Source organism: Simochromis diagramma, unplaced genomic scaffold, assembly GCF_900408965.1.
Source record: "Simochromis diagramma unplaced genomic scaffold, fSimDia1.1 OVJJ01000321.1, whole genome shotgun sequence".
NCBI classification, from domain to species: domain Eukaryota; kingdom Metazoa; phylum Chordata; class Actinopteri; order Cichliformes; family Cichlidae; genus Simochromis; species Simochromis diagramma.
The window spans coordinates 8,904,194-9,351,740 of record NW_024386772.1 but is presented as its reverse complement, the minus strand read 5'-3'; the positions used below and the strand labels follow the sequence as shown (position 1 = coordinate 9,351,740).

The window sequence follows — 447,547 nt, the reverse complement described above, 5'->3', positions numbered from 1 at the left end:
TGTGGGGAAATTACTTTCTCTAAAGAAAAAGAAGAACAACTTGTGACAAAAAACATCAACTTTGCAACACTTCTTTTAACGTTGACTAAATCTTCCAATCTGCAATCCCCAAGTGATGGGGTCAATGCGTAAACGGTCTAGTGGTGTATCTCAAATGCTTTTGTTCTCACGGTCCTTCTTCAGCTAGGTGTTTAATGGCTGTGTAGCAGACAGGCTTTATGGACTGGCTGCTCACTGTCAGAGGGTTTATGATTGGACACTGCTCCACTAAAGCTGCCCCGCTGTAGTCTCTCTCTCTGAGCCTTTAGGGGAGGGGTCAAGAGCCCTGACCTCACTTCCTGTTGGGGCTCCTCACAAGCATTCCATTGTCTGTGAGAATGTACATGGGCTCTGGGGACTCTGCACATCTGGCAGCTGTTATTAGCAACCTCCTGTACCCACCCCTAAACCCCCGAAGAAGAGTTCCACATGTGCTCATGGATGTGTGCCCCAAAACACACTTCAAAACCAGCTCTCTCCGATGTTGTTTGTCCTTGTGGTACATTTAAGCGTTTATTCTTGACAATAGGAAGGCGAAATGTTGGGAAACATGTTTGTGTTCTTTCTTGCAGTGTTTTTTTAATAATTGATTTATGGCTTTCTACAGTCTTACTGTTAAAAGCCAGAGATTAGCTCAATAGAAAGGAGCTTGGTTGAATCTGTCTAACTGTAACCTGAACCTCTAAAGTTTTCTGATTAACACATCCCACCTTGTTTGTTATTCCAAAACAAGTAGCAGCTTTGCCAGAGGTTTGTGGGCAAACGCTTTATTGTTTGGGATCTGCTTCTAACTGCTCACCTGCTTCTAGGCAGAATTAGAAGCTGCCCTATAGATGCTGTTGTTGTACAGAAAAACAAAAAAGATAAGATGTGAAGACATCTGGTGAAATTTGAGGATTGTAATAGGTGGATTTTTGTTACTTGTGACCTTGTTTATTGTCCGTGCAGAGCAAAGTGAGCTAACAGCCAGTGCTGAAGAGTAACAGAAAGTACTTAATCTGGTAGTTCAACCATTCATACTTCTATTATACATTTTACTACATGTCCTAACTGAAACCTATTTGACATTTAACAAGTCCTGGTACTTTGTAATTTCGATTACTATGACGTAATGCTTGACGCATTTCTCGTTTAACACTATCTGTGACCACACACTTGAACAGTTTATCTGCTAAAAGGTCAGGCATTTCAGAGGCATTGTCACCATGAAAATTCCCTAAAATGCCAATATTAACTAATGCCCAGTTCAGTTACTTGGGTAATTGTACCTGGTGCAATGCCCTCACCTAGACATCACTGTCTAGAACAAAGGTGATGTACATTATGTACACAAAAGAAAAGTTGATATTCATACTGTCATTAAACAAAGAGTGTTTTTGCAAGCTTGAAACTTTCTTGTTAGTTATTATTATCGTAATTATTTCTTCATTTCTGCATCCACCCACTTTTCTAAGTCGTTTCGAAATAGATTTTTTCTCCATAGAGATAGAACAGTATATATATATATATATATGTATATATGTGTGTGTGTGTGTGTGTGTGTGTGTGTGTGTGTGTGTGTGTGTGTATAGAGAGATAGAGATAGATTTATAGATACAGATATAGATACATTCAGTTTGTCTAAATATATTTACAGAGACAAACTGAAAATCTATCTCATACACAGGAAGCCTTTATAGAGGTGAGTTGCCCTGTGTTTGACTTACCAGAACTGAGGTACTTAGCAGAAGTGGCACGACTATACAAAGAGAACACAGCGGATTAGCTTTATTACTCAACACTGTAGGTCTTTGTTGTATGGAACCAGAGAACCAAAACTCTAAATGAGTCTATGCAGAGGGGCTAAATAAGCTATGTTTCTAATTCTTTGAGCACAATTAAACCAAGGAAGTCCTTAGTATTGAGCCTGACTGCTCTCTGGCAGCACCGTGTGAGACACAGGGGCTTTCCATCCCATTTGTATCAACATCTGATAGCATGTAAATTCCAGGTACAGATGAACTGTCATAATGTCACAACAACAACAAAAAAAGATAAATTTTGTATTGTTTTCCAGTAATGAGCCATCTGTTGCTCAAGAAAAAAATTTTGTTAATTAGATTTTGTTGTATTTGCTGTACTGCGTGTTTTTCTTTAAATGGCATTTGATGGGAGTCCTACTATATTTTGTATCTTACATTTATTTTTTATTTTTTATTTTAGGCATTTTGGTGTACTCATTTTTATTCTGGTATTTAAAGATGTTTGTAGAGTTTGTTTTTTTTGTTTCAGACTCTTTGTTTTACTCATTATTAGTCTGACAGATGTATATAGAGTTTGTTGGTTGCCTTTTGGTGTATTTTTTGTCTTGGCAAAGCCTTTGAAGCATTTTGAGCTTGTTGTTTGTCTGAAAGGTGCTATTGAAGAATTTTGATTGCAAAGAGAAAACAAATATGGAAAGTTGACCACAAGGGAAAGATCTTGCATCACTTCCTCTTCCAAGAAAGAAAAAAAATCTTCCAGACATTAGAAAAAATCACTGCTAATACCTTCCTCTTTCCGATAAAGATGTTTTACCAATGTGATATGAGTATTTTTAGCTTCTTGAATGTTCCTCAGATGATCGGGACCCATGATCCAGATGAAAAGGTAGTAGCTCATGTGAAACCAACAAAGGATATCTGGCACTTCAGTTCCATAACATGAAGACAATACACAATGACTATCTATCTTTAGCTTATAGTGAAGAACACAAAGCTCTAATAATCACAATCATTGTGAATACAGCATGCAGGCAGACTGCTAGTGGCATATACCTTAGAGCAGGAGTCCTGTCTGGGGTCTAGCAGCTTATCTCTGCCTGCACTCTAAACATCAGACTTAAGTGCTGGCTGTGCCACATGCCTGTGCTGTTCACAGGTTTAGAAGAAATCCGTACGCCCTCCATTCACTCCCTGAAAACCTGCAGTGTTATCTTACTGCTTATCTCTGGACCATCTAGAAACTTTTTTTCCCTTCGGCACAAAAGAACTTGATCCGCTCTGTGTGCAGGAGTAAAATTTTGAATAACTGTTCAGGTCACCTTGTCTGCTCATGCACAAAGGAAATATAGACCTTGTGTTATCTGTCAATGTTTATATTTTCTTGGGCATCATTTAATCCTCTGTGTTTGTGACAAAAACGTTACCAGCATTTTCTTTATTCGTGCAAAACTACAATATGCCATTGTTCCACCCATGTGCAGACGTGTCTCTCACATGGGTATAAAGTTACCATAGTTTTATAGCAAGGTTTAAAAAGCTTTTTCCCATGGTCCAGTTTTGCACTGGTCTGTGTACTGGTTACTATGCTTGGGTATTAGTATTGGATGTCCATTGTATTCATGATTCACTGGTTTGCTGAGGGAAAAGGTGTTTGTGGATAGTAACATGTGGTGCCCACACAGTCGGGAGGGGGGTTAGTCATGACTCTTGTGGCTTCCTGCAGATTAGGACGGTGTTTATAGAGCCCTGCTAAAGTACCCTTAGTAAAACACATTCAAATCCACACACTCATTATTAGTCTTTTCCATTAACATTATAACTCAAGCCTGTTTTTAATAGCAGGGGCAACCAAAGGAGAACTGATACAACTTCTGTCTGCTTTGTGGCCAAACAGTCAATTGTTGGTTGAAACTGAGGGGGATTGTCTGAGATGTGGAAACAGCAAAGTTCAGCATCTGGCAGAGCCAGAGATAGGATCCCTGACATTTAATCTTCAGAGGCTTTGCTAAGGGCACGGTTAAAAATCTGATGTTTTGACCTGAAACCATATGGCAGCCATCAGTGGCAAAGAAGCACAACCCTGACATCTCTTGCTAATTTACTGACTAGAAGTTCAAAAGGTTAGTCAGAGGTTTGAATGAACACGTGGGTGTGTTAGTTTTAGAAAATGGTGATATCAGGACAAAAAAATCAACTCAGTTTTGTCTCTGTTTACATTGTTATGTGTTTGGAACATGTGATGATAAAAAGATACATTTTTGCTTTGAACTGAGATTATTTTAGAAGATGACATTATGTTTACTATTCTGGGATTCTGCAAATGTGATAAAAACAGATGCTCTCACTCTTCGACCTTGACTGTTGACGTGGGATTCAAAAAAATGCTACGTGCCTGTCATGGTAAGTAACTTCAATGTGTGTGAAGATGTGGTCACAAGAGACAAAGGAAGTCTCTCATTTTTTTTCTTTCATGCAGAAAGAGAGAAAACCAAAAAAACAAAATGCAGACAAAACCAATGGAGCGGTACACTAAACGTGTCTATAGAGAAATCAGAAAAGAGAAGGAAGTTAGGTTGTTTGACAGAGGGTAAACTAAGTTTTCCTAAACCAGGTCAAGCACACACTGAAATTTGGCTATTGTACTGCTGAGACAGGGAAACCAGACTCGGTGATTTAATCCCATGTATTTTTGCTTGAGGCCATACGCTGTGTTTTTGTTGTTTTTGTTTGCTCAAGTGCGTCTACAAAGGGTGTTTCTCCTGACGTATGAGTCCAAAGGTGCACATTCTCAAGGAGAAACGGCTCTTTTCCCAAAGGGAAGCTGACTGCCTGGGTCAATGTTAGAGGTCATCAGATAAGATGGATCAGGGACAGGCCATTACTTTAATCCAGCTGTTCTCTCGCATGACCTTCACCCCTTTAGCTAAAGGTGAGCATTCACAGATCCAAATTTTGTTGTCAAAGTTATAACTTGGGCAATGAAAAAACGATGGAAGGGGAGCAGCAGGAGTCTAAATGTCACACCTCCCTGATACAGCCTGAAGCACCTCTGTCTTTAAAACTGGGACAGACACACATAAACATAAACAGAGCAGGAGACAGCCAGACAGTCACAGAGACATGAGAAGAAACCAAAGTTTGAGAAGGGATCAGGACAAATCTGTAAATTCATTTCTTGTAACACTGCAAAACAAATGAGGTAGTTAACAGTTAGATAAAGCAGGGCATTGTTGAATTCATAAAGTAGAATGATGTCTTTTTATTGTCCTTTTTTTAAAATAGTAGCACTCTTTAAATCACCTTTGAACCAGGGAGAAAACCTCAGAGATTTATTGACTCCACACCGTTGCCTCCCCTGTGTCTAAGCTCTACACACCACCCGGGAAGTGATGCTTTGATCAGCACACTGCACGCATTCTTCCCATCATCATCTCACTTCCCTCCCCGGTGTTTGTTATTGGCTGCAGCTGGAACACCTCAAGTCGCCCAGACCTCACTCCATCAGGGTTGCACTGACAAAATACAACTCAACAAAGCTGGAATAGCTCACCTCTGTTTGATTTTAACTTTCGTTAGAATATAAAGTCCAAGTCAAACCACTAAAGGGTCTGCGGAGTTTCACAGCAAATGCTTTGTTTACGTCTCCCTGTAAAGCATCATCTCTCTGTTACGATAAGCCATCAGAATATGATAGGGGAAAAAATGATGTATGACGTATGAAACAGAAAACAGGTTGGACAATCCATCCATTTGTCCATAAATGAGTGTGTGTGAGAGGAAAAGTACTGTACATAAATCGGGATTTCCTTGACAAATGTGTGTGCGCACTTTAAATGTTTTGATCAGATTGGAAATAAGCAGCAGCAAAGCAGACTAAAATACAGTCTGTCTATGTTAACACACAGTTAACACAACTCTGTGGTTAAAACTAGATGTTAAAAAAACAACAACTTTTGGCCCGCCTCCAGTTGTCTGAGGCATCTATTAGAAACGATGAGGCCATTTTCCAGTGAAATTATTTCTCAGTTAACTGTGGTTTCACACCTGTTGATCTCTACTCAGTTACCATGGTAACTCCAGGTAACTCCTGGATAAGACAATAAGCAGTCTGTATTCACCTTCAATATGGCTATAAACTGATATGGATCGGTTTATGGCTTTTATTCCTTGTAATGTTTAACTTTTGGGTGACGGCTCAAAGACAGAGAGGATAAAGAGGGAGAGAAAGCAAGAGACACGAGATGAATGTACATGTAAAAGATCTTTGATTCCCATAACATGGCCATATGGCCAAATATGGATATGATTGATCTTCGCTTGTTTTAAATTGTTCTTTGCTTTTGAATGAAAATTCACCTGAAATTTTACAGGTGAGCAACAAGAAAACATGGCTCGCCTGGAGTCTGTGACACAAAATGAGAATATCATCAAATATACGTGACTGCCTAAAAAGGAAGTCTTTCTGTCTGAGTCATTTCACAACTCTGAATATTTTTTTAACAGCAAATTTTTATTTATTTTTTAACAGAACTCGTCTCACTTAACATTCTGTTCACTGTAACACCGATCAGTCAGAATGAGTTGACATGTATGGCAATAGTCTTTCCTGTTATGTTAAATGAGTTGACTTGCTGTAGGGCTTTGAGTGCAAAATGTTTGGGATAACAAACAAAAGTACTTTTCGGGAAGTTAAAAAAGGAAATGGCACTGAAGCCAACAGACATGATGCCCTCACTTCTCACATCCCAGTTCAAAATTTTTTGTCACACTATAAAAAATGTAATAAAGGTAGTGATATGGGGTACATATAGAAATGTACACGTACATATGTTTTAAACATTACAGAAAGATTAAAAGCACTGCTGTGAAGGCACAATATAAACAATACTTAAAAGGATCATTAACTGTGGCTAAAGAATCAACATACTTGCTTAAGAATTGGCAGATCTTCCCACATACAGTACGGTAACTCCTAACTCAATTATCCCTAAGCTAGCTAATGACATCGAGCCATCACTACTCCCTGGTAAAGTCCAAGATGAGACATGATGACTAAAAGTACGACACCTTCTCTTCAACTTCCCCCTGAAGGAGCTTTCACATGATGATGACTGTTAGCTCATGCTGCTGCTTGCCAGCTGGTCTGGTTTTGCTTGCACATGTGTGAGTCATTGCATTAGAGCTTCAACTGTGCACAGTAAAATAAAAAGACTGCTGCATCATTATCTAATCACCCTGCAGGTTTGATAGGGGCAGTATACACTGTTAAGAACAAAATAAAAACCACTCCATCCGGTTGTTGAGGTGGATCATGGGAAATGCAGAGTCAGAGACATTTAAGTATTAAAATGCGTAATTTGGCAACATTGCAGCTGCCACAGAGAATGCTCCATAAAACTGACGAATATCGCTGCTGGATAACAAAAAGAAAATGTGGCTTCAATTAACAGCTCGCACAAACTCTTCTGTGACTGGCAGTAATCTCGCTAACCTAAAACAGATTGATTTAGGCATTCCTCCTGATCTGAAAGCACCACCAGGACTGGTGTTTTTGTTAAACTTGAATAACACTATACAGCCAGACTCTCAGATTTTTGTTTATTCTACTGTCACTTACCAACCGTGGGACTTTAACCTCTATGTCGAAGAACTGTTTCATTTCCAGATCTCTCCTTTAAATCTGCAGGTTCACTCCACTGACTTTCAGTAGCATGGGCAGGCTTTAACATGCAAGAGAAAATGTTCATTAGCTCTGAATACTCACTTTTTCTGAGAAACATGGATTTGATGGCCCTGTAAAATAGTGCTCTTATCCTGGCTTCATACCAGTCTTGCCCCCTTACCCCTTCCGCAGTCAACCCCTACGCCCCATCTGAGCAGCCCCGAATTCCAGGAAAACTTGCAACAAAGTTCTGGCTCGCATTAATCACAGTTCCACTCCCTGTAGAGCACAGAGGGAGAGACATCACCCCCTTCCCTTTCTGTGACCCCCTTCAGCTTCACACACCCACCTTTGACTGTTTTGATGCAGCCAAAAGTAGGAGATGAGAACTTCCTCCCGTTTTACCACAACCTCAACAGGTCTCTGTTTCACTTTGAATATCTCACAATCTGCTGAGATCTTAACAGCCCCATTTGTCACACCACTGTGGTGACAAAGTCATGCTGCGTCAGTCAGTCTCTCCGCTTTATTTACCTGTTAGTTTTTCTGCATGTGGTCGTATTGTCGTTAACTCTTTATTGCACGCAATCCACTACAATGGTGTTAGCCAGGTCCCACGGGTTGCTACCTCCTGCCAGTTGTTTTATGGTGAACAAACAAGGCAAAGCGTGACTAAAAACTGGTCCAGATGATCCGCTGGAGGGGAGCTCATGTTACACAAATTTTACACTTAACTGAAAAGGTAATGTGTGCTGAGAAAATGTTCCATGACACAACACAGTTATGTGAGGAAAGAAAAAAAAAACGTGTTATGCAACCACTGTTTCACACTGCTAATATAAAAGATTTTTATTGATTGGCCCGTGTTTAAGCCTAAAAGGAGTGTGTGAGTGCAACGCTGCAGCCCAAACCCGTTCCAGTGATAGACCTGTCTCTGCATGCCCATTAGATGCAGGCGAACTGAATAATACACAGGATAGTGTTCTCATCTAAAGAACTCATACATCCCACTGGCTGTGTTTCTGGGACAATATGGCCGAGATCTCTGACGGGAATTCGGAGCGCAGCTCTCATGAATAGCACATAAACAGAGAACATCCGTAAACAGTTTGAAGGACTCGTTTGGATTTTGTTCCAAGACGGTGGGTGGGAAGGAGGGATTCAGAAAGGGGACTGAGACAGAAGGCCAAGAGAGTGAAGCACTGCAGCTGATATTCCCTCTATGGCGGCCTGGTTGGGAGGAGCAACATCAAGCTGCCTCTGTTCTCCTTTGGGACGTTCTGCCTGTACAAACAAACCGACCCCGGGCCTCTGGTCTAATGGGAACCAGACCTGCTCGAGGACCAAATCTCCTATTTTTTTTCTTTCCTTTTCTTCGCTCTCCATCCCACCCCCACCCCTATCCCCCCCTCTCTCAACAACCAACGCTCCGTTGACACGCACTCCAGCTGAAGGACGCACTTCAATTATTCTAAACAGACCTGAAAAAATTCCCCTTCCCTTTATCAAGCTTTCCCACACAGCAATTTTACATGACATTCCAAGTTTGTACATCAACGCTGACCTTCTTGATCCTCAAGGAATCAGATTCCAGTGACATGTACTTATCACCACAGACACACTTTCTCTCACTTTTGCATACTTTCTTTATCACTCTTCCCCATTCCCTCTCTCTGTGTCACATGTGCACACACAGAGCTTCCCATGCATCTGTTTGCAAAAACGTCAGTCTTTTTGACAGAGTGTGAGTACATTTCTGCACCCAAGTACATGCATAACTAGAGATTTCCACCAAATGACGAAAGCATAGGCTTAGAGGCACCAAGGTGATGTGTTGGCTGCTGTATGAAAGAATGTCATCCCTGGCTACAAAGTCTGAATGTTCTCACTGTTAGGGTTCAGAGTTTATCAGTGAATGTCCTCCCAGTCTCACTGGTGTCTCTATCTGAATGTTCTGTTTTACCAAAGTATGAATACTGGCACAGAGTCAGACGGGGGGAAAAAAGGCTCTTAAAACACATAGAGCCTCCACATTGACAGCACATCTGATTCAAAGAGGCCTGATTGTGATACGGCCTGGTGACACTGCTCCTAACAGACATGTGGAGCTGTTTAAATTGCTTCATTTCATCACTATAGTCTCCTTCCTGCAAGATAAGGCTGGGATAAAAATCCAATACTTCCTTCTGTTTTTAATTTTTCTTTTCTATTTAAATCTGCATACGATCTGTAGTCAGGTCACTGACGCCAAGTGCATGGAAAGGCAGATTTATTGACAAGAATGAACCATGTCTGAAGATGTGGAAAAAACTCACAAACACTGGATATGACTGTTCAGCTCTGTCTTCCTCCCACACATCTGGGCACAAACCCGTCAATGTCCCTCAGGCAAAGATCGCTGATGAACTGAGCTGTCTTGCTGCCCAGTTCACAGTCATTCAACCCCACCATCCCCTGAAAAAAGCGTGTGCAAACACTCACGCTCAATCCACACCCTTACATTTGATTTTTGCCCGATCTTGTGAGCTGCTCTGGGCTTCTCTCTTTCTCCAAGGGATTGCTCTGGGATTTCTGGCAGTGTTTACTTCTTTGTGCTCTACAAGCCTGGAGCGGCCAAGCCCAGGCACACACTCACTTCTATGGAAGGGTAGGTTTTTCTGCACTGTCAGCACAAAGTGTTAACAAACGTGTTGCAACTTATGGCTCTGTGGAAGCGTGTAGGAGTCAGAGTTATATACAGGATGTGAAACAAAAACCACTCAGATATTGGGGTCACTTGGAAATGTCCTCATTTACAAAAGAAAACTGAATTGCTTTTCAGCACATATCGGCTCATGAACCATAAACAGCTAATTTTCAGCAACCATTGTAACATCCTGTGTCATATTCTATCATCACAAGTTTCAGCTGTTGATTACAGAAGCAATCATTTTAGCTACTTTGTGTCTGCAGCATCTACCTTTGCAGGTTTGAATACAGGCTGAATCAGTGAAAGGAAAAAAAGAACTTTCACCTGAATTGTTGCTTTAACAAATACGGCCAAAGAATTAACAATTAATTTCATACAACAGTGTGTACTGTTCCTTTCACACACAAAAACCACAAACAGCTTTAAAACAGAGCAGAGAGAAAAATAGGAGGATCCCAAGAGAACAAAACATCTGTGTTTCTACTTACTAAACATAGCAAGTCTTCTGTTAGCTTTGTTTGATGGTAGTCGCATAATGCCAAGGCTAATGTCAGCAACAAATTAATAGATGCTGGCTTTGTGAGCAAAGCTGGAAAAGGAAATATGTATCAGAAAGCAGTTCATAACTGAAAACAATATTAAATGAGCAAAAGAACAAGCACCAACAATATATTAAGCCCACCTGCACGATACTGTGTATGGTGTATCTTCCCCCTGTGCTTCCAAAGCATCTCTCACATGTCAGGACATGGACACAGGACCCCTGAAGGTGTCGTGTAGTGTCTGGCACCATGACTTTGGCAGCAGGTCTGTAGGATACAAGCTGGGGCCTCAGAGGATCAGGCTTGTTCAAACATATCCCTCAGATACTCAGTCATATTGAGATCAGGGGGAATTTGGAGGCTAGATCAATGCCTAGAGCAATCTGTCATGATGCATGATCTGTTCTTGAGTAGTTTTATTTGGCAATGTTTAGGTGGGTTGGACATGCCTGCAATGATTTTACTGTTGTTGCTGTGCCCAGGCTATGATTATCACTTTTCATTTGCATTTGGTAGTGTGCGTTTGTGAGCCTTTGTGATTGGATGATACAGCTCCAGGGCATATTTAATTGGTGTGTCATTGATCTGCTGTTTTCATGTACTCACATGTCACGTAGTCCTGTTACATGAAATAGAGATGGGTCAATGCATTAACGCTATCGGGGTCTGAACATTTCAAAAGTTTGTTTGGGGACTATATAGTTGGTTGTTACAGTGTAATAACACACTGTAATGTGACTTTGTCTGCTTTTACAATATCAATACAACACACTGAATGAAAGATATGTTGAAATCTTGCAAGATAACCGCAAAGTAATAATGTCTTATGGTATTAGTGATGACACCAGGCGGGTGTGTCCAGGCAGGAGTTAATGCCGTACTTGTTTATATTCTCACTGATGTAATTTGTTGAGGCAACAGAACTTTGGCAGGAAGGGACTGACAAACAGTCAAGGTCATTGACCCAGTTCAGGGAAAAAGCCACCAATCAGCTGTGTGTCCCTGATGTTTCAAATTAACGATTAGTTCTTGATATAGGACAGTAGATGGGGCAACAGGGCTGTCTTTGTTTGTTAATGATCACACAGCACTATGACCAATAATGGTTAACCACACATAACATCTTTCACCATTTTTTTTTAAAACCTCCTTTCGCTCCTTGTCTTTCTTTTCTAATGTGAGCTCTTCCTCTATATTGTTCCACTGCCACGTTGCAACTATTCCGAGTTTGGGAAGTAGAGACACCTGGATTTAGCCTTTTTTTTCGCCCCCCAGAAAATGTCTTCCTTCCAGGGTAGGTACGCCAAAGGCTATGGCCATGTGATGACAATGATGATGTGGCATGGTCTGATAGTGAGAAAGTATTGAGCGTGGGGACTCCACACCCCCATGGCCTCGCAACGCTCCCCTATCCTGAATCAAATACACAGAGATGTGTGGGATTACTCTCACAGGAGGCACTTGAACCCTTTGACTTCCTGCCCGCTCATGAGTTCACTGGTCTCAGTGGGAGTGTCTGTGAAATGCATGCGCAATAACAGCCGACTGAAGGCAAGAGAGACCAGAAGGAGGAACGGGACGTGCTGTGAAGGGAGAGGAGTGAATGACAGGTTAGTGGGGGAGGTAGAGAAGGAGGATGAGAGGTAGGGGGAAAGACCATCCAGGGTCTGTCTATAACGAGCCTGAGGCTGTTGGCAGCAATAGCATGTGTTATGGAGAGGACTCAGTTCTCTCTTAAAAAACTGGACGAAGGGGGTGGGGGTGCGAATGCTGCGCAGCCAGGAAAAATTCACAAAATAACAAAAAAAACAAGTTCCTCAGCTGTCTGACAAAATGGTCTGTTTTTCATTAATACGGGCAAGTTGCTATTTTGAGGCAGAGCTTCCATGTAAAATATGACCTTAAGCTTTAATCTGTTGGGTGCAGATAAAGATCTGGACTCTATTTGCTAAACACGCTGCATCAGCCTGAGGCTGGCCTCATTTGTGACCAGCCTTTAGCAAGCCTCGTGACAGCCTGTTATGCTTTCTACATCCATCATGTGCCACAGTAAAGCATTTTGCGCTTATAATATTGTACAAGGGCCGATAACGTGTGGTACTGTATCATGTGCTGGTCCCTGACAGCTTGCTTGTCTCTCACTGTCTCCCAGCTAATATTAGAGCAGCGCTGATTAAAGAGAGGGCTGATTTTGGTCCCAGTGAAGGTCAAAGTACTTAAAGTGGCAGCATCGAAGTGCTGTGAGGCTAACAAGAGTGAGCACCTGGTGTCCAATGCCTGCAGCTCAAAAGGTAAGGTTTTTAGAAGGAAGGGAGGGGGCAGGATGATGATCTTATATACAAAGCCAGCTTGTTTGAGACCAGGCTCAGATGGAGCTGCTCTGCCAAGGGTCCAGGGCTCTACATCCTGCCGCGCACTGAAAGACCCAGTCTTCAAATAAGTCACACGAACAAAGAGCCATACAGGCTGTAATCACCCATAAGCAACCCCATACACACATAGAAAGAGTACACTATACTTCTCTATCTCCTTTGTTTCGTTTTTACTGTTTCCAGTGCCACCCATTAAGCTCCGAGTATTTCTCAAGAAGTCCCGGTTTTAAAATCGAACTCACAAATCAGTGCAATTAAGTCATTCTCTGCAAAACACACACGCATACACACAAACACACTAACTCCCCCGTCATCGTCTCCCCGTGTTTCACCCTCGGGCAGCAACTGCGTAATGCCTTCCAGATGTTGGGATGCTGTATTCTCTGGCCTACCAAACCTTGGAAGTCAGTGCCCCTCTCTCATGGTGTTAATGGTGCCCAGGAGGCCTTTGAGGGGGGAAGGGAGGGGAGTCACAAGACCTTTCAACCTCCTATAGAGAATACAAAAAAGACCTCAGGATCCTTTCCCTTTCACAGGGTAATCGGTCAGCTGTCTTCTCTTTGCATTGATCAGCGGGGTTTCAAATGGAATTCCTGATGAGAAACCTGGGTGTGGTTTAAAAAGACATCCTAGTAACAGTGGAGGGAGGAAGGTGTGCTTACAAACAGGATAACAAAGTCCTCTGCAGCTGTTCTTTCTCCAAATGGGTAGTGGTGGTGAACACTATTAGATTTCATATATCAGCTTCCTTGGGCTGAGTATCTTGTGTCAGCTGCTCCTTGTCAACTTATTGCAAACCTGCCATATTATTCCTTTTTCTGAGTCTTAATAAATGAGTCTTGGTATAAAAAAATCAATGGCTACTCTCTTGAGTTAGCTTGTGTTTCCATCTTTCCATTTCTCTCTCCCTATGAGCTCCACTAAATGATCCTCTGTCACAGTCTCAGTTTTATGTTCCATACTTTACTCCAAGCTGAATGGCCAATCATTGGGGTCCTATCTATTTCGCAGTACAGACCATAAAACAGTATAAGACATGGTAGACAGCCACAGTCCCTCAGGGAATATTTTTTAAAAACAATATTAAAACCAGTGTTGGAACTTTTCCAGTCATGGTTATTCATTTATGTTCTTTTACTATAGAGGTTTGCGGTGATTGGATGACGAATGCAACCATCAGGGATGCAGGACAACTTCCAAAGATGGCTTTGGGGTGTTTCTGTTATTCTGGCAACTTGCACCATATAAAGGATAGATCACTCAAATGCACCAGCATGGCTCGGGCAAAGGGTGCAGACCAAGTGATCCCTAGACTAAAACCAAAAGAGGAGCGAGTGAGCTAAAGCGAGAAGAAAAAAGCTCCAGGCCGAGGATCTCTGTGAGAAAGTGTCCATCTGCAGCACACGCTGGAAACGACCCAAAACAAACAGGTTAAAATTAAACCACAGAGTGAAAGCCAATCTGTGTGTTTAACGTTCTTACAAACAGAGGATTACCGTGTTACCATTTCAAAGGTCTGAGAAATTGTCAGTTTTGTGGTTTATCCCACCACAATACAACCAATAATCTATGTAGCAGCCCCACCACTGGCTGACGCACAGAGAGATAGGGCATTTTGGAGAAAGATAGAACTAAAAAGAAAGTAAAAAGTCACATGTAGGAAGGTCTTCAAACTTTGGCATTCTGTTTAATTATTAAAAAAAACACTTTTTAAAAACTAGAATGATAAATTCTCCTGCTATAATTTATAGCATAACATATTTAACTTTTACAGTACAGTTATTGTAATAATTGCAGGTATAAGTTCCAAAGAAAAGCATATTTGTTACGCAGAGATAAAGTATGAATACAAATCAAGCCAAAGCTTGCAGATTCTTTCTTTAGACTTTGACATAGGTCATGAAGCTACTTGAGATGTGAGCTTTTCCTACTAACTCCACTGCATGTACCAGCAGGTTGAGTAATATTTTTGCCATTTTTGGATGATAATGTAACATTTCTCTAGAAATTTCTCTAGTAGAAACACAGTCGCTCTGTCTTTGCATCTTTTTAATCTGACTAACGGGCATCCCATCTTTCTAACCAGTTGATTCTGACTTTCCTAATTGGGTTTGGGCTTTGTTATGAAAGTATATGGTTGCTGCGGTTGCCACCGCAGATGTTTCCCAATTCCATAAGTACTGCATTCCCCTCCTCCACCTTTTTCAAAAGCCATGTCAGCCCCACAAGTTACTGCACAGCCATAGGGGATCAAATTTGTTCAGCTGCTAAGGACAAAGTGTGTTTCTGAGCGGTGGTGATTTGACACTTTGCTGCCATCTAGTGTTGACTAATGGGTCTGGATTTAGAGTTGTGTCTTCCGATAGTATTGTAAAACAGTGGGAAACCATTTATAAATGAGATATCTGTATAACTGTAGCCATTCGTTAAAAAAAATCTAATATTTAAGGTGTGATTCACAGTGAAGACATGTAAAGTGCTGGATAATAATATTAATAATGGCATTCATTATTATTTTGTTGGCTGTGGCTCCAGAGGGAGCCAGAGATAAAGGGACTAAAGTGAGCTGGTTAACAGATATTCAGTAGAGATTCAGCAATAATAAATGAAACAGTTAAAAATTCACATGCAATATTGTGCAAAGGTATTGAGGAACTCATCTTTTCATTATTTTTTGCTTCCAAGCAGCCAGATTTTCTTGTAATTTTTAAAGTGCTCTTGAGCAATCGTTATAGAATTTCTTAAGGTCTCTCAAAGTTTTTCTTCTTTGCTTTTTCTGACCATTTTCCATTGAATGTTTTTTTTAACCCTAACACTGACCCAGGAATCATTCGAACATAAAAAATGGCAGTTAGTTCAAGGAATGAGCCAGGTTTGGGTCTACACATAACAGAAAACTTAGCCAAGAATCAGTTTTAAATTGCATCTTTTGTTGCTTGCAGCTTGTTGTGACACAAGCTGTTTGTTACAATTGTTTTTGTTTAACCTACAAAAAAAAAAAATACAGTTTGACAGTTTGAAAGTGTCAAACTGCTGATGTTGACGTGATCTAGCTAGCTAGCTAGCAAAGACCTCACACAGGACCTGGGAAATGCATGTGGTCCTTCAGTTGATCCACGTACTGGTTGCTGAAGCCTCATCAGAAATGGTCTCAGTGAAAGGGTGCCAGCCAAGAAGCCATTCTTGAGGAAGGGAAACTGGGAAAAAAAAGACTGAGCTGTGCCAAATTACACAACAACTGAGATGAAAATCAGTGGCAACAGGTCTTATGGAGTGATGAATCCATATTTGAAATTTGTGGTTCAAATCATTGTCAGTATCCACAGAGGAGGTCGAGACAAATGTACAACATTCCTAGCAAGCAAGCTACTTTCAGCTGCTGCCGTGCCACGAGAGGTTGCCACAGCAGTTAGCTCTGCATATCTGGTATGACAGATGTCTGATGTACACAAAGAAAATTTTTGTCTCCAGCTGGAAGTCATCTGTAAAACACAGTGGAGAATCTGTCGTTCCAGCCAGTGGCGTTGGACTTCTGAACACAAAAAAGTACGGTATGATTTAGATCCACCATGCAATACCATCTGGAAAACATTTGATTTATACCAACTTAATTTTTCAGCATGACAGTGTTCCCAAACACAATGCCAGTGGAGTAAAAGCATACCCGGAGAGCAAAACACACAATGGAACACTATCAGTCATGGATTGGTCTCCCCAGAACCCAGACCTCAACATTAAGGAAGCAGTGTGTGATCACTTTGACAGAGAACAGAACAAAAGGCAGTCAACATCCAAGAAGAGTGAATGTCCTTGCCTGGAGAACTATTCCTGAGAACTACTTCAGTTCAAGCTGTGTTGCAAAATAAAGACAATCATACCAAATATTGACTTTAATGCTTGCTAGAATTATGCAAACTTTGGTTTTATTTACCTTATATATTGTATTTCCATGTATGTTTGCACATATTTGAGTAAATTGCTGCACCTTTTTCCCATTTTTCTTGCAAAATATAAAGAAATAAAAGGAGACTCAAGACTTTTTTGCAGCAGTGTTCCCCATTCTCCTTGTTGATGCATCTGAACCCATAAAACATATCTGTTGCTGGAGAATATCATGCCAAGGGTTTGATGGTCTTTCCACCCAGATGATGTAGCAGAGCATTTGCCGTTCAGCTGGAAAAGTATTTACAGTTTATAAATCCCAGACTGCATGACATCATTTTTTGCATCCTCTGCACACACCTCTCCTAAACCCAGAGTCTAAAGTTACCAAAGTCCAGATAAATAAATAAATGCATAAACAGACAACCTGGGGCTGCAGTGAGTCGACCAAAGTTTTCTGCGCTTTAAAATTCTTCAAGGCTTGTAGATAAAAAAAAATGACTGCATAGAGGAAACTGAATGCACTTCTGTCACAGCTCTTTATCTGTCTATCTATCCCCACTATAATGATGATAAACATTTCCATGTGTCTATGATGTCAAGCTTAGTTCCAGAGTAACAATCCTCTACTGGGTCCACCGGGCCCAGATAGATTGTCCCTCAACAGAGGGAGTGAAACCTGCTGTCAAAACACATTTTTCTTGCTACACGTGCTTTGTATTTTCTCAGAAAATGCATTTCACATGAAGAGAAATTTCAAAAAAAAAAAAAGGGGGAAAGAAATGGTTTTGCTCTGGAATCTGTGTGACATTGTAAGAAATCTAAATATGGGTCTTTTTTAAAACATTTCATTCCTTCTGTGGTAATCAGCAGAAGTGATTTGACAGATCACCAAATTCATCTCTCCTGAGCCACCTAGGAGTGTTTTGGTTGACTCTGATAGTTGTGGGTAAACAGTTGAGCAAAAACAGGGGCCTGGAAGAGGAAGATTGTTCTTGGACAAGCTTTCTGCCCTGACTCAGCTGGACAGCAGGCATCCCATCATTGCAAAACAATAAAGAAACAATGTCATCACTCTGAAAAGAGGCCTTTGGTCTGAGCCAAGGCTTTGAGTAACACTGCTTAATTTCCAAGTGAAGAGAGCTGTTGCATTTTAAAGCACACGGGAGAAAGGAGCAGACAGAGGATATATGGTGTGAAAGCAAGGGTGGAGTAAGTTAAAACAAAAGAAGTCAAGACAAGAGAAGGATTTAGGTTAGCAGACAGGCCATAATCCAAATGTGCTCAGCAAAAGCTCAAAGCACAGGATGTACTGCCTTCATTAGCAAGCACAGGTAGTGGAGAGGGTGGAAAAGTGGACTGAGTGTGATTACTAAAGGAAACAAAAAAAGATAATTAGTAGATAACAGACAGGAGTTTTAACCGTGAATAAGATCCAAACATGGGATCCAGGAAGCAGAAAAAGTCCACCTTCACTGCTTCTCGCGCTGCTTTTAACAATCAGATTTATGCCTTTTCTCTACGGACTCATTAAGCCTGTTTACTACTAATGACTTCCTGTTTGTTATCTGGCTCCTGCACACTTACACGTTTACACTTTCCTATCTAACATCCTAAAAGACTTTCATTAACATGTGACAGACTTACATCTTCACGTTGATTGTTGGACCGAGCTTGTTTTGGTATGTTTTACCAAAACATCCCAATAAGAGAATCTGCCAGAATCAATTACTTACTTTTCTTGATTATAATCAACCTCATATGGCTGCTAATGGCTTTGACGGTCCAAGGGTCCAAACTACTGACACTCCAGCTTCAGCTTATACAGTTTAATTGATAATTGGGAAATGTTAGCCTGCTAAAACAATAAACTCCCACTGTATATCCACTTGTATGCAGACTTACCAGCGCAATGTATGGATTTTGACAGGACAGAGATGCCTCAAGTCAAATATGGGAAATTATGCGCTTACTGGAAATGAAGATAAAACTGTGGCAAATAAAAGACAAGCAACAAATCACATGCATATGCTAAAACAGTAGATAACAGCCTCTGTGCTTTATTATTGTGTTCTACTATTTCAGAAGTAATTCAGCAGGAGCTTATCTACACAGTTTATAGCCGACTAATGTAAAGTGATGACAGTTTTCCCCAGTTTTGTTATTGTTGTCTCACTCCATAAGAGACTCATTTCCCACAAAATATCTGCTAGGTTCGACTTGAGTCACTCATTGAAGTGCATTTAGGCTTTTGTCACATTGTTGAGTGAAGCACTGGACGCGGGTGAACCACTGAGGACTTTAGTCTTTAGTCTTATCGTCGACTGCTTTGTCTTCTTTCTCTCTCAGCTTCTCTGTTCCTCTCAGCTTTCAGACTTTAAGTTAAAGCTAGACGCTGCACTCAATTGCACTACATTGCATCACTTGCCCCACACTTTCCTTTGCAAGTGTAATTTGTGACTGGCCTGTTTGAGTCTTAGTGGTTTTGTGCTCTAGTTTAGTTGTACAATCAGAGGACTGTTTGTAAAACGTACAACCTTTACCCAGGGTGTCACAGGAAATAGTGTAAAAGTGAGGTCTTACCAACCTACAAAATTTAATTCAAAAATACTAAACACTTTTCAGAATATACATCACAGAGTCACCATTTATTCACAAAGTAACAGTGAAAACAACAACAACAATAACAACAACAAAAGGATAAAGAAATGAAAACATGAATAAAAAAGAAGAAAAAAGAAGAAAAACAGCCTTCTGGGGCCTCAAAGGTGAAAATAGCAAACATAAGTACCTTTCTTTCTACACACAAATAACAAAAAGCAATAAAGCTACAGCATGAAAAAATACTACAAAATAGGCCCCGTGTCTAACCACAGAAATGGACAAAAAGAAAGAAATTCCCAGAGGAACCCACCTGAGGGATTAATAAAGTTTTATCTTATCTTTTATCTTATCTTAAATAAAATTACTGACTTCCCACCAAGCTTCCACTGCCTTAAGGTTAGGTTTAAACAAACAGAAAAGAACAGGAACTAAGATTTTACAGGTTTTCAAATTCAAGAAGTACATTTTAGGTCACACAAAATAACCCTAAAGCCTCGGTGCAGAGGCTAGAAATACACCTTCACTACCAAAATCTTCTGCTGTAGCCTGCCTGCAACACACAGACACATGGAAACACACAGTCTCTCTCTCTCTCTCTCTCTCTCTCACACACACACACACACACACACACACACACACACACACACACACACACACACACACCAAACAGCAATCAAACAACCATGCTACTTCATATGAAGTATGATGGCTGTTCTTCACATATGATCACCAATGCTGAGAAGTGAGCAGCATTCCCCCCAAAAAATCAGTTTATAAAAGACAGAGTTTGGACAATAGCTACCTGGTCAGATAAGTGAAGCCAAAGCTTCATGTTAAACCTGCTTTAATTCTGCAGCTCAAAATGTGAAAAAGAAGTCCAGTTGGACAGAAGTCGAACAGTAAGTGAACCTTCATTTCCTCTAACTGTGACCTCAGGAGACACTGTCCTTGGTGAGTTTGTGGTCACAGTCACAGTTTCAAATCATATTCAAACTAACAATCATTAAAGTTAAAAAGGAGGTTAAAGCAGGTTATCTGACCTACCTTGCTTTAATTTATTTTAATCATACTCACACCTCGAGGAATCATTAAATTGAAAGGTAATGACTTTACATTATTAGACAGAAAACCCTAACAAGGAAATCCCCTATAAGGAAGCGCTTGAGGTCAGAGGGAAGAATGAACTCTCTTTAAACAGGAAGAGACGTAAACCAGACTCCAGGAGCAGCAGCTATCTGTCAAAAATAGACAGTTATAGTTAAAGGGCACGCTCAAATATCGACACCATTTGAGCGTGCCCTCTGTACCCCTCTCAGAGACTACGTCCACACTAGCCTGAATAGATTTGAAAACGGCTTTTTCGTCTAAAAACGCTCCGCATCCACACTAGCGTTTTCAGTCATTTTCACAGAGTTGTGCACCGAAAACACTTACGTTCTAGTACTGCGCATGCGTGAAACGCAAGAAGATTCGACCTGCCTCATTTCTGTCTGCTGCTTATTTACTTAAAATGTTGAGGAAACGCACCAAGTTTTTAAAATGGACTAACAATGAGGTGGAGTTGTTGCTGCGAGTAACGCAAAAGTACAAAGTTGCAAAAGCGATTGAGAGTTAAAGAATTTGAAGAAAAGCTATTTGAAGCATGTACAAACTGATATTAATCTTTAATAGGGCTGTCAAAATTGAGAGCAAACAAAACAACTGTGTAATGCCCTCCACTAGTTTAATTGGTCACATGACTGCATCATATGACTAACATGTATCATCGTTTTAGAAAGCCTCCGTTTTCGCTGTCCACACTGCATACGTTTTCAAACGTATGCGTTTTCGAGAGCGTTTCCAGAACGCTGCGTTTTCCTAGAACGCGGTCTCAGTGTGGACGGGAGGCCAAAACAAAGAGAGAGCGATGCGTTTCCAAACGAAAACACATTAGTGTGGACATAGCCAGATTCATTCCTCATTCGTCACATCCAGTTTCAAGACACAAAGACAATACTCTAGACTCAGGGTTTCACACATCCACCGTTTATATACAGTCTATGTCCCAAACGTACATTTTTGACTACTCTGACGGCACCACACTTGTACTCATAGTGCACGTCATGCAGCTGTATTTTACAGTATGAATGCAATGAAAATGGTAAGTGTGGAAGTATGCAATTTGAGACACCGCATAAGTTAACATTGCAGTTGTTAATCAGAATGTTAGCATCCTGAAGTTAATGGTACTCTAAACATAAAGTGGATTTGCTCAAATTAAGGCTGGGTGTTTGCAGACTAACTTCAGTATTCACCTACAAAAGGTTTGGATAACCTCTAATTCTGGGAGTCTTTCCAAGAATGTCTGTTTACAATCACATGTAGCCTAATATATACAATATCTTTTGCAAAAGTACACACACAGGAGGTAAAGAATGCAATCTTTGGCAGGGGAATTGATGTTTCTCAGTACTGTGGCATGTAGCATATTAACTTTCGTAGGGCAGTTTGTGAAGAGTGAAGTTTGCGCAGAAATCAAGCGTATTAAAACCAAAGTGGAAACAGTGACAAACTGCTTCCTCCAGTGACAAATTAATTCTCAAATACAAGTTGTAAGAATTAGTCAGAAATTGCTTTGAGATTCTGATAAAGTTAGGAAGAATTTTCCACACTGGATACAAGATGAGTAAGCTGCTGTTTGACCTAATCATGAATTTCCCAGCAGGAAAGATAAAATTACTCTATACTGCAGTCAGGATAGGGCATATCTGATGTTATGTGTGTAACAAAGAATTTTAGGGAATTTTGTCTCCCCAGTCTCCCTGATACTGATGCAATGTGTCTTGCACAAAGTAAAGAAAATGCCAAAGAAGAAAATGCCAGCAGAGAAACAAGGAATCTGTGGACACAGAGGGTCCTCTGTTAGACTCATGAATCTTCCAAGATCACGTTACAATAAGCCGAGCTTCAGTAAGTAAATGGAGATATTGTTGCACTGTGAATGTCTCTGTTGTTTTTCTGTGTTTTCACAAATGAAGTCGATGGACACTGGTTGCTTGCTCGGTTTTATAACGGGGTGAGGAAAGTGCATCTGGTCTCCAAAAGAACTGATGGAATTTCTCTCTAACAGAACAATGCCATCTTGTCAGCGGTAAGATATATGATCAGTTCCTGGGTGTTAGTACAGGACTGGCATTAAAACTGCAGGATACAGTCAAGTGCCTTTTTCCTTAGGACTTTGTCAAATTTGAACGGACACTTCCCTTTTGTCACTGGAAAATTCATTCTTTTTATAACAAGCTGTAGTAAAAAGGCCAACATTGTCACATCATCCTCACGAACATTTGTCACGCCATTAATTGCTCTGTGATTTATTCTAGTAAACGCCCGAGTCCAGTTAATCTCAGTGTCCTTGAAATCCTTCAAGGCCAGCTGATGAATGTGGTTCCTGCACGTTCTTAGACTTGAACAGGAAGTACGCTTATTAAATGAAACTGATAGCGATCACAGCGTGGCTTCATGAAATGTAAGTGAACCGCACAAACGTTTGAACATTTCTGTTAGGTTTGGCAGCACTTAGCTTGGATTTCAAATGGACTTTGTTGCTGGGAAACACACACCATTTGTCAAGAGAATCAAGCTGGAATGAGACCAGTATTAGTCCAGTGAAATTTTAATAGCAGCCTTTTAAGTCTGATATGTGTATAAACCTCCAGGAGAGAGAAAAAAGAAGACAGAGGGGGGTGTAATCCTTGCTTGCTTTTTCTGCAGCATGACTGGAATTTCAATGCTTGTTTTCTTCACTGGAGTGTGTTGTTTGTCTTTCAGAGCATTCCTTCTTGGATATCCTCCTCTATCTTTTCTGCTTCAACCTAATGGACCTTTCAAATAACCTTTGACCTACACTGGATTAAAAGACAACTTGCTGCACGTAGCTGCTTTTTCTCACTTGCCCTTAACCAAAAACATATTGTTCTGGTTCCTATTAAACATTTCTGTGGGTCCCAAGAGCACAAGGAGGATGTGATTACTTGCTTTTAAAGCCTCCCACAGATTCACTGTTCTTGCTGTGATTTGTTATTTAATGCAGGGGATGCATCCCAAAAGAGTTCATCACCTTAAACTGACTCAGAAATGATTCCTACATCCATTCCTTTAGTGTGACAGGACAAATTTCTTTCAGTTTCTAGAAAATCACATGCTTATCTGGGAGTATCCCACATTTCCAGACTGTGCCACACAGACACCACACACATACACAAAGATCTAACTGAAAGTGAAATCTGGGAAATTCCAGTTTTTAATATTGGCTTCTTTTGTGCCATAACATGTTCTTAATCAACAATCCAAAATGGGCACATTCCTTTTCTCTGATGTTAAGATGATAATGAATCAAAAGCAAACAAACAAAAAAACCCAATCCCAATACATAAACCATATGATACATATTTCATTTCTGAATCAATTTGGTGTAAAAATTCAACCAGAAGGGACAAAAAATGGTCCAGTTTTGGTCTTTAAACATTTGGTCTAAATTATGAAAACACAGAGCAACAGAGCCGATGGTGCGTGGGTGTGAATCTTTGTGCTGGTGACCTTAAGATGTGTCTGTGCATGTGTATGTGTGGGCATAACGACGGCTAACAGCCAACAACCAATAAAAATCTTCACTCTTCAGCTGATTTAGAGGGTTTGGGTAATTTTTTTGTTGTTTTTGTAGCAAAATGTAACTGCATATGCAACAGTGAAGTCACATATACAGTATTTTAATTCCTCCTTTATTTTTGCGCAGTTTCCATTCTTTTAAAGTGTAAAACTTTCCAAAAATAATCACATTTATGCTTTTTCAGGGGGTTTTCCCACAGTTCTAAAGAAAAGACAGGATGTCTAAATTTACAGACTTATGGAAAGAGGAAGTGTAAATGACCTATACAGATTTTTTTGTATTATTTGTCTAAAAGTCAACGGTCTAAATCCATTTTTATGTGTTTTTATGAATATAATATCATGAATTAAAGTTTTCACAGCAAATATCAAATTGTGTTAAATGGACAAAAAGATTATTTAAAGCTATTAATGTCTGTAAATACCTCACTCAAGACCTACAATAGTTAACAGTGCAAACATCAGACTGTGTAACATAGCCTGACTCATGAAAAACAGAAATATCGCCCCCCGCATGCAAATTACTAACTGTGCAGTGAAAGTGGGAAGAGAGAGAGAGCAAGAGAGGGAGAGAGAGATAGGAGTCTGCTTGTACTTATTCACGACAGCTCGGAGCTGCACAGTCCAACAGGGGAAGCTGAGCAGAGGAGTAACAAATGACTGAGGGGTCATTGTTGAGTAAGGCAACTCAAATGAGTCAAAGTAGATTATTTGTTCAGCTGTCAGTGGGGCTCCTTCTCATTGCGGCAGGTAAGATGCTCTCACTTTCATTGCTAAAATGAATATTATGGTGAGAATATTCACTCACATATTTTTTATAATGCATATTTGGTGGAATTTTGTCATATGATGTCTTTTTCTCAGTGGCCAAGACTTGTTTTTATTTATTTTTGTTATTTATTTATTTATTATTTTATTTTCATTACCCGCAAGGTCTATACGGATCAAGCATAAATGTGAAGCCATATTCGTGTTAGAGAAAGAGTCATTGGCGTGATTAGTAAAACAACAGCAGCTAAAGCTGTGACATGCCCCAGGTGCAGGACTTAATTTAACCAGAAGGGTGCGATAGATTGCCGTGTGTAAAAGAGAGAGAGAAAATAAAAGAAATGAAAAACAAATGGTGGATAGTTTCCCAGATTTTGTGAAAGAATGTGTAAAAGTACCCAGGGAGAAAACAAAGAGGTGAAATCTGAACCAAATCTTTTCCCCTCAAATGAACACTTATTATGTGCAATCCAGTCTTCTTAGATGTGAGTTAAGGCTATTTATGCAACAGCAATTTCAACTCGCTGGCACTGGCTGTGACTCTGAATGTTCATTAGTGGTTTATTGGATTGATGTAGTTAAATGTATAGGCAGCTGTGTGTTTTTCTTTCCTTTCACTTTCCATTAAGTATATATATTTTTAAAATATGTATTTTTTGGGGGAATTGGGAGAACATGGAGGAATACTGCAATAAGGCTTCAAATTAATCAATAATTTCTTTCTATTAAAAGGTTTGATTTGTACAACAACTTCTTTTCCCCTTTAAAGGTGTTGTCTTCTTAAGGGTTCATTGTTCACCGTGAGGTCATGGACTGTATGGCACCATCAACCTCTTGCTTTCATTGTTATCATTTAGGGAAGTGTGGCTGTGTAAAAAACACTCTTTGGCATTATGATCAGTGTTGGGAAGGTTACTTTTAAAATGTATTCCATTACAGAATACAGAATACATGCCCCAAAATGTATTCTGTAAAGTATTCCGTTACGTTACTCAATGACAGTAACGTATTCTGAATACTTTGGATTACTTAATATATTATCATGCTTTTTACAACAACGTGAATGTACTATTGCTTTGTGATTTATTACTATTACTGAAGGTCCGCGACTCCGAACTGTAGTAAAGGGACCTCTGGCTAATACGGCGGGGTCCCTGTCGGCTCGTAGCCGAAAAATAGCTTTACTTTGTTGTGTGGGTCAACTTTTCTTGCGAGAGACAGAGAGAGGCGTTGAAAGGCTGCTCCAACGGAACTTATTGTTTTCGGAGGAAAACACGAACACGGTGTACAGTCGAGTCTTAATAGCTTACTTACAACTGGGCTTGTCAGGCACTCTTCTTGGCTGAAGTGGTTATTATTATATTTACATTCTTCCAGCTCCCGTTTTTCCTCGATGACAACTCGTACCTTTCCACTCCCCTTTTTCTCCCTCCTCGCGCTCACAGACCCATAACATGTATGGCAGTCCATTCTCCCTGCAACACGGACTACACTGCCCATGATGCTACATTCTTTAGAGCTATGCTTGTAGCATTCTGCCTGTTAGCTTAGCACAACAACAACAACAACGAAAAGGCGCTCTCTCACCCAGGAAACACACAGTCGCAGAGAGAGAGAGCGTCGCCCTGTAACCATGGCAACCGTAACGCTGCCGCCTGGAACAACAGAACGTAGCTGTCAAACAAAACCCAAACAGTCCTGACCCGCGACAAAATGAAACAGGAAAGTACCGCAGTGTAATCCATTTATTTCAACAAAGTAACTGTATTCTGAATACCACCTTTTTAAACGGTAACTGTAACGGAATACAGTTACTCATATTTTGTATTTTAAATACGTAACGGCGGTACATGTATTCCGTTACTCCCCAACACTGATTATGATAATCTTGTTTCTACACGAGTCCTCCTGAATAACAATGTGGGGGGTACGGTGAAAGACAAATCCTTTAAAAAAGCTCTTTTCTGCTTAACAGGAAAATATATCAAAACAAGGGCTTGATAAAAGAAAAGTCTTATCTGGTGAGAATATTCACTGACATATTTTTTGTTCAGTTAGTGCACTGACTAAAAAAAGGGGGGAGATTATCAAACTCATTGTCAAAAGAATGACTCACCATGGGAAAGGAATGTACACAGGCAAATGAAGTCAGCTTCCAGGAAAAATATGTGTTGTTTAATGATTTATTTTATCCATGGTGAGCAAGCAAGCAAACGGTGGAGGGAAGAAACTCAAATACAGGTATTAGTGAGCAAAGCAAAGAAACACGCAGGAGGAGGTGGTAGATCCCCCCAAATTGCTAATTTGCTTGTTTGACTTCATCTGCCTTTTTTATTGTATTTTGTTGTTTGGTGAGACATTTAATATGCTTTTTTACTTGTGTTTTTTTAAGGTCTTAATGTCTTACAGAAAGTTATTTTACTACAGCAAAAATCTGTAAAACACTACAGGTCCATAGGGTGACTAGTTTTCCACTTCCCTCCAACAAAGAGGGAGAGTCCATACACTTCCTTTTCTGATTTCTTAATTTGTGCATCCTTGATGAGTCTCCTTGCATTGTTCACTTAGTCTTTCGCACAAGAGATAGGACAGGAGAAGGAACAAGGAGAGAGGAGAGGAGGAAACAGGAGTTTAACAAACAAAAAACCCATTCAACCTTCATTTTAAAGCAATGTCAATTAAACAGATGAATTATAAGTCGACTTGTTAGCTTTGTTTATTTGCATTAACAAGGCGATTCCCAAAGAGCTAATAGCTGAAAACTTGGTATATATCTGCACAGTGTCCAGTGTGGCCTGAGCGATGCATTTGGCTTCAGTGTTTCCTAAAGTCTCATCAGAAATTGTCTCAGTGGAAGGCTGGCTGTCAACAAACCATTCTTCAGGAAGGGAAAGGGATAGAAAAGACTGAGGTGTGCCAAATTACGCAAGAAATGGACTGAAACAGTGCCAACAGGTGTTATGAAGTGCAAATAGTCATACGTATTGAAGAGGGCATCTGAAAGGTACAACAGTATGGTGGAGGTTTTGTCGTGGTATAGGACTACGTTTCAGTCTTTGGTGTTGGTAACTTTGTCAAAAGTGATTGAATTACAAATGCAGAAAAGTACCATCTTGCAGTACCACCTGGAAAGCATCTGATTGGCCTAAAACTCTTCCTAAAAACACTACTGAAGTCCTCTTCACTGTTCGGCATCCGCAACATTTCTATCAGTGAAACTACGCTGTGAGTAACTGTGATGGGCTGCGGCTAGGCTGTTGGCATGTTGGTTTGCTGGAGCCTTACGTGTCCATGAGAGCATCATCTCTAACTGGTTGTTCTTGTCAAAAATCTGACTGCACAGAGGTGCTGAGATGACCAGTACATGTGCTGTTCTTGCAGTAGCTAAAATAGCTCTGCAGCTGTTTCAGCAGGGCATTGCCTGACCCAACACAACCAGAGGAGTGCAGGACTTTCTAGATCAGAAGCATATCCAGACACATCCTATTACACATATTAGCCTGCTTGTATATACATATGTCGTAGTGTTGGTCTATAAAATATGCTTAAAACACAAACTTGCATTTCCTTTTTGACTAGTATATTTGGTTTGATTTGTCGATCCTACATTTTATTTTTACTACAAAACAAAAACAATGTGAAGCATCTAAATATATATAATATTTCTATGCTGCAGGTGTAGGTGCCTCATGTCCCATTGAGTTGAGCCCCTCCAGTGTTGTGGTGCGGTATGGAGACCCAGTTTCAGTCAACTGCACCGCAACAGTGAGCCATGATGGAATGGGTTGGGAGGCTCCAGTTGGAGGGATGGGGAATACACAGGTCAACCATTTGCCCTGGAATGTGGAGAGTTTAACAGAATGGGGCATCTCTGCTTTTTGCTATATTAACGCTAATGAGCAGTGCCAGAAAAATCTGAACATCGTTGTTTACAGTAAGTCCTGGTTGTTGTGCGTATATTATCACAATTATATTATGATAACTCTAATAACTCTGGTATCTAATAACTCCTTTATTTTTCTCAGCATTTCCAGAAAAAATCCAAATCAACTCCACCGCTGACTCCAATGGTATAATGGTAGAAGGGAAGAAATATAACATTACTTGTGAGATCCCCAAAATAGCACCAGTCCAAAATCTTACTGTAAAGTGGTACAATGGAGACAGAACCATTGAATCGGATGTCTTAGAAATCATTGAACCAAATAACTTAAAAAATACTAAACAACCAGTGAAACTTTTATCTACCTTCCCGTTTACACCAACTCGAAACGACAGCGGTGCCAGGTTCAGATGTGAGGCACAGATGGACCTGAGCCCAGTAGGACCACATTTGAATGTATCGTCACAGGAGCTTACTATTACAGTTGTCTGTAAGTTTGAGCTTATTTGTTTGTATATTCACATAAAATACAATTCTGTCTCAGATAGTATTTGTGACTATTATGTTTACCTGGCAAGATGGTATATGTCTGAAAGAAGAATAAAACATTACATTGTAACAAATGGTTGGTGCTTTTGCTTCTTTTCAGTTGGACCAGATGTACAGTGTTCCAATATTATTGAGCTAATGGAAAATGAATCTTTGGAGGAGAATTGCAACATAGAAGGAAATCCCACCCCCTCGGTTAAATGGCTGAAAGATGGACAACTCTTCAACTCAACCACTCCGATGAGAAGGGAAAATGCAGGGATGTACACACTTGAAGCTAATGGCTCGCTCTCTGTCCAAAAGAACATCCAGGTTCATGTGTTATGTGAGTGTCACATCCACTTTTATGACAAACTAACAAAAGTAATACTACATTTGAACATTATACATTTAAAAATAGCAGAAATTGCTGGATGCACAAAGTGGAAGAAGTGCTCAAGTCCTAACTGAGAGTAGCTGTCACTGTTTTAATCAAATGACTCAAACTTAGAACACAGTACGCAGGTTTAAAGGTTTTAATTAACAGAGTCTTGGGAAACAAGAGCATTGAATTTCAAAGGAAGCCTGGCCACTTAATCAGGTGAAAGTCTCCGGACTGTCACTTTATCTGTTCACATGCTGGGATGAAACACAGGTGAATATTCAAGAATGATCTCTTAAAATGTTTCTCTTAGTTCTGGTTAGTGTCAGTCAGGCCAAACTGCGACTGGAGCAGTATCTCTGTCTTCCAGCAGATAAATTCCTTTGAAGGACAAAAACTCAGTGTCATACTCAGCTGTGTGGGAGGATATTGTGGACATAAATGCAGGAGGCAGGACCTTGACTCGAAGCAAAACTTTTAATGCTGACTAGACCAAAGAAAACACAGAAAGACCAAAGTTCAGGAAAAACAAGGAAACCATGCCAGACAATCCAAAAGCCATAAATAATTGGGAAATAAATATTCTCAGGGCATTACAGAGCTGGAAGACAAACAACTATGAGGGTCAAAGCAACAAAGAACAAGGAGAGACTCAGACAATATACAATGTAATACAAGAAGGTGAAGAGGGTTAACATGACAAAAGGGAAAGGGAGTAGGACAAGACAGTGTAGGAAGGCAAAAAAAGACAAAGCAGAAAGATAACATGAATGGAAACAACAAGGGAACTAACTAAAGGACAAGCTGAGAGTAACAAAGTTAAGAACAGAAGACTCAAACAGCAAGACTGAAATATAAACCATGAAGAGCCTATATAAAGCAGAAGATAAACAAGAATTGTAAATACAAGGGAAGAATAACAAAAAACTCAAAACCAAGGGTCCCAAACCCAGGGAGGACCACACTGAGTGTTTGTCCTTTTCCTTTGTCCTTTCCTTTTCAGACGGACCAGAGTTGAACTGCCCAAGCATTTACATGGCAGAGGAACATACTCCTCACAATCTCACCTGTACTGTTGAGGGCTTTCCTGAACCTGTCACGGTCTGGTACAGAGATGATGAGGTGGTGGAACTTCCAAAGACGTTGACGAGACTTGATGCAGGACATTACTTGATCACAGCTTCAAACAATCAGTCAAACGTTAGCGCCACTGTGGAAATTATTGTTCACTGTAAGTCTTTCAGACACACGTCAAGCGAGAGTGATTACATACGTATATTTTACTCCTTTTTGTCTTAAATGAAATTATTGTCTTTAGATCAACCATCAGAGATATTTGAGCTTCAAGACCTTGAAGTCCACATTGGTTCCACTGTGGAGCTGAAGTGCTCCTCCAGTGGAAACCCACGACCAACGTATACCTGGAATTATTACCAGACTGACAATGTGATGGAGGAAAATGAAGATGGAGTATCCCGTTTGGAGATTCACAGCGCTACTGCATACAACATGGGTACCTACACGTGCCATGCATGGAACAACAAGGGAAGAATTTCCAGAACAATCAAAGTGACAGTTATAGGTAGGTGAACTGCAGTACGCAGTATGCAACATAATCGATCTACCAATTATAGCCTGCTTAGTAGATAATGTCCTGGAAAGAGTGATAAAGTATCATGGATTGTGTGTAATATGAGAGCATTAATAAATTCCAGCTGATCCGCACACTTTTTGGCTTTTGAGTCTAAATCGAGAAGTATCGATTTACAGCTTCTCACCATTACCACTACTGATGTGTTGTTCAAACCAAATGGGGAAGAAGGGTGATGTAAGTGACTTTAAATGAAGCATGGTTATTGGTTCAGTTTTTGAGAATTTTTAAAAACTGCTGATTGACTTGCTGATAAAAAAATATATATACCTCAGTTCAGATCACATTTTACCTTATATTAAGAGTAATTTGGCTAAGTAAATGTGACACATTTAACTGATATGTGTTGCAGGTGCAGTCCACCCCAAATAATTCTTTGAGCTAGGGAGGGGTGTATCCTTCCTGGGATCTTTTCCTGTTGCCTCCAAAGAAACAGCTTAAAGACCTTTCCTTTCATTTCACTACAGTGCTGGATGTGGAAATCTTGCATTATTGTAATGAAGGAATGTAGATTTGGACTGAAATAGCATTTCTCACTCCCACCCTTCCTTCTGCAGGTGCTGAGCAAGAATGCCCACTTGAAATAACTCCAAATCCAATGGTGCTTGAGTACAGAAGCAGAGCGCAGGGTGCAACGTGCAGCTCAACATCCGCCATCTCCACAAATGTCAAGAGAATGTACTGGGAGGGTGTAGAATCTGATAATATGACTTGGTTTACTAACACCAATGAAGACTGGGGGATGACGCCAGTTTGCACTGCAACATTTCAAGGAATAGGAAAATGCCATAAATCATTGAACTTTACTCTTTACAGTAAGTATTCTCAACCCGAGCTGGCAAAAATACAGACATCCTGTACTTGAGTAGAACTACACAACCTTGTGTTAAAAAATACTCTGGTAAAAGCACTGTTTTAAACTTCTTTACTAAAGTAAATGGGAAAAGGTACAGACTCAGAATGTACTCAAAGTAAGAACGTATTGAGTAGTACCTTGTGCTATATTAATGTAATAAAATTGTAGTATATGGGAATAGAATATTTTCAGTCTTCAGTTATTTCAGTCTAAATTTTATTCTAATGATTGTTCTCAGCATGACTCAGTAATGAGCATAGGAAAAAATGATTTTTTGAAAGAGCTCTATCTTCTGTTTCCTACATTGTAGAGGATAACTTTGCCTCCACACATAAACAGGAAACACAGTCAGAGGTTAAAGAGAGATTCAGCAAAACACCTGCCCACTTTATCCACTATTAGTATGCCTTTTGTGTATTACAGTTTAGGATCAAATTGATTTAATGTTTAAAAGCACAAAGTAATGTGAAATAATATCTCAACTTGAATGTGTTAAACCAAATGTAACAAGGTTGTTTTGAAAACATAAGGAATGGAAAGTATAGACAGTTGTCAGAAAAATACTCAGTATTGAACACTCAAGCAAAGTACAGATACCTGAGAATTATTTGTGCTTTGTTACTTTCCACCTCTATTCACAACAATTTTCATACTTTTGCTGCCTTCAAATTTGAATCTTAAATTGTGTTACTCTGCTCTTTCCTCTCCCAACAACTCTCCACTGTAGAAAAACCAGACAGTGTTTCCATTTACCACGTGCATCGCTTGAGCTCTGTGGAAGAGGGCAAAGAGTTCCAGCTGCGGTGTGACATTGTCAGCATCGCCCCAGCACAAAACGTCACTGTGTTGTGGTACAAAAATCAAGGTGAGGAGCTTTTCTGTAAATATTATAGACGTACTGTGTGAGACTTGCAATACAACACAATACAGTGCTTTGAGAGTCTTTCTAGTGTCCAGCAGTGGACAACGCCACTGGATGCAAAAGAAAGATTGATCATAGAAAGAGAAAATTATGCTACCTTCACCTCCACCATAAATAATAATGATGATTTAAATCAAAAGGATCCAATTTGAGTTCATCAATCTATAAAACATCTTGCCTCTGATTTTCAGTCCAGTTCTCATGTAATTTGACATGCGTGAGCCTTTCCTCCTTGTTTCACTTCATTAAGAATGTCATGTTGCTGGGTCTATGACCCAGTGCTTCTAGTTTCCTTATGTTCCCATTTTAGTATTGTTTAGTTTCCTCATTCTTCCTGGTTTAATCATTTGTTCAAAGTCCTCCCTGCATAGTCTATCATGTTCGTTTAGTTCTGTCTCAGTTTGTTATTCTTGTCTCTGTGCTCCAGGTTCATGCATCTTCATGCATCCCCTGTTTTTCCTCAGTCAGTCATGTCATCATGTCTCAGTGTCAAGTCTGTGTTTTTGTGAAAGTTTCTTGTTTCCTGTTTTACTTTGAAAATCTCACGTCCTTTGTTAATGTTTTCAGTTTGTCTTCCTGCCCGTCTCATTATGTGTGATTACTCCCAGCTGTGCTCTCCTCCTGTGTCTAATTCCCTCGTTATCCATTTGTGTATTTAAGCCCTGTGTTTTCCTCTGCCTGTTGTCATGTCATTATCCTATGTGCTGCATGTGTCTTCTGTGCACGCCGTCGTCGTCGTCGTCTCCTCCTCCTCCTCCTCCTCCTCCTCCTCCTCCTCCTCCTCCTCCTCCTCCTCTTCCTCTTCCAGTTTCCAGTTTCCAGTTACCTTCCAGTTACAGTTTTCTAGCTTCCCAGTGTTTAGTTCTTAGTTTCCATGTTCAGGTTTTGATTTGGTTTTTTCAAGTTTACTTTATGGAATGCTTTCCTTTGATCATCCCGTTGTTCAAGTCCTGCGTTTGGGTCTTCATCTTGCCTGGCACACAGCACTAAATGTGACAAAGAATTGTTTCTCAACGGCCAACTTTCCATTGAGACGACTTCTGATGAGGCTTCAGCGAACATTAAATGGATGATAAACCTGTAAATGTTAGTTAAACCAACCAGTGCACTTATATAGAAAAAACAAAGTGCCTTAAGATCTAATTAAAAAGTGATTCTTGTATAGGTTTTCTGCTATGTGTACACACAACACTAGTTCATCCCTTCAGTTAGGTGTCTTTAATATGGTTGAGTGGTTCATCAGCTAGTGTTAAGATGTTTAACAAAGTGGTCATATTACAATGAGTTGACTGAAAATGAGTGAAAAAAGTAGCCAATAGCAAAAGAAAAAGGGCTTTAAAAGACCTTCACAAAGCCTGTAGTAGAACTATTGTTCAAGACCGCTTTAAAACTCATTGCTTCTTATAAACTAAATATAAAGAAATAAGGAGTGGCTCAAGATGTTCTCACAGTACTGTAAGTTATGCTTAACTTCTGTTGTGTCTCCCACTCATACATAAACAAGTGGAAATGTCAGCTTTTGTCTTTTTATTTTCTTATTTTCTGTCAGACATACTGAAAGAAACTGGCTGTCAGCTTGAAAACAACAAAACCTGCAAACTCAGTGATGTCAGATCCCCGGTAAATGTTTCTGCCACGATTAATGTCAACCTGCAAAGGAAAGACGACAAAGTGGAGTTCAGATGTGAGGCTCGGCTAAACCTGAGATTAAATCCTCTTCCGACTACAACATCCAGCACCCTTAAGATCACTGTCCTCTGTAAGATCCCACTTCATATTCACTTTTCCCTATTAGGGGAAGCTACCATTCCTTTTGTTATGTTGAACATATACTGTTACTCTCTTAAGTGTTTATGTTAAAGGTAGTGAAATGTTCAGACAAAGAGGTAAAGATATTTAAAAGTACACCATTTGACTCTTTGCTCTGAACATCAGATTTCTAAAATTTGTCTTTCTATTGTGTCACTGTCATATCAGTTTATGAAAGATTTCCTTATATAGTCAACTGCTCCAGGCATAGCACATCTTTAAAGTCAAACAATAATCTTGCTAGTGCATATAGATTACAGCATGTAATTAAAAGACTAAATCTATCGTTATCTATAACAATATGAAGGTAAAGATAATGTAATTACAAAACAGAGACACCCTGCTTTAACCTTGTTGCAGATATTTGTGCTATTCACTCTTTCCATTTCCATTTACTATTCTTAACATTGGTGTACAGATGAGTTTTAAACAGCATATTTGTTTATTTTGGGTGGTATTGCTTGAATACTCAGTGTTTGACATTATTCTGTTTACCTTTGTGTCACAACAGATAAGCCCAAAATTAATACCACAAAGCTTCCAAAAGAAATCCCCGTGTTCAGAGGCTACTCTGAGGAGCTTGTTTGTGAAGCAGAAGGTTACCCAATCCCAAAGATCCAGTGGCACTACAACCCAGAGTCCCATGTGAATGTGTCTAAAGGAAAACTCACTGTGTCTGAGCCGGGCATCTACAACTGCACTGCCAGCAATGACGTTGGTTCTGCATCACATGTGGTTGAAGTGATTTTAAAAGGTAACACACTTTTAACACACAGATTTTTCACCTTATGAACCTTTTCTGTACATTTTTACATGTATGTGTTTCTGGATGAACTTAACGCTAAACAATCAGAGGGTTCCACTGCTGTTAGCCAAGACAATAAAAATATAAGACTGCCCTAGATGTTTTATTAAAAAGTCACGGCTCTTTACATGAGGACTACAGCGGATTCACGAGGGCAGTGGAAACAACTAGGTAACAAGAAAAATGGTGAACTAGGTAGGGAAAGTAAAAATTGAGTGAGTTCCATTTCTAGGTTCTTATCTGTGACTAAAGAACCTAACATTCTTAAATATAACACAGAAGGGGAGAAGGCTATGAAAATACCACAACAAAATTTACAAAATAAACCCTAGGCAGAATACTAATAGAAATGAAAAGGAGCTGAAATAAATACTAAGGAATATAAAAATCAAATATAAGCAATAAACTTGGAAAAAAAAACTTCAGTTTCAATTCAATTCAGTTCAAATTTATTTACACAGCGCTAAATCACAACAACAGTCGCCTTAAGGCACTTTGTATTGTAAGGTAGACCCTACAATAATACATACAGAGAAAAAAAACAACAATCATATAACCCCATATGAGCAAGCACTTTGGTGACAGAGGGAAGGAAAAACTCCCTTTTAACAGGAAGAGGCCTCCAGGTGACTCCTCAAAACCCTCAAAGCTCTAGGTCCATTATTGTCATGACAACAATGCTTTTTATTAAATCCTTCAACATGCAGACTGGAGGGACTTGGCACTGTTTTTGATTAGTAGTACTTCCTGATTCACAGCCATCCATCCTCTTAAAGGGCCTGTTTTTTTGAAGTCACATCTTGAAGTCATTCACTGAACATCTGCCTCTATTTTGGCTGTTTCCAAAATAGAGGCATATCTGACTCTAAAACAGAGGAAACTGCACACTCATATGGCAGTGACTTATCAGTCACAAGAGCTATGTCCTACAACATTTCCTATTTTATGTAAGCATAATTCACAAAATATCCCCCCTGTAAATAAAACTGTATTAAATAAAACTTGAAACTACTAACTGAGATTATAAAATCTACAATGTCGAAGGTATATATGCACCAGCTTCACTTTTAAACCAATGGGGTTATGTCTGTCTTACAGTCATGGTAAAAAGAAATGCTCTCTTTAAATACAGTATAAATACAGTCTATGGATTTTGCAGTATGCACTGGTTCACTGCTGCTGGTGACATTAGGGATTGGGTAATGATTTGTGCATGTGATGTTTCTAACACCATCATAGTAACATAATAACCATAACAATAACCATAATACATTTGTTACAGTTTTCCTTCTGTTTCTGTTGCTGAAAACATTACTTTGAATGGACATTTAAGGAATTCTAAAGCATTAAATCTTATTGATATTTTATTATTTTATTTCCAGTCCCACAATTTCTGGGTGAATATGATCTATAACTTCTCACCTAAAATGCTTTCAAACTTCACCGGTATTACTACTACTACTGCACATCTTTACTTATACTTTAGCTTTTATTTTGTATGTGTATTTGCTGACCTCTTTAAATAGTAGAGTTACATATAGAGTAAGACTTTTACATTTCTATTGTTGCACACTGAAGTGTTTCCTGTTTGACTGTCTTCATTGCAGAGGACTACCTACCTCTCATCGCTGGATTTGTGGCTCTTGCAGTTGTAGCCATCACCATTGTCTTCCTCTTAATCTACTCAGTCTACTACAAGAACACCAAAATGCGCCACTACAACTTTAAAAACCCCAAATTTAGCGAGCACAATGGGAATGTAGCTCACAGCAACGGCGACCTGCAGTTCCCTATGACCAGACTATCAACGCAGTACATCTCTGCGTAGTAAAGAACAGATTGCTGAGCAATCTGAATTGGCTGCAGTTAACAGTGTTTTTAAAGTATGATTACCACTTCGACAAAGATCTATTCATTCAAATATCACGCAACCTTCTATTGCATATCGATTTTCCAATACATCATAATCAAAGGTGTAGTCCTATTTGTCTAAGTAACATTGTGCATCGGTCACGACAAAAGCTTTTTCACTGCAGAAGCAAATTTACATTATTCAACTACAACTGAGCAATAGTGACCAATGCCAGCCTGACCTTAGTAACATAAAACTCATCTGTCTAATCCCCTTCATCAGTTCTTATATGCTGCTTACAGCTCTTTCCTTTCTGGATATGTCTTCTTAATTTTCCATACTGTCTGTTTGGTAGTTGCCCGCTCTCTCTCAAACTTGCCTCTCTCCCTCATGTAATCTGTGGTGAATTTTGCACCACTTTTCACACATTTAAACTCAGGGTTATGAACATATCTGACTGCTAGTTTCTGAAGCCCTAATTTGCCCTTGGCGTGTAATTATTGAAATGAATGTAATTATTGTAATGTATGTAATTTGGGGCACGGTTAGATCACCCAAAGCTTTCTTTCCCATGAGCACATTTTAGTGAACGCATCATCACGGTAATTTGCTCTGGTGCTTTCAGTCACAAAACTGACACTGTGTCTCTTCGGTAAACTCTAGCAGAGCCTTTCTGACCTCAAAAGAAGGTTTTGTGATGGCACAGGTCGTTACTAAATCTGGCCCTAGATGTCAAGATGACATTGTTGACCAATTACTTTGTTGTCTTTTAACTAATACTCTTAAAGTGACAGCTATATTTTGAATGATTAAGCTAAGTGGATGTTTTATTTCCTGTCTTGGAGAAACAAAATGTTGGGCATGACTCTGGACTACACCTCTGATTATAATAGTGTTTCATCCTTAAGAGAGTAATGCTAGGTGCAACCACAGTTCCATGAGTCTAATCATTTAAAGAAAAAAATAGCATCAACCATACTTGATTTAAATTTGACAGGGTCTCTCCATGTTCCCCTCTTCCTTCCATGAAAGTTTTGTTCTCACCACTCCACTCACAAAACTGTAATTTCACTGTGAATCCTAAACTTGAGCACTCATCAGCTTCACTCACAAACTAACGTGACATCATATCCACGATTATCACTGGTCATTAGAGCTATGTGAGCACACTGAATACTGTTTTTGTGTATCACTAATTCAATCTTTATTTACCAAACAACCCACAACATTTCAACAGTTTATTCTTTCAACTCGTAAATAAGGCTCAGTCAAATTTTAATCAAGGGGTTTTTTTGTAACTTGATTGCACCTACCATATTTACACAAGTGTGTATCTACTACTGGATTCTTGCCAGTTTTCACTGGATAGAAATATGTGAAGGAGTGATAAGTTTGCTTCTGACTTGAAAGTGGAACCTTTCCTAATTTAATGAGCACAAAGATATTTGATGTTTTTATTTTTTGTTTTTTTCATGTTTTTTTTTTCCTTCTTAAGGTTTCAAATCAGTATGCTTCAAGCTGAAATTCAAAATATATATATATCAATTACACCGTCTTGTCACCAGGTGCATTTCACAGGGAGATTTGGTACATAATTATTATTATTTTTTTAAAAACATCTCTGCAGAGCTCAGCAGTGCACACACACACAGACACACATGCAGCAATTTCAATTTTTAACTTCCCTTTATCACAGTCATACATATCATATAAAAATGTCAGTCAAAATGTAGCTGTTAATGTGACTGTGTTATGTAATCAAAATGTGCAGAGATGCTCTAACAATGTACCAATCTCCATGTGAAATTTAACAGGTGAGGACCTACAAGCATTACAGTACTTCAGTGTATACCATGTATTGAGCCAACTGTTGTTTCAGTCATAACTTCCTATAAGTCACTCTGCATTCCTTTCTACATATGTAGCCTTTTCTGTGCCTGGTTCTTTTTATGCCAAAATCTAAAAGGTCTCTCATTATGGGACAAATTGTCCTGTTCCACAGATGAGTGACCACAGGCACTGCTACCCCAGTGTCTATATGAGCTGTATGTAAATGCATATATATATATATATATATATATATATATTTTTTTTTTATTTTATTTTATTTTTTTTTAAGAAAAAGTAAAGACTATTTAATGTATTATGAAAATGGACTGCATGGCGATATGATGGCATTGCAAATTATTGAAGGGTTAATGGAGTTCAAAGCCTTTTTGTGAAGGGTGAGGAGACCTTTATAACACATATGTATATACTGTTGTAAATATTTGTGACTGAGGAAAAAATAAGTATTTTCTTATTAAAATTATCACTTTTTAAACATGTTGTTGCCATTTATATGCATGTACAGCGAGTATGGCATATTGAAGAAAACTGATGGTTTCAGTTCAATTCAGTTTTATTTATATTGCACAAAATCATTACAACAGTCGCTGCAAGGCGCTTTATACCGTAAAGACCCTACAATAATACAATAATACCCCTTTCAAGCAAGCACTTGGCGACAGTGTGGAGCAAAAACGCCTTTTTAAGCAGAAGTAACCTCCAGCAGAACCAGACTCAGGGAGGTGCAGCCATCTGCTGCAACCAGTTGAGGGTGATGGGAGAAGGCTAGGAAAGGAAGGTGGAAAGTTCCAACAAAGGAAAACAGTAAATAGGGTTTTAAAACTCTTTACAAATAATTAAGAATGGCTTGAGAAACTAAAGAAAAAAAAAGAAAACTAAAATCAAAAGAAAATTGATGGCTAAATACCAACATTAGCATGTCTTATTTAAATGATAATAATGTGATGAAATACTAACGTCTTGATGCATTCTCAATCATCCAGGAAAATAAATCTCCAAAAGTTGATTCTGTTCATCTGGACGTAGCGTTTTGTGGGAGAAACGTTTCGTCACTCATCCAAGTGACTTCTTCAGTCTCAGCTGACTGCAGGTTTCCCCAAATCCAACTTTACTCGTAACCCGGAAGCTCTCCCCACACACAGCCTTATGGGAACAGTAGTCTACCGCTACACTTATAAACAGTATATTTGCATAATTACTGAAGTCATTATGCAAATGTACTGTTCATAAGATTTGGGGAAACCTGCAGTCAGCTGAGACTGAAGAAGTCACTTGGATGAGTGACGAAACGTTTCTCCCACAAAACGCTACGTCCAGATGAACAGAATCAACTTTTGGTGATGAAATACTAAGTTCTGAATCGAAAAGGGAGTCCTACCCAGTACTAAACAAGGTGTACCTAATATACTGACCAGTGAGTCTAGTATGACTGTGACTAAAAAGATTACATTACTCTAAACAAGCTACCCAACACGAATCCATCTACTTTTATCTAATCCACTTCAAAGATATACTTTTTTCCTCTGCATTTATGTTTACTGACTCTCTGCATCAAAGAGCCACTTGTGTCACTTAATGCATCACTTTAAATGAACCTTTTCTCGTCTTTACACTAAATGTTGCTACTTTACATTTTAACTAACTTCATTGTCTTTGTCACTTTAAACTGTGATTTATTAGCACTGCTGCAGTGTTTTCTTAGTCAGGGGTAGTGAGTGCACTCAGTGTCTCTCTGTGCCCACTGTTGGGGGAGGGACAGTTTCCTCCCCGGTAACTGCTGGGAGCTGGGAGCGGCGTGCTGCTGTCAGCTGTAGCTTAGCTTAGCTTTCTCCCAAAAAAGTCAACAAGTCGCCGCTGGTTTACTTAGCAGCTGAGCTGAAGCGATATACACTCCAGCTCACTGTAAGAGAAAGGAAAGCCAAGGAAAAGGAGCGACAGCTGTTGGAATAGGAGACTCAGAAAGTTTACTCTAATGGATTATTTGAGCTTTCTTCGTCTTCTTTCAGCCCTTTTGACAGTAGAGCTGTTATCGCTTTCTAACGGGGCAGAAACCAGTAAGTAAGAAACACTTGAGAGCTCATGTTTTCTTTGCTGTTGACATGGAAATAACAGAGGCTAAGGGTTCCATCCCTGCGTGCTTTGGAGTTTGCTTATAGCAAAAAGGGAGTGTTTAAAAAGTTGGGAATGCCCGGAAAGTGTGAATGAAGTTTTTAGTTAAATCCTTTATTTATCCAGGAAAAAGTTTCACTGAGTCTAGTTTTCAAGAGAGGCATGTACAGGAAGCCTATTCCTAAACGATTAAATGGGAGGGGGAAAAAATGACAAAAGTGGGAAAATTAGTGACTTTTATTGTTGGGGTTATAAGGATCTTCTGTATATTTACATTTTCCCCCAACAATCTGTTTATTGTAGATGCATGGTTAAAAGATATATGTCTCAGGTGTCATAACATTGTACTTTGTAATACGTGGAAATGAACTAAGTTGAATGTGACGCATTTAACTGATATGTGTTGTTGGCATAGTCCACCTCAAAGAATGGTGGGCAGCAAGTGCAGACTTCCCTGTGGGAGGGGTGTATCCTTCCTGAGTCTTTTCCTGTTGCCTACACAGGAACAGCTTAAAGAGCTTTCCTTTCATTGCTATTTCACTACAGCGGTGGATGTGGAAATCTTGCATTATTATATATCATGGAGGAATGTTGACTTGGACTGAAATAACTTTTTTTTTTTACTACCACTCATCTTTCTGCATGTGCTAAGCAAGAATGCCCACTTGAAATAACTCCAAACCCAATGGTGACTGAATACAGAAGCAGGGTGCAACATGCAGCTCAACAGCCACCATCTCCACAAATGTCTAGAGAATATACTGGGAGGGCGTAGAATCTGATAATATGACTTGGTTTGCTAACACCAATGATGACTGGGTGGTAACGCTAGTTTGCACTGCAATATTTCCAAAACTACGAAAATGCAGTAAATCATCGAAATGCACTCTTTACACTTTTACCACCTTCAAACTTGAATGTCAACTTGTGTTACTGTGCTTTCTTTCTGTTACTGTGATTCCCTCTCCCAACAACTCTGTACTGTAGAAAAACCAGTCAGTGTTTCCATCGATTACGTGGATAACGTTACCTCCGTGGAAGAGGGCAAAGAGTTCCAGCTGCAGTGTGACATTGTCAACATTGCACCGGGAAAAAAACCCACTGTTTTGTGGTACAAAAATCAAGGTGAAGAACTTTTTTTGTAAATGTTATAGCTTACGCCAGGTTTCTTTGTCTGTATTATGCTGGGGAAGTGAGAAATGGGTACAGACGAACGTGAAAATGCAAGACATAAGGCAAAAACTGAGTTTATACAATTCCAAGTTTAATTATTATATCCATATTTGTTAGGACCTCTTTAATTCTTCAATACAACCCAAACTTTCTTGGGGAAGCTTGTAGTTGCTTTAAATAGTCTTGAGAAATAGATCTCCAGGCTTCTTGAAAGACCCAAAATTTCTCATTTTGATTCATCAATCCATAAGACCTGTTGCCACTGATTTTCAGTTCAATTGCTATAATTTGGCAGCTTTTTTTGCATGTTGTCCTCCACTGGTCCAGTGTTGCCTTACATTTCTTTAAAGACACACAGCACACCAAAGTCTCAAGATAGTGGTTCCCTGGGAATTACTTGATTGATGCAACAATTCAATTTTATGCCTGTAAAACTGTGTTATCTTTGGCATTTTTATGAAATAAAAATACAACAAAATTTGTGTTTGCAACAGGATGCTTGATTCTTGCAACGTTTTCTGTTATGTATAGACACAACACTGATTCATTACTTGAGTTAAGTATTAAGACATTTAGCAAGCAAAGAAAAAATTCCTCTGAAAATGGTTAGGTAGGAGTGGACTGAATAAGTGAAGGAAATAGCCAATATCCAAAGAAAAACCTTGGAAAGACCTCCAGAAAGTGTGGGGAACTATTGTTCGAGATCATTTTAAAATATTACAAGAAAGTCGGGCAAAATATAAAGAAATAAGGTGTTGCTTGAGACTTTTTCACGGTACTGCAAGTCATGCTTCATTTCTGTTATGTCTTCGACTCATATGCAATCAGGTGGAAATGTCAGCTTTTGTCTTTTTGTTGTCTTATTTTCTGTCAGACATACTGAAAGAAACTGATTGTCAGCTTGAAAACAACAAAACCTGCAAATTCAGTGATGTCAGATCCACGGTAAATGTTTCTACCACGATTAATGTCAATCTGCAAAGGAACGACAGCGGAGTGGAGTTCAGATGTGAGGCTCTGTTAGAAACGGGATCAAACACCCCTCAAAATACAACATCCAGCACTCTTAAGATCACTGCCCTGTGTAAGATCCTATTTTCATATTCACTTTTCCCAATTAAGAGGAATCTACCATTCCTTTTGTTATGTTGAACATATACTGTTTTTAAGTGTTTATATTAAATGTCGTGAAATATTCAAATAAAGAGGTAAAGATATTTAAAAGTACACAATTTGAACAAAAAGTTCCACTTTGGGATTCTTTGCTCTGAATACCCAATTTATAAAAAATTTTCATGCTATTCATTCTTATATTCTCAATTGGATTCATCTCAGAGGTGTACAGATGGGTTTGAAAATATGCTATTCAAATTGTAACACTGTTTGTTTTTTATGGTATTGTTTGAATATTCATTGTCTTGACATTACTGTATTTACCTCTTTGTCACAACAGATAAGCCCAAAATTAATACCACAAAGCTTCCAAAAGAAATCCCCGTGTTCAGAGGCTACCCTGAGGAGCTTGTTTGTGAAGCAGATGGTAACCCAACCCCAAAGATCAAGTGGGGCTACAACCCAGAGTCTCATGTGAATGTGTCTAAAGGAAACCTCACTGTGTATGGGCCTGGCATCTACAACTGCACTGCCAGCAATGATGTTGGCTCTGCATCATATGAGGTTAAAGTGATTCTAAAAGGTAATACATTTCTGTACTACATGTTTCTGCAGAAACATAAAGCTTAAAGTTCTGCAAAAGCATGGATATAAGGCTGTCCTAGACTGTATATAAAAGATGGACATGGCCAATGTGGCATTTCCCATGTAAATGGTAAATGGTACTTATGTATTGCTCTATTTGAGAACTTTTACTACAAGTCACCCAGTCACACACACATTCATATGTCTGTCATATTTTGGAGTGTAACAGATCCAAATGGAATATGGATGAAACGACAGATAAACAATGAGCACAATCACACAGAACACAGTGCAATTCAACAAAGGACAAATAAAAAGACACAACTCTTTAGATGAGAACCACGGAGGGTTCGTGAGGGCAATTGAAACAACTAGGTAACAAGAAATAGGTGAAGACAATCAAGGCCAACCACACAGAGGAAGTAAAAATAAAAACAAGATACTGAAGGCAAACAGTTAATAAAATAAAAAAGGAAGTCACTGACTAACATACAGACAAGACCCTAACATACTATGAACTAATGAACTATGAAATACCACAAAATAATATACAAAAAAAACTAACACCAAACAATAAGTGCAAATAACTCACAATTTTGGGTTCAAGACCAAGGATCATAACAACAATGAAAGCATCTGGGTTGACACAGGTTCAGTATCTTGTCCATGAATCCTTCAACACGCAGACTAGAGAAGCTAGGGACAATTCTTAAAGCCATGCACTGTTTCCTTTTTAAACCCATGGAATATGACTGTCTTATTCATGGTAAAAAGAAAATCCACTCTCTTTAAGTTCTCAGATTTCTTCATCAGAAAGAAGAGTGGGCGAGAATTCCCCCCCAAATCACTTGCAAACAATTATTTAACTTATTGCTGCTAAAAGTGGTTGTCCAAGCTACTGAATCATCATAAGTACTTGGTTTTTGTTGAATAAATAATGATGCTGGTGTTCATCTCGGGTTTAATTCGTTTTAAGACCTTATAAAGTCAAGGTGATATGATATGTAAAACCTTACAGCTTTCTTTTTACCATGACTGTATATTTAAGTATAATTGATGACTATGAGGGTCCCTTCATGCTCCAAAAACAACAGCTTCGGGAGGTGGTAGAGTGGTAAATGTGTAGCTAAAATATCTGCAGGAATTTAAAAAATTTCAATTTGCTGCTATAACTTTGCACTGTCCACGTTTTGCTGTGACACAACAAATTTCCCACATGTGGGACTAATAATCTTATCTTATCTCTCTTATCTTTTAAATATGTTGGGGAGATCTGCCATGAAAATTTGAGGCTATGATCAAATACAGGATATATCCACAATAAGTTTGGAGTTCCTAATAAAGTGCTCAGTGACTCTATGACGCCCTATGTTAGTTTTCGTTCAGTTTCAGAAAACATTACATTGAATAGTAATTTCAATAGTAGTGCAGGAGGCTTCGAAGAACCTGGACAGATCACCAGTTTCTCACAGGGAGACAGACAACCATTCATACCCACACACCTGTGGACAGTTGCCAATTTTAAGGAAATATAAATCATAAAATGGACAATTTAGAATTACCAATTAACCTAACCACACTAACTGCATGTTTCTGGGCTGTGGGGGGAAGCTGGAGTACCTCGAGAGAACCCAAGCAAACACAGAGAAAACATCCCAACTCCACAAAGAAAGGAGTGTGTGGAGATGGTAGAGTCAAACTCAGGACTTATTTTGCTGTGAGGCAACAATCTCTGCACCACCATGTTGCCCAATTTTAAAGGAATTCTTAATCATAAAATTATATTCCACAGATCTCTCTGTAAATATAACCTATAGCCTGTCACGTAGAACACACTAGAAACTTAAGGGGTACTACTACTTTGCAATTGATCTTCCTGCCCCAATACTTGGTCATTTTTAAAAATAAATTAGAAGCTATCAATCTTTATTTTTATTTGCACTTTTTAATTTTGCATGTTTGTTTGTTGACCCCCTTAAATTATAGAGTAAAAAGTTGACATTTGTATTGTTGCACATAGGAAATGAACACCCTTGCATTGTTTCCCGTTTCACTGTCTATATTGCAGAGGACTACCTCCCTCTCATCGCTGGATTTGTGGCTGTCACTGTGGTAGCTATCTCCACCATCTTCATCTTCATCTACTCAATCTACTACAAGAACACCAAGATGCGCCGCTACAGCCTTAAAAACCCCAAATTCAGCATGCACAATGGGAATGTAGCTCACAGCAATGGTGACCTGCAGTTCCCAATGACCCGACTATCAAAGCAGTACATCTGTATATAGCACAGAATAGACTGCTGAGCAATCTGAACGGTCTGCATCTCTCTGCCACCAGGGTTAACAGGTTTTTCTTGTTTTGTTTTTTATTGTTGTTGTTGTTGTTTTTTTAAGTCTGAATACCGAGCCAAATACAAAGAAAGACTATTCTGTCCTCCAAACGTCAATCACCCTGTTATTCTCACATAGATTTCCCCTTACATTATAATCAGAGGTGTAGTCCTATTTGTATAAGTAGCGCATCGATCACAGGCACACAGCCTTTAGAGTTATTTGTTTTTAAGGCTATATCACCAAAGTGGCAAGTTTAAATTATTCAACTATAACCATAACATGCTGCTTACAGCTCTCTCCTCCCTGGATGTGTCTTCTTTGTTTTCCATGCTTTCCTGTTTGATAGGAACAGTCTCTCTTTAACATTGGTGCCATCTCTCTTCCTCACTTATTCTCCAGTGAACTTTAAATTCTACCGTTTTTCACATAGTTGTTACATTGTAGGCACACAGCTGTGTGCAGTGCTTTGGGTTTGTGCTGAAACTCTTCACTGAGTCTGCTCTAAATATGCAGAGTGAAGAGTCCCTTTCTACTCTGGTGTTTTTCTACACATCATACGTGTCATCTTTTCCACACAGATTTTAGGTTTATACTGTAGAGTAGTTTGGCCCTAGATAGCCCAGCTTTGATTACTTTTTTTAACTTTCTTCCATGAAATATTGTTGACGTGACAACTGAATTTCAACCGATTAAGCTAACTGTGAATATGTTGTTTCCTCTCTGGTGGGAAAAAAAAGAGGTGGGGACTATACCTGCAATTATAAGTGTTTTATCCATAAGGCAGTAATACTAGGTGCAATCACAAATTTCCTTGATTTGAATAATTTAAAGAAAAAATAATGAAAACCATACTTGATTTAAATTTGGCAGGGTCTCTTTAAGGTCCTCTGCTTGTTAACGTGTTCACCACTTCCATCATGGCTCCTGTTTTTAGATCCTTCAATGAAAGATCAGTTCTCACTACTCGACTCACAAAACTGTAATTTCACTGTGAATCCTAAACTCGAGCAAATATCAGCTACACTGACGAACTGACGTGACTTCATATCCATGATTAACACTGATAATTAGATCTGTGTCTCACGAGTCCAAGCCCAAAGGCTGAGCTACGGTAAGGACTATGTGGAGTCACCACACAGCACATTGAATGCTTTTTTTGTGCCACCAAACAAAACACAAGACTTATCTCTCGGGGCCTTGCTTCATCCTTTTCCTATAAAGAAAGTAGTCAGAATGTGATTTACATTCAGTGATCTGAAAATAGCAGCCACACTGGAAGCAGTTTGGTTTTAAGGAAACAACAAAATAGAGTGAGGGTCAGAAACATTTAAATCAGGTTTTTGATTTATTTTTTTTTATTGTAGCTTTTACTCTTTGTGACTGTTATTGCACCTGGTGTAGTTACACAAATGAGCAACCTCGGCTTGAGATGTACAAGTCTGTCTATACTACTGGATTCTTACCAGTTTTCACTGGATAGAAAGAAGTGAAGGAGCAATCCAACTCGAAGGTGAAAAATTTTCCCATTTTATTTTTTATATCTGATGCATGGTTGGTTTCACTAATGTTGATGTTTCTGTTAACCTTAAGACTTCAGATCAGAACCATATGGGATTTTTCACGTCTTTAGGACATTGTGAATCTCAGACTGCTGTCCTTTAAACTGTTAAACTCACGGGAAATGCAAAGCTTTTATAAACTGCTTTTACTTATCGCCTGCCCTGCCAGCAGTGCACACACAGCAGTTTTCTTATTTAACCTCACTCTTCAATGCATATCATATTGAATGTCTATATGAATTGTATATTCAGGGTAATATTTGATGTAAATCCAAAAGTTTATATTTATTTATGAGAAACAGTAAAGGCTGAAGAATTTAGTGTTGAAAATGGACTGCGCACTGGTTAGTAATGCAAATTATTGAAGGGTTAATGGAGTTCAAATCCTTCGTGTGAAGGCTGAGGAGAACTTTATGACACATTTGTATATACTGCTGTAAATATTTCTGACTGGGGCAAAAGTGTATTTTGTTATTAAAAATGTCGCTTTTTAAAACATGCTGTTCCTATTTATATGCATGGAAACATCCAAGTATTATAGTGTAATAAAGAAAACTGAGGAGTTCAAGAAAGGAAAATTTGGATATGTATTTTTAAACCTTTTTACAAGTAATTAAGAATGGCTGCTTTATTTGGTTATTGGCATGAATAAAATTTAAAAAGAAAATTGTATGCCTAAATACAGACTCAGTAACCCTAAGCATACCATTGTATTTAAATCATAACAGTAATATTTTTGGGGGGGTAAAGGAGGAATAACAGTACAGTATTTATGCTTTACCTGAACCTGCAGCACAGCACAATACATATGGAAAAGCTCTGCTTTGTCCACCACACATATCTCTAAGAACATCAACTACAAGAACAAAAAGTTAATATCATTCTTTTGCCTTTTTTCCCCCATTTTTCAGAATGGTTCATTAGTGTGTTGAAGCATAGCATGTCCATCCTGTTACCCTTATTTATAAAATAAGCTGATATTTTATGTGTTTTGATGGTGGATGCACTATCAAATCCTTTTTGAAGTCTTCCTCTGCTAACCTGTTGTGGATCACATGGTTAATTGTGGCTGCTTTAAACATAAAACTGAGAATATTCTTTAGTGTATTTATATAATCCATATATCACATTTTTTATATATATTTTGATATGTGGATCCCAAACATGTTGGGTAGCGAGACTTTTCATGTAAAAGAAGACTATAAAATGTGTTTAAATGATCATTTCAAAATAGAATACAATGATTTGTTTTAATTATCCCTTACATGTAATATATGAGTTATATTTTAAAGCAGTCCAAATGTATACATACAGATAATTATAAGGATGGTGAGATCATTAAAATAAACAAGCATTTTACAAGAAACGGTAACAGTGAAAATTCCATGTTGTCTAAACGAATCAATGGGGTCTCTTGAATATAAATATATATAACTAAGTTCAAATGGTGGGCTGGTATATGTCCCATTTACATTGGTGCATACAATGTAAAACTAAGGAAAAATGTTAACTTATTCCAAAAAATCTTGATTTTATTTTGAAAATATGCTCATGCTCTACATACTGGGTTCAGTACCGGTTTAGCATAGAGTATGTGAAGCATTCACAGGTGTGATGTCATCTCAGTTATCTTCTCTCCACCTTTTCTCCCTTTTTTGTTTTGTTCTTTCCTAAATAACTTACCAACTAAATAAAATAAAAAGATTTTAGTCATATCATTTTTAATTGAAGGTAATACATCATAAAAAATAAACATTAAAAAAATATATACTGTGTTACTACCTTCAATTTTGGTTTCAGTTTTGGTCACAGCTTGTGGGCAGAGCAGCAGGGGCGACACAGGTGTGTGACTAGCTGTATTCAGCCGGGTCTAATTTATTTGTCATTTCTTTGAGAGCGTGTTGTCCTCTATGCTGAAACCATGATGTGGTCCTTCTTCTTCTTTGGCGTCTTAATCGCGTGTACAGGTGAGTTTGTTTTCTGTCGTGTTTGTTTCTTTGTGATATAAAGTTACAATATTATGTCTCCGTTAATTTATAATTCATATCAGCTCTGTTAATGTACCATATAAAAATACTGCCATACTGTCTATGACCTTATATTTTTATATTTGATATTTGCTTTATTTAGCTTGATGGGTTTAGTTTTAGTTTTCGTGTGATTCTGTAGGTTAAGCGAAACTTGTAAATGATACAGCATACTTGTGAAACCTGTTAAACTTGTAATTCCTTGAAAGGTATGACAGAGTTACCAAGTGACAAACAAGAATCTTCTGTTCATAAAATATTTTCTTTTCTACTAAACCGCTTTTTTTCTCCTTCCTATAAACACATTATCATCTAGAGGAGAAACAAAGCATGGTCCCACAAAGCATCTTAAAACTTGATTTATGGGGCTATACTAGTTAGACCAGCTTTCATTATTGTTCATCTAATGTTGTTCATTAGATTGGGCATATTTTTGATGTCATGAGTAGATAGTTTTAAGCTTCTAAAATTGATGTATTCTGGTATAAAAGAAAGAAAATAGCCTCTGTTTGTGGCACCTGTTATGCTGTAGATACTGTCTGATCTGATTTTAAAACCAACATATTCTGTTTTCATGAAAATGAAAAAAGACTCCTTTAAAGCTTTCTGTCTGGGGGGTTAAAGAGGATGCCTGTAGTTTTAGTTGTCTAATGTTTTTTTTTTTACTAGAATGACAACAGGTTCAAGTGTTAATGCACAAAGTGAAGTGAGAGGAAAGAAAGTAGTGTTGAGTATGTTGTGATTTGGGAAAAGGTGTTGAAATATAGTTTTTTGTTTTAAAATATTGAGTGGCTCATCCTTTAAGTGGAGATTCTTCAGTCCCCTGAACTGAGTACCAGCCATGTATACATCGCTGTTTGTGCCATATGCCAAACTTAAATCTACTTCTTCTCTAGGAAACCCTGCAAGTGCCTCCTGTCCATTACAAATGAGTCCCCCTAGAGTTGTGGTGAGACTTGAAGGCTCCTTTTCAGCCAACTGCACCTCACTATCTGACCAGATTGATGGAATGGGCTGGGAGTCTCCATATGGAGGATTGGACCTTACCCAGGGTGTCACTTCTCTTCTCTTTTCAATTGACTCTGTGCCAGTGTGGGAGTTAGAGCCAATGTGTTATGTAAATCTCCATGATGGTGATCAGTGTGTAAAACTGTTACCAGTCACTGTTTATAGTAAGTAGCCTTAACTGTCTCATATATTTTCTAGAAAGGTGTTTTAATATTAGAACACTGAATGACATTAATTCATTTTATTTCTTCTACTTGCAGAAATGCCAGACAGCGTGTCATTGAGACAGAATTCAATTGCAGTGAAAGAAGGTGAACAGTTTGCCATACAGTGTGACATTGTTAATGTTGCACCAGCAAGAAATCTCTCTGTGCTTTGGCACAAAGGAAATAAGATCTTAAATTCTGAGACATTTGATGACTCCAGTCCATCTCCCGTGAGTAAGTCATCTGTCCTCACTCTGACTGCTCATAGAGATGATGATGGAGCTGAGATCTGGTGTGAAGCAAAACTAAACTTGTGGCCAGGAGAACAAAGTCCTGCCATGATGCGCTCACAGTCACATAGTGTGACTGTACTCAGTGAGTTTTCATCACTTGTAAAAATATTTTCATTTCTTGAAGTTTTTCTCTGTTCATCTCTGTATTCTGATACATTCATAACATTTCTTATTTTGTTATACTTTTTTTATTGTCATAATATTTTGTGCTGTGATTCTCCATTGAGTAGTCGTCATGGGACCAGTGCTGGGATTTTAATTGTTTTGGTGTTTGTTTTAGGGATGTGTACTTTGTTGTGTTTGTATATAACACTGGAGACAATGGCTCGTTTTAGGCACACTTTAATGTCCATCAAACTGTTTACATCACACTCACTTCACTTCTTCTCTCTCCTCCTCATTGTACCCGTTACACAGTAGCACCTTTGGCCCAAAGGAGTGATAGCAACCACAGAGCACACAACACCCAGATTCAGTCCACACAAGATAGTTTATTACAGACAGAGCAGAAAGACTGAGAAGATGAGCTGAGAGCGACAATGTTAATACATTTCCCATCTCCCACAGGGGCTCGAACAACCTTTGGAGTCATGCTGGCAATAGGTGTGGCCGTTGGAGTTTTGCTCCTCATTGCTGTTGCATATTATGTGACACCCAATGGCACAATCTCTTTCCACAATTGTGGCTATCAACCAGGAACTCCCTCAGGATGAGTATAAGGTAAACTTTTATCTTCTTATAAAAATGCACATCTTTGCTATTATTATTATTTCTAATTATTTTATTTGGTGTTTGGAGAAAACATCTGTAACATGTCTGTTGATGGCCGACGGACATGTCTGCTCTGCGTGCTCTGTGGGTGTTCTTCTGTTCAAAGCTGTAGCTTTAAAAAATGCATTATCTTGTCAGCTATCTCTAAAGCTCCACTAATCAAGACTGCTGCCCTAACACATATTTGTGGTACAGAAAATGTGTCAGGCTTATTATGGAGGCATGACTCACTGCTTACTGGACTTTTTTTGGACACCTTTTCCACGCAGTTATTTTCTGTTTCAGTTTTAGGCAAAGTTTTCCATTGTATTTGCATGTCTGTAGCTGATGTCAGGATGGTTATTTGAGTGAACTGGTCTTGTTGCTACTGAAGGTGGTTCTACTACCCATTGAATCACATGGCTTTTTTTCCGTTGTTTTCACTAATTTGCTTATCCATTTTGATTTAGTTTTTGTTAAATACAGTGTAGTGAAAAGGTATTTACCCTTTTCTTGAATTCTTAGCTTTTTGTATTTTTGTCACACTAGAATGTTTCAGATCATAAAATAAATGTTAACATTAGACAAAGATAACCTGAGTAAATGAAAAATGCTATTTTTAAATTATGGTATATATGATGGTATGGGATCCAGTCAACCACAGAGAGAGCCACAAATGGAGAAAACTTGGAATAGTGGCGAACCTTCCCAGAAATTGTTGAACCTACCAAAATTACTCCAAGAGTGCATCAACATCAAAATCTCATCCAGAGGTCATAAAATAACCCAGAGAAGCATCTAAAGAACTGCAGGTCTCACTTGTCTCAGTTGAGGTCAGAGTTCATGATTCAATAATAAGAAAAAGAGTGGGCAAAAAATGGCTTCATTGGAAAGTTCCAAGTTTAAAAATCACTGCTGACCAAAAAGAACACAAAGGCTCAGATGGCCCGTCTTCTGTGGACTAGCTAGACAAAAGTTGAACTTGCGTCCCGTTACACCCATCGCAGCAGTCCATTTAAAGGACATCATAGCACCAGTCAAACATGGTGGTGGTAGTGTAATAATCTGGGGCTGCTTTGCTGCTTAAAGACGTGCACAACTTACAATTTACTGAACAATGAATTCTGCTCTCTAACAGAAAATCCTGAAAGAGAATATGCAGCCCTGAACCTCAAGCATGATTGGATTGTGCAGCAAATCCAGAACAGACCAGCATGTGCACCTCTGAATCGCTACAGAAAAAAATACAATAATAAATTACGGCACTGTTAAACTCGCGGGAAATGCAAAGCATTTATAAACTGCCTTTCCTTATCACCTGTCCTGCCAGCAGTGCACACCGCAGTTTTATTATTTAACTTCAGTCTTCCATATATGTCGTATTGAATGTCTCTGTATATTCAGTTTAATATTTGATGTAAATCCAAAAGTTTATATTTATTTATGAGAAACAGTAAAGCCTGAATAACTTATTGTTGAAAATAAACCGCACACTGATGTGTTAATAATCCGAATTATTGAAGGGTTAATGGAGTTCAAGTTCTTCGTGTGAAGGCTGAGGAGAACTTTATAACATATTTGTATTTGTTTGTATGTGCTGTAAATATTTGTCACTTAGGCAAAAGTGTATTTTCTTATTAAACATCTTGTTGCTATTCATATGCATGTAAACAGCAGTTATCAGTGTAATAAAGAAACATAAAATATACAAGGTTGTAAACCTCTTTGCCAATAATTCATAATAGCTGTTTTCTTTGGTTGTTGTTATGAGCAAAATTAAAATCGAAAGGAAAATTGTAGGCCTAGATACAAACTCAGTAACCTAACCATATAAGCATACCATTGTATTTAAATCAAGGAGCACAATATAGTTTTGTCTCAGCCTGCTGCACAGACACAAGGCATATGGAAAAACTCTGCTCTGTCCTGCACACAGATTTGATATCTCTATAAAAGGCATAAAAACTGTTTGCTTATTTTGGGAACATTTGGCGCACATGAAACAAAGGCACCTGAATTCTCAGTGTTTTGTTGGAGTCTGTCCTCGGGAGGGTGCTGTGGGAGAATCCAACAGGTTTACAGGTATGGACGCCTTCAAGTGCAGTCGGGAATATTGCTATTAGACATTTCTACCCAGTATGAAAAGACGAAGCTCTAAGCCTTGCGACTTGGTTGTATAAAAACTGCATACACATTTATCATTTACATGCTTTAAAATTGACGATTAAATGCTGAAGTCTTGGAGGAGGGGGGTTTAATTGAGTAATTAGCTGAAACTAAAGGTTGAGCTAAGGTTAAATGAAACTAGTTGCTATACTGCAAACTTTTGAAGGTTTTCTTCAAAAGTAAATCAAATGTTTAATTTATTAAGTAAGAGGTTGAAAAATAACTTCGAACTGTTCCTTTAACTCACAATGTCGCTTCAGAGCGAGCAGAAGACGGGACGCTTGGTGAGGTAATCGTGTGACTGTCGGGATAGTTGCTGCCTGACTACTTTTGGTTTCGGATTTTTTTTTTTCCCTTACAGGTTTAGGGTTTGGTCACAGCTTGTGGGTACAGGAGCAGCAGGAGGAGGGACACGGGTGCGTGACTAAGTTTATTCAGCCGGATCTAATTTATTTTTCTTTTCTTTGTGAGCGTGTTTCCCTGTTTGCTGAAACCATGGTGTGGTCCTTCTTCTTCTTCGGTTTATTAATCGCGTGTACAGGTGAGCTTGTTTTCTTTCTTTGTTACATAAAGCTACCATATTGTGTCTTTATGAATTGATCGCTGCAGCTTCGAGCTCATCTTCGGGAGAAAGCCTACGCCCATTGTTTGATACATATCAGCTCTGTTCGTGGACTGTATAAACATGCTGGCCTACTGTCCGTGACCGGGTTTGTATTTGTTTCTTATAATCGTGAATTTCAGTTTTAATCTCTGTGTTGTTAGATCTTCTCGACTAAACACAGCTTGTAAATCATTGACCCAAGTTTGTGTATTTTATCAGGTCAGTGTCTGAGCTGTTATTCCTGGAGATGTATGAAAGAGAAACTAAATGACCAAGAAGAAATATAGTAACATTTGTATCAACCACTGTAAACTAAACAACAACAAAAAAGTTAGAACCCCTCAAATCCAATCAAGTCCGACCCCCGTCACCACCAACAAAATGAAAAGAAAGTGCTACCAGAAACAAAAGTAGGGAGGGGGGTTACATTCAGTGAAGCAAAAATAGATATGAATAGAAATTGTACTCTATGTGTCTACATAAACTTGCATCTCCATATTTCATTATCTTGTGTGAACCCAGAAAAAAACAACAACTTTGAAACATGATTTATGGCGCTACTAAACAGACCAGCTTTCTCAGAGATCTGTTTCTTTACAGAAGGGGCAGATTTCTTGCTAATTTTATGAGGAGATTTCTTTAAGCTTCATAGGAATAAGGAGGAAAATTTGTAGTTTCCATAACAAAGCAATGAATTATTATCAGTCATCAACTTCTTTGCAAGAGAAATATGAGTCATGTCACTGAGTAAGGCTGGTTAAATCTTAGTCTCTGATGCTGATCCCAGACAATACTTTAAATTACTTGAATAAAGTTTCCAGTGGATATTTTGCTTCTGAAATGGATTCATTTATCGGCTGGAGGTATAATGATGTAAATGGTAAATGGCCTGCATTTGTATAGCGCTTTACTCAGTCCCTAAGGACCCCAAAGCGCTTCACACTACATTCAGTCATTCACCCATTCACACACACATTCACACATGTAAGATGAAGTAACTCTGCAACAAACTTGTGGTACCAGTTATGCTTTAGATACTGCCTGATCTCCTTTCTTGGGGGGATATGCCTTTTAGATTAGAAGTCTTTTTTTTTTGCCTGTCCCATTTGGTTCTTTAGCCGTCAGAATTGTTGTCTGAAGACCAACAAGGATACCCAATGGATTTACTTTGCGAAATGGATCATCACGGCCTTGCCGTATTGGTCCGTTTGATCAACCTTTGTTGTTATTATTTATTTTATTTTATTTTCAGTTGTTACAGACGGGACAGACATGACTGAGGGATAGGAAAGGGAGAAAGAAAGATGAAGGAAAAGAAAAACAGAAGGGAAGAGGGACAGTGAGAAAGGCCACTTAAAAAGAGAAAGAAGAGAAAAAAAAATCTCCTGGATCACCTGTTGAGAGAAAAAGAAGAGAAAACAAGCCAAAAAAAAAACAGAGCAACATACTAAACACAACACCATCACGTTAATCTAGCTAAGTGTAAACAGCAGTAAATACTAAATATTGAATGTTGTGAATGTTGTTGTGCAGCACGTAGGACCGACAGAGCACAATGTGCTTGGAAATAGCAGCCAATAAAGGTGTAGTTTATGTCTATGAACAGTGGACACCCGTGTGCACACCTGTGTGGATCAGCGCGCTTGTATTCAAAAGATTTCCCCATGTAATGGTCTGCTAGAGGATGTAGAGAGCCATAGCCCCGTCCCCCAGGGCATGAAGCAGGCATGGAGGAGAGATTAGAAGTCTTTTAATCAAAATATCAAATCTTTATGAAATTTAAAAAAAGGTCCTCAATAAATTTTCATCTGGAGAGCTGAAGAGTATGAAATTGATAATTTTTTAATACAATAATCTTTCTGGCTATCCTGGAGTAGCTTGACTTTCAAATACTAATTGGGCGAGAGTTGTTTAGTGTTTGTGTTCAGATATTGAATGGCTCATCTTTTCAGCACGGAGTCTTAAGTCCTCTGAACCAGGCCAGAGTACTAACAGGACCGTAATGCTTAGTAGAACATCAGAGTAAATGTTGCCATAAACGTAAGTCTTCTTCTTCTTCTCTAGGAAACCCTGCAAGTGCCTCCTGTCCATTACAAATGAGTCCCCCTAGAGTTGTGGTGAGATTTGGAGACACCTTTTCAGCCAACTGCACTTCACTATCTAACCAGACTGAAGGAATGGGCTGGGAGTCTCCATATGGAGGAGTGGACCTTACCCTCAATGTCATTTTTCTTAACTTTAAAATTGACTCTGTGCCAGCGTGGGAGTTAGCGCCAATGTGTTATGTGAATTCCCGTGATGGTGATCAGTGTACAGAGGTTTTACCAGTCACTGTTTATAGTAAGTAGCCTTAACTTTCTCATATATTTCCAGAAAAGGTGTTTTAGTATTTGAACAGTGAATGACATTAATCCTTTTTATTTCTTCTACTTGCAGAAATGCCAGACAGTGTGTCATTGAGACAGAATTCAACTGCAGAGAAAGAAGGTGAAAAGTTTGCCATACAGTGTGACATTGTTAATGTTGCACCAGCAAGAAATCTCTCTGTGCTTTGGCACAAAGGAAATAAGATCTTAAATTCTGAGACATTTATTGAGTCCAGTTCATCTCCCGTGAGTAAGTCATCTGTCCTCACTCTGACTGCTCATAGAGATGATGATGGAGCTGAGATCTGGTGTGAAGCAAAACTAAACTTGTGGCCAGGAGAACAAGGTCCTGCCATGATGCGCTCAATGTCGCATAGAGTGACTGTATTCTGTGAGTTTTTAACTTGATCTTAATCAAACATCAGAAGATTTTCCTTGTATTTTATTTTCTAATTTATTTCACATTTGTCTGTATTTTATTTGCATGTATGTCCTCAGACCCACCAACCTACACCAAGGCTGGAAATGAGACTCTGGAAATGACAGTTGGTGAAAATATGACTTTAAATTGTAACGCTAAAGGAAACCCTCCACCATCATACCGCTGGGAATTCCCAAAATTCACAAAAGAATGGCATGACAAAGAAGAAGTGATTGAGCCAATTCTGACCCTACCGTTTGAGCTTCCAGGGGTCTATACATGCACAGCCTATAGTAAACAGGGCAATGTGACCAAATATTTCAATATCAGCGAAGCTCCAAGTAAGTTCTCATTAGTTACTTCATGGCATTTTGTATCTCGTTATACATTCTTATTGTCTATAATATTTTGTGGTGTGATTCTCCATTAGGTAGTCGTCCTGGGACCACTGCTGGGATTTTAATCGCTTTGTTCTTTGTTTTCATTTTTATTTTGGGATGTGGGGTTTATTACAGACAGAGCAGAAAGTCTGAGCAGATAAGTTGAGAGCAACAATGTAACAACATTTCCCATCTCCCACAGGGTCTCGAACAACCTTTGGAGTCATGGTGGGAGTGGGTGTGGCCGTCGGAGTTTTGCTCCTCATTGCTGGTGCATATTTTGTGACACCTAATGGAACGTTCTCTTTCAACAAAGGCGGCTATCAACCAGGAACTCCCTCAGGACCAGTATAAGGCAGACTTTTTTTTAAATTCAGATTTGCATGGCTATTATTTTTATTTTTGTTAATGATTTTATTTGGTGCTTGGACCCAAAAATTCTGTAACATGTCTCTTAATGGACAAAGGACATGTCTGCTCTGCATGCTCTGTGGGTGTTCTTCTGCTCAAAGCTGTAGCTTTAAAAATGCATTATCTTGTCAGCTATCTCTAAAGCTCCACTAATCAAGATTGCTGCCCTAACAAAGATATATAATACAGGAAATGTGTTTAAATGCACTGCAGTAACCTTTATAAGTCTGTGTATAAAAATGCAACAGATAAATAATTAGATTTCATCCCCACTACAGTCTTATTTTGGAAGCATGATGTGCTTGCTGGCCTTATTTGGAAATCTTTACTACACAAATGCTTCCTGTTTCAGTTTTAATCAGGATAATTCAAACCTTTTTGCATATGGATGTGATGTTTTCCTCTCTCCTGCACATTTGCACAAGTCTGTAGCTGATGTCGAGTTGGTTACTTGAGTGCACATAAACTCATTTAATGAATCAAGCTGATGTTGGACTCAGGGGAATTAACACCTAACAGGCGCTCTTTTTCTAGCTCATCATTTTGGTTTTATGGCTTTCACACACTGTATGGTTTGTTCTGTGCTGATTATCAGCTTCGTGCTGCAGCAAAGCTCAGATGAAGCCACTATATCCTGTCCATGCAAAACTACAAATGAAGACAAAGGTCGTGAAGAAGAGCCTCACATGTGTCAGAGGAATTAAACAGAGCATATATTTTGGACACAATTGCTGTAATACGTTGATACAGCTATATATGGTCAGAGTGGATTTCTCAGCTTTTTGTGCGGTTGTGCTTTTGGGTTATGTTTCTCATCTAGTAATTGTGTTAAAAAATACTGTTTTTATTGTTCATATGACTTGATAATTGGGTACTATTTAACAGCAATTGTTGCCTCATCTGAATTGTGGACCTCTTGTGTGTCTTTAAAAAAATAACAATTCATCAAGAAGTACATTAAATATTTGCATAAAACTCGTTTTTTTACAGCAAAATTAGCAATTCTATGTCAGCATTTTATATATTCATTTTGTTTCTACTCATCTAAACATGTAAATGCTTTGGAGGTACTTTTTATGGAATTACTTGAGAGCACAATGTAGTAATTGCTTTTTTTAAGTATTCGTTTTGGGATATGCATAAATAAATTATTCATATTTCTTTCTCTTTTTTGTAAAATTTGATTTCTGTATGCACTGGTACGTCTTTCGGATCGCTTCATAATTTTTGCACTGAATAGACTGAGTTTATAGAGTTTATCAAGTATTGCGCCAACTTTTCACATGACACAACAGTTGTTTTACTGAGTCTGCATTTTACCAGAGTTTGTCTAATTGTACCGGTGTACATGATTTTAAGAAACTACATGTGTGTGATTGTAAATCCTGAATTAAACAATTCAGGAGACGAGGCAAAGTCAAACCAGTTTTCTTTCTCACTCTCTGTCTTTGAGTCTGGCTACATTTTACAATGTTCACTCTGCCATACTAATTAGTTCTTAAAAAAGTGAATGTAAAGAAGATCATTTGTGATCCAGACTACTGTTGCCAATATAAACATATTTCTTATGAAACCATGTTTTTTTTCCTTCTCTGTCACTGTTCAAATACTGTTTCTGTATGCTCTGTGTTGCCTTAACAACCTGGCACAGCCACCAGTGCTCAATTAGTCATGGACTTAAAGAAAAAAAACAAGATTTTTCAAATGAGCAAACGTACAACATTAACGTGTTTCGATAGAGAACTTTTAGAGGGAAGAGCATATTCAAAGCTGCAAGTGAACTGAGCTCATACTGCAATGTGTAAGTTGAGATTCCCAGCTGTGCTGTCCATAAATACACCATAAAGCGTTCGATTACTCGCTCCCTTGCACTGCAGTTGTGGTCAGAGCTGATAGGCTGCGTAGTATTCTGGTCACAGTTGGGAGTCTTACAAGCTACATCCTGCACAAGACCAGCACTGCTGCCTGCTGGGATTTCACAAAGCATGGAGGTCAGGAGCAATAGGAGGCAAGCATGCAAGACGAAGGGAAAACAAGCGTTTCTTCACAGAGAGTGACACTGAAAGGAAAGAGAAAATGTGGGTCAGGTTGATATGCTTTCACCTCTGTGTTCTAGGAGACTCACATGACTCAAAAATTAAGGAATGAAAGTTTGGTGTTTACATTTTATTCTACTCAGATTTCAAGCTGGATGTTGGAAAATAGGGGTAGGGGGTGGAGGAACTAGACAGATATATTCATCCTATATTAGTGGCATTTTAGTTCTGCATATACTTCGATGTCTCTGCAGGCTTTTAATATCCTGCATACTTGCTTCTAAGATTACTGCAGTGCAGTAAGTGTTATGCCGTGTTTTTCAGAGGCCTGCAACCTGTTACATTTCCCTCTTTCCCTTTCACCCCCTCCATCGTCCCCCAAAGTCAGCTGGGAGGGAACTTTTGTTCCAACATAATTCCCTGCAGGGTTGCCAAGGTCTTTCAAGTTGGAGTTCTCTTTCTCTAGCCTGTTAATCCACGGCTCGGTGCAGAAAATAACATGGGAAACAACTTTCTCACATGGATTCTTTTGCTTTGCACATTTTGTTCAGGTAAGATTTTGTCGCAGAGGTGTTTCTTTTCACTTCTTTGGGTTGTAGATGATGTTTGGTCTTATGGAAATGCTAGTAAGTAAATCCAGGTTGGAATGATCAGTAACTTCTGTGAAATAAATCTAAAGGCGAGCTCGAAGAATTAGAGCAGCCAATTTTGTGCTGACAAAAATATTTGTCTTCATGCCAAGACTATTATTTACTCAAGTGATGAAAGGCCCTAAAGAATAAGATGTGTGGTTGCATGCTGGATGCTTATTAGGTTGCAGCCAAGATATAATGTGGGTGACGCCCTGTAAGTAGGTCAGTTTAATTCTGCTGTCATAGCACATGTGAATTATTAGTAGTATAGCTATAAATCCCCTATTAGCAATGCACACTTGTAAACTTTGAAAGTATTAGACAATTCCTGCTTGATTACTTGTGAGTGTGTTGTAACAGGGTTACATAATGTGCAAGTAGTTACAGCTTTTTCATGTAAATATGAATATGCATTGTGATGATGATGACAGAAAAACAGTGAGAGATATCACTGCTGTGTATCTTAGTGTCAGGTGAAGGCTGCTCCCTAATCCTCAAGCCGTCCAGGGTCGTGGTGGGCTTTGGGGAGTCAGTGTCTGTCAGCTGCGAGGCTGCACGCCCTGTCCGTGTCCTGGGCTGGGAGTCAGCCATCAGTGCTTCACACACACAAGAGGACCGGTCTGTCCAGTGGAAGGTGGACAGTCTCATTGACTGGATAGAGGAGCCCATCTGTTATGGGGTGTTTTTCACAGCTCCGAAACAATGCGAGGAGAAGCTCAACCTCGTGCTCTACAGTGAGTTGTTTAAAAGCTGTTGTTAAGATTGATTTCTCAACCGAGCCCTTTTTTGATTGACCTGAACCCTGTGTGTTATTCATTTAGAAACTCCAGACAGTGTCTCCATCAGACAGGTGAACCACACCGGCCCCATGGTGGCAGGGAAAGAGTACCAGCTGCTCTGCGAAGTTCAGAATATTGCTCCCGTTCAGTATCTCAGCCTGAGGTGGTACAGAGGGCAGACTGAGGTTTATAACCACTCCTTCTCTGATCTCACCTCTTCCTCACCTGTCCAAGTATCCTCTATCCTTGTTATCACACCAACTAAAGCTGAGAATGGAGTGCAGTATAAGTGTGTTGCAGAGCTGGAGCTTGGGCCAGAGGGACCACAGCCACCTCCCACTGTTTCCTCAGAACCTCTCAATGCTTCTGTTTATTGTGAGTCACTAAGCTCTTCTCATTCTTAAAGCAAGTTCCTGCATGCTCGATACAGTGAGAAACGATATGTATAACTTTCTCTTTAGTTCCCCCGACATTCCTGAGTCCTGAACCAGAGATTTTGGATTCTATACTGGGGGGTGAGATCATATTAAACTGCACTGCAACAGGAAACCCCACCCCAATATACAGCTGGCAATCCTCCGTTCCCATGCAGGAGAGGGTGGAGAATGAAGCAACTGTTACCTCCTCCTCGCTGCTCCCAGGGACCTACACCTGCACTGCATCCAATACACTGGAAAAGAAAAGCAAGCAGTTCATTGTCAAGGCAAAGACCAAAGGTAGAAGAGAGAAATGAGGCACATGTGCAACCTGTCTGTGCACGCTGCAGCCTAACTTGTATCTTCTTTTGCTTTCACCTAGGCGTTTGAAACAACCACTGTGGAGAGGGGGTTGGACGACCACATCAGAAACACAGCGAGAAGTTTATCTTTTTTACAGTTTTTATTTCTGGTGTTTTTGTTTTTTTACTTTCACATTTGCTACTCTGGCGATGGAGGTGCATATTTATGAGACGATCTTCTTATCATCCAGAATTAGTTCACACAGAGAAACAGACCTGAATATGCTGTGCTTGGTAATTACCTTTTAATTTGTCAGTGTTGTTTTAGGATGTAGTTCACATTTTATGAGACATTCTGTGTCTAATTTATATTTGGATAGGCCCTTTTTTCCTATTAATGAAACTATCTTGTAACACTACAGAAGTGTAGCTACTCATCATAGCAGTATGACTAGCACCAGGACATGGCTGTAAATATGACGTCTTTGTTTTCTCATCTTTATCAATACAAGTTTAATAAATGAATTGTAATAAACTTCTTTCATGGACCAACAAGCCACCTTTGATCAAACATCTTTCCAAAGGAAAAAAATACTAAGAATACTAACACATAATTTACAGTAGTCTGTCCAATCCAGATGAAGCTTAAATGAATCATGCAGAACTTAGAACATATAGATAGAATTCATATTAAAGGTAACCTTTATAATTTCCTATATTCATTTTAAGTAAAATTCCATATTCTATTTTGTTCTAATTTTAAAGATTATGACTTGGAGCTCATGGAAATCAGAAGCCAATTTCTCAAATTCTTATTTGAGATATTGTCTTATATTAATGAAACAAAGATTTACAATACAGAAATATCCAACTTACCAAAAGTATGTTCATCATCTGTACACTCAATACTTAGTCTGGGCTCCTTTACCATGAACTGCTGCATGATTGCAGAGCAGCGTGATGCAGCCGATCAGCCTGCAGCACTCCTGAGGAGTTATTTAAGCCATTGCTTTAATAGCCACCTTCAGCTCGTGTTTATTTTCGTGTTGGGTGTTTCTCAGCTTGACAATACCCTGCACAGCCTCTCTGTGGCAGGGCTGGGCAATTACCCACCCCCACTCTACCGGATTCAGTTCTGGCAAGTTGACTGGCCAATTAAACACATTAATAACCCAGGCAGCAAATCTGGTAGTAGTTTTGGGACTCTGGGCAGGTTCTAAGTCCTGCTGAAAAAAGGAAATAAGGTTTATCAGCAGGTGGAAGTTTGAAGTGTTCTATAAGCTCTTGGTAGACAGCTGCACTGACATTGCACTTGATAAAACATGGTGAACCAACCACATCACAGACCTTGGATTCTGTGCCTCGCCACTCTTCCTCCACGCTCTAGGACTTTGATTTCCAAAACTAAAAAGTAAATCTGGTTCATCTCTGATTTAGGAAAAGTCAGTGTTTGCTCTTGATGCACTGGCACCACGCTCAGCCCATTCCTTTTCACCAATGACTTTCTCTGCCTTTCTCCCTTTGTGAACAGTGTCATTGATCGCTGTCTGGACAAGTGCCAAGTCAGCAGCCTTCCCCCATAATTGCGATTGCACGTGGCATGCCCAGGAGATTAACAGTATTCATGCTGTAATAACATGAATTTAATCAAACTTGTGAAAATAATCTAATATCTGAGACACTGATTTTCACAAGCTATAAAACACACTAAATTAACCTAAAAATAAAAAAAAGTTTATTTCACTGTGTTTGAAATTAATGCAGAATACATACGCGTTTACCTTTTTAAAGCTATACCAAAAAAACACAACTTTTCACAATATTCAAACAGCTGCCATTGCATAATTTTCCCTCTGTCACTGGGTCACTACGACTTCTCACCGCGAGATGGCGTGGTTATACTTCTACAGTCATTGATCTTAGGAGGTGATTAGTTGTTGAAGACTCACATGATCAAAACACTGCCTCGTAAGAGGATTTTTAAATATATAGAGAACTAGTATATGAGTGTTGATTTTAAAAATTTAGTGCCATCTGTGTGTGGATTTTATCATTTGGACCTCTGTCACGCGGTCACTGCGGCTTCTGACCACGAGATGACGCTGCTGTACTTCCTAAGAGGTGATTGGCTGTTGAAGAGTCACATGTTCAAAACACTGCTTAGCAAGGGCGGACTAGCATGAGCAGCTAACATTAGTTAGCTCTATGAGACTAGTTATTAGCTCCATGAAAACTACTTAAAAGTGATAAAGGTGGGAGTCATTTCTTGGGTCCTTTCTTATGTTAAGTCCTCTTTGCATTTGCTCACAACAAAGAATGTCGTGTTCTCTTTCAGAAATGCCACAGAAGGATCCGTGCCAAAAGCAAGCATGTGCAATTCAGAAGTGTTTACAAGGTGCTTTAAGCGCTCACTTTCACGCAATTATATGTTGGTGAAGTGAACCTGAACTGTTGCCTAACTCTGTCTCCCCCCTGCAGCTAATAAGTACGTGGAAAGCCTGTGCGAGAAGGAGATCGCGGAGATGCGGCGGTGCTGTCAAGTGCATGCGGGAAACTCCATTTGCTGCTCCGGGTTCAAAGACTCAAAACCCGCAGAGAGCAAAAGTAGCGAATAGCTCCATGTTGCATGTATTCATGCAAGTCATAATTCTGCATTGTATCAGTATAACATGACAGTGGAGTTTGCTGAGTTGTTGCATATTTATTTGTCTGTCTGCTACCATCCGTTTGTTAAATTTAAATAGTGTTTTCTCACAGCAGACATTTTGAGATTGCAGAGAGCCTCATAATCACTCATCATTCCCCTGGGGCTAAATGGCACACATCTGGCAGCCTCGCAAAGCTGAACAATGCAAGCTGTCTAATGTATTTAAATATTATCGTGTGGTTCTGTCCACACCCAATGTATTTCTCATGCCTAGTATGAAATTTCAAGTATGTGTGTGGCAAGGAGTTTTATTCTAATTATAGTAATAAGAAAGATTTTTTAAATTAAGAATTTCCCTGGAAATCGAGACTAACTTGTTATTCATATCTCAGCCTACAGCTAACACCGTACAGTGGATAACTTTTAGGGGTGTAGAGGAGAACATGGCAGAAAGACAAAGTTTAATGCTAGCTGGGTAGACAAGGATGAGGCTCTAACAATTGTTTTTTCCTTCTGGTAAAGAAATAAAATGTTTGCACTTTGAATGAAACAATTGGGTTATACTTTTTAAAATTAGGAGCATCATTCACCACTCATGCAATGATTAGGACAAGAAAGTTATTACAATTTAAGATTTGTTGATTGATTCATGATGTCAAACATTTTCTTTATGGAAGCAGGTAAAAGTGGAGGTGTGAAATTAATAATGCTCTGGTAGATTTGTGGCTTTCAGTTAATTCAACAACCTTATTGACTACATAATTGTAATTAGAACTACATAATGCCCTGGGTAGATTTTATTCCTAGGTGTGTTGTTTTCACCTTCCATTTTGCTGGGTCGATTCTGGCCCTCGGGCCAGAACTGGGTCAGCCACACCTCCTCAGTGACTTAAAACTTTTAGTCCCTGGTGTTATGGGCCCCAGGGGTCCAGGCCCATCCAAAAAGGTCAGTGCACCCCCTCAGCTGAATTCTACTGGCATAGTTTTGGAGGAAGATCATCCACTGTGGCAACTCATAAAGAGAGAAGCAAAAAGAATAATTTTAGTAAAATTAAATCCTTCAGTTTGGTAATGAAGGAGACCTAAATCATTGATAAGCTATTACAGTAAAAACCAAGCTCATGTTACTTATTTGACTAATAGTAGCTTAGTGACTAGGAAGTAATCTCAGTAGTGTGACTCAGGAGGACACTGATTTTTGGAGCGAATGGGCCTGTGCAAGTCGAACAATGGGAAGAGCCCCCATATGACTCTTTGGAACAAAAAAAATGTCATTTTTTCGATTTGTGTAGTTTGTTATAGGTGGTGTGGATATTCTTGTGGTTTAAAGTTGGTTGTTTGTTCTTGAATTTGTTGTGTACTTTTAAAGGTGGCCCAGCTACCCCCATATTTGCAAGGGGTCATTATAGCGAGTAGCACCAGATTTCTGATTTGTCAGGCCCTTCTTGGCACAACATCAGATGGGTTGAAACAGGGACCTTTTGCTTGTTGGGTGAATGCGTAAAACTCTACACTATGGAGTGTATAGGTTATTATTATACAGGACTCCCTCTTACTGTAACATTTTAAATATACCTTTAACCTTATATTTTTAGCTATGCATTTTATTTTACCCTCTGTTTTTAAAGTGTAAGTGCAAATGTGCACACAATGTATAGGATAAATGTACCTAAATGTCTCTGAAGATGTAACTTATGCCTCATATTTTTTAGGCGTGGGCTGAATATTTGTGAATCCAGGCCTTGGATTATTTTAACACTGACACCCTGGTTGTACCTGTTAGACCCAGACAAGCTACATTGTTAAGGATTTCCTTAGTACATGAGCTCCACATTCTCTGCATGGGAGTCATTGCCATCTTGAGCAGCTGTAAACGGTTGCTCAGGCTCATTTTACGCTTTGAAACCTTGCCTCCTTTTGTCAAAACTCTAAACAAGTAAATTCACACAACTTCTGGCAAATCTTACTAACTCATCAACACAGTTTTGCATGTTCTCAAAACCACAGAGTGTTGTCAGATCACACAGGGAACCATTCAGAATAATCACACCACACATGGTACATTGCACAATACGCCTAGGACGAAAAATGTAAACAGCTTTCAAAACATGTAACTCAAGTCTTTCCGGCTTCGTGTGGCCATCTTGCATGTAAAAAAAATTTTGAATAAAAAATAGATCATCGCTCCTAACACACACACACACACATACTGCCATCCACTCCTCAGCTTCCCTTTTATTTACCAAGACATCATTGTGGCAACAGAGGATCTGCTGAGAAACCAGTTTTGTTTTATTCTCATCTAACATAATTATAAAAAATTAGAAACCATATAAAACTGGAGTCTGGGAAAATGTGAAACACTTTAATGAGTACATAATTGTGAGAAAAGAAAATCACCTACTTCACACTTCTGCTGTTTCTTTTTATATGGGTTATCAATTCGTGCACAAAAACATGATAATATAAATGCTTGAATATTTTTTGGGAATGACTGTTCTTCATCTTATTCTTCCTCCTGTGCCTCACATAATTTCCACCACCCTTTGAGCCATCTTAGCAGGCCAAAGTGGCTTTATATCTTATATCTAGATTTTAAGAAATGACATCTGTGCTGTAATTGTGATTAATGTCTGCTTGCGGTTCTTGACGTACGAATGCAAGTGAATCACTGTGCAGAAATTAGTTTCTTAAGGCTTTAAGCTTTAGTCTCTTAACTTATAGCTTTAATAGAATTATACATGTAAAAGTAAAGAGTGTTGATAAAGGTTTATACATTCAGACCAATCAAATGTATAGCCAAAGACATATAAAATAAGAAAAAAATCAAGAAATGCAGGCTTTGGATCTTTTGATGTAGCGATGTTGAATGTTTTCAGTTCATATGTTCAACAAGTTGGATGCCAGTTAGAAAAGAACGAGGAATCCTGGATTAAGTTGGATGAAGTGGTGGAGAGTGGTGACTGAAGCAGCGTTCAATGGATATGTAGGTTAAAAGTTGGTCAGAGGTTTTGGGTTAAGGAAAGAAATGTGAAAGCACTGATGGTAGTGGGTCGAGAAGAGGGTGGCATAAGAATGGAGCAAGCAAACATGTTGAAGGTGTAATCTGAAAGAGACAGGAACCTGCTCAGTGGTTTCAGGGGAGAATGGAACTGGGCAGTGTTAGATGGTAGTCTGTAAGATGAGTTTGGACATCAAAAGAGGAAGCAATTGAAGGCAGAGATAATCACTGAATGGTGGAGGTTGAGGAAGGAAGAATGCTGTGCAGAGTTCAGGGAAGAGTTGAGGCCAGCTCATGGTAATAGTGAGGAGTCATCAGATGACTGGGAAAGTACAGCTGTAGTGGTAAGGGAAACTGACAAGAACATATTTCATACTTAATGTCGAAATGAAAAAATACGGGAAAGCATTCAAAGGAAGTTAGTAAAGACAAGGTAATATAGTAAGGGAAATAAAGAATGTAGATATGAGTACTGTTGAGCAAGGTCTACAGCAAAGGAAAAGGCTTATAGTGAGATGCATCTGAGAATGGACATTGAGAAAGGAGAAAAAGACTTCTTCTATCAGCTAGGCAGAGCCCTCAACCTTGAAAGGATGTGCAGCAGTTCAGGGTGATTAATGATAAAGACAGAAATGTACTAACAAGTAAAGGGGGCTTGGAAGGTGGAAGGAGTACTTTGAGGAGCTGATTAATGTGAAAAATGAGTGGGTGAGGGAGGATGCATGAAGGACAGGAGGACAGTTGGTGAATCAGGAAGTGCAAGGGATTAGGAAGGAGAAAGTGAGGGCAGGTGTGGAGAGGATAAAGAGTGAAAAGTGGCTAGTATAGATGGTTTCTCTATACCTGTTGGAGATGAGCAGTGGACTTTTTACCCAGATTGTTTACCTGCACCAATATTCAAGAGTGAAGGTGGTGTGCAGAATTGCAGTACCTACAATAGATGAAGGTGAAAATAGATGGGCATGATTAGAGGAGGAATAATGATATAGAGAACACGGATGAGATGGAGACAGATGATTCCCTGTGGCAATCAGAAGATGTGGGGTTCCTATTTTTCATTAATTGAAGTCATTTTAAATTAAATTCTTTAAGTCTCTATACTTTAAGGTATTATAACATATTAAGACTAAACAAATACATAATTATTCTTTACCTTTACACTTCATTTTTGTTCCGACAAATTTAAAAAGATGATGTTTTGAAGAGAAGTTACAGCGAGTCATTTATTTTATTTTATTTTATTTTATTTTATTTTATTTTATTTATCTAGTCGAAGTACAAGGAAAGGAACAGCACTCTTGTGTTTCCGGCGTCGTCCTGTTGACGCAATGACGTGATGACGTCAAACGGAAATCTGTAGCTCCAATTCTTTCTAGAATTCTGTAGCACTCTCTAGCCCGCTGTCTTCAGGGAGGTTCATCTGAGTTTGTCTACATCTAATACAGCAAGAAGCTCTTCTAAAGAAACAAATACGTATTTCTGCGCTGTGCGGCGATCTTGCGGTCTGTCCTTGTTTCAATCAAACTTGTTAGCTTCTCATAGCTCACGAACTTAGCTGAAGCCTATTGTAAGCTAACGGTGTTAGCTTTGGGGTCTTGGTGTCAGGATGTCCAGGATAGATTACAGCGTGTGGGACCACATTGAGGTGTCGGACGATGAGGATGACATCCATCCAAACATCGACACACCCAGTCTCTTCAGATGGAGACACCAGGTATACCAACAAGCCACGCATGGTTACAATTAAGATGCTACACATGAAGTAAAAGTGATGCATATTTGACCTGAACTGTTAGCTGACCTCGTGTGTTTACTTTGGTTCTGTGTTCACTTTTAACATGAATATAGGAATGTTTAACTTTTTGCAACTAAATCCACATTTGGAAAAAAGAAAAAAAACAAGTAGTAAAGATTTTATATTTTGACCTCAGGCTCGTGTGGAGCGGATGGAGGAATTTCAGAAGAAAGGTGAAGAACTAAACAAGGGACTGTCCGAGTGCAGACGCAAGCTGGCAGACACACAGAAGAAAATCAAGGAGCTAACCATTTCAACATCAGAGGATGCCAAAGCAGAGTTGAGCAAAGTCCAGGCTGAGGAGAAGAAAATGAAAAAAGAGGAACGGGATTGGGAGAGAAAGGTGGGAGACTACCAACGGGAGGAGAAGAAGATGCCGTGGAATGTAGACACGCTCAGCAAGGATGGGTTCAGCAAGGTGAGGTAGAGTAAGTGGAGCTTAAAAAGCACTACAGGTTTTACATCGCACATCATTTATTACACTCTTTTTTTTTTCTAAAGTATTTTCAGGAAAACAAACGCTAACAAAACTGTTGTCTTTTCTCCATATTTCATCTTTTAACTTCTGCAATTGTTTGTTTGAGCCTGACATCCAAGGGAAAAATTGGCCGAAAACATGATCACCACATGTCCCCCACAACAGAGCCATTAGATCCCCTCAAAAGTTCAACACCTTGTTCACCTTGCTTTATCATCCATTCAACTCTTATGCCACTGTGCCCATCTGAAAGGGCACACATACAGAGTCGACTTTTCTGTTTCAACATTTACAGTTGATTTAGAGTTCTGTGTTGAATATTTGCAGATCCTACAAAGTAACCTCCACAAGGATCCAATACTCTCGCCAGCATTCATGCTTGTGCGTAGTGTTATTACCTGGTCCTGTCTCAGTGTTTTATGTGCAGAGTTAGCCATGATGGAAACAAATAAAACCGTGAAACAGTTGCTGATAGATTGAGCAAGTATTAAAAGAAAGTAGCCAGAAATGCAGAGGAGGAATTGACAGTACTAAACAGGCCAATACAACTGTTGTTGTTACGACATACCTACAGTATAGATTCAATGCAGAAGTCTACATCGACTCTCATTCTTTGACTTTGTAACACATTGAAGTCTTTTCTTGCAATTTTCAGATATGGGTTTATTAATATTGACATCTCTAACTTGTATGCAATGACATTCTTTCTGTAGAACTCAGAGACATTGTCGTTAACGAGTCCATTCTTCCACTGTCTTTTTCATAGAGTATTGTTAATGTCAAACCTGAAACCGAAGAGACCGAAGAAGAGAAGGAGCAAAAGCACAAAACATTCGTGGAGAAATATGAGAAAGAGATCAAACATTTCGGTAAGCACTCGCATGCATAAGTATTTATTCTCGTTACAAGGTACTGGTGAGAGTAGAGATGCTTCTTCATTACTCTCGTTACTGCAGGCATGTTGCGACGTTGGGATGACAGCCAGAAGTACCTCTCTGACCATCCTCATCTGGTATGCGAAGAGACCGCCAACTACCTGGTGATCATGTGCATCGACCTTGAAGTTGAAGAGGTAAGTAATACAAACAGAACTTGTTTGTCATGAATTCCTTCTGCACGCGACCATACTCCATCTAAATATTAAGCTGTAAAAACGCTTCTTCCTTCTGCAGAAACACGCATTGATGGAGCAAGTGGCTCATCAGACCATCGTCATGCAGTTCATTCTGGAGCTTGCCAAAAGCCTCAAAGTTGACCCCCGTGGATGCTTTCGTCAGTTTTTTGCAAAGATTAAGGTAACTAGTTTTAGTTTAGCTTCTATTAGTTTTAGTCTTTTTAATTATTATTGTATGGAAAGTAAATGTCAGAGCAAAGGTTTAGGAGCATCAGTACAGGCATTGCAATTTGGATTTGGATCTTATAACTTATTCAGTGACCTAAATATGGGGTGGAGTTCAGAGACCTGGTATTAAATTGAGCTCAAGGCTAAATTATTAAAGATGATGGCATTGGCATGGTTTGGTTCCAAGGTATTTAAGAAAACTGTTTCCTATTTGCATAAATGTTTCCGTGACCGTTTTACCTCACCACGTCTGTTTTATTTGTCTTTCTGAGTTTGTTGGCAAGTCAGGCAGAGAGCTCTTTCTTCCACACTTTGCAGTGGCATGCAAGCCAAGCTCCTGTTCTTATGGCAGGAGCTTAGAGAAGTTAAGGTTAAAAAGTTTGGTTACACCTTACTGGAGAGTTACCTGGCAATGGTCACAACCACATATCCAAAAAGACTTGGCAGAAAAGTGCAAGTTCTCAGATGACTAGCTTTAGTTTATCTTTGCCTAGGTTAGGTATTCACTGTTCACTAAAGTTTTACAGAGGGATGGATTTAGGTTGATTCTGTTCATCTTGATTCAAAGTTTTCTGTGGGACAAACGCTTCATCGGTCATCTGAGTGGTTAATTTGTCTATTAGTGATGAAACATTTCTTCCGCTGGCAAAGTTGCATCCAGATGAACAGATTCAGCTTTCTGGGATTTGCTTATTGTCGAAGATGTATTAAAAAACGCAGTCAAAAAAATTCTTTCTGTCTAAATTTTTGTATTAAAAGAAGTGGAGAACGGTAACATTGATCATCACCTGAACTCTGCAAATGTAGAGAACCGGTTCCTAACCTTTGACAGATTCCTTTGAGTTCACAATGTTGAATCCCGATCTGTCGTTATCTCCCTTGTTTTCAGAAACACAGTCTAACCTATAATCCTTCTGTTTTGAAAGCTTGACAGATGTATGCAAATGCAGGTTTACTTAACTAAACCGTTTTTTTCGTTGCTGTTTTTTTTTAGTTCATAATAATAATTTCGGTCTGGTGCACCAGGGGATTGTGGAGTGGTTTTATTTTGGGGTTTTTTGTTTTTGTTTTTGTTTTTTTGCATATAGACCTGTTGTGCAGGAACTAAATTTAGTCCTCAGTGTACAGTGCACAGTTTCCGTAAACGGTCTCTGACATGGGGAAACCCTCGTACTAATTGTGTGCATACGTGTGCATACATGTGCCTTATCAGACAGCAGATCAGCAGTACCAGGAAGCTTTCAATGATGAACTGGAGTCATTCAAGGAGCGCGTTCGGGGAAGGGCGAAGATCCGGATAGAAAAGGCTATGAAGGAATATGAGGAAGAGGAACGACAGAAGCGCATTGGACCTGGAGGGCTCGATCCCGTTGAAGTGTATGAGTCACTTCCAACTGTAAGTTTTCAGCATAATTGAGCACATTCCTTTGTTTTCGTTCTCTTGAATGGCGTGTTTCACAGATTGCATTGGTAATTGCAGGAGATGCAGAAATGCTTTGATGAGAAGGACATCCAAATGCTGCAAGAGGTTATTAGCAAAATGGATCCAACGGTAGGTTGTTTGGTGTTGTCGTGCAGGTTTATTACTGTGAAGCACTTTGTGGTTTTTATCCTGTGAAAAGTGCTATATAAATAAATTGATTTGATTATAGTTTTTCTTATCGGAGTCTGTTTAAATGTAAAAATGTATGTATATCTTTTTTTAAACATCCTAGCTTTACTCGGTTCATAAATGTGATTCGTTCTACATGATTTAGGTGGCAAAGGCTCACATGAAGAGGTGCATAGACTCTGGGCTCTGGGTACCCAACGCCAAGGGAGACGACGGGGAAGAAAAAGGGGACGAAAAAGGGGACGAAAAAGACGACGAGCCCACCTACGAAGAGATCCAACACGAGAAGGAAGAAGCCAAAAAGGAATGACCACATTTGAATTGTGATTTGTTTTTATTTTTTTGGCAAATGTTACCCCACTGTATTTCAACTTCACTATGTGTATGTTTAGTTTGCCAACCAATGACACAACTTCTCAAAAATATTTAGCTGACATTTAAGGGATTAGTGTTCACCTAACTCCACAGCAACATTACGTGAACAACTGCTGCCTGGAAAAGAAACTGCCGCTTGTGTGTGTGTGTGTGTGTGTGTGTGTGTGTCTTATTTGTGTGGATCTCACTGAAGTTTTGCTCTTTGAGTTATTCGTATGTGCGCAGACATGCCTGGCTGCTTTGTTTGTGTTGGTCATGATGATTTTGTACTTTTCAAATTCCAATTTTTCTTTGAGATTTTTGGCTTGAGCAGCCAGTGTATTATTTTCCCAAATTGCATTTTCTACAAACTTACTAATCTAAACGTTCACTCCTTGAGACAAAGCGTTTGTGGTTGTTTTGAATGTATGGGTGAGATCAGAGAGGTCAAACATGTGACTCAAAAGCAGATGAGACCTGTAGTGGTGTTAACCCTGATGACTTTGTTGTCATTTTCAGTACGTCACAAACATGAAGACGATGACTACAACAATCACAACTTTAAAAAACAAAGCTTTTCATTTCAGGACACACTGGCTGCACATACTGTAACTAATTTACAGCCTGACGAAAAGGAGTTAAAAGTTCCTCAGGTTTAGCATTTCGTTATGGGGGCAATTGACAGATCATATGTTCTAATAGTGAAATTTGCACAGTAGTGCGTGCCAGTTAGGCGTGTTTGGAATCTACATTCACTTTCTGTGCTGTCCTTTTGAAGGTGATTAGTACTTGGGCTTTTGCATGATGTCAGAACTTGTTTTACAAATAAACTAATTGCAATGGCTTAAAGGCATTTTTGACTGTCTTGGACATTAATAAATGAAACTGCTCAGTGGATCTCTATGAGCAAACTATTTACCCCAACAAATATTTATTTTTCATTGAAAGCTAATTTTAAGCTTGGGCAAAAATAACTTGAATGAATACAGAATGCATTTCTTAAACAATGATTTCATTTTTTAAGGGAAAAACCTACCAGGCCCTGTGAAAGCGAAATTGCCCGCTCTTGTTAAATGATGAGTTGATTGTGATTAACTGCATTTTTTTTGGGGGGGGGGGGGGCTGAGTTTCATTACTCCCTGACCTGTTGAATTGAGAGCTCCCTTATATAGAACCTGTCTGACAAACAGCAACACGTCATACCAGGATGTAAAGAAACTTCAGAACAGATAAGAAGAAGTCATTGACACATATCAATCTGGAAAAAGTTACAAAACCATAAGGCTTTGGGACTCCAGCAAACAACAGTGATAGCCATTCCCACAAACCCACAAAGAAGTTCCCACAAAGAAATGCAGGCCTCTCTTGTCTCAGCGAAGATCAAAGTTTATGATAAAAATGTTTTGTAGGTTTTTTTCCATATTTTTTGGACTGATTAAACAGAAGTCAAACATCATGGAAGGCTTGTATTGATTTACATCTGGTGTAACTACATCAGGTGTATATAATGATGTAATTACATCAGTCAAAAAGTAGAATCTGCAATTCGTTTTTGGTAAAGTGACCTTTACATATCCTTTATTTATCCAAATAAAAAGCCTCAGTTGCATTAATAATATCTTTTTCTAAAGGATCGGCCCAAGAAGGCAGCAGAAATTGCCACAGATATAACAGTTCTATAAAGATAGTTAAAGTGGGCAAAAAGGGCTGAATTGATTATAATATAGGTCCAATAAGAGAGCCATAAAGATACCTGCAAAATGAGTCAGTTCTTTATTTTATATACAACCCCATCATAAATCCTGTTGACTATAGCCTATTTATTAAAATCACATATAAAAAACAAACAAAATATTTAAAAAAAATCAGCATTCTTGAAAGAAAAAAACATCAAACAAACTTGCTTTTTCCTTCCTGCACAATCTGCTGATTTCAGTTTGTGTGTGAGTTCAGTTTGTGCCGACCTCAGCCCAGCAGCCCGACGCAGGAAACCAAGGCAGTGATGACTAGTGCTGTGCAATACAGCAAATTTTGGTATCCAATACCAAGTAAATACAGGGTTTCCTATAACAATACCAATACTGAAACCTTTAACTTATAAATGCAACTTATATGGTGGGGGGAAGTTTGTCATATCTTATGACTTATTAGATGACTCATCATCAGTTCACAAATTCTCGACATATTTTAATGACCACTAAATCACTGTGATTTAAGACATCAGCTTCTTGTTATAAATGTGTTCTTTAAATAAAACATTTCATACTGCATGTTTGAGGGATATTTTTTATTTCCAAAAAAAACAAAAAATACTGAAGTTAGTGGATAAATTCAGTATGTTTTGATCTGATGCTAATACCAGCATTGGCATGAATACTATGGTACTTGGGTCGATCCCCTCTGGTGAGCAGATGAGCAGCAGATATAATGGCCACAGGAGGACTGGGGGGGCCATCTCAAAGAAGTTAATTATTTTGGCAGATGTTTACTTTGCGCATGACACGTGGGTAGATAGTTGCACAGTGTTTTTCAACTTAAAACACTTAATAAATCAGTTAATAGACTTTTATTTCAGTTGTGTTTTGAGGTCTTGTGTAGAGCTGTATTTCAAGCTTTCAAAGAAAGCTTTAATGCCACATCAAGAAGTTTAGGCATGCCATTATGATGTTCCTAAATCGTGGGTGTCAAACTTCAGTCCTCGAGGGCCAGCATCCTGCTTGTTTTTGAGATATCCCTGCCCTACCTGCTGCTATTACCTGGAACAGATGTGCTTTGCCAATAAGAAGCTACAAGGACAGGTTAGCTGGAAAACAAGCAGGACAGCGATCCTTAAGGCCTGGAGTTTGACACCTGCATCCTAAATGATCTGATGGGCGATTTTCACCTTCAAAACATGAGAGCTGACTAATTAGGTCTAAACCAATACTTTTAGCAAGCACAAGTTGATTTGTGTATTTGGATGTTTTTGATTCAGTCTTAGAGAGATGCCAGTGAAGAAAATATTCATCCCAGGTTTCCAGGGAAAGTTTTTCCAAAACATTAAACTTTAAAATATACATTGTTCCCATGTTGAAATGCAAAACAAGTGACTTAAACATATTAACAAAGTGTGTCTAATGAGGACATAAATTGACAATTAGGATATTGCACTTGGAAAAAAGAGACAAGGTTAGGCATAGGTTATGCCACCAAAAGGTATGCAGAGTTGTTATTGGATGTTTTAATGGTATAAAAGTGCCACAAGTGTTTGTTTAATATTGTTATAGGAATCATTTTTAGGTTAACATCTGTAAAACTGAAGCCCGGTATAGAGTGATAATATTTTTGCAGGTCCAGAACACCTGGCCCCTTGCGGTGTGGAGGAGCAACAGCTTTACTCAGAGTCCCTCCTGAATGACTGGGCCTACCTCTGACATAGAGCCCAGACACCCTGCAGAGTAAGCTCATTTTGGCCCCGTGATGTCATCCTTTAAGTCACTACCCAAAGCTCCTGGTCATTGGTGTGGGTGTAATAACAATAGCTAATAATAACTATTTTATTGCAGTACCACTTTCAACACACACAGTTTTCTATATCTTATTTAAGGTGTAATGAACTGAGAAAGATGGAAATTCCCTGCATTGTGGGCCACCCTAATGAAAAAAACAAATCCTGTAAACGCCCCTGCTTAAAAAAAACAAAACAAAAAAAAACCCCAAATGAAATCAGGTAGAAAATACAATATTGACTTAATCTATGGACTATGAGTCTGGGAGAAAGATTTATTACTTTACATTTTTGGCTGTGCGGAAGGAGAAGTAAGATAATAGATATATGCTTGTAATAATATCATAGGACAGATATTATTACAAGCATATATCTATTAAGAGTATTTCCTCTACTTTGTTAGTCTGTTCCTTTCTTTGTCTTTGATTTACATTAACGGCAAATAAAAGCGGAACAGTTTAACGTTTTATTTTGAAAGGTACGTGCTAATGCGTACCCGCACGCTAGCGACGGAAGGAGTGGCCCTGCGTCTTGGTTTCGGGAAGCAGCGCGCTGCCGTCGTTGCTCACAGTTCGCGAGAACCCGAGAGTGTAGGCGGCGGTGGGGAAATACGCTCGCAGAACTATGAAGCTTTAACTGTCAATCATATTGACGTGCTGAGGTGTCTTTTTTATGTTTTTTATTTTTAATGCGAAACTTTTAGAAGACGCTCGTCAAACGGTAAGATATTTTACTGTCGCACAGGTTGCTAAGTTTACAGCTCCGACTTGCTGTTGATATATTTCCTTGTTGTGGTGTCGCGTACGCTGTTAAGTGCATACGAGGCTTGATTTAGGCCTCGCGATAACGCGGTCAGTTTGCTTTTATATAACGTCAGATAGAAGGGAAAAAAGCAAACTTTTGTTGTACTGTGCGTCTCCGTATAGTTTAATCGGTGCCCTCAAATAGTTAGTAGCTTGACGTGATGTAAACAATACGTTATAAGGCGTAATCCCCGATAGGCCTATCGACATATTGATCGGGTTTTCTGACGTCATATTTGTTAAAGCATATTTTTTTCTTCTTTTCTTTTTGTTATTTGGTAAGCTATGAGGTTTGTTTGGGTTGGTTTTTTTTAAAGAGAGAAATGTATAATAAAAGCAATACATTTTATTTTAAAGAATCTTTAAACTTACTCTTGTTTAGTATTTATGTATACCACAGTATGTTTATGTAGCTGATTTTCTTAACGCTGTGGTCAAACTCCCGTTTGTCTGTGTGTGTCAGTAATGGGAGGGAGGTCCAGATCTTCAGGATCGTTTTCAGGCCTGAGCGAGCCTCCGAAGGATCACGGCATCCATGTCTACCTTTTCTGGACAAAAGATGGGAAGAAATATTTGTCTCACACCACAGGAGAGGTCACAGCGGAGCAGCTGTGTATCTCTGCAGCAGAGACCGTCGGTAAGAGGAAAAGGCTCCACCAAATGCACAGTCCAGAAATGAAAGTGTTTTTTCTCTTTTCGTGTGGTATTTGAGCCTGCTAGTGGCAACAGTGTGTAACATCAGTGTTTCCTCCTCAGGGATAACGGCTCTGTGCCATTCACTGTTTGCGCTGTACAACCCAGAAAGACACTTTTGGTACAGCCCAAACCACATATTTAAGCCAGAGGAAAACCCGAGCCTTGTACTTCGCTATTGTATGAGGTGAGTCTGTGTTTTCTTTAACACTGTACTTGTGACACAGATAACATACAGCGAGGATGTTGATATAGTCTTTTTGTATTTAGGTATTACTTTCGGAACTGGCATGGACTGAATGAAAACGAGCCCATGATGTGCCGCTATCCTCCCAAATCTGGTTCAAAACGGGGTTTCCCTTTACTTGACACCATTTCACTGGAGTATTTATTTTCCCAGGTTGTTTTGGGTTTTTTTTTAATGGCATGCTTTTACACTCATATTGTTCCTGTCTTGACAATAATATAGTATCTTTTCCAAATCAGGCTAAGTATGAATTTGTGAATGAAGTGGTACAAATGGAAGACGTCAAGACAGAGGAGGAGCAGACTCGCTTCAAAAATGAGAGTTTGGGAATGGCTGTGCTTCACCTCTCATACCAGGCAATTAAAACAGAATCAACTTTGCAAGATGTAGCTTCAAAAGTCAGGTATATACTTTGGCTTGATCACACCGCAATCCCTCCTTCCAAATAGTGTTTTAAGCTTTCATTCTTAAATGGCTTATAATATGTTTATATCTTGTACTGTTAATGTTATTTTCTGCTACTGTAACAAATGTCTTTTTAATCCAATCTAATCAGTAAGTTCAGATAATATCACTATACCTCTTTTTTTTTTTTTTCAGCTTTCTAGACTGCGTTCCAAGATCTTTCGCCAAACACATTTCCAGAGACAACTTCCTGACTAAACTCAGGATCCAGCGAGTGTTTAAAGACTTTGTGCGGTCCTTCCAGCAGCACACAGTGGATCGGGGCAACCTGTGCATTGAGGAAATCATGTACAAGTACATCGCTACACTCGAGCACTTGGCACCGCGTTTTGGCACTGAGACTTTCCCCGTCACCCGCCTGGATCTGAGGGACGAAGATGACCGAAGTGGCTCGTGTTCCAGCACCACCCACGCCCAGTGTGGTTCAAAAGACAACTTCTGCGGCCCAATATCACATGAAATATCGGTGTCCGGTACTGAGGGGATTCAGTGGAGGAAGGTGTCTGCTCAAAGGGTCTGTATAGACACTGATGCTGGCATATTGTATATGTTGGTTGAGTGGCCTTTTTGGGATTTTTTTTAATTTGTTCAATCTCTTTACCCAGGCACAGGCAAATAATTACATGGGGAATGGCTACATAAACTACATGAGAAAACCAAAACAGCACTCCAGCCAACCAGATGCAGACACACCCAATGACTGGACCTTCTTCAGCGAGTTCCCTGAAATAACTCACATAGCCATTACTGATTCTAATGTGTGCATCAGCACTCGAGACAATCTCTGTATGGTGAGACCACTTGTTTGTTTGTTTTTAATGTAAAAGCTGCAATGCATTCACTTAATTGGTAAATGTCTTTGTAATGCATTAGTCCAATGGATAAAGTGTTTTTAGTCATTCAACTAATTGCTCAGTCTTTTGAGGATGTTTTTATAGACAACACACTATACATTTCTGCCTAGATTCTATATGTGTTTGACTATAAAGCCTCTCGGTTTTGACTTTGCTTTGGGCAATTTATCCTGTTTTGAATTTGTATGTGTCAGTAGGTGGGAGCTCTGATTGTAAGCTAGTGGTGTTTCTGTATATGTATGTAGGAGGTTCAGATGATCTCCAGCCAGGAGGCCCATTCCTTCGTCTCCCTCCTAGATGGATACTACCGACTGACTGCAGACGCCCACCACTATCTTTGTCATGAAGTGGCTCCCCCAAGGGTAGTGTGGAGTGAAGCAAATCTACTGCATGGACCTATGCAGTGAGTTTTCTACCCTTATATACGTGCACATTCAGACACAGAAAAGGCTATGAAGAAACATGGTGTGTTACGTCATAACTCCTGTGTGTTTTTCCAGTGATGAGTTTGTGCTGTCTAAGCTGAAAAAGGAGGCAGAGGATGAGGGAACATTCCTCGCTCGTTGGAGTGTTGTTGGCTATAACTGCATCATCCTAGCTGTTCTAATCAAGAATCAGGTGAGTCAACACCCACCCTCTTATATGGAAGTAGTTGCAGTGTAATGATGGTCGAAAAATAAACCCGATACTTTCCCTGCACCTGTGTTTTGTGCATACAGGATGGTGCAACGCGAAACCACAAGCAGTTTCGTGTTCACGTAAAGGATTCAATGCTCTGTCTGGAGGGCTTGGAACGACAGTTCCCCAGCATGAAGGAGCTCACCGATAGCCTCAAGTCGTTTGTCCTCAAGTCTGGTTTGGACAGCTTTACTGTCAAAAAATGCTGTTCGCCAAAATCAGGAGGTTTGTGTTCCTTGTTTTGCTCATGTATCCAATATTATGCCTCTAGAGTCCTGTTGAAGCCCCCTTTGAATTCAGCCTTGTTCACCTCTACTCAGTTTTTAAAATTAACTGTAATAGTTGCGCTAATGTTCCTACTTACTAATTGGGGTACTCGTATCCCTGTTTAGGAATTTAGGTGATATTTAGGTTTTTAATCAGAATTGACTGTGTTTGTTCTGCTGTGTGTGGTGCAGAGCTATCCAACCTTCTGGTGAGGAGACACAATGAATGCGATGTTCACGCCGAGCCCTTATCCCAAACCTACAAGACCCGTCTAATGTTCCCCCAAATCAAGGACAAAGATATCAAACAGGTGACAATGTCCACTCGCCACCTTCATAGTCATAGAGGATTAGTTGTCCTCTGTCCTGTAGCTGACTGTACGGGTGTTTTATTTTGGAGCAGGAGCAGCATTTGGGTCGCGGCACCAGAACTAACATCTACTCAGGACGGCTGTTAACGCAGGAAAGAGAGGAAAGTGATAATGACGAGTACAACAACAACTCTCACCGAGGCCACCGAGTCGTTCTTAAGATTCTGGACCAAACCCATGAAGATATTGCTCTGGTAAGCTGTTTGAAACTCACTCAAAAAATGACACTTTACTATGCTGAATGTAAACGGTTGTTATGATCTTGTCTGTTCTGACGTTTACGTTTTCACTCCTCTTAGGTGTTTTTCGAAACCGCAAGTCTCATGTGCCAGGTATCCCACCGTCACCTGGTGTTTGTATATGGCGTGTCTGTCAAAGGATCTGAAAGTAAGAGACGTAGCACTGTTCATCCTCACTTCCTCATTGTTATTTCCCCATCACACACATCAGTGTATACAGTCAAATTTCTGATTTTAGTACTAAGAAAACCATGTTGCATATGCAAAATCACCCTAACCATGTTCTATTTTTACATTTTGCTCATGCGTATATCATGAACCAAACCTCTCAGACTTGTTCCTGTCTTTGCAGACATCATGGTGGAGGAATTTGTGGATTTCGGGCCTTTGGATGTCTTCCTTCGCAGAGAAAAGAATGTGTCTGCTGGGTGGAAATTCATTGTTGCAAAACAGCTTGCCAGTGCCCTCGACTATCTTGTGCGTTCTAATCCTTATTTTTGACACTGATTATATTTCAGTAAATCTAATTGATTTCAGTGAAGTTTTTTTATCCAGTGTTACTCTAAGAAATAAGCTGCTGCAGACCCATGTGTAAAATGATTGAACAACAGAATCAAGTAGTAGTTCTTTCTTACTGCATGCCATGTTTTGATTTTGAGATGCTGCTATCAGGCAGGAAGTGAAGTAAATGTCATATCACAGCAAAGTGTAAGATAAGTGCTCCAAGTAATTTTTTTGCCTATTGACTAATAGCAGTAACAGTTTGTGTTATTTTTAAGAACACTCTGCTTGACCAACGGTGCTATTTTCCTTATTTTAGGAAACCAACGGGTTGGTTCATGGAAATGTCTGTGCCAAGAACATCCTTTTGGTGAAAAATGGTCTAGAACCTAACACTACTCCTTTCATCAAGCTGAGTGACCCAGGAATTGCTCTGAGTGTTCTTTCACGGGAAGGTCCGTACCACCACCTCGCTTCAGTTTATGTGTTATGTGTCTCTATACACGGTCAGCTTCAAGAGTGTTCTAATTTATGTACTTTGCAATCAGATTTAGAAACAGGAAATCTCTAATCTCTTCTCGTGAACCATTTCCTGCTGTCTTGCAGGTTTGGTTTAAAATATGTTGTTCAAGTGTGTCAAAAATAAAAAGTCGAGATGAGAGTTGCACGAAAGTAAAACAAAACTCTTCGTTATTTGTTTTGCACTTGCTGATGTTGAATACCAACTTTATAGATGCTTCTGTGTTTGTCACCATCTATTTAGTTCAGTTAGGAGGAGTTCTCCTTCAGATAAGCCAGAATAAATATCCTACACTAACTTGTGTTATTATTTTGTGCCATGCAGAGCGCCTGGAACGTATCCCATGGATTGCCCCTGAGTGCATTGACAGTGGTTCAAACATAGGCAGTCATGCTGACCAGTGGAGCTTTGGCGTAACGATGCTTGAGATCTACAACAACGGTGATCTTCCCTTCAACTTCAACACATTGTCCGAGGTAGGCATGTGCTACAGCTCGGGCTTTTACTCCTCTTTCAACAACCCAAAGTATCACATCACATATTATTCTTCTGAATTGTAATCTTAACACTTGAGTCTCCCCACCCCAACCAGAAAGAGCGCTTTTATCAGCAAAAGGGCCACTTAGCTGAACCATCTTCCCCAGAGTTGGCCAGGTTCATCAACATGTGTTTGACCTATGAGCCTGAGGAGAGGCCGTCATTCCGCAAGGTGCTCAGAGAACTCATAGAACTCATGAGGAAAGGTCAGTGTTTGCTCGATTACTTTATCTCCTTTTTTAAAACTCTGTTGCAGTTCATTCAATAAACAAGTGTGTGTTTCTTCATCCAGGTTTTGTCATTCAGTCAGTTATGCCTTCCAGTGAAGCTTCAGCTAACACAGACCCCACTGTGTTCCATAAACGCTACCTGAAGCAAGTGCGGATCTTAGGAGAGGTTAGTACCACACAGCAGTAGTTTGCTTTTCGTTGTATTAGCTGGAGTAATCATCTCCTCATTCTTCTGTTTATAGGGTCACTTTGGAAAGGTGACTCTGTACTTGTATGACCCAGCCAATGACGGGAAGGGAGAGCAGGTGGCTGTGAAGTCTTTGAAGCAAGAAAACGACAAAATTTCTGACGGCTGGATGAAGGAGATTGAAATCCTGAAATCTCTTTATCACAGCAACATTGTGAAATACAAGGGCTGTTGCACAGAACTGGGTGAGTCCTCGCTTGCCCTTCTGTCTGCTTAAATATCTGTTTGAGCCATATGTCAACAGAGTCTGCATGTGTAAATGAGTGTGCAGTACAGCTCTTGTAACCTGCGGTGCTCAGTGGATCATTCAGCAAATTGATTTTTGGTCCCTGCTGTTCTTCTGTAAATATTGGAAATCCATTTGAAGTGCACCACTGTTTGTGTTGTATGTCAATATTTTGAGCTTTTAACACACAGCATGCTGAGCAGCACAGCAAAGCACCAGAATAAGAACAGGTTTTCTTGTCAGGAAGATAAATTCACTTTTGCATTGTCCATTGACAGGAGGGCAAGTCGTCCAACTAATAATGGAGTACCTTCCTCTGGGGAGTCTGAAAGACTACCTCCCCAAACGTAACCTTCCGCTGTCTCATTGTCTCATGTTTGCTCAGCAGATCTGTCAGGTGAGTTGTGGTGGTTTAATATTTTGTGCTAGCGCTGTATTACTTGTAAACACCATATGTGTCTATCCGTAGAGCCCAACATTTGAATGAGTTACTGTACATACTTCTTTTTTCATAAATTAACATGACTTTTTTTATTATTATTACACTTGGTACTGTTTTTTTTTTTTTTTTTTTAATGTCTAGACCCTTTTGGCCTTGAATCTGAGCTGGTCTGCTTTTACTTGAGTGGTCGTGACTTCCGCTCCTAGCTTCAGCTAAACTTTCATATTTTCTGGTGTGAAAACTGCTGAGATGTCAGCTTATATTCTCCTCTGTTCTGAAGAGAGTCTCTGTTTTTCTGTTTGCTTTTGTGCAGCATACAGTGTAACAGCCTGAAGGAGATAATCCATCACATTAAGCTTTAATTCCATTTTACAGCACTCTGTTTTTGCGTGTGTGTTTTGTCATTAATTCATTCTGTCTGAAATAAGTAGTTTGATTGCATTGGCATTATGTTATGCTGTGTTTTCTCTCAGTAACCTGGGAAATGTCCTCCAGGAAATAATCATTCAACACCCAGAACCATAATTTCATAGCAGCCTTGGAAAAATTAGCCAATTTCTGATTGAATTTATTGTTGATAATAAAGTAATATTAGTTTTGATTAAGGGCTCTTGATGGGAAGCTTGATTTTTAAAAAGTGTAAAATATTGCAGAAGATTAAGAACAGGGCTCTGCGAGGCTCTTGTGAAATTATTTTGATGTAACATGTTTCAGCGATGGTTCTAGGGTGTAGATGGGTGTAGATGGGTGTGGAGGCATAGTTATCACATTAATGGTTTCTGTTATGGCATGCAACGTTGTCAGCAAACAAAGATACAGTTGAGTCTGCGGGGAATGAAATTTGCTTTGCAGGTTTCTGGTTGTAGATGAAAGTATTGGATAAACTGACATTTAGACCTGGTGATGGTGTTTAATGGAAAATATTCATCTAATGATTCTTTACCACAGGAGTAATGCACATGCTCAATTTTAATGGCAGCATATTTAATAGATAATTAGATTGCTTGCTCAGAGCCATAAATTTAATCCTTAATATTGCTAGAAGATTTCAGTGATCACCACACAGAGATCTGTAAAAATAGCTTTTCTGACCTGTTTTTATCTGAATTGCTGTTGCAGACTGATTGACAGGCATGAAGGAGTTACTCTCCGTAGGGACACGTTTTTTTGTTTTTTACCGTGGTTAAAATAGCAGCTGTTTTTGAAATAAAAATGCCATCCATCTTTTTATTTCTGTTATTTTCTTTTAAGGGGATGAATTACTTGCACTCAAAGCGATACGTCCATCGCGATCTGGCTGCCCGTAATGTCTTGGTGGAAAATGACAGTCTGGTAAAGATTGGAGACTTTGGCCTGACGAAGTACATCCCTGAGGGTGAGATCTACTACCGTGTCCGTGAGGATGGAGACAGTCCAGTGTTCTGGTCAGTTTACGCACTTAGACTTGTCACTCATTGTGTTGTTGTGTGACTTTGTCCTCTAAATTACATTTTTAAAAATTTTGTAGGTATGCCATCGAGTGCTTGAAAGAGAGTAAATTTTCCTTCTCCTCTGATGTTTGGTCCTTTGGAGTTACACTGTATGAGATCCTGACCCGCTGTGACCGTCGCCAAAGCCCTCCAGATGTATGTCATCACCGGCCTCTTTTTCAAGTATTTCTTTACTGAACCGGCCTTATCGATCAATCTCTGTGTGAATTACACAATCTGTTCTTATGTATCTTTTGCAGAAGTTCTTTGAAATGATGAAGGAAGCTCAAGGACAGATGACTGTGGTGATACTGATAAAACTGTTGGAACAAGGGTTGCGATTGCCTTGCCCTAAGGACAGCCCACATGAGGTAAGCTCAGAAGCCCATAAATCAAGTTCAGTACTTTTTGGCATTATGAATGGTATAGGTTTTTTTTTCATGATTACTTATTTTTTGAACAGGTGAAGATATTAATGGAGCGGTGTTGGAGTGCAGATCCTTCAGAACGGCCAGATTTTGAGTCCCTAATTAAAAAGTTTCAGAGTCTACCCCAAGCATACTGGCAGTCCTTTTCATAGTCTCAGATATGCTGATTTGCTGACGGGGACTATGTGGAAATCCACTTGACTACAAGTCATCGCTTTGCTACAATGGCAACCATATATTAAGGGGAGCCAGTAATGTGTTTCTTGCCTCTATTAAGAGATATATTTGCAACCTTTTCATAATAAAAGCACACTGCTATCCTCTTATATGTGATGTTAACACAGTAATGAATTTCATAGGCAAAAACTTCATGTTTGTCAAGAGTTAATGGTTTGCATATATCACAGTGAGTATTAACAGTTTGTGTACGGTTGAGGGATACTGTATTTCATTTTGTTTAGTTATTGTACATTTTTGACTGTTTAATTTTATAAACTTTAAATGAATAATTCAGAATCTAATAAACAATTTTCCACAAGCTCTTTTATTAAAGCCTGAAATAGACTGATGACTCCATCAGTGGGTCTACGTGTTACATGGTTTTCACTCATTTTTTTACTATTCTACAACACTATCAGTGATATGTACTTGTAATGCTTTTATTTTAAGGGGTTGCTTTTGAAATTCATATGGAGAATTTCACTGATACCAGTCTCAGGGCTCACACTCATGGTCACAGGGGCTTTCCTTCCAAAACACTCATGCCTCTTTGTTTCCACACATCTGCTTTCTCTTTGGTGCATGACTGCCTGTTATTTGCCGTTACTCTTAAAACTGTCAAAACACAAGTGCATAAATGATCATACCAGAGCTTTACTCATTAAAGCTTTTTCAAAATCATTAAACACAAAGTCCAATCTTATTTTGAATTTATAAAAACTCTTAGGGCTTTCAAAATGGCACCTCTTAAGTATAGAGCTGTTAACTGCAAACACAATGGGTAAATGCTACAAGAGATCAGAAGAGACAATGTGTAAAGTCACAAGGAAGTAAACTTCAGATTGGCTATGACATCTACAAAGAGAAACAGTCTCTACAACTTGGCACTTGACTCTGTCCAGTATCTTTAATGGAAACATGCTAGTTGATACTTTAAAAAAAAACAAAAAGAAACAAATCCCACTTGGCGGTAGATTTTGTTGCATATAGTAAATATGGCTCCTTATTTTTCTTCCTGAAAACTACAACTGTCAGGCTCCAAATGAAAACAGAAACAAGGATGAGTCAATTCCAAGTAGCCTTTCTAAAAAAACAAAACAAAAAGCAAACTCTTTTTGACGTTACTGAGAAAATACTTTCAAAGCTAACCATTCATTTTCTGCGAATGGCATCTCTGGCAGCTTTCAATCAGCTTTCAGCTCACACTATAGCACTGACTCAGCTCTCATAAAATTTTTAATGACATACCACCTGATTTTTGATTGAGTCTTAATAGCCTGATGTTATTGCTTCTTAGTGCCGCACAGGAGACTTCTACATACGCTGGAAAATTGTTTCTGTCTAGCTGAAACAGAGCCCACATGGCTTGGATCACACTAAAGTGGGGATGTGTAGATAGTCTATCCAATTATGAATCTGAAAGGACCTCCTCTGAATCACTGATGATGTAATTTTAACTGGACAGATGAAAACCATAGCTAAATCATAATTCTGGCATTTAAATCATAGCTGAAATTGGACACTGTTATGTCGAAGCAACATTTAGAAAAGCCCATTCATGCTTTTTGTCTTGCAGTAAAGCAGTAATAATTACTGACCTCCACGATAAGACCATGAGACGTTAAACATATGCAGTTGACAAAGCTGTTGCTACTGACAAACCCCAAGATGAGAGTATTACTTAAATTCTTAGATCCTAGTACTTGCTTTCAGCTGAATATGCACTTTAACTCAGGGTCATATCATAGTGTTAGATCTGCAGGAACTGGTCAACTTGTGGTTTACAGAGTTCAGACTAAACATGGTGAAATGTCTTTTAGCCTTTATGCTTCTCACTGCTAAAATTCTGCAAGTTTCACTCTGAGCTTTGCTCCAACTGAGGCCGCAGCTTTAAAGTAATGATGACACTTTTACTCATGCTATAAGTTCTGATTTACACTCGCTTTTATTGAACTGGTGTGGAGTTATTTTATTTCACTTTCTTGTGTTTTGCATTTAAATAGGGTTATATTCTTTTAATTTGCATTTTATTATTATTATGCTGTTTTTATATGGTCTGTTGTTTCATTGCATTGTGCAAATCACTTTTAACTGCCTTTATGTACGACATATACAATACAAATAAAAATTTGCCTCGCATTGCCTAAAGCATAGAACTGAAAAAGAACAATCTGCCAAATTCAGCATTTATTTATATTCAGCAGGTGTTCGTGTTTCTGTTCTGCATACGCTTTGAGTAAGACACATACAGCAAGTGGAAGCTGAAGCACGAGCTCCAAGACATCTGTCCTGCCACAGTTATGTGTATTACAAACTGTCAGCATCAGACATAAATGGGAGCTTTCCCTGCTGAGAGCTCTCAACATGTATTTGAAGGAAAGTACTGCAAGGACTGCAGGCTAATGGAGAATGAGGAATCTACCATGAGGCATGTCTAGTGCTAAGCATTAGTCCAGAGTGATACCACCACCAGCTGAGTCACCAAATGCTTAAATACTACTGCTGTTCCCTTTGGGAACATAGAAAAATGCTGAATAGTGAAGCATATTGTTCTGACTCATAATCTTGGAGAGAAACTCCACTGCTGACTTCTGGACATGACATGATTGGTCCTTCTGGTGCTTGTCTGGACTGTGAAGCCCCCTGGAGGCACAGGCATTTTTCGTGGCCAAATGAAACTGATTCCCTTTATCCATCATTACAGTGTTGGATATATTCTCAGCTGACGCAGCCTATACTAGAGACCAAATTCAAATTACCAAAACAAAACCTGTATCTTCTTCTCTATATCTACTGCGAAAAAATGCTGTTTTCCTATACACTCTCTGCATAGCTAAAAAGGGCTTTATGAATGCTTTGTTCGTGGTAGAAAAGTCTGAATAAATTACCATGTGTCAAAAATTAACTGCTGAGTTTTTAAAGAGTGGTATTCATAAAATAATACATAATCAATCAACACACTAACAATAGCCTATTACGAAGATAATGGAATTTAAGTAAACAAACCAACCACAATGATTTCCAAGAATAAAACGTTACGGATTTTTATGTTTTGTTTGAATTTTTAATGCTTTTGTTTTCAGTTTTGTTATATTTCAGTTTCCAGTGTGGATTTGTTTGTCTCAGTTCAGCTTTTGTTGTTTCAAGTGTCAAGTTTGACTTTTTATTTATTTCAGTATTAGTTTTTGTTTCCCTTTTGTTATTTGTTATTTGAGACACTTTGTAAAGCCAAGTAGCTCACAATCATGTGGACATATTCTCAAGCCTCCTTGCTTTATGAACTGGTAGTTCTAACTAAGATGAGCATATTTAAATTATAAACCATATTTCACTAGTTTATCTTTCAGACATATTTTGTTGGGACATTTTTGAGAAAATGTACATGCATAAATTAGACTCTTAAATAAATTAGACATGCATTTTTATTGTGCTGTTTATAATTGTCTGTTGTCTTTTAAAAATCTAGATATTTAATACTACATTTTAATTAGATTAATTACCAAAAAACATCCATTATGCACCTCATGCTGAGGAGCAGGGACACTCTTTGCTCCGCCCCCACCCTTCCGATTTACGTTGTAGTCATGGAGAATGCGTTCCCTTGTCGTCCAATCAGAAGCAGCGCTGGGGCCATGTGTGTATTGTTTAAACTGCTCAAATCAGCCAGAGTTTTCAGACCGAAAAAACTTCCAGCACCGAGTCATGGCGGCCGCAGTGTCAGTTAATACAGCTGCCAAAGATGAAAACACAGACTCGGGAAACAGTTTGGCTTCTCGTCCGCTTAATGAAAAATACGACCCCGCCGTGGACCAAGAAAACTGGATTCCCGGGGATCGCCGGTACCCCGAACTTGTGCAGAACGAAGAGGACGCGACGCCCGGACGCGAGTGTCAGCGAAAGGTCGACGAGGACTTGACATCACTGAGCCCCGAAGAGATCGAGAGCCGCTTGGAGAGAACTCGACGGGAGTTTTACAACAGGAGGAAAATTATTATAAAAAACTTGCCCTCTGACGTTAGCAATCAGGTATGAGTAGAAAGTTTTAGGGGGTGAGTGTTTAATTGTTGGTTGGTTGGTTGATTGATGCTACCCTGTGGCTAACGCTAGCCTAGCTCCGTTATACCTGCCATGCTATCAATGTTAGCTTCACAGGCATTTAACTTATTAGCTTCACCTTTATTTAGTTTTCTGTGTACTACATCTGCTAGTGGTTTAAAAGCCAAAACGCACAGATTATTGGTAATTAAAAACGATGCAAACAGTTCTATAACTGGTTTGAGTTTGTTTGTTAACGAACATGGCTCGCGTTTACTGACAAGTGGTCAAATAATCAATCATGGTCATTTGTGGCCTGTGTGACCCACCAGGCCGCTTTGCATTCGTGGTTGAATTTTACCAATTGGCCCGCCGAGCCAAACTGTGGTTCATAACCGGTATATGCGGATTACATATGCAGTGAAGGTGGGTCATAAGTCCATTTGTTAGTAACTCTGTCTGTAATTAACTCTTGATGCTACTTTTTTTTTTTTTTTTTTTTTTTTTTTTTTTGGAACGTGCCTGACTCGTGGGGAGCGGTGGGCCTGCGGGCGGTACCATTGTTCACAGAGGGGGGGGGCTGGGGCAGTAGTGGGAGTTCGAGATGTGAGTTTCTCTATAACAAAAGGTGGAAGGCGTGGGGACAAAACGTTTCAGAAAATGCTAGGCAGCATCGCCATTTGTGTGAATAGGCAAAAGCTGGGCAGAACAATTTTTCCTACAACAATGAGGGAGTCATTCACCTCTCATCTCTCCCCCCCCAGCAGGTGCACTGATTCCCCCCCACCCCCCAGTGTATATCAACGAGCTAATTGGCTGAGAGGGGGTTGATTGAAATCTTCAATTAACCAACGACCTCATAAAGTCAAATATTATTTAGGTATTTAAACATCTGCAGTTAATCATTGTCTTTCTTTTTACAGGAGGTCCATGAGCTCTTGGGCAGCTATGATCTGAAGTACTGCTTTGTTGACAAGTACAAAGGCACAGGTAGGTCTAACTGCTCAACCATGTTGGACTGAGCAAGGCAATTTGGCAAGTTTGGCGTCTGCAAGTTGGAGGAGGTGGGGATCAGGATGGATCTGCTCTATTACGCCCCTTTAAAATTTAATCTGACAGTGAACTCTGTAGCAAACAAAAGTAAATCGGGCTCTCCAGATTTGGAGCATGCTTAGTTAATGACTTTCAATGGACATACTGAACATGAAAAGGGGTTCTGGAGAAAGCAGCCAGACCTCAATTAAAGACTTTGTTTTCATGGTGTGCTTTCTCTTGCACTTATCATTAACACACAGTTGCAGATCTCTCTTGTTGGCGACTGTTGATGCTCGCTTGTCGTGGTGTCACGTTACATTATTGTCAGTTCAAGTGCGATAAGATCGACGGGCTCTGTGTATCTGTGTATGCGTTACCTCACATGCCCCTCGGTGTGATCTGCCATCTTGTCCAGCTAGAGTTGCTAGTTTTTAAATGTATAAAATGTAAAATATCAGATTAGAATATAAATTAATTAAATATCTATGCATTCTTGCAGTAATATTTCACTAGAAAATGGGTGATGATCATGATAATAAGCCAGAAAATTGTGAGCCAGATGGTATTTTCAGGGTATGCCTGGTATCCAGCAAGCTGATATGGAAGAAAACCAGTGATATTTAGATGGCGCTGCTTTTTTTTTTTTTTTTTTTAAACAATATCGAGTTGGCTGCCAAACTAATTTATTACTTTTTTTTTTTTTTTTCTTCTCATGGCTTTCAGACAAAACTGGAAAACTTTGTCACGCCTTCTGTGTCTTTTTCATAACATGGGTAACAAGATGTTGATTTCATTCTTGCTGGGCTGACAGGCATTGTAGTTTAAACAAGGGCTAAAGTTACACCAACACGAAGGATCCTATGTGCTGATATTGTGCCACCAGAACTGTGTTTTAACAGCCTTGCTAGAGGCAAAAACGTCACAGGCAGGGTTTGCTCCCTGACACCTGCTGAGTACAAATAAATCTGACTTTATGCCACCTGAACAATGTCATTCCCTTGCCTTACACCAATTTGTTTCTCTCTTCTGTTTCCTGTCCTGTGTTACTCAAAGCATTTGTGACTCTACTTAATGGTGAACAAGCACAAAGTGCCATCAAAGAGTTCCACCAGCATGTGTTGCGGGACCGGGAGATCTCTGTGCAGCTGCAGCCGACAGATGCTCTGCTGTGCATCGCCAACCTGCCCCGCGCGTTCACGCAGCAGCAGTTTGAGGAACTGGTGCGCCCCTTCGGCAACCTGGAGCGTTGCTTCCTGGTGTACAGTGCCACCTCGGGGCATTCAAAGGGCTACGGTTTTGTGGAGTACATGAAGAAGGACTCTGCGGCCAGGGCCAAGTCGGAGCTCCTGGGGAAGCAGCTGGGCTCCCGTATGCTTTACGTCCACTGGACTGAGGTGGGCTCCCTCACATATCCACTGCTGCACTCCAAATGCCTGTGCGTGGACCGCCTGCCTCAGAGCCTGCTGACAGCCCAAGACCTCCGCAGTGCCCTGGCTGACACCCACACGCCAGTTTTCTGCCAGGTCAGATTTTAACTGCACACAAGCCCAATACTCCAAGTGAATGATTTCAGAAGTCTACAGCATACTGATTGCACACAGCAGCAATCATTAACTTTTTTGTCATTTCTTTGTGTGGCTATTGTTTTATACAGCAAATGCCCACAATAATAAAAGTTTTGAGTGCTTTAAAAGCTGCTAAAATCCATCACAAAGTTGTAAAATTGTCCCTGAAGGTGTGCAAAATGACTGCACTACTGAGTCACTGTGAAACTGCAATCCATATTTGATCTTTCACCTTTACCCCAGTTTTCCTGTGGCCACTCAAAGTTACTATAGCAATAGCAACTGTTGGTTTCTATGGTGATGACCACCTGACACCCCCAGGTGGTGTCATTCAGCAGGTTTTTTCTGGAATGGGAGAGAGCGGTGTCCTTTTGAGCAGGACACACAGTCGTAGTTTTCTGTTGTTTCTAGACTGAACAGTCATAATAATTAGGAGCCATATGATGGTTTTAATAGGAAACTGTGATATCACTGCAGCTTTATCAAATTCATAAAACCAGATGGTTGCATCATGGTAAGAGAGGAGTACCACTAAAAACAACACAAAGCCATTTATAGTGATTGATGTGGTGATTAAAGGGCCTTAAAAGGTAATTAAACACTTTAAGAAACAGATTTTGATCTGGGACTTTAGAGATGCAAATTTCAGTGGGTTATTTGAAATTTGCCAAACCATAAATGAAAGCAAAGGGTGCTGACAAATAGTAGCATTCCTAATCAAAACTCACTGAGTGAAGTGACTCATAAGTATCCAGGTGGCAGCCATAGTAAGTGCTTTTTGAAGAGTCTTAGTACTCCAAAAATTTCCAGAGTGCTTCCTTCTCATGTCTTTTCTTGCCACCTTTTAGAATAGGATACACTGAAACTTCCTTTATGAAAAGAAAGGAGGCAACACCATCCCCCAATGAGAACTTTGATGAAAACAATCAACAGGAGTGTCACCTGGTGCAGATACTATAAAATGTTAATTAGAAAAGGGTTTTCCATTTCGTGTCATATCGTGCTAATTTGTTCCTAACTAAGAGACTCTTAAACCAGCAGGTGAACTACAAACATCACACTGCTATGATAAAACTCGCGTATATAGATTTTAAAAAGGCTATATAAATCAGGATTGAGGGTCATGTTAAAATAATTATCGTGAGCTGTGTAAAAGCTTCACCCCAATTCAGTTTTTGTGTTGCTTCTATTTTTCTTTATCAATTCACCTTGATCTTTCCTTGACCTAATGATATTTTCCATCCAGGCCTGGGGAAATTATGTAGATTGTTTCAGCTCAGCAGCAGCCTGAGACACAATTTTGGTGCTGTAGCCATCTTGACAGTTATTTGAAGCTCCTATCTTAATGAATGGGGAAAGATCCATAACTTTTGGTTGAGTGCTCACCAGGTATATATAAAATTGCTGCTTTTTTTTTTTATTATTATTATTATTATTATTTATATGAACATGTTCAACATTTGCCATTCTAATTCACTGCATGGAAACAGTTGGACACGCAATCTTTACGTTTTTGCTACAATAACAAACAAAACCGAGTAGCGATATCTGCCACTACACGGTTGCATGTTTAGCATGTAGCACTTCTCACGTAAATCTGAGCTCAGAATTCACCAAATGCTGCGATGGGTGTTTTGTGAAGCAAGTCTTGCCCCTCAGTAGCAGCCTCCAACACCACCAGGCAGTTAATTTTTAAACAAGTGAGTTTCAGCGGTCACCAGGATGTAAAAGTTGCATATGTAGAGTCACCACTGCAACCTCGAACATTTAAATTCTGTCAACTTTTCCTGAAAATTAGGTTTTAAAGAGCTTATACTACTGCTGTTGCAGAATTCTGAGTGCTGTTTCTCTCTGTGGTAATCCCGAGTTTTTATTAACAACTATAAATTCCATGATATTTTTTTTCCCATCTTTCTCTCCAAATTTGTGCTAAAATATGTGAACACTGAGGGTGTAAGTGAAAACCACTTGGCTTCCACTCTCTGTGTGTGTGCATCTTATTCATTGGCTGCAGGGTTTTTTGGGTTTTTTGTTTTTCTCTATATGCTTGAAAAATTGCTTTTTTTTTTTTTGGTCCTCTCAATTTTTCTCTCCGCAGTTGGCTCAGGGACAAGATGGAAGTTTCCGGCGTTTTGCAGTGCTGGAGTTTGCCACTGCAGAGATGGCCGAGGAAGCACAGCGACTCACAGATGGCAGACTGCTGGGTGGGACACATATCAGGGTGTCCTTCTGTGCCCCGGGTCCTCCTGGAAGAAGCATGTTGGCTGCTCTGATTGCTGCACAAACCATGGTACTGTATTCCAATCTACAGTCTTTGCTTGAGCCCTTAAGACTTAACATTGCTGCCTTTGAGTTCGTGCTGTAGTAAAAATTACGTTACTGGACACGACTTGGAAGCATTGCAGTTATAACTCTCACAGAGGAGCTAGCTCATCACATGATTTCAGATTAATGGAAAATTTTTTTGGTTATTTGTTGGTCTTGTTCTGAGTCTTTGCTTTGTTTCCTTCCTCTCAAGGCTGTAAACAGGGGTAAAGGACTCCTCCCTGATCCGACAGCCATGCAGATACTCACAGGCCTCTGCAACCCCGCCGCCCTCAAGATGCTGCTCAACCCACTGACACAGGGACATAAACAAGGTGAGGAGCCGTGAGCTGCTTTTAATCTTTGTTTTATTGCTATTATTCGTTCTCCTGCGGTGGATCTTAATCTTTGTCTATGCGCAGGCCTCCTCGGTGCGGCCCCCGCCATACCGCCACTGCTTGCCAACCCCGCTCTCACGGCCGCCCTGCTCCAGCTGCTCCTTCAGAACCAGGCCAAGGCTCAGCAGGTACCGCTGCCTTTTCCATCTTTTCTCCGTCATGTTCTTCCCTGCTTTTGCTTCCTGCCCGTTTTTGATTCATCCTCTCCTACTCACAGACTTTGTTCCCCACTCTGTTCTGTCCCTCTTTACCATTAGCAAGCACTTCTGGGAAATCCTCTTCTGTGGGCTCAGGTGCTACACAATAAAGAAAACCCTCTAGTGCCTTGTGTGAGTGATAACGGTTTTTATGGTTGGCCATCAGTGTTTGCGTGTGTGTGAGTTGGAGCTGAAGTTAGATGGATTCTGGCCCTTTCTTCTTTTTATGTGAATGCTGATAGAAAACGTATTGCCTGGGTGGGTAAGCTCTTGCTAGGAAAGTGAGGGGTTTTTTGTGCGTGTATGTGTGGAGTGTTCCTTCGAGTGGTGCTGAGCAATGCGGTAGATGTATTATTATGCTGTATGCCAGAATTGTAAAGGTACATCCTGTAAGGACATAATTGCATATACAATAAGTAAACTTGTTGAATACATGTGTTTTTAAGTTTAGTTGAGCAGTTCTTCGTCACCTTGATGTTGCAGTGCGGCTGAGTGACCCTGTTGTGACTGAACTTTTTTCTTCTTTTCTTTTTTTTTTTTTTCTTTTTTTTTTTTTCCTCTTGGTCAGCAGCCGGGACTTATTGGGGAGAATCCTCTGGCCTCTCTGCCTGTCCAGCAGGGAGTCCATCTGCTCGGAGACCTGCCCCAAGGTTTGGCATCAGTCCGCTCCAGCCGTGGCTCCTTCAGCCACAGACTGCATGTCTGCTTTTGATGATAAACATCTGCATTGCCATTAGCCTGTCCATCAGGCGTCCTACTCCTTACATTACTTATGTTACCCAAATTAAAACAGAATGCATATCTAATTTCCTCTGAAAAGCTTGAAGGAGAAGATTAAAAATGAAATGTGTGATTGTTGTTGGATTGTCATTTACACTGAAGTCTCTAATCACCATAGGTGGTATTGTCCCTGGACTGGCTCTTCAGACAGATCCTCTACCCCCCTTGAAGCCAGTGCCACGTGGCAGAACTCTTTCAAGGGATCAGGACTCCCCCACGTCGGCTTGTCCCTTCCCCCAGACCTCCTCTCCGACCCTGCCGGGGATCTCTATGCCCCTGCTGGGTGGCATGATCGGGGCAGATGGCCTCACAGCACAAGGGGTCAGTTCCCAAGTAATTCCCTTTTTAAAATGCCTTCAGTCCTCCAACTGCTTTTTTCCCTCTTCATTCTCATTCCTCATTCTGTGCAGGAAATGTAAAAATAAGCTTTTTTTTTTTTTTTTTTCCTTTTTAAACTTCATGTCAGGTTTCCATACTAGGAGATCCTGCAAAAGATGCAAACGTTCCCCAGAGTCCCTTCCTCAATGTCAGCAACGCGTTTTCCTCAGGTGAGGTGCTGCTTTTTTGCTGTGCTCGCATGAGCGGTAAAGATTTTATCTACTTTTACGGTCTGTTCTTGTTTGCTGCTTCAACTGAGAGATGATGTTGGATGCATCAAGGATATATTTGTATACCGTGCATCTCCTCCAGGAGGAAGCTGCAGACCTCACCCTTACAGAAGGCGGCCTACACTGAGTAACGTGTCCAACCAGAGCATGCAACCGAATTACAGCCTGCGTTACCAGGATTCCTACAGCCCTGAGTACCCCCCACTCCATCGGGTAACTATGAATCATTGCTGCTCAGACTCCTGATTTTTAAATGTGTATTCTTTCTGCATCGATGGGTTGTGTGTTTTTTTTGTTTTTCCTTGTCTTCCTTACTCCTCTAGTCATTGTGACCTGTTGAATTTACTGTATAGCGCTTGGCTGCTCATTTAGTGGTTTTATGACACGATCTGGTCCGATGCCATCTGGTGTCTCTCCTCAGGATCCCCTTGCCCACTTGTATGAACAGCAGGAGAATCTTGATGCCGGGGCCTTGGCAGGATTCGGTCAGCAGGTAGTGCTTTGTCAACTGTTTCAAAGCTGACTTGAGGACATTTGTAGTGTCAGTAAATTAAATGCACGCCTCCCTGTAGTGACATAGCTGTGAACTTGTCTGTCTCTGCAGGCCTCTCATTGCGCTGAATACAGTGAGCGGTTCCCCCCCTACAGTTACCCTCCAAGCCCACCTCTGTCCTCATATTTCAGCTCAGGGTCTGAGAGCTCCTGTAATGGGAGCCTTCCCACCCCCAAGCTCAACAGGGTAAGCAAAAGCTTTGCATTGATTTTTGTTTTTTGATATATATGTGTGAGAAGGATTGATTATTTGTCAGTGCAAGAATACTGAGGATAGCACTAGAAGGGATTAAAAATAAATAAATAAATAAAATAAAAATAAAATAGTGGAGGGTTAGGTGCCAAGAATAAGTCTGTGTTCAATAATTAATGTTGCACTGTGAGCGCTTGAGTTGAAGTCAAATGATGAGTGGTTGTTTGTCTTTAGGCTGTGGGAATGCCTCCTGTGAGCCACACCACCAACTACCCTGCAGGTGTGGAGAATGTTATGAAGGTAATTTATAGGCTTCAATGTTATTGTTTCACATTTTTCTTTTTAAAGTTTCTGTTTTGATTTTAACCCCCCCCCCCCTCCTCTTTTTCTTGTAATTATAGACTCCCATCGGTAGCCAAAAGCGCACGTTCTCCCGGCTGATCCCGTCTCCCGAGCCGAGCCCTGAAGGCGGTTATGTGGGCCAGCACTCCCAAGGCCTCGGCGGTCACTACGCAGACTCCTATCTTAAGCGTAAGCGTATATTCTGAGTACAGCTGTAACGAGTAGCCATTCAGCAGCCAGGATGGAGTAGCATCTCCTCTCCCATATTCTCCAATGGACTCAGTAACTTGGTGGTCCTCGGATTTATTGTCCCATATGCACGTGTGAGTGACCTCTGGAGGCTGCAGAGTAGTGCAGTCTGTTTGTCACTCTGTGGAAAAACCTGCATGTTCAATATTTTTTTTTTTTTTTTTTTTTTTTTTGTATATATGATTTTACTGTTTTGTACATTTCAGTTTTAAATTTTTATTTGCCTGAACATCCTGTTGAAAACCTTGTAAATTAAGAAGAAAAAGTGGTTCATTAGTAAATGCAATCTTTTTTTTTTTTTTTTTTTTTTTTTTTTTCTTTTGAATTCCTGTGAGTGAGGTATATCAGCAGATCTGCAGTTTGGCCAGTTTCAATGGTAGCTAGCGGACTAGCGGCTTTTAAAAAAATAAAGTGATTTAACATCTCACCAAAGTGACGCTGTCCACAGTTTCAGGCAAAGGGACTTGCATAGTGTAAGAACAAGCTTTAAAGGCTAGTACTTTGTGGGAGAAAAGAGAAAAAAAAAAAAAAGCCTACCGTATTCCATGTAAAAAGTTCATGAGTTTGTATAATGAGATGGTGTTATGGTGTCTTGTTTTCCCCCTTCCTACCACACGGTTGTAAATTTTGCTTTATAACATTTCTGGTTTCAAACATTTCCTAATTGTTAACCTGCAGCTTTCCATCCACCAGTGATGGTTGTGTGGTGTTATGAGGCGAAGCTTTTTACCAACCTGGGATGTTTCCTGAGCCTGAACTTTTCCACGTTGTTTTGTCTTTCTAACCACACCCTCCAGCCTGTTCATGGAGTCTGTTCTCTACACTGGTTGTTGAGTGATGCACTTGGAGGGCACCGGTCATGTGTTCTCACCTGTATAAAAATGCCATCTCAAGTCCCCCTCTCACTCATGTATGTCCAGGAGTCGACGTATTTTCTGTGTTTATGTGAGTTCTGTGTTGCCATGTTTACATTTTTGAATGTTTTATAAAACCGTGAACGCTGCCCCACCCCTTGAAGGGTGGGGGCAGGTGCAGATAGCGCTGCATGCCATCTCTCCAGCTGCCAGCAGATCGTGCATGAATACAGGAGCGGTTCGGTGTTCTCAGTGAGGGGCTCAACTGAGTTGAACCGGCTTCTTCCGATGAGCACACGGCAGCTGGAACGATGGACAGCCTCTGTTTAGTTTTCAGATGATATTGGGGGTTCAGTATGTCTTTGGAGATACTGCTGGAAGCTTGTGGCAGGTGATTGGTCAGTGACATGATTGTCCTTGTATTATTTTTATTTAATTTTTTTTTTTTTAAAAGAATAATTATCTGGTTGACGGTTTGATTGTGAAAACCCATTACCTCTGACTTCTGCTAGGAAATGCAGCTACACTTGCGTCTTAACTGTGTTTTCTGTGATCTCATCCTGCCCTGTGTTGGCTTCCATCTACATTTACAATTTGTGTTTATTTGCTGTGTAAATAGTTAAAGATTCCCCTCCTCCCTTTTCTTGAGTCTAAAAACACTTGTTTTCCTTAATGACACCTGCCTCTGGTTCTGGTGTTTTTTTTGAATATTTGCTGCTCGTTTTTTTTTTTTTTTTTTTTTTTTTTTTTTTTTTTTTTTTTCTTTTTTTGGAAGTGAAGAGTGGCAACACAGCAGACTGCTCATGTTGTGTATGGACCAAGAGATGCAGCTGTACTGTATGATCATCACTTATTTTGATTGGATTTTTTTTTTTTTTAATTTTAACTGCTGTCCTCTCATCTGTACCACCATGATTGTCTCTGTATGCGTGTGTGTGTGTGTGTGTGTGATGTGCGCTAGTAAATGTTATTTAAACTCACCACTTTCTCTGAACTCTTTTTGAATTGTATCTAAATGTGAAGCCTTACTTGGATCGAATGGCTGTCTATGTTTTGCTCTTACATTTAACCTCATAGGCTAGGCCTCCATTAGTCCAACTTCAGCGTCTTAATGTAGCTGTCATTCACAGCTTAATTTTAGAGCTTTTTCATTTAAAAAAACAAAACAAAACAAAAAAAACTTCTACCCTATAATCCAGAAATCTTGATTATAGAATGCACCTGATAATTGTTGTGTAGAGGCTGTTAATATAAATTTACTATTAGAATACGATTTTTATTTAGGCTTTCGTAAACAGACGTGTCACCTAAGAAATCTTGGGGCTTTTGCTGAATATTGAAAATTTTGAAAAGGGGTACAGCATTTGGTGACAAGAGGGACAGCCAAGATGGGTTTTTAAAATTTCTTCCCCCATGAGGTATTTGGGCTTTCTTACTGTTTGCGTTAGTTGTACTAAAAGGTCAAAGGTGCCCCACGGACATCTAATACATCTGTCACCCAAACGCATACGCTCAGCTCCCGTATGGTAAGAGACTTCTGACAGGACTATCTTCAAACACCTGTGGGCAGTTATTTTCTCATCTTAAAGCCATAAAAAGTGCATGTGTAGAAACGACCAGTCAAATTTCATAAAAATGATGACCTAAAAGGAGTCTCTAAGAAAAGCTTCTCTCTTGGAAGTTTTTCTTCTACCGTTGTTGGACTGTTCCTTAGATTTCAGTTCTGGAGCTGCGGTTGAATAGTCCAAAAATGACGACGTGCCTCTTTCGCCTCATGCTGCTTTTTTTTTTTTTTTTTTTTTTTTTTTTTTTTTTTTTTTCCCCCCTCCTTTCTCTCTCTCTCTCTCCCCCCTCAAGCTCAGTGAAAAATATCACAAGGTCAAGGAAAGGTGTGAAGACAATTTAAGGACTCAAGAAAAGGGAAGCATTGTGTGCAGAGAGGTCATCTAAACCTCTGATTAAAAATGTTGTTGGAATTTAACAAAAAACAAAACTCTCATCAATCAAATCAATCTCTTCTTCTGATAGGTTTTTGTATTTCCTTTTGACCTTTTTTAAAAACAAAAACAAAAAAAAACAAACTTTTGAATTCAGTTTAGTTTCATTATTTCCAGACAAGATTTTCTTATTTCAGTTTAGTTTTTGTTACTTTTTGAAAGCGGTTGACTGAGCTTTGTAGATATCCAGAGTCTAAATAAACACGTCTATCAATGACTCATCAGGCAAGTTGTCACCAAACTAACAGATATTAAAACTAACAATCTTTCCTCTACATTTCTATTTTATTTTGGTTTTTTAAATACATAAAATAGTTTCTTCAGAAGTCTACTTTAAAAAAGAAAAAATGCAACAACAAATATAAGTAATGCAAAGTGAATCATGGCAAACCTTAAACACATTGACGTGTTAAATAATCTGCATTCAGAGTTTCTATAAATCTACATTCTTCATCAAAACAAGGAGCAGATTTCATTACAGCGGCGTGATGTTCAGAGTCATTGACACTTCAGAACACATCAGCAGGTCATTCACACGAAATGGAAAATAGAAATACACATTTGCACCCTTGTGATGGCTGCACCTGCAGACACGCAGCTAACAAGTCCGTAACCCCATGAGCCAACACTTACACAGCAATTTTAGAGTGATTGTAATTCCATAAATATCACACACAGACACATAAATCAACAAAATTCTCTAGTTTGCATGTCATGGCAAGATTTATTTGGCACTGTTGAAGTACACTGTGCGCAATACAAATACGTAGATTTAGTTCAGTTTCATATGTTCAGCTCTGTTAAATTCTCTTATTTTATTCATTATTAATTTCTTTCTCTGGTTTTGCCAGTGCTGGAGCGTCCGTTTGGCTGCTGAGGCCTGCTGGCATCACGGGGAGCAAAAGATGTGCTCTTGAAGGCAGCTTTACATACAGGAAGTGCTAACTGGGCCATGCCAAACACTGCTCATAGTCAGAGGCATGATTAAGTCATTCATCTTAAATATGTTGTCTGTTTTAACTCCCGAGTTAGTATTTGGTTATGTTTGGATTTGGTTATTATTCATTTAAAGTAATTATTAAACTGACTATTGGTTTTTGTTTCTTCAATATTAAATCATTTGTTAGTATTTGCTCCCTCTTGTGTGTAAAACTGGTTTGATAAGCCAGTAGTTTAGTCCCTTTTGTCAGCTTAATTTTTGGATCTGTTGCGTGGTTAGGTTTCTTTTCCTGTTGACTTTATTATTTTAGTTCTGTTCAAAAGGGCCCGGTATTATTAGATGACTTTTGTATAACTTATTCTTTGCATTTTTGGATCATTAAAACCCGTTTTTTCTCAAAATTGTCCTCATGCGTAACTGTCTCAGGCCCTCACAGTCACGTTGCCAGGTTTGTTGATCGTTTGTTTCATGGATGGTGCATTGCTGTGAATTGGATGGTCTAGTTATTTTCTTTCATAAAGAACGGTCCACTATATCCTGTTAAGTGGAGTGAATAAGCTTTCTTTTGTATTTAGAGAATTCAACTAGCTCTTATTATGACTGTTATGCAAATACTTCCGTGTCACTTCACTCTGGAACGCTCCTAAGCTAAACTATTTGACTGCACTCCAGCATTGTTTGAGTGCCCTTTCTCTCTTGAGCTGCGGACACACTGAAAGTGATTCACGGCGACCATAGAAAGTCCATCATATTTGGCAACTTCAAGCAACTACGTGCAAAAAATAACTGCTGGTGACGTCAACTGAGCAGGACCCACTGTAAACTTTCAGGCAAGTGACTAAAGAGACGATGAGTGAAGAACACTGCTAAGTTTATTTGTTAGAGGGTCACCTAGGCGACCGGAGTTTGGAATGTCCACAAGTTTCCAGCTATCAGCTTAAAAGCGATGAGCGAATCGCTGCCAGTGTCCACGCAGTTTTATGGTTTATTCATGCCAAACACAGCATTAAGAGACATGCCAAAGCAAAATTGTATTTCGCGCCACTTGATTGCATACATGCATGTCAATATGCAAAAATGCATATTGACACTAGGAACTATATTTGCATGAATAACCTGAGGTCATCACGAGTGAACACAATCATCCGGTAAAATTGCAGAACAAGACATAAGTAACCGAGTGGTGTCAGTTGCCAGTCTTATTGAAGTATTATTGAATTTAACACGATATTCATTTTGTAAATTTTGGTCACTGGGCATTCGAATGAAAAAGGAGGATATGTTTTTAAAAAGGGTTTAGTTTAGGGCAGGTCTACACAGTGATTATCCTCCTTTATATCCGTTTCTCAGTCAGATCCACCTCTCGATCATCATATCCAATTCCAAAATGGCAAGATAGCGACAGCTTGAGCCCTCATAAACATACCTCACTAACCAATGGGTGACATCACATTGGCTATGTCCACCTTCTATTTACAGTCTGTGTTTGCCAGTGAATTAGATTAGTTCAGAGTTAGAAATTTAACATTTTGACTTTGACATATGAGCATTTACATTACTAAAAATCTCATAAGCCAACTTACATGCCCGAGATAAAAGGTTAAGAACTCCTTCACAGTTCTAAGCAGCATGAATTGACATACTGATTATATTTCATCCCAGTTATATTTAAGTAATGAACCAGAACTTAGAAGTGCGTCGTTTCAATCAGCAGTGATTACACACACAGCCAGCTGATGTTTTGCTTCATTGGCTCAGTAATCAACCGTAAAGACTACGCGTCTGCACACAGATTTTGAGGAATGGGTGTGGTAGACAGAAAACCCGGAGCAAACAAAAGGAAACATGCTTCAAAGCATCTGGAAACCTTCAACAAAACCCCTCTTTCTTTGTTGTCTTCTCTCACATGGGAAAAAAACAAGGCTTTTAACCTTAACTCGTATCTTATGATGTATACAATCCTTAATAACTGATAACCAAACCCGCCTCAGCTGTTATCACTGAGGTGCCTTTGCCCTTTGCCGTGAATCTCATTTACATCTTGTTAACGGGGAGATACAGGGCCGCTTCTAATGTGCTCTATCAGTGCTGTATTGCTGTGAATGTGACCTGTATGAATGTTAAGCAGGTTGCTGCCAGGAGGATAATTTGTGCTCCCTGGATGGATAATTACTGAACAACAGACAGGTTGTCAAAAACTAAAAACAACTGAAGAAATGTGTCAAACTGAGATCTGATTAGACAGCTTCATACTAAAAGGGGACCTATTATGCTCATTTCCAACACCATAGTCTTATAGTTAAACTCTATTAGATTAGGCTGGCATGAATCACAGTCCAATATAATCCTTATTCATCTCATACTGGGCCTTGGTGCAGCTCCTCTAATTTCATCTGCTGTCTGAAACAAGCTGGTTTAGCACCCTTCAAGCTAAATTTTGTGTGATTGGTTGCTCCTCGCACAGGGGGTTTGAACAGCAGGAAGATGACACATAAAGAAACATCACAGAGAACCAAAAGTAGCAAACCAAAGACAGCCAAATTCAGTGCTTTTTAGCACTCAGGAGTTACCTGTACATACACTGACCTCATTATTTGAAACTCTGGCTATTTTCTAATATGAACATCCAATGCTGTAACAATATAGCTCATTGGACACCTTCCTAGTAGCAGTTTGTTTTCCACAGCTGCCTTAATTCCATGCTTTCATGTTTTTTATACCAAATTATGACACTACAATCCGAGAGTCTATTGTCTTTATAATGAGTCTATGTAAACTGAAGCCTTGGTTGTAGTTTAACATGTCGTGCATTCAGAGACGCTCTTCTACCTTGGTTATAATGTGTGATTGTTTGAATAACTCTTGCCTTCTTATCAGCTCGAAGCTGCCGGTTATTCTTCCCTAACCTCTGATACCAAACAGGCATTTTCACCAAGCGAGCTGCTGCTGTATATTTTCTCTTTTTCAAACCATTCTCTGTAAACCCTGGAGATGGATGTGCAGGAAAATCCCAGGAGATCAGCAGTTTCTGAAACACTCAGACCTGCTTGTCTGGCTCCAAAAGCCATGCTGCATTCAAGGTCACTGAAATCATAGGGCTTTTTTTGCACAATTTGAACTTCTGCAGGTTGTTTTGACCATGTCTATATGCTCGAATGCACTGAGTTGCTGTCATATGATTGGTTGATTAGATATTTTGCATTAACAAGGTGGACAGTGAGTGTGCATGTAACAGACGTCAGGAAAAGCAGGTGATGCATAAAGGAACAACTTGAAATGTCAGATGTGTTTTGTAGGCCCGGTTTCCTCAGAATACTCAGGAAGTGATGGCAGGTCAATATAAATCTTATCAGGCAGAAATGAAAAGCTCGAAGTCGTCCACCTAGTTGATTGGTTGTGTGGTGCTGCAAAAGCCCTTTGCATTGAAGTCCCTCACCCTTCAGACTGAGGTGCTAAGAGGCAAGAGGTGGTTCTTTTTCTCTCAGCAGCCATCAGCATGAAAGGTTTTGATTAGCTGTTTTTCTGGTGGTCCCACTGAGCCTGGAGGAGTGGAGCTGTTGATGGAGCGCTCCTCTGACGGGTAAAAACACAGTTAGCCATAAAACTCTTTTTTTCCCTTTTACCAATGATATTGTTCATGACACTTCCCAGAGAGAGGGTTTTTTTTGTAGACATTGGATCTGTCATGGCATGTCACTTAAATAAGACTGAGGAAGAAATACTGCTGTTTTTATCATCAATCTGTAAGGGACAATGGAAATGAGAATATTGTGAAAGAAAGATGGGTAGTTTTCCACCACTATTGTGCTCCCCTCCTCCAGCCTCTGGGTTTATTTCTGCGATATTTATCTGTAATGCTTCTGGCGCCGCTGAATTGCGTTTCTCATACCTGCAGCCAGTCTACCCGGAGTTCTCAGAGGGATCCGCTGAGGCTCGGTGGACGCTGTGTCAGACACATTTAGATTTCTGCCTTTCATATTTCCACCCACACAGCTACCCTGCACAGTTGCTGGTGAATGCTGGTGAATGCTGCTGAAACCTGCGATTTTCCCAAATACATACAAGAAGGAGAGAGAGCTCTGAAGACAGACCAAAAGCAGCATCATTCCTAACAAAGATGCAAAGATGAAAATAATGAAAAAGTTATATACGACTGCTGTAGAACCAAAAATGTAACTGCTGTCTCATTATATTGCCAGTGTCCATTAAATAAGGGTTTTTCAGTGATTGCATTTAAATGTACATTGTAATCTACTTGTGCATTAAAAAATGCATTAAATTCACATTTACAGTGTCTTTTTTTTCCCTGCTTTATTCAAGATACCAGCAGCAAAGTGTAATAAAATAGGGTCTGTCACAGGAGCTGTTTATAGCAGGATTAGTCATAGAAAGCAGCCCACTCCCCCACCCCCCCACAACATTCAGTCTATAAAGCACAAGAACACATCAGTAGACCAGCAGAAAGCGACTAGAACAGGGGGAAACCCATTCAGTTTGAATGCTGCTCGTGCTTATACAGCCAAACAAGATTACCATATAGAAGATTTTTTAAAGTGCAAACACGCATCCTTATCCCCTCTGACATAAACCCAGGTATTGTTATGCTCTTCATTTTCATCTTCCCCATTCTGTCCTCTATGTAACTCTATATTATCGCAGCACTACACAATTAGATAACCACTTCAGGTTATGGGAAATAAAAGCCGTGTTCCAGTGCTGTGTTATTGTCTAGAAACAACACACTTGATTTTTTTTAAAAAAAGAACAGTTACTCCAAAACAGAAACGCTTCATTTCTATTTTTCTTGGACTTATAAGTAGTCAGGCTCATTTTTTGGTCCAGAGATACTTCAGATTGCTTTTATTAAACTTCTCCAGTGCATAAAAGTGATTCAGACATTGGTTAAAAACTCATTTATTCAAGAAGTATTGCCTGTCCTCTCTCCTCTCGTTGAATCATATATCATGTCCCGTAACGTGCTCCTCAACATTAATGGCTTACGCTTTTATCTCAAGCACAGCTTTCCTTTATCTTATTTTTTTCAAGCCGCCATTAGTCTCTTACATTTTCACACCTGAACTGTGAGATATTGTTAGAACACTGTATCTCTGACCGCTGCCGTCTCCATTTCTCTACAGCCGAAGTGTATTTTTCCATTCAACCCATTAACACCATTGAAATTATTCATCATTTCCTAATTCAAAAGCAGCATGTCTTTAACGGCTTAATCTAAAATTTAAAACACAGGACTGTTTGACATTTTTTTAACATCTTATAATGACTGACACCAGATAATGACTAGATGCATGCTGCTAGTATTTACTGGTGCTTTTAAATGCTTATTTTTGTCTACCGGTACTTGAAAACCATTTTTCTTTCCTGCCCTTATCTTTGTGTGCATGAATAATTTATGTGCTTATAAAAACATAATTTGCACCTTTTCCTTGGTAACCATGAATAATATATTGGACAGCAGTGACCGGGAAAGTGCATTCAAGGAACATGTATGTGTGAAGAATTTTTTTTTCTATGGTAGCGCCACAAGGGGTCACTTTGAGAGAGGGGTCTCTCGGAGGTCACTGACTGGTGATGACTTACTATTAGGGCATATGTGTAAGGACGTAATGATTCGGTGCCTGTCTGGAGACATCACAGGTAGACAGAGCTCCAGTTTATTTAATCACAGGAGAAAGACTTTGGATAGTTAGCGTGCCTTCTTTACCCGGTAAGCTCTCCTACCAACAGCTAGATCAGTAATTTGCTGGAAAATGACAGAAATTTCTTTTTAGTTTTACGTCTGCACATCACCACAGTGGATTTTAAATTACAGACTCCCCCATTTTAAGAGACTCCAAATTGAATGGGCAAACCAACATCTTCTGCAAAGATTGCCTGACGTCTAGAACTCAGAAAAGTCACTAAACGCTGTGTTTTTTGCCTTCCTGCTTGTTTGTGTATCTTTCTGCATTCATTTTTGTATTTAATGACTGGAAAGCATATTCTGTTGAACTGAGATTGACTTGTAACAGACTTGTCCACTGAAGAACATCCCATTTCTTTCCTTGAGAAATTCTTGGGTTGCTTTTGCAATATGCTTTGGAGTCATTATCCATTTGCACTGTGAAGCTCTATCCAATCAATTGTGCACCCTTTGTCTGCATCTGAGCAGAGTGTGTAACCAGTTAACAATATGAACCTGAAGCTACAGTTTAAATCAGCGGTCCCCAACCCCTGGGCCACGGACCGTTTGGTACTAGGTGTGAAATTTAAGGTTTTCAGGGGTTATATCAATTTTTATTGTTATTTTTTAATCGTTTTTATCGTTAACTCAGTTTCCCTGGATATTTTTCCATGTGTTATGAATAGATCTTCTTTTTTTTGGTACCTGTCCTGGTTTTATTTTGTTGTATTTATCCGCGACACCTTAAAATCTCTACAGTGATTCTATTTTAGAAACATCAACAGGTAGAAACGAGGGCTACAAGCGTGATGGTGTTTGTTACCTGTTCAAATTGAGGGTCTAAGTGCTGGGGTGATGTCATCATACACTCAGATTTACCATCACTCTGGGTCCTGGGTTAGATTTGTGCTAGTATGTTAGCATGCTGTCTGTCCGGATGCTTGTAAAGAGCTGAAGTTGTGTTAGCATAATGCAGTTGTTTCTGTCCTACATGCAGTTTTCACTTCATCATTGCACTCCTGTCCTTTTGAGCAATGCAAAATAACTCCTCAACAGCTCCAACATTTTCCTTCTGCCACACATGAACTGAAATCAGCTCATTGTAGCGCAAGTGCAAACATGTTTGTGTGATTTGTAGCTAACCGAAGAACCTTTTAAGCCCAATAAATGGTATAATTGTAACTGTAATGCAATTACTGAATTTATTACATTACTGGGTTACTGAAAAATGTAATGTCATTACAGTGCATTACACCCAGCACTGCTGACAATGATGTCCCTGCCTCTTCGAGAGTGTTCTTGACTTTGTTAGATGTTGTTAAATTGTTTTTATTGACCATGGAAATATTTCTGTCGTTATTCATTTTAGTTGTCTTCTGTTCTGTTTCAGGACTTTTAGCGTTGCTGTTCAGCTGGCCAGTGCCTTCCTGGGGTGGGGGTGGGTGGGGTTCAGTGTATGATGCACTGCTTCACTTACACTGCATCTCATTGGGCTTCATATTTAAAATCAAAATGAAAGCTATAAAATTTAAATTCAACACTTGAACATGGCTCCAGATCTTTTACCGTCTTCATTTACAAAGAAATAACAAGGAAACAAGTTTCACTCAGTCACGAAACTGCTTGCCAGTCAGCTGTCTAATTAATTTAAAGCCTCTAAAAATGGCGGTCTGTGTATAAAAATGAAGCTAAACTATGGATGATTTGTAATCATTCATCTACCTGCTTCCTGGGGGTTTGTCTGCCAGTATAAAGCTTTAATTTTGTTTTCCCATGCTATCAAACTCAATTCTGACATCATTACTCTAGTCCAATCATTTTCTTGTTGGACTCACAGGAGCCAACCTGCCTCCAATCTGTGTATTTTAAATCTCAGTGCTCTTCTGGCACCACTAATGTCTAAACTCTGGGCGGATCTGCCCTAACACCGATCGCTGCAGAGATCACATAATGCTGTGATGGATCATCAAAAGTCTAATCACCAAATAGCTTAATTGAAATCCGCTTTTCAATAAATCACTTTCATTTTTTTCCCCAATTGATCCTTTGCTGTAATTCCTGAACAATTAATTCAAAAGTTTAGTATAATAACTTAAATTAAAGCTGAAAGTCTGTAGATCAATAACATATTGATTTACAAAAGCCACCTGGAAATACCTCCCAAAATTCAACTTTTTACTCAGCCCCACAAATAAAATTATTCAATAAGACTTTACATTTCTTTTAAACCCAAAAAGAAATGATGCAACATGTAGAAGTGCAACCTTAATGTGACAATAAATACAACATAGCAGAAACAACTCCCACAGTAATAGAACCAGCAGCTGTTAGATTTTAGTATGAAGTGACTTTGTGATAGTTTAGTGTAACTAGTGCAATGTAAATATGACAGAATTCAACATGGATCATTATGGGATGAAACTGTAAAATAACTAGCACCGGTTTAAAGTCGTGGTGCATAAACACATCAGAATGTACACCTACTGAAATAAATTAGCAAGTAGATTTATGACACACTGCTCCGTGACACTCAACACAAAAAGGTTCAGACATTATTCATAGTGCGTGTTAACACAGTCATTGGACTACATACTAAACTTAAAAGACAGAAACAATGTATTGATCCAATACCAGTGCTGGCATCAATACTGTCGATGTTTGGATCAATTGGCCACCTCTAGCGTCCTCTTCTCTGTCCAAGGTCTTCACGTGGTGAGTTGTGCTACTTTACTTTAACTAGTTTGTTTAGATTATTATATATTAGGCACAAAACTTAACACAGTTTAAGAAGTTTTTTTTTTTAATGTTTTCTCTGTTGTACAGTAAACATTGTCATTATTTTTCTTTTGGTAAATCTTTGCTGAAATGAGGCCTACATGGTAAAAAAAAAAAAAATGTCATTATACAGATGCTAATACAGAGAAGGGCTCAATGTCTTTCATTTATTGGGAAAGCAAACTACATATGATTCCAATTGCTACAAACAGAATATCGATTTAGTCAAAGCTGATAAAAACTTTGTTGATGTTGCCCCAAAAGTTAGTTTTCAGAAGGCCCCTCCCCTAGAAGTTACGCTCCTGCCATTATTTTTTGCTCCTGCAGAATTCCCCCACAGACTTTTGAGTGTATGAGTGCCATATCTCTATCCATCTGTATAATATCTCCGGCGGTTTTGCCAGAATATTAGCTTCACCATTCACACAAGCAACGGGATAAAATCCAGACCAACTGTGTCAGACATTTAAGTTGACATGCACCTCGGTTGGGTAACTTGCAACTTGCATGTGTGGCAATGTTAAAGTAAACAGCAAATGCTACCCTTCACAGTCCAATTAAAATCTTTTAATCACCCCAAATTTAAAGATGCTGTAATTGCATCCCATCATCCCCTCCATTCACTTTAGAAAAAGAGGAACATTTTCATTGTTGTCCATCCTATTTTAATTATTTTTATTATATTGTCCCTCTGTTCAGCACTTTGGCCGACACTTGATGTCTTTTAAATGTGCTATATAAATAAAGATGACTTGACTTGCCTATTAGTTCAAATACTCATACGAAGATGGCATCCTTGTAACATGTACGCAGACTAATGTGGGATACACATGAAGGACTTTCAGCATGGGATGTGGCTTTATTGCTGCAGGCTATACTCTCCACAGGTTAGTTAGCTGCAATAAGCTTTTCTGTGTAGGACATCTGTTCACGAGTAAACCTGCTCTCACAAGATTTCCACACCAGTATGAAGCATGGTCTTTCTGACGCTCCAGTCACCACTAAAGAGCCTGAATGTCATTAGCAGGAGCTCTTAGTAGCTCTAAAATCTAGTTATCACGTCATTCGAGGTCTCAGTAGTCCCCAGCTTGTCCCTAAAGTGAGACACTGCCTCTCCTCCCTCACACAGCATTAAATCTTTCCCTTCTTTGCATTCAGCTGGATGGACATTTCAGTCAGATCTCATTGATTTGGAGTGAAAAAAAACCCCCCACTTGCTAAGTGAAAATGAAGTGAGAAGTTTTGTCTTATGCTTCTGCTGCTGCTTTTGTGCACATCTCTCACTTATGAATGACTGTGCTTTTTTTATGTTGTTTAAAGTGCGGAGGATTGTTGCAGCTCTACTCCAACGTTAGCTTTGAATCAGCATGAGCGTGCGAGCCTTTACACAAATGAATGCAGCACGGACAAGAGGACAATCTGCCTCCGCCGCTGCACCTCCACAGAAAAAGACAACCTCAAGTTATTTCAGGAATCATTTCAACACTTGGTGTAAATGGCCCGACAGTGTTCTGAAACACTTACATATCACTGCAGGTAGACCAGGTCTGAGCTACCTTTCATCCCATCTGCTGATCTCTTTCTTACACACAGCTGCATTCCAGCACGTTCCGCTTGCTTTCCATCAGCCTACATATGTGTAAACACAAACCCAGACACACACATGCAGGCACACGCATATTTGCAGTCAGAGTATTGCTCACTGTCAGAAAAGAGGTGTGAATTAATATTTCATGGCCCTCCACTGGCAGAAAGTCAATCAATTTCCCAGCATTCCCATATGCTCGATGTGTAGACTCCATGTGGACCAGAGGTCATACAGACCGAAGATGGTCTTTCTCCTGGACGCACAGGATTCATTGCCTCCTCTAATTGTCCCAAAACCGTTAAACTGCCCTCAAGTTCATTTTAAGCACATGCCTACATCCTGTGCACATGCACCAACATTAAAATCAAAACAGAAGAAATGCATTACGCGCTCTACATTCCCACAGACTGCACAACCAGCCGACGCACTGACTAAATAAGAGTGCATGGCATTTCAATTATTCCTCACAATCTGAATATATATATAACATGGACAGCCATTTGGCGAGGTTGGTCATAATAAATCAGATGGGCGCTAAATGAAGTGTGCAGCTGACGCAAGCAAGAGGAGAATTCTTTTCTCCACGCCACAATGGAGAGCTCCAGGCTGCACTGTGGTCTGTGGTCATCGTGTGATCCAATTTATCCCCCTCTCATGACTTTTTTAAATTTTGAGAACTTAATGATCTGACACAGTAGTTCCATTTTTAGGCTCTTTAGTTTCTTTTTACTTTATTTTGTATTCAAATATTACTGGCGTCTGAAATGTCATTCTCAAGGGATGCAATGAAAATATGCCAGCAACCCAATGAAAAATATTAACTTGGCCATATTTCCATGGAGTGCCTGCCTTTTTCAGAATGTATGTATTTATTTTCTTCTCAGAGCGCTGGATGGATGACAGTCATGCAGCTAAAGTCCTACGAATGTATTAAAAGTAAAAAGAACTGTGTTTTTCCTTCGTATTTGGCCAAGGCCTTCAAGATTAAATTAAAGAGAGTTTCTTTTGTCAGCATGCAGGAATTTAAATCAGGACTCCTGGAGTCCTCTGCGTGCTCATTTGCATTCTGATGAAGCGAATGAATCACACGTTAAATTGTGCTGAAACTTGTTTTTTAGGGAGGAATTCCGAAATGGGTATTTCAACTCGACTGTAAAAATTCTAATTTTATTTTGAAAGGTGTTTCCCAGATAAACAATACTCTAATCTGTGATTCTGATAAACAGTCTGATGTTGCTCTTTTCTGAACCCTTCCTGACAAACAACATTTTAATTACCATTTTCCGGCACATGTTTTTTCACATAATATCTCTGGATCCAGTTACAACCAGATCATCCTTCTTTTTTCTTCCTTTTCTACCCCCTATCTATTCATCTTTAAGGACATAGACTACAGCCGATTGTTTTCTTTCAAGGAAACAGCACCGAGTGTACTTTAGTGCAGCTGCCCTTAGAGAAAGCAATCAGTCTTTTATCAGTAATCAGTTTTGAAATACATGTCTTGTAGTTTTAGCAGGGAAGACAGAAAGAATAAGATCAGACCTCTAATAAAGGGGTGTGTAAAATACAAAGATGCTATATGTACATTAGATATAAGGTCAAAGGATTTTCAATTTGAAGCTCTGCAGGTTGTGAATAATGTAGAAATGTGAGTGCTAGTTTGTGGACTCTGGAGCAAAATTGGCTGAATGATTCATTTTTACACTGCTGACATTTCTTTTGTCCATAAACCCACAAGAAAGGCTTATTATCGTATTCAACAGGCGTGCTGCCGAATCTCACAGGTCGCATGTGTTTGACCTGCACATACAGACATACAGTACATATCAATATCAACATTTGCATAAGGCAGACCATCAACAACGTGACATTTTCAGATTTTGCCTGTTTTAAAAGTGCAGGCGGATTCAGTGTAATAGTACTCTTTCATTTTTTTTTTTTTTTTACTCAACTGAGAAAACACTTCTAAATTTAGGCCTGCCCTGGCTTTTAAAGTCAGAGACAATGTGATTAATGCTTTTCCATTTTTTTCCCTTTCAGCCTGAACTACTGCCGTGCTTCTGAACGTTCCTTCACGAGGATCTGCAGCTCCAGATTTAACAACTACATTTTTTCCAAATTTGGAAAAATTACTTTGGAAAGGATTTTTATCATCATGCACCAGAGTCAGTGTGTGAAAGCTTTACACATTTGTTCTTCCCACGATGAAGTTAAAGCAAACAGCTTCAGTGGTACTTAATTTGTGATCCAGAGTCAGTCAGGAAATATCCAGGGATTATGATATTCGAGGATTAGTTCTTGAACAAAGGCTACATACTTACCATGGGTGTTAACTATTTAATGCACCATTACATGCTGTATAAAGATAAATCTAATCATATTACTCTGTAGTAGGCTCTACATTTTACTTTTCCTACGTTTTTTTGTTTTATTTTACTCTTGGTGCTTATTTTGTTGTGTGTTGCCCAGTTTTGGAGATATCAGCAGTAGAGGTGTCACCCTCCTCTTGAATATAACTGATCTATTGTAAATGGTTCTCAGAGGGCCAAACATTATGCAGCACTGTGCATAACCCACCCCTCATTTCTATATATTTTGCTTCCAAGGACCCAGGCTTTCTTGTAGTTTTCTTGTAAGAGAGAGCTGAGTGTAGAAGCGAAGCTCTCAATTTACCGGTCGATCTACCCCCCTACCCTCACCTATGGTCAAGAGCTGTGGGTAGTGACTGAAAGAACGAGATTGCGGATACAAGCGGCGGAAATGAGCTTCCTCCGAAGGGTGGCTGGCCTCTCCCTTAGAGATTGGGTGAGAAGTTCGGCCATTTGGGAGGGACTCAGAGTAAAGCCGCTGCTCCTCCACATTGAAAGGAGCCAGTTGAGGTGGTTTGGGCATCTGACAAGGATGCCCCCTGGGCGCCTCCTGGGTGAGGTTTTCTGGGCATGTCCCACCGGGAGGAGGCCCCAGGGCAGACCCAGGACACGCTGGAGAGATTACATCTCTCGGCTGGCCTGGAAACGCCTTGATGTTCCCCCGGACAAGCTGGAGGAGGTGGCTGGGGAGAGGGAGGTCTGGGCTTCTCTGCTTGGGCTGCTGCCCCCGTGACCCGGCCCTGGATAAGTGGAAGAAAATGGATGGAGGGGTGTATATATATGTATGGCATACCTCTGCATGCTATCCTTTGTGTGGTTTTGAAAAATGAGGTAACTGGACAAATAGAAGACAAAAAAAAAGGATCAAACCTAAAAAAAACAACAGATGAAAAACAAATGAAAGCCATGTCCTTAAGAAGTAGAAAAATCCAGCAAATGACTCAGGACCTGAGTCCTTTAGTTTATCCAACTACAACTGTCACCGGGAGGTCATGAGAAAAACATGGTGAAGACTCTGTCACGGCTTAGTGCTACATTTCAGCCAGTGGTTCTGGGGGTTTTGTTTAATCAAAATTGATGGCAATATTTAAATTATTGTTATCTACCATCAGATTTTGATGCACCACACAATATCATCTTAAAAGCATCAGTGGCTTCATTTTTCAGCAGGACAATGATCCCAAACACACTGCCAATGCAGTAAAAGCATACCTGGAGAGAAAAACACACAATGGAACATGTTTAGTCATTGATTGGCCTTCGCTAAATCTTAACATCACTGAAGCAGTGTGGGATCCTTTTGACAGAGAACAGAACTAAAGGCAGTCAACATTAAAACAAGAGCTTTAAATAGATTATTTTAGATGTACAGCACTTTGTTCAACAGCCACTCATTTAACTGTGCTATATAAATAAAGTTGACATTGACTTTGAATGTCCTTCAGAAGCCTGGAGAACTATTCCTGAAGACTACTTAAAGAAATTGCAAGATAGCTCTACAACAGCTGTACCTCTTTCCCATTTCCTAGCAAAATATAAAGAAATCAGGGGTGGCACAACATTTTTGCACTGTACCGTGTATTCGAAAAACTCAGCAGCAGTGTCTCATCTCAGAAATCATGACCCAGTTACTCCAAAAGAAATCCACAAACCTTATTGTGAGTGTGTCATGCAGGAACCCTTTTCTCTTTATTGGACTACACTCGCCAAAGATTTAACCCCACATTAGAAATCGTCCGTCTACCCAAGACAAGAGGCTGCTTGTGACTGCATGTCAGTATTAATTGTCCACCCTTCAACTTCTTTCGAGAGGAGAAAAAAATAGTTCCAAAACCAAGTGCTTACGACAAGGTTTGCAGAATTTTGAGTAACTGGGTCATGATTTCTGGAAAGACATTATTGCTGCGCTCACTTTGAGCGTCGCGAGGTAAGTGTCATTTGGTTGCTTTACTTTGAAGAAAAACTGAGTAAGACACACCAAAAATAAATAATTAAATAACATTACAGGCCAGAACTGAAGTACATACATTTGATTTGGGGGAGAAATGTCTCTTTTAATAAAGAATATAAAAAGTTGGTGGTGAGATTCAGGTTTAACGGCTGGTGAGACTGCATAAATATCTAACTAACCATTTGAGCATGTGACAAATTCTTAGATATCAATATTTCTCGATATTTCTCACATCAGCACCCTTTCAGTCACTTCAGTCAGAGCTTCTGAAACAGCTTTGATCAGTGTTTAATCAGTGCCATCGAATGTTATCTGTGATTCATTTCTCATACTATGGACTGTATCCCTGTTCTGTCTGTTTACCTGCAATATATTGAAGTTTAATATCATAGCTCAAAGTGATATTATGCCACAAGAAAATGCTACATGTTTTTTTCCTACATGCGCTGAAACATAAGTAAAAAAATAATGATTATATTTAGGTCGAGGCAGAAAGGGAGAGTGAAGAGGCACGTGTATAAGAGGAAAACAACTCCTTAGAGTGTCAGTCTATTTCTAAAGCCGGTAATTACAGTATAGACAGAAACTAGACTAGAAGTCTATTCCTCTGCTGGCTGCCCTGTGAGGCTGAGATGCTCGTTACCGAAAGCAAAATTGCTGGTTTGGTGGTTCTTTTTATGGCCGTGCACTTGTTCTACAAAAACCACAAGATTTATGTGTGGTGACTTTACAACAGTTTAGATTAACTGTGAGAAGGTGAGAGAGCAGGAGATAGAAAATGATGAAAAAGCTGTGTTTATTGGAAATCTGCTCCTGATGCCTTTTTCAGCATATTAAAGAGGTTGGATCGCTTTTTGGGGAGAATGGGAGAACGTTTCAGAGGGGAAACTGGATGTTTAGGTGATTCTTAGCGACTATCACATCCCCAGTATTGATCGTCTCCTCTCATGCTCACAGGGAGGACAACAGGTGTGGGCAGAATAGCAGAAGACCTCCACCAAGACTCTCCATAACCCTTCAGAGACTCCTGGGAGCATTCAGACTTCATTGGCAGACAAAAAGGAGCAGCTGCACCTTTTTAGAAGCTTGCAAATGCTTCCAAACATTCATCTATTTTTTTAATAGCTTCTTATCTGTGTCAGGGTCGTGGCAACAAGCAGAGCAGCCCAGATCCCAGCAGCATCCCACAGCTCTATTTGGGGAATCTGGAGGCCCTTCAGGGTCAGCTGAAGCGCAAAATCCAGCCTGCACGAATGCTTCCTGGTGGTCTGCATCACTAATAGGAAATATCTAAGGGGAACAGAACTGTCTGATTTTTATAACAAGTGGTTCCTGTGAAAGAGCAGCATCACAAGCTGGAAGCTTAGCTTGAATTTTATATCTAAAAAAGGGAAAAGTGATTTAAAAAGAAACACGCATCTCCAATACAGAGAGGACAAGCGTCTGACACATGTGCAGACGCCAAAGATGCACTTTACTGCCACCGAGCTAAACACTGCGCAGGCCACTGCAGGGACTTGATTACAGTTCAGCTCAGATGCCTGATACCTGTAATCAAGGGGTATTTGATTACAGTTCAATAGCGTATGTCAAAGTAACATTGAATAATACCAGGCAATAATACTAGAGACGACATCGCCCCGTGTAAATGTAAGATTTATTCACAATCACTTCAACAAGCGTAAAAGTCAACTAACCAGTCGGCCTAATCAACTACATGACGAATCACATGATTTGCAGTAAACATCACGTCTGTCCTTATTTGGTAGTTACATTCTTGTTTGTATTCCCCTCGACTTTAAATATGCATGAAAGAGTTACCTGAAAGTGCTCTTTCCTGATTTCTGTAAGATATATAGTGCTGTTGCACTGGTGAAAGCCCATATCAATCATGGCCAAAGTTTCAAATAATGAGATCGGCGCGTGTTCAAATAACCGCCTGTGAGCCAAAAGCTCAGACGTCAAACTGTTCTAAGTGCTCAGTTTCAGGTAATTTTGCAGTTTCTGCTCTTGGCTCTGTATATCAAAGAGCGGGCATCCCTAACAGGCCCACCTCAGGCACATAGATCTGGTTGTGAGCAAAAAGAAGCCCCACCCACCTGCAGCTCAAACCTTCTGTCTGCAGAGACAGCCAATGAGAAAAAAGATGGATTAAAGGGACGGGTAAGGGAGCTAAAACAGTTTGTTTTAAACTGTGGAAGAAATGACAGGCTTCTCCAAGGCCCATTAAAAGACAAAATAGGACTATTTTGAACTATGAGTCACACAGAGATACTCTGGCAGAATGCAAGAAGAAAAATATGGAGCTGAAAATGAGCAGAACACGTCACCTTTAAGTCAAACAGTGATTAGATGTGTTAGAAAAGCAAGTCCGAGAAGATTTGGACACATACAGAGGAGAAACCTGCTTAGCTGATTGTGTTGGCAAATCTCTCTGTTTTTAAAACTATCTGCAAACAACACTTACATATCAGACTTAAATATGGCAATTTTCCTGTTGCAGCCTCTCCAATAGACAGAAAAAAGACATAAATATGAAATGGCATAAATTGCTAATTTCACCAATGTGAATCCAGGTTAGCATTGTCCTTACAATGAAAATAAACATTAAACAATGGTATAAAATATATAAGAGAGCAGCTATCTAAAATTACTTGATACACAAACAAAATAATAGTTAGCAAAGCAAAGACAATATACAATTAATAAAGCATTGAGGTTGGAAAAAGGAACATCTGATCAATAATTCATTTTAAATCAGGAAAGCCTGTCCGATAACTGTATATCATTAAAAGAGATTTAAAAGAGGTCACTGACTCTGCTGACCTGATTTCCTCAGGCAGCTCGATCCATAGCTTCGGGGCTATGATTGCAAACGTCACCTCTAGTTAGCAGCTGCACCTCAGGAACAGATAAAAAGCTCCTGTCAGAAGATGTCAGCTAAGTACAGGCTCATATACTTTAGAAGTCAGATACAGTATATAGAAAGGTGAAAGGTCACGAGGAGCCTCGCTAAATATGCGACAGCAGGTTCTCTTCCTGTCTATTTTCTGCAAACTACAAAAAGAGTTTTTAGTGCAACAAATTATTTATTTTAAACTGAACAAAAAGAGACATTTCCAATGACTGAATACTGTTTTACAGTGTACAGGGCAATTTTTTATAGTATGTTACATAAACACTAAACAGTGGCTGCCCTGAAATTGAATTTGCATGAATTACTGTAAGGAAGAAGATGAGCCGTGTAATCCTTTAAAGCATGTTCATTTTATTTCTACTCAAATCAATAGCACCTGCAGCTCTATAATAACCAACTTATCAAATGTGGAATCAGATTTTGCATTTAAATGCACTGCTTACATACACTGGTATAAATATTGATCTTCGATTGATGGAGGTCAGCAGATTGTCCCGAATAGCGCTTGTCTCTTGCTTTTATGGATAGTGTTATACATTACCATTATCAGTGGCAGCTCTGATGGGAATAAAACCTTTTACCCTTTAACGTGAGCGCCTTCTCCATTTTCCAGAGCAACAAGATAGTCTTTACTTTTGTTTCTTCTCTAAAAATAACCCAACAGACTGTACGCAAGAGCTCTATGGGGATGGCTCCAAGCTCTCAGTGATGTCTGGACATGAACACGTACTCCTCAAGCTTGAGATGGTAACTCAAAGCAACAACTATCAGCCTCAGATAGGTAAAAATGATAAAGAGTGGTGTTTTAGATGGCATATCAGATGCTATAAGACTCTTTCTCAGCTGACATGATTTGGCCAATTTGTTGCTTTTGTTTTCTCTCACGGAAATGCCAAGTGAGCAGACAGGGGGCAAAGCATAATGGATGTGCAAATAAATGGTTTAAATCCCCCCCAGTGCTGACAGTGCTCACTGAGGAGAGCAACCACCCATCCACCATATAGAGACTGGATGGACCAGAACAGAGGGAGGGGGGGAGAGAAAGAGAAAGAGAAGAGAGAGAGTGCTGTGGTGAAGCCAGTGTTTGCCGTCGAACTCCAGCAAATATGAGGATGGGGAGATAATGGCCCACACTGCACAGGATGACTGAACCTCCGCAACTATGAATTCTCTCCTTTTACGATGCATTCTGACTGAAAAAAGAAACAAAAAAGAAAGAAAGAAAAACTGAAGCAGAGAAAATCTGGACAGCAAAGGATCGCTTATGCCTTTTGGATATGTCCAACCTTTCTTCAGCATCCTGATCTATTAAAGATAAGCTTCTGAGTCCTGTTAAGCCTTTTAGTTAAAAAGAAGAAGAAGAAGAAGAAGAAGAAGAAGAAGAAGAAAAATATCTCCACCGAGGAATTGCTGAAGACTTCTGCGCTTGGTGTGCGCACAGAGATGCTGTAGCTCTACACGAACCACGATAGACTGAGTACTTTAATGGAAATTGCTTGGAAATTTGAGCTCTGCTGAAAAAACATACGGACAGCAATAATACCACACACAGAAAGAGAGAGAGAGAGAGTGCGAGAGACAGAGAAAGAAAGCGGGGAGAGCCAGCGCCGGCGATCTGTGTGTCTCTGCAATAAGTGGCTAATAAAAAGCAATAAATTCTCTAAAATAAATACAGTCATCTGGTTGTGCGCCATGGGCGATGAGGCGTCAAACTTCAGGAGAAGCAGGAGGACCGGTGTCTCATCACCAAAACCCCGAACTGGTGAGGATCACGGCAGACTGGAGATTTGGGGATAAACTAAAACTGATCTCCACCGAGAACAATGAGATTATTGATTTTTGGATGACTTGTCAGGTTACCACTGTGGCAGTTTTTTGATGTTATTCAGAAAGCAGCATAGAGACCGGTGCTGCGCTGGACTTGGTCACTTTGGTTTGTTCTCTCAGAGATCAAATGGCAGAGAGGGACATGACATGTTTTGTTTTGTGCTTGAAATAAGCGAATACAGCCATATTATTTAATCAAGAAGTTAAAAAGATTTTTTTTTCTTTTTTTTTTTCTTTTTTTTTGTTGCACTATGATGGAACCACCACCATGTTCGAAGAAGAGCCTGTCCCTGTCGCTCCCGGTTCCCCGGGAAGGACAGGCGACTCTGAAACCTCCGCAGCATCTTTGGAGGCAACCCCGGACCCCGATCAAAATCAAACACCGGGGGTACTCCGACACAGACCGGCATCACCACCGGCACATGGAGCGCTCCGACGCCGTGGATACGAGCGACAGACCGGGACTGAAAAAGTCTCGGATGTCCTGGCCATCCTCCTTCCACGGGACCACAAACACATCCATCGGAAATTGTGTCGGGAACAAACGGTAGGCGAGAAAGAGATGCATTCCAAACATCCCAATAATAGCCCATGACAGCCCACAAGGCATATGCGTAAACGGGGGAGGGGTGGGGGCATTTTAATGAGTGCGTAATAACGCAGTGCGCCTGAAGGGTTAACTGATATGAAGCGCTTTCTATCGAGAGGCGGGACGCGTGGGTTTTCGGTACAGATGCGTTATGCGTCTTTGGATAGGCTCTGTCAGATGGGTATGAAGCGCAAACCAGGCCGCCCACTCGAAACGCAGGAGCACCTTAACAATGTTAAGAGCGTCAGCATACTAGTTGATAAGTAACATGAAGCTCGGTGGTTTTAATGGCATCAAAGGTCTGGTGTGTGCGTTCGTGCGTGCAAGACAGAGATATCGCCGGCGTGCGCACTCCGGGACTGCATCAGTTTGTTCTCAGAGGGCGGTTTGGGGCTAGGTGGGCGTTGGAGCAAAAAAAAAAAAAAAGTGCCCTGCTGATGAACTCCTTATCAAGACAGTCTCTAAATTCAAATGTAGGTCTCCCTGACCTTTGACCCTCTTTTTGTGGTGAATTGGTGGGCTAAAAAATAAGATGCAGTGTTACCTGGACTTGTGTCACAGAAATGTCACACAGATGGCTTCAGGCAGCATCTAGCTGGCACACACTGCTGCTCTGTGATCAGACATGACAGTAAAAAATTCACTGCCTCATAACGAGAGGACACAGCACACCTAAACTGCACTAGCACTTAAATCAAATTAAGCAACGGATGTTAATCAAACATATTTGATTAAAGGCATTTCATTAAGTGAGTCGTGGAACTGCATGATTATGATACGATTACTTTGTCCTCACTCAACAAACGCTCCATTTATCCTCTTAAGGAGACACTGAGAGTGCAGCATAAGGATGTTTTGTCCAGTGTTGTCGCCTTTTTTTTACTTATAACAGCAAATAATTTACTGCCTGGTAACATAGAGTTTGTCTTGGTTGTGACTCTTTTTCTTTTTTATTCTTGTCTGTGAAAGAGTGACTGTCATGGAGAGAAAGACGAGGGCTTTTGTGCTTATGCTGGTGTTTAGTTTGCTCCCCCTTCCCTTCTTTTCTCAGTATGACCTGAAGTCCCCTGATGTTCCTCCAAGTCAAGGCGTTAGTTTACATGTTGGACTGCTTAGAACTGCCTTATTATCCTCCTAAACTTTTCCCATGCACTCATGAAGCACAAACATGCCTCTACCACATTAAACAAGAGGATTGTCACACTGATGACACATTTATGGCTGTGTGGTGGGTCCCGATGGAAATGTGGGGGTCTAGCATTTTTTTTCTTTTACTCGTTGTCTTTCCAGTTTTTTTCTTTTCAATGCCACAGACGGCCTTCCCGGCAGGCCCCTGGGAGAAAGGCCAACTCCAGCTGACTGGAGGAAGGACTGATTTGTATTTTAGTCCCCAGGACACGCTCTGAGGCAGTCCAATCTTTAGTGCATTGGGACTGACTCTGCCTGCCCTTCTCCTTCTGTGGGCGGCAAACCATGAGAGGGCAGAGAAAGAGAGATAATTCGATTCCAACAAGCTCAGTTTTGAGGGCACACGGAGCTGGCTCCAACTGTGTGTGCGTGTTCATGTGTGCGTGTATGTTCCTTAGCACATTTGTAAAGTGATGTGTGCGATCAGTGGGTGTTTGTGCTACACACTGGTCAGGAAGGAGGGTGCACGGAGGAATGGAGGCTGCTAGTTGAATGTTGTGTGTCACGGATGGTGGTGAAATGTGTGTGGAGGTATTTATGTGTGGGCTGTGCACAGGTTAGTGTCTGACCTGTAGCCCATATGGTTTCCAACAGGCATTGTTTTACCTCTTTTCACATCAATGGGAGGTCAGAGGTATTTCCACTGTGCTGGAGCTATTTTTATTATTTTCACATACTGCAGCGACTGTAAATTCTGCCTCTTTGCTTATGTCCACATAATGGATGCTTCAAGCAGATGCCTCATCGCTTCACTGTATTTATAAACATCTATGTTGATCCAGCAGCGCTGTGCTCTTTCGCTCAAGGCTAACTTGCATTGAGTGTGGCCTATGGAAGGCAGCTTCATGCACATCTGCTTTCACTGCTCTGAATGCTCTTATTTACATGCAGATGTCTGGAAATTTTCCTCAAAGCACATTTTAAACAAGCTCTCATTTAAGGAGCCATCCATTCACAGTCTGAGATAACTAAGTATATTTTCACAATATGTCTCAGTAGAAGGCCAGGAGAAATAGGAAGGCTGTAAATCTGACCTCTTGCTAAGATTAAATGACATTATGGACAATCACTCTCATGATCTGATCCTTTCTTTGGGACTTGCAACACAATGTGCCTTGCAGCAAAATACAGCAACAAATTAGACCCCCTCCCCCCTGTAATTTTCACACTTAATATAGCCATCCAGTGAGGCGGATTGGACCGGCTCTTGCTCGCTGTATATTTGAGGCCCCTGCTCCAAGCCCCATCATATGGCAAGGAAGTGACCAACAGTTAGAGCCTAAAATCTGCTTAGATTTAAATGTTCTGAAGGCATCGCAAATTTAGCAAACATGAATCGGTGACAGGTTAGATGGTTCTAAGTTTTAATGTATGCGAATTCAATGTTTTTAGCTTTGTACAAACACAATAAGACCAAATGTACCAGATAAGGATTCTTTTTCCAGAAGAGTGGAAGAATAATTGGTCTTTGATTTGTTGCGTGTTGACTGACCCGGTGGAAGACATTAAGGAGTCGGTCAGCGCCTCATCTGGAGGAGGTTTCAAGAGATCAATGAGCCTGAGAGCTTCTGGTGAAATTGTTTTGGACAGGGTTCAGGGAACTGTAATAGAAACCCTCACTATTGATAAAAAAAAAGCACTCCCAACAGTCGCCAGTCTAGCGGATGGGGGGATACACAAAAGGGATTTTGCATAACTGTTTGAAGAATCCCAGTCTGCAGCTTTTCTACTTCTATCCTACAAAATGGCAGTCTTAGTGGCAATCAGCTTCCCCCCCAAAGAGTGTCAGTCTGCCTCCTCTGCATTTCCCCGATGTCTTTTGTTCAACCGTCTTGTCATGCCTTTTGTCAGAGGACGTTAATATGAACGTATCAGCCATCAGGTCCCATGCCCAATGCGCTCTGGGAAGTTCCGACATGAAATGAATGACTGACACTGAACGAGTAACAGCTCTTCCCGCAATTCAGTTGCTATGGTTACTTGTTTTGTGCATTTGTAGAATAGATTTCATTTACCCAAAAAAGGCAAAGCCTAAGGCACTTGATGGGCTCGACTGTATAATTTGTCAGTACGTAGCAGATCCCGCTGGATATGCATCATGACTTGTATGTTCATAAGGTGAAAAAGGGAATATTAATGCATCTCAGCTGAAGAACTGAGGGCTTCAGATTGAAGTTTGATCACAGCAACCTCTGCGACAATTTCAAACCAAAGCCTTGCTCACTTCCTCACCTACCACATATGCATTCTTTACACCCCCCCTTCCCCCCTCCTCCCTCCAACCGAGGGATCTAGTGCTGATTTGTAAGCTGTAGCTGCTCTTTTCCCTGCGTGACTGGCCGGCTGCCATAATAATTTAGCTCATAATGAGGTACAGCTCCAGTTAATTACCACAACAGCAGTATTTTGCTGTTGATCATACATTTGCATTTCTAACACAGGAGATCCAAGTCTCATACAGAGAGCATTCAGGAACTTCCCCACCAAAAGCTTTTTAATAGCGTTAAGTAATAGACCTCTTATCTCGTCTGGGTAGTGGAAGCATCTGTTTAGGCTACAGATTGCGCTCTTCTGTGAATACATCGTGCTTTCTCGCTGCTCTCAGCACTAATTAGTATCTGGAGGCAGTACACGGACTGGAACCGTGCTCACTGCGCTGTAGTTGGCTCAGGCGGATACCCCAGGTAAAACCTTCCTCAGCAATGACACCGAACAGATGTCTGCTCAAAGGGAATGTATAGGTCCCCTCATTCAAGGTCCCTCTTTGTGTTTGTTCTCTGCTCGTCGCTTTGTTTGCCTGCAGACTCTCCCACAGACACTCGGGCCTCCTGTAACCACGTTTAGTGGCGTCAGCTAAGCTTCAAGAATCGACTGGAAACCTTGGCGTCTTTGCATTTTAATTGATTTCACACTGAATCTTCTCAGAGTTGTGATACACCAGTCATTTGTTGTTTTTGTGTGTGTGTGTGTGTGTGTGTGTGTGCTTTTTAACAAGTGCGGATGGGCAGAGATCCCAGTAAGAGGAAACAAAGTGAGCATCGGCATCAAAAATCCAAGTTGCACAACAAGTCCACCTGTTATCCACGATTATCTCCGTGTTTGGTGCAGCTGCTTACATTTAGTCTGTAACAGCCCCTTAGTCCCTATTCCTTTTCACGCTCATGCTCATTAAATCGCCTTTTTGGAACTTTCTGACACAGTTGATTATGCAATACTTTCTTTTGCCTCTTTCAACATGCCCACTATGATGATGATAAGCCTCATAATGGCTATTTTTTTCCTTTTCTTATCTAATTATACTGCTTGAATCAGTCTTTTGTCCATTAAAATAACAGTCTTTGATTGCTGCATGTCTCTCTTTTTGATCCCCTATCCTCTCAGTGCTTCCTTTCACCTCAGAGTAAATGGAGAGTATTGATTCCATCTCTATTTCTGCTCTCTGTTTTGTCTTTCCATTGTGTGGCCCGTCTCGCTGGTTCCCAGTAGTGTCAAGATGCTTTCTGATAGCCTTCTTCTTGCTTACAGCGGCATTAAGCACAGTATCATAAATCTATTATTTCACCCCCCACCTCCTCAAAGCCATATCTGAATCTCAAACCTTCACATCCTGGCAGTGAAATGAACTGCCCACCGCCAACAGTGTGCAGCGCCTCATCTCTTCCTATATTCTTCCCCATAAAACGAGGTTTTTATACTGATGTGATTTTTAGTTCTTCGTGCTCCAGTCGCTTCTTGAAAAATCACAGACTTCAAGGGCATGGCGGACACAAACACCTTCATCACATGGCTTGAAATCAGCTGCCACTAAAAAAAGGAGTTCAAACAGCCTTTGCATTAAAGAGAAGTTGGGAAAAACAGCATCCTAATCATGCTGTGAGATTAAAATACACACAGTACTCTGTAAAGCTTCCTGTATGGATTTACAATCACCCATTTCCTTGGATTTAGTTTTCGTCTGATACAAAATAAATAAATAAATAAAGCGTTTCTTTTTTAGTAGTAATAGTAATTTATTCTTCGAGCCCAAAGGCACTAAGGGGAACTAAAAGGAAAAACCTTTTAGTGTAATCAAATCGCCCACTTCATACCAAGAAAAAGGTCTTTATTGCTGAGACTTGGGAGTATTTAAATGTCAAAATGTGCAGCGTATTCCATTTCACAATAAGTGCTAGTCTTTCACCTCTCAGCAAACAGTTCAGCTTGATAGAAAACGGCAACATGATGCCCGTGTGTGAGATTCCCTATAAGATAGAGCGACGAATAAGAATATTGTGTCCATGTGGTGCTCAAGCAGGTGATACACCATCAATCAGAATCAGCTGGCGGTCTCTGATGATGTCGCAAAGGGGGCAACCCCCTTGAAAAGCGCTTTAGGCTGCTGTCTCAGTGCAGAGCTGTCTGAATGAGTGAGTCTGACAACCCCTCTGTCAGCAGCGTGTCAGCGCAGCACGCGTTCAGTGAAGCAGAGAGCACAAAACCATAGCCACCTGTTGAGCAGAGCACCGTGTCGGACTAATGTGAGGCATGTCAGGAATGCTCAAAGAGTGCCGAGTTTAAATTAAGAACTCACAGCAAATTACGGCTGGAGCAGATGAAGGTGTGCACCTAGAGGCCGCACTCGTCGGGGGGGGGGGGGATGCTCACGCTTGTGTTCAGCTGCCCGCTGATGCCAACATCTCATCTGAAGTATCGCTTCCAGGCCTCGTGCCCCAGGACAGAGCTCCCGCCCAAAGCTACTGGCTCAGTTTCAGCTATATGGATGACTACGGAAGACTGTCATACGTGTTTAGAGTAACAGATGGCTTTAATGCTGGCTTAACGTGTCACAGACTTGTACACTAAGGCAACAAACACAACCAACGCTTTGTTCAGACTCTCATTTTTTATTCTGTTTACGGCATAAATCATACTCGTAGGTGTTGACTGTATATCATTATTATTATTGACAGATATAGAGCGCCTGGGACAGAAATACAGCAGGAAATAGATTGTTTTTTGCCCATTCCCAGTCTGACTCAGCAGCACTATTACTGTGTGAGCTTGATTGGAAAAATGCTGAAAACAACAGTAAATAATATCCAGTTGCTATGAAAAATATAACAGCGTGAGAGCTTGCTAAATATGCCAGTAAAAATCTTTCATAGTGTGCTAAATTAGAAAGCCGAGGTGGGTGGTGATGGTGGTAATATTATAGCTACAAATTATCAAGTAAAAAAGTAGCAAATGTACTTAAAAAAAACTTGAATAGTCTTTGAGATTTTACAAAAAGAGAAAAAGAGATAAAAAGAAAATGAATCACATCTCTTTATATTGTAAGGCTGATTCAACCTCATCACTCCACACACGCCACATGCATAGGGAGGAGGTGCAACAGTAACTGATACACAAAAGCTATCACCTCATTCAAATCAGATTCAGAAGAATAATCCAGATCCATGACCCAAGTGTTACTAAGGCTTTAATCTCTTTAACATCGATGTTCTTCTATGTGCACCTTGGAAATAGGCGATTACAAAGATTGCTCTGATTAGGTCGTCCCCTGCAGGAATGACACTTGACAAAAAAAAAAACACCCACCACTAATTATTTCTTTATAATTTCTAACAGTAGTCTCAAAGAATGATCAAGTTTTTAAAACATATTTGAGTGTTTTTGGGTAGTAGTTAAATATAAAACGTACAATTTTTTCAAGGTGAAATAATAATTTGTTATTTTAACAGTCAAAGAACATATAGAGCAGAAGAAAGTAGTTCCATGTGAAAAAGCAAAACCACCGTTAAATTTAAACTGAAAGTATTGTGCAAAAGTTTTGAGCCACCTGTCATTTCTTCATATTTTGCTTCCCAAGGGCCAGACTTTCTTGTGAAGTGGTATTTAAAGTGCTTTTTAGAGGTCTTTCAAAGCTTTTCTTTGCACATTGGGTGCTTTTTTACTCATTTTCAGTCCAGTTCTCATCCATCTAACCACTTTCAGAGAAATTTTTATTTTTTTCATGTTTATTTGTTGAACTATTTAACTTTGACCCATGAGTTGTTCAAGCATAAAAAGCCTTATCAGAATCAGAATCAGAATATATAATATATCAGAATATTATAACTCAAGAGATGAACCAGTGTTGATTCTCAGCATAACAGACAACTTAGCAAGGAGGTAATTTTAAATTGTATCTTTAGGCACTTTGTTCCAAGCAGCCTGTCACAAAATACATCCTTTGCTCCAATTTCTGTAGCTAAAGCTATAAAAGATGCCGACGATAACATAATTTGACAGGCATAAAACAGTATTTTTGGTATACTGGTAGGTATCAGCTGAAAATGTGGCTTATCTCAGCATTGTGTGCAATGCATCCTTAATAAAATCTGAGGTAACTGGACAAGTGGAGGACACCAAAGAAGAAGTGGCAAAAGAAATAGAAAAAAATCCAGCTAAGATGTGAAACAAACCTGATAGATGGATCTGGACCTTCAGTTGGTGCATCTGTTTTTTGCTGAACCCTCGTCAGAATTTTAGCCAGTGGTGTTGAGGATCATGAGAACATTTATGGAACTATGAATGGAGAAAAGTACCGTTAAGTTTTGATCCACCATGCAATACCATGTAGAAAGCATCTGATTGGCAGCGGCTTTATTTTTCAGCATGAAATGATCCCGAACAAACTGCCAACACAGTAAAAGCATACCTGGAAAGAAAAAACACACAATGGAACACAATCAGTCACAGATTGGCCTCCCCAGAGCCCGAACCTCAACATTATTAAACCAGAGAACAGAACAAAAGGCAGCCAACATCCAAAGAAGAGCTTTGAATGTATTTCACGAAGCCTGGAGAGCTATTCCTGAAGACTACTTAAAGAAATGACAGGAAAGCTCCCCTAAGAGGGTCCAGACTGTGTGGAAAAATAAATATGGCCCCAAAAATCAACATTCAAGATTATTAGAATTGTACTCAGCATTTGCCTTATACACTGTCTTTTCATGTATGTTTCAATAAATGTGCACATGTTTTTAACTTCCTCAGGAGAATATAAAGAAATGAGGGGCAGCTCAAGCATTTTCCACAGTGCTGTACACGCAGCGAACACTGAACCAGGGCTTACAAATGAAGAGGAACTAACAAAAATAACCTTGTGCTGTAGCCTTATTACAGAGTAAGAAACAAGCAGCGAGACGGTTTTTGAAAGAGAATGCTCCAAGCCTGCAAATGAACAAATCATTCCTCAAATAAAGCAGGATATTTTCAGATTCATTTAATAATTTACATTTCTCTTAATTTAATATCTTTAGCTTGTCAGAATGCTCAATGCCAAATGACTGTCACTGCCCATTATATGTTATAATGACTCACAGTGCCTGGCCAGAGTATCAACAATAGCCTGCACTTTTCACTTTACAATACTGCAGATATGGCAACGCCAGCTGGGGCTTAAGAACACATTGTTATGCTGCTTCTTCTCAAGGTCAAGGTAAAATAGTTTTTTTTTTCTGTCTTTTATTGCTGCTAACAGGGAAAGATTCAGCAACATATAGAATTAAAACACATACAATAGGTTTGTGTGAGGAATATATGTGTACACAGGGGGGGGGGGAAAAACCATCTGTGGAGCTGCAACAAGGTTTGTGGGAACACTTGTGCATTTTACATAATGCATGAAGCAGCTTATGATTTATAGCTGACTGAAGGTGTGGTAGGCAGATGCACAACTCGGTTTTCTCAGTTAGAAAAAGAGCTGCAGTTCCAGCTCCTGACCCCTGCTAGATCAAGTGTGAGCAAATGTGTTCGCACATTAAAAAGCAACAACATTCAGGTTGTTGGAGGGCAGAAAGGGAGAGAAAACATACACACATGGCTTGAGGGCTCGGGGTATTTTCATCTGATGCTACTTTTCAGTTCAAGGTGACGTGATGGAGAGCATATATATATATATATATATATATATATATATATATATATATATATATATATATATATATATATAATTTTTATTTTTTTTCTTGTGCAGGGTCCAGAGCAGTTTTTCACTTATATCATCCATCATACAGTACACTGTGCCTGAATAGTGTTTCCTAATGATGCTGACGCAGGCTGGGACGTGTATTTTACCCCTAACAAAGCCAGAGTAATTAGCAGCAGTGTAGTCCGAGTTCTCTCTCTCTTCCTCAGCGATCCTGTCTCAGCCTCTCTCTCTCTGTTTGTTTGTGCGTCAAGGGATTATTGTGTGATTACTTATGCGATTTGGGGGTTTTCTTATGAAGGGTTTCCATAAAGAAGAACAGAACTGAGTTTTCTCTCATTCAATGCAAGTTTTCCCTCCCCTAAGCTTCTCATTTGTGTTGTTGGGGTTTTTTTCCCCCCCAGAAAAAAGCTTGAAAGATTTCTGGTGCAATCCACAGAACTGACAGTGCACGGCTAAAAGTTTCCCAGTGTCCCTTAGCGAGAGTACCTAATCCTCACATATTTTGCATCAGCAGAGTCTGAAGTCACAGACAGACAGCTAAAATCAGCTGAATCCAATCAGGGAAATGTGTTGGTTTTGCGTGGGAGGGGAGGGTGCCCTGGTGTTCACAGACCACAGTCCGTTCCTTTGCGTCACACAGGTGGGACGTTAGAAGCCCATGCTACGGGGAAGGTGTGAAGATAAGAAGACTGGAAAGGAACAGAAGGTAAATGTGGCAAACAAGGAGGCGCACATGTGTCTAGGGGATACAGGCAGAGAGCTGCTGTCTTCACAGATCAATGGCAATTGTGTATTTTGTCACATCAGATTTGATGCAAGACCTGTCTGCGATTGGTCGTGTCCCTTGCTACTCACGGGCGGAGATTCACAAGCCACTGATGCTGTGCTCATGAACGCCGGTCTTTCTTTCTCAGGGTGATATAAATGGGGAAGGGGGGGAATTGAAGCCTCCAGCTGTCAGTGTAATGAGATTAAACCAGACCAGCCTGAGCTCCCAGTGTTTTATTGAACTTTATTTCAGTTTCCATTCTGTTTTTCAATATGTATAAGGAAGATATTGAATGTGGCTGCTTCTGCGCACTAGTCCAAGAGCATCTGGTTGTGCATCAGTGTGGAGTGTGCAATTGTGTGTGTGTATTGGAAGACAGAAACAGAGAGATAATGTGAAAGACTTGTATGAGTATTTGTGTAATGTCCTCACTTCACACCCTGCACTGCATGGTGCATCTCCTAAAGATGTGTTCAAGACGTCGCACCATCACAAAACTTTGATTTGGTTTCCAAGCTTTCCAGCCTTTTCCAGCAGTTTCCACACGGCGCATGGCAAGGCCTGTCTGGTGCTGCCAGTGGAAAAGTAATGCTTAACCGTGGTGCACGAGGCCTGTGCATTGCTTTCGTTGAATCCTGGTCTGTGAAAGGCAGACAGAAAGCCACACTGGCACAACGATTGTGGCTGCAAGTCTGTGTGCGAGCATGTGCTCGTGTGAATGCTTTTGTGAGACGGAAAGTGTCTGGGGACTCGCAGAGTGGGAGACATCCATTCTGTTTGGACATACTGCGGAGTCTCACAGCCCATATTCCCCAACTCTGACGTTTTGGAACGGTCTGCCAGTCTGTGACTGCTTTTTCTATCACGCCACTCAGGCCTCATTACCCAGTCGCAGCTTCTTCCTCCATCATTTTGCCATCAGTCAGGGGGCACTTGGCTCCCCAGGTTCACTCATTTCCCTGCTGATAAATATATGTTACTCATCTCCTGCTTTTTTCCCATTAGAAGAGAACATAACACTATTAACATCTTCAGCACCTTTAAGACTCATCATAAGGGCCCATTCATCAGTGGTCGGTGAAAGAAAAGACAAATGGAGAAGGTGATAAGGGAAAAAATACAGCAGGAGCAATGCTTCTTTGCATTCATATTAGAGGTAAATATGGAGATGTTCACAACTGAAATACATCTACAAATGTGTATGTACGTGTGAAAATGCAGAGTGTGAAGGTATTTCACAAGATTATTTGGTTGGTTCATGGTTTCCATCTCCGAGTCCGAGTGGTTAAAGGCTTAATTGGTTAAAATAGTGGAGAGCAAAAGAGGAACGCACCGATATAGTCGTGAAACTGCTGAGTCTCATCTGACAACAATTTTGTAAAATTAATCTGTATTCATATGGAGACTGCAAACAGTAGCCTGGCTCAGATATCAGTTATTCTGATATCAACTGGCTACACCGTAAACCCCAGAACGTTGGCAGCTGCCCCCAGAGGCTAAATAACAAGACTAATGGCCCATTTTCAGTGACTGCACCATTTGTCATGTAAAATCATGGGAAAATGAGAAGTTGCTGCAGCCAGTGGTTCTGGCATCAGAGTAAAAACAAACAAACAAATAACTAGCTCCAGTCCCCTGTTGGAAGTGAGGCGGATTTCCAAGAGTTCCAGCAGTAAAATGGTGTCTAGTTAAAGATAATCAACAAAATCAGTGAGTCTGTTGTATGTAAAATGTAAATGTATGTAAAATTGTATGAGATTAATATCAGCTGGTCCACCTACCAGCTGCCAGTGCTACTTGGAATTTTTATTAGAAGAAAAGAAGCAAAACTACCAGTAAATGTAAACTTATTGGCCACTGGCCACATTAGATAAACCCATTTAACTGCTCATCAAGTGGGATACGGCTATCGCTAGGGTTTACAGAAAATTGTACGGAAAAGAGCTATATCCTGTTCTCTTGGAGGACATGCCTTGTTGATGCCAGAGGCCAGAGGAGCTTTGAGCTGATAGGAAGGCAGCAATAACTTTCTAATGAATAATATACCCACTCGTTACAACCAAAGTATGGAGAAGAGGATCTCTGAATGCACAATACATAGAACCTTAGAGCTGATGGATTACAGCAGTAGAAGACCACATAGGGTCCTGCTCCTGTCAGCAACAACTCTCACTCGCTTGCCAAGACTGGACAATAGAAGACTGGAAAAAAATCCTGCCTGATCTGATGAGCCTCAACTTCTGCAGCAGCACTTAGTTGTTAGAGTCAGAATTTGGTGTAAACAACATGAAAGCATGGATCCATCCTGCTTTGCATCAAAGGTTCAGACTGATGGTGGTGGTGCTATGATGTGGGGGATATTTTCTTGGCACACTTTGGGCCCCTTACTACCAAGTAGGTTTAAATACCACAGCCTACCTAAGTATTGTTGCTGACCATGTCCATCCCTTTATGAGCACAGTGTACACATCCTCTAAGCTTCCAGCAGGATAATGTGCCAAAGATTTCTTGAACATATCAAAGAGTTTGCTGTATGCAGCAACTATGTGATTCTCTCATGTTAATAAGGATGCCAATCTCTGAGGAATGTTTCCAGCACCTTGTTTAATCTATGCCATGAAGAATTAAGGCAGTTTTAAAGGCAAACAGAGGGTCAAAGCCAGCAAAGTGGCTGGGGAGTGTTCAGAATTACCGTAGATGGATTCGATTGCCCAGCAAAAGTGACAGCGACTCTGACGCTTCAGGATTACGACAAGACATGTCAGATTATTTGCATCATCCTTCATCCATTGGAAACAGGCCTGAGAGATGAGATGTTCCCACACTGTTTTATTGTTGTTTGTCAGATTTTATTTCTCATTATCAATGCAGTATTCCTGTCAGGCACCTATGACCATATTTAGGTAACAGATGGGTTATGGGTGAGTGGACAGGACTTTTGGTCAGGTCTTGATGGGACGAAGTTTGACGGAGGCTGAAACCTTTGAGCGTGACTTGATGTAGGGAAAAGAAGGAAAAGTGGAAAGGGCACATTTGAATTGGGGAAGACAAGTTTAATACTGCAGTGCTTGTGCTCAAAAAAAGGGAGAAGAAGAAGGACAAGAGGGCAGTGAATGACATCAGAACAAAACTGACAGACAGATTGACTCATCAGACAAGCATGTCGCATTCACTGCCAGGCTGCATGGCAGTGGCCCTGATGCAGTTTCAGAACAAATTAATCCACGCAGATAAGGCTGCCTTCTTCTCACTAATGATATCTTACTGCTATTTAGGATAATCACGTTGATTTCCTTATTGTTCTCTTACTAAGATGATTCTCACAGGTACTGCCTATTTCTTATTATTGTAATTATTAAAGTACTATAATTGTTTCACAGCTTTTCTTTTACTGCCCCCATGAAATATAGAGCGTCTTCTATCTATGGGGATGTAGTTTAGCTGAGATATTACTTATATTTTGAGGCTATAATCTTAAAATATAAATAGACTTCATGTAGTATCATCAGAATAACTTAAAGCACCATTGGTTAATATTGGATATTTCTACCATGGTAGGTGCATTATTCTAGAAATGCATCAGTTGGTTGCAACATCTAGTTGATGGATGGTTGTTGAATTTGGTCTAGAAGTTTACAGAATTCATTAGAGTGCAATACTTTGACAATAAATTAAATTTTGATACCTAGAAGTTGAATTGTAATGGCTATGCTATCCAAACTTTTCATCGTCTTAGCTCTAGCAAGATCAGAATTTCAGCTTTTACAAAATAACTTACATTTTAAAAAGACTAATGGCGTTCCCATTTACTCTCAGCTGTGCTCATTTCCAAATGTTAGCATGCCCTGTACTCTAAGAGAAGGCAGTGGACATTAGAAAGGGGAAAAAAACACATTTTCTACCCGTGTTGTCATGAAGATGTTAGCATGGTGACATTCATTTTGAGTTCAAAGCAATTCTGCGCTTCTCAGAGCTGCTAGCATGACTTTATGCTGTTATATTTAAAATGGGTCAAATGACTATGAAAGATGTCACATGACAAACAGTTATGCTAAGGTCTGCACGGTGTCAGCTCAATGTTTGGGATTTTTCTGCCACTCAACTTTCGTTTTTTAAGATCTGAGATGATGTGCTTTGATTATTTTCTTAAAAATCAGCTGCCTTTAGCACTGCAGTTGGATTTAACGTGAAAGGCAACACATCGAAAGAGGGAAGCAGTTCTTCGGTGCGCACGCTTTTGTTCAGCCACGCCACAAATGCACTAAAGAACAATTCAGAGCATCAAGCTAAATGGGCCATTTCACCGGGTGTTCAAATCAACCTTGTACGCTTTCACACTCAGCTGAACCCCTGCTCGGCATTTGTTTTTGCACCAAATTATATTGGTAATTATTCATCATTCCAGGGTAATATACAGCCAACCATCTTTGCGCTTTGGAATATGTATGACGAATTGGATGCCAAGACTGGTTATGAGTGTGCAGCTCATTTCGAGACTGAATTCGTGGTGACAGCATTTGAATTTACAGAAATGACATGGAAATTTTTAGATCATGAAATTCAGATAGATAGATAGATAGATTAGCGATCAGTGGAAGTGAGCAAAAACACAGATGGAGGATAGTGAGATGGTGGGGAAGAACATAGACAGAGTGACACAAAGGTAGCACTGGATGACTCACACTCTTCTCTCATTCTCTTCATCTCTCTCCAGTCTGGATTAAAATAAAAGAGGCCCAGCAGCCCCAGCCTGCAGAGAGGGAGTTGTGCGCTCCATCTCAGAGATAGGGTGATGTGCTAAAAATACCACTCCTTGTGTGGGCTTGTTGGGGAGGAAGGAGGGGGGCAAAAGAATGGGGAGGGAGGTTTATGGATTTGGTGGTATAGTACGCTAGTGATATCACTACTTTCCACAGTCCAGCCCTATCGCATTTCAAGCTCGTCTTTTCTTTTGATCTGTGCTCTATAACGTTCACTAATTGCGCCTTGTAAAAGCACTCTTCCACTTTCGAGGAACGCTGGTCAGTACAATTAAAATCTAGTTCATTACGCCAGAGTCTGCTAGAAACTGCTTTTATCTTGCTGACCCCCATTCCTTCTGCGAATCACACCCCCCACTGCTCACGTCTCTCCTTTGAGAAACTCCATTAAACATCAAAAGTGAATCAATATCAATTTATTGCTCTCGCTGTTGCGTACACACCAGTTTCTCTTCCTGTCGAGGAGTTGCTCTCACAGCTCCCAATTCATCTGGATTTTCAGTAGCGGGAAACTAAACAGGACACCAAATGAACACGTCTCACCATCTGTCATCTCTCAGGATGGTTCTCCTCGTCAGCTGATCCATCTGTTTAGCTCGGCTTCAGTCTCTACAACAGCAGAGAGGAGCAGAAGTAAAGCGGAGCTTCGTTACACGAACATACACGGAGCTTGCTAAACGGAACAATCCTCATTAAGTGAACCGCTATGGTTCCCCGCCCCGATATTCGGAAATTAAAATGTTAGAAACAGAGCTGCAGAGTGGGATTCAAAAAATACTTACCTTCCACACCTAACAGCCTCTGGGATCTCAGAAGGGATTTGCATATGAAAGGGTAGGGATCTCCGTGGAGGACGGAGGATGAGGAGTGAAGAAAGGAGGACAAGTCAGGAGACAGGAGGGGTTTCTGGTTGAGCTGGGTGTACAAAACTCTGTTGTAATTATTCATTGTGCACACATCCAGAGTGAGAAAGGATATCGATAGGATAGGACGAGGCACTTATAAGTAACAAAGAGCTGTTTGGTCAATCGGTGATAACCCCCTTGCCCTTAGTTACGCAGTAATGTATGCTGAAGACATCAGAAAAACAGCAGTCATCTATATTGTGCAGTAAGAACACTGTTTTTTGCTTTCTTTGATTTTACTCTGCATAAGAGACTGCTATTTTTACTGTCAGCACGAAGCGTTATGCTTTAATGGTCTTTTGGCTGACTTCGTCTAGCTCGTTGCATACAAAGACCCCCAGGACATCAGAGCAGAAATTCAATCTAAACCTACAGAGAAGTGAAGGAGCGATATTAATGTACAAATAGTCAAATACCACTGACTAGCTAAGTCATTAATCTGACCCCGGTCCAAGCAAGCATGTGTTTCAGTTTCTGATGACAGACTGAAGGCAGGAAGGCCACAAAACAAGCATGAAGTGAAGATGGCCACAGTACAGGCCTGGCAGCACATGGCGTCAAAACTCACAACCAAATAGCAAATATAATAATAACCTATTATAACTCTTTAAATGACTTCCTGTACCCCGAAATATGGAGTTTCATTTTGATATACAGTTAGGATACAGTTCCAATATTTTTAATCTGATGTTTATGTTAATGTCCTGATATTAAAGCAGAGAGGCAGAATAACTTCATAGTTTCAAATCAAATTAATGTGTACACTGAGCAAAGGAGCATGTTTTCTGATTTTGTGTGTTGTGCTGTTGGCTGCGTCACAAATTCTCAAGCGGAAGGCGACAAAATGGGCTAGTCTCCACCTGGAGACGAGAGACTCCTGTGAGTTTTCAGGAGTTCAGAGATCTGCTGATGTAAAGTGACAGATGCCTCTGGTGGGTTTCGAAGAATACAAAGTGTAAGGCAACCCACAGAGCAGCAGAACCCAGATTCCTCAGGTGAAAGAAAATACTCAAAGCTTTGTACGTGAACCCCTCAATCCCAGTGGAATTTATTTTGCACAGTGCATTAATAGATTAAGAGGGCAGGCAGTGGCTGTCCTTTCACAAAGTGAAGGGCCTGTTGCTTTGCGGAATAAATGCTGATTATCCTGTCTAGTGTAGCTCATAAAATAAATCCCTTTCCTGTGGCATTTGCCAGGTGTGTGATTGCGGCCAGTCCCTCTGGGTTCTTCTTGAAAGGCCTGTGTTGTGCGCACTTTCAGAGGCTGAAGCCAGCTCTGTGTTCGGCTGCCTGGAGTTGGGTTGCGATCCTGTGGGCAGGATAATCTGCTGTAATCTTTGGCTCTCTGATCTGACCACAGCAGAATAGAGCTGGACGGGTGGGATAGACTACCGAGGGAGTGGACAGCAGACATGGCAGGGTTGAAGGAGATGAGAGCCACTGTACTGTAAAAAAACAAAAAAACAAAACAGAGATACCAACCAAGCACAAAAATAAACATGCTGTTTATAGCTTAGAAGTTCAGTATATAGTATTTTCATGCATTAAACACCTTTTGAGTGACAATGTGTTAATGGATTGCAATATCAATATTGATATTAATGAGTGTGACAATCCAAGTACCTCAACGCCTCTCTCCTGCACCAACAAGGAGCAACAAGCTCCCCAGCTTAGCACAATCCACTAACCACTTGCTTCTATTGACTCCTGCACATCAATAATAATAAGCCTAAAGCACCAACTTCACATAAGAGGACTGAATCTGCCATTAATTACTGCTAGTGACATGTTACTAAGGAAGCAAACCCAGACCTGTAAGACCTGGGCATCCAGTTTTAACAAGGGGTCTGGATTTTGAACAGGGTTAGAAACCTGGTGCCTGCTTTTTAGGATAAAAAAAAAATGTCATTAACACTAAAAAAAGATTGCTGATAGTATAATTAAGATGCTTAACCCCTTGTGTTTTGATCCAAAAACACTAAAAATTCTTACCACAGACTCCTCAGTTTGAGCTAGAATGATCACAGAACAGTTTCTTAAACTCACCATTTAAAAATTCTGGATGCAATGTGTCTCAGAGTGGGATCACTCGAGGATCTCGTCCTTCTAGCTTCTCGTCTCTGTGTCAAGTTTGTGTCTCATAGTCTGGGTCTCTGTGTTCATTACTTCCTGTCTTATTTTGATAGTCTCTCATTCACTCTGTGTTGCAGTCTATTTAATCTCCTTTGTCTAGTTACCCCTGATTTGTTCCAGCTGTGTCCCACCTGTTGTCGATCCTCTCATTGTCCTGTGTGTGTATTCATGTCCTCAGTCTCCCTCTGTTCTGTCACGTTGTCTCCCCTCTAGCTGTGTGTGTTCCTGCTCGTGTTTTCTCCTGGTGATACTTCTCCAGAGATGGTTTGTTCCTGGCTTAAGTTTTCTTACATTTTTTGTGAGTCTTCAGCAATAAAGCAGTTTTTTAATTTTTACGTTGTTCTCAGTGAGTCCTGTATTTGGGTCCCACCTTTCCTGGCACACAGCAAGCCTTGAGAAGGGATTTGCATTTGAGGTTTTTCTCAAACATGTTCTGCCCTGTGCTGAAATTACAGTTCAGCAGTGGTAGTGTGTTGCAACTCCTCTGGCAGTCTATGAAAGACCTGTCTACCTGCAGAGAGTGTCTGCTGTTGATGGAGGCGGTGTACAAAGTATGTGGTAAAACCGGTCTGTGGGCTACTCTTCCTTCTGTTGTTGTTCGCCTGTCAGCCAGTCGAAGAAGAAGAGCGAAGTTACAACGTACAAGAGCTGATGCGAAATTGTTTAAAAACAATAAAAAGACTCAACTGCAGCTGCTGTCTGTGGCTTTCATGTCATATTTTTTGATCTTTGATTTATCTGCACTTCTGCCAATCCTGATGAACTCTGCTGTCACTCCCCTCTAGCAACACTAATCAACCAGACAGCAATCCAGTGACACACAGTGGCATTCACATCCAGCAACGTGCGGCTGGGATTTTAGACAACAGGGTGAAAACACCTCTCCGTATGCTGTTTGTAGGGAAATACATACGCAAATGGACACAACTGCATTACCATAAATTACGCATTATGTGCATGGTGTGCCTGATGGTTGTCAGTGAAAACATTCCTCACTGCTGAGAATGAATTTTCACACATCGCAGTGGACGCTCCAAGCATTAATCCTAGTCTCAAAGAAGTCAGTATACACGGCAAGGCTTCCAGTGTTCCAGCTTCCATACAGTGCTACTAGCTAATGTTGCTTCCCAAAATTTTGTTGCCCTTAACCTTGAACTTAATTCTGTCTAAATAAAGCTGCTAAATTATGCACTGTTAAATTATGTCCAAAAGCTATTTGATCTATAATTTTGAATGTGAACAGAAATACATAATACAATTAGAAAATATGAGATGTGCAAAGGCATCACATGTCTCTGGAAGATATAGAGCTGATGTGACCAGTATGGTAGGGTTAATATTAGAAGAACATTTAATTCATGGAGGAACCTTTTCTTGGTTTAGGGCATCAAAAACTGAACTTTAGTTGTCTTTCTTTAGGGTAATTTTAGGTAATGCTATTGTTGCTTAAAAGGACAAAGCCTTTTAGCAACATACCTCTGTGTGAAAAACTGAATGCAAATTTACTCACTAAGCTAAACTCTCAGACTGTTGCTAATATATGCATAAACTACTGCAGACGAAACTTCAGATTACATCTCTTTTGGGCTCTTGGGGGCTCTCGCTGTTACAGCAAGTGGTTTACTAACCCATCCTTCTCTGTAAAATTCCACTCATGATCTCATCCTTTGCATGTGTTCAGCTTAGAGAAATAGAAACGTTCCAGCCCTCTGTTTACCACCATTAGTGGGTCACTCTGACCTGTAAGCTTAAACTATCTCCCTCCCCTTACAAAACATCTCCCATCAGAAGGCCACAGGTGGTTTTTTTCTGTCTTTCATTATGTCCAAAGCCAAGAATGTCGGCATAAAAAACCCCAAAAACGGTCAGACGCTAAAACCCAAACAGAGAACACACAAAAGACACACAAAATTTCAGACTTGATGTAAAAACTCATGCACAGAACACTCTGCGTGTGGTAAGATGAAATGCAACAGTCATCAAATATGAGTATTATACAAGAAGTAGAAGTTTGATAATATTAAATTATTGTGAATTTAAACTCAAGAGAGCTTTAAATACTCCAGTGTCTAATCTAATCTATTATTATCTTGCAAACACGCTGATTAATTAATGATTCTTGAGTTGGTAATTATTATGTGTTCCACTAATAATATGTCAAATATTTGTGTGATATATTTAAAAAATTCTAAACATTATGTTATCAATATATAGAACTCCTTCAATTTACTGCTTTATTGCTACTTTAATGCTAGCAAAATTATATTTGTTTAGATATGCAAAATGGCAGTTAACATGGTGCATGCTAAAGTGTGTATTTTTGGTCAATTTTAGCTTACAATGAATGAACTAGTGGTAAAAAGAAAGAACAATTACTAATTACTCGGGTTTTATAGGATTGATAGGCTGCCTGGTATAACTTATCTGCCTCTAACAGCTTCATCTAATCAGTCACTGTCAAACCCGACTGTTTGACAGCGTTTCCAGGTGTATGCTAGCTGTAACTCTGAAATGCACGCAAGCTGGAAATGGAGATTATTTGCCTTCAAATGGGGCTATAGCATTGCCAACTTCCAGCAACCACTCGCAACCAGTCGGGAAATATTAATCATTTTTCTTTTTCCCTCATGACCAGTGGTTGCCAGGCTGACCAGCATAGGCCTGTATGACTTGACCCTTATTTGCTTGCTCATACATTTTCACCATGACTGGCAAGCATGCAAGGTGACAGACAAGTTAATGTAATAAAAACCTTCAATGAAAAAAAAAAACCTAAGCAAAAGGATCGTGACAGCAGCCGACGTAAAACCTTTAACAAGAGCTTCAAGTAGAAACCAAAGCTGTTGAAAAGTAGCAGCAAACAACCATTCAGTCATGCTGAAATTTACTTATCTGGTTTACTTTTGGTCATAGGGCGCCATGTAATGAGTGTGGTTTTTCTCACAATGTGGAATCCAGCATTACTGGTGAAATGTGGAACTCTTGAAAAGTGAAAGCGTGGGGGTAGGGGCTGAAGTGGATCTGAATTTTCGTCAGGGGTTAGCACTGTTTTGATTTTTATTGTAGAAAATTTCTGTGACTCATCTCTGATGCATGGATGAAAAGACTCAATAATGCCTTCTGAATGCAGATGGGTTGTTTTTTGTTTTTTTTTTAGCTGGATAAAAAAATGAGATTTCTGGAAAGATTTAAATCAGCATGAATGGATGCTGGCTGGTATGCTAATAAGGTGGCAATGTTTCTTAACGAACATAATTTGATGAGTTTAATGAGCGTTCAGCTGCCAGGTCACAACGAATCAAGACGCTTAAATATCTGATTATAAGTTCTGAAATCGTTACGATTGTAACAACGGGAGACTTGATTTAATTATTGAATTAGTGATGACACATTAGCAGATTTCAGCAAATTCGGGGGATTTTAGAGGGTGCCTCCTGACCAGACAGTTACTGCACCATAAGCAGTCTTCTCGCATCTCTGTCGAACTGATTATTACTGTGTCCTGCCCTTTTTTCCCCTTTTCCATCTATGCCATTGCATTACTCTCACCCCAGCTCTGTGAAGCTCCGGTGACCAAATGCCCTTTTGTTGTCCATGTGGCTTGGCTCCAGCACTTTCCCTTCAGAGCGCTTGCCTCTTGCGCATTGTACTGTAAATGTCGGCATTAAAATGTAAGGAGTCATGAGCGTGCCTCTATCTCTCTTCTTATCTGGTGTTTGCCTGAGAACACAAAGGGCAAGCTGAGGCAAGCGGAGATGGCAAGCCTGCTCTGGACATGTCATTTGAGATGTGTCAGTTACGGGCACGCTGCCCTAAAAGCTTTGCCCCAGCCTGAGAGTGCTTCGTAATAAAAAGGCCTAATGTGCTCGATAGATCCGCTGATGATTCAACAGCAGCAATAAGAGTACAGCTGTGATTACATGGTCAGCCTATAAAAGTGGCAGCCTTTCCCAATTTGCAAGTCCTCACTCCTCTTCCCTTCAACTGGCCTGACTGCCGCCCCCACAGTGGTAGCAATCAGCCAGGTGCTAAATGCCTGGGTGAGGCACAGCTCATGGGTGGGTGGGTGCGTGCGTGGAGGGGGGAATGTTGTGGAGGGGAGGCTGAAATTGCACGTGGAAATAAGCATCTGTGCTTGCTTGGGAGAGGAGGAAGCGGGGGCAGGAAATAACTGTCATTCTCCACTAAGGCTGAGAGTACAGACTGAAGAGAGAAAGGCTGACGGACTCACACAGGTTAATCATTAACTCGCTGAGCTGAAGAAAATTAAGAAAAAGGATTGTTGGGGCGGGGTTTGGAGTATATCGTTTCTTTTTTACAGTCGTTTAAATGGATGAGCGTTGCTTCATCCCTTCAGAGAGGTCTGATTAACCGCAGTGCACAGTGTGATGGGGAGAAAGCAGAGCTGACACCAACCAGACTGTTGGGAAAACGCTGATATGGCAGCAGGCTGCCCCTGCCAAGGGCTTCCTCGTGATGACTGTTAATGAATAATCGATAGCAAGCGACGTTCAATGGAGGGAGTGTATGTAAATCTCCTCTACGCTCTCATATGGATTTATAGGTTTAATTAAACTAATCGCTGTATTGACTTAGGGCTCCGTAGCCCTTTGAAGCCTGCTGTAGTAATGACATGAAACCAGGCTTCCCCTTTTGTTGCAGAAATGTATGCAGTGAAGAGACTAAATGAAGTGCTGCTGCAGCACAGTCCAATTTTTGTGGTTCTCTCTGCACACAAGGACTCTTTGTAAGAAAAGGCACAGCTGTAATTTAATAAGCAAATAGAGATGCATTAATACCTGTGCATAAGACTTCTCAGTGTAAATACAATGCAGCTTGATGTTATAGGGTTAGTGAGCATGCAGGAAATTAGCTTTATTTTCCAAGTCACTGACTGACTACATCTCTCAGTCATGCAAATCAAACCGCATTGTTAACACATATCTATAACCATAGGCGTGCGTCACAGAGCCCCAGTCATTCACAGAGGGAAGCATTCAGGTAGCTATATGAGAGACAGCAGCTTTAATAATCACGACAGAGATGGTTTGCTATCGCCATTAGGAGTGACTCTGTTGGCACAAATCCCCCCTTCCCCCTGAAACCTCTGATCATCATGTCATTGTCTGCAGCAATACACTCCAGGGACTCAGCTTTCACATAATGAAACCAAGAGCTGCCCACAGCCCGGCTTATAATCACCCTGCGTATATGTGTGCGTGTCCGTGTGTGTATGTGCGTGCATCTAGTTCGCCTTTTTATAGTGTCGATTGAAAACAAAAGAGTTTCAGTATTAACGCTCATCTGTGTGTGCGCTTAAGCGTATCATCGGGGTGTGTTTTTGCCAGTATGTGTTCACGCGCGTGTGTGTAACAACCACGGGTGTGCATGAGTCACTTTGAGAGGTTTCACCAGCTATTATCGAGCTGGGACTTGGTATTTAAAAGGAGATAGAATAATTGTCTCTTCATCAGCTCTCCAGAGATTACAACAGTAACTGTCAAGTGAATTTGAATTCTTGACATTTTCCCAAAGTCTGGCTGTGAAAGGCACTGTTCAAACAGGATGTATGCAAGGCCTTTTCATAAGTGACTTTCCAAGATGTGCTCCACCATCCATCCCGAGTGCATCACAAACAAACGGTAGTTGCTCTCTCCACCAGGAAGAGAAGTGAGGGAAAAGACAGATTCAGAGGAAAAAGTAAACCAATGAACGCAGAAGGCAAGAGGCGAGAAGGAAACGGCTCGACGAGGCATCTTATCTTCGGCGTGTTTTTCGCCGTGCTCAGGCTTTAAGCCGCCTGCTGAAAGGTGGAACACTGAATTCATGCAGCAGGTTTTGCTTGGGTTCTTTTTGTTTTTTTCCCGAAGCTGCTGTTGCAGAAAAAGGCTGAAGGAAAAACAGATACCATTCACAAGTCATCTCATTTATGCTCTCATTCGGTATGTGCGCAGTGTATATTCAAATTGTGACACAGAGTTTGAATAGCTTTCTTCTTTTTGTCTTCTCACTGCTGACACACACAAAATCAAACACACACACCCACAAACATACACAAATGTAGGTTTGTATCAGCATGCACACAGACTTCTACAATTTGAAATATTTGTATCCCAAACAAGGACAAAAGGTTAGTCCTACAATCAAAAACAGGAAGTGTTTGGATTACATTTTCCACTTAGACAAGCAGAAATTAAGAATCGTATTTAGTAAACAATCAGCAGCATGAGAGCCTCTAAAACATCAGCTGTATTAATGATTCTTTATACTGCAGAAGCAGAACAACCTGCAGCACAGACATAAAAATTAACAGGCGTTTCTGTCACACGAATATGTGAACTGTTCCCAAATATATATATATATATATATATATATATATATATATATATACCCCCACAAAATGCAATGTTTTATCACAGTTGCCTTAAATTACCATATCAGTAATCGTTCCTACAATGGTTAATTCACCGGGATGTTCAAGCTTTTTCCAGTTAAAATTGTCATTTTTAATGCTTAAATATAATTATTGTTGTCATCCATGACATTTCAAATTTGCAAAAAAGCAGAAAAAATCTATTTTTTTTTTAATTAAGATGCTAAATTACAGTTAATTAATTGCATTCCTGAACAGAAATTAATTGTCATTTTTAACTTAATTTTAGTGGTTAAATGTTATGCTTCATTAATTTCTCAGTGACTACAGTGTGCCGCCTCAAATTTGGGTATAAAAAAGTTAATTTGGTAACTTCCTGAAAGTTACCTTAAGTTTTTGACAGACTTTTAAAATATTTTTCTTGCTTTATGATAGTTGATATAATAAACTAATTCCAAAAAAATATAAAGTCACTGGTGGGAAACGTTCATGGCAGTTGTTAATCTTCCAGGAGTGGAGTTCACACAAAATTCCCTCCAAGGTTAGACGACACAGAGAAGATGCAAAAACACCCGAGACCTACAACTACGACTCTACAGTCAAATTTCAACAGCATCCTAAACGTTAAAGTTAATGACAGTTCACTTTGAAAAAGACAGAAACAAGTATGACTCATTGGGAAGGATCCAGGAGAAATCCTGTTTTCTGTAAAAAAGAACAGAAGAACGCAACTTAAATTTGCAAAGCTGCATCTCGACAAACCCAAATCCTTCTGGAGCAACGTCATTTGGACAGAGGAGACCAAAGTGATGCACAGCACCATGTTTGGAGAAAGCCAAACACAGTACGTCAGCATAACCACCACGTACCAACTGTCAGCACGGTGGTGGAGGGGTGATGATCTGAGTTTGTTTTGCAGCCACACGACCTCGGCACCTTGCATCAAATCAACCATAAACTCCTCTGTGTACCAAAGCATTCTGGAATTCCATGTGAGGTCATCTGTCCAGCTAATGTTTAATGGAAACTAGATCGTGCAGCGGGACAGTGAGCTCGTGCACGGCAGCAAATCGGCAACAAAAATGAAAAAAATAAAAAAGTTAAGGTGATGAAATAGTCAAGTCAACGTCCAGACATTAACCGTGCTAAGAAAGCTGTGGAGAGACCTTAAGAGAGCTCTGCACCAACTAATGCGCACAAACCTCAATGATATGGCCCAACATTGCGAAAGATGAGTTGCAAAAAAATTCTTCCACAACGACGTGAGTGACTCATAAAGTCATACAGAAAATGATTACTTCATGTTATTCCTGGGGTGCACTTTTTTCACACGGCTACAAGTTATTTACACAGTTTGATTTTTGTAACTTCAGTAACTATGCCATCATGGAGTATTACACAGCGCTGGTCAGTGTAAAACAATAAACACTGTGGTTATTACCAAGACATTTTGGTACAGTATCTAAATAAATTGCACACACTCTTTCTCTATTCAAAGGAAATTGCTAAATTTCCAGCAGCGTTGTTTCCAAATGCCATTTTGGTAATTTCAGGGTTAATCAGTTAGTCACAAAGCTATTAATCAATGCCTCCTGGTATGAAAGTAACAAATAACACCTCAGGAACAGTGCTGACAGCTAACCTGACACCTGCAGTGCTTCAGTGGCTCCAACTTAGTTTTAATAAACACTACAGAGACTTGTTTCATCATTTTTAGTGGCGTGTTAAAAAAAAACAACCCCAACAACCACAAAAAAAGAGCAGCACTGTTCACAACGTAAGTGTTACAAAAAATTCAGCTTGGGGCTGTCTACTATTACTATCTACAATGCCATCACTGAATTAGATGTGGTTGACCTATGCACCTTGTCTGAAAGCTATTTCATGGTCTAATTGTTGCTCATAGAGAATATTATGCTAGAACCGTGTCTGTTCCCATCTAAAGGCCACAGAAAGTGCTGCTGGTGAAGGTTGTTGATGTCAAAATACAAAATGTTTTGGGCGCAAACCTTGCACGCTCTTTTAGTAGATCGTGTAAACATTTACACAGGGGTATGAGTCAACCCATTTTCCCCTGACTTTTTCTCCCCCTCTCTCTCTCTCTTTTCTCCTCCTCTCTTTTTTGGGCTGTTTGTATCTCCTCTTCAAATCCTCATTACACAGGCTCTGCGTGTTTCTCTATTCTCTCGCCTGTGGTCTGTTACTCGTACTGATCAGCCTTCCTGTTGCTGCAGAGGAAGTGTGAGCAGAGAGATAAGGATAGTGAGAGCACATGCTTTCATCAGGGAGGTGGGAGGGGAGAGAAAAACTTAGACGAGAGGGCAAAAGGCTGGCTAATTAGGAAATTAGCAGCAGGGATGTCTTAAGAGTTGTGAACGTGAGAGCAACAGCAACGTGGAGACCAGGAGGGGACGGAGGTCCGGTTTGGGTCAGCCTTTATGGGAATCAGAGTTGATGTGGTGAAACATCAGAAGAGCTCTCTGTGAGGCTGTCAGGGGTGAGGAACACACAAACCCGCTCAAGCAAGGATTAAAAAGACCCAAATTAATCCAGGGAACAAACTGAGGATGCAAGAAGGGGGAACTGGATTTAAGGTATCCAGGGCATGAGGATCACATCACAGGATACGCATGTTGATGAAATTTGACTCCTCCAGTGTGAGACGTGTGCAAGAGCAGGACTAAAGGGAGGACCAGGCCTTGTTATTAGACCTCGCTCTGGATTGAGGACAGTTTGCAGCACATACGTCAGGTGGTTTGTTTTTTTCTGCCTGAGTACTCACTGAAAAGTGGATGAGGGGGACTGCGTGGGAGGGAGACGGCCACAGAGAGCAAGACAGCCAGTTGTAAGTGGAGGCTGGGGGAGTTTTCCTTCGCCTGTCAGCTCCAGCAGGGCCAGCAATGAGTCAGAAGAAGCTGACACGACAGCTGACATTGTGGGAGAGTAGTGAGGGTCCACCTCCGGTGCCCCCGCTCACCTCACCCGTGTCGCCAGGGGATCAGTCTCGGGGACACGGAGGAGGCTCTGCTCTGTTTCGGCGCTTGAAACTAAACCGCAGTATTCAGGAGCGCAGACGCTCATCTCACTGTGTTTACAGGTACAGTTGTGCACCAAGACACTGATCTTTTAATGTCCTGGTCGTGACTAAGCAATCTTTGTTCATTAAAAAAAAAAGAAAGAAAGAAAAAGAGAAAAATATGCAGAAGTTATGTGTAACAGTTATGCCTTAGTTCAGGTGCGGTGTGACCATTTCAGCGTTTGTCCAATATGACTGTAATGCAGCTCACTAAAGTGGATTTCAGAGCAAATTATTCCATGCACACACTGTTAAACCATTAGTCAGATGGATTAGATTTGGAGAAGTGCTGAATTCAGAATGCTGAAGTCTCATAATTACTCTGAAAGTCTGCAGGAAAAAAAAAACAGGGATTAAAACATGCAGCTTGCAGAGAGTCCCCATGGCAGGCATTTCTTATGTCTTCTTCATTACTGAGGAAACATGTTTAATGATAATTTGATCTGCTGCCATATCCTCAAAGCCTTCTGGGGCAAGGAGTTCCTCCTAATTGGCCAATTTATAAGTAAATTCCAAAAATATCACACTTCATGCTTAATTTTAGAAATTGAACTGAAGGGCGTTCACAACTGTGTTGACAACAAAAGTTTGGGAAGTTTAGGAGACGTGGAGAGGTGCTGAGGAGATAAAAGTGATCCTATATCAAAAATAGATGCTGCCTCTGCTGCTGCTGTTGCTGCAGTGCAATGCGCCTACATATCTGTCCTTGTCATCCCAACATTTAAACGCAGGTAAATATATATGAGGAATCCTGTTGCTGTTTAGGTGTGTAACAAACATAATAAATCCAGCAGTATACCTTTCACACATGCCGTCAGATAAATTGGTGTCTGTCTGCACTGCTGCCTGAACACTGTCCATCTTTTTCTTGTTACATAATGCCAAACTCTGAAACCCTGTTGAATCAATACTGACTTCGGTTCTGTGTTGCAAGATCTAATCTTGCTTTCATCTCAAAAAGAAAGAAAAAATGCCAGAGGAATTTTGCTGACGTTTGCTGGAGACTAAAGGTTTGTGACTGAAGGTGGTTTGGGGGAAAAAGAGGGGAGTGTAATCTGAGCAGTATGTTGTTGTGCCCCCTTGGGTTAAGCTCATCTGGGTTGCGCTCTGAAATTTGAGGAGAAGGGAATTAATTGTTGATTTGCAGAGCTGTAAAAGGCAATAACAAAGTTATCATCGCCACAATTTATTTGGTACTTTGGCAAAAGATGGCGAAAGCTGTAGTTTATCCAATGGGCACCTCGAAGCTGCCTCCTAGAGCGAGAAAATCCCCACAGAGTCCCGTATTGAAATGTCAAACATCTTTACTGCCTGGCATGAAATGGGTTTGCTCTCTGTAGCAAGTACCAACCTATAAATAAAACTTATAATGTCAATACACAAACAGGCTTTAAAGATCTCAACCATAGAGGCCTAGTGCAATAGCATCATTGTAAAATTCAGGAAAGGAATATATGCTGAGCTTGAGAGAGAATTTTATTAATAATATTTTCCTTTTAAAGGTTGACTTTTGAAAGTGTGATTGGTCTCGCCCCCGATTTAGTTAATGTATGATTTAAAATTCAGCAGCATAGAAATGTAAAACAACATTTGGTCAGTTGTCTTTCACAGTTAAAGGTCCTCAAATTTGGAATATTCTGGAAATAAAGACATTGAGTGCTTTGAAAATTTTAATGCACAAGATTAAACAAAATAACTTTTTTTTTTTTTTTGATGAAATGGGTCTTCTGTAATTCTCAGTTCTTGCTCTTACAAGTTTGCAGTTGCCATTGTTTTTGCTATTTGGTGTACTGTTTGAGTCTATATTTGTATTGATATGCTGTGTCTTAAAAGCTTGAGGACAATTATTATTAGTGCTATGTACATCACACCTGATGCATTTTATTTGAATGCTGGGGAGGATTTTTTTCATATATATTAATCACTAAACTTGACAAGCTGATGGAAACACAGCAGGGGGTATCTGGCAGCCGAGCACACTTTTCCTCTGCTAATTCGAACCAGCCCTCTTCAACAGGTTTGTGTTTTGGTACCTTTTGGAGCGTTTTTAATGGAATTATCTGTCATACATTATGGCTTGCTCTGCGGTTGACTGAGCAACAGACCATCCAAGATATCTGTGCTCGTGCTTTTAGTCAGCAAAATCCAATATTTTATGTGTTAGCTCTAATTAGCAGCAGTGTCTGAGCTGTGCACCGGTGCAGTGTCAGAGTGGAGCTTGTTAGCATTAGCTAAAAAGTTAGCAATCCACCCCTTTGTCCACATAGAGTATGGGCACTTCAGGTTGTAAAAATTCCAACATAGTGGCAAAACGCTAACACAGAGGCATCAAAATTGGGCTTCACAAAACCATAGGTGAAGTTGCAGCACATGTGTCTATTTTTTTTTTTCCAAACCCATTTAAAAAGTATTTAGGATTTTTTTCCTGGCTTTCACTCTTCTTCTTCTTCCTCTTCCCTGCCTTTGTTGGCACATTTCTACTTATTGCAACATATTATCAGATCAGTGGATATAGGTCATTCCATTGTTAGGATAGAGTATTGCCTCACCCGCATTTTATCATGTGCATCCTTATGTGTGTTGCACAACAATCAAGAAAAGGGGGGCAGAAAAAGTCACAGAAAAACTTCTTCCCAGCATTGCTACATGTCTAAAGTCCACAGAGGGACTTCAGTTTGAGTGTCCTTAATCGACCAGTAGTTTGTTTTAACGTCAGATCTGTAGCAAAATCAACATTCTCAATCAGTCATGCCTCCAGATAGAGAGAAAACTTTGGCCCAGAGAGAATGTGCGGTTGATGTGGCTCGTTTTCCTCACTTAAACACAATGCTCTCTGAGAAGTGACATGTCAGTAAAGTGTAATTCTTGGAGAAACCCTGTGGCAGCCTGCCAATCCAGCTGAACCACAGAGTTACAGCTGCATGCATTCATGCCGCAAAGTGTCACATCGCTTTCTTCAACTTTCACTCCAAAAAAAAAAAGAGAGAAACACTGCAAGAGGCTGAGCTGCATCATCACTCGTGTCTGGGCATTCAGGGTTATCTCGATAATGTTTATCCACACTGTGAAATAAGAAAGGCGGCAACAGAAACCTGCAAAAATGGAACTCATCTAAAACCCTTGTACTCTCTCTTTTCTCTCTCACTCTGCAGCTTTGATTCAGAAAATGGTCCCTCGCCAGGCCGCAGTCCCATGGATTCGCAGGCGAGTCCTGGGTTGGTGCTCCACCCCTCTTTTCCCCAGAGCCAGCGCAGGGAATCCTTCCTGTACCGCTCAGACTCAGACTACGACACGTCCCCCAAAACCATGTCACGCAACTCCTCCATCAACAGTGAGGGGTAAGCACGGAGCCATCGTTTGGATCCATCATGTTGAGGACAGGATGGAAACATGTTTTTTTTAAACCCACAGTGTCCACTCACGCACATCACAGTAACTACACATTATCCCAATCAACACAGCATTGGGAATGGGATTGTAATTATGCATCCATTATGCTAATGAAATCATGATGAATCCTCATAATATTGACTGTTGTGCTCTGTTTCCTGGTCTGTTTTTCAGTAAGCTTAAAAAACCTCAAACCTTTCATGTGTTCCAGGGATTTTTTTTCCTGTTTAGATCCACACAGGTCTTTGTAAACATCCAGCTCACAGATACAGCCTCTCATATAAACACAAACACAGAGCACCGCAGCAGCCACAACCACTCATATTCTTCTCATTCTCTGCTTTTTGTTTTCACCTTTGGTCCTGCAGGCATACAGAAGACATGATCGTCACCCCTTTCGCTCAGGTACGTATTCCCTGTGCACCTCATCTGACATGTTTAATTGCTGTAAATGGCTCAAAAAGGCAGCTAATTAGTGCAGTGAACTTGTCCTCCTCCCCCCCACACCTCCTTGCTTCCTCCCTTCCTCTTTCCTCCTCCCTCCTCCTTCTTTCCCTCCCACGCTGTCCATCCATCCCCCAGGTGTTGGCCAGCCTACGAACTGTAAGAAGCAACTTCACCATCCTCGCCAATGTCACAACACCCACTAACAAGTCAGTATCATGCTGTCAAACACCCCTTCCCCCCCCCACTTAACTTGTCACGACTGCCTGCTTCGTTTGCAGTGTGTGTACGCAAATGTCTCGGTTTCCTTGATCCCATGGGGAAACACTTTAGTCATCATGATTAACCAGTTTATGATGACCAGACAATGCTCAAGGAATATGTGATGTGCATTATTTGGCATATTTCCAACAAGCTTTAGCTGAAGACTGAGTGCAGAGAGCTCAGTGCCTCAGGTGTATGTCCCTGACTCTGTGCCCAGACGATGGAGACGGTCAATAACACTAAAATTATTCTCCCTTGTAATGCAGTAGACAGAAGGAGCTCGAGCTGGCAGGCTTTGAGTTCCACGTCAATATGATATATAAAGCAATGCGCCACTGAATTATCAGCATCTATAATTACACGGTGGTGTACCCTCGCTGTACGATTACAAAAACCACAAAAGCCTTTTGAGAAGAAAGCCGAACTCAGGCTTTGTCTTTAGTCATTTTTAGACGCTTTCATTTTTGAAGTGAAACAAGAGACTTTGTGTGCACTATTAAAACAAGCACCTTGCCGTGTTATTCAGTACCAGATGAAATGTTAATATTCACTCCTCCGCTTGTCTAGTGTTTGTGGGCATATAGACGAAAAAACATCAATACAAATTCTTATATCTCCTGTCTGAGCCCTTTTTTAAAAACCACATATTGCCATGTTGCATGAGTGTTGAACCCCAGCAGGGGGCAGCAGAGGGCAGTTCTCAGACTGATGTAATGCTGTCTTTGTCCACAGGAGGTCACCAGTAACAAGCCAACCCACTGTTCCCCAAGCTACACTCTCTGGTATGTTGTTAGCTAATTAAAACTCTGTCCAGCGAGTTTCCTTTAAGGACACGCCAAGGCTCCCACTCTCCCCTAATGACCGCAGAACATCACATAATATTATGTGGCTATTACTGAGGAAATGTTTAATCAACTGCACTGCGCAGACTTTAGGAAATTGGGTGGATCTTAATTATAAGGCTTAAGCTATTATGGCTATATGGGTTAATAAAATGTTGAATTTAATCACTTCTTGCATGCAGATGTACAAAGTGCATGTAAGAATAGCTTCATTTAAACTGAAACTTTTAGTTTTTATAGGATTCTTTGAGAAAATGTGGAGCCAGGAGCTTGCAAGACCGCCATTGTCTTTCTTTCAAATTTATTATACAGACGTGGGTTGTGAAATAGATATGAAAAATAAGTGTTCAACAGATACTATTTATGCAGTTTTTATTTTATTAATAAAACTGGTATTTTCTCTTTTTGTATTAAAAAGCTTAATCCTGATTTAAAATGTCAGAATGATACATGACATTATCAGCACAGTGATGTTGCTTCACTAGACTATTTTTCACTAATCTCAGCTTTTTAGGTTAATTATGATTCAGTACTGTGCAGTGCATGTCATCTTTGAGCCAAGGTGGAAGACAGAAAGTGCGATCACTAGAATGTGACCCAGATCTCCAAAAATGGAACATAATCTTAGCTCATCAGTGCCTTTATGTGACTTTTTTTGCTCTTTTTTTTTTTGTTGCTCTTTTCACACTTCCTGCCCATTTATACTTTGACTATGTGTGGTGTGTGCCCCTGCCAGAAGAGACATACCAGCAGATGGCTCGGGAAACTCTGGAGGAGCTGGACTGGTGTCTGGACCAGCTGGAAACCATTCAGACCCACCGCTCAGTCAGCGAGATGGCCTCCAATAAGGTGGGCACCTGTTCGCACACAAATATGTTCAGCTTCACCTTCACTGTTCGCCTACCTCGGCGCAAGCGCCCTGCTGAGATAATGAGCAACATATAAACTGATCCACAAGGCTTTTCCAGCCTCCTCCAGTGCCTGTCACATGTGACCTTCACACATATTCACACAATATTGCTCAGCACATGACTCATCAGCTGGAGTATTCATGTGCTACTTAAAAAAAGTGATCATTTGCAGTAATTCTGGGTTTATTTGCAGTCCTGTGTTCAGCTAGTGCTTTCCTTTTTGGTTGGTATACTGAAAAGCTGGGGGGAAAAACAACTCTAGCGGTTGGTGTGGTTGTAGGCAGTATTGAATTTTGGTGCATTTTTGCATTAGTATGTTTATATGTCATATGTGTGCACATGGGCAGGATTCTTACAGATGCATGCACTTTTGTTTGTGCGGGCACAGGAAGAGAGAGAGAGAGCGGTAGAGAAGGGTGGGATGTGATGGTTTGTGGGTGGGAAGGACAAGGGAAGGGGGGGGGGGGGTGGATAGGTCCTGATGCTGATGTCTCTGCTGTAACCTTGGTTGCTACCGAACAGCAGCAGGGTCTGCCCTTCCCTTTTTTGTCATTGGCTTCCCACTCTGACCACAAGCCATGTGGCTTAGGCAACAACCAATGAAGCACAGGCAATGCTCCTTTAATAGTGCTCTGTCTTAAAGAGACAGCATCCTGTGCCTTGTTGATTTTATTCCAGAAATTCTTCCCATGCTTCACCTCTGTGTTAATAATTAGCAGCGTTCTTTGTGCTTGTAATCAGGCTTGTAATGAAAAGAGCGAGGGAAAAAAGAACACAGTGATGAATGAAGGGACATAGTTTATGTGTCAGTGCACATACAATGTACAGAGAGAGAGGAAGACTCTTGGTGAAAACGTAGTCTCTGTGAATATGTCGTCTTAGAAGGTGCAAATAAGACATCCTCCACGCTGCCAACATGGAGGTGCACACATGAATATTCCCACAGTCTCTCACTCACACTCACACCCTCACTCACACACATATTTCCGACAGACGTACATGCTGTCTTGTTGCACATGCGCTGTCGGCATCTGAATAGAGGCGAGCGCAGACACTCACACACATGCACGCGCCTGCAGCCACACTGCCTGATTAGCTTGCGAGAGCTGTCTACAGCATCCAGGGAAATGGCGCAAGAGGCAGAGCATTTGAGGAGAAGCGGCAGCCTAAAGCAGCGGGATTAGACCTCTGGCATTTTGGCCAGCTGATGCACGGATTGACTGGGAGCAGAGGACTGTGCTGCGGAGGTATCAGGAGGCAGCCGGACTGCCTCTGCTCTGACTGTGTGTTACTGGGATCGGTGTGAGACGGCACAGACGGGCTGATGCACCGGTAGGATTGGGCCGGGCCTCTGGATCCGTACTGTGGGGGAGGGGCAGCCGACGCAGAGAGGGAGACTGTTTTTCCAGACCACAGCTCTGGTTTGATTCTTCAACCTGACTGTCTGCTACAGGCCTGCCTGCATCCCATTCTGTCTCCCTCTCTTTCTCTCCATTCTTGCTGTTCTCTTGCTGTCATCAGTTGTTTGCCCGTTCTCCCTTCCCTGGTCCTCCTGTTATCCAGGCTCCCTTTGCATCCACTATTTGAAACCTCAGTCATCTTTCTCTCCTCCCGTCATCATCTCTCCATTGCCCTCACCTTTTTTTTTTCATTAGTGTTTGTGAAGCAGCCCAGCTCTCGTGACATTGTTTTTTTTTTTCTTTACATTTCTCTTACATTGCCACTCATTTCCACCATTCGCTGCTGTCTTTGCCCTTCAGACGGTCCATCGCTCCCTGTCTCCCGCCTCCCCTGCCTCCATCTTTACTCTTTCGGCTCCCATCCACCTTTACCCAGCACTGACTATATATTTGGGTCAGCCTGCTCAGCAAATGGGATGAGATGTAGTCTCCACAGCAGCCGGATCCAGGGGGCTCCTGGTTTGCCCTCATCTTCGGACCACACTGAGGCTGGAGCCTGACTCAGGAGTGACTGGGTGGCCTGCTTTGGGGTATTGCATGTAGGCAAGGACAATCTGCACCAGCAGCCCCTGCCCTCACCCCCTTCCCCTGTTCCTTTGACCCCTTCTTGGGGCAGCCGTCACTCTGGAGTGTCCCGGCTTGACTGGCTGTGGCCTCTCCCCACACACCCTGACGACGCCCTCATGCCACTGGGGGACTCGCAGCACCTCTACCCCACTCCACTACCGAACCTCCTGCCGGTGCCATCGACCAAAACCCCCAGTCACCCTCAACATGGGTGTGGTGGAGGCCATTGACCCAGCGCCGTCCCCCTGCCCCTCGCCTGTACCAGGGGGCTACAGGCTGCCCCGCTCCTCCAGCTACAGTCCCTTGCAGGGGAGGGCAGGGGCAGAGCTGGACCTCGGTGCAGCTGCTGGAGGAGTTCTGGAGGGGGGTGGGACAGCAGCAGAGCGCAGGACACCCTTAGTGGACCTCTTCTGTGAGACCTGCTCCAAGCCCTGGCTCATCGGTTGGTGGGACCAGGTAGGGCTCGGGGAACTTGCAGAAAACAAACAAGGCCTGGCGGTGGCCATCTTGGATGGATGCTGTGAACTCTACAAGTGTTATGCATGCATTAACAACTCATCTGTTAGCTAGCCCTCATTATGTGTCTTTTTTAAAAAATTCACCAGTTGTTGCGTCATCTTGTGAATATATTGAGCTTATAAGGGAAAATCTTAAAAGGTGCTACATTAGATTTGTTTTATGTGGATTCCATGTGGTGCGGGAAGACTTTCTGGGTCTGGCAGGGACTTTATTTCAAACAGTAAGTCAGAATGCTGGCCAGTATATTCCTGTAGATAATTTACATGAAACTACTCAGCAGGAACAGTGATAAGGGAACAGAATTTATTAACTCTGCCCAGTGTTTCTACACTGCAGCAGAACTGTAAACAAAAAGACAATAATATCAGTCTCATTCTTCATCCCCCTATAACCTGTCTACATCCGTGTCCTGTGAGAGTACACCGAGCTGCTTATAATCTGAGAAATAGCCTTGGGACTTTATGAAGTAGTCCAGCAGTTTTTACTGCAGGTACGATGCAGTGTCACATAATGGCCATTTCTATCCTTCACACCTGCGTCCCACATCCCTCTCTCTGGCTCTCTCCTGCTACCCCGAAGCTGGCCTCAATACAGACTAAAAGAAGGCAAGCATGCTGTCAGTGAAGGAGAAGCTTATTGTCTTGGTTCTGTGTAGATGCGTAATCCCCCTTTTGGTTATTTAACCGTCTGACTCTATGTAAATTTATACATTTTCACAGGTTTTTATTAATAAATGAAATTTGTAGACTTGTATGTGATGGGATATCTCGACACTTAATAAAAAGAAAAAGAATTAGGATTATAGGATTTACTTGATTTCTCTGTATCACTGAGTACAGATCATACAGGTTATACTTTAGAGCACTTCCACGTGTTTTATTCATGACGGTTAGACAAGATATATGCCTGATATATACCTTACATATGCAGGTGTGTGAGCCCACAGTCATATCTGAACAGTGTTTGCATGTTTGCTTCATTAGTCTGTATCAGAGGAAGAGTGTTGTTTGTCCTGGCACTCGGACTGGCACTGTAGAAGTGTTGGTTGGCAGCTATGACTCAGCGTTACAGCATTAGGGAAGGAAAGAACCAGAGAGAGCGGGAGAGAGGAGGAGGAGGTTTGGGATGAGCCTGCTTGCCTAAGTGTGCCACTGGGCTTCACTGGCCTTCCTGGCTGCTGATGGCTGATTCTGCCTGATTGCTCCTACAATTTATTGTTACAATTAGCTATTTGCCTGGCTTATTATGTAAGGGGTGACAGGCCAGGAAATGATGGGAAAATGGGAGATAACTATGGGGATAAGAGTGAGAGATGGGGGTGTTGCACAAAATGAAACGGAAGGAAAACAAAGAGGAGCTTGTGACAGAGAAGGATTTGGGAGCTCAAGGGAGGTAATGGAGAATGCTGTTTACCTCTAGGGGGAGGGAGGAGCAGTTTTAAGTAACAGAGAGCTGTAGCGAGGAGCAGAGGCAGAGGAGGAGAGGGTTGACCTTGGTAAAGGTCAGAGACACCTGCCTACTCCCTCAGATTGTCACCCAAGAAGCCACCGCTCTCACATCAAGCTGAAGGACTGACTGTGAGGAGGCAGTTGCCATGGCAACTGCTCGGGTTGCCATGGAGATTGTTATGTGTGAAAGATCAGTCAGTGGGACACAGACTGAGGGGTCTGTCCGATTTGCATTGTGCTTTCACATAACTTGTCTGACAGGGAACTGTTAAGTCTCCCAAATCATCGTGTGGAGCTATGACAATAAAACGTTACATAAACGTAGCGAGAAGATTCAGGAACAGTGTTCAGTCTGTCTGCATGGATAATGTACTCATTTAATCATATTTGTGTCTGTAGTTCACAGCTGACACTGTAGTTATATGGGAAAGAATACATAAAAGAAACATGCCACATTATTGCAGCACATCTCTGGAAATCAGAGTACAAGCACACTGAGTCGGGGTATTGAACAGTCTGTTCTCATCTGAGAAAAGGAGGAGGCATGATTCATAATTGATTCCCTCGCAAAATGAGGGTGATAATTTATTTTTTCATATTTGAATCACAGGAATGTTTTGTTGTTATATATCATTGCAAATGGAATCTAAATTACAGTGTTAATATATAGTTGGATATGTCAGTAACACATGTCTTATGCTTCTATGTCCTAACTACTGTTCAAGTCACTCACTTCTGTCAATGTCTGTCCTCCCCTCAGTTTAAAAGGATGTTGAACAGGGAGCTGTCCCATTTGTCAGAGATGAGTCGCTCAGGGAACCAAGTGTCAGAATACATCTCCACTACCTTTCTAGGTAAAGAAAACCTGCCGCCCACTTGTTGCCAACTTTTATAGCAGCTTCACCCGCAGCTGATCTCTGACTTCTGCTCATTGCAGATAAGCAGAACGAGGTGGAGATCCCGTCCCCCACCATAAGGGAGAGGGAGAAGCCCATGTGTCACATCAGTGGTGTGAAGAAGCTCACGCACAGCTCCAGCCTTTCCAACTCCGCCCTGCCTCGCTTCGGAGTGAAGACTGAACACGAGGATGCATTAGCCAGGGTAAACGGAAGTGAAACCTACTTTCTCAGCACATTGTATTTATTTATCTAATTCTAATACTAAATTCCTGTTTGCATCCTGTAGTCTTCTGTGAGAACATGTAAAGAGAATTTCACTCCAAAACACTGACAGCAATCATCACATTATGTCTACACTGGACCGTAGTAGAGTTGTGTTAAAATAAACTTTTCTACTGTGAACTTCTAAAGAACTGGCAGCACTGACAGTTTGGTGACATGTGTGTTTCTCTTTGCTCTCAGGAGCTGAACGACTTGAACAAGTGGGGCCTTAATATCTTTCGTGTGGCAGAGTTCTCTAATAATCGACCCCTCAGCTGCATAATGTATGCCATCTTCCAGGTGAGAGGCCGGTCTTAATGGAATGTGCAGCAACTAATAGAATGTAGAATGACTGTGATCATGACTCTTGTGGACTCCGCCTGTTGCAGGAAAGAGATCTACTGAAGACCTTTCGGATCCCTGTGGATACGTTTGTCACCTATGTGATGACCCTGGAGGACCACTACCATGCCAATGTGGCCTACCATAACAGCCTCCACGCTGCTGATGTCACTCAGTCTACTCATGTACTGCTGTCCACACCAGCTTTAGATGTAAGTATCTCTATTTAACTGCCAATGACAAGAAGTCCACACAGCTTCTAAAACGAAACAATAGTTAAGAGCCAAACTGCAAACTATGTGTTCCCCTCTTTGTTTCTCTCTTACAGGCTGTATTCACTGATCTAGAGATACTAGCTGCATTATTTGCTGCCGCCATCCATGATGTGGACCATCCAGGAGTGTCAAACCAATTCCTCATAAACACCAGTGAGTCAAAATGAGAATAAACTTGTACACACATACACTACCAGTCAAAACTTTGGACACGTGACTATTTACATCGTAGATTCTCACTGAAGGAAACAAAAAAAACTCCCAACAGTGTCACCAGAAAAGCACACCTCCTCCTCAGTGCTTCACGATGGGAACCATGCATGTAGAGACCATCCGTTCACCTTTTCTGCGTCACACAAAGACACGGCGGGTGGAACCAAAGATCTCAAATTTGGACCCATCAGACCAAAGCACAGATTTCCACTGTTCTAATGTCCATTCCTTGTGTTTCTTGGCCCAAACAAATATCTTCTGCTTGTTGCTTTTCCTTAGTAGTGTTTTCTTAGCAGCTTTTTGACCATAAAGGCCTGAATTCGCCTAGTCTCCTCTGAACAGTTGATGTAGAGATGTGTCTGCTACTAGAACTCTGTGTGGCATTTATCTGGACTCTAATCTGGTCCTCATGTGTGCCAGTTTCTTTGTAGTGCTTGATGGTTTTTGGGGACACATTCAAAGTTTTAGCAATTTTCCAGAGTGACTGACCTTCAGTTCTTAAAGTAATGGACTGTCGTTTCTCTTTCCTTAGTTGATTGGTTGTTGCCATAATATGAATTCTAAGTTGTCAAATAGGGCTGTCAGCTGTGTACCAACCAGACTTCTGCCCAACACAACTGATGGTCCCAACCGCATAAAGATGGCAAGAAATTCCACAAATGAATTAAATGAATGAGGGTTTGCAGCACTGAAGGTGTGTCCAAACTTTTGACTGGTAGTGTATCACACAGCAGGAGATAGTCTGGGTACAACATGTTCTCACTCACTCACATGCTCTCAAATACTCTAAAACCTGGGGTTCTGCAGCATGGTGGTGGACTGGTTAGGACTGTCCCCTGTCAGAAAGAAGTGGATAGGTTGGGAAATTCCTCTTTGGAACAGGAAGTGGTGAATTTGAAGTTGCCTGTCTGTTTTTATTAGCTCCACAATAGACAGGCCAGACCTCACTTTTCTCTCATTATCAGCTGTCATAAGCTCCAGCATCCCTTAATAAGTTCTGGAAACAGGTGCATAAATGGGAATACTCCAGAATTACATTGGGTTTAGGAAGGAGTACCAACTGGGTAGCTTAGGACACATGGAACCCCCACAGTGTTACTGTCACTACTTTGCACTAGAGAAACATCAAACACGCTCAGGTAATTTAATAAAAACGAAACAACATAAACAATGGTGATAAAAAAAAAAAGGTGAATTGGTTGAATATGCCTGATGTGTGATGTGCAATCATCACTATCAAATTACTAGCAAAGAGAGGGTAGCTATAAAGAAACCAGTACAATAATGTCTATAACAATGTGTTTGTAAAAGTCTCTGATTTAAGAATGGGGATAATTCAGATAGCAAAAACTAAGCAGGGATTTTTATGCTTTACTGTTTTGTGTATATAAATTGTATTTATGATGTATATAATGTAGTATACAACACGCACTTATATACATACATATATAGAGTGTGACTTCTCATTTTGTTTTGTAAATGCAACAGTTTACCCTTAAAAAATAGTAATTCTCAAAGGAGTTTTTGTTGTTCTTTTACTGATATCGATTGTTGCTTGATGCCTTCCTCAGACTCAGAGTTAGCCCTGATGTATAATGATGAGTCTGTGCTGGAGAACCATCACTTGGCTGTGGGTTTTAAGCTGCTTCATGAGGACAACTGTGACATCTTCCAGAACCTTACCAAGAGGCAAAGACAGAGCCTTAGGAAAGCTTGTTATTGACATGGTGAGTGTCAACATATTCATTATGAATTATAGCTACCTTTCTCACTTGTCGTCATGTGACCCTTTCTACTTTTTATTTGTCTCTTTTTCCTCTAATCTACTCATACCTACTTTGTTCTCAGGTTTTGGCAACAGACATGTCTAAACACATGAGTTTGCTGGCAGACCTCAAAACTATGGTGGAAACTAAGAAAGTGACAAGTTCTGGAGTGCTGATGCTTGACCACTATACTGATCGAATACAGGTAAGCTACAGTTATTCAGTTAATTTAAAAGTACTTCCAATCAACAAATAATGAGAGGAATATTTATAAAAGATAGGAGTGTTATAAAAGATAATGAGACCGTGAACGTGGCTCAAATAAACACTGGCTTGGATAAGGTAGATGTAAGGAAAGTTAGTGTATGATCAACATGAAACACCAGTCATAGCAGGGAGCTGGGAAGAACAAGTTCTTGGGGACTTCTGTTTTACACAGCTTGTAAATTATGTATAACCTGCATGTTTGCTGTTATTGTGGTATGTTGCTAGCTTAGGCACCACAATGTTTTTTAAAGGTGGAGACAAGTTGGAAACACAATAAATATGAAGCTGGCATTTTGTTTTAAATAAACTAAACCCTTAGAGTGCATGTATAAGACAGGTGTAGCCACCACAAAGACAGCCATTAGTTTCTGGGCTTTGGTTTTCAAGGCTGGACTCCACGGCTGTTGCAGTCTTGTTATTTTGGCGCAGAGGGGAAGTATCTGAATGCAATGGTGGAGTGCTAGGGCATCATGTAATGCTAGCATGCTTGGTTACCAAAGTGCATTGCACAGACGCAGATGTCAGCTAATCGGTACAAACAGCACTGAATGGACTCTTAAGTACAATAAACAACAAGCCATTTCAAGAAGCACCTAAAAGTGTTGACGCAGTTGAGACTTTTAGTTTGGTGACTTTCAAATGGCAGAAGCAAAGCCGCTTGCATTGGCCTTAACCTGTCAGTTTTGAAGCCAGCCTTTCAAGTGGCAGTTTTTGGCATTTGAAAGATTACTTCATCTTTCAGAGCTGTAAGCTGCTGCTTGGTTGAACAATATACTTCACACACCAAACTCCTGCAAGATCTAAAATCCAGACTGACAGTTATGAAGACTTATTTAATGAAATGATGAGTTACAGTCATGTCCAGATCTACCTTTACTAATTTGTACATGAATCTGACCCACCTGGAAACGTAAACTGTGTATCTTGACCTGACTGTCCTACTGTTTTACCCATAAAAGTAAGAACCTGAGCTTTAATAAGTGTGGTGAATGGGACAGAAATGAAACATCCCCAGTTATCTCAGCCAAGGTGATGGTGGTTGCTGACAGTTTCTAAAGCAGCTGATCAGCTGTCTTTGAACAAAGACGAAACAACGGTGTTGATTCGAAAAGTATTTGAATCCACGAAAGACTAGATTCTAACAACTTATTGTATTATTATATGTGTCAAGAGTTTTGGAAAGGACAGCTAATCTGGAATTTCTCACCACTGGAGAAACTAAGTGATTTGCACTGCTCCAGTCAGACGTCACAAAAGGTGACATTAACAGCGGGAGTTAAAGGAAGAGCTCAGGTGACATCTGGATTAAGCGATAACATCTTTACAACCCTTTCATTGGGAGGTTAGATACAGAGGTTAATTAAATTCAGCTGCAAGCAGTGGAGGATGTTTTCTGAGGATTTAAACATGAAGAACATTTTTGCTTAGTAGCTGTCAAGATCAATAAGGAGGAAAGAGCAGTTACTGAGACTTTGGAGAATTGTACCAACTTGTGGAGAAAAGGAAAGGAAAAGAGAATGAATGTGAAAAAGGTCATTAAAAACATTGGGTTTGCACCACATTTTTCAGTCGCTTTGTCAATTTAAAATGCTTTAAAATGTTAGACAACTTAAAGGGAAAAAGTAGACGATGGGCAAACAATCTTCATGTTTATCAGATTTCAGGATAGTGTTAATCAATGCTACGGCCATTACTCAAAAAAGGTGATGTATTGCACATTACTCTTTACTTTTCTATTACTTATAAACCTGAAGCTACAGTCCCACACACCAATAGAAATCCCCACCCTAACAAGAACACGCATATAAAGAGCTCAAAAAGACTTTAAAGGAATCGTCACCGTAATTCAACTGCATAGGTTTAAATAGAGGCCAGCAAGCTTAAACTTTTGTTACCTGTTGAAGTTAAGGCTCTGGCTGCAGGGCTGGGGTCAGCATACACTCAGCTATTATGTCATTCTGGGTTCTTGCCTAGCTTTGTGTTTGCATGATGTCTGCGCAGATGCTTGCAAAGGGAAGAAGCTGCGTTAACAGTATAATGCAACTGTTTCTGTCATGGACGCAGTCTTCATTTCACTATCGCATTCTTGTCCATTTATGCAATAACAATAAAGGTAATGTCTGTATCGCTACACTTCAAAAGCCATAGACCATGACACCAGTTTGTTCCTCCCTGCACATAAACTGAAAGTGGCTGATTGTGGTGCACAGAAAGAAAAAAGCTTGTTTCTTTGTTTGTTTGTTTTTTTATTTCTAACACAAGTAACAACATAATTTTAACTGTCATTTAATTATTGAATTTAATAGTACTGCATTACTTAAAAAATGTCATGTGATTACAGTAACAAGTTTCCTCCAACACTAGTATTTCTAGTTTTGTACGTTCACAATATAATGTGAGGTAAATGATTTTGTATATGTGTAGGTATTGAGGAACATGGTGCACTGTGCTGACCTGAGCAATCCCACAAAGCCTCTGGCTGTGTATCGACAATGGACAGAGAGAATCATGCAGGAATTCTTCAGGCAGGGAGACAAGGAGAGAGAGCGGGGGATGGAGATCAGTCCCATGTGCGATAAACACACTGCATCTGTGGAAAAAAGTCAGGTAAATGAGCAGCAGTGAAATACACACATGTATGAATATAACAGCACGCAACTGGATAACTGTTAATGCTGTAGGTGGAGTGATAACTACAGTGCAGAGAGTGATTTATCAGCTCTGATCGCAGCAGTCATCCTCCTACATTTTTAATGCTGATTTGCAGGCAGTGAAGAAACACCACTGTGCTAGCTTATGTCATGTCAGTCATTGCCTTTTTCTTTTTTTTCCTTTACGTAGGTGGGCTTTATTGACTACATTGTCCACCCGCTGTGGGAGACATGGGGGGATCTTGTACACCCTGATGCCCAGGAAATCTTGGACACTCTGGAGGACAACAGAGACTGGTACCAGAGCACTATTCCCCAAAGCCCCTCACCACCTCCTGTGGACGACGACAAGGATCTAAACGTGTGCATAGACAAGTTTCAGTTTCAGCTCACTCTGGAAGAGAGTTTACAGCGGGAACAGGAAGACGAGGATGGCAAGCCCACGCCAAACCATGTGGCACAGGACTGCAGTCACGGGGAGGATGAGTGCAAAAAGGATGAAGAAGAAGACATAATGGCAGAGGAGGAAAATGAGGATATAATAGAAGAAGAAGATGAGGTGGCAATGGAAGAAGAGAACTTGGAGGAGGAGCTGAAATCTCAGTTGGGTGGGGGGCCTGACAAGGACAGACTTTCTGACACAAGTCCTGTAGAAGAAGAGGAGGATTCTTCTTCACAAGCTGACGATACATGAGTTTTGCTCCTGTATCTCCCTCCTCACTTGCACACATTATCTTGTTCATCCTTTCAATGGCCAAACCAAGAACAAATAAGACTGCAATGACAATACACACCTTTAAATATATTTTTCAAAAAGGGAATAAATACAAATTGCTTAAAGAGAAGTTAATTACACAGCAACTGTAGATTTGGAGTGGCAACAAGTCTTTCGACTGATTCCACAGTGAACTTTAGACTAAGAGGAATCTAGGAGAGCATTAATGTTGGGCGACTGAAGACAGCGTAGCACTCTGGGACTAGAATGCACACACATAAACACACATGAAGTAACTCACAACTTATAGAAAGAAAAAAAAACAGGAGCAGGAAATCCACCAATGCAATGTGTGTACGAGCATGCAGCAGTCATGCAGTAAAAGTGTGCTCCGCATATTCCCTGTCCTTTCTTTTTTCGGGAGGCAGAAACACACGCTGGACTGTATGTTTGTATGTGTGCATTTATTAGAGGGACACTGATAAGTATTGAATCTCTTTGGAAAAAGCCATCCCTTAATGGAGTATTAACTAGTGTTCAGTCAGTATTAGTAATTCATGTTCGTTAGAATCTCAATAGAAACTGTTCTCCTCAGAAAAGCTACACGTCCGAGTAACTTCTTTTTTTTTCCATTTCTGTCGGAAAGAAAAATAAGATAATCCCGTCGGAGTTGGAGGAGGTGAAGGAAAAAACTACGGAAGGAAAGGAAGATGCTGCGACGAAGGGGCCATCGGGTCCCATATCCCCCTTTTTCCCTTTACGCGGAGAGTGCTACTGGTGCAAGATGGCTCTGTGCCTTTCTGAAACACCAGCTTCTTGAACGGAGCTGTCGTGAAGCAATGCATTGTGGGACAGGAGTGTCTGAATTTGTCATCATTTTTGATTGTCTCTTGTTGAAGATCTCTCTCTCTTTACTGTTCATGGTATCGTGGTGTGTATCTCACACGTACAGTTTCTGTGGTGATATGTTTTCAGCTGTAAGTCTTCCTTTGTTGCTCTTCTGGTAATATAATAACTCAGAACTCTAAATGCAGAGCAATCACTACCACCACCACAACCACCAGTGGACTCTTTCCAGCTTATGTTCTTTTCTTTTTTAATTTTTAGAATATTTTTTTTTTAAACTTTATGAGAATAAGCCATGTGATGCTTTGAAGCATACGTTTTGCCTATTTTATATTTGACAGTTGCCGAATACGTTGAAGGGACACGGGATTATTTCATCAGCAGAACAAATTTTTTTAAACGCCATCTCACGCCCACTTGCACTGCGTGGTCATGTCTCCTCATACACAACCAATCTCACCAAAGTAAAGGATGAGAAACTTCAGTGGGTGAAGTGATTCAAGGGAAGACAGATGAATAAGAAAATCAGGGAGGCAGAATGTCAGGGGAAAGAAGCGTGACGTGGCCAAATAGGAGGTCTAGCGGTCCCTAATCATCCTTGTTATGTTTGATGCTTTTTTGCCTTAATGTCAGATGCAGGATATATGCCTGCTAGTATGTAGATTTATAAGATATACAATAGATATCCTAGTATATTTATATCACGTCTGTATGCTTATTTCTGTGAGTATCAGTGGGTCTATACACAATGTATCCAGCATTGCATTTGGAGGGAAAAGGTAGACACTGCTGCTGACTAGCTGTTATGTTGTTGCTGTGCTTGGACCAACGTAAAGAATGTGTTGTTTTCTAATCACAACGACTATCTTATTATAGCTATCTGAAGGCATTGAGGGGGAAATAAGAATTGAAAGGGGGAGTTGAGGTGTGTGTGTTTTTGGTAGGTTTAAGAGGAAGATGTTGTCACACTCATCGTCGCTCACTCACTGGCATTGCCGTATCTCGTCGAGCGGATGTTCAGGATTCGATCGACAACAGCTCAAACCGGCCGCAGTTTGTCCAGGTGTTCGTTTCTCACAGGGTATAAATGAATTAAATACATAAACAAACAAAAGAACACGAGTGGGGTTCTTTTGAAGGTAAGACCAAGTTCCTGCAGGTCAGTAACTCAGCTTATCTGAAGACACCACCACAGACTGGTGTAAGAAAAGCCCCGTGGGCACAGCTGCGAGGCCCCCCACACAAAGGCTGTTTCATCCAGTGGAATGGGAAGTTACTCAAATAAAAGATTCCCATATGCACTGGCCTTTTTTTTTTCAACACGTTGCTTTGTTTTGTGGCTTCTCGTTCTGTTATAAGCTATAAAAACATCAATATTTAATTGCCATACAAACACAATACTGTAGCAATTGTTTCTTATTAAGGAAATTATTAAAGTGATTGATTGCTGCCATTCTTTTTAAATGATGAGAAGAAAACCAGGGGAAGTGTTTTCTTTGAACAGTTTGTGTACAGTTTATTTTTATATCATTCTGGTGGATGGTCTGGAAAATGAATCACGTGTTGATGACTATAGCTATAAGCATTACCACTCTTGTATATAATGTAATATTGGATTGTAAATTATAAATTTATTCGCATCATCATGATTAACAAATAACCACTTAAAGTTGTTAAGTGAACCACTGCAGGCCACATCCTCATATTTCCATTTTTCAAACATATTTTCTCCTCACTCGTGCTGTCCTATTTTATTTTATTTTATTTTTTCACTTTTTAGTTGTTCACATTTATTGTTCAAATCAAATATATTCGTACCAGCACTTTATTTCATCAGGTTTCGAGGCAGACGGTGGGTTTCAGGTAGTGTGTGCTGCTGGTTTGGTCATTCGCAGTCACTTATTGATTATATTCCACTGGGCCAAACCACAAACCCTCATTGTGAAGCAGTTAGCGTTCACCTCTCTCTGCAGGCATAACCAAACAACCCAATCATTCTCGATTAAATGTCCAGATGAGACTGAAGCCATTTGACCAATGCGATCAAATGGAAGTTGAGGTAGTCACATAGGATACAGTTAAAGGAGATAAATGTGTCCTTATGTGACTTGGCCCTTTCTAGCACCGTCACCACCTCGGTTTCTTAGTAACTTTAATCACTATCTAGCCTGATAGCCTAAATGTCCATCCCGTGGTGGCCTACTTAGCTGGTTCCCATCGGGTTTGCTGTCAGGTTATTGTTGTCACAGACTGACTCCCTCTGAGAATACTTCTCTGGGCTTTAATTCATGTGTTTGTTCATGAGTAAGAAAGGTTATTCAAGGGAAAAAAAAACATGAAATGATTGTAATATTTGTAAATGATGTTGCTGTAATGTGTAAAATGTGTCCAAGTTATTTTTTATTATATTATTTTTATGAGAGTTTTTCCTCTTGACAGAGCTGAGGTGTCATTTTGTGAATAAATGCATTTAATAAGCAAACATCTATATATAAAACAATATTATAGTATATCAGTATATTTTTCTTTTATTTCACTGTTCAGTACTGTAAAGTGTGTTAAAATACAAATAAAGAAAGATTTTTCTATTAAATGCAAACTCCACTCTCCTGTTTGCTAGGTTTTTCTTCTTCGCATTAATGGTTTCTAATAACTCTATGCAGCTTAACACGGACAAAAAAGTGTCTAACTTGTGCTTTTGTGAGCATTACCGCCCAACTCAGACAGAGCTTGGGGTGTTTCTCACCCATTGTAAAAGCTATCATTTTTTCATCATTTTTTTATCACATTTTTGACTTTTGATGCTCACATCAAGTCTGATTCAGTCTTGTTTTGCTTTTTTTTTTTCATTTAAGAAATATAGCTAAAGAAAAAGAATTAAGAACTCCAGATTTCTTATTTATTGCATCTATTACAATAAATAAGGAGAACCATTCATTATTTTTCTTGTGAACTGGACCTGCTTGTCCATGTCTTTATCTCCTCTCACTTGGATTATTGCATTTGACTATTTTCATGGCTGTTATCTATTAATCACCTCCAATCTGTTTAAAATGATTTTAACTCACTGTCACCCCTATTCTAAAGCTTTCTTGTCGGGCTTGTTTATATTTCAGTTTAATAATCTTGGTTCATTAAAGCCTTAAGGAGCAAGGCTAGTACCAACATTGTTGAACCACTCCACCCCTGTTCTTCAGACTGTGGCATCCTTTTTGAGACAAGTATTTTAGTAGTGTTTGCTACTTGCTTTGATCGTGTCCATTTTGACTTGGCAGTTTTTGTTAATCCACAGAAAATGTTGTTTGCTGTGGATTAACTGAAAAAAATAGACATTTCTATATTAATAGTGGAACAGGAACCTTTCTGCAATTTCAACTGTTTAACTTTTACTTAACTCAATTGGTTTACAATTAATGGCAATCAAGGTGGGGTCAGCTAAAAGTTAAAAATCCCTGGACTTCTTCACATTTTCCATAGTCATCCAGTAGGCCTGCTTATCTTAATTTAGCCTGCAGCTTGGTTTATTTTCAGTTAAACTTCAGAGTGGCTTAGCTTGTTTACATTTTGGTTTTTAAAAGATTTACAGTAGTTCCTTTTCCCCTCACGTACTCTTAGGTAAGTATTGTAACCTTGGAATGCACCTCTATTTGGACCTGTTTGGTCTAGTACAGGTAGGTTGGTACATGTATACACCTAGATTTAAATAAGATTTCCTATTTGTATTAAATCTGGTACTGTGGTTTTAAAGAGAGGCTATTGCGTAGGGACATTTTTGATATAGATTTATAAATGTGTTATGAAAGTTTAAAATCAGTGCATATATGCTTAAATGTTATTTACCCCATAGTTAAATATTGGTAAAAGTGCAAACAGTGATGACTACCTCTCTTACACGAGATGGCTGCGTCCCCAGAGTCCTCTACACTTCAGACAAGCGCAAAGGGTCTTCCCGTTCTCCGCCAATCACAGGAGCCACACAAGAGCGTCGTCCAATCAGAGTGAAACATGACAGAGGGAGGGGAGGGGAGATGTTCATGCGCAAGAGCTTTGTCGATACGGAACTAGGCGGTGTATTGAGTGGCAGAGTTTAGCTATTAGCTCTTTTGAAAACAAGATAAAATATAAAGTCCTGTTTGGGCTTCAGCGCATTAGTTGAATTGCAAAGGTAATATGACGTTATGATATTGAAATACACTCGAAGGGTGTTTTTATATTAGCATTTTAATTTTGTAATATGTTAATGGGGTAGCTAAAGCTGCTAGTTAGCATTGATTTGTTAGCTCGGGATATAAAATTGATACAGTTAGCTCAGGCACGTTGTAGTTTATAAAGTTATGGCTCCTGGTGTGCTTCCTATTGAAGCTGCGTTTAACCTGTATATTTTTTATGACCGATAGGTCGTGGTGCCGTTGCACGGTGGACTGTCATTATGTCCTGTCAGTTCCTGCTCCTGCTGTTGCTGAGTGTAGGAGTCTCCGCGGTGGAGGTCCAACGTCCTCGCGGTGTCCCTTTGTCAAGTAAGCATTTATATCTTTAAACAAGACTAAAACGCATCAATTAGTTCACCGAACCTCTGGTAGTCAGCTACTTGTAATGCGGAGCTTTCATGGCACTAATAAAATAAACTTGAAACCTCGACAGAACGGCAGTTTTATGAAGAGGGCAAACCCTTTACGTGCCTAGATGGCTCCCGGACCATTCCGTTTGACAGAGTAAATGATGACTACTGTGACTGCCAGGATGGATCTGATGAGCCAGGTGTGTATATCCTGGAGTCTGATCACTCTTTTCATAGAACGTTTGAATTAGGTAGTTGCTGCTAAATGCACCTGTGCTGTTTATTTTCAGGCACTGCTGCTTGTCCCAACGGCAGCTTTCATTGCACCAATGCAGGTTTCCGTCCAACCTTCATCCCCTCTTCTCGCATTAATGATGGGATCTGCGGTAATTTATTTATTTATTTATTTTTTAAATCATGCTGACCATTTTTATTTCTGTTCTTTTGTGTGGCTATGATTTTGTTTACACCTTGAATTCTTTTTTTTGCAGACTGTTGTGACACAACTGATGAGTACAACAGTGGTGCTACGTGTCAGAACACATGCAGGTGGGATTTATACAACTTTCTTACCGTAACTATTTTTGCTTTCACTTATACTCAGTGTTGGGAAGGTTACTTTTAAAATGTATTCCACTACAGATTACAGAATACATGCCCCAAAATGTATTTTGTAACGTATTCCGTTACGTTACTCAATGAGAGTAATGTATTCTGCATACTTTGGATTACTTAATATATTATCATGCTTTTTACAACTTTTTACATGAATGTACTATTGTATTGCTGTGTGATTTATTACTATTACTGAAGGTCCGCGGCTCCGAACCGTAGTAAAGGGACCTCTGGCTAATACGTCAGGTTCCGTGTTGGGCTCGTACCCGAAAAATAGCTTTACTTTGTTGTCTGGGTCAAGTTTGAGGCAGAGAGAGGCGTTGAAAGGCTGCTCCAACGGAACTTATTGTTTCGGAGGAAAACACGAACACAGTGTACAGTCGAGTCTTAATAGCTTACTTACAACTGGGCTCGTCAGGCACTCTTCTTGGCTGAAGTGGTTATTATATTTACATGCTTCCAGCTCCCGTTTGTGCTCGATGACAGCTCGTACTTTTCCACTCTCCTTTTTCTCCCTCCTTGCGCTCACAGACACATAACGGGTATGGCAGTCCATTCTCCCTGCAGCACGGACTACACTGCCCATGATGCTACATTCTTTAGGGCTATGCCTGTAGCATTCTGCCTATTAGCTTAGCACAACAACAACAACACCCAGGAAACACAGTCGCAGAGAGAGAGCATCACCCTGTAACCAGGCGGCAACCGTAACGCTGCCGCCTGGAACAACAAAACATAGCTGTCAAACCAAACCCAAACAGTCCTGACCCGCGACAATATGAAACAGGAAATGTAATCCATTTATTTCAACAAAGTAACTGTATTCTGAATACCACCTTTTTATATGGTAACTGTAACGGAATACAGTTACTCATATTTTGTATTTTAAATACGTAACGGCAATACATGTATTCCGTTACTCCCCAACACTGCTTATACTTGCATATTCATATTCAGTGTTTTTGGTAGATGTTTATTATTCAGAATGTTTTATATGATGTTTAACTTGCAGAGAGCTTGGGCGAAAAGAGAGAGAGAGCTTGCAGAAGATGGCTGAAATTGCAAAAGAAGGCTTTCTGCTAAAACAACAACTCATCCACGAAGCCAAAAGGGGTCTAGAGGATAAGAAGGTGTGAATGACAAAACAACCTGTGGTCTTTTTGCAGTATGCCTCTGAAACATGAATCCTTAGAGTCATAATCATTTTGATGTAGAGATGCCGGTGCCTAACAAAATACACTTGCAAATGTTTACATCAGTTACCTCTTACAAACTCACATTTACATTCAGAAACCAAATATTAGACAAATTGCACAAAAAAACCAAAACCAAAATAATTTAAAGTATCAAAATGTGGTTTTTTTTGTTTTGTTTTGTTTGTTTTTTAAGTTTTAACTAAGTTACTAGTGCCACACGTGCAATAGACTAGCGTTCTATGTGACCTGTTTTGGGGCTGCATTCAGTACTTATATTTTTCTGGATTTCAATGTTAGGGTATCGTTTGCTTTCTATAGTGATTTATTTATATTTTCCACAGCTATTGTGTATAGGTTAAATTGTTATATTTTATAATTTTCTCTCAATAGGCCAAACTTGGAGATGTTCAGGGGAGTAAGAAGGACATGGAAGCAAAGGTGGAGGCTCTAAGAACAGTAAAGGAGTCTGCAGAGCAGCCTGAGAGAGAAGCTAAAGAGCGCCATCTGAAGGCCTGGGAAGGTAAACTAAGATTTAAAAGTATATCGCCATCTACTGTTTGTAATGAGCATGACATTACAGGTTCTCTAGTGTCATTTAAGCTAAATATTAAATATTGTTTGAGCCTGATTGTTTTGCAAGTATGGCTCATTCGCAACGCATAGCAAGGTTGTTAATTAAATTTTCATATATAATTTTTTTTCTTTTTCCCCAGATCAAAAAGCTCTCATTCAAAAAGAAAAAGATAGTGCTAGAATGGCTGAGGTGTTTCTTGAGCTCGATGATGATGCAGATGGTTTGTGAGTACTGGCACCCTCCAGAATTGTTGGGACACGTAACAAACTGAAAAATATATCTAGTTAAACAGCTGGTGACATGCCATAGAGACCACTTTGGTAACAATAGCAACACCGTGAACTGATTGTAACTCTTTGAAACAAAGGGTTGACATGCCATTTAATATATACACTTTGGCTGATCATTATTCTGAAGTAATTTAGCATTTGTTGTAGCATTTGTCTTTATCCAAGTAATTTATATGTTTTTGTACGCCACAGTGTGTCAGTGCCTGAGCTTTTGTCTCATTCTGAGCTCGACCCAGATGCAGACGGTTTCTTCACAGAAGCAGAGGCGCAGGTAAAACAGATTCTGTTTGTCTTCTGGTAAAGTTTACTGGGTTTTAGAAACTGTGACACATCAAAATGTGAACCTTTCCTTTGTTTTGCATAGGGACTGTTGGGAGGAGTGGATAAAGTAGACACAGTAGCATTTGAATCTATCTGGAGTAATGTCAAAGAAAAATACATGTCAGAGGTAAGATGCTATACTTCTTCTTTTTTTTTTTTTAATAAACAGTAAATTTCATGAGAAATTTATGTAAATATTGTTGGCATCAGTCCAACGCAGACACCCCAGCACCAGAGGAAACTTCACCGGAGGAAATAAACGAGCCCGTCTCTGACAACGAATCTGATCAGTACCCTGACGATGATATACCAGAGGATGAAGATGATGATGATGAAGAGGATGAAGATGATGACCACGATGAGCATGACTATAAGGTCAGCTCACTGAATTTTTCATCAAACTTCTGCTGGATGAGTCAGAGTTATTTTTGGAGTTAACTTATGTTTGATTTGCAGATCCCTCCTACAGCGAGGACTGAAGAAAAGAAGGATGATGATGAAGGAGCTATGCCTCCCTATGACCAAGAAACGCAGAACCTCATTGATGGTAAGAATGCGTTTAAAACTGAGTGACTCATCCTGTCCTGAGCAATAAGTATTTGACTCATCACAGATGTAGAAGCATGTCAGTTTGCATTATAATGTTCTAATTTGAAATGAATTATTCATTATGCTTTGCAATAAATTGTACAGAAAAAGAATTAAATTCCCCAGCTGTGTATCTTTTATATGACACGAAGTTCATTACATATGAAAGCATCAAGAGGAAGTCATGATTTGCTCAGACCTTTTGTATGTTTGTGTGTGTTTATTGTGAGTTTGTTGTACGTGTATATTTCAAGTCTGTGCATCTGATTCCCAGCTGCTCAGAAAGCCAGGGATGAGTTTGATGAGGCTGAGAGAGCTCTCCGGGAAGTAGATGATCAGATCAGGTAAGTGCTCAGCCTGAATGTGAAGAAGCCTCTTTGCCAGTAATGCAATCAGCTTTTGTTAACATAATGAGAGTTTAAATTTCAACAGCTGCATTGATTTGTTTTTTTTTTTTTTACACAATCAGCAAGTTATTGTAATTGAAACCTGTAAACAAATACTGTTTAATTTTGGATTGGGTATTTGTTTCAGGAACCTTGAGAAGGAAATCTCTTTTGACTTTGGACCCAGTTCTGAATTTGCCTACCTCTATAGCCAGTGTTATGAGTTGACTACAAGCGAGTATGTATTGTAAAAAAACAAAACAAAACATATATTTTTTTTAATGCTTTATATAATATTTATTATATATATTATATATTTCTGAAGGTCTAAGTTTGTCTGTTTCTTTCAGGTACATCTATAGACTGTGTCCATTTAACAGGGTAACCCAGAAATCCAAGTTTGGTGGATCGGAAACTAACTTAGGGTAAGACAATATCTGTTCTTTCTATTTCGCATGGCTTTGCTTGAGTCTTTGCTCATCTGTGTTTGCCACCATTTTCTTTGTGTAGATCCTGGGGGAAATGGGCTGGTCCTGAGGATGGCATCTATTCTGTAATGAAGTATGAACATGGAACAGGTTGCTGGCAAGGCCCCAGCAGATCCACCACAGTGAGTGACACCCAGCCAGGCATCATTTAATCTTTTCTGTCTTAATTTGACTTTATATAATTGCTGTTATTTTACAGAGAAACAATATAATTTGTTGTTTTCCCTTTTAGGTTAAGTTAACATGTGGGAAGGAAACTGTTGTGACGTCTACCTCAGAGCCTAGTCGCTGTGAGTACCTGATGGAGTTTACAAGCCCTGCAGTCTGTCAGGAGCCCCCAAGCCTGGAAATATCGAGTCATGAGCACCAAGAACTCTAGATCTTTTTGATTAGTAAGTAACCAACTTCTGAGTATTTGTAGCAAACCAGTATCATCCTCCTTTCACATCTTCCTGTCCATCCCTTTTATATATCAAATGTTTCTTATGGCCAGCATTGTTTAAAGCTGGCATATTTTCTTTGCTTAACCAAATGAAAATGTTGTACAGTGTGAAGGTTTAGCATTTCAGAATTTTTGGAAGAATTAGGTAAAGCTTCATTTTAGAAGAAGAGCAGGCCAGCAGCAAGATCCAGGTAAAGGCAAGTTCATAATAATTCATCGTAGTGATTAAGAGGGTTAGAATTAATGAAGGCAGGAACTTAATGATGTCCTGTAAGGGTAAGATGAATGCAAACGGTACTACAGTATTCCACATCAGCACTCGTACAATAGTGCATACATCCTTTACTGCACACAGTTGGAACTTTAGAGCTTCCAGCTGTTTGAATGATGTCACCGGTATAAACATTGCTACCAGCTCAGATTCTAATCTGATTGTAAAATGAGTTCTTATTTTTAGAAAGTAAATTAGGGTTTGTTGTTGGATCACAGTTACTGTCACACATTTCATATCACAGCGATATAGTGATATCAAATTATAAGTTTGCCCGCAAGCCACCCACAGATGTCGTAAATGGTAAACAGATATCCGATACAGTTTTTCTTGAAATAGAAAGTGATGTAATGCTGCAAATTATGAAGCGTGGTTAATCTTAAATTAAATTGATTTCTTATAGCCATTTGTCTTAGATTTTTTTGGGTGACGCACAGTTGATAGTTACATACCTACATAAAATAGTGTGGTAATAGGGATTCTTATTAGAGATGCACCAATACTCATGTTTTTAAAATAAAAATTTGGACAGTAGCTGATACTGAAGTTTTTTTTTTCCTTTTTTTTTTTTTTTTTTTTTTAAATAGTTTTGGTTTGTATTTATAGATAAATGTTACTGACTGGCTAGTGGCTATAAATTAGGCGACTATCTGCCAACGCTGGTGTTTGCCAGTTACATCGGTGCATCTCTAATTGATCTGGTACAGCAAAATAAAACTTGAATGTGTCATCCTCTAACATTAACATGGCATCCATCTCAAATGTAAGCAATAATTAGGAGGCTTCCGTGCTGCAGATGCTTAGTCCTCAGGAATGAAACCATTAGGGATCAGTGACTAAATTGTTCTTCCTTTTTTAAATAACAACAAAGACATGACTTAGGCAAGCAAGCCATTGAAATAAACATGTATGTGCTCCATCTTGCAGGTTGTTCTCAAGGGACCACAGTCACTACAGCAGTATGAAGTTGCCATGCTGTGAGCAGCATCACCTTGGTGTTGGTTAACAATTAACGATAAATTCCAATGATTAGTTTCTCTTTCACTTCTGTAGCATCATCTAAATTTCCAACTTCCAGTGCTACCTGTTTATTTGAGCCTGTTTCTATCCACTGTAGTGTCATTCCATTATTTTGAAATAAACTTCTTATCGTGCTGTTAAATTTTGTGTACCAGTGCTTTTTTGTCAGAAATAAACTTTAAATCTAAATAACTTTTCTTATGATCACAAAACATGGATATATTACATATATCCAATCCTATTGATTATTAAATATTTAACTGAAGAGCTGGTGGAAATGTGTCATTTTAAAAAAATAATTCAGTGTGCGTTATTGTTGCAATTATCGAAACACTCAAGCCAACAAACCAGCCTTACTGAATGTGCATGCGATTGTAAAATGACATTTTAATAGTGTTTTGACAATCAGTAAAAATCGAGCCGCTTGTATTTGTAGCTTTTATTTTATTTTTTTTTCTGGCATGTAAAGTACAAATAATTAAACAATTCCATGAAAAAGTCTTCAAGCGTCTTCAGCTGAAATCCCAGTAATAAATATCCTAGTCTAAACTGAAAGGTTTTTTTTTTTTTCTTTGTTAAATTTTGACATTGTTCATTTGGTCATGTTTGGAAGTATGAGATTTTGTATATTTTTTTTCCGCAGACCATTGGTGTCAACGGAAATGTTTTGATCATTTTCACTTTTGATTTGTTCTACCATTCCAGGAAAAATGTAAGAAAAACATCACTAAGTTACTGCGTCCCCTCTTCTAAATAAATAGACACAAAATACAGTTGGTTGAGAAACAGAAGGACCACTCACCCCTTCAGTACCTAAAGACTCCCAAGGAAACCTTCCTGTAGCTTTTCTGAGCTCTGCACTATTTTGTTGGAGCTCCTGGTTAGGTTTCCAATTGTGTAATGAGGCTCAAGAAGCACAAATTGATATTGAAATCGATACAGGTGATCTCAGTATACAATGCAGCTATGTAAACTGAACCCCTGATATCCCATTTTGTAAATCAAACCATCAACATGAACAAGAAAGCTTCTTGTGAGCATATCTAATCAAATCCCTCCCTTCCTGGCTAGTTGAAGGACCCTCAGATGGGCCAAAGCCTGGCTACAGGGGCTGCGCCGTGTCTCAGGGGTTCACCGAGTGGTTGAAAAAACAAGACTGTGATAAGATTAAATAATTAAAAGATTTTCATTTAACAAGACAAACAGAACACAGGCAGTAAAGGCATAACATCTAGCACAAAGCATGTATGTTTATACACTTCAATTAGTTAAATATAGCAGTGCATTCTTTGACTATGGAGAACGTTTCCAAATCGTACTTCTAAAGCTGTTTTTCTATTTGTCCCCCTTTTAAGAAACGAAATGGTGTAACCACAATTTTGGCAAACTTAAAATCTTTTAAACTTGCAAATATAATGAAATAAACCATAAATATACACAAAACATACTTTATACGAGGCAATAATAATAATCATAATAAATAGTTTTTAAGTTAACAATAAGTTAAAACTACAAGCTTAAAGTCGCCCAAATAATACAAGTTTGTTGGCGCTATTTTGAATTTTTTCTGTTTAAATTATTTTATGTTGCAACAAAAGCTACCACAGACTTTACAAACACAATTGAACACAGATTGATTGAAAGAAAAAAATCTAACTAAGTCTAAAATCTGCATACACTGTAAACTGCAACTAATTAAATAATGGAAGAAAAATAACAAACTTTACCCAATCAATGCAACCAAACATAATCTTTGACCCATGTGTGTTCTCTATGGAAACATCAACAACACAAATACACTAATTTAACATGTGAGTCTTGATATGTAAATGAAATCAATAAATTACAGGAAAAATGATATTTGAAATTGACATGGGCTAAAACTGATGATATATTAGACAGTATTCCTTTCAAGGTCATTGAGAATTGCTCTATTAAGACAGCCAAATGATGCAGTTTGAGCTAGCATGGTCAGAGCACAAATTAGGGGCTGAGGAAGTGATTATGGCAATTTTGAGATCAGAGCTCTCATTGCTTGTTTGATTTCTTAACGAGTCTGTTCGTTTTTGCTCCTTTCACGATTCCGCAAACCATTTCAGTGTGACATTTAATTTCTTTTTTAAAAAATATATATCATTTGTTCTCAGTCAATATAAAAACAAAGCACATTGCACTTACTGTTCCATAGGAAAGTTTTTTTGTCTTTTTAAATGATTATTGTTGTTGCTCAAGCAGTGTAGTACTGTTTCCTGCCATTGTCCTTGGCTCTTTGCTGTACATCAGATGTAGGTGTTCGTATAGACTGTGTATGAAAGGTCGTTTTGGACTGTGGGTTTGGTTTCTTGGGTTGACTGTTCTACATCGGACATGGCTGGGTAAACAACTCCAGCTGCAGCTCAACGTGGCCTGTTATCTCGGTTGTTCCTAACGTCTATCACTGGTCTCACCAAGTGCTCAGTCCTACTGTGCTATCTCTTTCAAATTGCATGACCAAAAATAGCTAGATTAGTCCCTTTATGTGGTCAGCTCTGGACACGCCACGAACAATCATTCAGAGTATTTCAGGGGATGAAATAGCATGAGTCAGATTGAAAGATGCCTGTGTAAGTATTTGAAGTGGTGCAACGGTTTTGAAGGATAAATTAGTCACAAGACAAAGCGGATGATTTAAATGTCGGGGGAAATATTATAGGAGGATGCGTTTTTCTTTCGTCGAGAGACTGATTCATCGCATTTATTTTTGATATGCCTCTTATCATTCGGTGTCTGCATGAAAGATGTGCAAATGGGATTGCTTGCATCTGTCACTTTTGGTTTAGTGATTTAAAGATTTATAAATGTAAACTGATATGCGCAACTTAAACGTTCAAAAAGTAATGATAACTGAAATTGTAGAGGGTCCTTATTCAATAAATAACATCGATTTGTACAGCAATTACTTAGGGAATATTATAGTTGGTCTTAATTGAACCTTCTTGTACTGACTTGCAAAGCAGTTCTTTGGCAAAACTCAAATCTATCTAATCGTAAAGACTCATGCTCAATCTCAGTTGTGAATCTGCGTCACTGTTTCAATCTGCATTTTACTTTTTTATTTAATTTTGCAAGCAGCTTATAGAATTTGCCAGCTGGGCGATGAGCTGGGCTCATTGGAGCTTTATCTGGGATTCTCAAGTCAAAGAACTTCATTTCACTGCACCATCATTGAAGCAACACTGTACACAACTTCAGGACAAGAGATGTGTGTGTATGTGTGTCTAAGCAGTCAAAAGTATAGATATGTCTGTCTGGCTATACCCCCAACTGTTTACCTGTAACTTTATTTTTTTCTCCATTAAATTTGTTCTTGTTAGGTTCGGTTTCAATCGTCTTGATATGGTTAGACAGTTAAGTTTGTATGAGATACATTGTTCCTTCGCCCCCTCCCCAAATCCCCACCCATACACCGCATGCTTGTTCCCCCTTGCTCTGCAAAGATCAGAGGGTTTAAAATAAAGCCATGCGATGTCCCAATTTTTCCAAGCTTAAGAATCTGTAAAAATTCAGCACAAGGTCTTGTTCCTTTGTATGTATAAAAATAGATTTATCTCTAATGTAATCCTTTCAAAGAGATCGTCCTCTTTGGCTAACACAGCGTCATTTAGAAAAGCAAAAAGCAAAAATGTCTTGAATATAGTTGACCTTATTTAATCTATTAACGTGTGCAGTTGTCTTGATATTGAAAGACATTAGCTCTCCCCCATGGTAAATCATCAGTCTGGGCTCTAACAGACATTTCAACTAGACAGGTTGGCCTTAATGTTTCATCAAGGGTGCCATAAATAATCTTCATGCAGTTGGGTTGGGGATATTTTAGAAATGCTATTTTAGTGGTTGTGCCAAACAGATCTGAAGCAAATAAATAAATACTTTTCTGTTGTAAACAGAAGTATAATTATGACACTTTCTTTTCTGCAAGGTTGATTTTGTGCAGTCATCTCTTGATAGGGCAGGAGTTCAAAGTTTCTGCGAAGCTTTTGTGAGAATCAAAGGGTTTTAAAGTAAAACTGAGGAGCGTTTAGCAAAGTTGGAGGAGCTGTTAATATTTCTCCTCACTGGATCAGTGATAATCTTTACATTGCTGGATATCATCACTCACAGACATGACTCTAAGTCAACTTTAAGTGCTCAGTCTTTAGGAACTGCAGTTTACTTAATCTGCTTTATTCATATTTTTACCCATATATTCTACTGAAATGTAAAACTTTGACCTCATTTGTTCAGGGAGCTTCTATCTATGCACTCAAGAATAATACCGGTGCTCTTGAGTTTTTGCTCATCTGTGTTGTTTCACAGCAGACCTACTTTGGCTGTTGTTGAGTTCACAATTTTTCAGTAGTAACCCTTTTTTTTTTTCAAAAGCATTTAAAATCGAAACAAATTGTCTTTGTCTTCTCTTGACCTTTTGACAAAGGATCTCATGCCGGATGATGGCTGACAGAGCAAAATACAATCATCTGAAAATGATGCAAAAAGCAAAACAACACCGGTATTTCCCTTCGACGTGGCTGTGTTATGGTGAAACACTTTTCATCTCGCACTCTTCTCTCTCATGGCCACCGGAGACTTACTAATGAACACTGTCACCATGGGAGCCCTGCCACTCTGCTCTAAGTTCACAGACAGTCTGCTTGTATTAGATCCATCTTAAGGACCGATTAGAAAAAATACAGCTTTACTGGACTAAATATGTGTAATCTTCTAGTTACTGAACTGTGTTTCTGTGATACATAAGTGTACTATTGTGTTGTTTGTTGTGAGACTGTGAGGGAAAGTGATTCTGATGGCCTTCGAACTACTCTTTTCTGTGACCAGTATTCATTAGTTAACCTAAATCGTATTGGGTCTGAGCTGAACAAGCCCAGATAGGGTAGAGAAACTGCCTTTACGCTAGGCACCACCTAATGCAGGTCAGGAAACAGTAGTCAAAGTTTCTAGAAAATGCTTACATACTCGGCTATTATAACCACCTTAAATATTGAATATATAGTTATATTTTAATAGACGTATATAAGAGAACACTGTTTTTTAATTTCATTTTCTTTGATCTAAAAAAACTTGCTGATTCAAAATGCCCAAGTGTAAAAAAAGTGACTACATTCTCTCCAGCGAGATAATGGGAGAGATGGTGGGGTAAGAGTTTGGGTAAATTGCACATATTTCGTTCGCTTAAATTGTTTGATCGTTTTGTTCATCAGTTGTCGCTATTTGCCTGAATTCAATCAAAGCACTCAGTACACATTCTCCGTCACATTCGTTAGACTGTCTCCTAAATAGATAGCTCTTGCCCCTACCCAACAAACCAGCTACGTACCCCTTCTAATTCAATCCAGGCAAATACAGGGAAGGACTAGCATGTTGTGTAAAGAGAAAAGAAAAACTCCACTAGTGTGTGTTTACTTGAAACTCTGACTTGTGTATGCTTGCATATGGATATGTTTGTGTCGTGTGTGTGCATGTGTGCATGTATCTGCGTGTCTGTGATTCCGTTTTTATGAATTTATGTGAGAGAGACTCAGTCCAGGCCCATGTAGAGTGATGGCACAGGGAGCTGCTCTCCCTGCAGGTCGAAGGAGCTGGCGGCAACAGCCTCTCTCTCTCAGGCCTTGTGCTGCTTACTGGTCTTGAAGGAAACCTGCAGCACGCGGTCACCCAGGCGATAGCCGTTAAGGCTAGCAATAGCCATGGCAGCTTCATCGTAGTTGGTCATGGTGACAAAGCCAAAGCCCTTACATTTGTTGGTGGTGAAGTCACGGATGACCTTGACATTGGTGACTGCACCGAAAGGCCCGAAGAGCTGCCACAGGACACTTTCGTCCGCCTCAGGGGACAGGTTGTACACAAAGATGCACCAGCCGGCTCCAGTTGGACCGGTAAGGTTGACGCCAGCCAAACTGGTCATGCTGTCAATGGTGATGGGTGAGAATCTGGGGAAGAGAGTGGGAGAACTACCATGGGTGTCATTCTGAAGTTCCACACAGCATTCAGTGCTCTATACTGTCTCTTATGAGCGTGTATCTTTGAGAAATGTTAACGCTTGTAGTCAGGCATGGAGTCAGGGGACCCCATCTCCTTCCCCTCTCCTGCACAGTTTTGTAGGTAAATATGTGTGGGCACCACAGTGGCTCCAAACTACCTGCTTTCATACAAAATGACACTGTGAGCCCTGAGACAAGACACCCACACAATCTGCATATTTTCTCATTTTCTCTGCTGACCAAAGCCTCTGGAAGAATTAAACACATGAATCACGATGTTCAACGGAAATCACAGTATTGAACAAAACACAGAAACCTAGAGAGGGATGAAAAGCAAATTGGAATCAAATCATACAAAAACTGGAGCAAACAGAGGAGACGCAAACGGAATCTGGTATGTCCATGCTGGTGAAAAAAAGGGGACATTAAAGCAACTGAAACTGACAATGTTAGTTCATAAATAAATACATAGAAATTATTTCTATTAATCAAAACAAAAGAACAAAAGGTTAAACAAAGCCATGCCAGAATACCCTGCTGTCGGAATGCTGCATCATTGCCTAATGCAATTACAGATAGTCTTTTGTTGGCTCAGCTGCTTCTGTAGCATGGTTAAATGGGTTGTGGGCATTAAGAATTATGGCTAGTATCTGATTTTGAGATGAAGTCAGCAGGTGGTATTCCGGGCACTTTGTTTGAGGTTTTATTTTGGCATGGATGCTTTTGAAAGTACACCTTTGGCATTTACCTCTTGACTCCGTAGCTGGCGTTTAGTAAATTGTCGAGTCTGCAACGCAAGAGGGAGAATGAAGGGGATGCAGAAGTTAGTTATGAGATCTACAAGGAAGGGGGGGCTTTCATGTTAACATGTTGCTCCTTCACCAGCTGGCCTCCAGAGGGCATCCTTCACTGCAGCGTAGTCCCAAACCATCCAACCACAAACTGATGATGTGTCAAATTGGCCTGCTGGTTTTTATTTAAGCTCCAGAGTAATATGTTATTTTACATCTACTTATTCAAATTAAGTATTCATACTGAGTAAGTGAGCATTCCAAATCTGGGGGTGTCTACAGTTTGTGAAGTCCCTTAAAAATATTTCATGCTGGAAGCCTTGGAAAACTTTTTATTCATAATTATCCACATAGATGTGGATAACATCTATCATTATGATGCCTAAATGCCTATTAAGTATAGGCGACATTCATTTAACTTTGCTTTTTTTGTTGTATTTGGGAAAAATCTGGTTTCTTACATTGGTTTTGAGCTGTTATTTGGATCGGGTCCCTTTCCCAGTGAAGGGATCACACTGCAGTGTAAAAGAAAGTCAGAGAAAGAAATTGAGAAGGAGGGACACCATATTGCCATTTCCTTCTTTACTAGAACGTAAAAAAAATAGCTTAATATGTATTATAGTGACAGACAATCTGTTATTTATTCTTTAATCATTCTCTGTATTGTTAAGCTAGATCACATTTACTAATTTGTGAATGTGCCACTTCAAAAATATTCAGATGCATTTACTCTTAGCCATTCTCTGATGTAGTTTAGAAAAACTTGCTGACTTGGCTACTGACACAGTAATGATATTCCATGTCTTACTAAAACAATACAACGCTGACACACTTGCAATATTACGAGTTGGATTTGCTATTATTGAGTTTGCTTAAGCTCAACGACAGAGCAGGATAACCTGTGACTTGACCTTGAAATTATATTTATTTACAGACTATCTGTTGGTTAGTAAGGGACTCATACATCGGGTGGTATGAGGTTGGTAAAGGTTCAGTACCTGAAACGCTGAGTCTGGTGGTGGAGGGGTCCCGTGTAGCGACGAGCAGCAGTCTGGTACAGCTGAGTGAGTAAGGCCTGGCCTGTCTTCTGGCTGGGGTTGTTGGCGAACTTGACAGTGATGGGCTCGGCAGCACCCAAAGGCTTCTGTCCGTTCAGTCCTTTGATGGCCTCCTCTGCTTCATTTCTCTTGTCAAACCGGATGAAGCCCACTCCTCGTGATATGCCTGCTCCGAATAGCAAAGCAGGACAGTGTTACTACCTTGGCATCAGTGTTGCTTCCTGCAAGCGTGACTGGTCTGACACAGGCTGTATTGATATATAGTTTATCCCAAAAAACTGACTGACAGTACCTGTAACTTGGTCCACTAAGATCCGTGAGGTGATGATCCGACCATATTGGGAGAACAGCTGTTCCATGTCCTTCTGGCTCATTGTTTTAGGGAGTCCACTAACATAAAGGTTGGCATCGCGAATGGAAGCCGAACTAGGCCGGGCATACGATACCTATAACACACAATATAACATAATCACTGTGTTTTGTCTGTTTGTTTGTTTTTTGTTTGGAACAATTTATAGCAGAAAAAAAGAAGAACCGTCACTTTGACTGGAGGCACATGTCAGCGAAAACTAGACTGAGTTTCCAAAAAAATTGTTGCGATTTTGCCTTGTTTAACATTTACAGACCCAGTTGTCTGTTTGGTGTCTGTGGACTTAATCAGAGTCATAATGAGAGCATTGCAGACATGCTATAATGGCTGTAACCGTTACCCACACCGAGTGTCAGCTTTGTTTTGTACTTAAAAAAAAATCAGCCTTAGTTGATATATTTTCCTGAATTCACCAGTGACTTAATTAGTGCATGGTCATTTTCTAATACATCTGTGTTTATATCCCTTATGGTTTTCTGTTGGTCTACTTTCAGAACATTTTGAGTTAGTGGTGCAGAGCGGGATCTAATTGGCTGTAAAAGCAATAGACACGTTCTCATTTTTGTGTTTATAGGAACACGTGAGCACTTCTGTGACAGATAGTCCAGTCCAGTGCATTGTTAAAAGTGGTGTGTTTGTGTGTGATGGAGAGACAGAGTGAGTGTTGTCTGAGATAGGCTGAGCTGCCCTCCCTGTCCTGCCTCCTTCCTTTGTCTCTATTCTCCAGGGAAGAACAGCTCTACAGGCAAACAGCAAACAATGTGATTGCATCACAAGAATTGCAAGATTCCCAATAACATATAAACATGGTTTTCACACACACCCGCGTGCTATTTGTCTGCATGTATATGGTGTAATGAATGCAAATGTATTTAGAAGTAGTTGCACTATTCTTTAGTTTGTTCTGACACAAAGAAAACAGTGATAACAAGTACTACACATATATTGTAGATATCTTTAGTGTGAATACAGGTGTTCTGATTTTATCCATCACTGCTAAGCACTAGTGTCTATTGTGCACACAGATGGACTGTATGAGCAGGAGGGTTGTGTGTTGGAGTGATTAGGGTGTTCTGGACGAGTCAGGGGGGAGTCACTGTGTTCGGGGAACAGAGGCTGCCCTATAATTAACCCTCTCGCTGTCGCTCCCACAGTACAGATGGTGCCTGAAGCCCATATGGCCTCTAATCCTGTCATTGGCATTCTGCTCTTTGAGCTACCCCCTACCCTTCTACTGCTGCCCCCACCCTAACACCTTCACCCCTTTCTATTGAAGCTTCCTTCATAATCAGGAAGATGAAACCGGTCTATGGCCGCATGAATTATTTTTGAGATTTAAGAATAAATTACAAAGCAGTTAATTACAGACAGTCATCTATGTACAGATACATTAAATATGAATGATCTTATATGATTAACATTGCAGTGTAATAATTATCATGACAGTCTCATTACTCCTGCTCTAGAGTGAAAATAAATTCACAAGGTTATGTGCACTTTTAATATAATATAAAATACGATTTGTCTGTCTGTTTATCCAAAAAGTAAGCATATACAGTCTGTGACTTCAAGCGAATTGTTTGATCAGCCATAAGCCATTTTGAAGGACAGCTGTTTTAGGATCACCTGCTCTGCTCTTTCAAAAATTCGATTTTTCAATCCTGCAGTTCATCTCAATCTTTGATCTTCTTTTATTGTGTTCGGGGGATGGAGAGAATCAGTTTTTATGCCCCATCATCTGATTTTGGGACAAAGGAGCCCCTCTAATTAGCCTAGATTGGAGGCAGATGGGCTAACCTGGACTGACCCTCATGCACCACAGTCAGGCTTCCTAATTACATTTCCATCACAATAACCTTTGCATGCTGTCCGCCCCTTGCTTTCTGACCTCCACTTTCTCCTCCTCTTTCAGCCTTTCTCTCACTTCCTTTGTTCTAGCCTTCTGCCCCCTCATCCCCATTTTCTTCCCCTCCCTCTGTCACGTCTGTCACTGCCTCTTTCAGCAACCCCCTTGACAAAATCTACACTTCCTCTCTCTGTCTAGCATGCTGTGAAGAATAAAAAAAAAACAGAGAGCAAAATTGGTTCAGTTCTGCTTACCTTGATTGTTTTAGTCTGCAATTTGAGACCATTGAGTGTGTTAATAGCCTTGTCTGCATCATTTGGGTCGACATAGTTTACAAAGCCATATCCCAAACTCTGTCCTGGAGACAAATAGAGAGATATAGATGACGTTTGGGATTCTCCAAAACAACAAACAAAAATCATATTTTTTGGCATGTACAATGTGTTGCACCTGTTATCTTGTCTCTGACTAGCTTGCAGGACTCAATTTCTCCAATGCTACCAAACAAACTTTTGAATTCTTCCTGGGTCATGTTCTGAGGCAGATAGTTGACGATCAGGTTGGTTTTGCTGTCATCTGTGGAGCCGTTTGTGCTGATGACTGGGCCGTTAGGCAGACTGGTTCCGCTTGGACCGTTGGACACCTGGGTTTCCATGGTGCTGATTATCTGCTGAGGAAGAGGGTGGAGTTAGATTCATAATTCACAAAGACACATGGTGGTGATCGGCGCTGACATAAATATAATATTTATCACACCATTTTGCAAATGCAAATATAACCGCGCACACAGACTGTCCACTTTGTCACTGTCAGCAGGAAAGGTCAGGAATCAGCAATGCTAAAATGGAGACGGATACCAGCTCTGATTTATTATACCCCACCCACCCCCACTGCACCCCATATTTCCTCCTCTCTCGCTCTCTGCCTCTGGTCCTGCAGATGTCACAGTCCCTTTTCCCTTTCTCCTCCCCTCCCCCCACTCTTTTCCAGGGTCAAACACCATTACATCATTACACAGGGATGGATAATAGTGATGGTAGAAGTGTGTGTGTGTGTGTGTGTGTGTGTGTGTGTGTGTGTGTGTGTGTGTGTGTGTGTGTGTGTGTGTGTGTGTGTGTGTAAGGTTGGCAAGAGACTGGGGGAGTTAGGAGTGGCAGAGGTTGAGATTATGGACAAAGGGAAGAAAGCGGCAGTGTTAAATGGATTTGGTGCTACAATAAAAGGAGAATACCACGGTTTGGTTAAAAGATAAATCGGGATTACATGTTTGCTCTTCTGCCTTTGTGTTTCCTAGTGGTCAGCTGACAGTGGAGTAAGGGTATGGGTTAGTGTACAGTACTATGCTCATGTCTGCTCTGTTGCTCTGGTGTGCACCATCTTGCTTAACGTCAGCCACGTGGGATTTCAAGGAACATCTGTTTGGTCGCAAACAAAACTTCCTGAATTATTTTCCACCCACTCACTCACAAGCAACACCTACTGCTTGGTGTTTAGAGAAACATATCTAGCATAAGCCTTCATAGGAAATGACCGTGAACTCTGTTCACATTAAACTACACTGAACTGATGAAGATCGCTCAACTGTATGAGATTACTGTGGTAGTCTCACATACCATGCTTTAAAAATAACCACCTAAATGTGTAAGTCTATGATTCTCACATTTACTTTTTTTTTAAGGTCTAAAGTCATTTATTCGGATTTGATTCCCTTCACTTGTCAAAATAAATGAGCGTTCATGTTTTTGAATCGTGACGCTAAACGATCACCTTTATAGCACGGCCCTGCTGTGCCTTTGCACTATATTTTTGAGTATAAAATTTCAGCTTTTATGCAGCTCAGTAACTCCATAAATTGTCTGAATAAATAACGCTTGCGTGGTGGTGGAGGCCAAAATGTAAATTTTGATGTCAGATTGCTGGATTGAGCTGCTGCAGAACTGGGTGGGTGTTATGCAAGTCAAATGGGCTAAATGAATCTTCTCTTGGATGCTTACAGTGTACTCAGAAGCAACAAAGGGACTTAATTAATAAATCCTCAAAGTTATTTTGAAATTTGCATGCTTGATGGAGAGTTTATTGTAGGTGTCCTTGAATCACTAAACAGTATAACAGGAACACATATTTCTCTTTAGCTTTTTGAAGCACGTACTTTTAATGGACAATTGATGTTATTTAAATTTTATTTTTTTTATTGGAAAAACCTGGATGGTTAGCAGACAGAATTGACTTGTAACCTCATGTCATCTCTTCTAAAACAAAAATCATATCATTGTTTCTGTGTTAAGACTCATTTTACTGAAAAGGACTCATCTCTTCCTTTGTGTGTTTAATGTATTTGTCATTTCATGTGCTCTCCTTCTTTTTCTAGTCCCCCTGAATAGGTCTGTCTAATGAAACCTGCTTTTTCCCTTGCTTCTATGACCGTCTGTCTTGCTTTGAGCCTCACCTTGACTCACGTTGCCCAGGTAACAGCCCCTCAAAGACTGCATTGTTTCAAATGGCTGAAAAAGCTTTCTTACCGTAGGCTGAGTGTGTGTCTGTTCTCATTAAGAGCGCACAGGTTAGACATTTGTCCGCCTTTTATTCTGTGTATTGTATGGCTTTGTAGGAAATATAAGTCAGATTGACAATGACAAGGGGCGAAGCAGCACAGTGACAGAGTTAAAGCAGCCTAAAAATAAAATACTTCAAACACACATCTACGCACAAACAGCAGATGACATAAAATAGCAATCTGTCAAGCAAAGGTTTTGATGTCCAGCTGTAATGCCAAGTGAATATCACTTGCGTGCCCCTCTAAATGATAATGATGAGTTACACGTCTTGACAAAATAAGGTGGAGTCAAGCGGTTATGTTATTCATTGTAATAATAACCTAGTACATTGTTGTGTGATGTGATGCATCTGACTAACAGAAACACAAACAGCTGAACGTGTCCCAAATATGACAGAAGCATTTCGAGGGAGGGGGAAAAAAACAAAAAACATATTAGAGCAAATTTGACTCGCCAACGAAAATAACCCTCAGCATGGCAGAGCACACATTCCCAGTGAACAGTGTGAAGTTATATAATTCACAGAGCCACCGAGGAAAGGGCTGGGCTCAGAGATTGGCTGACACAAGCAGCAACTGAGATTAAGATTTTCATATAGAAACTGAGAGCAACAGCATGCTTGGAGGTCATTTGAAACAAATATAATTTTTTTTAAGCTGTCATATTTCATTTTATACACCACCAACAATAAGCAAATACTCTGGATTGCAGTAACCCAATTACTGTGTAATATAGAGAAATTACTGGGATGGGTGCACAACAGCATGAATAATCGCGATATGCTGTAAGTATACACATACTCCAGCTAGTGGCTCCAGAGATTTTTAAGTATTGGTGACAAATACAAAGATCTCTCCAGGGCTAGTTAGATTTCCTAATTGTGTAAATCCTTTGCTGCCTTTCATTACCCATTTTTCTGAATCACTGTCTAAAAAGAATGAAAACAAGCCAAATAAAGACAATTTTTAAAAATATTTTGCTGTGGTAGCTCTGTGTGTTCCCCCACCTCGACTGCTTTCGTCTATTCTGGGGTTCTGCGAGATCTCCCTTAATATTTAATGTACTGCATCAGCATCGCCTACACATGGTCCCAGACTTGCACGCAAACAAGAGTCCTGCCTCCACTGCCAAACACATGAACCCAGACTTGCACGCAAACGAGAGCCCTGCCTCCACTGCCAAGCACACATTCCACCTACACGGTACACTATTAAATTACAAAACACAGAAGCATTACAAGACTAAATGTAAACGCAGTCTGTGTTCTCTGTCTTCTGATGCATATAAACAGCTTCCCCAATTCATTTCTGCTCCAAATGCACTAAAGGACTCCGGGCTATAATGTACAGAAGAATAACACTTTCCCAGTTTAGCTCATAACATGGGATTTACCACATTAGAGGTTACAGTTTGGATGTAACATCTAGCGTTTTGACACAAAGGTCACGCAAGGGAATTATAAGCTCAGTGTAGAGGTAGATTCACTTGCCCTGCCTGTGTTATGTGTATCTTTAAATCACTCAGAATGCACAGTAAATGTATTTAGATAGACACGGAATTAGAATCACAACAAAGATTTCTTCTTTTAAGACATAACCTGTACCTATTTCACATTTTAATGCGTTATGTAAAGATTTTTTGTTTTTGAAATTTTCTTTTTTCTGGAAGGCATGAATCAAAAGTAAATGCAAGGCTAAAGTGTAAATGAGCCTTCTAAATAACACAGATTACAGGATTATCCCAAACAAAGGGCATTAGCCACACTCTCTGCAGCTTAAGGGATCATGGTGGCAGCTGTAACACAACAGGACGACAGGAGTCACAGCTCCTGTCAGCCATGCGCTCAGACTCCATCCTATTCTTTACTCCACAGACTACAAATGAAAGATTTCTAACAGATTTCAGCTCTCGGAGGAGCGCCTGTGCACCGCTTTGATAAAATCACAGCAGACAAAGGCGAAGGAGAGAAATCTTGCAAGTCCTCGTAGCATGCGGGTCGCTATCCAGCGTGCTGAAAAAGGGAGTGGCTTTCGGACGGTCTCATTTTGAGGCCGGCGATGGCCGTGAATCAACCGAAGACCACCGAATCGTCATTATTATTAACACTAATGGTTTTAATTCGAAGTACGAGCAAAAACAATAAAAAATAAAAATAGGACAACAATCTCGATTTGTCTTTTTCTCTTATTTCTCCCTGTTTTAAAAAGCCAAGACTTGTGAGCTCTGCAGGCATTCATGAACCGGAGCGCCTATTTGCTGAATAAACGTATTGAAACGACCAAACAAAAGAGCCACCCGTTCCTCCTCTTCTCTCTCGCAGAGGCTATGGCAGCGCTATGAATATTAATGTAAACAGTGGCGCTTTGTGTGGTGGCCAGGGGGCTGCAGGACTCTCCGGGAACAAAGATTGTTACAGTCACCAGCTCCGAGTTAAAAAAAAACAAAACGCAACGATAGGTCAAATATAAAATCCAAAGTATTTATTAGCGCTTTAAAATGGGTTACTTTTTCTCTTTTAGAACGGGGCTCTTTTAATTATTTGTTTAATAACTGCCTTTGACATAAAGCATTCTTGAATTCACTATATATTTATATATAAATAATTTACAATGATATATATTTTTTTTAAAAATGAACTGTCACATAAAATATAGAATTATTTAACTCTTTATGAAATTATCACTGTCGTTGTGTTAGGATTTTGCAAACAGGTAAATTCTATAGTCTCAGAGGAAGATATGTTTTCTAACTCGGCCTGCTGGGTTTATTTGTTGTTAACTATATAAAGTGGTGGGCAACAGGAGGCATTTAACCGCTTATTTGAATGGGATTTTACGTCTCGACCTAGGACCCAGCATAGTTGTAAATAAATGACATTAAGCCTATGCTTATAAACGTTTAAACGTTTTATTTCTGACGTCAGGCTTAAAGATTCACGTTTAAATCTGTGCGACTTAAGATCAAACAGCTGGTTTTAATGTGATGTCCTCGACTGTCCTTGTCCTTGAATTGTGTAAGTGCCTTGGAAAGGTTATCTGACTCAACGCTTTTATTTGCTTGGCACTGCGGTACAGGCATGGGAGACTGCGGACCATGTGGAGGGGAGCCACTGTCGGTGTGACACTGTCTAGGCCTGCAAAAGGACAATAGGTAACGTACAGAGCGAAGAGAAACCACAAGTGCAATTGGAAACGAGACAAAAAGTGGACAACAAATGAGACCGATCCTGTGCACCTCCGTGTTGCACACTTTTTCCGAGCAATATCTCAAATTCCTTGAAATGATCTTACAGGTTATATTTTTTTTCGAAGACTATCTGCCTCTCGTCCTGTTTCCTCTGAGTGTTAAATAATTTATTTTGGTTACTATTATTAGCCATAGACTGAGCAGCCTGAACAGTTTATTATGTTTAAATATGTCAAGCTCTAATTAATAATTACGCAATTCCCAAAAAACGAAATTAACGGTCATTTTTTATTTTTCACTCTAATAAATACTTACTGCTCTCCTGCGCGCAATATTAAGCTTTTTATCTTCAGCCTTTACGCTTATTCTCTGTTTCTTGGTTATTCATTTGCTTCAATAATTTTATGCAAACGTGTCTGGTCTTAATTCGCCTGTTTGGATAAACTGCATTCAAGCAGAGCATTTGAAGAGGAAAAGCTGAATAGGTCGTTTGAGGCTTCAAGGCCCTTGTTGGGTGCTCAGGTCCAGCAGAGACACGCCCAATCCGACCGTCGGCACACAGCAAAGCTAATTTATCAGCGCTCGTCGGATGAAAGGAGACGAGCGCACTGCGAGCAAGCATGGCCATCTTGTAGCCTACGTGAGCTCTGTGAAACTCGGAGAAATGCGCTTAAAATGGAGATGTCCGTGTGCGGCCTTTACTGTCGCGGCCTCTGAGATTTCCAGCCCATTTACTCGGTTACATCGCAACGAGAACCCGGAGGAATTTGGACTTTGTCTGATTCAATGCTAACCAATGGGTGCGTAATCTCTCTCCTCCCCCTCCCTCTCACGGAGTGACTCGACCCTTTTTCCCTCCCTTTGCCTCGCTGGATGGGCCCTCAGCCTCCGAGGCATCATGTTTTGTCTCAGAAAGCCGTCTCCAGCATCCTTGTTCTGCACCAGGCAGAGAAAGCCCGTCCTCCCCCCGCGCTGAACCGCCTCATGGCATTTCTCCCTCTCCATCACTCCGACCCTGCAGGATTCCTACATCTTGACTGCTTATTACGAAAGAACTATAACCAGAGCTGCGACATTTAGGCACTTGTAGTAGCTATGATGCTAAAACGTAAAACGTGTGCTACAGAAAATGGCAGGGGAAAAAAAGAAAAAGAGAATTCTTTCAACGCGGAGGATGACTGCAGGCTGGAGCGCAGCCGGCATGGCGCATCACTCAGTATGAGATTACTAACTGCCTGTATCGATTAATCTTATCGTAATAATAAGGCGTCGCATATTGGACTTAAACTTTTGACTCTAATCCCAACACTCCTGCATGTCTTGGCACAACCACAGATCTGGGTTTTAATCTCCACAAAAAAAAGCATGAGTAAAAAAACGATGTTACATGGATCTGTCTACGACTAGCTGCATCACATGTGTACACAAAGGGACTGAGATAGAATGTAAGCTACAGCATCTCCCTCACAAATATAAGAGAAATAGAGGCATACGTACAGTAACCATTTTTGACGTACAATGAAAGAAATCTAGGTCCTCCTTTGCACTGGTCTTGAATCTGAAGGCTGAGTCTCTTATATGCTCTTCGGCCTTTATGTTATTTGGCCCTTATGTTCTGTCAGGAGTGAAACTTAAAAGAAAAAAAAAGAAAAAAAGGAAAAAAATACAATCTTCGCCAAGGGATCTCAGCCCTCTGAGATTGTATGTGTCCTCTATAGGATGAAATGAGGAGAAAGGGCTTTTCTACTGGATGATGATGAGGGAGAGCGTTCTCTCCGAGTGGCGTGGGTGATGGTTCAGAAAAAAAGAGAAGCAGTGATCCTCAGCAGGGTGTGTCCAGGGGAGGGTGTTCTGGTTCTGCTGTTTTTTTGTGTGTAATTCCTTGCTCCTCTCGCAGTCTCCTTCTGTGCCTCTGCTGCAATGTTCTTCTTTTATGCGTCCTCCTGGCTGGCAGAGCGCGCTGCTGATTGGCTATTTGTGCAGGGAGGGTACTACATGGCAGCCATTGCAATGCGCTCGTCTCCCATTATCCCCTTCAGGAGAGATCACCGAGAGTCCTCCCCCTCTTCCATCCCTGCCCTTCCATCTCTCCACTCCCTCCTTCTCGCTGCCCTTCCTTTCTTCCTGCCCCCCTCTTCACACACACACACGCAGAGCAGTGTGAATAGGGCTCCACCTGCACTTTCAGAACAGATGGGTGCAGAAGAAGACAGTGGACTTGTCTCTCTCATTCCCCACACTTTGCACTCACTTCGGCCTCAGCACAGCCCCTTCCTTTCTCTCTTAGTCTTCATTTAGGCCTGCCTGACACCATAGCAAACAACTACGCTCCATGGGCCTTTGTCTTTCCAAATAAAAGCAATGTAGAGTGAAGATCAACAGACTTTCTCAGTCCACATTCATAGTTGTGAAGCAAAAAGGAAGACTAGAGAGCTATGCCACAATTTGGCGTGAATTGCAGATACACACAAAGCCTAAGATCCATACGATGGCTGATGATTTCTGGACATCTCATATGCAAGGCAGATGGTTAGCTATAGAGTCAGGTGCAGACGTGGGAATAACAAATTAGATAGCCCTCAAATTAATTCAGGTCTTTTCATTTAAAAATTGAGAAAGGTACAGTTGTAGTTCACATCAAGCTGTGCCAAATAGTCTTTTTTTTTTCTTTGCTTTATGATCAGAAATGTGGCCGGTAGTGATTTTTGTCTTGCTTTACGATTGCAATATCCCCATCCTTAGTAGTTATCAGCCCTCTCTGCCCACCTCCTGCTGCTCACTCCTATGTCCCTTGCTGTGTGGTGAGTGCTCACTGAGACATGCTGTTTGGGCTCATCTATAATGCATCCCCTGCCCCGGGACATCATGTGTGACAAATGACCTATTTCTGTGCAGACCCCCATAGGGCCTTGACCTGAGGGGGTGGGTGGGGTATGCGTGCGAGTATGCATAAATCAGTGTATGTTTGTTTATTTGTGCATGAGGCTATGGTTTTTGTTGATGTGAGGAATTGAGATGATGAATGAAGGTTGGTGCTGTGCGTGGAATTAATGCCTCCTGAGTCTTTTTTAACTGCGGATGAGTAGTAAAAGTGTGCCGATTGGTTCATCTCCTCTCCTTTGCTCTCCCTAAGTGACACTGAGGAACCTTCAGGTATCCGTGGTGTTACCATCTGTGGATGGATGTTGGCTTACTTTCATAATAAAATACAGGGCAGGAATCAGAAAGAACTCATTTAATTTTACTTTTTGTCTCTTACTGTTGTTCACACCTTACAGTCCCGATCACTCTTGTAGACCCCCCTCTTCCTTTCTGTCATTGTCCCACAGCTCTCTTCCAGTTAGATTCTGAACATGGGCTCTGTCTGATATTTTACATAATTGCCTTACATAAGTAGCAAGCTTGGCTCAGAGCTTGGATGATATTAGCGGAGATGAATATTGCATGAGGAAAGCACTCGTTAAGCGTTAATAAGAGGATAGAGATGGAGCCCCACTGTCAGTCTGTCTTAACCCCGCCCCCACCGTTCTGACAAGCAGTGACTCAACTCAGCCTGGATGCGTTGGAGCCTTTGAGTCAGTTTGTTAAAGAGGGAGTGTGCATGTGTGTGCAATAGCACACATGTCCGTACGCTTCTACTGGCGTGCATGGACGTCTGAGGTGAGACGACGAGATTCGGTCATTAGGTGCTTGTGTTTTTTCCACCTTTGTTTGCTGAATAAAAGCGGCTCTTGTAACACAAAGGCGCCCAGGACTGTCAACTGACTGCAGGCCCACTTACAGTTCACACTTAATGTGAATAAATGGGCTTAATTGTGGCCCCTCATTAGAGCCCTGGTTAGTAGCACGGCAGCTGAATCCTCCTCTGTGAATAAGAGGGCATTTAAAGCTCCTATTGTGTATTACTGAATCAAAGGATCAAGCATTGGTTTTGCTTAAAAACCTTTTTGTTATTCCACTGATTATTTTCTTATTGTTGAGGGTTCTCCACTAGTGATGATTAGGAGTCTTGTTGGGGTGGTCCTTTTCTCTTTGTATATTGTGGAATGCACCTTGATGCCAAAGAGCTGAATAAAATTAATACACTGATTCTGAAGACCGTCAGCATTCATAGGAAGCTGCTAACTCTTCAAATAGCCTAGAAAGTACAACAGGAGCAAAAATTGATGCATCTTTTATGATACATTTTTATATATACAGTAGATCTGCCAATACAGTGATAAATATGTTATATATTAGACATCTGGGTGGTGAATATAGGTTTGTTGAAGAATTGAGGTCTAAATTCGTTAGGTTGGATTTTCTGTTCTTCATCTTTTTTATTCTCACAGTATTACGTCAAAAACCAGTGCCTGTTGCCATTGCCCTGTGGTAAGGTAGTGGCCTTGTGTGTGTGTGTGTGTGTGTGTGTGTGTGTGTGTGTGTGTGTGTGTGTGTGTGTGTGTGTGTGTGTGTGAGAGAGAGAGAGAGAGAGAGACAGACAGAGAGAGAGAGAGAGAGAGAGGAGACAGGCGGAGTGAGAGAGTCACACTATGACAGCGTATCTGGGGGATGGGTAGGCTGATTCAGCCTCAGGTCTGGTTAATTCGGTGGTCTCTCCACCAGGCCTGACTCTTGGCAGTCCAGGGTTCTGTGGCAGCAGCAATGAAGCAGTTCTTGCTTTCAGGAAAGGTTCCAAAAATAAATTAGCCTCTTTTTGAAAGGACATTTGTTGATAATGGCAACTGGCCTAATTCAACCCTTTATGTATTATTTGGCAATTTTCTTGCAGTCTCCCTCATGGGTTCACTCTTGCACTTTTTCTCTGTCTCTCTCCTCTCTTTCTCTCTATATCCCTCTCTCCCTCTGTCTGTCTGGATGTGTTGTCTCTGGGCTATTATTAGAGTAGACAGGCTGGTGGGAGGAAGTCTCTGAAGTAGACGCTCTTGTCATTTTTTTTATTTATGTATTATATTCTGCTTTCCATGTGCCTTTTTAATTCTCGGTGTACAGTATCTGTCTTTTGTTTGTATTAAGTGTAGGTGATGCGTTTAACCTCTTTAGACAATGTAACTGTTCCACATTTTTATCATTTGATTCAAGGAAACATCGCACATATGCTTGTCCCTGTGATTATCTGCTAATCATAACGTTATTGCTGCTACTGATGTGAATTCATGTGGGTTTGAGGAAGGACTAACCTCCTTTAGTGAGACCATGTATTACTCAAAACCTTTTTAAATATAAAGCCATGCTTATGAATCTTTCATTTTGTCCTGTCTGAGGTGGTATCTGGGGAGAGACCTTAAATACACAAAGCTCTTAGACATTCTCTTTGTTTCTTTTCTCGCCTCAGTTCCTGCTGCTCCATTTCTATCTGACATGGAGGAAAAATCATACATGTGGCACAACAGCAACAGAGGAGGTGTGAGCGTGCCCGTTCTGTCGAGCTGAGGTGTTTTTAGCTTTATTTACTCTGCAAATGCCTCGACTTACAATGAACGGTAAATACTGTAAACAGCTATCCTCCCTCATCCTGGAATCTACTTATTGTGCTTTCATGTACACTTTGTTGTGGTGTTTACTCGATAGAGGGAAAGTCGATTATTAGATAGATAACATAGGCTTTCCAAATTGGATATTATAATGTTTCCTAGAAAAGCTTGTGTAGCCAGTGCACTCTATTTCTTCCCCCTATACTGTCTTCTTTTCCTCCTCTCCTCTTTCAATCTCTGGCTTTTACTCCCTGTAGTCCAGCTTTCTCCCCCTCACAGTCCGTCCCCTTTTCAGTAATAGGAGACTTGAAATCAATAGCACATTAGTCTGGCCGGAAACTCTTATGAAATTAAATATAAATGACTGAGATTGCAGCTCTACCTGCTGCTGAGAGAGATGCATGATGGCTCTTGGGGATTTTTTTTTTCTTTTCGTTCCTCTCTCCAGTAAACAGTCAGGCCATTTTGTGCTGTTCCTACAGCTTACCGGATCACTGGGATACCTAGTGTTTTTCTTGGCGATTAGTGTGCAGCACTGTAGACTTTGATTGGCTTTGTTTAGGGTTTGACACTTTGTCCTCTGTGTTGAACAATGACCAATCTGATAGCATAATCTGATAGAGCAAATGGCATCGTGGACGTCACAAAGCCGCGACAGCTCAGGAGGCAAGAAGAATCAGCCGGCCACACCCATCCTCCAAATACAGCAGCAGCGCCATTTGAATATGAATGAGCACTCTGGTTATTAGCAGATTGCATCTTACTTTTTGCTCTCCAGTATTTTCTCCAAATACAATGTGTGCTTTTGCTTTCATTAAGCTTTCAGGTTTGCTGCTCTGTACTTTTATTCCGGAACTTTTTACATGTAAATTTTGTTGCTTGGTCGTCTTCCATTTTCATTAACTGCTTCAGCGTGTAAAGTGCAACAATTTCTTTTAACATTCTGTTTGGCTTAAAAGCATAATTTGCAAGGTGGCTGGAGAGTGCTGGCTGGTGGGAGGAAAGTAATATGAGACAAAAAGCCACTGCATGCGCTTCTGGGAATTGGTGGAGGCTTGGACAACAGTAAGCTAATACACATAGATGATATAGAAGTAGATGTATTTGCGAGCTATATTTCACCCCATCAGAGATGAAACGGTTTGTGACAGATGGACTGATATTGTTCTCCTGTATGGCCCATAAGTGTAGCCCCTCCTGCTTTCCCTCCCTGACAGATGTAGGGGGAGGACCACAGTACACTCTTCTTTCTTTCAATTGATTTTGGTGCTTGAACCCTTAGGGAGTAGAGGATGGTGGTGGGATGGGTATATGGAGATGTTTTAGCCATTTCCTGCAGCACAGAAACTATAAAAAAGACCAAAGCAAAGGCTTTAAACCACTCAAACATACAGGCATATATCTGCATGTATTCAAATATGGCTGCACTCTCATAGCAGTGTGCACTCTGTGCACCGCTCTGACTAGAGCTTGGATGGATATTTCCATAAATCTTGGTTAGTGAGTGACAGGCTCACATGCATTCATGCATGTAATGTAGGCAGAGGAGAAAATGTGGCTGCTCATATTTACAGGGTGGTGTTCAAGAAATATACAACTGATTCACTAGATTATATTAGCGCATAACTATGGAATAATGTTTGTGTTGTTAGCAAAATTGCTATTATTTCTTTTTATTATGCCCTCTGGATAAGTTGACTGCCAGGAAATTCTGGATTGTATGTTTTTTGGGGTAGTAATTAAGCTGATATCATGTGATTCAGCAATGATTACCCCCTGCACCAACGCCGACTGTAGGATCAACATTAGGAGACTTAACAGCTGTCTGAGAGCAGATGTGTCCTGTTGCTGCACCCATTCTGTGTCCCTGGAGGGGAGAGGTCAAGACAGGGGTGGAGGTTGAAGCAGAGATCGTCTCCCGAGGATGCTCCATGTTGATGCTTTAAAAGAAACTTAAAAAAAAAAAAGAGAGAGCAGCTGCCTGACCATTGTACAGCACACCAGTATAAGATGGAGATTAGCATTATTGATGACAATTTTCATCTGGTGTAATTCCTCCACCCTGCGTTAAGAGCAGCTGCTGAGCAAGCAAGGTCTCTAATGACATATATAAAATTCACATAAATATATATATTTATATATATATATATATATATGTGTGTGTGTGTGTATGTATATAAACATTATATATAACCATTGAAAGTGTCATGAAGGGTTATTTGGTGGGTTTTTGTTAGCTTTTCTCTGGAATGTTTTAGTTATTTTGCCAGTTTCTATTGGTTCTAGTGATGCTCTGGAAGCAGACGCCAGTTAAAAAAGAAGTGCATAATGATTTTAATAGGACTCCCTGGTGGGGCTGGATATAGAGGGGACGTGCCCTGGCCATGGGCGCGTGGCAGCAGAGCAGGTGGATGACGGGCAGCTGAGTTCTGGCTCTAAGGGGAGGGGAGGAGGGGCTCCATTTTGGAGGACTCTTGGGGTTGAGAGAGACCCTGAAAAAAAGGCAACCCCATCTGGAACTGAGGTGGGGGCTCTGGTGTGAAAGAGATCTAGTGGGTGGTGTCTGACACTCTCTCTTTTGTTCTTTGGTAACACAACAGTGATGGTGGTGGTGGTGGTGGTGGTGGTGGGGGCTCTCACTGCCGTGGGGGCTGGGCGCACAAACAATAGTGCCGATCTAAGGATTGAAAGCCTTCGATGAACAGAAAGGCAAGGAAGCAGGCAGGGAAGGTGTGGACTGAAGGATAAAGCAGGAATGGGTTCAGCCTACTTATAGGAGGTGGGTTTTCAACCAGGCAAGGACGTTGCAATGTCACATAAAGACACGGTACAAATACTAAGTGAGCTCATATTGAAATGCTTGTTGCAGACATTTAGAAATATACTTACTGTAGCTCTCCAGGTTATGCCCGAGACGTGCTGAATACACACATGAATGCAGGGCAGATAATAGAATTTTTATTAATAAAGGAATCAATTATAGAGAGCCCCATCGTCCAATAAATTAGAATTTGTTGGATCTTGGGGCAGAGGAGAATGAAAGATGAGTGTTGGCATTGTGGTGGAAGCGTGCCTGCATAGAGGGAGAGATGGCGAGTATGAGCTTCATTTATTTTCATTAGCAGTGTCTATGGGTCAGAGTCATGCCTGCTGCGAGCTCTAATGCAGCTCTTGAGTGCTACATGCATACATAAACATATATCCTAGAGACATCTGTCTTTGCTCAGCTACAGCCACGCTTCTGTCATGCGAGGTTAATTTTCCCTTGGTTCATTCCTTCTCTTCCCATTTTTCACATCTCTGCTCTACAGTTCTTGCCATTCATCAGTCATCTCGCAGAGGACAGCCGAGTACCTGCAGCAGCTCTCCAGGGTGCTGAATTGGAGAACTGTGGGGTAGAAGGAGTGAGAGTTCGGTGGCGGGGTTGGGCTGCAGCACTAAGCATGGCTATATAATTTCCTCATAGTAGGCGTGGGGTATGGAATGGTGATTGCAGGCAGGCAGACAGGAGGGAGATGTAGACCTGCCATTATCATAAACTGAAAAGTCCTCCATTAGAGGGGAGAGTCAGGGCCAATGTCATTCCTTATGTGTTCAAATACGACAGAGAAAAGAGCTGGTCAAACGGTAAGCTTAAAACATCGTTAGTATCTCCCTTATAGGTGTTTGCCTTTGAAATATGTAAGTATTTTTGTGCTCACCAGTATGACTTTCCAACACGGCCAGTAAACAAAGCTGTAGTCCTTTTCTGTCTCCTTGCAGAGGTCAAATTTACAGATTGAATCAAAACACCAACCAGGCAAGGCTTCCCCTTTCTGCAGTCACGGTGAACAGCCCCATCTGCTGGTTTACTGCAGGTGTAACACGCTGTGTTGTCTTGAGTGGTCAGAGCAAGCTGAGTTGGCATGCTGCTTTGTGCTTTATGACGCATGAACTGTGTGGCCGCCCCTGACAACAGCAATGAACAAAACCAGTGAAAACAGTGAGTCCTTTTCCACCTAGTTATTAATGACGGTCAAAGTCATGTTATCAGAAAACCTTCTTTGTGAAAGTAACAAGACTTGAAATGTTTTTGGTCCACTTCCTAAATTTTAAACAGAAATGAAACCAATGAAACCTAAACCGATGTGGATAGGCGGCATGAACAGGTCGCTCTAAACCGGTCAGGTGAGATTTCTGCGTTAGCAGATGGTAGACATGATAGCCTCTGTGCAAAGTGGTCAAACTGACGCGGAAGGATAGTGAGGCCGGACGTAAAGTGATTTTTTCACAGCATTGTACAATTTTAAAGGCGCAGATTTTGTAATGTTAAAAGTTTTTACGTGTTTAAAAAAAGGTTATTGGTTATGTATACTGAAAACGTAGTGTTGTAACTCTGTTTATTTTGATCGAAAAACCAATAAGGAAAGACGATGGAGTTTTATTTTGAAATAATACCGGATGTAGTATAGGTATGCTTTACAGCACTGGCCGCGGTTCAGCTCCCGACCGCTAGGAGGAACAAGTAGGGATCCCTACCCGGTCCCAGCGTGGAGAAGGAAGCGGTCTGAGAGTCCGCATCCCTGCACAAGCGGGACAGAGCGAAACCTCGAGAGGAGCAGACCACTTTCAGTTTTTATTCGAAGACTTTTCCTTACATGGGGACGAGAAATGTCATCGACTCCGAGCGAAAGGAGGGCTTTTGCTCATAAAATCAACCGGTGAGACAGTGACAGAAGTTATTGTTTAACGGCTACTACACTGCCGCTTGCTTTGCTTGAGAATGACCTGCAGGAGAGACGGTGCATATAGCCACTAAGCTAGGATTTGTAAGGTATCACAAAGCATAAACCGCTTGGTATAAACACACCTGTAGCCCAATACCACAAGAAAGGGGTTTAGTCACGTAGTTTGCGCTTTCTTAATGGGTGTCTTGCACTTTTTCGAGTTTAATAACCTGTTTTCTACACGTTGTCGTAGCATCGTAAGAGCTTTGTTGTCAACAATGATTGGGCTACTTAAGTAAAACAGCGCCGAGCCAAAGGCTGCTCTGCTATTAAGGTGTGTACTTTAAGTGGGAGTATTTGTTTCGGATTAATAATAAGAGAAAGACTTCGCCTTGTGGGAATATATTAGTAACCTGTTTCTACATGTTGTAAACTGGTTCTGCCTCTCCGTTAAAAGTGGTGCTGCATGCGTTAGAAATGCACTGTTTCATCACACTGAACATATGGTGATCACATTCCAGGTAAAATTGTCAAAACTCGTCACACCTGTCACCTGAGTGTTTGAATAACAACTGCACCAAAGCTTGTGTGGGTGTGTGGAGGTGTTGGTAGGGAAGTAGCTCCCTGTTTGTTACAAGTGTTTCCCCCCCCCTAGCTATTCACCTCAGCTTCAATCAGTTCATTTTATAGTCCGTTTCATCAAGAAATAAACATGATGCTACATTCTGATGTAAGTGTATAATTTCTCTATAACGCATCCTAAAGAGGAATTCTCAATCGCCCACCCCATTCCTAAAATCCCGACTTTTTAGTGGGACCAAGAGCATTGTTTAGCGCCGGATGCAGGAAAGGGTGGGAAGGGGTGTTCTGGCTGTTGACTTTGCAGTTGATAATGTTCCTTTTTCCTGTTTTAAATGGAGGTGTGCAGAGAAGCTGCAGAAACTCTTTCCAGATTGCCAGTAATGTAGTACTAGTTCTTAAAAGTTCAACCTGAAAGAAATGCATCCTGATTTGTCATCACAAGGAGATCTTAGCTCTGTATTGGAGATGGAAGTGGAGGTCACTAGTCTTAAGGAGTCCTTGTGGTTTTGATTGATGTATGACATGAACCTTAGCAATGTAATCACAGCAGAAATGTTGAAGCCTTTGCAGCTGTGTATATGAAAGAAACAGACATGTGATTCTAGAGGAGCAGCTGCTTGCTGTCTCTGGGAAAGGATTGTTTTTTTCTCCTTCTCTCGCTTTGTCTGTCTTTAAGCCTCCCTTTGCCGTTAGTTCATAAAGGCCAGGGACGGAGCTCTGGCTCTGTGCCTGCTCTGTGAGATCGGATCGGGTCCCTTTTCAGAACAGCTGCTGCCCTTCAGCATTGCTACTAGTACCAGGAGATGAAAACGGTGATAAGGGGTTCACAGATTCTGTGGGGTAGGATTTGAGAAAGTGCAGACGTCACTTCCTGAATAGTTGTAGACACTTAAGCTGTTAAATGTAAATACTTTTTTTTTTTTTTTTTAAAAAGTAAAAATAAATAAATAAATGTGAATGACCTCTTACATTTAATTGGATTTTGATTTTGTTATTTGCACCCATGTTTTATTTCTAACCTACAATCCTTTCTATTGTTCAGGACGGTTGCTGCAGAGGTCAGAAAACAAGTGTCCAGAGACTATGGCTCACCTCAGTTGTCAAAGAAACGAGGAGGCGCGCACCACCCTGTGAGTCACCCTGTGTTTAACCTCTCAGAGTTACTGCCCGGCAGCTCTGAAGCTCAAATTAGTCAGGCCAGAAATGGATGGGTGTAACTTTGTAAATGAGTACTGAGTTTAGATACAAGGAGGAAGATGTTACTTAGGTGATTGCAGTTTTAATTAGTGTTCACAGCAAGTGGCTTTGAAGTAAGCATACCTGCTCTCACTCAGCTGTATTGTTCTACAGCTAGGCAAGGTCTCACCATGAACGCTTAAGAATAGAAGAAGGGATGGTTATATCAGGTGATTTGTCTTGGAAATTGTCTTGTCTTGTTATAAACATGCCAGTATGGTTTCTAATTAACCCAGAAGAAATGTAGAATTCTCTGTGATCTTCTAACAGACAGTCTGGTAGACATAGGTTGTGGAGTAGAGCCTTGTTTTTACTTGCAGTGAATTGGGCCATATGAAAAAAAAGATGACAACAACTTAGGGTTTTTTCCATTTAGACAGGGGCTGTAGCAGTAGTTCCTGTGGGGGATTCTGCTTTTGATTAAACAGATAAAAAAGAAAGTACATGCCTTGTTCAAAATTGAGAAGTGAAAACCAAAACTGTAAAAGAAATGGATAACCTTGTTTAGACACAGTATTTTTCTTTCTTTTTAGCTTGCATAGAGATATATAGAGATATATATGTGGTACAGGAAGTTTTTGTTTACCAACCGTGTGTGGATCTTTTATATTTTTCTGCCATTCCTGTCGTAGTGGGTTCCCATATTAAACATGGCTAGTTTTAAATAATCAGATCAGCATTTGTGAAAGTAATCTCTTGCACTGCGTTTTATTGTTTGGTATCAGAACCTTGGTTTTTGCTGTTGTATGTCTATGTCATTAATAATTTGGGATACTCCTAATGGGGTCTTCTCAAACAAGCTTTGGCTGCGAGCACAGAAGCCCTACCCATGTGCTGGTTAAACCTTTTGTTTTGGGTGCGACAGTCAGTCAGGAAAACAGTTGAATTAAAAGGGAGAAAAGAGCTATAAGGTTGTTTCCGACAGAGGATGAACTCAATAAGTTCAATAAGTTCCAATAGTAAATAAACCTGGATTATTTTGAACGGTTAATCATCCAAAGCTACTCTGATCCAAGAGTAAATATAAGAAGCAAGAACGCATTGAAGTCTCTGACATGATGAATTTAGTGAAAAATGCCAATAAAAATGTAATAACTCCCCAGAAGCTGATTTTTTCCTGTGAATGCCACTTAATTAAAAGATAACCATTGCTTTCACATGTTTACCCTTTCTGTGATTTTGTATTAAAGTGGTAATGCTAGAAATTGTGGGCATATCATAGTAATATGTACATAATAGTTTAATGCTGACTGACAGCTTCCACTGACGGAGGTGGTTGAGCCGGTGGACTTTGAGGAGTATATGAGCAGTCATGCTCCCGGGGTGGAGCCCGGCCCTCTCAAGCAGCTAATGGAGTTCCCGTCAGATGACCTGGAGCTCCTCCACCTGGACAAAGACTGCAATACACTGGAGCCCCCACTGCCTGAGGAAGAGGAGTAAGTCCGCTAGTCTGCTAATGGCCAGCACAATCCTCATACTAAACTCTCAAGTCCCATTTATGGTCTTGACATTACTACACAAGCAGAGCTTTAATATCACTGTAATGGATAAACATCACTACAGATAGGAACAAAGCCTTCTCTCTGTAAACATAAATATTAAAAGCATGCTTTGCTCAATTATTCATGTGTTTTTCAATGTAGCTCGCTGGATTCCAGAGTGAGAGATGCCTTGGCTGTCTACACAGATGACTGGCTTGTCATTCAAAGAAAGTAAGTGGTCACAGTAGGGGTGTCAGCTAAATAAACCTACAGTATGTGTTTCATCTATTTTGTAATAATGTGCGCCACATTTCTGTGTTCACTCCACATGTGATTGACAGTTACATTATTAGTTGGACAACTCTTCTTCTTCTTCTTCTTCAGATATCAGCTCTATAGCACCACATACACCCCTCACAACTCTGAGCGGCAGAGGGAGAGGCAACGAGGGCTGGTCAAACAGACCTTTGAACTGGATGAGGCTGCTGCAGCTGAGCGCCAGGAAGACCAGGTAGACGACTGCGATGTTCAAAGACCCTGTAATCTTAAATGCTGATGGGCGTTCAGTGAGGTTAGGTTCATGAAACATGTTTTAGTATTGCCGGGAGTAAAAGTTTTCCAGCTGTCACACACTAAAAGTGCTGTCATTTAATACACAGGCTAAGAGATCGAGTTGCCAGATTGCTGGGTGTCTCATTATCACAGAGAAAGGCAGTATGAGTTGTATTCTGGTCAACAAGCTAATTATATGAAAAATGACTAATGGATAAATGGATAAATGTCTTATCCATTATCTATTACATTTTCCCCACATGAGTCATATCAGATGGGTAATGGGATATGTAGCATTGTAATTCTTATAACACATCTTTGCCTGGAAGGGGGAAAAAAATCAAACAGAAAAACACATGACCTCACCTCTCAATCTTGTGTGGTTCAGGATGACGCAAAGCGGCGGTCAGTCAGCATCGATGAGACTCCCCGCGGCAGCTGGGCCTCCAGCATCTTTGACCTGAAGAATTCGTCTCCAGACGCTCTCCTGCCAACTGTGCTGGAACAAACAGCTGCAGAGGACATGGACCACCGCAATACCGAGGCACGACAGCAGGGGCGCCACAATGACCTGCTTGGCCTGTTCCCTCCCCCTGATGAGGTTTGTATTTGATTCTCTTATATCTGACTCTGTTGTGGTTTAAGTTAGAAAAAACAGAGCAAATTAAAAATGATCATGATTTATAGCTATGATCACAAATTTAGTTTAAATAAGAGTTATTCAGGATTCTATACTGTCAACATAGGGTTTGGCTTACATGCTCCATAGTGTAGTGGTTAACACATGTATAATATGCTTAAGATCCTGGGTTAAAACCAGGAGGAGACTCGTATCCCTGGGGTTATTTGAGGGAATCCGTCATAAAAAAGTCTGTGCCAAGTCAAATATGCAGATGCATCTACTCTGGTAACCCCTTGTGAATAAGAGAACAGCTGAGAGAAGCTTTAGGTTTACTCTGTTTAGAGGAAACACATCACACTGATAATGAATGCTTATCACTCCGGGTCACAATTTCCTGGTGAGAAACATTCTATTATAAATTTTGTGGCAATAAATACCCATGATTGTATGAGTATTACGCATTAGTGTAATATTTTGGCACACAGAGCAATTTCCACAGTGCTGATTTCTCTGCATGGAGCCATGATGAGTTGTAACTGTAGATGAAAGTCAGACACAAATATGAGGCCGTCATGGAGACGAAAATTCAAATTGGGGGTTGCCACAGAGCAAATACAGCAACATGTTAGAGTAATACTGGGAGCATTGTCAGAGGAAGCTATAACAGTGGAGGGAAAAAAAGAGTATGCTCATAAGAAGGATGAAATCAAAAAAGCTATATGAGCAAGCTAATGTTTTAGTTTTCTTTGTGTGAGATATAAGACGTCAGCAGGAAGCAAACATAAGCGTCTGTATCGTTTGATTCTGAAAGCTCACTTTGCTCATTTTGGCTGAAACACAATGCTGGAGTTTTTGAACTAAATCTGGGTCAGCAGCATTTCTAAAAGTCTTTTTAGTGGTTCTAAAATGTCTTATCAGTGCCGGCGTTAGGCATAAATGTTGTAAAAGTTTAAAACTAAAACTTGTTAGTGTGGATGTACCCTGAGAGTTGTTTCTCTCTTATGGTTCACCCTGTGAGAACCTTGAAACAGCCCACGATCTAATTATTCTGTTATCAAAAAATAGATTTTGGAATTATCGATCTTAAGTGTAGCGTTTCTGTAGGCTAGTTGTGTAATGAATTAAGTGCAACAGCTTAGACTAGCAGCACACTGGAAGTACTGAAGGAACTTGGAGCTGTGTAAATGGTGATATTGCTGGTTTTTCACCAACATGGAGTCTAGAACTAGTATCGTGGCTGTGGGAGAGACTTGAGCAAGACATTCAGCACTGATTCAACCATGATTTCTGGTGGACAGAAATTAACCCCATAGCTAGTAACGTTGCTTTGGTCATAATGTGGGCTGGTTAGATAGACCAACAACACTTCATTGGTGTTTAAAAAAAAAGGCATTACTGACATGCACACTAAAATGAAGAAGTAAGCACCTTTTTTAGTCAGTGACAACAAAACTGTATTTATCATTTCCACTCCTAACTAAACAGTGCTACGAATTGAAGGCAAACCAGACATCTAAAAGAAAAGCACTGACCACACAGAGCTAAAGCTGCAGGGAGCAGAAGACTCTGGCAGCAGAGTTTATAAATGCCGTTGCCATTTGTTCAGCTCAGAGCTATTGAATGTTCCCATAAAGTGAATGTCCATAATGTCTGCAAATCCAGCCACTTCAGGAGAACTGTTTGCTTTCCTTCCCTCAGTGTTCTCCTTTTCTCACTCATCCTTTATGTATGTGTACACTTCACTGTTTCTCTGCCACTATGTTGCCATGACATCTGTGTAAATTATATGCCGGGGTCTTGTTTTCCTTTCTGTGTGGCAGGATGAAGCAGTAGAGAGATGCTCTCTTCCTGAAGTGCCCAAGGAACATTGTGGCCAGAGGATCATGGTCAAGTGTTTGTCTCTGAAGTAAGGAACATTTGGAGTCTTGCTCCTGGCATTTGTATCTTCATGCTCTGGTTATTATATTTATTACAAATACCCCAATGCACTCCTTATTTGACATTGTTTATTTTGTATGTTTTTCAGGTTTGAAATAGAAATCGAGCCAATATTTGGAACACTCGCCCTTTATGACATCAAGGAAAAGAAAAAGGTTTTATTTCTTTTTGTTCCATTTGATTAGTTCTTATTTGGCATAATGAGTCTTCTTTCAATGAGTTTCACTCTGTAAAACCACTTACATAATGCTGAGCTCATACTTCACTAATTTAATTTCCCTCTTCTCAAAGAGGCCTAAGTGGTCTTGCGGTTTAGATCACTGAGTCAAAACTGAATTAGCATCCCTTGACGTGCATTTCCATTATCATCTTTCCTTCCCCTGCCTCCTCTGATTCCCGCTTATCTTTCCTCCCAACAGATCTCTGAGAATTTCTACTTTGACCTTAACTCGGATCAGATGAAAGGACTCCTAAAACCCCATACACCTCACGTCGCCATATCTACATTGGCTCGTTCCGCCATTTTCTCCATCACATACCCTTCTCCTGACATTTTCCTGGTCATTAAGGTACTGAAAAACTCAACTACACATGTACAGTGCTGGGAAAATGCATTTGATTTGTTTCTTAGTTTTTGGCATATTTGTCACAATTGGATGTTTCAGATCTTCAAACAAATTTTAATATTAGACAAAGATAAATCAAGTAAATAAAAATGCAGATTTTAAATGATAGTTTCATTTATTAAGGGTAAACAGCCATCCAAACCTGCTTGGCCTTGTGTGAGAAAATAATTGCCCCTTAAACCTAATAGCTGGTTCTGCCACCCAAGATAGCAAGAACTGCATTCAAGGATTTGCCATAACTGGCAGTGAGTCTTTCACGTCGCCGTGAAGGAATTTTGGCTTGCTATTTTTTGCACAATTGTTTTAATTCAGCCACATTGTAGGGTTTTTGACCACGAACAGCTTACCATTTGGATTATGCACATTTATGAAATGCTGTTTTGGTTTTATGCCACATGTAACAGGGTTCAAGCCTTCCAGTAAGTTCAGCTTTTGTCTCATCAGTCTGCAGAATTTTCCTAAAGGTTTTGGGGATCATTGCGAAGCTTTTTGGCAAGTATGAGATGAGCCTTTGTGTTCTCTTTGGTCAGTGGTGGTATTGACTCTAGAACTCTACAATGGGTGCCATTTTTGCCTAGTCTCTTTCTTACTGTTGAATCATGAACTCTGACCTTAATTGAGACAAGTGAAGCTTAGAGTTCTTCAGATGTTTTTCTGAGTTCTTTTGTGACCTCCCGGACCTCCTCCTCCATTGATGCATTTTAAGATCTTTTAGCCTGCTTCACCTGGTCATACAGGTTTTATTTAAGTGATTTCTTGATTTTCTTGAACAGTAATCAGGTCTGTAGAATGGGCTGGCCACTTGGGTGTGGCTAAAAAACTAAATACAAAACTGCATTTTGTATTTACTCAGGTTATTTTTGTGTAATTTTAAAATTCATTTGATGATTTGAAACATGTTTGGCAATTATGCAAAAAGACTAAAAAATCAGAAGAAGAGTGCAAATACTTTTTCACAGCGCTGAACATCAACAACAAATATTACTTTAAATCACATAATTGCTCTCAGTGAGTTAAAAGTGCATTTGCATGTGTTTTTCAGCTTGAAAAGGTCCTTCAACAAGGAGATATTAGTGAATGCTGTGATCCCTACATGGTTATGAAAGAATCAGATTCATCTAAGGTAATGGAGCCAAAATGTTCTTTAAACTGTTGCAATGCTCAGAGCTTGCAGCCGCCATGCACGTGGGACCCTCTTACTGTCTAGTCACAAGAATTACTCAATTTTGTCAGGGTGGCTGCAATATTTACTGTCGTCTTTGGCAAGCCAATACTGGCTCTTGCAGATGTTTTAGGCTGTTCAGTATCTTTTCAGATCATATTTTGTTCCACTGCAGCACAAGGAGAAGCTAGAGAAGTTGCGCCTTCAGGCAGAGCAGTCGTGCACGCGTCTCGGCCGTTTTCGCATGCCTTTTGCCTGGACGGCCATTCACCTTCTCAACATCGTCAGCAGTGTGGGAGGTCTGGATCGGTCTGACCCGGACTCTGATTCTGGTACTGCTGATTATATACATATATTTCATACATAATTTCACATGTGCACGTACACTGATGAGCCACAACATTAAAACTACTGACAGGAGCATCACCGTGGTAGAATGGAACATGATGCTGGGAAACCTAACATTCATGTAGATGTTAGTGTGATGTGTACTGTCCACTTAAACACTGTTGCAATGTCAGCAGCGTCTCGCAGCTTGCCAGTGTGCCTTACAAAAGAAAAAATGCTCGGGAATTGCTTGAGGAACTCAAAAATCCCAAAATATTGCCCTAGTTTCTGCACTGTGCATATGTGGAATGCATCGTCACTCGTCCAAAGGCCCCACACTCCAAATCTCACAGGGTCCACTGCTAACTTCCTGGATTCAGAAACCACAAAACACAATCAGAGGTCGTGTTTCCGGGTCAGAGCTGTTTTAGCACCTGGAATGGACCTACACAATATCAGGCAGCTGGTGTTAATGTTGTGGCCGATCACTGTATGCAGACCATTTGCCTAATTACAGTAACAAATGTCTCCTGTCCCTATAATACACACCTTTGGGTCACTGCTAGAGCGAAAAGGTCATGGAACGTGGAACGAGAGAAAGAAGAAGGGGTTTGAGCGGATGAGCATCGGTGATGACATGTGTAACTTTGCCACTTTCCGTCCTGCAACACTCACCGTTACCAACTTCTTCAAGCAGGTATTTAGTAGTGCACATGTGTAGATCTGTCTTTACAGTGAGGTAAACTACCCACTATTTTAATGGGGTAGTTGAATATCACTATAGAAACAAAAGGTGAGACATAATAAATAACTGCATAAAAAGTAGAGTTTCATTTTTCTTTCTACTGTCAACAAGCACTTATTTAAAGGTAATCAGTGGAATTCTCTATATATTATTGTCACATTGTTACTTTAAATAATGTCAAGTGTCCAGAGAAAGTTATTGTCTTGTGAATTGCTGCTATATAAATAGAATTAATAGTATGAAATTAACAGTATCTAATAAAAGACATGGGAATAAATAAATAATAAATAAATAGCCCCAGTGCTTTAAAACTACTTTTTCTGCTAACCTTGGGGCAATACTGTCCATTTAATTATTAATCTTTTAAAAAAAAGATTATGCTCTCTGAGCTGTTGCACCATAGTTATCAGTGAATTGTTGTGAAAGCACAGTCTATGCAGACATCCCTTTTTATGTAACTATGAATCAAGAGTGCATTTCTTTCAAACGATGGGACACTTGTCACCATAACCTGAAGGCAACCCTGGTTTTCAGACCACTTATATGCTATATGTTATCCTAGTAAAATCCATGAATGTGGTGTGATTTATTAAAGTCAGTTGTCAAAAAGCCTTTCCCTCCAAAATGTTAGTTTTTATAAAAGTGAAAAATTGCAGCCTGTTTTTACTCTTTTTAATTTAGTAGAGACAAATGAAACAAAGCCTGTGAGTGTGTCTGCTATGTGACATACTCCTCTCACTGCAACATGTTTCTAACACACCCTCTTAATCATGGCAGTGCACTTAAATTGTCAGTGCTCTGGTCATTCTTCTAAACCTGACTGCATTTAACTCCCTCCCCAGTGTCCACTTTTAGGGTAAGACTGAACCGAACAAAGATGCTGACCTATTCTAAATATATATATTAAAAAAAATCCATATAAGAGGGATGATCAAAAAATGCTTTTCAAATAAAATTTAAACAGTTTTATAGAGAACTGCTCTTTTGTTTACCAAGGAGGGGGATAGGCTGAGCGATGAAGACCTTTACAAGTATCTTGCAGATATGCGCAGACCGTCCTCTGTTCTGCGCCGCCTGAGGCCTGTCACAGGTAAACCCAACACGTTTCTGTTGTCTAGGAAAGGTTCACCCAAAGCTTCATGGGTGATTTTAGATGCACTGTTTATCTGTCTCTGTTTTAATCCCCGACCTGCTTTGCCTCTCAGCCCAGTTGAAGATCGATATCTCTCCAGCTCCAGACTTGCCTCATTACTGCCTCTCACCAGAGCTGCTTCATGTGAAGCCATATCCAGACCTGCGTGTTCGACCAACCAAAGAGGTGCTGGAGTTCCCCGCCCGCCAAGTATACACACCGCACACTACCTATAGGTGAGCGTTCATCTTACAAAGGCACACACATAAGAACACACTGTGTATGTTTGTTTTATAGTAAGTTTACCTATTAAGCAAATATACATTGACCTAGTCTGGGCCTCTTGTGTCTATTTGATTATTGATTTTTGACAGAGTCTGATATTCTTCAACCTTTAAGTCAATAGTTAAAGGAGAAAAAGAGACATTTTTCCAGCATTTTTTTTTATCTGAAATGTTTTTTTACTAATGTTATTTTCATGTAGAATATAAGCATAAAAATACAAAAAACAAACAAATTGTTTTCATTCTATGTACAGCGTATACATATAATACTGGTTCACCAAACACAATCTTTAATAATTTAATAGCTTATTTTAAAAAGCAAATTTACAAAGCAAACTGATGTAAAGACACAAAAATAATGCACAAAATATAGATTACAGGCACGATAACAAGGATGTAATTATGAAGGACCCAAAATATATATTTTCTGCCAGTGCAGTTGATCTATAGCGTCCATAGCAAGGTTGGAAGGGAGTGCAGTGAGTTTATGGAGTTAAGATCTGGATCATGTCAGCACTTCACTCTGGAAGAGGGAAGCAAAGTAGCAAATTTAATGAAATAAAAACATGGAAAGTTTATCAAGAATATCAGATAGTTTGAACAAGTTATTTACCATCTTCTGCAGTTTGGCAAGCTGCTCATTCTGACTCTCAATATCCTCTTTTTGGAGCTCAGTCAAAAGCTGTAAGCCTCGCAAGACTTTGTCGTGCTCCTCTGCTCTCTCCTACAAACAGAAGTAAAGTTAAAATAACCTGTCAGTGATTATATGAATAGTGTTCAAATATGAAGCAATAACCAGCAAAAGCAACTATGGAGTGATGGAGTGTTAGAATTCATGCTGAACTGTAACTATTTTGAGTACAGCTTTCTGTTACCTGCAGCTCTTTGATGCTTGGAGGTACAGAGTTGCTGAGGTACATCTCCAACCGGTTCACTTTTGTCCTCAGCTGCTGCTCTTCCTTCTCCAGGCTGGTCAGCCATTCTTTAGTCTTTGTGGTCTGAGCGTGTTGCTGGGCCATCTGGGCCTATCAAAAGAGGATGTGCCTATATTATTCTCTTCCCCCAACAAAAGCCCCAGTGCAGCTGGCAGCTGCTTTCCCCAGAGTCTTACATGTTGGATATTAGAGTATGGTTTAACCTTATACAGCAGGCAAATGAAGTGAATAATAGTAATATGATTGTCTTGGCTGTGAGTGCCCACATAATAACAGCAATACAGGATTTTTTGTAGGCATTTTAAAGAAAATGTTTTGCTTTCACAAGTCACCAAAAAGCTGCATTTTCTCTCTCCTTCTCTGTGTCTCCACCTCAATCTGATGGCGACTTATATACTCTGCCTCAAGTTTGCTCCCGTATGCTGTACTGAGATTGAACCTTGATTGTAATTCTGAGACATTATCTCTCCCCAAATACCACAGCCTTTCACCTTCACCTGGGGGATCTGTTGTTTACATATTTCCATGTCTTCTTACCTGTAGCAGCTGTATCACTTCTTTGATCTGTTTCTCCACCTCTGCAGCCTGCTCAGTCTGTTTCCCCAGCTTTTGGAGAGTTCTCTCAGTGTTCTTCAAAGACCGGCTGATTCTCGCTATCTTTGCCTCAGTGGTTTCATAAGCATAGTTTAGGGATTCGCCAAACTGTAAGACGCCAAACATGAGCACATTGACTTCTTCTTGCGGTGCCACCTTGTATTCCGTCTTGCTGGTCTTCCTGATCGGGCTTGTGTGCACTGCTCCAGCCACAAAAAGCAAGCACAGGCTCCAGATCATTGTGATAATAAATGTTGTTTCCTCAGTTCTTTCAGTTGTTCAAAAGATATTTCTGATTTATCTTTCAGCAATAGCGCCTGTGCAGAATAAAGCTTTTTTTTATGTATGAGTCAAAAATGAAAGCCATAAACAGGCACTTGTCTGTCATAGCAGTGTCATCAGCCCCTCAGCGATGAATGGAGGGTGGCTGCTCCACCTTATATTGCATGTGTGCATGGCTACGTGCGATACCAGGGTAAAACATTAGCTCGGTTTTGGCCTGATCACAGGTCTTGTCCATGGCCTTTGCCTCAGTGATCCTCCCTTGAAGTTTGACTGTAGCGATACTAATTTTGTCATTTAGGTCACAAACATGTGCATCATGCATAGCAATATATGTAGCTTTTTTTTTTTTAACGAAGAAAATTTTCACATGTATTATATTCTGTGCACAAAGTTTGATTGTTATGTCAATCAATCACATGTGATTGCGTGATGTGTCAGTGCCTTTATACAAGTGGCTAAAGTCAGCTTTCAAATATGTACAGGAGTTAACTCTAATGTTTAACTTGGATGGGGGTTAAGGTGACTTTCATCAAGTGAGGCCAGGTTCGGGTCACACTCCCGTTATGTGCGCTCGTATGATCTTGTCTTTTCTGAGAATAAGATTGTTATATATTGTAGGTTGTGGGAAATATTTAATATAAATGGGGTGTGATCTTATTGCCACATGCTGACATCATAACAGGAATTAAGTGTTCCCTTCATGGCTATGCAGCCTTTTAAAATTCTTGTATTTTTCTCTCTTTCTCTCTCTGCCTATTTTGGCTCTAAGGAACCTGCTCTATGTTTACCCACAAAGTCTGAACTTCAGCAGCCGTCAGGGCTCAGTGAGGAACATTGCTGTGAAAGTACAGTTCATGGCAGGAGAGGACCCCAGTCAAGCCTTAGCGGTGAGTTACACTCGGGGATAATGAAGCAACATGACCGTGATGTTCTCTGGCAAATGAAATCCCAGCCACAAAGAAAAGCTTAAGGCAGCGAAATACTATATGATGTCTTTTTCAGTAGCGGGAACTTCAAAGGAACATATTTGTGAGCAGCAAAGGAAGGAGAATTTAGTTATGCATGACCTGCAGCATATCTTTCATGTTATCACTCTGATTTTCTTTTCTTTTGGTTTATTTAGTATAACATGGACGATGCACACTATATAGTGTTTACTATAAGTGGCACTCCACCCAGGATATTTCTTTTGCATATCCCATAACAGCAATCCCATGTAGAGCTGCAGGGTAGAAAAGGATTGCTTGTTATGTAACATGGCTGCTGCTGACACAGTTACAGTAACATAGAAACTACTCAAAATACTCAACCAGTGTAACTAGTTGGAATTCACTCTTTCTTTCATTTATGAGTGAAAAGTTATCAAACCTTTGAAAAAAACATTTTCCAGAGTGAACTGTTCTCAGTTTGGGGTTTGAAACAGTTGTGATGTTCATTGTGAATCTCTTATTGGTTATGGAAAACTGCATTTATGCACTGCTTTTTTTAAAAACAGGTCATCTTTGGAAAATCGAGCTGTGCAGAATTCATGAAAGAGGCATACTCTCCTGTCATTTACCATAACAAGTAAGGTTCCCTCACCTGTTAAGCCTCTGCTCAAGTCTGTCCAACTTTTCTTTCTTTCCTAAATGTCTTGTTTAACTCTTTCTCATAAGGTCTCCTGAGTTCTATGAGGAGATGAAGATGAAGATTCCTGCCAATCTGACAGACAACCACCACCTGTTGTTCACCTTTTACCACATCAGCTGCCAGCCCAAACAGAACACTCCTCTGGAGACTCCTGTGGGCTACACGGTGAGTGCACTCCTTCAGCTGGCTCTCCTTGAATACTTTCACCCACACACTCACTTGTTCAATAGTTCTATCTGTTGTCTTGCCATCTGTTAGAGATCGCGTGTCTTTCTTTCTGCTTGCAGTGGATCCCTCTGATGCAACATGGCAGACTACGCACCGGCTCTTTCAGTCTGCCTGTCTCTGTGGAAAAGCCCCCGGCTAGCTACTCGGTGCTCACCCCTGACGTGAGTGTGTTTGAAGAGATTGTGTGAACATTGGTTCTTCTTCCAGCACCTATTCCTTTGTGGTGTGCCTGAGTGTTAAATGAGTTGGGTGTCACTCTCTGGCAGGTTCAGCTCCCGGGCATGAAGTGGGTGGATAATCACAAAGGTGTGTTCAATGTCGAAGTGAAAGCGGCCTCCTCAGTCCACACTCAGGTACACAAATACGCTTCTTACACTTACTGCTCTTTCTTATTCCTCCCACGTGTAAAGACCCAATTTGCTATTATAGCTTGGCTGTGGGTCCTTAAAATTTTTTATGATTCTTATAGATCTGCTATCAAAAATACCTTAAAAAGCGTTGAATTATCTTAAATGTTCTTTAGTGTTACTACTACAAAACAAAAAAATAATACTCCCTGGTCTTTAAGGAGCTCACTTTCGGGCTGCTCAATTTGCGATACATCGGTGGAAGCTATAGAAATGTTAGTCTACAGAAATGGGAACATAGAAGTTAAAGTTAAAAGACATGCACCTGTCCTTGTCCTGGACTGGTGACAGTCAGTCTCACGTACCTAATTACAAGCTGGTCCTTTCCGTGCACGCACAAAAACGTACTCAGTAGCACAGGCAAATAGTCATGCACTCAAAACTACGCAGTAACATTTTGTTAGCGTAGAGGCACCTGTCTGCAAGTGAAGACACAAAGTTCACTAAAGTAAACCACAGAGGGCCTACCATGAAAACATTCTTAATAACAAATCTAATGAGACATTTAAATCACCCTCACCCAGCTGAATATGGAGTTTTGAAAGAAGCTAATAAAGGCAGTTGCAAAATATAACACTATCCAGAATTTAGAACCAGCCACAGGCCAGCAGCTTCACGAGCAGTGAACGGATCAAAGCAGATACGAGGAAAATTATGGAGACAAGTGAAAACACATGAGGGTCGATGTCCTGTTATCTGGTGAAGCTATAATTAGACTAGAAAGTGATGTAAGTAGATACATTTGTGTTGTTGCACCTGATTTTGTTTGGTAAGGTGAAATACGTCGGGTAAAGGTGGATGTACAACAACTTATTTTCAGTTAATTATTTGTGCCTTGTTCCAGTAGCAGAACACTTTATTTTCACTTGTTTAAATTAGAGAGGATCCTGTAAGTTACTAAAGTTTGGTGGAACTTCTAAAGTTCAATCATTTCTTTTATTATGAAAATAATATTTTGCATTGAAGAAAGGCTGGTTTTTATTTCTATAAGCTGTCAATAATAGCTCCTAGAAAATCAGAATAGGTAAAAATCGTTATCAGTAGGTAGCATTAAGAAAAAAATCGAAATAAACCAAGAAAATTGCACTGGGTGCATCTTTAGTTAAAGTCTGTGCCTGGAAGTACATACGAAGCAAACTGAGCTTCACATTTGAGACTATGGGCTGTCTTTTAGATCAAAAACTAGATTTGTGTTAGTCTTTCACATCTATAAACGTATAAACATATTTCATCATGTAAAACATCAGTGTTTTCCTCAAACAGTATAATTTCACTTTTAATGTATTTCCATCCTGTTTGGCATTCACATTTATTTAAATTAATATACAAACGTCATAGATGTAACTGGCATATGTCTATAGAAACTAGTTTAGTTTAATGTCTAAAACAATCATTTTGTTGGCTTTAGATAGTATCAAAGTAAATCGGCGTAAACTGGAAAACAAAAGAAGTGTGGTGCACATTAATGTTGCTCAGAGTGGAGAAACTTGAAATTTATTTTATTGTTTGATGTACGTCACAGTCTGCTTGGCTCCTGTTGGCTCACATATATGCAGGTCATCGGGAAATGCAGTTTCATGTCACTTTAGAAAAGGAAGGTCACACACACCCTGGATCACCCTGCTCTTCTAGAATTTCAGGTGTTCTGCCAAATCAAAGTTCACCAACATCAGCTGTTACTTATCATTCATTGTGCATGTGTGCTTCTAGGACCCTCACCTGGATAAGTTTTTCACGTTAGTGTATGTCCTGGAGGAGTACTCCTTTCCTTTCCGCCTGAAGGACGTCATCATAACTGAGGCAAACATGGAAGGGGAGCTGAAGGCCAGCATGGCTGCACTGAGAGGGGCTGTGCTGGATACCTGTGTCAGGTTCTTGCATCAGCTGCTTAACAAACTCATTCAGCTCATTGTCTACCCTCCAGTCATTGCAGGCCAGATTGGTGAGAAGGCTGTCAACACTTCTTTCTTTTTTCTTTTTTTCTTTTTTAACTTTCTTTTTATTGTTTTTTCTTTAAACATTATACAGGGAGGGTAGGGGGTACAAAACAACAAAGCAACAACAACAACAAAAAGATAAATACAACAAGTAGGATAACAAAAAAAAAACCCAAAAACAAAACATGTTGGATCTCCTTGTTTCTACAGTTTGATCATTTCTCATTATCAATGTGTTGGTCTTTATCCTGTTGGGTTTATATACTCAGTCCATTTCTCCCACTTTTTATGGTATTGATCTTCCTGAGTCCTTATTCTATAGGTCAATTGTTCCATGGTTTGTATAAAATCTATAATTTTGATCCATTCGTCCTGTGATGGTGGGTCTATCTTGTTCCATTTTCTTGTAATTGCCTTTTTACAGGCAGCAAGCATAATTTTTAATATGTATCTATCTTCTTTCATCACATCACAACACTACTTTCTATGCAAACTAGGCAAAAATGCAAATTCTCATTTTTTTGAGTGATTGTAATAACTCTCATAGAGATATATTAATATGATGATTATTGATAATTATTTTTTTTGAAGATATGAAAAACAAAACTGTTTAATTTGCTTTACATTGAGGAATTTACTTCATTAACACACACAACAGAGGAACAGATATTCTAGATTCAGTTTAGCACCTGATAATAAATGCGTTAATTTGTGGTTACCTTTAGGGCAAGCATTACCTTTGTTGTTGTTGTTGTGGTTATTGTTGTTTTAAAGCACTCACTTTGAATTTACCTGCAGTGAACCTGGGTCGGGCTGCTTTCGAAGCCATGGCTCTGTTGGTCAATCAGATCCACAAAAACCTGGAAGGGAACCAAGATCAACATGGCCGCAACAATCTGCTGGCATCTTACATCCATTACTGCTTCCGCCTGCCCACTGCCGAGCCTACTCTGCCACCGAATGGTGAGTCACCAGGCTTAACTGTGAAACCTTTATTTACATTTGAAAGAACAAAAATGGTTTTTGTTAGACCATAAAGTGCCAGGGTTTTTTTTTTTTTATTGTTTTATTTGCTAACTTCTATGTCCTTTCCTTCTCCCCGAGTAGCAGGCACTCAGTCCTATGAGATGCCAATGCAGTACGCTACCTTATCAAGGGCAACAGCGCGGCCAAGCAGTCTGCACCTGTCCCGTTCCAAAAGCATTAGCAACTCCAACCCAGACCTGGCTAGCACACCAGTTTCTCCTGATGAGGAGGTGCAAAGGATCATGGGGAGCAAGGTATGCTGCACCTCTCAAGTCCTTTTAAAGGAGATTAAAGTTAGGTTATTAAATATTTTGCACTTTGTTGGTCTTATGTTTTGCAGGAAATGTGTACCAGTCAAACTTATCATAGGCAGCTGTTGCTTTACTTTCACATTTATTATATTTGCTTAGTGTCTCATTTTTTCCCCTAGTATTTCAATTACATTAAGTAAAATATATGAATGTTGTTACAGTCTGGCTACACAGAAAACATGGTCTGTGTTTTCTGTCTTTATGAAACCACTTGTTTATTTTCTAGTTTCTGTTTAGATAATATCACTCTGTTATTTTGTTGTAATCGTAGTTTCTGGACTCTTCACAGCTGATTCAATAAACTCAGGTTAACTGAGAACTCTGTGCAAACAGTCCGTCTCACTGCTTAGACAACAATGTAGTAATTCTCTGTGCCTCTATCCCTTTACTTAATGCAGTACCTCAGTCCTTTATTCTCCTCTCCCCAGCTTTCTTTTCTTTGTTGCTTTTGTCTCCTTTTATTTCGTTCCTGATTTTCTTCTCTAAATAATCTTTTATGTAGTAATTACCCTCTCTTAATTCACTGTGCTCTTGCCTCTTGCCACACTCTGTGTGTGTTTTTGTGTGTGTCTCTGGTGGCTTATGGCAGGGCATTGACCGCTCCCACTCCTGGGTAAACTCTGCTTATGCCCCTGGGGGCTCCAGATCTGTGCTACGCCGGAACCCCAACTCCAGCTGTGAGCTCAAGCAGGTGCCAAATCCCTTCACCTCATCCTCACCTTTACCTCCTCCACCTCCATCCTGCACTGCCTCTCATCAATTCTCGCGGGTCATTTCTTACCTCCATTGCATCTGTGTCTGTCTGGCTCTCTCTCCGCTCGCCTCAGCCCACCTGTCACCCCTTTTTATCTACTCCCTGTACATCCTCTCTGCTGCCTAACAGGCACAAGTTCTGCCTGGGGCTTGTTAGGAGTTCATAGAAAGTTCTCTGGCCACCCACCCATTTCCATTCACCCATTTTCACGTCATCTGTGTGTGTTCACCTCACCATCACTCCATGTCAGGCAAACGACCGCAGCTGCAATCGCATGTCTGCATTTCTGGACAGCGTGGCTTTGTTTTCAGTTCCCCCAAGGCAGATTGCAAAGAAGGTAAAACTGGCATCTAACTAACTGTAAAAGTTACAAACTAACACATTTGTGATATCATATCATTCACCAACTTCCAATGTCATTACCATTCATCAACAATCATGCGATTTGAACACAGATCTACATGGAAATAATGTGAAAATTGAAAATTTAGATCTTTTTGGAATGAAGAACTATCAGTTCGTACTCCTAAACCTTTATAACCTGCAGTTACTGTTTATGAAGTATTCTTAATAGCATTGAAACAGTTTATTTTAATCTTGATAGCTCAAATACAATTAACTAGACCAAACTGAACTAGCTTGTTGTTGGTTCATGTCTAGCTGCTCCACGAGGAGCTGGCTTTACAGTGGGTGGTCAGCACCAGCACAGTGAGGGAAGCGGCACTGCAACAAGCTTGGTTTTTCTTCCAACTGATGGTAAGCATTCCTTTTTGAAATTGCAATAATTGTACACCACTTTCTAAGTAGCAAAAATCTAAAGAGAATACAGTAAAACAAAACTTAAGGTCTGCAAACCATTTTCTTATGTATCCCCTCCTACAGACAAAGAGCATGGCCCATCACTTATTCCTGACCTCAAAACTGGATGTTCCCAGGCGTCAGCGGTTCCCAGACCGCTTTGTGGATGACATCGCTGCACTTGTGTGTGCCATCAGTGCAGACATTGCCAGCCGATACCACAAGGTACCAAATCCTGAGAGCTACCCCATATTCTAGAAATTGAATTAATTTCTTTATAACAATTTAGGTCACTGGCCAACAAAAACTATAGTGGCTTTATTTTTCTCCCTTATCTTTTATACAAAGCTTGAGCATTGCTGGTTGATTCAAACCTAATATACAACCTAATATAATGTAAACCAAGACTCTTCCTCTTTCTCTCACATGAATTTTCCCCTTCCAGGATGTGGAGCTTGTGGAGAGGTTAAATAGCAGTCTGGCTTTCTTCCTGAGTGACCTGTTGTCTCTCATGGACCGGGGCTTTGTCTTCAACCTCATCCGCTCTTACTACAAACAGGTCCCCATTGCACTTTTTCCTATTTTCCTGTAATCTGATACGCTCAGAGACTCCCACACACATTATTGTATCTTCTATGTAACTGCATGTTAAACAGATTGCCAACAAGTTGCACACGGCCCAGAATCCCAGCTCTCTGAATGCTCTGAGGATGGACTTCACTCGTATTGTCTGCAGCCATGAGCACTATGTGATCCTCAACTTGCCGTGCTCAATCCTGAGCCCCCCAGCCTCCCCCTCTCCTTCCACTTCTTCCACTACATCACAGGTACTACAGCACATTATCCATCATAGATGAATTATAAAAAAAAAAAAAATTCACATAAAGAGAATGGATAAATTGAAATGTTGCTAATTTCCCTCTGTAATAAGTGCATACTCATAGCATCAGTGTCCTCAAAGTTCCAGTCATGGCCCTTGGGGATGTTTTTTGCAGCCCTTGAGTCAGCCAAGGAAAGAATGCAATACACTGTATTGTGTCATTTTGGGAGGATTTTTCTTGAATTCCAACTCTTCTGTTCTGGGCATCATAGCTAGAGTTTCTTAACAGAAATACCGCTGGGGTCAAAATGTGCCTTCCTCTTGGTTTAAAAATACAAACATAAATTATGAAATTAGCAAATACACTACAAACACTAACTAAAGCTGTTTATTTTCCTTAATAAACAAATGATGTCTTAAATTTGCAGTCATCAAAAATTCGAGAATAACTCTTCTACTGTGTTCCTACACAAACCATTGCATAACATTAATGTCAGCCACACTTAAAGTCATTTCTCTATAATTCTGTGTCATCTTAACTATGTCTCCTTGTATCCACAGAGCTCAGCATTTTCCAGTATGGTGCAAGACCAGGGCGTGGCCACCATGTTTGAGCTCTCCGTCCCTTTTCGCCAGCAGCACTTCCTGTCCGGCCTGCTGCTGTCTGAGCTCTCACTCATCCTCGACCCTGATGGTGAAGGGTGAGTTTTTAGTATCTGCTCACAAGCTGATCGAGACTTCACATCGATTCAGACTTTAACGTGAAATAAAATGAGAGATGACAAAGATTATGATGATTTTGTTTATCACCCACAGGGTTTTTTTCCTTCATAAAAAGGCCATTAGTGCCGTTCACTCCCTGCTGTGTAGCCACGATGCAGACCCTCGCTACAGGGACCCTCAAGTCAGAGCCCACATGGCTCAGCTCTACCTGCCTCTCATCCCAATCGTCATGGAGACGCTACATCAACTCTATGACTTCTCTGGTCAGCAGAACAATATGAGCAGCCCATAAATATGGTTTTCCACCTGCTCGAGAAGATGTTGTTATATTTGCAGTATTCTTGTACCTGAGAGCGCTTTTCTTATTGCCTTGCAGACTCCTCGCCTTCTCGGGTCCGCCATGCATCCACCCACGCTGACGATGCTGACCCAGACAGTGGCAGCACTATCAGTCAGTCTGTTGCCATGGCAATCGCTGGCTCCCCTCTGCAGCATGCCAAAGCCAACCCATTCGCACTGCCCACAGTGGTAAGTGATAGCAGCAAGGGTCATAGTGTTCCCCAGAGCCCTACAGACTGACAGGTCACAGAGTGGCCTCTGTGTGGGCGACTGCTGCTTCAGTTTGACAGACGGTCACACCACACAACACTCGCCCATTTAAATATCATTTGCATTCTTTCCGTGTTGTTCTTTAGCTAAAGAACAACTGCTCCTCTTCACCTGTAGGTGGCTCTGTGTCCTTTGCTATAACTTTCTCTAAACAGCCATTTTGTTCTATACTCAAGTGGATTACAAGATTGGCACCGATTTTCTGTGTGTGTGCGTGTCGTTACCAGGCGGGGCGCCAGTCCAGCTCTCTGTCCGCCGAGTGCAGTAGGACTCTGCTGGTGTGTTTCCTGTGGGTGCTGAAGAATGCAGATGCAGCTCTCCTGGAGCGCTGGGTGTCAGATTTGTCTGTACTGCAAATCAACCGCTTGCTAGATCTGCTGCATCTCTGTGTGTCCTGCTTTGAATACAAGGTATAATAAATGGGCACCATCAAGATTCACAGTTCATTCAGGGAGATGCTAAATTCCTCTAAATTGATTTTTTTTTTTCAAAGAAATCTAGTTCAGAGCAAATATTGATTAAATTTCATTTTCCTTCTTTTTCTCCTGTTTGATGGGGTTTTTATGAAGGCAATGAGTTAATGTTCATGGTTTAATTAGCTGTTATTTAAAAATTAGATTTAATTTAACCATTACTGCAAAAATGATGTCTGTGGCAGCATGTAACAGATCTGTGCTGGTCAGTTACTGCTGGCTGAGAATGCCCTCACTTCTGTCTCTGAAAAGTATATTTGATATGATACATTATACATAATGCATTGTACACTGAGGCACTTGGACTTCAGACATCATATCCAGGGTTACTACTGTATTTTCCATTACTGTTTGCATAGCACTCCAAAATCACCCAGTAGTCTATTTAGCTGTGTTTACTCTATAAATTATCAATAGGACAGAAGGCTATTTTTATGTGTTTGTTTTTAAATTGTTTGCCTTTCTAAAGTCCATTTCCTAGCAGCTTTCTACAGTTTTTTTCCCTTTTATCCACTTTTAATAGTCTTTTTTTCTCTCTCAGAGAAATTTCTGGGTAAACTTGCCTAATTTGTATGCTACCTTTTTATGATTTATTTGTCCTCTGATGTTTGGTGGGCGTTGTAGGGGAAGAAGACTTTGGAGCGGATCAATAGCCTGACATTTAAAAAGTCTCAGGATATGAAGGCACGACTTGAAGAAGCCATACTGGGCACAATCGGAGCCCGTCAGGAGATGGTTCGGCGTCACAGAGGTGGGAAGCACAACAGAAACATAGGTTTGCGTCGTGCATGCCTGAAGCAATTTATATTTGTGGTGCTTAAGGAAATTTACTCTTACAGAAAGGAGCCCTTATGGCAGCCAGGAGAACGTTAGGTGGAAAAAGAACGTAACTCACTGGAGAACAAATGCAGACAGAGTCGACAAGTATGTGCTTTACAGACATATAGATTTGGTTCTTCTGCTCACCTTGTGAAAATTACAAATATTCTTGGATTATAATTTATGTCAAATGTGTGTTTCTGTGTAACATGATTGTAAAATGACACCTTTCAGGACTAAGGCTGAGGTGGAACAGGAGTCTGTGGTGGATGGAAACCTAGCTACTGAGGCCTCTCTCATAGTACTGGACACACTGGAAATTATAGTCAAGGTAAAACAATGAGAATTAAATAAATCTGTTTAGATGCCACCTTTCCAGTGGTTGACATACAGTGCTGTCCTCCTATGTAAACATCCTTTGCTTGTTGTGTGCCTGTCTTCTTTCAGACTGTGGTTGCATCAGAGTTGAAAGAAAGTGTTTTAGGTGGAGTGCTGAGAGTACTTCTTCACAGCATGGCAGGAAACCAGAGCGCCCTCTTTCTGCAGCATTGCTTCAATACACAGAGAGCTCTGGTTTTCAAAGTAAGTGCAGTTTGTTTTTAGCAATTACACAAGTTTTCAGTTTTTTTTTTTTATTGTCCTTTCCAGCAAAAAAATAAAAAAATCACAAATTAATGAATTAACACAAATAATTAATGTTTTGGTATTAATAGTTTTACTCCTATTTGGCATTATTCTGCTTATTCATTTTTATTGATGACATCTGTGTTACATTTTTGTATTGAAAAGTAAAGCAAGTGGGCCATATTTGATTTCTGGTGGCAGCGGGGTGAACTGTACGAAGTGACGCTGTGTGTTTTTGTGTATAGTTCCCAGAGATGCTGTTTGAGGAGGACACGGAGCTTTGTGCAGACCTGTGCCTGCGTCTCCTGCGTCACTGCAGCAGCAGTGTCGGCTCTGTCAGAAGTCACGCCTCTGCATCCCTTTACCTGCTCATGAGACAGAACTTCGAGATTGGAAATGTATGTTAAGATGTTGCATTATCTGTGAAATACTTTGATGTTCTTTCATAGCTGTCGACATGTCAGCAAAATGCATCTATACCGTAATTCAAGATTGTAATGGGGGACTGTGGTTCAGGTTTGGGAAGCTCAGCTTGTAACCGGAAGGTTGCCAGTTCGATCCCAGCTCTGTCTGTCTTGGTTGTTGTGTCCTTGGGCAAGACACTTCACCTACCACCTACTGGTGATAAGGCAGCCTCGCTTCTGTCAGTCTGTCCCAGGGCAACTGTGGCTACAACTGTAGCTTGCCTCCATCAGTGTGTGAATGTGAGAGTGAATGAATAGTGGAATTGTAAAGCACTTTGAGGGTCTCGAAAAGCGATATATAAATGAATCCATTGTTATTATTGATGTTGTAAGTCACACTGGGCTACGTTTTTGTTTGTAGAACTTTGCACGAGTAAAGATGCAGGTCACCATGTCTCTGTCCTCACTGGTGGGAACATCGCAGAACTTTAATGAAGAGCATCTTCGTCGGTCTCTCAAGACAATCTTGACATATGCCGAAGAGGACTTAGAGCTGCGGGACACACCTTTCCCAGAGCAGGTGGACAGCAACCATCATCTTGTTTACAGTTTTTGAGCTGAAGCTAGTGGAACGGGTAAGCTGGTGGAACAGGTAAGAAATTTTTTTTCATTTGGTATATGTATGTTTGAAACTGCAGGTCCAGGATCTGGTGTTCAACCTGCACATGATTCTTACTGACACTGTGAAGATGAAGGAGCATCAGCACGATCCAGAGATGCTTATCGACCTAATGTACAGGTACTGGAATGACCATCAGAGTGGCTGTGAATCAAAAATAAAATAAAACCTAAAGTGTTTTCTCTTTTCAGGATTGCTAAAGGTTACCAGAACTCCCCTGACTTGCGCTTAACGTGGCTTCAAAACATGGCAGGGAAGCACTCAGAGAGAGGGAATCATGCTGAAGCAGCCCACTGTCTGGTCCACAGCGCAGCTCTGGTAGCGGAGTATCTCAACATGCTGGAGGATTGTCGCTACCTGCCCATTGGTTGTGTCACATTTCAGGTCAATGTGTATGCTGTTTAAATCTTTCTACTTACAAATAGTTGGCTAGGTCACAATGATTTTAGTCTAATGCCTCGGTCACAGTCGGTGACCTCCTGATACCTGCCTGAACACTGCAGCCAACATGTTTCAAAAGGCACAAAAATTTGTCTCCTTGTCTGGTGCGTGTTACAGTTTTCACTGTTTCACTACAGCTTGGAAAGTAGTTGGCAGTTATCTGACAAGGAGATGTTTTCCATGCAAACTACGGGCAACCGCGACAATCTGCTCACAGTCAAAGCAACTGTAATCTTTCACTGAGGCACTGTATACCTCTTTGTGACCAGTTTGAAACTGAAACTGCCAGAATCCTCCAGCAACCAGTCACTAACTGGGTAGAGAATTCAAATTTTTCCCAAATGACCTGTCGTTGCCAGGTGATGGCTGACTGGTCTCTGGACTTGTGTGAGTTGAGTTTTAGCAATTGAATTTGCAGTGACTGCCAGAAACCTCCAGCAACTATTCACCACCCGGTTTGAGACTCTTGTGACCTGTGGTTACTAGATCTTCACTAATGGGTGTCTAGACCTGTGTGACTCAGGCCTAAATGAAACTTTTACTTAAAAGACATATAAAACATGTGGGTGTATGACCAGATGTTAACTTTTTTCCTATTCTGTTTTGTCTGTTTTTACTACAGAATATTTCATCCAACATATTAGAGGAGTCGGCAGTATCCGATGATGTTCTGTCTCCAGAGGAGGAGGGCATTTGTGCTGGGAAGTATTTCAGTGAGTCTGGCCTGGTGGGGCTTCTCGAGCAAGCAGCTGCTTCTTTTAATATGGTATGACTCACATTCACTGACAAACAGCACAAGGTTCCAGCATTAACATGATTTGTGTTAAAATCTCTATTTAATTGTGCTGTAACTGCAGGCCGGCATGTATGAGGCCATTAATGAAGTGTACAAGATTCTGCTCCCGATCCATGAAGCCAACAGAGACTTTAAAAAGCTGGCTACTGTCCACGGGAAGCTACAAGATGCCTTTAATAAAGTCTACAACCAAGTGAGTTGACAGCTTAATCCTGAAATCACCAGCAATCCACAAAGGAATTCGTTTCTAGCTAATTATCTTTATCCTAATTCCCTTCTTATGTGCTTTATTTCTTTTCTCATCTTTTCCAGAGTTCAGGATGGGAGGTAACAAACTAATCTGACATTAAGAGCATCTAATTTAAAGTAAAACATTCAGCAGTTGTTGTTGACAATGTTATTCTTCTTCCCCTTGGCTTGTTTTCTTCTCCACTCCTGTGTCAATAACATGGCCACTGGTGAGTGATGCAAAGCTTACTTTATCACTTGGTTGAGTAGAATTAAGACAAGTATTAATTAATTTGTGCTGCAGTCCTGCTGTAATAAAACTACTTCTGAGCATGAATTTGTATTTTCCCACAACATGAAAAGCATCTGTTTTCCCAAATCCAAAGCAGCCACTGAAACAAAGCGTTAACAAAGAGTAAATGCTGTTTTGTTTTGTTTTTCATCACTGGTGTTGCAAACACAGGAATATAAATTAGTGTCAGGGTAAAAAAAATCTGTGTGCATTTTACAAACCAGCTGTTTTAACTAAAAGAAAAAAACCAAACAGCTTTCAGCCCCAAAACAACTAAACAAGAGAAAACGTTTACAAAGAAAAGGCGGCTCATTGGTGTGGCCGGTTGAGAGAGAAGAAAGTAAATGATCCTTTGTGGTAGGCGGTGGCCATGTTGGCTCTTTTTACAAGGGTGGCCCTCAGGAAAGGACACAGTCATTGGCCCCACCAATATCCACATCCAATAACTATATAATTTCCAAACATCAACCAAACCTTTTCACTAACAGAAAATCAGGCACAGAAGTTAAATAGGATAACGCATAAATACAACAGCAGTATAACAACCATGGATCATGATTGGGGAAAAAAATAAACTCTGGTTATTCAGATAGATTTCTAGTTACATTTCACATTTTAGGCTGTGTTAACACCTCCATATGGCTGCCTACTATGATGACCCCTAATTAGCATATAATTGCATAGTTACTTAGTTACTGACACTTTGTTATCACACTGTTACCAAGTACTTTTTACTGCATTTTTTCTAATGGTTAAACGGCTATTTCGCTAACATTTCTGTACAACACATCACTCGTGGTGAGTTTATTCTGCAGTGTCGCATAATGCTGTTCCTCCTGTTTTTGTGTTTCTATTCATTCATTCAGCATTTATGTACTAGTAGAAAAACAGCATGCTAACGTTTGTATGACAGATTTGGTCTTGGTTTCAGGGTTGTTGAGTCCTCAATAAAAACAGGCCAGTCAGTTAAACATTTTAGTTTGTGAAGAAAAAAAATCTTCATTTCAAGTCTTTGGAGTGTCAGATAATGAGTCCATGAATTAAAACGGGGTATTTTTTTTTCTACTATTAACACGTAAGCTCTCTATCAGCTGCTTTTAATTCACTCATGCTCTGCACTCTTTAATCGTTTAACTTTTCTGTCTTGTTTTTAGTGTTCAGCGAATGTTTGGGACCTACTTCAGAGTGGGTTTCTATGGCTGTCGCTTCGGAGATCTGGATGAGCAAGAATTTGTCTACAAGGAGCCATCGATCACCAAGTTAGCTGAGATATCGCACAGACTTGAGGCATGTTAACTCCTCCTGATGTTAATAAAGATGTCTTTAATGATTTATGAGGAACATATGTCTAAAGGTGAATGCCTCTGGCCCACAGGAGTTCTACTCAGAGAAATTTGGGGATGAGGTGGTCGAAATTATCAAAGACTCCAACCCAGTGGACAAAAACAAACTCGATCCCAACAAGGTAAAGAGATGTGTATGTTTGTTGCTTAAAGAATATGTATATTTTAAAAATGTCTAACTGTACTGCTGACTTTTTCAGGCTTACCTGCAGATCACCTATGTCGAGCCCTACTTTGACACATATGAGCTGAAGGAAAGAATCACCTACTTTGACAAGAACTACAACTTGCGTACCTTCATGTACTGCACTCCCTTCACTCTGGACGGCCGCGCTCACGGCGACCTGCACGAGCAGTACAAACGCAAAACCATCCTGACAACGTCTCACGCCTTCCCTTACATCAAGACACGGATCAATGTTATCCACAAGGAGGAGGTGGGTGTCTCTACTGGAGGGATCAGATTTTAAATAAATGTAGACATTATGATGTATGTTCATTGTTACATCTTTGGCTTTCCAGATTATTCTTGTCCCCATCGAGGTGGCGATTGAAGATATGCAGAAGAAGACTCAGGAGCTCGCTTTCGCCACAAACCAAGACCCCGCAGACTCTAAAATGCTTCAGATGGTGCTCCAGGGCTGTGTGGGCACCACTGTCAACCAGGTGATAAAATAATTGAAATGCTGGTCCCCCTGGAATAATAATAACATCAAAGCAGAGCTTTAAGTCTGGGTTAGTGTTTTAAGCAGTGGCAGAAATTCCTCAGCTAATATGTAACTGTTTGTCTCCCCTAACAGGGCCCCCTTGAGGTGGCGCAGGTCTTTCTCGCCGACATTCCTGATGACCCCAAGCTGTTTCGTCATCACAACAAACTGCGCCTCTGCTTTAAAGACTTCGCTAAGAGGTACTGACATGATCTCCGTCTCAGACAAAGACTGTTGTGTAGCCAATAAAAACAAATCCCAACTCCCTGTGTCTTTCTTTTTTGTGCAGGTGTGAAGATGCCCTGAGGAAGAATAAAGCCCTGATTGGGCCAGATCAGAAAGAGTACCACAGAGAGCTAGAAAGGAATTATCATAAACTGAAAGAAGCTCTGGGTCCTCTCATCAACCGCAAGATCCCCCAGCTTTACAGAACCCTACCAGCTCCGACTCTGCAAACACAACGGTAACTTGAGACATTAATAACACACACACACGCCTACGCACAGAGACGCACAAAATGATCTCATGCTGCTTCTTCAAGCACATCAAGCTAACATAAGAGGAACGTAAAACTGTGTCATGCTTCAGGCTATATGCTCTGCATGTCACCAGTGAGCAGACATGCAGACACATTTCAGTGATTTCAAATGTGTCACATTTTATTCCACAGTCATTAATAAAAGATGATGCACTTCTTGAACTGCTGTAGCCTGTTTGACTATGGAAACTATCACCACATGTTACTTTTGGTTTTCATCATCTTCTGGCTGCACATCTGTGTTTGCATGTGGACTGATTTCTAATCAGAAACAGTTACAGTCAACAGCACCTGCCAGACCGATGCTGCAGCACAGAGAGAAATGTAAAATCCCAGAAATTTCAATATTAACACAAACTTTGAGCTCCATTGGTCCGCTATATTACATTAGGGGTTTATCATTATTATTCTTGGAACCACAATGCTGACTCAAAGCCATGTAAGCTTTTAGTGGGACAACTTTCACACTCCTTGGATGGCATTTTTTTTGGCTCAAATGAAATAAAAATGAACCACATCTTTGCTAAAATATGTTTTTGATTTTGACAAAAATCTTTTTACCAGTATTCCTACTAATTATCCCCCCTCTCTTGCAGGAACTCCTACAGTAGGTCGAGTTTCCGCAAAGTCGACTGTTGAGCCACAGAAAGCTGCAAAGCGACACAAAGCAACAAGCTTTTAAAATTAGCACCATCTCATACCGTCTGTCCCCCCTTCCCCCCACTGCATTGCACACCAACTGTAGCAGGAACACACAAACACACCGTCCTCTTCTTCATCTAGCTCGTTATTTTACACTCATCACTCTTGGCCACCTAGTCATGTCTTAACACCCCCCTCCCCCTTCCAGTCCCTCCATGCACACACAGTAAGTTGTCACCTCTTTCGCTGCCCTACCATCCCCACCACTCTCACACCTCTTTTGGGGGAAAAAAAACCCTCTGGTGTTTATGCAGGAAGGTTATCTGCTCTGTAAACATTGTCATTTGGAGCAAGGCTCTAAGATGGCAGCGTTTAAAGAAAGCTTTTTACAGTTATCCACCCAAAGTAATCTCTCAGAGCCTGATCTGACTTTACCTTTAGTTTTTAGTGCACTGTTTTACGTTTGTTTTTCTTTAGCTTCGAGTGTCTGCTTTTGAACAGGCTTAGGTTGTCTGTTTTGTGTCATGGACTTATTTAATTTGTGAGATTTTTTTTAATCCCTGGTAGTGATCACTGCCAGACTTTGTTATTAAATAGTCCCAGGGAGTTTTCTTTTGTTATCAACAGACCAAATAACTGACATTCCTTCTCCCTCAAGTCGTAACATTTATCTGCCCATCTCTCGTTATAAGGGTTCAATAAAGAGAGTTGGTGGGCTGCTTTTTGTGGAGGTCCAGGTTTGATATGATTGAGCTCATAATGTGTGGGAGAGACTGACTCGATGGGATGTTTAAATGTGTTCTTAAAACTGTGAACTCTTAGAAAAGCACTGCAGTCACATCAGATGTTTATCACAGAAGCACTGTCTAAAGACAGGCCATCTCGTTTACTCACACAGGCATGTTCAAACTGCGACATTCACTATCATACTACAGTATAGATAGATAACTGAATATATTATGACTGCGTAAACAAGTCCTCGTTTGACTGTTATGCGCTTCTGTGGAAGACCAAATGTTTTGTATGTATACACCTCTGTGGTTTGCATTTATTGTAGAAATCTCCATCTACTGTATCTATGAAATTGCACTATTGTAAACAACCTGCAGCACATTAACACTGTAACTACTAAAATATATGTGCTTTTGTTATTTTACAGAGCTGGAAACTGTTTTTTACCGATTAGATAGGCAATTTTTTTATTTATTTACACTGTCTTCTATTAAATATTTCTCCCTACACTCCTGGTCATCCTTTATTTGTGGGTCTTACAATGTAAATTCATGTAGTAATGTGTTTACTATTTTTAACACTGTTTCACATTAACAGTTTTGTTACTGGAAATCTATGTTTTTCACACATGGTTTCTTCGCTTTTCAGCAGTCAGTATCATATTATGGTATGGGAAGCATCTTTAATACCCATAGACCACAGTGATACTACAAAAACTACTCTAACAACGGGGCTACGACAGTAACATAGTGGCATTTCTACATTTCTGTTTCTACATGAAACATACACAAGGTTTGCAAGTAATTATTACTAAATTTGCATGTATTAATTTTAGTTATGAATCTCAACACTTTTGAATGTTGTAGACTATTCTTTTTCAGATGTTATAACTTAAAATTAAGTTATAATTAAGAATAATTATTTCATCACATATTTACTGCACATTCACAAGGGTTACAGTACCATTATGATTATATATAGTTTTTTTTTTGTATTTGTTTATTTGGTGACATCCTCTTGCAGGGACTTTTATGGTTGTTTCTGCAAGTCTTTTGTGGGGTATGAAATTTCTCAAAGATACTCAGTGTCCTTCCGCCAACAATTTTTGATGTCCATGGATCTCTAAAGAGGTTGTTTGAGGTCTTAGGCGTTTATTGGGATTCCTCAGCGGTCCTTGATTTGATAATTTAATGGCTTTGATTGAATATATTTTAGACTTTTCAGTTGTACCTCCAGTTTGCTACACTTCAGTATTAAACTTGAAACTTAATATGCTGTTGTACTAGTTTGACAGCTGTAGTTGCATTTAAAGCATCTGTTGTTGTGATTGGGCGCTAAATAAATGCACAGCTCAGTGTTCATATCCAAAAAGTGTGATCAAGTTGTTTAAAAATATTTTATTATCGAGTACAGTATGTAAACTTTAATGTTACCAGTGACAGCTGGGGACCAGTGAGGATTTTTAAGATCATAGTTGCTGACTTTACTGTACTTCGTTGCTTATTATTTTATAACAAGGCGTCTTATTTTGAAAGTTCAGCAATTCAAAGATTTTAACTGTTTCCTTTACAAAAGATTTATTTATTACACATATCAGCCAGATGCTTGATTAGATTAATGTTTTAAAAATGAGTATAGAAGTAACAAGGCGTTGAAAAGAGAATCACCACGTTGACTTCATTGTGTTTATTTACATGAGTTCCAGTCATCGATATTTTGGCGTTTAACCGATTCTAATAAACTGCTCTTGAAGGAATGACATTTATATTGTTAGAAGTAACAAACACATTTTTATAAATAAAGTTTTTTTTCCCCACAATTTGTTTTTTTATTTGCTTTTTTATTTTATTTTTTTTTACATAAAATTAAATACATTTTTATATGTCTATCATAGATAAACGGTACAGTACATAATAAATAAACAACCAGACCCATTTAAAAGAAACCCTTTAATTTTACATTACAGTAAAAAAAATAAAAATAAATAAATGTAGGCCAGTGGGATCATAAATGATCTCATCACTAAAATAGCTTGGCCCCCTTTTTTAATCTATGACTTTCAGACTGAAGGAGGGTCAAACGATTGCACAGCTTCATATATGTCTCTGTATATATATGAAGACTCCAGCGAGACGTGCAGTGCACGAGCCCACCGCCTGGCCTCGTGGCCGCGTGCCCTTTAAGAGAAGCGGGAGGGGGCTCGGAGCATCTTGGCTGCGGTGTTTTTGTCTCTCTGTCAGTGAGCGCTCCTCCTGGGCCGAGGCGGCAGAAAGGATTTGCGCAGGGCAGGTAAGAGCAGACAATAAGTTGACTTTCCTCTGTGCGAAAACCAGCTCGGTCTGTCTTTGTCAGCGTGTTTTGTAAATGGCTTCAGACGAGGAGCTTTCAGTGGGACTTCTTTTGTGAAGCGTCGGTCCTGCCCATTCTCCCCTCCGGTGCTCCTTCTCTGAAGTAACGGGTCCTTTATCCTCAAAAACCAACACCTAGCGTAGCTTATGGCTGGTTGTGTATTTCTGTTAAATGTTTCTGACTAATTAGCTTTTATAATTTCATATTAGTATTTATCTACGGTTGCAGGAATGTTTGACTCTCGCGATTGGTTCTCCGGTGCGTCCTCTTTTTTGTTCACAGCATCACTGGAGGCTCACCGCGCGGGATTAACCAGATTTATCAATATTTATCAATAATTTACATCATATGGGGACTGAGAGTGCGTCTGTCACACTAACTCTGGCCTCACAACCCTAGCTTTCTTAACATTTCTGTTTATAAGCTTTGCATTTTCCATACAGCGGCTTTAATTCATTACATAGGGCTCTATTATTGTCTTGGTGGGCTTGTGGGGGGGGGGGGGGGGGCTGCCTGGAAAGCTCAACTTTTAGGCTCTTAAATCTCGCAGTATGCAACTAAACACGACATCATTTCCAAAATAACAAAAAAAAAAAGAAAGACATTTTGGGTGTGTTTGCACTTGGCTTTGAAACTTTTTTTATTCTCATGCTTAATTCAGAAAATGTTGCAACAATCCAGTCAGTTTATAATTTAATTAAAAACGAAAATCTCATTTAAAAACTGTAAGGGCTCATGGGAGAGGGTGGGTCCCACGCACGCTGCAAGTTTTCATGACTTCCAGATGTTCTTCAGCGCTGCTTTTTGCCCTCAATATTTGCTGGTCTCGCCAGCTGTAGCTGGCCAGTGGTCAGCGATAAGAAGGGGGGTTATATATTAACAGGGCAAGTGGACCAAATATATACCTTTTGCTCTTTCTTTTTCTTTCTTGAAAGACATCTCTAACCGGAGTCCTTTCTCAAATAAACTAGAATCTCCCTGTTAATTTTTGCATTACTATATTATTTGTTTATGAATGCAGTCATTTTACTGAGAAACTTTTAGCTCAGTCAGATGTTGTTTTCATGGTGGGCAAGCAGAACTTGGCAGGATGTGGGAGTGCAGTCATCAGCCTGTTACACTACATCATACAATACACCACTGTCCTGCTGTTGTGTAATGGGTTGCTGGCTGTATTAAATCACCTACCAGCAGCTGCATGGTGCTCACGTGGTCTCTGTCCCATCTGTCATGTTATTACATGGAAAAGGTGTTGGTGCGTCATATAGAACCCATATATTATAATATAGTTAAAGAGCATTAAGGACAGACCTTAGGGATAAATTAGCTTTTGTTACAGTGGTTTAAGGCAAAAACATATTAGAGCCCTCATGATTGTAGGATTTATTAAGACAATAATGTGGTTTAGTTTCAGCTAAGAGGACTGCTAACTAAATATTTGCTTGTTAATTTGAGATATGTTGAGTGTAAGTGCAGTAAAAGAGAAAACCCACTCTAAGGGAGTCCCCCAGACTGCATTTTATGGATCTGTATCCAGGTTTGTCAGCAGCTGGAGTCTCCTTAAGCAGATTCTTTTTTTTCTGAGCTGGAATGTGATTGTTTCATTACAGGGGTGCAGTGGAGGAATGCAGGGCCCATAAACCCATTTGCACACTGGGCCACACGCCGGGCGTTTAAATTGTTTAGCAAAGCTAATGAAATTACACCCTGAACCTGTGTGAGACTGTTTATCACTTTCTTGGATTTTTTTTTTTTAACCACAGATGAGCCTTTCAGAGAAGTTTTACTGCATTTTTAATCACCTGTTATATTAAGACAGTATACCATGTTCATAAAGTCATGTGAAATAATGATGGTTTATGGCACAGGGCTCTATAATAATATTAATGGACCTTATTCATTTATGCATGCAGTTTGTTTTTAGCGTGTTATTCTGCCTTTCTAAAAAGCACTCTGTGAATATGCACCATAACAACATGAATATTAAACAGGAAGTTTTGCACTAGAGTTGGATAAATATACAGCCCAGCATGAGACTGCTGTGGTCAAGTCAGTGAGTTAATACTCCTACTTAACTCTGTCGATTAGGGAGAGCAGTGTAGTGAACATATGGTGAAAAGCTGGCTTTTTCTCTAATAGGGACAATAATTCGTTATCCTGCTGAATAAGCTGACTGATCTCCTTTATTTTATTAATCACCCAGAGAAGCCAGATGGACTGTGCTGTCCAGTAAGCAACATGTGTAAAGTGCATTGGATTATTATTTTTTCCCCTGTCTGTTTTGTTTTATTTGTGTCTGTACAACCGTTGCATCAACAACTTCACCAAATCAGGAAGTAATTGATAAGATTCTCGAGAAGGAACTGCTTAACTTAGCATGGAAACTGGACTGATATGACTTCCTGCGTTCTGTTGTACCATCTGTTCACACACGCTGACCTGATCTTTTAACCCTCAAACTGCTGTGACTGGCTCTCCACCATCTCTCAATCACTGCTGTCTGGGTTTCCTCCTCTCCAGACCACCTCAGTTTCTCTAAAACAGAGCAACTCTCTGCGTCTCCGCTCAGCATCCGTCTTAATCCCCACCTCCACAACTGCTCAGGAATTTTCTCCCAAATGGCTTTTTTTCCCCCCCCCCGTGCCGCTCCTTGTCGCTCAGCCCCACCCTTGCTCAGTTTCCTGTTGGAGGTCAGCACAATGACCAATAGCGGAGAGGCGGGTGTTTACTCTGCTCCTGTTCCAGGAGTAATGTGAGCTGGCCGGCCTCTCCTTTTGGCCATAGTCTCTCTAGCACCAGACTGCTCCAGCTCCACGCCGTCTGCTCCTTCTCATCACCACTCCTTAATGTGAAAAACAGGGCTTTTTCCTAAAGGGCAAGAAGTCCTGGAGGTGACATCCCATTGGGTTATGATTTCACTGTCCCGAATTTAATGGCTACATTAGTCAAAAACCACATGTCCCACCAGCAGCATGAGTACACACTGTATGAGCATGCTGATATGAGATCATCTGGCCTCGCATTTGGTGAAGGCCCTTTCTGTCATGCGGTGACATATGCTCTTCAGCCACATTACGCTGGGTGAAAAATGGCTATTGCTGCTTCTGCATTTATTATTCTTCAGCTCTTTGGGAAAGATTTGTTTTAATTTTTCTGATTTATTATTCATCCAGGGCTAGTTGGCTGAATGAAGCCATCTGTGCTGCAGAATGAGGAGGAAGACAAAGAAGTCTCAGTAGATACAGCAGCATCTTTATGTGACATTTAAAGGCCTTCAGCACATCTTTTTTGAGGTCTGTGGCCTGTTACCCTGAAAAAAAACAACTCTGAACAACAATAAGCTTTATTTAGTGCAACAAAGTGCTACTTGTCTTAGGGATTCTCTCTTTTTTCTCTCTATTTTAGGAGAGGAATGTACAAATGATGGTAATCTTCTAGGTGGAGCCATGTGGGATTATGAGGAGAGGTCCTCTTGAATCGTTATTTACTCATTGTGAGGAGCGCTCTGCGGCCCCTCTGTCTGATCTGTAGATGTTTGTCCTGCGTTAGTAGCAGCACTCATTCTGGTGTCAGCATGATTCATTCTGGTGGAGTCCAAATCTGAGAACAGGCATGTTCTTCTCATTTCAGAAGTTTCCATCTAAAACTTTCTTCCCCCTCCTTTTACAGTTTGCCTGTCTTTCCTCACATTTCCCCTCTTTTCTGTCCCACCCTCCCTCTCTCACTGTACTCCTTTCTCCCTCTCCTACCGCTGCTCCCCCCCTTTTTTCGTTTATGCTCTCTTTCTCCTTGTTACTCTTTCTCCTGGGCTGGGAGGAAGTGACTGAGTTGTTTTTGCGTCCTTGGGGAATAGAAAGATGAAGCTCCCTTTCCTGTAACCCTTTCTTCGTCAGACCTCAAATATGGTCTCCGTTTTGAAACAGACAATTTGCTTGGTATGATGACAGTGGCACGTAAACTGCCGTTCTGAGAGCTTTTCTTTGGGAGCTAAAACTTTTCAGATGAATTAAAAGCAGCTAAATCACTGGGCTTTCATATCATCTTTGCCCTTACTTGAATAAATCAAAGTAATATCTTCAACTGTATTTGTTGATTTATGGGAGTCATCAGGCTTCAGACAGTGTTGGTGTGTTTAGGGGGTATGTGTGTTTTCATCTGTGTTCTGTGGGAGTCCATGGGAGTTCAGCTTGTCTCCTCTGTAATGTTTGGTATTTGCCATCTCCGCCAAACGCACAGTTATAACAGCCCGACATGCGCCGCTGTCTTTGATCTCATTGTTTGCGAGTAGCTTTTGGATTTGATAAATGAGGTCCCATAACTAAGGTGGAAATGTATTCATAATATGTTTTTACTTTGGTATTATTCACAGTCATCAACACATACATCTAGTTTTGTTAACTTTGGAGCCTGTTTAGATTTAGATATCAGTCACTCAGTGCAAGTCCTGCATCTTGTGTTTCCACTTTCTGTCAGTGTGTGGGTCCATAACAGGTCTTCACCAACTGTTTGTTTGTTTTGAGGCAAATTTCCTTACCACACACTCGTCCATACTCTGTCTACCGCTCCCTCTCTTTTTCTCAGAGATGCCCCTCCTTGATTTCTATTAGAACCAGCTGTGGAACTAGGGCCTGAATGAATGGCTCTTTGTGATTTGGCTGTAGTTCTAGTCTAAAAGATGTTTCTCTCCCACCAATACCCTCAGTGGTATTGGCATGGCAACACAATGAAACAATGGACAGAACAACGGCAAGCCTTGTTATGATATGACGCAAAGGTCACTCGTCAGTGTTTTTTAGGCTCTGAGAACTCCAGACAAAATGTCGACCGCACTTTCACAGCAGCCTTACTCTGTGCTGCTGGAGCCAAAGTAGGAGAATCGGCAGCAGACGCTGTCATGCAGCATGTCTGGTTGACACTCACACAGCAGTTAAGACTGTGTTGAAGGAAATACATCATAAGGCTCATGAAATCAGTCTAGCCTTAGGTGATACAGACAGGTTCCCACTAATCCAGAGGGTGGGGGTGTTTGTGAGTGCCACTGGATTTGGGAGAGTTAGAAAACTGACACATTGCCCAATCACATGGCAGGGAGGCTCCCGCTCCCAGCCTTGAATTGATTAGAGAGCCTTGAACTGGAATGGGGTGGGGGAAATTATTTCTAGAAAGCTGTGAGAGGAGAACTTGCACATGGCTCAGGCTTCACTTATATTGTGCAACAATCAGTGTGTGATTTGCATCTTATGGGTGTATGTTGTTCACATCCGGTGTGTGAGTCAAAAACACTGACACACTGGATGTGTGTTCTGTTTTGAAATGTTTGTTTCCTGCTTTGCAACCTGTGTTTACCCTCACGTCATGCCCACCTGTTATGAATCTGTTTATCTCTGTGTCAGCAGAGCTGCACACCCTTTCCATGATTTTACTGATGTCCCCTGAAAACTATTCCTGCATATATCCCAGTTATTGTCATTTTTCTGGACTACTAACTGATACAGTCAAAGGCAGTGGCAGCCAAAGTTCAAGTTTCCTCTATTCTTATTTCCCGCAGGTGCTGACTGTAAGAGAGCAAGAAAAGGAAGGGAGAGGCAAGGGGCCTGGGGAGGAGAGATCCCGTCCTCGCAGCGCAAGCAGCTGGTATGAAGTAGAAAATAAATCCCTCTTTTCCTAATTCACAAACCATTCCCAAGCTTGAGCAAAATCGCAATCACCAAAGGCTGAGAGTCAGCAGTGCAATGGAAAACTCCATAAAGATCGTCTCTGGGTGGTGGAAAGAGCGGCGGTATTTTTGACTTAGCAGTACTGAGGTTTAATCCTTTGTAATGGCAATAATAATAAGGTGACTCAATGAATGGAAGCAATGAGTTTGATAAACTAGGGAGAACAGACCTTGAAATGAAGCTTGGCATTTTAAAATTACTCATCACGGTGGTCTCAGTCTTCTGAGGGAATGTTTATCCACACTGTAACTCAAACCGAGTTTTAACCCTTTTAATACCATGCTGGAGTTTGGTCTGCATAGAAAGGAGTAAACCCGAAACTTTCATGCACATAGAGGAAAAAATCTTTTTCAGTGGTGAGTATGAGAAGTCAATTAAGCTTCAGCATTATGCAGTTACTCTCGTGACATCCTACAGGACATACCACAGACGCGTAATTTGTGCTGGATGACCTGCATCTTACCCCCCCAGGGGTTGTCTTAATCTTAATAGCAGGGAATAGAGGGGAGAGACCAGACCATGCTAGCTTCCTCTAGCATGGTATGCAGCTCTATGAAGGAGGTAGGGGGGAGTAATGGGGGCAAACCATGTGTCCTAGATGGAGGCTGGCTGGGGAGAGTTGTGCTGGGGAAGGGCAAACGCTGGTTTCTGTTCAGATGTCATCTCAAAGGAACTCTGTTTAAACCCGAGAGACGGAGAGGAAGGTCAGCCACTCCACCCCAGCCATACTCACACACTCAGGGGAATACGTGCACACACATTAGCACATATGAAACACTCTGCTGTTGTTGTGGGAGCCTGATAGTGGAAAATAATCAGTTTAAATAAGAAGATTTCAGAATTTTGGAATTTGTTCAGGGTAATTAGTTTGAAACGAGTATGCCGTCAAGGGTGTCCCTTAAGCCCCCACTTTACATTTTGCACTTTGCATTATTTATAGAGCTTCTTGCTCAAGTAATTAGAAAACACATTGGAATAACAGCAAATTTACTTACAGGGATAAAACAAGTTTTTATTCATGATGCAAATTAAACATACACTAGACCCAAAATATGTGTTTATAAAGCTATATTTTATCAACGCTAATCTTATAAACTCAGCAGAAAAAAATAGTATTATATACCTAGGTATCACTATACAAGAGAATCTAAACATCATCAAATTTAAATTATTGTTTTATGCTAAAAGAAATAAAAGTAGACCGTGAACGATGTGCTCCCTTAATTTGTATAATAAAGTAGAAATTGTGAAAATTTGATTTTATTTCTTCTGCTATTCCTTTTTCAGTCTAGTACCAGCAGAGATATTAATAAAACAGATTAATAAATGGAAATGAATACCTGTAGGATAGGGCAGGGTAATAAGTCTAGAGTAAAATTTAAAATACTACAGCTAGGAAAAGAAAAAGGTGGAATGTTCCTGCCGTGGTTGAAGGACTATTGTAGAGCAACACAGTTACAGTATTCATTCTGCTGGTGCAACAGTGGGTATGGTGCAAAAATGGAAAGGTTAAGAATTAAGCCAGTTGAGTGTCGTCCTACAATCTGTGGTAGGTGAGATAAACAAGTACCTAAATAAATTAAGTGATCTGACAGAAGTATTGTTAAATATATTGTTTAATTAATGTAAGAGGAATAACTGTTCTTAAGATTTTTGGAATATAGTGAAGATTTTAAACGAGTATAATTCGGACTTGAAGTTTAGAGACTGGACCTGGAAAGGCATTACATCATATTTGTTATTTCAGCCAATACAGATCTCTAAAGTTTTCAACTTCTTAGTGAAACCTGCAATTTACATGGGGTCATCATAAATTTTTTTTATTGATGTTACCCAGAATTTGTTCATATATGCAGTGTCTTGGGAAAAAATTCCACCTTATACATCAAGGTCAAATCAAGGAACAAATACAACACTAACAGGTGAAGATAGGTTATATAAATAAAATAAAATGACAGCACCTTTATTTAGTAAGTAAAAATAAAATTTTATTTATATAGCACATTTCTAGATAGAAATCACAAAGTGCTTTACAAGATATAACAGATTATAAAAATAAAAAAACAAACAAGATACAAACAAAGTTAGCAAAAAGAAATTTGAAAAATATGTGTTTTTAGCTGTTTTTTAAAAGTAATCAATGAATCAGCGGATCGTAAGTCCTGAGGAAGGGAATTCCACAGTCTGGCGGCCACAGTAGCAAAAGCTCTATCACCCCTAGTTTTCAGTCTCGTATACTGAATGACAAGTAGGCCCTGACTACTCGACCTCAGAGACCTACTAGGGGCATAGGGCTGTAAAAGTTCAATAATATATGGTGGTGCTTGTTGTTGAAGAGCCTTAAAAGTTAAAACCAAAATCTTAAAATGGACTCTAAATTCGACAGGAAGCCAATGTAACTGCATATGTGAATTTAATAATTCATTTTTTTATAACCCCAAAAAGAAAACATCAACAAAGGGGCAGATCTGGAATCTGGACACTGCTGGATACAATGTGATATTACAATGGCTGATCATTATCACATGTTTTCTAATTGTCCAGCAAAACAATCTTACTGAGCAAAGACAGTAACATAAATTAAACTCATAATAGGTTTTGAGCTTGACTATACTCTCGATATCATATATTTAGGTAATCGACCAAGTGACTTGTACATTTGAGGCAAATATAGCCATGAAGTATTGCTTAGTGCCAGTAAAAAGGCAATAACAAAGAAGTGTCTGGACAAGAACCACTTACAGTGGAATGCTTCCTTGCTATCATAAAAGAAATATCCGAAAGGAAAAACTTATCATCTCTGCTCATTAAATTGGCTGTTATTTATGAATGGTAGTTTTACACAGGGAAAACTACTCTCCTGTGTCTGGGAGTTTTTTTTCCATGGTACCTATAGTTTTGGAAATTAGGCATTGCTCATACAGGATTTTTATATTTGCACGTCAGATGTATGCTGAATGGATCGGGCCATCTGGCCTCATCCGTGAACTGGATAAAGTTGATGGACTATTGGATATTCATCTACGTTTTTTATTAGGTGTTCATCAGCAGGTGTCTGGGTTGACCCTTCTTTTTTTTCTTTTTTTTTTTTTCCTCTGGGACTAATCGTACAAATAACCATCACCATGTAGTCAGCTATTGATTGTGTGCATTTTAATGATTTACCCGTAGTAACCTGATTTTTTTTCTGTTCTGTCTCTCTATGCTTGTCTGCTTCTTCAGAGCAAAATTGTAAAAATAAAGTGGAATTTGAAGGGAAGTCGAGTAGACGACATCAACCAGTCTGCTTGGCAGGCATGTTAGGTTGCAAAACTACATACTCTAATTATATCTCATCGGCTGTCCCCTGTCAGTGCTGCCCTCCACCCTGTACGCATATTCTCTCACACAGTCTGTCTTTTTGCAACCACGCCTCTATGTCCTACTCTCACTTTCTCACATATGTAGTCATTCCCAGACCGCACTGTACACCAGACACTGTACACCATCAGTCTGACACTTTCAATGGAGATAAACAGACACTTAAACTGTAGGCTGAAGGCAGGCAGCCAAATTCTTCATCTTTTTTAAAGGCTCTGCAATATTAGTCAAGATTTGTCTTTTTTTCTCCACTTTCTCATATGTAAGTTAAAATTTTATATCTGGGGCATAAAGTCCTCATGTGTAAGCTGAAGGATAGTTGGCTTCATTTTAAATTAGATTAACCAGTGTGATTCTTCCTTACCACCATGGTGCCAATCTTAAAATGGGTTTGGGTTTGCATGCAGTCTGTATTTCACGGCCCAATAGTGTGTGGCAATCTTGGAATGAGAGGGTGATGAAAGGGTACAGATAAGCAGAATCACATCGAGAAATTAAACTGACTAAAGCACTTCAAAAATACCATGTCAATTTAGTCAGTGTTTCCAAGTGTCCTACTTTTCACAAACGAGCAAGCACGGGCTAGGGTCACAAGATAGATGGAGAGAAAGAGCGAGAGCGAGAGAGGAAGAGAAAAAACAAAAAACAGCTTTAGACTGAGGCAAATATAGTTTGCACTTGAAAACAAAGTGGTTTGCAGCGCAGACTTCTGTTGCTATCTTATCAAAGCCATAGTATATAAAGATGTTCAACTGACTAATACTGTGGACGGCTTAAAGACTTCCACAGTTCCCGCAAAGTGATGACCTAGAAAGTTAATCTTTTCCAAGCACACACCAACTCAGAGGCATGGCATTAGGGTTTCTACATTTTTGCTGGCAGTGTGTTGCTCTCTGTGGAGGGAAAGGCTTAGTCTTTTGTTTATAAAGAGTCAAAATCCATATGTTACCTTTGGTAAAATGCAAGTTCTCAGCAATTCACTGTGTGTTTTGGCTGAATTAAAAAGCATCTAAGTGTGCAGAGAAAAAGAAAGGGACTAGCTGAAACCTTCTGATCATCAGCTGATGCTTAGAGGGGTAAAACAGGAGCAGAAGAGCATAAAGAAAGGACAAATAGAGAAGAAGCCAGAGATGGAAGAAGTGCAGGAGAGAAAGAAGAGAGAGTGTCTGTAAATCCTAATGTGAGAGGCGAAGTAAGTGCACACAGATGATTCCTAATAAGGCTGTAACTGGCAAATCTCTGTCCTGGAATTAGCTGCCAGGAAACTTTCCCCCTGTAACTTCTCTTCTCTGAATGCTATGAACAGAAACAAATATACAACTGACAGTGGCCCAATATGCTCAAAAAAATGGAAGGATAAAATAAGGAATGGAGGCAGGCGGGTAGAAAGGCTAATGCTATTTCTGACCATTATACAGAGAGAGCAATGCAGTCAAAAGCGGTAATTATTTCTGGACACACTATGTCATGCAGACTTTACAGTTAACTTAAGATATTAAGATATTTGAATACTGATTCTGTTAGGTTTTAGTTGGATGTAGACAGTTGTGTATTACTGCATTGATTGCATCTTTATAATTAATGCAAGAAAAGCCACTTTTACAAACACCTTAAAATACTCACCAAAAGACTCAAAACAACAACAACTTCCACAAATCCACTACAAACTGGACCTGGGAGCAATATGCTTATTTGCACACTTAATCACATAGTTACTGAACACACATCTAAATTATACTGTATTTGCATATTTTGCATCTTGCACATGTCTCACATGTCCTGTCTTGTCTACAATATCCTGACCGTAACTTGAACCTGGTATTCAACACCTACTGCACAATCCACTTCGTATTGTCTCTGTTCTGTCTTTGTTTATGGTACAGTTTGTATTGAATAGTTATTATTATAGTATTGTATAGTTAGTAATTAGTACCTTTTTATCCCCTAATTTTACCCAAATTTAGCATATTATTTATTTGTAATTCCTAGTTTTATATCTCTTGGAGATATATCTTTTATATACTTATAGATGCACCATGGGGGGCTTGGGGTGAAACAGCATTTCAGTACGCTGTATACTGTGTATATTGTTGTATAGACAATAAAGCTCTTGAAATCTTGAATCCTTTGTTATTTATAGAAATGTTTAGTGTACAGTATGTTTAATTTCAACACTTTTGTCTCCCTACAGGTGAGCGTGTTTGTGTGACTGTCTGAAAAGCAGCCACAGGCGCATTATGGCACAGGTGCTGCATATGGACCCCGGCTTCCCAGGTGCGCCCTCTATTTTTAATTCCTTATAATGATCAACATAAAGATGATGATAGGTTAATGCTTTTGTTAGGATTTAAACTATCACACAACTGGCATGTATTTTAACTGTAAGATTGTGTCATTATGAACTCCAACAATCCACTTTGTGCCTAATTTGGTGATGAATTCTGAGTACATTTATAACTGTGGAGTAGCTGATGCTTTTTTCTGAAGTCTGAACCCAAGATTAGATGCAGATTTCCGTTTGTTTAAAGTTTATTTCCTTCCCCTGCAGGGAAACTCAACCCGCCTGCCCCCCCTTCCCTGCACGCCAAAGAACAGGAGGCACCCTACTCAGTGGAGACCCCCTATGGCTACCGTCTGGACCTAGACTTCCTCAAATATGTTAACGACATAGAGAAGGGGAACACTATCAAGAAGGTGCCTGTCCAACGCCGGCCACGCTATGGCTCTTTGCCCCGTGGCTATGGCTACGCTGGCTCCTGGTGGACCTCCACGGAGTCTCTCTGCTCCAATGCCAGCATGGACAGCCGGCATTCCTCTTACTCCTACTGTGCCCCAGGCTACCATACATCACAAAGGCCCAGCTTCAGTACTGCCCGGGTGGAGAAGACTCTGTTGGATGCTCGCAGGAAGCTGGAAGAAGAGAAAGAGGGACGGAGATTCTCCAATCTTGGCAGCATGCACAGCAGTGTAGTTGGCTCTAACACCTCCATCAGCAGCGCACACAGCTTCAACCGGTCACAGGGTGGAGGTGGATCTTTCACTCCCATGAGCTCTGGCCTGTCCACCCCAGTAACTCCAACCCCAGCTCACTTGCAACATGTCAGGGAGCAGATGGCTGCAGCCCTGAGAAAGATAAGGGAGCTAGAAGAGCAGGTGAAAACAATCCCTGTGCTCCAAGTTAAAATCTCAGTGCTGCAGGAGGAGAAACGGCAGCTCAGTGTCCAGCTGAAGAGCCAGAAGTTCCTGGGCCACACTCTGGGGTTCAACCGAGGTCGTCCCAGAGGGGAGCTCTATATTGACATCCCTGAAGAAGACCTGAGCACTGGAAAGGGGAGCAACAACAATAAGCCAGCAGGGTCACTGTCCCCCACCACACCTGATGGGTCCAAGCAAGACTCAGGGTGTGAGATTGAGGACACAGTGATTGTGAGTGGAGTGCGACCAGATGCAAAGCGAGAAGTGCGCACCATTGGCGTGGGACCAGAGGACTCAAGAGGAAGTCGTCATGTGGGGGTCTGGGTTCAAGAGAAGGATCTGGGACTGCTGCCTGAGACAGAAGTCCTCAAAAATCAAGTGGGTCAGCTTGAGGGTCAACTAAAGAGGACAATGCAGGAGCTACAGGCTGCACAGCAGCAGGTGGCAGGAGTCCAGAAGGGCCCTCAGGCAGAGCATCCAGTCATAGCAACGAGCCTGGGCTGGCAGGAGCCTCAAGGCTGCAGCCTGCATACACTAGTCAGCTTCACACAGCAACGACACCAGAGGGACCAGAGAACTGTAGGAATTCAGGTGTACACACTGGAGCAGCCTACTGTGGTAGAGGTGGGAACACTGCTCCGAGCAGAGACCTGCAGCTCCCCCCCCATTCAGCCAGCTGCTGGAGGCGTGGAAGACCACCAGAGAGGGCGAATTGAAGGTCTGTTACTGAGACTTTATGAGCTTAAACTGGAGAGTCTGATGCAGTCCAATGCAAGAGCATTTTGTGAAACCTGTGCAAAAAGTTTCCCAGATATGAATTATGCTTAGTCCTAAACTGAAAGGAAAAAAATCACCAAAGATCTGTTCTTAAAAAAAAGTGTGTGTGTGTCGGACGGGGGTTGGTCCAAGGCTAGACTTAATCATTGTCTGAGAAACTGAGTCTGTCACCCTCAAATATATGTTTTTACTGAAAGTTGAAAAGTCGTTGAAAAGTCGCAAATACTTCTATATTTAATATATTTAAATTTTAACTGGAGGGGTTTGGAATGCTGCATTACTGCTGGATTGTACTGCATCAGACTGTATCTTTGCAATAACAATTATTTATTGCATTACTGCACAAAAAGACTGATTAGTTAGCTTTGAAATGTTGTCTGTCTCTCTCCCTCAGATGCTCCAGTTGAGTTGCCGATTGCAGTCAGCTCTAAGCAGGTACGCGATGTCTTGAAGAGCAGGTTGTCCACCTCAGTACCTGTAGCTAATCCTGCCATTGCTGTTGCATCTGATGATCGGATTGTGCATAATAAGGAAGAAGCAAATGATTCTATCCAATCACAAGAAGGCTTACCTAAGACAGGTATGTGATTTTTAAACTAGTGTCTTCTGACCACATCATGTTCCCACTGTATGAATAATTGCTGGTATCTTTTCTAGCTTCATCTCCCCAATTGTCTCTGAGATCAATTATGAAGCGGAAAGCAGAAGGTGAACCAGGCTCGCCCTCTACGAAGAAAAACCTACAGTTTATTGGAGTCAATGGAGGGTAAGTGTTAGTTATTGCATAGCAGCAGTCGGCTATTTTCATCCACTGAGTACCGTGTCAAGGGAATGTTGTCAGCATAAGGTTAAGTAAAAAGGTAAAAGAAGAAGCAGAAATGTACTCCCTGTGTCACCTGCAAAGACTCTGAGCTGTTTGAGCAGAGTGAAAATTGTTCTTGTCTTACAGCTACGAGTCCACATCCTCAGAAGATAGCAGCAGTGAGAGCTCAGATGAGGGGAGTGACTCTAGTGAATATCATGAAGCCAGAGAAAAACTTCCAGAGTCTACAGTCCAGCACCAGCAGACAATACACAACAAGGATTCCAAGCAAGAAGAAAGCACCAGTGTACCTCAGCAAAATGCTGTCAAACTACCAGCTGCCATTCCAGACTCAAGTCCCAGCCAGTCTGCAGCTGTAGACACAATGCCATCAAACAAAGCACCTCAGTCACCAGCGACAGACACTGTGGTGCAAAAATGTGCCTCACAGCCACCAGCATCAGACCACGCCATACCTCCTCCATGTTCATCAAATGATTCTGAGACTGTCAAACAATCATCAGAAAAGCACAAACAGGTCACCTCCACACCAGTTAGCACTGAATCCACTCCTGAGCAGAAGGCTTCACTTACCTGTTCTTCATCACCTGGCCTCACTAAAATCAGTGATAACACCCAGCAGCGGTACAGCGTCCAGTCAGAGTGCAAACCAGCAGATGAACGTATTTCAAATGAGACTGCGACAGCGCCTTCAAAACAAGTCAGGTAAGTGTACACAGAGTCTGTCTGTGAGGATTAAAGGATCTATGAACATCTGAGAGTGATGTTGTCTCCTTATCTGCCACAGACTGGAGCTGACTGACAGCCTGATGTTAGCTCTGCATGCCCTGCAGAAAGCCCTGGGGGAACCTAATGCCTTCAGCCAACAAGGAGCAGTACGTGTTGAGTCTAATTCACATTTCTCCACATTTCTTCACATTTCTCCTGTCGTTACTTCTTTCTAGGAAATTCAGAAGGTTCACGTTTAAAATAAATGACATAGACCAACCTCAAACAAGGAGGCACAGCTACCCACAAACTGTGCACACTCAATAATTTAATTTAGAATATATTTTACTTTAGTTTGCCAACTCTAAATATTTACTAAAGTATAGCTTAAGATATTTGATTATCTGCATGTTTGATTCAGGAAAGAGTTTATGCCGGATGCCCTTCCCATTTATCCTGGCTTGGGAATGGCACTAAGACTACACTGGATTGTTGCACCCCATGTCTGGAATAAGACATAAGTTAAAATAAGAAAATTCTTAACTTTGGTTTCATAATTTTTGCAAGTACTGAAAGATCAAACAACACATTAACTCAAGGCTTCTCCTGAGGTTTGGTTTCACATTTTTGATGTCGTCGTTGCTCTTGCATTTCTCCAGCCATCTGTCAAATGTTTATTTGCCTTAACAGTCCTCATTGTGTCTGATCTCAGAGGGCAGCTTACACCACAGTGCTGCAAGAGTGGCTACGTGTGTCCTGCCACAAAACGGCCGACACAGCTGTTGTCAAGGCCTACATGGACACTTTCGCCTCAATCTCCCCTCAGCTGCTGGAGTTTGTCATAAATATGGCTGACGGCAACGGGAATACAGCCCTTCACTACACTGTCTCCCACTCCAACTTCCCCGTGGTGAAACTTCTGCTGGACACTGGTGAGTTCTGTGCTTTTATGAGAAAACAATAGAGGCGCTGGAGAAAAATTGGATATTAAGCGAAGTAAAATCTCATAAGACTGAAGAGTCAAAGTAAAGTCTTATGGTTATTTTTTATTATGATAATCTCTACAATTTAAGAAATAAGTCATATTAAATTATTAGTGGTAACGATCCCTTTTACTTTGTTGTGCTGCTGTTATATCACCTGTCAAATTGATTGGCCTCTTTACCTGACAGGCTTGTGTAACGCTGACAAGCAGAACAAGGCGGGCTACACAGCCATCATGCTGACGGCTCTGGCTGCCTTCCACTCCGACAGTGACCTTCAAACTGTCCTGCAGCTGCTGCGCACAGGGGATGTCAATGCCAAGGCCAGCCAGGTGCGCCCTCTACTGCTCATTAGTTTTTACTGCGTCTCCACACACACACAAAAATCCCCCATTGTCACGCATTAGTGCAGGACTAGGACTGCATAAAATGTCTTATGTTTCAAAAACTGTAATCATTACAAAAAGTACAAGAGTAAAAACTTTGTAGACAGCTGACCCATGGCCAAGTGCTTCACAAAAGTTGTCACAACAGCGACACTGTGTGGACAGTTAGAAAAGTACAAAACTGTAAAACTTTCATAGCCTCCCACTGGTTGTTACCCAAACAAGAAGTGGTAACCAGATCCCAACAAACTAAATGTGCGTTTTATTGAAATATTTCTTTGTCAAGGAAAATGTGGTGCACGATACTAACCCTGGGAGGCATTTAGCATGTGAAGGACATATTTTATTTTAATCCAATTTCTCAAGGCAATACAATGAGCTGATATTTCTACTTCTTTTTTTTTACTTCCATGTATTTTTCTGTTTATTCCACCTTTAACACTGTAAGCACCTGATTATCATTTGGCTTTCAGAGGAATACATCCATTAACAGGGACATTTTTTATAAAACTGACAAATTTCTGGAAAATATTTCTTGCACCAGTTTTACCCAGTTATTTAGAATTTTCAGTCTTTATTTGTCTGAAACTTTTTTTTGTGACATTTTGGCAAATATTCCAGAAAAATCTGAATACCTTGTGATTTTGTGTGGATGTACAATTTACCACCTTGGGCATAGTGCAGGTAGCAAAAGCCAGTGACATGCATGAGACCAGTGATTATAGTCTTTGTTGCTTTCCTTACAGTCATTCAGTAAAAGCCGCTCTAACTAATTAAGTTTGGAGCAATGTGGGATATGACAACAGGGGATAAAAGTTGTGAATTTCTATGAAGCCAATGTAGAAAAAACAGCCAGTCTCATTCGCTCATCTGGTTTGATTCCTGTTAGCAATCACATTGCAATTGCTCTAGAAACTAGACCGTCTTCTTACAAGTGATTTTAAGAATTCTGCTCAAAATGTATCTGCTGCACCATGTACACAAATGCAGTCTCAATGTGTCCACAGTTTGGTTAAAAAATTAGGGTAACAGTAATTTTAAACAATGTGTGTTTTGTAGGCTGGACAGACAGCGCTGATGCTGGCAGTCAGTCATGGTAGAGGGGACATGGTGCGAGCGCTGCTGTCCTGCGGGGCACAAGTTAACATCCGCGATGACGACGGCTCCACTGCACTCATGTGTGCCTGTGAACATGGTCATGTGGACATTGTGCGTCAGCTGCTATCAGTGCCAGGATGTGATGCCACTCTCACCGATAATGTAAGAATTCCAGTTCGGTCTGTGGTTATGCGGACTCCTTCCCAAAACCAGCGTCTCACCAACATTTTCTCATTGTATTAAACAGGATGGCAGCACTGCTCTGTCCATTGCCCTTGAAGCCAGTCAGAATGACATCGCTGTGCTTCTGTACGCTCACCTCAACTTTGCAAAGCCTCCATCCCCTGTGAGTATCTAAATATGCTGCTAAGACACAAAGTAGCCCTTTCACACCAACATTCAACAATCCAAGAAATGTGTCATGGAAGTGATTGCCACTTTCTATGGCTAATAACACACGGATAGTTATGTAATATTCTTGTTTGCATGCAACACAACCTCGGTCAATTATTCCTCCAACCAGTTTCTTTAAAATAAGCCTCCTTCCCGCATCTGGGCAGTGTTGCAATGTTTGCGTGTTCTCAAACACGTGTTGATATGCAAGAGTTGCATATGGTTTACGGCATACCTACAGAAATTAAAGTTGGCTTTGGGTTGAGCAAAAATAGCAAACAAGCAAATCTGTTTAAGCCAGAAACCAATTACCCACAAGCTTGCAGCTGTCAAACAAGTCACTGCCTTAGAATAAGTACACATTCTCACCTAATGTGGGCTTTATGGTGTATGTTTGTGCAGCTCTTTGGCTAAACAGAACGAGAGATGCATAACTTTGTCATATAATTTGACTTCTACCTGCTCCCCAACAAAACCTAAACTTCACTCATTCTTTTAAGTTTATTTTTTTAAGTTTCCTAAAGTGACAGCACATTGCTGAAACATGCAGACATGAGTCTGCTCATGTTTCTCTATCCTACCAACCATCTGCACTCGTCTTTCAGGTATGAATCACTATCCCAGCCTCTCAGCTGGCTATTAGTTTGTATATAACACAAAGCTGACCGTAAACAGGCAAGATGTGTCATAAACTAGTATATAAACCCCCAAGTGATGGACAAATTCCAGATGTGCTTTATGCATTTTATTTCACAACCTGGCTAATAAACTACAACAAGCACTAACAAAGGGAATTTTTGGAAAACTGTAATTAACTATCAGGAATGTGTGATTACATGTAATGTAAATGTGTATGTTTGGATGACTGGTAATGTATGTTGATAGCAAAAGAAGGGAACCCAAGGACCAAGCTGTAGCTCAACCAGTTAGTCATAGCCTGAGCACACCTGGCCCTGTGTTGCTCATCCAGGTAATTACTCTCAGTCAGCTCTTTCAGGACAAAGCACAGCATGATCAAAACAAAGCAGAGTCACCTAGTGAACAGAAGGCCCAGGAGACAGTACAGTGTCTAAAGAATGCCCCTAACATATGAGTAATTCCATGTCTTAACAAGAACATGCTTCAGTGGGATTAATTCTTAATATACAAACAGGATGTGTGGTTTCAATGACACATACTCAAATATAATATATTTTGTATTTAAAATGGTAATGTAATATTAATGTGCATGTAAATGTAGTGATCAAGAGGTGCTTTACATGAACAGAAACCACTCCTGGAAGAGAAAATACAGGGGAAATATGATGCACTTAAACAGTAAAAGGATCTAAACCTGAGATTTTTCTTGGATTGGCAGTAGCTGTGATTTTAAGTTCACAAAATGTTCATTTCTTCCCAGTGTTAGGTTCATGGGTTCAGAGAGAGTGAAGCAGGAGATTGATAAATGGGTTATTGCTGTAGTGGCAGCGATGTACACTGATCTGGTGAAACAATTTGAGCTATGGGAAGTGACTGAAAAAAGGAGAACATAGATGCAAGCAGTAGAAATGAGTTTCTTATGAAGGGTGGTGGGTTATCTCTTAGAGGTAAAATGAGCTTGGTCATCCAGGAGGGGCTCAGAGTAGAGTTGCTACTCCTTCCAAAGTATTTGGGGCATGGGGAAAAGCCCCGGGGCAAACCTAGGACACATTGGGGAGACTACATCTTTCTGCTGGCTTACCTTGGTGTACCCTGATGGATGGATGGATTAACCATGATGAATTTGATAAAAAATTCTAAACTATAATTTTTTTAATTTTTTTTTTTTTTTTTACTTGTCCAGGTTTCCCCCAAGTCTCCGCTCTTGGGCTCCTCTCCTCCTGCTGGTGAACTAAAGTAAACCACACGCCTACAGCTCAGCTACACAGCCAATCCACAGATGTTTATTCATCTATGTACTTAAAGGAAACATCAAGTTTGTTTGTGTGTTTGTTTTCACCCTGAATAATTTAATTATGTGCAGATAATTACGTGAGAGCTCGCACCATTGTTACTCATTGCTTATTGTACACAGTGGTCTTACTTTAATCCCAGTGGTGGTTGGAAAAGTGTGAAACTGAACATTGAATGGATTTCGTTCTAGTTTTGCAACAATCCAGTTGTCAGCACTGTTTTTACAAATCCAAACTGTTCACCGCATTTCACTATACGTTCAATTGTTATGCACTCGTTCTGTAATTCCATATCAGTTTTATATAAGTTGGCTGATAGAGCAGCGTGTTTTCATTGTACCGTAGGTGTTTCACAGTAGCATCGTTTTGTGTGACCATCACAGTCATTTGGAATAACTGAAGCCACCCCTCTCGTGGGTAAGTGTCCTTGCATCAACTAGCTCATTGGTGCTACAAAATATAACACTCCAATAGTCTGTTGATATTTATACACAAGATTTATTTACTTGAGAGTATTTTTGATATTGATTTTTTTTAATCATTCCGACTTAATTCAGGACCTCGTGGTTTTATTTCCCAGGTGTTGGTTAACTTTACACCTTTTTAACCAGTTTTATGTGTTTATCACATTCCCCAAATCAAACCCAAAGATGTCTGTTTCACATCACCTCTTTTTAAAGCTGCTTATTGTGGTAATAATGTTAACACAGGTGGTGTTAAAGAGGAGAGAGGTTACCATTGTTCTCTGATGGCTGCGGTACTATGGTCTTTGTATTTTTATATGTGAAGGTTTTTCGGATGGTTGATTAGAAGGTATCTGTGTTTGTGATGTGTGCTCATAAAATTTAACAAGACTTTGTTGAGAGAGCGCTGGTGAAGCCAGTGAGATTTGTCAGGGAACCAGAAAGTAAGTGATTTTGGTCTTAAAAGGGCGTGCCATGTAAGATAGGAATATTAAAATAATATATGTCAGTGTAAACTGGTAATAATTATGCCTGAAATCGAACTCCTTGAACTAAAGTGCATAGGCTATTGATGTCAAAATTTCTATTACTTTTTAAAGATGTTTTACCAATTTTCATATTCACTTTTAAGCAAATTTTTTATAAACTTTCAATTTTTTTAAGTATCTATCTTTTATACATTTGGAGTTTTTAAGCTCACGCCTGCGTTATGTAATCACACAGCTCTGTAGTTAATGTTTTATGATGGTTTTATGAAAATGCTAGATTGTGTGTCTCTTCTTCTAATTTGTGCATTTTGGAAAATAATAAATAAATAAATAAATGTGGACCACATGTTTTGTTGTCTTGTAAGTTCCACTCAGTCATGTAAAAACAAGGTAAAAACAGTTTGCATATAGGACCCCACAAGTTCCACTAGAGGGAGTCCTAACGCAAACAACTGGGGCTGGTCTCTTTTGTTTTCTTGGCCTTTAAAATAAAAAAAAAATACAGTTTAATTGTGTTTTTCAGCTCTGAAAATCCTACGTGGTTTTGATGAAGTTATGAGTGCTCTGAAAAAAAAATCTATATAAAGAAAGACTTTCTGATAGTCTAAAAATATGATAATTTGCATTCAGTACTGGGATGTATTTTTAGTATCTTGGTATTCTTCTTGGTATAGTCCAACATCAAGTGTACATAACATTAATAATATGGCAGTATACTCAAGAGTTCATTCTGACTTGGGCAGAGAAAACACGTACAGTAATGTGTACAAAATTCTCTGTGACAGTATAGCTCAATATGGGCTAATGAGCTGCAGATTCTACATTTAAATTTTGGGCCTTTAAAGAGCCCCAAAATTCAAGATCTGAATCATCCAAACTTTGATGTTAAATTGTGCCCGTGCATATTCAAGGGATTGAGTAAAGGAGGCTCTTATTTTTGCTTTAAGGTATAAAGGCAGAAATTGGCTAAAGCACAGCTACACTGTGATGAAACAGGTTCATGAAAATATCTTTAAGATGCTTACTTAGGCAGAAGACTTATCAAAATGGGCAACATCTTACAGTGGGTCTATTTCAGTGGCCCTATGGAGCATAGCTAGTCAAATTACTGTCTGTAAGGCTTCTTCAGGCCTAGGAGTGAAACATAACTTTTATGCAGCCCTTCATCCATATAAGCACAGGCCACAGTTTCTAAGAACATAAGCATAACTCTATGATATTCCTTTAGTCCACACCAATTACTGTAGAAAACACCTATGAGAATGATATTATAAACAATGTTTGAGACGAGTAGCATTTAAGTGGATCAGTCGATTAAAAAAGATCTTACTCATTTGTTATTTTCTTTGAAAAATAACTCACTTTCAGAAAGTCCAGTCATGATTCTTTGCTCACAGTAGTATGTGAAAAAACCTAATCTGATCATAATAATAAAAAATTATGATCTTACTAGCACCAGAGAGAAACAAAATGAATTATGTGGCTTTATTTGGCTCTTAACTGTTCTTGCTCTTAACAAACATCCAAAAACAAGTAACTGCTTATTTAATTATAATTGATCCAGATGACTGATGTAACATGAAATCAATTATGGGTACAGTAATAAGGATAAATAGGACAAGTCAGGAATTAAAATACAGATGGATAACTGTGTTGGCTTTAATTGAGTTTGCAAAAGAGTTGCAAATATCCCACTGTCTTTAGTAAAAAATTCGAATTATTTACTCAGAATCTAAAAAATAAAAATAAAATCACAGAGTAATGGAAGATGCATTTAAGGAAAGACTGGTTTTAGATGATGGGATGTCATTACAGTGACCATCATATGCACCATTTCATATGATTAATAAGATCTGAAGCCTCGCATTATCTCTGTTTGATTTCGTTTTTGTGCTAATGATAAAAAAAGGAGGAGATATGGAGCTCTGCATTTATCAAGTCACCAGAAGGTTGATGACTTTTACGCACTGTGCGCCTCAGCACTCGGCCACTCTGCTCTGCACTTTACTTGCTCTGCCACAAAGTGACTCCTAAACACTTTTACTTTGCCGTATTTAACACTTACAGCTAATCGAGGAATATGTGGAAGGAACGAAATCTCACAAACTGTCGTACAACCAATTGTTTCACAAATGTTTGTAGAGGCAAACTGAATAGCTAGATGCTTGGTTTTATAAACATATGACAAAGACACTAAAAACACTCGAATTCAATGAGAACCAGCGCTTTTTGTCCATTTAGTGGATTATCAGAACGAGCGTGGGATGGTAAAATACGGAATGATGTTCTGGAATGATACACTGAGTTCTCACCCTAAGTATTTAGCAAAGCCGATCATATTTCGTATCTTCAATAATGCTGAAAGTGTGATTAAACAAAGCAGAACAAAACTGAAATAAGTAAAATAAATAATAAGTAAATAATATTTCTGCACGTGTGATGTGTATGTGAACTGTTTCACACATATTTCCGGTTTTGTACGATGGGATAGTTTGCAATAAGACAAGCCAAATATAAATGCGCCCCTGCTAAGCCATCGGTTTTATCAAAGGTCACACACCTGCATTTATCCAAACACAGTCACCAACGATTTTTAAAGGAGGGGTTCGCCCTTATATCTAAAACGTGTATCGGTTCTCCTTCAGCTGCCTCTCGCTGATCTTAGGTGTCAAGCTGTTTCCGGAGAGAGACACATGCGTAAAACGCGCGATTTTGGCGCTGTTAGTATATATAGTAGACTTTATTAAAAGCTAACTATATGGTTCTTTGTTGCCATCTGTTGTTATGTGGCACACTTAGTGTAATATAAACTTAAGGGTTAGACTTGAGAGTTGAGATGTGAGGTGAGGTGAGGTGGCGTGGCATGGTAATGAGTGTTACTATATTCGTGTTAATGACAGAAGGGGCATTTTTGCCCAACCTGCCAGGATAGTCAGGTTTGTACGCAACTTGTGTGGCTGACGCGATAGTCCTTAAAAAAACATTTAAAAAAACCACGTTTTGACTACATACTGAGTTAAAAGCTCTCCTAAAGATGTGGCTGTACATGTTTTCTTAATCATGCTTCTTATCAAGACCAAACTGCACAACCTGACAGGATACATTCAAATGTGCAAAGCACAAAACACATTGAGTTCGGATGCAAATTTACTTTCAATTCATTTTTTTTTTCAAAACTATGAGCTGTTTCCTATAAGAGCGGCCTGAAAACTGGAGGTTCTGACTCCCAATCTGTTTTCAACGCTCTGAACCACAAGTAACCCTACAGTCTGAGAGTGAAATTCTCTATTGTACTGTGTGGTCTTTGAGTTAAGAGGCCTGATTATACCTTGTATGTAATGCAAAGGGTTTTAATTCCCATTTTGGAATTAACAGGGAGCCAATGAAGAGAAGCCAGTATGGGTGAAAAATGCTCTCTCTTTCTACACCCTGCCAGTACTCCCGCTGCAGCGGATCAACTGAAGGCTTTTCAGGTAGTTTTCAAGACATCCTGGTTATAATGAATTAAAGTAGTCCTGCCTAGAAGTAATAAACGCATGAACTAATTTTTTAGTATCACTTTGAGACACGATGTTTCTAATTTTAGTGATATTCCGCAAATGGAAGAAAGCAGTCCTATATATTTGTTTAATGTGCCCATTGAAGGAAATATTCAGGTCAAAACAACTCCAAGACTCCTCAGTGTTACTGGAGGCCAAGGAAATGCCATTCAGAGTAAATATCTGATTAGACAACATATTTCTAAGATTACAATAGCCTCAGCTGAGTACAATAGCCTCTATTTTATATGAATTTAGAAGCAGAAAATTCGAGGTCACACAGGTCGTTATGTCTTTAAGAGATTCCTGCAATTTAACTAACTGTGTTATCTGACTTCATGGATAGATAAAGCAAAGCAGCACAGTACTATTAATACCTACAGCATCCTCTGATCTCTGTAATAAAATATCATGATCAACTCTATCAAACGCTACATTCATGTTTAGCAGGACAAGCACAGACATGAGTTCACTGTCTGAAGCCATAAGAAGATCATTTGTAGTCATCACTAAAGCTATGTCTGTACTGTGATGAGCTCTGAAACCTGACTGAAACTCTGAAACTGAAAGTATTAATTAATGGTAGGATGACAAAATTTGGGATAATAGGTCAAAGTTAAACTGGAGAAGCTTTCACTGGAACATTCTCTATTTATCTGAACAGACCTGTAAAAATACCTTCTGAGATGCAGCATCACCACCTTCCAAAAACATCGTATTAGCAGAGGGAATATTTTCTATTGTCAAACTGTATTCACAAAGTCTGTAAGCCTGTTTACCTCTTTACAGTTTTGGATCCAACATTGGTGCAGTCAGTGCCTTAAGGATGTAAGAATTAAATTTGGGAATTTGGCAATTAAATAATCACAGAAATTGAAGGAATTTGTCTGTTATGTACCTTTATAGTAATGACACAATTCCTCCTATGTCCTCACAGTAAAAAGTATTCTATATTTAAAATAGTGGAGTCAAAGTAGAAAGCAGCATGAAAATAAATACCATATATTAAGTAAAAAAAAGGCTTCTGCAGTTCTGAAACTGACCCTTTAACATGAGCTGAATGCTTTAACTTTGATGGTTCTTTACCTTAAACCCTCTATGTGCTCACAGTAAAAGACTATCTTCACCACACTAATGACCATGAGACTTTGACTGCATTCAATGTTTTATTAATAGTAGTAAGTATGAAAGCACATAAAGCAGTCCTCTGCTCCTGTGTGCAGTTTATCTGTATTTCTCTGACAGGGCGAGAGCCACAGCAGCCAGGAACTTGTCCACAGCCACATGGACCTCAGGGGTGAAGTCCTGGGGGAACATGGTGGACAGGACCACGAGGAGGTTGTGAGACAGAACCTGTGGAAAGATGATGATCACATTGAAATGAATGGACTTTTATTTATTTATTGGTAACCAGAGATCATCATTTCAGATCAACCAGCTACCCAAGGATCAAATGAAAGCTGAGTTAGATTTTAATTTCTGGTTGGATTAATGTTCACAACATGGACAAAAATTACATTGAGAAATGCTGTCCTGATTTAATAATGATCTGTACCTTGAAGTTAGCAGGGTCCACTCTCAGAGTGAAGGCGTGCAGCCCACTGAGGCTCAGAAGAGCTCCGGTCAGATCGTCCATTTTGCTGACAGCATCAGTAACTGCAGCCATCACGGTTGCTCCGTGCTTCTTCACCGGGGCAGAGCCGGGGCTCAGGTCCTTCCAGTGGGAGAAATAAATCTTGGTCTGAGGGTACACTGTCAGCATCCTGGATAAAAATGTAAGAGAACAAACCAGTGAGTAAGAGACTGAAATGCAGGAGCAGGTTTTTGTAGGCAGTGTGGGGCCATATTTACCTGGAGACAGCATCACAGCCGATTTGTTCCTCCTTGCCAGCCACTTTAGCCCAGAAGGCTTTGACTGTGTTCTTGTCCTTTGCAGAAAGACTGGTCATCTTGCCTGTTGTTGCTGTTCTGGTTGGAGTTGCTGTGTTCAGCTCAAACTGTGGAGGTTTTTATACACGAAACAGGAAATGCACACACCCGACCCACCTCACAGATAAGGTACTGGTGTTTGGACAGGTTCAAAATGATACGAAACACCTCCCATGAGATAAACAGACTACAAAATAAAATCTTCATAGAAGTTCAGGATAACTCATAACAAAGATATAAAACTATGCACTTGTATTTGAGAGCCAGTGAAATGTTTTGATGCGATCTATTGTTTGTTGTTCAGTGTTGTATCACAGTGGGTTGGAATGAAGAAACACCGATTCAAACTTTTGAAATTTTTAGCCATCGTGGTTTCATATTTGCCCATTTGTTTAATATCGGAGTCAAATGGGAAATACCTTTAACTAGTCGAAGTTTATAATAGAGTCTAGTTTTCTGCACAAGTTTCAAATTGAATTATTTGATTAAAAAAACAAACAAAATCATGTTTGCTTCAGAATTAATACATTTTGCCCCATTTTTTGCCTTATCACTTATTAAATCATACAACCAACACCATATACTTTTAATCTAATTAAAAAAAATTGCTACAGCTTTCCTTATCAGTGTTGGAAACCTTTGATTAAAAAAATTAATTTACATCTTTACAAAAACTTCTTTTTGATTCATTTTGATGGTGGAAATGAAACAGAACTGCAAAGCGTTACACAGAAGCGGCTTGACCGATGCATTATCTAACAGGGGTTATAAAAGTCTAAAAGCTGTTTTGTTACTTCTTTTTTAATACTCATTCAGCAAAGAAGTATTACAAGTCATCCCACTGCCCACCTCCACCCAGCTGCATATCTTTGGGTGGAGCAAAATGGCTCCTTTATAAGCTGCATGTGGTGACCTGCCGACCAAAGTAGGATATGCGCAACAGTCAACAAGGCAAAATGGTTGCATGGACAGACTTCGAGCGAGCCACAATCAAGGACATCTTCTCCAAGATCGACTATGAAGTCGTTGGCCCAGCAGCTATTTCCAGGTAAGATCATCGGCATAAAGCTGTTTTTATGTTTGTATGTAAATTTACAAATATAAGAGGGCACTGTTTGTGCATTAACATATACTTTTGTTTTAGAAATGTCCATCCATCCATCCATCTTCATCCGCTTTATCCGAGGCCGGGTCACGGGGGCAGCAGCCTAAGCAAAGAGGCCCAGACCTCCCTCTCCCCAGCCACCTCCTCCAGCTTATCCGGGGGAATACCAAGGCGTTCCCAGGCCAGCCGAGAGATATAATCTCTCCAGCGTGTCCTGGGTCTGCCCCGGGGCCTCCTCCCGGTGGGACATGCCTGGAACACCTCACCCAGGAGGCGCCCAGGGGGCATCCTTGTCAGATGCCCGAACCACCTCAGCTGGCTCCTTTCGATGTGGAGCAGCAGCTGCTCTACTCTGAGCCCCCTCCCGGATGGCCGAACTTCTCACCCTATCTCTAAGGGAGAGGCCAGCCACCCTTCGGAGGAAGCTCATTTCTGCCGCTTGTATCCACGATCTCGTTCTTTCGGTCACTACCCACAGCTCGTGGCCATAGGTGAGGGTAGGGACGTAGATTTAGAAATGTGATTTATTCAAATGTTCTTGTTTCCTCAGGTTTTTGATTGTCTACCCTTGGACTCAGAGGTATTTCGCTGGCTTTGGAAACCTCTACAATGCTGCTGCCATCACATCAAATCCAAAAGTTGCTGCTCACGGAAAGGTTGTAATGCAAGGTCTGGAAAAAGCTGTGAAGAACATGGACAACATCAAGGCCAAATTTACAGAGCTGAGCACGCTGCACTCTGAGAAACTGCAGGTGGACCCTAACAATTTCATGGTAGGCAATGCAGAAATGATGGTACTGCATCCCAAGTAGTGTGTATGTGTTGATGATTTATTTCATGCATGTTGTGTTGTCCTGCAGCTTCTGGGTGACTGCCTGGCCATTGTGGTTGCTGCTCAGTTGGGTAAAGACTTCACTCCTGAGGTCCATGCAGCTTTTCAGAAGTTCCTGGCAGTGGTGGTGTCCTCCCTGAGGAGGCAGTACTACTAGAGAGCTGCAGAGGACCATCACATGTTCTGTTTTTAAATCATGTTTTAATGAGGTTTAAATAAAGAAATCTGTACTGCTCAAGCTATGTATTTTTTTGCTATAGTATGCGTGAGCTCATTTATAGTGTTGGGGGAAAGTCCACACACACAAACGCAGACATTTTTCAAGAACTAGAAAATAAATCACTATTAAAATGTCACTGTTCTGAAAGAGACAGTAGTTTAAGATGCAAATGACTTTGAATTTAAAAAAATATATATAGCATGATAAAACGTTTCTGTTTTTCCTCTTTCATTTGGTAAACCAACAAATTTGGCAAAAACGACTCGATTTGGCAGCTTCCCTTCGCGGTGTCAGCCGAATTCTCGCTTTCAATAAGGTTCAGTGTCGTTCAGCTTTGACTACGTTGTTCTGTGTCATAAATTGGCATAAACCACAGAAACAAAAAAATACTCAAAGTATTGTATGCACAAGTTTTGGACCGGTGGGTCAGCGGTCAGCGCTTTGGGAGGAGAACTGCTTGTGACGCATGTGCTTGCCCACCTTACAATTGCAGGTCAAGGCAGATGAAATACAGGCTACTGTGTGCACAGGTAATGGTGGTGGTGGTCTGTTTATGTCCGTGTGTGACTTGTACCCATGCCCCGATAATTGAATTTCAGCGTCTCACTCAGACCGCCGAGAGTGCCCAGTGTGCATGTCCAAACTCATACTCATGCTGAACACAAGCTACACCATTAAAAACAGTCTAAATGTGTGACTTGTAGTCGCTGTTTCTGAATGGTCTGTCACTGGTCATTTAAACACATCTGTGACTTGTATGAGTTTTGGCTGTATGGCGGTGCGACGTTGGCGCGCAGTCTAGATTTTGATACCTGTTCGCTGAACCATCTGAGAAACCAGTCACTGGTGATGTGATCCAAGTATGATATACGGAAAGCATGTATTGTTTTGGTTATTGCATGTTAGATGGACTATGGGGTCTTTGTGGCCACAGAGACTTTGTTCTGATGTTTGAAAACGAGCATACAGTGTAAAGGGAATCGAAGTTGTGGCAAATGACGTGCCAGAATTAAAAAACACACTTAAAACATGGCTTATTTTTTCATACTGTGTGTGGTTTTTTTCATCTGTGTTGTAACCTGTGGAAATGAGCGTATTCTTCTCTACAAAAGCCTAAATAAATGGACACATAGACATTCTTATGTTTGTGAATTTTATTGAACAAGCCCCCACATATGATGAGGGTTGCTGACATTCATGCCACACGTTGGTAGCTTCTGTCTTGATGTTTAGCGGTATCTCTCGGACAGAGCCCAGGCGAGGTTATTGAAGAACTTGTCCATGGAGACGTGAACCTCCGGGGTGAATTCCGCAGGGAAGTACATGCCCAGGACCAAGATCATGTTGTGAGTGAGGATCTGTGTTTGTGACAGAAACAGCAGATTAGATTATATCAGGCACTGAAGACATCCCTACATTCACTTAGTTTTTTAGTTTTTTAACGCTCACAATCTAAACTAAAGTACGTGCACAAATAATCATTATAATTTCTGGCAGGTTTAAAGGTCGCAATATTTTGTTACCTTGAAGTTGGCAGGATCCACGCGGAGCTGGCTGGCATGCAGCTCACTGAGCTTGCAAAGGTGGTTGGTAAGATCATCAATGTTCTTGACAGCTTTTCCCACAGCTGCCATGATGGTTGCACCATGCTTCTTCACCTGCGGACTGTTAGGGCTCAGGTCGCCCCAGTGAGAAAAGTAGATCTTGGTCTGAGGATAAGCAACGAGCATCCTGTAAAATACAGCAGAAGGAAATATGAGGAAGTTACAAAAAAAGCAAAGAAAAAAAAGAAAGAAAAACCCACCCTCTTAAAAAAGCCTGTGTCATCCCTACTTTAAAATGAGATCTTACCTGCCCAGAGCTTCTCCACCCATCTCGGCGCCCTTTGACTCGACTTTGGCCCAGAAGCTCTTCACCACGGTCTTGTCTTTCGAAGAGAGACTCATGACTGCCTTTGAATTTTCGGGATGCAAGGAAAAATGCTGATCAAAAAATGCTGCTTGGTTGGATCTGTCAGTGCGTCTTTATGTCGACCCAAATGGTGCCACGCCCAAGTATCAAATCCAGAATGCATGTCTGATAAGCAAACTGCTTATCAGACAATTACGTGATATCACGTAATTGACGCAATTGACAATTAAAAAAAAGAAAAAGAAAAACTGAATGGCTGCACTGCACGAAAATCTTTAAACAACTGGCGAATAGATTTTATGCAAAAAGAAATATGCTCTAAGCAAAAATGGCATTAAACATAAATCATAATTTAAAGGCTGCACTGTTAGTCAGAGTTTGATATTTTAAAAATAAAAACACGTTGTTTTATAGCCAACAAGGAGCACAAACACCCTCCTAAAGTTAAGAGAGCACATATCCTTTTGGATAAATAAACTGTATGATATCTTAGCTTATTTAAAAGCAGGTGTTAAAAAGCTGGTATTACTGATATTACTGGTCCAATTTTGTGTGTTTTGACTGACTAATAGTATGGATTATTTGTAGCTGAGTAATTTTAAGTGACAGCAATATCTGAGCCAAATGACGTTATCTATCCGGTTGGCACTGACCGTTGCCCAAATTTGCTTTACGCAAAACACACGTCATTAAACAGGCGGACGCAGATCATCCAATCAGATGCTTCGATGACTGAAGGAGGGGGCGCGGGGTAAACGAATAAAAACGGGAATCTCACGTAAATTATTCACAAGCAGATTTGTGAGAACTTGTGAGAACCTGTTCGTGAACTAGGAGACTTGCACCCCGTCAAAATGGTCGAGTGGACAGATGCTGAGCGCAGTGCCATCATAAGCCTGTGGGGAAAGATTGATGTGGGGGAAATCGGTGCCCAGGCCCTCTCCAGGTAACCTGCAGCTCATCGCAATTCAGAAACATGGTCGTTTGTTATGCAACTTTTTTTACTATAATGTTGAAACTTGGCTGAAGCGAATATATCAACACGTTTCTTTGTGTATGTAGAAGCACTTATTAATGCTATATGCACTAAAATTAATATTGTTTCTCTGGTTTTATTTCAGGCTTCTGGTTGTGTACCCCTGGGGTCAGAGATACTTCCAAGCCTTTGGAGACCTGTCCACCAATGCCGCCATTATGGGAAACCCCAAAGTGGCACAGCACGGAAGGACCGTGATGGGTGGTCTGGAAAATGCTGTGAAGAACTTGGACAACATCAAGCAGACCTACGCCAAACTGAGCGTTATGCACTCCGAGAAACTCCATGTGGATCCCGATAACTTCAGGGTATGTCCCCACGAGCACCCAGAGACAATCATCACACATGGACCTGAAAAAAGGTTAGCTAATTAGTTTGTGTTTATTAACTCTGTTAAGCATTTTCTTTCTCTCATTTTAGGTGCTCGCTGAATGCATCAGCCTGTGCGTTGCCGCTAAGTTTGGTCCCAGCGTCTTCACCGCTGAGGTCCAGGAAGCCTGGCAGAAGTTTTTGTCCGTGGTCGTTTCTGCCCTGGGTAGACAGTACCACTAAATTTCTGGAGTGCCAGTTCATCAAAAAAAGATGTGCAACAGTCATATAAGTGACATCATATCTTTTTGACTCTGTTGCCAGATGCACCAATAAATAAAACCTCAAATCATACTCATTCTCTGTGCGATCATTTGACTTATTCTTTTAACCGACAATACAACATCAAGAAGGAGATCTCGGACAGTCAATAATCCTCAATAGAAGTCGCCTATATGTTTGAGTATAATATAAATATTACAAGTATGCCTCACCGATAATCCGTTTCGTGACTTTTTCCTTTACTGTTAAGTTTTGCTTTTTGTATAAAAAAAAAAAGGGTGAAAGGGATCCAAAGTTGTTGTTCTCTGGCTTCATGGGAAGTATTGTTGATGTAAGTGAAGTGTTCCATAATGCAAAGAAGAACATCAGCTATCAGGCATTTTACGCATATTTAAAGGTAGAGCGTTAACAACCAGTCAATCTGCGAGCTCAGAAAAAAGTATTTCTTCTTTAGTGCAGAAAATTCGTTTATAACCTCGACCCAACATAACACAAGAACACCACCAGGCGTATAGCGGCAACATTATAAAAACTCTATGCTTTTTTTTTTTATTTTTTTTTTTTAAACGCCTTGAATGAAATTCAAAAATGACTGAAGGATATAAGTACTGTCGCGATCGGACGGGCCATAATCCTGATTGAGCTGATCAGTTTTTAAAACAAATTTAATTGAATGGGGTAATTTAAGGCCAAGAAATAAACTTTCATACGTTTCTGATATGAAGTGGACCCGCGGATCATTTATTTGGGTGGGGAAAGCCTGAATGTTCAGATAATGATAGCATGGCATAATCTAAGTTCATCAGCTGTTGGAAAATTACTTGATACAACAGGATGGGGAGGTGGTTATGTTTACGTGAGGATATTTTGATGCCATGCCATACCATCTCTGGGCATTTCCATTGTGTTTTGCAGTGATAGTTGACACGTAGTCTGTGTAGCTCAGACTCATCCGTCCGCTTTTAGTGTGCTGGAAATATAGGACCCTCATAACCATCTGCTGGTTCATTTTTGCCAGTCATTAAGCGGAAAAGCTGATCACTCAGCAGCTCAGAGTGCGGAAGTAAAACTGTTTATTCAATTCGCTCAGGTCATGGTTAAGTGGACGGAACTGGAGCGCAGCACTGTGAAAGCTATCTGGGAAAAAATTGATATCGATGAGATTGGGTCACAAATTTGGGCAAGGTAGGTGATTGTGAAAGTTTTACTGTTCAAGAACGGATTGTAAAAAAATCCTAAAAACGGAAAAAATATTCTGGCAATTTTCTCTCAATACATTATTATTATTATTGCTATTTAATTAGTTGATGGGTATTTCGTAATAGTAAAATTCAATGCCTGGTTTAAAAAGAAATAAATAAAGAAAAAACGATCGTGAAAAAATATTATTTTTTAAATATTCCATTGTTTAAGGGTACGTTGTATATTTAGGGATTTTTTCTCCAGTTAGTTCAGATTTACCTGTTTATCACGTGGTATCGTTTATGCTAATTAACCTGTACCACTGACTGTTGCATTGTCAGAGTCTTGATAGTCTACCCCTGGACTGAGCGATATTTTGGTTCTTTTGGAGATCTCTTCACCATCACTGCTATTTTGAAAAACGACAAAGTGGCGGCTCATGGAAGGATGGTGCTGAAGGCTCTGGACAAAGCAGTGAACAACATGGACAACATGAAACGGACGTATGCTGATCTGAGCCGGTTGCATTTTCAGAAACTCGAAGTGGACCCTGATAGCTTCAGGGTAAGCAACACTTTTCCTCAAACCCACGTGAAAAAAATACGTGACTTTTTGCACTTGTAGATTTTCATGGTGTTTTCTCTTTTTTTCACAGCTGTTGGCAGACTGTATCACTATCACAATCGCATGCAAACTCAAGTCAGCCCTGAGCCCCCAGAGTCAAGCTATCTGGCAGAAGTTTATATCTGCTGTGGTCGACGCTATGAGCAGTCAGTACTGCTGAAAAGAACCCATTTGGAGATAATACAACTTAAAGAAAAAAACAAAACAAAAAACGTGTGTTAGCCCTGATATAAGTTTGACATGAGTGCATTTCAGTTTGTTTTTTATCAGTTGGAGCTTGAGTTTGGTGAGTCTCATACTGAAGACAGTTACTAAAGACAAAACTGAAGTCAAAGAGACCCCAACACACACAAGCAGCAAGTGAAAGTAGTCTGACAGAGCTAAAGGAGGAAACAGCATTTAGTGACTTTCATGGGTTCCAGATTTCAGACAGTTAAGAACTTGTCATGGACTGAAAGTTGTTGTTTTTTTTCCAACTCTGTGAAAAATTAATAAAACATAAAAACTATTTTTATAGTTAATATTATGTCACATTTTCAAATTACTGTGAGCCTCTGAATATGGGGAACTGTATTAATGGCTATAATTCCTAAAATTAATACCGTACCTTTGCTAAACCACCTGAAATAATGCTGAAAGTCTTTCCATCAATCACACATTCATTGTTACATCTGCCAAACAGGTTATGTTTTTGGTAGTGTTTGCACATGTGTCATTCTGTCAGTAAACAAATGAGCTCAACCAGTCTTTAATGAATTCTGATAAAACTTTTTAGGGATGGGTCATGTTGACACAATTTGGTTAATGTCCACAGCGGTCTTCACAGTCAACTAAACAATTTACTTGAGGTCTGTTGCAGGGAAGGCCCAGCTTATTTCATAGAGATAATGCCCTAATGACATTCTGCAACAATCTCCTCGCTGCAGTCTACACCTGTCGTACATTAAAAACATTTGATACACTAAGAAATGAAAAACATTATAAAGGAAGCCCAGAAGCTAGTAAGGCTGCTGAAATCTTATATCAAGCAAAAATGGAAAATATATCTGCTTCATTTGCAAAAGGCTTAAATGCTGTTGCTAAAAGATACACTGATAATACACTGATAAGCATGCCACAATCCGATATTTACTCAAATACTGCTGGCTTCAATTCTGACATAGTATATGTATTTTAAACTAATAAAGAAAGCTCACTCTCAACATTTGATACGTTGCTTTATACAGTGCTCAGTTAAATCTAGACTAAATGATTTGCAAGTCATTTTATTATACTTTTATAAACATATTATACAGTGGACACAATATGTTTTTCTTTTTTCAAACTAAGTGTAAAGGATCTGCTTACAATAAACTTAGTGTAGGCAGATCTTGTGTCTGCAGAGCAGAGGGCAGGTTTGTCTCCAATGAACTGACTTAGTAATGAAGGTCCAAAGAAAATGCAGTATGTGCTGAGGGAGGTAATATATAATTAATAGTATTGGCATTGTCATTTCACAGCATTTTAAGGGAAATTTTGAATCAACAAGTGTAACTGCAGTTAATGAGAGGAGAAAAAACATGGCTGAAAATCAAGTTTAATTGTCTTGATAGAAAAATATATGGGTCACAGTTGCATTGTTGAAAACAACCATCCCAAATTTGAATGCCTATTTGTTTGAATTTGTAAAACAGACACCATATAAGGGTTTTAATGTTGTAATGGTTTTAATGTATAGAGTGTGTTCCTCCTAAGGCTTGGATTTTACAGTGGCACCAACAGGGTTGATGGTATCCATGTGGATTCAGACAGCAAGAAGATACAGGAATTGGGTCATATAATTGTTTATTTTAAACAAGAATGACAGAACAATCAAACAGACATAAAAGGAAGGCCACAGGGACACAAACAAATTGATCAAAAATCTCTGGTCATATTCAGTCTAATAGATTCACCATGAACAATGACCCAGAAAGCTCAAAGTCATCACACAGATAATGTAAACAAATATAAAAGATGTCCTAATATTCACATTGTGTGAAAAATGTGAGTATTAAGTGAGAAATATGCAGTTTGTAGCATTGGCGCGTTTAGACCCTTTTCAGTAGTGATGGGATTTCCGGCTCCTTTTAGAGAACCGGCTCTTTCGGCTCGGATCACTAAAAGAACCGGCTCTTTCGGCTCCCAACCGGCTCTTCAGGTTGTTTTGTTGCTTTAATTAATTTATTATTAACAACAATATAAAATTATGCACAAAAAGAATTACTAATGTAAAAAAAAAAAAGTGGTTTTATTTATATATGTTTATATATAAATATATACAATGGCCCCTAGAGACAAAGCATGTACAATTTCCTCCAAACTCCAAAACACATTTCTAGCGTTAACTGAACTTCCAAAACAGAGCTACCTAGATCACTTAAATTACACAATTGAACGCATATGTGTATTGTTTGTGTATTTATACACAAGCACACACATATATTCAAATAATTTAAAAAAAAAAGTTCATTTACCTGTTACTACCACACACCAAATCCGGTCGTTGGTACTTCCTGTCTTGTGTAGCCACTGGGTATCAAAAGCTCAACACTGCCCCCTAGCATCCTGGAGCACTTCTGTTGTGTTTGTGTCTGTTTTGAAGCTTGTACGTGCTTTGTCTTTAGGGGCCACCGTAAATATACTTTTATTTATTCACTCCACATAAAATGTAATAAATAAATCATATAATACAAAAACCAACTATTCACATTTCAACTTTCAACTATTTAAATTGTCAGCTTTTTCCTTTTAAACAAATTTTAAGTGAAACAACACAAAACACTGCAAACCACAACAAAATTAAATATAAATAAAATATGAAAACAAAAAGAACATGCATATTCTCTGTCATATGGGCCTGCATGAATAAACTTTCTGAATCCTTTATCATCCGTAACTGAAAATAGTTGTGGATGATTACTACACCTTTCTAATGTGACGTTGTTGTCCCTGACTCTCTTTCGCTGTCTCTCCCTCCTGCTCTGTTCCTGTGCTGCTGCGAGTGTAACTACCGCTCCTCCCCCCTCTTCCCAGGGCAAAGCACAAGGCTCGCGTGCAGAGTGAAGTGGAAAAAAGTGTGAGAGAGAGGGTGAGAGAAAGAAAAAAAAAAACCCATGGCTCCCGATAAGGAGCCGGCTCACGTCGTTCACGTCAAAGACCCGGCTCTAAGAGCCGTTTCGTTCGTGACCGACACATCACTACTTTTCTGGATGCTCAACCACCCTAAAAGCAACATGCCCTTTTAATGCTACATTTTCCAAACTTCTCTGTTGGAGATCATACAGCAGATTACAGTGAAATCAAGTCCAGTGTTCTTGATGTCAAGTTGCTATTAGTGCACTCAAACAGAGGAGCTGCATGAGAGACAGGGATGGAAAGGGTTAGAGGTAAAGAGCAAAAGTCAAAGACAGCAAAAGCCGTAGCTTCTCTTTTGCCCACATTCATTGATGATGATTTCATGATCTAAAGTTTGTGCAAGTTTCTCCTCTTTTTCTGCTTTACTACAATTTTTGCTTTAACTTACTTTCAAAAGTTATATTAAGAACTGTGATCATTTATTCAGAATCATTCTTCGTGCATAGTGGTCAGTACAGTGGACAGCTATTCAAAGGCTGTTTTCTTGTATTCGTGTCAGTGTTGATGGCACACTTGCACTTAAACCACTACATCGGACACTGATGTGTCACTCCATACCAAATTCATAGGTCAAAACGTAGGTTGTTCACCTAAGTGGACATGTAACAAACTCTTTGAAAAGTACATGTTTTAAAAAAAAAATGAAGTTCAAAAATCTTTTTTTTTCATGCCTAAAGATGACTAAAACTACTTAAGAATAAAAATCCTGACTGAGGTTGTCATAATTCATGCATGAAAGGGTTCAACACTGAAATATAATCCAAAAAAGATATTTCTTTTGGATATGTTTTAATGTTTATCCTGTAACATTCAGGTCTGCAAAGGTGAAAATTATGTTTACATGCAGCATAATATGTTGGTATAATTGTAAGGCAGAATGGATGACGTTATGACTGGGGGCTGAGGCCTCCTAGTGGTTTGATCCTAGAATCGTCCCTGGTGTGTGGCTAATTGTCCCAGACGAACAAGGCAACTGATCATAAGAATGCAATTCTCTTCTTTGCCACAAGAAGTCACTGCCGGAAAAAATGAGTATGGTGCAACAGACCCCTGCTTGTGTGAGAGTGCAACAGACCCCTGCTTGTGTGAGAGCACTGCAGACACCGACAGAACGAGGGCTCGAGTCATTTTGTTGTCCTGTCATAATCATATCGGACATGGTCGGGAGGTATGACTGAGAGCAGTGCATAGTTACAAGGTTTATAAAACAACTGAAGCCGCTCAAAAAGACGACGACTGAGCACACTTGGTGTTTTACCTGGCAAAGAATTAGACGTTTATTTGACCAACGGACAGGAACCTACTTGGCCATTCAGTCTTGACGTTTTCTCACTGCGCGAGTGCACACATATAGGTACATTTAACTGAAGCAAATCAGATGGTGACAGCTAGAGTCAAAGCAGGTTTTAACCTTAAACATTAGCTAAAAATACCCGACTCACTGCCAGAGGCGGAGGCAGACATTTGATACACCCGGGGCTTAGCCCTAAAGGGTAGTATGCATGTGGGATTTGGGGGCAGTTGTTCACCTGCTCTTGTTCCCTCTCTGTTCTGTCCTCATTCTCCTCTCTCTCCCTCTCTCCTCCTCTCTCTCCCTCTCTCTCCCTCTCTGCTCCTCTCTCTCCCTCTCTCTCCCTCTCTCTCCCTCTCTGCTCCTCTCTCTCCCTCTCTCTCCCTCTCTCTCCCTCTCTGCTCCTCTCTCTCCCTCTCTGCTCCTCTCTCTCCCTCTTTGTGCTGACAATCATCAAATATACAGTTGAAACCAGATATTTACATACTCTTCAGATAAAAACACTTTTTTAATTGTAACATCAAATCAGACTAAATGTTTATTTTTTTAGATTGATAAATATAAAAACATATTTGTTAACTTTAAGAGTAAAGGGAGAAACTATCTGTATTTCTTAATCAAAAATGGCACCAAATTGTATTCAAAATTGAGCCACATTTATGGAGCTCCACAATTCTTTTCCCTGGTGTTTTGGTTGACATCTTTTGATTTTCCCATTTCAAAGAAACAGGCTCTGTGTTTTGCCTTATATGCATCCACAGCTGTGCCACCAACTGCACATGGACTCTACTAACCTATCAGAAGCTTCTTCAGCTCAGAATGGAATCGTCTGGAGTTTTCTTATTAATTAACAATAAACTTAGTGTATATGTACTCCTAAATTTGATGAAAGTGATAAAAAATAGACAGCTCTGTCTCTCTTTATTCTGACATTTAACTAATTCAAAGGATATTTATTTATCCAAAACAAAACAAGTTTACTCTAAATTGATGTTGTACAGTAAAAAAATGTTCTTGTGTTTTCCATAAAGTGTATGTAAGTATCTGGTTTAAACTGTGAATATACTGCTGTGTATTGAAGTTCCTCTTGTTTTGCATAGAAATATACTGAACAACATACAAAGCATAATATATAAAATAACATCTAACAGAGGTTTTTCTTTGAAAGAAGCTGCTTATGTCCATTCTTGTATATCAGTACATTACTGAAACCGATTTATTTAGCCGTGGAGGGTAACAACTGAAAATATGAAATAAACACATGTTTAAGCTAAGACTCTCTAAAGAAACAGCATTGTTGTTGTTCTGCTTTTCATTTCGCCATTTGTTGATTCACTCGAAGAGCAAGTAACGTAATATGGGTCAAGTGATCAGTTTGATATCAATCTTTCGTGATACACTGTCATATTTACATTATTTGTACAGTACGAATGATTTGCTTTGGTACCTGGTCGAACTTCAGCTCTCCTCTGTCTGCTTGGCTCCGTTTCTCCAACAGGCAGCAGCTCCCCCCGGCCCCTCGCTCAGTCGCTGAGCTCGGATCATACCAATATTAGGGGGGATTTACGCACAGTCATAAATTTCCACAGTGTGCACTATGTGCTTCGAATATTGTGTGTAGTTTTTGTTTTATACAGTTGTCAGCCAGGCATCTAACTATGAAAAAATTACACTCCAAAAGACCCCGGGCTTCTGACAAAACAACCCGGGCTTAAGCCCAGTAAGTCACCCCCCGCTCCGCCACTGCTCCCTGCAATGCAATGAAATAAACTAACCCCAAGAGCGAATGTATAATTGTAACCGCATCGATATGTCGTGGTGCAGCCAGTGCTGCTCCTGCATTATCATGTTTTTTTTTTAAAAACAGGCCCACCCACTGAAACGATAAGCCTCACAGTAAAACCGAACGCGGCGAATGGCATAATCATCATGTTTGTAACTGATAGCACAACCAACAGGCCTATTAATTAATTGTAGAATTTAGATTTTAAATCAGAATCCACGGACTGATTGTTAAAGCGTACTGATTTAATTTATCTCATATAAATTGCAATTACAAAGGCAGTTAATAAAGTAAATAAACACAAGCATATATACAAATGTATGTATGTTTAAAAAGTTATTCTTGGCCGTCATAAACATGAAGCAGTCGTTTTGAGTAAAGGCAACTGGAACATATAACATCAAAGGTTTATTTATTCAGAATGAATTATTACGGAAAATATTTTTGACATAAATTGAATGTATACCAATCAAGTACATTTTATTTGACCAAATTCAATTACATTTAGCGTTTGACATGTATGTAAGAAAACTATATGGAAAACTTACATTTAATCAAATTACTTGAATTCAACATTTTGGACATAAATCTCTTTTGAGTGTAAATAAAATATTGAAATAGCAGTTACTAAGTTATATTTACATTTTTTTTAATTTTCTTGTAGTTTGGTGTAAAAACAAAATAAAAGCTTTAGCCTCCAGTTAATAAGGAGTGTGAGTTGTGAGGATAAACACTTGTTTAATTAGAACAAATAAAAAATCATCTTTAGATTTACTCATCTAAAGGAGTGAGCCAAAATAAAAATGTTTGGATTAATTCCAAAGTGGAGGTTATTTATAGACCCTTACCATCCCTCAAGAGCGCATTTCCAGTGTGGGGCAAAGCTGAAACGATAAGATATTTGGCTTGTACACAAGATCCCATATGTGTTTCTTAGCAGCCAGTTAATTCATTAAGGCCAGTTTGAGCAGTTTGAGCAGGTGATACGAGGGTTTCACTAGCTGTCAGTTTTGTACGTTTCAGTTGGATGCCCGTGGGAAATATAATTCTGATTGTTTCGTCCTATATTATAGAACACCGTGAGACTTTGGTTTCGTGTTTATCTCATGCCAGCTGTTACATGTCATTTGGAATCCTTCCAAACGCCTATAGCATTATCTTGAAGGGGGGCTGGGTGTGCCTATGTTCCACTGCATCCATAAAACCCCTCTGTTTGCAGCGAACGCGGCATTGAACTTGGAAAAAAAAAGTCCAGAGGAAAGATGAGTCTTTCTGCTAAGGACAAGGAGATAGTCAAGGCCTTTTGGGCTAAAGTGTCGGGAAGGGCGGATAACATTGGCGGTGACGCTGTTGCCAGGTAAATAAGAAAAAAAAAATGAGGCGAATTTAACCCGCTTCTGCATTTTTATCTATTACTTACTGGCTTACTCACCTGTGTTTTTGCCCAGGATGCTGACAGTGTACCCTCAGACCAAGACTTACTTCTCCCACTGGAAGGACCTGAGCCCCAGCTCTGCCCCAGTGAGGAAACACGGAGGAATGGTGGCAGCTACAATAACCGATGCTGTGAACAAAATCGACGACCTGGCAGGGAGTCTTCTTACCCTCAGTGAGCTGCATGCTTTCACTCTGCGAGTGGACCCTGCAAACTTCAAGGTATTTGTTTATTAAATCATGAAAGCGGTTCAGAAAACCTGTGGGTTTGCTTTAAAGATTAATTGGACTATTAATTGGACTACAAATTAAACGTTTGCTTAAACAATTTTTAGTAGTTTTTATTTAAATGTGCCTCCATAGGCTACTGGTTGAGACTGCATCCGTTCTAGTGAGGAACTGTAACGTCATCATTAATTATTCTTTGATTTAGAAGCCTATAAATCTGTCCCATCCACACATGGATAAGGCCATATGCAAATATAAATAAATCATAACTTGAACCCCAATTCGTGACATCGAGCTACAGTTATCTTTAGGATAAATGAAATGTGTGTTTCAGCTGCTGTAGCGCAAAAATGTTACACTTTTAAACAAACAGGGAAGTTGCCTGTGTTGTCAGCAAGTCAAAGCACGACTCTGTCACCGAAGAAACACAGGATAGACTGAGTTATGATTCAGATAACTGATCTTTGATATCATAATCCCTGATTCTGCTAAAGAAGTGTCACGATCTTTGTACAGATTCTTGCTCAGAACATCCTGGTGGTTCTGGCCACTATGTTCCCCGTCGACTTCACCCCTGAGGTCCATATGGCTTTAGACAAGTTCCTGGCTGCCTTGGCTCGTGCCCTGTCTGTGAAATACCGATAAATTGCATACTGGAGGCGACGAGCGGCAGGGGCTCAGATAGCTACTCACTGCCAGTCTGTATCTGAATAAATCAAATGCAATGAAACTGCCGTGTTTGTTTGGGTTTTTTTGTGTGGTGTACAGTAAAAATACTTTACACCACAATACTTTATCATCCGTCATAATTTATGAGAGGTCCTTTGATGCGAAAGTCACAGCATGACTTATTTTTATTTTACACCATCTTATTTAAAATTTGAAAGAATAGGCTAATTAATATCTTACACCCACTATTTAACTCTTCTGTTACACCCTGATATAGTTGCAAATGCTAGAAAAAAAGAAAAAACAACAAAGTGAAAAATAAGCTCGTTGTTTTATTGATTTAAGCCTCCTCAAGACATGATTTAAAAAACAGAGTATGTAACGGTCCTATTATGAAAAAGGGGAAATAAAACAAACAACTTGAGGTATATGCTTCATATATCTTATTTATTAAAATCATTTTAAGGTACAATTTAACAACAGAGTATGTGACGGTCCTCTGCAGCTTTCTAGTAGTACTGCTTTCTGAGGGAGGACACCACCACTGCCAGGAACTTCTGAAAAGCTGCGTGTACCTCAGGAGTGAAGGCTTTACCCAGCTGGGAAGCAACCACAATGGTCAGGCAGTGACCCAGGAGCTGTAACACAGCACAACATGCATGAGATATCATGAACATGCTAAATATATACATAAATATCAATAGAAGCCAGTACCATCAGTTCAGCATTGCCTACCATGAAATTGTCAGGGTCCACCTGCAGTTTCTCAGAGTGCAGCGCGCTCAGCTCTGCATATGTGGCCTTGATGTTGTCCATGTCCTTCACGGCTTTTTCCAGAGCTTCCATGATGACCTTTCCATGAGACGCAACCCTTGGATTTGATGTGATGGCAGCAGCATTGTAGAGGTTTCCAAATCCACCGAAATACCTCTGAGTCCAGGGGTAGACAATCAGACACCTGCGGAAACAGAAAATTTTAAATAGCTCACAATTACTAAAGAAGAGTCATATATATATATATAGAGTCATATAATCTTGCACCTTCTTTAAGGGAGAAACATGGTCATACCTGGAAAAAGCTGCTTGCCCAACAACCGCATAGTCGATCTTGGAGAAGATGTCCTGGATCGTGGTGCGCTCAAAGTCTGTCCACACAACCATTTTGCTTTGTTGAGTTTTGCACTTGTCCTGCTATTCAGCAGCCCACCACACGCAGCTTTTAAAGGAGCCGTTTCGCTCCACCCAAAGATATGCAGTTGGGTGGAGTAGGACAGTAGGGTGGATAAACCGAGTTACATGTAACGCTTTGTACTTCTTTGTTCGTGTAACTTGAAAATCAGTCAAGAGAAAACAAGTTTTCCAGTTTAAGTCTTCGTCACATTTGTGCCGGCTTAGTTAATTAGTTTCATTATTCATAAACGTTTTCGTTAACTGATGTTTTCAGTATTACAGTTTTAAAAATCATTTTAATGTTAGGGAATCACACAGAGCTACATTTTTAAGTTCGGGAAATTCAGAATATCATAAGAACACCTGAATCGAGCTGACTCACAGACCAAATCCCAGTCTCATTTAACAGATCTGCAGACGTTTTTTTAATTAGCTTAATTAACTGTAAGTAAACATAAATAAAGAATTGTTTAAAGATAAGGTTAGATTAAAAAAACCCAGAAGATTCCACTGCGCTGGAGAGATAGCATTTTGGTTTTTATTGAAACTTTTTTGGTCTCATTTTTCCATACTTCTATATCTCTTCCGCTAATTTTAGGTTGCTTTTGGCAGAGTTATAATAATAATAATAATTATAATAATAATAATAATAATAATAATAATTAATAATAATAATAATAATAATAATAATAATAATAATTATAATAATAATAATAATAATAATAATAATTATTATTATTATTATTATTATTATTATTAAGCCCATTATCTTATAGGGCTATAAATTTAAAATGTCCATTTTACTGCTCTGACTTATTTCAGCACCACATTAATATGAACAGCAACAGACTCAAAGACAACAATCACTGTCACTGGAAATCTATGTTTTGGGTTTTAAAACTGCAAACTTTTAGTATTCAGTTGGATTAATTGAATTAATTTATTAAATAAATGAATAAATAAACACTGCCTTGAGACTGGCTTGCGGACTGGTCTTCAGAGCCACCATCACAATTTTGTCTTGCGTTTATCTCGAGCAGAACCTTGTGGTCATATCTCTGAGGTGGCCCGGGTGTCTCCATTGCCTGTTTCATGTATAAAAGCCCCCGTAGTTTGAGCTGATCAGGAAAAGGGAAAAACAAAACAAAAACAGGCAACATGACAACCCTTTCCGAAAAGGACAAGAACATAGTGCAAACTTTCTGGGCTAAAGTGGCTGGCAGGGAAGAGGACATCGGTTGTGATGCTGTCTCCAGGTAAATATGCCTTATGATTTACAACCTATGACCCCAACTGGACAGACCCTCTGCTGCATTTTTTACCTACTATTTACTTAACTTACATTTTACCTAGGATGCTGACAGTGTACCCCCAGACCAAGACTTACTTCTCCCACTGGAAGGACTTGAGTCCCGGTTCTGACCCGGTGAGGAAGCACGGAGCAACCGTGATGGCTGCAGTTACTGATGCTGTCAGCAAAATTGATGATCTGATCGGAGCTCTTCTGAGCCTCAGTGAGCTGCACGCCTTCACTCTGAGAGTGGACCCTGCAAACTTCAAGGTACTTATTTATTAAATCATAGCAGTGAAACTTTTTAGTGTTTTGCTGTGAAGGTTTGGACCTAAATAAAACAGATCACAACTTTTGTGCATTTTCGTATTAATATAAAAATAATTTAATAGATTTAATATTTTTTTGTCTTTAGACATCCCAAGTTTTTCTTCCCAAATCGCTATTCTCAAGCATATCTATTTTCTGTCTAAATTACACTTAACCCAGACTGTGCGGTTCAATCGTACAAAAACAATGTTTGCAGAATATTACAGCAATTAAATGTGACTTTAAATGTGGCTATCATGTTTTCACAGGTTCTCTCTCACAACCTCCTTGTCCACCACATTCCCCAACGACTTCACCCCCGAGGTCCACGTGGCTATTGACAAGTTCCTGACTGCGGTGGCGCTTGCCCTGTCTGAAAAGTACCGATAAATTGCACTCTGGCGGTCAACAACATGGGCTTGGATACTCCCAAACTGATTTTTAATGTAAAAACAAATAAATAAATCTAATACAGTACTGCTGTTATCTGTGTGGTGAAGCGAATTTATTTAAAGTTGATATCAACTTTCAATTTAGTGGCAAATCTAAAAAATAAAAACAATATACGTGTAATAAAGGAGGGCTGAGATGAAAGGCCAACAAAATGTGCCAGAATTTATTAAAAGTCAAGATGAGTGACCAATAAGCTTTCAGTTGGCCACTAAATAAAACTTAATGTGCAAACACAGAAAGAGTGTTCAAAGTAATAGCCTACCTTTCTAACCATTAAATGCGAGCTGCCACAGAGTAACGATTTTATTTGTTTCTACAGCTATAATGTTGTGCAATAAAAGTAACATCGCTATAACTTTATTGCAGGCTAGGAGGCTGCCGATGTTTTGCAGATCCCAGCACAAATTAATATTCTGACGATTATATTTTTTAAAATAATATCAACATTAATTCTATTCATTCTATAAAATAGCTTTTTAGATGCCTGTATATATATTGTTGCTGCAGCAATTATGCTTTAAAATAACATGAAAAATCCAATCCAAGATAAACCCAGAACACAACACAGCAGCACATGCTGTAGTTTGCTGAGAACATCTTTATTATTGTTTATGATTCCTTTATAATTGTCCAGAGCAATACAATAACCAACAAAATTTGTAAAGCAAAGAAAAAAAATGTGTACGTTCAAATGATTTATAAAACCAAACGCTGCAAACTTTATTTTCATTATAACCATGGCCAGGGTCACATGCTCTTATTAGTAATTGACAGTTTATTTGACCTCGATCAGTTACAGCACAATCTGATTTACTAGAAGTAATGCCTTTAAAAAAAACACCCCAGAAGAAGATAGTAGTGATGTGGGATAATGCAGAATAAGGTATCGATCTGATACCAAGTAAATAAAGGCCCAGTTTTGCCCATACCAATACTGATACTGATACTTTAAATCTATATAGGCAGTTTATGTAGGGGAGAGCAGTGTATCAGGATTTATGACAGGAGTCATGTCATACAGTTTACAAATTCTTAACACATTTTTAATGTCGTTCTACACTAATGAGTCGACACAACTTATCTCACAAAGTTCAGTGGGCTACATACTGAATTTAGAGAATACAAACAAATTATCGACCCTATTGCACTGCAATCGATCCAATACCATGGTTGTTATGGATACCATCAACTAGAAGACACAATGGTGTTTTCCTTTTACAAGTATCACCTTGCTCACATTTTTCTGTGTGTGTTTGTGTTTGGATGTAGTTGTATTTCGTTTGTACATCAGCTGTCTCACAGAACAGTATAAAAGAACAGTGTGTAGGCCTATATATTTTTCTATATATGAACAAAGCTTACAAGACTCTCAAAGAGTTACTTTTATTTACTAATATGACCATATATTCTGAAAAAAGGGAAATAAAATGAACAACTTGAGGTATATGCCTCATATATCGCATTTATTATCAGCATTTTGAGTCACACTTTAAAAACAGTCCTCTGTAGCTCTCTAGTAGTACTGTTTTCTGAGGGAGGACACCATTTAAAAATTAAAAGAATAGGCTCATTTATAGCTTGCACTACAAGATACACCCACCATTTAACTCTTCTGCTACACCCTGATATAATTACAAATGTTGGAAAAGGAAAAAACAACAAAGTGAAGAATATGCCCATTGTTTTATTTATTTAAGCCTCTTTAAGACATGATTAAAAAAACAGAGTATGTGACGGTCCTCTGCAGCTCTCTAGTAGTACTGCTTTCTGAGGGAGGACACCACCACTGCCAGGAACTTCTGAAAAGCTGCGTGTACCTCAGGAGTGAAGGCTTTACCCAGCTGGGAAGCAACCACAATGGTCAGGCAGTGACCCAGGAGCTGTAAAACAACACAACATGCATGAGATATCATGAACATGCTAAATATATACATAAATATCAATAGAAGCCAGTACCATCAGTTCAGCATTGCCTACCATGAAATTGTCAGGGTCCACCTGCAGTTTCTCAGAGTGCAGCGCGCTCAGCTCTGCATATGTGGCCTTGATGTTGTCCATGTCCTTCACGGCTTTTTCCAGAGCTTCCATGATGACCTTTCCATGAGACGCAACCCTTGGATTTGATGTGATGGCAGCAGCATTGTAGAGGTTTCCAAATCCACCGAAATACCTCTGAGTCCAGGGGTAGACAATCAGACACCTGCGGAAACAGAAAATTTTAAATAGCTCACAATTACTAAAGAAAGAGTCATATATATATAGAGTCATATAATCTTGCACATTCTTTAAGGGAGTGAATATCAGAAACATGGTCATACCTGGAAAAAGCTGCTTGCCCAACAACCGCATAGTCGATCTTGGAGAAGATGTCCTGGATCGTGGTGCGCTCAAAGTCTGTCCACACAACCATTTTGCTTTGTTGGGTTTTTCACTTGTCCTGTTAGTCAGCAGGTCACGGCGTGCAGCTTTTAAAGGAGCCGTTTCGCTCCACCCACAGATATGCAGTTGGGTGGAGTTAGACAGTGGGATGTGCCAGTGTGGGGTTTGGCAGGACTATATTCACTTCACCATCAAACTGAATCAAAGAAAATGATTCAGTTTTTTCATTATCATTGAATCATAAATTAAGTTATAAATTATTTTCATTCGTCACTCTCAAAATCTGCTAATTTAGCCTCTGACCACTCAGATAGCTAATTGTGTCCACTCAGGTATACATGTGAGCCTCATTAGCTTTCATTATTTTATGTCCTGTTTTTTACATTTCACTGCAATGAAGGATCACCTCTGTCTAAACAGGAAATCTCAACTTTTGAGCTCTTTTGTGAACAAAAAAAGAAAAAAGTAAAAATAAACCCACAGATATCCAGGAAACATTTACTGCTCTCAGGGTGGATCCACCTGTTGGAAGTTTAGATAAGGCAGAAACAAACGTCATCCTCAAAGCTTAGTCATCGTAAGTTTTAACTGCCTGAACAAACGGCAGTTAACTGCAGAATTTCAATTTGGAGTAATGGCTCCTTGGCAATCTACATGTCTATATTTAAATCATAAATTTGAAGTGAAATTACATCAAATTTTGCTTGAATGAATTAGACCACCATCCAAATCTGCGTCCAAAATCTCCTGTGTAAAAAGCAAAATAAGAATGTTTAATCCACTGTTAAGATTGCAGCTGTCAAAATATAAAAAATTAGCGCATGCTTGAAAAGAAAATGCCTTGTTATAAAAATCCTCTGATATCATTAATTAATTGGTTTCCATTCTGATATCTGTTTGCAACATAAATAAATACGGGATTCACTAATGTCTCACCTTAAAAACTGAACTGTCTATCAAAGTTGATTATTTTAGATGATAAACAATTATTTTAATAAACAGTCAAAGTTAAAAATACAGTTTTCATTTGTTAATGTAACCCATGAGCCAAAAACATTGCAATTTTAGGTATTTATGAAAACGTATGTTATTTCATGATTTTCTATTTTATTTTTAAAATATGTACACACACACACACACACACACACACACACACACACACACACACACACACACACACACACACACACACACACACACACACACACACTCACACACACGTAGATATACATATTTAGTATACACATTCAGTAATGCGCATATACTCTTATATTGTACATATATTTATTCGTATAATTGTCAGATTTAGCCGCTCTTATATTTTGCTTGTTCTTATGTTATTGTATTTTTGCTTGTGAAGCTCGCACGCAAGAATTTCACTCGCATGTACTGTACCAGTGTACCTGCACATGTGATGTGACAATAAAACTGATTTGATTTTGTTGTCTAGAAATACATTTTCCTTTTCCACTCTTTGGTTTAGTTTTATTTCTTTATTGTGTGCACTAACTTTATAGGTGAACACCATTTAAAACTCTTTTTCTTCAGTAGTTTTCAAAGCTATGTTGGGCCTGTCCAAGAGCCTGTTGCTATCTCTGAGGTGTGTCGGGTGTGTCCGTTTACTGTTCTACATATAAAAGCCTAAAGCTTTTCTGGTGGTCAAGACAACTTCAGACAAAAAGTCAACAGACAAGATGGCCAGTCTTTCTGCTAAGGACAAGGACACAGTCAAAGCCTTTTGGGCTAATGTGGCTGGAAAGGAGGAACAAATCGGCTGTGATGCTGTCTCCAGGTAAATATGGATTATGACTTAAAATCTACGAACCCAAACGGACTGCTTTAACCTGCTCCTTTTTAAAAAAATATATGTACTGTTAACTCACCTTACATTTTTATCCAGGATGCTGACAGTGTACCCTCAGACCAAGATTTATTTCTCCCACTGGAAGGACCTGCGCCCCGGCTCTGCCCCGGTGAAGAAGCACGGAGCAACCGTGATGACTGCAGTTACTGATGCTGTCAGCAAAATTGACGATCTCACCGGTGGTCTTCTGAGCCTCAGTGAGCTGCACGCCTTCACTCTGAGAGTGGACCCTGCTAACTTCAAGGTACTGACATACAATAAATTCTGAAAGTGGTCCTGATTTCGTTGTGTTTTTTTTTTATGAAGGTTTAGTTGCAGTTTCTTTGTTTCTAAGTTTAATGTACATTTAATGTTTAACTTCTTGTAGCAGTACTGAATACTGAATCGCAGTATTCAAATAAACAGAGATAAATAACCCTGGCGTGCATTTTCTAACAGCATGGTGTTTTTTTTAAAATGTGATCTTCATCTTTTCACAGGTTCTTGCTCACAACGTCCTCGTGGTCCTGGCCACCGTGTTTCCCAACGATTTCACTCCTGAGGTCCACGTGGCGATGGACAAGTTCCTGGCTGCCGTGGCTCATGCATTGTCTGAGAAATATCGTTAAAGTGTACACAGGAACAGATGTCTCAATTTGAATAATGAAACATAATAATAAAATAAAAATCAAACTGTTGTGATTATTTTTATATTCTTCTTGTGTTTGCAAACAATAAGTTAAAAGGATTTAAAAGCTTTCTATTTCAGGTCAACAACACATTGGCCCACATCTACATCCATTTTTTAAAGAGATGTAGACTGACCCTAACCTTTGATATGATTATAAATACTTGGCTGTTTGTAGGGGGGTAATAAGAAGACTTTGCAAAAATGTAGTACGACTTGACAAAAACCAAGCAGGAATTTTCCTTGTTGTTTAGTTCTTCCCCTAAGCTTATAACATATCTGAAGCTACATACATAGCATAGAGAAGTCCATTGAAAACCTGAAGTAAAATCAAGATATGAATTCAGAGCAGTTGGGACACTTTTACTTGACTTTCAAATTCTGCATTGGTTTCTGTTTTCTATAGTCATTTATAGCGATTTAAATAATAACTATTATTATTTTCCACTTATCCTTGACAGTGTCGTAGGTGGGGCTGGATCCTATCTCAGCTACCACAGGGCGATATCACAGTCTGGCTGCGAACCCGATTGTGTGGAATGAGGAAGAGGACCCAAGCACAGACACGCAAGAACAAAACTTAATTTTAATAGAAAACAAGCTTTTTATTTAGGCTGGCAAAAAAAAAAATTACAAAGAAAGGGCATGGGTAAAACTACCCATATGGAAAAGATATATATAAATCTTATAAAGTTTGTATCTGTCTTGTATGAAACTTGTATGAAAAGCATACAAGAGTGAAAACACATATAAGATCCCTTGAAAAATGATATAATGAAACTTGTATGTTTTGGCTACTTACTAAAAAAATATATGAAAGTAATGAGAAAGTGGCCACTTTCATGAGTAAATCATATATGTTTTTACTATTTCTTTTCCATATGGGTAAACAATAACCTAAACTGGGTGCACTACAATTAAAACATGAAAAAGCCTTAAACATGGAGTCCTGGCATGGATACATGGAAAGACCTGGAATCATGACGTGAACTTAGCAGACAACCTGACGACGAATAACTGGAAACATACAGACTAAATGCTCACATGAGGTGATCCGGGGAAGTGGAAACACAATTTAAATTTTATTTATTTAGCACCAAATCACAACAAAAGTCGCCTCAAGGCGCTTTATATTGTACAGTAAACACATTGAACATAGGAACACAAGACGTCTTCAAAATAAAAGAAGAAACATAATTAGACGCAGACATGACAACAAGAACTTGACAACACAAGACACGCAGACATGAAACACATGAAGGGCAAGGGAGACTTAATACAGGGGTTGAAGACACAAAGGGGAATCTAATAAAAAAGTCTATAATGGCAACCTAGGCATAATAGAAATGAACTTAGAAAACCTAAAGGACTTAAGCAAACACGGGGAGAACATGCAGACACACAAAGAAAGGCTCCAGCTAGGTGGCGGAATCAAACTCAGGACCGTCTTGCGAGGCAACAGTGCTAATCACCGCACCACTGCGCTGCCATTGATGCATGACTGTTATCTGTTAACTGGCCAATTACTGAAATTAATAAAGAAATATCATGTAGTCACAGAAACACTGGACACTAAGTTATTTCCATTAGATAAAACAATAATTTTCAAACAAAACAAAACATTAACCCATTTTCTCTGTGGTAGAAAAAAGCTTTTGTGATTAAATAGGTAGATCGAGCCCAGAAACAAAGACCAAAGGAGACCTTCATAAAATTTGGAATAAAGATACAGTTTTTATTGTTGCCACTATACACACTGTATTGTGAATGAAACCATCAATATGTGATTGAAATCCAGACTTTCAGCTTTAATTCAAGGGTTTTCACAAAAATTTTGCATTCTTTCAAATACTTTCTGCCAAAGTCTAAATTGACTTTCTTGGTCTTCGGTGTAATCAGTGGTTTGGACCTTGGTGCAAACTCAGCAAACTCAGTATCTCTTGATTGCGACTTTGACAACTCCTCAAGAGTGTTAGATGTTGTAAGTTTTATTTTCTTCACCACAGAAATAATTTTTGTCAGCATGCACTTGTAATTCATTGCGTTTAAGGTTGTTTGGTGTGGCTGCTTATTAGTCAATTGTCCTATAATTTTTCAAGTTCTCAAACTGGGGACTTTGTATAAAAATTACTTTAATTCTAAAACAGTTCATGAAACATTTTTGTAAAACCTCTTGATTTAGAGCTGAAAGCAAGCACTTCAATCACATGTTGACTGATTGATTTGCAACCCACTGTGGTTATGTATGGAAGCAAATCCACAAAAACTGGGTTTTTGTCCTGAACATTATGTGCATGCATTTGGTTGCATGGTTTTTAATGCTCTTATTGTTATATCAGCCTGCACCACATACTTTGCTGTGTTTAGTCGTCGCATTTGTTTTTACAAGCTGTGAGTTCAATGGATTCATTTTACATTATCATTTTTGAGCGGGATCATAACATTGGGTGTGCTTTCATTTTGCTTGATTCACCATATAATATCTAGGTGGTTGTTGCATGACTTTTATATTTTGATATTGAAATTTATTTTGCTAATAAGGTAGATATAAACTTTTACATTTTGGTGTTTTAACACTAAAATTAGTAAACTGTTGGGGGTTTTTAAGTTTAACTTATCATTACAGACAGTTTATTTTAATCATAAACAAAGTGAAAAAGAAAACAGGGAAATTTCTGAAGTTGCTTAATATTTTATTTTGTTTAAAGCTCATTGAGACAAGGGTTTAAACAGAGCATGTGACGGGCATCTGCAGCTCTTTAGTAGTACTGTCTTCTGAGGGAGGACACCGCCACTGCCAGGAACTTCTGGAAAGCTGCATGGACCTCAGCAGTGAAGTTTTTACCCAATTGAGAAGCAACCACAATGGTCAAGCAGTCACCCAGGAGCTGCAACACAACAAAACATGCTTTAGCAATCTTCAACTCGCACACACATAACAATGAAAATCAGTACTATTAATTCAATACATACCATGAAATTGTCAGGGTCCACCTGCAGTTTCTCAGAGTGCAGCGCGCTCAGCTCTGCATATGTGGCCTTGATGTTGTCCATGTCCTTCACTGCTTTTTCCAGAGCTTCCATGATGACTTTTCCATGAGACGCAACCCTTGGATTTGATGTGATGGCAGCAGCATTGTAGAGGTTTCCAAATCCACCGAAATACCTCTGAGTCCAGGGGTAGACAATCAAACACCTGAGGGAATATATAAATAACTGATTTGCTCTTAGTTCTAAAAGAAAAATTTACATTGTGTAATGCAAAAAATATGCCAGCTTTTTTCATTGCACATAAAGATGTTATTCAATTAACCCCAATTTCTTTATGTTAATATAAACACAAACAATGTTTCACCTGGAAAGAGCTGCTTGTCCAACGACCGCATAGTCAATCTTGGAGAAGATGTCCTTGATCGTGGTACGCTCAAAGTCTGTCCACACAACCATTTTGTCTTGTTGAGTTTTTCACTTGTCCTGTTGGTCAGCAGGTCACCAAGTGCAGCTTTTAAAGGTCTGTTTCACTCCACCCAAAGATATGAAATTGGGTGGAGTTGGAGAGTGGGAGTTGACTAAACTGGTTCAGTTTAACGATTCTGAGTTCAGCTTTAATAAACCATCAAAATGAATCAAAAATTAGTTTGAAACTTTTATTATGGACAAATTTAATCCATATTTGGATAATTGATCAAGAATCTAATTAACAATTATCTTTGTTTCTCCTTTTAATTGGTTTTGATGGTTGAAAATTTTCACTGTTAGAATTACCAAAATTACTGTGACTGGTGAGATAAGCTTTAGTCATACAGAATACATAAATTTGCTGTAGCTGTGTAAGTCTTTAATGTATGAACAATATATTTATATATTTAGATAATAATTCTCCAACACATGGTACCTAATATAGATATAAATGCTTAGGAGCAGTGAGCAGCCAACTCCAGATTGTAAGTCAGTGCAATGGAAAAGAGAACTTTTGGAGAAACTCTGGTATTTAAAGTGTCTGTAAAATTATAATTTCTTGTTCAAAATTAAAATTGTGTATCAGTCAATCATTTTTCTTGGTATGAAGTGCCCAAATTCAACAGCAAACAGTTTCCAGATCTAAATATCTTTACTGAAGTGCGTAGGCACCGGGCTTTTGGTGCCAGAGCATGTGAAAGAAGTGACATAAAGAAATATATAATCTCAGTTAGAAAAGTAAATCAGTTTTTCTCCTTCAATATTAATTTTACATGTTAAGTATAACAAACATTTTTGTATTTTTAAATAATTAACACAAATACGTAAATACAGAAGCTGTCAGTGTAATGTGTGAGCTTAAATTTTGAAATCAGAGATTTTGTCAGTATTTTAAAGACACCAAAAATACTAAAGCTTAATGGGAGGTCTTTATGGTGTTTAGATCTAGTAAGACAAGAACAATAAGATACACTCATAAAGGAAACGAAGTTCACTACAGAATATATTGTTGTTTATTTAACTACACATAAAACCAACACTTTTTTTTGTTATAGTTATGTTCATAGGCCTTATGAACTCACAACACACTTATTAATCTGAGCCTCACTAACTTTCATAATTGTATGTTTTCCTTTTCACACTTCACTGAAATGCAGGATCACCTCTATCTAAAGGGGAAATCTCAACTGTAAGCCACGTGTGAGCTCTTCTGTGCTCCCAAAAAACGTTAGATAAACACACAGATTTCCAGGAAACATTTATTGCTCTCAGGGTGGATCCACCTGTTGGAAGTTTAGATAACACAGAAACAAACGTCATCCTCAAACCTTAGTTAATGTAATTGTAAGTGCCTGTACAAATGTTAGTTAACTGCAGTATTCAAATTTTAAATCAGAATCCCTTAGCCATACAATCCACTGTAAATTTTTATATTTAAATTACGTCTTTGAGTTTGAAATGACAAAAGTTTTTAGTGCAGTGTTCAAATTTATTAGATCACCAGCCAATATGAGGTTTGTGCCACAACTGACCTAATTTCTTAAAGCATTTTTTATGTTTCTATAATGGTCAAACCACCAATATGTACAAACACTTAAATTAAAATGTTAATGCCAATATAATTATTTTCATTATCCATAAATTTTCAAATGTACAGCTTTACAAAAAAAAGTAAAGCACAATATTATTTCTTGATTGAGATATCAAATTACAGTTACTTACTCGCCTGTTATCCTTTATTTAATCAGGTAAAAGTCTCACTGAAAAAAACAAAAGGAGAACCCTTTTAAGAGAAACCTGGCCACAAGGACAGTAGAAGTTATAATATAATAAATAATAGATAACAAGTAAAGAAACAAATGGGTCATTCCATCTCAAATCAGCCAACTTTTAGAACATTTCCTGCTCAACCGTCTCCAATTTGGCCAAAAACTGTCCTTTGACCTACTTTCAAATCTTTTTTTGCAAGTTGAAATCTACATGTTTGAACATGAATATCTCCAATTAATGTTCAAACATTTACAGATAAAAGCCTGAAAATGAAATAAAATAGAATCAGGATCTGCCAGATCTTTGATACAGATACAAAAAAAAAGTCTGAGTTAGTTGAAATATACACACAACAAAAAAAGAAATGTCCAGCACTCCTGCAAAGTCTGATATTTGAGTACATATTAATTGAAAACTTCAAATTGCTAAAAAAAACAATAACTAGTGATGATTTCTGAAAGATTTGAAGTTAATGTAATACATGTTGTACTCTAATCATAACTTAGTAAAAAATTGTTAAATATGTTCTAAAATGTCATTGTTGATAGATTTCATTGAGGGTCGTTCCATCACTAATCTTCACATTTATAGAACCTTTACTGTTAAACCACCTCCAATTTGAATAGAAAAATATTATATGTTTCAAGGTTTGGACATATCATGATTGCTGTACAATCTTAGCTTTATATATAAAATACTTTAAGTTATATATGTTTGTTGCTTCTTAGTATATTTTAACCCAAATTATTGATGGCACTAAGTTTCAGCATGATATGTAACTAGAAAATTTCTTCAAAATATAAAATATTACATGCACATATTTAACAAAATTGTTTTCTCAGTTATAAATTGAGCATTATCTTGAAATTCCAGAATTTTGAGCTTGTGATATTTATTTAGTCCAGCATGAAAGTTATATGAAAATGGGATGTTCTTCATTTCTGTGAATAAGAATCTAGTGTTAAGAAGTATTCTGTGTTTATTTTAGGGTTATTGTTTAGTTTTTTATTAGTGTGTGCTCCAACACAGAACTTGACAGGACTTTTTTTTTTTCATATTTTATTAGCCAATGCTCTGACAAATATCTGTCCCAAATGATCAATTCTGATTCATTTTGATAAGAAAGGACAGTGAAAATTGCAGGCTTTAGCAAGAAAAATGTCATGAAAGTGCACTTTGGGGGGAAAAAAACCTATATAAAAACTTACTTGATATATGAATCTAAAATTACCAGCAATCAGTATATACTGTATATTGAAACTTTGGACCAAAAAGTTTTTATATAAACAGGGGAAAGCGGAACTGGAAACTAGATGGTGAAGTTTTTAATATATAAAGCTAAAATTTCACAGCAATTGTAATATATGTCCAAACTCTGAACTATAACATTTTAATGCAAACTGGTGAAGGTTGAACAGAAAATGTTATAAAAATGTGATGATTTGAGTTTGGACTGACCCAGGTCTTAAAAACTAAAAATATGCACACATGTAACAAAATTACTTTCTGAGGTATAATTACAGTATCATCTGAAAACTCTATTATATTTATCTATCTATATTTTGTTGTATTTGGACAGGACAACCTACTGATATTGTTGTTCTTGTGGTACAAGTTATATTGAAATGGCATTTTCCTAATTTTTGAAGTTTTTAATTAATGTGTGCTCAAATATGGGACTTGCATGAGTACTGGAGTTTTTTGTTGTTGTTGTTGTTTTTCTTTTGTTTTGGAACTAGCTCACACATTTTGTGATGTATCTGTCTCAATTTCAGGATCTGTATTAATTGTGATTTTAAGAAAGACCAGTGAACATTTCAGGATTCTATCTTTGATAGTCTTTGAAAGATTCATGTTCAAACATTGCTGCAGATTTCAATGTATGAAAAATTGTAGAGCAGAAGCCTTGATTTGAGACGGTTTGACCCCAAAACAACTGATATTGCATTCAGACGTGAGCACTAACATGCAAATCATATCCAACAAGAGATCATTACAAAAGTGAAATTAAAAGCAGTCATACTGACCAAAAAGGTATTTTCTCGCTCCATTAAATTGATTGGTTTTTTTTTTTTATTATATTTTTTAACCTGTTTGTGAAATAGGTTAAAAAATAAATAATTAAATAAATGTATGCCTCACCTTAAAAACTGAATTGTCTATCAAAATGTATCATTTCTCAAGATAAACAGTTATTAAATCAGTTGAAATCAAAAACACAATTTAATTTGTTAATGTAGGCTATAGACTAACAGATATTAAAATTTGAGGTATTTATAAAAGTATGTTACTTTGTGGTTCTATTCTTCAGAAATACATTTCTCTTTTCAAGTCTTTGGTTTGATTTATTTATTTATTTTTTCATTGTGTGCACTTTAATTAAGTGAACACCATTCAAACATCTTTAATGATTTACTCTTTTTCTTTAGTAGTTTAGCTAGCATGACAATTGGTTTACCGTTTATCTCACAAAAGGCGTTACATGTCACTGGGGGCCTGTCCAGGTTGCTATCTCTGAGGTGTGCCGGGTGTGTCCGTTTACTGTTCTACATATAAAAACCTAAAGCGTTTCTGTTGGTCAAGACAACTTCAAACAGAAATCCAACAGACAAGATGGCCAGTCTTTCTGCTAAGGACAAGGACACAGTCAAAGCCTTTTGGGCTAATGTGGCTGGAAAGGAGGAACAAATCGGCTGTGATGCTGTCTCCAGGTGAATATGGATTATGACTTATAATCTACGAACCCAAATTGACTACTTTAACCTGCTCCTTTTTAAAAAAAATATATGTACTGTTAACTCACCTTACATTTTTATCCAGGATGCTGACAGTGTACCCTCAGACCAAGATTTATTTCTCCCACTGGAAGGACCTGCGCCCCGGCTCTGCCCCGGTGAGGAAGCACGGAGCAACCGTGATGACTGCAGTTACTGATGCTGTCAGCAAAATTGACGATCTCACCGGTGGTCTTCTCAGCCTCAGTGAGCTGCACGCCTTCACTCTGAGAGTGGACCCTGCTAACTTCAAGGTACTGACATACAATAAATTCTGAAAGTGGTCCTGATTTCATTGTGTTTTTTTTTTTTATGAAGGTTTAGTTGCAGTTTCTTTGTTTCTAAGCTTAATGTACATTTAATGTTTAACTTCTTGTAGCAGTACTGAATACTGAATTGCAGTATTCAAATAAACAGAGATAAATAACCCTGGCGTGCATTTTCTAACAGCATGGCGTTTTTTTTAAAAAATGTGATCTTCATCTTTTCACAGGTTCTTGCTCACAACCTCCTCGTGGTCCTGGCCACCGTGTTTCCCAACGATTTCACTCCTGAGGTCCACGTGGCGATGGACAAGTTCCTGGCTGCTGTGGCTCGTGCATTGTCTGAGAAATATCGTTAAAGTGTACACAGGAACAGATGACTGACAGCAGCATGAGATTGAATTCTTACTGTCAAACTGAATTTGAATAAAAAAGGAAACAAATCCAATCAAACTGTTGTGGTTATTTTTGTGATCCAGTAAATGTTTTTTTGTTTAGACAATAGATTAAAAGCATTACAAGTTTAGGTCAATGGCAGGTGAAGACAAGTCGTCCTGAATGAATTCATTTGGGTCATGTAAACAACCACTTAAATTGTTGAGTATTTCTAATTTTTTTCTGTCTGTTTTAATTTTATTTTACAGTCAAACTCTGCAGTGAACTATTTCTCCTAAACATGACTAGTCTATAGTTATTAGTAGGAAAATATTAGTTATTAATTATACATCATCACATTTCCAAAGTCAGAAAAAAATTGTATTTGTTGAACAAAAAAATTTACAAACAATTCTTTTTAAAAAAAAATCTCTAGTAAGTGGAGAGGGACAGCAATGGTCCTCTGTCCTAAGACTTGGTATCTAAAGGGATGGGGTTTCTTAAGCAATGTGTGATGGCTGCATGCAACCACACAATTGAAATACTTGGGTAATATTCATTTGATCTTTTTGTCTTACGTTTACATTGTGCTCTAAAGCTTCTGTGATCATAAGTTAACCAATTTAATACTTTGAATTTACCTGTAATGCATGACAGCACTAAGCTATAGTCCAAACGGTGGCACAGACTCTGTTTTGCATTGTTTGTTGTTTTATATGAGTATGTGTTATATTAATTATATTTCTGTTCTTTTTGAGCTACCTGGCCTCTGCTCCAGTCCTTCCTGGTTTGGGTGGAAGAGGAGGCTGAGGGTGAACCTGGTTTAAATGCAGAAGCCAATAAAATGGACTGGACCATCTATTGTGATCATGTAGGGGGGGGATGGGGTTCTTCTTGAATGATGGTTAGCTGTTAACTCTTTAGTTTTCACCTTTGGTGTATATAACAGTTTATTCATTTGCTATATAACTAGAGCTGTTTCCCATTTGGGCAGGTCAGTTTGTTGAGTTATGTTTTGTGAAGTGAATTTTGTTAAGTTAACCTCTTTTACGGGCCCGCTTGGTTCTTAAAAAAAGTTTTGTTTTGTCATTTTTAATTTTTGTAATCATTTGGTCCTTTCGGGGGTACAATAAAACCCATTTTTTTTGAAGATTACATTTGTGCCTGTGTGTTCTTGGCTGCTTGGTCCATGATACAATGACTCAAGCATGTAATGTCACTTCCATATTAGTTGGGACAAACATAAAAATTTAAAAAATGTGCAGTTTTGCCTTTGTACACCAACACACTGGATTGAAAACAAGAAAGTGCAGGCTTTCTCTCAGCTTTTTTTTTTCTTTTTTTTTTTTAAAAAAGAATGAATGCACTGACCAACTCAGAAACACCAGAACAAAAAAGGACAAGTGCATAATCACTGAATTATTTCAATGAAAACCAATTGTCACGACATGTAACTAAGCCAAAAACCTACGTGAAGAGGCTGGTGTATCACTGTCAGAGTCTTCAATTAAGAGATGTGTGCATGAATGGAAATAGAGTTTACAACAAACCACAGAATACAGTGAGAGCCAGGGAGATGAGACTAGACTTTGCCAGAAAACATGTGAAAGATCCTGCACAGATCTGTAAGAAAAAATATAACATTTGGGAATTAATTTGGGAGAAGGAGAGAAGCAGCTCATGATGTGAAGCATGTGGAGAATGGTGGAGGCAGTGTTATGGCATGGGAATGAATGGCTGCCAATGGAAGTGGGTAGTCAGTGTTTATTGATGATGTGATTGCTGATAGAAGTATCTGGGTGAATTATGAAATTTACAGGACCATACTCTTGGCTCAGAATTTGTGAAATGCTGTAAAAAATTATCAGACTGTTTTTTGCAGTGCAAATATGACCAAACATACTACAAAAATATTCCAAGAGTTTCTCAAGGCAAAGAAATTGGATGTTCACAGTCTCCAAGTCAATCACCTGATCTCTGTCCAACAGAGCATGCCTTTCCACAAATAAGCAGCAACTGGAGGCTACAGTCAAGGTCTATCAAAACAACTCAATAGAGGAAACAACATTTGGTGATTTACATGGGTTCTGGATTTCAGGCAGCAATTGGCTGCAGAGTCTTTTCATCCAAGCATTTAAAAATGGCTTTAATCCTTAAGCAGTCCATACAAGGTTTTTGCAAAGGACATTGTATTAAAACTTAAAGATAATAAAGCAAGTGAAAAAAAGAAAGGCACTGAGAACTTTCTGAAGTTGCTTACTATTTTATTTTTTTAAAAACATATTGAGGCACAATTAATAACAGAGCATGTGACGGGTATCTGCAGCTCTTTAGTAGTACTGTCTTCTGAGGGAGGACACCGCCACTGCCAGGAACTTCTGGAAAGCTGCATGAACCTCAGCAGTGAAGTTTTTACCCAACTGGGAAGCAACCACAATGGTCAAGCAGTCGCCCAGGAGCTGCAACACAGCAAAACATGCTTTAGCAATCTTCATTGACACACACAAACATGCAATACTGGGATTCAGTGCCGTCAGTTCAGCATTGCCTACCATGAAATTGTCAGGGTCCACCTGCAGTTTCTCAGAGTGCAGCGTACTCAGCTCTGCATATGTGGCCTTGATGTTGTCCATGTCCTTCACTGCTTTTTCCAGAGCTTCCATGATGACTTTTCCATGAGCAGCAACTTTTGGATTTGATGCAATAGCAGCAGCATTGTAGAGGTTTCCAAATTGACCAAAATACCTCTGAGTCCAGGGATAGACAGTCAAACACCTGAGGGAATGTGTAAATAATTGATTTGCTCTTAGTTTTAAAAGAAAAATCTACATTGTGTAATGCACAAAATATGCCAGCTTTTTTCATTGCACATAAAGATTCTACTTGAATAGCCCAAATTTCTAAAAATAAATTTACGTCAATATAAAAAAAAACTATGTTTCACCTGGAAAAAGCTGCTTGCCCAACGACTGCATAGTCGATCTTGGAGAAGATGGCCTGGATTGTGGTGCGCTCAAAGTCTGTCCACACAACCATTTTGCTTTGTTGATTGTTGCTCTTGTGCTGTTGGTCAGCAGAGCCACAAAGTCACCTTTTAAAGAGTTCTTTTCACTCCACCCAAAGATATGAAATTGGGTGGAGTTGGAGAGTGGGAGTTGGCTAAACTGGTCAGTTTAACGATTCTGAGTTCAGCTTTGATTAACTGTCAAAATTAACCAAAAATCTGTTGGAAACTTTCATTATGGAATATCTTACAGACTACTTATTCTTATATCTTGGGATAGGCTCCAGCCCTGAGTGACCCCTAACAGTTAAGAAAATTGGAAGTAAGATAATCAAAAATATTTTGCAGACCTAGATAGAAATAAAGAACTGGATGAAGTACAATGAGTATATCCTTTGGAAAATAATGAATTCTAAATTTCAGTGACAAAAAACTTCTTGTGCTTGTAAATAATACATGTTTTTTGTTTGTTTGTTTTTTAAATGGACCAGATTCCACAGATTTTAATTTTAACATATGACCAAACCATAGCATTAAGGTCCTGCATTTGCCATTTGTACATGCGTTTAATAAATAAACTTGACAAAGAGTTTTCTTAAAGAGGAAAATGACAAGAAAAGAATGGTACACCCACACATCCTACAGGCCTTTATTGACTGGCTGTAAGTAGAAAAAAAATTAAATAACTTTGTCTCCGCTTTTGTTTTTTTCTGGTTATCCACAAAACCTTTTCTGTCATTCTCTTAAATATTTTCAGTATTTCTGCCATATTTTAAAACCTGTTTTTCATCCTCAAATTTCTACACCTGATGTTTAACTTTACCTCAATATATCAGTAGCAACTGTCCACTCTGAGCTACATCTGAGCTCCTGTAGAGAACAAACAGCTGCTGTAAAAATTTAAACTGCCCTGTGAGAGGATTCACCCGCTGAAGATTAGATAAGCCTTAAACTGACAGGGTTTTTTTGAAGTGAATGTCATTGACATAGATTTTGGTTGTAGTGTCGGTAAATGATAGCCTAAACAACAGTATTTAAATTTTAACCTACACATTAGAACATCCCTGGACTCTCTATGTTCAATTATATCCGTGATAGCTGCTTTCCACATTAGGATTTGGATTTGGTTTTTGATTATCTGTTTGGAAACATAAATTAGCCGTTGACTTATTAGTCTAAATATAGCCATAAACATTTAGATGCATGTGTATGTACAGTAAATGTATCTATAAAGCCCTGCTATAAATCCAACTATCTGTCCAGACCCAAATTTGAAGCCAACAGCCTTTTTAAAGTTATAATCATGTACCCATTTTGCTTTTTCTCAAATTATTATTATTAAATACATAAATAGATAAAGAAGTACAAACTAACAGGTGACTTGTCGTGAATTAAATGGTAATATTAGACTGACATAAATTTAAAAATTGGAAGGTTACTTATTTGATTTAACTGGCTCTCACTGAAAATGTAAGTTTTAAAATATGCACATTCATTTAATGAAGATGTTTCTTAAGTGAAGCCAAAAAGAAGAAATGAATTCTGATTATCTTGTTAAGTTGTCTTGCCTTATAGAGTCTTTTGTTTGGTATTTGTCTCATGGGAACTGTTACATATCATTTTGAACATGCCTAAATTCCAGTACCTTATCTGTGAGGTGGGTCGGGTGTGTGCATTTCCTGTTTCATATATAAGACCTCCACAGAATGAGCTGAACACAACTCCAACAGCAACAACAGGCAAGATGACCAGTCTTTCTGCAAAGGACAAGAACACAGTCAAAACCTTCTGGGCTAAAGTGGCTGGCAAGGAGGAACAAATCGGCTGTGATGCTGTCTCCAGGTAAATATGGCCCCACACTGCCTACAAAAACCTGCTCCTGCATTTCAGTCTCTTACTCGCTGGCTTGTTCTCTTACATTTTTTATCCAGGATGCTGACAGTGTACCCTCAGACCAAGACTTATTTCTCCCACTGGAAGGACCTGAGCCCCGGCTCTGCCCCGGTGAGGAAGCACGGAGCAACTGTGATGGCTGCAGTTACTGATGCTGTCAGCAAAATTGACGATCTGACCGGAGCTCTTCTCAGCCTCAGTGGGCTGCACGCCTTCACTCTGAGAGTGGACCCTGCTAACTTCAAGGTACTGATCATTATTACTGTCATGTTTGTGGGGTGACATTATTTGAGGTCATCTACTTAATAAAAAGTTTGTGGTTCAGTGTAATCACTGAAGTGTGAATTTGTGTGAATGTTAGAGAGAAAAGAGCCTAGTCATAGAAAAAGAAGTACTTGTATGAATGGGTCAATTAGGCAAGTTGTATGAAGTGCTTTGAATGCTTTGATCTGAAATGATGTTCTCTGGTTACAAATAAATAAATGAAAAGTCCATTCATTTCAGTGTGATCATCATCTTTCCACAGGTTCTGTCTCACAACCTCCTCGTGGTCCTGTCCACCATGTTCCCCCAGGACTTCACCCCTGAGGTCCATGTGGCTGTGGACAAGTTCCTGGCTGCTGTTGCTCTCGCCCTGTCTGAGAAATACAGATAAACTGCATTATGTGCTCGAGTACTCACTGACAGTCTCACATGTAATAAAAGATCCAATGCAATTAAACTCTCATGGTCGTTTGTGGTGATCATTTTTAAACAGTTGGATTATTATTGTAGCTTTTACCAGGAATGGGTTTTTTTTTCTCTTTATGGGCTAATTAAAGAAGAGTAGCGATTGATTTACTGAAAGCTTATATACACAACTTAAAAATAGAGCATGTGACGGTCCTCTGGAGCTAGTACTGCCTTCTCAGGGAGGCTTGAGCTACAAAGACTCTCCTGGAAGCTGCACGGACCTCAGCAGTGAAGTATTGACCTAAACGAGCAGCAACTACAATGACCAGGCAGTCCCCCAGAACCAGCTATTCCTGTTTTATCGTCAGTATTCCGAATTGCTTTCTTTTTCTTCTTCCTATTATTATTATTATTATTATTATTATTATTATCTTGGGTGGATGAATGGATGGAGTTTCGATGGGGGGGGGGGGGGGGGAATGAATTATTTTAACCACGCAGAAATACCATGACAGCTTACATAGGGTGTGACCTCGGTTGGCGTCTCACCCCGCCCCTGCTGAAGATTTTGAGTTTATGCGAAACACCTGTTACACCCGGTTTGCGTTTTGTGCTTCAACTTATTTTTTAAAAATATATGAATGCATAAAAATAATAAAAGATAAAATTGACACAGATCTGTCACTATGGCTGCCACAGTGTCAGTGTCTACTGTCTGTCTACTGTTTACTATCATAGCCAAGTGGCTAACAAAGGTAAACAGTTTTCCCAAGTTTTCCCAATCCCCACTAATGAATGTTATCTTGTTTCAGGATACACAATACCTGCCATTGTCCAAAGACACATCTGACCGGATGTGTCTCCTTTTCTCTTTTTTTCTAAACTGAGGACCTGATGGCTTTGACCTTTTCTTTTCCACCTTCCATCAGTAATTTTTGCGCTCTAATATAAACACCCAACCCCACAACATAAACTAATAGAGCTACACCTTGTATATGTTTTTTTTTTTTCTTGGATTTCACACAAACCAGGAATAAAAATTAATACATAATGGGCTTGGATTGACAACATTATGGAAGCAGCCCGCCCCCTCCCCGTGAGACTTCAGCACAGCAGCATCAGCAGCAGGCGCACCGAGGCCCCTCACGCTCACTTTTTGGGTATATGTGTGTGTGATAGATTTTGGAAAACAAATTATAAGTCTGTATCATTTCAGGGATTTGGAGTCATTCTGATGGATTAATTGTGTTAGAAATTTTAATCACGTTAATCCTGAAGACGGCATTAACGTTGACAGCCGTAGTTTGTTGGTTTATTTTCGGTGCCCATGCAATCCCCAAAATGCGCTGGCATGACGTCGGAGCAGCATGGGTAGGCCTACGAGCAACTTTTTTTTTGCCGATGCCATGATGCCACCCCCACCACAATGCCGCCCTGGGCAACCTCCCATGTCGCCCATATCAAAACCCGCCACTGGTAGCACCCCACCCGCACTGTGCATTGTCCAAAGACGAATCCCAATGATTTATGGGAGACAATACATATAATCATAAAGCATGATGGAGCTAACAGATTTGATGGGGGCAGGAATTCGCACGACTACTTGATTTTTGGGAATCAAAGTGTGTGCTATACACAGACTGATGAAATAATTAAGGCTACAGAACTACAGACTAATTTATAATACACACTAGTTCACATATATTCACTTCAACGTTGAGTGAGCGAGTCTTTAGTGCTCATGTGTATTTTATGACCTCTACCTGTTTCCCCTCAGAAAATTTGAAACAATGCTGACTTTCAGCCATCCTCATTATGGTTATAATTGAATTTTCATCTGTGTTTCTGTGTTGAAATCTGAAATTCCTCTTCATTCAAGATGTGCTCTGGCACCAATCATAGGCGACAGACATCTAAAGAGGGCAGCCGAAAGAAGAAAAAGGCCAACTACACAGCCCAGAGCAATCAGATGGTCTACGCACACCCACCCGCGTTGATAACAGCTCCTCATTGATAGTGTGACTCTGATGTCGTATATAATTATTACTTTAGTTTGGCCTATTATGAAAGTAGAAGTATGTGTTTTACTTGCTGTTTTTAATCATCCCTAAATCACTCGTGCGCACAGGAAGTCAGAATTTCTAATTTAATGTGTTGGATGAGTGACGACACACCAGGGAACCCTTCACAAGTTAAAGAGTAAAGGGGCGTGTCCGAGGCGTCTGCTGTCGGAGCAAGTTAAACAGGTTTATTTTATTGAGAATTAAAAATAATAATAATACAAGTATATACCGTGACTAAAGTAAAAGAAATGTAAACATGTGTTAATTTCATATAGTAACTGTGTTCTTCTATTATAAAATGGATGTTGGTAGTGTGGCGGATGACACGCTCCATGCAGCGATTGGTGCGCCTGAATCTGGAGTTTAGCGGTATCTGTCGGACAGCGCCAAAGACAAGTTCTGTAGAAACATGTCAAATGAGACGTGGACTTCAGGGGTGAAGTCTTCCTGGGAGAACATGGCCATGCACAAGATGATGTTGTGAGCAAGAATCTGTATAAATAAATAAATATGGAGAAAACGTATTAATTCATAAATAACGAGAAATACATAAAATTTCAGACTCAGAGTCAGAATACTTTAATAATCCCTAAGGGAATTGTGTGAGTTATAGTTGCTCCAAGACAATAACAGTAACATACTGAACTAATTAAATAAAACAATATATTAACAAAGTTTATAAAATATAAGAAATGGCTCTGATCGACATTTTACTCTAAACTGTAAAACTTTGTCATTTGTTATTTTACTGTAGAGCGTGTGCAAAAGGCTGTAACTATTGCAGTGTTTACTGTGCAACAACATTATAGCTTTATATACAAAGTATTATTACTTTTAGTAATTTGCTCATTGAGAAATTGTATGGACTTATGAGCAATGCATGGATCATTCCCTCAGTAAGCTTACCCTGAAGTTGGCAGGGTCCACTCTGAGCTTGAAAGCATAGCTAGCTTAGGTTGGTCAGACCTCCAACAAGGTCGTCAATATTCCCGACGCCATGATGTTGGCGCCGTGCATCTTCACCTGTGCAGAATCTGGACTCAGGTGGGCCCAGTGAGAACAGTAGGTCTTGGTTTGCGGATATGCAGTCAGCATCCTGTAAAACGTAAACGTGATAAGTTATGATAGAGCGAAGTTATTACATAGAATGTGGTGCATGATGTGTGCACATCGTCAAAACAGAAAATAATGAAAACCAACCGGCCCAGAGCCTCTGCTCCAATCTCAGGGGCTTTCGGAGTCGCTTTATCCCAGAAGGACCACGGTTTTGTCCTTTCCAGAGACTCATGTCTGCCTTTAAAGGTTTACGCAGCAGAAAGAAAAGTTAACTAAATTCTGAAAGTTGTTTGTTACTATCTTTCTTTATATGGAACTAAATTGCACCACACCCAGTATCAAATCTAATCCACACCTTCCTGTTCGCGTTTAACAAGCCATTTCTAGAGATAAAAGTAACCACACCCTGTTCTCAAGTATTTTTAGTCGCCGTGTTATCTTACCTTATAAGTCCCGCAGTATTTATAAGGTAAAATAAGTACAAAATAACACCTAACGTCAAATTAGTTAGTAAAATAGCGATGAATGCATTAAAGAACCGATGTCAGTATGAAGGGGCATGTAGTCTAAAGGAATAGTGGCAAAATTGCTAATGAACGGGAAAAAAAAATCTGTATATATTAAAAAGTTAGATTTAAAAACACACTTGAACATATTAGATGCTCATATGTGCAGGTGCTGAGAAAAAAAATAACAAATGAAGAAAATGTTTTAGGGGTTTTTGAGCTTTTCTCCTTATGCAAAAATCACACCTTCAAAATCAGTTAAATTCTGCCTTACATTTTATCATATTCATTTACAATTAGGTTTATTGGTAAATGAATATTCGACACTGAATGGCGTCGAACAATTGATGTCGAGTTGATGGTGTTTTTAATGTTTCATGTTCTTGTCTTTTTTCTGTTCTTTTCCCAGTCTTCTGGCAAAAATTATATCTGACTTATTAACAGCCTTTGTCCTTGGTTCTGATCCAATCAGATGCTTCCGGACTAAGAGGGGTGGTAGCGGCCAATTAATAAAGTCCTCCAAAAGGGACCTAAGTTTTGTGAACGAAGACTAATTTCAGCGAAGCTGGAGAAAATCTTATTTCTAACAATATGGTCGAGTGGACAGGTGCTGAGCTCAGCGCGATCACATACCTGTGGGGAAAGATTTATGTGGCTGAAATTGGCACCCAGGCCCTGAGCAGGTGAGTTACGTTAGATGATAATTTAAGGACGCCTATTGGTATCTCCAAATTAATTATTCTTGTTTTTACATGCCTTGTTATTTACCGCATGATAACAGAATTTGTTTCTGGTTTGTTTTTGTTTTGTTTTTATTAATCTGCCACAGAAAACAACTTAATTGAACCGAAATAAAAGAAAAAGTAAAACTCTTTATTTCAGGCTTCTGATTGTGTATCCTTGGACTCAGAGATACTTCCAAGTCTTTGGCAACTTGTCCACCAATGCTACCATTATGAGAAACCCCACGGAAGGACTGTGATGGTTGGTCTGGAAAATGCTGTGAAGAACATGGACAACATCAAGCAGACCTACGCCAAAACTGAGCGTTATGCACTCTGAGTAGCTCCGTGTTGATCCTGACAACTTCAGGGTATGTGATCTGAGACTTTTTCCACCAGTGATAATGATGAAGCATGCCATTATTATTGTTTCCCTTTCATTTTAGGTGCTTTCTGAAATTGTCGCTTTTTGTGTGGCCTCCAAGTTTGGACCTCAAGTCTTCGCCCCTGATGTCCAGACGACCTGGCAGACATTCCTCGCTGTGGTCGTCTCTGCTTTGGGCAAACAGTACCACTGAACTTGTGGAATTATAGTTCATATTCATAACCAAATAATTTACAACAGTGCTTCCGTTTAGCGCTTCGAAGCTGATGCATGTGACAAATAAATTTCCAGTTAAATGAAATTCTCTTTGTGTGATCATTTTCAATTGCATTTTGTTTTTCTACTCAAGCCTTCCAAGAGCAGATTTTTACAAGGGATTGTGCACTTATACTGAAAATGTTCATGATAGTAATAATAATAATAGTAACGTTAATAAGGGTGGTGTCATTTCTTTTTAACTCAGCCAGTAAGTTGTAGTTAGAATTATCCATGTTGTATTATCTGAAATTAAAACCTCCTAAGCTCATTCTTATAAAAGCGTCTATATTTTACTTCTTATCTTTGCAAAGGGTGACGCTGCCGGTTTCTATTTTGTCCGTTTCAAAATGTGCACTTTGATATAAATGGGTGAGGTCGCGTGACATTATTGATAACAGTGCATCAAAAATACTGTTGGTTATAGTTGTGGACCATGATAAAGGATTTGAAATATTGTGTACATTACACATTACATTACGTTGCACTGTCCACTTTCTGCGTCAACATAACAAATTTCCCTCGTGTGGGGCTAATAAAGGTTATCTTATCCTATCTTATTAAATTCTTTTAATCCAAGAATCCAAAAAGGGTTTCTTCCACGTGTTCGGTAAGATAAGCAGAAAATGGATATGTATTAGAAGAAGAAAAAAGAAGCTTATTTTGTATAATTATGTGCAATGTTCATTACTTGTGTGTTCAGAAAAAAGTATATAAAATGCCAAATCAAACTGTTTAATATCACGCCATGCTTAATGAATGAAATCATTGTATACACATTAGTATTTACTACCCATTTAAGCAAAGCTTAAATTCCTCCACTATAAAGTAAAATGAATATTCAGTGCAAAATGTTAGAAGATTAAATTTGCATTCAACACAACTGTATGTTCATTTCTGATTGAATTTTCTCTTTTCCTATGCTCCCACACCCCCTTCTGTCACTAAATTATTATTATTTTAATTTCTTAACACACCCCTGCAATTATGTCAAAAGTGAATAGTGTAGGGATGCAGACAAAGAAGAAAGGACCAGCTTCCAGTGTTTATTATATTTATTAACGGAGCCCTGCCATTTTAAGAGGTTTTATTGACACTACTGTAGATGACAGGCTTCATAGGGGCTCCGGAGTTGCCGGGTTTTAGCGGTATTTCTCGGACAGAGCGAGAGCCAAGTTCTGGAGGAACTTGTCAACGGAGAGGTGGACTTCGGGAGTGAAGTCTGCGGGGAAGAACATGCCCATGCACAAGATGAGGTTGTGAGCAAGGATCTGTGAGGCAAAAAACACATGCACATGTTAGGTCGAAAAGTCTATATTGCCTCTTGACTAATGGTAATCTCTGTCTACAACGTGATCATTGTTGCGTGGATGTTACTGGGTGAGCTTACCCTGAAGTTGGCAGGGTCCACTCTGAGCTTGAAAGCGTGGAGCTCGCTGAGGGCAGACAGACCTCCAGTAAGGTCGTCAATCTTTGACACAGCGTCTCCAATGGCCCCCATGATGGTGGCACCATGCTTTTTCACCTGCGCAGAGCTTGGACTCAGATCGGACCAGTGAGAAAAGTAGGTCTTGGTCTGGGGATAAGCAGTCAGCATCCTGTAAAACATAAATTCAAATGATGGAAATATGAATAAGTACTTACTAATTAATAAAAGTATGAATGAATAAAGAATGAAAAGAAAGGGGCTCAATACAACCTCCCCAGAGCCTCTCCTCCAATCTCAGCTGTCTTCGGGGCCACTTTGGCCCAGAAGTTCTTCACCACGGCCTTGTCCTTTGCAGAGAGACTCATGTCTGCGTTTTCTTCAGTTGTCTTCTGAACTGAAAGAAAATATGTTGACTATTTGTCACTATCATTTTTATATAACACCAAAATGGACCACACCCAGTATCACATTTAAACCACACCTCTGCGATAAAGAAAAAAATCCAGAAGTTTCCGAGGTATTTCTTGAGATAAAAGTTAACGCTCCTCCTTGTTTTTAAGATATGACTTATTTTGTTGGGGGAAGAAACTAATATATTTATCCCTTAAAAAAAATTATTAAATAGCAAGAGGTTGTTGAAAAAGCAATGTGATATTTTATAAAATAATGTCCGAAGTGTAAAAACAAGTGGCAAATAATCTCTCGCTGCCAAACGCTCGTTTGGTCTCAAGAGAGAATTAGAGAATTAGATGACAATATAAGCACTCACAGAATGACGACACATAATCAAAAATTAAGATATTTTTTACCAAAATCTTGGTAAGTAATCATATCCGAGGAATGATGTGAGATATAAAAGGATGACTGGTTGTTGCGTTTCATGTGGGACTGCACAGCACCTTTATCCTTTGTATCCTATTTATTAGAGGTTGGAGAATTGTTTTCAAATAAAATGGGCTACATTTCTTTACTAGAGATGTGTGTTGCATATATATATATATATACATCAGAAACGGGTATTTACCCTACTTTCAGGCCAGCTTGTTGGGATCTGATCACTTACGAAAGATCAGAAATCACTTTCGAGGTTTAAATGTTTTTTTACTGTACGTATAGGTTAAAAACAGTCTATAAAGACCTGTAGTCTATAATTCTTATACTTATTTCTATATTTGTTACATAAAAAAATATGTGTTTGCGTTTTTTTCCTTATAATCTGGTAAAGATTATCTTACTCATGGGCAACAACCCAAAAGCCTGACGGCTATAGTCCAATCAGATGCTTCCAGGACGAAGAGGTGTGGCACTATGTAATTAATAAAAAGCTCCCGAGGATCGGCGTTTGCGAAAAGGTTTCTGATCACAAGCTACGTGAAAACCTTTACGCTGTCAAAATGGTCGAGTGGACAGATGCTGAGCGCAAGGCCATCATAGGCCTGTGGGGAAAGATCGATGTGGGGGAAATCGGTCCCCAGGCCCTCAGCAGGTAACCTGCAGCTCATTGCAATTTAGAAACACATTTATGTATTGTGTGACTTTCTCTTCCTATAATCTTAAAACCGAACTGAAACCAATGCATCTACATGTATGTTTGTCTTTTTAGATTAAAATGCATATTTTTTTAAAAAAAAAATTATATTCATTAAAATTGTTATTTTTTCTGTCTCTTGTCTTATTCCAGGCTTCTGATTGTGTACCCCTGGGGTCAGAGATACTTCAAATCCTTTGGAGACCTGTCCACCAATGCTGCCATTATGGGAAACCCCAAAGTGGCACAACACGGAAAGACCGTGATGGGTGGTCTGGAAAATGCTGTGAAGAACTTGGACAACATCAAGCAGACCTACGCCAAACTGAGCGCTATGCACTCTGAGAAGCTCCACGTGGATCCCGATAACTTCAGGGTATGTCCCCACCAGCACCCAGAAACATTTATCACTATTAGATCAGAAGTAATTCTTTAATTATTTTGTCCAACTCTCTCACTTTAGGTGCTCGCTGAATGCATCAGCCTGTGTGTGGCCGCTAAGTTTGGTCCCAGCGTCTTCACCGCTGAGGTCCAGGAAGCCTGGCAGAAGTTTTTGTCCGTGGTCGTTAATGCCCTGGGTAGACAGTACCACTAAATCTCTGGAGTGCCAGTTCATCAAAGATGTGCAACAGTCATAAAAGTGATTTTAAAATCACTTCTCTTTAACTCTGTTGCCATATGCACTAATAAAAAAATAAATTAAATTAAAACAAACTCAAACTCATTCTCTGTGCGATCATTTCAGGTGTTCTTATACCTGACAATACAACACTATGAACCGTTTAGTGTCATTTTAATTGAGACTGTCTTCAAAAACAACATTAATGACTTCTTAATTAAGAAATATGCCCCGACTCATTCATTATTTACCTTTCTTTGTCCTTAGTTTGTGTTTAAGTTTTGTGAACGAAGACTAATTTCAGCGAAGCTTGAGAAAATCTTATCTATCAATATGGTCGAGTGGACAGGTGCTGAGCTCAGCGCGATCGCGTCCCTGTGGGCAGTGGCGGTCCTAGCCTGTTTGGCGCCTCGGGCGAGCACTCCCTCTGCCGCTGCCCCCCCCCCCCCCCCCCCCCCCCCACACACACACACATAAAACATATTAAGGATTTTACATTAACATAAAACTGTTGTCGAAATTCACCAGAGAAACACACACACACACACACACACACATGAAGAGAGGGAGAGTATGCATTGTATGCAAACGGCTATCAAACAGCCATCATAATTCGTCATACAATGAGAACAGGACAAATAAACAATTGACAATGACTAATTAATATTATATTATTGGATATATTGTTTGGAGTTTAGTCTGTTACTGTTACTATTTTTACAATTTCTTCTTGGAGCAACTGTAACCCACATAATTTTCTTAGGGATTAATAAAGTATTCTGATTCTGATTGTTTTAAGGATGACCCGCCATTATCCAATGACACATCTGCTTACCTGTATCTTTTGCTCGTTTCTCCTTCTCTTCTTTTCTATTTTTTCTAAACTGAGCACCTGATGGCTTTGAACTTTTCTTGTCCATCTTCCATTGGTTTTAATTTTGCACTCCAGTATGAACACAAATCCCCCAACTCGAGGATCACCACAACATAACCTAATAGACCTACACCTTAGTTCACAGATTCACTTTGTCTAAGGTGTATTTCTGGGATTTCACACAACCCAGGATTCAAATCATGAATACATAATGGGCTTGGATTTACATCATTATGAACCCGTTTCCACGGGTTGTGTGTGAGACATTAAATCATCAAAATATAAAATGTAAATTTTAAATTGTTATTGATCCCTTTACCCCGAGTCTTTAAGTGTATATTTATTTTCTTACTCTTCTTATATTTATTGTTTGTTTTCTTGCACTGCTGTAACTGGAGCCTCATCGTCTCGTCTCTCTATATACTTGACTGTATGTAGCGGAGATGACAATAAAGTTTACTTTGACTTCAGCAGCGAGCAGGCGCACCGAGGGCTCTCGCGCTCACTTTTCATGTATAGAATTTCGAAAAAACATCGATGCAAATTATACGTCTGTATTATAATGTCTGGTGTTTTCGTGTTTGTTGTTTTGTTTTTATTTTGTTTTATTTTGCGAGTTGATTATTAGATGCTGCTCCAGCCAGCTAGGGAATCCCCCGCCGCCCCGCCCTCTCCTCCCTGCGCCGCAAGCAGCAGGCGCACCTCGCAAACGGAGGGCGCCCTTACTCCCAGCAAATGGGCGATAGAAAACCGATCGGTGCCTATGCCATTACCAATATGCGCTGGCTGATGTCGGGGCAGCATGAGTACGAGCAATTTTTTTTTTTTTTGCCGATGCCCGTGATGCCGCCCCCCACCACGATGCCACCCGTATCAAAAACCGCTACTTCTTGTGGGGAAAGATTTATGGGGCTGAAATTGGCGCCCAGGCCCTGAGCAGGTGAGTTATGTTAGATGACGATTTAGCGACGCTTTATTGGTATCATCAAATTAATTATTCTTGTTTTTACATGCCTTGTTATTTACCGCATGATAACAGGATATTTCTTTTGTTTGTTTTCGTTTTGTTTTTATTAATCTGGCACAGGAAACAACTTAATGCAATCGAAATAAAAGAAAAAGTAAAATTGAGACTCTTTATTTCAGGCTTCTCATTGCGTATCAGTGGACTCAGAGACACTTCCAACTCTTTGGCAACCTGTCCACCAATGCTGCCATTATGTGAAACCCCAAACTAGCCAAGCACGGAAGGACTGTGATGGTTGGTCTGGAAAATGCTGTGAAGAACAACATTAAGCAGACCTACGCCAAAACTGAGCGTCATGCACTCTGAGTAGCTCCGTGTTGATCCTGACAACTTCAGGGTATGTGATCTGAGACTTTTTCCACCAGTGATAATGATGAAGCATGCCATTATTATTGTTTCCCTTTCATTTTAGGTGCTTTCTGAAATTGTCGCTTTTTGTGTGGCCTCCAAGTTTGGACCTCAAGTCTTCGCCCCTGATGTCCAGACGACCTGGCAGACATTCCTCGCTGTGGTCGTCTCTGCTTTGGGCAAACAGTACCACTGAACTTGTGGAATTATAGTTCATATTCATAACCAAATAATTTACAGCAGTGCTTCCGTTTAGCGCTTCAAAGCTGATGCATGTGACAAATAAATTTCCAGTTAAATGAAATTCTCTTTGTGTGATCATTTTTAATTGCATTTTGTTTTTCTACTCAAGCCTTCCAAGAGCAGATTTTTACAAGGGATTGTGCACTTATACTGAAAATGTTCATGATAGTAATAATAATAATAGTAATATTAATAAGGGTGGTGTCATTTCTTTTTAACTCAGCCAGTAAGTTGTAGTTAGAATTATCCATGTTGTATTATCTGAAATTAAAACCTCCTAAGCTCATTCTTATAAAAGCGTCTATATTTTACTTCTTATCTTTGCAAAGGGTGACGCTGCCGGTTTCTATTTTGTCCCTTTCAAAATGAACACAACTGTATGTTCATTTCTGATTGAATTTTCTCTTTTCCTATGCTCCCACACCCCCTTCTGTCACTACAATATTATTATTTTAAATTCTTAACACACCCCTGCAATTATGTCAAAAGTGAATAGTGTAGGGATGCAGACAAAGAAGAAAGGACCAGCTTCCAGTGTTTATTATATTTATTAACGGAGCCCTGCCATTTTAAGAGGTTTTATTGACACTACTGTAGATGACAGGCTTCATAGGGGCTCCGGAGTTGCCGGGTTTTAGCGGTATTTCTCGGACAGAGCGAGAGCCAAGTTCTGGAGGAACTTGTCAACGGAGAGGTGGACTTCGGGAGTGAAGTCTGCGGGGAAGAACATGCCCATGCACAAGATGAGGTTGTGAGCAAGGATCTGTGAGGCAAAAAACACATGCATATGTTAGGTCGAAAAGTCTATATTGCCTCTTGACTAATGGTAATCTCTGTCTACAACGTGATCATTGTTGCGTGGATGTTACTGGGTGAGCTTACCCTGAAGTTGGCAGGGTCCACTCTGAGCTTGAAAGCGTGGAGCTCGCTGAGGGCAGACAGACCTCCAGTAAGGTCGTCAATCTTTGACACAGCGTCTCCAATGGCCCCCATGATGGTGGCACCATGCTTTTTCACCTGCGCAGAGCTTGGACTCAGATCGGACCAGTGAGAAAAGTAGGTCTTGGTCTGGGGATAAGCAGTCAGCATCCTGTAAAACATAAATTCAAATGATGGAAATATGAATAAATACTTACTAATTAATAAAAGTATGAATGAATAAAGAATGAAAAGAAAGGGGCTCAATACAACCTCCCCAGAGCCTCTCCTCCAATCTCAGCTGTCTTCGGGGCCACTTTGGCCCAGAAGTTCTTCACCACGGCCTTGTCCTTTGCAGAGAGACTCATGTCTGCGTTTTCTTCAGTTGTCTTCTGAATTGAAAGAAAATGTGTTGACTATTTGTCACTATCATTTTTATATAACACCAAAATGGACCACACCCAGTATCACATTTAAACCACACCTCTGCGATAAAGAAAATATATCCAGAAGTTTCCGAGGTATTTCTTGAGATAAAAGTTAACGCTCCTCCTTGTTTTTAAGATACGACTTATTTTGTTGGGGGAAGAAACTAATATATTTATCCCTTAAAAAAAATTATTAAATAGCAAGAGGTTGTTGAAAAAGCAATGTGATATTTTATAAAATAATGTCCGAAGTGTAAAAACAAGTGGCAAATAATCTCTCGCTGCCAAACGCTCGTTTGGTCTCAAGAGAGAATTAGAGAATTAGATGACAATATAAGCACTCACAGAATGACGACACATAATCAAAAATTAAGATATTTTTTACCAAAATCTTGGTAAGTAATCATATCCGAGGAATGATGTGAGATATAAAAGGATGACTGGTTGTTGCGCTTCATGTGGGACTGCACAGCACCTTTATCCTTTGTATCCTATTTATTAGAGGTTGGAGAATTGTTTTCAAATAAAATAGGCTACATTTATTTACTAGAGATGTGTGTTGCATATATATATATACATCAGAAACGGGTATTTACCCTACTTTCAGGCCAGCTTGTTGGGATCTGATCACTTACGAAAGATCAGAAATCACTTTCGAGGTTTAAATGTTTTTTTACTGTACGTATAGGTTAAAAACAGTCTATAAAGACCTGTAGTCTATAATTCTTATACTTATTTCTATATTTGTTACATAAAAAAATATGTGTTTGCGTTTTTTTCCTTATAATCTGGTAAAGATTATCTTACTCATGGGCAACAACCCAAAAGCCTGAATGCTATAGTCCAATCAGATGCTTCCAGGACGAAGAGGTGTGGCACTATGTAATTAATAAAAAGCTCCAGAGGATCGGCGTTTGCGAAAAGGTTTCTGATCACAAGCTACGTGAAAACCTTTACGCTGTCAAAATGGTCGAGTGGACAGATGCTGAGCGCAAGGCCATCATAGGCCTGTGGGGGAAGATCGATGTGGGGGAAATCGGTCCCCAGGCCCTCAGCAGGTAACCTGCAGCTCATTGCAATTTAGAAACACATTTATGTATTGTGTGACTTTCTCTTCCTATAATCTTAAAGCCGAACTGAAACCAATGCATCTACATGTATGTTTGTCTTTTTAGATTAAAATGCTTTTTTTTTTTTAAAAAATTATATGCATTAAAATTGTTATTTTTTCTGTCTCTTGTCTTATTCCAGGCTTCTGATTGTGTACCCCTGGGGTCAGAGATACTTCAAATCCTTTGGAGACCTGTCCACCAATGCTGCCATTATGGGAAACCCCAAAGTGGCACAACACGGAAAGACCGTGATGGGTGGTCTGGAAAATGCTGTGAAGAACTTGGACAACATCAAGCAGACCTACGCCAAACTGAGCGCTATGCACTCTGAGAAGCTCCACGTGGATCCCGATAACTTCAGGGTATGTCCCCACCAGCACCCAGAAACATTTATCACTATTAGATCAGAAGTAATTCTTTAATTATTTTGTCCAACTCTCTCACTTTAGGTGCTCGCTGAATGCATCAGCCTGTGCGTGGCCGCTAAGTTTGGTCCCAGCGTCTTCACCGCTGAGGTCCAGGAAGCCTGGCAGAAGTTTTTGTCCGTGGTCGTTAATGCCCTGGGTAGACAGTACCACTAAATCTCTGGAGTGCCAGTTCATCAAAGATGTGCAACAGTCATAAAAGTGATTGTAAAATCGTATCTCTTTAACTCTGTTGTCATATGCACTAATAAAAACAAAATAAAAAAAACTCAAATCAAACTCATTCTCTGTGCGATCATTTCAGGTGTTCTTATACCCGATAATTCAACACTAAGAATCCTTTTGTGTCAGTTTAATTTTGTCTTCAAAAACAACATTAATGACTTCTTAATTAAGAAATGTGCCCCGACTCATTAATTATTTACATTTCTTTGTCCTCATTACAACGTTTTTTAAAGATATTTAATATTATATAACGGATTGCCATCTCCTCTGATTCTCAACCAGTATTCATTCTACTATATCGATTGCGACTATGGATATAATTAGTGTTGATTTTTTTTATTTTTTTTATTTTAGAATCTTTGGGTACCACTGAGTTTTCTGAAGTGTCAGTTCACATTTACAAACAAAAAGGTGTGCAGCAGACTTCCGGTTTCTGACATGTTCCCGCTTTGAAACTGCTGCATAGAAAAATGAAATGCAATAAACTGGCTGCAACCTGTTGTGGCGTGATCACCTGGAAAAGTGCCGGGGTGGTGAGAATAAGGTGTGTTTCCTTGTGAGTCAGCAAATTGTATATTTGTTGTGAGTTATTTACAGTAATTTATTCCTTATCTTTGCCAGCGGAGAACGGTTATTCTGGCTTCTTTAAAAATGTACAGTTTGATATAAAAGGGAGTGGTTTTCTAAAATTAATGATAACAGTGTGTCACATATTGTGAGGGCGCGGTTGAAAGTTTTGGAACTGATACACACCGGGTGCCCGGGTCTTTTAGTACTTTATGACAGAAGATCTTACAAAAATCTTCATGCATATCTCCTTATTATTTTTGAACAAACAAAGTTACCACTGTTAAAATGTGCTTTATTTCTGCAGGCGGCAGCCGGGGATTATAGTGCAGCTCTAAATGCATGCAAGTGAATAAACAGAGTTCCTATACTCACGTGATATTCAAAATGGAGAATAAAGAGAGTGCAATCCATCCAGCCATCCATCCATCCATCCATCATCTTCATCTGGATCTAAAGTCAAAGCTCCCACATTCGCCCAAATGCGTCATCTAGTGGATAAAATTTGACATTGACGAGCTTGTTTTATAGAGCTAAGATAAACTAAAATTAGAGCGGATTACAATTACTGTGCAAAACAGGGGAAAAGGTTATTTGTGTTTTGTTGTCAGACATATTCCGATCCATATAGAGATTTAAAAAGAATCTCCCCCAGTTTAAATCTCAACTCAAAACCCATCTGTTCAAATCTGCATATTCACTGTGAACCCACTGTTTGTTAATTTTAGCTTGTGCTTTTGTTTTATTGTTCTTTTTTTCCATTTTTTCCCCATTTTTTTCCATTTTTCCATTATGTGTTTTATCTAATTGTAAAGTGTCCTTGGGTGCATGTCTTGAAAGGCGCTTTATAAAAAAAAAAATGTTATTATTGTTATTATTATTATTATTATTATTATTATTATTAAAAGAAAAGAAAAGAAAAGAAAAGAAAAGAAAAGAAAAGAAAAGAAAAGAAAAATGGACAAGAAATGAAAATAGGTTTTAGAAACAATTTAGTTCCTGGATATCTCGTTTGGACTTTTACCATTTCATCGTCATCGTCATCCTTTTCCTACTGGTCCACAGTCACCAGATCCCAATCCAACAGAGTAGCTTTGGGATGCAGTGGAAAGAGAGATTCACGACATAGATCACACACCTACTGTGTGATGTTGTCATGCAAATGCAAAAATCTTTGAGGAACGTTTCCAGCACCTTGTTGAATTTATGCCATGAAGAATTAATGCAGTTATGAAGGTAAAAGGAAGTCCAACTTAGTACTAGCAAGATGTACCTAATGAAGTGGCCAACCTAATGAAGTGGCCAATGAGTGTTTATTGCAGTGCATATATTCAATTCATGTACATATGCATGGCAACATCTGTTTATTGTAACTATATCATGTCTCCCTGTCCTTAAATAATATTTGTTGACATCTACAAATATACTTTTTAGGAATCCCATGAAAATCGAGCGACCTGGTGTGGCACTTTATGAGGTACTTTTTTATTAAAAAATAAAAAAAAGTATAATAGAATTTTTATTAAAATTAGCACATCTCACAAAAATGGTACAGAAGAGAAAGTTATGGCAATAGAAAACGAACTCATGAGCGTATAATTAAATAAGAATAAACAAATAAATACATGAATTATATCATTAAATAAAACAACTTTGACTTATTAGAGGAGTGGAGGATTGTATTACATTGTCTTTCACAGTTGTTTGTGTATCTACAGAATACACAAACAGTTGTTTATGTGTATCTATTATTATATTATAATTTTCAAATTAAGATAAACAACAATTTCCAATCACCTTGAAGCATTAGTAACATGTCCCACATTGTCCCACGCAAACGCTCTCTCTGAGCTATATTTGGTTTCTTGGGCTCTCGTTGTCCTTCATATGCATCCTCTAAATTATGTATTCCTGACAACTTTTTTTTCCAAAAGATTCTCAAAGTGATTTTTCTGACTCAGAGAGTAATTTCTTGCTTTTCATGCTGATGAGATCTGCGGTAGTTAATTAGGAGTTCATTTAGGTTATTTGTAATGTGTTGACACAGCACTGGTTCATGTCTTAGATTGGGTCTTCATAGCTCAACGTTAAATTAGTCCGAAGGACTAAAAATAAGTGAAAAGTCAGTCAACGTGCAAAGGAAAACTTCAAAATACCCTCATAAAGCCTGAATATCTATTGCTCAAGACTAATTCAAAAATATTAATAACAACAATTCAAGAAAGTCTCGCTCCTTGGAAGCAAAATCTATAGAAATCACGGTGAGTGACGCAGTAGATTAAGTAGCAGCGGAAGAATATGATATCTGCCCTCTTTGTTTCAGCCGAACAGTTTTCACGGTGACACAAAACAATCCCAACAGTGGTGGATGGATGTGCGGTAGGGTATAATATCAAGGCTTTATAGTTAACTTTAGTCAGGCTATAATTTGTCTCTGGTCGGTGTCTTTGTATGGCAAACACCGGTGTTAAGCTTGAAGTGAAGCAAGATTACGCTCCCTGTCTGTTTGAAGCTAACTGAGGAGTGAGCTATAATGCTAACATGATGCTCAACCCGTCAGTCGGTATACCAGATGACCGAAAGTCCTTGTACCCTCAGTCCCAAAGTAGTGCATACAAATGCGGCGACAAAACCAGCCCTATTAGCGTCATACTGGTTAGCTCTGGAAGCCGAGGGAACAAACTCCTTTTCCGATATCCCTACCAAAAGGTCGCTGAGTGTCCGTCATCTCTCTCAGGTAGGCGTAGCATTAGCATGAAGCAGAAACAAACATTTACGCACACACAGATAACCCGGTGTCGCTTCCACGTAATTACATATTTACAGGAGATAATAAAGCAGCAGTGTAATCCAGGGCAGACCAACAGCCCCTTTTGTTGTGATTGTCGACTTTGGAACTGCGGATTGTCTTTTTTTTTTTTTTTTTTTTTGAGGATCGGGTCTGCTTGTTCTTCTTTCTTGAAGTTTCCCTCTTGGCCTCTCAGATTGTTGTTGGTGGATGTGCCACATAAATTTGATGTACTTTTGTTCATTCACAAGTTCCTCTTGTTGCTGGTGTTGCACCAAAAAGTCATTGCAGTTGTTTCTGTGTGTCTTTTATGCCTAATAACCTTTCTTATAATTGGAAATAGGCTGCAGTCAAAAAGATTTCCGAACAGGATTTTATATAAAATAAAGCATTTACTTGATTTGCCAGTATCTGTATGTCTCAGCGTTATTGCACCTACTCTGTGTTCTAGATCAGGACTGGCCCAGGTTTCTCTTAAAAATGCATTTTAATGACACTTTTTACCTGGATAATTCAAAGATATATAAAAGTTCTACCTTGTGATAGGACTGTTCTTTCTCGCTCAGAATGACGTCATATCATTCATGAGCGATATCTTTGAGACTGTAGGCCATGAAGTTATTTACAGCAGTTTAAATACCAGCAATTGTGTTTTTGGCAAATACTGGCACAGTACTGATGCTGAGAGGCTTTTACTAGGAACAGGGACATGAACTAGGACAGTAAAAGCATGTGTCTCTCTAACACAATTTTATGATCAGTGAGTTGAAGTCAGATTCACAGGTGGTTCTTATTTTTGTTATGAGTTTAATATGTATTTTTCATAATGACTAATTCTCACTGATATCTGTCCACAAGCAAAACAGCGGAATCCATATGTGCTGAACACATCCGGGGATGAGCTTGATGACCAGGATGGTGATTCAAGGTATTTCTACAATCTTCATTTACTTTTTTTATGTATTATTCAACTTACTGTTTCATTCTGAGATCCAAATGAGCTTATTAAGCTCATTATGTTTTCCTCCATCATGCTTGTAATCTTTTTTCCCCCATCTAGACACACTTTTTGTTTTTCAGCAATATTATAGATGCTGACACACATTTTAAATCAGTGGTTCTCAAACTGTGGGAGAGTGTGGATTACCAGGAAAAACTATTAGGTTAAGCTATTAGGTTATTGAAAACGTTGAGCTGTTGAGAACCACTGATTTTAATTAATTGTGTGGATGACCTTTAATAAACTTTATTAAACTGATAAAATAATTGAGTAAAACAGTTCAGTATATGATATATTTTTTTTAAAAAACAAAAACGTTCACCTCACTTTGTACCTAATATTTGTCACAGCCCGAGGTGCTGTTTGGATAGACTCACTTTTCCCAGCTGCTAAGAGATACACTCACTGGCCACTTTATTAGGTACACCTTACTAGTAATGGATTGGACCCATTTTCCATCTGTTTAAAGGTTTGATGTGATGTGCTTTTAGCGACGCTCTTCTGCATGCCTTGGGTCTAAGCTCAAAATAGTTTGTCCATTCTCCTTTGTCTTCTGGCACCAACAAAACCTTTTTCACCCAGAAAAGCACCACTTACTTAACATTTTCTCGGTTTTAGACCATTCTGTGTAAATGCTAGAGTTGGTTATGCAAGTTGACTTGACTCTGTGCATGCCTAAATGCAGTGAGTTGCTGCCATGTGATTGGCTGATTAGATATTTGCATTAACAAGCAGTTGAGCAAGTGTATGTAGTATAGTGGGTAGTGAGTGTATGTAACCCCCTAATGTGCATCTTAAGATAGGGCTGTTCGATATAACAACGTCTATCGTTTCATTTTACGCTATCGTTTGTTTCGTGGTGTTGCAAAATAAACTGTTTACGGCAATATTTTTTCATCGTTTTGATGGTCACTGTAGTGGCTATATTAATTTCTTAAAGTTCTCTCTTTCTCTTATATTTTATATAACCACACTATGGACGGACAAGCGCCTGTTTTTATGCGTTGTGGTTAGCAACAACGACGGTAACAGCATCTTGTGTCCGCTTGTTTATGTTCCACATAAACCTTTCACAATAAAGCTCAAGATCCTGTTGAGACTTTTCAAAATAAACTGAATCACATGAAAGAGCAGATTATTTACGGATGAGAATTTAAAAAGAGGCGCCAGGTGCTAAAAAATAAACCTTAGACTCAAACGTTAGAACAGGCTTTTCCCCGCAGCACGCTGTGTGATAAATACTCACAAAGAAAACGGCGGCCTTTACAACTTACGTCTAAAAATGTATGGTTTCATGCATCGTTTAAAACACTCGACTCCAGGTACATGACGCGCAGCTGGAAACACTTCCCGCAAGACGAGCTGCCCGAGATTCACAGAATTTACAGAAAATGTTACATTTTTGTGATTTATATCGTTATCGGATGATAGAATTCTTATATCGGGATATGAGATATTGGTCATATCGCACAGCCCTATCTTAAGATGAGTTTCTTTTTTGTCTTTCATGCTAGTAAGGTTCCATCAAGGCAGTTACTGTGTAACCACACCAGCAGTCACGTTCTGAATTTAGCTGGGACTCTTCTTCATCTACTGAGTAAAACAAAAGAGTAAAACTGCTTCTCAGTGATGCCACATATGTGTCAATAGCTGTATAATGTTCATATAAGTCTGTAAAATAACCTATTCATAGAAGCTTTGTTTACATCATTTTGTTATTATTAGCTTTATTAAAGCAAGCAGTGCCATTCAATTGCATAAGAGCAGCTTTCATTTGGTGTTCATGACGTGAAACATATCTTAGATATTGGGCAGGTAGTGTAGGAATTTTCCAGACTAATTTAGCAGGACAAAAATAAGAAAATTTTTGTTGAAAATCAGGATTATGATTTTTCTGATATATATTCTATTACTTCCCACCAGCAGCGTTTAAAATTTTTTTGAAGCACTACATTAACTGTATTAACCATAAAGATAATTCAGACTTATTTTATTGTACTGTCATATTTTATTACAAACTTAGTTACCTTGAAAACCTTTGAGGCGGGTATAGAAGCTCACTAACCAGCACTGCTGGTATTAGAACTTCAGCACACCAGTGTTTTCACATCACACTATCACATGTTTGTTCGGCTTGTTTTGATGTCCATTTTTATGCATTTAGCCCAACTGTGTGTTGCATTTTCCCTTTTGTTTGTTTTTTTTTTCTTCTTTTTTGTGGCCCAATCCCCATTTCAGAGAGCAATCTCCACTAACTGACGAACAGTTGGTAGCAGGGTAAGACGAAATCATTCTAAACCACCTTTCCTTCGCTTAGATCACCCCTGTCTTTTTATCCCCTTCTTTCCTATTTTGTGTCTTATATGGATCTCCAACCCTGATCTAAGTACACAATCCTTTTAAAATGTCGTACAAGAATGAATCAGTGCTTTGGTTTTTACAAAATATGAGTTTAAGGCTATCATTGAAGCTTTAGTCTGTATTGTTTATATTACCTCTAGCATGTAGAGTAAGCTTTAAAGAACACAGTTCAAATTGTGGTGGTGGAGTAAGTCTGTGGTGTGTTTAATTTTTTTATTTTATTTCCGAGAGTTAACACCTTAATTTGTGTCCTTTTGATCACAGCATGAGTTACTTAAGTCAAACCAGCATGAGTCTTTCACACTCTTCATTCATACAGCGATTGCACCTTTTCCGCAAAGAGGCCTTTTTCCTCTTTTCGCCTCTCTAGTAGGCAAACAAGTTTTGTTTTCCATTTATACACTTGTTGAATTTAATTACAGGCAGATGCATCTGATTAATGTAACCTCTCCGATAGACAGGAATGTGAAAAGTATAAGCAAACTGAGCTAATTTAAACTTTCTCACTCATCTCAGTTGTGTCTGTGATGTCCGCGCTCTCCCCACACTGCACATTTTCTTATTGGGGTTTTTCCCTCTTTTAGGTTCTCTGACATCGTCCTCTCCACAATCCTGGCCACCAAATCTGATATGTGTGGAAAGAAGTTTGAACTGAAGATAGACAATGTTCGATTTGTGGGCCACCCCACCCTGCTTCAGCATCCTCCTATCATCCAGGTAGGAACAGATAAAAAATTGAGCTCACATGCTGACAGGTGTAAATAATTTCTGGTCAGAAAACATATTTATCAGCATGTTATAGGGTCAAATTTGCTATTTGGGGCAACTTCCTATAAGGCTGCAATTGCAAAAAAATTGCTTATGGCTCACAGGTGCTAGGTTAACAATGCACTTATTCATGAGCAGTATATTCTACCAAGCACAGCTTAAGATGCAAGACGTTACATATGCATGCTATGTGAGACTGCAGGTATTAACCATAGGGAGAAAAGTTGCCTGTCTATGAAAAGCGCTTAATAATTAAACTTTACATCTACTTACTTACACCTGAGATTCAGACTTTAATCTAGCACACTTTGGATTTGAGTCACATTAGTACCTATAGTCTAACAAACTTTTAAGATGGTATTTAAAACATGTGACTCCAGAGAGAAGTTTAAAGAAAAGCAAATAACTTCAAAGTCTGTTTGTGATGTTTCATTGATCCGCGTGTTCACACTGTTTTCATTTTGAAGCGATCTCAGTGTAGAAATGCGACTCAAAGCCTGAAATTCTGGCAACTGATGTGTTCACTGTAAAAAGTACCTTTATTGATTGTAATACAGCCATGGATTGTATGCATCTCGTACAGGGCAACTATTCTCCCTCTATTAGCTACACTAATGTCAGTTCTAGTATTAAGGATATACACAGGTCTTGTCTCTAATAGGGCTGCCACAAACGATTATTTTGATAGTCAACTAGTCACCGATTATTTTTGCAAATCATGCATCCATTGGACATAAAACGTACAGCTTATTGCACCAGCGTGCGTCTGCTCCTATATAACTATCATTAGCGTACAGCTTTAAGTGTTTAAGGTCTGTGCTTACTAAAAATAAAGACAAGGTGACAGTTTATTACATTTTAATGAAATTTGCAGATTGTTTCAGTGGAATTTAATGAACTCAGCCGTCTGCTCCTTGCTATCTAAAATATAACGGGACACCGGAGTATATTCTCGAGCATCTCACACTTCTGATAGTCAGTCGTCTGCTTGACGTTTATTCAGCTGTGTAAAAACTATAACTTTAATCTCAGCCAAACCGATTTACCCAGGAACAAATAAAATACTGAAAAAAGCCAAACAATAACATTTTTAAGTTATCTAAGTGACTTATATATGTTTAACCTGAGTAGCGAAAGACTTCGGTGGGTTGAAAACGATTTGCTGGGAGTCCAGTGTTCTCACCGGCTCTAGTGAGCCTTGAACCCCGACTAGCTATCGAGCTGGTGGGTAACAGACGTCGGAGCGCTTTTGAAAATATGTGGTGTCTTGATAAACTGAGCAGATATTTGAAGTTTACACAGTTACATTCTCGCCTGAAAATATGTTAAACGTTTTTTGTGACCAAGAAAGAATAATAAGAGTAATATTAAAACTAACTAGCTGCCGCCATTGTTGGAAACTGAGCAGGGTCACGCTATGAATTCTGGGATAGGTTGGGCCACAAAGTATACACCCGACCCATCCTTCAAATCTGGGGAAATGAAGGGCGCATTTGTTGGCCGCTTTTGTCAGAGTCTTCGAATTTGGACAGTCTGTAACATAATCGGCCTACAAATGCGGGCACAGGAGGATGGGTTCCTGAATTTGGACACAGCTACGATACCTGGCACTGCTTCTTCTTCGGGGTTTAACGGCAGCTGGCATCCTTGTACATGCAGTGCTGCCACCTTCTGTTTCAGTCCGTTATTACACTCTTAAATCCTACTACTTATTCCTGCGTCTTTTGTGATCTTACAAAGCTTCAAACGACGCGTCGGCTATTAAATTAGTCGTCGACGATTTTGATAGTCGACATAATCGCGACTAGTCGACTAATCGTGGCAGCCCTAGTCTCTAAACATGTGGAGTGAGGCCTAAATGAAGGTCTGTAAGATAGAGTGAGAGTCTTGGCACTGTGTTCACTGATTTTAAAGAAATATAATAGGACTGACTAATCAGCTGTTGGGTCTCCAGCTCCTTTGTTTTGATTAATGACATCTGCTCACTTGTTCTGTCACATGTGGAGTGTTGCTCATTAATGTGGTCACGTGCTGCTGAAAGCTCCTACAATACAAATGTGTGCAACATGTATAAGCAAATATTTTGGTTCACTGTTGATAAACAATTAAATTCACGTGTTTTATTATTTATTTATGCAAACGCCTTTATTATGAAATCTGTGCCACATTTCTTTTGTAAGTACTGGTTTTAGCCACGATCTCGTGACACGTGAAGTGAATTCTTTAGCTCACAGTTGAACTAATTTTATGACAAGAGCTGTTCTATACAGAGGTTCCTCTCTCTGGAACGGGTTGCCAAGCAACACCAAACTGATCAAAAACAGGGGTTCATTTAAGAAGCCACTAAAGCAGTACCTGCAGAGCTTAACTCAACATGAATGGCAAATTATTGTTGTTGTAATGTTTTACGTCTTTGTTTGTTGATTTTTAGCGAAATGCTGCGCTGTTTTGAAATTTGTTGATGTATGTTGACTAATACATAAACAATAAACAATAGAAAGTGTCAACTATTATTACAATTATTATAATTATAATTATTATCATTATTATTATTATCATATTGTTGTGTATCCGTACTTAGCTTGAATAAAAGTGTTTTATATTCAATCGTGGCTTGTTTGAAATTTGGCTGAAGCTCCCTGCTGTCAGTCTTTTAGTCTAATGACTCACAGCATGTGTTGCTAAGATAATGGTGTATCACACAGGGTGGAGAAAATAGAGAAATATGAAAGTCACAAGGGTTGCACTTATTCTTTACAACAACACCTACTGTATCTGACTTAAAATGACCATGAAGCACTTCTGTTTACCTAAACTGAACATTTCAGTCCACAGTAAATTCATAAGATCATTGTACAAGGCTGGTGTGACATATCATGGAAGTTAGGCCTTAAGGTTAAGGCTTAGCTTCCATAGCATTTTGATTAGGTCTTAATTATTTAATTCATTTTACAAGTGAAAAGTGTGAGACCTCCTTTTATCAAATTAAATACTGTACTGCTCTTTTTGTTACAACATTTGATTTTGTTGCACTGGACATTGGAAAAGTTGTGGCAGGTTTTATTTGAGCGTTTTTAAATGTCATAGTCTTCCAAAGAAAACAACTAAATCTAAAAAATGGCATCAGTTAGTAGTTTTGACTATAACAGCAAAATAACAAACTGTAAACTGACATTTTAATATAAAGGCTTGTCTAGATTTTGCATCTGGTGATAAGTTTGTCTTTTTTTCTTTGCAGGTTTCTAAAACAGATCCTTCACCCAAGAGAGAAATGCCAACAATGATCTTGTTTAATGTGGTGTTTGCACTCAGGGTATGCACAAGATGTATTTTGATTTTAATTTTAAATGTTTAGGATTAGGATTCACCTTTATTGTCATTACACATGTGTAAATACAGGGTTACGAAGTACAATTTGCATCTAATTAGAAGTGCAAGAGTAGTAAGTGCAATAAGAGCAATTATATGCAGATAAGTGGGGAGCAAATATACAGATGTACTACGGGCAAATGTACAGATATACCAATATATGTCAGATATAGGTCGGTACCTGACCCGCAAGGCCAAATGTTAAGTGTATAACTGTAAAACTCTTGATATTGGAAACTTTAAACTTAATAATAATTTACATTTAGTTAGCTTGGGTGGGACAGATAGATTTTGTGTTTTCTTTAATCTGTGAATGGGAGTGGTATGGGTAGCTGATAATATTCCAGTATACTCTATCAGTGAGAGCATGGTAACTTAGAGGGAGGAAGGGGGGCTTAATCACGTTGACCAGCGCGTCCCTCCCCATGCTGAGTCATGGTTCCCAGTAAGAGCAAGCAAAAAGTACTTAGTCATGTTTTTAATATCTTCCTGGCAACTGTGGAAATTCTGTACAAAAACACAGCAGGCCCACATGGCAGTATGTAAACGAAACACTGCTACATTTTGTTTTCATGTATTTTGTATGTTTATTATTTATGTTTATAATTAACATTATTTGATATTCTTATTTCTCTAATAAAACCATATCAACTTGCATTGAATAGGGATGCACCAATTGTGAACTTCTGAGAAGATGATGATGGTTGAAGTTGATGGTGAAAATAACAATTTGCCCACATGCCAGTGCTAATATCCATCCATCCATCTTCTTCCGCTTTATCCGGGGCCAGGTCACGGGGGCAGCAGCCTAAGCAGAGAAGCCCAGACCTCCCTCTCCCCTAGCTTATCCGGGGGAACACCAAGGCGTTCCCAGGCCAGCCGAGAGATATAATCTCTCCAGCGTGTCCTGGGTCTGCCCCGGGACATGCCTGGAACACCTCATGCAGGAGGCGCCCAGGAGGCATCATTGTCAGATGCCCAAACCACCTCACTGGCTCCTTTCGATGTGGAAGAGCAGCGGCTCTCCTCTGAGCCCCTCCCGGATGGCTGAACTTCTCACCCCATCTCTAAGGGAGAGGCCAGCCACCCTTCGGAGGAAGCTCATTTCCACCGCTTGTATCCGCGATCTCGTTCTTTCGGTCACTGCCCACAGCGCGTGGCCATAGGTGAGGGTAGGGACGTAGATCGACCGGTAAATTGAGAGCTTTGCTTTTACACTCAGCTCTCCCTTCACCACGACGGACCAGTGCAGCATCCGCAGCACCAATCCATCTGTCGAGTTCCGGCTCCCTTCTCCCATCACTCGCGAACAAGACCCCGAGATACTTGAACTCATCCCCGACCCAAGTGGGCAGTGCTAATAGAGATATTTTATTTGATTATTTTATTTCTGTAGTTATTTATCCACTTCTGCTCTGTTGGTAAAAAGACATTTCCATTATAAACAGTTTCTGAGTCTTTCAACTATTTAAAAGGCTCCACATGTACATAGGTATTTTTGGCCTTTGTTTATACGTAAACAGCATTTTAGTTCACTGGACATGGAGCCTTTGAAAAAACCCCATATTTAAATGGAGAAGATTGATTTGTTTTGCATCATCAAAGGTGTGTGCCTTTATCTCATTTTTGACATCAGTGTCAAAAACACTGTTGTTGTTTGTAGACTTCTAATTGGTCAACATATCTATAAAGTTACAGTTTTATTACTTTTGCTTTGGCAAAAGCACTTGACTCTGCTTTTTACATTTTCACCTGTCTACATGTGAAGCCTGAAACACCTTTTAACATCTGAAGTAGGGGAACAGTTACTGTCACAAAACACATAAGTTATAAACACTGACATTTGTAAATATCAAGTTATTTACCAGTACGTCAACAAGAGTCATATAGTCTGTAACAATGTTTGGCTAATACGCATTGATGCTACTGATCCATGCTCAGGAGGTGGAGGTACTAATTAGAAGGTTAGTGCTCCAGGCTGCATGCCAAAGTATCCTTGTGAAAGTTTTATCACGCACTTTGAGCACTCACGTAGAGTAGAAAAGCACTATGTAAGAACCAGTCACCAGTCCATTTACCTTAAAATAAGATCTACTTTATATCCAATATGTTGGGAAATTCTTGTGTCAAAGCAGCAAAAAAACATTAAACACAACTTATATACATGTAAAATATTACTATATGAATTAAAACACTGTATGACAAAACAGTATCGTAGTGTGAAAACTGTACAAAAGAAATTAGAATAAATCAGAATGTAAAATAAAATATAGGAGCTCAAGAAGTAAAAGTTTATTACAATAAAAGTAAAAAGTAAAATTTTAAATAAAATACAATAAAAAAGCTGCATAAAATTCCTCAATAAAGTAAAAATAGCTCAGTAAAACAAAAAAAAATTAGTGTTATATACATTTCTCCATCTTTGTTTTCATACCTAAGGTGGACTGATTATAAGAAACAATAATTCCATGTACAACAACCTCACATCTGCTCAAGTTTAATCAAAATGCAATTCGTAATTCTTAACATTATAAGACGTAGAAATTATTGCAGAGCCTTTGTATTGAATTGCGTAAATATGACAAGAAATAAACATCAAAGATGTGCTCAAAAACAACATTTATACTGAGCGTGTTAAGTCATATTCATTCATTTTTCAGCGGGTGCCATGCTAAGATCATTAACTGACGTTAGGTGTAAAATAAACGGGATGTTTAATAGTTAACAGCTGACAGCCTGGACATGAATGTGAACTGATTCATGTTGTATGCAGCGCTTTGAGTACTCCGGGAGAGTAGAAAAGCACTACATAAGAATCAGTCCATTTACCATCCACACAAAAAAGCACTGGTGTTATAATCAAAGTGTAAAGGATACATTTTTCTTTCTTTGCATAATTATGACATTTAAAAAGTGGCTGATTTTCATTTCTGGCCTGCAGGCAAATGCTGACCCATCCGTCATCAGCTGCATGCACAACCTGTCACGCCGCATTGCCATTGCTCTGCAGCACGAGGAGCGCCGCTGCCAGTATCTGACCCGCGAGGCCAAACTCATGCTGGCCGTCCAGGAGGAAATTACCACGACTGAAAGTGAGATACAAGCTCAGACTACACATCAAATTTGCAGCTTGGTCTTAGTCAGACTTACATCTTTGTTAACATAGAATATTGGTATTTTGCTTCTGGTATCAGCAGATGGAAGCCCCCAGTCCCCATTTAGACAAATTCTTCCAAAATGTAAGCTAGCAAGAGACCTCAAGGAGGCGTATGACAGGTGTGTGACCACATGCATTTTACATTCATTTGTTTGGATTTTCTGTCTAAATTTGTGTAATATATGATTCTGCAATTGCTGATTGTGATGATGGTGCTTTTTCAGCCTTTGTACAACCGGTGTGGTGCGACTTCACATCAACGACTGGCTGGAGGTGAGCTTCTGTTTGCCGCACAAGATCCACAGGATTGGTGACACCTACATCCCCCCAGAGGCATTAGAGCGCAGCCTTAAGGCCATAAGGTATATTACAGATTTGTTTTTCTTTTTATGTGACGTTTGTTTTCTTACATCTCACAACATCTTATTTGATTAGCTGTAACTAGAAGTACCTTGTTTACAGTTAAAGACACGGGAAGGGGAATAGCTGTTCTAGATGAAATAAAATCAGCAGATGTGGGCTGTGTTGCTACAAATGGCCAACTAAAAACACCTATAGACCTCATTTGTCAAAACATAAACACATGGGTGTAATAGCTTTTTTATGTCATATTTAAAATGATATTATTTATATTACACATTCATAACTTACTCTGTGGTTTCTGTGGATTCCTTCTGTTTTTTCACACATTGCATCTTTTCATGACAAAATAAGTTCATCCAGTTGCATTTGTGAATTAATCAATTGTGTTCATAATGTCTAATAATCATAATAATATGAATAACTTGTTAAGGCCAGAAAACAATCATTTTGTGACAGCCAGCTTGGAATATTAAAGTACAAACTAATTTGCTAAAAATGGACTTATCACAACTTATAACTTCAGCAATCATTCAAATGCACACAGTTGTACTACGTTGGCTAGTCAGCTTAGGTCTATACATAACCATCAAATAACACAGCTTTGTCAAAATCCCTCCTTGATCCACAGGTCACCTTACCCTTCAGCCCTTTAGTCAGAATAGTCTAGTTTCCCCTCAGTTTATGCCAAAGAAGTTTTGTGCCTTAATTAGCTGGATTGTATTTGGTAAGCAAATGTATGTATTTAATATATAAAGCACTCAAACGATGCAGAATTTAGTGTGGTCTTTAGTGCCGCCTACTGGCATTTCAATGTAATAGCTGTAGTTTGAATCAGCTCTCTCATTAGTTGCTGCTGCCCTGTGCAGGTACTTGGTTGGACCCCTTTTATCCTTCAGAATTCTTCACGGCATAGTTTTAACAAGGTGCTGGAAACATTCTTCTGAGATTTGGGGCCATGTTGACATAATAACATCACAAACAGGTTGCTGCAGATTTGTCAGTTTGTAAATGCAATTGGGATTTCTGTCAAATTTTAATGAGTCTGTGTAAGCCTGTGTAGCCTCAGTTTCCTGTTCATATTTGACATGAGTGGCAGTGGGGTGGTCTACTGCTGTAGCCCATCTATTCCTAGGTTCAATGTGTTGTACATTCAGAAATGCTCTTTTGCACACCTTTCCTATCTGACCTGCATCTAAAAGGCATTTTCACCTTTTTCTCTGTAAACCTGAAAGATGTCTGTGTGGGAAAATCCCAGTACATCAGCAGCTTCTGACATCAACAACCGTTCCACATTCAAAGTCACTCAAATCATCTTTTTTTCCCCATTCTGATGCTCAGTTTGACTGTCTTGATTATGTCTGCATACCTGATATTTTAGTTAACAAACAGTTTAATATATACCTTTGTCTTTGTATGTAAAATAAAATAAATGTGTGTTTATTTCAAACAGAGTCTGCTTGTATGTGGATGTATGTTCATTTAGAAGCCGTATTGTGTGTCTGATCCTGCAGACCCTATCATGCCCTGTTGCTTCTGGAAAATGAGAAAACACTCCTCAGCCAGCTTCCCCTGGACTGCTCCCCTGCATTGATCCGCCTGATTAAAACCTGCTCAGCAGTGAAAAACCTGCAGCAGCTGGCTCAGGATGCTGACCTGGCCTTACTTCAGGTACAGGACAGTCACACTACCTGGATCAGATTTCCAGTTTAAAATGTCAGATGTGATTCTCATGAATTTATCAGATGAAATTAGTTTTTATAAGTCTAAAAGATGCATTAGTTGTGTTTAATACACAAAGATCTATAAATCATTGTGCAGTATGTATCACTGATAGAATAGAGGAAAGTTAAAACGTGAAAAAGTGTACTGTACATACATATATACTTTTAAAAAAGTATAACCTTCAGAAGTTGTTTAGTCAGGTGGTCTTACTGTCATCTAGTGGCAGATATATGTAATGCAAATCTGAGAAAATCCCCATGTGTAGCTCTTATTTGCTTATTTTGCTTTTATTTGGCATCCTAGAGATTAATTGACAAATATTTTCTCATTTAGATCTTTCAGATTGCTGCTCATTTGGTTTATTGGGGCAAGGCAATTATCATCTACCCACTGTGTGAGAATAATGTCTACATGCTGTCTCCGCATGCCAACATCTGCCTGTGAGTATCTGATGTGATATAAGCCAGCTGGGAAGAGGAAATGAAGCACACTAATGCTAAGCACTCATCCATGGCATTTCCTCATATAGAGAGGCTTCCTGATCTGACTTGCAACACTGTTTGGAATTAAATTTAAAAGATGTTCTGTGATGGAATAAGCTCTGTGTTGTTCTCTTCTCCCTGAATAGATATTCGCCATTGGCTGAGCAGTTTGCCCGGCAGTTTCCTGGTCATGATCTGCCCTCTATGTTAGCCAAGTTCTCACTGCCTGTCTCACTGGCTGAGTTTAGAAATCCCCTGGAAGCTCCCACACAGGAGGTGGGGGTTATTGCATGATGTGGAATACATGTGTGAAGCATTTCAAAAGAGAAATACTTTTATTAAACCTGTGAAAATGTCCCAGTTTCTTTTTTTTTAATTTGCATGATTTCAGGCATGTTTAATGAAATAATCTGATGTATATCTATGTCCTGTAATATATAAATATATATGAAAACTGAACACAAACATAAGTTATAATACTTATAATCCTTGAGGTGGGCCATCATTCTTCGTCTTGTTCTGGCAGTGTAGGTCCTGATGAATTATTAATGGCAAAGGGACATCGTCTCTAGTGTATGCATCCTCCATTTTTCATGAGAACAGGATCAGACTCTTTCTTGTGGATCTATTTTAAAACATATTTGACCTGGTTACGTGAGCATTTTCCGATTCCCTTATTTCAGTTTATCCTAATGCAGTTTGCTGCTCTGCTGGTTAACCAGGCCCAGTTAATCCAGATGGTGGTTTGGATGCTGCAGCGCCGCCTCCTGATCCAGCTGCACACTTATGTGTGCTTGTTGGTACCACCCAGTGAGGATGAGCCTGGGCTGAGGGATGAAGACCCTCCGCTGGCTGCCCGAGTAGGAGGTCGCAGTCTCAGTACCCCTAGTGCGCTCAGTTTTGGCTCACCGAGTATGTCCTCCCGCCTCTACTCTTCTGCTCTTACGGCTCTAACTCGGTACTATAAAGTCTGACATTCTTCTTGTTTTGTGTAGCCAGCAGTGATGACATGACCCTAACCAGTCCCAGTATGGAAAACTCCAGTGCAGAGCTGCTAACTGGTGGAGACTCCCCACTCAACAAGAGGATGACTGAGACACTGCTCGCCAGCCTGTCAGAGCACGAGAGGCAGTTTATTCTTAACATCCCCGCTGCACAAAATCCAGAGGATCTGCGGATGTTTGCGAGGTGATTAAATCTGCCTTTAACTGACAACAGGACCATAGTGTGCTTGTTTTATTAAGTGTTCTTAAGGTTGTCATTGTTCTGTTTTATGTTCAAACATGAGAGCGGTGTACATGGATGACATGAACTAACTGATTGCCTGCCTTTGCCTCATATCTTAGAAATGAAATGTTTATGTCTCTCAATAGATAAAAAAGTATTTGTTCAGTGGTTTGAATAAATCTACTTGCATAATATTGTAAAATTTAATTGGGCAGCATAGGCTAAAGAGTTAGTTTACCAGCAGTTAGGTGGAGATCAAAAGTGTCTGGAGAGCTTCTCAGCATTCCAGTGCTGCCACCTTCACAGCAATGAAGGCTCCCATCAGAGGTGCAAAAGTCCTGTCTCATGGATGATTGACACTGTTGATCAGTCAGTGAAACTCTTTCTCTTGTTAACTGCTTCCAGGCTACTGCACTATTTCCGAGGACATCACCACCTGGAAGAGATTATGTACAATGAGAACATGAGGCGCTCGCAGCTAAAGACGCTGTTTGACAAGTTCCGCAGTGTCCTTGTGGTTACCAACCATGAAGATCCCATTATTTCAATCTTTCAGTCACCGATGGACTAGCTGTGCAGACAGTGTTTCAGCAACTGGAAAATGTGTCAGTTTAGGAGAAGTTAATGGCCTGCTGGGCTCACAGCTAAGTGGTCAAAGACGTTTTAAAACAAAATGCCTTGACTGCAAGATGTTTTCTCTGTATGAGCCAAATGTTTGTTTACAGTAATAAATTATTTTGTATATATCAGACATGCCTTAAGGGTTTTTTTGTGAATATTGGAAGTGTGTGCAGTGTTTAGTGGAGGCTTCACATCATCTTCCCGTGCCCCAGATGTGTTAGATCATCTGTGCTGTCCTCAGAGGGGCACAGTGAGTAATGATCATTCCAGACCTTGAGCTACCTCTCCTTAGGAATACCTGATGTGGAAAGAAAAAAGGAAGAGTCTAAACATCAGACAGACTTTTCCTGCTCTGAGGGAAACAGATCAGGCCAAACATCTGTGAAATCACTGAGGTGGAAATTTCCCAAGTGTGAATGTTTATTAAAAATCACAGATGAAACCAAACGAAAGGCGTGTGTAAAGGCAAATTACAGAACCCCCCCCCCCCCCCCATTTTTTTTAAAACAGATGCTAACAAACAGAGTCTGTAGTTCTTCAGTGTTTTCCCAATCTACTTTCCAGTACAGCTTTGCATCACTACCATAAACACAGTTTGTTAAGCTGCAGCTTATTACTAAATGGTTGAGGAAAACAAGCAACATTTATTGTAGAATCTCCACTGCCTCCAAACTACAAAATTACAAATATACAGTTTGATTTCATGTGTGTGAGACACATCCCAACAAAGCAATCATGTATTCGTATGGTTTTTATTCTTCTTCAGTGTTAAACTCTTTAAAGAGATCAGATGGCCGAGGAGTTTCAGGAATTTTCCTGTTAAGTCCTTTTGACATTGTGCTGTCTTGTATCAGGCTTCACGGCATGGGGACTTAAATCGTTCATGACATTTCCAGACAGAGTCTGTCTCTCTGCCTCTTTATTCACAACGCTAACAGAGGGGTGCCCACGTAGATAAAAACGCCACGGCTTCTTGGCCCATTCCCCGTGGGACTCTATTCCGATGCGTGGTGCTGATACGATATCTTGGGGTTTTGCCGGACTTGTGTCAGGATCATTCTCCAGCCACACATCTGGGTCTGAGGCTAAGTCTCGACGGTCAAAACATCGTGATATATTTAGAGCCTGGCAGAGCTTTGAAGGCCCGTTGCAGAGCTCTTTGTCCTTCAGCTGACGGGCTCCCTCTTTGCGTCTGGCTGCCCTCAGCTGCCTCATGACGGCCTGACCCTGTAGGGGCTCGAGTGAGCGCAGCAACACAGCAGCACCCTCCCCTGAGCAACACAGCACACAATATGCATCAGTCAGCAAGGCTCCACTCTGTCTCCTTCCTTTTACCCTTTAAACAGTGGCTATTGAAGCCATGAACTGCTGTTTATGTTTAATGTTGTAATAATGAAGAATGATCAAAACTGGCCTTTTCACATCCATTGTTAACAATAATTAATATATGAATGTGAACAAAATTAGTGACATAATGTACAAAACATATTGCACCTTTGGTGGGTATAGCGTTTACCTTCACTAGACACGTTCATGCATAGGTAGATGCCATAGATTGGATACACGTAGATTGTGCCAGGCTTCATAAACATGGCTGTGTTTCTCTCGGTGCGTTTGCCTCCCGCCGAGTGTGAGGCCTTGTCCTCCCCTCCAAGGTAAGCTTCAGTTTCCACTATTCTTCCTCGCAACTCCGTACCATCTGCACACCTGTGGACCAGCACCTGCAGGAACAAAGGACAGGGAGATTCTTTCTCTATATCCACAGGATGGTGGGTTACATAGATTTGTCATTTAGCTGAAGGATGCTACCTACAAAACACAACTTTGACAATCAAAACCACAACAAATGTCTATTTTTAATGTCATGGCAAAAGTCCTATGAAAGCAAAATAATAAGTATCTCTGACCTTATTCTGTTAAGCCAAATATTCCTTTTGCTTCAAAAACTGGGTACGGACGTATTTTCATGAGGTGTACAATGAACGATCAAAGAAAATCCATGCTTGCCAGCATGCCAGTTTTGCTGCTAACAAAAAAAACAAAACAAAAAAACTACGCCTCAATCACACTTTCATGAATGAAATATTCCAGCTCAAAATCTTTATTGATTTATACTTGTTGGGAGAAAAAATAATAACTAGGGCGCACTGCGCCAGCATAAGAACAATTGGTCTGAGGATTTCAAGCAGGGACCGTGATGTGCTTGCATGTGAAGGTCGTTGGGACCCTGCAAGGATATCGCTATTACCTACTGCCAAACCATGCTGGAAGATGCTACAGGCAGCATAATGTTCCCCACAGTATCTCCAGAGTATTTCATATCAGTAACATGTGCTCAATGCAAACTTGTTCTCAATTGTGAGGAAAACAGGGTTTCAGTGGTGGACCTGCAACTTCTGCTCACAACTGTACAGTTCTGGGGTGTGATGGAAAGTCTACTGAAGTATGTTGTGCCACCCTCATGGAGGGTGTTTCTGACAGGTTGCTCAGAAATATAACCTTTACACTCTTGAGACTTTGCTGGTAGACACAATAAACCTCCAAAGGCTTGTATGGAAGTGCCATCATGGAAGAGGTGGACTACCTTTGCAGCCTGAATGGTCCGCAGGTATTGTCTCATACTACAAGTAGTGACAAAACTAGAAATAAAATCAGTTGGATAAGGAAAGGGCAAAACCTGATAAATCATTCCCTTTTTGGGAGACTGTTGTTTTTGCCTCTCCAGTACGCCTGTTGTCCATTTCATTTGCACCAAAGAAGGTAAACTAGGTCAAATAAATACACAATGGTTTATGGACAGATTAATATCCCTGAAGTTAGCAGACTTTGTGTTTTTGAAGAAGCATACTGTGTTTAAATAAACAAATAAGCAACAGTTAGACAGCGTTAAAAATGGGAAACAGTGCTTAACAACTTAAATACAATCACTGAAAGTAAGTTTATCAGGCACATTCAAAAGTACAGAAGGCAGTTACTAAGATATAAATTGAAAGGTGAAGTTAAAAAAAACAACAACTTTAAACTAAAAATAAATTTTCTTCCCTACATTTTGTGCCTCCTACGGAGCCCCCCAGGGGACATGGGAGAAAAAAAAATTAGGGAGGAAAAAAAAAAAAATTAGGGAGGAAAAAAAAAAATTAGGAGGAAAAAAAATTAAGACGGACTTTTTGGAGATCACACGTCGCAATACTTTTTGCGAGATCTCGCATACTTTTGCGAGATCTCGCAATACTTTTGCGAGATCTCGCAATACTTTTGCAAGCTCGCAATACTTTTTGCAGATCTCGAATACTTTTGGTCGAGATCTCGCATACGTTTGCGAGATCTCGCATACTTTTGCGGATCTCGCATACTTTTGCGAGATCTCGCAAAAGTCCGTCTTAAAGTTTTTTTTTCCTCCCTAATTTTTTTCCTCCTAATTTTTTTTTTTTCCTCCGTAATTTTTTTTTTCTCCCATGTCCCCTGGGGGGCTCCGTAGCCTCCTGACTTTTAAAAAACACACACACACACACACATTTACATACAAAGGTGTTAAATTCAGGTGAGAAATCAGCCTACCTTGCCGAGGAAGGCTTTAGCCAAACTGATGCAGGGCTGCTTGAAGAAGTCCTCTCCTAGCCTGTGCTGCTGCTCATTCCCGGTAAAATACCAGCTTCGCTCCGCCTCAGCGCTCTGAGCATTTTCACGCTGACTGGGCTGCTTCTTAAGCGCGGTTTGTGAGTCCTTTGGCTTCAGCTCCGTGTCCTTGTTGTGTTTATTTAACGACACAGTTTGTTCAGATGTTGCCGCCGCCAGCGCTAGCATCTTTCTTTTTCGCGCTGCCATCATCTTATCGTAAATTCAGAAGGTCTACAGATTTAAAAAAAAAAAAAACAAACACATGTAGGACGGCGTGTATTTATAAACCCAACAATACGTTTATTCAATATTTAGTATTTAATTCACAATACAAAGAGTCTTATGGAAGCCGTTCACGTACTAGCATACAGGAAGTGGATATGATTGTTTTGGTATCTCTTAAAGGGACCGCGCACTTCTTGGAGGTAGTGGGAGACGTTAACCTTCAAGGCTTTCTCCTAGAAAGATTTTATTTTCCCATCCATATTATTTTATATTTCAGTTGTGAAAGAAAAAAATATTTATGGTTAAGAACATGTGAAAATAAACATGTTTTGCAAAGAAAAAAATTCACGAATGCAGTTTTCTTCTCTTTTTGGGCTGAAAATGTTTAAGCCAGCCACTGACTGTTCATTATGGAGCAATTCTATGGTAATAAGACTGCCTCTAAGAACAAATCTCCATCTTTTTCTCACAAAATGACTTTACAGTGCATTATGAATTTCGCCCTTCAGCACAGCAGCCACTTTGCCGAAAGACTACCTGACAACCTGTGCCCTTTTCCTGCTGCTGCCTTATCTTTTCAGGCTCATTTGGATAATAAGAGGTTATAAATAGAACCACTCTGCGTGCTCTCCACTGCCTGTGCCCAGGAAGTTGACGGCGCCAGTTTGGCCCCAGGCGCTTTGAGCCCATGCGGCTTTCTGGAAGACTAACAGTATGTGACGTGGTCATGCCACAGACCACAACTTCAGCAAGGAAATACAAGTTTGCTTTTTGGCTACTGTGGAGGCAAATCTCTGGCTGTAAAAAGGAATCAGCCTATTATGATGCAGATGAAAGGAATGAGCTGCAAGTCAACTAATAAAGATGGACTTGATGTACCTTTCTTTTTTGACTTTTATTTATACATGTGAAAGAGGAAAATAAGCACGAAAGTGTCATCTTCCTCATTTGGTCACAGATTCTGTGTGGCATTGCACAAAAACAGATGACCGGGACAAATTTGCACGGGTAGTCATTCGGTATCATATTCTGTACTTTCTCTTGTCTCCTTTTTGTGCTGATCAAGCAATAATTTAATCTTGAACCTCTTGAGGTTTGATTTCCAGGTTTACTCAAGAAGCAACACTGTGATCACCGTGTTCATCCAAGGGCTGCGCTTCTAATGGAAACCTCAAGTAACTTATTGAGCCAGAATACATTCCAGACAGAAATCTGCTGAGCATGTTCAGTAGAAGTCTCCTGGAATGGCTTGTTGACTTTGTCATGGCTGGTGGGCCAGAGAACACCATTGTTTGCTGTGACTGTGTTGCTACTGCCCGTCAGCAGTGCTTGTGCGGTTTGGGCTGAGCAGCTTTCATTGTTGCTGCCACTGATAATCATAGCAGCCACATTCTGGATCACTGTCAATTCCAGCAGCCACCTCAGCGATCGTGACGCTGAGCAGGAACACCAGAGACTCCGCTGTGTGTGCAGATGGACGAGCAGAATGCCGCCGGACTGAAATGGCTTACTACACGATGACTTACGAGAACTTTGTGATGTTATTACAGATTTGGTGCGAATTTTTCAGCTGCACATTCATGATGCAAATTTCCTATTCCACTATATTCCAAAGGTGCTTTATTGGATTGAAACCTGGTGACTGTGGAGACGTGTGGAGTGAAGGGAACTCGCTGTCATGTTCAAGATGAGATGATTTGAGCTTTGTGACACAGCTCGTTGTCATGCTGAAAGATGTGTAAACTGTGGTCACAAGGGAGGGACATGGTTAACTGTAATATTTAGGTAGGCTGCTTTAACACCATTACACCATCACCAGCAGCAGCCTGAACTGTTGATACAGTGCAAGGTGAATACATTTCATGCTTGTTTACACCAAATTCTGACTTTCTGATTTTCTGTGACATCCAAATGTCACAGAAAAATTGAGACTCATCAGATCAGAAACCTGGTCCTATTTTTAGCTGACAGGAGTGACCTCCCTGTGTTGTCGTCCTTTGCTGTTGCTTATCCATTTCATGAGTTGATATTTTGTGCAGGAAAATCCTAGTAGATCACCAGGTCCTGTTTGGCACCAACAGCCATCCCACATTGGAAGTCACTTTAATCAAATTTCTTCCCCATTCTGATGCTCTACCCTTTAACTTCACCAGATTGTCATGACCATGTCTACATGCCTAAATGCATCGAGTTGCTGCCATGTGATTGACAGATCAGGTATCTGCATAACATTGCAGCCAAATATGTATACCTAATAAAATGGTCTGTGGGTGTATGCAATAGCAGTTTGGCATTACTACATTTAGTTTATAACTATCTCTATAAACACATTACATCAAATGGATGTGTAAAAAAACTAGCCCCCTAAATTTATATCTCTATTTTTGAGTAACGTTTATACGATATCTTAGGTATGAATGTCAGTAGCACCATTGCAAAACTCAGACCATTACATAGTTTAATTAAAATAATTTCCCTAAAAAACTGTTACACTTTTAAAGAAAATTCCAAAATATAGTTTGAAGTCTTAAATAAAAATATTAAAAATAATACTTTCTGTCATCGGCGTGGTAATAATGGGGCGATCGTGGCTCAAGAGTTGGGAGTTCGCCTTGTAATCAGAAGGTTGCCGGGTCGAGCCCCGGCTTGAACAGTCTCGGTTGTTGTGTCCTTGGGCAAGGCACTTCACCCGTTGCCTACTGGTGGTGGTCAGAGGGCCCAGTGGCGCCAGTGTCCGGCAGCCTCGCCTCTGTCAGTGCGCCCCAGGGTGGCTGTGGCTACAATGTAGCTTGCCATCACCAGTGTGTGAATGGGAGGATGACATGTTGTGTAAAGCGCTTTGGGGTCCTTAGGGACTAGTAAAGCGCTATACAAATACAGGCCATTTACCATAATGTGGACAGACAGAATCTCATGCATTATAATTTTTATATGTATACTATATATTGCATGATGATTGTTATTCTTTTAGATTTTTTATTATTATTTATATATATTTTTTATACATTTAACTTGAACATCGGCAGAGCTGCAAACCAAATTGTGTCACACTGCATAATATATGAATGACAATAAAGACATATTCTAGTCTATATTAAGTATCCGTTTGAGACGTAACACCATGTCGCTATTATATGACAGTCATGATTTAAAAAGAGACAGCCATGATGTTGGTTGGTGTAAATAAACACAAGCAACTATTACTGGCATTGCTGAGATTACGTCTGGTCTTGGTCTGTGTTTAAATTTGTATTGCCTGCATGATATAATCGACATCTAAGCACCATAAAAAGCCAGAAATCAATTTGAAAGAGATTTTAGTACTTAGCGCTCCTCATTCCATTTCACAGTGTGTTAGTCTAAGTTAGTTTTCAGAGAGCCTTCTAACCAAGGTTATTTAAAAAATGTGGACATTGTGCATTTTTAATGGACCTCTTAACATCATTTCTTCTTCAGAACAAGCTTTATGTTAATAGATAAAGGTTCACTATAAAGAAAATAATTCCAATAGAACATTTAATTTCATTAATTTACATGATAAATTAACCTTCTTTTCCAGAGCAATAACTCTACATGACTGGAGGGTATTCTTTCTTACCAGTACTACAAGAGCCATTAGGTGGTAGGTAGTATTTGCATCCTCAGTGTGTGATGGGATTAATTATTAATTGCCAGCAATTAATGATTCATGCACCTCCTTTCTTGTTTGCTGCAGAGGTGTGGCATGTGTGTGCTGTACAGGTGGCTGAGCTCTCATCAGGAGATGGAAGCAAGAGGATCACGTCATCTGAGACCCAGTTCATACACCTTGCACAACAAAGAAACGTTTATAAAGAAACAGGTTTGTCTCTTTCCACATCTGTGAACTCACATGTGGAGTTTTAAACATAACCACTGCGGCTTAAATAGGCTTAACCACAGGTTAGCTAATCACTGTAAATAGTTCAAAGGTTCTCTTTGTTTATCTAAATCACGCATAAGATGTTGTCAGTTTTTCCCAAAATTCCCACAGAGACATTTTTTTTAGCAAATCAACAGGCAAAAACTTCGAGCTGTTTGGTTATTGATTGAACCTACCTGACCTTTCTCTGCCCTACTCTGATAAAACTTTCCTTGTCACACCTGTAGCCCTCAGAGGGAACAGTTGTTGAGTCAGGCTGAGGGCAGGAAGACTGCCTGGAAGATTACCGGTCTTATCACAGAAACAAGTGAACATAAATGTAGCCGACATGACCACAAAGTGAAAGCCTATCTGTCTGAGTTATTCCACAGCCTCTTTCTACTTCTGTATTTTGTGCAGTCATGTGATCTTTTAGTGAATGAATGCTTGCAAAGCACTTTAACTCATTTAACTTACCTTTCCTGAACTTTTGCTTGTTGGATTGCTGCTACTAGAAGCAAACGTCATGTGAAGTGATTTCTTAGATGTCACTGATGCTGGCAGACGGGCTTTTTCCATCAAATGAAAATTAATTTTAAAAAATCATTTACAAAGTTGCATGATTGGAAACTGTATTTTGCCTCTTTTGAGGACATAAAGCATGTCACCCATGTACAAGCAAAACACTCCCTGTAGTGCTACGAATGATGGTCTCTGCTCTGCTTTTCCACTCGGCTGAAGACAGAGGAAGCTGTTTATGGACCGTCTGACAATGTCCTTTTGGTTAAACATGATCCTCACGCTTACCCCTTTTATCTGTGTCTGATTGATGGGTCTACAGGGGGGTTTGAGTGCTCTTACAGATCCTGTGCTGCTTCCTAATTGCTGCTTCTGACCTAGCTTCAACCCTCCTTGGTCCCAGGGGAAACTTCACCATTAATTACTGTGACTTCATGGTATATCAATCAGGGTGTCCTGAGGGGCCTCTCAACCACCCTTTTACAGTCAAGTACATGTAGAAGACCCACTGAAGTCTGATAAACTCATTCCTGTGGTGGGAATACAATCTTTTGCCTAATTTAGGAGGACGTTTCTGAATGAGCTTGATTTGATGTGTGGCTCTCAGTCACGCCGGCAAAGACGAGACCCCCGGGTGCAAGACGAAGTGGAAGGTTGAGGTGAGAGTAAACTAGCTTTTTATACTTTTAACCATATACTGTGCAGTAATAGCTGTGAGACCAATGTGTTTGAAAACTGCTGTGGTTCATCACTGTGTTTGAACGTATTTAATTCAGTGTTAATGCAGAGATTGGTTAAAAATAGCGTGATCCTTGCATCAGATTTCTCGTAAATGAGAAGAAACGTGGAGGCGATGTTACAAAATTTGAAAACCACACTCATATTTCCTGTACCCAGAAATGTGAATACTGATTTCCTGACAAATCTAAAATTAGTTAAAGGAGCTGGCTGACTGTCAAATACTTTTTTTTTCCAAAACTGAAAAAAAGCATTTATTTGTTGCCTCTAGATCTCTAGGGGATCCTGTTGAATGTAAAAACCTCTTGTTCTCATAATCCAGACAAGTAATCTACTCTGTCAGCATAAAATAGGGCCATATTATGTCTTCCATTATTTTAACAGCAGAAAGGCAACGATACGCACATTCAGTGGAGAATGTCTTAATAAAGAAGCAGATCAAAGCAGCTATGAAAGAGACTTTTTCCAGGAACCTGAGATGCTTGTGCCCTGAAACCTCATCTGAGGGAAGGCTCTGAGCTTGGTGCCCCTTGTCAGCACCTCAGAAACTTTCTGCTTCCTAACATCCATCTCTGCTCTAGAGAAAATTCCCAGGTGAATCTGAGCTTTCACTGAAACCAGGATGGAATGCGCTGTAGTGGTCTTTTCATCAGATGGAGCAACAGTGTGTATTAACGGTTGCCTGAATGAGGAGCCTCAGTCACTCAAATTAAATCTCTGAGTTTGCAGCGTAAAGGAAAGTCTGTCTATCTATCTATGGTAGCATAATATGCTGTTTGAGTTGGATTGCTGTCTTATATTAGGAACTGTTGACATCTCCATTGCTAATTCCCCCTTCTTTCTTGCTTTTGAGTTAAGAAACCTCTTGAGTTTAGTCAGCCACATCAGCAGACCCAACCTCAGAGTCTCATGACAGCGATGCAATACCGAGCCTGTGGATGCTCATCGAGTTGATAAAAAAAAAGAAGTACTGTTTATGTAATCGATTCTTTGCTGCCTCTGTAATGAAGCAGGAGTCTATCATTTCACTAAAATATACACAGGGGAGCAGAGGGTGGAGGCTTTGATAATCATAGAAAGCATGTGGTGTTATGATCATCATGTGGCAACAAGCATGGTTTTGTCTAAAAATTGACCAATAAGCTGAAGAATTAGAAGGTTTTTGTGATACATTTTTCATATTCTTTTGACTTGTTTGCCTTAGATGAATATAAATAAATACTGTTGTTAGAACTACATAAATATGAGCGCTTTGATGACCGCTATAATAATCCTGAATGCATACTGTTTTATAGACATATCGAGTTGCATTTTGATGTAGAATTCACTTCAGTTCTCTGTGTGTGCGGGCCAGTTTAGCCACCAGTACCTTACAGTTATTTGGTAGGAAAATGTCTTACCCTGTATTCAAAGTCCATAACCTCAAATGAATTCAAACAGGTCCCTGTGATGTAACAGCAGTTGTGGGAGCAGTTCTTCACATGCATAGTGCAATCAATCAATTACTGGATGAAGATATTCGTGTAGACACTTGAAATTTTAATACAATCACTTCATTGCTGGGATTTTGTGTGAGTATGTTTGTATTATGCCTTAAAAAGCCAAAGTTATGTATCTTAGCTGATAAAGATTCAAAATACTATGATATGTGCTGTTAAACCCTGAAGGTTAATTCGTGTAATTATCAAAAACTATTAATACGAGCTGTGATTTAAAAAAAAAACTCACTGTGGTTTATTGCAGACGTGTTTAACTACAGTCTGTGTGGGTTTTCCTTCATTCACTCCACTGGGACACATCAATATAACTGATATGAAAGCATTATTATTGTTTAATTGGCCACAGCCATTTACCGTGAAATTTAATGCCTCTCATAACTATAACAGTCATGGTCCCCCCGTCTCACTGTAGATGAGGGTTAAAGGTTTCAGTCACTGGACCCCACTGTGGCTGAGGATATCGCTTAGTCACCCCGTCTGGAGAAGAAGCAGCGCCTCCCTGTGTACACACCGATTGGTTGGTGATCTTGACGGGCTCGCCTTCTCTACAGACCGTCTTCAGCCCAGGGCGGGGCTGATTCTCTACCAAACTGAATTGCTACAACCGCCAGGAGGAAACTTACCCCGGGTCGATCCATGGAGCAGTGTGGGAATGCTCCGTCTGTAGCAGAGAACCGGACGGCAGCCTCATTTCGATTTAATCATCCTGGACTGCCTCAGCTGCTCTTGGGATCGAGAGTGACCGGATTGAATACTACTGCACTGGGATTGGCTTAAAAAAATAAAATAAAACAAAATAACAGAAAAAAAGAAAGAAAACCCATCTGCGGGGTGAGAAAAGAAGCGCGTTAATCGCCGCACCGCTGTCAGGATGATGTGACAAATCATTTATCTGCTGCCCGTGGAAAAATCAGTGGAATCGGATTTTTTCTCTTCTTCTTCCACTGCTGGAAATCAACTGAACCGGTTGTTATAAGGGTAAGTTGAGACATTATATCGTGGCACTCTCGTGTGGTCGCCCTTACGGAAGGCAGGACTCGGAGGAAGCGCTCACGCGTCGTGACCGCGGTGGAAACGAGCTCAATCCGGTCGATTGAATTACTGGTCAGTTAATTGATCCACAGAGGAACCCTTCAGACTCGGGTTGGCTGTAGTAAACATGGCATCGGTTAGGTTACGGAGTGCTTTGCCAATTTGCACTCATTGTGAAGTTTTCATAGAGAAAGTGGGCTATTTAAAGTGCTCCAACAGCAGCCAATAATTGGTCTATATTTTTGCCCAATCACCTGCTTAACAAGTGTGATACAGCCTAACCTACATAGTAAAAGAGGCGTTGAAGTGGAATTAATGGGGTGTGAAATGAGCTTGAAGTCTGGAAAGGTGAATTACTTTTATTTTTGTACTTGAACTCCTCAAATTCAGGATATATTACTCTCGTTAGACTCATATGAGCCAAAGGCGAGGTGGTTTCCATTTCAACATCTGGTTAGATTATCTAATCTGGCTGTAGGCTCATCACTGGGAGAAAGCCCCAGCCTCATCTGAATTATAGATGTAGCATAAATGTGTTGTGGATAATCGTGCAACACAACACACATCGAATCCCACCTGACCTTATCTTTGTCATTCTCCTCCCATATCACCCTTTCTTCCTCTTGCTCATCATCATAAACTGGGTGCACATAAATGGTATATAATTCATGGGTAAAGGGTGCGAGGAAAGAGTAGCAAACAGTATTTTCTTTCCACCCCCCAGTCTCAGCCTCTGTGCACCCTGAAAGTATTATTTTGTCTTTGGATGTTTGTTTTCTGTTGAATTGCTGCTTTTGTGATGCACTGACACACTGTGACTCAGTGTGACTCAAGAGAAGGGCACACGTTTCTCAAAATCATACCCATGGAGCAGACACTTAAATGTCTCGATTTGACTCATCAGGGGTCCGGAGCTCTGCCAGGATGGCAGCGCAAGCAGCGCAAACTTATTAACAAACTGCACTCTTATTGACATCCACAAAGGGTATGTGCACCTCTGTCGTACAGTACCTGGGCAGACTGAAGTGAAACCATAGACATACTGTATTAGAAACTGCTGAGTTATTTTGGCAGACAGGACATAGGAGCACATGGCCTGGTTTGTGTGCCCAGTGTTCCTGATCACATGGAGCAGGAGGGGGGGATCATATCTCTGGGTGATGTAATCACACTAATAAAGCAACCTCCCGATGTGTGATAGTGGCACTCATTCCTATCCTCTGTGTCTGCTCCAACTGGACCCTGGAGAGAATATTCCCAGTGTGTCTGTGTTTGTGTGTTTGTATGTCCATGTGATACTTGGAAGGAGCTGGGAGTAGCTGTGGTGAGGCCGGTCGACCATTCAGTCTGGCTTTTGTTGACCAACTGCTATGTGAGTTTTGCAGAGGGCTGCTTAGGGGGCCACGGTGTAGTCATGCCTACATGACTCACAGTGTGTTATCTGTCTATCAGCCTAGCCAAGTGTACAATCCTGTATAACTGCTTCATGGTGTTCAAAACTGTTTCGGGGCAGGATTTTACACTCAGTGATTGATATTATCAGCCTTCATTCACTGCCATTTTCAATAGATATTTCTCCCTGTGTATCTCAAAGCATAACAACAGCAACTTGGCAATGTTTTTATGTGTGACCTATAATCACTTCAAGATGCTGTATCTACATTTAGGACACACTTATCTGGCCTACAGACAGCGGGCTCACTTTGATGCGCTTTCAATGGGCTGATGCAGTTTTCAGTAAGACTACAAACAAGCTGTAGATTTCCTGAAAGCCCCCCTCTGAACTAAAATCTGCCTGTTCTCGAACTTTGAGTGTACTCTCTGTGATTGTGGGTCATTTTCAGTCTGGATAGCGCTTTCTCCGAGTCCAGATGAAATGAGCGTCACTGGGCTGAACAGTTCCATGTGTGCAGAGCACATGCTTCTCAAAATAACCTCAGGCTGTTTCACCAGCACACACATCTGTATCACGAGTCAGAAAGTGGCTCACTTCACAATCCTGTTTACTGGGCATTCTACAGCTGGGGTTAATTCCTAACCTGCTACAAAATAGCTCTGCTGATTTGCTTAATTAATGTTTAAATAGCAAGATAGTGCACACTGTAGAGGCTGCTATGTTAAATCTTTTCATATATGCACATATTTATGCACATGTTCTGATTGCAAGAAAATGTCCCTTTAGGGCCTTTTCAGGATACTTTTGCAGGGAACAGTGCCTACTCTGTAGAACATACCTCTGAGCAGCCCTAAAAAGCTGGGGGGCATAGCCAGATGCAGCTGAAGATGTTGCTAAATAATTTTACTAAATAAAAGGCTTAAAGCAGCAATAAGAAGCAATTACTGCCTCTACCTAGCACCTGTCCAGAGTTTCTGCAGTGGAAGTCCAGCTGTTTATTAGTGTGTTTATTAGAAAGCATTGCATGCTATCATTATTATTATTATCCCAAAATATTGTCACTTCTAAATTTTAAGATAATGTAATACTTATGCTTTTCATGTAAAACTTTCACATGTTAAAATTCTGTTAAAACGCAGAGAGGAGTTTGATTTTGCTTAAGCTACCTTTAAAGCAGTGATATTCATCCTGGTTATTCTATATCTTCTGTTTTTCTAAATCAGAAAAATATATTAAAACCCAAGTTTAAAACACTCGGCAGGATGTATGACCTCACAGGTTTGGTATCCTTTCTTAAACTCTCTTCTACAAAATTCAAAGAGATTTGTAATGCTCGACCTCCCTACGAGCGTATGGAGTTAAAGATGTATTGTAGTGTCATAAAAGATTGATGTCTAACCGTTGTGCAGCTGAAACACATGTTTGTCTGAGACTTTTATATACCTGTCATCTCAGGAAGCGTCTGCTTTGTGCGAAAGCTGCAACAGTTTTGTCTGCTTGCCCGGTGTATGAATCAGGGGCACGGCAGCATTACCTAGAGAAGTCAAACATGTTAACCAACTTGTTCTGCCGCTTTCCAAACAATGCATGTGCATTCCCGTTAAATATATTGGTTACAACTGCTACCACAACCGCACATTAGCTTAAAAGCATGTCAGGTCTGCTTGCTAGTGAGAGAGCTCACAGGCAATGTTTGATGTCTCCCTCCCTGGCGCTTGCTCAGCTCGTACCTTTTTGACTTTGATGTGGTTTTAACTAAGTTGTCAAAAAGAAGCACTGAGTTTTCTCTCCCCCCCCCTCCTTGCATGTCAAATCATGTGATATTTGTGGGAGAAAACTGCCTCTAGAGTATGCTTTAGAGCATGGAATGTAAGCAGATACATCCTGCCTTGTTTTCAGAGCAATAAACAGAATATAACATGTATTAGTAGTGGTGCACAAAATGTAATTATATAGGAAGTGCAGTGTTTGTATGAATCCGCATCCAATGGCTGCTGTTTGTTTGGAAATACATTACACCAGGTACAGTAATAGACAGTGTCCGAGTTGTTCCCCCGTTTATGACTTGATGCGTGAGTCACAGGCGCTGCTGTCCCCTTCCCATGATACCTCATTGGTTTTGTGATGCAGTGGCAGCCATGACGATGAAGTTAGTTGTGATGTAATGCTGCATGCAGCAGTGGCAGTGCTATTTCAGGTCTACCTCTAAGCCTTCAGGGCTTCCATTTGCCAGAATGCCAGCCTGCCCTTCTCTCAGTCAGCACCTCGTCTGTCATGAGCATGACAGCCATACATGAACTGGTATTCACAGAATTTACTAGAAACCTCAGGTGTACTGCTTTGGAAAAAGCTGTAAATTAAAAACGTGTTGCCGGAGTTGTTTTCAGAGTTACTTGGCTGAACTCAGCATAACAGAGACGAAAACTTTAAATGTCAGATTGATAGTTACAGGGTGTTTTTTTGGCTTCCTAGCTTGTGTTGTCACTGACACGGCGTCTGAGGCTGGTTAACCTCAGGGCAAAGCTCACTTCCAGGGCGGTGGGAATGGTTTGCTCTTTCTCCCAGAAGGCCAGTGCTTGGAGACAAGCAGCAATGGCTCCTTGGCCTTTAATCTTCCTCTTAAGAGTGTGAAGAGCTCTTAAAGGGTGTGTCTGTGTATAAACCAATAAATATGCAGTATTTACCTGATGTCTCGAGACATCGTATGTTGCAACTGGGAAGTTTCCCTGGCTGAAATCTGTTGACTATTTAAAAGCTTACACAGGGTTCAGTTACTGCAGTGCAACGTGATAGTGAACTTGTGGGAAACCAACCAATAAAGTTGCTCCTTGTTGGAAATGATGAATGCTTTTATTGTCTCAACCAGTTTGTTTGTCACTGGTTACAAAATGTAGTTTTTGTGAACACACTTTTCTTATTGTCAGTTTGCACCGTTCGCTACTTATGCAGTTCTTTTTTTTGGACAGAAACCTTAGTTGTCAATTTTGGGTCATTCAAACAGACACTGGAAAAAACTATGATTAGATTAATGTGCTCTACAAAGCCACCGCAGGTGGGGTGTTGACAGCCAGGAGAAAAATATGAATTGAAACGAAGTTGAATGAACATAATAGCTTTACAGAAGCTAAACAAATAAAGGCAGGTTGGATCCTTTGGTAATGTTAATGATTGATAAAATCTTGTAAGGTGTTTTGCACGTGAACTTTTTTTTTTTTTTGGCTTCTGAAGTAGGGCCTTCTGGATAAGATTTGAGAAACCTGTGGGTTAACCAAACCAAAATATAATCCCCTTGTCACCACGATAGAATGATCCAGAAACTAAAAGCAAACAGATTGTTAGATAGCTAACTAACGTTTGCTAAAGGCCATATATTGCCTTATTGATACATCCAGATTGAAAATACATTAAACTGCTTTCATCCTCCAGCAGCAGGAAGGATTCACCACAAGATAATGTCCAATTTCTTTTGCTTCCTTTTTCAGCTAATTGAAATACTGCAATTTAGAAGTTAGAAATGGATGTGTACAGTGTTTTAGGTAACTAAAATAACCTAATTAGGGCTACAAAACACATTTCAAACACATCAGCCGTGAGGACGGTTGATTCATAATGCAGCTGGGATGTCATGACTGTGAGTCAGCAGCATGACATGGGTATTCTAATACATATTCTTAACGTATTACGTCTTGCATATGAGAAATACACCCACGCATTTTGGCCTAAATTTAAATGTAATACCGAAACTAGTAAAAACTAAATGAAGACATTTTTTAACAGTAAAAACTGAAATGAAACAGGAAATTAAGTGAAAGCGAACTGGATCGGAAACAAAAATTTCAATCAATGAATATCTCATACAAATGTCCAATATCTACTTGTGTATTGATTAGGGCATAATGCCAAAGAGGCAGGTACGCTCCAGTTTAACAATGTAAACTCTTTAGTTGCTCAGAAAAGGATTGCTCTTTAATAAATAATAGCTTTTCCTTTTTTTTGAATGAAGTCTCTTCGCAGAAGCTTTAAAATTACATCCCCCTTTTTAGTTGTTGTTAGTCCACATTGCTGCAAAGACTGCAGGACTGCATAGTGTCTGTTTACTTTTCCCCAGCTTTTTGTCAGGCCAGAGGGTCGGCCTGACTAGGAACACCCTGACTGATATAGTATCTCAGCACTATTACAGCAGCAATGAGAGTGCTGTTTTAAATAGGAAGCCTTCCCCCGGCCCACTCCCCTCCTAACCCTCTATCTTTGGCACAGCTGGTTGTCATACCCAGAGGCTGTGAATCCTCATTGTGCACCAGACTGCTAAACCCAAGTTCCCTGAATTGATTTGCACGCGCACAGTTATATCTGGACAGTTTCAGCGCAGTCCCACCAACATCACATACCATGCACCAAACTCACTCCAGCAGCTTTCCCAGAAATGAGGGTGTGTTTTGGACTCCCGTGACTTGTCTTTTTACTGCCTTTTTTCGGAAGAGGTGGATCACAGTCGGTGGAAATGCTCTTTTCTTTGGAATGAGACTGAACCCTTGAAAGACCAACGTTGAGTAGTGTCCAAAATGTGCCAGTCATGCATCTCTTTAAATATTAAATATAGATTTTAAGTAACTGCTTGGAAGATTTTGTGTGTTTTGTGAATAATGTGGCTTTAACCCAGGCATAATTTGCACATTTAAAAGTACCTGATTCTGTAACTCTTAACTTTCCCTTTCTCTTTCCTCTGCTTCTTGTTACACCGGTGCCAACTTTTCCTCCCATTTGCCAGCCGACAGAGCTTGTAAATTCAGTGTGCCAAGGAAAATGATGTAAAGCCTGTCTTTTATGGTTCCCAGCTGATCACGCCCAGTTATAGTGAAAGGCATCAGTCTGCAAGCCTAATATGTGGTGAAGCATATTCGCTTAGAAAAAGGCAAAAACAAACATTAACAATTATGCAAAAAAGAAGTTTGTTTTTTTTCTTGAACCGACCCGAGTTTGTGCCCTCTCGTTTTATTTTCAGTTCTCTCATCTTTTCCCACTTAGACATTCTGTCTCCTGTCTCTGCCTCGTTTCCTGACAGTTTGTCACTTCTCCATCACAGTAGTTGTCCTGGTTTTCAGACCACAAACAAAACTTGGAGCCGTCCTTATGTGCGTGCTCTCTGACCTGGAGGGAAAAACTGATTTCAGTTCCATAGACAAAGAAACTGTGTTCTCTTTAGTTACATGAAGAGTAAGGAGGCCTTCCCCTCACTGGGCCTGTGACTGTCCCATAGGACCTGCCCCAGCCTTCCCAGTTTTCCTGTGCTTTTGTCCAGAGTTTTCCACAGATCTGGTGGCCCAGCTGCACGCCTCTATTCTCGCTCTTTCCTCCCCCTTCATCCTTGCTTTTACACCTCCCTGATCACAGCTCAGAGCTCATGGGTTCACTTATGGGTGATCCCCCCTGCATCCCCCTGCGTGTTCACAAAGTAACATATTTAAGGGTCTGCACAATTAGTTGTGAAGTCATGAAATAATTACCCCTTCATTAGATGGAAAGAAAGCCAGACTTTCTGAATTAGGCTTTCACGAGGGGTAAACTGAAAACTATTGCAAATGTGAAATTCTGCAGTTAAATATTTGTAGTATTCTGACAAAAGACAGAAAAAACAAAATAATGGGTCAAAATCAATGAATCTACCTTTATTTTAAAGTAATTTAGTTCAATTCAAATTCCAATTAAATGTGAAAATATTTTTAAAAAACATTATTTTCATCCTTTTCATGAAAACTAGTCATTGAAATGCCTTAAAATGACACCACCTAATAATAGCTTTGACACATAGTCACTTGACTTTCTTTGTTCCTCAGTCGTTGCTCCCCAATCTACACTCTTCACAGCCTCTGCCAAAATGCCATGTGACTCATATTGGTGTCTCAGCACAGTTGGCCTCACAGATTTCTCCTGAGTGGGTTGAATATCTCAAAGACTAGATCAGAAGCAGACTGTTTATCGTTAATTTTATTCCTTTTTCGCACAACTGTTCAAACAAATGTTGATTACGCGCGGCTGATTTGTGTGTTCCTCCCAGCAGTGAGAACTGGCTGTGAATAAGCACTTATCTGTTGGTCGGATCACTTCGCCGTCCATACGTTACGACCAACCAAACAAATACTGTTTCTCCAGCTTTTCCTTTCATCCACATATTTTCCCGTGTGACATTCGAAGGGGAGTTAAATGTGGAAGCTGTATTTGAAAAACATAGCTGTTGCATGTGAAACCGAAAAGGCTGGCTCTCTCTGCAATACCCAGGCTTCTGCTGCCGTTTTCTCCAGGAAGAAATGAAATCTCATCTTTATAGAATCAAGCTTCTTCTATCAACCCAAACAGAGGCTCTATTACAAGAACGCTGAATCTGTTTTGCTGCAGAAGAATTGGTTTCATATTCCCCATAATTCAGGCCTTTTTTCAGCACCTGCATGCACAGCTTTATGCTTTCACACACATGCCTACAATCCACTGCTCCTATGTAGCTATACTGTGTATTTTCACAGCCTCCAGTGGTGATAATCAATGCAGCCAGTCAATAAGCAGTACTCTGTTTAAGGTCCGCAAATCTCTCAAAGAGGCGTTTCCTGAAATTGGATGTGAAGGTTGAGTTCATATGAGGCTTTTTAGTAATAACAGCAAGTGTGGGAAATGAAATGATTAAAGATGGAAAGAGTGAAAACCATGATTGTACCTTTGTGAGATGGTCGAAGCCATCAGTTGCTGAATAAAATTAGCAGCTGAGTAGAGGGTGACTCATATTTAAGAGAATAACTCGTCATTTAGATTTTCTGGTGTTAGACTGAGCGATTAATATCTTGTGTTTGGGATTAATAAGTGTGAGCCGTTCTTAACATTTGTTTTCCGTTTGTGTCTTTTATAAACACTTGTTGGGTTTTATCTCACATAAGCTTTTTATCTTACATCCTTGAAATGGATGCTGCTGTTTGCCTAATAATATAGATTCTCTTTAGTGTGCTCGTAGAAGAAGGCGGCTCGGTTTGCTCATTTTTGATGAAAAAATGAATACTTAATGCTTTAAGTTTTTATTCACGAGTTATTACAACTATAATCAAGACTTAAATGATTTTGATTGTGGGTTTCTCAAAAGTTCTTCTTCGTTGCTGTGCGGATTAGTTTACTCTACAGTGCCAGTTCCAGAATTATTATTTTTTTTCTCTCCTTTATCCTTTTTTAAACTCCTCTACACAACCATCTCCACTTTGGAAGCTCAGTGTCACAGCATCTATTCTCTCCTCTGCTTGAAACCGTGCTACAGGCCGCGTGTTATCTGCTCTCTTCAACAGGCATGTTAGCTTTGATGTCACACTACACAGATCTCGCTCTGCGGCCAGAGTGGGCGGCGACCCTGACTCAGACCAGACCAATTATTTTTGGCGGACGGTGACGTTCTCTTTTACAGTGGACAGCAGTGTGGATGTGTTCCTGTGCATGTGAGCAAATGTATGTTGTTTCCGTGGTCGTGTGGACCGGACGCAGAGAACGCACCCAGTTTGCGGTGTGTTTCCTGCCTTCATTTTCACCTCGCCCCCTTCTCTGTTCTGCATTTCCTTCCTTCCAGCACTCCTCATTAAAACTAGCAGTAACCTGACCTCTGTGGTCGTGCTCGTGGTTTCTCACAGAGGATGTGAGACAAGATGACAAAGCTAATGGCTGCCCTTTGTGAAGTATTTTTAATCATGTTGATTAGAACACAAGATAAACCTAAACACACACTGGAGGATGATGCATTACAGTTTGTTTTTAATGTTTTATATCTTTTAAACTATTAACATAACTGTGGTCTATCCACATGTCTAACTTTTGCTGTGTTTGAGTTTAGCACAGACGCTGCTACTAGCACCTGCACATTTTTAGAAAAGACTGTTAGAAAAGGCTAAGGATGCTTGTTTAAAGCAAAACTCATAATCACATTTATTTTGGTAAACACTGAGACCTTTTAAACATGATTACCATAACAGAAAAATATTGTTTTTCTAACTTGTTTCTCATGATGCATCTTGAAACCAAAAGGCTTTCCTGTTGACCAAAACCTTTTTTTTCTCGTCTTGGCTCAAGCTGAACTGAAACTGCCACAGTGGTACGGCCAGACAGTTTGGGTTCAAAGGAAGGAGAGAAACCAGAGTAAACTGCGTTTATAACTAAAGAGAACGCAGCACAGCTGTTTAAGCCAAAATTGTAATAGAACATTAATTCAGATTAGTTACACAGGCTTACTGCTGACACGGTTTACTTTGAAAATGTCACAACTGTGTTTTAGTCCGATCTACAGCCTGTATATAGCAGACAGCCATTTGTTGGTGAACTCCAGCAGTGCAGCGTCGAGCTTAGCGTTATCATTGTGGTAGTCTTAGTGTTTTAAATCCGGACGTGACAAGTTAGGGGTGACGGTATGGTGTGAATGAGCGAGAAACCAAGAGACACTTCAAGCTCATTTTAGAAACTAGTACTACGTGTCAGTCAGAAAGTGGGGTTGCTCTAAAGCCTCCTTTACTGCCTTATTTGACTATACAGTGTTCGCTCGTTTATCGCAGGTGTTACGTTTTAAAAATGACCCGCGATAGGTGAAATCCACGAAGTAGCAAACTTTATTTTTTACAATTATTATAGCTGTTTTAAGGCTGTAAAACCTCTCACGACACACTTTCTACACTTTTCTCAGACAGGCATCGACGTTTTCACACGTGTCTCTCTTGTTTAAACACTGTCAAAGTTCAAACCTTTGTAGAAAAATAAGTCCAGTATTATAGAATGAAATCAAAGATTTAGGTTAGAGCAACATGAATGAATCAATGGTACAGAAGTAGAGGAAGCAAGAAGAATGAGTTGAGTAAAGTTTGACTTATCTGACCGTTTGGTTTCACTTAATGCGCCTTATAATCCTTTGACCTCGACACTGTTGTGTTTGTTGTCTTCTGCTAGCGAAGATTTATGTAAATTTGACAAGCTGAACGCATTCTGTACTGTACAGGAGACACGGCACAAGATTGATTGAAAATAAGCTACATCCGATCAGGACGCAGAACACAATCTGCTGTAAAAAAAAAAAAAAAAAAATTACACCCCCCAAAAAAATCCATGAAACAGCGAGGCTGCAAAAAGTGAGCCGCGATATAGCAAGGGACCACTGTAATGGGGACATAATTTACAAAATAGATATAATATTGTATTTAGTAAGACTTATGGCCAGCAACTGAGCCTATAAAGTCTTAATGAAAGTCTTTACTGGTGTCACAGATCAAGAGAGCTGGGGCTATATTCCATTTAACCAAACTTCTTTGGTTATAAGGAATCGAGAATGGAGGTTTAACTTTTCAGACCTCAAATGTTTTTTTTTCCCTTTTTCTGGTTTCATCCGTCTCATGTGGATACTCCCACTTTCCCATTGTTATGTGTTTTCCCAGCAATGGATAATTTTCTCGCTGTTGCTCAAGCATGTTGTCATATTTACTTTGCAGCCCCCAAACCCAGTTTTAGCTGCACATACGTTTCTTTCAGTAACAATTCTTCCTCATTTTTGGCCTGAGCAAAGAAATCTCTGGTATTTCTGGTTATTGCTCTTTCTACACAAGCTCCGTCCACTTCCTGTTTACACTGATACCTGCCCTGTGTACATAAACGGTTATGTGATATGTGATGATTTATGATGATGAATAAATAAGTCTAGAACTGCCAAACAAACATTATAGACAAACAGCTGCGCTAAAAAGTCTGTCCAGATGAAGATGGTTTTCTATGTGCAACAGTGTTTTAGGTTGAAAATGTATTGGCGCATATACACTTAAGGTGCTTACCACCTTAACGTCGCTAACTCATCTTGTGCGTCACCCTCAGTAATTATCTCAGCTGGGAATTTGCTTACTGCACCATTTCCATTGATGAAGCAATGAAAACTTCAGCCCGCTGTAGCTTTTTTTTGACTGTGATCGGCCTGCACAATGACCCTTGTTCAGCCCAGTCCACATCAGCCCATACAATGAAGTCTTTTGTAGGGTTGATTCAGTCTGATATCATGCTGGAAACTATTTAGATGAGGATCACATGTTGTTCGGGCACGCCGTTTCTAAGATTCTCCTCTTACTCATTCAAGGGGAGAATGTCAAACCTCCTATAGACAATAAGATGGTTGTATGTAGTCTCAGGACACACCAGGAAGAGATGGTATTCACAAAGAAGACTGACTTACTTCCCTTTGTTGTGTAAAAAGACTTCTCGTTTTTAAGCTGTTCGCTTAACATGCTGTCAAACTGTTGGAGGTTTAATGAAAATACAACCCTGTCAGAAAGTCTGATGTGCATGCTATTGATCTTCTGATTATGGCATGTAGCACAAATAGATATCTTTGACATTTACATTATTTTGATCTGGTCTAACAGCCCTTGTTTAATTTGGATGCCAAAATATTTTCATAGTTTGGAATTGCCTTTCAGATTTATGAGAATGCAATTGCCTGTAAAATTGCTCCCTGAATACCATTTGATTCATTTCATTATTACTTTATGCCATTGCCTTTCACGGCTTTTCTCAGAATATGCTGTAATGTTTAATATTCTGGCTTAATATCTAAAACATCTTCCTGAGATCAGGTCGTCTCCTCGAAGGTATCACAGCCTTGTTGAATTTCATTAAGTGCTCTCGACATGCATTTTGTGCGTACTTGCATGTGCTCTCTTATACGCCACACAGTGCAGAGTTGTACATCGGGACTTAGCTGCTGCTGAATTTTCCCACACTGTTGCAGACAGGCTGGAGCTAGAGATTCAGCGCTTTGATGATAAGCTTCTACAGCAAACAAATGCAGCAGGTTTCAGGTCTGGCAGCTGGAGTCCAAGCCTAAAACTAACTGCTTATCAACTACTTAATCCCAAAGTGGTGAAGGCCATTTCACGGTCAAATGATTCAACAGGGTGGTACCTTATCTAACTGAAGAGACAGAGACTATGCACACAACTCTCTTGTTATTATGTGAAACTCTATCTAGTTGTCTTGGCATGTGTAGTGTATATAACCCACGGTGAGGGAGTTTTTACTGTCTGCTGCTTCCTGAAGATTACAGACGCAAACAGCCCACGACTGAGACGTTATACAGATTTATCAAATGAGCTTTCTTTTCCCTCCTTGTTCCACTAAAGTGAAGACAGGCCTTATCTATCTATTCTTAACAACACCGAGAATGGCGACGCTACAGCTTAACTTTCCACGACCACATGCAGCCACCTGTATATGCCCAGCGGCTCCAGTAGGAGGTATGTTGTAAATAATTTACCTGTGCAGAATGACTGAATAATTCAAGCGCTGAATTAGACACACGTGTTGTTGCATATGTGACCAAAGGGTCTGCAAAAAGGAAGCAAGCTTTGGTTTGAGTAGAATTCATATCCAGGTGGGTGCTATTTTGTTTTTAAACACATTAAGATTAAAGAAATATGATATCTTGGTTTCATTGTAGTGTAACATGTGTCAGCACTCCTTTGCATTGATTTCCTGTTGCAGGATATTAATGCGCGGTGAAGGGCGGGGACCTGTGCTGATAAAATAGTAGAGCACAATTTTCTAGCTCCTGGGCGAGATATAAGGCTTTGTGACGGAAGGGAAGTGGGTGCATGTCGTTTGATGGCGAATACAGATAGAACTTGTGGTGCCCGTTTCTTTTTACAGGGATAAACATCTAGTTTCCTTATAGATAACTTGATGCGCTTTTTCACAGTTTGGTTTTTGTCAGAAACCAGCTTGCCGCCCGGTGATCTGAAGCAGGATGTTTTTTTTTATTTATTTATTTTTGTCTAGACGTACATTTGCAATCGACTTCCATAAATACACCACATGCACACAGCCTGCTGTTAGGAGGCCATTTATACTTTTGTACGCTATTCATATCTTTGGCTCGTGATCCTGTCATAAAGTAAACACTGGTGTGAGAGCCTAGCGTTGGATGCCATACAAATCTGACACTTGATACTGAAGCTACAGCAACTAAAAGGTAAAATCTGCTAGGTTAAAAAAAATTAGAAATCTAAAAGCCTGAGCTGAGATATTTGGAAAAACAAACAAACAAGGCAACGCCTGAGCTTTTCCACCCTTCTCGGCTGGGCATATCATCCATGCCCACCATCTACCTTGCCAGTCGCAGCGGGCTCGCCCGCCCACTATGCCTGCGCCTCAGCTAGCTGTGACACTTGATCTAAGGGTCAGCTGCGTCGGATATTTCTGCTGCCTCTGTGTGTATTTTTTTTAATGTCGTAAGGGCTGGTTTGCTGTGACAGCCTGTCACATGTCACTAGGGTCAATTCGGATGACTGCAGCTTTTGCTGGCGCTCAGTTGCGCTTGACTCTCATGCCTGTGGCAGTGATTCGCAGAGTATTTTCTTTCCTGTAAAATATGCATAATAATCAGTGGAAATAGAGAGTGGCTTCAAAGTCTGGACCACACAGCTTAATTTTGTTTTCCCACTGCTCTCATACTCGCAAGAGTGGCCAGAAAAGAAGTGACACGTTAGTGGCATGTTCTAATTACTCCCTTGGTTATATCATAACTTGTAACTCTATCATCAAATCAACTTCCACAACTGGTGAAGTCACCTGGCAGTAATGTCTGCCGTGCAGTATACCACGTCTATTTTTAGCGCCTGTTTTCTCTTCTCCACGCCCGAATGAAATATCAGTAGCTTTGTAGTTTTGTCAGCTTCTTAATTCATCCCAGTTGGAGGCACAATGTGCTATATAAAGATCAAAAGCCACCTTCTACAATTAATGCGCAGATGGGTCTCAGATGCATTCAGGAACTACACAAGACACAAGCCTGCAGTGTTATTTTGTGCAAACAAATTATATTTAGATCATCTGTCAGTGTGAGATACCTCCACCCATTTTCCTTGAATGACTGTATAGCCATGAGTTTCTACTCATCATTACGAAATTCCCTTTGGGGAGCTTCTGTCAACTGCATATTGAGACTGATTTAAGAGTGTTTCAGCTCTAGATGACATTTAATTTGAAGACTTTTTCTCTTTTTTTGTGCTGTGTATTTATGCTGCAAAGAGCCTTTTATGAATAGTATTTCTAGTTACACTAGTAAAAGAATAACTAAGTAAGAGTGACTACTTGAATAATGCAGTTTCCCTCCATTGTTTCCAGTGTTAAGTTTTGCCTCCAGCAAGGAAAGAAAAATGAGAAACAATGGATAGTAGGAGCATTTATAGTGAATGACTAACTGTTAGAGAATGGGGGAGTGAAACTAATATAACCTGTTTGTTCATTGTGTCCCTCACCTGTTAGTCTGTCTGGAATCTGCATAGATTACATACAAATGTCAAAAAATCCATCAAGCAAGAATGTTTAGGTAATGCATGAATGCTAATTTAAAGCTTGGCTTTAGTGAGAAAACGACCGCAGGAACCGCATGCAGGAATTAAAACGAAAACGAAACCAAAATAAAGAGTATTGACGGAGGAATGAATGCTCGAGGCCAGGAAGCACTGGTGCTTTCATGAATCGGGTATCTTGATTTTTCACTCCTCAGATTAACCAGGTCATCCATCCTTCGTATCCAGCCTTTCTTCCTTTCCAACGTAAACCTTGGATGTACAAGCCATGCTGGGAACAAGCAGGACCCTACTTGGCCAGGCACCTTAGGTTCTGTCAGCCTCAGTGACACAGCTCTCTCAGCCACCCGAAGTGTGGTTGCAGCCAGTCTGCCTCCTGTAGAGCAGCACATAGCAGCAGAGCACACACAGTACCCGGAAACCAGCCAGCTCCTGTCCATAATTGTTAGACTTCATGTGGTTTTTGGCGCTGCCATTTTAGCTTGGCTTAATTTCTACCAGAGCTCTTGTGGAATGTGGGTATGGCATTCACTGAGATTATAAACGACCGCGGATGGAGAAGATTCCAAGACTGTACAAATGCGTCTCTGGGCTAATTATCTCAGAAATGTTTGATTCGTTAATTTGATATCTAAAACAACTGATATCGTAGAGTTTCATACCCTTGGTAAATACCTAGATAACTCATTTGTACCGGAAAAAAATGTTATTGTAATGTTGATGGTGATGAAAATGTAAAGCGACTGACTGAGAGCCGTAGATTGTGATGCAGGCGTGTGTGGAAAAGGCAATGTCTCTGATATAAAGGAGGTCACAGCCAGATTACTATTTTATTTATGAGAGGCATGTAAAACACAAGGGTTATGCGCCTATCCAAGGTGCTTCACATATTTGAGGCATACAAGCTGCTGGACAAAAACTGATATGTTGCAGAGAAAAATAGCACGGCCTCCGTCTGAGAGAAGCTTTTTCTCTCTCTTGCTCCTGAAAGTGTCTGAGGTAGCACTTAGAGCTTCATCCTCCAAGCTTGTCTTCTATTTGACTTTAAGCCTCACCTGTGACAGCTGGGCCTCTGTTGTCATAAGCTAATGTCTTTATGTGCATGACTGAAGACCATTTCCCAAGTGATTACATTAAATGATGGCATGGAAAACTTCACTGGGCTCGAGTTTGTATGCAGACTATAACGCAGCTTCCCAGACAGAGAATAAGAGCTCCGGTTATGCTTGTCAGCCCCACTCATTATGGCCCATTGGACGTCCCCGCACCTGGAGAGATGTCAGCTTGATCTCTGTGTTTTGTTCGCCTGTCTGTCTTCTGCTGCCTAATGTGTCCTGGAGAGGCAGAATGAAAAACAATCCACGCTGTCGTGGATCTCGTGATTGAGTAGGAAGTGTTAGTTTCTTACAAGGACCAGCTGACAGCAGGGAGCCAGTCTTGCGAGGCGCAGTCCTAATTTATGGATGTGGGTGTTTTCCCTTTCCCGCTTTAGATGTGAATCTTGAAGTCAAAACAAATCGTTTGGAAATTTTTTTAAAAAAGTAGATTTAATCTGTGGTATGCACACATCAATCAGCAGTGGGAATGTAAACAGACACTTGAAATTGTTGCCATACGCCACGAGAAAAAAAAAAAGCACAGTCACCTTCATAGTAGACATTCGGGTGCGTTTTAGCCTTGAGTCCCCAAGTGATTGCAGATAACAGTGCAATGTTGAGGAAAGGATAATCCAGCACTCTGAATAAGTGCCAAAGACGGAGTTTAACTCCTCTTCCCCTAAGGATATCTGCTCCTGAAGGACATCCTGCCTGTGATGTCCAGTCTTCCTCAGACAGGGACCAGCCTTGAATCTGACCTTTTCCTTGCAGTGATTTATGTTTTTTCACTGTGAAACGTGTGTTGGTGCAACTCAGCAATGATTATACCCACTGTTCCAGCTAAACCCCTCCAAAGACAGGAGTTGCAGGCCCATGCCAGGTCAGCTGCAATGTTGATTTTTGAGAGAGACGAGAGAGAAAGACAGAAACAGACTTCCAAGGCACTTGGCTTGTCTGTCTGTTAAAAGTTAGAAGTTCACATTGGGATTTGACCAAACGCCCTTGCAGCCCACTGACCAGTAGACTAATGGAAAATTATAACAGTAGCATATGGCTGGATTAATCCTGCCACATCAGGTTATACTGGCATCTCCAGCAAGACTACTTTTACAGATGTGGAATGACTGGGACACAGTCCTTGCCATTCTTGCTGTTCCCGCTCTGTGAGATATACAAAATATCTCTTTCAGCTGTCAGATTTTCTCTCTGACGTCATTTACATAATCTAAAAAATTGTTTAGAGAAAATGAAACTTGTGATTGCCTGTAAATGACAATCACTTATGCAAATACAGATGGGATGAGTGGGATGCAGCAGGCAAGAAAAGAGCCTAAAGCAGGAGGAAGCTTAGCGTTGAAACAATAATAAGTAAATTAGTCTGATTCCACCTAACCCTCCTTTATTTTCTGAAGTCAAAGCACCATCAACACAGCATTCAGGGCAAAATAAGTTAAAGAAGGAGTGGCCCAAGCCAAAGCAATCAAAACAGATTAAGCATAAATCAAAATTAGCTTCTGGGTGCTTCAGTTCAGTCCCAGTTTATGCCTGTCTGCAACCCTGAAGCGGATGCTCCCTCCTCCCTCCCTTCGCTGATCTGCTCTATATCAGGAGCCCCGCTGTTTGAACTAATGGCAAAAGTAATTAAATGTTGGATATTCTAGCTCGGGGCAAGAGAGATGGCTGTTGTTGCAACAGTGAGTGTGTGACTGGTGTCACACTTGTATTTTCCAAATGTTAGTGGCCGGGCAATGACAAAGATGAAGACAGTGATTGTTCTTTTGTGAATTTACATGTAAATTAAACAGATTAAACATAAGTGAAGTCACCGGAGGCCAAATATATGGGACAAAGTTGAGAATAATAAAAAAGTAAATACATTTTGCATGCTGTCATCGCTCTACTCATCAATCCATTTGACTCATCACCAGCCGGCTTTAGTCCAGTCTGCGGTGATAATCTGGTATCGGGAAGTGTCACTCGAGGTCAAACAGCAGTTGGGATAAATACCTAATAGGTGCATGAGTCCAAAATGTTCCACAGGGAGAGTGAATGACAGATAAACCCCCAATGTAGCACCCTTAAGTGTATGCTATTGTATTATAAAGATCCCATCTAGATTTTCTGCGTAAAGTAGCACTTTCCCAGCATTGCAGTGGGAGAAATGTCAGCATGTGACACAGCAATTATACCGGTGCCCTTTTATGAGCCTGCAAATTAAGAAATATCTGTCAGGAAGAGGTCAGCCATGTTTAAATGTTAACACACTGGCGATGACCCTGCTGGTCTCATTGTGAGGCTTTCTTTCCAGCTCTGCTGAGATCAACTGACAACACTTCCCATCATCACTTGGGCTTGAAACAGAAGCCTGTGGTGCATTAAACTGGCAATGTGGAGCAGATGTGGTCACTAGAAGGCGTGGACATTTTTTTAAGACGCTTGAACTGTAGAAAGAGAAGTGAGGACATGACCCAGTGTGGCTGATGAAAGCTTGAGTCAAAGCCCCTGATGTGATTTTATTTTTAAAATGAATGAAGAAATGAACTGCCATGTGAGGCATTTTAACCTCATGAGAAGCCCAGTCAGAGCTTGCACAAGGACAGGGAAGGGACTTATCAGATTTATTTGTTTTTTTTTAACCGCTCTATAGTCTCACAAGTTCACACGTTTCCACTTTAAAGAAAGGCAGTCAGTTATTTTGTTCATTCCTCCAAACTGCTGACTGAACAGCTGATTTAATCAATGATAAATGAGTACAAAAAAATTCATAGGGTAGTGCTTGATCTTTGGAAGTGCCAAGGAGTAGAGTAAAGGGGGTTAAAGAGTGCAGATTTTCATGGGAATTAGGAAAATAATAGAAAACATACCCAGAGAAGTGAAGTTAGATGATGGGACAATTAAAGGAAAGGCTGGTGATAACAAGGCTGCAGCTACAGACGGGGCTGTCTGATGCTGATGTATACTGAGCGCCTCCTGTGGTCCGCGGGTCTTGTCGTGGGAGCACATACACAGTCATTAGTCTCTTGTAGAGCTGCTTTTAACCGCAAAGAAGGATTGCATTAGATTTTTAACTGTAGAATTAAGGGATTATGTTGAAACCTGCTAACTTCCTCACTCCGAAAAAGATATTTATTGCTTTAAAAAAAAGACTTAAGATGATCTGTTTCAAGGAAGGAGTGAGCTGTAGACTATTCTCAGTGGTTTCCACTTTACTGTCTGATAATCAGAGCTGTGTGAAACTGTGTGAACGCCCATGCTTGAATAAAATAAGAGGCCTTAGCACCCTCTTGTGAAGCACTTCTGCAGCACAAAATCATTGTGATCACCATGTTTACAGCAGAAAACACATGTGCATTGTGGCCCTGTGGTATTTCTGTTAATTGCATTTGATACATTGAGGCTCATTATATTAATGCCATCTGCTCCTTCTCTGTGTGCATAGCTGGCAGGCCTGGGGTGGGACAGAGAACATGGCTGAACCACAGCGGGAAAGCACCAGCAGCCTGCAGAGGAAGAAGCCTCCCTGGCTCAGGCTGGACATTCCCACGACTCAGATGTCACTAGATGAGCCTCCCACATTTGTTCAGGTGCTCTTTCCCTTACTTTTTGTCACTGTTGTCATTTATGTGTGTTAACACTTTTCCAATAAATCTCCTCTGCAGCCGGTGAAGAGACAGGGTTTTCTGCGCAGTATCAGCATGCCAGTCGAGCCCTCTCACCTCCAGTCCCCACCCCGCGATGTCTTTGACACCCGGCGGCCTGTCTTGCAACGCCAGTCATCCATCACTCAGACCATTAAGAGGTAAAACACTTGTTTTTTTTTAATTGCCATCACCCACAATATGGAAGTTTAGGATTAACACTTCAGGAAGCTTTAGAATTTTAACTTTAAGAACTTAACATCTCCTTAGCAGAGTAGCATGCAGTGAAGCTGTAGCCCACGTCTTGTTGGCTAGAGTTTGTGACTTTAGTTTACAGATTATGGGATGTCATGCAAAGTTAAATAGTGGATGGTGGCATGTTAAAAAGTAACTTCCCCTCCCTTACCTTTTTCCAAATTTCCTAACTGCTTCCCGTTAACATCTTGATGTCCTCTGCCCGGTATTACCTTCCTAATTTTGGAACTTTAAATGAAAACCTTTACATAACAATCTGCTTTGCTCTCTCCGCATGGCTGCCACAGCGCTATCCAGCTGCACATTTCCTTTTCACTGCCTGTTGTTGTCTTTTCTCTTTTCTTCTCCTTCCCCTTTCTTGTCCCTTCTCGCCACCTCGTGGTCCTGCTCTGCCTGGTCACAGCAGCAGGAGGGTTCACTTTGAGCGGATTAACACAGTGCCCGTTAAGGGGCAGCGGGCTGCACGGCGCAGCACCAGGAAACACCACTCTCTCTCCAGAACTCTGCTCAGGTACGCCAGGATGTGTTTGGTTCAGAATGAGGCTAGAGATCTGTAATTACTGAGTTCACTATTATAATATATGGGCTTGATACTTTTAATGCAGCCTTAGACATTTGATCGGTATCAGTCCAGCTGCTGGACAGGAAACCATTTCTCTTTTAGTCACTGGATGTCGCATCCATGCGTCATGTCACCACCACAAAGACTTCTTTATAAATGAGTCAGAAGGGCATGCAAAACCAAAAGCTGTTATTTTCCTGTTACTGTTACAAACAAATGTTGTAGTAATGGCCAATAATGGCCATCTGCCAAACAAATCACAAGATGTATATGTTGTCTTAGAGCAGTGCTCATTAGTGAACCAGCATTTTAAGGATGACATGCCAGATTTGACGGCCCCTTTAGATTAGAGAGTATGTTCCTGGGCAGTGACAACGACCAGGCATAATCACGGAAGCCAAGCTGACGCAATAAAAGGCTCTCAACGTCTGTGCTTATCACGCAGTCCTATCACCAGCATACACTTCAAGAACTAAGGGTCACACAGATATTACATCGTCTTAAGGAAAGGGTGAGCTTAAGAATACATAAACACCATCAAATTTCCACCTAGCCTTCACTCTGCAGCTGGCAATTAGTGCAGAAACAGCTAGCTGGCCTGAATTTTCCTTTGAAGAATGTTTCCACTTCCACTTCCTGGCCTCGGGGAGCTGTAACATTGTTTGCTCTGGTACTTATTAGGCTTCAACTTAAACAACATGATTGCATGTGTATACATCAAGGGTTACCAGAATGTGCCGGTGTGCAGAGTGGGACACAAATAAAACTTAAAAAGCATCCTTATTGTGTGTTTAATGGGATTTACTGTCTGCTGGTGTCAGTTAAGATTTTATTTGGCGCCTCAAAACTCAACTAGTTCCTAAAAGTGCGTGACTACACTGCGCATAAATATTTGGAGTGTGTAAATGTGTGACTTTCCCAGTGTATCTGGACATACGCAGTACATGCCTAGACTTGTTCCCTCTCCTGTGCCCATTACTTAGACTATCTAGGGCACCTTTTTTACACCGTGGGAGGTGTTGTCTTATCAGTGCCTTGCATGTTTGCCGACCAACTCCTCTATATATTGCAAGGTTCTCTCACTCTGTCTTTCTTTAGAAAGGTAGGTGAATTTAATATCTCTGCGGGAAATGAAGCTGAAAAGTTGGTGTTTGTGGTTTTAAGGGGAACAGCGGACTGGTTTGGAGTCAGTAAGGACGGAGATGCCACTCAGAGATGGCAGAGGAAAAGTTTGCGCCACTGCAGCCTGCGCTATGGAAAGCTAAAACCACAGGTGATCCGAGAGATGGACCTGCCCAGCCAGGATAACATCTCCTTGACCAGCACTGAGACTCCACCTCCTCTCTATGTCCCCTCCTCACAACATGGCATGCAAAAGGTAAAGGGACACTTTGACACTACATGTTTAAAAAAACCAAACTGATCTAATTTAGCAGAGAGGACATGAAAATAACACTGCTCAAAAGACATTACAGTGTAAGTGTAATAAAAACTTATCTAGCAGGTGTCACACTGTTTATTTTGTTTGTGATTGCAAATAAATGTGTAATTTTGATGAAAAAAAAAGAGAAAACACAGGTATTTATGGCCTTAATTAAAGAGGGGAACTTTTTAAAAAACATGTATCTAATATCTGAGGTAAAACATTCTTGTGGGATCTGCCTAACTTGTTGATCCACTGATCTCCAGATTGTGGACCCACTGGCGCGAGGAAGAGCATTCCGCATGGTGGAGGAGGTGGATGGTTACAGCGTGCCCCAGACCCCCATCACCCCTGGAGCTGCTTCGCTTTGCTCCTTCACCAGCTCCCGCTCAGGTCTCAATCGGCTGCCTCGCCGACGTAAGAGGGAGTCTGTGGCAAAGATGAGTTTCAGGGCTGCAGCGGCGCTGGTCAAGGTGGGAGGGAGGGATCCAGTAAACAGATTACATTTAAATACATGCAGTCTTTATAAAAATTAGCATTAATACTGTACAATAAAGAGTAAAACACTTTTGCATGTGGGCTCTATTTGTGCTGGTTCACTGATTTTGATGATATTTCTCAGGGGCGCTCATTACGGGAGAGCACTCTAAGACGGGCTCAAAGACGAAGCTTCACCCCCGCAAGCTTCATGGAGGAAGATGTGGTTGACTTTCCTGATGAATTGGACACATCCTTCTTTGCTAGAGTAAGACGAGACAAATAACAATATTCTTGTTCATGTTTCAAAGCCCCTAATCGTGTCTTCTTTGTAGGATATTCTGATGCACGAGGAGTTGTCCACATACGCAGACGAAGTCTTTGAGTCACCGTCTGAGGCGGCCGTGAAGGAGGCCGAGCCCAGCAGCAAGAAGGATGAGACGGAGCTGACAGGCAGCGCCCTAGATAAGACGGAGCTGGAAAGAAGTCATCTCATGCTGTGAGTTGCCACAGGGTTTGTCAGTGAGGCTGTGCTGATAATTTTAACATGAATCTTCATTCCTGGAAAGCAGTTTTCTCATGAAAAGTGCAAAAGATATGAGTCAGACAGTAGTGTTAGTTTAGATCAGTGTTTCCAAAAATCAAAATATAATAGACAATATAAAAAGCAATATATAAACTGACAGTGTAGGTTTGTGATTCTGGTTGGCGATGTTGTCTGACATTATCGCAAGTTGGAAATTTGTTCTAAAAGACAATGCACTATCTGATGAGGACATACGTCTCCCTTTTATTTCAGACCTCTGGAGCGAGGGTGGCGTAAAGCCAAAGAAGGAACTGGACCACCAAAGGTGCCCTTGCGGCAGGAGGTCGTGAGTGTTCACGGACAGCGGCGTGGGCAGCGCATTGTTGTTCCTGTCAAGAAGCTTTTTGCCCGAGAGAAACGGCCTTATGGCTTGGGCATGGTGGGGAAACTCACAAACCGCACCTACCGCAAGCGCATTGACAGCTACGTCAAGAGACAAATAGAGGATATGGATGACCACAGGTACAAAACTTCTCACTAATGAGCAGTTCTACCCCACAGTGGGTGATGTTGATGGATGTGTAGCTGCTGCTTATTAAACATGTTCTTTGTCTCTTCTAGGCCTTTTTTTACATACTGGATCACCTTTGTCCATTTGCTCATCACTATCTTGGCTGTGTCCATCTATGGTTTTGCACCTCCAGGCTTCTCCCAGCATGAGACGGTTGATTCTGTGAGTCCAGGCTCAGATGGGGGATGTATGTGCATTGACGCCTTGGCAATTTTCATCTTTCAATAATGTGTAACCTTTCTTTTTTTGTGTGTGATAATTCAGGTTTTAAGAAACAAAGGTGTGTATGAAAATGTCAAGTTTGTACAGCAGGAGAACTTTTGGATTGGGCCCAGTTCGGTAAGCTGTCTTTGATTGTGGGTTTTTTTTTGTTTGTTTGTAATTTGTTCTTTTTTTAAATTTTAGAGTTCATGCATAAATGTCAGCAAATTATTAAATTTTTTCCTTTATACCTCTATCCATTCATTTTTAGGAAGCCCTGATCCACTTGGGGGCCAAATACTCTCCATGCATGCGCCAAGACCAGCAAGTGCATGATCTCATCAGGGAAAAGAGGGACATCGAAAGAAACTCTGCCTGCTGTGTGCGCAACGATCGCTCAGGCTGCGTCCAAACCTCAGAGGAGGAATGCTCGGTCGGTAAACAACCCTTTATTTTGGGATCCTTGACATTTGCAGTTCTGCATCAAAGAGAAGCCGTGGGCAATGTTGATTTCTTGTTTTCAGAGTACTCTGGCTGTGTGGGTGAAATGGCCGGGGCATCCCAGCACTCCCAAGTTAAATGGTGAAGACAGACAGTACGGTTCAGTGTGCCATCAGGATCCCAGGTAAGGCGCGCTAGTAGTTTCAGTGGTTGAAGCTTGCGGTGTTTATTTAATGATAACGACACTGTACTGCTATACCTTCTGTGCTTCCAGGATATGTCTAGAGCCAGCCTCAGTGTCACCTCATGAATGGCCCGATGACATCACCAAGTGGCCAGTGAGTATGCTGAAACGCTGCTTGGTTTTGAGGCCCAAACAGAAGAAGGATAGATCAGATTGTGATTTTTCTCAAGAGAGTCCAGGATTTAAATCTAGAGCTAGGCCCTCCTGTGTGCGTTTGCATGTTGTCCCTGTGTTTGTGCCGGTTTTCTCGAGGAGCTGGTACCCTCAGCGCTGCAGGTCAACCACCCACTGTTCCACTACTAAGGATCGATTAAATGCATTAAAAGAGTTTTTTAAATCTCACCTTTATTGCTACGACTGGTAAATCCTGACACCCTTCTAATATTTATGTTATACCTCAAAACACAGAAATTTTAGATCATTTGCAATTTAGCAATGTTATCATCTTTCTCCCTGCTACTTTTATACTATTCTCAGTATAAAAAATGCTTGCTTTTGGTGTAGCTGAGTTGTAAAAAAAAAAAAATTTACACTACAGAATTCATTCTGTTTTATTTTAAAATTTTTGCCTTGGATATAATCAGGATAAATTGACTGTTGTTCCCTTTTTCCCCTGGCTTTTAGGTTTGTACCAGGTACAACACAGGGAACCATACCAACCTGCCTCATATAGACTGTACCATCACAGGCCGACCCTGCTGCATTGGAACCAAAGGGAGGTGAGGAGAGAAACATTTATTCCAAATAAATTGCACACTGGATGAATAACCACTTGATTCACTTGCTTAACACATGCCGTTTGCTTTCTTCAAGGTGTGAAATTACATCCCGGGAATATTGTGACTTCATGAAGGGCTACTTTCATGAGGAGGCTACTCTTTGCTCTCAAGTAAGCAACTCTGTTTAATACAGAAGAAAAAAAAAAACAATTAGTACTGATTAGAAAGATGTGGGGGGGGGTTTAATGTTTAAGGAACTGTGTAGGTGTCTGCCTTTCTTTCCAGTTTTTCCATTCCTTGTTTTGGGTTTTCATTATGACTGTGTGATGTTATTATGTCACGACACCGTGTTCTGCCCTTTCTTTAGGTGCACTGCATGGACGATGTGTGTGGACTGTTGCCTTTCCTCAACCCTGAGGTCCCAGATCAGTTTTACAGGCTCTGGCTCTCACTCTTCCTACATGCTGGGTGAGTCAGTCGCTGGCAGTAGCTGCTCATTCAGCTTTCTACCTGGCAAAAGAATCAAGTACTAATAAAAGTAATAGTTGGAAAGTTTTAACAGGTTTTGTGGTGTTTAGTTATTGTTTCAAGACAACTTCTAACATGAGCTGGATTAAACAAAAAGAAAATAATAATAATAATAACTAATTTCACCAACCAGAGGGACAATTAACACAGTTCTTCTTATCAGACAGTGGAAATGGTCCACGTCAGGGTCTGTGTTAGCACCAAGCAGCGAAGACAGAAATTATTAAAAGATCTGAATCAGGCAGGTTTATCCGCCCAAGATGTTTGCCACACACAAGGAAATTAGCTCTTGGTATCAATATGTCCTCGTATCACAACGAATCAAATACAGAGGCATCCTCAACACATATATGAAAGATGAATAGATGGGTAATAGAAGACAACAAAAGGAGGTGAGGACAAATAGTGCCTTTACAGACAATGAATTATATGTGGTTGGTTCCTGTTTGTTTATTAAAAAAATACACACTGAATGGGAGAATATGCCAGTTAAGAAGTGTTGAAATAGTGTTGGCTAGTTGATTATGTAGGCACCTGAGTACTGCAGGGATGACTTTTTCATTCTTTAAATTATATTATATTTATTGGTTGCTAACTGTCCTCTACACTTTTTGGAATAGTGCAGAAAATAAGATAATATGCATATAATAATAATATCATAAAGTTTCTCATACTTATGTGAGTTTTTGGCACAACAAACTTCACAAATTAATGTGTCTTTCATTATTACTGAAGCACAAATGCAGTCACATAAAGTAAGTAATAATATTACCAGTCCAAATTTCCTGTGCTTGGCAAAATGAAGATGAATTTCCAGGAAATCCTCTGTAATATCATAATGCCACTTGTTAGCAAATGGCTTCTCTGGAATACATAAAAATTAAGAACTCGTGGGTAGTTTATTTCTGTTTTGTAAAGTAAACACAAAAAGATTTTAAACTGACATGTGACGTGTTCGTTTACCTTGCAATTGCAAGTGGTCACCCGTAGGCGAGAGTGGTGCATGCTCTACGTGCAACCGGCAATTTTTACTTATGTGCGACTGAACTATAAAGCAATTAGTAAATAATAATGTTCCTTATTTTGCTGAATAACTAAATATTCCACAATAATGTGTTAGATATAAATACAGTTGCCCAAACTGACATTTTAATATTTGACGTGTCAGATAGTGACAGGAGTGCACGCTGCATGAATAGGCAGAGAAGTGACAGGTTTCCTGATTCTTCTTGCTGACGCTTCACTTGTCGTTGCCACATTTGACTCCTGCAAATGTTCTTTGGTTTGGCAGCTCTGAGTTCATTACCCTGTTGGTAGCGCATCTTATAAAACTGCTGCATTCAGGAATTTCCTTTTTTTGTACATATTTTTCTTTTAAACCAGCACGTTTGTGCAATACAAATTCAAGGGAAGCTCTGTTCTCCCCTCCATTGTTGGGGGGATTTAATTGTTCTCTGTCTTTATTCCTGTTTAAAAGTGTATATATAATAATGTTATTATAATACAATATCATTAGAGAGATAGGGGCAATCTTCTTATCAGATGAACCAGCAGTGCCTCATATGCAGTTGGCTAAAGTTACTCCAGCTGTTTTCCATGTGTTCCACGTATTCATTACTTGCAGTTATTCGCAGTATATATCAGACTGTCAGTTTCTCTTTGGTGTAGTTTAGACCTGTCAGTCAGGCAGCACAAAGAGCTGACCTTAAGAAGAGCAGTGCTTCATCTTTATTCAGTCTCTTATCTCTCTCCTGGGTAATTAAACAAAGTGCCCTCGCTACACGAACTCATTAAGCTTCAGTGAGATCGAGGCTGATTTTGCTGTTGAGCAAAGTCATTCCCACTCGGCACATGAGGGGCTTGCCTCTTCAACACAGAGGGATTATCTTCCCAACACGTGCGGCTTTTCACCCACATTCACTCGCGCATCACACTCGTCGCACATATGAACTATTTGTCGTTGTCTGTCCTCCCAGAATCCTTCACTGCCTGGTGTCGGTGGCTTTCCAGATGACCATCCTGAGGGATCTGGAGAAGCTGGCAGGCTGGTTGCGCATTTCAATCATTTACATACTCAGTGGCATCACTGGCAACTTAGCTTCAGCCATTTTCCTGCCCTACAGAGCAGAGGTGATCACCAGCTAGACACAATACCTTTCACAAAATGACAAGTAATTTTGATCAGATATAAAAGACTGAACAGCTCATTGTGTTTTCTCAAGCCTGTGTCCCTCGATGCTGTCTTTGTCTCAGGTGGGTCCAGCTGGCTCGCAGTTTGGGATTCTGGCCTGCCTGTTTGTGGAGCTGTTTCAGAGCTGGCAGATCCTGGCCCAGCCCTGGAGGGCCTTCACCAAACTGCTGTGCGTGGTGCTCTTCCTCTTTGCCTTTGGGCTGCTGCCCTGGATCGACAATTTTGCCCACATTTGTGGCTTCATCTCTGGCTTCTTCCTGTCCTTCGCCTTCCTACCCTACATCAGCTTTGGCCGCATGGACCTGTACCGCAAACGCTGCCAGATTATCATCTTCCTGCTGGTGTTTGTTGGACTCTTTTCAGGCCTCGTGGTGCTCTTCTACGTCTACCCAATCAAGTGTGAATGGTGCGAGTTGCTCACCTGCATACCCTTTACAGACAAGTTCTGCGAGAAGTATGACCTCAACGCTCACCTCCACTGAAGTGTGAGCACTGCAGGAAGGCATCAGGTCAAAAGACACGGACTGGCTGGGGGATTGTCTCCCTCTTCTATGTGGACTATGATAATATGCTTGTGTTATTTTACTCAATATGAATACCCATACCACTCATCATAAGGACTTATTTTCATCATCACTCCTTCACTGTCCAGTGAAACAAAGCTAAGGCACTTGTGAACCTCACCAAAACACCTAGCTGTCCTGCAGAAATGAGAAAAGCCAGCGCTGGAACAATGAAGATTTTCTTTCCCCTTTTTTTGTACATTCACCCTCCAGGCAAAAGATTTATTAATATTATTATCCAGGCAACCTCATACAAAAGCAGGGACAAAAATCAGATATTGATACCTTTGGTGCCTTGTTGATAAATGTACCAACTACTGCCATATTTTTGTTACATTATGCTGAGCACTCGAATGTTATCTCTCCTTTTTTTTTTTTTTTTTTTTTTTTTTATTGCTTCTCAAGAAGTGATTACTGTTTTGAACACGGTAGTGTTTTAGCTACCTGTCTACTCACATGTATTTGAAAAGAAAAGTAAAAAAAAATCTACAAAATGAAAATGTCTGCCTCTCCTGCTTGAGCACATGATGAAGATCGCTTTAAAGTATTTAAACTCATAAGAATTCAAACAAAACCGCAACAAGCTATGGGATTGTATTACAGCTTGGATTTGTATGGTTTATAAAAATAGAATTGTATTTACACTGAGATGTTGTTTACAGTAATTGCCTTCTATAATAATTAAAAACATTATTAATCTATTGTACAAGTGACAGAAGACTAGATAAATAGATAACTGAGAAAAGCAACAGGTTCATTTTGTTGCTTGAGCACCTAAATCCACTGTTGTTCCCCTCAGGCCTCAACACAGACTTAACTCCATGTTCAGTGGATCAGGGGACGCATTAGGATACCGAACCCAGGCCAGCTATATTCGTGTCCTCTTTTCTCCTGCTGCAGTATTTTGTGCTTGACAAGAGTCCATGTTAGAAATAAGTGGAGTGGAGAGAGCAGGGTAAGGATTGAAGGACTAGCAGTCGCTGTTCCGCCGTGAGTACGCCTGTCCAGATAGAGTGTACTCCATCTCTTGGAAGTGCATGTTAGATACCGTGATGGCTGATGGCCCTATCTCCTTGAAGCCAGCCTTGAGGTAGAAGGGCACGAGGAAATCCTCGCAGATCAGCAGAGCTCGACGGAGGCCTGGCATGCAGCTCACGTACTGCAAGTAGCGCCACAAGATGATGGAGCCCTTTCCCTGCTGGCGACAGTGGCGGTGCACAGACAGCACATGGATGTGCACAGTGGAGCTGTCTGGGACATGCTGAGTCATGGCCTCCTGGTTAAATAGAAGTAATGTTATTAAAAAAAGAAAAAAGAAAATGAATGAGCCACAGAATCACAGTCATTTCACCAAAATCAGGCAATTGTGAAATACCTGTGAAAGCCTCTCCCTGTCCCAGCCAGAGCCGATGATGAAAGCTACCAGCTGTCCCTCTTCAAACCAGCCCAGAGACAGCTCAGGGCACTGACCCAGGAAGTTAAGAACTTCATCCAGGGTAAGTGGACACTCTCCAGACACAGATATAAATGCTGGGGAGGATTTTAGAGAGTGCGTCAGTTTGTGGGAGGAATGAAAATGAAAGCATGAGAGAAATATGCTCTCACTAACTCTGTAAATGGCACTAAGATGAAGTTACATATTAATATGTTTCTTATATGAAATGCAACGATCTTGCCTAATGACTTGCCTTCTCTTTCAATCTCGAACACACTGATGGCATCCTGTGGTGTGAGGTTCCTGAACTCGCTGGCTGGGAGTGTGTGCCGCCTCTGTTGCAGAGAGCTGTCCACCCTGACAGGTGTCTTCTGAAAGAAGGGTTTGAAGAACAGTAAGCCACTGACCTGTTGTGTCATGATGCCTCAATACAGCAACAACAGGAGCTTCTGATTATTTCACACAGTTCCTCCTGTGAGTCTGTCTCCTTTTTTCCAGCCTTTTTCTACTAGAACTTTTAGTAGCAGTCAGATAAAGTTAAACCCTGCTAACAAAACCTCCCGTGCCCTGCTTTTCCCACAGCTCTGAGTCCAGTCTTAGTCACCTCAGCTGGCAAGATGCTGACCTTCTCGCCTCCCCCACTCTCTCTCCCTCCTCCTCTTTTTTAACTGATCTCTAAGTGGCTGCTTCCAAGTAGGATAGCTGTCTGTGCACGTGCCACCAAAGTCTTAAAATCCTCTAACGTTAAACAGCAGACTTTATTGTTCTTGCTGTATTTTTTATGCGCTTTATACTTTGGATTTGGTTTGCACCGCCACATTAAGAGATTGACAAGTCTGTAGCTGCAGCAGTTCAGTGAGAATTTTTTACTTATTAGTATTCAGAAAGCTTTAATCATTCCCACACTGAGATAAACATTTGAATCAACCTCGTGTCAGAGTAGTTACAGAAGTCTTTTTTTAGTTTTTCCCTCTGTGTTAGAATATCTTTTTGTAATGGTAATATCCTGCCTGCACAGATGGAATAACTCAGGCAGATTAATTGTAAAACTGTGAACCTTCAGTATGAAAAAAAGCGTGTTGTTGAGATACTAGTTTTCATGGGCACATGGATATTGGCACATGCACATTTGCATGTCCTCTGGGTTTTGTCTTGTTCAGCGTGGGGATGTGCAGGACATGGTGTGACTGTTGTGGTGATGCTCGTGTTTTTAGAGACCAAGGGCGTCCGGGCTACTTTGACTGAACCGAGTAAGGAGGAGAGATTTTATGCGGATTGCTGTGGGGGTGATTTCATGCCTTAAAGAGATTTAGCACAGGCTAATTAAATGAGAGCGCACGAGCATCAGCTGGCCTTGGGTAAACCTGTTTACACAGACGTGTTTAGCTGTCAGCACAACAGTAGAATTTCAAAGGACACTTTGAGTTCACTCTACAGCAAACCACTTCATGTCATGAAATAAAACCACAGTGCTCTATACCACAAATTCTGTGGATGTGTATGCATTGCATTCCTAAACTTCTTCATCTAATAAACTTTTTCATTGGATTTTCCTTTGTTAAGACTGAAAAAAGAAAGCCTTATTTCTCTGGCCCCAAGAGTTTTATATTTTATACTGCAGTTATTTGGCTGTACAAATACTTTCTCCAAATGGCCTCAACTATTAAAAAAGGAACATTATTATTAGGGATTACTGCTTCATACCACTCCTCCCTTTGGCCTTGGGCTGTAATAATGTTTTGTAAATCTCATTTATTCTGTGTTATCTGGACAGCCTGCTAATCAAAAATACAAGAACATCTATGTGAGCCGGATCATCAGATGTCAGGCATGTACACGGCCAGAGATTGCGTTACCTTTTCTGACCTGGGAATCTGTCAGTGCTGAACACACTGTTACAGTTAAACAGTGACAGAGTTGACTTTCACTCATTCAGACAAATGTAGAAAAGGAAACGGACCTCTGACGCTCAAAGGTGTGTAAGCATGTGAAAGCTTATTAAACTCTGACGTTATGTAATTTAGCCTCGCTGACCCACTGACCAAAGTGTCATAGATCTAATCTAATGTGTGCGTGTGTGTGTGTGTGTGTGGATACACACATACTGCACACATGCACATTTCTACAGTGTATTATGTTTTTACAGGCTAGCTTGAAGCGAGCTTGTGTAACCGAATCCTCATTAAACTTTAAACTGGCTTACAGCTGTTGTTGTCTGAGCTGGGCAGCAGCTAATCATGACTGCAGAAAAGCTCTGAGACATTTTGCATCAGACGGGTGGAAAATTCTTACTGAAATGAGCTGTCGTTCATTTATTTATTCTTCTGGGATACATTATATCCATTTATTTAAAGATCAGACTAGACTTCATGTTTTAGATGTTCTGGTGATTTAATTGTTTATTTTAATATGGGTGTAACCTCCTATGTGTGTTATCATACATATATTTGCACATTCATGCATATGTAGGTTCAGGATAGAGAATTCACTCAGACCTTCTTCACAGTCAACGCTCCCTGTGAAAAATACACTGAAATGTGATCCAAAGCTACACGTTTCCTTGGCCATGTGGCCAGTAGAGAGCAGTGTTCACAGTGACAGAAGACTCCTTATTGTCATGTTTATACACAATAAAAGATATAATCCAAAGTAGCAGAGTGCTTAAGTGTAATTCTAAAACCCTGTGTCAGGTGCTTGGTCTTCATAATGACAGAAACAGAGTATGCACACTTTTAATTTTATTTGATAATATACATAATATTTATTGATACTAGACTTGCCAGTATTCTGTTTGCTATTGTGCACACAGCAAAAAAGAAAAAAAGAAGAGAAGACAGACTTTGATAGCTTTGAATTTTTCTTTGCTTTTCATCCTTTTACATGACGCAGTGCATAACATAGGAAACTGTGCTATCACTGAACCTTTTTGGGTGTGACCAAGTATTTGTCTACATTTAAAGAACACAGATTTGTATGTTTTTATCAATTTCAGGACCAACATCTTCATCTGAAGCTTGACAGATTTAATTGATATTGAGTGATGACTGCAAACATCATTTTACATCTCTTATGTTCTTCATCCACTACTAAACGTGTGTGCTTTTCTTCACGATGCTTGTAATTGCCTTGTAAAACTCTGAATCCTTAAACTTCTGGGCTAATTTCCTACATCTACACAGTAGCAAATGTCACTGTTTTACTGTCAAAAACTTGTACATTTGTCAGCATTAAACTGTAATCTGTGAGCTCTACAGCATAATATTGTCTTAATAGAACTGTGTTCTTGAGATGATCAGCAAACAACTGGCAGTTGAAGTAATGACTCTTTCTTTATTGTTATACACATGCTGCTATACACACACGGGAAGAGACAGGTATTGATTTTACAGAGAGCCAAATACCACTTAGTGTGGAGTTATCCTGGATACCAGGTCAACAGTGGTCAGAACAGGAAGGCACAGTGTCAAGTTGAAATGGCACAGAAAAGGAGGGGGTAAAGACAAAATAAGCACGTTACCAAAAGTTTAAAAAAAAAGCATTCAAAGGAGTCAGAGGTTTAAGCATCTACAAATTCACATGCAAATGCGAGCCCAATTATTAAGATGCATTTGCCTTTGCATCTATTGCATCGGATGCCTTCCTTTCAAAAACACAAATGTTACGAGGAGAACCCACTTGAACCTAAACACTAATATTGAATGCATAATCAACACATGGCAATAACATAGTAAATGAACAGTTCAATTGAATATTGCTCAATAACAAGATACGTTTTTCCAGTAGCATGAAGTTTGCGATACGAAAAAAAGGCTTTGTACATCAGCATAAAAAAAATCCTGTCTACAGGCTGAAACTGTTGTATACTGTGGCATTTTTAAGAACACTAATGTCCATTGCAACAAGCAGGCAGCCACATTAATTCAAGGCACATAGATCTATATGCAGTGTGCTACACGTACACAACCAAGGTAAGTACAGTCGCTGCAGCCACACAAACACGTGACCCCTTTTTTTGCAGCTACATCACAGAAGCAGACACTGGCATTGCCACAGAAAAAAAGGGACTGTAGAAAGTTGCCACATATACCACGAGCACCCTTACTGTGCCACACTAAGTCAGCAAACATGTAGGTGCAGCATCTATGCTTGTAGCAGGCTTTAGCTATCTTTGAGTTCAGCTGTTAGGATGTAAATCTGTAGCTCTTTTTGATTATCAAAGTCTTAAATATTGTGCATGTTAACTGAATGTAGTTCCTTTATTTATATTTTTTTTATATATTATATAACATATATATATATAAAAAATGTACAATTTTAAAGGCAACTACACAGGACTCTAGTTGTAAAACATAGATATATAGTTTGAAATGATAAAACCATGTGTTGATGTTTTAGACAGCAGACAGCTTAAGACATATGTCATTATATACTTTTGTTGTGAGGAATGAATTATAACTGATTTTGTTGGGAGAGCAAAATCACCTCAAATGGCCACACGGATACACAAGTAATACAAACTTTAGCCCATAAATCAGCCTGACAGGAATAAAACGATTAAAGTGTCAAGTCATTAAAGTGTTTCACTGATTTCCAAACACAATCCTTATTTATGAATTCTTTAGAATTTAGTGTCAAAAACTTTGATACAGCGTTAATTTAAAGTAAGTGCGCTTAAAAGCACCACCATGACAGGCAGTGAAATTTCTCTGGAATAAACATTACTAAACAACAACTCGACGACTGAAGACCATTCGAAAGTTAATAAAAAGCTGGGGGGAGTTGATCTTTTTTTTTTTAAACTTCAGTCATAGAACAAGCCATCACAAACATCTTTGCGACCGTCCAATTTCTTTTGTTTTGTCAAGAGATGCTGATGGAATAAACAGAGTCCTGCCTCACTCTTGTTAACTTCCTTTCGGGGCTGTTGTCAGCTCTGATCACGCAAGCAGAAGACTGAGCTGTGGGGGTGAAAGGAACGAAAGAGCTGGATGATCTCTGAAGCAAAAATGGGAGGAGTTAGTGGATGAGATGTTCATCTTCCATATGAAGGCTGCTCGTGGGACACAGGAGAGGCTGGCTGGAGCAGTTTGTGCTCTGACTTTTCAGGCTTTCTGATGACCCTGGGGTTGGAAAAAGGGGAAACAATCAATAAATAAGAAACATAGTTAAAAGTGAAGTTTCCCTTCAGACTTTCAGTAGGAGAACAAACTGTTCTACACCAGTTTGGCCTTGCAGGCATTTAATTGTTGATCATAACAGAACATATCACTGCTGGGGGGAGGTTTCTAGCTGTGAATGATAGCAGTGAATGTTACCATTATCATCAGTAGAGCTCATACACAGAGAAGCAGAGCAGACAGGAAAGCCTACATACCACAGTTATTCCTCCATACCAATAGAGCAGGAATCAGGACCTAGAGCTGGCCAAAGTGAGATGGTAAAAAGAGACAAGATGGCAGGGAACAGAAGAGGGGGGGTAGATAACACACAGAAGCACCAGAGCACACACGTTAGAGGCAAAGCACACAGAATTGCAGCCTTAAAGTCCAGGGTTAAAGAAGAAAGACACTGAGCTAAAGTACCAGAGGGAATATTTAACTTCCAGTCAACAGTGACACGTCTTCACTTTGTGAAGACCTGATTTGCTCTAAGCTTTCATCGGAAAGTACAGGTCCAAAGTTTAAGAAATGACACATCTTTCATTTTTATCACTTCTTCCTTAATTAAAAGGATCCTTGTAAGGGCTTTTTTTTGTTCTTCGTCCCAGATGGAAAATCTCTTACCTGGCAAAGACAGATCACCTGGTGGGTCACTCTCTGTTTTGGTCAAGCTACTGTGTTCACTGATGCAGTCCTGCAGAATGTCTCCTCCAGAATGCATCCTGTCCTCTGGATACCAACAAAGTCCAGAATGTCATCACTGTCACTCAAACACATCACTGACTGTTCACTGAGAACCAAAGGAGAAAACTCACCTTCATCTGGAGACAGGGATTCTGCCACGTCCTCAGTCACTGTGGCCTGGAAGAATAAAGGAAGGTAGGTTTTTGTCTGTACTGGTGTCAGAGCTTAATGTCAGTTAGTGAAGAAGAAGCTTACATCTGTGGGGGCGGGGCTACTGGACAGAAGAGTGTGTGGCTGAGCATCAGACATCTCCGACAGCTTCTCTTCATCCTCCTCCTGGATTGGAGACGATGGAGACCTCAGGGTGCTGGAGGGGAACAATGCAGAAAAATAAGAAATACTTAACTATACTACTAGAAGTGGTAATTTAATTATTCACGGTGACATTCAAGCACAGAATTTGACTTTGACAAAAATATTCTAGCCCTTAGATAAGCCCTTGGGCCTTCAGCCTCTAACAGGCCCATTTTACATGATTATGTCAGCTCTAAATTTTCCTCTAAAAAAGAAAATTTGCTGGAGGCATAAAGATTAACTAAAAACACAGCTCTTTACAGGAAATGGATAAAGGGGTAAATCTGATTACTGGCAGAGTCTCATGGGAAATGATGTTTGACACCATTACATGCTATCCAATTTCCTACCTAAACCAGATTACTTGCAGTAAAGATTTTATGTCTTAGATTACCTGTCAGGTGACTTGCTGACTTTGCCTTTCTGCAGACTTCCATCGCTTAAATGCTCTGGAGAGCTTAACTGTCTGTTGTCCCCTCCCAGACCCCCAGAGAAATTGATGTCGTCATAGAGGGGGGCTGATGGGATGGCAGGAGACACCGAGCGCAAACCATTCAGGGCCTCTAACAGTGAGATGGGCTCGAAGCCAGGAGGAACTGAGTCTGTGCCCTGCAAAAAGTCAGTGAAAGAGAAAAGTGGATTTATTGTTGATCTTAATATTATAATAAAGATTTCAAAAAAAAATATTTACAGTTAATGCAGTTAGGTAAGATGCACAGCTGGTTAAAAACGTATATCTTACTGAGTGCTCATCGTGGTCCATAGTCTGAGCCAGAACTGGACTAAAGGACACGGGAGAAAGAGCTCCAGGCTTTTTCCTTACAGCTCTGATCTGAAGCAAGGCTCTGAAGGCTGGAAAGCAGATACATTCATTAATGAATTCATTGATTGAATCTAAACCTGCTCATATAGCATGACACAACTTTTTTTTTTTTTTTTAAGAAAGTAACACTTCTTACGCAGCCTGCAGATGGGGCAGTTGTTGGCCTGGTACCGCAGAGTGTCCGCACAAGAGTTGCAGAGACAAAGGTGTCTGCAGGGCAGGATAAGCGTGTCTCGCAGGTCAGACAAACAGACGACGCACTCGTTGCTGTTGTCACTGTTCTCATCATCAGATGGCTAGAGAAAAGAAGAACAAAAAGGCTTACAAATCAATCACAGCCAACTTTTTACAACATCGTGATTCTTCTCAGTTAGCAGTTCCAACCTTAGTTTCTTGGTTGTTTTTGTTCTCGATTCCATAAATCTCCTGCAAGAGGTAGCTTACACGGTCCACCTGAGAAAAAAGTAAAAAATGAAATTCAACATTTAGATTTTATAAAAAAAATATCCACATATTCTTAAAAGTTTGAAAGAAAACCCATTCACTACAAATGACTGTAAATCTGTTATGTATACTTAATAACATTAAAGTAGTGCTTGTCGCTCAAATGTAGAATAAATAAATACATTCAGAGTCTAAAGCGCAGGTTTACAATCAAGTCTACTTTAGAGATTGGCACACATCTGCTCACATGCTTTCACAGGCTGAAACATCCACCTTTCACCTGCTCTTTGATAGAAACATGCCACACATGGGCTGGATAAATAACTAACGGCTCAAATATGACTTTACTCTAAACTTCAATAACTTATAATAATACAAGACTGAAATAAAAACCTTTATAAACTTACAATTTGCTTCTGCTTCAGAGGTTTCACTGAGAAACTCCCATCAACATGCTGGGGGTGGGAGACGAGACATGTTTTAGCTCATATAAATAGTAAACATGCTCTCTACATGTTAAAATTATTTATTGTTTTTTAACATATACATACTCTTTCAAATGCTGCCAAAAGCACATGGGCATGTCCAAGGCAATCTTGGAAAAAACAAAACATCAAGATTATTACAAATGTTGAGGTAACAATTAAACTGTGATCGTAGTCCATTACTTTCAAATGTTAAAAAGGAGCCCCTTGAGAGATGATTTCCAGCTTTTTAATTTTATTTTTTTGACTCCACTATAGTAGCTTTGCATGACTCAGAGTTCAAAATAATTATTTTTATCTTAAACAAGGCAGTTTAGCTTTTCTTCCTTGAAGGTCACCCTCCCTTCTAACCTTCCTCTGATTGGCTGCTCATCCCAAAAAGAAAGTTCATGGGGGTGGCTCTCCTGTTTTCACAAGAGAAAAACTGTTTGCCTGAGATGACTATATAAGGGAGATCTGCTTCCTCTGATATCATATAGAAGCAAGAGCAGAGAAAAGAGTCACAAACCAAACACTTAGAGCACCTAAATGCCTAAACTTTTGGCTCACAAGAATTACCTGTACATAAACTGACCAAATTATCTAAATCTTTGGCCATGTTTGCTGTAAACATCTACAACTGTAGCATATTTTAAAGACAAAATGTAAGAAAAAGTTCAACAGTCCCCTTTTTAACAGTCTCAATATTGGTATTAGTCCTGTGCAGCTCCAGCAACTTACCATCCCCTTCATCAACCACAGCTTGGATCACCATGGGAAACACTCCTCGGTCGAGGTCAAAATTCAGCTTTAAAGGAGACAGTTACACATAAATAGAAGACATATATCAAATCAAACGTGGTGATGCAATGCTTTTTTATGTGCTAAATTAAACTGATTACAAAATGCATTAGCTACTGCAAATGCTTACATCTTCTTCTTTCCATTCGCTGAAATCTATTTTAAAAGACGGCATGGAGAACTGCTGGCTCACCCCCCGCTTGTAATGGACAGTTTCAGAGGCCATCGACGGATCCTTTGGGCTGTACCTACATGTATAAGACAGCAAAACTATCAAAGTTGACTTTGGAAATGACAGAAAAGGGAAGAAATATTCCAGTACAACCTGGAAACTTTTTGCTGCTGCACTTATACAGACATCAGCAATTAAGACTCAATGTGAACTAACACCTATATGTATCAAGAAATTCAGTACACTTTTTAAATAAAATCAAACTAAAGAAAATAGAAAACCAAGCACAACAGCAGCAGCCGCCGTCATTTTATGGATCATCTTGTTTGTTTCATAAGACTGCAACTTCAGACTATCACTTTCGTCTTTGTCTGAGTCTTATCTGGTATCCATGGTGACTGGTGGTTGCTAAGGACCCATTGCATCTATTCTAGACTTTGTGCTCTGGAGCTCAATCTCACACCCATAAAACAGCATTTAAATCTTTCTTGTTGTTACTGCTTCACATTAACATGAAGGCGCTGTGTCAGAGCAGTATCAGTCTGTGTGAATGGTACAACTGATCCTCCCATAGGCAGATGCATGTGCCCCATCTTTGTTTACTTCACACAGGGCATGGATTTTTATTTAATAAGTAAAAAACCAGATGATCATTGATTGTATTAATTGTAAGATTAAATCCTTACACTGCCATGCCATTGGAGAACTCCTCAAATGCCTGGCAGTAGAGGGTGATAGCCACTCGAGCATCAGCATCAAAAGTGAACTCCACACCATACTGGACCTTTGGTTTCCCACCGTCCTCCGCCAGTGTGTCAGAGTCATCTTTATACCTACAATCCAGACATTTGACAAGGCTTAGGCCAATGTGACTGGCTTCATTAAAACTGTTATGGTGATGTTTCATTGTGATAGTGCCTTTATATCACTACCTGACCAAACGCAAAGAATCCTTCCTGATGTTCACCAGACTCCTCAGGGTTTTCACAGGCTCATGGGGTGCAGGTGTTACATATGGAAACTAGTGAAATAGAAGGATTTGAAATTATTGAAATAGTTCTACTGACCATTTTATTGATAAGAAATGTCAAACTGCTGTTGAAAATACAGTGCTAAACAGCAGGTTAAAGAAACAACAGTTTTCACCTGCACTGGCCTATTTCCAAGAAAATTCAGGTCCATGTTTTCCCCAAAAAGGTATCCCTCTGGATGTGGCGTGTCAAATTTTTCTCCTCCCATGAAAAAGTGGCTGGCAAAATAATTCCCTGAGGGTGAGATATTTTAAAAGAAAAAGGGATGAACAGATTGGATGCACTCATGTTTAATAGTGCAGTCATTTCGGAAAAAGCAGCACACCAACCTTGAAGCTTTAATTTTGATTCTTTTCAGCTATTTGTCAAATTTAAAATACTTCCATTATTCAGTTAATGCTAAGAAAACTAGTTTGGCAAGCAATAAAATGGTGGCTAAACTAGTTTATATACCCATCTTCACATTATTTTTACAATGTGAAAAGATCTATATGCTATCAAACTGTGGTTTAAAGGTTATTGCTTTAAAGGGTGAGAATCATTTTATGACATAGAGGGTCACTACGTCAACATCTATGATTCCCCAGTTCTTAAAAGTCCATCTACTCATGATCATCCTGATGAACATCAAGACTGTCTGTCTGTAATAGCCTAATAAACAGCCATCGTGCTTTATCCTCGGTGGCAGCAATATCCGACACACCGAAAATACTGTAAATCTGACAAAAATGTTTTATTAAGTTACCGTCTATTGGTAAAAAAAAAAAAAATCCCAATCACATATGTTTACAATCATTATTTGTCTGCGCGGCTGACGGTCATTAGCAGAAAGCGCATTTAGACCACACTAGTTAGGAAGATGGGTGTTTATGAGGAATATGATTTCATCGGAGACATTGACGATCATTTACCAGATTTCGGTGGAAATCGGTAAGCCGAGTTGGCTTGAATATCGATGTCTTCAACACCAGCGATTCTACGACTCAGGATGGACCCCATCTCTGCTTTCTCTGTTGGGTCGCTCGATATTAGCTCCAGTTAGCTAGCAGCGAACGATGCGTCGGCAGTTCCAACTTCCTCTGCCTTCAGTCTAGACTAACACCAAAACGATAATAACACCAAACACAAATACACGCTTTATTTATTCTAACATTTTACTCGCTCTGTTTTTTGGTGGCTACGCGGCGAAAAGCAAAAACAAATCGAAACGAGCTGTTGTTTTGCCAGAGGAGAGCTAACAAAGCAGGGAGACACGCTGATTGGCTGTCGCCGAGCGTTCCGGAGCGTTCGCTCTGTGTATAGGGACTGCCCGGAGGTCCACACGGAGCTAATTTAGTAACGAAGGGAAGGTGTCAGAGCACGGGCGTCAGCTCCAATCCAGCAAATTCAACGCTGTATGATCTACGTGTAGGAAATGTTTGACCTAGGGTTGATGCTTCCCAGAGGGTCATATTGATTTCTATAAAGTTAGAAAGGAGCAACAAACTGCATTGCATGGTTACAGATTACATAAAAAAGTCTATCAAAGTAGTTGCACTTAAATTAGTCTACAGCTTGCCAGTTGACTGATATGCAGCACTTCCTAGGTCACTGATGAAGGGAATTTTCAATACAGACTCACTGAAGTAATCTTGAGATTCCTTAGCATAGTTATGATTTTTTGTGGGGTTGGTTTGTTTATCTTTTATAAAAATTTTGGTCGCCCTTTACCAGTCCCAGGCCTCTAGCTCCTTGTATAATTTTCCCATGTGTGCTTTAGAAAAAAAATTATAAACGATGACAAGGCATAATGCTGCTCACTGATTGTCACCACTCTTGTCAGCTTAAAAATCTCTCCCATCAGAAGTGTTTTATTTAACTTTTTCTTTATAACATGGCAGCACAGTGTGTTGTTGGGGGCTTTTTGTCCCCTGGCAGGGTCTCCAAATTGATCCTGGGTGAGGGACCAAAGAGGGATTCAAAAACCCCTATAAGCAGAAGATCAAGGGAACTGTTCCTGCCTGGGATAGGGTTACTGGTTACCCTCTCGGGACCCTGGAGTCAGGCCCAGCGAGGGGCAAACATCTGGTGGTTGGGCCTCCATTGCTAAAACTGCTGCACTGAAGCTGCAGGGAAACAGGGAACCATCAGGCTGAAGAAGGAGTCTTATTGGGCTTTGTTAGCCTGTGGGACTTCAGAGGCAGCTGATAGGTACCGACAGGCCAAGAGGAACACAGCTCGAGCAGTGGTTGAAGTAAAAACTCGAGTGTGGAAGGAGTTCGGAGAGGCCATGGAAAAACACTTTTGGACTGCCTTGAAGAGATTCTGGCAAACCATCAGGCGACTCAGAAGGGGAAGTGGTACTTTACCTACATTGTGTATACCTGTGGAGGTTCTCAGTGCTCCACGTCATCGTAGTCAAAGGAGCTTGGAAAGAAAAGCGTCTGGACTTCTTTAAGTTTCTTGTGAACCCTAAAGAAGTCCAGACGCTGCTGACTTCGAAGGAAGACATTGTCGGGGTTTGGAAGGAATACTTTGAGGACCACCTTAATCCCACTGACACATCTTCTGTAAAGGTAGCAGCATATGGGGACAAGGGAGACAACTTGTCTATCTCCGGGGGTTACGCCACTGAGGCAGTTAAATAACTTCTTAGTGGCAGGGCTCCCGGGGTGGATGAGGTTCGCCCTGGGTTCCTGAAGGCTCTAGCTGTTGTTGAGCTGTCTTGGTCGGCACACCTCTACAATGTTGTGTGGAGATCAGGGGTTGTAACTCCTGATTACCAGACCTGGGTGCTGGTTCCTATCTTCAAGAAAGGGGACCGGAGGGTGTGTTCCAACTATAGGAGGATCACACTCCTCAGCCTCCCCAAGAAAGTCTTGCCAGGGTGCTCGAAAGGAGAGCCCATCCGTTAGTCAAACCTCAGATACAGGAGGAACAATGCAGTTTTTGTCCCGGTCGTAGAACACTGAACCAGCTTCACCCTCTTTAGGATACTTGAGAGGGCATGGGAGATTGCCCAACCAGTCTACATGGGTTTCCCTCGAAGTGTCTTATGGGAGGTGTTCCGGAGTATGGGGTGTCAGGCCATTCGATCGTTATTCAACCGTTGCATGAGCTTTTGTCTGCATACTGTTTCTGGTGGGTGTTGGAGTCCACCAGGGCTGCCCTTTATCACACATTCTGTTCATAATTTGGTCCTCAGTTGGAAAAAGGATGGAGTCACCACTCCAGGTCAGGGACAACTTCCTGCCCCAAGTTGAAAGATTTAGGTATATTTAGGTTTATTGTAGGGTCTACCTTACAATTCAAAAGCGCCTTGAGGCGACTGTTGTTGTGATTTGGCGTTATATAAATAAAATTGAATTGAACTGAACTGAGTGGTGGTCCACTGGAAAGGCTTGAGGAGGTGGCCGGGGAGAGGGAGGTCTGGCATTCTCCGATTAGGCTGCTGCCCCCATAAGTGGAAGAAAATGGATGGATGGATAGATGGAATTTGCAAGTTAAATGGACTGGTTCATATATAGTAATTTCCTATTCAGAGCTTTATATAATATCACCTGTTGCCCTGTGACAACTGGGATAGGCTCCACCTTCAGTGCAACCCTGATTTATATAAGCAAAAGAGAATACACTGACTTTATCTTTAAACACACTCTCTCTTCTCCTCATATTTTTCACCACTGTCAGAGCAACTTTAATTTTCCTTGATATTTCCACTTACTTCATCTTCTACCACATCTTGTTGTAACTATCTGATACACAGACAGACCTCTACAAGAATGTAGCATAGCACAGAAATGATACAAGCTGGTTCAGTTCTCAACCTTTTTGGTGCTAAAGGACATCAGAGGTCATAAAAGATCAAAGCACAGCAGAATAATAGTGAATAGTAGGGCTGGGCCATATCATACCTTTCACAGTAATACCGATATAATGTTAGGCAACGATAAATATCGCGATACAATATGGGTAAAACGCGCATGCGCAGTGCCTTTGTTTTCATACGCACATGGCAGAAAAAGCATAGCGACCGAGAATGAGAAGGGCGTTGAATGAAACAGATGAACCAGAATTGGTTTGTTAAAATGGTGCAACTTCAGTGGTGTGGAACTGGTTTGGCTTTTGTCCGTCAGATACACACCAAAGCACAATTTTTGCTAGAGCATGCTAGCGGGCCGTTGTTATTACCGTGTCTTTCAGAAAATAAGTTGCTCTTTAAATCCTTTGATTTTCTGAAAAAATCGACACTGCCCCTTATAATTCTTATGTATGAATTCTGGTTGTGCTTACTGACCTTGAAACGATTTTATGTGGTACACTGGTGCTCAAAAATTAAAAAAAAAAAAATGTTTTAGTACGACTTTGCTAAGCTACGAACCCGCACCGCTTGATGGATTGTCAGAGCATTACGGCTATCGTAGTCAGGAACCTCGCGGAGTGATATTACTGTGCTTCAACATAATATTACCATATTGTGTGTGTGTGTGTGTATAACCTCTTTTTAAGTTTTGTGGATATTATACATGGTTATGCTCAGCATATGTCAGCCCATTTTCACTGGAAATGCCTTTTGGTTAAACTGCCAGCAAGGAATTTGTATTTTCACTGTTAAATTTTTATGTAGCTTTAATGCACATAAAAAAACAGAAAATACATTGATGTTTTTTTTTCTTTTTTTGCACTAATAAAGTTGGGAGTTGTAAAGTATTTTGTCTTGCGTCAATTATATTGTCAGTTATATTGTTATTGCAAATTTTCAAATGTATATTGTGATAAATATTTTTGGCCATATTGCCCTGCCCTAGTGAATAGTGTAATCAGTCTATCTCTATATATATTTGGAAGTTTAAATATATATATGTCCAGATCTTTAAATGTTTATGAAACTGTAACCCTAAAATTACAGTACCTTGGTTGGGCCCAATAAAAGTGTATTAAAAATGCATTAGAGTAAATTAGATTTAATGCGTAATGATGTGATATATAAAAATCACTTTTTGTCAGCATTTCTTTAATGTGTTCAAACACAAAACTTAGAGACATATTGATAAAACTGTGAGACTGTACACAGATATCCTTATATTTTATGTTTAAATTTATACTTCATAAATTCATTGTCTGCAGGGTTTATTTAATTACCTCTCACCACACTAATAAGCCACCATAACGATAATCTATAACAACAACAACAACGACAATAATAATAATGGTTATGGTACAGGAATGGTTATGATAATGGTTATTGTACAAGGCAGAAATGGTTAAGCAAGGACTACTATTAGCACTATTAACTAAAGTTAATATTTGTAGTGCTGAGGGTTGGTTGGAAGTGATGGTCTTAGGCACCTTGGGCCAGCTCTGACTCTGAATAGCTGGCGACAGAATAATAAAGCTAAAACATAATAAATATGATGTTGAATATATAATTCATAATAAAAAAGACTAGCTCACTAAACAACAATGGTGCGGTTTATTTATTTATTTTTATTCTTTTACAGCATTGCCATTGTCTTTCCATTATGCCTTCACTGACACTAACATTGTCTACGTTGACTAATTGACTAACGTTGCAGTTCTCCAGTTCGACCGCAGGAGGCCAGTAAACACAACGATTTTAAATACTCGAAGGTCAGCTATTAGTTTCAACTGGAATCTTCTGGCAAGCGGTAGATTGATCTCCAAATCACACAAAAAAGCTATATAGGCTTTGAGTAATACATATAAACAATGAATATAATGCTGGAGTCCCACTTTCTAAAGTATGCGATGTCGTAAAAATATTGTAATGATATTTAATGCTCTAAATAATTATATAATAAAAATGTAAAAAAGTAATGGTTGTTTACATGCTATTGTTTAATATAGTTTTATTTTTGTCGTGTTATTTACAGGATAAGAACTTAATTCGTATTTTACTTAAACAAAAAGAAACGAGCAGAATGTGACGTAGAAGTTTTGAGCAGCAGCTCGTGTAACTCCTGATTAATGACGTCAGGTGTAAATCCATCTCGACGGGTGTTGACTCTCCTCAGGAGGGACGGAGCTGCTAACGTCAAGCAACTTCACGCAGCGGGCTGGCGTCTCATCTACAACCAGGTAATCTGGCATTCAGCATACTGACAGTTGCCCCGTTAAAGAGTCGTGACCGGAGACGGTTTTCTTCTCCACAGCCCTCCGGGTCTTCACTCCTTAACCGTTTCTGTCCGCATCTCTTTTTTTTTCTTTTTACGAGGTCGTTTCTGTGTCACGAATGGCGACGCTAGCTATAGCCAGCTAACCACTGCTACCCAAACAGACATGCTTTAACTAAACAAACACATCGCTGTCTTTAAGCTGACCTCAACGGCTGACAGGAAACACTCCCTGCCGGCTGTCCTTCACGGGTTTTCTTTCTTTCTTTCTTTTTCGTATTTTTTTTTTAAATTGCAGAGATGTTGTAGAAATAACGAATGCAACGGCTTATTTTACCGTTCACATCACTCCGCATTGCCTCTCAGTTAGCTAGCTACCCTACCACATGTATTAAATCCAAGCACCAATTTAAATTAACATCGCCGCTGGCTTCCTCTGGCCTCACTTACGTAACTAAGTTATTCATGGTTAGTTGTGCAAGTAGATTTGAGCAGGATTATCCGCTACAGGATTATTAAAAAACATCAGCTAGCTGGCTAGTTGCTTATCTGGGAAAACTGTCCCAATAAGTTGGGAGCAGTCACACTCAGTAAACTTAGATATTTGGTTTGTGGAGGCACCGAAGTTAGTACTTGTTATTGCGATCACGTATAAGTTTTCTTTTCACTTTTGTTTTTTGTTTGCTCTGGACACAAGAAGAATCTAAATTTCAGCCTTAAAAAAAGAAACACATACACACACATCCAGACACATATATATGTATATATATTAGTTATAATATAGTTATTTCTTCTCGTTGGTTGTGAAATTACCAACCTGAGGAAGTGATAGTTAACGTTTGAATCGTTTTTTTTTTTTTAAAATGACCATTATCATTGTTTATATCGGTAAATGGGCTGTAGTCAACAGGATTTACAAACGGGTTATATATTTAATTTAAAAAATAGCTGTTATGCAAGTATCTTTATGACATTATTTGTATTTTCAGTGTATTCTAAATGATAATCAAACCATCCTTTCAGGCTACTTCAAATGTCTTCATAGAACTACTGTGTTATATTTGTTGTCATTTCTGCTGCCCTGTTGGCAAGATTGCTCTTAACAAAGACGTTTGTAATCTCAATCAGACTTTTAACTCGGATAAGTAAAGGGCATATAAAAGTCACTTTGGCAAAACTGATTGCAGCTTTTATCTTAGAATAGAATATAGTAGAATTCAGTTTTATTGTCATTGCACATGTCACAAGTACAAGGCAACGAAATGCAGTTTGCATCTATCCAGAAGTGCTTTGGCAATAGATATATTACAAAATATATATTAGCAATAATATAGATATATAGATATATTACAAAAATTGGTCTATTATAGGTAGGAGGGTACAAAATATGGGTCTATTATGGGTATGTTACAATGTACACGGTATGAAGGTATGTTATGAATATGCTATAACTATAAGTATGTACAGGCTTGTGACATATTATAGGTTAACAAGTTATTTACAACAGTTTCATTAATGGCTTACAGCATTGTAAGCAGCAGTGTCTTATTTCAGTTCACTGCTAAAGACTGACTTGTTTTTGTAAATTTTAGTGTAGATTTTAATAACAGTGTTGGCTTAATAATAATGTACTCTTTTAACTTGTACATTTTTAATAAAAATAATAATAATAATGGTGAATTTTGCTCATATTACAGGGTGTGGCAGATCTCAGGCTTCTCTGGAGGAATCCCTAATTTCAGTCATATCAGGTGAACCTATTAGTAATAGTAGTAGTAGCAGTAGTATTAGCCCTTTACTACGAAGCAAGTTTAACACACCCAGTTTTTTTTGTTTTTTTTCATTCTCTGGATTCAAACATTGGCAGTCAGAGTACCGGTAAGAGGTCACAGCTGGTTATCAAGTTGAGTCAGCTTAAAAAGTGGTGCTGCTAACAGTATCTGACCAATCACAGTTTTACCTAAGTGTACTTGCTGCAAAACGGCTGACTTTACATAGGAAGATAAAAAAAGAAAAGAAAAATATGAAAGATTAAACACATAACAAAGGCTGAACTGAAAATTAGGCCAAATTAGTGCAAATTTGATACAACTTTAGGAAGTATCAAATATGATCATTAGTGCTCAGAGTACATTAAAACTGTTGTGAAATTGCTTGCAGCCAGCAGGAAAAAAATATCAAAGGTAAAATAATGCTGCTGCTCGTCAAGGAAAATCAAAGACTTTAGACACTTCAACTATCTGTGCACAGATGTCCAAGGGATCTTCTGGGAATGGTGACCTTGTTTTCACTAAAACTCATTGGTCTGTCAGCAGTCATTTCATACCTGTTGATCTCTAATCTGCAATTTAGCCTAGTTCAAGGCAGGTTAGGTTTGCAGCATACGTTACCATGGTAAAATACCCTAGTAAGTAAGGCCTGGTATTTCTTGTAAAAAATACCTAAACAGACAAACATACACAAAAAAACACCTTAATACATTGAGAAAAGAGAAATGTCAAACTGACTGAACTACACCAGTGCTAGCATGCAGCCTCAAAATACAGGAGTGTATGTTGTGGCTCTATTAGGGGAGCTTGTTATTGTTGCTGCTTATAAGTGTAGATGCCATTATAGAAATTGATACATGAGCACATTGGTTAGTCAGCTTTCAGCCCAAAGAAACATCACTGAGTCAGTTAACATAATTGACCTACATTTAATAGGTAGGGTTTGTGGCATATTTAGTATTAGCATTGAGGTTTGTTTCTGACTCAGAAAGAATCATTTGAGGTTTGCTGTGCACATAAGTGTATTTATTTGCTAACGGAAATTAATCTGTGCTATTGATTTGACAGCGACTAGTGTGCATGTATGTTTTTGATAAATGATGTGTTAATAAACAGATATACAATTTTGGTACATTTGAAACCCCAGCTAACAAGACTAACTGGCAAAGGAGAATTTTTCTGCAGTTTAATTTCTTTTGTTATTTTTCTCCTCTGCACTTAGCAAACACCTTCTTTAGCATCATATGCTTTGAACACCTTAATATAACTGAGGAATGTGCTGAAATGATATCAGGAGATCACTGGGACAGGCTCAAAATTTGCACCGCTGGTCTTTAAAGTCAATCTTTATTTATTTTGTGCGCATTTCTGTTTATATCAGTTTGAACAAAAAGGTCTCCCATAGTTTAAAAATATAGGGTAGTGACCTTTCAACATCAAAACAAACTGAAGTCTAGACACATTTCAACACTTTCTTTGGTCGGCGAGGAATGATCTAGTCCAGACAAACCTCCTTTGTCTGTATACTCGTCTCTGTGTAGCAGCACCTTTCTTTTCCTCTCCAGATAAGCTCACATATTTAAGAAGTCAGTTCACATTTGACTAAAACAGATGGAGGAAGTTTTTTTCAGTGGGTTTTGTTTGTACTAGATTCCAGTGGTACTTTATGGACTTGCCACCGTTTATGTGAGAATTAAAATATTATAATCAATCTTACACAGACATCTTTGGATCAGAGGTGTTGGCGTGCCAGTGCTGTTTCAAAACGGGCCTACACGATTGGTCCACATTTAGTAGAGGCATAGTATCTGTATAACGTACTTAAAAGAAGTCTCAATTTTGGCATTGTTTTTTTTGCCCATTGTTATAAACAGCTTTTTTATTGCAGTCCTATCAGAAGGCTAAAACATGTTTAGCCAGATTTAGGAAAAACCATTACTGTTTTGTAGACATTCCCTCATCAGAAAGACTTCGTTTAGAGTCTTTAAAATTAAGGGGTCTGTTGTATTAACAGTAGTGTAGTCTATTACACATATTTTCAAGTATGTAGAGGTTCATGTATAGATGTGAGAGCCTGCTTCTTTCTGTGTTAGTACTTTCACTTCTCTGACCTAACAGGTGGAAAATGCAAATGATGTGTTTCCTTAGAACAAATTATAGCACCATGCAATAACACAGTCTTTGGTTTTGCTTGTGCCTTAGTGCTTTGGAGTTGTCATCACTGGACATACATACTTTTAAATCTCCCCCCAAAATTGTTGTTCTTCTCCGAGGCATTTGTTGCACCTTACATTCAGACACCATTTGCATTATTTAAGCAGAGAGAAGAGGTGCTTCCTGCCGAAACCTGAACCTGGAGGAGCTCACGATTGTATTGCTGTTCAAGTTTTCACACCTAGCAGTTCATTTCATTCTTCATTTAATTCAGGCCTTCCCTGGAATTGCTTTTGCTAAAGGCTTCTTCTTAACTGATGGCTGTCACTCAGGAGGTGTAGAGCAGGTCATCTGGTAATCGGAAGGTTGGTTCCTGCCAAATATCCTTGGGCATGAATCGGTGAATGTATAAAGCACTTTGAGCGCTCGGAGTAGAAAAGCACTATATAAGAACCAGTCCATTTACCATTCTTTACTGCACTCAAGATCATCCAGGTTTTCACACAGTAATCACACTTACTCTGGCCATCTTATGGTTTTTACTGCTTTATCTTGGTTTATAAGACTGGAATTGAATAATTTGGTTTTAGTTGCAAATGAAATGTAAACCCATCATGATATTGTTTTCATGTTCAAATGAACAGTTTTGCTTTTACTTCTGTTTTATTGCCAGGCAGTATTCCTATAAACCAAGAAAATGTGATTAACACTGCCAGCGTTAAGATGTCTTAAAACCTCCCCCTTTATCTTTCAATTCCCCTGAAACTTATGGTACAGTATGTGCAGACTGACATCAGCAGTTACATCAGCTCCTTCATTAGCCTCTCTGACTGTTGATGGAACATTTTACGACTGTGTCAGAGAGTAATGAGCCAGGGGACTCAAACTGTGCTCATTTTTTATTCCTCACAGGGGGGGAAGTCAACCTGTCGAGTTGTGAGTGGAGCTCACGTGTCCGACCCATTTGCTAGTTCAGACATCCGGCCAGTATGTCCAGCGATCCTCCCCCTCCGTACCCCGGAGGTCCCAGTGCGCCCCTCATCCAGGAGAAAAATGGACAACCTGGTAATAAAGCTGAACACACAGGATTGTGAATGTTACAGTAGTGGTACTGGTGGTGACATATGTTCTACATTCAGTGTGAGTGATTCGGTAAACTTCCTCAGTTCAAGAGGAAGTACATCTGCGGCCGTTTTAACTGTTGAAAAAAATTGTAATTTGCTCATTTTAAATCCAGACTGATTTGAATAATTTAATCAAAATTTACCTTTTGTAATATCAGTCTGACTCAGTTCTAAATTATTACAGCTTGGTCTCATTATGGAGCCTACCTACTCTGATATACTAACCAATGAAAAAGAGAAGTTCTTGAGTGCATTGAGATAATTCAAAAGCAGTTTGACCACTTCCCTACAGTTGATGTGAGAAATTTGGGCACTCACTGAGCTTGAGAGACTTCATTGTAATATTTGCTAGATTGATGAAGAACAGTAAATGTAAATCACAGCAAATAATGGTCTCACCTTTGAAAGCTTCATAGATGACCAGTGAAGTGAACACCCATGTTGTCATGCACTTGCAGCCGTGTACTACTGCAGTTATTTATTTCAGACCACAAACTTCAGTTTGTTGTGTCAGACTTGTGCGGGGCTATCTCCAGTGCCATCTTTTTAATGTGTGCTGTATTTCAGAAGCGGTAAGGACTGGTCCTCCACAGGGACAACCCCTACCTCCAGACTATGGTCCACCACCCTATGAGGCCACACAGCCAGGCTTCCTACCACCACATGTCCCTGGGGAAGGGCCCATGCCAATGCCCATGCCTATGCCTCCACCACCACAAGGTGTGACAGACTATCTGCATATATAGATAAGGAAATGAAGCATCATACTCCCACAATATGTGACTGTCTTCTAAAGCTGTCAGGGCATGTTAGTGTTCATGGTTCTGGACCCGACATGGTGTACATGTCCCCCCCACCACCACCACCACCACCACCACACACACACACACACACACACACACACACACACTTCAGCTTGTTAACTTTCATTACTTGAAAATAGTTTATCTGGCTTCAGTTTAGTTTGGTAGAAGCCAGAAAATTGAATTAATAATGTGGAAATGTAAAAGAGCTAAAAAGAGTATTTTATTGCTCACTGGCTTGTAAATCTATTTTTCCTTTTGGCTCACGTCACTGTTGAGGCTATGGTTCATTTTCTTAAATATCATGACTGCTGTTCTTGTGCTCGCCCACTCTCATTGGTTTGTCTAAATGCAGGTGGCCACTACCCACCACCACCTGGTCACTTTCCTCAACCGATGCCAGGACAGATGGGCCCGGGTCCTGGTCACTTTGTCCACATGGGAGGTCACACAGCGACCGTCCTGGCTCCTCCAGGAGCAGCCACCACTGTGACCGTTCTGCAGGGTGAAATGTTTCAGACTTCACCAGTGCAGACTGTGTGTCCGCACTGTCAGCAGGCTATCGTCACCCGCATCTCCCACGACATCGGCCTCATGAACACACTCTTCTGCCTCTTCTGCTTCTTTGTAGGGTAAGTAGGTCCTGGAAAAGACATCTGGTGGTGGGTTTTCGCTGTTTTTACACATGAGTAATGCCTAAAAGTGACAGTAGTTTTAAATACACAGAACTAGAGCTGGATGATAAATTATTTTAAGAAAATCTGCAAGAATCATATATCTGACAATATAAAACGGTCATTATCACAGAATACTGATTGTTGTTATATTGCTACATTTCCATTGAGCTAATTTACTTGATGAGACACTTTCTAATTCAAAGTTTCACTTTATTGACACTAGATGCATTAAGTAGCCTAGGTAGTGTTTTGGAAAGTTGAGTAAACGTATAAAATAATTGCTTAACACTTCAACAAAACTAAAGTAACTTGACCATTTAACTTGTCAGGAGACTGCAGAATATTGTACATAATATATGTGTGACATATTTTTCAGCACATAATAACGCTGAAAAATATGTCACACAAAGGTCACACATCACCAGCTGCTAGTATCTCATTCTGGCCTGGTTATGCTCATTGGTGGGAGGTTGTTTTTTTTGTTTTTGTTTTTTTGACTCAAATAGTAAAAAAGTTGTTTCCAGCTTTAGCTAGATTAACTATTACTAGTTTTCAGAATGCTTTGCATTTGTTGGAAGTTGTTGAAGTAGCTCCCTTATTGGATACTAAATTGTCACTGGAGTCTCACATGTGCTCTTGCTCTCAGACACGCCCAGGTTTGTCCATAGTTGAGCATATTAGGGAATGTGAAAGAATTCACTTTTATTCATATAGCAGCAAATACTCATAGCACTTTTATTCTAAGGTAAAGATCCCACAACAATAGAGAGAAGGAAAACAGTGGGAAGGAAAAACTTCCTTTTAACAGGAAAAAACCTCTGGCATACCCAGATTCAAGGAGGGGCAGCTACCTGCCACGACTGGTTGGAGGTTCTGTCAGGTTTCTTTTAAAAGGGAGCTGTTTTTACTTTCCACATTCACCACAGTGAAGGCTGTCGTTTGATTATTGTAGGGACTTTACCTTCCAATATAAAACTTATTTTTCATGCTTCTGTGTTGCCATGTTCTTGACCCAGTGACTGTTTTGTGAGAGCTTAATGTACGTAACGTGTACAATCATGAGCAGGTGTTTGATTTTTGCTTCATCTTCTGTCTGTCTGCTCCTCGTTCACAGCTGTGATCTCGGCTGCTGCTTGATTCCCTGTATGATTGATGACCTCAAGGATGTGACACACACCTGCCCTTACTGTAAGGGCTACATTTATACATACAAGCGTATATGCTAACCACGGACAGCTGGATGCCACAGAGACAAGTACATGCACACACATAAACCCACAGTGCCCCCTGCTGGTAGTGACAGGCTTCCCCCCCCCCTTCCCCCCTCTACATTTTTGCAAAGTGTTGTGTAGCCCTCTTAAATTGTAAGTGAAGTTTTCTAATTAGTTCACAACATATTTCCTGTATATACCGTTCAGCATACTTCTCTCATGCATTTGAAATGTACAGTTCTCTGACTTAAGCGCAGCAGGTGAAGGCGCTCAGAGGCACACAGGTAAATTTGTGATGTTTCGCATGTGAATAAAAAAAGGAAGAAAACAAAACAAAAAACTGCCTCTGTTAGAGAACGCTGTGAAAATGTCACTTTATTTGAATTCATCTGTGAATTTTGCTCTATAGCAGGGGTAGGCAACCTTTCTGATGACGAGTGCTATCTAAAATTTCCTCAGAAGTCAGTGTGCCATATGATTGCATTAGCAATAAATTTAATAACGCTCTATATTAACAGTTACACACTATATAGAACCACTTGTTCTATATTTGTTCGCAGATGTTAGCAGCTATCAGCGAATAGTTATCAGCTATTTTGAAACAAAAAAAAAGACACTTTTTATCCATAACAGCAAATGAACTGTACAACAGAAAATACAAATGCTATTTATGGTCTCCTCACAACAATGATAAGAAAAATAAACTGAGCCAATGTGGCATCTTTGTTAATACAGAGATACACATGTTAAAGTGATCTTTGGTCTCCCACTCAGATACAAAGGCTTCTGAGTGTCCAGCATTCAGACGGCTACCTGAGGACACTCTTCGTGTGGGAGAAAACCGGCTCACACAGATATGTAGAGCCAAATACTGTCAATAAGGCTTCTGCAATGTTCTGAAGACAGTTAAACTTATCAGGTAGTGATGTCCAGCAGGTGAAAATGCAAGCTCCATGAACACACACAGCTATGGATTCCAGCTGCTTCGATGTCGCATTAACTGGCATTAACTCAGCCAGTTAATGCGAGACAAATCTAGCTGCTCATTAAAGCTTTCTGGTTTGATCAGAAAATAAAACATTGGTCTATAAACCTGAAAGTCCCAAAAATGCATTGTGAATTCTGTCTCGAGTCTACGGATGTATCCGTGTATCTCCGTGGTGCTGATGCTGTGCTGAGCGGAAAGCTGCTGAAGCTTTTGAAGTGTCGGAATGTGGAAAGCTAACAACGTCCCTCTCACCAATAGGCTAAGGTCTCAGGAATTCGCATGATAAGGTGGGGCCAGGTTTCACAATGAACTCACCCGAAACTCTGGCTGATTGGGACCCACACCCAGTTTCACACCTTGGCTCAGGCGATTAGAGGATCATCAGGGGGTCCTTTTGTCCCTCTGTGGGGGGTTACTCCCACTAGGTTTATATCTGGGACTCTCCACCATTTGACCTTAGAACTGAAGAAGCTTCTCGGATGAGAGGTGAAACGTCTTCAAGTAATTTAGAGAAGTCCAGACGCTTTTCTTTGCAAGCTCCTTTTGACTTTACATCAGATAAAAACTTTGGTTGTAAGATTCAGATAATTATTTAATAACACCAAGACATTTTAAATGAGAATAAGAAAGTATTTCTTTGTGCCCCCCTTTCCCTGTTAATGCCCTACCTGGCCCCCCTGGCAAACCTTTGCTAGACCCTGCCCCTGCACAGTTACCAGCTGTCAGCTACATAGAAAAAGGATCCTGGTGTTATTTGTCTCTCAGAAACAGTTCATAACTTCCCTTCAACTCATTCATGTCACCTAAAAGGTAAACCTGTTTCTCCATCACCTGTTCAGCTCTGATGATTCAGTAAGGACATCTCCTGGTTTCATCTTCATGTTTCCCTCTCACCAGATAACCAAACCGATATCATGACCAGCAGCTTTTACAGCTGTGGCTCCAGCAAACATCAGCTGATACTATAAATTAATATTAAATAAATTCTAACAACAGCTGATCAAGCTTAAACGTGCTGCTGTTGTTTAACGCGACATCCGCTGGTTTCTTCTTTCTGGCACAAAGTGGGCGATAAACGAGAGAAAAGCCGATCAGCTGATCATTGATCAGTTTCATGATTGAAGTAGAAACAGGAGAGGGAGGGGGAGAGAATGAGAGAAGAAGAGGCAGCCGTGCAGCGTAACGACAGAATAAATCCAGCTTTGTGTCTTTTTCATTGTAGCTGAAGTCCGGGACAAACTGTGTTCCTTTTCAGCTCAATACGAAACGCGTAATATTTTCTCTGAATACGAGACGATTCCGTTTTTTATGGGACGGTTGGCAACTCTACTAACTAACCTTGTGAATAAAATAAAGTTCAACATCAGTAACATCAAAACAACCACCCAGCTGTATAGAAACTCTGTCATGCTAGCTAGCACGCAGTACGAGTTATTGTAACTGACTGTAAAAAGTCAGCATAACGAAAATAAACTCCACCTAAACTTGTTTTATATCTGACCCAGACAGACTGCAGGTCATAACTTCTTACCTGAAGTTCAGTTCACCGGCGGATGCCTCAGGTCTCTCCTCTTGCCTCCCCTTTCTCTCATCCACCTGCTGGCCTCCACCACTTGCTAATGTTACTGAATCTGTGGAAGCTCCGCCATAGCCACCACCAAATAACTGAGTTGTTTTTAAACACTGGCCAGCATCTGGCCAATCCACCACCTTTCATTGTTTGTACTGTAACAAAAAAATAATAATAATAAAAAACTGATGGCACGACCAGCTATGGTCGTGCCATCAGTTAACCCTTCCTAGGGTTGCCGACCCCTGCTCTATAGCAAGTGTATTCCGACACGGGTTAATTTTTAACTTTGATGTCAGATATTTAATTCATTATTTTAATATTTAGAACTGAACTTTTATTTTCCTTTGTCTGATTATTTTGTTCCAGCAGGTCTAGTGTTTCCTTTTAATCATTGATCCCTTTTGAATGTGAGCAAAATGAACCATTTATAATATTTAGCTACTAAATCTACTTGTTGGGCAAGTCCCAAGATTTATGTTAACCTGCTATATTTTGTTATTAATTTGGGCTGTAGTCACAAAATGTCCTGTGACTTCCTGTTGAGCTAATGCTCATCAGTGCCCTCTGTCTGTAAAGGTGTTTTATTTTGATGATTGAGTCATTATTTGCACTTTAAGTTAAAGTTCACCTTTGCCCCTCAGATGCATCATTTGTCTAGGTGGGGAAAAAAGTGCGACCACCTATGCATCATTTGGTTTTTACTTTGGTTTGCTGTTAGCTGAGTGAATCCCACCATGGTTGCACCTTTTCAGAATTTAGTAGATGGAAGTAGAGCTGACAGACTTCGGGCTCGACTGTTACTGATGGACGAACACTTCACAACATCTCAGTAGTGATTTGTCCTGTCGCTGGCCAAATGCTGAGTCTGGGTCGTTTAAGATGATTTTCAAAATAGTTATTTCAAAACAAACAGAAAATTGTTACTAGTGGCACAGTGTGTTATATTTGTTCTGTTATAACGTTAATTTATTTTGAAAAGTCATTCCAAGTCACTCTCACTGATGAGAGGTGCTAACATGTATAATTTAACGTACAGCACTATCATTACAGTGGTGGGATCATCTTCCCACAGAGTCCCTGACTTAGCGTTAGCCTTTCCCGATGACTTGCATTGCTCAGAGGCATGTTAAAAAAATGATTACAGATACTAAATAGTGAGCTCTTTGCTAGGAAAAAGCTTTAAATAACAAATTAACTCCAACATTGCGATCCCACTGAATTTAACACCAACAGATACTGTTCCACCATCAGCATGCTGGATGTCTCATGCACCAAGCGCAGAGTTTGTCTGCACGAGTCACACATCGAAACAAGTCATTCTCACTGGCAAGTTCCTGACTCTATGTGCATTTGTTTTTGTTTTCCTTGAGGCTAACGGAGCTCTGCAAGAAAATCAATATGAAATGAAGGATTGCATTGAAATATTAATACGGTGTAACGCACACCATTGTTGTGGATTTTGGTGGTCTGCATTGCTCTAAATGTCTGTGAAATGTATAACTATGTAAGTCAAAGATTTGTTTGACTGTTGTATACAGCTACTATTTTATCAATAAAAGTCATGAAGGAAACTCAATTTTGAAATTGTGAAAGTGGATATTTTATTTAAATATTAAATGTAAAGCAAAAAAATAAATGTTTCTCAGCTGTGCTTGTGAATGAAGCTGAAAAACACAGCTATAGGTGAAAAGGTGTCAATCTCTCCATCGGTGTCCGCACTGAGCGTTGCAGCATTTGTAGAACGTGGTCATCGGTTCGTCTGCTGATCTGGTCTGAATCTGCATGAAGTATGCTCGAGGATGCTCGCACTTCGGGCACGTTTCTGTAAATGGACAAGTGCATCATGTCAGTGTGGAATCACTAATACTGTTGGGATTGGCTCATTTAATTTAATTCCATTCGGCCATGCAGTATATAAAAAAATGCACGGAGTAGCATCACTGACACAGGATGTTCCTAATTTTGACAAAGATGCACTTATAAGAAAGTTAAAGCACCCATCCTGCCAGGTTTCTCAAACTAGCACCTGGAGGCCAAAGTAATGTCATCCAGAGTGCAAATACAATAACTTCAGTTTTTCTTAAGTAGAAAAATTACACATTATCGAGGTCTCTTATTAGCCTGTAGTATGTAATTCGTGTTAAATAAATATGAAATCTGGTCTTTATTTAGAAATAATGCTCTTTAGTAACCAATTGAAGGAATTTGACTCGTAATGGACTTTAATTCTTTCAATTTCTTGCCCGTGTTGCCATTCACACGAAAACAACAACCTGCAGAAAGGTTGTTGTTTACGTCCTACCCTGAAGGGGGTGCAGTCCGGCAATGTAATGATGCAAAGACAAACTTTTTCCTCACACTTTTAACAACCCCACATTAATTTTAGCTCTGCCATCCCTGGTATCCATTATAATAGACTAAACCTTCCTAAATTAACAAAGACAGCAGCGGTCAAGAAGTATAAAAGCCACCTCACTAATGATTAAAACAAACAAGCCAACACAAAATGAAATGTACGAAAATGCCATATAAATTACCATCCTCTGAAAAGACAAACACAAACATAGACAGACACACACTGTAATTAAAAGTTTGTATAAAATGCATTTTTACTCAGTGGAGGTCTCTAGCATATGCTGGCTCCCTAAAATGTGACTCAGTCATCATATCATTGACAAACTCCACCTGGTTATCAGGAATTAGAAAAATATATCTAGTTCCAGAGAATTTATGGAGAAGACTTTCACGTTGATGTCATCAAGGGTGGACCAAAAAAAAAAAAAAAAAAAAAGACATTCTATTCTCTATAATATAAAGTGTAGGTCTCCAAGCTGGATAGTTAAAAAGCTACAGTTGTCTTTCTTAGAGCTTTAATCTATCTGTAGAGTTATGTTTTTATTGGGCTGGGATATTGCAACAGCCCAATTTGTTTTTCAGGCATTCTGTTGTCATTTGGTGGTGTGCTTGTGGTCATTGTGCTGTTGAATGATGCAATTTTAACCATCTGTCAGTAAGACAGCCTCATATTTAACTCTAGAATATTTATATACAGAGGAGTTTCTGTTTGACACAGTGACAACATTGTGCCCAAACGTTAAGGTAGCAGCAGCTGGCAGGGACTCACCCTCTTAATTAAGAATGTACTTTGTTTTTCACAGTATTGCACATGAAAACTCTGTTTTTCACATGACTGTTAACTTGAGCTACACATTTGACAGTCCATATTGACAGTGTTAATAGATATTTACCCTAAAATAACAAAAAACTGAAGGACCTAGCTCAAGTAGTTTTCTAAATAATTACATTTTTAAATGGCACAACACAAAATACATCCCTACTGTACTAAAATACATCCATGGGAATACTTGGATGCTAACAACAGTTCAGAAGTGCATATTTCCCCTCAGTGTTTTAAAGGAAAATCTGTCCATGGTCAGGTGGGAAGTTTTTGTTTCAATCTGATAAATTGAGTTGATCCAAACACACGCTTGCTCACACACATCACGGGTAAGTGGAAGAAGATGGATGGCTGGCTGGATAACTTTGTTTTAAAAAGTGCTTCTTTTAAAGAGTTTCATTTTGACATGAAAGTGTGTGTTTAGAGTTTTGACCCCACAATACTTGTTGTCAGCAATCACATTGAGCTAATAAGCCTGTATCCAGTTGTCAAAAACTGTATTACAAACCACTCAAAGGCACTGCAGACATTGGTGTTTTGAGCAGGAATGCGGGACGATAGACACAACTTAACTCTCAAGCTAATTAAAAAAAACAACAACAATATTTCTTCAACCAGTTAATTTTGCGATTATAAACAGATACATAGACCACACCATAAACTATTTTGATGACACTCACCAGGTGTTGAGTCCACGTTTTCCCACGCAGCAGCTCCACCCAGAACATCATCCACCTCCTTTAACTTCGGATACTTCCTGTTATTTACCTACAGGGTTTAAACAGATAAGGTGAGGCTCTCAGAAGCCACGCTAACCTTAATGTAAGATGTGATACATTATATGTGAAATATTTCGTCGTTACTCACCTTTCGTGTGATGTTATGTACGTAGGGACAGGTGTTACACGCGAATCTCATGCACTTCTGCCCTTCCTCGACGATTAACACGTTCCCGCAGGTTGGACAGAAAAGAAGCATGTTAGCACGTACTTAAAAAACAAAACCCTGTTAGATTTTGAACTATTAAACAACACTAGCACTCTGTGAACTCAGCTGTAAACACTGCTGCGTGTGGAGCACCGGAAGAGAAGGAGAGAAAATGAGATGCACCCATATTGAGAGTTCGGTGAGAAACAAAGGCTTATTAAGCGGAACCATGTTTTCTGAGCCCCATTTCCTCGCCCGGTTATTATTGGTGACGGACGCACTTACTTCCACTGGCTTCCAGTTAAATTAGTTTCCATTAAAAAGTATATTTTCCCCAAAGTTATAAATTAAGTCGACAAACTGCCTGTTAAGCTGCCTGTTAAGCTGCTTGTCTGTTGAGTAAATTTAGCAGCTGGCGGTGATGGAGGAGGAGCAGAGAGCGGATACCGCTGGAGCTGCAGAAGGAGGAGGACAATCAGTGAAGGATGAAGAAGAGGTAAAAGAGGAAGATGCGACACATACAGCAACTCAAGGCGAAGAGGAGGAAGATGAGGACGCTCTTCCTCATTCAGAAATCTTGGATATTTTCGAGGAAGGACTTGCTCGACTCGTGCAGGATCCTTTGCTCTGTGACCTGCCGATTCAGGTGCTCCGTACACTACATGAACATGCGCATGTGCATCGCATACATACAGACAAGAGATTTGCATTTATGGTCAAAAGAGACATCATCTCATATAATGACTTATTACAAAGCCATTGGTATACACTCACCGGCCACTCCTAGTATCCTGATCCATCATAAAGGTGCTATGTTGGACTGAAATCTGGTGCCTGTCACAGACACCAGACTGAGATCTGGTGTCTGTGAATTTATTGTTGTGTTAAAGAAACCAACTTGAGATGTTTTGAGCTTTGTAACATGCTGTTATCTTGCTGGAAGCAGCCTTCAGATGATGGCTACATGTGGTCATAAAGAGTTGGACATTGTCAGCAATAGTAGGGGGTATATATAGGCTGTTGGGTTTAATCGACTCTCGGCTGGTACTAAACATCCCAAAGTGTGCAAAGAAAATATCCCCACATTGCAACAGAAATCAAGACAGCAGAAATCAAGACACATCAGACCAGGCAACATTTTCCCAATCTACTATTATTCAGTTTTAGTGAGTGTGTGAATTTTAGCCTTCCTGGTTTTAGGTGACAGGAGTGTCGCCCCCCCAGTGTGGTCTTCTGCTGTTGTAGGATGCCTGCTTCAGAGTTTGATGTGTTGCATGTTCAAAGATGCTCTTCTGATACCTTGTTTATAACAAACGGTTGTTGGAGTTACTGAAGCATTCTGGCTATTCTTATCTGACCTCTAGCTTCATCAAATCACTGGTTCTCACGTAGAGAACTGACGCTCGCTGGATATTTTCTCTTTTTCTCTGTAAACCCTGGAGATAGTTGTATGGTAAAATCCAAGTAGATCAGCACTTTCTGAAATACTCAAACCAGCCAACATGCTGCTGTAAAAGTAACTTTTCTTCATCCTTTTGATTCTTGGTTTGATCTTCAGCGTGACATCGGGACGATGCCTAATTGCTACCGTGGCTGTTTAAGTATCTGTAGAAGTTGAAAAGGCTTGTCTTCCAAATTTTCCAGTGAGTGTATAAAGACGCTAGTGTCTGGTTTTGTCTGATTGGTGTTCCAATCTTAAACACGCATGCTTAACTAGCAAAAATGCCGTAACAACCTGTTGTTCAACACTGTAGGTTCAGGTTCAGGTTTATTCATTTATATAGCACATTTACAAACAACAGGGTTGATCAAAGTGCTTAACAATCAGCAAAAAAAACAGCAAGAGATTAATGTGAAATGAATGTGAAATTTTTATTTTGGTCCACAACAACAACAGATTATCATTTACACAAAGTACTCAATCAAACAGTAACCCAAAAAGGAATAGGCTGAAGCCTTGTGGCTTATAATTATCCTATCCTTTACCCCCATAGGAATAATCAAATCCTTAACCTAGAAAATAAATAGTGTTGATAAATAAGTTATATAACAGTTTGAAAAGAAATCAATGATAAATCAAGAAATTAAATCCTCAAACCAAATTTCTATAACCTTGTATGATACAAATGTTTAAATTCTTCCTGAAAAATGACAAAGAAAAACACATCTTCAGTTCATCATTAGGTCCATTCTATAATTTCACTCCCATAACTGACACACATCTATACTTAACACTGGTTCTCACTTTAGGTATTTCAAACACATAAGACCACCTCAAATCATATTTTCCATCTCTTAGTTTAAACATACTTAAAATACAAATTGGAACATTCTTTTTCATCACTTGATATATCATTTCTAAAGTTTTGGAATATATAATGTCCATGAATTTTAACATAGATGATCCTACAAAAAACTGGTTGGTGGACTCCCTATATCCAACTTTATTTATTATTCTAATAGCTCTTTTTTGCAATTTAAAAATTGAATCCAAATATGTTTTGTATGTGTTCCCCCAAATTTCCGCACAATAGGTCATAAAAGGCAAACAAAGGGAAGTATACAATAAATAAAGGCAGTTCTTATTCAAAGAATCTCTTGTTTTATAAAGAATAGAAATAGACTTGGATAATTTCCATTACACATGTTCTATGTGGGGCTTCCAACAAAGTTTATCATCAATAATTACTCCTAAAAGTTTTGTCTCATATATTCTTTCAATTTCAACATTATTTAAATTCAATTTTACTTTAATATTACTTTTGCTTCCTCCAAATAACATACATTTTGTTTTACTTTCATTCAATGATAGTTTATTAAATACAAACCATCTATTTAACTTCATGAGTTCTTTTCCACTGTTTTCAGTCATTTCTTTATGTCCTTTCCAGAACAAAATAAGTTTGTGTCATCAGCAAATATCACATATTTTAAAGTATCACTGGCTGTACAAATATCATTTATATAAAGTAAAAATAACTTAGGTCCCAAAACAGATCCTTGCGGAACTCCACAAGTTACTTTTCTAAGCTTAGATTTCATGTTATTAATACTCACATATTGGAACCTATTGTTCAAGTAACTATTTAACCAAAATTGTATAACACCTCTTAAACCATACCTTTCACACTTCTGTAGAAGTAAAGAATGATCTATTGTATCGAGGGCTTTACGTAAATTAAGAGTTAACAAACAAACAAACACACCAACAAACATCAAGGGTGAAAGACATAAAACAGGCCCGATGATAGTTAAAACTAATTTGATCCAAAAGCCAAAGTAAAAAAATGAGTTTTAAGACTTGATTTAAAAGAATGTATAGATTCAGAAGTGCGAATAGAAGCGCGGAGACTATTCCAGAGTCTAGGTGCTGCAATTGCAAAGGCCCGATCACCTCTGGACTTCAGCTGGGATCTAGGTTGTTCTATGAGCATCTGGCAAGATGATCTTAGTGCCCTCCTGGGGTTATACAAGCGGAGGAGTTCAGTCAGGTAACTGGGTGCCAAATTGTTTAGAATTTTAAAAGTAAGCAAAAGAATTTTAAAATCTATACGGTTTTTGACAGGGAGCCAGTGCAAATTAGCTAGAACTGGGGTGATATGATCATACTTTCTAGTACCTGTTAGAAAGCGTGCAGCAGCATTTTGAACTAACTGCAAGCGGTAGAGGGAGGATTGTTGGAGGCCCAGGTAATAGAGAGTTACAATAGTCCAGTCTAGAGGTGATAAATGCATGAATAAGCTTTTCAAGTACTTTTAAAGGAATATAGGGCTTCGCCTTTGATATTAAACACAACTGATAAAAGCTAGTTATTACCACTGAGGACACTTGCTTCTCCAATTTAAGAGAGCTATACAAAAACACTCCAAGGTTTCTTACCGTGCGAGATAGATGGCTGGCAAGAGGACCAAGGGTGTCTGTTAACTGACCCAGAGGGGTATGACTATCAAAGACAATTACTTCAGTTTTATTTTCATTCAAAGTGAGAAAGTTTTGTGATAGCCAAACTTTAACATCACGAAGACAGCTGAATGAAGGTTGTAGTGGGTTAGCGACATCCAAGTTCAGGGGGAAGTATTTTATAGGGGTCTGATCAGTGAATAATAATAAAAAAAATAATAATGATACAGAACAAAATGCAATAAAAATAAATGTAAAAAAGATTAAAAATCACAGGCTGAAGTGGAACATCGCAGCATTTCCAGTTGTTCTCAGGACCTGCAGCAGGCTCTTCAAGCTGCTTGCGCAATAAAAAGCCTAACAATGCCTCCTCTCTTGCACTTTGAAACAAAGAGCAGATTCCTGCAAGGGGACTTTATTTTTCCCAAAAGTTGGGAATTTCCTGTGTTACATGTGCCAAAACATAAAATCCTAAGGGCATGAAAATCTAATTCAGTTATGTAAGGCCAGACACAGAAACTAATTTGCCTACAGTCTAAAAATACAAGATGAGATGACATACAGGGTGAGACTGAACACATCCACATTTTCACTGACATCGAACAAAAGCTTCAACAGTGTGAAAAGAAACTTGTGCTTCGGCTGATGTTTTCTACTCAGGTACTTCGTTTCTCTCTTTTCCACTCCTTTCCACCTTTTGTATCCCTCTGTACACTTTGACTGAACAACTGCTCGCAATAATATCCTTGGTAGAGCAGACTCCTCACAGCAGAGCAAAAGGACTCAGTCCACTGGGAAATTTCTCCAACTGATGTCATAAAAGCCCAAGACCAGCATAAATTGGTTAATTTTTAATGCAATTTTTTTTTACATTATTTGGGGGCTTCTCATTGTCATTATGTTATGCAGTGACGAAGAGACAGGAAAGCAGTGAGCCAGTGAGTGCAGGAAGACATGCAGCTAAGGGCTGTGTTGGAGTCTGACCTCTGCCTCTGCATTCAATCTTGCAGATTACCTGTTGGACCTGTTACCTGCACCAGCTAAACTGGTGCTGCATAAATTGCTTTTTTTTTATTTTGTCTAAATGAAAAACCTCAAAAATTAATTTCCATATTATATAGGCTCAAAGAACTAGGAAGCGGCTAAAAAGAAAACAGTTCGGCTTTTGTTCTTAGAAGTATGACTCAAAAATAAATTAAATAGATCAAAACATTAAGTATAAGGGAAACTAAAACTAAACTATGAACATCCAGGAACTCCCTGCATGTTTTTGAGACCAAGTGAATTTATGTGCCGACAAAAAAATGAAAAAATATTTATCTTCAGGTGACTCTGGAGGAGGTCAACTCTCAGATTGCTTTGGAGTACGGCCAGGCGATGACTGTAAGAGTCTTGAAAGCAGACGGTGAAGTGATGCGTAAGTCCTCGTTTTCTGTTTACATGCTTTTTAAATTCGCAAAGCCTTTTATACTCTTCTGATTAAAAAAATCAGAAAAATCCAAAACATACAAACTGCTTTTTTTCCTCATAGCGATTGTGGTGGTGCAAAATGCTACGGTTCTTGATCTGAAGAAGGCTATTTGCAGATTTATGGAGCTAAAACAGCAACGTGAAGGCGGCGTGAAACACATCAGCTGGTAAACACACTCACAAACACAAGAATGAAAAAGGGCATGTTTAAAAAAAAATCTTATTTTTACTCTTTCCCTGTGTTCTGTGTTTCCAGGAGATATGTTTGGAGGACGTATCATTTAGTATTTCAGGGCGAGAAGCTCGAAGATGACAAGATGAGGCTTAAAGAGTAAGTGTATCAAGTTAGCACTTTATTTAACAGTGTTGATAACGCTTATTATCCATTCACCCCCTCCCTTTCTTTTTTCATTTGTGTATATCTTCAGCTATGGGATCAGGAACAGAGATGAAGTGACGTTCATGAAGAGACTCAGGAAAAAGTGAACCACGAAAAACACTGTTTGCTGCAGTCCTCGTGTGTGCTCGTGCTCACAGCGTTTTATTCTTAAAATAACTTTAAAAAAAATGTTGTTGTAGTTTTTTAGCCTCTCAAAGAGGCTTCATGTAAATAAAATATTTATAAGTTGTCTCTTTTGTTTCCAGTGTGCAGTTTTGCTTTAAAGAAGCCAGACTTTCTTGTACTTCTTAAAGTCATTATAGTTCTTCAGGTTTTCTAAAGGTATTTGTTTGCCTTTGGACACTGGATGCTTTCTCACTCACTTTCATTCCAGTCCTTGTACCTTTGAGCTATGAAGCATTCAAGCACAAACAAGACGCCTAACCCAAAGTATGAACCAGCATTGTATCTACACACTTCAGACATCCAAGCAAAGAACCACTTGAATGTGATATTTAGGCACTTTGTTACTGGCAACCTGTCACAAAACACATGATATGTTCCACTTTCTTATTTAGAGTCTGCAGAATGGTCAGATAAGTTTCACAGGCATAAATAGTATTTTGTGAATGAAGGTGATTTCCAAAGGGCTACTAGCCAAAACCTTTGCATATCTCACCGTGGTGTGCAGCATGTCCTTAAAAAACATTAGTGGAGGCCAAAAGAAGAAATGCAGCAGGTAAACATAATCTGAAAAAAAAAAATGCAAATACAAATCCAGCAAAGACCTGACTCAGTACCTGAGAGATACATTTGGCCCTTCAGTCGGTCCATAATATGGTTGCTGAAGCAGGGTGGCTGTCGAAGGAGTCATTCTTGAGGAAGGGGGACCAGGAGAAAAGGCTGAGGTATGCAAATTTCCACAAGAATTCTACTTAAAGTCAGTGGAAACAGTGCTTTTATAGAGTGATGAATGCATATTTGAAAGTTTTGGTTCAAACCATCTTAAGTGTGTAGAGAAGAGGTCAAGAGAGAAGTAGAAGAGTGAGTCTCTACAAACATCTATAAAGCAGGGTTATATTTTGGGCTCCATTTAATTGAGTGTTGTTGGGAATCCTGTCAAAACGGATGGAATAAAGAAATAAATGGTAAATGGCCTGTACTTGTATAGCGCTTTGCTAGTCCCTAAGGACCCCAAAGCGCTTTACACATCCAGTCATCCACACACACGCAAGCTACATTGTAGCCACAGCCACCCTGGGGCGCACTGACAGAGGTGAGGCTGCCAGACACTGGCGCCACCGGGCCCTCTGACCACCACCAGTAGGCAACGGGTGAAGTGTCTTGCCCAAGGACACAACGACCGAGACTGTCCAAGCCGGGGCTTGAACCGGCAACCTTACTATTACAAGGTGAACTCCCAACTCTTGAGCCACGATCGCCCCAAACTTTGACCCACCATTCAATACCAAGAGGAAAGCAACTGATTGGCAATGGCTTCATTTTTCAGCATGGTATGCTTTTCCTGCCGGTGCATTAAAAATAAAAACACACTGGCACATTGTCAGCTATGGACTGGCCTCCCTAGAGCCCACACCTCAACATTACTGAAGCAGTGTGTGATCAGAGCTTTAAATGTCCTTTAAAATCCTGGAGAACTATTCCTGAAAAGCTTGCATAAGAGAGTTCAGAATGTGTTGAAGAATAAAGAGGCCAACCAACTATTGGCTTTCAAGCTTGTTAAAATTGTACAGAATAGTTTTTACATTGCAAACTGTGTTTGTGCACGTGTGTAAATCCCCATATTCTTAGCAAAAGATAAAAAGATGGGGTCTAGAGACTTTTGCATACCTGTGCGATAACATAGCTGTTTTCCTAGGCTTGCATATAAGGTTATAACCATAACCTGATGATTTGAATATTCCCTGAGGACAGTTTGCGGTTGTTGAACCAGTACCAGTGTTACAGGATATACATGATACGGCAGGAACAGAAGAAGGTAAAGCAGATATCTTCTATTAAATAATGGTGAAATAGATTTTTATGAGGTTATAAGTTGAGATGTTAGATAAATGTTACAGCGGAGCATCAGTGCAGTTGGATACTTATTTGAACTTGTTTTATATACGATTGATCAGACGATTACACGCAATCATCAGCGTCCGTGTCTCTTTCTGTTTTATAGATCTTTTGCTTGTTTTCTAAGCATCCAATCAGACCTGAGAAGCCATGTTTCTTTTAATGGTTGTGACCAATTTATCTGATTCAGAGAAAGCAGCATATTTGACTACATGCTGGATGAACTCATGTCCTGCATCTTATTCATTTCATATCAGTAGTAATAAACTTTATTTCTATAGTTTATTTGTAAAATAGTTACAAGGGGTATTTGCAGAATTAGAAAAAAACGAACAATATTTAGTCCAATACATACATAGTTTTAAAAACGTTTCGGTAAGAGGAAGTAAATTCCAGAGTGTTCTGTTAAAGCCAAAACACGGTGCACCTGTTTTGTTAAGCCTGAAACTTGCATGTTTTTTGCTGATCTCGTGCTAAATATTTGAAGGGGGAACAAGATAAGCAAATCATATATGTAAATAAATATGGTTGGAATGAATTAAAAGAATATGAACTTTATCACCAGCACATTATAGTCCACAGTTTTTATTTATTTAAACTAAACTAGCAAACACTAAAACTAATGGTTTTATTTTATTGTATGTAGTTTTCTAAGTTCACAAAATTCTTTATTCCAAAAGTCTCGTTTTGACTTTCATTGTAGTTAACTACGATTTTTAAAATCGGGTTTTAGTTTTTAGTTACATGTCAGTTAACTATAATAACATTCGGTCCTGGGAATTGTGCCAAAAAGTGATTGCTGATGTTTGTATGTGCATTTTGTCTAATATCCATAGTTATACTGGTAAATTCATGGAGGGGATTTATATAAAATTGATTTGTTTTGCAAGTATTCTCGTGACCCTGCATTGTTGTACCTACGCTGTGTTCATTATAATCAGTCACATTATAATCAGTCCAGTCTTTTTTGCCAGTTAAAATATCTTTATAGAACTGTTAAAAGTCACTTTGCCAAAAAACTGATTGCAGTCTTTACGTTGTGATGGAAATGTTCTTTCTGCTTCAAAATGACTAAATATCATTCATGAGAGATATGTGTGACAGATTATAGGCCAACGAGCTATTTACAACAGCTTAAATACTGGCAATCACTTTTTGGACCCCTTTTGGGTTCAGAACTGCCTCGATTCTTCGTGGTATAGATTCAACAAGGTGCTGGAAACATTCCCCAAAATTCTGGTCTATGTTTACATGATAGCATCACAAAGCTGCTTCAGATTTGTTATGACGTGAACCTCCTGATCCACAATATCCCAAAGGTGCTGTGCTGGATTAAGCACAGGTGGCTGTGGAGATCATTTTAGTGCAGAAAACTTCATCATGTTCAAGATATTAGTTTAAGGTGATTTGAGTTTTGTGACATGGTGTGTTACCCTGATGGAAGCAACAATCAGAAGACGGGTCATAAAAGGTCAGCAACAATATTCAAGTGTACTGTGTCATTTAAACTACGGGGCACAAAGAGCATCAAGAGAATATCCTCCACAACATGCTTCCTGTTCCCAGCTGATGGGAGTGGCACCTGGTATCTGTTTAAAGGTTTGATATGTTGATATGTTTTGAGTAGCTATTTGAGTTCCAGTCAGTTCAAAGTAATCTAGCTATTCTACTCTGATCTCTACCATCATCGGGGCATTTCTATTGATGACATAAGTAAGATATTTTCCTTTTTTTGGACCATTCTCTGAAAACGCTAAGGATGTTTGTTTGGGAAAAATCCCAGCAGATCAAAAGATTCTAAAATACTCAGACTAGCCCGTCTGGCACCAACAAGCACGTCACGTTCATCTTTCTTTCCCGTCTGACTATCAGGTTGAACTTCAGCAGTTTGTCTTGCACAAATGCCTAAACATATTGAGTTGCGTTCGCACGATTGGCTGGTTAGATATTTGTGTTTCGCAGTTGATCAGGTTTACCTAATGCTAGAAGCTATAAGATGCTAGAAGAGCCTTCCAAGTCTCTGAGCCATCTTAAAGATGCTGTAGGTAACATGTTTTTGGCATAATTGAGAACAATTATTCTGTATTTTTAAACCAAACCAAATACAAACGAACACTGAACAGAACAGAAAATGAAAATAGCTCAAAAAACAACAAGAACCAAAACGTAAAAACAACTACCACAAATACAATATGAAAAATGATTAGGATAATCATGGAATCCGACTTCCATAAAATAAAATTACACAATCATTGTCATTTTAACAACTTTATGTGAAAAAGAAAGCGGTAGGAATAAACAGGGAGTTGGATTTCTACTATTTTCTGCCTCTTACAACTTAAAGACAAAGATAAATGCATGCACTCTCTTATGCAATCATCTCATTTAGAATGTGGGGTTTAGAAAAGAAGCACATTTGTAAATCTTTGATTCACAGTAACATTTTATATGCTTAACCGGTGCAAAAATAATGTCTGCAATTAAATAAGATCACGCTTTCTCTTCTGCTTCTGTCCTTCCAGCAGTTGCCATGGATTTGGACAGCGAACTAAAAGAGATAGCCACTGAGATGAAACATCTCTCACTCAAAAGGGGACAACTGAAGGAGAGGAAAAACATTCTGTGCATATTTCAAGAGTTGAGGAATCGAGCTGAGTTTGGACAAACAGGTGAGCACTCAAGCAACTTCTGTGACAGTAATGGCTGTTTGCAGTCTTTTATATTTTCCATGAGGAATAAAAGCAAGTTGCGCTATATGTATAATCTCTGTACGGTTACTGTTTTGTTTTTATAATCAGAGGAAGCAGTCTCTACTCAGAAGGAGATTGAGATCATCGATGAGAAACTGAAGGAACTGAATGAAAAACAGTCCGAGCTCCAGAAAAATTACGACAACATGCTCAATGCCGCCAAAAACAAACAGCACAAGAAAGGTGAGTCCCAGTTTGCTACAGCAAATCTAGCACACTTTACGCAGCTAACCACATTTGTTCTTCTTTGTTAGTGGTCAGTTTCACAGACAAAGAGAATATAGATTCGGTTGCTCCTCCTTCTCCTCCTCCTGGCTCTAATATTGTCTATGTTGTGGCTCCGCCTACTATCCCAGGTGAGCTACTTTTGGAAATTTGTCCTGTAAAACATAAAAGAATGAAAAGTTGAATGAAAACCACACTCGTGGTGAGGACTGCATGCAGATACTTGTGCTTGGATCGGGCCTTCTTGAGTGCATTTTCCCTTAGCTGCAGATCAAATACGACTTCATGCTACTGATTTTTGTACCTTCATGTGTGTTTTTCTTTCTTTTTTGTGGAAAACTATTTAACAATTTGTCCAAGTTTAAAACGAGAGAGACGGATGTTTTGTTTTTATAAAATAAATCATCAATCATGCATTGCTTCCCTTCACAGCCCCTGAAGTGGTTCTGGAGCTGGACAAGCTCCCGGCAGCTCCGTGCAGGACACAGTGCCCAGAATGTCGGCAGTTCATCACGACAGAGACGTTCTCCTCTGTCAGCAGTGTGACATGGCTGGTGTGCATCATGACAGCTTTAGTAGGGTATGAAAGTCTCCTCCAGATTTACCACTGAAAGATTTGGACTGTTTCTGTTTGTCTAGCCAGTGTTATTGTCACCGTTACACAGCTTCCAGGCTAGTTGTCACTTAAGTGTCTTCTTGTTTCTTCTTTCGCAGCGGTGTGGCTGGTTGCTGCCTCATCCCCTTTTGCATGGACAGGTTCAAGTCCACCAACCACAGATGTCCTAAGTGTCGAACATTAATCAAAACTATTAAAAAGCTCTGAGATGAAAGCAGATAGGGAAAGATGGAGAAGATGCTGGATATCCACCTAGTGATGATAACAACACAGCTGCAAAGGGTCTCCTGGACAATGCACTGAACATCAGTGCACGACCGGTGATGTTGGTAATCTCAAACTATAGCTGCTATTACTTATTAGAAGCCTGTCAGACGAGACGGGTGGTTTCTGCCTTTATGCATATGCATATTATAATGCATTTTTCAGGCATGTCTGTGTAACAAAATGTATATTTCATTAATACTTTGGTACTTTAAACATGCTAGTTATTTTCAAATCTTTTTTAAATACAATAAAACTTCAAAATTACAGACTTTCCTTGTAAATTTTTAATGGCAAGCAGTAAAGGGCAAGTGCTGAAGCTCATAGCCAGACACTGAAATCCCAAAGAATCTCTGTATTTACAAAACGACTGTTAATATTTGTATAAAAAGCCAACATAAATACATCATGTGTAAATCATACAAATGCAAGGTTTTTGTATGCTAGTGTAGTAAAGACTAAACATTTGTCATTCCAGCACATAACCCCTTTTTAAGGAGAGACACTTGGGTGGTCAAATGAGGCACAAAGGAGGAGATGGGGAAAAGAAATAAAAAAAATAATAGAAATTTGCATCATTTTCATAACAACTATTTCCATATTTGGGTGGCTTAGAAACTGCCATTAAGTGGTCAATAATTTAACAATATGACACAGTTATTACACACACACACTGTACTGCCAAGATATAATGGTTTGTGTCACTATTAACAACAGAAACCAAAAGGATTCAAATCAGATGTGGCCAGTAGATGTCACTGAACTACAACCTGACTTGTAACGCCTGATGGTTATTTGATTTTAAAATGATGCTGAAACAAAAACGAGCGCTGGATCATACTTCTGTTATTTTTCTCTGGTGTTGTGTGTTTGTGAGCTGCGCAGATGTCTATTTACTGAAAAATGAAAATAAATTATTCAAACATCTTCAGCCTTTAGGAATCAGTCCATCGCCCATCGCTGTAAGTGAAGAGTCTGGCTCTCTCTTTCTCTGTCTCGCTCCCCTTTTTTAAGCTCGCATTTGTCTCGCGTATGTTTGACAGTGTGTACAGATGCATGGTGAGATACATAACAGACTTGTCTTCACTCTTTGATCTGTTTTGCAAAGTGCAAGAGAGGAAAACATGTTTTTTTTTTGGTAATAAATACTGGCCCTGGTTTAGTCAGAGCAGCTGGGCTGCTTGTTGTGGCCCCTTTTCTAATTTCATCATATTCACACTCCCAGCTCAAATTAAACATCTGATTTATACTTCACAATTCACATACACACAAGGATCGTGCAGCGGTTGTGTGTTTACGATCTGTTTTGATAGTGATAATCATTCCAAGACAGGGTGGAGTAAACTACACAGCAGCCCTCAGCTACATTCGCTGTTTGGCCGTTAGCACTGTGGCCAGGATTTGGGACATTTTCCTGCTCTTTCTGCTCACACCACGCTGACTGTAAAGCTCTACATTCACTGAGATCAGAGGACTAAGAGGAATCAATAACATTAAATGAGACTGATAACAAATCGGCGGCGTGTCTTGAGATGGAAATCTTAAAAGCTTACTTCCACTTTCAGCTCAAACTACCAGTACCACTCTAACTTTATCTGTCTCCCGATACAACCAGAGGATTTAGAGACCTCAAAGGAAGCAGTTCAGCAACTTCTAAAGTGATGTTGCACGATGAGATTATTACAGAGCTGATTTATCTGTCTGGAAAGCAGAACGGAGCTGCTGAAGCATCCAAACAGCTCTTATTGTCTCATGGAAACAAAAGCAGTCTTCTCTCACAATGAAAAACGATCGTCTTGACAGCACTCAGTCCCAGTTCAAGTGCAGTTCACTAGAGTCCAGGAAGTCAGACGAGAAGACGCCTACTGGCACCGACACATCCAAAGAGTGACCCTCCTCTGCTGGCACAGACAGAGTGAGATCCAGCCAATCCATGTTGTCCATGTTGAGAGCAGAGGTGGACATGTTGTCATTAAAATCCACTTCCATGGTGTCCCCAGGTGCATGTAACTCCTCCATCAACTTCAGTTTTTGTGGTTCTGTGTCAGGGAGCAGTGCGCCCTCCAGGAGGGTTTCCAGCCGGGAGTCGGAGGTCACGCACGCAGGCGGCTTTGCTACCTGGACTAAGGGTGGAGGGCGGGATAAAGCTGTGTTGATGGGAAGGGTGGTTACACTAGCTGTCACCACAAGAAGCTTATCCAGGTTGGGAGGATCCTGTGTAATATAGGGGGAGATCTCTGAAAAAAAGAAGAAGAAGAGAAGGACATGGTGAGATTTAAAACCTCATAAAGGTATCACAATAATCAAATCACACCCAGTATTCTCACCACCACTCTCCAGCAACACGTCAAACAGGTCATCCATCTCCTGGCTGGCCACAGTGGGACCCTGCAGAGAAAAGAAACCGTTACATGTCTGAATGACACAAGTGAGATGCTATATTTATGTATCAGATTCTTGCCTGAACAGCTGTTAACATGCTGTGTTTCTGTTTAACCGCATCCTCATAGCGCGGTGGGTCTTTACACTTTGACACGTGGTTCGTGAATTTTGGATGCTGCAAGATCAAACTGTTTGGAGACTGGCTGGAACAGGGAGGCTAATAAACAGGAAATAAACAACATCAAATACAAAAATACATAACATTAATTCTTGCATGCTTTACAGAAAAAGTAAACATAAGCAGAAGGAACATAAGGATAATCTCCACCTTATTTGTAGGTCCTTTGGGAAGAGCCTGGCCTGAAGAAGCTCCTGCAGTGCATCCACTCACTGGGAATGTATTGAGAAAGTTCTGTGCTGCGGTATTAATCCTCCACGTCTGCACAGAGAATTGAAGAGGTCAGCACGGAGGCATCAGTGCAATCAAACATACTTTCTCTCAGGGAGTTTGGTTAAAGTAGCAGTGCAGCTGCATGAGAACTGTGGAAACCTGAAAGAAAACCCACTGTGGATCATTCACTTTTACGCAAAGACATCTTAAATTAAATTTCTTCAGCCCCTCTCCAGCCGGAGGATGACAATGTTTCATCTACCTATGACGGCACTGTTTGCAGGGTAAACCATGAGAGCTGCGGTTGAGTTAAGCAGCGGGTTCTGTTACTAATTCTGCCTGCATGTCGGACTCAGAGCAGAGGAATGACTGGGAGCGACGAGGGCACGATGGTCAGCTCTCACTCAGCACCTGCTCCAGTAACCCATGTTTCCACAGGCTTTCTTTTGATGTGCGGAGTGAAAGATGCCACCACTCAGCAGAGGCCTGTTATTACCGTAGCATCAAGGAAGGCGCATTAGCCATGGTAGCGCTTAACTGACTGTTAAATTAGTTACGTGATATATTATGCAGTGCCATGAAAAACATGGCAGAACATTTATGATGTTATCTTGTGTTTACACAGCACAATACTGGATTTATGATTTCAGGCGCGCATACATACGCATTGATACGTTTCCAGTTCCTACAAGGAGACTAAAGTGAGCACAAAGTCACAGCTGATAGTGGTGATGAATGGGGAGACAGGCTGAGGCAGTCTGTAGAAGCAGCGTAGCTTTTTTTCTTACCTTTGCCAGTGGCTGGGTTTGAGTACTGCATTGCTGATGTATTGCTGCTGAGGCCTCTGTTTTCTGTGGCACCGATCCAGAAGCCTGGATAAGGCCTGTGTGTAATGCAATGCCTTTGGTGGGGAGCTGGATAGTGGCTGCTGAGGCAGGAAGGGATGCGGGCAGTAGGATCTGAGCTCCGGCCTGTGCGGGCTGACGGGATTCAGACTGTGTGATGGTCTGGTGACCGAGAATGAATTGATTTTGACTGGCTACGTGGCTCTGATCTGCAGGCTCTTCCTGTTTGACCAGTACTGGCAGACCAGGAGAGCTGCAGGATGCAGTGCAGTTTGACGGACTCCTGCGTTCCTCTTTGACCTGGACAGGAAGCAGAGGACTGAGCTGAGATGAAGAGTCTCCCTGTTGACTCCTTTTCTCCACCTCCAATTGCATCTTCAGTTCCTCCACCAGCCTCTGCTCCTGCTCCAGCTTCCTCATTAGTTCCTTAATCTGACGCTCCTTTTCATGTAGCCGTTTGTCCTTTTCAGAGTCCTGCTCGTGGGATTTTGTGTCCATGGGACACTCCTCATGTGGCGCACTCTGTGGGGAGCTCATGCAGGGAGCATGATGGGCTGGAGCATCTGAAAGCAGTTTTGTTGGACTGTCTGCCATACTATTATCTTCTATGCCCAGATTAGAGACTCTAGAAGCAATAGGGGACACTGGTGGGGTTAATTTAGGAGTTTCTGACTGTGCAATTGCTGCATCGATGGGAGCAGCAGTCTGGATGCTAGAGTTCTCCTGATACAGCTTTAGCCTCTCGATCAGCTCAGTCTTGGTCCCAGAAACAGGCAAAGATCTGAGTTTTAATTCCATTTTCAGCTCAGCTACCTGCAAAGATAAAAGACTTGTAAAACAGCTGCACAACACTCAGCTCGTTCACCTCTGCAGCAATCATATATGCATGATACAATCAGGCTGCACAGGCTGCAGTGCGTCACCTTCATCTCGTCCAGATTAGCTGGTAAGTGATCCGGCTTGCGGTTCATGTGGTGGAGCTGCAAAGGGGCAGACGCAGCGTTTCCACTAAAAGCAATGTTAGAACAGCTGGTTTGTACCTCAGTTGTTGGTCTGCTGTAATAAGATGTCAAGAAAAGGGAGTGCAGATGAGAGAGGGATTTTTTCTTTAATCCATTTTTCATAATGAGCACCTTCTGTGTAGGAAGCTGTGAGCAGGAAATGCAGAGTAATTGAGACAAAAAGCAGCTGTGATTAAACCGTGATGACAGTTATTACATTTTACATAACAAGGTGCGTACGTCTGACTGAGGATTTGAAAATCAACGTTGAAGTAATTGTAATGAGGATAAGAAAAATCCTGACTGCGATGAAGTAAAGCTTAATGGAGCCGTACTTGAGCTTGGAGGCCTGGTAATTGTACTGCTGCTGTTGCTGCTTCTGCTGGTTTAGGATCTGGAGCTGCAAGAACTGCTGCTGTTGCTGCAGGAGGCGGGCGTAAGCAGAGTCCATTGGCACGTCATTAAGCTCTTGTTTCTGGTCTGGGGGAATATACTGATGGTACTTCAACTTCTTCACTCGTGGTTTGGGCTCTTTGCTCTTTTTGCTGCGGCTTTTTTCAGCAGGAGGCTTAGCCAAGCTTTGCTGCAGAGCACAACACACACAAAAAAGGGGTACATAAGACCAGAGAGGACCATGTGGAGGATATTCTTTCCTCATGACTGATCTCAGGCCAGTCCAGTTAACTTTATCAGGGAAGACAGTTTGCACTGCCAGTACCAACACTGTAAGAGTTGGAACTGATACGGTACTTTTATAACTTTAACATTAACATTGCTCTGACACTCGATGAGAACAGCAGGATGAGGAAACGGGTAGTGGAAATGTTACACTTATTGTTTTACCACCTGCAATTACAGGATGTAGTACTCATGAAAATGGCTTGGCACAAGAGCAGCAGGTTCTAGCAATGAAATCAGAAACTCGGGCCGGGTTAAACAAGCACTCACTTTCCAGTTTGTCAAACTCACTCCCTTATTATGTTCAAAGGGAGGGAGAGTTTAGCTTATACTCTGAGGATAACTGCATTATGATAAATGGATAAGTTATAGCTTCACTCCCGTTCTTTGATTCACAGCTTAGCCACGATGAGGAGGGCCGGCCTGTCATTTGACCCTAAATATAGACAAACTGTGGCACAGATTTAAACCTCTGGATGGGTGAAATAACTTTAACCCTTGCTCTTTGACCTGCGCTCAACTCCAGCTAAATGCTGATTTTTTTTGGTCTGAGCCAAAACTGATGTAACTTTTAGCATGAGAAATAACAGACTCTGACATTGTGTCTCTCGTCACATTTTCAAAGGAAGCAAACAAAATAAATCAAACACACAGATGAAGAAAATAAGTCAGGAAAACAGAGCCAGAGGTCAACACTGCAACAGCTGGGTTGAAACTACACGACAACAATGACAAGTAACCATAAACTTATTATTATTTTTTTTTTAGAAAAATAAAGAAGATTGTTTTTTTTTAGGGGAAATACAGATAGTTATTTTGAAGGTCAGATTGCCAAGACTTTGGAGACTATTTTCCCACAGCCAAAAACCTCATGTTTTTATATGATAGTGTTATTGGTTACGGTTACATGTGATGATGATGATTTAAGACCTCAGAGGATTTTAAAAAAGCATCACTAATCTAACTTTAGCTGTAAGATCACATTAAAATGACTAAGAGAAAAGTCACCTTCACAAGAACTGGCCCCGGTGTAACACAGGTGACGACAGTGGTGACAGGTTGAGGTTGAGTTGATTGTAGGTTGCTTTGTTGCTCACCGGTGGGCATAGGGTTGTTTAAATCTGATGCAGACTGTGAGCTGGGTGGCGGGGAGTGCTAAGAAAAGTAAAGAGAGAGCAAAATCACATGAGCCCCTCAGTAAGAACAGCAAAGCTGAAACACCTGCTAACTATCATGCCATCTATGAAAAGGAAGAAAATATGACCCAAAATAGGCTGATAAACACTTGAAAAATGAGCATGGAAAACTACTAAAACACAGCTGATGTGCTGTATGTAGCAACTTAGGTAACCTAGGTTTTTGGTCGTCTGACACTGGTGTTGTTGTACCTGTATGGTCGTTTTTAACATAAGAGTGGCCTCTTCAGACTCCCGCGGCGAGGCCGATGTAGAGCTGGGAGAGTGTTGGCTTGCAGGATGTTGCGGTGAAAAGGCATCGCTGCTGTCCTCATCAAAGTTGTACACGTCCGAAGTGTCAGCTGTCTTCGCACGATCCACCTTGCTACCACCTGTGGCACAGGATCAAAAAATAAGCAAGCACTGGTTATTATTTATTTCAAGGATAAATAAAAATAATGCAAATAGAGCAAAAATCTCTGACTATAGTTTAGAGATGTAAGCTGAGACTGCCCTGCTGAGATATTTCGACGTAAATGTCATAAAAAACAAGCTACAGCTTTTTCAGTGAGGGCCAGCTTATCAGTATTAGCATTATCACAGTTTTACTGCTGTAATTAAACTGGGAGACCTTTCTCACAGCAGGCCTTTGCTTCCCAAACAAAAATAATACATCATTAAAAATAGATAAAAATCCACCAGATGTGTTGCACAGCTGGTTTGAATTACCTTCCCTGCACTCACTGTAAGTGGTGAACAGATATAATAATAACAATGAGGCTCTACCATTATTAACCTCCTCAACACTGGGGTCCACAGGCAGGATGTTCTTCTCCACCAGCTCCATGGGTCCGGGCCTCTGGGCGATCTTCTCATTGAGATCATCAGTCAGTCTGGCCCTCTTCAGCTTCATTTGTGTGGCCTGCAGGGAGGGCTCTGCATGTGTCTCTGATAAACACAAAGAGGATGTTCATCTGTGATCTGGCCAGTATCAGTCAGTCTCTCAAACTGCTTTATCATACTGACTCACAGCAGACTGAGCCAGACCTCACAAAAGCCATGCGTGTGGTTATAGCTTTGTTAAACACAAAGGTAATCATCTCTCTTATCTCAACACTCTTGCCCAGTAAGAAAACACCCCCGGATGATTACCTTGTAGGATGTGCATGCGGACCAGCTCAGAACGCCCGGGTCGGCTGCAGAGTTTGTGCTTCAGGAAGGTCCCAGTCTGTTTAAGAAAAGAAAAAAAATAAGAAAATACTCTGGGTACAGGATTGTGATCATCTGCAGGCTAGAGTGCATTCATTGCTGGCTTACCCTGGCTCTCTCCAGGCTGCGAATCTGCTCATGGAAGGCAGCAGGTGCTTTTAGGGCTACGAGAAGAGAAATCCATAAGAAATCAATACATTTTCTTGTTTAATACAGGCTAATTTCACACACACACGAATGTTCCTTTGATTTTAAGACTGATGTCTTTTTGCATTCTTTCTTTCTAATCCCAAATAGTTTTCCCTTTGTCTGCCTTTGATATCATGACAAAGTATGTTTATGTAGCAAGCCTCTTAGTGATAAGATTGTACTCCACAACAACAGAAATGATGGTGTAACAGCATAAGTATAATACCACAGGAAATCTCAGTATTTCTAAAACATATACTTTTCATAATGGCCCTCATTAAAAAGTCTTTTAAAGTTATCAAGCAGTTTTCTCAAAAGTACCAATAACGTACTGTATGCCGACATAAAGTGTTTAAAATTATGGACAACACATATGTAAAAAAAATCGAAACTACAAATACACATTTGTTACATACAGTGAAAGCAGGTATAAAGAAGAAAAGAAGGGAGATAAAATGCATCTTTATTCCCAAATATGCCAAAAAACAATTTTCACACTGCAGGGTCGTCCAGTTTCATGTCATTGTTTATTATTTTGTCTCCTTTTTGGCATGCAGTGGCGTGTCATTAATAATCAGCAGCTCGTGGGCGGGTGTCTGACAGGAAGTGTCAGTTTAGCTGACTCAAACAACGATTATTCCGTCCTAATTTCTAATCTGACCGAGTAAACTTGTTGAGCTTCAGACGAGGTCTGGCTCACCGGCGAGTCACCTCTGCTATGACGAACATTGTTTGGTTTAAGGACACTCTGCCTGGGGGGTGCTCTGAGGAGTGTGTCAGAGGAGCAAAGCAAACATTCCTCATGACCAAAACCTCACTGCATACCTATCATAAGCCTCTAAGTGTAGGAGAGGCAGATTGCTATGGAGAATGGCCTGGGAGGCTTGTGTGCAGGCTACGCTTGGCCAGGCCGCAGAGGGGATGGGGGGGCGTCTGACCTCCACTGAAGGCCCAGCCGCTGACTCATGAGGCCGCATGGAGCCAGAGAGGACCTGAAAACTTGACTACAGGGGGCTTTTCATGACAGAACTAGATAAAGAGGAAGATGTCCATCTTTTTCCCTTTCTGTCTTTCCAGCTCTCAGTGGGATTCTGTCACAGTTTCAGCTCATCTTTTATTGACTGTACTCCTAAACAAAAGGCTTGCTGGAGGGAGGTAAAACAGGGACCGAGTCAGCTCCACCTCTGCTGGATCAAAGGGTGGATGTGGATGGTATTAAAGCAGAGAAAGCCTCTCCAGCTTTGACACCAGTGTGTCATTTATCTGTTATATATTCCAACCATTTTCACCAGGTTTTCAAGCACAGTGAAGCGATTTCAGCCTCTGACATAATTCTATAAAACAGCCCTTATAAAATAAAGCAGTTTGATGTACAAAGAGGATCTATTATATTAACTCTGAAATCCATATTCTCCATTCTTGGACTCTAATAAAGTGGCTTTGCATGATTTATAAGTCAAAATAATCCTCATTGATCCTGTATTAGGCTTTGGTGCAGCTCCTCAGTTCTTCCACTGTCTCAAACAAGCCGTTTTAGCTCCTCTCTCTTCAGTGCCACCCTCAATTCATACCAACTTTCTTCTGATTGGCTGCCCCTGGTAAATTTGAGGTTTGATCAGCAGGTTCAGCCGGAATTTCTGTACTCACACTTGTATGCCTGTCAAGGGATATTCCATCTCTTTGACATCACACACAGTCAAGAATAGAAATGTCCTGAAAACAGTCTGAAGCCTGAGCGTTTGGCTCAAATTACTTGTAGTTAAAGAAACTCATTATTTCACACTAATGGGCTCCATTTAAATCCGTCCATCCATCCCTCAGTCTAGTTTCTTCCACTTATCCAATCATTGCAGAGGATTCATGATAAGCAGTGTATACTGGATGTCCTTCTACCCAGCAACATTTTGTAGGACACTTTCCTAAGGTAAGCTGAGCTATATTATCTCTCCAGTACATTCAAAACCTACCCCTGGGTCTCCTTCCAGATGTGCATGCTCAGAAAAACTATCCTGATTACAAGCCCAAGGGTTGGCTCTACTCTTGCAGCTCCCACTAGATTTGATTTATTAAATTAAATAAAAACACAAAAACTACCACAATAAATTCTGTATTTTGAGTTGCTTCATGATCCCCTATGTTCACCAGCTATTTGCTAATGGAGCCTGTTAATTTGGGAGAAATAAAAACAGAATATTTTGCTAGCTATACATTTTTTATTTCTTATTAACACTGTTGGTGATGTTCACTGTTGTCTTATGTAGTAAAAATACTCACGCGGCATGATGCCCTGGTCCACAAGTTGCTCCCGAGTTCTCCTCTGCTGCAGACAGAGCTGCAGGACTATGAGAAAGCGGAGACACAGAGGTCAGGGTTAAACTTTTACCATTCAGAACCAGTTTGACTGAGTCACCTAACAACCATCCCTTCTGGCTTTGAACTGCGAAACCTGCAAGACTTCAAATAAAACAAGGCACTTATTATTTCTCAATCAATACGCTGCCCGAAAGGCTCAACTGTAAACCCCGTTCACCACCACAGACATTCTGTACTCTTCCTGTATGGTTTTAGCTCAGGGGTTGTGAGGAGTACCACACATTTTACAACACGCAAACAGTGTGATTGGCTGACAGCCTTCCCAGTGAGAGGCAATATCTCTGTGTGGGTTGCAAATGCGCTGAGGAAATAAAGTAACTACAGAGAAGAACACAAACAGATAAAAGAGGGATTAATGTCAGACCTGCAGTTACAATAATGAGGAAAACTTGAGCTGGTCATGACACCACTGAGAGCCAAGTAACTTGTGTCTGTTTAATAAATTGTTTTTAAAAACTAATCTTGCTTTGGATGGATAAGAAGTGACCAGTCATGTTACTGTGGAACATCAAAGACATGACTATCTTCCAACAGAAATTGTTGAGTCTTGCATGCGAGCTCTGCATATAGCACTTGGATGATCTTCGGTTTTATTTCCCCAAAAATATAAACTGTAGTAAGACGTTGTTTAAACATTTATAAACACGTGAGCGTGGACATGTTATTTCAGTAGAACGCCGAAATTCAGTGCAGGCAAAAAAAAAAAAGTCTGAACAGAAGGCGATGGGTGATGGGAACGAATGAAGTGGTGGTGGTGAGGTACGTGAGGCCTTTATTGTCACCCTCGTAGTAAAGTGAAGTTAACTTTAGCTCGATCTACTCAGGGGCATTTTTGGGGGGTGGGGGGTGGGGCAGCTCCCACTCATACACAAACACACACAAATACAAGGCAGACCTGCTCAACTCTCCTGGGAAAGGCGCTGCTTCTGAACGGGCCTCTGTGACTCACGCTAGCAAAAATAAACTGGGCAGCTGTGAGAACAAGGCCTGGGAACCATGAAATTTGGGGGTAGTTAAGGGGGTGGGCTCTGCATTCGTACGCAGAGACGAGGGGACGTTCATGGGCTTCTACTGGTGGGCAAGGGAACGCGGAGTGACAAGAACCGAGGCAAAGGGTGGAAGGCCGAGGCCACTCTCATAGCGGCCCATCCACTGTGGGACAGAGAACACAGTGTGCCTGCTCTGCCTGCTGTGTTTCCTATTACAAACACAGGCCAGAGGGGTTTATGGTCAGCCAGAGATGGATCATAACGGAAGATTGTAGAAAATGCCACAAGCAAGAGAAGAGTGCATACTACAACATATGAATAATATCAAAAACTGCCTCCTAGCTCTGACAGAGAATGCAATTTTTAATTTGAGGTATGGTAGTATGGGGTTACAACTCATGCCGGGTCCTCCTCATCACTCGGTGTCATCTTTGGTTCAACCTGAACCCTGGCTAACCTTCTCCGTGATGCAAACTGGCTCCGCTCTCCTGCTCACCAGCAAAGCGTAAACAGAAGTTTTGGAGAAACATAGAGAGGGGGCTCGGCTCAAATCCTTGTCTACTGATGTAATCTCTAATCTCAGACCCATGTTGTTCTCAGCAAATCATCCCTGGAGGTCTCCCATCAGACCTCTGAAACAATACAAATAAAAACTGGTGTGGCCAAAGCTGAATTTAGTTTAGAAAGAGACTCATGCTGGGTTATGTTGATTTTGCAGTTATAAATACAGAATTCTCCAAACAGAGTCCCACTTTAACAGCATTAATAACCAGTGATGGCATGCATCATGAATATTGAGATAAAATTAGTCTATCACAAATGTCATTTGGATTTTCCTTTCATGCCTTTGTGTGGAGCCTAGAAACTTAAAGGCTGACTTCAATCTTTGGAAAAAAAATACCTGCAAACTTATCGATAATAAAACACATGTACATCCTACATTTAGCAACGCAGAGAATTCATCAGCAAGACTTTATCTCAGTATCTCAATTTTACATTATTTTTAATTTTTGTATTATTTTGCCTCAGTGAAAAAAGCCAGAATCATATTAATAAGAAAGTAAAAAAATATTGCTTCCTTTCTGCCATGATTAGGTGTCAGGGCAACCAGGTTTCTCGCTTCATATGGGAAAGAAAAGCCTTTTAATAACATTATCCCACATTTTAAATGGCAAAAGTTTTTTTAATTTTTCATCCAATGACAGTGAAAAAAGCAGAATGACTGTGTGGAAGCCAGTTGTTTGAGTTTTAAAGTGTATAAATACGCAGGCGAAAATATGATGTGAAGTGAAGCAGAAGCACAAACTTCTGCTTCCTGTCAAGCTTGTTGTATTTTTTTTTTTTTTTTTTAGCAAAGGAGTAAAATTCAAGGAAACACATTTTGGCTAAATGCCAAACCTGCAAAGATTGTGATTTTTTTTAAAGACAGACACATTAAAGTCTCAGACTAACTCCTAATATCGGTATCAGCATCATCCCACACAAACATACTCTTTCCCCAGCATTTACTTTGTTAGGATTTGGTCAGATTAGTGTCAGATTATTACTCTGTCCTGGCAAAGTGATCTGAATCTATGAAGAAAGAGATATACTTAGTCAGGTAATGAATAATGATTTTTGTAAAAGCAGCAAGAATAGTTCTAGTGGAAAAACTTATATATATACTTCTTTTGCATAAATCCAGTATAATACACTGTTTTCATTTGAGTGTGATTCTCTGCTCACAGTATTAAAACGTAGCATGCAAAACACGCTATGTTGGATGCCCTATAAACTTTAGGTATTTGCAAAGGTTTTTTTTCTCACATTGCCAAACAAAGCCTATAAATCACTAACAAGACAGGTATTTTGTGTTTTACTGGCAGAGGCCACTTGCTTAGAGGAATGTCCTGGTGATGAATGCAAACCAGGAAGATAAAAACATGCAAATAATGATCAGAATCCTGATTAGCAGCATATCCAACTACTGCACTTCAGTTGAAGTTACTTCATTGTGTATGCGCATTACAAGAGTGAAGTCATGCTTCTGTGAGGTAATACCTTATAATAGTGATCCTACAGAGTGCCAGTTTGAACACAGGTAATTTAAAGCGATGGGTAATTACTTTCTACTTAAACAAATTCATCAGAATTCAAAAGAAGTGATGCTCCACTTGAGTCACGATGATGATCTTTTACTGTCATTTCCTGTTACGGGTGTGTATACATCACAACAATCCCCCCCTCCGCTTCCGAAGGCAGGGGATTAACATTACATTACAACAAAGCTTTCTGGTTAGAAAAAAAAGAAAGAAAGAAGCAGTACCTGATTTGAATTTACCCCTGCAGATGGAAGGGGTCTCCACGTCAAGGCACGCCATAGGGAAAAGTTGTAGTTCGATTGGTGGCCAGGTCTGGAGTCCCATGTGGTGATGAGGCCAGTGGAGAACACGGGAGTCAGCGAGAGGGAGGAAAGAGCCAGCGCTGAGAGGACGACAGCTGGCTCGCTCTCTCTCCGTCTCTCTGCCGGCCTCAGTGGAGAAAGTGTGTGTAAGTATGTGTGAGCGCTCACTCAACGTCAGAAGGAGGGAACACAGTGGTGCCTGCGTTAACCCTCGCTAGGTCACTGTGTTGTGTTCACAGAAGACTCAAATTGCAACACGACACCAGAGGGAACAACTTTTAAACGTGGTAATAATCAATATTTCTTATGCTGGGGAAATTTACTTGGCCTGGGACCAAAACATTTACTGGCAACCAGTAGGAAGCTGATCAAAACAGGCTGTGATGAATTTTGAGTTGGCACATTTTTATGAGAAATAGCGTGTGTGTGTGTGTGTGTGTGTGTGTGTGTGCGCAGGGACCTTTGTTGCACTAAATAACAATGACAAGAACACATAGTGGGATGATTTGATTTTTAAATGAGTGATTATTCCTTGAGGTGTTTTTGCAAAATGACATATTTACAGTGTTTGTTTCTTTCTAGATTCCCAGTAAACCCCCAATAAAAATCAAAACTAAAGGGAATGTATAAGAGAAATTTAAAGAGGGGACGTCCAAAAACATCTTTGCTAGTCGTCTTTGCCTTTCCGCGGCTAGAAAAACGCTAACAGGAAATGAGATAGGAGCGGATTAGACTAATTGTGGGAAGTTGTGTGTGTCTCAGTGGATCCAGGAAGGATTGCATGTGAGCCAAAACGATCTTGTGTCAAGGCGACGCTGCAAAGACATGATGCTGTGGCAGCGCTGCGCTTGACTGTGAGGTCAATGCATGCTGTGGAGGAGTGGACAACTGCACTCTGGATTAATAATGTCACTTGTGGGATCAAGAAATATGCATGTCAAACAGCGTGGGACGGGGAAAAATAGAGATGATAAACAGAACTGGTAGAGGGCAGGCACAGCATGTTATGACAGCCCACAGTGGGGATTCAACACTGATGCACAACAAGACGATAAAAAATATGGGAGAGTAGTAGGAGGAGCTTTTTAGGAATGTGGAAAAACATCTTCCTGCATGTCATTTCGTCCACAAAAAGTTCAAATTTCGAAAGTCTGCTGGATATAGAAACAAAACAAAAGCTTTTAGGAATGCGTGCACACCTGTATTAAACCACAGCGAATATCTAGCTGTGGGCTCTCAAAATTTCCATATCTTTGTTATTGGTAGTCCAGTGCAGGAGCCCAGTTCAGTACAGTCATTAAAATAGTGAGATTAGTTTAAAAATAAGATTTTAATCCATTCACAAAAGACGGAGGTTAAAAAAATCATCCAGCTATTACTGTCTACTTCTCAAAGTCTTCCCTGCTACATTTTCATTTGCACCCTTACTGGTTAAAGCCTAGAATACTAAATGAAAAGATTTTGTTTTATACAAGAAACTCTGGCCGCTGCATTAAGACCTTTATTTTACAGCTTTTTTTCTAAAATATAAGTTCTTAGTTGTTGGACATTTTTCTTATTTTCTTCTAAGGGAATGTTGATTTCAAAGTTTAAATGTCTCGAAGAACTTAAAAGTCTAATCTCTCTAGTCTAGACTGTTGATGCTTTCCATTTACATGAAAAAATTACACTTTTTTAGTGTTGATTTCCAGTTTGGGGTATTTTTTTTCGTGCACCACCAATTTCACCATTAACGACCATTTTAGCCCGATGATTATTGCACTCATTACATCATTACATCCATCTGTTTCCCATTGGCCAGATGGTTTCACTTCCTAATAATTCATTTAGAACTGAGTGAAGGACTTTGCAGTTGCAGCCACTAAATCACTTTGATTCATGATGCAGGTTGGTGCTGAGGAACGCTACAGCCAGCGGTATTATTGACTTCAAGGTACCAAAGGGAACTGTGATATTGTGTTTTAGTTCTACTAGGTGTGATCGTGTTATTACAAATTGAGCAAGAGCAGTAAACATGAAATTGATAACTGACTCATTCTTTGGAGTGTTTTGGATGCCGTCATTGTGCATCACTTGTGCAACATAACCCGTAATCACTGACAGACAGATATTGTCATTATTAGGTAGACCCAGGAGACTCATGAAAAATCATCTTCTGTTGTAGCGCTATTGCCTCACCGCAAGAAGATCCTGGGGTTGAATCTTTTAGTCTTTGGGCCTGCATCAGTTTCCACTGCTTTCCTTCAATGACCACTCCTAAATTGATCATAGGTGTAAATGTAAGATAGATAAAGTGCTTCACATGCCTAGAATATGAATATGTCCAAAAGGTAAAATGCACGAAGTGGGCAGTGGTCAGTAAGACTAGAAAAGCACAGCATAAATGCCATACCACTTTATTCCCTGACAAATCTATGTTCCCAAGGAAAACTCTGATTTCAGAAGCTACTTAAGCTGTGATTACGTGTTGGCTTCCAAAGGCAATTCTGATCTGACTTCATTCTTCATTCCATAAACAAATCGCTGAATTGAGTTTGTTTTTCCAGAGTGGCCTTGCTCTTAAATGGTCAGTGTGCAACGTGCGTTGGTGACCTCTGATGCCATTCTTGTGAGTTCAAGTGATGGGAGAGTATGTTGAAGAAAACACATGAATATTGTCAATCCACACACGAGTATGCGTACACGGACACAAATACAGATACACTACAATCTGTTATGTGTAAGGCTACGTGATATTTTAGACTCTTTGTCTTCATGTGAAAATGTAATGACAGTGCAGAAGAGTAATTTCAGCGACACAGAGCCACAGTTTTATTGCAGTTTTTGACTGGGCCTCCCTCGTCTATCTGCGAAGCTCCGTAATAAGAAGCTGCTGATTCCCCAAGGGTGGACAACGCCATGCTATTTTTCTCTCATTAACACAGTGGGGTTTTTTTTGTAATAGCTGTTTTATATGAGAAATGCCCAAGATATTTCAACAATAAAGGATAATAATTAAAATTGTCATTAAAATCCACAACCTTGCTACTGAATGTTTGGGTTTCTTTCTGTTATTGTAGGGTCTTTACCTTACAATATAAAGCATCTAGAGGTGACTCTTGTTGTGATTTGGTACTATATATAAAAAAACTGCCTTGTATCGAAGACACATAAGGAAGGAGATAAAGGAGCTACACTGTAGATGTTGCTGGTGTTGCAGGGCAATTTATAACACAAGTCTCAGATGAGAATAATGCCGATAATGTATTATGTCGAAATAATTTCTTTCTTTTTTTTTTTTTTTTACACTTTATCAGCTCCACATCATCCTGGTATGAGAATCTAAAAGATTAGGATTTCATGGTATTTGTTTCACTGAAGGTGTGCTGCGGTTGAAGTGTTTAGCTTCCCATTTATTTTTATTCTTTGCTCCCACTGCAACAAGAAAAGCAAAGAAATAAACGTTAACTTTATTCATATTTGGACAAATGTAGCCTGTTCACCTGACAGGGGGGGTTACGCTTCTGTGTTAAATCTACACTGTAGATACGCTGGAGGGAGATTGCAGAAAGTATCAGGAACAAATCTGTTTGCACTTGAATAATACTGACCACAACAAAAAGTGGGGAGTTTTATTTGTTTCTATCATTGCTGTCAGGTGTACATAAAACACAAATAAACCATCATGAAAAGTATGAATGCTGTTATTGGCGTCGTCTACTTAACATTGGTTATGCTGTAGGCCTGCTGAAGACAACTATTCATTGCAGAAGTCTAAATCATCTATTGGGGGCAAGGCACAAAAGTGGCGTGGGTACCCAAAATCTTTCTTCTTCGCTCTTTGACCCACAAGGCCAAAAGTTGCGAAGTTTGATACACTGATTATGAAGCTTCACCTCAAGTATTTTAATGCCACCTCTGAGCAGATGTTTGAGGTGTGTGCATGCAAACCATTAACCATCTGCTAATGACATAACAATGAATTACTCAGATCATGTTTAAACATCCTATTTTATGAATATAATACTACTACTACTAAATAACTGTACAGTTTTTACCAAACTGACCAAGACAAAGTAATAGAATGAACAATATAATTTCAATACGACTAGCCAATCAAATTTGGTGAGGGCACTCAACAACAGCTGTTTTTTTTTACTGTCACCAGATGTGCTGTGCGAATCGTGGCATTTGTTGCTTCAGGCTTCAGACCTGAACGACCTGAAGTTCTACAAATCTGTTACATTTTTTGATATCCTGTGTTAGCATTATAAGTACTGTAAAACTGCTGTGTTAGACTTTATACCTGTGATGCACTGACAGGTTGGTGAGATTTATAGTTGAATGTAATTAGTTACATTCAGCTGTATAATTAGTAGTATTTGGTCTTTGATATTTGTTTTGTAATTTAAGCTTTAAGGAGTTTAAGAAAAGTTTTGTATTAACTGCTTTGGATTATAGTCATTTTATACACAGGGTACCATTTTCACTGGCTCAAAAGTATTTGGACAGCTGACTAATAACCAGTTCTTTCATTGTCTCATGACAGCTTAAGCAGATAAAAGATGTGGAGCTGATAGAGTTGAGCTTTTGTAGCTGTTTGCTGGAACTCTCGACAAGAGGCCCAAAGAGATTTCAGTGCAATACTTTTATTAACCCCCTTGAATTAAAATTGAAAGCCTGCACTTTAGCCACTTCTTGTTTGTTTAACGTGCAAGTAATGGGGACTACTATGGACTAGCATTCACTACTTTAGGCTATGAAAGCCATATCTAATCTTTCCTTTTTGAAAACACTGTGTGTATTCCTGCTTTATTACTCTGTATACTCTCTGACTTCACACCCAGTGTTTACCATCCCATATGCATGTGTTATGTAAGTTAAATGAAAAAAGTGGTTGCTTAGTGTAGCGATGAATGACAACAAATGTGTTACAGACACTAATATTTATCAGTCCATGATGATTGCTAAAGTTATTTTTAGCTCATGTATCAGATAGTTTATGCTGCTGTGCTATCATAATCTCCTGGTGAGAAAGTGCAGCTCAACCCATCACAGGGATCCTGACAGTCTTATTACACCTTGCCAAATGACTTTTCAGAGCCAAAATCCACATTGCTTTTTCCCACATGAAGCCACTTTTAACATCAAAGCACTCACTAAATCCAACTCCTGTCCAGAGCTTCAAACTTAGATTCACCAAATCATGTTGGCAGCATAGAGCCCAGGTTAAACAACATTTTAGGGCAAACACATTTGGTTTAACCTCTCTCATTCATGAGGAAAAGAAACGAAGTCAGTCTCAAAAGATGAGATTTTTCTGACTGTGCCTGCTGATGGGCAAGTTCACGTGTATTGTATTAACAGAGTGAGCCGTACGACTCCTCTCAGCTTGCATAGGTTTTTCACATAAAATGCAGCCAGCTTCATATTCCTTGTGGATCTTTGCTGCAGCGGTTTCAGGAAGAATTCAAGGAAAGGTCAGGACAAGAAGCACATTAGAGGTAATCTAGGTGCAGGTATGCACAGCAGACAGCTCCTTCCAAAACACACTATTCATTCTGGGCCAGCTCTGACTCGAGTAGTCAAAGTGAAAAAGATTGATCTGAGTAGCGAACAGCATGTGCTGCTGCACTAAAGACAGATGTTCAGTTTAATCAAACTATGAACATGTTAATCAAACTCTAAAAGTATCAGACGTCGAGACGTTGATGACTGATTGTAAGGTTCTAAAACACTGACATTTCAAGCTTTGGAGTTATTTATCATGGAAGTGAAAAGTCTGGGCAGCTGCCACAGTATTATCTCTGCAACAGGTGTGTTAAATTACACCTAGATTTAAGTTTAGTCCAAGACAATAAACCAAGAATGTGCTTCAGTGATAGGATGCAAGCAAAAATGTTTTGTACGCTCGCTGCTCACTGAACATCTGCCAGCATACGGAGTCCAAAATTGTGCTGAGAGAAGACTGCATATGCTGAAGATGTTGGAATTGCACTGGATATTCATTTTCACAGGGGAGCCACCAAAGCAGCTGTCACATGCAGATGGTGGGAAAGCCAGAATGAAATCCCTGCAGGCCTGCAGCTTTCTTTGAAGCCGTGCTACACGCAGCGGTCACGAGAGCATAAATAAAGGCCGGCCCGCGACAGCTTTGGCCACATTAACATCGTCACCGAAACACCATTTGCACACATTTACCAAAAAGTAAACATACCCACAGCTGCCTGAAACCAAACTGTAATTACATTTCATTGCACATTAACTGTAGCATTTGTACACTACTTTCCCTCTCTGATATGCAAACATTCACATTCCTTCCCACGTTTTCTGACAAACTGGCAGCATCTTTTTCTGCTGCCAGTCTGAACAACTGTTTCACCAAAATAAGTAATTATTTAGTTTTTACAGCAACTAACAGACACTTTTGTTCACCAAATACGCTGTTTTTCCAAATAAATCCAAATACAATAGAAAATCAACTGACTTATTAGAACAATGACTGAAACACAAAGAGTCACAGGAAACAGAACTGAGTTAGTCACAGCATCCGATAAAATAAACACTTTAGAAATAACCCCGCAGTTCTTTCATGTTTGATGTTTAGACTCACATAAAGTGATCAAAACTTTAAATTTTGGTTGAAGTCAGTGTATTATTAACAAAGCACACAATAAAAGCAGTCATACCACCTAATGTTACACCTACAAAACTACGAAATATTTCTGCAGTATCTGCTTCCATAAAGCTCTATATTCTATTATGATTAGGAGTTAGGCCAAAGAAAGTATGAAAAAGGTGAGCATGGAGTGCCTTAAAACTTTTTTTTAAATTGGCCACTATTGGGGGGCTCCTTTGGTTGCACACACACATAGAAAAATAATTTTGGTTGTATAGTCTATGGGAAAAAATAATTCACTTGCTCTGTGACGTCAGTAAACACTTCACTGATGACTTTATGGGGTCAATTGCGAGTTTCAGGGCATGCAGAATAGAACATTAAGTCCATTCTGTAAATTATGGTTATTTTGAGTGTCATTAAGAAAGATTAATGAGGATATGAACTTGAGGTTTCTGAGGTTACGTTGTTAGAGCCACCGCTGTCTCGCCACGTCTAGCTTCAAAACATCAGATGTGGCAAAAAATGCTCATGACAAAGGCTTCATATCAGTACTTCACTAACCAGCGGGCGATGTCACAATACTTCCTCTCAGATATGATTGTTAGCATTAGCAGCAAATATGGATATTTTTATTAAAATAAGCAGCTGATGCAGTGAAGAAGCTCATTGACTAGTGAGCTACAACATGATTCTCACCTCTAATTATTACCTAATTATATTTCCTCTGCAGACCTTGAAGATTAAGTATTTTTTTATCTTTGAGAAAAACTTTTCCCTTCTGAAATAAACCAGAAAACAGTCGACTAACATTAACAAATTATGTACATTTTACAAACGTAACGTTTGGCTGTACGCTAAAAAAATCTGACTGATATTTTAGTATGTCAGAACCAGTGAGGTGAGGAATATTGAAATATGCAAACATTGGACACCAGCACAAATATCCTATGATGCAATGAAGGATGATGCACATAACAGACATTGCTGAAATTTAGAGTAAGCGAGCTTCGTGTGAAGGGTGGCTGGAGTCACTTTTAGAGACAGGGAGAGGAGCTCAGTCATTCGGGAGGGACTCAGAGTTTCTACTCCTCCACATTGAAAGAGTCAGTTGTGGTCGGTTAGGAAAAGGCCCCAGGCCAGGACATGCTAGAGTTTCTCTCGGCTGGCTAGGGAACACCTTCTGGATGAGAGGTGATCAGGGAGAGAGATGAGTCTTGGTTTAGACTGCTGTCCCTGTGACCTGGATGAGCAGCAGAAAATTGATGGATGGATGGAACTTTTCAGTTCAGGTTAAAAACGTGGCTTCACTTTCCTAGGTGTAAATTTTTTTCTTTCTTTCCTGTGAATTTCTTATTCATCACTTGGTTCATCTGAAATATTTCCATGGTAACATGTCCAAGTGGCAACACGACCTTTAGGAAGTCAGGTTGACACACTAAGCAGGGTAAACGCTATTGTTGTTAAACCATAGCACACATTAACTACACAAAAACAATGTACAAGAATAACTGGCTTTGTATAAAAGAAATTCATGTATTCCTTAAAGGTGACGAAAACTTTTCATAATGTCCATCTCTGTACAACAAACGAGCTGCTGTTTTGACATGTGTATGTGGTAAATTAAAAATATCACACCACTGAAAAAACGTTGAATGAGTAATCCAAATATTTATACCAGGAAAACCTTAGTCGTGAACAAACACACCACATTATCCAGTGATTAAATCAGCACTATAAAGCAGGAACAGGCTGTGCTGCTAAAAATAGCTGAGCGTATAGCCACAAAAAGCAGCTGAATAGGAAGGGGGGTTGAAATATTTTCTGTCCTGACAATCTGAACAACATGTAAAAAACTAAACAGCTCACACTTCCCCACCAACATTCCCTGATTTCAACAACCATAACTTTCCAGTCTAATTAACCCTCGAGTGGCTGTTACACACAACGTGAGCCCTCCCCATCTCTCCTCCTAGTTAAAGCCAGGCAGCAGTGTGGTTAGCAGGGGGTCGGTTAGGGGTCGCCCACAGACAAAAATAACCTCCTGTTTGCTAACTGGCATGCCGCAGCTCATGGTGTTGTTTTGAGAATCGGGAAAGAACTTTATGTTTTGGTAGTGGATATGGAAAACCACTGACAATGATACCACGCGCTCTGTGGCTCACAGCTTATGTTTAAAATCTTTGGAAGATACAAAATGATTCTTAAAAGCTAATATTTTTTTTAATAAGACTGCTAAACTATGTTGTAGCCTATGTAATAGGGTCACAGATATGTCGCGACTTAGGGAAAAAGAAGAAAGCTTCTTACTTTATGTCAGCCATAATCTTCATATTGTATTTTGATGTTTGTACCATTAATTCAAAAAGCATTTTCAGAAACCTGATTTTAGTTTAGAGTTTAGTGTGAGGCATAACCAGTGAACATGATGTCATTGAAAAGGGTTCGTGGAGGTCCCGAAGTGCAAAAAAGTCATTACTCTAAATGCACCGCACTCGAACAGTCACGTAACTTTTCCATGCCTGAGTGGAAAATAAACACTTCTGCTCTTGGTATCAGATATCAGGATTTTGTTGTGCAAATAAAACACTGCCTCGAGACTTCTACAGTCACTGAAACATTTACAGAGTTTAAAAAGAAATAAAGAAAACTGATTCGGGGGACAAATATTATCTTTTTGCATTTGACACTCTTCTTTGTCAAAAACATGTCAAAACAAATTAAGATTTGCTTAACACAACATGAGATTATATTCATTTTCAAACTTGAGGGCCGAGCAGAGGGACTGCTTTTTTCAAGAAAAGGAGCTAGTTGGAGTGGTTCATTGGTTAGGATGCCTCCTGGGCACCTCAATTTGGAGGTTTTCCAGGCACGCCCAACTAGACGGAAACCCCGAGCAGACCCAGAACCCACTGAAGAGATTATAAATCTCATCTGACCTGGGAATGCATCGCGATCGCCCAGGAAGAACTGGAAAGTGTTGTTGGGGAGAAGAATATGTAGAAAACCTTGCTTAGCTACTGCCACTGCAACTCAACTTCAGATACGTGGAGGATGGATGGTTGGTTGGTTGGTTGGATGGATCTTGAACTCTTTAGAAAGACCTAATAGGGTCTGAAGTGTAACAAAGCCTCTGAGTTAGATGTTGCAGGCAGCTCAAGCTACACTGTGTTATACACACTGATATGTCTCATGGCATATACCCACCCATATTGTGGGTGGCTGTAGCTCAGGAGGTAGAGCAGGTCATCAGCTAAATGTTGGTGGTTCAATCCCTGGCTGCTCCAGTCTGTGCCAAATTATTAAAGCATCCAACATACACCATTGGATTATTATGTGTGTTAGATAGAAAGCACTCAGGCTTAGAAAAAAGGGCCTGTGGATGTGAATTGGTTAATGAGACAAAGGCTTATATTGGATGCATGAATGCATGCAGTAAACAGGCTTGTATTACAATCCCAGCAGCCTGCTTGGCCTAAATTGACACTTGCTGGGTCTGAACACTAGGATTTATTTTGTCATGTAGACCCAAGCTACAGCTGTTAAGTTTAAGAATGTTTCTCTCTTTACACATAGACACAGATGGAAAAAATATCTTGAAGAAGCATATAACTGTATACATTTGTTGCAGTTCCCCCAATAAAAGGGGAATAATCCAGTTTACAGATGCATTCTGAACATTTTCTTCCTTCGACACAAATGTTCTGTCCATCAACACAACCAAGTGGTATGACTACAATTCTGCGTCCCCAGGAATAGATCAGGAATAATATTTGTTCATTGGAATAACAGGTAAGAACAACAGTGTAACTGTGGCCTCAGCCTCCAGGGAGACAGACAGACTGGAAGAACACAATCCAGACCACAAGGGAAGCATTAACTACCCTATAAATGCCAGGAATATAAAGTGTGCAGTGTTTTCAGATGAACAATGTATAATACAGCTTATACACCGAAAGCAGTAAAACGTGAGATAAATCCATCTCATTTCTGTGGAAATATGCACATCAGAAATAAAACATATAAATCACATCTCAAAACCCAACGTTTATGAAAAACCTCTCCTTGTTTTGTGTCTATCAGGATATGCTACCTCTATTCATCTACTGTCATCTCCCTGCAACTGATTTACTTCCTGACTCAGCTATGGGAAACAGTGAAGTTACCCTGATTACAGACATTTCCTTCCTCCCGTATTCACAGCAATGCCTGGAATGGCTGCACTATTTACTCAGGCCCGAAGCAGTAAACTGCAGATCCCACACCCACATGGCATATGCATCATGGGTTACAAAAGCCAAGGGTTCCTTGGAGAGTGGTTCTTCCCCATCCAGACAGAAATAAAAATAATCGTTCACAAGCTATGCAATGCAGTTAGATAACCTGAGTAGTTTGGTTGGCATTTCAAAGGGTTTTGACTGGTTTTATTTTGACTGAATCCATGGTGCTGGTGTGGGACTTGTGACCTGACCCGAGACTGGGTTTTGTACACAAATGTCTCCAGAATGATTGTTACTCTGTGAGTAAGCACTTTGGCCTCAGGCCCACCGATGCTGTGAAATCCCTAGTGAGTGAAAAACAAAATATTCACAAACACCTACAGTATAAGTATCACAAATATCTGTTAAAAAAAAGGGAAAAAAGTTTGATTGACTGTAAAAATGTCGGGTGAAATACTCATCGGGTTCTTCTTCACTTCTCTCCTAATGTTGACCAATCCTGTGCCAGGCTTGTAACGCAGATAAAATGACTTCAGTATATTTGAATATGAAAACAGAACTGCACTTTTACACACCGTCTCTGTGAGGGAGAGGCCAGCACCTATTATATTATACCGCACTACGCACTGTTTCATAATCTTTGAGGAACCACAATGGGGCAAGGGAAGTGAGGGGTGGAGCTCCCGCAGTGCAGCATTGTGATGGTTTTATTATGTACTGGCACATCAGGACATTCTTGTTCTTTTGGATGAGATAGGATTTGTGCAGTTTTAATACACCAACACATTTATATGAATGCAAACACAAAACGTTGCCATGCACAGAATTTGCTGAGAAGGCTCGATTTAGCGATGATCATATTTAAGACTCTTAAAGTTTTGAATAATGCATCAGTTGGCCTTCTGGTCTCTTAAAGAATTGTTTCTTTTTCACTGAGGTGATGAAAGGATGCAACATGAAGCAAAGATCGCTCCACCGTGTGGAGCTTGGAGCTCTAGAAAGGTTCAAACATCACAAATAGAAGTCAGCTGAATGACACTGCCATCTAGTGGAATAATCAGAGAGAGGATGAGCAAGAAGAAAGCCATTATCAATGTCCTGTTACTCGGGAGCCATATGTGCCCCACAGCAAACAATGATGTGATTTATGCAGAATTGAAACTTGAAACCAAAAGCAGCTGCAGCGTCATGCTTCTATTCATCTGAGACACGACACAAGCGGCCAAACATGTTTTTCATTTTACCTTTCAAATTAGCATGAAAAGCAATAAGTGGTAGAAGATACACCAGATACACCATGGACTCTCACTCCAAAGATGAAAGCATAAATTACAAAGCTGTGTTGAATATTGGCCACATGTACTTCAGAATTTTTCACATCTAATGTGGAAATGGGCACGTTCAGCCAAGTGGGGGTGCAGTTTTAAAACCAAATTAATTTCTTAAGCGAGCACAAGCTGCACAAATGTGAATTAGTTCTACAGGGATGAGCAATCTGGAAATTGAGTGGATAATGATCAGTAGTATGATCGTGTAGCTGCTTTTTGTGAGATGTTCTTTGCTTTATTAATTATCCAAAAAAGACAATCTTTATGTCAGCCTTCAGAGCTTATTTACATGTAAAAATGAATGCAGTGATTAGATTGAGGACTAAGATCATGTATCTCTTGCTTTTCCTCTCATGCTTGGATTTAATCACAGACACAAGGGGGCAGTGAAGTCTTTAAGAGCAGCAGCTTGTCATCTGGCTTTGAATAGAGGAGGTTAAAATTATATCTGAAGTGTTGATCGGTGCCACAGAGCGATAATTTTAAAATCTTTTTCAGTACATATGCCCTCCATCAGCTCTGCCCTAAATATGGATCCAAGTATGAAGCTACAAGAGTGTGATGATAATATTAGTCAGTGATTTTCTCCCTCGGAGGCAAATTGTGGGAGTGACTCCATCATGATTCTGCGGGATGTTATCTGTTCTATAACTATATTAAAATTACCACGAGGTACGCCTGCTTGGGATAATTCTTCTCAAATTTGCACTCACATCTATTTCAGTCATTTTGATGTGTTATTTTTATGAAGTTTGAAAGAGAATGATTAAAAGTTTCATTATGTATGTCAGGATGGCTTAAATTTTTTGTAAGAATCTCATATATAGGGCGATGGATGTCAGCTCCTTTCAGCACACTAAATGACTTCACTTCAAATACAGCTAAGAGGAATAGTGAGTGCTGTGCAAAAGTCTTGATCCAGCTGTCATTTCTTTACATTTTGCTTCTAAGGAGCCAGATTTCTTCTTGAGCAATAAATCTCCAGGTCTTTTAATGTTTTCCTTTGGACATTGGCTGCTATTACACTCATTTTCAGTCCAGTTCTTATACCTGACAATTGTCAGGGATGTTTTTTCAAAGTGCTTTAAAATGACCTATAAAGCTTTAAAGCATAAAAAGGCACCTAACTCAAGAGATGAAGTAGTTCTGTCTACAAATAACAGACAAAATAACCAGTTATTAATAGCTGTTTAGATTTGAATTCAAAATCCTGCTCCTCACATATAAGGTCTTAAATAAGCGGACCCCATCTTATCTTAATGACCTTATAGTACCATATCCCCCCATTAGAGCACTTGGCTCTCACACTGCAGGCCTACTTGTTGTTCCTAGAGTATTTAAAAGTAGAATGGGAGGGAGAGCCTTTAGTTTTCAGGCCCCTCTTCTGTGGAACCAGCATGTCAGTTCGACTAAACAATTATAGGACACAAGAAGAAGCGGAAGGCCTAAAAAACTCTCCAATATATCTGAAAGTAATGTCCTTAAAAAACAGGAAAAAACAAATCCAGTAAAGCCCTGACACGGGACCTAATGAATCACGACCATTTACTATTTGTTGAAGCCTCAGAAATGTTCTTGGTGAAAAGGTGGCTATTAACCAGCCATTTTGAAGGAAGGGAAATGGAGAGCAAAGCCTTAAGTATAACAAATTACACAACAACTAGAGTAAAAATTGATGACAACAGGACTTCTGGAGTGAAGAATCAAAATGTGAAAGTTTTGCTTCAAATAATGTTCAGTATGTACAATAACATCTTTATTTCATCACACATATACTGGTAAAACTCTGACAAAATGAAATTGCAAACCGTTTCTCTTAATGTCACATTTCGCAAAGCAAGCAAACAATGTGTAAAGAAACATGTCCAAAAAACATAAAAAATGTGGTTTCATATTAGCAGCAATATCCTGCTCCATGACTAAAATCAATCTCAGTAACCACAGGATTCGGTGTAGTTTTTTAAAGCCACTGGTGGCTTTTAAAAGCCGTGTCCATGCTAAATTGAATAGAGTCCTTTCAGTTTTAAACAGTCCGTTGCTCTCTCTCCATGGATACAGTTGTGTTTGCAGGGTTGCAGTGGTGATTAAGGCATATACAAATAAGCCGGACTCAGCCTGATTCCCTCTGATTGTAAATGTCAAAACTATTTGAGAGGTAGGACACTGCCATTTGGCAAAAGCGCCACCAGAGTCACTGAGGTTTCCGAGCGTCTATCATCTCGAGAAGCACAGCGTTTGTTTTAAATAGATAAGCGTTGACAGGTTGATATAAAATCCCTCTGGGTACAGCTTATTAGCCCTGTTCTTGTTTCCATTTATGGCATTTAGTTTTTAGTTGTTCATCGAGTTCCCACAATAAGCCAACGCTATAATTGAAAGAGCACATTCGCACTGTAATCAGGTTTTTTTAAGGGGTGTTTTGCAGATTGTGATTTTCTGTGTCATTTCTTTTTGCACCCTGGAAGTCTGTATTCAATTTAATTCAACTGAATAATCAGTAGAATCAGTATAAATACTACCTTCCAAAGAGCCCCACTTATATAAGTATATTAAAAACCTAACACAAGCAACTTTAATTAAAAATGGCTGCAGCGAATCAGCTTTGTTTTTTTCTATTAGCTATTATTTTGACAGTTGTTTTCTTAATTAAATGATGCATCATGTTGTCTCTCAGTTTTAGGCAGACTGCAGTTTAAAGATGACAAGTTCCAGTTTTACAAAGCATAAAACTACTGGATCAATTCCAAAAGCAGCTATTTTCTGTTAAAGAACTAGTCAGTCATTTCAGCTTTAACAAGACTATGTCTGATGTGAGCTTTTGAAAGAGTGCAAACCTTTTTGCAATGTTTGTTCTGGGCATTTAGTTTGTCCATGTGAGCCAGTAATTAAGATATGGAACTACAGAGACCCTTTGTAGAGTTCAGCCTATGTCCAAAGTGGTACTGAGTCAATTATATTCAGAGGGTTATAGGTGATTTAAGAAAACAGAAATCTTTAATAAGTCTCAAAATATCACCAAGTGGCCACAGTGGTACTTTCAGCATCTCGTCTGAACCCCTTGTGCAGAAATAATATGAGCTAAATGGTTCTGATAACTACTGATCAGTGCGCAACAGCTTGGAGTAATTTTACCCCCAAAACAGAACAACTTCATCTGGGGTGCTGGCTGGTTTTCTCACATGAACTGCAAACTTAATTTTTGCTGACTGAGATCAGTCTTAAACATTAACTGCATTCTTCTATGACCATTCTCTGGTATAAAATACATGTTTGTTGCCTTGCTGCATGATCCACTTTCGCTTGAGATTCAGTTGTGGGATTTTCTTTTTGAATTTTCTTGTATAATTCAAAATTCAATTCTCCATCAGTGGTGGCAAGCCGTCCTTGCCCGGTGCATCAAAACAGGTCTAAACAATGATGCTAACATCACCCTTTTTCATAGCTAGAACGCATCTGAGCACCAGACAAGGTTTTATTTTGGTGTTATTCAGTCGATCATTTAGTCTTTTCATTTATAAAAGGCTAATCAAACTACTTTCTGGTCTGTCCATGTGATTTTTTGCAAACTGCACTTTGGTAACAGTCTTTTTATTTTTTGGAGAGGAGTACATGGCATGGCTTTGTCCTTGCACCCCTGCAAGCCACATCTTTCAGCACTTTCCTGATTGTGAACTTGTGAATACAAATGGCGGTATTCCTTTAAAATCAAAAACATGCACAATCTATATAATGACTACACACATTAAGAAAGACAAAACTCAAGTGACAAAATATAGACAGACAGTACAGGGCACAAACTTCAGTTTACTGAAACGCTGCATGAGCGATTCCACTTTAAAAACTGTTTCATTTTAAAATGATCCCAATCAGGATCCAGTTTGACTTCTG

General features: G+C 40.0%; 39 protein-coding genes, 3 long non-coding RNA genes and 4 pseudogenes across 81 annotated transcripts; 30 read left to right on the top strand and 16 right to left on the bottom strand.

The window, feature by feature from the left end:
• Positions 1 to 11,039: 11,039 nt before the first annotated feature.
• On the top strand, positions 11,040 to 12,958 carry LOC120743817. The gene is made up of 2 exons (XR_005698269.1): positions 11,040 to 12,284; positions 12,827 to 12,958. It is a non-coding gene; the product is annotated as an uncharacterized LOC120743817 (long non-coding RNA).
• Positions 12,959 to 15,418: 2,460 nt separating this feature from the next.
• LOC120743820 lies at positions 15,419 to 16,902 on the top strand. The gene is made up of 2 exons (XR_005698270.1): positions 15,419 to 16,592; positions 16,666 to 16,902. It is a non-coding gene; the product is annotated as an uncharacterized LOC120743820 (long non-coding RNA).
• Positions 16,903 to 24,612: 7,710 nt separating this feature from the next.
• Positions 24,613 to 50,873, top strand: LOC120743774 (hemicentin-1-like). Of its 2 annotated transcripts, XM_040047610.1 has the most exons (14): positions 24,618 to 24,926; positions 28,621 to 28,878; positions 28,970 to 29,317; positions 29,477 to 29,701; positions 30,741 to 30,968; positions 31,056 to 31,319; positions 31,946 to 32,203; positions 32,972 to 33,109; positions 34,716 to 34,925; positions 35,487 to 35,729; positions 42,577 to 42,714; positions 43,637 to 43,846; positions 44,216 to 44,458; positions 46,529 to 50,873. In XM_040047610.1, exons 1-14 carry the CDS (start codon positions 24,833 to 24,835, stop codon positions 46,747 to 46,749), a joined length of 3,078 nt encoding a protein of 1,025 aa, XP_039903544.1. In that variant the 5' UTR covers positions 24,618 to 24,832; the 3' UTR covers positions 46,750 to 50,873. The 2 variants fall into 2 exon arrangements, with proteins under 2 accessions (XP_039903555.1, XP_039903544.1); XM_040047621.1 differs by lacking the exons at positions 42,577 to 42,714; positions 43,637 to 43,846; positions 44,216 to 44,458; positions 46,529 to 50,873 and adding an exon at positions 37,388 to 41,534 and having other exon boundaries at positions 24,613 to 24,926.
• A 1,744-nt stretch (positions 50,874 to 52,617) lies between these two features.
• LOC120743781 (hemicentin-2-like) lies at positions 52,618 to 63,708 on the top strand. Of its 4 annotated transcripts, XR_005698264.1 has the most exons (10): positions 54,934 to 55,347; positions 57,475 to 57,750; positions 57,847 to 58,167; positions 58,275 to 58,538; positions 58,780 to 61,066; positions 61,349 to 61,575; positions 62,124 to 62,390; positions 62,478 to 62,810; positions 62,897 to 63,151; positions 63,234 to 63,708. XR_005698264.1 is itself a non-coding variant. In XM_040047647.1 (9 exons), exons 5-9 carry the CDS (start codon positions 61,524 to 61,526, stop codon positions 63,239 to 63,241), a joined length of 915 nt encoding a protein of 304 aa, XP_039903581.1. In that variant the 5' UTR covers positions 52,618 to 55,347; positions 57,475 to 57,750; positions 57,847 to 58,167; positions 58,275 to 58,538; positions 58,780 to 61,523; the 3' UTR covers positions 63,242 to 63,708. The 4 variants fall into 4 exon arrangements, 1 of the variants encoding a protein (XP_039903581.1); XM_040047647.1 differs by having other exon boundaries at positions 52,618 to 55,347; positions 58,780 to 61,575; XR_005698263.1 differs by having other exon boundaries at positions 58,780 to 61,575.
• Positions 63,709 to 65,146: 1,438 nt separating this feature from the next.
• On the top strand, positions 65,147 to 67,883 carry cmc4 (C-x(9)-C motif containing 4 homolog (S. cerevisiae)). Of its 2 annotated transcripts, none has more exons than XM_040047593.1 (3): positions 65,147 to 65,274; positions 65,489 to 65,548; positions 65,632 to 67,883. In XM_040047593.1, exons 1-3 carry the CDS (start codon positions 65,157 to 65,159, stop codon positions 65,766 to 65,768), a joined length of 315 nt encoding a protein of 104 aa, XP_039903527.1. In that variant the 5' UTR covers positions 65,147 to 65,156; the 3' UTR covers positions 65,769 to 67,883. The 2 variants fall into 2 exon arrangements, with proteins under 2 accessions (XP_039903527.1, XP_039903536.1); XM_040047602.1 differs by lacking the exon at positions 65,147 to 65,274 and adding an exon at positions 65,292 to 65,405.
• A 2,260-nt stretch (positions 67,884 to 70,143) lies between these two features.
• On the top strand, positions 70,144 to 75,549 carry LOC120743753 (hsp90 co-chaperone Cdc37-like). Its single transcript, XM_040047581.1, has 8 exons — positions 70,144 to 70,515; positions 70,733 to 71,014; positions 71,841 to 71,943; positions 72,031 to 72,146; positions 72,247 to 72,369; positions 73,630 to 73,812; positions 73,897 to 73,968; positions 74,174 to 75,549. Exons 1-8 carry the CDS (start codon positions 70,408 to 70,410, stop codon positions 74,336 to 74,338), a joined length of 1,152 nt encoding a protein of 383 aa, XP_039903515.1. The 5' UTR covers positions 70,144 to 70,407; the 3' UTR covers positions 74,339 to 75,549.
• Positions 75,550 to 78,417: 2,868 nt separating this feature from the next.
• tyk2 (tyrosine kinase 2) lies at positions 78,418 to 87,985 on the top strand. Its single transcript, XM_040047569.1, has 24 exons — positions 78,418 to 78,589; positions 79,136 to 79,309; positions 79,429 to 79,552; positions 79,636 to 79,765; positions 79,852 to 80,015; positions 80,213 to 80,591; positions 80,683 to 80,868; positions 81,177 to 81,334; positions 81,432 to 81,549; positions 81,651 to 81,834; positions 82,068 to 82,186; positions 82,279 to 82,440; positions 82,546 to 82,633; positions 82,838 to 82,962; positions 83,306 to 83,441; positions 83,831 to 83,982; positions 84,099 to 84,249; positions 84,336 to 84,439; positions 84,516 to 84,705; positions 85,025 to 85,143; positions 86,440 to 86,612; positions 86,696 to 86,813; positions 86,918 to 87,028; positions 87,121 to 87,985. Exons 2-24 carry the CDS (start codon positions 79,138 to 79,140, stop codon positions 87,235 to 87,237), a joined length of 3,480 nt encoding a protein of 1,159 aa, XP_039903503.1. The 5' UTR covers positions 78,418 to 78,589; positions 79,136 to 79,137; the 3' UTR covers positions 87,238 to 87,985.
• A 2,936-nt stretch (positions 87,986 to 90,921) lies between these two features.
• Positions 90,922 to 103,391, top strand: raver1 (ribonucleoprotein, PTB-binding 1). Of its 4 annotated transcripts, none has more exons than XM_040047537.1 (15): positions 90,922 to 91,330; positions 92,263 to 92,329; positions 93,428 to 93,897; positions 96,038 to 96,229; positions 96,458 to 96,578; positions 96,666 to 96,769; positions 97,410 to 97,488; positions 97,737 to 97,939; positions 98,085 to 98,166; positions 98,309 to 98,439; positions 98,648 to 98,719; positions 98,831 to 98,965; positions 99,206 to 99,271; positions 99,373 to 99,502; positions 103,265 to 103,391. In XM_040047537.1, the coding sequence occupies exons 1-15, from the start codon at positions 91,007 to 91,009 to the stop codon at positions 103,288 to 103,290; spliced, it is 2,202 nt and encodes a 733-aa protein (XP_039903471.1). In that variant the 5' UTR covers positions 90,922 to 91,006; the 3' UTR covers positions 103,291 to 103,391. The 4 variants fall into 4 exon arrangements, with proteins under 4 accessions (XP_039903471.1, XP_039903462.1, XP_039903489.1 ...); XM_040047528.1 differs by having other exon boundaries at positions 97,407 to 97,488; XM_040047555.1 differs by lacking the exon at positions 103,265 to 103,391 and having other exon boundaries at positions 90,923 to 91,330; positions 99,373 to 100,080.
• An 18,166-nt stretch (positions 103,392 to 121,557) lies between these two features.
• On the top strand, positions 121,558 to 170,612 carry pde4a (phosphodiesterase 4A, cAMP-specific). Its single transcript, XM_040047369.1, is given in 16 exon segments — positions 121,558 to 123,007; positions 153,360 to 153,545; positions 153,966 to 154,002; positions 154,180 to 154,250; positions 155,038 to 155,087; positions 155,884 to 155,996; positions 160,813 to 160,906; positions 160,990 to 161,153; positions 161,414 to 161,512; positions 161,602 to 161,766; positions 161,883 to 161,982; positions 163,614 to 163,750; positions 163,752 to 163,769; positions 163,891 to 164,013; positions 166,500 to 166,682; positions 166,917 to 170,612. Coding segments are annotated over 16 exon segments (2,340 nt in total). The 5' UTR covers positions 121,558 to 122,711; the 3' UTR covers positions 167,421 to 170,612.
• A 1,708-nt stretch (positions 170,613 to 172,320) lies between these two features.
• On the top strand, positions 172,321 to 179,178 carry prkcsh (protein kinase C substrate 80K-H). Its single transcript, XM_040047382.1, has 18 exons — positions 172,321 to 172,452; positions 172,685 to 172,804; positions 172,929 to 173,045; positions 173,136 to 173,231; positions 173,337 to 173,394; positions 174,473 to 174,590; positions 175,047 to 175,176; positions 175,370 to 175,454; positions 175,713 to 175,791; positions 175,885 to 175,968; positions 176,052 to 176,216; positions 176,298 to 176,388; positions 176,704 to 176,773; positions 176,964 to 177,053; positions 177,166 to 177,240; positions 177,326 to 177,425; positions 177,536 to 177,695; positions 178,944 to 179,178. Exons 2-17 carry the CDS (start codon positions 172,717 to 172,719, stop codon positions 177,680 to 177,682), a joined length of 1,593 nt encoding a protein of 530 aa, XP_039903316.1. The 5' UTR covers positions 172,321 to 172,452; positions 172,685 to 172,716; the 3' UTR covers positions 177,683 to 177,695; positions 178,944 to 179,178.
• Positions 179,179 to 179,483: 305 nt separating this feature from the next.
• Positions 179,484 to 196,897, bottom strand: elavl3 (ELAV like neuron-specific RNA binding protein 3). 13 transcript variants are annotated; one of them, XM_040047395.1, is made up of 8 exons: positions 196,357 to 196,897; positions 189,569 to 189,788; positions 189,373 to 189,476; positions 187,195 to 187,348; positions 186,843 to 187,071; positions 186,306 to 186,359; positions 185,802 to 185,840; positions 179,484 to 185,023 (listed from the first exon to the last, which is right to left on the bottom strand). In XM_040047395.1, the coding sequence occupies exons 1-8, from the start codon at positions 196,363 to 196,365 to the stop codon at positions 184,675 to 184,677; spliced, it is 1,158 nt and encodes a 385-aa protein (XP_039903329.1). In that variant the 5' UTR covers positions 196,366 to 196,897; the 3' UTR covers positions 179,484 to 184,674. The 13 variants fall into 13 exon arrangements, with proteins under 13 accessions (XP_039903329.1, XP_039903355.1, XP_039903338.1 ...); XM_040047421.1 differs by having other exon boundaries at positions 179,484 to 185,002; positions 196,357 to 196,895; XM_040047404.1 differs by having other exon boundaries at positions 189,569 to 189,785; positions 196,357 to 196,890.
• On the top strand, positions 195,504 to 236,007 carry LOC120743639 (dedicator of cytokinesis protein 7-like). Of its 4 annotated transcripts, XM_040047342.1 has the most exons (51): positions 195,504 to 195,508; positions 204,887 to 205,033; positions 206,664 to 206,751; positions 208,115 to 208,293; positions 208,501 to 208,569; positions 208,723 to 208,849; positions 209,279 to 209,491; positions 211,333 to 211,418; positions 211,539 to 211,605; positions 211,870 to 212,019; positions 213,119 to 213,199; positions 213,414 to 213,570; positions 214,132 to 214,262; positions 215,307 to 215,400; positions 215,516 to 215,678; positions 218,310 to 218,427; positions 219,036 to 219,106; positions 219,196 to 219,334; positions 219,457 to 219,558; positions 219,664 to 219,750; positions 221,515 to 221,746; positions 222,540 to 222,704; positions 222,849 to 223,021; positions 223,668 to 223,769; positions 224,083 to 224,169; positions 224,493 to 224,588; positions 224,715 to 224,855; positions 225,076 to 225,189; positions 225,287 to 225,457; positions 226,012 to 226,151; positions 226,267 to 226,436; positions 226,550 to 226,701; positions 227,010 to 227,192; positions 227,880 to 228,006; positions 228,095 to 228,179; positions 228,309 to 228,405; positions 228,522 to 228,656; positions 228,944 to 229,096; positions 229,524 to 229,682; positions 229,801 to 229,901; positions 229,973 to 230,165; positions 230,845 to 230,988; positions 231,080 to 231,211; positions 231,331 to 231,345; positions 232,700 to 232,825; positions 232,914 to 233,003; positions 233,082 to 233,318; positions 233,404 to 233,547; positions 233,682 to 233,788; positions 233,878 to 234,051; positions 234,723 to 236,007. In XM_040047342.1, the coding sequence occupies exons 2-51, from the start codon at positions 204,984 to 204,986 to the stop codon at positions 234,763 to 234,765; spliced, it is 6,360 nt and encodes a 2,119-aa protein (XP_039903276.1). In that variant the 5' UTR covers positions 195,504 to 195,508; positions 204,887 to 204,983; the 3' UTR covers positions 234,766 to 236,007. The 4 variants fall into 4 exon arrangements, with proteins under 4 accessions (XP_039903276.1, XP_039903267.1, XP_039903291.1 ...); XM_040047333.1 differs by lacking the exon at positions 195,504 to 195,508 and having other exon boundaries at positions 204,214 to 205,033; XM_040047357.1 differs by lacking the exons at positions 195,504 to 195,508; positions 223,668 to 223,769 and having other exon boundaries at positions 204,215 to 205,033.
• angptl8 (angiopoietin like 8) lies at positions 216,001 to 217,758 on the bottom strand. The gene is made up of 4 exons (XM_040047516.1): positions 217,199 to 217,758; positions 216,602 to 216,751; positions 216,340 to 216,450; positions 216,001 to 216,249 (listed from the first exon to the last, which is right to left on the bottom strand). The coding sequence occupies exons 1-4, from the start codon at positions 217,493 to 217,495 to the stop codon at positions 216,232 to 216,234; spliced, it is 576 nt and encodes a 191-aa protein (XP_039903450.1). The 5' UTR covers positions 217,496 to 217,758; the 3' UTR covers positions 216,001 to 216,231.
• A 1,654-nt stretch (positions 236,008 to 237,661) lies between the features above and the next one.
• Positions 237,662 to 258,513, top strand: kank2 (KN motif and ankyrin repeat domains 2). Its single transcript, XM_040046993.1, has 13 exons — positions 237,662 to 237,789; positions 243,398 to 243,483; positions 249,118 to 249,200; positions 249,475 to 250,839; positions 251,293 to 251,478; positions 251,556 to 251,664; positions 251,848 to 252,426; positions 252,509 to 252,596; positions 253,142 to 253,361; positions 253,602 to 253,744; positions 254,858 to 255,058; positions 255,144 to 255,242; positions 257,112 to 258,513. The coding sequence occupies exons 3-13, from the start codon at positions 249,164 to 249,166 to the stop codon at positions 257,166 to 257,168; spliced, it is 3,084 nt and encodes a 1,027-aa protein (XP_039902927.1). The 5' UTR covers positions 237,662 to 237,789; positions 243,398 to 243,483; positions 249,118 to 249,163; the 3' UTR covers positions 257,169 to 258,513.
• A 2,497-nt stretch (positions 258,514 to 261,010) lies between these two features.
• Positions 261,011 to 264,202, top strand: LOC120743631. The gene is made up of 3 exons (XR_005698247.1): positions 261,011 to 261,645; positions 262,957 to 263,486; positions 263,648 to 264,202. It is a non-coding gene; the product is annotated as an uncharacterized LOC120743631 (long non-coding RNA).
• On the bottom strand, positions 262,833 to 263,697 carry LOC120743526 (hemoglobin embryonic subunit alpha-like). Its single transcript, XM_040047179.1, has 3 exons — positions 263,563 to 263,697; positions 263,267 to 263,474; positions 262,833 to 263,064 (listed from the first exon to the last, which is right to left on the bottom strand). The coding sequence occupies exons 1-3, from the start codon at positions 263,658 to 263,660 to the stop codon at positions 262,936 to 262,938; spliced, it is 435 nt and encodes a 144-aa protein (XP_039903113.1). The 5' UTR covers positions 263,661 to 263,697; the 3' UTR covers positions 262,833 to 262,935.
• Position 264,203: 1 nt separating the features above from the next.
• LOC120743605 (hemoglobin subunit beta-like) lies at positions 264,204 to 265,980 on the top strand. The gene is made up of 3 exons (XM_040047277.1): positions 264,204 to 264,688; positions 265,296 to 265,518; positions 265,606 to 265,980. Exons 1-3 carry the CDS (start codon positions 264,573 to 264,575, stop codon positions 265,732 to 265,734), a joined length of 468 nt encoding a protein of 155 aa, XP_039903211.1. The 5' UTR covers positions 264,204 to 264,572; the 3' UTR covers positions 265,735 to 265,980.
• A 956-nt stretch (positions 265,981 to 266,936) lies between these two features.
• LOC120743560 (hemoglobin subunit alpha-B-like) lies at positions 266,937 to 267,811 on the bottom strand. The gene is made up of 3 exons (XM_040047220.1): positions 267,649 to 267,811; positions 267,321 to 267,528; positions 266,937 to 267,155 (listed from the first exon to the last, which is right to left on the bottom strand). Exons 1-3 carry the CDS (start codon positions 267,741 to 267,743, stop codon positions 267,027 to 267,029), a joined length of 432 nt encoding a protein of 143 aa, XP_039903154.1. The 5' UTR covers positions 267,744 to 267,811; the 3' UTR covers positions 266,937 to 267,026.
• Positions 267,812 to 268,483: 672 nt separating this feature from the next.
• Positions 268,484 to 269,407, top strand: LOC120743472 (hemoglobin subunit beta-A). The gene is made up of 3 exons (XM_040047114.1): positions 268,484 to 268,654; positions 268,830 to 269,052; positions 269,165 to 269,407. Exons 1-3 carry the CDS (start codon positions 268,563 to 268,565, stop codon positions 269,294 to 269,296), a joined length of 447 nt encoding a protein of 148 aa, XP_039903048.1. The 5' UTR covers positions 268,484 to 268,562; the 3' UTR covers positions 269,297 to 269,407.
• Positions 269,408 to 269,745: 338 nt separating this feature from the next.
• On the top strand, positions 269,746 to 271,882 carry LOC120743482 (hemoglobin cathodic subunit beta-like). Its single transcript, XM_040047121.1, has 3 exons — positions 269,746 to 270,520; positions 270,859 to 271,081; positions 271,173 to 271,882. The coding sequence occupies exons 1-3, from the start codon at positions 270,429 to 270,431 to the stop codon at positions 271,299 to 271,301; spliced, it is 444 nt and encodes a 147-aa protein (XP_039903055.1). The 5' UTR covers positions 269,746 to 270,428; the 3' UTR covers positions 271,302 to 271,882.
• A 6,458-nt stretch (positions 271,883 to 278,340) lies between these two features.
• LOC120743567 (hemoglobin embryonic subunit alpha-like) lies at positions 278,341 to 280,645 on the top strand. Of its 2 annotated transcripts, none has more exons than XM_040047237.1 (3): positions 278,341 to 278,728; positions 278,820 to 279,027; positions 280,540 to 280,645. In XM_040047237.1, exons 1-3 carry the CDS (start codon positions 278,634 to 278,636, stop codon positions 280,582 to 280,584), a joined length of 348 nt encoding a protein of 115 aa, XP_039903171.1. In that variant the 5' UTR covers positions 278,341 to 278,633; the 3' UTR covers positions 280,585 to 280,645. The 2 variants fall into 2 exon arrangements, with proteins under 2 accessions (XP_039903171.1, XP_039903165.1); XM_040047231.1 differs by lacking the exon at positions 280,540 to 280,645 and adding an exon at positions 279,550 to 279,763 and having other exon boundaries at positions 278,349 to 278,728.
• Positions 280,140 to 280,904, bottom strand: LOC120743515 (hemoglobin subunit beta-like). Its single transcript, XM_040047153.1, has 3 exons — positions 280,772 to 280,904; positions 280,438 to 280,660; positions 280,140 to 280,340 (listed from the first exon to the last, which is right to left on the bottom strand). The coding sequence occupies exons 1-3, from the start codon at positions 280,861 to 280,863 to the stop codon at positions 280,212 to 280,214; spliced, it is 444 nt and encodes a 147-aa protein (XP_039903087.1). The 5' UTR covers positions 280,864 to 280,904; the 3' UTR covers positions 280,140 to 280,211.
• Positions 280,905 to 281,629: 725 nt separating this feature from the next.
• LOC120743584 lies at positions 281,630 to 283,153 on the top strand (annotated as a pseudogene).
• A 1,176-nt stretch (positions 283,154 to 284,329) lies between these two features.
• LOC120743519 (hemoglobin subunit beta-like) lies at positions 284,330 to 285,588 on the bottom strand. The gene is made up of 3 exons (XM_040047164.1): positions 285,244 to 285,588; positions 284,903 to 285,125; positions 284,330 to 284,805 (listed from the first exon to the last, which is right to left on the bottom strand). The coding sequence occupies exons 1-3, from the start codon at positions 285,333 to 285,335 to the stop codon at positions 284,677 to 284,679; spliced, it is 444 nt and encodes a 147-aa protein (XP_039903098.1). The 5' UTR covers positions 285,336 to 285,588; the 3' UTR covers positions 284,330 to 284,676.
• A 1,221-nt stretch (positions 285,589 to 286,809) lies between these two features.
• Positions 286,810 to 287,776, top strand: LOC120743617 (hemoglobin embryonic subunit alpha-like). The gene is made up of 3 exons (XM_040047303.1): positions 286,810 to 287,096; positions 287,205 to 287,412; positions 287,648 to 287,776. Exons 1-3 carry the CDS (start codon positions 286,999 to 287,001, stop codon positions 287,774 to 287,776), a joined length of 435 nt encoding a protein of 144 aa, XP_039903237.1. The 5' UTR covers positions 286,810 to 286,998.
• Positions 287,777 to 290,524: 2,748 nt separating this feature from the next.
• Positions 290,525 to 291,437, bottom strand: LOC120743611 (hemoglobin subunit beta-like). The gene is made up of 3 exons (XM_040047291.1): positions 291,191 to 291,437; positions 290,809 to 291,031; positions 290,525 to 290,723 (listed from the first exon to the last, which is right to left on the bottom strand). The coding sequence occupies exons 1-3, from the start codon at positions 291,280 to 291,282 to the stop codon at positions 290,595 to 290,597; spliced, it is 444 nt and encodes a 147-aa protein (XP_039903225.1). The 5' UTR covers positions 291,283 to 291,437; the 3' UTR covers positions 290,525 to 290,594.
• Positions 291,438 to 295,861: 4,424 nt separating this feature from the next.
• LOC120743598 (hemoglobin subunit alpha-2-like) lies at positions 295,862 to 296,526 on the top strand. Its single transcript, XM_040047247.1, has 2 exons — positions 295,862 to 296,092; positions 296,332 to 296,526. Exons 1-2 carry the CDS (start codon positions 295,886 to 295,888, stop codon positions 296,458 to 296,460), a joined length of 336 nt encoding a protein of 111 aa, XP_039903181.1. The 5' UTR covers positions 295,862 to 295,885; the 3' UTR covers positions 296,461 to 296,526.
• Positions 296,527 to 298,719: 2,193 nt separating this feature from the next.
• On the bottom strand, positions 298,720 to 305,129 carry LOC120743494 (hemoglobin subunit beta-like). 3 transcript variants are annotated; one of them, XM_040047128.1, is made up of 5 exons: positions 305,015 to 305,129; positions 301,126 to 301,237; positions 299,421 to 300,618; positions 299,029 to 299,251; positions 298,720 to 298,935 (listed from the first exon to the last, which is right to left on the bottom strand). In XM_040047128.1, exons 3-5 carry the CDS (start codon positions 299,510 to 299,512, stop codon positions 298,807 to 298,809), a joined length of 444 nt encoding a protein of 147 aa, XP_039903062.1. In that variant the 5' UTR covers positions 299,513 to 300,618; positions 301,126 to 301,237; positions 305,015 to 305,129; the 3' UTR covers positions 298,720 to 298,806. The 3 variants fall into 3 exon arrangements, with proteins under 3 accessions (XP_039903062.1, XP_039903067.1, XP_039903072.1); XM_040047133.1 differs by having other exon boundaries at positions 299,421 to 299,539; XM_040047138.1 differs by lacking the exon at positions 305,015 to 305,129 and adding an exon at positions 301,399 to 301,516 and having other exon boundaries at positions 299,421 to 301,237.
• On the top strand, positions 301,225 to 302,077 carry LOC120743624 (hemoglobin embryonic subunit alpha-like). Its single transcript, XM_040047316.1, has 3 exons — positions 301,225 to 301,322; positions 301,412 to 301,619; positions 301,900 to 302,077. The coding sequence occupies exons 1-3, from the start codon at positions 301,225 to 301,227 to the stop codon at positions 302,026 to 302,028; spliced, it is 435 nt and encodes a 144-aa protein (XP_039903250.1). The 3' UTR covers positions 302,029 to 302,077.
• LOC120739203 lies at positions 303,055 to 305,545 on the bottom strand (annotated as a pseudogene).
• Positions 305,546 to 305,669: 124 nt separating this feature from the next.
• Positions 305,670 to 307,078, top strand: LOC120743530 (annotated as a pseudogene).
• A 994-nt stretch (positions 307,079 to 308,072) lies between these two features.
• LOC120743539 (hemoglobin subunit alpha-A-like) lies at positions 308,073 to 308,870 on the bottom strand. The gene is made up of 3 exons (XM_040047203.1): positions 308,732 to 308,870; positions 308,423 to 308,630; positions 308,073 to 308,303 (listed from the first exon to the last, which is right to left on the bottom strand). The coding sequence occupies exons 1-3, from the start codon at positions 308,824 to 308,826 to the stop codon at positions 308,175 to 308,177; spliced, it is 432 nt and encodes a 143-aa protein (XP_039903137.1). The 5' UTR covers positions 308,827 to 308,870; the 3' UTR covers positions 308,073 to 308,174.
• A 921-nt stretch (positions 308,871 to 309,791) lies between these two features.
• On the top strand, positions 309,792 to 310,687 carry LOC120743458 (hemoglobin subunit beta-A-like). The gene is made up of 3 exons (XM_040047102.1): positions 309,792 to 309,947; positions 310,143 to 310,365; positions 310,453 to 310,687. The coding sequence occupies exons 1-3, from the start codon at positions 309,856 to 309,858 to the stop codon at positions 310,582 to 310,584; spliced, it is 447 nt and encodes a 148-aa protein (XP_039903036.1). The 5' UTR covers positions 309,792 to 309,855; the 3' UTR covers positions 310,585 to 310,687.
• A 254-nt stretch (positions 310,688 to 310,941) lies between these two features.
• LOC120739195 lies at positions 310,942 to 313,161 on the top strand (annotated as a pseudogene).
• Positions 313,162 to 313,632: 471 nt separating this feature from the next.
• On the bottom strand, positions 313,633 to 314,434 carry LOC120743549 (hemoglobin subunit alpha-A-like). Its single transcript, XM_040047212.1, has 3 exons — positions 314,292 to 314,434; positions 313,983 to 314,190; positions 313,633 to 313,863 (listed from the first exon to the last, which is right to left on the bottom strand). Exons 1-3 carry the CDS (start codon positions 314,384 to 314,386, stop codon positions 313,735 to 313,737), a joined length of 432 nt encoding a protein of 143 aa, XP_039903146.1. The 5' UTR covers positions 314,387 to 314,434; the 3' UTR covers positions 313,633 to 313,734.
• Positions 314,435 to 315,348: 914 nt separating this feature from the next.
• LOC120743465 (hemoglobin subunit beta-A-like) lies at positions 315,349 to 316,261 on the top strand. The gene is made up of 3 exons (XM_040047107.1): positions 315,349 to 315,504; positions 315,698 to 315,920; positions 316,008 to 316,261. Exons 1-3 carry the CDS (start codon positions 315,413 to 315,415, stop codon positions 316,137 to 316,139), a joined length of 447 nt encoding a protein of 148 aa, XP_039903041.1. The 5' UTR covers positions 315,349 to 315,412; the 3' UTR covers positions 316,140 to 316,261.
• Positions 316,262 to 319,106: 2,845 nt separating this feature from the next.
• On the top strand, positions 319,107 to 334,761 carry nprl3 (NPR3-like, GATOR1 complex subunit). 10 transcript variants are annotated; one of them, XM_040047040.1, is made up of 14 exons: positions 319,107 to 319,512; positions 320,422 to 320,491; positions 322,802 to 322,840; positions 323,509 to 323,641; positions 326,931 to 327,005; positions 330,003 to 330,153; positions 330,259 to 330,337; positions 330,443 to 330,580; positions 332,093 to 332,249; positions 332,637 to 332,743; positions 332,932 to 333,061; positions 333,508 to 333,697; positions 333,781 to 333,973; positions 334,418 to 334,761. In XM_040047040.1, the coding sequence occupies exons 1-14, from the start codon at positions 319,317 to 319,319 to the stop codon at positions 334,581 to 334,583; spliced, it is 1,824 nt and encodes a 607-aa protein (XP_039902974.1). In that variant the 5' UTR covers positions 319,107 to 319,316; the 3' UTR covers positions 334,584 to 334,761. The 10 variants fall into 10 exon arrangements, with proteins under 10 accessions (XP_039902974.1, XP_039902955.1, XP_039902963.1 ...); XM_040047021.1 differs by having other exon boundaries at positions 333,469 to 333,697; XM_040047029.1 differs by having other exon boundaries at positions 330,256 to 330,337.
• A 250-nt stretch (positions 334,762 to 335,011) lies between these two features.
• Positions 335,012 to 345,848, bottom strand: mpg (N-methylpurine DNA glycosylase). The gene is made up of 4 exons (XM_040047096.1): positions 345,736 to 345,848; positions 338,192 to 338,482; positions 336,150 to 336,354; positions 335,012 to 335,904 (listed from the first exon to the last, which is right to left on the bottom strand). Exons 2-4 carry the CDS (start codon positions 338,459 to 338,461, stop codon positions 335,453 to 335,455), a joined length of 927 nt encoding a protein of 308 aa, XP_039903030.1. The 5' UTR covers positions 338,462 to 338,482; positions 345,736 to 345,848; the 3' UTR covers positions 335,012 to 335,452.
• A 129-nt stretch (positions 345,849 to 345,977) lies between these two features.
• rhbdf1a (rhomboid 5 homolog 1a (Drosophila)) lies at positions 345,978 to 374,831 on the top strand. 3 transcript variants are annotated; one of them, XM_040047005.1, is made up of 19 exons: positions 345,978 to 346,090; positions 365,432 to 365,576; positions 365,652 to 365,791; positions 366,292 to 366,396; positions 367,612 to 367,825; positions 368,137 to 368,343; positions 368,493 to 368,615; positions 368,683 to 368,846; positions 369,147 to 369,395; positions 369,495 to 369,606; positions 369,709 to 369,783; positions 369,917 to 370,078; positions 370,170 to 370,270; positions 370,361 to 370,424; positions 370,955 to 371,049; positions 371,144 to 371,219; positions 371,417 to 371,517; positions 373,554 to 373,707; positions 373,831 to 374,831. In XM_040047005.1, exons 2-19 carry the CDS (start codon positions 365,460 to 365,462, stop codon positions 374,248 to 374,250), a joined length of 2,679 nt encoding a protein of 892 aa, XP_039902939.1. In that variant the 5' UTR covers positions 345,978 to 346,090; positions 365,432 to 365,459; the 3' UTR covers positions 374,251 to 374,831. The 3 variants fall into 3 exon arrangements, with proteins under 3 accessions (XP_039902939.1, XP_039902932.1, XP_039902943.1); XM_040046998.1 differs by having other exon boundaries at positions 366,289 to 366,396; XM_040047009.1 differs by lacking the exon at positions 366,292 to 366,396.
• A 112-nt stretch (positions 374,832 to 374,943) lies between these two features.
• aanat2 (arylalkylamine N-acetyltransferase 2) lies at positions 374,944 to 376,375 on the bottom strand. Its single transcript, XM_040047262.1, has 3 exons — positions 376,020 to 376,375; positions 375,707 to 375,861; positions 374,944 to 375,607 (listed from the first exon to the last, which is right to left on the bottom strand). Exons 1-3 carry the CDS (start codon positions 376,183 to 376,185, stop codon positions 375,302 to 375,304), a joined length of 627 nt encoding a protein of 208 aa, XP_039903196.1. The 5' UTR covers positions 376,186 to 376,375; the 3' UTR covers positions 374,944 to 375,301.
• A 2,697-nt stretch (positions 376,376 to 379,072) lies between these two features.
• Positions 379,073 to 386,983, bottom strand: mgrn1b (mahogunin, ring finger 1b). 2 transcript variants are annotated; one of them, XM_040047087.1, is made up of 17 exons: positions 386,610 to 386,983; positions 385,814 to 385,932; positions 385,600 to 385,688; positions 385,354 to 385,500; positions 384,626 to 384,743; positions 384,436 to 384,502; positions 383,782 to 383,825; positions 383,638 to 383,685; positions 383,171 to 383,239; positions 382,923 to 383,082; positions 382,706 to 382,815; positions 382,358 to 382,572; positions 381,865 to 381,976; positions 381,741 to 381,786; positions 381,550 to 381,654; positions 381,141 to 381,186; positions 380,769 to 380,886 (listed from the first exon to the last, which is right to left on the bottom strand). In XM_040047087.1, exons 1-16 carry the CDS (start codon positions 386,695 to 386,697, stop codon positions 381,146 to 381,148), a joined length of 1,578 nt encoding a protein of 525 aa, XP_039903021.1. In that variant the 5' UTR covers positions 386,698 to 386,983; the 3' UTR covers positions 380,769 to 380,886; positions 381,141 to 381,145. The 2 variants fall into 2 exon arrangements, with proteins under 2 accessions (XP_039903018.1, XP_039903021.1); XM_040047084.1 differs by lacking the exon at positions 381,141 to 381,186 and having other exon boundaries at positions 379,073 to 380,886; positions 386,610 to 386,982.
• A 4,663-nt stretch (positions 386,984 to 391,646) lies between these two features.
• Positions 391,647 to 399,912, top strand: cdip1 (cell death-inducing p53 target 1). 2 transcript variants are annotated; one of them, XM_040046975.1, is made up of 6 exons: positions 391,647 to 391,776; positions 393,509 to 393,562; positions 396,647 to 396,799; positions 397,426 to 397,578; positions 398,017 to 398,293; positions 399,453 to 399,912. In XM_040046975.1, exons 3-6 carry the CDS (start codon positions 396,724 to 396,726, stop codon positions 399,562 to 399,564), a joined length of 618 nt encoding a protein of 205 aa, XP_039902909.1. In that variant the 5' UTR covers positions 391,647 to 391,776; positions 393,509 to 393,562; positions 396,647 to 396,723; the 3' UTR covers positions 399,565 to 399,912. The 2 variants fall into 2 exon arrangements, with proteins under 2 accessions (XP_039902909.1, XP_039902915.1); XM_040046981.1 differs by lacking the exon at positions 393,509 to 393,562 and having other exon boundaries at positions 391,666 to 391,776.
• A 3,637-nt stretch (positions 399,913 to 403,549) lies between these two features.
• Positions 403,550 to 406,375, bottom strand: polr3k (polymerase (RNA) III (DNA directed) polypeptide K). The gene is made up of 3 exons (XM_040046960.1): positions 406,156 to 406,375; positions 405,969 to 406,056; positions 403,550 to 403,932 (listed from the first exon to the last, which is right to left on the bottom strand). The coding sequence occupies exons 1-3, from the start codon at positions 406,264 to 406,266 to the stop codon at positions 403,805 to 403,807; spliced, it is 327 nt and encodes a 108-aa protein (XP_039902894.1). The 5' UTR covers positions 406,267 to 406,375; the 3' UTR covers positions 403,550 to 403,804.
• Positions 406,376 to 406,494: 119 nt separating this feature from the next.
• On the top strand, positions 406,495 to 412,216 carry snrnp25 (small nuclear ribonucleoprotein 25). The gene is made up of 5 exons (XM_040046946.1): positions 406,495 to 406,861; positions 411,442 to 411,532; positions 411,647 to 411,752; positions 411,842 to 411,916; positions 412,014 to 412,216. Exons 1-5 carry the CDS (start codon positions 406,637 to 406,639, stop codon positions 412,069 to 412,071), a joined length of 555 nt encoding a protein of 184 aa, XP_039902880.1. The 5' UTR covers positions 406,495 to 406,636; the 3' UTR covers positions 412,072 to 412,216.
• Positions 412,217 to 413,317: 1,101 nt separating this feature from the next.
• LOC120743327 lies at positions 413,318 to 418,172 on the top strand. Its single transcript, XM_040046935.1, has 6 exons — positions 413,318 to 413,963; positions 416,566 to 416,712; positions 416,842 to 416,976; positions 417,048 to 417,149; positions 417,451 to 417,598; positions 417,733 to 418,172. Exons 2-6 carry the CDS (start codon positions 416,574 to 416,576, stop codon positions 417,839 to 417,841), a joined length of 633 nt encoding a protein of 210 aa, XP_039902869.1. The 5' UTR covers positions 413,318 to 413,963; positions 416,566 to 416,573; the 3' UTR covers positions 417,842 to 418,172.
• mrtfbb (myocardin related transcription factor Bb) lies at positions 418,168 to 431,736 on the bottom strand. Its single transcript, XM_040046925.1, has 14 exons — positions 431,436 to 431,736; positions 428,043 to 428,108; positions 425,688 to 425,743; positions 425,523 to 425,598; positions 425,157 to 425,318; positions 424,584 to 424,762; positions 424,204 to 424,350; positions 422,853 to 423,100; positions 422,440 to 422,572; positions 421,460 to 422,329; positions 420,609 to 420,719; positions 420,360 to 420,497; positions 420,226 to 420,286; positions 418,168 to 420,135 (listed from the first exon to the last, which is right to left on the bottom strand). The coding sequence occupies exons 1-14, from the start codon at positions 431,533 to 431,535 to the stop codon at positions 419,705 to 419,707; spliced, it is 2,778 nt and encodes a 925-aa protein (XP_039902859.1). The 5' UTR covers positions 431,536 to 431,736; the 3' UTR covers positions 418,168 to 419,704.
• Positions 431,737 to 447,547: the final 15,811 nt, after the last annotated feature.

Excerpts from the sequence above, each read along its gene's own strand:
- LOC120743774 (XM_040047610.1), top strand. The coding sequence starts at position 24,833 with ATGACTGAGGGGTCATTGTTGAGTAAGGCAACTCAAATGAGTCAAAGT. Across the intron at positions 30,969-31,055 it reads TGTGGAAATTATTGTTCACT|ATCAACCATCAGAGATATTT; the intron begins GTAAGTCTTTCA and ends TATTGTCTTTAG. Across the intron at positions 42,715-43,636 it reads TTTGTGGTACAAAAATCAAG|ACATACTGAAAGAAACTGAT; the intron begins GTGAAGAACTTT and ends ATTTTCTGTCAG.
- LOC120743781 (XM_040047647.1), top strand. The coding sequence starts at position 61,524 with ATGGGAAACAACTTTCTCACATGGATTCTTTTGCTTTGCACATTTTGT. Across the intron at positions 62,391-62,477 it reads GCTCAACCTCGTGCTCTACA|AAACTCCAGACAGTGTCTCC; the intron begins GTGAGTTGTTTA and ends TTATTCATTTAG. Across the intron at positions 62,811-62,896 it reads TCTCAATGCTTCTGTTTATT|TTCCCCCGACATTCCTGAGT; the intron begins GTGAGTCACTAA and ends CTTTCTCTTTAG.
- cmc4 (XM_040047593.1), top strand. The coding sequence starts at position 65,157 with ATGAGTGTTGATTTTAAAAATTTAGTGCCATCTGTGTGTGGATTTTAT. Across the intron at positions 65,275-65,488 it reads GCTGCTGTACTTCCTAAGAG|AAATGCCACAGAAGGATCCG; the intron begins GTGATTGGCTGT and ends GTTCTCTTTCAG. Across the intron at positions 65,549-65,631 it reads AATTCAGAAGTGTTTACAAG|CTAATAAGTACGTGGAAAGC; the intron begins GTGCTTTAAGCG and ends TCCCCCCTGCAG.
- LOC120743753 (XM_040047581.1), top strand. The coding sequence starts at position 70,408 with ATGTCCAGGATAGATTACAGCGTGTGGGACCACATTGAGGTGTCGGAC. Across the intron at positions 70,516-70,732 it reads TCTTCAGATGGAGACACCAG|GCTCGTGTGGAGCGGATGGA; the intron begins GTATACCAACAA and ends TTTTGACCTCAG. Across the intron at positions 71,944-72,030 it reads GAAAGAGATCAAACATTTCG|GCATGTTGCGACGTTGGGAT; the intron begins GTAAGCACTCGC and ends TCGTTACTGCAG.
- tyk2 (XM_040047569.1), top strand. The coding sequence starts at position 79,138 with ATGGGAGGGAGGTCCAGATCTTCAGGATCGTTTTCAGGCCTGAGCGAG. Across the intron at positions 79,310-79,428 it reads CTCTGCAGCAGAGACCGTCG|GGATAACGGCTCTGTGCCAT; the intron begins GTAAGAGGAAAA and ends TTTCCTCCTCAG. Across the intron at positions 79,553-79,635 it reads GTACTTCGCTATTGTATGAG|GTATTACTTTCGGAACTGGC; the intron begins GTGAGTCTGTGT and ends TTTTGTATTTAG.
- raver1 (XM_040047528.1), top strand. The coding sequence starts at position 91,007 with ATGGCGGCCGCAGTGTCAGTTAATACAGCTGCCAAAGATGAAAACACA. Across the intron at positions 92,330-93,427 it reads TGACAAGTACAAAGGCACAG|CATTTGTGACTCTACTTAAT; the intron begins GTAGGTCTAACT and ends TGTTACTCAAAG. Across the intron at positions 98,720-98,830 it reads TGGCAGGATTCGGTCAGCAG|GCCTCTCATTGCGCTGAATA; the intron begins GTAGTGCTTTGT and ends CTGTCTCTGCAG.
- prkcsh (XM_040047382.1), top strand. The coding sequence starts at position 172,717 with ATGTCCTGTCAGTTCCTGCTCCTGCTGTTGCTGAGTGTAGGAGTCTCC. Across the intron at positions 175,177-175,369 it reads CCATCTGAAGGCCTGGGAAG|ATCAAAAAGCTCTCATTCAA; the intron begins GTAAACTAAGAT and ends CTTTTTCCCCAG. Across the intron at positions 176,217-176,297 it reads ACGATGAGCATGACTATAAG|ATCCCTCCTACAGCGAGGAC; the intron begins GTCAGCTCACTG and ends TTTGATTTGCAG.
- elavl3 (XM_040047395.1), bottom strand. Across the intron at positions 187,072-187,194 it reads CTTAGTGGACCAAGTTACAG|CAGGCATATCACGAGGAGTG; the intron begins GTACTGTCAGTC and ends TGCTATTCGGAG. Across the intron at positions 185,024-185,801 it reads GCCAGCTACGGAGTCAAGAG|TTCTCCCACTCTCTTCCCCA; the intron begins GTAAATGCCAAA and ends CACCCATGGTAG.
- LOC120743639 (XM_040047342.1), top strand. The coding sequence starts at position 204,984 with ATGTCATCGACTCCGAGCGAAAGGAGGGCTTTTGCTCATAAAATCAAC. Across the intron at positions 215,401-215,515 it reads CCGCCTGAGGCCTGTCACAG|CCCAGTTGAAGATCGATATC; the intron begins GTAAACCCAACA and ends TTTGCCTCTCAG. Across the intron at positions 219,107-219,195 it reads CCTGTCATTTACCATAACAA|GTCTCCTGAGTTCTATGAGG; the intron begins GTAAGGTTCCCT and ends CTTTCTCATAAG.
- angptl8 (XM_040047516.1), bottom strand. The coding sequence starts at position 217,495 with ATGATCTGGAGCCTGTGCTTGCTTTTTGTGGCTGGAGCAGTGCACACA. Across the intron at positions 216,752-217,198 it reads AAGTGATACAGCTGCTACAG|GCCCAGATGGCCCAGCAACA; the intron begins GTAAGAAGACAT and ends CTCTTTTGATAG. Across the intron at positions 216,451-216,601 it reads CAAGCATCAAAGAGCTGCAG|GAGAGAGCAGAGGAGCACGA; the intron begins GTAACAGAAAGC and ends TTCTGTTTGTAG.
- kank2 (XM_040046993.1), top strand. The coding sequence starts at position 249,164 with ATGGCACAGGTGCTGCATATGGACCCCGGCTTCCCAG. Across the intron at positions 252,427-252,508 it reads GCGCCTTCAAAACAAGTCAG|ACTGGAGCTGACTGACAGCC; the intron begins GTAAGTGTACAC and ends TATCTGCCACAG. Across the intron at positions 252,597-253,141 it reads CCTTCAGCCAACAAGGAGCA|AGGGCAGCTTACACCACAGT; the intron begins GTACGTGTTGAG and ends GTCTGATCTCAG.
- LOC120743526 (XM_040047179.1), bottom strand. The coding sequence starts at position 263,660 with ATGACCAGTCTTTCTGCAAAGGACAAGAACACAGTCAAAGCCTTCTGG. Across the intron at positions 263,475-263,562 it reads GGCTGTGATGCTGTCTCCAG|GATGCTGACAGTGTACCCTC; the intron begins GTAAATATGGCC and ends ATTTTTATCCAG. Across the intron at positions 263,065-263,266 it reads TGGACCCTGCTAACTTCAAG|GTTCTGTCTCACAACCTCCT; the intron begins GTACAGATCATT and ends ATCTTTCCACAG.
- LOC120743605 (XM_040047277.1), top strand. The coding sequence starts at position 264,573 with ATGCGCAACAGTCAACAAGGCAAAATGGTTGCATGGACAGACTTCGAG. Across the intron at positions 264,689-265,295 it reads GGCCCAGCAGCTATTTCCAG|GTTTTTGATTGTCTACCCTT; the intron begins GTAAGATCATCG and ends TTGTTTCCTCAG. Across the intron at positions 265,519-265,605 it reads TGGACCCTAACAATTTCATG|CTTCTGGGTGACTGCCTGGC; the intron begins GTAGGCAATGCA and ends GTTGTCCTGCAG.
- LOC120743560 (XM_040047220.1), bottom strand. The coding sequence starts at position 267,743 with ATGAGTCTCTCTTCGAAAGACAAGACCGTGGTGAAGAGCTTCTGGGCC. Across the intron at positions 267,529-267,648 it reads GGTGGAGAAGCTCTGGGCAG|GATGCTCGTTGCTTATCCTC; the intron begins GTAAGATCTCAT and ends TGTATTTTACAG. Across the intron at positions 267,156-267,320 it reads TGGATCCTGCCAACTTCAAG|ATCCTCACTCACAACATGAT; the intron begins GTAACAAAATAT and ends TCACAAACACAG.
- LOC120743472 (XM_040047114.1), top strand. The coding sequence starts at position 268,563 with ATGGTCGAGTGGACAGATGCTGAGCGCAGTGCCATCATAAGCCTGTGG. Across the intron at positions 268,655-268,829 it reads GGTGCCCAGGCCCTCTCCAG|GCTTCTGGTTGTGTACCCCT; the intron begins GTAACCTGCAGC and ends GTTTTATTTCAG. Across the intron at positions 269,053-269,164 it reads TGGATCCCGATAACTTCAGG|GTGCTCGCTGAATGCATCAG; the intron begins GTATGTCCCCAC and ends CTCTCATTTTAG.
- LOC120743482 (XM_040047121.1), top strand. The coding sequence starts at position 270,429 with ATGGTTAAGTGGACGGAACTGGAGCGCAGCACTGTGAAAGCTATCTGG. Across the intron at positions 270,521-270,858 it reads GGGTCACAAATTTGGGCAAG|AGTCTTGATAGTCTACCCCT; the intron begins GTAGGTGATTGT and ends TTGCATTGTCAG. Across the intron at positions 271,082-271,172 it reads TGGACCCTGATAGCTTCAGG|CTGTTGGCAGACTGTATCAC; the intron begins GTAAGCAACACT and ends TTTTTTTCACAG.
- LOC120743567 (XM_040047231.1), top strand. The coding sequence starts at position 278,634 with ATGAGTCTTTCTGCTAAGGACAAGGAGATAGTCAAGGCCTTTTGGGCT. Across the intron at positions 278,729-278,819 it reads GGCGGTGACGCTGTTGCCAG|GATGCTGACAGTGTACCCTC; the intron begins GTAAATAAGAAA and ends GTTTTTGCCCAG. Across the intron at positions 279,028-279,549 it reads TGGACCCTGCAAACTTCAAG|ATTCTTGCTCAGAACATCCT; the intron begins GTATTTGTTTAT and ends ATCTTTGTACAG.
- LOC120743515 (XM_040047153.1), bottom strand. The coding sequence starts at position 280,863 with ATGGTTGTGTGGACAGACTTTGAGCGCACCACGATCCAGGACATCTTC. Across the intron at positions 280,661-280,771 it reads GGGCAAGCAGCTTTTTCCAG|GTGTCTGATTGTCTACCCCT; the intron begins GTATGACCATGT and ends CTGTTTCCGCAG. Across the intron at positions 280,341-280,437 it reads TGGACCCTGACAATTTCATG|CTCCTGGGTCACTGCCTGAC; the intron begins GTAGGCAATGCT and ends GCTGTGTTACAG.
- LOC120743519 (XM_040047164.1), bottom strand. The coding sequence starts at position 285,335 with ATGGTTGTGTGGACAGACTTTGAGCGCACCACGATCCAGGACATCTTC. Across the intron at positions 285,126-285,243 it reads GGGCAAGCAGCTTTTTCCAG|GTGTCTGATTGTCTACCCCT; the intron begins GTATGACCATGT and ends CTGTTTCCGCAG. Across the intron at positions 284,806-284,902 it reads TGGACCCTGACAATTTCATG|CTCCTGGGTCACTGCCTGAC; the intron begins GTAGGCAATGCT and ends GTTGTTTTACAG.
- LOC120743617 (XM_040047303.1), top strand. The coding sequence starts at position 286,999 with ATGGCCAGTCTTTCTGCTAAGGACAAGGACACAGTCAAAGCCTTTTGG. Across the intron at positions 287,097-287,204 it reads GGCTGTGATGCTGTCTCCAG|GATGCTGACAGTGTACCCTC; the intron begins GTAAATATGGAT and ends ATTTTTATCCAG. Across the intron at positions 287,413-287,647 it reads TGGACCCTGCTAACTTCAAG|GTTCTTGCTCACAACGTCCT; the intron begins GTACTGACATAC and ends ATCTTTTCACAG.
- LOC120743611 (XM_040047291.1), bottom strand. The coding sequence starts at position 291,282 with ATGGTTGTGTGGACAGACTTTGAGCGTACCACGATCAAGGACATCTTC. Across the intron at positions 291,032-291,190 it reads GGACAAGCAGCTCTTTCCAG|GTGTTTGATTGTCTACCCCT; the intron begins GTGAAACATTGT and ends ATATTCCCTCAG. Across the intron at positions 290,724-290,808 it reads TGGACCCTGACAATTTCATG|CTCCTGGGTGACTGCTTGAC; the intron begins GTATGTATTGAA and ends GTTGTGTTGCAG.
- LOC120743598 (XM_040047247.1), top strand. The coding sequence starts at position 295,886 with ATGCTGACAGTGTACCCTCAGACCAAGATTTATTTCTCCCACTGGAAG. Across the intron at positions 296,093-296,331 it reads TGGACCCTGCTAACTTCAAG|GTTCTTGCTCACAACCTCCT; the intron begins GTACTGACATAC and ends ATCTTTTCACAG.
- LOC120743494 (XM_040047128.1), bottom strand. The coding sequence starts at position 299,512 with ATGGTTGTGTGGACAGACTTTGAGCGCACCACAATCCAGGCCATCTTC. Across the intron at positions 299,252-299,420 it reads GGGCAAGCAGCTTTTTCCAG|GTGTTTGACTGTCTATCCCT; the intron begins GTGAAACATAGT and ends ACATTCCCTCAG. Across the intron at positions 298,936-299,028 it reads TGGACCCTGACAATTTCATG|CTCCTGGGCGACTGCTTGAC; the intron begins GTAGGCAATGCT and ends GCTGTGTTGCAG.
- LOC120743624 (XM_040047316.1), top strand. The coding sequence starts at position 301,225 with ATGACCAGTCTTTCTGCAAAGGACAAGAACACAGTCAAAACCTTCTGG. Across the intron at positions 301,323-301,411 it reads GGCTGTGATGCTGTCTCCAG|GATGCTGACAGTGTACCCTC; the intron begins GTAAATATGGCC and ends TTTTTTATCCAG. Across the intron at positions 301,620-301,899 it reads TGGACCCTGCTAACTTCAAG|GTTCTGTCTCACAACCTCCT; the intron begins GTACTGATCATT and ends ATCTTTCCACAG.
- LOC120743539 (XM_040047203.1), bottom strand. The coding sequence starts at position 308,826 with ATGAGTCTCTCTGCAAAGGACAAGGCCGTGGTGAAGAACTTCTGGGCC. Across the intron at positions 308,631-308,731 it reads GGAGGAGAGGCTCTGGGGAG|GATGCTGACTGCTTATCCCC; the intron begins GTTGTATTGAGC and ends TATGTTTTACAG. Across the intron at positions 308,304-308,422 it reads TGGACCCTGCCAACTTCAGG|ATCCTTGCTCACAACCTCAT; the intron begins GTAAGCTCACCC and ends TTTGCCTCACAG.
- LOC120743458 (XM_040047102.1), top strand. The coding sequence starts at position 309,856 with ATGGTCGAGTGGACAGATGCTGAGCGCAAGGCCATCATAGGCCTGTGG. Across the intron at positions 309,948-310,142 it reads GGTCCCCAGGCCCTCAGCAG|GCTTCTGATTGTGTACCCCT; the intron begins GTAACCTGCAGC and ends GTCTTATTCCAG. Across the intron at positions 310,366-310,452 it reads TGGATCCCGATAACTTCAGG|GTGCTCGCTGAATGCATCAG; the intron begins GTATGTCCCCAC and ends CTCTCACTTTAG.
- LOC120743549 (XM_040047212.1), bottom strand. The coding sequence starts at position 314,386 with ATGAGTCTCTCTGCAAAGGACAAGGCCGTGGTGAAGAACTTCTGGGCC. Across the intron at positions 314,191-314,291 it reads GGAGGAGAGGCTCTGGGGAG|GATGCTGACTGCTTATCCCC; the intron begins GTTGTATTGAGC and ends TATGTTTTACAG. Across the intron at positions 313,864-313,982 it reads TGGACCCTGCCAACTTCAGG|ATCCTTGCTCACAACCTCAT; the intron begins GTAAGCTCACCC and ends TTTGCCTCACAG.
- LOC120743465 (XM_040047107.1), top strand. The coding sequence starts at position 315,413 with ATGGTCGAGTGGACAGATGCTGAGCGCAAGGCCATCATAGGCCTGTGG. Across the intron at positions 315,505-315,697 it reads GGTCCCCAGGCCCTCAGCAG|GCTTCTGATTGTGTACCCCT; the intron begins GTAACCTGCAGC and ends GTCTTATTCCAG. Across the intron at positions 315,921-316,007 it reads TGGATCCCGATAACTTCAGG|GTGCTCGCTGAATGCATCAG; the intron begins GTATGTCCCCAC and ends CTCTCACTTTAG.
- nprl3 (XM_040047016.1), top strand. The coding sequence starts at position 319,317 with ATGATGCTCAACCCGTCAGTCGGTATACCAGATGACCGAAAGTCCTTG. Across the intron at positions 320,492-322,801 it reads GACCAGGATGGTGATTCAAG|AGAGCAATCTCCACTAACTG; the intron begins GTATTTCTACAA and ends TCCCCATTTCAG. Across the intron at positions 330,338-330,442 it reads CTCAAGGAGGCGTATGACAG|CCTTTGTACAACCGGTGTGG; the intron begins GTGTGTGACCAC and ends GTGCTTTTTCAG.
- mpg (XM_040047096.1), bottom strand. The coding sequence starts at position 338,461 with ATGATGGCAGCGCGAAAAAGAAAGATGCTAGCGCTGGCGGCGGCAACA. Across the intron at positions 336,355-338,191 it reads CTAAAGCCTTCCTCGGCAAG|GTGCTGGTCCACAGGTGTGC; the intron begins GTAGGCTGATTT and ends TTGTTCCTGCAG. Across the intron at positions 335,905-336,149 it reads CATGAACGTGTCTAGTGAAG|GGGAGGGTGCTGCTGTGTTG; the intron begins GTAAACGCTATA and ends TGTGTTGCTCAG.
- rhbdf1a (XM_040046998.1), top strand. The coding sequence starts at position 365,460 with ATGGCTGAACCACAGCGGGAAAGCACCAGCAGCCTGCAGAGGAAGAAG. Across the intron at positions 365,792-366,288 it reads ATCACTCAGACCATTAAGAG|CAGCAGGAGGGTTCACTTTG; the intron begins GTAAAACACTTG and ends GCCTGGTCACAG. Across the intron at positions 371,518-373,553 it reads TCACTCTTCCTACATGCTGG|AATCCTTCACTGCCTGGTGT; the intron begins GTGAGTCAGTCG and ends CTGTCCTCCCAG.
- aanat2 (XM_040047262.1), bottom strand. The coding sequence starts at position 376,185 with ATGACACAACAGGTCAGTGGCTTACTGTTCTTCAAACCCTTCTTTCAG. Across the intron at positions 375,862-376,019 it reads GTTCGAGATTGAAAGAGAAG|CATTTATATCTGTGTCTGGA; the intron begins GCAAGTCATTAG and ends AATCCTCCCCAG. Across the intron at positions 375,608-375,706 it reads ACAGGGAGAGGCTTTCACAG|GAGGCCATGACTCAGCATGT; the intron begins GTATTTCACAAT and ends CTATTTAACCAG.
- mgrn1b (XM_040047084.1), bottom strand. The coding sequence starts at position 386,697 with ATGGGGTCCATCCTGAGTCGTAGAATCGCTGGTGTTGAAGACATCGAT. Across the intron at positions 383,826-384,435 it reads TGTGGTTGATGAAGGGGATG|ATTGCCTTGGACATGCCCAT; the intron begins GTAAGTTGCTGG and ends GTTTTTTCCAAG. Across the intron at positions 381,977-382,357 it reads GTCAGCAAGTCACCTGACAG|CACCCTGAGGTCTCCATCGT; the intron begins GTAATCTAAGAC and ends GTTCCCCTCCAG.
- cdip1 (XM_040046975.1), top strand. The coding sequence starts at position 396,724 with ATGTCCAGCGATCCTCCCCCTCCGTACCCCGGAGGTCCCAGTGCGCCC. Across the intron at positions 396,800-397,425 it reads GGAGAAAAATGGACAACCTG|AAGCGGTAAGGACTGGTCCT; the intron begins GTAATAAAGCTG and ends GCTGTATTTCAG. Across the intron at positions 397,579-398,016 it reads TATGCCTCCACCACCACAAG|GTGGCCACTACCCACCACCA; the intron begins GTGTGACAGACT and ends GTCTAAATGCAG.
- polr3k (XM_040046960.1), bottom strand. The coding sequence starts at position 406,266 with ATGCTTCTTTTCTGTCCAACCTGCGGGAACGTGTTAATCGTCGAGGAA. Across the intron at positions 406,057-406,155 it reads TACATAACATCACACGAAAG|GTAAATAACAGGAAGTATCC; the intron begins GTGAGTAACGAC and ends TAAACCCTGTAG. Across the intron at positions 403,933-405,968 it reads AAACGTGGACTCAACACCTG|AAACGTGCCCGAAGTGCGAG; the intron begins GTGAGTGTCATC and ends GTCCATTTACAG.
- snrnp25 (XM_040046946.1), top strand. The coding sequence starts at position 406,637 with ATGGAGGAGGAGCAGAGAGCGGATACCGCTGGAGCTGCAGAAGGAGGA. Across the intron at positions 406,862-411,441 it reads TCTGTGACCTGCCGATTCAG|GTGACTCTGGAGGAGGTCAA; the intron begins GTGCTCCGTACA and ends ATTTATCTTCAG. Across the intron at positions 411,917-412,013 it reads GACAAGATGAGGCTTAAAGA|CTATGGGATCAGGAACAGAG; the intron begins GTAAGTGTATCA and ends GTATATCTTCAG.
- LOC120743327 (XM_040046935.1), top strand. The coding sequence starts at position 416,574 with ATGGATTTGGACAGCGAACTAAAAGAGATAGCCACTGAGATGAAACAT. Across the intron at positions 417,150-417,450 it reads GGCTCCGCCTACTATCCCAG|CCCCTGAAGTGGTTCTGGAG; the intron begins GTGAGCTACTTT and ends TTCCCTTCACAG. Across the intron at positions 417,599-417,732 it reads ATCATGACAGCTTTAGTAGG|CGGTGTGGCTGGTTGCTGCC; the intron begins GTATGAAAGTCT and ends CTTCTTTCGCAG.
- mrtfbb (XM_040046925.1), bottom strand. The coding sequence starts at position 431,535 with ATGGGACTCCAGACCTGGCCACCAATCGAACTACAACTTTTCCCTATG. Across the intron at positions 428,109-431,435 it reads CAGGGGTAAATTCAAATCAG|TCCTGCAGCTCTGTCTGCAG; the intron begins GTACTGCTTCTT and ends GCTTTCTCATAG. Across the intron at positions 425,599-425,687 it reads GCAGCCTGGAGAGAGCCAGG|ACTGGGACCTTCCTGAAGCA; the intron begins GTAAGCCAGCAA and ends TTTCTTAAACAG.